The 576716-nt window shown below is 37.2% G+C and overlaps 5 protein-coding genes and 1 pseudogene across 30 annotated transcripts; 1 reads left to right on the top strand and 5 right to left on the bottom strand.

Moving 5' to 3' along the window:
• Nucleotides 1–43539: 43539 nt before the first annotated feature.
• Nucleotides 43540–44575, bottom strand: LOC129475344 (putative P2Y purinoceptor 10). The gene is given in 2 exon segments (XM_055267439.1): nt 43540–44191; nt 44193–44575. Coding segments are annotated over 2 exon segments (1035 nt in total).
• A 22052-nt stretch (nt 44576–66627) lies between these two features.
• Nucleotides 66628–68278, bottom strand: LOC129475162 (tRNA-splicing endonuclease subunit Sen15-like). 2 transcript variants are annotated; one of them, XM_063635270.1, is made up of 2 exons: nt 67911–68260; nt 67729–67768 (listed from the first exon to the last, which is right to left on the bottom strand). In XM_063635270.1, exons 1-2 carry the CDS (start codon nt 68258–68260, stop codon nt 67729–67731), a joined length of 390 nt encoding a protein of 129 aa, XP_063491340.1. The 2 variants fall into 2 exon arrangements, with proteins under 2 accessions (XP_055123165.1, XP_063491340.1); XM_055267190.2 differs by having other exon boundaries at nt 66628–68278.
• A 94588-nt stretch (nt 68279–162866) lies between these two features.
• On the bottom strand, nt 162867–205532 carry LOC129475160 (putative P2Y purinoceptor 10). Of its 15 annotated transcripts, none has more exons than XM_055267181.2 (6): nt 203237–203515; nt 181091–181142; nt 179940–180123; nt 179666–179815; nt 177320–177368; nt 162867–164448 (listed from the first exon to the last, which is right to left on the bottom strand). In XM_055267181.2, exons 5-6 carry the CDS (start codon nt 177355–177357, stop codon nt 163416–163418), a joined length of 1071 nt encoding a protein of 356 aa, XP_055123156.1. In that variant the 5' UTR covers nt 177358–177368; nt 179666–179815; nt 179940–180123; nt 181091–181142; nt 203237–203515; the 3' UTR covers nt 162867–163415. The 15 variants fall into 15 exon arrangements, 14 of the variants coding, with proteins under 14 accessions (XP_055123156.1, XP_063490769.1, XP_055123155.1 ...); XM_063634699.1 differs by adding an exon at nt 165752–165790 and having other exon boundaries at nt 179666–180123; nt 203237–203514; XM_055267180.2 differs by having other exon boundaries at nt 179666–180123.
• On the top strand, nt 196790–473112 carry RTL3 (retrotransposon Gag like 3). Of its 4 annotated transcripts, XM_055267169.2 has the most exons (5): nt 196801–196857; nt 350052–350123; nt 368042–368108; nt 465657–465763; nt 470543–473112. In XM_055267169.2, the coding sequence occupies exon 5, from the start codon at nt 470772–470774 to the stop codon at nt 472197–472199; it is 1428 nt and encodes a 475-aa protein (XP_055123144.1). In that variant the 5' UTR covers nt 196801–196857; nt 350052–350123; nt 368042–368108; nt 465657–465763; nt 470543–470771; the 3' UTR covers nt 472200–473112. The 4 variants fall into 4 exon arrangements, 3 of the variants coding, with proteins under 3 accessions (XP_055123144.1, XP_055123145.1, XP_055123146.1); XR_008654766.2 differs by lacking the exons at nt 350052–350123; nt 368042–368108; nt 465657–465763; nt 470543–473112 and adding an exon at nt 198350–199480 and having other exon boundaries at nt 196790–196857; XM_055267170.2 differs by lacking the exons at nt 196801–196857; nt 350052–350123; nt 368042–368108; nt 465657–465763 and adding an exon at nt 469633–469747.
• LOC129475343 (large ribosomal subunit protein uL30-like) lies at nt 366081–371129 on the bottom strand (annotated as a pseudogene).
• On the bottom strand, nt 368884–498539 carry LPAR4 (lysophosphatidic acid receptor 4). 8 transcript variants are annotated; one of them, XM_055267172.1, is made up of 6 exons: nt 498484–498539; nt 454900–454985; nt 389211–389347; nt 388171–388254; nt 376279–376380; nt 368884–372800 (listed from the first exon to the last, which is right to left on the bottom strand). In XM_055267172.1, exon 6 carries the CDS (start codon nt 372718–372720, stop codon nt 371608–371610), a length of 1113 nt encoding a protein of 370 aa, XP_055123147.1. In that variant the 5' UTR covers nt 372721–372800; nt 376279–376380; nt 388171–388254; nt 389211–389347; nt 454900–454985; nt 498484–498539; the 3' UTR covers nt 368884–371607. The 8 variants fall into 8 exon arrangements, with proteins under 8 accessions (XP_055123147.1, XP_055123148.1, XP_055123152.1 ...); XM_055267173.2 differs by lacking the exon at nt 388171–388254 and having other exon boundaries at nt 369179–372800; XM_055267177.2 differs by lacking the exons at nt 376279–376380; nt 388171–388254 and having other exon boundaries at nt 369179–372800.
• Nucleotides 498540–576716: the final 78177 nt, after the last annotated feature.

Raw genomic sequence — 576716 nt, 5'->3', positions numbered from 1 at the left:
TACAGACTGCATAATTTATAAAGGAAAGAGGTTTCATTGGCTCACAATTCTACAGATAATAAAAGAAGTGTGGTGCCAGCATCTGCTTCTGGTGAAGGCCTCAGGAAGCTTACAAGCTTGGGAGAAGGCAAAGGCAGAGCAGGCATCTCATATGATGAGAGCAGGACCAAGAGAGAGAGTGGGAAGGTACACCACACACTTTTAAACAACCAGACCTTGAGTGAACTCACTCATCACCAAGGGGATGACACTAAACCATTTGTAAGGGATACACCCCCATGATTCAAGCACCTTACACCAGGCCCCACCTCCAACACTGGAAATTACATTTTAACACGAGATTTTTAAGGGACAAATATCCAAACCATATCGGCTGCTATAAACATTTATTTGTGTATGAGTTTTTACATGAGTACGTTTTCAGTCACTTAATGATGGGAAAATGTTCTCAGAAATATGTCCTTAGGCGATTTCATCATTGTGCAAAACTCATGAAGTGTACTTACGCAAACCTAGATGGTATATCCTACTACACAACTAGGCTATACGGCATAATCTATTGCTCTTAGGCTACAAACCTGTGCAGCATGTTACTGTGCTCAATACTGTAGGCAATTGTAATGCAATGGAGAGTATCTGTGTATCTAAACATAGAAAAGGTACAGTAAAAATATGGTATAAAAGATGGCACACCTCTATAGGGCACTTACCATTCATAGAACTTGGAGGGGTAGAAGTTGCTCTGGGTGAGTCAGTTAGCGATAAGTGAATGTGAAGGCCTAGGACATTATCATACACTACTGTAGTTTATATAAACTGTATATTTAGGCTACACTAAATGTATTCAAAATATTTTTTTCTTCAATAAGTTAACCTTAACTTACTGTAACTTTTTTACTTTACAGACTTTTTAATTTTTAAACATTTTGACTGTTTTGTAATAACAGTTTAAAATACGAACACATTGTACAGCTATACAAAAGTATTTTCTTTCTTTATGTCCTTTGTCTATAGGCTTTTTTCTATTTTTTTTTTTTACTTTTGAAACTTTTGTTAAAAACTGAAGTCACAAAACATGCACATTAGCCTAGACCTCCAAAAGGTCAAGATCATCAATATCATTGTCTTCCACCTCCACCTCTTGTCCCACTGGAAGGTCTTTAGGGACAATAACATGCATGGAGCTGTCATCTCCTATGATAACAATGTCTTCTTCTGGAATACCTCCTGAAGTACCTGCCTGAAGCTGTCTTACAGTTAATCATTTTTATAAGTAAAAGTATATGCTAAAATAAAGACAGTATATACATCCGAACATGAGTAGAATATATACATAAATCGTAAAATAGTCGTTTGTTATAATTATTAAATATGTAATTTACATAATTGTATGTGCTATACTTTTATATGACTGGCAGAGCAGTAGGTTTGTTTACACTAGATCACTCAAAACATATGAGTAATGCATTGCACTATGATGTTATGATGCCTATAATGTCACCAGGTGATAGGAATTTTCAGCTCTGTTATAACCTTATCAGAATACATTCATATATGTTGTCTATTGTTGACTGAAATATTATTATGTGGTTCATGACTGTATATAAAAAGGTGGAATTGCTGGATCCTGTGTGTTAAACCTTTAACCTCTTGAAGAATTGGCAGACTGTTTGCCAAAGTAGCTGCACTATTAAACAATCCCACCAGTAATATATAAGGGATCCAGTTACTCCATATCCTTGTTAACACTTGTTGTCTCTCTTTTGCATTATAATCATCCTAGTGAGAGAGAACAGGTACCTTCTTATGTCTAGATTTGCATTTTCCCCAGTGGCTAGTGACACTGAGCAACTTCAGATGAGTATTGGCTATTTGTTTATCTGCATTAGAGAAATGTCTGTTAATGTTCTTTATCAAATTTTTATTCATTTACTTGTCTTTTTCTATTGAATTATAAGAGTTCTTTATATATTCTGGATATAAGACATGTAGGAGATATATAATTTGTAAATGTGTCCCCCCAGTATATGAATTATCTTTTCATTTTCGTGATTGTGCCCCTTGAAATATAAAGATTTTTCATTCTGATAAAGTCCAACTTGTCAGTGTTCTCTTCTACCATTTATACCTTCCTCTGTTGTAACCAAGAAGATATTGTCTAAACCAAAATCATAATATATTGCTATGTTTTCTGCTAAGACTTTTGTAGTGTTACCAATTATATTTAGTTCTATGATCCATTTTTATTTCATTTGTTTATATCTCATACTTTTACATGTGGACATCCAGTTCTCTCAGCACCATTTGTTTAAAAGGGCTATTTTTCTGCAGTAAATTGTTTTGGCCATAGATGTATGGGTTATGTCCAAACTCTCGAAACTATTTCATTGACTAATATGTCTATCCCTACGCCAGTGACACATTGTCTTGATGACTATTGCTTTCTATTAAGTTTTGAAATCTGGAATTGTGATTTCTCCAAATTCATTCTTCATTTTCAAGATCATGGATGACTTTTCTTTATTTAACTTACCTATAATTATTTTCATGATATTTTGCAGTTTTCAATGCATTTCTTTGTTAAATTTGCACTTCTTTGTTAAATTTATTCCTAAATTTCTTTATTGTTTTCAATTTTTTACAAATTATTCATATTATATAATTTGTATATAAATGATTATAAGTGAAATTGTATTCTTAATTTCATTTCCAGGTTGTTCATTGCTAGAGCATAGAAGTATAATTGATTTTTGTATATTGAACTTACATGAGGCAATCTTGCTGAACTGGTTTCTTAGAACTATTAGAACTATTATTAGCTCTAATAATTTTGTAGTAGATTCATTTTCTTTGTATAGGTTTTGTCAACTGTGAATATAGTTTTTTAAATTTTTTTTAACTTTTATTTTGGATTTGGATGTTCATGTGAAGATTTGTTACATAGATAAACACTTGTCATGGAGGTTTGTTGTACATATTATTTCATCACACAGGTAGTAAGCCCAGTACCTAATACTTATCTTATCAGCTCCTCTCCTTCCTCCAACTCTCAGGTAGAATCCAGTGTCTTTTGTTTCCTTCTTTGTGTTCATAAGTTCTTATCATTTAGCACCCAATTATAAGTGAGAACATGCAATATTTGGTTTTCCGTTGCTGCCTTATTTTGCTAAGGGTAATAGCCTCCAGATCAATCCATGTTCCCGCAAAGGACATGCTCTCATTATTGTTTTATGGCTGCATTTCATGTTGTATGTGTACCACATTTTCTTTCTCCAATTTGTCATTGTTGGGCATTTAGTTTGATTTCATTTCTTTGCTACTGTGAATAGTGCTGCAGTGAACATTCACATGCATGTGTCTTTATGGTAGGATGATTTATACATCCTTCTTTCTAATCTGGATGGCTTTTCTTTCTTTTTTCCTATTTGCTTTGACTAGGACCTCCAGGATAATGTTGAATATAAGTGGTGAAAGTGGACATCCGTGTCTTGTTCCCAATCTTTGGGGAATGACATTCATACTTTCACCCTTTCATCATGAATATAATTTTAGTTGTGAGTTTTTTATAAATGTTCTTTAACATGTAGAGAAAATGTCTTCTCCTATTTGGTTGGGAATTTTTGTCTTGGTAAGGTATTGGATTTTGTCAAATGATTTTTCTGTGTCTGTTGAGATGTTTATGTCTTTTTCCCTTTAATTGATATAATATATAACATTGATTTTCAGATGTTAAAACAATCTTTCATCTTGAGATAAATTCTATTTGTTAACAGCTTATAATCCATTTTATATTTTTTTGAATTTCATTTGTGTCTATATTTATAAAGAATATTAGTTAGTTGTTTTATTTTCTTCTGATATCTTCATCTGGCTTTGAATGCGGGTAATGTTGGCCTCATGGAATGGGTTGGGAAGTGCTTTCTTCACTTCTAATATTTGGAAGAGTGGGAAAAGGACTGGTATTTGTTTTTTAAACATTTGATATAATTCACCAATGAAGCCATGATGTACCGAGCTTTGCTTTGTAAAAAGTTGTTGATTTTTTTTTTATAGTTATTATTATTAATTCACACTGTAAGTTTGTTATATAGGTCTCTGCAGAGTTTCTGTTTCTTCCCAAGTCAGTTCTATAGCTTGTGTCTTGCTAGGAATGTTTCCATTTTATCAAAGTTATCTAATTTGTTTCTAATTTGCCATAGAGTTGTTCACAGTATGTTTTTATAATCCATTATATTTTCATAATTGATTGCATATTTTATCTGTAATTTTAGTAATTTGAGTCTTCTTTTTTTTCTTGATTAGTATACATAAAAGTTTGTCAATTTTTTTTTGTTTTTTCAAAGAATCAATTTTTAGTTGCGTTTATTTTCTCTATTGTTTTCCTATTCTTTCTTTTATTAATTTCCACTCTTACTAATTTTCTTCCTACTGATTTCTTTAGGTTTAGTTTGATCTTCTTTTTCACTGCCTTAAGGTGAAATATTAGGTTATTAATTTGAAAATGTTTTTACATGTAAGAGCTTATGGCTATACATTTCCCTCCAAGCACTACTTTAGCTCCATCTCATAAGTTTTGGCATGTTTGTGGGGTTGTTGTTTTACCGCTCATTCAACTCCAAGTAATTTCTATTTTTTCATGTTATTTTTCTCTCTCACCCATTGGTTATTCATGAGTCTGTTGTTTAATTTATACATACTTTTAAATTTACAAAATATTCTGCATTATCTATTTATAATTTGATTCCATTGTGGTCAAAGTGCATACTTTGTATGGTTTCAATAATTTTAAATTCACTATGGCTTGGCTTATGGCCAAGCATAGCTTCACCCTCGAGAATATTCCATGCCCACCTGAAAAAAAAATGTTCTGTGCTATTGTTTGTAGGAATTCTCTATAAATGTCTATTATAGTGTTGCTGACATATTCTATTTCTTTGTTGATTTTTTTTGCCTAATTCTTTTATCAGTTATTGAAAAAGGAGTATTAAAGCCTCCAACCATTATTCTTAAATTACCTATTTCTTCCTTCAATTCTTTCAGTTTATGCGACATGTATTTTACAGTCCTCTTGTTAGATGCAAGCATGTTCACAATTGTTATAGTTTACTGATGAATCGACCCTTTTCATCGTCATTCTTTATCTTTAGTGACAATATTTATGTTAATGTATGTTTTGTCTGATCTTAGTGTAACTCCCTAGCTCTTTTTTAGTTAATGACTTCTATGGTATACGTTTTTCCATTCCTTTACTTTCACCCTATTTGTAGCTTTGAACTTAAAGTGTGTTTCCTGTAGACAGAATATACTTGGATATTTTTTCTATTTAATTAAATCTGCCAATCATTTTATTTTGATTAGATATTTTACTCCATTTAAATTTAATGTTATCATTGATATATTTGGATATTTGTTTGCAACTTACTAATATTTTCCGTGTCTCCTGTATTTTGTGTTTCTTTCTTCTTTCAATACTATGTTTTGTATCAAATATTTCTGAATTTATCACTTTAATTATTTTACAGATCCTTAACTATATTTTTAAAGTTATTTGTTTATTGATAGTTCTAGGGCTTAGAATATATATTTTAACTTACCAGAGTCTGCTTTAGATTTATACCATTTCAATTCTAGTAAAATGTAGAAACATTACTCCTATATAGCTTCATTTCTTCTTTTATTTTTTGCATATATATATATAACAAATCAATTATACCCAGTTATAATTATTGCTTTATATAATCATATTGCTTCTAAAGAAGCTAGAAGCTATAGAGTTTTTAAACAAGTATAATGAACTGCTTTTTTTTTGAGGCAGAGTCTCACTCTGTCATGCAGGCTGGAGTGCAATGGCATGATCTCGGCTCACCACAACCTCCACCTCCCAGGTTCAAGCAATTCTCCTGCCTCAGCCTCCCTAGTAGCTGGGACTATAGGCGCACGCCACCATACCCAGTTAATTTTTGTATTTTTAGTAGAGATGGGGTTTCACCATGTTGACCAAGATGGTCTTGATCTCTTGACCTTGTGAACTGCCTGCCTCAGCCTCCCAAAGTGTTGGGATTATAGGCGTGAGCCACTGCACCTGCCCCCAATTAACCTGCTTTTTTTCTTTAATCATTTCAGTTCTTTTCATTACTTCTTGTGGATTTTTAAAAACATGTTTTTAGATTCAGGGGCACATGTGCATGTTTGTTACATGGGTAAATTGCATACTGGTGGGGACTGGGCTTCTGATGTACCCATTACCCAAATATTTAACACTGTAACCAATAGGTAATTTTTGAACCCTTACCCCTTTCCCTTTCTTCTCATTTTTGAAGTTCCCAGTGTCTATTATTTCCATCTTTCTGTCCATGTGTAACCATTGTTCAGCTCCCACTTATAAGTGAGAACATGCTGTATTTAGTTTTCTACTTCTGAATTTGTTTACTTAGGGTAATGACCTACAGCTGCATCCATGTTGCTGCAAAGGACACAATTTCATTTTCTATGGGTGCATAGAATTTCACAGTGTGTATATATCACATTTTCTTTGGCCAGTCAACCATTGATGGGCACTTAGGTTGGTTCCATGATTTTGCTGTTATGAACAGTGTTGCCATCAATGCACAAGTACTAATGTCTTTTTGATATAATGATTTGTTTTCCTTTAGGAAGATATCCAGTGGTGCAATTGCTGGGTCAAACAGTACTACTTTTAGTTCTTTGAGAAATCTACACACTGTTTTCCGTGGAGGTTGAACTCATTTATATTCACACTGACAATATATATGGCCCCTTTTGTCTGCATCCATGCGAACATCTGTTGTTTTTTGACTTTTTAGTAATAGCCATTCTGACTGGTATAAAATAATATCTCATTGTTGTTTTAATTTGTGTTTCTCTAATAATTAGCAATACTGAACATTTTTAAATGCATTTGTCTGTTCATGTCTTTTATCCTGTTTTCAATTTTTTTCCTCTTGTTGAATCGTTTGAGTTCCTTGTAGATTTGGGGTATTAGCCTTTTGTCAGAGGCATAATTTGCAAATATTTTTCCCCATTCTATAGGTTTTGTGTTTACTCTGTTGATTCTTTTGATGTGCAGAAGCCTTTTAGTTTAATTATGTTCCATTTGTCTATTTTTGTTTCTGTTGCACTAGCTTTTGGGGTCTTTACAATAAATTCTTTGCATTGGCCAATGCCCAGAAGAGTTTTTCCTAGATTGTCTTGTAGGATTTTTATATTTCAGGTCTTACATTCAAGGCATTAAGTCATCTTGAGTTAATTTTTGCATATGGCAAGAGATAGTGGTCCAGTTTCATTCTTCTACACATACAACCCAATTTTCCCAGTACTATTTATTGAATAGAGTGTCTATTCTCCATTGTTTGTTTGCCAATGTGTCAAAAATCACATTGGCAAACAATGTTTTAGGTGTGTGGCTTTATATTTGGGCTCTTCATTCTATTCCATTGATCAATGCATTTGTTTTTGTACCAGTACCATGCAATTTGAGTTACTATAGCCTTGTAGTATAATTTGAAGCCAGGTAGTGTAATGCCTCTGCATATGTTTATTTTGCTGAGGCATGACTTCACTATTTGAAGTCTTTTTTTGTTTCCATAGAAAATTTAGGATTTTTTTCTAATTCTGTGAAAAATAACATTAGTTATTTGATAGGGATTGCATTGAAACTGTAGATTGTTTTAAGCAGAATGGTCCTTTTTAACAATATTGTTTGCCAATACCAATCAATGTTGTTGGCAATACCAATCAATATTGTTGGCAATACCAATCAATATTGTTAAAAAGGACCATTCTGCTTAAAACAATCTACAGTTTCAATGCAATCCCTATCAAATAACTAATGTTATTTTTCACAGAATTAGAAAAAAATCTTAAATTTTGTATGGAAACAAAAAGACTTCAAATAGTGAAGTCTTCAAATTTATGAAGTCACACAAATAGTGAAGGCATATAGGCATGTCTAAAACACCAAAAGCAATGGCAACAAAAGCCAAAATTGACAAATGGGATCTAATTAAACTAAGGAGCTTCTGCACAGCAAAAGAAACTACCATCAGAGTGAACAGGCAACCTACAGAATGGGAGAAAATTTTTGCAATCTACTCATCTGACAAAGGACTAATATCCAGAACCTACTATGAACTCAAACAAATTTACAAGAAAAAACAAACAACCCCATCAAAAAGTGGACAAAGTATATGAACAGACACTTCTCAAAAGAAGACATTTATGCAGCCAAAAGACACATGAAAAAATGCTCATCATCACTGGCCATCAGAGAAATGCAAATCAAAACCACAATGAGATACCATCTCACACCAGTTAGAATGGCGATCATTAAAAAGTCAGGAAACAGCAGGTGCTGGAGAGGATGTGGAGAAATAGGAACAATTTACACTGTTGGTGGGACTGTAAACTAGTTCAACCATTGTGGAAGTCAGTGTGGTAATTCCTCAGGGCTCTAGAACTAGAAATACCATTTGATCTAGCCATCCCATTACTGGGTATATACCCAAAGGATTATAAATCATGCTACTATTAAGGCACATGCACACATATGTTTATTGTGGCACTATTCACAACAGCAAAGACTTGAAACCAACCCAAATGTCCAACAATGATAGACTGGATTAAGAAAATGTGGCACATATACACAATGGAATACTATGCAGCCATAAAAAATGATGAGTTCATGTCCTTTGTAGGGACATGGATGAAGCTGGAAACCATCATTCTCAGCAAACTATCGCAAGGACAAAAAACCAAACACCGCATGTTCTTACTCATAGGTGGGAATTGAACGATGAGAACACATGGACACAGGAAGGGGAACATCACACACTGGGGCCTGTTGTGGTGTGGGGGGGGAGGGATAGCATTAGGAGATATACCTAATGTTAAATGACAAGTTAATTGGTGCAGCACACCAACATGGCACATGTATACATGTGTAACTAACCTGCACATTGTGCACATGTACCCTGAAACTTAAAGTATAATAAAAAAAATTGATTATTCCAATCAATGAGCCTAATCAATCATCTGCTTGTTCTTAAAGCAAGTATCAATAAATTCAAAAATAATCCAGATCATATTAAGTATCTTGTCAGACCACAGTGGAATAAAATTAGAAATCAATGCCAAGAGGAGCTCTCAAATCTACATAAGTAGATTAAAGGAAAACAAGTTGCTCCCAAATGACCTTTGGGTAAACAATTAAATTGAGGCAGAAATAAATTATTTTTTGAAAAAATGAAAATAGAGACACTGCATACTAAAACTTCTGAAAAACAGCAAAATCAGTGCTAAGGGAGAAGTTTATAGCATTAAATGCCCACGTCAGAAAGATGGAAAGATGTCAAATTAACAACCTAACATCAAACCTCAAGGAACCAGTAAAACAAGAACAATCCAAACCCAAAGCTAGCAGAAGTAAAGATACAACAAAGATCAAAGCACAACTAAATAAAATTGAGACCAACAAAAGATACAACATCAATGAAACACAAAGTTGGTTTTTTGAAAGAATAAATATAATTGATGTGTTACTAGGTAGATTAACCAAGAAAAATCAAGATAACATTCAAATAAGAACAAAGAGAAATTTGAAAGAGGACATTACAACTGATACCACAGGAAAACAAAATGTCATCAGGGATGCTATGAATACCTATCAACATCAGAGACAGCTATGCACACGAACTAGAAAACACAGAGGAATTGAATAAATTCCTGGAAATATACAATCCTCCAAGGTTCACCCAGAAAGGAACAGAAATCCTGAACAGACTAATAATGAGTAATGAAATTGAATCAGTAATAAAAACCTGTACAACAAAAAAAGCCCAGGGCCAGGAGTATTCACAGCCAAATGTTACCAGATGTACAAAGAAAGCCTAGTACCAATCCTACTGAAACTATTCCAAAAAAATTAAGGGAGAAGGATTCCTGCCCAACTCATTCTATGAAATTGGTATCACCTTGATACCAAAATCAATCAAGGACACAGCAAAAAAAGAAAAGTAAGGGCCAATATCCCTGCTAACATTGATGCCAAAATCTTCAACATAATACTAACTGAATGCAACAGCACATCAAAACTGAATACAAACTGAATGCAACATAATACAAACTGAACACAACTGAATACAAACTGAATACAACATAACACAAACTGAATACAACAACACATCAAAAAATAATTCATCACAATTAAGTGGGTCTTACTCCAGGGATCCAAGGATGGTACAATATCTGCAAATCAAGAAATGTGATTCATCTCATAAACAGAACTAAAAAGGAAAAAAAAACCATATGATCGTCTTAATAGATGCAGAAAAGGCAGTCAATAAAATCCAGTATCTTTTCATGACAAAAATTTTCATCAAATTAAACCTTGAAAGAACATATCTCAAAACAATAAGAGCCACCTATGACAAACCAATACTGCATCGGGACAAGTTGCAAGCATTCTCCCTAAGAACTGAAATAAGGCAAGGCTGTCCAGCCTCAAGACTCCTATTAAACATGGTACTGGAAGTACTAGCCAAAGTAGTCAGGAAAGAGAAAAAAATAAAAGGCATCCAAATTTGAAAAGAGGAAATCAAATTATCTATGTTCCCTGATGACATGATCATATACACAGAACATCTTAATGACACCTCCAAAGGCTCCTAGACTTCATAACCACATTTTTGTAAAGTTTCAGGATACAAAATTAACATACAAAAATCAGTAGCATTTCCATACACCAATAGCACTCAAGCTGAGAATGAAATCAAGAACTCAATCTCATTCACTATACACACACACACACACACACACACACACACACACAAATACCTAGGAGTACATTTAACCAAGGAGGTGAAAGATCTCTTTAAGTAGAACTACAAAACACCGGATGGAAGATAACATAGAAGACACAAACAAGTGAAAAACAGCCCATGCTCATGGATTGGAAGAATCAATATTCTTCCTTTAATCTGAATTATTACTTAAAATAATTTTCTTACTGTCATACAGTTATTCTCCATATCTTAAATAAATATATGTTTATAATCTCTATAATACAATTACATGCATATTGTCTTATGCACTTGCTTTTAAAATTATTTCAGGAAAGGAAATATATATGTAATCATGCTGTCACTTTTGCTTACTCATATAACTGTCTTTATTTAAGTTGTTTGGTTTTATATGTGGATTTGAATTATAATCTAGTATCACTTTCCTTCAGCCTGAAGAACTTAATTAGTATTTTTTTGCAAGGCATGTCTTCCAGAAAGAAAATACCTGTTTTAGTTTTTCTGGCAATGTTCTTAATTTTTTCTTCATATTTGAAGGATATTAGTGTTGGATACATAATTTCTCAGTGTTTTTTTTTTTTTCTCTCTCAGCATTTTAAATACGTCGTGTCACTGCCTCATGGCTTCTATTGTTCCTGATGTGAAGTTCATTTTTAATTTTATTGTGGCTTCTTGAACATGAGTAATTGTTTTTCTCTTACTGCTTTCATTATTTTCTCTTTACCTTTGGCTTTCAACATTTTGACCATGATGTGGCTGGTTGAGGACTTCTTTCTTTTCATCATTCTTGGAATTCACTGAATTTCTTGGATTTGAAGATTAGTGTTTTTTTATCACATTGGTAAAGTTTACAGGCATCATTTAAATTTTTTTTTCTGCACATGTATTCTTTACTCTTCTTTTGGTATTTCCATTATGTATATATTTCTCTGCTTCATTACGTCCCACTTTTCTCTGAGGCTCTTTTAATTTTTCTTCTTTCCTTTTTCTTCCTATTCTTCAGATTGCATAATCGCTATTAATCTATCTTAAAGTTCACAGATTCTTTAATCTGAGGACTAAATGTGTACTTGAGCCCGTCTAGTAAATTTTTTCTTTGTTTGTCTTAGTTTTCATGCTCAGATTTTTCATTTTTATAATTTTTTTATTATTTGCTTATTGATATAACATTTTCATGTCTTCATTTAATGCATTAAACATAGTTTTTAAAAGTTATTTGCACATATTTATAATAGCTGCTTTGACATATTGGCTAAGATCTCTCCAAGATGCTCTCCAAGATTCTTTCTAATACTTGTTTTATCTCCTGCGTGTAGATCACATTTTCCTATTTCTCTACATATTGTGATTTTTCTGTGGAAAACTAGAAAAAATAATAGTTTCTAGTAACTCTGGATACTGAGGTCCTTTTATTTCTGGCATGGGCTGCTTTTGCTATTTGTTTGACCACTCATTATTTTGTTAGTGACTTGGTTGCTCTGTTTCTGTGATGTCTATTTTTCCTGCGTTGTTCAGTGTCTGGCGTCCCTCCTCAGATGCCCTCCCCATTTTACATCATTTAGACTGGGTTCGCTGGTTCAGAATAAACCACTTATAGTTGGACTTAAGCCTTTGAGTCAGTTAGATTTTCACTCCACACCTATGTGTGTGCATGGCTTGGAGATTGTTCTACTATTCAGGGGACTTGCATTTGCTTCATTTTCATTCTGGAATAAATGGTTTAGAAAACCCTTCCATGGCCACCCCTGAGAGAAATTCCCTCTCTTGTTACAATCTTGGGCATGTGCAGTCTTCCAGACCACCAAAGTTGATTGTGATCTTATTTTTATGCCTAGATTCTTAGTAGCCATCATGAAGTGACTCAGTAGTAACCACAGAATAGTTTATTATTCAGTCAGTGATTGGCCAGAGGTTATGCTTAAGCCCCTTGAGCCAGTAAGCTTTCACTTTCTACTGACTGTTCAGTGTGTGCCTTGAGGAATGTTTTCAAGTTGGTCTATAACCTGCTCTGATGATGATACTGTTTGGCTCTATGTCCCCATCCAAATCTCATCTCAAATTGTAATCCCAATGTGTTGAGGGAGGGAGATGATTCAATAACGCGGGCAATTTACCCCATGCTGTTTTCATGATAGTGAGTTAATTCTCATAAGATCTGATGGTTTTATAAGGAGCTCTTCCTCCCTTGCTGTCTCTTCCCTCCATCCTGCCTCCTTGTGAAGAAGGTGCCTGCTTCTGTTTTCCCTTCCACCATGATTGTAAGTTTCCTGAGACCTCCTCAGCCATGTGGAACTGCGAGTCAATAAAACCTCTTTTCTTTATAAATTACCCAGTCTCAGGGAGTTCTTTATAGCAGTGTGAAAATGGATTAATACAGTAAGTGAAAACGGATTAATACAGTAAATTGGTACCTTGGAGATAGAGATAGTTCTATAAAGATAACCTGAAAATGTGAAAGCAACTTTGGAACTGGGTAAGAGGTGGAGGTTGCAATGGTTTGGAGGGCTCAGAAGAAGACAGGAAGATGTGATAAAGTTTGGAGCTTCTTGGAGACTTGTTGATGTGGACAATGAAGTCCAGGCTGAAGCAGTCTCAGATGGGGATGAGGAACTTCTTGGGAACTTAAGCAAAAGATCACTCTTGCTAAGTTTTAGCAAAGGGACCGGTTGCATTTTGCCCCTGCCCTAGAGATCTGTGTAACTTTGAACTTCAGAGAGATAATCTGAAATTGGAACTTTTTTTTCTTAGAAAATGTTTTTATTGCTCTGAAAAGAACTTTGGAATTGAATCAAAAAATGAATTGCAGCCCCTCCCAGCTTAGAAGTTTTGTTTAGATTATTAAAAAGACTTAGCTAGTGTTAGTGAAATTAAAATGAAGAATATGCAGTGCCTGTTCAACATAAAATCTATACAAGTTTCCATAAGTAAGTCATATACTAATACTTATTTGCATATCTTGTAAGATTTATTTCTATTACATATTATTAGAATAATGACATTAGAAAACGATCAGCCTCAATAGCTGTGGAAGAATTAGATGCAGATTTTAATATGAAATGATTTAATCATGTGTGCATTCTCAAAGTTTTGTTTTCCATATTCCCTCCATATATTGTCAGAATTTGTTTGAAAAGTACATTATAATAAAATACCAAATAAAGTCACAGTAACACTATAAATTTAACTTTTTATTTCTAATTGTGCTATATTTGACATGTCATTTTAGTTACAATTATACATTATACATTATAGTGACAATCCGAGCCAAGTTTTGTTGAGCACCTAATTTGTGCAAAGCAGACACACTCTGAAGAAAATAAAAAAGACATGACCTGTGTGTTCTAGGAGCTCAATTTAGTGGAAGAAACCAGTTCTGTCATAATTGAGGTTCACAAAACATGACCAGGGAATTTGTGTGAATAAGACTAATTCCTAGTATATGTACTTTTCCACCTTCATGCTGTGTGGAGAAACATTTCAAATAAACATTTTAGATTTAGGGTTAGAGGATATGAGGTGGGCAAAAGAGAATCACTATATCAAGCCTATAGCTGTACCAGTGTTTAGAAAACATTTAAATCAACATAAATCATTTCATTTTGAAATGCAAAGAAAGACACAGGTTTGTACAAAAAGAAAAGCTCCAGAGGTATAGGTGCCTGAGGGTGAATGTAGTCTCTTTTAAAGGTGAAGCCTCGTAAAACATTTATCTCTTGGTTGCTGTCTGGCCAGGAAGGTCAGGCTCAAGTAACATTTGTTAATGACCATCAAAGTGCAGAATTGTTTTGGAATGTGTCTAAAGCTAATTTTCAAACCAGGAGTAAAATATGAGATTCATTGAGAAGACAACAATTATTTGAAAACGAAAGGGAAAAATAATGAGTGAGAGATAAAATATACAATTCTATAAGTAGCTGAGTTTCTCCCCTCAATATTTTAGTTTCTGATTATCTGGAATACTTTCCAATGAATTCACTTCTCTGTATTAACAAGCAACATAAAATAGTGCATTCATTTTATTTTTTGTGCATTTGTCTGACAAAAATTGAACCATTTTTTAAAAGGAAAGCAGCACATAAAAGTCTGGAAAATTTGCAACCTGACTATGCAATAGAAAAGAAAAACCCATTTTCTGGGGACAAATTTAAGCCTGCTGCAGAAATGTTCAGAAGTAAAGATGTGCTGAATATTAATCTTCAATACGAAGGGGAAAAATATCTCCAGGGCATGTCACAGATTTTAGTGGCAGCCCCTCCCATCAAGGCAAGAAACAGATTTGTGGGCCAGACCCAGGACCTTGCTTCTTTACGCAGTCTCAGAACTCGGTGCCCTGCATACCAGCCATGGCTAAAAGGGGTTAACATACATCTCAGGCCATTGCTTCAGTGGTGCAGCCTCAACACTTGGTGCCCTGTGTCTCAGCCACTCCAGTTCCAGCCATGGCTAAAAGGGGCCAAGGTACAGCTCGGGCTGTAGTTTCAAAGGTACAGCTCGGGCTGTAGTTTCAAGTCCAAAGCCTTGGAGGCTTCCACATGGTGTTGGGCCTGTGGGTGCACAGAAGTCAAAAATTGAGGTTTGGGAACCTCTGATGAGATTTCAGAGGATGTATAGAAATGCCTGGATGTCCAGGCAGAAGTCTGCTTTAGGGGTGAAGTCCTCATGGAGAACTTCTGTTAGGGCAGTCTGGAAGGAAAATGTGGGGAGCCTCCACACAGAGTCCCTACTGGGGAACTACCTAGTGGAGCTGTGAGACAAGGACTACCATCCTCCAGACCCTAGAATGTTAGATACACCAAGAGCTTACACCATGCTCCTGGAAAAGTCACAGACAATGCCAGCCTGTGAAGGCAGCTGGGAGCAGGGGGCTGTACCCTGCAAAGCCACAGTGGTCAAGCTGCCCAATACTATGGGAGCCCACCTCTTGACCTGGATGTGAAACATGGTCTCAAAGAAAACCATGTCAGAGCTTTAAGATTTAATGACTGCTCCACTGAGTTTTCAAATTGCATTGGGCCTGTGATGTGGCCCCTTGGTTTTGGCCAATTTCTCCCATTTGGGATGGAAACATTTACCCAATGTCTGTACCTCCATTGTATCTTGTAAGTAACCAGCTTGCTTTTGATTTTACAGGGTCATAGGCAGATGGGACTATATGGTCTCAGACAAGTCTTTGGACTGTGGACTTTTGAGTCAATGCTAAAATGAGTTAAGACTTTGGGGGACTGTTGAGAAGGCATGATTGGTTTAGAAATGTGAGGATATGAGATTTGGAAGGGGCCAGAGTTGGAATGACATGGTTTGTCTCTGTGTCCCCACCCAAATCTCATCTCAAATTGTAATCCCCACTTGTTGAGGAAGGGACATGTAATCTCCATGTGTTGGGGGAGGGAGGTGATTGGATCATAAGGGCCATTTCCCCCATGCTGTTATTGCGATGGTGAGTTAGTTTTCATGAGATCTGATAGTTGTTATAAGAGGATCTTCCCCATTCACTTTCTCTTCTCTCTCTCCTGCCACCTTCTGCCTGCTTCTGCTTCCACTTCCCCTTCTGCCATGAAGGGAAATTTCCAGAGGCCTCTCCAGCCATGTGCACCTGTAGATCAATTAAACCTCTTTCCTTTATAAATTACTCAGCCTCAAGGAAGTTTTTAATACCAGTGTGAAAACAGACTAATACAGATGCTTTATGAGTAGTACACGCACACAGTCTTTCCAACTCCTATAGTTTACTGTGATCCCAGAGGGCTCACCTTGGATGTCTCTTTCCCTAGTTATTTCTATTAAACCCCAGGATGTTCTGTTGTTTTGCTTATATCAGAGCTACCAGCTGCCTCTTAATTTGTGCTCACCAAATCTCATTTTTGACAAAGCCATTAAGCCTGGAGTTCTTCACTCTATGTTCCAAAAATGTGGGTTTCCTTAGACAGAGCTGTTTTAATGACCTGCCTCTTTCAATGGGCATATCTTCTGTGCCATTTCACAGGAGCTGAGGGTGGAGACAACAGTCTGTTTCTTGTGAAGTGACACTACTGCTATACTAGTAGGTGCTGGGGGTAGAGAAATATGGTAGCTCTGGGTTTTCTCAGCTTCTCTCTTCTGGTATGGAATATCTGTCCCATGAGAAAACTGGGGTAGGGCCAATCAGGCTCCAGTATCATCTGTCACTGCCAGGGCAAAGTCCTAGCTCTATGATTGTGAGTTGGGTGAAAGGAAAAACTCACAGTCCTCTCAGCCACATATGCTGGTAATAAGGCTTAAGCAACATGGATCTATGGCCTGAAATAAGCCTATCTCCTGCACCCCTCCGGGTAGAGCTGGGGAAAAAAAAAGGGAGCTGTTATTTTCTTGGCCACACTTGCCCAAGTAGAGAACCTAGAGTAAATCTTCCATAACATGAAGCTGAGGAAGGCAGGGAATGGGAGCAGTGCATACCTCAAATGCCACTGACCTTTATTGACAAGATTCAGTAGACTTTTTGGAATAATTGTGTCACTGATTTCTGTGTGGTACTTAGATCAATTTTCAGAGTATTTAAATGGTTGTTTTCTATAATTTTCATCAGCCACATGATTGTTACTCTTGGAAAGAGGGTCTGCTGAGCTCCTCACACTGCTTGCCTGTTTTTATAAATAAAGTTTTATTGTAATACAGCTACACTCATTCATGTACATATTGTCTATAATGTTATTTGTGCTCAATGACAGAGCCAAGTAGCTGCAACAGTGATCATATGGCCTTCAAAACTTAAAATATTTACTCCTTGGCCCCTCACACACAAAGTTTGTCTGCCCCTGCCTTAAATAGACATTCCTTTGTTTTAATAAGCCTTCTTGAACACTTATTTCATGTTATTTTAATAATTTTGAGACTAAAATAATATAAATATTGTTTAAAAATGCAAAAACATCTCAGAGGGCTATGCGGACATAGTAGGGTTGACCGGTGATCCAAACCATGTTATAAGTTAGTATGATCAGCGGCTCTGACAGAATGGAAATTCCACTTGAGGGCTGATAGCAATTATCTGAGAGGTAAATACGGATTCATGAGGTTTTTAGAGGAAGACAGGCCTGAGTAGAGGACTGATGAAGGGAATCGGGATTAGGGAAATGGCAAAATGAAGATACAGAGTGTCAAAGAATTGATGGAAGAGAGGATTCACTGGAGTCCTAAAGCACATTGAGAGATACCTGCACCCAGGATCCATTGATAAACTTTAAATCACTCTTTCTTGCGGACCTCCAAATTGTCAATATTGTGCTTCCTGCCTTGAGGCAATTTACAAGAAAAATAAATGCTTTTAAGGATCAGACTGGTAAAATAGCAAACACTGCAGAAGCAGATGTTTATTACATTTTGAGAAGGTATCCCCCACCCCAGACCCTAGTCTTCTCTGCCTTGAAGCTCTAGACCCACAGTGGTATATGTTTCCCATGCTCAGCTCACTGTTCCCAGGATGAATATAGCTTTTGCAAATTTTGACCTAAAGCTGTGAAATTACAAGCATGTTTTGTAACTCTTCTGTTATCCCACAGCTATGACCCACTGTTTCCCTTGTTATCCAAAGCCCTCTTATCCTCCTCTTAGATAGTTGTACTGTGACCATAGTTAAATCTCCTGTGCACACAGACATACCTATATCGTTCACTTTTCAGGCTTTCTGGGAAACTGGAGAAGCATATTTTTTAGATTGCCTATAAACCTGAAATTACAGTAGCATCTTTCACTGCTCTTTCCCTTTAACTGTACAGTGCCTCTACTCAGACTGCTATTTTCTTGCTACAAAGATAGAGCTGTCTTTAACAGGGTGAAATAGAAATAACTACAGAAAAGGAGTGCCGAGCTGGGACAACAGCTCCCTCACTAACTCATTGTGTAACCTATTTACCCCTCCCTCCGTCCATTTAGGCCTGTTTCTTCCTCTATAAAAAGAAAGTGTTAGATTGGATGACCTCTAAGGTCACTTCCAACTCCACAAATTTCTGAAGTCTAAGACTAACTCTTTGGAAGTTTTTTTTTTTTTTTTTTTTTTTCCCAGCTGCATCCTCTGGGTTGGTTTTATTTAGAAGAGCTTTCCACCTGGGAAAAATTTTTTGCAGTGGCATATAGAGCCTAAAGCATACATTTCCCATGCTCCATTCCCATCAACCACATTGGGCCACAACCTCAGCAAATTTGTCCCCAGTGCTGCAAAATTCCAGGGTTGATGCATCACCCTGCATTTCTTCCACAGCTGTGAACTTCTCCCTTTCTTTACTTTTGCAAGTCTTCATAGGCCCTCCCATTCCACTTGAGGATTTACATGCTGGGGCATAAAACCTAATATATACCTTCAGATCAGCACCTTCCTCCTTAAACTGTACAGAATTCCTTTAAAGCAAAGCATGTACTCTGGGGTCTTGCCTCTCCAGCTCCTGTAGAAATGCTAGGTACAATTAGTTCTAATGCAAATCTCTTTTAAGATAGTGTGTAAAAGGCTAAGCCTAATGATTAATGGTCTCATATATGCCATTTATTTAATTTCTTAAGTTGAATAAATATATGAAATTCTCTGGATATTTTTTGTTCATCTGTCAAATAGAGATAAGATCTGCTTCACTCACCCCATAGAATTGTTGTGGGTGCTCACCTTAGTGAATGATGTAAATGCAATTTGCAAATTATTCATACTATACCCTGCGTATAGTAAATGTGTTCAACATGTTTACCAATAGTGATAAAATCGGCTGTTGTTGTTGTTTAAAATATTTTAAAGGGACTGTCTTAACGCCTATTGGCTGTGCTGTCCTACATACAAATCGGGAAGACAAAAGGAGGAATTCTTTTCAGCTGGGGAAGCCAGTCAATTTATCAATACAAACAAAGGGCTTATCTTGGGATTGCCACATATCCTCACATTGAAAGATGAGAGGAAAATTTTAACCCTCAGAAACATAGATTTTGAACTTTCAATCTCTCTAATATAGAGCACTTTCAGAACTACCAAAGTTTGTGGTCAAGTTTATCAAAAAGGCCCCACAACAAGTATCTCTTCAATCTGCATTAACTATTTGAAATATCCCTAGGTAAGACTTTCTGTGTGTGTGTGTGTGTGTGCACGCGCGCGTGTGTGTGTGTGTATGCACACATCTGTGCTTTTCTTTAAAGCCTTGATCCCAAGTCAAATAAAACAGGAGACCTTACACATAATACATATTAACAGAGATTTGCTGAGTATGTTGAAATTACAGTTCTTTTCAGGGGGGCAAGCTGTTTTCTTTCATTAGTATCTTAGGAAAGAGATGTAGCTGAGGTCAGGGCAGGAGTGGAATAATAGTTTAATTGGGAGAGGGGAAAAAGGGATAATAATATAAAATATTGGGATAATTTTGCATGGTTTTCTCTTGGACTGTATCAGAGCAGAGACACAGGTATACCTTTCTAAAATCAGGCTTCTAGTTACTGAGAATTCACCCTACCCAAAATGCCAGGCTTTTTGCACCCTGGAGAAAGTAGAACTGATGTACAACCTTGTGTTCTGGTTTGTTGTCTTTTGTTTTTTGGGGACTACGATGGAAGAGTGGAGCTCAGAGAAAAGATCTTGTATTTATTTTACTAAACTTTCCATCCAGTCTTATGATGGCTCATTGGGGGAAATGGAATTTCTATCAGGGTAACTGTAACCATTAGGATAATTTTTCTTGGATTTCTAAAACCAAATTAATTGATGGAAAGTGCATTATAATGGAATTTACTTGGTTCCTCTTTATTATGCAGACATAAAATTTCTGTTTGAGATACTGCACTTAAAATTTCAAGGTTTTAAACTTATATTTAAGGCACTTACTGGATTTCACACTCTGGCCTGACCTCTCATATTCTCTCTTAGAGAGCTCAGTTAGTTGATTGTTCAGGGTTCTCTAATTGCAGGCTTGAATCTCTGGGAAATAGAATTTAAAACATTGCAACTTCTTAAATGGCAATCAAATCTCTCTGAGTACTCAGTCTATTGCTAATTTTAAAATTAAAGACATGATTGTTTCTGCATTCAAATCTGTCTTCCAGGGTTGAAGATTGCTTACTGGAGTACTCTGGCTGCAACTGAGGAAGAGAGTGATATAAATACAGATGGTCATGAGTGCTGTAAATAATGTTTTCAAGGAGCTCCACATCTAGGATTAAAGTATATTAAATTACATTCATTACTTTGAAGAAAATGGTCAATTTTGTTCAGTTTTGTATGTGTTCACGACTGTATTTCGACATAAGTTGAGCTTAGTTCTACAGACTTTTTGGCTTAGAAGATAACATTTTAAATTATTTATTCAGGTTATTTCTTCAGATTCACAGGGTGGATACAAGGTAAAGCAAGAGCTGTGGGTAGAAAACAGTTCCAGACAGGGTATGCTCAACACAGTGGCCAACTAGTTCTAATAGGAATACAAAAATAGTCTGTAAAATGGAGAAAGATATGCCCTTTCTGCTCATCCAAATCATAACTGTCCTTTATCCTTCAAAGTCCCTTTTAAATTTTCACCGAGTCCGACAAATATCAATCCCCTGGGTCTTGGAACTATCTATCCTCATTTAGAGTGTTTGTAGTAAGCAAGCTTCCAAAGAAGCCACAGTCCTGCATAAAGTCATTTAGACCATTTTGATCAACTAAATGGATGAGCAAAGCAATGCAGCCTTAGAAATGGGTAAAAAGCAAGGAGAAGGCCCTTGTCAGGTGACCGATCCCAAAGAGCATGAAACTTGTTTATCCCAAGGGTCTGCATGTTTTAAGCTTTGATATATGTAGCGGGGATTTGTTTTGCTCTCACTGTTCAATTTACCCCCCTATCAAAAGTAGTGTCAAAGTCGCACTTTGAATAGGGCAGTTTGGCCTATTAGGATAGTCTTGGGTGATCTGGATTATCCCTTCGTCATGCTATGGCTCTCTGGTACATTCCAAAACTAAAATGTTTCTCTGTTAACAGCTAAATACTAATGAGCTTTAAGTGGCTGTTTCACATACTTGCTTTGATTGTACTAGTTATTTTTGTGGGGGATTTTTGCTTTAAACCTAGGGTAGGGGATTTTTGCTTTAAACCTAGGGAAGTGATGTTATATCCTGTTTTTGCAGCGGTTTGTTAATAGTAACCAAAGTTAACTGCTCAGCTGAGTAATTATTTTGTAATGTGAAACAAGTAAAATAATTGATTCAAAACTTCTTCCATATGTTGCCACTAACTTAATTATGAGGATTGAATAACACAGACCAACCTGAAGACAAAAGCCTTGGAATAATGCGAAAGTAAACATTTCTGTGCTTGCCGCTATTCAGGAAGTGGCTATCTAACAACTGCACTAACAAAAATGGAATGGAATAATTATTTAATGATCATGCTGATCTTAGTGCCAGAAGGAAATCTCTGCCTGAAAACATTCATGGGGCTATTCTAAATATCTTAGAGTATTATTAATCAATTATGTTTTATCAATAACTGAAATTTATGTTAATACCAATAATAGCTCTACTTTTTGAACATTTACTTTCTATGTGTTGGTCACTATGCTTGATACTTCATATACATGTCATTCAATCTGTAAGGTGGATATTATGTTATCATCCTCTTTTTTAAAACAAGAAGACAGACTCAGCAATGTTACGTTATTTGCCTAAGATCACAAAGTCAATAAAGATGGCAACAGCTTCCTTGCCCTTAAAAATCATGCTATACTCACAACCCTGCATTCAAGCTCCAGGTAAAATTAACAGAAGCACAAAACAATAGTCCTGCTCTCTAGTAGTTTTCAAGCTAGTGAGACACGACTCCCAGTCAGAAACATTTCAGAGAGAATATAGTAAGTACTCAATTGCGGGGCTCTGTCGTTAAGCATCTAGCATCTGGACATTCAAATAATGAAACTCAGACCAAGACACATCTCAAAATCATGTGTATGGAATTTGAGCTGCTTTAACTGCACTGAAAAGTTGCCTAGAAGTAGCAGAGGCAAGGAGGAATGCCACTGACATTTATTGCCCACCTATTACTGTATAGGTACACAACTTCATTTCAAACTAAAATGACTTTTTTGAGGAAGTATTTCACAATGGAATAAATTTAAATTTAGATTAGTTAATTGGCCAGGAAATCCTAGCATAAAGTAGTGAAACTAAAATTTGGGCCCACATGTGTCTGGTTCCAGAACCCAGGCAAGCAATATTTTATAGGGAAAGAGTATAGACATGGAGCGCCACTCTTGCCATAAGTAGAAGTGGGATGATAATAATATCAACCACCTTACCGTTTTTAAAAAATCGAATCCCAGAATTGGAATATTATTACCTATTCAACAATTTTTTAATGATTACACACTATTATGAATGCATTTAATACCAGTAAATTGTACACTTAAAAATGTGTAAGATGGTAAATTTTGTTATGTGTATTTTACCACACAAAAAATAATAAACTAGAAGAAAACACAATTAACAAGTAAATTTTGTTAATGAAGAGGTGGTGTTACTGGAAACTCAGAAACATTTACATCTGAAAAATCACAATGTACACATCTCAAGATTTTCATATTCTTGCAAAAGGTTTTCCTAGAGAGACACACATAGTGAATATATATTTGCTAGGGAAAGGGAGTATTTGAAATAATGGCCCAGCATTCAACTCAAATATTTGGAAAATAGCAATCGAATCATAACGAAAAACAACAAAGGAGCAAAAACTAAAACTACAGTTAAAATAAAATGAAAAAGACAACATAAAGACTGAATATTTTTAAATATTAATAAGCTGAAATTCATGTTGGGCACATTCATGGAAAAGAGAAAAGCTGGAAATAATAAATATCAGAATCAAAATGGGTCATTAATGATGGACTAGAGACTGGATATAATCTTTAATCATATGACTAATTGTAAGCTCAAAATACAACAAAAGTCAGATCCAGAGGATAGATTACTATATGTGGAGGGAATAGGCTCGATAAGGAATTATAGATTTTTTTTTTAACACTTCATAGTTTATTTAGCTTGGCTTTTTTCTACCATGTCCCTCCAACCCAAAAAGCGGTAGTGGGTGCTTTTTTTTTCTTTTTAATTTTACTTTATGTTCTGCGATACATGTGCAGAATGTGCAGGTTTGTTACATATGTATACATGTGCCATGGTGGTTGGCTGCACCTATTAACCCGTCATCTAGGTTTTAAGCCCCACATGCATTAGGTATTTGTCCTACTGCTCTCCCTCCACTTACCCCCGACCCCCTGACAGGCCCTGGTATGTGATGTTCCCCTCCCTGTGTTTATGTGTTCTCATTGTTCACCTCCAACTTAGGAGTAAGAACATGCTGTGTTTGGTTTTGTTCCTGTGTTAGTTTGCTGAGAATGATGGCTTCCAGCTTCATCCATGTCCCTGAAAGGACATGAACTCATTATTTTTTATGGCTGCATATTATTCCATGGTGTATATATGCCACATTTTCTTTATCCCATCTATGATTGATGGGCATTTGGGTTGGTTCCAAGTCTTTGCTATTGTAAATAGTGCAGCAATAAACATATGTGTACATGTATCTTTATAGCAGAATGATTTATAATCCTTTGGGTATATACCCAGTAAAGGGATTGCTGGGTCAAATGGTTTTTCTGGTTCTAGATCCTTGAAGAATCGCCACGCTGTCTTCCACAATGGTTGAAGTAATTTATACTCTTACCAACTGTGTAAAAGTGTTCCTATTTCTCCACAGCCTCACCGGCTCAACCATTTTTCTACCCTTCATTCAAAAGTGTTACGTGAAGTAAATTAAATGATGTGTGAAAAGTGTTTGGAATATATTAGACAATTCATAAATGAAAGCTCTTGTCCTTTTATTAATGCAATGTATTGAGAAGAAAATTTACAGCGATGTATTAATTTTGAAGCATTTGCATCTGGATACCCTTTAAAACACTGAAGATGAAAAAGCTCAAATAAATCTTAGGAGTATTCTTGGTTACATATGTTCAGAGATACAAACAATTATTTTCCAGATAAAATTCCTAACAGAAAAATGAACCAATCAAGCCATAATTTAACAAAAATAAGCTCCCTTGCAAGCTGGTACTATCAATAGTGCTTATTTTCATTACATCTCATTAGTTATTTATAATAGTACTTACTGTCTTATAACTTAAGTGCTTTACTATAGACAACATACTGAGCCTGACACTTAAACCGTAGGTAGGATGGGACTTGCATAATCCTGTTCATGATTTCTTGGTAACAGTGAGAGACAGTACTCCCCACCCCTAAATGTAGTGTACTTTGGTCCCAGGGAACAAAAGGAGTTATCTACAGATCCTCTCAATTGGCACTATTTCATAAGACAGGAATGCTACACTGGTGCTAGACACAAGTTATAGAAGAAATTATATAAGTATTATCAAAAATGTAAAATAGGTGTGACATAACCTCAGAAAAAAGTAAATTGAATCACGAAGTCAGGAAAGTATATCCTTCTCAATTTTCTTTCATATTTTTCTGATTATGTCAAAGATAAGTCTCTCCTATACTATTGAAACCAAGCTAGTATTACTTTAAAATTCAGTGTTGCAAGATTAAAATGTTATTTATAATCCCTAGGGTAAGTACTATAAAAATTAGAATAAAACAAAAATAAAAAAAATACAATGCAAGGCAAAAATAAGAAGGCAGTCAAATAGTCACACTAGGAAAAACAATCACAGAAATACAATTTTTAGAGAAAAAAATGATTTTAAGAAAATACTATACTATGAGCACCTGTACACCAATTAATTTGATAACATAGATAAAACAAATGTTTAGAAACACACAAACTATCAAAACTAACTCAAGAAGAAGTAGAACATAATAGACTTATAACAAGTAAAGAAATGAAATCATTAATCAAAAATTCTGGAAAAGAAAGGAAACAAAAGGAAAGGAAAAAGGAAAGGGAAGGGAAGGAGAAGAGAAGGAGAAGGAAAGGAGCAGGAAAAAAAGAAGGAAAGGAGAAGGCAAGGAGAAGGAAAGGAGAAGGAAGGAAAAAAAGAAACAAGACCAGATAGCTTTACTTGTGAATTCTAACAAGTTTTTAATGAACACCAATGCTTCTCAACCTCTTCCAAAAAATAAAAGTGCAAAAAACACTTCCTAACTCATTCTATGAGGTCATCATTACGTGGATTAAAAAAACAGATACAGAAATCACAAGAAAATTATAGACAAATATCCTTTGGTTCCTTTGCAATAAATGCAAAAATCTTCAACCAAATTCTAATGAATTGAATCTACTAATATTTTCAAATAATTATACGTCTTGGCCAGTCAAATTTATTCCAGGAAGGCAAGATTTGTTCAACATATGAAAATCAATTGACGTGATACACCACATTAACAGAATGAAGGGGAAAACAAAGCATGATCATAATAGAGTGAGAAAAAGCATTTGGGAAAACAGAACACTCTTTCATGATAAAAACACTCAACAAATTAGCACTAGAATGGTAGTTCCTCAACATGGAAAAGGGTGTTTATAAAAAAAAAAACCAAAACCCAGGCCAGGTGCAGTGGCTCACGCCTGTAATCCCAGCACTTTGGGAGGCTGAGGCTGGTGGATCAAGAGGTCAGGAGATCAAGACTATCCTGGCTAACACGGTGAAACCCCGTCTCTACTAAAAATAGAAAAAAATTAGCCGGGCATGGTGGTGGGCACCTGTAGTCCCAGCTACTCGGGAGGCTGAGGCAGGAGAATGGCGTGAACCTGGGGAGGCAGAGCTTGCAGTGAGCCTTAGGTCGCACCACTGCACTCCAGCATGGGCGGTAGAGCGAGACTCTTGTCTCCAAAAAGAAACAAAACAGCTAACATTATATTAATAGTTAAAAACTGAAAGATCTGAAACAAGGCAAGTATGCCTGCTTTCACCATTTCTGTTCAGCATTGGATTTGAGGCTCTAGTGAGAGAAATTAGGAAAGAAAATAAATAAAATACATCCATATTAGAAAGGATTAAGTAAAATTATATTTATTCTTTTATGACTTGATCTTACATGTAAAAAAACCTTGAAGAATCCACAAGGAAACTGATTAGAGCAACAAACAAGCAATGTTTCAGGATACAAGATCAACATGACAAAATCAGTTGCAATTCTACACAATAGCAATGAACAATCTAAAAATGAAATAAAAAATACCACTTACATTATCATTAAAAATACCTAGTAATAAACTCAACCAATGATCTGCAAGGCTTGTACCCTGAAAACTAGAAAACACTGCTAGAACAAATTAAAGGAGATCTAAAATAACAAGTGTTGAGTAGGATTTGGAGAAATTAAAACCCTCATAGATTGCTGTTAGGGATGTAAAATTGTGCAGCCACTTTGGAAAAGGCATCCCATGTTCATGAATTGGAAGAATTAATATTGTTAAGATGGTAATACTCTCCAAAGCAATCTACTGATTCATTGCAATCCTAATCAAAATCTTAAATATTTTTCACAGAAATAGAAAATGTGATTCTAAAATTCATATGGAATTGCATAGATCTACAAATAGCCAACACAATCTGAAGGAAGAAGAACAAATTTGGAGAACTTATAGTTCAAACTGACTACAACTCTATAGTAATCAAAACAGTGTGATAGTGGCACACAAAATATACAAAAGATATACAAAATTTACAATATACAAAATTTAGCTCGAAATTGATCAAAGACTTACATATAAGAATTAAGTTCTACTAGAAGAAAACATAAGATAAACCTCCATGAACTTGGATTTAGCAATGGATTCTTTATATGATACCCAAAACACACAAAATAAAATTAAAATAGATAAATTGGACTTAACCAAAATTAAAAACTTTTGTGAATCAAATAGCACTATCAAGAAAGTGAAAAGCATCTACAAATGGGATAAAGAGGTTGTAGATTATATCTGATAAGGGATTTTATCTAGAATATATAAAGCGCTTTTACAATTCAATAATAAAGAAACAACCCAGTTAAAAATGGTCAAAACATCTGAACAGACACTTCACAAAAGAAGACATAAATGGTCACTTAACACACAAAATGGTGTTCAAAGTCATTAGCCATCAAAGAAATGCAAACTAAAACCACAATGAGAAATCACTTTACATCCACTGGGATGACTATATTTTTTTTTAGAAAGGAGTATAGTAAGTGTTGTGTAGAATGTGGAGAACTTGAGACCCTCATAGATTGCTAGTAGGAATGTAAAATAATGAATGAAAAATAATCTTGCTGTTCCTCAAAAGTTTAACGTAGAATTCTATATGACCCAGCAATTACAATTTTAGATATAGATCCCAAAAATGGGAAACAAGTGTTCTCAAACAACATAAATGTCCATAACTGCACATTCACAAACCAAATATCTGTCAACTGATGAATAGGTAAACTAATTGTGGTATATCCATACAATAAAATATCATTTGAACATAAAATGTAATGAAGGGATGATAAATGCTACAACACAGATGGATATCAAAAACATTATGCTGAATAAATGCATCCAGACACCAAAGGTCACAAAGTGTAATTCCATTTATATAAAATATCCAGAATAGGTAAATCCATAGAGACAGAAAGCAAATTGGTGGTTGCTAGGATTGTGGAGAGGAAGGAATGCAGAGTGACTGCTTAATGATTGGGTTTTCATTTATGGTAATGAAAATATTTTGGAAATAGAGGTGATGGGTGTATGACATTATAAATACACTAAATGCCACTGAATTGTACGTATTAAAGTGATTAGTCTTGCATTATTTAATTTTTACATCAATTAAAGAGAAATGTATTCTCAGGCTATACCCAAGGCAATTTAAATCAAATGCCTGGGTGGGGAATTCTAAGCCTCATTTTTTTAAAAAAGCATTTCACCATGCAATTCTAAATGCACAGCCAGAGTTAAGAACCACTTTGACTAACAGAGGTAAGAAAAATGACTCTTTAGATGACACTCATAGGTGATGTAATGCTGACCTACAATTAATTGTAAATCACCCCCATTCAGGAATTTCTTTCATATGGGCAGGTGTTATATCAAAACTAACATTACTACAGGGGAATTTAAAAACAAAATCACATGTTAAAACTTGTGCTCCATGGCACTGTGGAATTCATATTGTAATTCAAACACTATGAACATAAAGCCTCCTTCTGTACTAGTCAACAGATGAACTTTTCTGGCAAACATAGAGGGAGCTGTAGTATGCATTTTACATGAAAGCTGGTCGTAGAATGTGTATTAGTCAGAGTTCGCCAGAGGAGCAGAACCAATAGTGATGCAGGGCAGGGTAGCCCTAAAGTAGGGCTTAGCCCTCAAGGATTCTTGACTTTGCTCAGGAAAGAATTCAGGGACAAAAGAGAGGTAGAAGAAAACAACTTTATTGAAGCAGCAGTGTTACAGCTCTGGTGGTGGTACTGTTCCAGCAGTGTTACTGCTCTGTGACTTCTACAGAGCAGGGCTACCCCACAGGCAGTGTGTTGATAGTAACAGCTCAGGGAAGTTTTGCATTTATATTTATGGCCACTTTAAATTACATGTGGATTAAGGTGTTATTAATGCAGAAATGTCTAGGGAAAGGGTAGTAACTTTTGGGTTATTGAGTCATTGCCATGGAAAGGTGCAGTGACTCCTGAGTGTTGCCATCACAGTAACTCCCAGGTGTTGCCATAGCAATGATAAGCTAACATAGAACTCTGGTGGGCATATCTTATGGAAAGCTGCTTCCGCCTTGTTCCTGTTTTAGCTAGTCCTCAATTTGGTCCAGTGTCTGAGTCCCACCTCTGGACCAAAAAGTCCTGCCTCCTACCTCAGTAGGAAGAGATTTACATAGGAAGAAATTTATTATGAGGTAATGGCTCACACAGTTATAGAGACTGAGAAGACTCATAATCTGCCATCTACAAGCTGGAGACCCAAGAAAGCAAGTGGCGTGATTCAGTCCAAGTCCTAAGCCCTGAGACCCAAGAGAGCTGATGGTTTAATTTTCAGTCCAAGAGCAGGAGAAGAATGATGTCACACTTCAAGCAGGCAGGCAGGAAGTAAAAGGGGTTAATTCCTCCTTCCTTCATCTTTTATACTATTCAGGGCTTCAATGGATTGGATGCTCCCCACTAATATATATATTGGGGAGGGCAATCTACTTTGCTGAGTTCATTGGTTCAAATACTAATGGCACTCAGAAACACCCTGACAGATACACCTCAAAATAATGTTGAATCTGGGCAACCCTTGGCCCAGTCAAGTGGACACAGAGAATTAACAATTACAAAATGTAAAAGAAATGCTATAATGAGTATTGTCCAAGGGACCAATTTGTTATACATGTTGATATTTAAAAAACAGCATATCTTTTCTTTTCTTTTCTTCTGAAGACAGGTAGAGAAGGGTCCATACTTACCTCTTTTACTTCCTATGTACACCAGGTGTCTATATTCATTCTTTATTTAAGGACAGAAATGCACCAGAGTAATACTCAAATGGAGCTCCCAATGTCTGCTTATATTAAGGCCACTGGAAGCCTCTATAGCAGAGTAATTTTCATGGTACCACAGGATCTAATGTTAGCAAGCTTAATTTTATACTCTAGCTTTACCGATTATTTTCTGTGTGACAGTAGGCATGTCACTTGCTGTCCCTGAACTCCAGTTCTTTATCTTGAAATCTATTGTGAGTATAAAGCAAGATTAAACTTTAAACATAACTACCAGAGTGTTTGTCACCACATTAAGTAATAAATTAATTTAGATTAATAACAGGAACCTTAGGAACATGAGAGACAGTTTCCCAGCAACCCTCCCCATCTACCCTGCCCTATAATTAATTCCTCAAATGACAACCTCTCTATAACTCGGAGAGCGCTGACCTATATTAAAATGGAAGTCCCTCAATTACAAGAACAGAGGAGAGTGCTGTGAAAGAAAAACATTACCTACTAGGGTATTTTTGCTGACAAACCCTGCCTTTCCTTTTTGGAAAAGCCTTTCTTGTTTGGAAAGCCTCCAAAAAAAGGAATTGCTTCTCTTCTTTCTTAAGAAAATTTTTTGTATACATTTATAGGGTACAAGTGTGATTTTGTTTCATAAATAGATTGCATAGTGGTGAAGTCTGGTCTTTTAGGGTATCCACCAGCCAGATAATGTACATTGAATCCATTAAGTAATTTCTCATCATCCATCTCTGTCCCACCCTTCTGAGTCTTCATTTTCTATTATTCCACACTGTATGTCCATGTTTACACATTGTGTAGCTTCCACTTGTAAGTGAAAACATGTAGTATTTTTCTGTATCTGAGTTGTTTCACTTAAGGTGATGGCCTCCATTTTCATCCATGTTGTTGCAAAAAAACATGAAATCATTCTTTTTTAAGGCTGAGTAGTATTCCATTGTGTGTGTGTGTGTGTGTGTGTACCATATTTTATCCAATCATCGGTTGGTCCTATATCTTTGCTATTGTGAATAGTGCTGTGATAAACATGAGTGCAGACGTCATTCTAGCATTTCTTTTCCTTTGGGTGGATACCCAGTAGAGGGATTGCTGGATTAAATGGAATTTCTATTGTTAATTCTTTGAGAAAACTTGACACGGTTTTCATGAAGGTTGTACTAATTTATATTCCCACCAGCAGTGTATGAGAGTTCCCTTTTTCTTGACATCTTTGCCAATATCTGGTTTTCTTTTTGTCTTTTTAATGGTAGCCCTTCTGACTCATGTAAGAGGATATCTCATTATGGTTTTAATTAGCATTTCTGTGATGATTAGTGATGTTGAGCAATTTTCATATGCTTGTTGGCCATTTGTATGTCGCCTTGTCCTTAATATAGGCAAGTGTCATTTGCAGGAATCAGATTAAGCTGTAGCTCTTATGGGTCATGATATCCATGTTTTCCACAGTGGCAGTTGATTGTGAATCTTACTCTTGTTGGCTCCAGACCTATCAAATATATATTTCCCTCCTCTAAAGTGTGTAAATATTAACGATTACATTGTCCATCAGAGAGACGCTTTTATAAGAGACATTTTTTAAGCATTTATTTTAAGGTCAGGGGTACATGTGCAGGTTTGTTAAATAGGTAAACTTGTGTCATGGGGGTTTGTTGTACAGATTATTTCATCATCCAAGTATTAAGCCTAGTACCCATTAGTTATTTTTTCCTGACAGGCCCTGTTGTGTGTTGTTCCCCTCTATGTGTCCATGTCTTGTCATCATTTAGCTCTCACTTATAAGTGAGAACATGTCGTATTTGGTTTTCTGTTCCTGCATTAGTGTGCTAAGGATGGTGGACTCCAGCTCCATCCAAGTCCCTGCAAAGGACATGATCTCATTCTTTTTTATGGGTGCATAGTATTCCATGGTGTATATGTACCACATTTTCTTTATCTAGCCTATCATTGATAGGCACTTAAGTTGATTCCATGCCCTTTATTATCAAATTCAAATAATTAATTTTCTTTCAAGTGTGGCTTTGAGTGTAAAGTGTAAGTAAATAGTATGGTGTTGTAGTTCTTCTGAAACCAACTTACTGGCATTGCAACCTCTTTGCCATTTATCATAGTAGAAAATAATAGATGAGGCTAGACCACAATGTTCTTAACTAAGTTGTTCCTAGCTAATTTATTCATTTTGTTAGAAACTGAAGGAAGCTTCTGCTTTCTAATGAAAGCTTAGAACATTATTCCTGGGTAAGGGGCTGACCTATGAGGCAGAATAGGTATTTAATATTTATGAATTCATCAGCAAGTTTTCAGAGGACCTAGACACTGGGTATGCACAAAAATATAGCACTCACACTGTTAAGGAATAAAGTGTGTTTTCTAGAACCAGTTTCTTTTTGCAAATGGTCATTTATACTGGGGACACACACCACCAAGGATGTACTATAGAGGTGGAATTATCACCATAAATGTGCTCTCTGTCTTTTTGTCTTTCTTACAAATATATGTTGACTGATTGAATCATTCATTCAACTAACATTGAGCACCTAATATGTTTCATGAATGGAGTTAAACACTCTCCAGTGCTAAGTGGTGAGCAAGAGGGACATGGTCCCTATCCTCAAGGAGCTTGCAAATCAGTGTGAAATAGCAAAACAAAAAAAAGTATGTTTGATTGCAATGACAAATTATTCAAATGGTATGTAGGAACAGTACAGGTTTCTGTGAAGGACTAATGTTAACAAGGGAATCAAGGAAAACCTCTTTGCTTATGTCACTTTGAAATTGAGAATGAGAATAACAATAAATTAATCATGTGAAAACTTGCAGGAAGAACATACCAGGAAGCAGAAGAGTAAGCAGAAGGGCTTTAAGGTGGGAGTGGGCTTCAGGAATTTGAAGAATAGTTGAAGTAGACTGGGCCAGGAAGAAAGGGTGATAGGGAATAAGCTCCTAGAGGTAGTCTTATGCCAAGTAATCATGGAGAGTCTTGACTGCAGTAAGGAGTTTGGCTTGTGTTATAAGTGTGATAGGAATCAACTGGTGGCTTCTAAGCAAGAGATTCACATGACCTGATACATACTTTTAGAAAAAGATATTCTAGGATCTCTATGACGAATCGGATTTGGGGATCAAGAGTGGAGTGAGGAGTTCATAAGGGGGTTATTGTGAAAAAAATTGGAAACTTTATAAAAGCATACAAATTATTTTTGCTCTGAGGTAACCACTATTATAATTCTGGGCTGTTTTCTTCCCATTACTTATATAAAAAAATGAAATTGTAATGTTCACATTGATTTGCAACCTACCTTTTTTATTAGTGTTTTGAAGCCAGTTTCAGTAGAACTTTCTAGCAAGAGAAGAGGGAGAGGGCAGGCATTTCTTACTTCTCAGTTTGAATGAACTTTGTTCTGTTCCCTGTTCATTCCTCCTTAGCTCTCCCCCGGCCAGTGTACTGTTTCTTATGGTCTACATGGATCCGGATAAGCAGAGGATGAATAAGAGGGCCTGGTTGCGGTGTTAGCAGGTTTAACATCTATCATTCTTTAATCCTTGCTTCTTTGAAATCTGAACCTTCTGTAGCCCTCACTCCTCTACCCCAAGACTTCCGTACCTTACTGTTTTCTCACCCCACACACTTGCATCAGAGTGCCTGGAGTTTGCTAAGAAAGTATGATATTCTGTTTTTAAGCCACTGCATGGCAGAAATAGAAAGTCCCTTCTTTGGCAGAAAAGGAAATGGAGGTCCAGAAAGGACTAATAATTTGTGTCACATTCCAGGAAATGAGCGCAAGAGCGTAGACTAAATCTTGGGTCTTTTAGCTCCCAGGCTAGTGCCCTTTTCTCCACAGTAGCAGCACTTTGTTTCATAATTATCAGCAAATCCAGTTGCCAGCATGTCTATCAGCAACAGATTCAGGGCCAGAGAGGAAACAGAAACAGGGCAGAACCCAGTCCTGGGACCCTGAAAACAATCTGAGTTCTCATTAGAATAATTACTACCATTTTGATGGTTCAGGGCAACTTTGAGCTTGGTAAATTGGTTTCTTTCTATAACTTTATGACTTACTTTTTCAAGTGACTTTGTGACTTTCTTTTCTTCTTCCCTTCTTTTTCCCCCATTCCTTTCTTCTTTTATCTCTCTCTCTCTCTCCCCCTCTCTTTCTTGTTCTTAAAACTGATTCATGCCAGGTCTCTGTCTTTGGCCACTAAGTTCAATTTGAGTGTTAAATATCACATTTACAAACTGAGTCAAATCAAGAAATGAATACGAAGACAAATGGTAGAAAGTTCAGAAATTTAGATGAGAGAAAGTTCCAATTCTCATGGAAATAGTTGTCTCACCCAGGGCTTGTTTATATATGACTAAGATGAAATGTGTCCATGAATCAGCATCTATTATTAGATATTGATAATTCAGTTTGTATGCATAGGGATAAAGAGCCTGCATGTGCTGGGAGCCAGCTCATACAAATTATTTTAAATGCTTACAGTTTGCTCTCATGTTTCTATTTCATTTTGAGCCAAAGCTAAACATCCCTCCTAACATCTTTTTCTCATGTAGTTCTTCAACCTGAATTGGTAGGCTGTATGGAGATAAGGATATCAAAGGGAGGAGGTTATTTCATGTTCTTTCACCATTCTCATATCCAAACTGCAAAAGTAACTACAGATAAATGAAATGAAGTATTAGAAGCACATAAAAAGAGTGCAATATAGGCCTGGCATGCTGGCTCATGCCTATAATCCCAGCAATTTGGGAGGTCTAGGCAGGTGAATTATTTGAGGGCAGGAGTTTGAGACCAGCCTGGCCAACATGGGGAAACTCCATCTCTACTAAAAACAAACATTAGCTGAGTGTAGTGGCGGTTGCCTGTAATCCCAGCTACTCAAGAGGCTTAGTCAGGAGATTCACTTGAACCCTGGAGGCAAAGGTTGCATTGAGCCAAGATCACACCACTGCACTCCAGCCCGGGCAACAGAGTGAGACACTGTCTCAAAAAAAAAAAAAGAAAAAAGAGTGAAATATAAAAACCTGTTCCTTACTAATACCAATTACACATGACATAGATTGCCATCATTAGGATGTCTTGCACACCTAAGTTCCATATGTTGTACTAAGAGTTTTCATGTATATTTTCTCTTCATTCTCATGACAATCTTGCAAAGTAAGAATTTTTAGTTTCATTTCCCAGTGAGGAAACCAAAATTTTGAAAGATCAAGTAATTCACCCAAAGTCAAATAGTTAAGGGTGAGGCTGACATTTAAAACCGGGGTTGCCCAACTCTAATGCCTACAGCCTTCTTTGAGACTGCATTGGTAGGAAAATATAGAAATAAATAATTTCTCATTGTTGGAACATAAAGTTAACAGTGAAAAAGGGAAATCAATTTGTTTGACAGAGTGAGGTTTGATTAATCTCATTTTGTCTTCATATCTGTATATTGATTTGACTCAGTTTATAAATTTGATGTTTGACTAACATTCAAAATTGGACTTGGTAGCCAAAAACAGAGAGCTGTCATGAATCAAGTTTAAAAACAAAAGAAAGGAAGGAAGGAAAGAAGGAAGGAAGGAAGGAAGCAAGGAAGGAAGGAAGGGAGGAAAGAAGGAAAAGAAAGAAAAAAAGCTAACTGATCTAGTTTGAACTTTGGGGATTGCATCTTGTTAACATAGTAATTATTGTGCCATACCCTGCTCCTGTAAAATATTCTTGTGCTAATGATATTTTAAAAAAATAAATAAAACTCTATAAATTAGCCTCACTGGAATGTTAGAATTAAAAGGAGCTTAGAAATCATGTATTACACCCTCATGGTTTTAAAAATAAGGAAACCAAGCCCCAGAGAGGGACTGTGACTTGCCCAAGGTTTCACAGAGAGTAATTGCCACACTCTGCTTTAGAATGCTGGTATAGACATAGTGGAGATCACTTAATTTTGCTGCCTGAAGCATTATTATTATTTAGTTTAATAGAGTTGAATAATTATCAAGAAAATATATAAAGGCCTACAAAATAAATCTACCAATCAATAATTATTTATACATTGTTTTCCTGATGCCCAAGTCCTGTGCTAAACTATCTTGTGAGAAACAGAGATGAATATGATTCAGTCCTTGCCCCTAAGAGACTCAGTTTTGGTAATAAAACAAAAATGACATATGCATAAATTAAATAACCCAAAAGGCAACATAAGGTAGTGGAAAGAGAACAGGAATGGGAATCATGGGAATCAGGGTATCTGCATCTGAGTCCCCATTCTAATACAACTTATGGGATCACTAACTATGTCATTCTGGCAATGCTTTGGCTTTGTTTCCTTCCCTGAAATAAGGGGATTTGATGATCACTACATCAAGGAATGGTATGGGAGGGTAGTAGCTCTCCCTATCTCCATCAGGTCCTGCTGCTTAAAGAGGTTAATATCAACACATACCTAACATCAACAAATACATAATTATATATAACATTTATTATATAATATATAATAATATAATTCAGTTTGTTATATATTTTATATAATATAATATTATGTATAATGTTGCATAATATCAACAAGCAGCATTTTCTCAATCTTGCCAATATGGTATCAAGTCAGATGTTCTAAGGAACTCCCCACACCTCCCTGACTCTTTTAAACTAAATCTCCATCCTTAACCTTTTGTTATATAGAGCCAATTTCTAAGAGTCCTTCCAAATTTAGATTCTAAGCCGGTTATGCTAAGTATGATCAGTGTGGCACAGCCGGTGGTATTATAGGAGCACAAAAGGAAAAGTCATCACCAAGAGTAATGGGAATAGGGAAACATCTCTAGATTAGATTGGACCTACGGTGAAAGGTGTTGGGTTTAAAATAGGCTGAGGAGCTACTCAGGAGGCTGAGGCAGGAGAATGGCGTGAACCCAGGAGGCAGAGCTTGCAGTGAGCCGAGATCGCTCCACTGCACTCCAGCCTGGGCGACAGAGCGAGACTCTGTCTTAAAATAAATAAATAAATAAAAATAAAAATTTTAAAAAATAGGCTGAGAAGCAGTGAGTAGATTCTGAGAAGAGGGGTCAGGGGTCACAGAGACGGAAAAATCCAAGAGATGCCTGGAGGAGAGTGAAAAATCTAATTTGGCTGAAATAGAGAAATGGATGACAGCGGTGGCTTGGTAAAGCAATCTGCGGTTAGACAAATTTCCAGGCCAAGTACTCTGTTACTGTCCTTTTGGTTTGTTTGTTTGTTTTCTTGTTGGTTGGTTGGTTTTGTTTTGTTTTTGCCATTTTAATTGGATGCCAAAGGAGGCATGCTGAGCTAAGGAAATGAAAGGTGATACTAAATGCCATTTGAAGCCACATGCAATCAGCCTATAAGCTACCACACCAATAACCAATAAAAATGTTAAATTTTCATTGTATGCTGATTCCCATTTTGGTCCTAGGCTGTATGTGTTGCTTTTGTGGCCTTCTCTTCCTTCTCGTGGTTGTTCTTCTATTAACCCAAATTCACAAATGTTGGAGCCTAGAATGTGATTAGAACAATAACTTTCTTGTTGCTCCCCAGGTGAGACAAACCCACAAAAGTCCAGTGAGGGCCTAGCCAGGAAACTACCACCAACCAAGGGGAAGAATGATCCAGAAGAGACAGAGTGACCTCAGAACAGTGAGCTAGAACCTCCGAATGGCAAGCTGGAGTAGATGCAAGAACAGTAGGCCGGGCGCAGTGGCTCACGCTTGTAATCCCAGCACTTTGGGAGGCCGAGGTGGGCGGATCACGAGGTCAGGAGATCAAGACCACGGTGAAACCCCGTCTCTACTAAAAATACAAAAAATTAGCCAGGCGTGGTGGCGGGCACCTGTAGTCCCAGCTACTCGGAGAGGCTGAGGCAGGAGAATGGCGTGAACCCGGGAGGCGGAGCTTGCAGTGAGCCAAGACTGCGCCACTGCACTCCAGCCTGGGCAACAGAGCGAGACTCCGTCTCAAAAAAAAAAAAAAAAGAACAGTAGCAGGTCCTGGCTAATAGAAAAGTTACAGAAAGGTGGTACTGCAAACAGCTCGGATGAAATTCACACAGGTCTTGATTTTATCAACACTTTATTGAATTCACTGGCAATAAAAGAATGAACTGGGAAAATAGATTAAAGAGGGAAAGAATAACTTATACTGTAACAATTGTCTTTATTCTTCACTCACCCCTTAATACCACCATTTTCCTATGAATAAAAGAATGCATAAATTATTCATTGTTAATAGCAACAACCACAGTCAAAGCAAAAAAGAAGTAACCATCCTGAAACATCTTTAAAGCACAGCTTAGACATTTACATAACTACAGAAGTCAGAGTGTACTAGAGTATTGTTACTTAGGAAACTGAGAGCCAGCCAGACATTGGTCTTATTTATATTCAACAAATTCAATGAATAGGCCAAAATACAGTGACTGTAATGACAGATATTAGTTGTAAGAATCTCTTTTAAGGCCCATAGCTCTTAGTGGTTGTCATAGTAATTAAAGACAGAGGGAATTAATGCATAAACCTTGTGATATTTATTGATGTCAACTGTATAGGGACGAGTCTTTTGGTCATCTAACCAATCACTATGTATTTTCTTTTAAGCCACTCAACAGGCATTCATTGAGCACCTACCATTTTTGTATGACACTGGGAGAGCTAGACTAATTATATAGTCACTCTGTTTCTTCCATAGAGAGAGAAATATGCAGGCCCTAATCATTCCAGTAAGATAAACTACCAAATTCTTATTTTCCCTGTAAGAAACTAGATTCAAATTCAATATGTCATATAGTACAATAAATTGTGGGTGCCCTCATGGACTTTAGAGTCTAGGAGAGAAAATACGGTTGCACAGGGAAATAGAATTTAAGATGAATCATAGATGATTTGTAAAACTACATAGAGAGGAGGGGTAAAGGCAAGCATGTCAGGGAAACAGTATGAACAGAGCCAGAACTTATGTTTAATGATTTTTCAAGAGACTTTGAGTTTTTCCTGTTTTATATTTATGCAGGTTTGGTTATTCGACATAATTAACCAGACCAGGGATTGTAGGAACTGCATTGAATGAAGAAAGTACTTTGAACCCTTACTTTGGCCCCTCAGCAAATCTATACATGGCCAAACAATACCGCTAGGTAACCTATTCCTGCCCTCAGCTGTTTCCTTTGCAATTGTAAAGTTCTTTTAGATTTGTCTCAAATTCATTCCTTCCCCAAGTTCTAAAGACCTGGCTTCCCATCTACGGAATATATTTATAGGGGACACTGACTATACAATATAGGATCTCCATTGTTTCCCTGAGGCTATGCTCAATCTCTGATATTTGCATTTTTCAGAGATCCTTGGCCCTAAGCATAACTCACTATACTGGAAAACTGGACCTAACTAACTGATGGTAGGGGCCCAGTTAAATGGTTCCTTTCTGTTCTCTTCAAGGGGCCTCAGTTAGTGTTGTCTTGACCCTGAGCGCCACTTCAAGCCTTCATTATTTTCTATGCCACAAATAAGGGGTTTAAATATTTATTAATATCCTCTGTGTTGCTATGAGTTGAGGAGGGCACTTTATCTCCCCTCCCTGATTACATTCTTAATACTATATGCTCTTTATGTGTCCTCGTACTTATATAGTCATTATGATTTTAAAAGAATTCTCATCTTCATTTCTTACTGGATCTTCACAACAGTCTCATGCAGCAGAAAAGGCAGATATTATTACCATGGTACAGCAGATGAGAAGACAGCTTCAGAGTGGTAAATTGTCTTGCTCAAGATCACACAGTTAAGAAAGAGCAGAGCTAAAACTAGAACCCAGCTCTAATTAGTATCAAGTGGTTAAGCTGTAGACCCAATCTTGCCATTATTTAAACTCTTATACTACAGTGTTTCAGGGAACAGGAAGTAGAGAGATGGAGTTGACATATGACTGGCCCCAGAAATAATAGATTAGTTACTGCATGTAGTCCCTTCTCTAGAACTAAGTATAAATAGGAGATTTCCAGAAAATTCTGATAACTTAGAGTTGGCAAGCAAGTTTGTTTTCTCTGCTTCTCTAAACTTAATGGATAATGATCATTATTCATGTTAATAACAGGCTGATTTCAAAAAATGGATTAATGTATCTCAAATAGGATTTCAGATACATAGGGGAATTTTCACGAAGTGCCCCTAAAGAGGAAGGAAGCAGTGGACAGAATGAGCAAATGTTGTTTTTTTTTTTAAAGCGTTATGACAAATAGAAAATAACCTAACTAAAAGCAATACAGAAGTAGTTTTGACTATACTATGCTTTTGGTGAAACAAGTAATTATTTTGGAAATTTAACTATATCTGTGTGTGTGTGTGTTTGTGTGTGTGTGTGTGTGTGGTGATATTTATATTCCAAGAAATTTTAGGCATCAAAACCAGCTAATACCTCAGCGATTCAGAACTCACATATCCAGCAACCCCACCTATCAAAATATAGCTGACAGAGCCAGAAAGCAAGCACAATTAGTCCCGAATTGACAGAATAGATGTCATAAAGTTCATAAATTAAAACCCACACTCTGTTTTATAGGAGATTTCCCTTTTCTACACATATTATTTCCAAATAAAACAAGCAGGATTTTACTCATTTTTATTAAGTTAAAACTCTGTTCTAACTAGCTGGATTAGTGTTTTCAAAGCCACAAAAAACAAAAAAATTAGAACTCATCAAAACACTACAGACTGCGTCAGATAGGCGTACTGACTGTAGCAAGAAATGAGTATTGAGAGCTTTAAAAGGTGGAGATATAACCACTATATAAATTTTAAAAATTTGGCGGGGTGTGATGGCTCACGCCTGTAATCCCAGCACTTTGGGAGGCCGAGGTGGGTGAATCACGAGATCAGGAGTTCGAGACCAGCCCAGCCAATATGGTGAAACCCCGTCTCTACTAAAAATACAAAAAAGCTAGCTGGGCATGGTGGCACATGCCTGTAGTCCCAGCTACTTGGGAGGCTGAGGCAGGAAGATCACTTGAACCCAGGAGGTGGAGGTTGCAGTGAGCCGAGATTGCACCACTGCACTCCAGCCTGGGCATTAGAGGGAGACTCTGTCTCAAAAAAAAAAAAAAATTCATGGGGCTATTTTAGTGTATGTACGAACAATCCTACAGATTTCAATAGCCCTGAAAGAAGCAATGTATACAGTACAATAGCTAATGTTTATAATGATGACCTTCGGTCACTCTGAAAAGAGTATATTAAATGTTAGAGTTGGTTCTCCTTAAATTATAACAATACTATTACTGCTAACAACAACACCAATTTAAACATTTGTAAATGTCTTTAGTACTTAGAAAGCACTTTCTAGGCCAGACGCGGTGGCTCACGCCTGTAATACCAGTACTTTGGGAGGCCGAGGTGGGTGCATCACCTGAGGCTAGGAGTTCAATACCAGCCTGGCCAACGTGGTGAAACCCCGTCTCTACCAAAAATGCAAAAAAATAGCTGGGTGTGGTGGCGGGCACCTGTAATCCCAGCTACTCGGGAGACTGAGGTAGGAGAATTGCTTGAACCCAGGAGACAGAGGTTGCATTGAGCCGAGATCGCGCCACTGCACTCCAGCCTGGGTGACAAGAGCGAGACTCCGTCTCAAAAAAAAAAAAAAAAAGAAAGAAAGAAAGAAAGAAAGAAAGAAAGAAAGAAAGAAAAAGAAAGCACTTTCTAAAAATTAGGTCTCATATTTATTTCATCTAGTTCAGCCCCCTTATGTACAGATAATGAAACTGAAACCCAAAGAGAAATAACTTGCTCAAGATCACATAGCTTATCTGTGGGAGACCTAAAACTAGGATCCTGCTCCTCTGAATCTGGATTAGTGCTTCTTTCATACACCATGGTCCCTTGTTTAACAAACTGCTTAAGTGGATAGGAAATATATATGTTTTAGAAATATCTGCAACTAAAGTGATATTTTAAATGTTCCGGTATTTAAAGAGATACACAATCATTTCTACAGAATACAATTTTCTAAAATACAGATCTCTAGCAGATTTCAAAATATCTAAGTTTTAGTCTGTTCCCTCCAACCCCATGGTGAATATTATCTGTTTTTGTTTTGATAAACAATTGCTATAACAAAAAAGAAAATATAACAAGCCATTTTGAGAATTTATAATCTTATAAGGACAAGAAAATAACCCTTTATAATTTTATAAAACTAACCACTGCTTTTTAAAGTATCATTTTGATGAAATCCAATACATGAAAATTTGTTTCAAATTTTCCAATGGGAATAATTTGTATTATAAAATGATTTAGTCACAGAGATTTTAAAAATAGAAAATTTCCATTTGGCATTTATAATAAGATTCGACTCACCCACGCTGTCCTTAAATATATCTTTACTTGTAAAAAATGAGGCTTAGGTAGAGTTTAGCACTGAAATAATATAGGCATGTGTGTGATTTTTTTAAATTAACTCTGATTTAAACATGTCAAGTAGAGTTGTGACTGAGGTTGTATATACAGCAATCAATTTAGGCAGACTGTGGCACAGTTGATTTTAATGAACAAATATAACAAAATATTTTCTGAATGAGTGCTGGTATATAAAAACCTACATCACCTCATACATATTCACAGACAATCAAGCAAAAAACCTTCATTGTAAGCCCTGAAACTCAAGTTTGTGAAATATATAAGGACATAACTTTATTTTTTGTTTAAGGTGTATTCATTGTGTGAATCCCATGATACTGCTGAGATGTTTGAGGTTCATCTGAATTGTTTATTTCCCAGAGGAAACAAAAGAAAAATCTCATCGATATTCCAAGTTACAAGGACGTTAATTCACATAACTCATATTGATATTAAAAAGCCTTTTCTCTACAATCTTGTTTGCTCAAGTAGTGAATATTTTCTAAATAAAGCTATGGTCATACTGCTCTCCTGTACACTTTTCAGTGTTGGGACAATTCACCTATGTCTACCTGTTTTCAATGTATATTTGTTTCTCTCAGAAGAAGAAGAAAAGATTGAATCTACTGCTGAGGAAAAAGGTGTGCAATTCATTCTGTTGCTCATCATCTTCTGTAAGGAAAGATATTTTTTTTCACATGCTCCATAGAACAATATGTTTCCATTCTCACAGAAAATATATGCATGTATAATTTCTTCAGAAGGATCATTTTGAGGATAAAGGGAAGGAGCCATGTTTAAGATACTCAACACCATTTTTTAGAAAAATCTTCAAAATGACATAGATACACTAATAGAGCATATCGATTTTTCTAGTTAATTATTTGATTATATTGTCTTAGAATCATTCGAACATTCAAGAGAGATAGTTTGAAGATCCTGCTTCCTCTGATGAATTTCTAAGGTACTGTCATTGCATCTCATACATGACTGAAGAACCAAGCTGCCATGATCTGAAAATTGATCATGAAATTTTGAGGTCATAAAATAATATACAACTGGATCAAGACAACAATTCAGATTTGCAAGACACAGGGAAATAACGTGGAAACAGAGAATGCTCTTTATAAAAGAGCAGTGCAAAAAAACATGTTCCTTCATCGTCATAAAGAATGGGAAGTTGAGGTGGTAAGGAGTGAAACACACAATGAACACCACTTCACACATCAGGACCATCCTCAAAGCCTTTTTCCTCTCTTTGGTATTCCTAGGGGGAACTTGGAATTCCCATAAAGATTTTCTTGTTTTCCATGTGAAATAAGTAATAATTATAATGGGTAATACAAACCCTCCAAGTTCAGCTACAGTTACTATGCCAAGGGAGGAAGCCATGCTAATGTGCTGAAGCCCTAAGGCAGCAAAGCAGTATTTGGTGTTGTTGGCTAAGCCAGTGCTTCTCAGAATGGGAAATGGTAAACAAGCAGTCTCCATGATGACCCAGATGGCAGCACTGATGCCCACGTCATACCTATGCTTCCAGTCTACAACACTTGAGGGGAAAGGAGCACCTCTGAAGGCTGATGCATGTCGGGAAGCAAATGCTGGTATATATGTTGAGATACTTCAGGTAGAAGCACACTAGGTCAAGGGGCCCCTGGAAAGGCCAGTGGTGGCTGATGTCATAGTAAATCCAGAGGGGTAAGGACAACACGTGTGCAAGGTCAGCCACAGAGAAGTTGATAATGAAAATGATGACTTTATTTTTCTTGTTGATGAAGCGACACAGAACCCACAAGTCCACAGTGTTGGCTAGAAGACCAAGGATGAATATGAGGATATAGGTAGCTTTATAGAGGGAGTACTGAAATGGCATTTGAAGATCAGTGCACTTTGCTCTTGTGCTGTTTGTGCTGTTACTTCCCATCTTGAAGACTTATGTTCCTTCCTTAGTAAAGTGTTAGAATGACGATTTCGGCAGAAAATTAGATTTAAGGGCATGTCAGTTCATGTTTGGGTATACAAATATATTTGTTTTCTAATAAAGAAGAATTTGTGTAAACTTTTATAAATTCAAAAGCGTCTACGTAAACTAAAAATAACATACCAATCTACAAATAGATAACAGTATTGAGGATGATATTTTCAGGAATCCAAAAGATTAGTATTTTTGCAATAAGCTCAGTTATATTTTTCCCTTAGTATTTAACAAAGAAGCAATCGAACTTGTAGACCTAACCAACAGGCAAGACCCTACTGCAAAACAGCCCCCAGACATAAATTTCAAAACTGTCATGAGGTTACACACTTTAGTTTTACTGTCTTCATCTGTATTTTCAAACTTTAAGTTCTAAATAAATCCCTCATCATCAACCCGGGGTGAGAGAAAATTTAATTTATTGTCAACTGCAACCTTGTAAATAGGTGACTGCCAAGGCAAATCTGTGAACCTTTGCAAATAAGACATAGGATCGGAGCCTGGGGAAGGGCTGGCAGGTTACCAGTCCTCAGAATGATAGGGGCTTGGAAAAGACAGTGCTACTCAGATAACCTTTGCCTCCTTCAGAATTTGGCAGAGGGCAAAATTTGTCTTCCTTATATGTCATTGTACTTTTCAGAAGCTCCTATAACTAAAGTTCTGTGTTTATTAACATAATTATGGCAACCTCAGACATTCACATTTATTGGGACTATCCTTGCAACTACTTTAGGCAACTACCAGAGTATATGAAGAACTAGAGTGTATCTGGTAGTAGATACAGTAAAAAGCAGCTATCTCTCTTTCAGCTCTCAGGGCAAGTCCTGTGAAAACTATTATTGTAGGTGGTTCAACTTTTAAAAATCAGTAGTGGCCAGGCACGGTGGCTCACACCTGTAATCCCAACACTTTGGGAGGCTGAGGTGGGCGGATCACGAGGTCAGGAGATTGAGACCATCCTGGCTAACATGGTGAAACCCCGTCTCTACTAAAAATTCAAAAAATTAGCCGGGCGTGGTGGCGGGCGCCTGTAGTCCCAGCTACTCAGGAGGCTGAGGCAGGAGAATGGCATGAACCCGGAAGGTGGGGCTTGCAGTGAGCAGAGATCGCACCACTGCACTCCAGCCTGGGTGACAGAGCGAGTATCCGTCTCAAAAAAAAAAAAACCAAAAATCAATAGTTAGAATTTTCTTCCCTTTAGTGAGTCAGATCTGTTCTATCATTTCAACTTATTTCTGCCTGCTAAGGCCAAATAAAATAAAGTCATGTTACACATTTTCAAATATCTGAAGGCAGCAATCCTGTCCTCTCTCAAATCTTTCTTATTCAGGTTAAACACTCATTTCTAAATAATATGACATGGTCCTTGCTCTTGGTTTTCTTTGTTGTCAGAACATTATGGGTTTTGGCAAAAAGCCACTGCAGTACAGTTTATTTTACCCTTGAACACGACAGTTTAACTACATAAATGTTTGATGCTTTTAGCAAATATATGACTGTGCCTCTGATTGCAGAAACAAAAGGATAAGTCGGGTTTTAACACCCCCTTGTACTTGTTGTTGCTTGCAAACACTGTTAGATTGCTACACATGTTTATGGAATTAAAAAAAAAATGAGACAGCCTGAATTAACACTACCTAGTACTCAAGTACAAAAGTAAATTGACATTTTTGCAACAATTCTTGAAATATGAGTTTAGAAAGCAGCATAAGATTTAAGACAGTGTCTCAAACACAACCAATTAAAAAGTATACAAAAGCAGTCTACCCACATACAGTCCATACAGTGCCAAACAATCTATTTGATGTCTTTTCACTGACTACACGGAGCTTCCAGATAGACTGTATTTACTGAGCTGACAGTTCATTGCAGTAAAACAACTAGCTCATTCAGGCAAACAGCTACTTTGAATGATTTTTTTTTTTTCTGTGAATTAGCTATTTTGCTGAATCAGCCAGTTAGTCTAGTAAACTGTTTATTTCTAGCTAAAAATAAAAGTAGTGAAGCTTATTTCTATCTAAACTGTTTATTATGTTCTTCTAAAGACAGAGCCAACACTATCTTTTCTTGTGGTTATCTGTTTATCCATTGAACTAACTAAAATAATTGATTTTGTGTTCTGTACATTCAGTTTAAATTTTAAAACACCATGTAAACTTGAAATAAAATAAAATTAAGAAAAAGTTAATATAAATGAAGTCTTTAGTTTTGTTATAAAATGATTAACAATCACGGAGTACCTAATTTGGGCTAGGCGCTATGCTAAGTACTTTATATATACTGTGTCTCAATCTCTGATAACAATTCTATGAAACAACAAAATATTATTGCTATTTTTCAGATGGGGAAACTGAGGCCCCAATAAAGGCAAGTTCCACTTCTTCTATGAATCCTTTCTTGATCTCTCCAAATTGCAAGCCATTCCTCTGGCTGTCCACAGACTATCCATAGTTCTGATCATTTTCTTTAGTGAGAATGCACTTAACAAATTCAGCATGGTGTAGTTACTTGCCTTTCTGTGGAGTCTATTTTGTTGCCCTAAATACATAGCAATCCTCTACATATCAAAGACATATTATCTTACTTCTTGCTTTCCTTTATAGTAAAGTGCCATGAACATGTAAAGGGTCCACTAAGTGCTTGTTGAGCGAATAACTGAATGCATGATGAATAAATGCATCTGAAAAAAATAAAAAAAGATCCCAATGAAACGAAGTGAATGAGTGTCTGGGGGGTTAGAATTTAGCTGTGATGTTTGACGTGACCACTAGGTGTCATAACTATACCAAGGTTCAAATACCTTTCGACATTTAACACGTACTTTGATTTAAAATTCCATTAAGGGAGAAATCATACAGGGCGAGAAGTACCAGCAACATCCTGTGTAACTTCAGAAGCAGAATCCATTAAAGTGTCTTTTAGAGGGTTTGGGGTTATTTTATTTTATTTTTTCAGCCTCCATACTTCCTCATATTTTTGCTTCTAAATGCGTTCTAGATTCCTAGAATATTAGAGCTGTTAACAGCCATCAAAATGTTCTCATTGAGTTATTTTTATTTGAGAAAACCAAGGTCAAAAAACGGGGTACTAAAATTTTCAAATTCACACAGAAAGTTAGTGGCAACAGCTCAACCAGGATCACTTGCTTCATACTGCAGAGCAATTTCTACTTTTCTAAAAGCTTCTATGATGAAAACCACATTTTTGTTAATTATCTAATAATAATGCAAATGTTGAGAAATAAACCGATGCCAGATTTTAGACCACTAACCTTGACAGTGAATTTTTGTATGATGAATTAGTTTTTTCCAGGACAAATACAATGCTTTCTAAAATGAGTATTTCTAGTCACTAATGGTAAGATTGTATAAGAAGCTTGCTTAAAAATCTTAGATTAGATTATGTTGTTTTTAAACTTTTATTATTTCTCCACACAAGAAATAGAGTTTCACTTTAGAAAACAGAGAAAAGCAAAACCAAACAAATTTTATCTGTCTCTCTAAATGTGTGTGTATATATGTGTACATATATATACATGTGCATATGTGTGTGTGTGTGTATAGAAAAACAAAACCAGAATTCCCATTGTTAACATTTTGGTGTATAACCTTCCATACTAATTTTTTTTCTATGCACGTGGAGCTATAAATTAATATATATAGCTATTTTAACCAAATTTGACTCATAGACATATAATTTTATAATCATTTTTAATTCATTTAAACATAATTATTGTAAATATTCTTCCACATCAATAAATAAATATCTAAATAATAATTTTAATGAATACTGAGAATTCCATCAGAAATATATACCATAATTTATTTAAGTAGTAGACAGGTAGATTCCCAATTTTTACTATCAGAAACAATGCCTTGATAAACCTTATTTTATGCCCATTTTTGTACATTTGAGCAACTACTTCCTTTGGAAAAGTTCTTAGAAGTGTAATTGCTGGGATTTTGATGCAAAATGCTAAATTATACTCCAGGATGGAACCTTATAGGAAATTTCAAATTAAATGCTCTTTTTTATAACATCACAATGTCAAATCTACTGGTTTTCCAAAATGCATCAAAATTTGTTTAGCTAAAGGAAAAATATAGTGTAGAGAATTTTGACTCATTCTTAATTTTTATAAATGACAAATTGTGTCTTTATGGTGTACTATGTGATCTTTTGATATATGTACATTGAGGAATGTTTAAATCAAGTTAATATATCTGTCACCTCACATACCATTTTTTGATGAAAACATGTAAAATCTACATTCTTAACAATTTTAAGTATACTATACATTGTTATTATATTGCCATGCTGTACAATAGATCTCCAGGACTTATGACTCATTCTTTAAGGCCCAGCTCAAAAGTAACTTCATCTACCTTGTCACAAATCATATTAAACAGAGTTTATCATTCTCGGTTTATAACTGTGCTTTTCAAATTTAAGCATACCTCAGAATCATCTGGAGAGCTGTCCTACCCACAGAGTTTCTGATTCAATAGGCCTGGAATGCGGCCCAAGAATTTGTATTTCTAAGAAGTTTCCATGTGATCGAGGGGCCACAATTTCAAAATCACTGATTTAACACACTGTTGATACTCCGAGGATTGTGTTTATCTGAGAGGCCCAGTATATTATCTCCTTACAAATATTGTGAATCATCTAGTTAAATAAATCATTGATGTTTCCTTCTCTACTTCAGATGTGAGAAAAGTCACAGAAAAGTTTTAGCTAAACTTTTATAAATGTGTAATATAATCTGGCCTGTTTATCCACATTCACTTATTTCTCCTGTCTAGACCATGTGGGACAAAAGTGATAATAAAACAGAACAAAGATAATGACAAAAATATTGCACTGTGTTTAGGTTTTAGAAAAAAAACTGTTCAAGATCTCATGTTAAAAAAAAAACAAACTTCTGCAATTGGATGAGTGTGACAGCTCTTTCAATGACATTATGAAAAGTTAAGATTTTAATATATATTTTTACCACAATGGGTCTTTGACAAAATTTAATAAACTTATAACTAAAACATTCTTATCTAGCAGAATCAATTTAAAAGTTATTAATTCTCAGAATAACCGCTGTTTTATGGCTTATGCACTTATATAAAAAATGTTTCCAAAAAATTCAAAACTACTGTAAGACAAAACATGTATCATAGATAAATGAATGATGTCATCTCAGAATTCCTATCTTCTTCTCTTTGGGTATCAGAAACTTAAAAACAGTAAGTTCAATCAAAGTAAAAAAGGCATTGGTCTTAAAATTGTTCATTAGCTTTCAAAATCTAGCTGGTACGAACTTTGGTAATTTATAATTAATTTTTATCTTTAAACAAAAATTTCTTGTTTTTTTTTTTTCCACAAAATTGTGGAGGCTTATGAACTTTCTCCCATACCCAACTTAGAATTTGTCACCTAATTCTAATATATTTTGATTTCAGTTTTCTGAATTTATTTATTTTTCTTTCTGACAGTCAATACAGCATAGTGCTTCCAACCGCAGGCTTTGGAATCAGACAGACCTGAGTTTGAATACAAGTTGCCTTGCTTATGGGTTGTTTTTCCTAATTTATCTGATCCACAGCTTCTTCTGTACAATATATACCATTGTTTTTTACATTCAAAGAAGTAAGCTAATTTATGCAATGCATGTATCTGGTACATAGTAATAACACAACAGGAGTTTTAATTACCATAATTCATTTTGTGTAATTCTTCTGAGTCATGAAACAAGATGAAATATAAATACATTTCAAAATCCAGCTTCAGTTGCACATACCCAAGGAAGCTACTCCCGAACTCTCTAGTTTTTGTTGACCTCAACTTTCTTGGATGTTTTGAAGTATCTCACAACGTACATCACATCACATCAGCTTATAATAACAAAATTGCTGAGAATTTCATGTGTGCCAATCACTGTATATAAATATATATCACGTAATCTTCATTACAATCATATAAAGATGGATATACTGTCTTTATATCCATTTCACCATTGAGCAATGGTCAAATTTTTTGCCCATGGTTAAACTGCTAGTTTGTGATGGAACAGGGATTTAAAACCAATGAATCTGATTCCACAGTCTACATTATGCCCTATTACCTACCACTAGTAAATTATTTGCTATTGTATCTAGTGTATTGGTCTTGAGCATGAGACCCCTGACAAACATCTTCTCTTATGTCCTCTGAAACACAGCCTAGACCAGTAGTGGGCACTACTCCGAATCCCACTCCGAATATTCATGGCTTGTACACTGGCCACGCCAGGATTTTCCCAGCTTTCCTTCACAGGCACATATTTCTACTACATTCTCCAGGGATTCAGACCCTTAAACTTGCTTCATAAGTAGACAGCTCCATTTGTTTCGTTAAAATATTCCAGTCCGTTCTGAAATACTAGCTCTGCAAAAAGCTCCCAAATAGATGGTAATCCATCTAGACTGGAGGCAACGTTCTCTTTTCTCCAGCTGCAGGATTACGAGGGTTTCTCACCTCTGCCTGGCAACACCTACTGGATAGGGCTAGAAATAACTGATTGTTTCAGATAACAAAAGGCTTGAGAATGAAATAGTCTCACTACTATTTTGCTCCTTTGATTGTTACTGAATTTCATATTTCTTACTGGGGACTGAGCCAGCAGAGATGGTTGCAGAACACTACCTCGCCAGAAAGGATGTAAGGCCCACGTTGTTAGTGCCGGAGATGAAAGACTCTACCCATGGAAAATAAAAATGATCATTTTAATTTTCACATTAACGACCTTATTTGGTGAGGCGCAGGCACAAAGTGGTAAAGCAACTTCCCTAGGGATAAAGGGCCTTGTTGCAAATTGGGCTTTAAAGTGTGGCTAGAAATCAGCGCTTTCACTCTAATAACCTTTCTACTTCACCTGGCTGGCTCCCTGATGAGAGAAGAAAGTATTGAGTGAACCTCCTGAAAACCAGGTACACTGGTGTAGGGGAGGGCATGGAACAGATGGGTTTTTCAGTGGAAAGGAGAGATGGACATCAAAAGGAATTTTTGACTACACTAATTTAGCCTTTCTTTTTTTCTTGTTTTACAGACATGCTGAATTATTATTTAATTTAGTTAATTATTTTACTTTTTATTTTATTTTATTTTACTTTAAGTTCTGGGATACATGTGCAGAACGTGCAGGTTTGTGACATAGGTATACATGTGCCATGGTGGTTTGCTGCGCCTATCAACTCATCATCTATGTTTTAAGCCCCGCATGCATTAGGTATTTGCCCTAATGCTATCCCTTCCCTTGACCCCAAACTCTGATAGGCCCTGGTGTGTGATATTCCCTTCCCTGTGTCCATGTGTTCTCATTGTTCAACTCCCATTTAGGAGTGAGAACCTGTGGTGTTTGCTTTTCTGTTCCTGTGTTAGTTTCCTGAGAATGATGGTCTGCAGCTTCATCCATGTTCCTGCAAAGGACATGATCTCATTCTATTTTATGGTTGCATAGAATTCCATGGTGTATAAGTGCCACGTTTTCTTCATACAATCAATCATTGACAGGCATTTGGATTGGTTCCAAGTCTTTGCTATTGTAAAAAGTGCTGCAATAAACATACATGTGCATATTTCTTTTTTTTTTTTTTTTTTGTGAGACAGAGTCTCGCTCTGTCACCCAGGCTGGAGTGCAGTGGCGCAATCTCGGCTCACTGCAAGCTCCGCCTCCCGGGTTCACGCCATTCTCCTGCCTCAGCCTCTCCGAGTAGCTGGGACTACAGGCGCCCGCCACCACGCCCGGCTAATTTTTTGTATTTTTTAGTAGAGACGGGGTTTCACTGTGGTCTCGATCTCCTGAACTCGTGATCCGCCCGCCTCGGCCTCCCAAAGTGCTGGGATTACAAGCGTGAGCCACCGCGCCCGGCCGCATATTTCTTTATAGTAGAAAGATTTATAATCCTTTGGGTGTATACGGAGTAATGGGATTGCTGGGTCAAATGGTATGTCTGGTTCTAGACTCTTGAGGAATCACCACACTGTCTTCCACAATGATTGAACTAATTTACACTCATACCAACAGTGTAAAAGCATTCCTATTTCTCCACAGCCTCGCCAGCATCTGTTGTCTCCTGACTTTTTAAATAATTGCCATTCTGTCTGGCGAGACATGATATCTCATTGTGGTTTTGATTTGCATTTCTCTAATGACCAGTGATGATGAGCTTTTTTTCATATGTTTTTTGGCCACATAAATGTCTTCCTTTGAGAAGCATCTGTCCACATCCTTCCTCCACTTTTTGATGGGGTTGTTTTCTTGTAAATTTGTTTAATGTCTTTGTAGTTTCTGGATATTAGACCTTTGCCAGATAGGTAGATTGCAAAAATTTTCTCCCATTCTGTAGGTTGCCTGTTCACTCTCTTGATAGTTTCTTTTGCCGCACAGAAGCTCTTTAGTTTAATTAGATCCCATTTGTCAATTTTGGCTTTTGTTGCAATTGTTTTTGGTGTTTTAATCATGAAGACTTTGCCCATGCCTATGTCCTGAATGGTATTGCCTAGGTTTCTTACAGGGTTTTTAAGGTTTGGGGTTTTACACTTAAGTCTTTAATCCATCTTGAGTTAATTTTTGTATAAGATGTAAGGAAGGGGTCCAGTTTCCGTTCTCTGCATATGGTTAGCCAGGTTTCCCAGCACCATTTATTAAATAGGGAATCCTTTCCCCATTGTTTGTTTTCATCAGGTTTGTTGAAGATCAGATGGTTGTAGATGTGAGGTGTTATTTCTGAGGTCTCTGTTCTGTTCCATTGGCATATATATCTGTTTTGGTACTGGTACCATGCTGTTTTCATTACTGTAGCCTTGTAGTATAGTTTGAAGTCAGGTAGTGTGATGCCTCCAGCTTTGTGCTTTTTGCTTAGAATTGTCTTGGCTATATGGGCTCTTTTTGGGTTTCATATGAAGATTAATGTAGTTTTTTTTTTAAATTCTACGAAAAAAGTCAATGGTAGCTTGATGGGAATAGTATCAAATCTATAAATTATTTTAGACAGTATGGCCATTTTTATGATGTTGATTCTTCCTATCCATGAGCATGTAATGTTTTCACATTTGTTTCTGTGCTCTCTTATGTTTTTGAGCTGTGGTTTGTAGTTCTCCTTGAAGAGGTCCTTCACGTCCCTTGTATGTTATATTCCTAGGCATTTGTAGGAGTTGTGAATGAGAGTTCACTCATGATTTGACTCTCTGCTTGTCTGTTGTTGGTGTATAGGAATGCTTGTAATTTTTGCATATTGATTTTGTATCCTGAGACTTTGCTGAAGTTGCTTATCAGCTTAAGGATGTTGTAGGCTGAGATGATGGGGTTTTCTAAATATACAATGATGTCATCTGCAAACAGAGACAATTTGAATTCCTCTCTTCCTGTTTGAATAGCCTTTATTTCTTTCTCTTGCCTGATTGCCCTGTCCTGAACTTTCAATACTATGTTGAATAGGAATGGGGAGAGAGGGCATCCTTGTCTTCTGCCGGTTTCCAAAGGGAATGATTACAGCTTTTGCCAATTCAGTATGATATTGGCTATGGGTTTGTCATAAATAGCTCTTATTATTTTGAGACGTGTTCCATCAATACCTAGTTTATTGAGAGTTTTTAACATGAATAGATGTTGAATTTTATCAAAGGATTTTTCTGCATCTGTTGAGATAATAATGTGTTATTTGTCATTGGTTCTGTTTATGTGATGGATTTTGTTGATTGATTTGCGAATGTTGAGCCAGCCTTGCATCCCAGGGGTGAAGCCTACTTGATCATGATGCCAGTATTTTATTGAGGATTTTCGTGTTGATGTTCACGAGGGATATTGGCCTGAAATCTTTTTTTGTTGTGTCTCTGACAGGTTTTGGTATCAGGATGATGCTGGCCTCATAAAATGAGTTAGGGAGAAGTCTCTCTTTTTCCATTGTTTGGAATAATTTCCAAAGGAATGATACCAGCTCCTTTTTCTACCTCTCGTATAATTCAGCTGTGAATCTGTCTTGTCCTGGGCTTTTTTTTTTTTTTTCGGTTGGTAGGCTATTAATTACTGCCTCAATTTCAGAACTTGTTATTTGTCTATTCAGGGATTCGACTTCTTCATGGTTTAGTCTTGGGAGGGTGTATGTGTCCAGGAATTTATCCATTTCTTCTAGATTTTCTAGTTTATTTGCATAGAGATGTTTATAGAATTCTCTGATGGTAGCTTGTGTTTCTGTGAGATCAGTGGTGAGTCCCCTTTATCATTTTCTATTGTGTTTATTTGATTATTCTCTCTTTTCTTCTTTATTTGTCTAGCTAGTGGTCTATGTATTTTGCTAATCTTTTCAAAAAACCAGCTCCTGGATTCCTTGATTTTTTAAAGTGTTTTTCATGTCTCTATCTCCTTGAATTCTGCTCTCATATTAGTTATTTCTTCTCTTCTGCTGGCTTTTGAGTTTGTTTGCTGTTGCTTCTCTAGTTCTTCTAATTGCAATGTTAGGGTGTCAATTTTAGATCTTTCCAGCTTTCTGATATGGACATTTAGTGCTATAAATTTCCCCCTTAACACTGCTTTAGCTGTGTCCCAGATATTCTGACATGCTGTCTCTTTGTTCTCATTGGTTTCAAAGAACTTCATTATTTCTGCCTTAATTTCATTATTTACCCAATAGTCACTGAGGAGCCAGTTGTTCAGTTTCCATGTAGTTGCGTGGTTTTGAGTGAATTTCTGTCTTTTATTTTATTTATTTATTTTTTTTTGAGATGGAATTTTGCTCTTGTCGCCCAGGCTGGAATGCCATGGCACAATCTCGGCTCACTGCAACCTGCACCTTCCAGTTCAAATGATTCTCCTGCCTCAGCCTCCCTCAGAGCTGGGATTACAGGCACCTGCCACCAAACTTAGCTAATTTTTGTATTTTTAGTAGAGACAGTGTTTTGCCATGTTGGCCAGGCTAGCCTTGAACTCCTGACCTCAGGAGATCCACTGGCCACGGCCTCCCAAAGTGCTGGAATTACAGGTATTAGCCACCACACCTGGCCTTGAGTGAGTTTCTTAATGCTGGGTTCTAATTTGATTGCACTGTGTACTGAGAGACTGTTTGTTATAATTTCCATTCATTTGCATTTGCTGAGGAGTGTTTTACTTCCAATTATGTAGTTGATTTTAGAATAAGTGCCATGTGGCACTGAGAAGAATGTATATTCTGTTGATTTGGGGTGCAGAGTTCTGTAGATGTCTATTAGGTCCACTTGATCCAGAGCTGAGTTGAAGTCCTGAATATCCTTGTTTACTTTCTGTCTTGTTGATCTGTCTAATAATGACAGTGGGGTGTTAAAGTCTTATTATTATCTTATTATTATGTGGGAGTCTAAGTCTCTTTGTACATCTCTAAGAACCTGTTTTATGAATCTGGGTGCCCCTGTTTTGGGTGCATATATATTTAGGAGAGTTATCTCTTTTTGTTTCATTGATCCCTTTACTATTATGTAATGCCCTTCCTTGTGTTTTTTGATCTTTGTTTAAAGTCTATTTTATTGGAGACTAGGATTGTAACCCTTGCTTTTTTTTTCTTGCTTTCTATTTGCTTGGTAAATATTCTTCCATCCCTTTATTTTGAGTCTATGTGTCTCTTTGCATGTGAAATGAGTCTCCTGAATACAACACAGTGATGGGTCTTGACTCTTTATCCAATTTGCCTGTCTGTGTCTTTTAATTGGGACATTTAGCCTATTTACATCTAATGTTAATATTGTTATGTGTGAGTTTGATCCTGTCATCATGATGCTAGCTGGTTACTTTGCATATTACTTGATGCGGTTTCTTCATAGTGTCAATAGCTTTTATATTTTGGTGTGCTTTTGCAGTGGCTTATACAGGTCTTTAATTTCCATATTTACTGCTTCCTTCAGAAACTCTTGTAAGGCAGGTCAGGTGGTGACAAAATCCCTCAGCATTTGCTTGTCTGGAAATGATTTTATTTCTCCTTCACTTGTGAAACTTAGTTTGACTGGATATGAAATTCTTGGTTGAAAATTCTTTTCTTTAAGAATGTTAAATATCGGCCCTCACTGTCTTCTGGCTTGTAGGGTTTCTGCAGAGAGATCTGCTGTTAGTCTGATGGATTTCCTTTTGTAGGTGACATTACCTTCTCTCTGGCTGCCCTTAACATTTTCCCTTCATTTCAACCTTGGAGAATCTGATGATTATGTGTCTTGGGGTTGCTCTTCTATTGGAGTATCTTAGTAGTGTTTTCCGTATTTCCTGGATTTGAATGCTGGCCTGTCTTGCTACATTGGGGAAGTTCTCCTGGATAATATTCTGAGGTGTGTTTTCCAACTTGGTTCCATTCTCCCCATCACTTTCAGGTGCACCAATCAATCGCAGCTTTGGTCTTTTCACATAGCCCCAAATTTCTTGAAGGCTTTGTTCATTACTTTTCATTCTTTTTTTGCTAATCTTGTCTTCATGCCTTACTTCAACAAAATGATCTTCAATGTCTGATATTCCTTCTTCCACTTGAATGATTCAGCTATTGATACTTGTGTAAGCTTCACGAATTTCTTGTGCTGTGTTTTTCAGTTCCATCAGGTCATTTATGTTCCTCTCTAAACTGGTTATTCTAGTTAGTTCCTGTAACCTTTTATCAAGATTCTTAGCTTCCTTGCATTGGGTTAGAACATGTGCCTTTAGCTCAGAGGAGTTTGTTATTACTCAACTTCTGAAGCGTACTGCTGTCAAATCATCAATCTCATTCTCTGTCCAGTTTTGTGCCCTTGTTGGAGAGGAGTTGCAATTATTTGGAAGAGAAAAGGCATTCTGGTTTTTGAAATTTTCAGCATTTTTGTGCTGGTTTTTCCTCATCTTCGTGAGTTCATCTACCTTTTTTCTTTGAGGCTGATGACCTTTTGATGGGGTTTTTGTGGGGGGTGATTTATGTTGATGTTGATTTTGTTACTTTCTGTTTGTTGGTTTTTCTCCTAAGAGTCGGGCCCCTCTTCTGCAGATCTGCTGCAATTTGTTGGAGTTCCACTCCAGACCCTGTTTGCCTGGGTATCACCAACGGAGGCTGCAGAACAACAAAGATTGCTTCCTGCTCCTTCCTCTGGAAGCTTTGTCTAACACGATTGTAAGTTTCTTGAGGCCTCCCCAACCCTGAGGAACTGTAAGTCAATTAAGCCTTTTACTTTATAAGTTACCCACTCTCAGATAATTCTTTATAGCAGTGTGATAAAAGACTAATATATTTGATTATGTTAATCACTCACTAATTATTGAAATACTTTCTTTCCTTGATTTTTGTGATTCCACACTTTTCTATTTTTCTTCCTTTTCTGACTGCTCCTTATTTTACTTTGGATTTTCTTCTGTTGATTCCACAAATGGCAGCCTTCCCCAAGTTGTATCCTAAGCTTTTTTTTTTTCACTATAACTACTTTCTCTGGGCTATCTCTTCTACTTCTATATCTTCAATTACTGTATATAAGATTATGATTTCAAAATCCATAATTCCAGTCTATAGCTATCTCCTGAGCTCTCATTACACACACACACACGCACAACACACACACATACATGCATACATACATATATATGTACCAGTAAATACAGCTATTTAATTACTTGTGTGTCCCATAGGCATTTAAGATTTAAAATTTTAAAACAAAGCATAGAATTTATTTTAAAAAGCATGTCCCTTTCTTACTAGAACCACAATATACTAAGGGACCATAAATCCTGATTTTCCTGGCACAGTCCTAGTTTACATCTGTTATTCCATAGTAACTAATAATGTCACACCCTCTCGTTCTTAAAAGTGTCTGAGTTTGGATGATATTATTTGATCACTCTTCCATATATCCATTTACACAATGTAAATGATACCTTTAACATATTTACCTACTAATACTCTCACACATTATCATCAAATTCTATGATTTTTGTCTTCTTAACTTTTTAAAATTTAGCCACTTCTCTGTGTCACCTCTATTCTGATTCAAAGAGCCATCATCTTTTTATTTCTTATTATTTTCAGCATCTACCGGTTACTTCTACTTTCAATTATGCCTATTACAAGCAATATATTTTTAACTAAAAGAGATATTTCTAATTGCCAAATCTGTCAAGCAACTCTACTATTTAATTCAATTAAGGATTTCTCTGTATCATTAAAACAAACTCCTTACTATAGTTTATTTAAGTTCTATAAGCCTATCACTCTAACCTCATTTATACAACTCTATTCCTCACCACCATTCTTTGCTTCCACCATGCAGAAGTACTTGCATTTCCATAAAGTATGATGCACTCTGTTATATCTATAATATTGCACAAATATTCTTTGTTCTTGAGATGTTCTTATCTCAATTTTTATTTGATTAACTGACTTTTCTTCAGTTTCTAACTTACAATTACACTTTGGAATGCCTTCTCTGACTTCTCTTTAAGTCTGAGGTGGATAGATTTCTGTGCCACCTGTATTTCCTTATTGACTATATCACTCACTAGGTATTTCACTTTCAGGCAGAGCCTGTGTTTCCCTTGATTATATTTGCATCAAGAGAATTATAAAAGTTTCTAGAAAGCATTAGATACTCAAAACACATCTGCTGATGAAATAAATTTAGGATTTGATGAAATTTCAGGTACAAAAGATAATATTGTTAGAAATTGGCACCCAGCATCCTCAATTTTCCCCCTTCAAGTTAGAACAGACAGGCCTACATACTTCCAATTTCAGATAAGTTAAAATCAGCTCACTCCACCATATTCCTCTTGATAATTATAGCCAAAATCTTTGCAGAGCACACAGAAAACCAGTGCCAAAATACTAAAATGTGAACAAAACAAAAAGACTGGCTAAAGACTTCAAGAACGTGACATTAACTTTACCCTCTCTGTGTATGTATATGTTTGTTTGCATGTGCATATATGTGTGTGTGTATGTGTGTGGGCGTCTGTGTCAGCCTTCCATATCTATATCTGGAAAGATAGATAGATAGAGATGATACAGAGATATAGATATAGATGATATAGATATAGATAGATATAGATCCTAACCTGGGCACTGAAGAAGCTTACAAGAAAAAAATATTCTTAAGAAATTATGAATAACAATTTTCCACATTTTGTGTAAGACATAAAGCTATAGATTAAAAAAAATGAGTTTCCCTTAAAAAAGGATAAATGCAAAGAAATGCACACACAGACACACCACAGTAAACCTTCTGAAAATGAAAGGTTTAAAATGAATCTTGAAAGGGCCTAGAGAGAAATAGTACTTTGCTTGAGCAATTGGTTGAATAAAAGGAATGGTTGAAATTACAACAAATTTTTAGTCTGAAATAATTCATGCCGGGAAAATTAACTTTGAGAAATAGACATTCCCAGCAGAGAAAAATTTAGTTGATTTGCTCTAAAAATTGTTACAGAAAGTTTTTCAAACACAAAGGAAATTATGACCAAAAAAACTGTGAATGTCAAGAATGAAGAAAGAGGAGGTGATGTCATCAAAATGGTGGAGTAGAGTCAATCTGGCTTCACTCCCTCCCATAGAAAACCAAAAACAAATATCCAGTGCCAAGATAATAACCAGCAAAATCACAGAACTCAAATCTAAGCCTGGGATGATTTCTGGGACCACAGATAAATAAAAATCACCAAGCAAATTGTAAGATAAACAAATTTCTCTTTTTTTGATGCTGCTTTCCCAACTTGCCAGACATCATGCATGGAAAATTCCTTTCACAATCATGGATTCCACATTTTAAAAAGTGAGATCAAGGCAGAGGGCCTGCTTCTTCACCATCTTGCATTCCCTGCAGAAGAACCATCTCTGCTTCAACTAAAAGGAAGAACTGTTAGTGCCTATTAGAAGAAAAAACCCTGAGAGCAGCTAGAGACAAAGAGGGGAAGGGGAAATAAAAACACCACCTTGCGAAACTCTTCTCTTTTTTTCAGCCAAATAAGTTGCCAAACCAGAGTGCCTGTTTAGCAACATCACACCGTAGAAAACACACTCTATAGATCTTCTAGGTATGAATCCTTAGCCAGTCTTCCAAAATAGCTTAAATATCCCCTTTGGGACTAAATCTGGAACAGGCAGTAAGCCAAACTTGCAAGAGGCATACCTGGGCTTAAGGTGTCATCTAGTGCCAAAAAGAAAATAGCAATTTAGGATTTAAAGGATTCACAAACACCTGTAGAGAACCTCTAAGCAAACATACCTGAGAAAGACCAAAACAAGTCAGACAGTGAAGACTGGAATAAGTAATTAATATTTTATTGTGAAGCCATTAAAGTACACTCACAAACACACACACACACACACACACAAATACACACACATGCACACTACAGGAAGCAGTAAATTATATCCTCTTCATGAAGACAAAGGAAAATGTCAGTGACTGACCCTAACAAGATAGGAAGGTGTGCATTCTCACATAATGAATTCAAAGGAGTAGTTTTAAAGAAGCTCAGCAACTCAAAGATAACACAGGAAAGCAATTCAGAAATCTATCAGAGAGATTCAAAAAACAGATTGAAACATTGTAAAAAATCAAACAGAAATCTTGAAACTAAGAAATACATTTGCTAAATTGAAAAAAAATGCGTTAGAGGCTCTCAACAGCAGAATGAATCAAGCAGGAAAATCAGTGAGCACAAAGACAGGATATAAAAAATTTACTATCAGAGAAGAAAAAGAAAAAAGAATCAGTAGCAATAAAAAGTATCCAGCCAGGCACAGTGGCTCACGCCTGTAACCCCAGCACTTTGGGAGGCTGAGACAGGTGGATTACCTGAGGTCAGGAGTTCGAGACCAGCCTGGCCAACATGGTGAAACCCCGTCTCTACTAAAAATACAAAAATTAGCCAGGCACGGTGGCACGCACCTGTAATCCCAGCTACTTGGGAGGCTGAGGCAGGAGAATCACTTGAGCCCAGGAGGCCGAGGTTGCAGTGAGCTGAGATCATGCCACTGCACTCCAACCTGGCTGACAGAGTGAGATTCTGTCAAAGAAAAAGAAAAAGAAAATCCACAAGATAGAATAACCTCAAAAGAGCAAATTGAAGAATGATGGATATCGAAGAAATCAAGAAAGGCCAAGAGGTATAGACTTTATTCAAAGAAATAATAACAGAACACTTTCTGAACTTAGAGTATAAGTATCTAGGTACCAGAAGGCAGAGATTAAAGAAGATTCAACTCACATAAGACTACCCCAAGGCATGTAATAATTAAAATTGCAAAGCTCAAGAACAAAGAGAGGATTCTAAAATAGCAAGATAAAAGAAACTAACATATAAAAAAACTCAGATTCATCTGGCAACAGACTTCTCAATGAAAACTATACAGGCCAGGACAGAGTAGGTTGGCATGTCCAAAGTGCTAAAGAAAAAAATACTCTGCCTATCAGTAATATTGTAACCAGCAAAACTATTCTTCAAACATGGAGGTAAGATCAAGTCTTTCCCAGACAAACAAAAACTTGGGGAATTCATCACCACTAGACCTATCTTACAAGAAATGTTAAAAAGAAATTCATCAACATAAAAGAAAAGTAAGTGAATTTACAATAATAAAACATTTGAATATATAAAAATCACTGGTAAAACAAGTACACAAACAAATGTAAAATTCTCTAATATAGTAATTGTGGTGTGAAATCTGTTCATATATCTGGTATGAAGACTAAAAGATGAATCTATCAAAAACAATAAACCACAGCATCCTGTTAAGAGGTAGATAATGTAAGAGAAGGGGTGGAACAAGATGGCAGAGTAAAAGGTTCCATCAGTCATCCCCCTTGTAAGGACACAGATTTAACAACTAGCTACACACCCCAAAAAAGCACCTTCTTAAGAACCAAAAATCAGATGAGCACTCACTGGGTTTTAACTTTATGTTGCTGAAAGAAGCACTGAAGAGGTAGGAAAAACAGTCTTCAACTGTTGTTGCCACCCCTTGAGTACAACCTGACAGCAGCTGCATGGTACAGAGAGAGTTTCTGTTCCTTGGGGAGAGAACAAGCCAGCAAATGTGAGGCATTGAACTCAGTGCTGCCCTTGTTATAGCGGAAAGCAAAACCAAACCAAACTCAGCTAACACTCACAGAGGACACATTTAAACCAGTGCTAGCCAGAGAGGAATTGCTGACCCCAGTGATTGGAACTTGAGTTCCTGCAAGCCACACTATTGCAGACTAAAGTACTCTGGGGTCCAAAATAAACTTGAAAGGGGATCTAGGCCACAAGGCCTGCAACACTTAGGTGAGTCCTAGGGTTGAACTGGGCCCAGAAACAGTGAACTGGGGGGCACATGACTACTGAAATACCAGCTGGGGAGACTAATGGAGTGCTGGCATCACCCCACCTCTAACCCCAGGCTGCTGATTTCACAGCTCCAATAGAGACCTCTTTGTTGTACTTAAGAAAAGGAAAAAGAAGAGTGAGAGGAATTCTGTTTTGCATTTTGGATACCAGCTCAGCCACAGCAGGGTAGGGCACCAGACAAAGTCATGGGGCCCCTATTCTAGGCCCTAGCTCCTGAACATTTCTAGACAGATCTTGAACCTGCTGCCTTGAAGGGAAGAAGTCAGTCATACAACACACATCAACTGCTAACTAAAAAGTTCTTGGGCCCTGAACAAACAGCAGCAGTACCCAGGTACTACGATGAGGGCCTTGGGTAAGAAGCTGAGACTTGGTGACCTCCGGTGAGACTCAGCATATTCTCAGCTGTGGTGGCTATGGTGTGAGATTCCTTCTGCTTGAGAAAAGTGAAGAAAATAGCAAAGGGGACTTTATTTTACATCTTAGGTGCCAGCTTGGCAATATGGGCTTAAAGCACCAAGTGGGCTTTTAGGATTCCCAGTTCCAGGACGTGGCTCTTCAACAGAATTTCTGGCCTGGCCTGGGACAGAAAGGAAACCATTCTTCTGAAGGGTGAGTCCCAGGACAGGCTACATTCACCACAAGCAGACTGAAGAGCTCTTGGGCCTTAAGAGAATATTAGCAGTAGTCTGCCAGTACTCCCCATAAGCCGTCATTGTGGTGGTCATGGAGTGAGCCTCCTCTGCCTTTGAAAAAAAGAGAAGAAAAAAGTAAGAAGAACTGTGACTTGTGGTTTGAGTACAAGCTCAGCTGCAATACAGTGGAACACCAGGAAGACTTCTAAGGTTCTTTACTCTAGTCCCTGCCTCCTGGACCTCCCTGGAGCCTAGGAGAACTCACCACCTTGAAGGCAAGATTATAGGCCTGGCTGCCTTTACCACCTGCTGATCATAGTTCCCCAGGGCCCTAAGTGAACATAGACAGTAGCCGTGGAGTGGTTAAAGCAGGCTTTGGGTGAGTTCCACTGTTGTTCTGGCTTCAGGTAAGACGCAGCACAGTCCTAAGGGTGGTGACCATAGTTATTGGCCTTAAAGAGGAGGTAGAAAAACAGATAGAGGTAGAAAGTTTATTCAAAGAGACATTAACAGAAAACTTCCTAAATCTAGGTAAAAATACCAATATCCAAGTAAAAAAAGGTTATAGAACCCCAAGCCAATATAACCCAAAGAAGCCTAACTCAACCTAAAGACTTCACAAGAAAATTATTAGAACTGATTAACAAATTCAGTAAAGTTGCAGTATAAAAAATTAACATACAAAAATAAGCAACATTTCAATATACCAATAGTGACAATCTGAAAAAGAAATATAAAACAATCCTATTTATAAAAGCCACACATAAAATTAAATTTCTAAAAATTAACTTAAGCAAAGAAGTAAAAGACCTCTGTAATAAAAACTATAAAACATTGATGAAAGAAAGTGAAGAGGACACCAAAAAATGGAAAAATATTCCATATTTATTGATTAAAAGAATCAATATTGTTAAACTCTCTGTACTATCCAAAACAATCTACATATTCAACGCAATCCCTATCCAAATACCAATGACATTCTTCACGGAAATAGAAAAAGCAATTCTAAGATTGACATGAAACCAAAAAAGACACAAAATATCCAAAGCTATCCTAAGATAGAAGAAGAACCAAACTGGAGGAATCACACTACTTGACTTCAAATTATACTACAGAGCTATAGTAACCCAAACAGCATGAAATTGGCAGAAAACCAGATAACATAGACCAAGAGGACATAATAGAGAACCCAGAAACAAATCCACACACCTACAGTGAATTCATTTTCAACAAAGGTGCCAAGAACATACACTGTGGAAAAGACAATCTCTTTAATAAATGTCACTGGAAAAACTGGATATTCATATTCAGAAGAATGAAGGTAGGCCCCTATCTCTCACTATATACAAAAGCAAAATAAAAATTAAATAAAATCCTCCTGAGCAATTAATAAATCAATAAGGAAGTTCACAAGAAAATTTAATAATAACTTAAAAATAAATCAAAATGAAAACACGACATACCATAATTTATGGGATACATCAAAGGTAGCAATAAGAGGGAAGTTTATAACAACAAATGCCTACATCAAAAAAGTAGAAGTATTTCAAATAAAAAGACTCAAGGAACTAACAAAGCAGGAACAAACCAATCCAAAATTTAGTAGAACAAAAGAAGTATTAAAGATCAAAGCACAAATAAATAAAATTAGGACAAAAAATATGAAAGACCAATGGAACTAAAAGTAAATAAGAAGATCAACTTCAGGCTGGGCATGATGGCTCATGCCTGTAATCCCAGGACTTTGGGAGGCCGAGCTGGGTGGAGCACCTGAGGTCAGGAGTTCGAGACCAGCCTGACCAACATGGTGAAACCCTGTCTCTACTAAAAATACAAAATTAGCTGGGCATGGTAGCACATGTCTGTAATCCCAGCTACTTGGGAGGCTGAGGCAGGAGAATAGCTTAAACCTGGGAGGCAGAGGTTGCAGTGAGCTGAGATCATGTCATTACACTCCTGCCTGGGCAACAAGAGTGAAAGTCCAAAAAAAAAAAAAAGAGAAAAAGAGATCAACTTTAGCTAGACTAAAAAAAGGGAGAGAAGAACCAAGTTATTTTAATCAGAAGTAAAAAAGGAGACATAACAAGTGATACCACAGAAATACACAGAATCATTAGAATAACTATATGCCAACAAATTTAAAAAACAGAAGTAGCTAACTTTTCTGATACATACAACCTACAAAGATTGAGCCATGAAGAAATAAAGAACATGAAAAGACAAATAATGAATAATAAGAGTGAGACAGCAATAAAAAGTCTCATAGCAAGAAAAGCCAGGACCTGATAGCTTCACTGCTGAATTCTACCAAACATTTAAAAAAGAAGTAAAATCATTTTTACTCACATTCTTCAAAAAATTGAATAAGAAATAATATTCTCAATAATTTTCAAATTTTTTCCACATGGCCAGCATTACCTTGATACAAAAACCAGACAAAGACATAAAAAAAAAAGAAACTAAAGGTAATATCCCTGGTTAACTTGGATTCAAAAACTTTTTTTTTTAATTTTAAAACTTTTTATTATAAAATACAAATAAAAACACTAGAGAAAAGACAAAGTCATCCATTTTCTGCATCCTATCCCACTATAACTAGTTAGTAATTTGACTTACTTTGTTACCTTTTTATCATATGCTTGGTCTGTTATTTCAGCCATGATTACACCCACTCATACACTTTTCCATCTTGCAATTTTTACTTAATGTAATATTTTCATGTTTTTAATAATATTCATTACTAATTTTTAATAAGTACATTATGGGCTGGGTGCGGTGGCTTACGCTCGTAATCCCAGCACTTTGGGAGGCCGAGGCAGGCAGATCACGAGGTCAGGAGATCGAGACCACGGTGAAACCCCGTCTCTACTAAAAATACAAAAAAATTAGCCGGGCGTGGTGGCGGGCGCCTGTAGTCCCAGCTACTCGGAGAGGCTGAGGCAGGAGAATGGCGTGAACCTGGGAGGCAGAGCTTGCAGTGAGCCGAGATTGCGCCACTGCACTCCAGCCTGGGCGACAGAGGGAGACTCTGTCTCAAAAAAAAAAAAAAAAAGTACATTATGTACCATTTGTATATATCTGTTTATTGACTATTTCCTAGACCCAGGGATGGCAAACTATGGCACTACATTTGTAAACAAAGTTTTACTGGAACAAAGCCATGCCCGTATTGTTTATGTATTGTCTATGGCTGCTTTTGTGCTTCATACGGCAGTGTTGACAAGTTATGACAGAGACAGTAGGTTTAAAAACCTAAAATAGTTACTTTCTGGCCCTTTATAGAAAAGTTTGCCAATCTTTACCCCAAACTTTAAAGTGGTTTATAATTTGGGCTACTAAAAGTAATGTCACTTGGAACATCTTTGTGCGTATAATTTTTCATACTTTGTACAATTTGAGAGACATTAACAAAAGTGGAATAACTGGGTCTAATTAATGAAGACATTTTTATGGTGGATTCTCTCCCACACTGTTGTAATGTTCAAGCTATGATATGTGATAAGAATGAAAAGGATGGCCCAGAACTCTTGTAGATAACATGTCTCTGGTCCCTGTTACTTAAGACATGTAAGTTTACACTCTGGATGAACATGATTTGAGTTTTGATTTAAAGTTAACCAGAAAAGAGAAATAACAGTAACTGCAATGGGAAGACCAATTGAAAGAAATCTTTTACTTTCTACTGGAGAGGAAAAAGTAAACAGAAGTGGGTGACAAGGTATATATAAAATTCCATTCTATGACAGCTGCAGTGGCCAAAAGGCACTGGGAAAAGTTGAGCAAGAGAAAGAGATGGCAGTCTCAACAATGAGCTGGCAGTGGCAGCAAGAGACAAAGAGGCAACTTTGAGTGTGGGATGACAACAGCAGCACACAGGTCCCACCCATCTGAATACATCCTAGGCATAAACCTGTATACAACCGTAATTAAAGTGTCTCTAGATAAGAAAGTTTTAAAGAAATCACCCTATATTTTTTAAGGAGAAAGTCTTCTACCTGGGGAAGTTTTATTCTTCAGAATGAAAACCTTATGGAATGGGGAAGTCAATCCTCATTATCTAAGTCAACCCTGACTATCTCTGAGATAAAAGATAAAGCAGTCCGATGGGTCTCAAGTCCAATCTTGTCTGAATAAAACAAGCATCAGGAAACATAGATGTCGTCTTCTAAGAGAAATATTCTGAGGGTCTGGCAGCATAAATCCACCAGTAAGTTTATAATAGACTATTGTAGAATCAGACTCCACTACGGCCAAAGTAAAAGACATCGGCAAATCTGGATCACCTTGCAATTTTCGAGATGCCTTCAAGGTCTCCCTTATCCTGTTATGGCTGAGGGAAGCAGTGATGGGGGTAAGCACCACAATCTGTAACCCCTCCCCTTCTATCTCAATACCAACAAGGCAGATGAGCTGGAGTTCTGGTAATCCTACACAGTTTACTTCATGCCAGCTTTTGCTTTCCATGAGGTCCAGGTAAACCAAGAATGCTACGTAAACTTGGGTGGCATCTCCTATATCTAATTCCATCATTTCTAAATACTTAGGGTGAGTGCCCATCCAGGCATCTTCGGGGACCCACAAGGGAGCTCCGCCGCCGTCGCCAAAGCCACGAACACCGCCCGGACCCAGGCCGCGGCAGCCGGAGGTTGGCTCGGAATCGCCCCGCTCCTCCATGCCAGCTGGTGCGGCGCTCCCGTGGTCCAAAAACTTTTAATGAAATACTAACAACCACATACAACAATGCATTAAAAACATAATTCATCATGATCAAGTTTGATTCATTCCAAGGATGGTTCAACATACGTGAATAAATATATGTGATACACCACATTAACAGAATCAAAGGCAAAATTACATAATGATTTTATTAGATGCCAAAAAGCATTTGAGAAAATTTAAGGTCACTTAACAACAAACTAGGTATGGAAAGAACATACCTCAAAACAATAAAGGCTATATATAACAAACCTACAATTAACATCATGCTCAATGGGAAAAAATTGAAGCTATTTCTTCATAATCTGCAATTAGACAAGGATGCCCACTTCCACCACTTTTATTCAATATAGTACTAGAAGTTTCAGCAAGAGAAATTAGGCAAGATCAAGATAAAGATATAAAGAGCATCAAAATTGGAAAGAAAGAAGTCAAATTATTCTTGTCTGCTGATGACATGAAGTTATATTTAGAGAACTATAAAGGTTCCACTCAAAAACATTAAAAATGTTAAACAAATTGTCAAGTGCAGGGATAAAAAAATCAACATAGCATAATTAGCAGGATTTATATACAGTAATAGCCAAAAAAAATTGAAAAAGAAATAAAGTAATTATATTTATAATAGCTAAAAATGTGTAAAATACCTAGGAATCAATTTAACCCAAAAAGTGAAAGATCTACACAAAATCCTGTAAAACACTGATGAAAAAAGTTGAAGAGGATACAGAAAAATGGAAACGTTTGTCATATTCTTGGAATGGAAGAATTACTATTGGTTAAACGGCAATACCACTGTATTAGTCTGTTTTCATGCTGCTGATAAAGACATTGGGAAGACTGGGAAGAAAAAGATGTTTAATTGGATTTACAGTTCCACATGGCTGAGGAGGCCTCATGGCAGGAGGTGAAAGGCACTTCTTACATGGTGGTGGCAAGAGAAAATGAGGAAGAGGCAAAAGCAGAAACCCCCAACAAAACCACCAGATTTCGTGAAACTTATTTACTACTACAAGAACAGTATGAGGAAATCACCCCCATGATTCAAATAATCTCCTCTTGGGTCCCTCCCACAACACATAGGAATTATGGGAGTACAATTCAAGATGAGATTTGGGTGGGGACACAGAGTCAAACCATATCAGACACCCAAAACAATCTACAGACTTAATGTAGTATCTGTCAGAATATCAATGACATTCTTCACAGATATAGGGAAAACATCTTAAAATTTGTATGAAACCACAGAAAATCCAAAATACGAAATAAAAATGCTGAGGAAAAACAGTATAAAGCTGGAGAGAGCACACTACCTGACTTTAAAATATTCTCCAAAGCCATAGTAACCAAAGCAGCATGGTACTGGCATAAAAACACACATAGACAAATGGAACACAACAGAGACCTTAGCAATAAATCCACACATTCATGGTCAACTCATTTTTGACAAAAACACCAAGAACATATACTGAGGAAAGAACAGTCTCTTCAATAAATGGTACCGGGAAAACTGGATAACCATGTGCAGAAGAATGATGACTCCCCATCTCCCACCAAATACAAACATCAAATCGAAAATAAAGACTTAAATTTAATACTTGAAAGTATAAAACTACTAGAAGAAAAATGTTTGGGGACACTCTTGAGAACATTGGTCTGGGCAAAGATGTTTTGAATAAGACCTCAAAAGCATAGGTAACAAAAGAAGAAACAGACAAAATTAAACCAAACCTAAATGCTTCCACATGGCAAAGAAAGCCACTAACAAAATGAAGATACAACCTACAGAATAGAAGAAAATATTTTCAAACTATTCATTCAACAAAGGATTAATAACCAAAATATATAAAGAACTCAAGCAACTCAATAGGAAAAAATTCTAACAATCTGATTTAAAAATGGGCAAAATATCTTACCAGACATTTCTCAAAAGGTGACATACAAATGGCAAACAGGTATATGAAAAGATACTCAATATTACCTATTATCAGAAAAATCTGAATCAAAATTACAATGAGATATTATCTCACCCAAGCAAAAATGGCTTTTATCCAAAAAATAATAATAAAAGACAATAAAGAATGCTGGTCAGGTTGTGGAGAGAAGGGAACCCTTTTACACTGTTGTTGGGAATATAAATTAGTACAAGCACCATGGAGAAGAGGATGGAGGTTTCTCAAAAAAAAAAAAAAAAAAAGATGGTACTACCATATGATCCATCAATCTCACTACTAGGTATTTATTCAAAGGAAGGAAAATTAATATATCATAGAGAGGCTTGCACTTTCAGGTTTATTGTAGTGCTATCCACAATGTTATAGATGTGGAAGCAACCTAAGTGTTCATCAACAAATTAATGGATAAAGAAAATGTGACATATATAAAAATGAAATATTTAGGCACAAAAAGGAATGAAGTCCTGTCCTTTGCATAAACATTGATGGAATTGGAGGTCAAAAGACAGTCATCACATGTCCTCACTCATAGATGGGGGATTAAAAAGTGGATCTCACGAAAGTAGAGGGTTGATTGGTGATTATCAGAGGCTGTGAAGGGCAGAAGTGAAGGAGAAATAGCCTGCTTAATGTGTACCAAAATACTATTATGTAAAATAAATAAGATCTAGTGTTTGATAGCACATTAGGATGACTATAGTTAACAATGATATACTATGTATTTAAAAACAACTATCAGAGAAGAATTGGAATGTTCTCAAAAAAAAGAGAAGATAAATGTTTGAGGTTATGGATGTTTAAATTATCTTTATTAGATATATTATATTCGTACATCATACTATCACATATATCCTACAAAATATCTGCAAAACATGCATAGCTAATATATGCTATGAATAAAATATTACAAAGCACCCCAAACATGTATAAAGATTATATATCAATAAAAATAATCTGAAACAAATCAGGAAAATTTTAAAAACCCAAAATTCAGTTTTAACTACAATCTAACTTTTCAGGAGAAATTGAATTATTATTTTTGCCCATTTTTGAAAAAAAAAAAGCTTTCTAGGAATGCATATCATGAAATTAAATGGAGAACATATTGATTGGTAAGAAACAAAATAAAGAACAACCAGAAAAATAACATGTTCAGAAAACTGTTCTTTAATAAAGGAAAATTGAAGACAATTTCAAATAATCAAATGTAATAAAAGTTATTGATAGCAGCACTGATCAACAAAAAATACCAAATGGAGCCCTTCAGGCTGAATTGAAGGGACATGAGACAGTAACTAAAACCCAAAGGAGGAAGTAAACATCACCAATGCAGGTAATTACACAAGTAAATACATAAATGAATTTAAACATCTATTTGTTTGTAGCACTTTTACTCTGCAATTTAAAGAAAAAATGCATAAAGCCATAACTACAAATAATTATAAACCTGTGTTGGTTGGTTTAAAATATGTAAAAAGTAATTTGTATACAGAAAATAAAAAAGGTCAAGGAAGAAATGGGACTATAAGAGGAACATTTTCATACTATTGAAATTAAGTTGGTATTAATCTGAACCAGACTATTTTAATGTAAGATGTTAGTTGAAATCCACAAAAACCTTTTAAGAAAATAACTCAAAAACTGAATATAACAAGGAAAAAATTAATTAAAATGGTACACATATGGAACACAAATGAAGATAGAAATGAAAGGTTGAAGAAAAATGTCATCATAATATAAATCAATAAGAAAACAAATAACAAAATAGTAGATGTACATCCAACTTTATCAATAATTACATTACACATAAATTAAACACTCCCGTAGAAGTCAGAGAGTGGTAGAATGGATTAAAATAACCAACTATATACAACCAAATACTGCGTACAGAGACACAGATTAGATTCAAAGATATGGATAGGTTGAGTGTTAAAGAAAATGAAAAGATATGCTATGTAAACTGTAAACAAAATAAAGCTGGAGTGGCTATACTTATATCAGACAAAACAGACTTTAGACAAAAATTGCCATTAAATACAAAGGATATTACATAATGATAAAAGGGTCATTTGATTAGAAAAACATAGCAATTAAAAACATACATACATCTAACAATATAGTCCTGAAATATATGGAGAAAAGACTAACAGAAATAAGAGAAATAATCTGTTGACTTGGGGTGGAGAGTTCTGTAGATGTCTATTAGGTCCGCTTGGGGCAGAGCTGAGTTCAATTCCTGGATATCCTTCTTAACTTTCTGTCTCGTTGATCTGTCTAATGTTGACAGTGGGGTGTTAAAGTCTCCCATTATTATTGTGTGGGAGTCTAAGTCTCTTTGTAGGTCTCTAAGGACTTGCTTTATGAATCTGGATGCTCCTGTATTGGGTGCATATGTATTTAGGATAGTTAGCTCTTCTTGTTGAATTGATCCCTTTACCATTATGCAATGGACTTCTTTGTCTCTTTCGATCTTTGTTGGTTTAAAGTCTGTTTTATCAGAGACTAGGATTGCAACCCCTGCCTTTTTTTGTTTTCCATTTGCTTGGTAGATCTTCCTCCATCCCTTTATTTTGAGCCTATGTGTGTCTCTGCATGTGAGATGGGTTTCCTGAATACAGCACACTGATGAGTCTTGATTCTTTACCCAATTTGCCAGTCTGTGTCTTTTAATTGGTGCATTTAGCCCATTTACATTTAAGGTTAATATTGTTATGTGTGAATTTGAGCCTGTCATTATGATGTTAGCTGGTTATTTTGCTCGTTAGTTGATGCAGTTTCTTCCTAGCCTCGATGGTCTTTACAATTTGGCATGTTTTTGCAGTGGCTGGTACTGGTTGTTCCTTTCCATGTTTAGTGCTTCCTTCAGGAGCTCTTTTAGGGTAGGCCTGGTGGTGACAAAATCTCTCAGCATTTGCTTGTCTGTAAAGGATTTTATTTCTCCTTCACTTATGAAGCTTAGTTTGGCTGGATATGAAATTCTGGGTTGAAAATTCTTTTCTTTAAGAATGTTGAATATTGGTCCCCACTCTCTTCTGGCTTGTAGAGTTTCTGCTGAGAGATCAGCTCTTAGTCTGATGGGCTTCCCTTGCTGGGTAACCCAACCTTTCTCTCTGGCTGCCCTTAACATTTTTTCCTTCATTTCCACTTTGGTGAATCTGACAATTATGTGTCTTGGAGTTGCTCTTCTCGAGGAGTATCTTTGTGGCATTCTCTGTATTTCCTGAATCTGAATGTTGGCCTGCCTTGCTAGATTGGGGAAGTTCTCCTGGATAATATCCTGCAGCGTGTTTTCCAACTTGGTTCCATTCTCCCCATCACTTTCAGGTACACCAATCAGACGTAGATTTGGTCTTTTCACATAGTCCCACATTTCTTGGAGGCTTTGCTCATTTCTTTTTATTATTTTCTCCCTAAACTTCTCTTCCCACTTCATTTCATTCATTTCATCTTCCATCACTGATACCCTTTCTTCCAGTTGTTCTAATTGGTTACTGAGACTTGTGCATTTGTCACGTACTTCTCGTGCAGTGGTTTTCAGCTCCATCAGGTCCTTTAAGGACTTCTCTGCATTGGTTATTTTAGTTAGCCATTTGTCTAATCTTTTTTCAAGGCTTTTAACTTCTTTGCCATGGGTTTGAATTTCCTCCTTTAGCTCAGAGTAGTTTGATCGTCTGAAGCCTTCTTCTCTCAACTCATCAAAGTCATTCCCCGTCCAGCTTTGTTCTGATGCTGGTGAGGAAAAAGTCCAGGACCAGAAGGATTCACAGACAAATACTACCAGAGGTACAAGGAGGACCTGGTACCATTCCTTCTGAAACTATTCCAATCAATAGAAAAAGAAGGAATCCTCCCTAACTCATTTTATGAGGCCAGCATCAATCTGATACCAAAGCCTGGCAGAGACACAACAAAAAAAGAGAATTTTAGAACAATATCCCTCATGAACATCGATGCAAAAATCCTCAATAAAATACTGGCAAACATCAAAAAGCTTATCCACCATGATCAAGTGGGCTTCATCCCTGGGATGCAAGGCTGGTTCAACATAAGCAAATCAATAAACATAATCCAGTATATAAATAGAACCAATGACAAAAACCACATAATTATCCCAATAGATGCAGAAAAGGCCTTCGACAAAATTCAACAACACTTCATGCTAAAAACTCTCAATAAATTAGGTATTGATGGGTATATAGGTATTGGTTGGCATGGATCCTAAGGTGGCCTACACTAAATTAAACTGAAGTGCTACAATTGCCTTGGTATACTGTACAGGATGGAATGCAAAGACTTAATGAGACTCAAATTTTAGAGTAAATTTATTATGTAAAACCTGCGCATCCGCCCCTGAGAGGGTCCAAAGGACAAACTTTTTACCATACCTGAGAGGATTACATGTGTTAGGGGAACTTAGCCCAGCATCCATAAAGAGATCTGTGGTTACTCTTCTTCATAGGTTAGAAATAAGAGTGGCAAATCCTGCCATTGCAGAGAAATCTCAATATGCAATGAGGATAACGGCATCACAGGGTTCAGGGGCCAAGTCATTGTACTAAATTGCCAATGACAAGATGGGCATGGTTAACATAATGAAGAGTGGAGCCTGAGTGGTAATCAGAAGAGTTTGACTCACAGAAACCTATGGTGTTAACTAGTTGATCGTGATGTCCCCACAAAAGAAATAGATATTCTACTAAATTCTTAATTAATATACATAAGTGGAAAAGTTTTAGGCCTAGTGAACAGAAATCTAACTTGAACTACCAATTTATAGTCATGACTCCACAATTGATTCCCTGACTTAAGATAATGTATAGACCCAGAACCCCTTTTATGAAGGAAAGGACAGATCCTCTAAAGAATGACCTTGGTACACTGCCAAAAATATATACTCTTAGTCTTTCTCTCATGACCTACACATCTATAAAAGTGACTGTTAATTGGGGAAACTGAAATAATCAGACTATTCAGGAGTTACTGGACACTGGGCTCTGAAGTGACACTAACTTCAAGAGACCCAAAATGTTACCATGGCCCAAAAATTAGAATAGAGGTTTATAGAAGTCAGTTGATCAATGAAGTTTTAGCTCAGGTTCATCTTACAGTGCATCCAGTAGGTCCCCAAACCCATCCTATTATTGTTTCCCAATTTTCAGAATGTATAATTTGGATAGACAAACTCAGCAACTGTAAGAATCCCCACATTTATTCATAACCAATGGAATGAGGACAATTATGGTAGAAAACTCAAATGGAAGCCACTAGAACTGCCACTATATAAGAAAATAGTAAACCAAAATTAATATCATATTCCTGGCAACATTTCTGATTAATGCCACCATAAAAAAAACTTTAAAGATGTAGAGGTGATGATTTTCACCAAATACCCATTCAACTCGCCTACTTGACCTGTAAAGAAACAGATGACTGTGGAGAATAATAGAGATTATCATAAATTTAATAAAGTGGTGATTTTTTTTGTTGTTGTTGTTTTTTTATTATACTTTAGGGTTTTAGGGTACATGTGCACAATGTGCAGGTTTGTTACATATGTATCCATGTGCCATGTTGATTTCCTGCACCCATTAACTCGTCATTTAGCATTAGGTGTATCTCCTAATGCTGTCCCTCCCCCGTCCCCCCACCTCACAACAGTCCCCGGAGCGTGATGTTCCCCTTCCTGTGTCCATGAGTTCTCATTGTTCAATTCCCACCTATGAGTGAGAACATGCGGTGTTTGGTTTTTTGTCCTTGCGATAGTTTACTGAGAATGATGTTTTCCAGTTTCATCCATGTCCCTACAAAGGACACGAACTCATCATTTTTTATGGCTGCATAGTATAGCATATCCCTTCCTTACACCTTATACAAAAATTAATTCAAGATGGATTAAAGACTTATATGTTAGACCTAAAACCATTAAAATCCTACAAGAAAACCTAGGCAATACCATTCAGGACATAGGCGTGGGCAAGGACTTCATGTCTAAAACACCAAAAGCAATGGCAACAAAAGCCAAAATCGACAAATGGGATCTCATTAAACTAAAGAGCTTCTGCACAGCAAAAGAAACTATCATCAGAGTGAACAGGCAACCTACACAATGGGAGAAAATTTTTGCAACCTACTCATCTGACAAAGGGCTAATATCCAGAATCTACAATGAACTCAAACAAATTTACAAGAAAAAAACAAACAACCCCATCAAAAAGTGGGCAGAGGACATGAACAGACACTTCTCAAAAGAAGACATTTATGCAGCCAAAAAACACATGAAGAAATGCTCCTCATCACTGGCCATCAGAGAAATGCAAATCAAAACCACAGTGAGATACCATCTCACACCAGTTAGAATGGCCATCATTAAAAAATCAGGAAACAACAGGTGCTGGAGAGGATGTGGAGAAATCGGAACACTTTTACACTGTTGTTGGGACTGTAAACTAGTTCAACCATCGTGGAAGTCAGTGTGGCGATTCCTCAGGGATCTAGAACTAGAAATACCATTTGACCCAGCCATCCCATTACTGGGTATATACCCAAAGGACTATAAATCATGCTGCTATAAAGACACATGCACACGTATGTTTATTGCGGCACTATTCACAATAGCAAAGAGTTGGAACCAACCCAAATGTCCAACAACGATAGACTGGATTAAGAAAATGTGGCACATATACACCATGGAAAGTGGTGATTTTATTTGAAGCTTCTGTTCTAAATCTGGTTTTGTTCCTTAAACAAGTAGCCCAGTCCTGGGTACATTGCATCTTTTGGTCTAGGAAATACATTTTTCTCTCGTACCTGCTAGTAAAGACCACCAGAAACAGTTTGCTTTCAGCTTACAAGGTCAGCAATATACATTCACTGTCCTATCTCAGGAGTGTAGCAACTCTCCATCTTTATGTTATAATTTAGTCCATAGTGTCCTTGATCACCTTTCCTTTGCACAGACTTAGGGATATCATGGTGGTCCATTACACTGATAATATTATGTTGACTGGTGTTGTTCAGCAGGAAGTAAGAATAACTCTAGGCAAAATATTAAGACATTTGCATATCAGAAAGTTGAAAATACATTCCACAAAATAACTGGAGGCTTCTATCTCAGTAAAATTTCTAGGTGTCTAGTGGTGTGGGTTATGTTGAAATAGCCCTCCTAAGGTAAAATGTAAGTTGCTGTATCTGCTCCCTCATGCCGCAAAAAACAGGCATAGCACGAAATCAGCCCTTTTGAGTTTTGTGGAGGCAGCAAATTCTACATTTCAGCCCTGGTGTGGTTTGAATGTTTGTGTCCCTTCAAATTTATATGTTGAAATTTAATCACCAATGTGATAGTATTAGGAGGGGAGGGTCTTTGGGATGTCATTAGATCATAAGGGTGGACCTCTCATGAACGGGATTAGTGTTCTTATAAAAGAGACCCCAGACAGCTGCCTTGCCTCTTCCACATGTGAAAACACACAAGATGGTGCCATCTATTAACGAGAAAGTTGTTTATCACCAAACACCAAATCTACTGGTACCTTGATCTTGTACCTCCCTTGATCTTGTAGCCTCCAAAACTATGAGATATAAATTTTTGTTTTTTATAAGCTACCCAGTTTGTGGTATTTTATTAGAGCAGACCAAATGAACTAGGGCAAGTCCATTTACTGAATGACCTAAGAAACTGGTTGTTTTCAGTGAGGTCCAGAAAAAGAGAAGTTCCCAAGAAGTCATGGCTGCTATGCAAGCTGCTCTGCCACTTGGGCTACATAATGCAGCAGATATGATGGTGTTTTAAGTGTCAGTGAATGATAAATATGCTGTTTGGAGCCATTGGAGGTCTCTGTAAGTGAATCATAATGCAGAATCTTTGAATTTGGAAAAAACCCTACTAACCTCTGCAGTAAAATAGTCTTCTTTTGAGAAACACCTTTCGGCTTGCTATAGGCCATACCAGAGACTGAACACTTAACCATGAGCCACCATGTTACCATGCCTCTTGAGCTACCCATCATAAACTAGATGTTACATGACCATCTAAGCCATAAATTTGGGCATGCACAGCAGTGCTCCATTATCAAATAAAAGTAATATATATGAAACTATGCTTTAATAGATGTTAAAGGCACACATAATTTGCATGAAGAAGTGGACCAAATATCTGTGGTTCCTATGCTTGCTACATTATCTTACCTCTCACATGCCATGTTATGGCCTTGTGGGGAATTTTCTACAACCAGTTGACTAAGGAAGAAATAATTCTGGCCTTGTTTAAAGATGATTTACACAACATGCAAGCATCACCTAGAGTGGACATCTACAGCATTATAGACCCTTTCTGAGATAATCCTGAAAACTCGCAGCAAAGATAAATCCTCTCAGCAGAAAGAACTCAGTGCACCTGGATGTTCATTTTGCTCATAAGTAGAAGTGGTAAGTGGGACATAGGTGTACTTTTTCATTTGCTATAGCCAATGATTTGGATATATGGCAAGGTACTCAGAAAAATACAGTTGAACAATTGGTAGAAAAAAGATGTGTGGAAAAATTATCTGGATATAACTCTCTGAATGGATAAAGAATATGATGATATTTGTGTCCTATTGAAATGCTCACCTAAGTGTGACCTTAGTGGGAGAGGATTTTAATAATCAAGTGGATAGGATGACGAGTTCTGTGAATACCAGCTTATTTCAACAGCCATTGCTGTTATTGCAAAATGGGTTCATGAACAAAGTGACCATGGTGGCAGGGATGGAAGTAATGCATGATCTCCACAGAGTGCATTTCCACCTGCCAAGGCTGACTCGGCTAGACCTACTGCTGAGTTCTCAAAACACCAACAGCAGAGTCCAATACTTGAGTACCTGATATAGCACCTTTACCCAGGTGATCAGCCAGCTACCAGATGGCAGTTTTATTATTTTGGTTGACTTTCATCATAGATGGGGAAGCACTTTCTTCTTATCACTGTGGACAGTTGCTATGATATGGATTTGCCCTCCATGCATGCAATACTTCTGCTAAAATTATCATCTGTGGATTCACCTTATCTACTGTCTGTTATTCTGTGCAGAGTTGCTTCTGATAAAGGGACTCATGTCAGTAGCAAAATTAAGTAGAGCAATGAGACTATGCTTGTAAAATTTATGGTTCTTCTCATGTTCTCCATTGTCCTAAATCAAGTAATCAGATGGATCTTTACCTTTGAAGTCTCAGTTTCATCACCAGCTAGGTGACAAAATCTTGCAAGGCTGGAGTTACAGTCTTCAGGAAGCTGAAGGTGTTTTAAATTAGTATTCTGGCTATTTCTTCCATAGCCAGGATTTAAGAATCTAGTAATCAAGGGGTGAAAATGGAAGTGGAACCATTTACTATTACCACTAGTGATTCAGTAGCAAAATTTTTGCCTCCATCTCTGAACCTTAGGCTTTGCTGGTCTATAAGTCTTAGTTCCAAAGGGAGGAATGAGTCCAGTGGGGACATGATAATGATTCTATTAAACTGGAAGTTGAAACTTCCACTCAGCCATTTTGAGCTCATTTTGTCTCTGAATCAACAGGCAAAGAAGCAAGTTACTGTACTGACTGAGGTGATTGATTCTGATTACAAAGGGAAAATTCAGTTATTACTATAAAATGGAGGTAAAAAAATTATATGGAGGTAAGAAATAGCATGTACAGCTTACAAGATATTCCTTAGGGAGGCTCTTAGTACTATCGTGTCCTATGAGAAAAATAAGTTAAAAAAATAAAGCAACCAAATTCAGATAGAACTGTGAATGGTCTAGAACACCCAGAAATAAAAGTTTGAGTTACCCAAACAGGAAAAAAAAACATAGAAAGATGGAGTTCTTGCTGAGGAAAAGGGAAGTATAGAATGGACAGTGGAAAGAGATAGATAGTTAAAAATACCAGCTGCAAGGATGTCAGCAAGATGGTGGACTAGAATGTCTCAGCCCTCATCCCTCCACAGAAATGATGAATTGGCAACTATCCACAAAAGAAAATATCTCTGGGAGGGATCTGGGGTACAATTAAGAAGCTGCAATAACCCAGGAAGGAACAAAGACCAAGGGTGGCTACATTAAAAAAGGTAGTCAGTGTTTTAACCACTGTAATCCTTTGCAGTAGGCAGGCACAGCTTAGCACCAAGGTAAATCCCCTCCATTGTAGCTCCCCCCTACCCACTGCAAAAGAAAACAAGAGCAGGAGACCCCAGAAGCCCTCACAGCCACCAAGGTCCCCTATGGCTTTTGCTTACATAGATACAGAAGATCTATGTAGTCTTCACCAACATGAAGCCCAGCTGCCAGAGCTGTCCTGAGCCAATAAATACATGTCTTCCAGGTATTACATGTATATCTTTAATATATTTTGAGTTGATTTTCGTGCATGTGGGAAGATAAGGATCCACTTTTATTCAACATGTGGCTATCCACTTTGCCCAAAATTATTTATTGAAAAGACTGCTTTTTCCTCATGTGTGTTCTTGGCACTTTGGCAAATATCAGTTGACTATGGATGTTTGAATTTATTTCTGGGCTTTCAATTCTATTCTATTTCTCTATGTCTGTTTTTGTGCCAGTACCATACTGTTTTGATCAACATAACTTTGTAGTTGATTTTGAGATCAGTTAATGTGCCACTTCTAGATGTGTTCTTTGTCCTCCATATTGCTTTTACTATTAGGATCTTTTGTAGTTTTATAATTATTTTTTTCTGTGAAATATTTCATTGGAATTTTGATAGAGATTGCATTGAGTTTGTAGGTCTCTTTGAGTTGTATGTATATTTTAGTAATATTAGTTACTCCAAATTATAAACATGGAATATTGTTCCATTTATTTGTGTCATCTTTAATTTGTTTCATCAATATTTTATTATTTCTATGTACCTATCTTTCACCTCCTTGGTTAAATTTCTTCCCAAGTAGTTTTGGATACATTTTTGTTAGTGTATAAAAACACTACTGACTTTGTATGTTCATTTCGTAGCTTACATCTTTAGTCAGTTGGTCAATTGGTTTAGTAGTTCTAACAGTCTTTTTTTTAGGGATGGGGGGACTTAGGGTTTTCTATAAAAAAGGCTATGTGGTTTGCAAATAGGGACAACTTAACATTTTTTCCTTATGATTTGAATTACAATTAATTCTTTTTTGTGTGCCTAATTTCTCTGGGTAAGACTTACAGTACTATATTGAATAGAAGTGTGGAGAGTGGGCATCCCTGAGGAAATATTTTCAACTTTTTACCATTGAGTTGAGTTAGCTGTGGGCTTATGACAGATGGATTTTATTGAACTGAGGTACATTCCTCTGTACCTAATTTGTTTAAAGTTTTTTTAATCATGAAAGGTTGTTGAATTTAGTCTAATGCTTATTTGAAATATATTTAGATAATAACATGTTTTTTGCTCTTTATTCCATTAATGTGATGTGTCACATTTATGAATTTTGCATATGGTGAATTATCCTTGTGTCACAGGGATAAATCCTACTTGATTATGGTGTATGATTATTTTAATGTGCTATTCAATTTTACTTGCTAGTATTTTGTTGAGGATTTTTGCATCTATGTTCATTGGAGATATAGGCCTGAATCTTTCTATTATTGTAGTGTCCTTGCCTGGCTTTGGTATGAGGGTAATGCTGGCATGTGTCTTATTCCATTTTCTGTTGCTCATAAGATAATACCTAAAACTGGGTAAAGAAAAGACATTTATTTCTTATAGGTAGGGAGGCTGACAATTCCAAGGTCAAGAGTAAGTATTTTGTGAGGGCCTTCTTGCTGGCAGAGACTCTGCAGAGTCCCATGGTGATATAGGGCATCACATAGTGAGGGGGATGAGCATGCTAGCTTAGGTCTCTTTTTCTCTTCTTTAAATCTACTAGATTCACTCCCATAATAACCCATTAGTCTATTAACCAATTAATCCATTAAACCATTAATAAGTTAATGCATTCATGAGGACAAAGCCCTTATAACTGAATCACCTCCTGAAGACCCTCACCTCTCAATATTGTCATATTTGGGATTACATTTCAACATGAGTTTTGGAGGGCACACATATTCAAACTATACCATTATGCTTCTGGCCTCTCAAAACTCATGCCCTTCTTACATACAAGTATCTTCATTCCACCTTCAAAGCCCCAAAGTCTTTTTTCTTTACTTTTTAAACATTTTTATTGGTTTTTTTTTGTACATGAATAAGTTCTTTAGTGGTGATTTCTGAGATTTTGGTGGACTCATCACCTCAGCAGTGTATACTGCTCACAGTGTACACTGTACCCAATGTGTAGTCTCACCGTACTCCCACCTTTTTGCCAAGTCCTGAAAATCCATTATATTATTCTTATGCCTTTGCATCCTCATAATTTAGCTCCCACGTATTAGTGAGAACATATGATGCTAGATTTCCATTCCTGAGATACTTCAGCTAGAATAATGGTCTCCATTTTTATCCATGTTGCTGCGAATGCCGTTATTTCATTCCTTTTATGGCTGAGTAGTATTCCATGGTGTGTGTATATATTTATCATATTTTCTTTATCTACTTGTTGATTGATGGACATTTGGGCTCATTCCATGTTTTTTAATTGCAAATTGTGCTGCTATGTACATGCTTGTGCAAGAATCTTTTTTGTATAATGACTTCTTTTCCTCTGGGTAGATACCCAGGAGTAGGATTGCTGGATCAAATTGTAAATCTACTTTTAGTTATTTAAGGAATCTCGACACTGTTTTTCACAGTAGTTGTACTAGTTTACATTTCCACTAACAGTGTAAAAGTTTTCCCTTTTTACCACATCCACGCCAACATCTATTTATTTTTATTTATATTTTTGATTATGGCCATTTTTACAGGAGTAAGTTGGTATTGCATTGTGGTTTTGATTTGAATATCCCTAATAATTAGTGATGTTGACTATTTTTTCATATGTTTGTTGGCCATTTATGCATCTTCTTTTGAGAATTGTCTATTCATGTACTTAGCCCAATTTTTGATGAGATTGTTTGTTTTTCTCTTGCTGATTTGTTTGAATTCCTTATAAATTCTGGATATTAGTCCTTTCCTGGAAGTATAGATTGCAAAGATTTTCTCCCAGTCTGTGGGTTGTTGCTTTGCTATGCTGATTATTCCTCTTCTGTGCAGAAGCTTTTTAGTTTAATTAAGTTCTGTCTGTTTTTGTTGCATTTGCTTTGGGTCATGAAGTCTTTGTGTAAACCAATGTCTAGAAGGGATTTTCCAATGTTATCTTCTAGAATTTTTAAGGTTTCTGGTCTTAGATTTAAGTCTTTGATCCATCTTGAGTTTATTTTTGTATAAAGTGAGAGATGAGAATCCAGTTTCATTCTCCTACATGTGGCTTGCCAATTATCCCAACACCATTTGTTTAATAGGGTGTCCTTTACCCACTCTATGTTTTTGTTTGCTTTGTTGAAGATCAGTTGGCTGTATTTGGCTTTATTTCTTGGTTTTCTATTCTTTTCCATAGGTCTATGCACCTATTTTCATACTAGTACCATGCTGTTTTGGTGACTACATATGGTTTGAAATCGGGTAATGTGATGCCTCTAGATTTGTTCTTTCTGCTTAGTCTTGCTTTGGCTATATGGGCTCTTTTTTGGTTCCATATGAATTTTTTAGGATTTTTTTTCTAATTTTATGAAGAATGATGGTGGTATTTTGATGGGAATCACATTGAATTTGTAGATTGCTTTTGGCAGTATGGTCATTTTCACAATATTGATTCTACCCATCTATGAGTATGGGATGTGTTTCCATTTGTTTGTGTCATCTATGATTTCTCTTAGCAGTGTTCTGTAGTTTTCTTTGTAGAATTCTTTCATCTCCTTGGTTAGATATATTCCTAAGCATGTTTTTTGCAACTATTGTTAAACAGGTTGAGTTCTTGATTTGACTTTCAGCTTGGTCGCTGTTTGGTGTATAGCAGAGCTGCTGATTCGTGTGCATTAATTTTGTATTCTGAAACTTCTCTGAATTCATTTGCCAGTTCTAGGAGCTTTGTGGATGAGTCTTTAGGGTTTTCTAAATACACAACCATATCATCAGCAACAGCGACAGTCTGACTTCCTCTTTATCAATTTGAATGTCCTTTATTTCTTTCTCTTGTCTGATTGCTCTGGATAGGACTTCCAGCACTATATTGAATAAAAATGGCAAAAGTGGGCATCCTTGTCTTGTTCCAGTTCTCAGGGGGAATGCTTACAACTTTTCCCCATTCAGTAACATGTTGGCTGTGTGTTTGTCATCAATGGCAAAGCCTCAAATCTTAACTTGTTCTAGCACCGAGGCAAAAGTCCAAAGTCCAGAGTCTCAGCTGTGAGTCTGTGAAATCAAAACACATTATATACATTCAAGACACAATGGTGCTACAGACATGAAACAGGTGATACAGACATGAAATCTGCAAGATTACATCAATCAACAGGATGTAATAAAAATTTATAGAACATGTGTAACATTATGATATAAAAAGAAATGTATATTTAGTCTTTGACCTGGGTTCTTGACACCAAACTTTTTCAACTCTTAGAATTCCCTCAGTGATAGAAGTGAAAAGAATGTCATTGTTATTCATAATAAGCTATTTTCAACCATACCTGAGTTTATGCTGGTAAAGTGACTTGTGATGGTCCCCTAAATCCTTTAGAATGGGAGTAAGTAGCCAGAGGAACCAATCATATGATTAGAGGGTTAAAACTTTCAGCCTCACTTTTAGCCATTCAGGGAGTGGAGAGGTGCTGAAGATTGAGTTTAATTACCAATGGTCAACGAATTAATGAATCATGCCTACATAATGTAACCTATTTAAAAAACCGTAAGCACTGGGCTTTGAAGAGCTTCCAGGTTGGCAAATATATCTACATGCCAGGATAGTAACACTCCCTAAACTCCATGGGGACAGAAACTCTTCCACTTAGAACCCTTCCAGACCTTTCCTTATTTATCTGTTTGTCTGGCTATTCATGCATACACTTTATGATATCCTTTATAATATACCAGTAAATGTAAGTAAAATGTTTCCCTGAGTTCTGTGAGCCATTATAGCAAATTATCAAACATAAGAAGGGGTGTGCTTTGGAACCCCCAATCTGTAGCCAAATAAGTAGTGTAGTAGCCTGGGGACCCACTATTTGAGATTAGCATCTGAAGTGGGAGGTAGATCTGTGGAACTGACACCCTAACTGGTGAGGTCTCCACTAAGTGGAGTAGTGTCAAAATTAAATTAAATTGTAGGGCACCCTGTTGGTTTCTCTAGAGAGTTAAAGAATTGCTCATTGCAGAAAACCCACACATTTGGTGTCAGAAATGTTAGTAATAAAACAGTGTTCCTTTAATATGTCATTCAGCAAGGGCAAAATATACACACTTTGCAAGCAAATATTAAACACTCAGGAAGATAGTAAATATTCTGGATTACAAAACAATTTTAACAATGTTTTAAAAACTAAAATTATACAGAGTATGTTCTCTCACCATAATGGAGTCGAGCTACAAATCGAGCTAGGAATTAAACTAATAATCAGTTGCAAATTAGAAATCAAGATAGAAGTCAACAGAAACTTTTCCAAACTATTGGAAATTAAGCAGCATATTTTTAATTATTTTATGAATCAAATAAGTCTCACGGGAAACAAAATTGTATATTGAGTTAAATGAAAGTGAAAATACAACATATCAAAATAAGTGAGGTACAGCTAAAAGACTGCCTAGAGAGAAATTGAGATCATTAAATGCTTATATTAGAAAAGAATACAGGTCTCAATCAATAATATAAGTTTTCACCTCACAGAACTAAAAAATAGACCAAAAAGGCAAACAGAAGGAATAAAATAATAAAAATCAGAAGTCAATAAAAATGGACAGAAAAACAATTGAGAAAATTAATCAAACCCAAAGCACAGCTCTCTGAAAAGATATAAAATATTGATAAACCTTAAGCAATACAAACAAATAAGAGATAAAACACCTATTTGTCAGTTTAAGAAATAAAAGAAAGAATGCCAGTAGAGATCACGCAAACATAACAAATCTAATAAGGTAATACTATGAATGATTCTATAGACATAAATTTAACAACCTAGATGAATGGACCAATTTCTTAAAAATGGCAAATGACCAAACCCACCTAAGATAAAATAGATAAATAGTTCTATAACTATTAAATGAATTGTATTAATAAAATTTGAAAAATTATAAAGCATAAAACTTCAAGTCCAGATGATCCGAAAAATAAATTATATCAAACATTTACTAAAGAACAACACTAATTATACACAATAACTTTCAGAAGACAATCGTTTCCAAATCATTTTATGGGGCCAATGTTTCCCTGATACTAAAATTGGAAAAAGGCAATACAAAAGGATAACATTAAAAACTACACACCAATATCTCTCATAAATATATTTTCAAAAATCCTCAATTAAATACTTATGAAATCGAATTTAGCAATATATAAAGAATTATAAAACATGACCTACTAAGATTTATTCCATTAATACAAGGCTGGTTCAACATTTTAAAATAAAACAATGTAACTCAATGTACTAACACACTAAAGCAGACAGAGGAATATATCAACTAATGCAGAAAATGTATTTGACAAAATCTAACACACATTCTGTTTTTGCCCCTCAGCAAACTAAGAATAGAGAACTGCCTCAATTTGATAGTGAATGTCTTTAAAAAACCTATAGTTCACATCATGTTTAATAGTAAAGGCAATTTTTCTAAAATCAGTCATAAAGTAATGATTTTTACTTTCAATCCTTTTATTCAAAATACTATTGGAAGTTTGAGCCAGTGCAATAAGGCAAGACAAAAAAATTATGGGCAGATCGAGAAGGAAAAATTAAACTGTTCTTATTATGAGAGAACATGACTATACCTACAGAAAATATCAAGAAATATACCACCCAAAATTCTTAGAAATAACTTGTTTTTAGCAAAGTTGCATATTAAGGCAACAAATAATTTTATGTTTATATAGTAGCAATAAACACATGGAAACTGAAATTAAACACACGATATTATTCATAATAGTCCCCAAAATGAAGAAGGCATATTTATTTATAAATGTAACAAAATGTGTACAGTAACTGTATGTTGAAAATTACTAAATGTTGATTTTTAAAAATCAAAGACTTGTCACAAGAGGTCAGCAAGACGGCAGAATAGAAGGCTCCACCAACCATCCTATCCCCAAGGACACCAAATTAACAACCATATACACAGAAAAAAAAACACCTTCATAAGAACCAAATATCAGGTGAGCCCTCATAATACCTGGTTTTAACTACAAATCTCTGAAAGTAACACTAAATAGATAGAAAAAAGTCTTGAATCACCAACGCGACCCCTCCCTGAAACCTCAGCAGCAACAACATTGTGTAGAGAGCCTCTCTGTGTGCCTAGGGAGGAAGAACACAGCAATTATAAGGCATTGAACTCAGCGCTGTCCAGTTAGAGAAGAAAGGAAAACCAAACTAAACTCAGCTAAAGACTGCCCATGGAGGGAGCATTTAAACCCACCCTAGCCAGAGGGGAATTGCTGATCCCCGTGGTCAGAACTTGCATAGGCCCTAAAACCCCTTTGTTTTGGCCACTTTCTCTCATTTGGAATGGTTGTATTTACGCAATACCTGTACACCCATGGTATCTAGGACATAACTAGCTTGCTTTTGATATTACAGGCTCATAGGCAAAAGAGACTCGCCTCATCTCAAATGAGACTTTGGACTGTGGACTTCTGAGTTAAGACTTTGGGGACTGTTGGGAAGGCATGATTGGTTTTGAAATGTGAGAACATGAGATTTGGAGGGGCTGGTGACAGAATGATATGGTTTGGCTGTGTCCCCGCCCAAATCTCAACTTGGATTGTAACTCCCAGAATTACCATGTATTGTGGGATGGACCTGGAGGAGGTAATTGAATCATGGGGGCTGGTTTTTCCCACACTATTCTCGTGATAGTGAATAAGTCTCATGAGATCTGATAGGTTTAACAGGGGTTTCTGCTTTTGCCTTCTCCTAATTTTCTCTTGCCACCACAGTGTAAGAAGTGCTTTTCACTTTCCACCATGATTTTGAGGCCTCCTCAGCCATGTGAAACTGTAAGTCCAATTAAACCTCTTTTTCCTCTCAGTCTTGGGTATGTCTTTATCAGCCATGTGAAAATGGATTAATACAAGAAGCAAGAGACAATCACCCTCTGAAGCAAGCAGAAGGTGAGAAATAACGAAAATTAGAGCTGAACTGAAGGAAACCAGGACACCTAAAACCATTCAAAAGATAAACAAATGCAGGATTTGGTTTTTTGAAAAAATTAGTAAGATAAGCAAACAACTAAACCAATAAAGAAGAAAAGAGAGAAGATACAAATAAACACAATTAGAAATGACAAAAGAAATGTTACCACTGACCCCACATAAATAAAAATAATTATCAAAACTACTATGAACAACTCTATGCACACAAAATAGAAAACCCAGAAGATATGAATAAACGTCTAGACACATAACACCTTTCAACATTGATCCAGAAAGAAATTGATTCCCTGAACAGACCAATAATAAGCTCAAAAATTGAATCATTAATAAATAGCCTAACAATAACAACAACAAAAAGGCATGGGACATGATGGATTCACAGCTGCATTTTATCAGATATACAAAGAAGAACCAGTCCCATTCCTACAGAAACTATTACAAAAAATGAGGAGGAGGCACTCCTCCGAAATTCATTCTATTAAGGCTTGCATCATCCAGATACCAAAACCTGTCCAAGAATCACACATAAATAAAAAATGTTAGGCCAATATCTTTGATGAACATCAATGCAAAAATCTTCAACAAAATACTTGCAAACCCAATCCAGCAGCACATCATACAGCTAATCCACCATGATTAAATAGGCTTCAGCCCTGGAATGAAAGGTTGGTTCAACATAAACAAATTAATAAATGTGATTCATCACATAAACAAAACTAAAGACAGAAAACACATGATTTTCTCACTAGATGCAGAAAGTGTTTTCAATAAAATCCAACATCCTTTCATGTTAAAAACTATCTAAGTTCCTTCAACTAACTATTGAAGGAATACACCTCAAAATAATAAGAGCGATCTATGACAAATCCACAGACAACATTATACTGAATGGGCAAAACCTGGAAGCATTCCCTTGAAAACTGGCATGAAACGAGAATGAACCCTCTCACTACTTCTATTCAACATAATATTGGAAATCCTAGCCAGAGCAATCAGGCAAAAAAAAAAAAAAAAGGCAAAATAAAAAGAAAAGAAGAAGAAATAACGTGCATCCAAATAGCAAAAGAAAAATTCAAACTATCCCTGTTTGCAGATGACATGATTCTACATCTAAAAAACCTCATAGTTATGGCCAAAAAGCTCCTCAAACTAATAAACAACTTCAGCATAGCTGCAAAATACAAAATCAAAGTTCAAAAAATCACCAGGATTCCTATACACCAACAACAGCCAAACTGTGAGGCAAATCATAATGACAATCCCATTCACAATTGCTTCGAAAAATACCTAGGAATACAGCTAATCAGGGAGATGGAAGATCTCCACAGTGAGAATTACAAAACACTGCTCAAAGAAATCAAAGACACAAATAAATGAAAAAACATCTCATGCTCATTGATAGGAAGAATCAATATCATTAAAATGCTTATACTGTCAAAATCAATTTACAGATTCAATGCTACTCCTATCAAACTACAATGACATTCTTCACAGAACAAGAAAAAAACTTTTTAAAAATTCATATGGAACAAAAAAAGATCCTGAATGGCCAAGGCAATCCTCAGCAAAAAGAACAAAGCTGGAGGCATAATGTTACCAGACTTCAAACTGTACTACAAGGCTGCAGTAACCAAAACAGCATAGTACTTGTACAAAACAGGTACATAGACCAATGGAACAGAATAGAGAGCCCAGAAAAAGGCTGCTCATCTATGACCATCTGATCTTTGACAAAGCTGACAAAAATAAGCAATGGGGAAATGACTGCCTATTCAATAAATGTTGCTGGGATAACTGGCTAGCTATATACAGTAGATTGAAGCTGGACCTCTTTCTTATATCATACACACAAATAAATTTAAGATGCAGGCAAAACAAACAACTCAATTAAAAGTGGGCAAAAGACGTAAACAGACACTTCTCAAAAGAAGACATGCATGTGGCCAACAAGCATATGATAAAAAGCTCAATATCACTGGTCACTAGAGAAATGCAAATAAAAACCACAATGAGATACCATCTCACACTAGTCAGAATAACTATAATGAAAAAATCAAAAATATTAGATGCTGGCAAGGTTGCAGAGAAAAAGGAACACTTATACACTGTTGGTGGGATGGTGAACTAGTTCAACCATTGTGGAAAGCATTATGGCGATTCCTCGAAGAGCTGAAAGCCAGACAACCATTTGACCCAGCAATCCTATTACTGGGTATATACCCAGAGGAATATATTATTTTACAATAAAGACACATGCACACAAATGTTCATTTCAGCAGTATTCACAATAGTAATGACATGGAATCAACCTAAATGACCATCAATAACAGATTGGATAAAGATAATGGGGTACATATACACAACGGAATAAATGCAGGTATTAAAAAAAACAAGATTATGTATTTTGCAGGAACATGGATGGATCAGACGGCTACTTTCCTTAGCAAACTAATGCAAGAACAAAAAACCAAATACCGCATGTTCTTACTTACAAGTGGAAGCTAAATGATAAGAACTTACGAACACAAAGAAGGTAACAACAGACACTGGATCTACTTGAGAAAGGAAGATGAGTGGAGAGAGAGGAGCAGAAAAGGCAACTATTGGGTACTGGGCTTAATACCTATCTGATGAAATAACATGTACAAACCCCGTGACACATGTTAGCCTATGTAACAAACCTTCACAAGTTCCTCCAACCTAAAATAAAAGTTAAAAAATGGTGTTCAGCACCATCGAATATCAGAGAAATTCAAATCAAATCTACAGTAAGATATTGTCTCATCCCAGTTAAAATGGCTTATATCAAAAAGACACACAATGACAAATGTTGGTGAGAATGTGGTGAAAATGAACCCCTGTACACTGTTGTGTACAACCCTTATAAAGAACGGTTTGGAGCTTCCTAAAAAAAAATGAAAAATTGAGGTCCCATATGATCCAGCAATCCCACTGTTTGATGTATACACAAAAGAGAGAAAATCGATGTATTAAAGACATGTCTGTGCTCCCATGTTTTTTCCAGCATTGTTCACAGTAGCAAGATTTGGAAGCAACCTAAATGTCCATCAACAGATGAATGGATAAAGAAAATGCAGTACATATACACAGCGGAGTACTATTCATCCACAAAATAATTGAAATCCTGTCATTTGCAACCACAGGGATGGAACTGGAGATTATTATGTTAAGTGAGATAGGCCAGGCACAGAAAGACAAACATTGCATGTTATCAGTTATTTGTGGAATCTAAAAATAAAAACAATCTCACAGACAGAGAGTAAAATATGGTTACCCAAGTTTGAGAAGGGTAGTGGGAGGATGGAGGGTAGGTGGGATGGTTAATGGGTACAAAAGATAGTTAGAAAGAATTAATAAGACCTACGATTTCGTAACAAAGAAGGATGACTACAGTCAATAATAACTTAATCGTACATTTTACAATAACAAAAAGAGTGCAATTTGATTGATTGTAACACAAATGATAAGTGGTTGAGGGGATGGATACCTCATTTTTAATGATTTATTTCACTGTGCATGTCTGTATCAAAATATCTCATATACCCCATAAATATATACACCTACTATGTACCCTTAAAATGTAAAGATGTAAAATGAAAAAAGTAAAAATAATATAAAAAATTAAAGACTTAAATAAATTGAATTATATAACATGTTCATCAGTTAGAAGAAACAATGAAGTAAAGATTCAAATTATCCTCAAATTAATTGTTTTAACACCATTTATATAAAACTCCTTGCAGTTTTTTTTAGATATAAACAAGCTTATTCCGAAATCTATGTGAACATTATAGAGATGAGATGATGGTTCAACATATGCAAATCAATATATGTGATATATTACATGAATAGAATTCAGGACAAAAACCATGTGATCACCTCAATAGATGCAGAAAAAAAGCATTTGATGAAGTTCAGCATTTTTTGATGAAAATTATCAACAAGCTGGGTGTAGAAGGAACTCATCGTAAAATAATAAAGGCCATATGTCAGAAATTCACAGACAGGACTAGAAGACACATCAGGTAGGGGTTTATTTTCTCAGCCTCCGAACAGTACACATAAGCAGTTGCCAGTTTGTAAGTCTAATTCTGGTGATGTGTTATTGTTTTACACCCCCACGAAGCTACAGACAAATATGGTTTTTCAATCTTGAACAACAATTTTGACCAAGTGGAAAAACATGCTTCTCTCAAGTGAATTTTTTTTCTCAGCCTTCTATGACACCCACATGCACAGCTGCATAAAGCAAGACATCAACATAGAGTCAGCAAAGAGCAACCTCTCCCTTTCCCTAAGGACTCTAAAATTCATCAAATTTCAAGCATCTATTAAGCATCAGCTTTGGGCTAAACTTTGCTGTTAGGGATATATAGATAATTAATTTCCCCCTCCCTCAATCCAGTCTTAGTAACTGGTAAGATAATCAGCCTTCTTCTCAGTAACTTGCTTGGTGGGTGGGGAAGAGGAACCAATTAGGAAGAAGAAAACTCCACCTGGAGCATTCAGGTCAGCGAGGAGATCTTTCTTCACAATCATGCCAAAACTCAGTTTCTGAGGAAGGTCAGTTCAAGAAGTATTGCTGACCTCAGCTCTTCTGAAGATTCCCAGAACCATGCAGCTGCTTAGCCTGTCGGGGCTTCAATACTATCTCAAGTCTCAGTCACTTTGGAACTACCTCAATGGAGGAAAAACCCCACCTATACTTGTGGTCAGAGAAATTAGGCAAAGCCAATTTCAATATTCAACATTATGATGCAACTTGGCAACTGTAATAAACAGAGAGTGCCATCCTGTGTCATGCTCATATAGTCTGCAGTTTTTAGTTATGTTTTGTTTCTTAGGAAAAAAGCTAGTAGTGCTATAAAGTCTTTACCCTGGTATTTTATGAAAGAAAACTTCATTGAGAAACTTTTTACTAAAAGAGAATTTAGTATCTCCAACTCTTTAATCCAGGGAAATTCAGTATATACAAAATACACTGACTTGCTCCTGTCATGAGAATGTAATGGCATGAGTAAGTCTCACTGATATCTTAGTATGGCTTGTATTAATTTCTCTAAGATTATATATAATTGTACATATTGTGAATAATCTTACATACTTTAGAATCAAACTTCAACTGTAAAATTAGCAGACATAAAAATAACAACAACTATTTTATTATTTAGAGTAAGGAAAATGAAAGGAATTCCTTCTTAAAAAGACAGCAAAACACTTGGAGCCCTTTCTAAGATGTTTCACATGTTCTCAAATTAGAAATATATATGCAAAGAAATATCCCTTATAAATGGGGAATCAACCCCACTGAGATTTAACAGCTGTGCTAGTTTCTAGGGCTCGATGAAAATCCTTTTGTGATATTTGAAGCCATCATGTCTTACCCAAGAATGCAGATGTGGGAAATGTCCCAAACCAAGAAAATATGTAAAGTCTCATCTTATGAAAGTATTTAGACATTTAAATGTATTTACTATTTGAATGCTGCTTAATTTGGTTGACAGAAATCATATATTTAAAATTTTAAGCCTTCCCCCACAGCTCACAAAGCAGATGTCCATTTAATAAACCACAATCTTATTTTTACATAGAATTGTTAGGAGCAGTGTTTAATATGTGTGGACACCTGGTTTTTGTCAATGTCATTTTAAGTCATTAGAGAAAGGAGCTTTCTATCCAGACAGCCACATTTCCTTTCACAAAGCATGCAGCAGTTTCAGTGAACATTTTAACCACTTAAACTTACAGTAAATATTTCCTCATTGGAGTCTCCATTCTTCGTAAAAAAATCTCCCCACAAAGGTAAGACATTAGTAGATTCAGGGTGACATTTTAAAGGGAAGCAGCAGAAACATACATTGACCAATTCACAGAGATTAAGTTCTATTTTTGCACTTATGAAAAGAAAGTCAAGAACCTTACCCTTTCTACTCAGATACCCTGTAAAGAACTGCAGGCTTGTATGGTTGCAAGAGGAAGTAACGTAGTTTATACAGTAAAACAGGAAAAAAATTATTTACCTCTAATAGATGGTAGAATTGTTTGTCAGCATCACTTAATTGTTTAGGAAAGCATTTGCATCAGAGGATATCGTGGACAAAGAAAATTCAAATTTTGGCTTAGATAAATTCAGTTTCCATGATTTGTACGCTTCTTCAATCAGGAACAGGGTGTCTCACTTTAATGCGCCACGTATCACTACAGTTTTCTCAGCCTCTTCTGAAAGTTTGAAGGTGGGCTTATGCAAAAATCCACCTTAACTGTTAGAATTTTACTTCACCAATTTAGAAAGGATTTGTAATATATTTAAAATGATAATCATGTTTTATTAGAGTAATAAATATTGCTTTTTACGCTGATTCCCCATTGTCCATTGTGTTTTGTTTCTTACCATGACTTCTTTCTGCTTTAGTCTTGCAAAAGCATCTACTTGCTGAGGAAATTTATTTGTAGTACTCTGAAGGCCATCGGGTGGTTATTGCATAGCTTACTAAACTTACAGAAGATATTCTGCTTCCAGACCTCATTAGATCTTATGGATGCAATGGTTTCTGTTTCTAACTAATGACATGAAAGGCCATGAGTCTACTATAGTGCTTGGAAAGAGAATGTATCAAAAATGCACGAGCTTCCTGCTCCCGCTGTGTACACACCCATCTATTATCATCTTTCTTTTTCCTTTCTGTGTGTAGGCATGCCTATGCATGAGTCAAATATGATTTTTAGGCTAATTATATAATGTAAATGTTTTCAGCCTATAATGAAGTGTTTAGGCCACATTGCTGTGCTCAGCTATATTGTCTGTTTCAGGTGTTAAAAGGTGGTATAAGAGGAATCTCTTTAGGAATGAGAGCAAACCTTATTAGGTCATTAAAATGGAATAATTTGGAGTTACCAAAAAGACTGTGCTTAACAATGTATGCCATAGAAAAGCTAAAATTATTTTCAGATACTCCTTTGGGTTAAGAATTACTTCTTCATATACTTGTATTAGAAAATGCTAATTTCCTCACATTAATTCTTTAATACCATATTGGAAATGTGTTTTGGGGATAACTTGGGCATGGGTAGAAGTAAAATGCCAAAAATGGACAAAATTTCTCAGAAAGAGTGCTAAAGATTTCAAAGACAAATTTTGGAAGGATCCACTAACAGTCATTTAACAGAATTTTGGCTGAAGACATCATTAAATACAGCAAAAGAAAAGCTTTGAAAACAAAAGGTGAGATATTTTCAATAGATCTCATTAATTTTTTTCCAAAATGTTAGTTTTACTATTGACGTAGTTATATTTTGTTGAGCTACAATTTCACATGGCTCTCTGAAATTTTCTCTTGCATTTGTATCTTTTCTTTTTGGATGTAAATGTTATTTTATGTCTGTATATATAGAAGAAAAAGCAAGTTGATCATAATATTGTTATAAGCCACAATAAAGGCATCAATAAAGGTTTAACCTAGAAGAGTAATGCGAACAAAACCAGTGCTGATGCATTTGTCCATGCAATACAAAAGAATGACAATCTGAAATCACATGGAAGCTGAAATCTAAGCTTGTGTGATTTTTAGAACAAACTTATGCAAGTATTATTTTTATCCATGTATTAGGGTTCTCTATGATATATATAGAGAATACTATATATATTATATTATATATTTATATAAAATATATATATATAAAGGAGTTTATTAAGTATTAATTCACATGATCACAATGTCCCACAATAGGTCTTCTACAGGCTGAAGTTCAAGGAGAGCCAGTCTGAGTTCCAAAACTGAAGAACTTGAAGTCCAATGTTCAAGAGCAGAAAGCATCCAGCACAGGAGAAAGATGCAGGCTGGAAGGCTAGGCCAGTCTCTCTTTTCACGTTTTTCTGCCTGCTTATATTCTAGCCATGCTGGGAGCTGATTAGATTGTGCCCACCCAGATTAAGGGTGTGTCTACCTTTCCCATCCCACTGACTCAAATGTTATTCTCCTCTGGCAACACCCTCACAGATGTAGCCATGATCAATACTTTGTATCCTTCAACCCAATCAAGTTGACACTCAGTATTAACCATCAAGTTTACCCCTTGTCAACTTGAACCCATACATATCTCCTGAGATCATACATAATCTTTAAATAAAGACAATAATAACGTCATAATTACACCTAACATAATACAACTATACTTGGTGCAACCGGAAACACACAAATCCCCAACCCAAATACTATTACATAAAGTTAACATTTAAATGCTGGTGAGAAGTCAATGAATCTTATGTCACATGATAAAGGGGAAAATAAAAAATGAAGATATTTTCTTAGTACAAGTGTATACATGAACAAACATGTTGTTAACAAAATAAGGAGGAAATACTCGTGACAATTACAGTCCTCGTTTCTGCAGCTGGTCAAGTAGTCGTTGCTGGTATTGATGACTACCTTCTTCTACTACCTATTCTGTATTCTTTTTGCCTTCAGGAAGCATCTCAACAGATCATGGTTTTTACCTTGGGGAGTGACCCAAACCTTCATTCTTGAAGGGTCTGGGTCATTTGTAGTCCTGCCTGGATTGGGCTGTTGTAGTTTCCCATTGACCTTAATTACAGAGCATGGCAATACTAAGAGAAGCCTCAATGGATCTCCTGTATTCCATGCATACTCTTACTTACCTCCATTGTGGAGTAGCAGATTGATTTCATCTTGATAGTCTGGGTCAATCACCCCAGCCAACATTGTGACTCCCTTCTTAGCCTGTTGACTTAAAGGTAGCAAGTGCCCAAAAAGTCCAAGTGGCAATCTTAACTTCTAGTTTAATGGAATCGTTGTTGTGTCTCCTAGTGGCAGCATTCCTCCCTCTAGAAATAAGATCTCTAGGCCAGCACAACATAATGTTGTGGGAATAGGAAGCAAAAGTTTTGCTAATGGATCACTGGGGGTGATGGTGAGAGGTGCCACTTCCACTTCCACCCCTGGATTCCTGGACCTGTGAATCCTGGCAATGGGAGAAACAGTATCATATATTGAATGCTGATTCAGAGCATACATGGCCTTCTGGAGAACTTTGCCCCAGCCCTGCAAAGTATTGTCAAATAATTGGCGTTGTAATTGTGATTTCAAAAGGCCATTGCACCATTTTATCAATCCAGCTGCTTCAGGATGATGAAGAACATGGTAAACAGTGAATTCCATGAGCATGAGCCCACTGCCACACTTCTTTAGCTGTAAAGGGAGGGCCTTGGTCAGAGGCAATGCTGCATGGAATACCATGATGGTGGATAAGGCATTCCGTGAGTCCACAGATGGTAGTCTTGGCAGAAGCATTGAGTACAGCATAGGCAAACCCATATCCTGAGTAAGTGTCTATTCCAGTGAGGACAAACCTCTGCCCTTTCCATGATGGAAGAGGTCCAATATAATCAACCTGCCACCAGGTAGCTGTCTGATTACCCTGAGGAATGATGCCATATCAGGGGGTCAGTGTTGGTCTCTGCTGCTGGAAAATTGGGCACTCAGCAGTAGTTATAGCCAGATCAGCCTTGTTGAGTGAAAGTCCATGTTGCTGAGCCAATGCGTAACCTCCTTCCCTGCCACCATGGCCACTTTATTCATGGGCCCATTGGGTGGTGACAGGGGTGGCTGAGGAAAGAGGTTAAGTGGTGTCCACAAAATGGGTCATCCTATCCACTTGAATATTAAAATCCTGCTCTGCTGAGGTCACCTGTCGGTGAGCACTCACATGGGACACAAATATTTTCAGTTTTTGACCACTCATGGAGGTTCATCCACATAACTCTTCCCCAAATTTCTTTGTCACTGATTTTCCAATCATGCTTTTTCCAAGTCCCTAATCATCCAGCCAAACCATTGGTTACAGCCCACGAATCAGTATATAATTGTACATCTGGCCATTTCTCCTTCCATGGAAAGTACACAGCCAGGTTTACTGTTGGAAGTTCTGCCCACTGGGAAAGTTTCCCTTCACAGCTATCCTTCAGGGATGTCCTAGAATGGGGCTGTAGTGCTGCAGCTGTCCACTTTTGGGTGGTTTCTGCATATCGTCCAGAACCATCTGTGAGCCAGGCCTTAGTCTTTTGTTCCCCTGTCAACTGATCATAGGGAGCTCCCTAGGAGGCCATGGGTGCAGGCTGGGGGAGAGAAGGCAGGGTGGAAGGAGTGGAGACCGTGGGCATTTGAGCCACTTCCTCATGTAAAGCACTTGTGCCTTCAGGACCTCTTAGAGCCTGATCATGTATAAACCACTTCCATTTGATGATGGAATGCTGCTGTACATGACCCACTTTATTGCTAGATGGGTTGGAAAGCTCCCAGTTCATGATAGGCAGTTCAGGTCACATGGTGACTTGATGACCCATGGTCAAACGTTCAGTTTCCACCAAAGTCCAGTAACAGGCCAAGAGCTGTCTTTCAAAAGGAGATTAGTTATCTGCAAAGATGGCAGGGACTTGCTCTAAAATCCTAGAGGCCTCCCCTGTGATTCACCTATGGGCGCCTGCCAAAGGCTCTAAACAGCATTCCTATCTGCCACTGACACCTCAAGCATCATTGGATCTGCTGGGTCATAGGGCCCAAATGGCAGAGCAGCTTGCACAGCAGCCTAGACCTGTTGCAGAGCCTTCTCCTGTTCTGGATGACACTCAAAACTGGCAGCCTTTCAGGTCACTCGATAAATGGGCCAGAGTAACACACCTAAATGAGGAATGTGTTGACTACAAAATCCAAATCACCCCACTAGGTGTTGTGCCTCTTTCTTGGTTGTAGGAGGAGCCAAATGCAGCAAATTATCCTTCACCTTAGAAGGAATATTTTGACAGGCCCCACACTACTGGACCCCTAGAAATTTTCGTGAGATAGAAGGTCCCTAAATTTTAGTTGGATTTATTTCTCATCCTCTGTCATGCAAACGTCTCTCCAATAAGTCCAATGTGTTTGCTACTTCTTGCTCACTGGATCCAATCAGCATAATTTCATCAATGTAGTGGAGCAGTGTGATAATCTTCTGGAAGTGAAAAGTGACCAAAATGTCTCCGAATAAGATTGTGACACAAAGCCAGAGAGTTTATATACCCCTGAGGTAGGACAGTAAAGGTATATTACTGGCCTTGCCAGCTGAAGGTCAATTGCGTCTAGTGGGCCTTATAAACAGAAATGGAGAAAAAGGCATTTGCCAAGTCAATGGCTGCATACCAGGTACCAGGAGATGTGTTAATTTGCTCAAGCAATGAAATCACATCTGGTACAGCAGCTGCAATTGGGGTCACCACTTGGTTAAGCTTAAAATAATTCATAATTCATTGTCATTCTCCAAGATCTATCTGTCTTTTGAACAGGCCAAATGGGAGAGTTGACTGGGGGTGTGGTAGGAATCACCACCCCTGCGTCTTTCAAGTCCTTGATGATGGCACTAATCTCTGCAGTCCCTCCAGGGATGCCATATGGTTTTTTATTTACTATTTTTTTCTATACAGAGGCAGCTCCATTGGCTTTCATTTGGCCTTTCTTACCATAATAATCCTCACCCTACCAGTCAGGCAGCTGATGTGAGGGTTCTGCCAGCTGCTATATACGTCTATGCCAATTATGCATTCTGGCACTGGGGAAATGAGCACAGGTTGAGTCTGGAGACCCACTAGACCCACTGTAAGTCAGACCTGAGTTAAAACTCCATTAATTATCTGATCTCCATATGCCCCTACTTAAACTGGGGGACCACAATGATGTTTTGGATCCTCTGGAATCAATGTCAGCTAAGAGCCAGTGTCCAGTAGTCCCCAAAATGTCTGATTATTTCCCTTTCCCCAATCCACAATTACCCTGGTAAAAGGCCAGATGTCTCCTTGGGGAAGGGTAGAAGAAATATTCGCTGGATAAATTGTCAGTAATGTAGTGGGGTTCTTCCTTAAGGCGACCCTGCCTCCTGTTCATTCAAGGGTTTCTGGGTCTGTAAACTGGCTCAAGTCTGGAAATTGACAAAGGTGCTGTGATTCATCTTTTTTTAATAATTCAAATCAGTCTTTTATTCATTTGACCTATAAGTTTTCTGCTTGTATAAATTAAGTAGAAAGGCAGTAGGCTTCCTATCAATATCACTTCTAGGAACACCGTGATTAATTAGCTGATACCAGAGCTCTACACGAGTCAGACTATTCTGATTGCCACTTTACCTCTGCTGTCCATTATGATAGCTATGCTCACCTTGCCTTTGATTGAGTGCTGCCGCTTGGCCTCTGCCATCTTGGGATTATTCCTATTGTATTTACATTTTGTAATTGAGTAACTGCTGTTACCACTGTTAGATCTGACATACAGAGAAGAGCAATTACAGGGCTCTGAAAAACGCAAGCCTTGCTCTCACAAATCTATTTTGCAAAACATTGGACAAAGGTGTATCTTCTGGACCCTGAGTTTGTCTAAAGTGACTAATCCACTCCACCATCCCAATCTTCCTAAGCCTTTGGGTCTTTTCCTCTACATTAAACCAGGAGAGATCAGGCATTTCCAGCCCACTCACAGTGGGCCACCTTTTAATCCATATTTCAGCTAACCAAGCAAATAAACTATTAGAACCTTTTTTAACTCCCCGTGCTGGAACATTAAATGCAGAGTCCTTACTAAGTGAGCCTAAGTCAATAAATTCAGCCTGATCCAACTCTTAGTTTTTTCCACCATTATCCCACACGCTGAATATCCATTCCCATGCCTGATCTCAACATTTCTGTTTATATAAATTAGAAAACTCTAGCAGTTCTTTTCGAGTGTAGTCCACCTCCTCATGGGTCACACTCTGAACCTCACTTCTAGGGTTCTGCCAGGACTTTAGTTTAATTATATATCTGGAAGCAAACAGGGGTGTTCGTGGTGGCTCCTAAGAAGACTCAACATTATCTTGCCTGGCAACTGCCTCAGGGGAAGTCATCACTGCTGCCTCAGGCAGCACAGGGTTTATCTCCTCAGACAATGGTGGCAAAGCTGATGGCAGCATGGGTTGGGGAGGACATGTTGCCACTACTGGGAATGGGGAAGCTGTTTCTTCTGACAAAAAAGGTTCATCAGAGTTTACAAGCTCAGTGTCCCCAGCTTCATCAGGGTCATTCCACACATCCTCAATCCAACTTGCCGGGTCCCATTCCTCTCCAATCAATGTCCTCTCTTTAAAGTTAGACACCTGGCGAGGTTGTGCATGCACCTTTTGTTGCAGGTCAGTCACTCGCATGATAAAAGCTTGTTTCTGCTTTTCCACAATTTCAGCTGTTTCTCTACAGGAGATAAGTCTCACTCAGGGCAATCTTAGCAGATTTGAGGCTCAGTGTCTGCTTCTGAAGCCAGGAGTTAGAATCCCTGAGTTCATCATTTTCTTTCATCACTTTGTCCACTGAACTTAGGAGCAATCAACCAGCTTCATTATGTTCCTTGGTTCTCCATGTATGGTCAAAAGTATTATGTATAGGGTAACTAAACTCCTTGCCTCTCACAAGTGATGAATCAGGAGGGTCAAACGCATTTATTTTGTGTAACTCTCTGAACAGTTTATGCCAAGGACTATCAATAATCTCCATTGTATTAGAAGTAGAGTCCCTAGCATTTTGGGGTCTAATCATATTAAGCAGCCAACTCCAGAAACCCTAAAACCAAAGAAAGAACTCCTTCGTTAATATTCTCTTCCTCTAGAACCACCGCTGGTACCAAAATCAGTCAGGGCTCTCTAGAGGGACAGAACTAATGAAATTTTATATATATATATATATATATATATATATATATATATATATATATATATATGTTGGACGTTTGGGTTGGTTCCAAGTCTTTGCTATTGTGAATAGTGCTGCAATAAACATACATGTGCATGTGTCTTTATAGCAGCATGATTTATAGTCCTTTGGGTATATACCCAGTAATAGGATGGCTGGGTCAAATGGTATTTCTAGTTCTAGATCCCTGAGGAATCGCCACACTGACTTCCACAATGGTTGAACTAGTTTACAGTCCCACCAACAGTGTAAAAGTGTTCCTATTTCTCCACGTCCTCTCCAGCACCTGTTGTTTCCTGACTTTTTAATGATGGCCATTCTAACTGGTGTAAGATGGTATCTCACTGTGGTTTTGATTTGCATTTCTCTGATGGCCAGTGATGAGCATTTTTTCATGTGCTTTTTGGCTGTATAAATGTCTTCTTTTGAGAAGTGTCTGTTCATATCCTTTGCCCACTTTTTGATGGGGTTGTTTTTTTCATGTAAATTTGTTTGAGTTCACTGTAGATTCTGGATATTAGCCCTTTGTCAGATGAGTAGGTTGAGAAAATTTTCTCCCATTTTATAGGTTGCCTGTTCGCTCTGATGGTAGTTTCTTTTGCTGTGCAGAAGCTCTTTAGTTTAATTAGATCCCATTCGTCAATTTTGGCTTTTGTTGCCATTGCTTTTGGTGTTTTAGACATGAAGTCCTTGCCCATGCCTATGTCCTGAATGGTATTGCCTAGGTTTTCTTCTAGGGTTTTTATGGTTTTAGGTCTAACATGTAAGTCTTTAATCCATCTTGAATTAATTTTTGTATAAGGTGTAAGGAAGGGATCCAGTTTCAGCTTTCTACATATGGCTAGCCAGTTTTCCCAGCACCACTGAGCATTCTTATTATTAAAGGGTGTTGAATTTTGTCATTCTTGGAGTAGCCACTAATAATCTTTAAATTTTTTGCAGTATAAGTTGTCATGCCTTCTTTTTCCATTTCTGATTTTATGTATTTGAATATTCTTTTTTTCTTAGTTAGTCTGGGTAAATTTTTGTCAATTTTGTTTAACTTTAAAAAACATATTTTTGTTTTATTAATATTTTTTATTGTTCTCTTTATTTCAAATTTTTTAAATTTCTGTTCTAGTTTTTATTGTTTATTTCATTCTACTACTTTTGGGTTTTTGTATTTCTTTAAGATGCATCATTACATTTTTAATTTAAAATTTTTCTGGTTTTTAATGCAAGTGATATAGCTGTAAACTTTCATTGTAGTACTCCTTTTGCTGTATCTCATAGGTTTAGTATGTTGTGCTTTCAATTAGTATTTGCAGAATAATTACTTAGAACTAGAATATCAATCCAGATTCATACAATACCCATCCCTTTTGTCCTTTCTGAGCTGCAGCCAGAGATTGCTGGTTGGTTCACAGGAACAAGCAGGGTTAATCTAAAATGTAGGCAAAAACTTAAAAAAAACTAGTGAGTTTAGAATTTAATGACAAATATGTTTTAAAACATGATTTCTCTCTTAACAGTCCTCATTTTTGTTAAATGAAAGAAATCATGATAGGACTGAATTGTTTGCAAAATAGACTTTATAATCTTATACTTGGCCTTATTTTTTGCATAAAGTACGGCAAGAATAATTACTTCTACATAGGCCTTTTGGATTGGCTTTGATGGAAGTCTGCTTCACAAGGAATCTCAGATAAGACCTTTTAAAGCTGAGCCAAGCCATGGGTTTGTAACCTTAAATACTTCTGAGTTGGGTGATCCTTTTTTCTTAAGGTCTCAAGATAAACTTGGAGCTCCTGGTACTGTAAGAAAGTGACATTGCTTACTGACCGCTGGTCAGAAACCCTGTACAAGGACCACATAAAAAGGGTATGAGGCCAGATTCCCCACAGGGCTTTTATTGGCTTTGCAAGTTGAGATTGACTCCTTAAAGGGAAGCATAAACTCCAGTTAAAGCCTTGGTAAAATAACCAGTTTCTTCCAGTTGTGTCCTGTTGCAAAAGAAAAATATCTTCTTATTACACTGATGCAAACAACTATATTGCCATGAGTTAATAATACTCACAGATAGTTTCCAAATTCTGAAGGAACCAGGCAGAGAGAAACAAACATGCTCCAAATCTTGATCACAGGAGTACATGTTACTCAATCATTTAAAACTGTAAATAGTTTAAAATAAGTTTCCTTTACTCTGAAAAACAAAACAAGGTTCAGCAATATTCCAAGCAAAAGTCAAAAACATTGCTTCAGTTTCCTGAATTCAGTCCATTTAGTTAGCTCTTGTTTTGCTTGATATTTGTGAACACTTTAGCTCTTTATGAGTCCTGTATATTTTTTCTTTATTTAGATGTTACAATTCCCAAAGTTATCAGAAACCTGTATTTGAGAACACCTGTTAAAGTTTTGTAACTTATTATAAAACATCTTTTGAAAAGAAATAAAACAAAACAACAATTGTATGTGAATAGCAAAATGTCCAGGGTAGAGTTAGAAATAACGATTGACAAAGAAGTTTGGTTATGTCTGTGGTTTACAATAACTTAACAACCTTAATTATAACTTGTAGCTTATATTTAGACATTAGAATTTTGGAAATCCCATACACTTTTGGAACGTATATTAGCATTCACCAAAATATAACCTAAAGAAGTTCAAACGTTATTTTGGCAATGTCATGTACCTAAGTATGTCAAATAATCCTGTCTACCTCTCTTTTCTGAACGTTTCAGGGGCCCTCTGAAGTATCCGAAAAGCCAGAGGTTAGAAAAGACAATTTTGCAACTGAAGTTTGATTTTGGAAAACCTGTTAAATATATTTAAAGCACTTGATACTATGAAATACAATTCCATATTACCATAAGTTATTTGTTTTGCCAAAATGATGACTCACAAATTTAAAGAAGCAGAAATATTTTATAACATTTTACAAATTTTGTCAAAGAGCAGATTAGCACCTTAAGAAGGCCTTCTTGTTCTTTTATTTTATCTAGTTTAAAACAATCCTTCAACTATAGGGAAAAATTCACACTTTTGGGCCTTCTTATAACATTTTAATAAAAAACACATTTTACTGTTCTTACACACCTTACATGTAAATCTATTTTCAGTAGTATCAATCACATGTTGTAATGGTAACTCCCAGCAATTTTTAACTCTGTTTTTTTATTTTATTTTTAATTTATTGTTATTTTTTTCTTGCAATTGATTGTATTTTCATTTTTTAAAATTTTTCCTTAGGTTATTTGGGTACAGGTGGTGTTTGATTACATAAGTTCTTTAGTGGTGATTTGTGAGATTTTGGTGCACCCATCAGCCGAGCAGTACACACTGTACTTTATTTGCAGTCTTTTATCTCTCACCTCTCTCCTACCTTTCCCCCCAAGTCCCTACCACCCATTGCATCATTCTTATGCCTTGGCATCCTTATACCTTAGCTCCCACACAAAGCAGTGAGAACATACTGTGTTTGGTTTTCCATTCCTGAGTCACCTCACTTAGAATAATAGTCTCCAATCTCATCCAGGTCCCTGCAAATGATATTAGTTCATTCCTTTGTATGACTGAGTAGTATTCCATCATATATATATGTAACCAACACAAATTCCCATCAATCAATGAGTTTTTTAATCCACTCATCGACTAAAATACAGTTATTTTATCCACTCATTGATTGATAGGCATTTGTGTTGATTACACGATTTTGCTATTGAAAATTTTGCTGCTATAAACATGCATGTGCAAGTATCTTTTTTGTATAATGACTTCTTTCCCTCTGGATAGATGTCCAGTAGTGGGATTGCTGGATCAAATAGTAGTCCTACTTTTAGTTCTTTAAGAAATCTCCACAATGTTTTTCATAGTGGTTGTACTAGTTTACATTCCCACCAGCAATATAGCAGTGTTCCCTGACAACCACATCCATGCCAACATCTACTGTTTTTTGATTTTTGATTATTGCCATTCTTGCAGGAGTAAGGTGGTATCATGTTGTGGTTTTGATTTGCATTTCCCTAATCATTAGTGATGTTGGGCATTTTTTCATGTTTGTTGGACATTTGCATGTCTTCTTTTGAGAATTGTCTATTCATGTCTTTAGCCCACTTTCTGATAGGATTTTTTGTTTTTTTCTTGCTTATTTGTTTGGGTTCATTGTAGATTGTGGATATTAGTCCTTTGTCATATGTATAGATTGTGAAGATGATCTCCTACTCTGTGAGTTGTCTGTTGACTCTGCCAGCTGTTCCTTTTGCCATGCAAAAACTCTTTAATTTAATTAAGTCCTAGTTATTTATATTTGCTTCTTATTGCATTTGCTTTTGGGTTCTTGGTCGTGAAATCCTTGCTAAAGCCAATGTCTAGAAGGGTTTTTACAATGTTAACTTCTAGAATTTTTATAGTTTCAAGTCTTAGGTTTAAGTCCTTACTTCATCTTGAGTTGCTTTTTGTATAAGCTAAAAGATGAGGATCCAGTTTCATTCTTCTGCATGTGGCTACATATTTTTGTTTGCTTTGTCAAAGATCAGTTGGCTGTAAGTATTTGGGTTTATTTTTTGGTTCTCTATGCAGTTCAATTTGTCTATGTGCCTATTTTTATACCAGTATGATGCTGTTTTAGTGACTATGGCTTTATAGTAAAGTTTGAAATCAGGTAGTGTGATGCCTGCAGATTTGTTCTTTTTGCTTCGTCTTGCTTTGGCTATGCAGGTTCTTTCTTGGTTCCATATGGATTTTAGAATTTTTTTTTCTAATTCTGAAAGAATGATGGTTGTATGTTAATGGAGATCACATTGAATTTGTAGATTTCTTTTGGCAGTATGGTCATTTTTACAATATTGATTCCACCCATCCATGAGCATGGGATGTGTTTCCACTTTTTTTGTGTTGTTTATGATTTCTTTCAGCAGAGTTTTATAGGTTTCCTTGTAGGGGTATTTTGCCTCCTTGGTTAGTTATATTCCTAAGTTTTTTTTTTTTCTGCAGCTATTGTAAAAGGGGTTGAGTTCTTGATCTGATTCTCTGCTTGTTTGCTGTTGGTGTATAGAAGAGCTATTGATTTCTGTACATTAATCTTGTATCCAGAAACTTTGCTGAATTCTTTTATCAGTTCTAGTAGCTTTCTGGAGGCATCTTTAGGGGTTTCAAGGTAAACAATTATATCATCAGCAAAGAGTTACAGTTTGATTTACTCTATATTGACTTTGGTGCCCTTTATTTATTTCTCCTCTCTGATTGCTTTGGCTAGGACATTCAGTATTATGTTGAAGAGGAATGGTGAGGGTAGGCATCCTTGTCTTGTTCAAGTTCTCAGAGGAAATGCTACCAACTTTTTTCCACTCAGTATTATGTTGGCTGTGGGTTTGTCATAGTTGGCTTTTATTACATTAAGGTGTGTCAATTCTTTGCTAATTTTGCTGAGAGTTTTAATCATAAATGGTTGCTGGATTATCTCAATAGATACAGAAAAGACTTTTGATAAAACTCAACATACATTCCTGTTAAAAACTCTCAATAAACTAGGTACTGAAGGAACATATCTCAAAATAATAAGAGCTGTTTATGACACACCCACAGCCAACATCATACTGAATGGACAAAATCTGGAAGCGTTCTCCTTGAAAAGAACCACAAGACAAAGACGCCCTCTGTTGACACTCCTATACAACATATTATTGGAAGTTCTGGCCGGGACAATCAGGTAAGTCGAGGAGAATAAGGACATTCAAATAGGAAGAGAGAAAGTCAAGCTATGCCTGTCTGCAGATAACATAATCCTCTATCTAGAAAACTCCACAGTCTCTGCCAAAAAGTTTCATAAGCTGAAAAACAACTTTAGCAAGGTCTCAGGATACAAAATCAATGTGTGAAAATTACTAGCATTCCTATACACCAACAGAGTCAAGCTGACAGCCAAATCAGGAACAAACTCCCATTTACAACTGCCACAAGAAGAATAAAATATCTAGAAATACAAGTAACTATGGAGGTAAAAGATCTCTATAAGGAGAATTACAAACCATTGTTCAAAAAAAAATCAAAGATGACACAAAAAAATGGATAAACATTCCAAGCTCATGAACAGAAAAAAATCAATACTGTTAAAATGGCCATACTTCCCAAAGAAATTTACAAATTCAATGCTATGCCCATTAAACTACAATTAACATTCTTCATAGAGCTAGAAAAAATCTATTTTAAAATTCATATGAAAACAAAAAAGGACCTGAGTAGCCAAGGAAATCCTAAGCAAAAAGAGTAAATTTGGAGGCATCATACTACCAAACTTCAAACTATACTACAGGGCTATGGTAACCCAAACAGCATGGTACTGTAACAAAAACAGACACAGGGACAAAAAGATAAGAATAGAAATCCCAGAGATAATACTGTACACCTACAACCATCCAATCTTCAACAAAGCTGAGAAAATCAAGCAATGGGGAAAGGATTCTCTATTCAACAAATGGTGCTGAGATAACTGGCTAGCCATATGCAGAAGATGGAAACTGGACCCCTTCCTTATACCCTATAAGAAAATTAACTCAATATTGATTAAATACTTAAATATAAAGCACAAAACTATAAAAACCCTGGAAGACAATGTAAGCAAAGTATTCAGGACATAGGCATGAGCAAATATTTTATGACGAAGACACCAAGATCAATTGCAACGAAAGCAAAAATTAACAAACAGGATCTAATTAAACTAAAGAACTTATGCACAGTTTAGTAAACTATCATCAGAGTGAAGTGACAACCTACAGAATGGGAGAAAAATGTTTGCAGACTATGCATCTGACAAAGGTCTAATATTCACCATCTATAAGGAACTTAAACAAATTTACAAGAAAAAAAACCAAAAAATCCTATGAAAAGTGAAGGAAGGACATGAACAGACACTTTTCAAAAGAAGTAACACATGTGGCCAACAATCATAAGAAAAAAAATTCAACATCACTGATTATTAGAGAAATACAAATCAGAACGACAATGAGATATCATCTAATACCAGTCAGAATGGCTGCTATTGAAAGGTCAAAAAATAACAGATGCTGGTGAGGTTGTGAATAAAAAGGAATGCTTATACACTGTTGATGGGAGTGTAAATTAATTCAACCATTGTGGAAAAGAGTGTGGTGGTTCCTCAAAGACCTAAAGACAGAAATTCCATTTGACTCAGCAATTCAATTACTGGGTATATAAACAAAGGAATATAAATAATTCTATTATAAAGAGACATGCTTATGTATGTTCACTGCAGCACTATTCACAATAGCAAAGACATAACATCAACCTAAATGTCCATCAATGATAGAGTGAACAAAGAAAATGTGGTAAATATACTCTACGGAATTCTATGCAGCCATAAAAGAGAATGAGATTATGTCCTCTGCAAAGACATAAACGAAGCTGTGTCCCGTTATTCTTAGCAAACTAATACAGCAACAGAAAACCAAATACCACATGTTCTCACTTATAAGTGAGAGCTAAATGATAACACATAAACACATGGGGAGAAGAAAACACACAAGGGACTTTTGTAGGTTGGAGTGTGGGAAGAGGGAGAGTATCAAGAAAAGCTACTAAGGAGAGTATCAAGGAAAACTACTAATGGCTTCATACCTGGATGATGAAATAATCTATGTAACAAATCTCCATGACACGCGTTTACCTACATAACTAACCTGCACTTGTACCCCTGAGCTAAAAATAAAATTAAAAAAAAATTTTTTTAAAAATGCAATACAGGAATAAAATGAAAAGTTCAAGTAAGATAAAAAACATATGAAAGAATCAAGCAGGCGGCTGGCAAGATGGCCAAATAGGAACAGCTCCAGTCTGCAGTTCCAGTGAGATCAAGGCAGAAGGCAGGTGATTTCTGCATTTCCAACTGAGGTACATGGCTTATCTCATTGGGACTGGTTAGACAGTGGGTGCAGCCCATGGAGAGTGAGCAGAAGCAGGATGGAGCATCACCTCACCTGGGAAGCACAAAGATTCAGAGAACTCCCTCCCCTAGCCAAGGGATGCTGTGAGAGACTGTGCTGTGAGGAACGGTGCATTCCAGTCCAGATACTATGCTTTTTCCATGGTCTTCACAACCCACAGACCAGGAGATTCCTTCTGGTGATTATGCTACCAGGCCCTGGATTTCCAGCACAAAACTGAGGAGACACTGAGCTAGCTGCAGGAGTTTCTTTTTAAACTCCAGTGGCACCTGGAATGCAAGCAAGACAGAACCGTTCACTCCCCTGGAAAGGGGGCTGAAGCCAGGGAGCCAAGTTGTCTAGCTCAGTGGATCCCACCTCCACAGAGCCAAGCAAGCTGAGATCCACTTGCTTGAAATTCTCGCTGCCAGTGCAGCAGTCTGAAGTTGACCTGGGACGACATTCCAACTTGGTGGGTGGAGGGGTGCCTATCATTACTGAGGCTTGAGTTGGCAGTTTTCCCCTCACACCATAAACAAAGACACAAACAAACAAACAAAGATGCAAACAAAGACACAAACAAAGAAAAAAAGGTAAGTCCAAATTCAGCAGAGCCCACCACAGCTTGGCAAAGCTGCTGTAGCCAAACTGCCTCTCTAGATTTCTCCTCTCTGGGCAGGGCATCTCTGAAAGAAAGGCAGCAGCCCCAGTCAGGGGCTTATAGATAAAACTCCCATCTCCCTGGAACAGAGCACCTGGGGAAAGGGGTGGCTGTGGGCGCAGCTTCAGCAGACTTAAACGTTCTTGTCTGCCAGCTCTGAAGAGAGCGGCAGATCTCCCAGCACAGCACTTGAGCTCTGCTAAGGGACAGAGTACCTCCTCAAGTGGGTCCCTGACCCCCTTGCCTCCTGATTGGGAGACACTTCCCAGCAGGGGTCGACAGTCATCTCAGGAGAGCTCTGGATGGAATCTGGTGAATGCCCCTCTGAGACAAAGCTTCCAGAAGAAGGAACAGGCAGCAATCTTTTCTGTTCTGCAGCCTCTGCTGGGGATACACAGACAAACAGGGTCTGGAGTGGACCTCCAACAAATTGCAGCAAACCTGCAGCAAAAGGGCCTGACAGTTAGAAACAGTTAGAAAAAAAACTAGCAAACAGAAATGAATAGTATCAACATTAACAAAAGGATGTCTACACAAAACCCCAACAGAAGGTCACCAACATCAAAGACCAAAGGTAGATAAATGTATTAAGATAGGGAGAAACCAGCACAAAAAGGCTAAAAAATGCAAAAACCAGAAAGCCTCCTCTTCCAAAGTATCACATCTCCTCGCCAGCAAGGGAATAAAACTGGCCTAAGAATGAGCTTGACGAATTGACAGGAGTAGACTTCGGAAGGTGAGTAATAACAAACTCCTGGAGCTAAAGGAGCATGTTCTCACCCAGTGCAAGGTAGCTAAGAACCTTGAAAAAAGGTTAGACAAATTGCTAACTAGAATAACCAGTTTAGAGAAAATAAATGACGCGATGGAGCTGAAAAACACACCATGAGAACATCATGAAGCATAAACAAGTATCAATAGCTGAATCGCCATAGCAGAAGAAAAGATAACAGATATTGAAAATCAACTTAATGAAATAAAGCATGAAGACAAGATTAGAGAAAAAGGAATGAAAAGGAATGAACAAAGTCTCCAAGAAATATGGGACTCTGTGAAAAAACCAAACCTATGTTCAATTGGTGTACCTGAAAGTGACAGGGAGAATGGAACCAAGTTGGAAAACACTCTTCAGGATATTATCCAAGAGAATTTTCCCAACCTAGCAAGGCACGCCAACATTCAAATTCAGGAAATACAGAGAACACCACAGATACTCCTTGAGAAGAGCAATCACAAGACACACAATCACCAGATTCACCAAAGTTGAAATGAAGGCAAAAATGTTAAGGGCAGCTAGAGAGAAAGGTCGAGTCACTGAAAAAGGGAAGCCCATCAGACTAACAGTGGATCTGTTAGCAGAAACCCTAAAAGCCAGAAGAGGGTGGGGGCCAATATTCAACATTCTTAAAGGAAGAATTTTCAACCCAGAATTTCATATCCAGCCAAACTAAGCTTCATAAGCAAAGGGAAAATAAAATCCTTTACAGACAAGCAAATGCTGAGATATTTTGTCACCACCAGGACTGCCTTACAAGAGCTCCTGAAGGAAGCACTAAACATGGAAAGGAACAACTGGTACCAGCAACCACAAAAACACAGCAAATTGTAAAGACCATAGACACTAAGAAGAAGCTGCATTAACTAAAGGGCAAAATATCCAGCCAGGGTGAGAATGACAGAACCAAATACACACATAACAATATTAATCTTAAATATAAATGGGCTAAATGCCCCAATTAAAAGACACAGACTGGCAAATTGGATAAAGAGTCAAGACCCATCACTGTGTTGTATTCAGGAGACTCATTTCACATGCAAAGACACACATATGCTCAAAATAAAGGAATGGAAGAATATTTACCAAGCAAATGGTAAGCAAAAAAAGCAGGGGTTGCAATCCTAGTCTCTGATAAAACAGACTTTAAACCAGTGGAGATAAAACGAGACAAAGGAGGCCATTGCATAATGGTAAAGGGATCAATTCAACAAGAAGAGCTAACTATCCTAAATATATATGCACCCAATACAGGAACACCCAGATTCATAAAGCCAGTTCTTAGAGACCTACAAAAAGACTTAGACTCCCACACAGTAATAGTGGGAGACTTTAACACCTCACATTCAATATTAGATCAAGGAGACAGAAAATTAATAAGGATATTCAGGACTTGAAATCAGCTCTGGACCAAGCAGACCTAACAGACATCTACAGAACTCTCCACCCCAAATCAACAGAATATACATTTTTCTCATTATAACATCACACTTATTCTAAAATTAACCACATAATTGGAAGTAAAACACTCCTCAGCAAATGCAAAAGAATGGAAATTATAACAAAAAGTCTCTCAGACCACAGTGGAATCAAATTAGAACTTAGGATAAAGATGCTCACTCAAAACCACAGAACTACATGGAAACTGTACAACCTCCTCCTGAATGATTGCTGGGTAAATAACGAAATGAAGGCAGAAATAAATAAGTTCTTTGAAACTAATGAGAACAAAGAGGCAACATACCAGAATCTCTGGGACACAGCTAAAGAAGTGTTTAGAGGGAAATTTATAGCACTAAATGCCCACAAGAGAAAGCAGGAAAGATCTAAAGTCGACACCCTAACATCACAAATAAAAGAACTAGCGAAGCAAGAGCAAACAAATTCAAAAGCTAGCATTAAGACAAAACATAACTAAGATCAGAGCAGAACTAAAGGAGATTAAGACACAAAAAAACCCTTCAAAACATCAATGAATCCAGGAGCTGGTTTCTTGAAAGCACTAACAAAATAGAGCACTAGCCAGAATAATAAACAAGAAAAGAGAGAAGAATCAAATAGATGCAATAAAAAATGATAAAGGGAATATTATCACTGATCCCACAGAAATACAAACTAACATCAGAGAATAAACACCTCAATGCAAATAAACTAGAAAATCTAGAAGAAATGGATGAATTCCTGGACACATACACCCTCCCAAGTCTAAACCAGGAAGTCCAATCCCTGAATAGACCAATAAGAAGTCCTGAAATTGAGGTAGTAATTAAAAACCTACAAACAAACAAACAAAAAAAGGCCAGGACCAGACGGATTCACAGCCAAAATATACCAGAGGTACAAAGATGAGCTGGTACCATTTCTTCTGAAACTATTCTAAAAAAAAAATAGAAAAAGAGGGAATCCTCCCTAACTCATTTTATGAGGCCAGCACCAACCTGATAACAAAACCTGGCACAGACACACACACACAAAAGAAAATTTCAGGCCAATATCCTTAATGAACATCGATGCAAAAATTCTCAACAAAATACCGGCAAACCAAATCCAGTAGCACATCAAAAATCTTATCCACCATGTTCAAGTAAGCTTCATCCCTGGGATGCAAGCCCGGTTCAACATATGCAAATCAATCAACATAATCCATCACATAAACAGAACCAATGACAAAAACCATATGATTATCTCAATACATGCAGAAAAGGCCTTTGACAAAATTCAACAGCCCTTCTCAATAAACTAGGTATTGATGGAATGTATCTCAAATTAATAAGAGCTATTTATGACAAACCCACAACCAATATCATACTGAACGGGCAAAAACTGGAAGCATTTCCTTTGAAAACCAGCACAAGATAAGGATTCCCTCTCTCACCACTCCTATACAACATAGTATTGAAAGTTCTGGCCAGGACAATCAGGCAAGAGAGAAATAAAGGATATTCAAATAGGAAGAGAGAAAGTCAAATTGTCTCTGTTTGCAGATGACATGACTGTATATTTAGAAAACTCCATTGTCTCAGCCCTAAATCTCCTTTAGCTGATAAGCAACTTTGGCGAAGTCTCAGGATAAAAAAATAATCAATGTGCAAAAATCACAAGCATTCCCATACACCAATAATAGACAAACAGAGAGCCAAATAATGAGTGAACTCCCATTCACAATTGCAACTAAGAAAATAAAATACCTAGGAATACAACTCACAAGGTATATGAAAAACCTCTTTAAGCAGTACTACAAACCATTGCTCAAGGAAATAAGAGAAGACACAAACAAATGGAAAAACATTCCATGCTCATGGATAGGAAGAATCAATATCGTGAAAATGGCCAAACTGCCTAAAGTAAGTTATAGATTCAATGCTATCCCCATCAAGCTAACATTGACTTACTTCACAGAATTAGAAAAATCTACTTTAAATTTCATATGAAACCAAGAAAGAGCCCACATAGCAAAGACAATCCTAAGCAAAAAGAACAAAGCTGGAGGCATCACGTTAGCTGATTTCAAACTACACTACAAGGCTACAGTAACCAAAACAGCAGGGTACTTGTACCAAAACAAATATATAAACCAATGGAACCGAACAGGGGCCTCAGAAATAACATCAAACATCTACAACCATCTGATCTTTGACAAATCTGGCAAAAACAAGCAATGGGAAAGGATTCCCTATTTAATAAATGGTGTTGGGAAAACTGGCTAGCCATATACAGAAAACGGAAACTGAACCCCTTCCTTACACCTTATACCAAAATTAACTCACGATGGATTAAAGACTTAAATGTAAGACCTAAAACCATAAAAACCCTAGAAGAAAACCTAGGCAATACCATTCAGAACATAGGCATGGGCAAAGACTTCATGACTAAAACATCAAAAGCAATGGCAACAAAAGCCAAAATTGACAAAAGGGATCTAATTAAATTAAAGAGCTTCTGCACAGAAAAAAAGAAACTATTATCAGAGTGAACAGGCAACCTAGAGAATGGGAGAAAATTTTTGCAATCTATCCATCTGACAAATGGCTAATATCCAGAATCTACAAACAACTTAAACAAATTTACAACAACAACAACAAAAAAAAACCCATCAAAAACTGGGAGAAAAATATGAACAGATACTTCTCAAAAGAAGACAGTTTTGCAGCCAGCAAGCATATGAAATAAAGCTCATCATCACTGATCATTAGATAAATCAAATCAAAACTGCAATGAGATACCATCTCACATCAGTTAGAATGGCGACTATTAAAAACCCAGGAAACAACAGATGCTGGAGAGAATGTGAAGAAATAGGAATGCTTTTACACTGTTGGTGGGAATGTAAATTAGTTCAACCACTGTGGAAGACAGTGTGGTGATTCCTCAAGGACCTAGAACCAGAAATACCATTTGACCCAGCAATTCCATTACTGGCCATATATCAAAAGATTAGAAATCATTCTACTATAAAGACACGTGCACAGGTATGTTTATTGTGGCACTGTTCACAATAGCAAAGACTTGGCACCAACCCAAATGCCCATCAATGATAGACTGGATAAAGAAAATGTGGTACATATACACCATGGAATACTATGCAGCCATAAAAAAGGATGCGTTCTTGTCCTTTTCGGGGACATGGATGAAGCTGGAAACCATCATTCTCAGGAAACTAATACAAGAGCAGAAAACCAAACACCGCATGTTCTCACTCCTAAGTGGGAGTTGAATAATGAGAACGTATAGACACAGGGAGGGGAACATCACACACTGGGCCCTGTCAGGGGGTGGAAGGCTAGGGAAGGGATAGCATTAGGAGAAATACCTAATATAGATGACAGGTTGATGGGTGCAGCAAACCACCATGGCACTTGTATACATATGTAACCAACCTGCATGTTCTGTACATGTATCCCAGAACTTAAAGCATTAAAAAAAACCCTAATTTTAACACTAAAAAGAAAAAAAAATAGAATCAAGCAAAAATCTTGAAGTTGAGTAATACAATAACTGATTTTTTTTTATAATTTCAACTTTTATCTTTGATTCAGTAAGTACACGGCAGATTTATTACATGGGTATATTGCGTGATGCTGAGGTTTGGGGTATGATTGATCTCATCACCCAGGTAGCAAACGTAAAACCCAATAGGCATTTTTTCAACCCTTCCCCCCTCCCTCCTACCTCCCTTTACAAGTCCCCAGTTTCTATTGTTGCCATCTTTGTGTCAATAACCCAATGTTTAACTTCCAATTAGAGAGGACATGTAGTGTTTGGTGTTCTGTTTCTGCGTGAACTCACTTAGGATTATGGCTTCCAGGTACCTCCATGTTGCTTCAAAAGACATGATTTCATTCTTTTTATGGCTGCACAGTATTCTGTGGTGAATATGTATCTTTTTCATTCAATATTCCGTGTCTTTGCTGTTCTGAATAGTGCTATTAATATCATGAACGTACAAGTTCATGTGTCTTTCTGGTAGAATAATTTATTTTTTGGATATATACCCAGCAATAAGAATACTGGCCTAAATGGAAGTTCTATTTTAAATACTTTGAGAAATGTTCAAACTGCTTTCTACAGTGGCTTAACTGATTTTCATTCACTACAAGAGTGTACAAGTGTTCCCTTTTCTTCACAGCCTTGCAAGCATCCATTGTTTTTTGTTTTTGGTGATAGTCATTCTGACTGGTGGGAGATGGTATCCCATTGCTGTTTTAATTTACATTTCTCTAATGATTCGTGATGCTGAGCATTTTTTCATATGTTTATTGGCCACTTATATGTCTTCTTTTGAAAAGTGTCTGTTCATGTCTTTCATCCACTTTTTAATGGGGTTGCTTTTTGCTTGTAAATTTAAGTTCCTTATACAGTCTGTATGTTAGACCTTTGTCAGATGCATAATTTCCAAATATGTTCTCCCATTACATAAGATTTCATTTTACTCTGTTGATAGTTTCTCTTGCTGTGCAGAAGCTCTTTAGTTTAATTAGCTTCCACTTGTAATTTTTTGTTTTTGTCACAATTACTTTGGAGTCTTCATTATGAAATCTTTTCTAGGGCCCATGTCCAGAATAGTATTTTCTAGGTTTTCTGCTAGAATTCTTATAGTTTCTGGTCTTACATTTAAGTCTTGTATCCATCTTGAGTTAATTTTTGTATATGGTAAAAGGTAGGGGGTTCAGTTCATTCTTCTAGATATGACTAGCCAACTATCTCAGCACTGTTAATTGGTTAGGTAATCCATTCGCCCTTTCTTTTCTTTGTCAACTTGGTCAAAGGTTAAATGGGTATAGGTGTGAGACTTTATTTTGGGGTTCTCTATTCTGTTCCATTGGTGTGTGTATCTCTTTTTGTATCAGTACCATGTTGCTTTGGTTACTGCAGCCTTATAGTATATTTTAAAGATGGGTGAAGTGATTTCATTTATTTCACTTTCCTGATTGGTCTAGCTAGGACTTCCAGTATTCTGTTGAATAGGATTTCTTTGACCACAATGGAATCAACCTAGAAATCAACAGAAAGATATCAGGAAAATCTTCATATATTTAAAAACTAAATAACATTCTTCAAAATGATCTATGAGTAAAAAATGAAGTCTCAAGAAAAAAATCAAAATATACATTCAATTGATTTAAATTTAAACATATCAAAATTGGTGGTACACAGCTAAGGAAGTGCTGAAAAGAAAATGTGTACCATTACATTCTTACATCAGCCAAAAGGTAAAGTCTCAAATCAAAAATCTACTCTCTCACGTTAAGAATTTATTGAAAGAAGACCAAAATAAACTCTAAGCAAGCAGAAAAATGAAACAATAGAGAAAATAACAGAAACTAAATTGAAACAATGTAATCAATAGAGCAAATTAATGAAACATAAAGTGATTTCTCGCCGAATTTAATACAATTTACAAATGTCAAGGGAGGCCAAAGGGGAAAAGAAAAAGACTAACAAACAAGAACACAGAAATCACCAATATCTGGAATGAAACACTAACTGTAGTTTGAGTACAATTGACATCCAATGACAACAAACTACATGTTTTACTTTTTAAATTTTTATTTTATTCTAGATTCAGTAGATATATGTGCATGTTTGTTATATTGTTATATCATGTATTGGTAGGAATTGGGATTCTAGTGTACCCATTACCCAAATAATGAACATTTTACCTGATAAGTCATTTTTCAACACTTACCCCCTCCCATTATTCTTTCATTTTGGAGTCTCTAGTGTCTATTATTTTCATCTTAATGTCCATGTGTATCCATTGTTTAGCTCCCATTTATAAGTGAGAACATGCAGTATTTAATTTTCAGTGTCCGGATTAGTCCAGTCAATATTGATGAACAGCTAAATTGATTCCATGTATTTGCTATTGAGAATAGCGCTGTGATTAACATATGACTGTGGGTGTCTTTTTGGTAGAACAATTTCTTTTCCTGTGAGTATATACCCAGTAATTAGATTGTTGGGTTAAATGGCAATTCTATCTTTAGGTCTTTGAGCAATTGACATACTGTTTTCTATGGACTTTGAACTAATTCACAATCCCATCAAGAATGTATAAGCATTCTTTTTTCCTCCGCAGCCTTGCCAGTATTTGTTGTTTTTTGCTTCTTAGCAGTAGCCATTCTAACTAGTGTAAGATATCTCACTGTGATTTTACTTTGCATTTATCTGATGATTAGCAATGTTGAGCATTTTTTCACGTGTTTCTCAGATGCTTGTATGTCTTCTTTTGAAAAAAAAAAGTCGGTTCATGTCCTTTTGCTAGTTTTGAATGGGCTTTCTTTTTGTTGTTGTTGTTGAGGTGTTTGACTTTCTTGTAGACCTTGGATATTAGTCCTTAGCCATGGGCATAATTTGCATACATTTTCTGCTATTCTGTATGTTGTCTTTTTACTCTGTTGACTATTTATTTTGGTATGCAGCTTTTTAGTTTAATTAAGTTCAATTTGTCTGTTTTTCTTTGTTGTTGCATTTGCTTTTAGGGTCTTTATCACGAATTATTTGCCTAGGCCAATGTCTGGAAGCGTTTTTCCTAGATATTTTCATAAAATTTTATATTTTCAGGTCATACATTTAAGCATTTAGTTGATCTTGAGTTACTTTTTGAATATGGTGAGAAATAGGGGTCTGGTTTAATTCTGCTGCATATGGTTGATTTTCTCAGCACCATTTACTGAATAGGGTGTCTTTTCCCTATTGCTTATTTGCGTGAAATTTGTTAAGGATAACTTGGTTGTAGGCATGCGGCTTTATTTTGGGATTCTTCATTCTGTAACATTCATCTATGTGTCTGTTTTTTTCCCAGTACTATGCTGTTTTAGTTACTATATCATTGTAATATAATTTGAGGTCAGGCAGTGTGCTGTCTCCATATTTGTTCTTTTTGCTTGGGATTGTTTTGGCTATTAAAGTTCTTTTTTGGTTTTATATGAACGTAAGAACTTTTCCAATTCTGTGAAAAATAAAAATAGTAATTGGTATTTTGATTGAGAATGTGTTGAATACATAGATTGTTTTGGGCAGTGAGGTCATTTCTATTATATTTATTTTTTCAATCCATGAGGGTGAAATGTTTCTTCCCTTAGTTTCTGTCATCTGTAATTACTTTCAGCATTGTTTTGTAGTTGTCCTTGTAGAGATCTTTCATCTCTTTGGTTACATATATTCCTAGCAATTTGATTTTGTGTGTGTGCCAATTGTAAAAGTATTGAGTTCTTAATTTGGTTTTCAGCTTGAAGATTATTGGTGTACAGAAAAGCACATTGATTTTGTATCCTGAAACTTTACTAAAATCCTTTATATGTTCCAGGAGTCTTTTGGAGGAGTCTTCAGAGTTGTCTAGGTATATTATTATGTCATCAATGGACAAGAGATAATTTGACTTTCTCTTTTCTAATTTGAATGCCTTTTATTTATTTTCCTTGCCTGACTGCTCTATCTAGGACTTCCAGTATTACGTTGAATAGAATGCATTTTTTTTTCCAAAATAACTAGCTAGTTGTATTCCAGAAAACAATATTCTGGAAAACAGTTCCATTTTTATATTTATGGCATTATACCTTGATTTACTTAAGACTAATTTTCTTTCGTTTGTTTCAAAGAATAAAAAAGTAATTATTGCTGTTTTTAGTTTTTTAAAGTGCTTTATTTAGGAAAGATTGACACACAAAATGTTGTACAGATTTAATGCATACCAGTTAATGAGATGGGAGATAAATATAAACCCATGCAAACATCAATATAATCTATAATATAAACCTATCCATCAACTCCAAAAGTTTTCTCCCATCCCCTTTATTACATTATTATTATTACTATTTTGTGATAAGAATAAATAAGATATATCCTCTTAGCAATTTTTTAAAATATAAAATATATTATTGTAAACTATAGGTACTACGCTGCAGTAGATCTCTAGGTCTTATTTATCTTGTATAACCAATACTGTGGTACCTTTAGCTTATACCTCTACATTTTCTCATGCCCCCAGCACTTTGCTCTTAAGAGTATGACTATTTTTGATTTATCATATAAGTGGTATTATGTAGAAGGACATTAGGCTAACTTCCTGCAGTTTTATCCATGTTGTAACAAATGGCAGGAGTTTCTTATTTTCTAAAACTGAATAATATTCTATTATAGGTATAGGCAGTACCCTATTTTCTTTATATATCACCTCATGAATGGACATTTAGCTTGCTCCTCTGTCTTGGCTATTGTGTATTATGCTGCAATGAACGTGGGAATGAAGTTTTCTTTGAGATTTTTATTTATATTCCTTTGGCTGTGTACTCAGACTTGGGGTTACTGAATCATATTATAGTTCCATTTTAAACTTTTAAAAGGCTCTATTTTTTTTATAGTAGCTGCACAGATTTACTTTACCAACAATGTACAAGGGTTCATTTTCTTCACATCTTTGCCCACACTTTTTACCTTTTGTGTTTTTTTTAATACAGCCATCCTAACAGGTGTGAAGTAATATCTTATTGTGATTTTGATTTGCATTTCCCTGATAATAAGTGATGCTGAGCACCATTTTATATACCCGTTGACCATTGGTATGTCTTCCTTGTATAAATATGTTTTCAGGTCCTTGGCCTATTTTTTTAATCAGGTTTTTTTTCTGTTTCTTCTTACTATTAAGATTTGAGTCTCTTACAATTTTTTGATATTAATCCCTTGGCAGATAAATGGTTCAAAGTATTTTCTCCCATTCTATGGTTTGTTTTTATATTTTGTTTGTCATCTCATTTGCTGTACAGAAGCTTCTTAGTTTGATGTAATCCTATTTGTATATTTTTTGCTTTTATTTTCTATGGTTTTAGTTGTGTATTCATGAAATCATTGCCAAAGCCAATGTTGAGAAATGTTCCCCTATGTTTTCTTTCAAGAGTTTTATAATTTTGCGTCATATGTTTGAGTCTTTAATGTATTTTGAGTTGATTTGTATCTATGGTGTAATTTAAGAGTACAATTTTATTTCTATTTATTTATTTATTTTACCTCAAGTTCTGGGATACATGTGCAGAATGTGCAGGTTTGTTACATAGGTATATGTGTGCCATCCTAGTTTGCTGTACCTATCAACCCGTCATCTCAGCTTCAAGCCTCACATGCATTAGCTATTTTTCCTGATGCTCTCCCTCCCATTGAGCCTGCTCCCAACAGGTCCCAGTGTGTGTTGTTTCCCTCCCTGTGTCCATGTGTTCTCATTGTTCAACTCCCTCTTATGAGTGAGAACATGTGGTATTTGGTTTTCTGTTCCCGTGTTAGTTTGCTGAGGAAGATGCTTTCCAGCTTCATCCATGTCCTGGTAGAAGACATAATCTTGTTTTTTTATGGCTGCCTAGTATTCCATGGTGTATATGTACCATGCTTTCTTTATCCAGTCTATCATTGATGGGAATTTTGGCTTATACCATGTCCTTGCTGTTGTGAATGATGCTGCAATGAACATACTTGTGCATGTCTCTTCATAATATAATTTATATAACTTTGGGTATATACTCAGTAATGAGATTGCTGGATCAAATGCTGTTTCTGGTCCTAGATCCTTGAAGAATCTCCACACTGTCTTCAGCAAAGGTTGAACTAATTTACATCCTTACCAACCGTGTAATAGTGTTCCTCTTTCTCCACAGTCTCACCAGAATCTGTTGTTTCTTGACTTTTTAATAGTCACCATTCTGCCTGGCATAAGATGGTATCTCATTGTGGTTTTGATTTGCATTTATCTAATGATCAGTGTGGCTGAGCTTTATTTCATATGTTTGTTGGCTGCATAAATGTCTTTTTTTAGAGAAGTGTCTGTTCATATATCTTGCCGTCTTTTTGACGGAGTTTTTTTTTGTTGTTGTTGTAATTTTTTTAAAGTTTCTTGTAAATTCTGGATATTAGACCTTTGTCAGATGGGTAGATTGCAAAAATTTTCTCTGATTCTGGAGGTTGCCTGTTGGATTTGATGATAGTTTCTTTTGTTTTGCAGAAGCTCTTTAGTTTGGTTAGATCCCAATTGTCAATTTTAGCTTTTGTTGTAATTGCTTTTGGCAATTTTATCAAAAAATCTTTGTCCATATCAATGTCCTTAATGGTATTGCTTAGATGATTTTTAGAGTTTTTATAGTTTTGAGTTTTGCATTTAAGTGTTTAATCCATCTTGAGTTAATTTTTGTATAATGGATGAGGAAGAGGTCCATTTTCAGTTTTCCGCATATGGCTAGCCAGTTTTCCCAGCATCATTTATTAAACAGGGAATCCTTTCCCCATTGCTTGTTTTTGTCAGGTTTGTCAAAGATCAGGTTGTTGTAAATGTGTGGTCTTATTTTTGAGGTCTCTATTCTGTCTCTTTTGGTACCAGAACCACGCTGTTTTGGTTACTGTAGCCTTGTAGTGTAGTTTGAAGTCAGGAAGCATGATGCCTCCAGCTTTGTTATTTTTGCTTAGGATTGTCTTGGCTATGCAAGCTTCTTTTTGGTTCCATATAAATTTTAAAGTAGTTTTTTTCTAGTTTTGTGAAAAATGTCAATGGTGGCTTCATGGGAATAGCATTGAATCTATATGTTACTTTGGGCAGTGTAACCGTTTTCATAATATTGATTCTTCCTATCCATGAGGATGGAATGTTTTTCCATTTGTTTGTGTCCTCACTGATTTCCTTGAGCAGTGGTTTGTAGTTCTCATCAAAGAAGTCCTTCACATCCTTTGTTAGCTGTATTCCTAGGTATTTTATTCTCTTTGTAGCAATTGTGAATGGGAGTTCATTCATGATTTGGCTGTCTGTTTGTCTATTGTTGGTGTATAAGAATGCTTGTAATTTTTGCACATTGATTTCGTATCTGAGACTTTGCTGAAGTTGCTTATCAGCTTAAGAAATTTTAGGGATGAGATAAATGGGTTTTCTATATATAGTATCGTGTCATCTGCAAACAGTGACAGTTTGACTCCCTCTCTTCCTATTTGAATATAGTTTATTTATTTCTCTTGCCTGATCACCCTGGCCAGAACTTCCAATACTATGCTGAATAAAAATGGTGAGAGAGGGCATCCTTGTCTTGTGCCAGTTTTCAGAGAAATGCATCCAGCTTTTGCTCATTCGGTATGATATTGGCTGTGGGTTTGTCATAAATAGCTTTTATTATTTTGAGATGCGTTTCATCAATACCTACTTTATTGTGAGTTTTTAACATAAAGCCATATTGAAATTTATCAAAGGCCTTTTCTGCATCTATTGAGATAATCCTGTGTTTTTTCTCACTACTTATGTTTATGTGATGGATTACATTTATTTATTTGTGTATGTTGAACCAGGTTTGCATCCCAGGGATAAAGCCGACTTGATCATGGTGGATAAGATTTTGATGTGCTGCTGGATTCAGTTTGTCAGTATTTTATTGAGAATATTTACATCAATATTCCTCAGGGATATTGGCCTGAAATTTCATTTTTGTGTTTCTGTGAGGTTTTGGTATCAAGATGATGTTGGCCTCCAACATCGCACCATTGCACTCCAGCCTGGTTGACAAGAGCAAAACTCCATCTCAAAAAAAGAAAAAAAAAGATGATGTTGGCCTCATAAAATGAGTTACCTTCTTTGCATTGGGCAGAAACATGCTCCTTTACCTCAGCGAAATTTGTTACTACCCACCTTCCAAAGCCTACTTTTCTCAATTTGTCGATCTCATTCTCCATCCCGTTCTGCACCCTTGCTGAAGAGCTGTTGTGATTATTGGAGAAGAGACATTCTGGTTTTTTTGGGGTTTTCTGCATTTTTTCATTGATTCTTTCTCATCTTCATGAATTTGTCTAGTTTTGATCTTTGAGGCTACTGACCCTTGGATGAGTTTTTTGCGGGGACTGTTTTTGGTCGATGCTGTTGTTGTTTTCTGTTTGTTTGTTTGTTTTTCTTTTAATAGTCAGGTCCCTCTTCTGTAGGGCTGCTGCAGTATGATGGGGGTTCACTTTAGGCCCTATTCTTCTGGTTCACTCCTGCACCTGGAAATGTCACTCCAGGATGCTGGAGAACAGCAAAGATGGGTGCCTGATTCCTCCTGGGATGTCTGACGCTGAGGGGCACCAACATGATGCCAGTAGAGACATTCCTGTATAGGATGTCTGACAACCCCTATTCAGGGGTTCTCACTCAGTTGGGGGCATGGGAAGCAGGACCTGTTTAACAAAGCCCTTTGGCTGCCCCTTGGTGGAGGAGGTATGCTGTGCTGGGGGGAAACCCACTCATCTGGGCTGCCCAGATTCCTCAGAGTTAGCAGGTGGAAAGACTAAATCTGCTGATTCATGGAGACTACACCACCCCTCCCATTAGTGGTTTAGGCCCAGGGAGATTAGAGTTCTGTCCCTGAGCTACTGGCTGCAGTTAAATTTTCTGCAGGAAGGCCCTGCACCTGCAGTGTTGGCTGCCACCCCTCCCCCAAGGAGCTCAGATGGCTTAGATAGCAGGCAGCCACAGCAGTGGTGATGGCTGCCCCTCCCCCTGGGAACTCGGCCTGCTTAGCCAATTCTAGCTGAGTAAGAATCTGCATGGCTCAGCGTTTGGGACCCAAAGCCCTAGTGACATGGTCACACCTCATAAAAGTAGGATCTTTTGATCCATGGGTTACACAGTTCCATGGAAAAAGCATGGCTTCCCAGGCTGGGGAGCATGCTCACTTCCACCTCTTTTGGCTGGGGGTGGGGGCTCTCCTGCCCCATGTGGCTCTTAGGTGAGCCGCTGCACCACACTGCTCTTCCTTCCTCTCTGTGGGTAACACCAGCCACCCAGTCAGTCCTAATGACAGAACCTTGATACCTCGGTTGCCAGTGCATGATTCACATGCTGTTTTGGATCTTTTCCATGGGAGCCTCTGATCACTGTTGTTTGTAGTTGACCATCTTGGCCCTGTCTCTTCTTATTCTTTTTTATGGCATGTGTATATTCAGTTTTCCCAACTGATGTGTATATATCAGTTTTCTGCATCTGATACCATTTATTAAAGATGCAATCCTTTCCCCATTATATATTTTCAGTATCCTTGTCAAAGCTCAATTGGCTGTATGCTGTAAATTTATTATCACCTTTGACAGCTTTTAAATGGGTTATTTATTTCTATGTTATTGAGTTGTAAGAATCCTTTATGTGTTCTAGATATAATCCATATCAGATATGTTTGCAAATATTTTATCTTATTCTCTGTTATTTTTTGCTTACTCTCTTAATCCTGTCCTTTGATGCACAAAATTTTGAAGTTTAATAAAGCCTTATATACGTAACTTTAATATATATATTTTCACATGTTAATTAATATATGTGTGTGTGTATGTGTGTATGTGTGTGTATATCTTATTTTGTCACTCAGGCTTTTGTAATCATATCTAAGAATTGACTGTGAAATCCAAAATCATGGATATTTCTCCTTTTGTTTTCTTCTAAGTGTTTTATAGTTTAAGCTCTTTTATTTAGATATTTATTTTGAGTTAATTTTTTTGAATAATAAAATTTGTCCCAGCACCCCTTGTTGAAACATCTATTATTTCTATCATTGAATAATCTTGGCAATCTTAACAAAAGTCAGTAGACCATAGAAACATGGTTTCATTTTTGCACGCTCAATTCCATTCAGTTGAACTATACGTCTATCCTTATGTGGGTACTGCATTGTAGTAATCACTGCAGCTTTGTAATGAGTTTAGAAGTTGGAATGTGTAACTCCTCTAAGTTTGTTCTTCTTTGCCAGTCTTTATTTTGGATATTCAGCATCCCTTACAATTACATATAAATTTTAGAATCTGCTTTTTCATTGCTACAAAAGAGGCCATTGAGATTTTGATAGGATGTGCATTGAATCTGCAGATTGCTTTGGGCACATTGCCATATTAACAATATTAGATCTTTGAATCTGTGAACATGAAATGCTTATGTCTTATTACTGTCATCACTGTTTTACAGCTTTCAGTGTACAACTTCCGCACCTCCTTGGTTATGATTATTCCTAAGGATTTTATTCTTTTTGTTGCTTTTGTACATGATATTTTTTAAATTTCTTTTTTGAATTATTGCTAGTATATAGAAATACAAGTTACTTTTTGGTTTGCTCTTGTATCCTGCAACTTTTCTTAATTCATTTATTAGCTCTAATAGTCATTTGTAGAATCATCAGAATTTTATATACACAAGATCATGTCATCTGCAAACGGATATGGTTTCACTTCTTCTTTTCCAATTAATAAGTATTTTATTTTATTTATTTTTCTGCCTAATTGTTCTGGATAGAACTTTTAGTACAATGTTGAATAGAAGTCGGGAGAATAGGCATGTTTGTCTTGCTCCTGATCTTGCAGGGGAAACTTTCAGTCTTTCACCATTAAGTATTTGTTAGCTTTGGGTTTATCATAAATGTCCTTTTTCATGTTTTGGAAGTTTCCTCTATTCCTAGTTTCTTGAGTGTTTTTATTATAAAATGACGCTGAATTTTGTGAAATTTGCTTCAACTACTAAGAAACTTATAGTTCTCAAAAATAATATCTGAAATTTTTTAAAAGATTAAAAATATTACTTATATAAGCAAAATAATTATTTCACCCATAGATTTTCACTTGGAGCAGTACTATAGAAAGCATACTTGTCTTTATACATGTGACTGTATGTATGTGGAATTAGGACATGATTACTGTTATAGTTAATTTTATGTTTCAACTCCACTAATTTGAATTTTCCAGATAGCTGAGAAAATATTTCTGGGTGTGTCTGTGAGGCTGTTTCTAGAGGAGATTAACATTTGAATCAGTATACTGAGTGAAGAAGATCCCCCCTCACCAATGTGAATGAGCATAATGCAATTCATTGAGAGTGGAATAGAGCAAAAAAAGGTGAAGAGGAGCAAACTTCTTGCTCTGTTTTCATGAGCGGAGACATCCATCTTCTGCCCTGGGGCATCACAGGTCCTGTTTCTTAGGCCTTCTGACTCCAAGACTTATACCAGCACTCCTCCCATAACTCTTTTTTATGTTTCTCAGGGCTTCAGACTCAAATGAAATCATGCCACTGATTTTCCTGGTCCTCCAGCTTAAATAGGGTATATTGTAGAGCTCGATGGCCTCCATAATTGTGCAAACCAATTCCCATAACAAATCTTCTCTTACATATCAATATATATGCTATTGGTTATGTTTCTCTGAAGAACTTCGATTAATACAGATATTGATACTGAGAAAGGTTCTATCAGAACAGAATTTTAAGGATGAGTTTTTGAAAGTTGGTTTTGGGGTTTCTGGAATTGACTGTCTTATCTGATTAGGTTTATGATGCAAACGACTCTTTCCAGTGGTAAAGAGAGCATAGCTTCAAATGTTTATAGAAATATGAAAAATATCTGCATCTGATACTCCTAGTCAACTGCTTATAAGAAGCAAGGAGCTAAATAATTCTGTATACGATAGTTTTGAATATTTTTTGCAAACTAAGAAATGTAATTACATTGGTTGCTTGGTTCTAATTGTTCTAGGACAAAGTGAGGAAAAAATAATGAACTCAGGGGTTCAAATTCCAAACTTAAAAGCCACACAAATGTCCTAACATCTTTCAGGTGTGCCCTGAGGATGAGCCTTATCTCCTATAGCCACAGGGCTGAAATTGCTGAAAATTAAAGTGCAAGACTCCATCCTGCAATTGGCTAATTTACAAGGCATGTTGAATTCCCAGACTCATGAAATATCTACATTTAGACAGAAGGCATAGAATGGGAATGATAAAATACTGTCAATTGGGATGGGGATGTCTTGAAAGACTCTGATTAAATTAGGCACCTTGAGCCCCTAAACTTTGATGAGTCTTTTTGGCCAGTGGAAGAGTTCTCTTCATCAAGGAAATAAGAGCTCCACCCCCAGTTGTAGCAATCTCTACACCTACAGTGTTATTAGCCTTTCCACATTCATCTGAGCATATTTACCCTGCGTTGCCTGATAAAATGGTAATGGCTTTTCACTGAGGCAATTGTCATGAAATACAAAGCTGAATCTCCTTAGAATTTACTCTCATTACCTCTTTTTGCTCCTAGACTTATACACTGGCTAATGTCCAAGCAGATCCTTAAAAATGAGATACAAAGTGTGAGCCCTCCAAAAGCGCACTACAATTCAAAATAAGTACTTCAGTTTTCTAATTTATATAAGCCAAAGGCAATGGAACATGTGTGGGAATTGATATTAAGGGTGTTCATAATGGTAGAAGGACATAAATTTGAATTTCATTGAATTTAGTGATAAGAGCCCACCAAATAAAGATTCTGCATTTTATATTGTAGCTTGTGAAGTTAGATCAGGCTCTATCACTTTGTTTGGTTGGTTGGCTAAAATATGAATCAAAAGAGGGTCTACATTGAGCAAATTTAAAATACCCAAACTTCCTCAGTTAAATATAAAGAAAGGAATTCAAAGTCTTAGAGAGATTAAAATGTTTGAGTGGATTTATCATTTAAGACCTATTTAGCCACTCCAGGGGGCAAGAGTTAGAAGATGTGTCTTTCATCAATGATTATAGATATAAATTTATGAGGAAAGACTTAGCATTTTTGACAAGCTCCATAATCATTGTTCTCTGTAGTCCAAACCTTATAGTGGAAACCACAAACACTCCCAACAAAAACAACAAAAAACCTATATGCAATAGCAGTAATAGGACCTTTGGGTGGCAGAGGCCAAGTTGTAGCAATCAACTGCCAAAGGCAAGGTCACTGTAGATATTGTAATGAAAAGCAGAGTTAAGCAGCAATCAAAATAGTCTGACTCCTTGAAGAGGTCCTTCACACCCCTTGTAAGTTGGATTCCTAGGTATTTCATTCTCTTTGAAGCAATTGTGAATGGGAGTTCACTCATGATTTGGCTCTCTGTTTGTCTGTGATTGGTGTATAAGAATGTTTGTGATTTTTGTACATTGATTTTGTATCCTGAGACTGCTGAAGTTGCTTATCAGCTTAAGGAGATTTTGGGCTGAGACAATGTGGTTTTCTAGATATACAATCATGTCATCTGCAAACAGGGACAATTTGACTTCCTCTTTTCCTAACTGAATACCCTTTATTTCCTTCTCCTGCCTCATTGCCCTGGCCAGAACTTCCAACACTATGTCGAATAGGAGTGGTGAGAGAGGGCATCCCTGTCTTGTGCCAGTTTTCAAAGGGAATGCTTCCAGTTTTTGCCCATTCAGTATGATATTGGCTGTGGGTTTGTCATAGATAGCTCTTATTATTTTGAGATACATCCCATCAATACCTAATTTATTGAGAGTTTTTAGCATGAAGGGTTGTTGAATTTTGTCAAAGGACTTTTCTGCATCTATTGAGATAATCATGTGGTTTTTGTCTTTGGTTCAGTTTATATGCTGGATTACATTTATTGATTTGCGTATGTTGAACCAGCCTTGCATTCCAGGGATGAAGCCCACTTGATCATGGTGGATAAGCTTTTTGATGTGCTGCTGGATTCGGTTTGCCAGTATTTTATTGAGGATTTTTGCATCAATGTTCATCAAGTATATTGGTCTAAAATTCTCTTTTTTGGTTGTGTCTCTGCCAGGCTTTGGTAAGAGGATGATGCTGGCCTCATAAAATGAGTTAGGGAGGATTCCCTCTTTTTCTATCGATTGGAATAGTTTCAGAAGGAATGGTACCAGTCCCTCCTTGTACCTCTGGTAGAATTCGGCTGTGAATCCATCTGGTCCTGGACTCTTTTCGGTTGGTAAGCTATTGATTATTGCCACAATTTCAGAGCCTGTTATTGGTCTATTCAGAGATTCAACTTCTTCCTGGTTTAACCTTGGGAGGGTGTATGTGTCAAGGAATTTATCCATTTCTTCTAGATTTTCTAGTTTATTTGCGTAGAGGTGTTTGTAGTATTCTCTACAAATACCTGATGGTAGTTTGTATTTCTGTGGGATCCATCTGACAAAGGGCTAATATCCAGAATCTACAATGAACTCAAACAAATCTACAAGAAAAAAAAACCCCATCAAAAAGTGGGTGAAGGACATGAACAGACACTTCTCAAAAGAAGACATATATGCAGCCAAAAAACACATGAAAAAATGCTCATCATCACTGGCCATCAGAGAAATGCAAATCAAAAGCACAATGAGATACCATCTCATACCAGTTAGAATGGCCATCATTAAAATGTCAGGAAACAGCAGGTGCTGGAGAGGATGTGGAGAAATAGGAACACTTTTACACTGTTGGTGTGACTGTAAACTAGTTCAACCAATGTGGAAGTCAGTGTGGCGATTCCTCAAGGATCTAGAACTAGAAATACCATTTGACCCAGCCATCCCATTACTGGGTATATACCCGAAGGACTATAAATCATGCTGCTATAAAGACACATGCACACGTATGTTTATTGTGGCACTATTCCCAATAGCAAAGACCTGGAACCAACCCAAATGTCCAACAATGATAGACTGGATTAAGAAAATGTGGCACATATACACCATGGAATACTATGCAGCCATAAAAAATGATGAGATCATGTCCTTTGTAGGGACATGGATGAAACTGGAAATCATCATTCTCAGTAAACTATCGCGAGGTCAAAAAACCAAACACCGCATGTTCTCACTCATAGGTGGGAATTGAACAATGAGAACACATTGACACAGGAAGGGGAACATCACACTCCAGGGACTGTTGTGGGGCTGGGGGAGGGGGGAGGGCTAGCATTAGGAGATACACCTAATGTTAAATGACTAGTTAATGGGTGCAGCACACCAACATGGCACATGGATACATATGTAACAAACCTGCACAGTGTGCACATGTACCTTAAAACTTAAAGTACAATAATAATAAAAAAAATAGTCTGACTCACACAGAATTTTGGCATTGGCTGATTTATCATGGTATTCCTAGAAGCAAAATAGACAGAAAGCTTACTAAATTCATACTTAATTTGCATAAACAAAAAATGTTCCAGGCCAAATGAATAAGTATAACAAAAATCATGTAAACAGAGTCATGTCCCCTCAATCAATTTCCAGAGTTGAGCCTATTTGCAAACCCACCACCCCTTAAGTGAAAGGAACGTTAGATTTTCTTGAGAAAGGACCTTGGTGCACCACTGAAAATTTATATTATTCACATCTCTCTCAGCCTTCCCCAAAAGGTAACTGTGCATTAGAAAAAAAGAAAAATAATCAGGTTTTATTGAGACTACCGGACCCTCACTCTGAACTTACATTGATTCTAGGAGCCCCTTAAAGGTAACTGTGACCCTCCAGTTAGAGTAACAGCTTACAGAGGCCAGAAAATCAATGGAGCCTTTAGTTCAGGTCTATCTTACAGTGGACCCGTTGGGTCCCTTAACCCATTCTGCAGTTATTTCCTAATTCCAGAATGCATAATTGGAATAGACATATTTAGCAAATTGCAGAATTTCCACATTGGTTTCTTGACCTATAAAGTAAAGGATAGTATGGTAGAAAAGATCAAATGCAAGCCATTATCTAGGAAACTGCCTTTATCTAGGAAAATAGTAAATTAAAAGCAATACTGCATTTCTTGAGGCATTGCAGATACTAGGGCTACCATCAAGGACTTGAAAGATGTAGGGGTGGTGATTCCCACCACATCCCAATACAACTCTTCTATTTGGACTGTGTAGAAGAGAGATGGATCTTGGAGGATGACCACAGATTACTGTAAGCTTAGCCAAGTGATGACTCCAATTACAGGGGCTGCTCCTGATGTGGTTTCATTGCCTGAGCAAGTAGACCCATCCCTGGTACCTGATATGCAGCTATTTAGCTGGTGAATACCTTTTTCTCCATCCTATTTATAAGGCCCACCAGAAGAAATTTGCTTTTATCTAGCAAGGCCAAGAGTACACCTTCACTGTTCTACCTCAGAGGTTTATCAGCTCTCCAACTCTATATCATAATTTAGTTAAGAGGAATCTAGACTGTCTCTTCCCACAAAATATCATGCTGGTTATTTAGATTAATGTCATTGTGCTGATTCAGATTTGTGGACAAGAATTAGTTTTTAGGCACAATATATTTTGAAGGCATCACTCAAAACTGTAACTACTGAACTTCTATGAGACATCACTGAAGGACACTGGTAAAGGTAAATTTTCCCAATAGGCAAAACGTTGGGTGCTGCACCTGGTTGTGCTTCTTGCTTAGAAGGCAAAATGGCTAGAAATGCAATTATATAACAATTTATCATCTGTAGCCAATGGTTTGAGTGGACGGTCAGGAAGCAGAAAGAAACATAACTGGAAAATTTGTGACCAAAAAAAATTTGAGGAGAAGACATAGGGATAAATATCTCTGAATGATCAAAAATTATGAAGATATTTGTGTCCTGTGTGAATGTTTCCAAAAGATGAACCCAGCAGAGAAGGATTTAACTAATCAAGTGGATAGAATGATGCATTCTATAGATACCAGTAAGCTTGTTTTGCCAGACAACCCTGTCATTGCTGAGTGGGCTAATGAAAAAGGCAGCCAGAAATGAAGGTTTGGGTTATCCTACCAGGTAAAGAACCACAAATAGCATAAGAACTTGCCAAAGGGAAAGGTAATACAGGATGGACAGCAGAACAAAGTAGTTATAAATACTAGCTACTACCATGTAACCAGTTACAGAAATAAGGACTGTAATTGCCATGAGCATGTTTTTATCATTTTGTAATGAATGACATTTGTGTGTGGGTGTGAATGATTACACACACACACACACACATTTAACATATGAAAATACATATTTTGAGCAATTTTTTTCTTTCCCTTATCAAATAACTTTAAATGTATTGACTATATCAGTATTTAAGTATTGTTAACTTTACATTATAATATTTAAGTTACAGAAAATCAGGAAAAAATACACATCACTGAAAGACTTTGCCTCCACTCTGAGGGTAGGAATTAATGCATTTTTGTTTGTACACAGAACAGTTGTATTACGTTAAGCAGAGTTATTTCTTTACTATTGTCTTTATTTGGAGATTAAATATAGTTGAAGGAGCTGTGTGTGGATGCCAAGTTGACAAGTGGTGGAATTTTGATGGTTATTTTTCTTTGTCAACATCACTGGGTTAAGAGAATGCCCAGAGTGCCAGTAATAGATTATTTCCGGGTGTGTATGTGAGGGTGTGTATTAGTCCGTTTTCATGCTGTCGATAAAGGCATACCTGAGACTGGGCAATATATAAAATAAAGAGGTTTAATGGACTTACAGTTCCACATGGCTGGGGAGGCCTCACAATCATGTCAGAAGGTAAAAGGCATATCACAGATGGTGGCAGATGAGAAGAGAGTAGCTGCAAAGAAACTACCCTTTTAAAACCATCAGAACTCATGAGACTTATTCACTATTACAAGAACAGCACAGGAAAGACCTGCTGCCATAATTCAATTACCTCCCACTGGATCTCTCCCACAACACACGGAAATTCAAGATGACATTTGATTAAGGACACAGCCAAACCATGTCATTCCATCCCTGTCCCTTCCCAAATCTCATGTCCTCACATTTTGAAACCAATCATGCCTTCCCAAGAGTCCCCCAAAGTTTTAACTCATTTTAACTTTAACTCAAAAGTCTACAGTCCAAAGTCTTATCTGAGACAAAGAAAGTCATTTCAGTCTATGAGCCTGTAAAATCAAAAGCAAGTTAGTTGCTTTCTAGACACAGTGGCATTGGCTAAATACAGCCATTCCAAATGGAAGAAATTGGCCAGAAGAAAAGGGGCCACAGGCCCCATGCAAGTGCAAAATCCAGTGGGACCGTCAAATCTTAAAGCTGCAAAATTATCTCCTTTGACTCCATGTCTCACATCCAGGTCATGGTGATGCAAGAGGTGGGTTCTCATGACCTTGGACAGGTCAGCCTCTGTGGTTTTGTAAGGTTCAGCCTCCCTCCTGGCTGATTTTACAAACTGGCATGGAGTATCTGCAGCTTTTCCATGTGCACAGTACAAGCTGTCAGTAGATCAACCGTTCTTGGGAGTGGAGGATGGTGGTCTTCTTTTTACAGCTCCACTAGGTGGTGCCCCAGTGGGAACTCTGTGTGGGAGCTCTGATCCCACATTTCCCTTCCACACTGTCCAACCAGAGTTTATCCATGAGGGCCCTGCCCTTGAAGCTAACTTCTGCCTGGACATCCTTGTGTTTCCATACATCCTCTGAAATTCAGGTGGAGGTTCCCAAAACCCAATTCTTGACTTCTCTGCACTCACAGGCTCATTGTCACATTGAAGGTGCTGAGGCTTGGGGCTTGCACCCTCTGAAGCCATGGCCCAAGTTCTACATTGGCCCCTCTTAGGCATGACTGGAGCTGGGATGCAGGGCACTAAGTCCCTAGGCTACAAACAGCATAGGGACTCTGGGCCTGGACCTCAAAACCATTTTTTCCTTCTAGGACTCTGGGCCTGTGATGGGAGGGAATGCAGTTAAGACCTCTGAAATGCCCTGGAGATATTTTCCCCATGTCTTGGTGATTAACATTTGGCTCCTTGTTAGTTATGCAAATTTCTGCAGTGGGCTTGCCTTTGTCCTCAGAAAATGAGATTTTCTTTTTTGTCACATTGTCAGGCTGTAAATTTTCCAGTTTTATGCTGTTCCCCTTTTAAAACCGAATGCCTTTAACAGCACCCAAGCCACTTCTTGAATGCTTTGCTGCTTAGAAATTTCTTCCAAGAGATACACTAAATCATCTCTCTCAAGTTCAAAGTTCCACAATTCTCTAGGGCAGGGGCAAAATGCCACCAGTCTCTTTGCTAAAACATAACAAGAGTCACCTTTGCTCCAGTTCCCAACAAGTTCCTCATCTCCATCTGAGACCACATCAGCCTGGATTTCATTGTACATATAATTATCAGCATTTTTGTCAAAGCCATTCAACAAGTCTTTAGGGAGTTCCAAATTTTTCTACATTTTCCTGACTTTTTCTGAGCCCTCCAAACTGTTCCAACCTGTTACCCAGTTCCAAAGTCACTTCCACATTTTCAGGTATCTTTTCAGCAGCACCCCACTCTACTGGTACCAACTTACCATATTAGTCCTTTTTCACACTGCTGATAAAGACATACCTGAGACTGGGCAATTTACAAAAGAAAAAGGTTTAATCGACTTGCATTTCCACATGGCTGGGGAGGACTCACAATTATGGCAGAAGGTAAAAAGAATGTCTCACATGGCAGCAGGCAAGAGAAGAGAGCTTGTGCAGGGAAACTCCCCTTTTTAAAACCAACAGATCTCATGAGATATATTCAATATCACAAGAATCACAACACTCGAGAATTCAAGATGAGATTTTGGTGGAAACACAGCCAAACTATATTAGGGTCTTTCTGTAAGAGATTAATATTTGAATCAGTAGGCTGAATAAAGAAGATCTGCTCTCATCAATGTGGGTGGGCATCATCCAATCTGTTGGGGACCTGAGTAAAACAAAAACGAGAAAGGGTGAATTCTTTCTTTTCTTTAGCTGAGACATCCATCTACTCCAGCCCTCAGACACGACATCTGATTTTTGAGCCTTGGGCTCTGGAACTTACACCAACACTCTGTCCTCCCATCTCCCTATCCCCACCTTGTTTTCAGGCCTGCAGCCTTTGAACTCAATTATACTGCTGGCTTTTCTGGTTCTCCAACTTGGAGACAGTATTTGATGGAGCTTTCTCAACTTTGATAATTATGTGAATTATGAATCATGAATCTCCTCAGGTCTATCTATCTATCTATCATCTATCTATCTATCTTACTGCTTCTGTTTCTCTGGAGAACGAATACAGTTGCATCACTTACGATGCATGTTTCTCTGATTATTAACATATTTCACCTCTGTAGACAAGGCATCATCCTTCTAAAATGTCTCACCAAAAATACTTCGCTGCTCTTAGCCAGGACAGTTTAAAGCAGTAGAACCATCAAATCCCTTTAGCCTTCACAAAATCCTTCACTAAATATAACACTGTTTTTTATTTCTCTAATTACTTCCTAAGAACTTAAAGTTTAGTACATGTTATAGGAACATAGGGGAATAGAAGGATTATATATACTGGGTTTCTATGCCAGTGTTTGGGAATGTTGTCTCTTGTGTATTTAGTATGGAGACCCTTACAGAGTGTTGAGAGTTTCCACTGAGCCTTGTTAAAAAAAACTGTGTATTTGGTGTTTTTATATTGAGGCAGACTGCATAGTACAGAAGGCATAAGGGGAGTTGGGCATGTGAAAATGCAGCATCATTCAGGATTCACCTCATACCTGAAAGTGAATGCAAGTTTTCATTTTGATGGAGATGGAAGGAGGAGAGACTTCATACAAAATGTTCTTCATGCCAAAACCTTCACTGATGCCTAGTTCCTAGTTGTCTTCACAGCTTTCAGATGAGCTATTAATTAAAGTCCTCATGTGTGAAGTTTACAAAGGATTATATTGAAATATTTTTTGGCCAGTGTCTCTGATTAGTCTAGTGAGCAAAACACTCTTAATGAACCATTTTTAAACTTTGGAGATAGAGAAGTGATTATAAATTTTTCAAGTATCTTCTTTAATATAATCTTTTGTTATAATTTCTTCTTATTTTTCTTTAATGTACTTTCTCTAATAAAGTAATTTTATTTTTTTCTTAAAAAAAGAATTTTTAATAACAAAGGTTATTCCTTTACTGAAAAAACATTTTCCACACAAAAATGAGCAGAAAAAAAAAACACAGAAAAAAGACAGAAGAAAAGCAGGAATGAAGAAATGAAGGAAGGAAGGAAAGAAGAAAGGAAGGAAAGAGAGAGGGAGGGAAGGAAGGAAGGAAGGTAGGAAGGAAGAGGAAAGGAAATGAAGAAAGGGGAAAAGGAAGGAGAAAGAAAGAGAAAGAAAGAAAGGAAGGAAGAAAAGAAAGAAAGAATAAAAGAAAGAAAAGTATAAATCAACCATAATTTCATTATCCTTACTGATATGTTTCAGCTCTGTGTCCTCACCCAAATCTCACATTGAATTGTAATTCTCCAATGTAGGAGGTGGGTACTGGTGAGAGGCAATTGAATCATGAGGGTGGTTTCTAATGGTTTAACACTTTCCCTCTAGTGCTATCTCATGTAGAGTTCTCATGAGTTTTGGTTGTTTAAAAGTGTGTAGCACCACCTTCTTCACTCTCTTCCTTCTGCTCAAGCCATCTATGACATGCCTGCTTCCCTTTTGTCTTCCACAATTATTGTAAGTTTCCTGAGGCCTCCCCAGCCATGCTTTCTCTACAGTCTGTGAAATTGTGAGCCCATTAAACCCTTATTCTTTTTTCAATTACCCGTTCTCAGGTAGTTCTTTATAGCAATGCAAGAATAGAATAATACAAAAAATCAGTACGAGGGAAGTGGAACATTGCAATAAAGATACCCAAAAATATAGACGCAGCTTTAGAACTGGGTAACCGGCAGAGGTTGGAACAGTTTGGAGGGCTCAGAAGAAGATAGGATGATGAGAGAAAGTTTGGGACTTCCTAGAGATTTATTAAATTGTTGTGACCAAAATGCTGATAGTGATATGGACAATGAAGTACAAGCTGAGGTGGTCTCAGATGAAGATGAGAACTGGAGTAAAGGTGAGTCTTGCTATGCTTTAGCAAAGATGTTGGTAGCATTGTGCCCTGTCTTAGAGATCTGTGGAAATTCGAACTTTAGAGAGATGATTCAGGATATCTGGCAAAAGAAATATTTAAGCAGCAAAGTATTCAAGATATGGCCTGGCTGCTTGTAACAGCATAAGATCATATGTGTGAGCAAACAGATGATTTGAAACTGGAACTTATATTTAAAAAGGAAGTGGAGCATAAAAGTTTAGAAAATTTGCAGCCTGACCATGTGGTAGAAAATTCAAACCTATTTGCTGAGGAGGAATTCAAGCTGGCTGCAGAAATTTGCTTAAGTAAAGAAGAGCCAAATGTTAATAGGTAAGACACTGGGGAATATGCCTTGAAAACATTTCAGAGACCTTTGTGGCAACCCTCCCATCTCAGGCCTGGAGTCTAAGAGGAAATAATGGTTTTGCAGGCCTGGCCCAGGGCCCTGCTTCCCTGTGCAACTTCAGGACACTGCTCCCTGTGTGCTAGCCACTTCAGCTCTAGCCATGGCTAAAAGGGCTTCAGAAATGACTCAGGCCACTGCTCCACTGTTGCAGAAGGTGCCAGCCATAAGTCTTGGTAACTTCCACATGGTGTTAAGCTTGTGGGCGTGAAGAGGACAAGAGTTGAGGCTTGGAAGCCTCTTCCTAGATTTAGGAGGATGTATGGAAACACCTGAGTGTCTAGGCAGGAAAATGCTGTAGGGATGAAGTGCTCATGGAAAACCTCTACTAAGGCAGTGAGGAGGGAAAATATGAGGTTGGAGGAGGCCCTACAGATAGTTGTTACTGAGGCACTGCCTAGAGGAGCTCTCAGTAGAGGACCACTATCCTCTAGACTCCAGGATAGTCAATCCACTGACAGCTTGCACCATGACCCTGGAAAAGCCACAGGCACTCAAGACCAACCCATGAAAGCAGCTGTGGGGGCTGTACCCCACATAGCCACAGGGGTGGGGCTTCCCAAGGCCATAGGAGCCCACCTTTTGCATCATTGTGGCCTGGATGTGAGTCATGGAGTCAAAGGAGATTATTCTGGAGCTTTGAGATTTAATGACTGCCCTGTTGGTTTTTGGACATGCATGGGGTCTGTAGCCCGTTTGTTTTGGCCAATTTCTCCCTTTTGGAATGGGAGCATTTACCCAGTACCTGTACCCCCATTGTATCTTGGAAGAAACTAACTTATTTTTGACTTTACATGCTCATAGGTGGAAGGGACTTGCCTTGTCTCAGATGAAACTTTGGACTTGGACTTTTGAGGTAACGCTGGAATGAGTTAAGACTATGAAGCACTGTTGAGAAGGCATGATTGTGTTTTGTAAGGTGAGAAGGACATAAGATTTGGGAGGGCCCAGGGGCAAAATGATGTGGTTTAACTTTGTGTCCGCACCCAAAACTCATGTTGAATTGTAATCCCCAGTGTTGGAGGTGGGGCCTGGTGGAAGGTGACTGGATCATGTGGATGCCTTATAATGGTTTAGCACCATCACCCTAATGCTGTCTTGGAATTCTCATAAGATCTCGTTGTTTACATGTTTGTAGCACCTCCCCCTTCACTGTCTTCCTCCTCCATGTAGGAGTTACCTGCTTCCCCTTCATCTTCCATCATGATTGTAAATTTCCTCCACAAGAAGCCTCCCTAGCCTTGCTTCTTGTGCAGCCTGTAAAAAATGTGAGCCAATAAAACCTCTCTTCTTTATAAATTACCCAGTTTCAGATAATTCTTTACAGCAATGTGAGAATGGACTAATACACATGCTTTAATGGAAACCATTAACATTTGAAATATAATGCTAATAAGGTTTTGCAATCTACTTCTCTAACAGTATACCGTGAACATCTCTCCCTTGTGAATAATCATTTATAATCCCGTTTTATTTGGCTGCAAAGTATTCATTCTTTTGATTGTGTAGGTCACAAGTTATGTTACAATTTAAGTTGTCACCAATATTTTGTTATTATAAACTATAATGTGATGAGCATCCTTGTAGATAATATGTTTGTATCCTTGATTATTTCTTTAGGTTAAATTCCTAAAAGTTGAAATGCAGGGTTAAAGTCAAAATAGTGCTCCTTTTCTCAGAGATTTGAAATGTAAAGTTACTCTCCAAAGACTAGGATTTTTATAGTCCTTTACCTTTTATAAAATTCTGTCGCATGAACTCATGTAATCTTTACTAATATTATTAGAGATGGGTATTGTTACTATCCCCATTTTGCTGACTAAGAAATAGATTCAGGGAAGCTAAGTCAAATAAAATCAAGGTTAGAGAGCCACTAATGACTCAGACTCAGTTTATCTGACTCCAAATAGTCTGTTCTTTCCATGACACCACAGTCAGTGGTTACTAGTTTTCACATTTTGGGTTGCCTCAAAATGAAGCACATGATACCTGATCATGTACATATCTTACTGATTGATAGAGTCTAGCAGATACTTTCTTGATCTCAAATTGACATTAGTCTTTGGTCATTAAAGCCTTTAAAAGAACAACTTTAATGTGGTTATGGCAAATATGATAGTATACTAATTTAGACTATCAGCAGTTTCATCACTGTTTCATATTTTCCTTTTTAAAAATCTTGGCCAATTCTAGATGTCCCCATATAAGTATCATCTCTTTATTTTTATGTGCTTTTTATTTCTAGAAGTTTACTTTTATACTCTATTTTCTTCTTAGTCTTTGTTTCATGGCGCTTTTGTGTGTATATCTGTTTTATTCTCTTTCTCTGATTTGCTTTCTGACTCTTTCTATCTCACTATGTATATCTGTCTCTGTCTCTCTTTTACTCTCTCTTTCACACACCTATGCATGCACACACAAACACATTCCCACACAACTCTATCACCACAAAAGAGATGTTCTTTTTAAAGCTTTAATAATGAAAGTTTAATAAGTTGAAAGCAAGAAAGCATCGGATGGACTGTATTAGCAAGACATGGACATGGTTAAGTATTATGTGCTGCATTTTGAGACAACTCAAAATGTGAAAACCTATAACTACTGACTGTTGTGTCATGGAAAAATAGTATTTAGAGTCAGGTAACGTAAGTATGTTTCCTTAGTGGCTCTCCAACCTTGGGTTTACTTCACTTAGTTTCTCTGAGCTTATTCTCTAATCAGTGAAATGGACATAGTAACAATACCTATCTCTAAAAGTTTTAGTGGGATTAAATGAGCTTGCGTGACATCTCTTTATATATGGTAAAGTGCTATAAAATAACAGTTTTTATGTTCATCGTTCCTTAGTACAAATAAAGTATTCAGATTCTCTGAAATGATACCTGACTCTATCATCTGCCAGCTATATGACCTTAGATAAATTAAACTCTCTGAATCTCAGTTTTATCATGTAAAAAATGGAGATAATATCATCTATTTCATATGATCTTTTTCAAAGTTAAATGCATACTTCTTTGCTAAATGTCTGGCGTATAATCAGTGTTCAGTAAATACTTGCTGTTTTGCTATTGTTATCCAGGATTGTGCCAGGTTATCATTTCACATTTGTCAGAACACTTGTTGGAACCTGATTGCACTTTGCTCTTGTAATTTTCCAGCACACAGGTAACTTCTGGTGGAATAGTATCAGTCACTCACAGAAATTCAGAATAACACATAATTACATAGATTTATTCTCCTTTAAGATCTAGGGATTGTCTCTTTATTACATTAAATTTTCTCTCAGTTTGTGTCTTCTATCTTTCTTATTGCATCCCCAGGGTCTACTAAATAATACCACTCAGTTAATGTTTGCTGTTGACAGTTGTATGATTTGAGGGATAACAGAAAGGGCACACATTACTCAAGTATTTTAAATTACATATTTTAGACTTTTAATGAAGCGTTGACATCTTCCTCATCATCTTTTAAACTATAAATATTCAATGCATTCATGCCAAGATGTCAGAGACTTCATCATAGACTTACGTGTCTGAAAAGAATATCAAACTTGTTTCCTTGAGGATAAGCTTTGCAAAACTCCAAGAATAACAATTAATAATTAATAAGCATATATTCCTAGACATGTCATTGCTAAAACAGTGCCTTTCTTAAAGGGGCCAATGTACAGTTCAACAGTGCTTGTTTCCCTGAACAGTCACTGCAACCACATATTACCATTTCCTTTATTTTTTGCTATTTTTATAGAAGAAATATATCTAATATTTCCATTAATTTGTATTTATTTGATATTGAGATTGGATTTTTTGTGTTTATGAATACTTTTATTGTTTTTTAGTGAAATATGAGGTTATGTATTTTGTCCATTTTTTTCATGGGGATATTCATCTTTTGTCTTATTCATTTATAATAACTCTTTGTTTTCTAAAGATAACTTTTTTCTGCTGTATAGATTGCAAACACCTTCCCCCAGTTTGGTACTTGCCTTTTGATTTTATTTATTGTGCATTTTGACGTAGATTTTAACTACTTTTATGTAATGAAAATTTTAGCCATTCAATGGCCTACCATTCCTCTTAAAACAAAACCCAAACTTTTTAATCATAGCTACAAGACAATCCATAATCTAGCTCATACTTACCTCTCCAAATTTATCACATACCATTTTTCCATACCTCACTATTATCTGTGATCGTGGTCTTTTCGTGTTACATGGACATGCTAGCTCAATTATCTCCTCAGAGTCTTTGCACATGCCATCTCTTCTGCCGAACAGCTCTTGCCCAACTCTTTGTGACTGACATCTTCACATTATTCAAGTCTCAACATAAATGTCACTTCATCAACTCTTTCATTGACCACCTACTCTTAAGTTAGTTTCCTGTATTGTATTTTATTTTACATAACTCAATTTATTTCCTGTATCACACTCTGTATAGTGAATAACTAGCTTTTTCTCTGCTATTTTCATTCTATGAGGGCAGAAATTGTTTTGTCTTGTTCACCTGTGTATACCTAGTATCAAGAAAGCACCTAGCAAATAGTAAATGTTCAATAGAGATCCATTAAATGGATAAGTAAATATCTCACTTTATATTTTATATTATGAATCAATTTTATATAGTTGGCTTATATTATATATATAACTTTGTATACTCACACCAAATCCAACTTGCATTTTATATTAATCAACCTTGTAACATAAGTGTTTTACTTCATTAAAATATTCATAAAGCAATTTTAATGGCTCTACAACATTATATCAGATGGATATAGTATAGTTTATGTAATCATTCTTTTGACATTTGTCATTTACACTGCTTGCAATTGTTCACACTAGAATAAATCTTTATGTGAAAACCAGTTTTTTTCTGATGTAACTTAGTAAGATATTCCTCAAAGTGCAATTACTAAGTTAATGTGAGTGAACGTCTTTAAAGTTGTTGACATATTTTGCCAAATTGCTTTCCTGAAAAGGAGTTATCTTCTATCCTTGCACTAAAATATTAGCAAGACTAGTCTCCCATGCATTGTGAGTGCACAAAACCATTTCTACACATTATTTACAGAAAGATGAACTTTGGGAAGCTGGGACATTCAAAATTCCCACTGCTAGATATTCCTTTGTCCCATAGTCTCCAAAAACTCTATTTTAAATGTCTATATATCCTGAAGGGTAATCTATGATGCTCTCAGGAGGCATGAACACATTATCATAAATTATGTTATTAAATTGAAGACTTTGGATCAAACCCTGATCTTAACTGGGATAAACCAGTTAAGTTTTGATAAGCACACGTATAGGGTAGAATGTAGGATAGAAAATATACAGATCTTAATGAATTGCTTCAAAGGCAGAGATTGTCTTATTTCACTTTATGACCTCAGTGATCTAGAAAAGTGCCTTTCATTCATTGCAAGTATAGAGTGAATAATAAAACAAATTAGAGCCCTTTCATACTCATTATTTAACCTTCACAACAGTCTTGAAAGAAAAATACTGGTAGCTTCTCTTAATATATGAGAAAACTGAGGCTCAGAAAGTCCCAGGGAAATGACATAAAATAACTTGCTTGAGGTCAAACCACAAGTAAGTAGAAAAACCGGGACTTGAAGCCTGTCCGTTTGACTTGAAAGCCAAGCTTCTACTTCACTATGCTGATTATCTGAGTGAGTGAAGAAAAGAATGACAGGACAGAGACTGTCATGGCAGCAGGAGAAAGAAACAAAGCCTCTGTCCACTCACACTTGGGAAGTGAAACAATCTCTAAAGCCGGTAGAAGTCACGAAGAAGTGAGGGAAAACTAAGACTGACTTCTTTCCGTAGTCTCCCGTTCCCTCTCTCTTTTTTTCACATCATTTACAAGCATATTATTATTCTGACGTGCCTTGCTTATGGTTTGTGTGTGTTTTCCATCATAGGGAGAACTTGGCTACCCTCATTTGGTCTGTGGCTGGAAGGAATGCGTGTCCAAGACATCTTTAGATATATGTCAAAAATCCAAGTATAGCCACACTGTGTATCAGGAACTAGTGACTCATTGCTGCGGCTTGTAGATGACATAGAAAGCAACTCAGTATTACTTGTTTAAGTAAGTTTGATTTTCCAAAGAAAAACATAAGCTAAATTCCTCTCCCTAAAACACTTAATGTGTTTTGAACAGCAAGAAGAAATATTTTTTTTTAATTCAGTGAAATGAGGACTTATATTTCTTGGTGGTCTGCTAATTATATGATGAAAGTCTTTAAAGTTACCCTCTAAAGACACAGTTCTTAGTTTTAAAAATATGCTAGACTTCCCCCAAATACAGCATTCACCTATGTTTGAAACTTTGTTTAAATTTTGTCTGTCGGTCGGTCTGTCTCTCTCTCTATATATATATATATGTGTATATATATATATGTATAAAACATATATATATGCACATGCACACCACACACACATGCATATATATGTGTAAAACACACACATATATATGCACATAGGCACTATATATCTATATAGATATAGTTATAGATATATATATACAGTCTTTTGACCTGGACAGAGACTGTCTATAGAGACTGTTAGCAAATATTTCTCCTTCCTCAAATTTGGATAAGACTGATCATGTACATTGAAAACTAAAAATTACCTTCTATGGGTCAAGTATATACACGTTGCCAAGTGTCTGAAGGAATTCTAAAGGTCATTTGATCCGGAACTTAATGGTGGAATCCATCATTGGATTCAATTCCTGATAAAATGATGAAAATGTATGATGCATATGGGCTTTCTGTCCTCTTTGACCGCTTAATAATAACAAGGAAGGGACAGCCAGATAATTCTTGTTGCTTTATTAATCCATCCCTCACAGATTGACACACGTTTGAATTTTCCCCTTAAAGGTAGTTTTATTTTCAGTTTGAGAAGAACAGAAAAGAAGGAATGATATTGCAGGCTAATTTATAAATGAGAAAACATTATGTAGAGCAGTTCTTATATTCCTGAATTTACACTAAAATTATGCTTAAATAGATTATGTGATAAATTTACTACTTACATATGGTAATGTTAAGAACTTAATGCATTGCTGAATTATATTTTCCAGTATTTTATTTTGCATTTTCGACTCTATATTTATACATTCAAAAATTTCCTTATGCATATTAAAGAAATACCAGCCATTAATTTTATATTGTGTCAAACAACTCTTCTTAAACACAGTGGATGACTTCATAATGTGAAAAGACCAAATCTAAGCTGGATTGGTGTACCTGAAAGTGAAAGGAAGAATGGAACCAAGTTGGAAAACACTCTGCAAGATATTATCCAGGAGAACTTCCTCAACCTACCAAGGCAGGCCAACATTCAAATTCAGGAAATACAGAGAACACCACAAAGATACTCCTGGAGAAGAGCAACCCAAAGACACATAACTGTCAGATTCACCAAGGTTGAAATGAAGGAAAAAATGTTAAGGGCAGCCAGAGAGAAAGGTCAGGTTACCCACAAAGGGAAGCACATCAGACTAAAAGCGGATCTTTAGGCAGAAACCCTACAAGCCAGAAGAGAGTGGGGGCTGATATTCAACATTTTTAAAGAAAAAAAATTTCAACCCGGAATTTCATATCCAGCCAAACTAAGCTTCATAAGTGAAGGAGAGATAAAATCCTCTACAGACAAGCAAATGCTGAGAGATTTTGTCACCACCAGGCCTGCCTTACAAGAGCTACTGAAGGAAACACTAAATGTGGAAAGGAACAATTGGTACCAGTCACTGCAAAAACATCCCAAATTGTAAAGAGCATCAATGCTAGGAAGAAACTGCATCAACTAACAGGCAAAATAACCAGCTAACATCATAATGACAGGATCAAATTCACACATAACAATATTAACCTTAAATGTAAATGGACTAAATGCACCAATTAAAAGACACACACAGGCAAATTGGATAAAGAGTCAAGACCATCAGTGTGTTGTATTCAGGAGACCCATCTCATGTGCAGAGACACACATAGACTCAAAATAAAGGGATGGAGGAAGATCTACCAAGCTAATGGAAAGCAAAAAGAAGCAGGGGTTGCAATCCTAGTCTCTGATAAAACAGATCTTAAACCAACAAAGATCAAAAGAGACAAAGAAGGCCATTACATAATGGTAAAGGGATCAATTCAACAAGAAGATCTAACTATCCTAATATATATGCACCCAATACAGGAGCACCCAGATTCATTAAGCAAGTCCTTAGAGACCTACAAAGAGACTTAGACTCCCACACAATAATAATGGGAGACTTTAACACCCCACTGTCAATATTAGACAGATCAATGAAACAGAAGGTTAACAAGGATGTCCAGGACTTGAACTCAGCTCTGCACCAAGCAGACCTAATAGACATCTACAGAACTGTCCACCCCAAATGAGCAGAGTATACATTCTTCTCAGCACTACATCACACTTATTCCAAAACTGACCACATATTTGGAAGTAAAGCACTCCTCAGAAAATGTAAAATAACAGAGATCACTACAAACTGTCTCTCAGACCACAGTGCAATCAAATTAGAACTCAGGATTAAGAAACTCACTCAAAACCACAAAAATACATGGAAACTGAACAACCTGCTCCTGAACGACTACTGGGTAAATAGCAAAATGAAGGCAGAAATAAAGATGTTCCTAGAAACCAATGAGAACAAAGATACAATGTACGAGAATCTCTGAGACACATTTAAAGCAGTGTGTGAGGGAAATTTATAGCACCAAATGCCCACAAGAGAAAGCAGGAAAGATCTAAAATCGACACCCTAACATCATAATTAAAAGAACAAGAGAAGCAAGAGCAAATTCAAAAGCTAGCAGAACACAAAAAATAACTAAGATCAGAGCAGAACTGAAGGAGACGGAGACATAAATAACCCTTCAAAAAATCAATGAATCCAGGAGCCGGTTTTTTGAAAAGATCAACAAAATTGATAGACCACTAGCAAGACGAATAAAGAAGAAAAAAGAGAAGAATCAAATAGACGCAATAAAAAATGATAAAGGGGATATCATCACCGATCCCACAGAAATACAAACTACCATCAGAGAATACTACAAACACCTCTTTGCAAATAAACTAGAAAATCTAGAAGAAATGGATAAATTCCTCAACAAATACACCCTCCCAAGACTAAACCAGGAAGAAGTTGAATCTCTGAATAGATCAGTAACAGGCTCTGAAATTGAGGCAATAATTAATAGCCTACCAACCAAAAAAGTCCAGGACCAGATGAATTCACGGCCAAGTTCTACCAGAGGTACAAAGAGGAGCTGCTACCATTCCTCTTGAAATTATTGCAATCAATAGAAAAAGAGGGAATCCTCCCTATCTCATTTTATGAGGCCAGCATCATCCTAATACCAAGCCTGACAGAGACACAACAAAAAAAGAGAATTTTAGACCAATATCCCTGATGAACGTTGATGAGAAAATCCTCAATAAAATACCAGCAAACCAAACCCAGCAGCACATCAAAAAGCTTATCCACCACGGTCAAGTGGGCTTCATCCCTGGGATTCAAGGCTGGTTCAAAATATGCAAATCAATAAACATAATCCATCACATAAACAGAACCAACGACAAAAAACTCATGATGATCTCAACAGATGCAGAAAAGGCCTTCAACAAAATTCGACAGCCCTTCATGCTAAAAACTCTCAATAAACTAGGTATTGATGGAACGTATCTCAAATTAATAAGAGCTATTTATGACAAACTCACAGCCAATATTATACTGAATGGGCAAAAACTGAAAGCATTGCCTTTGAAAACTGGCACAAGACAGGGATGTCCTCCCTCACCACTCCTATTCAACATAGTATTGGGAGTTCTGGCCATGGCAATCAGGAAAGAGAAAGAAAAAAAGGGTATTCAATTCGGAAAAGAGGAAGTCAAATTGTCCCTGTTTGCAAATGACATGATTGTATATTTAGAAAACCCCATCATCTCAGCCCAAAATCTCCTTAAGCTGATAAGCAACTTCAGCAAAGTCTCAGGATACAAAATCAATATGCAAAAATCACAAGCATTCTTATACACCCCTAAAAGACAGAGAGCCAAATCATGAGTGAACTCCCATTCACAATTGCTACAAAGAGAATAAAATATCTAGGAATCCAACTTACAAGGGATGTGAAGGACCTCTTCAAGGAGAACTACAAACCACTGCTCAACGAAATAAAAGCAGGCACAGACAAATGGAAGAATATTCCATGCCCACAGATAGGAAGAATAAATATTATGAAAATGGCCATACTGCCCAAGGTAATTTATAGATTCAATGCCATCCCTATCAAGCTACCAATGACTTTCTTCACAGAATTGGAAAAAACTACTTTAACATTCATATGGAACCAAAAAAGAGCCTGCATGGCCAAGAAAATCCTAAGCAAAAAAAAAAAAAAAAAAAAAAAAAAAAAAAAAAAAACAAAGTTGGAGGCATCACGCTACCTGACTTCAAACTCTACTACAAGGCTACAGTAACCAAAACAGCATGGTACTGGTACCAAAAGAGATATATAGACAAATGGAACAGAACAGAGGCCTCAGGAATAACACCACACGTCTACTACCATCTGATCTTTGGCAAACCTGACAAAAACAAGAAATGGGGAAAGGATTCCCTATTTAATAAATGACATTGGGAAAACTGGCTAGCCATATGTAGAAAGCTGAAACTGGATCCCTTACTTACACCTTATACAAAAGTTAATTCAAGATAGATTAAAGACTTAAATGTTAGACCTAAAACCATAAAAACCCTGAAAGAAACTCTAGGCAATACCATTCAGGACATAGGCATGCGCAAGCATTTCATAGCTAAAACACCAAAAGCAATGACAACAAAAGCCAAAATTGACAAATGGGATCTAATTAAACTAAAGAGCTCCTGCACAGCAAAAGAAACTACCAAATGGGAGAAAATTTTTGCAATCTCCCCATCTGACAAAGGGCTAATATCCAGAATCTACAAAGAACTTAAACAAATTTACAAGAAAAAAACAACCCCATCAAAAAGTGGGCAAAGGATGTGAACAGACACTTCTCAATAGAAGACATTTATGCAGCCAACAGACACATGAAAAGATGCTCATCATCACTGGTCATCAGAGAAATGCAAATCAAAACCACAATGAGATACCATCTCACACCAGTTAGAATGGTGATCATTAAAAAAGTCAGGAAACAACAAATGCTGGATAGAATGTGGAGAAATAGGAGTGCTTTTACACTGTTGGTGGGGGTGAAAACTAGTTCAATGATTGTGGAATACAGTGTGGCAATTCCTCAGGGATCTAGAACTAGATATACCGTTGGACCCAGTGATCCCATTATTGAGTATATACCCTAAGGATTATAAATCATTGCTACTGTAAAGACATATGCACACGTAGGTTTATTATGGCACTATTTACAATAGCAAAGACTTGGAACCAACCCAAATGTTCATCAATGATAGACCGGATTAAGAAAATGTGGCACATATACACCGTGGAATACTATGCAGCCATAAAAAGGATGAGTTCATGTCCTTTGTGGGACATGGATGCAGCTGAAAACCATCATTCTGAGCAAACTATCCCAAGGACAGAAAACCAAACACCACATGTTCTCACTCATAGGTGGGAATTGAACAATGAGAATACTTGGACACAGTGTGGGGAACATCACATCCAGGGGCCTGTCATGGGTTGGAGAAAGGGGGAGGGATAGCACTAGGAGAAATACTTAATGTAAATGACGAGTTAATGGGTGCAGCAAACCAACATGGCACATATACACCTATGTAACAAACCTGCAGGTTGTGCACATGTACCCTAGAACTTAATGTATAATAATTAAAAAAAGAAAAGAGATAACCAAAATCAGAGCAGGACTAAATAAAATTGAGACCACAAAAAACACACAAAGAATCAATAAATTGAAAAGTTTTGTCTTTGAAAAAATAAACAAAATAGACCATCACCTATATTAACAAAGAACAAATGTGAAGATCCAAATAAGCACAATTAAAAATGATAAATGTAGTATTACAATTGATTCCACAGAGATGAAAGAGATCCCTAGAGTCTACTATGAACACCTCTGCACAAACTAGAAAATCTAGAGAACATAAAAAAAATTTCTGTAAACACACAATTTCCTATCATTGAACCAGGAAGAAATTAAAACCCTAAAGAGACCAATAAAAACTTGCAAAATGGAATCAATCATAATAATAATAAAAAAACCTGACAACCAAAATAAGCCCTGGATCAGACATATTCAAGCTGAAATCTACCTGATGTACAATGAAGACCTAGTACCAATCTTACTGGAACTATTCCAAAAATAAAGGAGGAGGAATTCTTCTCTAACTCGTTCTGTGAAACCAGTATCATCCTGGTACCAAAACCGGCAAGAACACACACATAAAAATGAAACTACAAACCAATATTTCTGATAAACACAGACACAAAAATCCTCAAAAAATGCTAGCAAGCCAAATCCAGTAGTGCAATAAATAGCTAATTGATATGGTTTGAATCTGTATCCCCATCCAAATCTCACATTGAATTGTAATCTATCGTGTTGAAAGTGGGGCCTGGTGGTAGCAGATTAGATCATGGGGGCAGATTTTTCATAAATGGTTTCTCATCATCGCTTTGGTGCTGTCCTTGCATTAGGGAGTAAATTCTCACTAAATCTGATTGTTAAAAAGTATATGGCACTCTCTCTGTCTGTTACTCATATTTTTGCCATGTGATGTGCCTGCTCCCACTTCACTTTCCAACATAAGTAAAAGCTCCCTGAGGCATCCCCAGAAGCCAAGTGATGTTGGTGCCATGCTTGTACATCATGAAGAACCATCAGCCAATTAAACTTCTTTTAATTATAAATTACCAAGTCTCAGGTATTTCTTTATAACAATGAAAGAATGACCTATTACAGAAAATTGTTACCAGAATGAAATATTGCTGTATTGCTGTAAAGATATCTGAAAATGTGGAAGCAGCTTTGGAATTTGATAACAGGCAGAGGTTGGATGAGTGGACAGCTCAGAAGAAGACAGGAGGATGAGGGAAAGCTTAGAATATATGCAAGACTGGGTAAGTGGTTGTGACCAAAATGCTAAGGGTGATATGGACAATGAAGTCCAGGCTGCAGAAGTCTCAAATGAAAGTGAAAAACTTATTAGAAACTGGAGCAAAAATCACTTTTGTTATTCCTTAGTAAAGAATTTGGCTGCATTGTGCCTCTACCCTAGGGATCTATGAAACTTTGAACTTGAGAGTGATGATTTATTGTATCTGGTGAAAGAAATTTCTAAGTAGCAAAGCATTCAAAAGTTAGCCTGGCTGCTTCTAACAGTCTGTGCTCATATGCAGGAACAAATAAATGACTTAAATTTGGTCTTATATTAAAAAGGGAAAAAGAGCATAAGAGTTTGAATAATTTGTACTGTGGCCATGTGGTAGAAAAAGAAAATGCTTCCTTGGGAGAGAAATTCAAGCAGGCTGTGGAGCTAGCACTCCACAGTTATTTTAGTTATTAAATAGAGAAATTTGCATAACAAAATGAAGCCAAGTGTTAATATCCAATACAGTGAGGAAAAGGACTTGAAGGCATTTCAGAGACCTTTGCAGCAGCCCTTCCCATCACATGCCCTGAGGCCCGAAAGGAAAGATTGTCTTCATAGGCAACACTCAGGGCCTGGCTGCCCTGCACAGTGTCAGGACATTGTTCCCCACATCCCAGCCATTCCAGCTCCAGCGTCAGCTCAGTCAGGCCCAGATACAGTTTAGGCTGTAGCTCCAGGGGTCAAAGGCTGCCATAATCCTTGGAGGCTATCATGTTGCCTTAAGCCTATCATCAATGAACAGTGTGCAAGTGTGGATGAGCCTTGGGAATCTAAGTCTCGGCAATCTACTGGAGCTTGCACCCTCAGCATGGAAAAGTTGCAGTGATTCAACAACAGTGTGAGCAGCCCCCAGGTCTGAACTCTGGAAAGCCACAGGTGCAGAGATGTGCAAGGCCTTATAAGCCCACTGCTTGTACCAGTGTGCCCTGAAGGTGGGACATGAAGTCAAAGGAGATTATTTTGGAGCTTTAACATTTAATGAGTGCTCTGCTCGATTTAGGACTTGCATTGGGCCTTAAGCCCCTTTCTTTTGACTTTTTCCCTTTTGGAATGGGAGTATTTACTCAATGCCTGTACCTAATCTTTCCTTGGAAGTAACTGACTTGTTTTTGTTATTACAGGTTCATAGGTGGAAGAGACTACCCTCATCTCAGATGAGACATTGGATTTTGGGCTTTTGAGTTAATGCTAGAATGACTTAAGGCTTTGGGAGACTATTGAAAATGCATGATTATATTTTACAACATGAGAAGAACTTGAGATTTAGAGGGGCAGTGATGGAATTATATGGTTTGGATTTGTGTCTCCACTCAATCTTATTTTGAATTGCAGTCCTCAGTGTTGGAAGTGAGGCCTGGTGGGAGGTGATTGGACCATGAGGGTGATTTCTCATGGTTTGACACCACTGCCTTTGGTGTTGTTCTCACAATAGTGAGTGTGTTGTAGTGAGACCCAGTCATTTAAAAGTGTGTGGAATCTGCCCCCTCCCTCTCTCTTGACCCTGCTCTGGCCATGTGACATGTCTGCTACCTATTTGCCTTCTTCCATGATTATAAGTTTTCTGAGGCCTTCCCAGAAGTTAAGCAGATACCAGCATCATGATTCCTCAATGGCCTGCAGAACTGCGGAGCCAATTAAACCTCTTTTCTTTATAAATTACCTGGTCTTGGGTATTCCTTTATATTAATAGCAATGCAAGAATGTTCTAATAGAGTAATTTACCATGAACAAGTAGGCTTTATTTCTGGATGCAAGGATGGTTTCACATAGGCAGGTCAATAACTGTGAATCATCACATAAACAAAATTAAAAACAAAAGCCATAAGATCTCCTCAATAGATTCAGAAAAATATTTAATAAAATCCATCATCCTTTATGTTAAAAACACTAAAAAACTAAATGTCGAATGAAGATACCTCAAAAGAATAAGAGCCATCTATGACAAACCCACAGCCAACATCATACTGAATGGGCAAAGTTGGAAGCATTCTACCAAGGAAATGAAATAAGACAAGGCTGTCCACTCTCACCATTCCTATTGAATATAGTACTGGAATTCCTACTGAGAAAAATCAGCCAAGAGGAAAAAATAATAGACATCCAAATTGGAAAAGATGAAGTCAAATTACTTCTTTTCACTGATGATATGATTGTATGCCTAGAAAATCCTAGTAATTTTGCCAAAAGTCTCTTAGACCTGATAAATGAATTCAGTAAAGTTTTGAGGTTGAAAAATCAATGTACAAATATCATTAGCATTTCTATTCACCAATACCTTTGAAGCTGAGAAGTAAACCAAGAATGCAATCTCGTTTGCAATAGCCATATAATAATAAAATAGCTAGAAATATATTTAACCAAGAAGGTGAATGACCTCTACGAAGACGACTACAAAACACTACTGAAAGAAATCATAAATGACACAAACAAATGGAAAGCGTTTGATGCTCATTAATTGGAAGAATTGATATCATTAAAATATCCTAAAGGAATTAATACATTCAATAGTATTCCTAAAAAATTATAGGCATCACTTTTACATAATTAGAAAAAAGTTCTAAAATTAATATGGAATCAATAAAGAACTCACATAGTCAAAGAGTCCTAGTCAAAAGGAACGAAACCAGAGGCATCACATTACCCAATTTTAAACTACTCTATGAGGTGACAGAAATCAAAACAGCACGGTACTGGTATAAAAATGACATGTAGACCAATGAAACAGAACAGAGAATCCAGAAGTTAATACACACACCCACACCAAATGATCTTTGACAAAGTTGACAAAAATAAACACCGGGGAAAGGACATCCTATTTAATAAATAGCGCATAAGAATGAAACTCGACCTCTACCTCTTACCATATATAAAAAAATAACTCAAGATAGATTAAAGAATTGAATTTAAGGCCTCAAGCTATAAAAATGCTAGAAGAAAAAGTAGGAAATACTCTTTTGAACATTGTCCTGGGCAAAGAATTTATGACTAATCCTCAAAAAGCAAATGTAGGAAAAACAAAAAATTGACAGTTGAGACCTAATCAAACTAAAAAGCTCTACACAGCAAAACAAACAAAACAAACAAACAAAAACTATAAGCAGAGTAAACATATAATCTACAGAATGGGAGAAGATATTTGCAAAGTATGCATTCAACAAAGGACTAATGTTGTGGGAAGTCAGGGACCCCAAACGGAAGGACCGGCTGGAGCTGTGGCAGAGGAACATAAATTGTGAAGATTTCATGGATATTTTTCACTTCCCTAATAATACTCTTATAATTCCTTGCACCTGTCTTACTTTAATCTCTTAATCCTGTTATCTTCATAAACTGAGGATGTACATCACCTCAGGATCACTGTGATGATTGTGTTAACTGTACAAATTGATTGCAAAATGTGTGTTTGAACAATATGAAATCAGTGCACCTTGAAAAAGAACAGAATAACAGTGATTTTTAGGGAACAAGGGAAGACAACCATAAGGTCTGACTGCCTGCGGGGTCGGGCAAAAAGAGCCATATTTTTCTTCTTGCAGAGAGCCTATAAACAGACGTGCAAGTAGGAGAGATATCGCTAAATTCTTTTCCTAGCAAGGAATATAAAGACCCTAGGAAAAGAATTGCATTCCTTGGGGGAGGGGGGTCTATAAAAGGCCGCCCTGGGAGTATCTGTCTTATGCAGTTGAGATAAGGACTCAAATACGCCCTGGTCTCCTGCAGTACCCTCAGGCTTACTAGGATTGGGAAACCCCGCCCTGGTAAATTTGAAGTCAGACCAGTTCTCTGCTCTTGAACCCTGTTTTCCGTTGTTTAAGATGTTTATCAAGACAATACATGCACAGCTGAACATAGACCCTTATCAGTTTTTGATTTTGCCCTTTGCCTTGTAATCTTTGCTTTGCCCTTTGCCTTGTGATCTTTATTGGCCTCAGAAGCATGTGATCTTTGTTCTCCTTTTTGCCCTTTGAAGCATGTGATCTTTGTGACCTACACCCTGTTCGTACACCCTTTCCCCTTTTGAAATCCTTAATAAAAACCTGCTGGTTTTGCAGCTCAGGTGGACATCACAGACCTACAGATATGTGATGTCACCCATGGCAGCCCAGCTGTAAAATTCCTCTCTTTGTACTTTTTCTCTTTATTTCTCAGATCAGCTGACACTTAGGGAAAACAGAAAGAACCTATGTTGAAATATTGGGGGTGTTTCCCCTGATAGACTAATATCCAGGATCTACAAGGAACTTAAAGAAATCAACAAGAAAACTATAAATAACCCCATTAAAAAGCAGGCAGAAGATTTAAACAGACACTTCTCAAAAGAAGACATAAGAGCAACCAATACACATATGAAAAAATGCTCAATATCACTAATCATCAGAGAATTGTTAAGTCAAAATTACAATAAGATTTCATCTCACACCAGTCAGAATGGCTATAATTAAAAGTTCAAAAACAGTATATGCTGGCATGGGTGTTGTGAATAGGGGACACATATACTGTGGGTGGAAATGTAAATTATTACAACCACTATAGAAAACAATATCTAGATTTCTCAAAGAGCTAAACATAGAATTACCATTCAACCCAGCAATCCCACTACTGGGTATATACCTACAGGAAAATAAATTATTCTAATGAAGAGACACCTGCACTCACATGTTTATTGCAGCACTATTAACAATAGCAAAGATAGAATTAAGCTAAGTGCTCATCAATAGTGGATTGGATAAAGAAACTGTACATGGAATACTACACAACCACAAAAAAGAACAAAAGCATATCATCCTCAGCAACATGGATGCAGCTGGAGGCCATTAATTTATATGAATTTAATCAGAAACAGAAAACCAAATACTGCATATTCTCACTTATAAATGAGAGCTAACCATTGATTCACATGGACATAAAGATTAGGTCAGTTGACACTGGAGAATTGAAAAGGGAAGAGAGAGAGAATAGGGCAATGGTTGAAAAATTACCTGCTGAATACTACGTTCACTGTTTGGGTGATAAGATGAACAGACGCCCAAACTTAGCATCATGCAATATACCCATGTGACAAACCAGCACATGTACTTCCTGCATCCCCTGAATCTAAAATTTTAAATGAAAATAAAATTAAAAAAATAAATTCTAGACTAGACTGTAACTCAAAAGAAAAATTCTTACGTAGTCAATTATTCAAGTTTTCTATTCTTGCTTTATTTTTATAATTTTTTGAAACAGAAAAACATCCATTTCAATTAGATTTTCAAATTAATTGGCATTAGATTTATCATAGCATTTTACAAATTTTGTCTCATGTTGGTTATTCTGTGTGCTTTTTATTTTCTAATATTTACTTTTTGGTAATTCTAATTTTGGTTATGTAATGTCATATGCATAATTCCTGCTTTTTGCATCTGAGCCTTTATTACCTAGTATATAATCAACTTTTATAAACATTTCATGGATGTTGCAAAACATACACTCCCATTTTTATGTAATTTAATGTGTACGAACAATCTCTTTTGCCTTATTGGATTTTTAAATGTATCCAAAAACCTTTATTTGTTCTGAAGCAATTGTAGTTTTTCTCTATTTACCTTATTGACTACTCATGCTTTATAATATTCACCATTTTCTGATTAAAAATAGTATGCTTATGCTTTGAAAAGACAGAAAAATTTAAAGTAGAAAATAATAATTATCTATCATCAGGTCTCTCAAAAGTTACAAATTTTAACATTTCAATGTATTTTTCTAGTTTTTATAAATACAAATATGTGTACTTATGGCTGAGGCCATCCATACTATAATATATTTATTCACATTTATCCTCAACTTTGCAATGATACAAGAGATTAAAATAAGCATTTATAAAGAGGAGTATAATAAAATGAGGGTTCAGAATTTTTAGTTTATTTTTTAAAAAATTTATTGTAAATTGATAAGTTATAGTTGTGTATATTTTTAAAAGATTCAGAATGTTGGAAAATATAAAAAATATAATACAAGTATCACAACATTTTAATTGTATAGTTATTGTGGATACAAGGGAAGAGCATCTTAAAAGTACGAGCATTTCCCAGGAAATTCATTGTATTATAGCAATACATAGGCCAGTAATACAATGTTAAACATATGAGTTCTGAATTCCGATTTTTAGAGTTAAAAATCCTGACCTTGGCCAGTCACGGGGGCTCACACCTGTAGTCCCAGAACTTTGGGAGGCCGAGGCGGATGGATCACCTGAGGTCAGGAGTTCGAGACCAGCCTGGCCAACATGGTGAAACCCTGTCTTTACTAAAAATACAAAAATTAGTCAGGAGTGGTGGCAGGCGCCTATAATCCCAGTTGCTTGGGAGGCTGAGGCACAAAAATTGCTTGATCCCGGGAAGCAGAGGTTGTAGTGAGCCCAATCATGCCACTGCACTTCAGCCTGGGCAACAGAGAGAGACTGCTAAAAAAAAAAAAAAAAATCTTGAATTTGTCATTTATTAGCTGCATATTCTCGAACAAGCTACTTAAACGATCTGTACTTGTTTTTCATCTGGAAAGCGGGGTTAATTATAGTACCTACCTCATGGGGTTGTTTTTAAAAAATCAGTATGATGATCTGGCCGGGCGTGGTGGCCCATGCCTGTAATCCCAGTAATTTGGGAGGCCAAGATGGGCAGATCACCTGAGTTCAGGAGTTCGAGACCAGCCTGGTCAACATAGTGAAACCCGGTCTCTATTGAAAATTTTAAAAAAGTAGCCAGGTGTGGTGGCACTTGACTGTAGTTCCAGCTGCTTGGTTGTCTGAGGCAGGAGAATTGCTTGAGCCTGGGCGGCAGAAGTTGTAGCGAGACGAGATCGTGCCACTGCACTCCAGCCTCCAGCATGGGTGACAGAGCAAGACTCTGTCAGAAAAAGAAAGAAGAAAGAGAGAAAGAAAGAGAGAAAGAGAGAGAGAAAGAGAGAGAGGGAGAGAGAGGAGGAAGGAAGGAAGGAAGGAAGGAAGGAAGGAAGGAAGGAAGGAAGGAAGGAAGGAAGGAGGGAGGGAGGGAAGGAAGGAAGGAAGGAAGAAAGGAAGGAAGGAAGGTAAGGGAAGGAAGGGAGGGAACGAAGGAAAGGAAGGAAAGGAAGGAAAGAAAGGAAGGAAGGAAGGAAGGAAGGAAGGAAGGAAGGAAGGAAGGAAATAAGGAAAGAAGGAAGGAAGGAAGGGAGAAAGAAAGAAAGAAAAAGAAAAGAAAAGAAAATTAAATATGACGATCCATGTAAAGTTCCCCTCACATGGTTGGATTGAATAAATGATATCTATTCCTGTTGTATGTTTCTTATTATTCATGTGTATGTCTGTGAAATTATCTAGAAAGTCCAAATCTCAGAATGAATGAGTAAACAATAGTGTTTACTTGCCAACAGGCTTTTGCCCCTGTTATCATGTCATATCATTGTTTCTCAAAATCTGTATAAGCTTTTTTATCTCCACAATTTTTGTGATCCATCTTGGCTCACTTCACCACAGGAAAGTACAAATTATATATCTGACATTCAAGATCCTCTATATTCTTAATCTCTAACTTTTACAGCCTTGTCAATTACTGCTCCTTTCTGTATTTCTAGCCAAGCTATCATATTCAGTACTAGGCACTCCTTAGCTTTTTTTCTCTTTCCACCCTTAACACAGAAGGGTTTACAACAAGAAGGCTTACTCTTCCTCTGTATTTATTGCTGATATGGTTTAAATGTTTTAACCTTCTTAAAACTCATGCTGAAATGTGACCCCTAATGGTGTAGGTGGGCCTACGGGGAGGTGTTTTGTTCATGGGAGCAGATCCCTCATGAATGACTTGGTTCTGTCTTCAAGGTAATGAGTGAGTTCTCACTATATAATTTCATTCAAGATGTTTGTTTAAAAGAGTGTGGCACTTTTTCTTCACTCTCTCTTGCTCCCTCTCTCACCATGTGACACGCCTGCTCTCCATTCACCTTCCATTATAATTATAAGCTTCCTGAGGGCGTCACAAGAAGCAGAAACTGGTACTACTTGTACAGTCTTCAGAACACATATTTTATAAGGGTAATTCATTTGATCAGTGGCAAATGTTATACCTATACTCTGTGGTAGTATTTAAAGCTTTTGTATTTTTATTTTTGTGGGTACATAGTAGGTGTATATCTTTATGGGGTTTATGAGATGTTTTGATACAGACATGCAATGTGAAATAAGCACAGCATAGAGAATAGGGAATCCATACCCTCAAGCATTTATCCTTTGAGTTACAAACAATCCAATAACACTCCTTTTTTTTTTTTCCGCTCTGTCACCCAGGCTGAAGTGCAGTCAGTGGCACAATCTCGGCTCACTGCAACCTCCATCTCCCGGGTTCAAGTGATTCTCCTGCCTCAACCTCCTGTGTAGCTGGGATTACAGGTGTGCACCACCACGTCCAGCTAACCAATAACACTCTTTAAGTTATTTTAAAATGTAAAGAGAAACAGCATATCCAGTCATGCATAAATGGCATTTAAGGTCATATAAATTGTTGCAAAGGTTGTATTTCTCCCATTTTTGCTAAATTCCTTCCCATTTTTACCAAAACTCTCAGAAGTTTAAACAGTCTTTCATCAGTGTTATGAGATACTGAATGGGTTCTATGTGGATTTTGATAAGGGCCTTGCAGAGATTTGGGGGGAATGTTTAGCTTTAGTGTTGACTTTTTGAAAAACTAATTCAAGGATGTATGTTTTGATGCCTTGTTTGTCTCAAATTGTGTGCCTGTGACAAGAATAGGAATAACTGTTAAAATTGTTGTTTATTGTAATACCTTAAAGCAACTTCACTGATTTTTTGCACTGCTATGCCATCAGCTGAAGTACTGTCACCTTTTCTTTGATATTATGTAAGATATCCCTTTTAAATTAAAGAACCAATAGTCGATTGCTTGAATGTTTTTATGTTTTTCTCTCTCATCACATTAGAGATTCACATGTCAAAAAAAAAAGTTCAAAGATTCCACTTAAATGGCAGTCAAAATAAAAAGCATGTTGTTTAATTTGCCCACTATTCCATAAATCCTGTGCTTGAAGCACTACCTTTTATCAACCACTTGAAAGGAGGGAATATGAAGTGTGACTCTTGAGGATTGCAGTTCCATTTCTCCACAGACATAGCCGGGTATGTAGTTCCAAATGGGTTTCTTCCAAAGTCATCTCCTCAGAGTACGACTGTCTATGTAGTCATTCTGATAATGTTGCCATTAACTACAAGCACATCTGAAAACCCTCACAAGGAAGTGCCACTAGATCCAGATTAATAAAGTACAAGGAAAACCAGTTTAATTACTTTATAAAGGCATAACTCTTTCTTTTCCCAGTGAGAGATCTTTTTTAAAAAATTCTCCTTTTTTTGCTATTCATTCTTCCATAGTCATTCTATTCAAATGAATAGTCTCAGAACTACAACTTCCTTTCTCCTCCCTTCACACCAATTGTCTATGCTATTTATATTGCAGACATAAAAGATAAGAGTGATGATGTGAGCTTCATAAATTTCAACCTGATAAGCTGAGGGATTGTTTGTATTCAAATTCTTTAAAATGGTGCCGAAACAACACCCATAACATTTGAAAAAAATAAGATAAAAAGATTGTCAGAAAGAGGACACATACTTTTCTCATATTTATGATGGATAATACTTTCTGCTTCTAATGCAGATATTGTCAATTATGCTCACAGAAACCTTCTTAAAAGTTTCTAAAAAACAAATTTGTTTACAATATTATATAGTTATATTTAGGAAAAGTGAGCTTAGGTGAACTCCACACAAATTTCCAGGTTTTATAGAATGTTTATCACTCCATAGGGTTTTTTTTTTTTTCACCGACTTATGGGGTTTGTAGGACTTGTATTATGCCTTAAAATATACATTTTTTAGAAATAATGAACTATTTGAGTTTCCTATACTCCCTATCATCAGTGTTCTCTACCTTGGAACAGTATTAGGACAACGCATCTATTTACCACTTAAGACCTTGCGGTCTGAAGCTTGACATGCTAAACCCACAACCCACAGATTTTTTGGAGAATTCCAGGCAAACCGAGTGGAAATGGCCTTGATCTCGTGTGGCTTAGCTTTAGTCTGTGGCTTCATCATTGAAGGCTAATTTAGTATAGACCTAATAAACATAACAACAAAAACAAGGGAATAACATAAGCATATATGGTGTATTATACTGGACCATTTTTGGCTAACCACTGTTGATCCTGAGGCAAATTGCTTAACCTCTCTGAAGTTCCATTTATTCATTTGTATTGGCAACTTCCACAGGTTTATTAGGAGGGCAAGATGAGATGTTATGTATAGAAGAGTGGGAAGGGGGTGAGGGATAGAAGACTACAAATGTGGTGCAGTGTATACTGCGCGGGTGATGGCTGCACCAAAATCTCACAAATCACCACTAAAGAACTTACTCATATAACCAAATACCACCTGTACCCCAATAAGTTATGAAAAAAAAGAAAGTACCTAACAAAGTGACACCTCAGAACACAATAGGCACCCAACACATTTTCAGGGAATGAATGAATTTCATGCCTTTTCTTTAATAACAGCCTTGTGGTCCTGAAATTTATGCACATATTGCTTCAGTTCTTCACACTGTCTTGCCTGTTAGAAAAATTTACCTGTTAGAAAGACTAGACATTTTTACTCTCACTCAGAATTTAAGGTCTTTATATGAAAGATTTTTTTTTACATGCTAGGAAAAATTCACATATTTACTGTGCATTATTAACAATAACTTACTTATTGAACAAAACTTAAGGTAAACTATTCAACTTTTATTTAGATCTGTAAAAACTTGATCTAGGTTTCTTAAATAAGAAACTGGCTTGAATTTCAAAGAGGAATCAGGTAAATCTATTTTCTCTTCCTCTGTCACGTTTTTCACACTCTGCCTTCACCATCACACCCCTGTTGACTGTGAATATTCCACAAAAAATACTTATTTCTGTTCTTTACAAGGTTCAGTTAAAGAAATTGGTTGGCAATTCTGGCCTTTGGAAAAAGACAAGGAACGTAGGTAAACAAAGTCATAATTAAAGGGATATCTGAATTTTAGCTAATCATTGATGAACCACTCTCCTTGCTCATGAGACGGGAGCGAGTCACAGAACTGCCTTGGCGGGATAGTTGGTCACGAAACTCTGAAGCCATAAAGTAATAAAGAATTGGATCCAAAAGGCAGCAGAGACTTGCAAGGCACAGGCAAAAAGGGTGGAAATACAGTGCGATTCGGACAATGGGACAACTGCTAATGATGGTTTCCTTTACCATGGTGTAAAGAATAAAGTTAATATGATAGGGAGTGAAGCAGATGAAGAAGACTGCAGTACACATGAACACCATCCGCAGTGCTTTCTGCCTCTCACTGATCCCTTGGAAAGCCATTGGTGGCTGTCTCAAGGATATAGTAGTCTTCCAGGTACACCATGCGATGATGATCACTGGGATCACAAATCCTGCAAGCTCAGCAACTGTAACCATCCCGACCAATGCAACTGCATTCATTTGCTTGTATCCAAGATCAGCAAAGCAGGACTTGTTGTTGCTTAAGTCTGTGCTTCTCAGGATGGGAAATGGCAAACAGGCAGTCCCCACAATGATCCAGATGGCAGCACTGATGCCCACATCGTACCTACGCTTCCAGTCTCTGGCCCTGAAGGGCTTGAGGAGAAAAAAGCACCGTTGAAGACTGATGCACGTCAGGAAACAAATGCTGGCATACATGTTGAGATACTTCAGGTAGAAGCAGAGCAGGCAAAGAGCTCTCTGGAAAGGCCAGTGGTGGCTGATGTAATAGTAAATCCGGAGGGGTAAAGATAATACGTGAGCAAGGTCAGCCACAGAGAGGTTGATCATGAAAATGATGGCTTTATTTTTCTCGCTGATGAAGCGGCACAGAACCCACAAGGCTGCACTGTTAGCCAGAAGACCAGGAATGAATATGAGGATATAGGTGGTTGCATAAAGGGAGTATTGAAATTTCACATTAGTGACATTACAGTAAATCTCAGCAGTGATGGTACTGTTGCTACCCATCTTGAATGTTTCAGTATATTTGTCAAGATTAGCCATGGATTTATGGTTCCTGCCCAAAGTAAAACAAAATAAAGAGTGTAATGGTTAATTAGTTCTTTAGTTAACACCTAGATCTCTCTTTTATACTTAACAGAGGCACAGACTATTAGAATTAAAAGAGACCTGTTTACATATAAAGAATTAGAGGCTCAAGGAAAATACAGTACTGATCCAAAGTCACCCAATGTAACAGTTAAGGAACCATAAAATTGTCCCACAACTGCCCCCCCCAGATTCTCTAAGTTGTATTTTGCAGGCAAAAATGTCTTGAAATATTAAATCTTTTATTCTGACCACAGCAAAAACAGCATAGAATTCGAGTATATTTATTTTGACTCCAAATTCGTCTTGTCCAAAGCCCTGGTTAGAATAAATACTGCTCACTCCCAATTGCAGTAGTAGAAATTTAGCCTCACTTTTTAGGTTCCCATGCCTGTCCTTTGTCTGCCATTTTGCTCATTGGGTCCTGGCTTCTTATCTTGGAACCCCAGCACTTGAAAAATTGTCCTGCCTCTTTAAGCCTGCATTGTCAGTGTCCCGGCTGATTTTCAAGACCTGAGAATGTGGCCTCATTATTCTATCATAATAACTTGTGACTCTAGGTTATCCTGCAGTTTGTCTCTCTCCCTAGGCTTAGGTATCCAAATTTACATAAAAAGCTTTAATAATGCATGAATTTAGAAGCTAACATAGAGTATTTTCCTTCATATAATCTTGGAGGGGAAAAGACCAATTCCACCTCTAAGTAGAATCTTGTATTTGTGTGGCAACATTCACATGGCATATTATCCAACAGTCACAATGAGCATAGCTTTGGGCACTAGGAAAACAGGGCCATTGAAACCATTTTTGAAGACAGTTTAAAATGTAATGCTTTCTTTATTCATTAATCATTATGAAGAGATTCCTTCTTTTTTGGACTTCCTTAATCATATTTTATGATTTAGTATGGTTTTTATTATGTGTTATATTAAGGTATAGAGAGAGTAGAGTAATCTTTAGAGATTATCAGAGGCTAGGCATGGAATTATGCTGATTGCCTGCAGATAAGAATGGTAGGAGAGCAACAGATTCCTCATTTTGCTTTAACTATCTTGTAGAATTTCAGACTGGGAAGGACCTTTGGAAATCATCAAATTCACTCTCCACATAACATAGATAGAAGCAAGGCCCAGAGAGAGGAGTTTATTATGGCCACACAGCTATTAATGGAAGATCTGAGACTTGAAATGGGAGGACAAGGGACCTTGCTTCCATGCACACCCTTCCCCTCATCTTTGTTTTTCCCCGCATGGCAAAGTTCACAAACATACCTTCTGTGCATATTGCAGGAATGTTAACTGTATTTCAAGCTAGAAGTGGAAAAAAACCAATGTAGTCAGGTTGTTTCTCAGATGGGGAAGGGTTTCTGTTGTTTATTGTTTTTATTTTGTTTTGTTTAAATTAAGTTTACAAAAAACAAAGAAGTAACCTGGTTTTAGATTCTCCCCATAAGTAGCAGAATGGCTTCCTATGTCATGTTGAGTCCTGCTCCAGGAGATAGAGCTGTGCTAACAAAAACAGAGCCTCAAGTGATGAATTCACAGATAAAAGAGTGTGGATGTTATGAGCTGCTGTTACTGTAAATAAAACTTTTGCTTTCTCTCTGTTCTATTCCATCTCCCTATTTTCCCTCTTATCTGTGATACTTCTTAAATAGTCATGCAATCATCTTGTTTATGTATGTGTTACTTAGAATGGAGGGTGGAAGGGACTCTCACAAATGGAAAGGCAGGAAATAATTATCATGTGGTGACGATCAAGGATGTATCCCAAAATCTGTAATGGAAGTTTTCAAGTGCATTTATTTAATTTAATTTTCACTACTGTCCTAAGATGTAGGAACTATTATCACCCTATGATCTAGATGAAAAAACTGAGCTTCAGAGACATTCAGTAAATTGCCTTAAGTAGTAAAGCTAGAAAATGGTAAAGATAGGATTTACTATCATTCCTGGCTTGCTCTGAAGCCTATGGTATTTCCACTATGCCTCTTTCCTCTCCCTGACTAGGAGGGACTACTTAGTAGAATTTGGCTGTCTTAACTATCACTCCACATGCCTTTGCATACTCTCACTTATAAGTGAGAATACCTGGTTTTTGGTTTTCTACTCTTGTGTTACTTCACTTAGAATAATGGCCTCCAGGTCCATCCATGTTGCTACAAAAGACATTATTTCGATTTCACTGTGACATGTGAAGAGCACATTGTGGCAGAACCATTCTAATCCCATAGTAGGAACTTATATAACACTAGAATTCCTCTAGATGGACAGTCAGAATAGAACTAAACACCTGTCCCTACTTATGCCACACTGTTCCCACCCTACCACCTACTTTGACTTTAGTGTTGGCACCTGCTTCTACTATCAACTATTGTCCACACACAGGCAGTGAGAGAGCAAAGAAAGATTCATCCGTGCATTACAATTTCAAGAACTAAGAATTGTTCATAACCCTACTCTCCTGCAGTCACACTTCCACTTTTGCACTTAAAAGAAATGGCTATTTGTTTCAGCTTCACTGGTGCAGAAAGTTTCACTTACAAAAGGGGCATGTTCTGTTCACACCTCCCTGTTAAATAACAGAGCCCAATTATGCCAGAACAGCAAGCTAGAGGTCAAGTTCACACCTTTTTTTTTTTTTTTTTTTTTTTAATGTGGGTTCTTATGCTTCTGCAATTCACAGTTCATTGTGAGCTTAGAGATTTGCATGGCTTGTTTCCAAAAACCTCTTTGTTGCTTCAGACTGAAGGGAAGGTAAGAAGGGCTTTTTTTTCCCCCAAATCTTCTTAGTGACCTTTAGATGTAAAATCCCCATGATGAGGAGAGGCAGAAGGTATTTATTTGGGGTTGAGCAGAAACATAGACTCTCTTAGAGGGAACACTTAGCTTGCTATGGACAATTGTGTCATTTCTGAAATGTAAAAAAGGAGAAGCTATGAAGCCACTAACAAGAAAATCCTGAATGGAAGGACTAAACTAAAATCAGAGTATACTCCTTCTCTCTGTTCCCTCACTCCATCCCTCTCTCTCTCTCTCTGTGTGTGTGTGTGTGTGTGTGTCTTTCTCTTCCTCTCTCTATCTACGAATCTGGCTCTATTGTTGCCTATTTGTGGGCAGTTTGCTCCCTTTGTGTTGCCAAATTCTCTCCCCTCCAATCTGGACATATTCTTGGTTCCTGTCTCATAGGGATGTGGGATTGGTGATTCATTCCTGAGTCCGTTCTTCCCTTTTCAGTCAGTGCCCTGACTCCCCTCCCAGACACTCAAGCTGGAAATTAGGGAGTAATTCTGACCTTTGCCACTATATTTCCTCCCGTAGACAATAAAAACCCAGAAAACCCAGGTAATTCTTCCTTCCATGTACAATCCTCTCTAATCTATCTCCACCTCTACTGTCACCATCCTAATCCAGGCTGCTGTCATCAACCCTATTGGCTATTGCAACAGCTCCCTTACTAAACTGTTTGCATTCCAGTCCTTCCCCTAAAGTTCATTCTCCATACCATGTCTAACATTAACATTAAGTATGACTACCACTTATTTAGGGCTGCCTTTTATTTACAGGCTAAACACTTTATTCATTATCTCATCCATCCTCACAGGAGTCCTATGATTATTTCCACATTGCAGATGAGAAAATTGAGGCTCAAAGAGGTTAAATAAGTTGTGCTGACGTCACAAAATTCACATGTCTGGTTCCTTTTAATCTCAATCTGTGGGTCTCAGAGACCTTAACCACTCACTCCATCTAGGTAATCCTATACATCATTACACACTCTCACACTATCTGTTCTTTCTCTTTGTAGCATCAACATTTGTAATTTGGGTTTTTTTTTAATTTGTTTATTGCTTATTACCCTCACTGTGCTGTTAAGTCCATCAGTGCCACAAAAAGATCTCCTTTGTTCATCACCATATAGCCAGGACCTAGCCTAGTAAGCATTCAAAGAACATATAAAAAGTATAATTGAACTGAACTGCTTACACAATAGTTCAAAGTTTCTGTTTAGAAGTATTAAGCATAAATTAAAAACCTTGATATATCAACTAGTACATTTCTGATGCCGACTATTTCCCTAAAATGTTGTCTTCTGACTTGGGCTTCTCCTATCAATATTCCCTGCACCTATCCTTTTCACCTCAGAAAAGCAATACCTGTAGAGGCCTGAGAAAAAAGAAATCAATTTAGAAATCACAGGTGGTCAGACATATCCTATGGGTAGAAACTAGCACAGTCCAAGGTCTCAGGGTACCATCAATACTATTTTCTGGACCTCAGGAAAAGGACGGTTTCATGATTTGCTTTCAAAGTTATCTCAACCTTTTATTTTTGTTGGTTGTCATTCTGTGAAGGAAATCAGAAAATGACTTGTTATCCACCTACACGTGGGACCTGAAATGGGAGTGAGGAGGCTGCGTCTATAATCACTAAAGCTCTCTACATTTGAAAAGAAAACATAAAGGGAAATAACTCTATTTACTTTTCCATGGCTTTTTGAGGACTTTGGCTGCTTTAAAGCCCACACTCAATCAGCATATATTCAATAAGCCCCATCCTATGAGCTATTTGTTAGGTACTACGGAGAATATAGAATTATCCACAATGATCTGTGTCCCTGAGAAACTTCCTGTCTTTTAAAGGTGAAGGAAATAAAAATATTTTACCCTAAAATATATTTCTTTAAAATATTTTGAAATGATTGCCTCAGGGCTCACAGACTGAGGTAGGGAAAATTTGCATTTGCAAAGAATCTCCATTAATGTAGCCATGCCTCCCCGTTGCTTTTCTCAGATCCAGGAGAGATTGAGCCTGACATCTTTAAAAGTTAGAAAAGAAACATTTACCATCTGTTCTCTCTGACAGAGGTTTCATCTATAACGAGGCCAACTTTGTTACCAAGCCTCTTACTTCCTTCCTCCAATAACTTGCCTTGCCACCCAAAACTGTTTTTGAACATACTCTGAGTTCACATTTATTCTGTAATTTCAAAATGGTATATAAGCTTTTCTTACCTATTGGGAAATTGAGTCTTCATTCTGAAGGCTCATGTGTATATACTTTAAATAAATTTGTATTCCTTATCTCATATTAATCAATCTGCCTCATGCCAGTGATTTTGTAGCAAACCTTGAGAGGGCCAAGAGCCTATGGCCCCCATAGGGGTAACATTTAAAAATCTCTAACATCACAATCATTGAATAGCAACAATTGAAGTGAATGGCACAGGTGATGAGAATCCCTCATGTTGGCACAGCATCATTCCTGTGAATTAATTAGGAGAGATACCAGTACTATTTTAGCTGCTAAAGATAATATATAGGATTTAAATAGAACAATGGATAATTCAGGAAATGTGAGGTAAACTTTAACTTTATCTCTTCCCTCACCACCATCTTTATTTTTCTCTCCACTCCTGTCCCCATTTTCTGCCGCTGATGGAGAGAAAAATAAAGAGGGTGGCGGGGGAAGAGATAAACTTAAAGTTAACCTCACTTTGTCTGAATTATCCATTGTTCTCTTTAAATCCTAGCAACCTTTAAAAGCTGAGGTCAAGTTGATCTCTTCAAAAATTCTCCATAAGCATGACCGTTTCTACTGGTTATTATTAGTATAATTCATCTGAATCTTAAGAGTTTGTGATTTCATCCAAGTAGACATTCTGCTATGTGGGTGTCCTATATGCTAATTGCAAAGGATGATGGAGTGGAATGGGAAATTCCAGAGAAAAATAATCCATGGTTGTTGCCTTCAATAAGTTTACAGTCACGTGGGATAGCCGTAAGTAACTAACCATAAGGGATTTCAGAAACATTTCATGAAAGAGGTAACAAAGACATTTCTGTGGAAGCGGAAATAAAGCCTGCATAGAACAGAAAGATTGGAAGTCAATTTTTTAATAAGCAGTTTTGGGAATGGGCAGGATTTTGGAGAAGAAAAGATGGGAAAGGTTTCCAGGGACGGATAAATAACATCCAAGGGTCCCAAAGTAAAAAAATAAATGATATATCGAAAGGAAAAATAACAATTCTATCCCACCTGGTGAATAGGTTAACATGGTGAGGAGGGTGAAATGGGAGGTATGATTGAAGGAAGCTAGTGAAAGGGAAAAGAGACTATAAAGGTAGATGGGACCGGGTCATGAAAGATTTTTAATGCACTTCATGATGAATCATCAAAGGATTCTGTAAAGAGATGCAATATCACCATACTTGTGTTTTAGAAAGATCAGGCTGCTGGCCAGGTGCGGTGGCTCACACCTGTAAACCCAGCACATTGGGATGCCCAGGTGGGTGGATCGCTTGAACTCAGGTGTTTGAGACCAGCCTCGGTAACATGGTGAAACCTCATCTCTACAAAAAAATATAAAAATTAGCTGGGTGCGGTGGCGTGCCTATGTGGTCCCAGCCACTCAGGAGGCTGAGGTGGGAGGATCACTTGAGCCGGGGAGGCAGATGTTGCAGTGAGTTGAGATTGCACCACTACACTCCAGCCTGGGTGACAGAGCAAGACCCTGTCTCAAAAACAAATAATACTTTAAAAATGAATAAATAAAAAATAGAAAGGTCACGGTGGCAACCATGTGGAAGATGAATTGAAGAAATGGGACACAGGGAATCCAAATCACTTTGGGAGTATGTAGGAAGACCAACAGTTGAGGTTTGCCTGTGACTGAGGGTTTTTTGGGACATAGTATTTTCAGTGCTAAACCTGTGACAGTCCAAAGCAAAGGGAATAGTTGGACACCCTGTTAGATTAGAACTTAAAGTAAAAGTCAGATATGGAATTGAGCAATTTTGAAGACTGCTTGAGGAGTCAAAGATGATTTCATTTATGAAACATGAAATGTTATAAAAAAGTTATAGCAGTTTTGCACTTTTCCAAAGCAACTTCATATGCAGCAACTAACAGCATTCACTTCTGCTGATAATCTGCATCCATTAACCTATTTCTTATTCCAGTATTTTTCAATTTTGTACTATCTGCCAACCCTCATCAATTCCTAACTCTTCAAATGGTTTTCTTTCTCTAACATAATGACTGAGCTTCACTACAAATTGCACTATACTAACTTGCACCATACATTTCCAGAAAAATTCAATATCTAATGCTTCCATTTCTCCTAGTCTCACATAGCACCCTCCCTCATCTTATTTCCTCCTGTGTCTAACCCAGATTAAATAGTTGGCCAAATTATCCACTCTTACACAAGAATACAGAACTCCTTTGTTCCCTATTCTCCTGCTGCACCAGCCTGGCAAGGCCCTAATCCCAGGTTAAGTCCACAGCACATTTTCTTTCTTACTATCCAAATGGCTCAATTATCCTGTTAAAATACTAGTGTGTATTTGAAATGGCACAAGTGGAAATTAATAATCTCCAGTCTAAGATTATTTTCCTCTACCCTCTTTTTGCATGAACCTGATTAGTATCTTCTCCTATTCCCATGGTGGCTAATCAGCCCCTTTACTATTCTGCTAAAGCTTCTTCCTCTCTCTCCTGCTCCCCATCCACCACTTTTCTCAGAAGACTATTTGTTTTAGCCCTCAGCTCAAAGAGTAAATTGAGATTATTAGGTGAGAAGAAATCAACTTCATCTATTGTCCTTTCCTAACATGCATAATTTTATTTATAGCTGCACTCTTCTTACTTCCCAACACACTGTCCTTCCTGTTGCTCAAGATGAATTATCACACTCTTCTAACCTCCCTCAGGATTCTCTTTCATTGATTGTTCCCTTTCACTCCTAGAAAATCATGGTTTTCTACACTCTCAGCTAGATCTTTTTCATCAAGTCTCTCCAACTCCCAAAGTAATTTTCTTGTCTACGCACCTTATTCTAGCTCTTTGTTGCCTTCCTGCCCTTCTCTCCATAGTGGTTTACACCAGTTTTTTTCTTTTCCTCACTTTATATCCATTCTTTAATGCATTTCAAGGTTGCATATATGTCCCCACAACTTCACTTCAGTCAGTACTTTTGTGGCTTTGAATTACCCAGAAAGCGGTGAGAATAGAATTCCCAGGGCCTCCAATGCCAGCCTTACAGAAGTAATTACTCCTGGTACCTCTAGTTTGAAGTGCTCTGTCCAGGGTACATGCTTCCTATTCCAAAGGTCAAGACCATTAAAAGAGATGCCTTTTCACTTGAAAGAAGGGTATGTTGGTGAGTGCCAAATCCTGAAGGGAATGACCAGCATAGAGTTTTAATCTAATAAGAAAAGCAGAAAAATCAGCCACCATCTCTGAAATAACAGGATTCACTCACAAAGTGTGTCTCTAAATACTACACAGCCATAAAAAGAATGAGATCATTTCCTTTGCAGGGACATGGATGGAGTTGGAAGCCATTATCCTTAGCAATCTAATTCAGGGATGGAAAACCAAACACCACATGTTCTCACTTATAAGTGGGAGCTGAATGATGAGAATACATGGACACATGGTGAGAAACAACAAACACTGGAGTCTGTTGGGGGCTGTTGGGTGAGAGAGAGCATCAGGAACAATAGCTAATGGATGCTGGGCTTAATAACTAGGTAATGGGATGATCTTTGCAGCAAACGACCATGACACACATTTACCTATGTCACAACCCTGCACATCCTGCACATGTACCCCTAAACTTAAAATAAAAGTTGAAGAAAAAATGGAAAAAAAACCAAAAATCAAAGTACGGCTCTAAAGATGTTCCTGATAATAAAAATGGCACAAAGTTATGACTGAAACTCCATCATATTCCCTTTTTACCTGGAGCCCAACTCAGAGGTCAATATTTTACTTCTGTCTCAATATCGCATCTCAACTCCCATTTTTTCCTTACATCGGGCAACCCTACTCACACTCCCCTCGTCTTCGAACTGCTCCTGAATTTATCGGCTGCACTGTGAAAAGGTAAGACTACAGAGCATAGGCACATATTAGCAGAGCCTTAGGCATTTTTACTTGTAAAGTCTCTCCCATGAAACACTCTCCTAAACAACAGCCATAATCTTTCTCCTTTCTGCTACTGAAGAAAATGTGGTCAAAGCAAGAATAATAAGGTTTTAGTCTAAGAAAACTGAACACCTAAGAGCTTTAAAGAAGGCAATCTAGCCTTCTTTTTGAAATCCAACAGGAATCCCTTAAGCTTAATTAGGAATTTGATCACCGAAAACTTTATTTTGTGGAAATAACTAAATGTTTTTTCAGAATACAAAGGTATGGAAGGTCTTTAAATATGATTCATTGGAGCTGAGCCCAAAATCTTACCGGATACTAATACCATCTACCCAAAAGCAGCTGCTCTTCCCAACCGACTAGCTCAACGTTGTGGTTTTCACAAAGTTACAGCCAAAGTGAGCTTATATTATTATGGCATCAGAATTTATATTAGTTTCCTAAGTCCCAGTGAGGAAATTTCCACATCCTGTCAGTAACTAGCTAAGTGCTATTCACATGTTACCTCTAATCTTTGTAAGAATTCTAGGTTAATTACTATTATACTCCTTTCCAGATTAGAAAATGGAGTCTCAGCAGGAGTAAGTGACTTTCTGCAAGTCAGAGTTATGATTTCAGCTGTAATAAGGCTTTTCATAAGCCCAGAAAGCGAAAATTATTTTTAGCTGAATAACTTATTATATGGACAGAAACATATTTTAAAGTGGTATTTCTGTGGATAAGACTGTTCCTCAGAGATAAAAAAGCTATTGTTTTCGGTTCTAGTTCTAGCAGTTTTATGCATATGCACTATGCATATATGGCAAATTGCTGCCCACCAGGTGTCAGGATAGGATTATATCAAAACCAATGTTCTTTATGGAGTTGTGCTTATGAATTCAAATTATAACAAATCTGTAGATAGAAGTACTGGAACAATTTCTTTACAACAGGAGTGATCTGAATGGGACAAGACTTGCTGTAGGATACAGAAGACTCAAAAGCAGTATAATATGTAGAAAAGTGTACTGGATTTGTAGCTAAGACACTTGGATTTCAGTAATATTTAAATACTCTTTGTGCTGCTCTTATACTCTCTTTCCCTTCTGTGAGTTTCATTTCCTCATTATTAAAATAATATGATTTGAACTAGATGACCTTTAACTCCCTTCTAGCTCTCATTGGCATGATTTCATGAGAATTCCCCCTCTGAACCCTATCCCTAACTAATATCATCACCATTGACACTGCCACCACTTATGCAGCTGGTACCAACTCCATAAATCTTCACTCTCAATCTTCCCTGTCTTTTCACCACTCATCAGTAAGTCACTGGCACCACTATGTAAACATGTTTATCAAATTTACTTTTCCATTTTATTTGATGTTGAGGCCCTTCTGTGGGCTTGTCATCCTGGGAGGGTAATTAAAAATTAAACAGAGAAAAAAAGTTGCTGATGGGGGCCCCTCCCACTCTCTAGAGGATAACTTTTACATGTCATCTGGGAACTTAACTTGCTTTGCCTCATCTTACCTTTTTCTTTTATTTTTTAACCACTAAATTTCACACGAATTATCCAAGCCAATCTGATCTCCATGACCCCGGTGTTCTTCATTCAGCCACTTACAACCAGAACCGAAGAGTAGCAGCTAGAATTGGAAACTCTGCTGTTTCCTGAATAAATCTACATCAACTCCAAATAAGCCTGGTTGACATCAGATACACACAAATTTGGACACTTTCTGCAAGTATAGACATTTTCTTCTGTTAGAGGAAGTGAAAATTATTTTTATCCTTAAAATGAATTAAAGCAATTAGACCATTAACAAAACAACAACTTAAAGTTTGAATTTGAACTTTCATGCATGAATACGTATTGGATTTTCAATCATTTAGGAAGGTGGCCTAATTAGATATCATTCTTGCAGCTGTGGCAGCATTTTATGGGTGGAAATAATCATGTTCTTTGGAAGACCTGGTATCATATCATGTTTCAGTTGTTGGCTCTCTGGCCTGAAACAATTCACTTCATATCCCCGGGCTTCAGTTTCCTCTTTTGTAAAATTAGAATAGTTCCTACCACATAATTTGTTTTGAACATTAAAGAAAAATGTGTGTGAAAATAATAATCCGAGTAAACAGACAACCCACAGAATGAGAGAAAATATTTGCAGACTTATGCATCTGACAAAGGACTAGAAACTAGAATATACAAGGAACTCAAACAAGTCAGCAATAGAAAAAGAAATAATCCCATTATAAAGTGGGGAAAGGACGGCCGGGCGCAGTGGCTCACGCTTGTAATCCCAGCACTATGGGAGGCCGAGGCGGGAGGATCACGAGGTCAGGAGATTGAGACCACGGTGAAACCCTGTCTCTACTAAAAATACAAAAAAAAAATTAGCCTGGCGTGGTGGCGGGTGCCTGTAGTCCCAGCTACTCGGAGAGGCTGAGGCAGGAGAATGGCGTGAACCCGGGAGGCGGAGCTTGCAGTGAGCCGAGATTGCGCCACCGCACTCCAGCCTGGGCGACAGAGCGAGACTCCATCTCAAAAAAAAAAAAAAAAAAAAAGTAGGCAAAGGACATAAATAGAGATTCCTCAAAAGAAGATATACAAATGGCCAACAAACATGAAAAAATGCTCGACATCACTAATCATCAGAGAAATGCAAATTAAAACCAGAATAAAATAGCACCTTACTGCAAGAATGGCTATTATTAAAAAGTGAAAAAAAATTAGATGCTGGTATGTATGTGGATAAAAGAGAATGCTTCTACACTGCTGGTAGAAATGTAAATTAGTGCAACTTCTATAGAAAACATTATGGAGATTCCTTAAAGAGCTACAAGTAAATCTACCATTTGATACAGCAATCCTACTAATCACAATTGCAAAGATGTGGAATGAATCTATGTGCCAATTGACTAATGAGTGGCTAAAGTAAATGCGGTGTATATACACTATGGAATACTCCTCAGCCATAAAAAGGATCGCAATAATGTATTTTTGCAGTAACTTGGATGGAGGTGGAGTCCACTATTCTAAGTAAAGTAACACAGGAGTGAAAAATAAAAAACCAGATGTTCTCACTTATAAGTGACAGATAAGCTATGATTATGCAAAGGTATACAGAGTGATATAATGGAATCTAGAGACTCAGAAGGGGGAGGGTGAGACAGGCTAAGCATAAAAATATTACACATTATGTACAATGTGCACTACTCAGATGGTGGGTGCACTAAAAATCTCAGAATTTACTGCTATATAATTTACCCATGCAACAGAAAAAAAGACTTGTAGTTCAAAAAATATTGAAATAGAAATGAAAAAAAGAAAATGTGTGTAAAAGTACCTATTTTCATGTCTGATACCCAATAAGTATTAAATAAATGTGAGTTCATTTCCTCTTTATTTGTACACAGGGTCATCTCCAAGGGCCTTTGGTTGGATCCTGTACATTTCTGGATTTAGAAAATCCCCTAAGAAGTGTAGTTGTAGCAGAGGACTAGAATATCTAGAGCAGTAATTTTTAAAGTGAAAGGGTAGAAAATAAGTGTTACTTGATAAAACATATTCCTTATTATAACAAATATATTTGGAAAACAAAATAAAAAATGTCATTATTGTTTCTACAGTACAAACTGTGAAAGTACAGATCTACAAAATCTTAACTGTTGGGCACTTAGTACTTGGAAAATGTCAATGTGATGGAGCAGATTTTTCTACAAGTCCAGGGTCTGGTCCCTAGGAAGGCAAGTTCACAGTAACCTTGTGGTGAAATGTTTATGTTTCTCAAAGGGAACCTTGGTTTTAAAAGATTGAGAAATGCCAACTGAGTGTCATTGTCTGTGGAAATCAGATTTCAGAAAGTTTTATCTTTTTTCTTGCATTTTCTCATTTTTAAAAAAGGGAAATTACTTACAAAGCATGTGCCTGTGGTCTAAAAGTTGAAGCTCTCATGATAACATTACCTGAAAGAAATATAATGGCAATTGGGAAAGGATACTCAGTTCTCTTGGAGATCTGAACTACATTTCCAGAATGTCCTCTCTAGATAGATTTCCCTATTTTGGCCCCATTATTCACCACTCCATAACATTTAACTATTCTTAGGTATCTAACAGCCTAAATCAAATCATTGGATTGCTAGGAAGGAAATTAGGAACCATCTATTCCAAGCCCTCTCCCATTATAATAGATGAGATTATTGAGACGCACAGAAATGAAATAACTCACCAAAGGCCACACCAGTCATTGGCAGAACTTGAACTGTAACACAGACTTCTGACTCCTTATGTATTGATCTATCTATTTTATCACGCTACCTGTGACATATATGAATTGATACTAGGAGAAGACTTCCCCACAAAATATACTGATCTGAAGAATAAATAAACCTTTTTTCCAAAAGCTTTTAAAATAAATCATAGACCCCCGGGAAGCCATTGCCCTGATTACTAGAACTTTTAGAAAGTTTCATTTTACTATAAACAGCTCTGTTCTCTTTGCTTGAGCCATGACAAAGAGCTATAGTATAGATAGGCGGCCTTTTTTTTTTTTGAACCAGAGTCTTCTGTCTCCCAGGCTGGAGTGCAATGGCATAGTCTCGGCTCACTGCAACCTCCACCTCCCGGGTTCAAGCGATTCTCCTGCCTCAGCTTGCCCAGTAGCTGGGATTACAGGTGCCTGCCACTGCACCCAGCTAATTTCTGTATTTTTTAGTAGAGACGGGGTTTTGCCATGTTGACCAGGCTGGTCTCAAACTCCTGACCTCAGGTGATCCACCTGTCTCGGCTTCCCAAAGTGCTGGAATTACAGTGTGAGCCACCAAGCCCAGCAGGCTGGCCTGTCTTTTAAAACCCCAACTCACTTACTTCAAACCAAAACAACCCATAAATGTGTTTATTCATTTGGTGTCTTCAGATTTGAGTAGTCTGTACAACTTGAACTCTACAACTTTCCCAGTTGAGCCCCCAAATAAACTGCATTTGGCCAAAGAATCTGTGTTCAACAGGAACCATTGCAAAAACAATTGCCTCAAATGTGTGATCTGATTCTGACTATAGTTTACACCATTTTCCACCTCAGTATATCTGCATATCATCTACTTTCATAAGTGATTAATTTTACTGTGCTGCAATTGCTAAGAGATAGATTCTCCAATTAATAGACATCATAATGACTCCACACATCTATTTGAACAACTGAAATAAAAATATTCTCACTTGCAGGATTCTTGGAACTGAGCCTACTCCCCTGGAAAGCACAGCCAAATCTGGTATCATTCTATCCAGCCTTATCCTGGTTCCAAATGATTTGTCACAGTCTCCCTTCAGGGACTCCTTAGCTGAAAGTCTCCTTTTGATTTAGTCATCTTAGCTCAGAAGGAGAGAGGTGCTAGTATTCAGAGTAATAGCAATAATAACTGAAAAAATGAGTGCCTCACTCATGGGCTCTGCTATCCAGTAAGGCTGAACTTCTGTCAAAATTCGCTTTCAAAGGATCAAGGAATCACTCTGACCGGACTCTGAAGTCATCTGGGATATTTTCTCCTTTCCTAACCTAAAAAATGGCAGGGTCACAAATAAATTTATAGCATTCTCTGGGAGATGCAAACTGCTGTAGGGCAAGGCAAACATGAGTTTAAAGACACAGGTCTAGATCCACCTATACCACTAACAAGCTGAGTGAACCTAAGTGTCTTCACTTCACTGGCTCTCAGTTTCCCTGACTGTATTGTGAGGGATTTGGATCTCTACGGGCCCTTTCAGCCCCCAGAATCTATTATCCTGCTTTCTACTCTTTGTCTCAGTACCTCTGAAAGCTAAATTTTCCAAAGCAAGGATTTTATACCTAAAAGTCTTCCTTCACTATGCAGCTAGATAAATTATACACCATAAAAAATTAAATTGACTTTTATTGGCTGAATATGTCAAGTTGTCCCAATGAGTCTCACTGAATATACTCTTCTTATCGCTTTGTGCCATCTTCTCTGGTCCCACTCTATAAAGAGCCCTCATCAAAGAGTGAGCTGCATCACATACTCCATGCTCCTGGCATAATGAAGAGGACTGATGGCATTAACGTGGACTCTGGTCAAACTCAATGGTAATTATCTTTGCTCCTGTTGTAAGATGTCTGAGACGAGAAACCAGTGACAATTTTAATACAGACACTGACCCCACATCCACCTCTGTTCTGATCTTCATGATCACACCAGTCTTCCCACATGAAACCACCAATCATCAGGTGCTAGGCATTAACTTACCCTGGAGCTTAGCTGGGATAAGCACTCTTGTTTCTTTACAGGGAGCAAAGGGTAGAAAGCTTTACTCTGGCGGCATGGATCCTGCTGATAACTGACACATTTGTTGTTGAAAGAGGAAGTTGAGTTTATCTGGTGTCTCACCACAGAAACCTTATTTGCACAAATGAAAGGTAAGTCCCTTGAGCAAATGACGTTACTCAAATTTTATTTTTTTTTTATTTCATTGGTGCAGAGAAATTCAAATAGCAGGGAGTCAGAGGCTATCCATACTCACACAATGGCTATATAACAGCCTTCCGCACCCTATCTCCTTCCTTGACAACCGACATATCTAGATTTTCACTGATTCCAGTAGGTTCCATGGTAAGATGAAATGTTCAGGCAAATCTAAAGAGTGTTTACCTAGTAACAGGAAAGCTACAGCTTGTGCAAGCCTGAAGGGCAAAGGCTGAGGAAACCTAAAAAATACAAGTCAAAATTAGAAACAGTAGAAGTACCTTTGCTTAAGATGTTCCCTCCATCTGGAGTGCCCCTCTCCCAACCCCTTCATCTCGAGGCTCACAATTTAACACATAGTTTCATTATTTGTGTGTATTTATTATCCGTTTACTAGACTGCACACTGCTTGAGGGCAAAGATCATGTCTGATTCATATCTGTATTCCCAACTTGTCCAGCACAAGGCATTTTCATGAATTGTTATTGAATGAATACATATGGGAATTAATAAATAAACAAAAGCTCAAAGAATGCATGAACAAGTAAATGAACATTATTGATTACAGGGTCTCCCTCCAGTGTACTAAAATTCTGGTATTTATGTACAATGTATATGGGGTCTTCAAAACTATGTGAATACAGGAAGATCATACACTTGAGGACTATAGTGTCTACTAAGTCTGAGAGTAGTTTTGAGAAACAAGGTTTAAAATGCAGCACAAACCCCTGTTGGCGTATAAGGGAAAGAGAAGCTGACAGTATTGGAAACTAAGAGCTTGGGATGATTGATGGAAATGTCATAACTTGTGAAGACTGGCATAATCCTGGCTGATGTATGTCAAATGAAACAAGTTTAGCCTTTCAATCCCCTTCTTAATTTTCATTTCAAATATTTATTAAGCTGCTATCTTTTGTTAATTTAAGTTTCTGAATTGGCATCCCTACTGAAAAGAGAATACACTGACAGGCCAACACACATCTCAGTCCATTTGGCAGTTCTGTTCCTCACTATGGTTAGTGTGAACCAGTTTTCCTAGGGTAAGATTCTTCTCTGAACAAACAAAAAAAAATCCAGACCTGTTGAGCTTTGAAGGCAAACCCTGGGATCCAGAAATACAAGAAATCCTTTTCTTACAATTGGCTGTCATCACCACATCCCAACTTTATTTCACAGACAAAACCTTCACATCGTGAGAAGGAAGCCTACCAGTTTACTTCATTTCTGTCTTGCACGCAAGCAGCCTCTTCCGTCACTGACCCTAAAAAGGGAAGAAAAATAAAGCCAGAAGTCAGTGTCTCAATTCAAATGAAGAAAAACTTTAACTCAGGTAAATTTTGAATGTTAATTATTGACATGGTTTGGCTCTGTATCCCTTCCCAAATCTCATCTTGAATTGTACTCCCATAATTCCCACGTGTTGTGGGAGGGACTTGATGGCAGATCATTAGAATCGTGGGGGCAGTTTCCTCCATACTGTTCTCCTGGTAGTTAATAAGTCTCATGAAATCTGACGGTTTTATAAGGGGTTTCTGCTTTTGCATCTTTCTCATTTTCTCTTGACACGGCCATGTAAGAAGTGCCTTCTGCCTGCCACCATGATTCTGAGGCCTCCCCAGCCATATGGGACTGTTAAGTCCAGTTAAACCTCTTTTTCTTCCCAGTCTCAGGTATGTCTTTATCAGCAGCATGAAAACAAACTAATACAATTATAATTAACAAATCTGTGGAAAAACAAAGCAAGCTGATAACCTAACAGTCATCTCCAATTAACTTTTAGAAGAAAGTCTTTTTGTTACTAGGTATGACTTATGGTCTACAAATCATTATAAACTAAAACCAAGTAATAAGTACCCTAATTATAAGATTCTTAAAAGTAGTGCAGTTGTACTATTTTACCAATAGTTCTAAATTCTTTCCTTATTCTTCTGTATGTCATCAAAGTTTACTTTAAATGATGAATTATGTCTTCCATAGGCTGGGGAAAGTTTATGATTTGGTGCTTCAAAGGCTTTTAATTCTCTCTAACAGTATCAGTAAATGAGGAGTGATAGCTATTGTTGAGGATGTTATTCATTACCATATATTGTGTTTCCTAGGTAACCCTAGAGCTTTATATGATTTAGTATGAGGAGAAGCTAGATTTTTTCCTAAGCAAATGGTTAAATTTTATTTTTATGAATACTGACTTTGTAATTGGTCGTGTGTCTCTTTTTACAAAGTCTGATTAAAAATCTTGAACCAACATAGAATCTACTGGTAACAAGTGTGGAGATTTTTTATGGTGTGCTTTGTGGCATTCATTTTTATCATATCTCAATTTTTATGTCTCTGCCAATTTTGTCATTATTATTTTTTATCCACTTTAACTTATATTATCTTCTTATAACATTCTTCCTTTGAAACAACTTTCAGTCCTTTCTGGAACATTAGTGGAAACCAAAAATGAAAAATAAAAGACAGAGTGAACTGTGAACCTCAATTCTTTTTAAATTAGAACTAGTGAAACTAAATTGCTTTAGGTAAAATACCTTCAAGAGTTTTTCATGTCTGATTATATATCTGCAGAGTATTCCTATGCATTTTTGAAAACTAATCTTTTAACAAATACTTAATGAACTACAACAATGAGAAATCTCTCCAAAGCTATGGAGGAAGGCTGGGTTTGGGAAACAAAAAATATGTTTCCTATCCTCCAAGAGTCTACAGTTTATGTGACAAGTTAATTATTCATAAAATAGTTAGAAAATGTCGCACAGTATATACTTGACTATTAAATTGTGTGGAAATTAAGAAGATAGATTAACCATTGGCTAAATCTGTTGGAGAAGGTTTTCTGGTCCTTTCTTGATGGGCAAGTTTTGCTTTAAGTAGTGTTTCCCAGAGAATAAAATGTCCTCGTGGAGACATACCAAGGTTTTTGTATTTTAGGTGGTACAAAGAAAAGCTTAAAAAGTTAAAGCTATACATTTATTTTAAATCTTTAAAATATAATAAAATTAGCCATACAAATATATTATTTCTTAGATAATATTTCTTAAAAGGAGGCTAAAGTAGGTAACTAAATTTTAAATACTGTGATTATTCACAAAAAACTACACAAAAACCCCACAAAACTATAGAGGGTATGCAAATAACAAAATCTGTGGAGAAACATTTGAGTGTCTGCAGTTTAGAAAATTTAAAGAGAGTAGAGAAGGCAAGAGATTCCAGGAGAGAGAAGGAATATTGCCGAGGATATGAATGGAGAATAAACGTGTAGAATAAACATGTACTGTTTGTGTGAAAGTGAGGACAAGATTTTGTCTGACCCATAAGGCATGCTGGAAACAGAGGGAAAGAAGCTTGGAGGATGGAGTTCTGCAAAGATGTCTTAAAGTATAGAAGCCATGGAATACAGGAAGTAATTGAAAGGATATAAACACAGTCGGAGAAGGGAAAATAAAATTATTAGTTACTGAGTACTTTTCCATGTCCTATCACCATTCTAGGCAATTCACCCACATCATCTAATTTAATTCATCAAACAATCCTATGGAGTAGGGACTAATATTATCTCCCATTTTCTTCATTAATGAATTGAAGCACAGAGAAATTAATTAACTTCTCAAAGATTGTAAACAAGGAAGTGGGAGAGGCAAGATTCAAACTCATATGTGCCTTGCTCAACAGCCTGCTTCCTTTCTACTATTCTTTGAATGATCACGGAGATAATAGTATACAGAATGGATTGCAGGAGGGGGCAAAACAGGAGGTGAAGATCTCTTTTAGAGAACAGACCATTACATTTGAGGTAATTAGGGCCTGGATTGGGACTATGACTGTAAGAATGAAAATAGAGGGTAGTTTCCAGAAAATATTTTTCTCAAAGAGCTCTTAAAACTGTAATCAGTAAAATGAAAGAGGAAATGACTTTTCACGAATAGGAATAAATAAATCTTTCAAGGGGTTCGTTTTTTGCATATGTTCCATTAAGACTTTTTTTGAGTCATATGATGAAGTATATCTTCTTTCAGTGAGAAAACCATACTTTGTAGCTGGAAGAGAGGTTCTTTTTTCTGAAACCCAGAGGCTTGTTTTGGAGACAAGTTTACCACTTGGCCAGTTCTTGAGGGCCCCTGTGAAGAATCTATAGTCTTGACAAGGAAAATGATTCACATAATATAAATTTTTAATGAATTGTGTTTCAGAAAATTTTCATAAGAAAAGATTTTATTCAGCCAAATAACTGGCCATTTGGGTCAATGTGCTGTGTATTAACTAGAAAAATGAGATTTCAATAAATTCTAGGTGATTTCTTTGATGCCCATTTAGTCAAAACCATAAACAATGAGCAAGAGGCCAAGGAATGAGGCAAAGAATGGGATCTCTTGTCTCAGTTTCACACTTCAGGCATTGTGCTATGAGACTTATTAACTTTCATATGTGTCACCAGGATTGATCATTGAGAAAACAGTGGAATAGGTGAAGACTATATTTGCACCCTATCTTCCCTTACTAGCTTTTTTGTTCAGCATTCTTCTCAAGGATATGGTATGCTTCCAGACCCTCTGGGTTCCTGTTCTTACAAAATAAAGTGATCAGAGTAGGCTCTTCATACTAAAACAGAAAAAAGTATTTAGGAAGAGGGCACTACAAACACAGAAGATTAGATTCTAACCGTCTGCAATTTTAGGCACTGACAAGCAATGAAAGATTGTCCAAATCAGCATTCCTCAAATAAGTAAACTTTTTGGTCTCAGAGCAATTTACACCCTTAAAAATTATTTAGGATCTCAGAGAGCTTTTGTTTATGTGGGTTATATCTATTGATATTTACCATATTAGGCATTGATGTCAATTTTTTAAAAAGCTTCATGTATTTATTAAAATAATAAATTTGTTACATGTTAATAAAAATAACTTATTTTATAAAATATAACAAATTTACCAAAATAAAAGAAAAGTGACATTGTTTTACATTTTTGCTAACTTCTTTAATATCTAGCTGAACAGAAAATAGTTGGATTCTCATATCTTGTTTTGCATTCATTCTGTTGTAATACGTTGTTTTAGTTGTAATGTTGGGAATAATCTGGCCTCACATGGGTATGTAGATAAAAAAACGGAGGAGTGCTTTAATAGCCTTTTCAGAGAAACATACAAATTTTTCTTTCATACCACACCAAAATTAGATAAGTAGTAGCTTTTTACACGATAATAGCAATGTGGATTCTGAAAACATACTGGTGAACATTTTCTACTCTATTTCAATATAATTCATTTGTCTATATTGTACTTTGAATGATCCTTTAAGTGTGCATTATTGATAACAACATGCTCTGGTCTTTTGGAGAATATTGGTTCACTGAGTTCTGCAAATGTTGACAAAGTTTACCATACAGTATCACAAATACATCACATTTGTTACTATCACTACTAATCTCAACAGAAAACTGTTCATTTTATGAGATGAGCATCATTCTGATACCAAAATCTGGCAGAGACACTGTATTTTGTTGTTGTTGTTGGTGGTGGTGTTGTTACAACAAAAAAATTTCAGGCCAATATCCCTGTTGAACATTGATGCAAAAAACCTCAGTAAAATACTGGCAAATCAATTCTAGCAGCACATCAAAAAGCTTATCCACCATGATCAAGTAGGCTTCATTCCTGGGATGCAAGGCTGTTTCAACATACCCAAATCAATAAATGTAATCCATCACATAAACAGAACCAATGACAAAAACCACATGATTATCTCAATAGATGCAGAAAAGGCCTTCAATAAAATTCAACACCCCTTCATGCTAAAAACTCTCAATAAATTAGGTATTGATGGAACATATCTAGAAATAACAAGAGCTATTTATGACAAACCCACAGCAAATATCATACTAAATGGGCAAAAACTAGAAGCATTTTTCTTGAAAACCGGCACAAGACAAGGATGCTGTCTCTCACCACTCCTATTCAACATAGTATTGGAAGTTCTGGCCAGGGTAGTCACGCAAGAGAAAGAAATAAAGGTTATTCAAATAGGAAGAGAGGATGTCAAATTGTCTGTTTGCAGATGACATGATTGTGTATTTAGAAAACCCCATAATCTCAGCCAAAATCTCCTTAAGCTGCTAAGCAACTTCAGCAAACTTTCAGGATACAAAATTAACGTGCAAATACAACAAACATTCCTATACATCAATAATAGACAAATAGCCAAATCATGAGTAAACTCCCATTCACAATTGCTGCAAAAAGAATAAAATACCTAGGAATACAACTTACAAGGGATGTGAACTACCTCTTCAAGGAGAATTACAAACCACCCTCAAAGAAATGAGAGGACACAAACAAATGGAAAAACATTACATATTCATGGATAGGAAGAATCAATATCGTGAAAATGGCCATACCGCCCAAACTAATTTATAGATTCAATGACATTCCCATCAAGCTACCATTGACTTTCATCTCAGAATTAGAAAAAACAACTTTAAATTTCATAAGGAACCAAAAAAGAGCCCATTTAGCCAAGACAATTCTAAGCAAAAAGAACAAAGCTAGAGGCATCATGCTACCTGACTTCAAACTATACTACAAGGCTACAGTAACCAAAACAGCATGGTACTGATGCCAAAACAGATATATAAACCAATGGAATAGAACAGAGGCCTCAGAAGTAATGCCACACATCTACAATCATCTGATCTTCAACAAACCTGACAAAAACAAACCATGGGGACAGGATTCCCTATTTAATAAATGATGTTGGGAAAACTGGCTAGTCATATGCAGAAAACTGAAACTGGACCCTTCCTTATACCTTATACAAAAATTAACTCAAGACGGATTAAAGACTTAAATGTAAAACCTAAAACCATAATGCCCCTAGAAGAAAACCTAGGCAATACCTTTCAGGGCATGGGCAAAAACTTCATGACTAAAACACCAAAAGCAATGACAACAAAAGCCAAAATTGACAAATGGGATCTAATTAAATTAAAGAGCTTCTGCATAGCAAAAGAAACTCTCTTCAGAGTGAAAAAGCAACCTACAGAATGGGAGAAAAATTTTGCAATCTATCCATCTGACAAAGTGGTAATAACCATGATCTACAGGAACTTAAACAAATTTACAAGAAAAAAAAACCCCACCAAAAATTGGGTGAAAAATATGAACAGACACTTCTCAAAAGAAGACATTTATTTGGCCAACAAACATATGAAAAAAAGCTCATCATCACTGGTTATTAGAGAAATGCAAATGAAAACCACAATGAGATACCTTCTCACGCCAGTTAGAATGGTGATCACTAAAAAGTCAGGAAACAATAGATGCTGGAGAGGATGTGGAGAAATAGGAATGCTTTTACACTGTTGGTGGGAGTGCAAATTACTTCAACCATTGTGGAACTATTTTGTGTGGAGATTCCTCAATGATCTAGAACCAGAAATACCATTTGAACCAGCAATCTCATTACTGAGTACATACCCAAAAGATTATAAATCATTCTACAATAAAGATACATGCACATGTATGTTTATTGCAGCACTATTCACAATAGCAAAGACTTGGAACCAACCCAAATGCCCATCAATGATAGACGAGATAAAGAAAATGTGGCACATATACACCATGGAATACTATGCAGCTATAAAAAAGGATGAGTTCATGTCCTTTGCAGGGACATAGATGAAGCAGGAAACCATCATTCTCAGCAAACTAAAACAGGAACAGAAAACCAAACACCACATATTCTCACTCATAAGTGGGATTTGAACAATGAGAATACACAGACACAGGGAGGGGAGCATCACACACCAGGGCCTGTCAGGGGTGGGGGGCTAAGAGAAGGATAGCATTAGGAGAAATACCTAACGTAAGTGACGGGTTAATGGGTGCAGCAAACCACCATGGCACATGTATACCTATGGAACAAACCTGCACATTCTACACATGTATCCCAGAACTTAAAGTATAATTTAAAAAAAAAGAAAAAAGAAAAAGAGTTACACAAAGAAAAAAAGAGACATATTCCATACTATCCAAAGCAATCTAAAGATTCAGTGCAATCCCTATGAAAACACCAATGACATTCCTCATGGAAATAGAAAAAAAAAAAACTAAAATTCATATGAAACCCCCAAAGACCCCAAATAGTTAAAATAAAAAATTCTAGGCCCAAAGAACAAAGCTAAAAGCATTACACTCTTTGTTTTCACAATGTGTTACAAAGCTATAATAATCAAAATAGCATGGCAGTGGTATAATAAAGAAACACAGACCAATAAAACAAAACAGAGAACCCAGAAATAAATCCATGCATTTACAGTTAACCCAATTTTGACAAAGATGCCAATAATACACACTGGGGAAAGAATAGTCTCTTCAATGAATGTTACTAGGAAAACTGGATATCCGTATGCAGAAGAATGACACTAGACCCCTATCTCTTGCCATATACAAAAATAAAATCAAAATAGACTACAAACTTAAACCTAAGACCTAAAACTATAAAACTACTAGAAGAAAACAGTAGGAAAACTCTCAAGGAAACTTTCCAGGACAATGGTCAGAGCAAAGATTTCTTGAGTAAAACCTGAAAAGCACAGGCAACCAAAGCAAAAATGCACAAATGGGATAATATCAAGGTAAAAAGCTTCTGCTCAACAATGGAAACAATCAACCAAGTGAAGAGACAACACAGTGAATCAGAGAAAGTATTTGCCAACTACCCATCTAACAATAAAAATATGTAAGAAGCTCAAACAACTCAATAGAAGAAAAAAAACACAAAGAATCAGATTTTTAAAATGGGCAAAAGACCTGAGTAGACGTTTCTCAAAAGAAAACATACACATGGCAAATGGGTGTATGAGAAAATGTTCAACATCACTAATTGTCAGAGAAATGCAAATCAAAACTACACTGTCATCTCACTACACTTAAAATTACTTTTATCCAAAAGACAAGTAAATAATAAATACTGGCCAGGACGTGGAGAAAGAGGATTATTCATACCCTGTTGGTGGGAATGTAAATTAGTACAGCCACAATGGAAAACAGCATGGAGTTTCTTCAAAAACTAAAAATAGAATTATCACATTATCCAACAATCCCACTGCTGGGTGTATATCCAAAAGAAAGGAAACAAGTATATCAAAGAGATATGTGCACTCCCATGTTCATTGCAGCACTATTCACAATAGCAATACATAGAATCAACCTAAATGTCCGTCAACAGATGAATGGGAGGGGAGGGCAAGGTGGCCAACCAGACATAACCACGTGGAACAGCTCCTATGGAGGAACCCAGACGACTGGTGTGTTGCTAACAGATCTTCAGAGAGAAGGCACTGAGAGTGGACAGAGGGAAGATACAAAAGCTGGGTTGAAGGTGGAGAAAGTTGGGAACTCTACGCAGGACAACATTACATCTGGACTCATCGCTGCCCCCGCAGGGCTCCAAGAGAACCAATGAGTTGAACTGGAAAGGAGCAACCCACTCTCGCCACAAGCTTTTGGAACCCCTCACCATGGACAATCTAGTTGGCAAGGAGAGCTGCTTAGAGAAGTGGTGGAGCAGCAAGCCAGCTGAAAGTGCAGCAGCACAGAAGATTTGGTGTGGGAACATCTGTAGCTGAGCACAGCCAAGGATGACCATCCCCCTAAGCTCAAGTTGTTTCCATAGAAGAGTTTAGCCCTATGAGAACTGTCATCCTGAACTCTGAAGGGCGGTCTTGCCAGTCAGGTGGCGCCAGTCCGACCTGAGCACCCATTGGTCCTCTGGCCTTTCTCTGGCCCCCAACCTACCCACACTTGCTTGCAGGCAGCCTGGGGTGCCCTGGAAGCCACACCATAGCTTCTGCGATGGCAGACCATGACTGAAAGGCGGAGAGTCCCTAAGGCCAAGCACCAGCCCTAGTGCTCCCTCTCCTTACTGCAGCCTTCCCCGGAACCACTGGCAACTCCCCATGTCGCTTTGCTGGTGTATGTCTGTTGGGGCCTGTCTTGCTTTCCTTGCCCCACCAGCTCATAGGAGTGCAGTCTTTCCCCACTCACCCTTCTGACTGCCAATGCTAGAGGAGCCTTAGTGGGCACAGAGCCTGCCAACCCTGCCCCAACTAGTGCCCCACTCTTGCACTAACAGTGGGCAGAGAACAACAGATCCTCCCCCACCTCCCCCGAGTGACTACTCCTGCTTGCGGGGCACAGAGAAGGCATCCGGACTTGTGCCTGCCAGTACCGCACCTCAGAGAAAACACCACCTCCAGCACCCAGTCACCTGCACACAGTCGCCCAGCAGGGCAATTCCCCAACCCCCTCCCGCAGCCCCTTCCTCCATCCACTCTCTCCCTCCAGCTGCATTGCCTCTGCCACTGTGTTGAACACCAGAAGGAAGGCAGGCCTCCTGGCACTCACTGGCACTAGCTAGCACTCTGCCACAGTTACCACTACTGCTGCTGCTGGCATTTGAGAATGAGGAGGGATCCTGCCATCACTGTACTAGAAATGTTTTGTCACTACACCCATTAGAGTGAAATGGTGCCACTACACCCATTAGAGTGTAGTGACCAGCATTCCAGCAGCACCACAGCTCTGGCAGCTTGCTGGATTCCTAACTTTAAGGAACCAGAGAACAAAGTCAGGGCCCAGCACAAGTCCTGCAGAGTTAGAGTATGCAGTCCAGGAATCAGGAGCTCAGTGTTGGCTGTTGGCCCCCTAACATCTAGAAATGAAGCGAGTTGGCTGAATCCACTTTATACCACAACCAAACACTCAATGTCACCAGATAAGATAGAAGAAGAAAAAAAAAATCTGAAGGTCAGCATCCTACAAGATCAAAGGAAAATAAGACCACAAAGATGAGCTCAGCATCACTGATCATTAGAGAAATAAAATCAAAACCACAGTGAGATACCATCTCAGGCCAGTCAAGTTGGTTGTTATTAAAAATTCAAAAATAACAGATGCAGATGAAGTTGTGGAGAAAAGGAATGCTTATACACTGTTGGTGGGAGTCTAAAGTAGTTCAGCTATTGTAGAAGACAGTGTGATTCCTCAAAGACCTAAAAGCAGAAATACCATTCAACCTAGCAATCTCATTACTGGGTATATACCCAAAGGAATATAAAGCATTCTGTTATAAAGACACATGCACACGTGTGTTCACTGCAGCACTATTCACAATAGCAAAGATATCGGCTCAACCTAAATACCCATTAATGATAGACTGGATAAAGAAAATGTGGTGCATATGCAGCATGGAATACTATGCAGCCATAAAAAAAAGAACAAGATCATGTCCTTTGCAGGAACATGGACGGAGCTGAAGGCTGTTATCCTTAGCAAATTAATGCAGAAACAGAAAACTAAATACTGCATTTTCTCACATATAAGTGGAACTAAATGATGAGAATACATGGACACATAGAAAGAAACAACACACACTGAGGCCTACTGGAGGGCGAAGGATGGGAGGAGGGAGAGGATCAGGAAAAATAACTAATGGTTACTGGGCTTAATACCTGACTGGCAAAATAATCTGTAAAAAAAATAATAACACAAGTTTACCTGTATAACAAACCTGTGCATGTGCCCTGTACTCAAAAGTTAAATATAAAAAAGATAGGAAGAGAAGAAATAACCCAAAAATAAATAAATTAGGCACTTCAAAAAGGGCCAGATAGCAAATATTTTCAGCTTTCTAGGTCACACAGTCTGTCACAACTCCTCGGCTCTGTCACTGTAGCACCAACATAGCCATAGACAGTATCTAAACATATGCATATGGCTATGTTCCAATAAAACTTTATTTATGGACACTGAAATTCACATTTCATATAATTTTCATTCTTTAGCTCCGCTACTGAAATAGTCTCCCAATTGTTCACATTGCCATATATATGCCCTACCCAGAGCTATGAGCTTCATTTACTTTAAGTTCAGCTTAATCATGTCCTTTTCCCTGCTCAGAAACCTTCAATAATTCACCACTATGCATCAGTTCTTTGTTAAACTCTTTTACTTGGATTTCAAAGCCCTATGGTTTCATAATTTTCTATCCTCCCTTCTGTACATGTTACTAGTGGTACATTGTATCTCAAGCAAACTGTATTATCACTATTTCGTAAACACGTTAGACTTTATCTCCAAGCTTTGGTATGAGTTATCTTCCTGAAGCCCTCTTGTCCTCTCTTCTGTCAGTTGAAATTCTGCCCATCGTTTTGTCGAGACTCTGTCCAAACTCCCCCCTTAAACAATATTCTTTCTATTCCCTTTTATTTACCTTATTGGACAGGTCATTTCCATTTTCTGAACCTCCAGAACATTTAAGCATTTATATTCTGTTTGGCATTTTAGTTCTATATGTACTTGTCTTATCTATTGTGCCCCCTCCCCCAACTAGATGGCAAGTTCTTGTCATATATATGACAGGTGCTCAGTAATTTTATTGAATGTATTTAATCTAGTACCTATCAAGTTAGGATCATTATATGTATGGCACAGGGAATCTTCTGTTTTTATTTCATGATTAGGGATGAAGATGCAAATATAAAATGTCTGGGAATCTTTGCCTGTAGTAAGGGTATTTTACTTGTAAAGGTAAAGTAAAATACTGACGTATATTTTTCCAATGACTCCAAATTTAGAGAACACTTTTGGTATTAATTCAAATCAAAAGGTAAATGTTTTGAGCCCCTAAAGTATTTTTAAAGTAGTTTTTTCCAATTCTGTGAAGAAAGTCATTGGTAGCTTGATGGGGATGGCATTGAATCTATAAATTACCTTGGGCAGTATGGCCATTTTCACGATATTGATTCTTCCAACTCATGAGCATGGAATATTCTTGCATTTGTTTGTATCCTCTTTTATTTCATTGAGCAGTGGTTTGTAGCTCCCCTTGAAGAGGTCCTTCACATCCCTTGTAAGTTGGATTCCTAGGTATTTTATTCTCTTTGAAGCAATTGTTAATGGGAGTTCACTCATGATTTGGCTCTGTGTTTGTCTGTGATTGGTGTACAAGAATGCTTGTGATTTTTGTACATTGATTTTGTATCCTGAGACTTTGCTGAAGTTGCTAATCAGCTTAAGGAGATTTGGGGCTGAGACAATGGGATTTTCTAGATATACAATCGCCAAGTCAATCCTAAGCCAAAAGAACAAAGCTGGAGGCATCACACTACCTGACTTCAAACTATACTACAAGGCTACAGTAACCAAAACAGCATGGTACTGGTACCACAACAGAGACATAGATCAATGGAACAGAACAGAGCCCTCAGAAATAATGCCGCATATCTACAACTATTTGATCTTTGACAAACCTGACAAAAACAAGAAATGGGGAAAGGATTCCCTATTTAATAAATGGTGCTGGGAAAACTGGCTAGCCATATGTAGAAAGCTGAAACTGGATCCCTTCCTTACACCTTATACAAAAATTAATTCAAGATGGATTAAAGACTTACATGTTAGACCTAAAACCATAAAAACCCTAGAAGAAAACCTAGGCAATACCATTCAGGACATAGGCATGGGCAAGGTCTTCATGTCTAAAACACCAAAAGCAATGGCAACAAAAGCCAACATTGACAAATGGGATCTAATTAAACTAAAGAGCTTCTGCACAGCAAAAGAAACTACCATCAGAGTGAACAGGCAACCTACAGAATGAGAGAAAATTTTTGCAACCTACTCATCTGACAAAGGGCTAATATCCAGAATCTACAATGAACTCAAACAAATTTACAAGAAAAAAACAAACAACCCTATCAAAAAGTGGGCAAAGGACATGAACAGACACTTCTCAAAAGAAGACATTTATGCAGCCAAAAATCACATGAAAAAATGCTCATCATCACTGGCCATCAGAGAAATGCAAATCAAAACCACAAAGAGATACCATCTCACACCAGTTAGAATGGCCATCATTAAAAAGTCAGGAAACAACAGGTGCTGGAGAGGATGTGGAGAAATAGGAACACTTTTACGCTGTTGGTGGGACTGTAAACTAGTTCAACCATTGTGGAAGTCAGTGTGGCAATTCCTCAGGGATCTCGAACTAGAAATGCCATTTGACCCAGCCATCCCATTACTGGGTATATACCCAAAGGACTATAAATCATGCTGCTATAAAGACACATGCACACGTATGTTTATTGTGGCACTATTCACAATAGCAAAGACTTGGAACCAACCCAAATGTCCAACAATGATAGACTGGATTAAGAAAATGTGGCACATATACACCATGGAATACTATGCAGCCATAAAAAGTGATGAGTTCGTGTCCTTTGTAGGGGCATGGATGAAACTGGAAACCATCATTCTCAGTAAACTATCGCAAGGACAAAAAACCAAACACCGCATGTTCTCACTCATAGGTGGGAATTGAACAATGAGAACTCATGGACACAGGAAGGGGAACATCACACTCCAGGGACTGTTGTGGGGTGGGGGGAGGGGGGAGGGACAGCATTAGGAGATATACCTAATGCTAAATGACGAGTTAATGGGTGCAGCAAACCAACATGGCACATGGATACATATGTAACAAACCTGCACGTTGTGCACATGTACCCTAAAACCTAAAGTATAATAATAAAATTTTAAAAGAAGTATTTTTAAATTGTATTATGTTTTCCTTTTGCAGTCAAATCATCTTGTTTTTTACATTTATAAAGCAATTGCAATGCTTCTATTCACCAGAACTTCCCTGTATCTGTCTGGGGAAAAGCACAATAGATAAATAAGCTGGCTCCCAGTTCCAGCTCTGCTATAAAATGCAGATAATAACCCTTGCCTCAGAAGACTTCTGCAAGAATCAAGTGCAAAAACACATGTGAAACAAATGGCTTTGAAAGAGAGCAAAACATGATACTGAAGTCAGTATTGCTAGATGCTTCATTGATCTCCAATAAAAATATTAGATAATTATCAGCCATTAAAAACCATACTTACATTAAGTCACATAAAATTGTTCTTTTTCTTTCTTGGTTAAAGAAGAGTGTATAGGTTCCAAAACAGTTGATATCATAAAGTAATCTTAGCAACCAAAAGATAAACAAGAATAAACAATTCAATTACTAAGTGATTAACCTGCCAAAAAATCATCTGGCTTGTAAACCTGGATCTAGCTTTATTCCAAGTGTTTTCCCTTGCTCTTTGCATTTCAGCCTAATTATATTTTAGAGTATACAGAAACAGGAAGCCAGTAATGCTTTTGCTGAGGTCATCCTTGGTCCTTTTCCTTGATCAGATCTCTTGCAGCTGTGGAGTAACTTATACTAGATTCTCATGGGGGGAAACTGCTTACTAATTCAAGAAGTTACCCTGGAGTCTGGCAGCTTCACTATTTTTCAAAAATTAAATAGTTTACCTAATCACCCTAATTTGAAATAAGTTTGATGCACAAAATATGGAGAATTTCAAATTTATTCAGAATCCTTAACAGTCTCTAAGAGCACAAGTATGCTACCACTTCAAATTGGTTGTATGTATGAGTTTTGTCACGGTACCAAGATGTTATTCAAGAGCAAAGCAAGTTTTCTAATGCTTAAATACTCAATATATCCCAAAGCAAACATTTCAAATATATGTGGTCTAGATTCCAGAATGAAAGTTTATCTAGTCATGTTTTTAATAAAGGATCATCATGGCCTGCTGTCTTCCAAAGTCTTCTACAAAATTTTATTTTCACTCCAAGAAAAATTGGTGAATTTAATGAAAAATTTTAAAATAGGCAAAATATCAGATCACAAAAGATTATATTTTGAACATCCAATGTTGATAAGAATATGAGGAATCAGCTATTCTCAGACAATGTTTTGAAGGACAATTTGGCAAGTTCTAGAAACATTTTAAATGCATATGTCCATTGATCCAACAATTTCACTTTTATAAAATTTTCACTCAAGTCTTTATGAATACAGGAATGAGCAGATATTCAACAAGATAGATTTTCATTGCTGTAAAACTATTCTCATACACCTACTGCCACCTTAAATTATAGCAATATGTAAATTAATGAAACTCTAATTCAATAAAACTATTGATAAATCACTAGCAAATATTTGAAGCCCTTTACACTTATTAATATATTTGAACCTAGGATCTATCTAATTATATGTAATTAGAAATGGCCTCATTTTTCTTTTATTTATTTCATTTTACTGATGAAGAAACATACCCAGGAAGTTGTAACTTGTCCAAGATCACATAGTGAACTTCATGAAAGACATGAGTACTACTAGAGGAGAGAGAAAATGAGGAGGGCAAAGGTTGAACAACTATTGGTTACTATGATACTACCTGGGAAATAGGATCATTTGTGCTCCAAACCTCAGCATTATACAATTTACTCATGTAACAAACCTATGCATGCACTCCTATAATCTAAAATAAAAGTTGAAATTATTTAAAAAAGAAGCCTAGGTTGATCTGCTTTTAAAAATAGTAGGAAAAAAACCCGTTCACATACACGTGCACACCCAAAATGTGTATAAATTAATTGCTATGCACAATAACTATTGTTGTTTAACTGGGTGAGAAAAGAGAAGTATTTGTGCAGAAGACTCACAGGGAAAGAAGTCATAAGATTTTAGGGTTATATAAGCCTTAGAGAAGGAAAACAGGCCATGAAAAATACTCCATGGAGTTTGGCTTAGGATTTCCTATTTCCCGTAGCAGATGTTATACCCTCATGTAATGATATGGTTTGGCTGTGTCCCCAACCCAAATCTCATCTTTTTAGTAACTCCCACAATTTCCACATGTCATGGGAGGGACCTAGTGAGAGGTGATTGAATCATGGGGGCGAGCCTTTTTCATGCTTTTCTCGTGATAGTGAATAAGTCTCATGAGCTCTGATGGTTTTATAAAGAGGAGTTCCCCTGCACATGCTCTTTCTGTGTTTGCCGCCATCCATGTAAGACATGACTTGCTGCTCCTTGCCTTCCACCATGATTATGAAGCCTCCCCAGACACATGGAACTGTGAGTCTAATACACCTCTTTCTTTTGTAAATTGCCCAGTCTCAGGTGTGTCTTTATCAGCAGCATGAAAACAGACTAATGCAGTAAATTGGTACCAGTAGAGTGGAGTGCTGCTGTAGGTACCCAAAAACATTGAAACAACTTTGGAACTGGGTAACAGGCAGGGGTTGTAACAATTTGGAGGGCTCAGAAGAAGACACGGAAATGTGGAAATGATTGGAACTTCCTAGAGACTTGTTGAATGGCTTTGCTTAAAATGCTGATAGCGATATGGACAATAAAGTCCAGGCTAAGGTGGTCTCAGATGGAGATGAAGAACTTGCTGGGAACTAGAGCAAAGGTAACCCTTGTTATGTTTTAGCAAAGAGACTGGTGGCATTTTGCCCCTCCTTAGAGATTTGTGGAATTTTGAACTTGAGAGAGATGATTTAGGGCATCTGGCAGAAGAAATTACTAAGCAGCAAAGCATTCAAAAGATGAATTGGGTGCTGTGAAAAGTATTCAGTTTTATAAGGAAAGTAGAGAATAAAAGTTTGGAAAATTTGCAGCCCGGCAGTGCTATAGAAAACAAAATTCATTTTCTGAGGGGAAATTCTAGCCAGCTGCAGAAATTTGCATAAGCAATGAGGAGCTGAATATTAATCCCCAAGACAATGGGGAAAATATCTCCAGGGTATGTCAGACATCTTCACAGCAGACCCTCCCATCACAAGCCTGGAGGCCTAGGAGGAAAAAGTGGTTTCATGGGCTGGGCCCAGGGTCTTCATGCTGTGTGCAGACTAGGGACTTGGTGCCCTGCATCCCAGTCACTCCAGTCATGGCTGAAAGGGGCAAACATGGAGCTCAGGCTGTGGATTCAGAGGGTGTAAGCTCCAAGCTTTGGCAGCTTCCACATGGTGTTGAGCCTGCAGATGCACAGAAGTCAAGAATTGAAGTTTGGAAACCTCTGCCTAGATTTCAGAAGATGTATGGAAACACCTGGATGCCCAGGCAAAAGTTTGCTGCAGGGGTGGGTGAAGAACCTCTGCTAGGGCAGTGCTAAAGGGAAATGTGGGGTCAGAGCCCCCACACAGAGTCCCTACTGGGTCACCACCTAGTGGAGCTGTGAGAAGAGGGCAACCATCCTCCAGACCCCGGAATCGTAGATCCACTGACAGCTTGCACTGTGCATCTGCAAAAGCTGCAGACACTCAATACCAGCCCATAAAGGCATCCAGGAGGAAGGCTGTACTCTGCAAAGCCATAGGGGTGGAGCTCTCCAAGGACTTAGGAGCCCACATCTTGCATCAGTGTGAACTGGATGTGAGACATGGAGTCAAAGGAGATTATTTTGGAGCTTTAAGATTTGACTGCCCCACTGGACTTCGAACTTGCATGGGGCCTGTAGCCCACTTGTTTTGGCCAGTTTTTCACATTTGGAATGACTGTATTAACTCAATGCCTATACCCCATTTTTTTCTAGGAGGTAACTAACTTGCTTTTGATTTTACAGGCTCATAGGCAGAAGGGATTTTCCTTGTTGTGGATGAGACTTGGTCTTTGGACATTTGAGTGAATGCTGAAATGAGTTAAGACTTTGGTGGACTGTTGGGAAGGCATGATTGGTTTCAAAATGTGAGGACATGAGATTTTGGAGGGGCCAGGGGTGGAATGATATGGTTTGGCTGTGTACCCATCCAAATCTCATCTCAATAGTAACTCCCACAATTCCCATGTGCTATGGAAGGGACCAAGTGGGAGGTGATTTTATCATGGGGGCGAGTCTTTTTCATGTTATTCTCATGATAGTGAATAAGTCTCAGAAGATGTTATAGTTTTATAAAGAGGATGTTCCCTGCACATGCTTTCTCTCTTTTTGCCTGCTGCCATCTATGTAAGATATGAATTGCTGCTCCTTGCCTTCCATCATAATTGCGAATCCTCCCCAGTCATGTGGAATTGTAAGTTCAATAAACCTCTTTCTTTTGTAAATTGCCCAGTCTCAGTTATGTCTTTATCAGCAGCATGAAAATGAACTAATACACATGATTTCTGGTAGGCTTTGGGGATGATGCATGTGGTAGCCTCAAGTAGGTAGCTCATGGGGTTTAAAGTCTGGATTGAATGGGTCAATAATTTATCCTGCATTCTCTAGATCTTCCCTTCACAAATAAAATCCCTATTATTTCTATGGAGGCCCAGGTCAACTCTACCAGGCCATGGAGAATGGCCTTAAGAAAAAAATAGTGCTCTTGAGTCATTGCATCTATTTTTTAAAAATTTTTCAGCTTATTAAAGTATAATTTGCAATTAAAAATTATATATGTTTAAGTTGTATTACTTGGATAATTTGATATACCTATGCATTGTGAAATAATCACCAGTTTTTGAACTTAACATATATTGATTAATGTAACTACCACCACAATCAGGGCACAGAACAGTTCTACCACTCCCCAAAACTTCCACATGTTATGTGTTTATAGTCACATTCCTATAGCAACCACTGATCTGTTCTCCAACACTATATATAGTTTTGTCTTTTCAAGAATGTAATAAGATAAAATCATACAGAAGGAAACCTTTAAATAGTGACTTCTTTCACATAGCATAAGTCTTTGAAATTCGTACAAGTTGTTGCATGAAGTTCAAGTAGCTTGTTCCTTTTTTTAAATTTTTTTCTTCCAATTTTTATTTTTTTTTATTTCCATAGGTTATGGGGTACAGGTTGTGCTTGGTTAGATGAGTAAGTACTTTAGTGGTAATTTGTGAGATTTTGGTGCACCCATCTCCTGAGCAGTATACACTGCACTCTATTTGTAGTCTTACCCATCATCCTCTTCCCACCCTTTCCCCCAGAGTCCCCGAAGAACATTATGGTCATGTTTATGCCTTTGCATTCTCATAGCTTAGCTCCCACTTATGAGAGAGAACAATGTTTGATTTTCTATTCTTGAGTTACTTCACTTAGAATAATAGTCTCCAATCTCATCCAGGTTGCTGTGAATGCATTGATTCATTCCTTTTTATGGCTGAGTAGTATTCCATCATATATATATATCACATATATATCACATATATATCATATATATATCACATATCACATATATATCACATATATATCATATATATCACATATCACATATATATCACATATATATCATATATATCACATATCACATATATATCACATATATATCATATATATCACATGTATATCATATATATCACATACATGTGATATATATATATCACATATATATCATATAGATCACATATATGTGATATATAGATCACATATATATATATATATCCAATCATTGATTGATAGGCATTTGGTTTGGTTCCACATTTTTGCAATTGCAAATTGTGCTGCTATAAACATGCGTGTGCAAGTGTCTTTTTTGTATAATAACTTATTTTCCTCTGGGTAGATACCCAATAGTGGGATTACTAGATCAAATTGTACTTCTATTTTTCATTCTTTAAAGAATCTTCACACTGTCTTGCATAGTAGTTGTACTAGTTCACACTCCCAACAGCAGTGTAGAAGTGTTCCCTGTTCACCACATCCATGCCAACATCTATTATTTTTTGATTTTTTGATTAAGGTTATTCTTTCAGGAGTAATTTGGTATCATGCTGTGGTGTTGATTTGCATTTCCCTGATCATTAGTGATGTTCAGCATCTTTTCATTTGTTGGGCATTTGTATACTTTCTTTTGAGAATTGTCTGTTCATGTCCTTATCCCACTTTTTGATGGGATTGTTTGTAATTTTCTGGCTGATTTGAGTTCATTGCAGATTATGGATATTAATCCTTTATCATATGTACAGATTGTGAAGATTTTCTCCCACTCTATGTGTTGTCTGTTTACTCTGCTGACTGCTCCTTTTGCCATGCAAAAGCTCTTTAGTTTAACTAAGTCCAAGCTATTTATCTTTGTTTTTATTGCATTTGCTTTTGGGTCCTTGGCCATGAATTCCTTGCCTAAGCCAATGTCTACAAGGGTTTTCCCAATGTTATCTTCTAGAATTTTTACAGTTTTAAGTCTTAGATTTAAGTCCTTAATCCATCGTGAGTTGATTTTTGTGTAAGATGAGATATGAGGATTTAGTTTCCCTCTCCTACATGCGGCAAGCCAATTATCGCAGCACCATTTGATAAAAGAGTGTCCTTTCTTCATTTTATGTTTTTGTTTGCTTTGTCAAAGATCAGTTGGCTGTAAGTTTGTGGGTTTATTTCTGGATTCTCTGTTTTATTCCACTGATCTATGTTCCATTTTTTATACCAGTATCACACTGTTTTGGTGAACTATGGCCTTAGAGTATAGTTTGAAATAGGTAATGTGATGCCTTCAAATTTGGCCTTTTTGCTTAGTCTTGCTTTGGGTATGCAGGATATTTTTTGGTTCCACATGCATTTTAGAATCTTTTTTTTCTCTAATTCTATGAAGAATGATGGAATGGTGGTAGTTTGACCTAAATCATTCTATGAAGCCAGTGTCACCCTAATATCAAACCAAGAAAGGACCTAACCAAACAAGAAAACTACAGACCAATATTCCTGGTGAACATAGATGCTAAAATCCTTAATAAAATACTAACTAACCAAATCCAACAACTTATCAAATGGATAATTCTGCATGATCATGTGAGATACCAGGGTTGCAGAGACGGTTTAACATACAGAAGTCAATAAATGTGAAACAGCAAATAAACAGAATTAAAAACAAAAATTACATGATCATCTTAATAGATGCAGAGAAAGCATTCAACAAAATCCAGTATTCCTTTTTGATTAAAACTCTCAGAAAGATTGGCATACAAGGGACATACCTCAATATAATAAAAGCCATCTATGACAAACCTACAGCCAACATAATACTGAATGGGGAAAAGTTGAAAGCATTCCCTCTGAGTACTGGAACAAGACAAGGTTGCCTACCCTCACCACTCCTCTTCAACATGGTACTGGAAGTCCTAGCCAGAGCAGACAAGAGAAAGAAATAAAGCGCATCCAAATCGGTAAAGAGGAAGTCAAACTGTTGCTGTTTGCTGATGACTTGATCACTTACCTAGAAAACCCTAAAGACTCCTCCAGAAAGCTCCTAGAACTGATTAAAAAAAAAAAGTTCAGCAGAGGCCGGGCGCAGTCGCTCACGCCTGTAATCCCAGCACTTTGGGAAGCTGAGATGGGTGGATCACGAGGTCAGGAGATAGAGACCACCCTGGCTAACACGGTGAAACCCCGTCTGTACTAAAAATACAAAAAAATTAGCCGGGCGTAGTGGCGGGCACCTGTAGTCCCAGCTACTCAGGAGGCTGAAGCAGGAGAATGGCGTGAATCTGGGAGGCGGAGCTTGCAGTGAGCCGAGATCATGCCACTGCACTCCAGCCTGGGCAACAGAGTGAGTCTCCATCTCAAAAAAAAAAAAAAAAAAATTCAACAGAGTTTCCGGATACAAAATTTATGTACACAAATCAATAGCTCTTCTATAAACCAACAACAAGCTAGCTGAGAATCAAATCAAGAACTCAATCCCTTTTAAAATAGCTGCAAAAAATAATAAAATACTTAGGACTATACGTAATAAAGGAGGTGAAAGACCTCTAGAAAAAAAAACACTGCTGAAAGAAATTATAGATGGCACAAACAAATGGAAACACATCCCTTTATTTTGAGTCTGTGTGTGTCTCTGCACGTGAGATGGGTTTCCTGAATACAGCACACTGATGGGTCTTGACTCCTTATCCAGTTTGCCAGTCTGTGTTTTTTAATTGGAGCATTTATTCCATTTACATTTAAAGTTAATATTGTTATGTGTGAATCTGATCCTGTCATTATGATGTTAGTTGGTTATTTTGCTCGTTAGTTGATGCAGTTTCTTCCTAGCCTCGATGGACTTTACAATTTGGCATGTTTTTGCAGGGGCTGGTACCAGTTGTTCCTTTCCATGTTTAGTGCTTCCTTCAGGAGCTCTTTTAGGGCAGGCCTGGTGGTGACAAAATCACTCAGCATTTGCTTGTCTGTAAAGTATTTTATTTCTCCTTCACTTATGAAGCTTAGTTTAAATATATATGTATTATATATATTTACACTAAATATATATGTATTATATACATTTACACTAAATATATATATGTATTATATACATTTACACTAAATATATATAATATACATTTACACTAAATATATATAATATACATTTACACTAAATATATATAATATACATTTACACTAAATATATATAATATACATTTACACTAAATATATATAATATACATTTACACTAAATATATATAATATACATTTACACTAAATATATATTATATATATTTACACTAAATATATATTATATATATTTACACTAAATATATAATATATATTTACACTCACCAGACTATGGAGGATTCACCACCAGACTGGGAAGCAACAGCCAGGGATCCAGAGTTGGCCACCTGTCCGTGCACAGACAAGGAGAGGTCTCATGAAGTTTCGGTGCCATATGGGACCCTAACTCTTTTTGCAAAAAGTTGTTTGGCATGGGGCCCAGCCACGAGGGCCCTTCACGACTGGGCTCAAGGAACACAAAAAGGTCAACTTGTTTTTGCTATTGCAAAAAAAAAAAAAAAAAAAAACAAATGGAAACACATCTCATGTTCATGGATGGGTACAATCAATAAAGTGAAAATTGACCATACTGCCAAAAACATCTTTTTATTTTGGTTTAGTAAAATTCCATTCCCTTCTTTCTTTGTGGCACTGGTTATGAGCTGGGCTACTAGCCTCTGGGGCCATGCTGAGAGAAAATACAAGCTGAAGAGCAAACAATGCTGTGTCACTATGAATCAGTAGCTGGGAAATGGAAAGACATTTCACTAAAAAATGAAAGAGCAGTTTACAGGTTTTCTTGCAGTATTGAACTTTAAGAAGATCATCTCCCAGAGCTGAGTCTTTAGGTGCTTTCCAAAGTGTAAATAAAGCTCAGACCAGTGCGGGGAAGTTCCTCAGCATGGTCTCAAGACAGAAATGACTGCCTAATGAAGGTCAGGTGCTGAGCTGGACAGTGAGTTGAATCAGCTTTCCAGGAGAATCAAAGCTACTTGGCCAGTCCAAAGCTAACATGAAGTGGAGGGAGTCAGAAGGAGGTCAGTGGTAACAAAACTCTCATGAAGGAGCAAAGTAGGCAAGGAAAAGAGATCTCAGAGAAGAGTGGTACTGAGTCAGCACTGTCCAAAATCAGCTTATGAGCTGGACTTTGCTTTCATGCTGGGCGCTTATTTAACTTTCTTCAGAAAACTGTGAGAAATGAGGTTTTTTGTTGTTGTTTGTTTTTTAGGATACCCTCTTAAACTGTACAACTTTGCTCCCTAATCTCATTCACCAAAGTATACTGGGCTTTGGTAAGCTATAAATAGAAGGAGGTATCAGTTGCTTCAAAACAACTTTAGTGTTTCAGAAACCAATTTCTCACTTCTCCCATTAAATATTAGAGTTTTATGTTTTCTAGTCCATGCTGAGAGAAAATTTTCTCCATGTTTGAATATTTGTTTTACATATATTTATTTTCTCAAAAAACTAAAAAAATACTTCTAAAGCTCACATCAACCAAGTTGTTGAGTAATCCACTCCCTTTTCATGTTTTCTCCTTTGCTGAACTAAAAGTGGTATTTATAATGACATTAAGATCCTATGAAATTATTTTCCTCTCACTGGAATTTATTTATGTGTAAGAGGAAGGGGTGAGTAGAGAGTCACTGAACTCATGCATCACCTGAATGAGGCTTGGGCTTTGGCATTTTGGCACAAAATGAAGTTGAGCTGACACATCTCTGAGGTTAGGGCTTCCTGGATGTTGTGTTCAAGAGGGTATAAATTATCAGTGACACTAGGGACACTTTGTTGAAGAATATGTTAGGGGATTCTGTGCTGATAGAGTGCATAAACTTTGAAAAAATACATACTTGACAAACAAAGGAAATGAGAAGAGTGGAAGAGAGAAATGGATTTACAAACAATACTAATAATAGTAGTTATAATAATGACAAGAAGAGGGGGATAGTAAAGAAGTGAAAGGTGGAAAGATAAAGCAGGTAACTTTCTGCTTATCTGTGCCCTACTTGGCTTTCTGATATTGGGACCAGTTGATTTCTGGGTAATAAGGTTGGGTGATTCATGTCCCGTGAGTTCTATGAGGTGCAATACCTGAGGAAATGCTACTAGACCATAGAAGTTTTGTCCTCATGGGCAACTCATGAGGCTTATCCCTGTGGAAACTTTTCCATTGTCACTCACATTAGTCTGTAGATAAGAGCTAAATATCCTCCCACCTAATGCCCATAGAAAATATTCGTGGGCTCTCTATTGCCAAATGCCATCCTGGAGATCAAGGCTCCATGAAACACGACAGAGGGCTCTCTGATCCCACCTCAACTACACAAGAATTTTTAAAATCCAAACCTCTGAGGTAAATGTGGTAGATCACTGCAAAAAGAGGGCTTTATTCTGTGTGGCCTAAAACTACTCCATGTGGAAAGCTTTCCGTCACTGTATCAGCTAACATGATTATATGGGAAAGGACGTAAATTTCAGCCATAGAGATTGAGAGAGTATATTCTACTCCAGTGTGTCCAGGAAACCCAGACCTTCTCTTCCATCAGCAAAACCCAATCAAATGGTGATCTGCTAATGGAAATTTAAAATAGAGAAAAAAAATAGAAAAATTGAAACAAGTATTGTATTCATCTCCTTTCACTTACTCCATCGCTAGACATGTTGCTAAAGTAGCTCCTTCATTGTAAGAGCTTGAGAGCTATTGACATTGCAGATAAGAAAAAAGGCTTTAAAGTTAAATTCTGTCTCAAAGGTAATGTGTTTATGCAGAAACAGAAGGAGAACTAAAGAAAACAGTAGAATTTCAAATTACAATTACACATTCTAGGTCTTAACTAAATGTCATTATTTCATTTGAAATTAAGTGGCAATATACTTTTTCTCACTTGTTCTCAGAACATTTGGTGAGATCAATTCATTTACCCAGCAACCTTTGTTCCTTGATTTACTTAATTAACATTAATGTATTGGTCTTTATATTGACAGCATTCAGATCAGTGACAGGATTTTAACATATTAAAAATAAATTAATATTTACCAAAGCAGCATGGGTGAAAGAAGAAATGAAACAACACGAATGATTTCAAGTTATTAAGAACATTAATGATGTTTCAGGGAAACAAAGATTCAAATATTCTCACTGTAGGAATTCCACAAAAGATAACAATGAGTAACAGGTTTTGGTTTGCGGCCTGATTGTGAAGGAGGATCTAGAATGCCAGACCAAGTTTGGACTTTACCCAAAAGGTAATAAATACCTATTAGTCTTTGGGTTTTTGAGCAGATGACAACTTGAAAGTAACGGTGTTTTAGGGAAAAAATAATTATGGAAACAAGGATATACAGAATGATTGATAAGGAGACGATATGGAAGATAGATTAGAAAAACCACTAGAATAGTCCATGCAAGAGGAAACAGGATACTAAATTATAGTGGAGAGTTTGAGAATAAATCAGAGGAGACAGAAACTTCTTGATAAAGGAAATAGCAGAACTTGTAGCTTGAGAGGCTTCCACTTTTCTGACTGTATTCATAAAGACTGGCAACTTGTCACATATGAGGACCATGGGATGATTCCTTAGGCTCTGCTAGCATTAACCTACTATCAGATATGAAGAGCCTTCAGTAAATATTAACTTTTCAAATTAACTGGGAAAAGGTGGAAAACCATGATCTCCTCGGGTAACTTATGAGGTTGTGTGAGTAAGTGCTCTGGTTATTAACAACAAGAAAATTAAACTAAATTCCCAGTTGTGGGCATTTGCTGCTCAAATTTGATGTATCTGACAGGGTCACTTTATTTGTGCTGGAGCACCTTATTTGTGCTAGAGCACCTTATTTGTGCTAGAGCTTAAGTTTTTCCATCAACTCTTTCGGGGAGAGATAAAATTAAAAATATATTCATTAGAAGAGCTTATAACATGTACGTTCAAAAGGAAAGGTTGATCCAGGAAACAGATGAAGTAACACGTTATAGATCTGTTATGATGTGTCTCAGTACACATGGCCATTTCAAAAGTATACCTAATACTGCCAGAAAGTACAATGTACTGAACAAATAGTAATTGGAATACTTAGGCCCAGAGGGCCACTTGTCTAGAGGAGAGGATGTAGGCCAACCCATGAATTTCTGCAGAACAATAACCGCCAAATGGCCTCTGGAAATGACTTCTATTCACCCTCTTTGAGGTAACTTAGATTCTTGAACTAGCTGTGTCAATTTCCTTCCATTATTTGTCAATTACCTAAGTCTTTACTGAGAATCTGCCATGACCCAGCTCTATGCATCACAGAGAAACCACATCTCATAGGAAATGGGTGAAGTTGCAGCCTGCCCTGTTTCATGGTTACACTACTTTTAAAATAATTTCAGATAATCTGCTGAGTTTTTCCTCAATTTTTGACATGTGAATTATCTATCTCAGAGGTCTGCAGAGACTTACTTTCAGTTAGTTAGGTTAAAAGGTAACAGCAGTAGGTTCGAACTCAGGGACAATTGCAGAAGAAGTCATCATTTGAGTGTGTGTATATACATACTATCAAATATTTGATTATGTTAACGGAAATAAAAAGTCATTCCTCAAACACCAAATAAAAACAATTAAACCAGCACATATAAATTCCTTACAAAAACCAGTTGTAGGTATAAATCTGTAAAACAAACAAACAAAACACACACAAAAACACACACACACACACACACTCCAAAGCCAAATGTAACTGATTTAGCGGATTGTCCTTCATTTTGAATATTACTTTCTCTCTTTCCAACAATACAAACTGGTCCAATGTCAGAATATTTTTGAATACTCTCCTTTCTTTGAGACAAAATTTATTCTATGATCCTCTATGGAAATTAGCTAAGCTGGAAGTTTGAATAACCTTCTGATATGGTTTGGTTGTGTCCCCACCCACCCAAATCTCATCTTGAATTGTAGCTCCCATATTTCCCATGTGTCTTGGGAGGGACCTAGTCGGAGGTAATTGAATCTTGGGGGCGGGTCTTTCCTGTGCTGTTCTCATGATAGTACGTAAGTCTCATGAAATCAGATGATATTATAAAGGGGAGTTCCCCTACACAAGCTCTCTCTTGCCTGCTGCCATATAAAAAGTGTCTTTGCTCTTACTTTGCCTTCTGCCATGATTGTGAGGCCTCCCCTCCCATGTGGAACTGTGAGTCAATTAAACCTATTTACTTTATAAATTACCCAGCCTCAGGTATGTCTCTATTAGCACCATGAGAACAGACTAATACATCTTTTAACCCTTCCTCTGCTTATATGTATCTTTTAAGATTGACTTAAGGGTGATTCTACACACACATACACAGACACACACACACACACACACACGACTTAAATAGACAATTCAAAGAAGATAAACAAAGTTGGCCAATGAGCATATAAAATGATGCTCAATATCATTAACCATTAGGGAAATGCAAATAAAAATCACAATGAGATACTACTTTACATCCACTAGGATTGTGATATATATTTTTAAAAGAAAATAGCAGGTGTTGGAGACAATGCAGAAAAATTGGAACCCATATACACTGCTGATGGGTATGTAAAATAGTGTGGTCATATTTGAAAACAGTCTGGCAGTTTCTCAAAATTACAAATTGACCCAAATGTTCTATGAGTAGTTATATACATAAGAAAATTGAAAACATATTCACACAGAAATATCCTGTGCAGAAAAGTTAATATCAGAATTATTCGTAACAGCCAAAAATTAAAAAAATCTATCAACTGATGAACTGAAAAATAAAATATTATATATAATTAAAATGGAATATTACTCAGCCATGAAAAATAATGAAGTACTGATACATGATACAACATGGATGAACTTTGAAAATATTCTAAGTAGAAAAGGCCAGTCACAAAACACAGCACTTTTTTACTTACATTTTTCCAGAGGAACAGAGCCAACAAAAAATGTGTGTGTGTGTTTGTGTGTGTGTGTGTGTGTAGAGAAAGAGAGAGATTGAAAGAGGAAAGAGAGATTTTGTGAAACCGGCTCACATGATTATGGAGACTTTGTAAAGCCAAAATCTGCAGCATAGACCAGCAGGCTGGAGACCCAAGAAAGAGATACAATTCAAGTCCAAAGGCAGTCTACTGGCAGAATTGCATTTTGCTCAGGAGAAATCAGTTTTTGTCCTACTAAAATCTTCAACTGATTTTAAAAGGCTCATCAAAATTATGGAGTGTAATATTTTTTACTCGAAGTCTACCAATTTAAATGTTATCCAAAACACACCTTCATATAATCTTACAGCATAATGTTCAACCAAATATCTGGGCACAATGGCCGAGCTAAGTTGACACATAAAATTAATCATCACAGCCATGTGTTAAATGATTCCATTCATATAAAAGATACAGAAAAGGCAAATTCATAGACACAGAAAGTAAATTAGCGGTTACCTAAGGCTGTGAGGGGTTTGGGAACTGGGCACTGACTGCAAATGGGTGCAGGGTTTCATTTGGGGGTGATGAAAGCGTTTTGAAGTACTTCACATGCACAACTCTTTGACTATACTTAAAACTACTGAACTGTACACTTGAAATATGTTATTTGTATGGTATGTGACTTATATTTTAATAGAGATGTTATTTATAAAAGGATTCAAAGCACAAAACATCATGCTATAATCCTGCTTTTCTTCACACAGGATGTCCAGCCAATTTACTCACCCCTAAACACACTTTCCAAAGTCTCATTTGCTTCCATTTCTTGTAATTTAGAGAAAAATTATCATTTACAAACTACCTTTAAAAATAAGTCTTTTTTACTTAATAATAATAGTGGTAGTGCTATCAGTTTTAGCTATCATTTATTGCACAATTCCTATGTGAAAGAGACAATGTTTAGTACATTCAATTCAATTTATTCAATTCTCACAATAATCTCACAATTCAATTTTCACAACTTAAATAGTTAAGTTGTCCATGGCCACTTAATTAACTTCAGCATTAGTCATGAAGCAGAGACAGAATCCAAAATGAAATCTATTTGATTTCAATAGCAGCATTCTTAAATATGGTCTCATGCTTTCAACCACTTTTCAATCTCTCAAACTTTTAACACTAAGTTTGCCCAGGAAACAATTAAAACTCAGATTTTTTTTATTCCCTCAATAAAGAATACTTTTTGTCCAACTCTTGTCCTTTGCTATCTTTGAAACTTAGGTCAAAATGCAGCTTCTCCAAGAAGCCTTCCACGATCATCCTCTAGTGCACCTTCCTTTACTTTATCTTTCCCTAATATTTAAGTATACTACCTTCCATTTTATTTCATACATTTTTCAACATTTTAATAACTTTTTGTATATATGTGTATTATCTTTTAAAATACTTACTGATGGCCTACTATGAATAAGGTACTGTCCTGGATTCCATGAATGAAGTTTACAGAAAAAGTAAAATGACAATATATTTCTGTACTCTAGACATACAAACTATACAGATATGCATGTTTACATTTTTATATAAAAATGTTGATAACATTACCATGTCAGATATAATTAATTTACAAATAGTTATAGGCTATAATTGCTTTTGGAATCTGGAGAATTATAATAGCCAGAGAAGCCTCCCTAGATGAGAAGTGGTATGAACTATGTCCTGAAAGATGGACATGACTTAGACAAATAAAAGGAAAGTGAAAGGCCATTTTAGTCCAGGAGACTAGGGTTAATGATATAGGGTTGGGAAATGTTTGAGGAATATTTGAGTGAAAGCATAGATGAAGCAGAAACTACATCTTTTGAATTATTTGAAGATTAGTCTAAACGTATAATGGAGTGATGTGAGATAATGAAGAGCCTGCATATTAAGTTAAATAATTTAGACTTGATTCTGTAGATAAATTGTCTAAAATCATTATAGGCCTCACAATCATCTGATAAAAGATGTGTTCCAAATTTATTTGTTTATTTATAAATCATATTTACATACCACTATACTAATGCATTGCATATATTATAAATGAACATAAAACACAATTTTAGAAGGGTAATCTAAAATAAATAACATGAAGGTTCTAATATTTTCTTTCCTTTCCCTAGCATATTATCTTGCATATTCCCTGGGGCACACACACTCCACTTTGATACACTGCTATAGGATATAGAGAGAATATTTCTGGGAGATGGACAACATCACTGAGGATGCAAGATTGCTTGTAGAAGATGGGAGACAAGGAGGATGCATTCATAAGAGCATCAGTAATAATAACGTCTTAAACCAGGGTGATGGTAGTGAGAGTGGAAAAGAAGGGATAGATGTAAAAGGCATTATGAAAGCAGAATTGACAGAGTTGTTGAGTAATATGGAGACAGACAAAATGGGAAATGTAGAAAAACATTGAAATTTCTATGCTGGAACAGAAGCCCTTAGGTAATTTCCAGATTTCAGGTGGAAACTCGTCCTGAAGGGAAAATGAGTCCCATTCTAGATATGTCATTTTGGGCACACCTGTAAAACAGACAGCTGGGAAATCTTTCAGAACAATCTTCTCTAAAATTATTTTGTCTACCTCCACATCCCATGAATGCACTCCAGGATCTAACACACCAGGTTGCGTCTGTGTTTGTCATGGACACCTTCCAGGTCTCAGCTCTCTCTAGCACCTAATTCACAATCTATACTCCTCTCTCCAATGGCTAGTACCATGTGCCCTAGCCCTTTGGACATTGTGCCTGAAAATGATAATGAGTGTATTCTTCTCTTCCAGATTTTGACAAATGTGTTGCTTCACCCATTTTAAACAATCAATATTGCAGAAGACTCAAGTTACTAAAATCAGAAATAAAAGTTAGGATATCGGTTCTAAGTTTAGACAAAAAAGATTACAAAAGTGCACTATGAAAACATTTACAATAAATAAGATAATCTAAATAAAATGGTCAAATCCCCGGAAACATATGACCTACCAAGAGTGAAACATAAAGAAATAGAAAATCTAAATAGACACAACTAATAAGGAGATTAAAACAGTAATTAAAATCTCCTAATAAAGAAAAGCCCTGGAACAGATGATTTCACTGGCGAATTCTACTAAACACTTAAAAAGGAATTAATCCAATTTTTAAAAAACTTCCAAAAAAATGAAGAAGGACAAACATTTCTGAAGTCATTATGAGGCCAGCATTACCTCGTGATATGGTTTAGCTCTGTGTCCCCATCCAAATCTCATGTTGAATTGTAATCCTCAATGTTGAGGGAGGGACACGGTGGGAGGTGATTGGATCACAGGGGCAGATTTCCCATTGCTTTTCTCACGATAGTGAGTGAGTTCTCATGAGACCTAATTGTTTGAAAGTGTGTAGCACTTTCCACTTCACTGTCTACTGCTCCAGTCATGTAGGACGTGCCAGCTCCTCCTTCGCTTTCTGCCATGATTGTAAGTTTCCTGAAGCCTCCACCAGCCATGCTTCCTGTATACCCTGTGAAACTGTGAGCCAATTAAAATTCTTTTCTTTACAAATTACCCAGTCCCAGGTACTTCTTTATAGCAATGTGAGAATGGACTAATTCACCTTGATATCAAAGCTAGAGAAAGACACTGCAAGAAAATTACATACCAATATATCGTATAAATATTGATGGAAAAATCTCTCAATTAAACAATAGCAAACTAAATTCAGCAGACTGTTAAAATATTATATAACATGACAATTAGGATTTATTCCTGGAATGCAACGATTGTTGAAGATAAGAAAATCAATATAATACATCACATTATCAGAATAAAAAAGAATAACACATGATCATTTCAAATGAAGTGGAAAAAGCATTTGACAGAATACATTGTCTTTATAAAAACATTAAACAAACTAGAAATAGAAGCAAATTATGTCAACATACTAAATGTTATATGTGAAAAAAAATCACAACTGACATCATACTCAATGATGCAAGACTAAAAGCTTTTTCTCTAATATCATGAACAAGACAAAGATCCAGAATTCATCACTTCAATTCAACATAATATTGGAAGTTCCCAGAGTACTTATGCAAGAAAAAGAAATAAAGGACATCAAATTAGAAAGGAAGAAGTAAAATTAGCTCATCTGCAAATGACATGATCTTATATGTAGAAAACACGAATGATACTACACATTTAGAAAACACATTTAAAAATAATAAATTGATTAGACAATGTTGTCAGATCCAATATTAATATGCAAAATCACTTACATTTCTACATAATAACAAAGAACAAACCTAAATTGATATCAGTATAGGCAAATTTAAAGAAACAAAAATATTAGTTGTTGTATTCGACTGGAGAGAGGGTGATATGAGGAGTTACTGTTTAATGGATACAGAATTTCAGGTTGGGAAGATAATATTCTGGATTTGGATGAAGTTGATGGTTGCACAGCAATGTGAATGTACTTAATACCATTGAACCATACACTTAAAAGTGGTTTAAAATGGTGAGTTTTATGTTATGTATATTTTATCACAATATAATAAATGTAATTAAAAGAAAAAGAGAAAACAACCCTACTTAAAATAACATCAAAGAGAACATACAATGTCTAAAATATTTAGACAATATAAAACAAGGAGAATAAAAACTTGTTCAAAAGAGGACTTTTTATTGAATCTTTGATACCAACTCAGCCATAGTAGGACAGGGCACTGGATCTAGATGTGAAGCCCCCATTCTTAGCTCTAACATTTGAACAACATTTCTGGACACACCCTGGGCCAGAAGAGAGCCCACTGCATTGACTGGAAGAACCTAGTAATTACGGTACCAATCACCTGCTGACAAAGGAACCCTTAGGCACTGAATAACCAGCAGCGATACCCAGGTAGTATGCCATGGGCCTTGGGTGAGACTCTAAGACATTCTGACTTCAGGTGAGAATGTCACAGCACATTCCCAGGTATGGTGGCTACAGTTAGACAAAGTACTGTGTCTTGCACCTTAGGTACAGCTAGAGAACAGGGCGTAGAGCACCAAGAAAGTCTTGGGGTCTGCAATTCCAGGCCAAGGCTCTGGGATAGCATTTTTGGATCTGCCCTGGGTGAGAAGGTGCCCATTGTCCTGAAGGGTGAGCCCCAGGCCTGACAACATCCACCAGAAGCTGATTAAAGAGCCCTTGGACCTTAAGTGAACATTCATGATAGCCTGGCAGTATTTCCTACGGGCCTGTGTTGGTAGTGGCCACGTGGTGAAGCTCCTTTGTCTGTTGAAAGGGGAATGAAGAGTGGGAACGACTGCTCTTGTGGTTTGAGTGCCATCTCAGCAGCAGTACAACAAAACATCAGGTAGATTTCTAAGGTTTTTGACTGTAGTCCCTGGTGCCTAGAGAGCATGTCTGGACCCACCTTAGGCCTGGGGAAACTTGCTATCCTAAAGGAAAAGACAGCCTTAATGGCTTTACCTGATGATTGTACACCCTTAGGACCTTGAACAAACATAGGCAGTAGCCAGGGAGTGGTTACAGTGGGCCTGAGACCCGGTGCTGTGCTGACTTTAGGTCTGACCCAGTGCACTCCCAGTGGTAGTGACCATGGGGTGCTTGTGTCACTTCACCCCTAGATACAAGTGGCTCAGCACAGACAGAGATACTCTGTTTACTTGGAAGAAAATAAGGGAAGAGAACAAGAGTCTCTGCCTGGCAATCCAGAATATTTTTCTTGATCTTATCCAAGACCACCAAGGTGATACCTCTATGAGTCTGAAACAACCACAGCATTACTGGGCTTGGGGTGTGTATTAGTCTGTTCCAACACTGCTAATAAAGACATACCCCAAACTGGGTAATTAATAAAGGAAAGAGGTTTAAAGGACTCGTAGTTCCACATGGCTGAGGAGGCCTCACAATCATGGCAGAAGGCAAAGGAGGAGCAAAGGTATGTCTTACATGGTGGCAAGCAAAAGAGCTTGTGCAGGAGAAACTGCTATTTATAAAACCATCAGATCTTGTGAAACTTATTCACTACCATGAGAACAGTATGGAGGAAAATGCCCCAATGATTCAATTATCTCCACCTGGCCTCACCCTTGTCATGTGGGGATTATTATAATTCAAGGTGAGATTTGGGTAGGCACACAGCCAAATTATATCAGGGTGACTTCTATGGAAGGTACAGCTTAGATCACAGTACCCAAGTGGTTTTAAATACTTGGAAAGGCATCCCAAGAACATGCAAATATAAATCTAGAGTGTGAAGATTGCAGTAAATATGTAACTCTTCAATGTTCAGACACGGAAGAAATTCTACAAGCATAAACACCATCCAAGAAAACATGACCTCATAAAACAAACTAAATAATGCACCACAGACCAATCCTGGTGAAACAGAGGTATGTGACCTTTCAGATAGAGAAGTTGAAATAACTGTTTTGAGGAAATTCGAAAAATATTCAAGATAACACAGTGAAGGAATTCAGACTTTTATCAGATGAATTTAGCAAAGAGATTGAAATAATTAAAAAGAACCAAGCAGAAATTCTGGCATTGAAAATACAATTGACATGCTGAGGAATGCATCAGAGACATTTAATGGGCATAACTGATCAAGTGGAAGGAAGAATTGGTGAACTTGAAGATAGACTATTTGAAAATACACAGAGGAGACAAAAATAATAGTAATAAAAAAGAAACACATAAACAAAATCTGGAAAATAGCCTCTGAAGGGCAAATCCAAGAGTTTTAAAGAGGAGGTGGAAAAAGAGATAAGCGTAGAAAATTTATTCAAGGACATAATAACAGAGAACTTCCCAAACATAGAGAAATATATCAATATCCAAGTATAAAAAGGTGATAGAACACCAAGCAGATATAATCCAAAGACATCTACCTCAAGGCATTTAATTATCAAATTGTCAAAGGTCAAAGATAACAAAAGGATCATAAAAACAGCAAAAGAAAAGAAAGAAATAACATACAATGCAGCTCCACTATATGAGAGCGGCATGACATATTAAAATTACCAAAGAAAAAAACAAAAATTTTTACCCTAGAACAGTATAGCCATTGAGAATATTCTTTAAACATGAAGAGAAATATTTTTCCAGACAAACAAAACCCAGAGGACTTACTCAATATCAGACCTCTCCTACAAGAAATGCTGAAGGAAGGAATACTTCAATCATAAAAAAGAACATTAATGAACAATAAGAAATCATCTGAAGGTATAAAATTCACTGGCAACAGTAAGTAAACAAAAAACCCCACAGAATATTACAACACTGAATCTCTGGTATGTAAACTATTCTTATCTTAAAAAGAAAGACTAATAGATGAACCAATAAAAAAAAACTACAATAAATTTTTAAGACATAGTACAATAAGATATAAACAGAAACTACAAAAAGTTAAAAAGTGGGGGACAAATTTTTGATTTAGGATTTTTATTAGCTTTCTTTTTGTTTTTGCAAATGTTTTTACATTGTTATCAGCTTAGAATAATGGGTTATAAGGAAATATTTATATTTCTCATCATAACTTCAAATAAAAAAAATACAAGAGATATACAAAAAACAAAGATAAAAAAGAAATTAAATCATATCACTAGAGAAAACCACCTTCACTAAAAGGAAGCCAGGAAGGAGGGAAAGAAGGGAGTTAGGAAAACAAGTAACAAAATGGCAATAGTATGTCCTTACTTATCAATAACATTGAATATAAAGGGACTAAACTCTCTAACAAAATGACACAGAATAGCCAAATGGGTAAGACAACAAGACCCTATAATCTGTTGCCTGCATGAAGCATACTTTACCTATAAAGGTACACAAAGACTGAAGAAAAATAAATTAAATGTGTAGCAAGATAGCCAAATAAAAGCCTACACCATTTGTTCTTCCCGCAAGAACAACAAATTTTAACAACTAACTTCACACAGAAAGCACTATTACAAAAACCATAAATAAGTGAGCAACCACAGTACGTGGTTTTACTGAAAAAGTCATTGAAGATGGCAGGAAAAACAGTCTTGAAGAGCCAATTCAGCCCCTCCCCCACCCCCTGGCAGTGGTTGTGCAGTGCAGAGCACAGTAATTGTGAGGCTTTGAATTAAAGCCAGTGCTGCCCTGTCACAATGGAAAGTAGAATTGGCCTTCACTCACCTGACATTTTTCAATGAAGGAAGCATTTGGACTGCCCCTAGCCAGAGGGTAATCACCCATTCCAGTAGTCAGAGTGTGAGTTCTGGGAAGCCTCACCGCTGTAGACTGCAGTGCTCTGGGACCCCAAGTGAACTTGAGTAGCAGTCTGGGCCACAAAGACTGCAATTATTAGGCAAGTCCTACTGCTGAACTTGGTTCAGAGCCAGTGGACTGGGGAGGCAGGTGACCTAATGAGACACCAGGAGGAGTAGCTAAAGAGCATATTTGCACCATCCACCTCCCATCCCCCCTGAAGCAGCCACACAGCTTGGAGAAAACTGTGCACCTGGGAAAAGATAGCAAAGAAATGGGGAGGTTTCACATTGAATTCAATGCTGCCTTGCAAATATTGTTAAGTTTTTATGAGCTTAAAATAATGGGTTATAAGATAGTACTTGCAAGAGTCATGGTAACTTCAAATTGGAAAACATGCAACAAATACTCAAAAAATGAAAAGCAAGAAATTAAATCATACTAACAAAGAAAATTTCCTTCACTAAAAGGAAGACAGAAAAAAAGGAAAGAAGGAAGAGAAGACTTCAAAACAACCTGAAAACAACAAAATGACAAGAGTAAGTTCTTACATATCAATAATAACATTGAATGTAGATAGATTAAACTCACCAACCAAAATATATAAAGTGGTTGAAAAGATTTGTTTTAAAAGACTCAATGATCTGCTGCCTTTAAGAAATGCATTTTACCTATAAACCTAAACATAGACTAAAAATAAAGGGATGGAAAAAGATACTTCATGGTAATGGAAGCCAAAAAAGAGCAGAAATAGCTATACTTATACCAGACAAAATATATTTCAAGACAAAAACCGTAAGAAGAGACAAAGAAGGTCACTATATATTGATAAAAGGTCAGTTCATTAAGAGGTTGTAACAATTTTACTTATATGTGCACCCAACACAAGAGCACCCAGATACATAAAACAAATACTACTAGAGCAAAAGAGAGAAACAGACCTCAATACAATTATAGCTGGAGACTTCAATACCCCACTTTCAGCATTGGACAGATCATACAGGCAGAAAATGAACAAACATCAGACTTAATCTACACTATAGAATAAATGGGCCTGATAGATATTTACAGAACATTTCATCCAATGGCTGAAATACACATTATTCTCCTCAGCACATAGATCATTCTCAAGAATAAAGCATATATTCGGTCAAAACAAGTCTTAAAACATTAAAAAAATTGAACTAATGTCAAGCATCTTCTCTGACTACATGGAATAAAACTAGATATCAATCAGAAGATGAATTTTGGAAAATATACAAACACATTAAAATTGAAGAATATGCTCCTGAATGACCAGGGGGTGGATAAAGAAATTAAGAAGAAAATTGAATATTTTATTGAAACAAATGATAATGGAAACACAATATGTAAAAACCTATGGGATACAGCAAAACTGTACTAATAGAGAGATATATAACTATAAGTGCCTACATAAAAAAAAGAAAGCATTCAAGTAAATAACATAATGATGTATCTCAAGAATTAAAAAACAAGAGCAAACTAAACCCAAACATAGTGGAACAGAAGAAATACTAACACAGCAGAAGTAAATTAATTTGAACTTAAGAAAACAATATGAAAGATTCACAAAACAATAAGTTTTATTAAAGATAAATAAAACTGACAAACATTTAGCTACATTAAATAAGGAAAAAAGAGAAGACCCAAATAAATAAAATGATAAATAAAAAGAGAGACATTACAACTGATACTGCTATAATTCAAGGGATCATTAGCAGTTATGAGAATATGATCACCAAAAAATTAAAAAATCCAGAGGAAATGGATAAATTTCTAGAAATGTACAACCTACGAAGATTGAACCAGGAATAAATTTAAAACCTGAATAGACCAATAACAAGTAATGAGATTGAAGCCATAATAGAGATTCCCAGTTTTTAAAAAAAAGCCAAAGATCCAATGGCTTCCCTGCTAAATTATACCAAACATTTAAAGGAGAACTAATACCAACCCTACTCAAAATATTCGGAAAAGCACAAAAGGAGGGAATACTTCCAAACTCATACTATGAGGCTAGTGTTACCCTGATAACAAAACCAGACAAAGGCACATCAAAAAAGAAAACTATAGGCCAGTATCTCCGAAAAATAATGATGCAAAAAAATCCTCGACAACATATTAGCAAACAATTCAATGCTACATTAGAAAGATCGTTCATCATACCCAAGTGGGATTTGTCACTGGGTTGCAAGAATGGTTCAACATACACAAATCAATCAGTGGGATATATCACATAAACAGAATGAAGGATAAAAAACATGATCATTTTAATTGATGCTGAAAAAGCATTTGATAAAATTCAACATACCTTCGTGATAAATACCCTCAAAAGACTAGGTATTGAAGGAACATTCCTCAACATAACATAAATCATAACAGACCCACAGCTAGTAACATACTGAATGGGGAGAAATGGAAATCCTTTAAGATCTGCAACATGACAAGAATGCCCAATTACACCACTATTATTCAACATAGTACTGGAAGTCTTAGATAGAGCAATGAGACAAGAGAAAGATAAAAAGGGCATTAAAATTGGAAAGGAAGAAGTCAAATTATATTTCTTTGCAAAGGATATGATCTTATATTTGGAAAAAACCTGACGACTCCTCCAAAACACTATTAGTACTGATAAACAAATTCAGTGAAATCACAGAATACAAATCAACATACACAAATCAGTAACATTTCTATATGTCAACAGTGAACAATCTGAAAAAGCAACCAAAAATTAATCCCATTTGTAATAGCACCAAATAAAAAAAATACCTAGGAATTAACTTAACCAAATAAGTGAAAGAAAACTAAAATGTAAACTATAAAACACTGATGCAAGAAATTGAAGAGAACACAAAAAATGAATGATATTCTATGTTTATGGATTGGATGAATCAATATTGTTAAAATGTCCATACTGCTCAAAGCAATGTACAGATTCAATGCAATCTCTGTCAAAATGACAATGGCATTCTTCACAGAAAAAAAATCCTAAAATTTATATGAAACCACACACAAAAAAATACATAATAATCAAACCTATTGTGAGGAAAAAGAAAAAAAATACTAGAGGAATCACATTACTATTGTGAGGAAAAAGAAAAAAAATACTAGAGGAATCACATTACCTGACTTCAGATTATAATACAGACACATAGTAACCAAAACAAAATGGTACTATTATAAAAATGGACACAGAGACCAGTGTAGCAGAATATAGAAACCAGAAACAAGTCCATACGTCTACAGTGAACTCACTTTTTACAAAGGTGCCAAGAATCTACGCTGGGAAAAGAGTCTCTTCAGTAAGTGGTGCTGGGCAAACTGGATATCAATCTGCAGAAGAATGACACTAGATTCTTATCTCTCACCATATACAAAAATCCAATCAAAATGGATTAAAGACTTAAATCTAACACCTCAAGCTCTAAAATTCCCATAGAAAACATTGAGGTAACTGTACAGGAAATTGGAGTGGGTCAAGATTTCTTGAGTAATACTCCACAAGCACAAGCAACCAAAGCAAAAAAAAAAATTAACAAATGGGGTCACATTAAGTTTAAAACCTTCTGCACAGCATAGAAAACAATCAACAAAGTGAAGATACAGCACAGAGAATGGGAGAAGATATTTGCAAACTACCAATCTGACAAGGGATTGATAACGAGAATATATAAGAAGCTCAAACAACTTTATAGGAAAAAATCTAATAATCTAAGAAATGAACAAAATACCTGAATGGGCACTTCTCAAAAGAGGACATAAAAATGGCAAACAGGTGTATGAATAGGTACTCAACATTATTAATAATTGGAGAAATGCAAATCAAAACTAAAATGAAATATCATCTCACCTCAGTTAAAATGGCTTCTATCCAAAAGACAGGCAATAACAAATGCTGGCAAAACATGTGGAGAAATAGGAACCCTGTACACCGTTATTAGGAATGTAAATTAGTGCAACCATTAAGGAAAACAGATTGAAGGTTTCTCAAAACTTAAAACAGAACTATCATATGAGCCAGAAATTCCACTGGTAGGCATATAACCAAAAGAAAGGAAATTAGTATATCAAGAAGAATTTTGCACTGCCACGTTTATAGCAGCACAGTTCACAATAGCCAAGATTTGGAGGCAACTCAAGTGTTCATCAACAGATAAATGGATAAAGAAAAATGTTGTATTTATACACGATGGAGCACTATTCATCTGTAAAAAATGAATGAGATGGTGTCATTTGCAGTATTATGGATGGAACTGTAAGTCATTATGTTAAGTGAAATTAGACATGGAAAGACAAACATCGCATGGTCTCACTTAACTATGCTAGCTAAAAATAAAAATAATTGAAGTCAATGAGATAGAGTAGAATGATGGATACCAGAAGCGGGGAAGAGTAGTGGAGGTGGGGGGAGGTGTAGGAATTGGCGATAATTAATGGGCACAAAAAATAGTTTAAAAGAATGAATGAAACCTAGTATAGGCTAGAACAATAAGGTGACTATAGTGAAAACTAATTTAATTGTTCTTTTTTTTAAGACAGGGCCTGTCTCTGTCATCCAGGCTGGTGTGCAGTGGCACCTTCTTCATTTAAAAACAACTGGAGGAGAATAATTGGATCATTTGAAACACAAATAACAAATGCTTGAGGAGATGGATACCCCATTTATCCTGATGTGATTATTACACAGTGCATGCCTGTATCAAAATATCTCATGTAATGCATAAACAGATACACTTACTATATGACCCTCAAAAATTAAAAATTAAAAGTCTTGTACAGAACTGCAAAACATTGCTAAAAGAAATTTTAAAAGACATAAGTAAATGGAAATGCATCCCATAATAATCCACTAGAAAACTAATATTGTTAAGATATCAATGCTAGAAAAAGTAATCTACATATTCAGTGCAAGCCGTATCAGAATTTCAATAACGTGTTTTGAAGAAACAGAAAAATCTATCTGAAAATTCATATGGGAGTCTAAGAGACCACAAATAAGAAAAAAACGTATAATGAAAGTACAAAGTTTGAGGACTCAGTCTTCCTCATTTTAAAACTTACTACATAGCTACAGTAACTAAAACAGTGTAGTGTTGACCAAAATACATACATTCAGACTAGTGAAATAGAATAAAGAGAACAGAAACAAACTCCCACATATATAGTCAAATGATTTTTAACGAGGGTGCCAAGATCACACAATGAGGAAAGAACAGTCTTTTTGATAAATGGTTTTGGCAAAACTGTATACGCAATACAAAATAATGAAGTAGGACCCTTACCTTACAGAAAGATTACATCAGAATAAGTAAGACACTTAAATGTCAGAGCTAAAACCATAAAACTGTTAGAGAAAGCATAGGAATATGTAGTCAGTTCCTGGATATGACACCAAATTACGTAACAAAATAGAAGAAATGGATAGATTGGACTTCATCAAAATTAATAATGTTTATGCATGAAACGACATAATCAGGGGAGTAAAAATGAAACACGGAATGGGAGATGATATTTTTCAATTATATATATGATAAAGGATTAATAATCACAATATATAAAGCACTACTATAACACAAAACAATAAAATTTGATTTAAGAGTGGGAAAAAGACTTCAATAAACTTTTATCCAAAGAAGACATACAAATAGGCAATAAGCACATAAAAAGATGTTTGCAATCACTAATCGCATTTGATCAGAATTGCAAATCAAAACACCAATGAGAAACCACTTCACACTCAGGAGGATGGCTATTATTTAAAAAACAGTAATAAGCCAGAAAAATACAAGTGTTGGCAAGTCAGGAAATTGGAAGCTTTGTACATTGCTGGTGGGAAAATGAAATGGTGTAATCACTGTGGAAAATAATATGGACATTTTCCAAAAAACTAAACATTAAATTACCATATGATTCAGCAATTCTACTTCGGTGTACATAAGCAAAAAATTGAAAGCAGAGGCACAAATAGATATTGCTACACTGATGTTCATAGCAGCATTATTCACAAAAGCTAAAAGGTGGAAGGAACCCATGTACACTGACAGATAAATGAACAAAATGTGGAATATACATGCAAAGGAATATTATGCAGCCTTCAAAAGGAAGGAAAATATGATACATGTTACAAATGGATGAATCTTAAATACATTATAAGTGAAACAAGCCAGAGGAAGAAGGAAACAAACAGTATTTTATGATTCCACTTATATGAGGTACCTGTAATAGTCAAATTCATGAAAACAGAAAATAGAATGAAGGTTACAGGGCCTGGGGGAGAGGGAATTGGGGATTTAATGTTTATTAAGTTCAGAGTTTCAGTTCAGGTTAATGAAAAAGTTCTTGAGATGGAGATTGGTGATGGTTACACAACAACATGAGTCTACTTAATGACACTGAACTGTACATACTAAATGGCTAAGATGATATATTTTATGTATGTTCTAGAACAATAAAAATTATAAATTATAAAAAATTTTAAAAATTGTATCGAATGCATCTTTATTTATCTTTTGTTTAAATAATTATGCCCATCAGATTACTATGCTACTGTGATTGGACTTGTACTTTTTAAAACTCCTAACTAAAAAAATTCCTAGCTAAATATTCATAATATAGCATTTTTAATGATTGTTCTGCTTTATCAACTATAACAAATTATATTACTCAACATTTATTTCATTCCACCTTCTTTAATTCTATGTAATTCAAGTATCCATTGGGACATTTTGAACTGTCACTATTTTCCTGAGGTGAGACAAGACTGTTAATGTGAGAAATTCTACCAAGGTCAAGGTGAATTGTGAGAATTTTCAGCTCCTTTCCTCTAGAGAAGGCTTCAAACCCACATCAATAGATAGCTGTAGCTGAAGTGGTCAAGTTTAGTACCATTTTCTGTCATAATTTACTGTTGTCTTTAAAGCAAAGGTCTGAGCTCTTCAACCTACTCAAAATACTGAGCTCTCACTGCGTTCAGAATTCATTTTAAACAAGTTAGAGTATCTCAAATCTGATTGTAACAGAGATGTTCTACCTTTTCTCTCACAATTCTCCTTCATACAATCTAAATTCCAGTCAATATGGGCTAATAGATATTCCCAATACACCTCCAGCCAGTATCTCAAATTTGGGCCTTTCTTTGGCCATTCCTTTCACCTAGAATGCCCTGTTCTACCTTCCCTCCCTGTCTTTGCTAGTCTAAATCCTTCACATTTTCATATGCTTTCTTTGGATTCCTTTTTGTTTATGAAGGTTAGACAGATTCCCCAACAGAAAATAATATCTTCTGTCTTAAAATTCTAAGAGCCTTTTATCTGGACTTGTTTTATGGCAAAATTACTTTTCTGCCTTCTGTCATAGTCATTTGTGTATAAATCTCCACCAAATTGGGAATTACTCAAATGCAAGGATTATGTCAAATATTCATAGCACAATACAAGTGTTTTATACAAGCAATTACTTTCTTAAAAATTTAACTTTTAATTTCAAGGGTATGTGTGCAGGTTTGTTATATATGTAAACTTGTGTTACGGGGTTTGTGGTACAGATTATTTCATCACCCATGTATTAAGCCTAGTACCCATTAGTTAATTTTTCTGATCCTCTGCCTCCTCCCATCCTCCACCCTCTGATAGGCCCCAGAGTGTGTTGTTTCCCTCTATGTGTCCATGTGTTCTCATCTTTTAGCTGCCACTTATGAGTGAGAGCGTAGTATTCGGCTTTCTGTTCCTGCATTAGTTTGCTGAGGATAACAGCCTGCAGCTCTATCCATGTTCCTCCAAAAGACATGATCTCATTCTTTTCTATGGCTGCATAGTATTCCATGGTGCATATGTACCATATTTTCTTTATCAAGTCTATCATTGATGAGCATTTACTTGATTCCATGTCTTTGCTATTGTGAATAGTGCTACAATGAACATATGCATGTATGTGTCTTTATAATAGAATGATTTATATTCCTTTGGGTAAATACCCTGTAATGGGATTGTTGGGTTGAATGGTAGTTCTGTTTTTAGGCCTTTGAATAATAAATAATTTCTTAATACTTATTCGGCATTAAATTCTACTTAACTGGTTAATTGAATTTCATTAAGCTAAATTGAAACATTTGGAGTGTTCTACCCTATAGAAGTCACTAAGTAGTGTTAATAAAAACCAAATACTAATCCTCTTTCCATCCCAGGGCCTTTACCCTTGCTTTGTCTATGACTGCAACATTTTCTCTTAAGACTATGGCTCTGATAAATTATCCAGTCCACTACTCAAAATGTCACCTCTTCGGAGTGCTTTTCTGAACAACCAAAATGAAAGCAAATACATACTCTGCACAAACTATCTCCTTATCCTGTTTTACTTTCTTCATGAAACTTACTATTATGTGACTTTATATTACATCATATATCAATGTATTTATTAGTTTATGTATACCCACACAGATTTCATTGCAGCAGGGAACTTGTCTGCAACACCAGAGGCAAAATGAAATGTATTACTTGGATAGTGTATTAGTCAAATGATTTGCACTGATTATGATCTTTTGTGACCTTAAGCAAATCACAGTAGCCATCTACTATGAAAAATGGAGGACCCCAATATCCCTGCTAGTTTGGCATATAATTGGTATAGGATCTTATAGAACCCATTTTTTTAGCAATTCATGCTACAATTTCATTTTTATTTTTATTTTTTGTGTGTACATAGTAGTTGTATATAGTTATGGTATACAAGACATATTTTGATACAGGCATGTAATGCATAATACTCAAGTCATGAAAAATTGAGTCTCCATCCCCTCAAGCATTTTATACCTGGGTACTCTCAATGTTTTTCTCTGCTATGAAAGGAAAGTTAGCTTTCAAGATATTATCTGATGATACAAAATTTTTAGAAAATAATAGACTTCACAGGGCATGTCAAGACTTCCTTTGACACTAAAGAGATTTAGTCTTGTTCCTGGCCCTCAGTGACTCATCCCCTTTTTCTGTAGTAGGAGATCTCCTGGCTTAAAGTAAGGCTAATAGAGGGGTCAGGTCAGGATTGAAGAGAAGAAAAACAAGTTCTGTGGCTCTCTTGAGGTTGACCCAGAAGGGTCATGAATGCAGACATTGACTAATATCTATGGGTAAGATCAACAGTGAACCTGCATCTGAGACATGCACAGACCCAGAAAGTGATACTTTTGATAAGTCTTCATTGGCACTTCTGAGGTCGCTGAGGATGGAGATCTGTGCCATTTACTGGACAGAGCAAGCCCATAAGAGCATGACATTGGAAGTCTATGTAAAAAGACTTCAGATCATCCTCCTCATTTTAGCTCACTCTCTAGCAAGTTCAAGAATGGCACCTCTTCCCAAAAGTTGAAGCAATAATTTGGCCTCTCTGACATTTAGAATTTCCTGAATTAACCCCAAAACACTTGAGTCCTGAGAACCATTGAGAACCAGTTTTCCAGCATTAACTGTTCCCAGAGATAAAAACTATTTTAGTAAGAACTTAATTTCTAAAGGCAAATTTCCCTGCTCCCTGTTCATCCCTCACATACACACTTCAAGTCAACGCAGTCTTTTCAAAAGAAAACCAAATCAAGACAATCGCCTCTGATATAATTGGTTTAAGGAGGAGAAGTAGATTTCTAATCTGAGGCTGTATAAATGGATCCCACTTTTTCAAACTTGTTATCATGCTTTCTGAAATTCCACCACTGGGTTTTATTGCTTTAGATTAAGGCACTGCTATATCTATAAATTGTTTAGGTAACAAATTCTTATAAACCATTGCCCCTTCTTTTCTCTCGTATCTTTCATCTTTTGTTCCATGGACTTTTTTTTTTTTCATTTATGTCCTCAGTCTCAGGACTCCTTTGTCTATAACAAACAAACGGGTAACAAAAATATCTGCCTGACATTCTAAATTCTTGATCTGTTTATCACCTTTTATTCCCAGTCAAATATATAAAACACATAATTTGCATCATTTTTACTCTCTCATCATTTCTTTCCTTCCTAACTTCCTGCAAACTGCTTCTGTTTTCATCTTCCCTACTCTACCCTTATCACACCATTCCAGCCTTCTTTCCAACTTATCTTTCCAAAAGCTCTAATAAATTTTATCTACTCTCACTCTCCTAGTCTTTTTCATTTGTTTGTTTTTCAATTTTGAACACTTTTGACATGGTCTATTGATTCAATAAAATATATTCAGTGCCCAATATGTGCCACACATTCTCCTCCTTTCTAAAATATATTTTGTTCATTGTCTTTTTTTTCTTCCTTCCACCCTCCCTCCCTTTTTCCCTCCCTCATTCTCTCCCTCCCTTCCTTTTAACTTTCTGCCTCTTTTCTTTTCTTCTTTCTTTCTTCTTTCTTTCTTTTTCTTTCTTTCTTCTTTTGTCTTTTTTTCCCTACTTTCTTTCTCCTCCTACCACTTCTTTCTTTTCCTTCTCCTTCTTCTGTCATTTATTTTATTTTTTTCACTTCATTTGTCAAAGGACTTGCCTTGTCTGGGATGACAATTTGGACTGTGAACTTTGAAGTTAATGCTGAAATGAGTTAAAAGTTTGGGGGACTGTTGGAAAGGCATGATTAGTTTTGAAATGTAAGCACATGAAATATGGGAAGGGTCAGGGGAAGAATGATAATCTTTGGATGTGTCCCCACCCAAATCTCATCTTGAATTGTAACTCCCACAATTCTCACATGTCAGGGCAGGAACCCAGTGGGGGGTGATTGAATTATGGTTGCAGATCTTTCCTGTGCTGTTTTCATGATAGTGAATTAGTCTCAAGTGTTCTGATGGTTTTAAAAAATAGGAGTTTCTCTGCACAAACTCTGTCTCTCTTTGCCTGCCACCATCTACATAATATGTGACTTGCTCCTCCTTGCCTTCCTCCATGATTGTGAGGCCTCCCAACCACATGGAACTGTGAGCCCAATTAAACCTCTTTCTTTCGTAAGTTGCCCTGTCTCAGGTATGTTTTTATCAGTAGCATGAGAACAGACTAATATACTGGGCCTAAGAGGGAGGAAGCTGGGAACCCCGTACAAAATTGTCAAGCACCAGGACTCATTCCTGGCCCCAAGTGGCTCCTGTGGAAGGGGTGGGTTAGATAGGCATGGAGTGCTTTACTCTTGTCACAGACCTCTGGAATCCTAGCTGCAGAACACTCTACAGTCCCCATAGAAATATGAGTTGGCAAGAAGCGCTGCTTGGACAGTTGTCAGGGACAGGACTCCAACTGTGTGGAGCCCACTGGGTTTGTTGGAGTAACAGCACCAGGGGAGCAGCGCCAGAAGCATCCGTCCCCTAAGAATTGCCATGACCCTCTAGGTGGCTTTGGCAATTTTTTACTGTTTGATTTGGACTGTACAAGGATATCTTATCCATGGGAGGGGCTCTGTTTGATCTGAGTGTCCCCCCCAACATTTGTCAGCCTCTCCCAGGGTCCCTTCCCGGCTTAACTACCTTGAAATGCAGCTATAGAACCCAACCAGGGTGTTTCCCAGAAGCCACGCCATAGCTCTTTCACCGATAGATAGTGCCTAACTATCAGAGAGCTTTCACAGATGGGCCTTGGAAAGCATGTATTGCTCACAGTTTGCCCCCACTGCTTTGCTGGTATGCACTTGTCTACAGCCTCCCTCCACCATTTTGCTGGAGCACATGCATATGTGAACCTTGCCAACCCACTGCCACGAGTGTATGCATGCACTTGCATGTGCAGTGGAACATACGCATAGTGCCCCACTACCATCAACACATATGCACATATGCAGACCCTGCTGCACTGTTGCTCCACCACCACCACTTTGTGCATATGCACAGACCCTACTGCTTCACTACCTTGCCACCACTGGTGTGCATGCATGCATATGGACCCCACAGCCCTGCTACCACTGGCATGGATACACAATTATGAATCCCACTGCCACTACTGCAATAAAGTGTTTTAGCTGGAACACTTCCATCAAGTTGTTGTTGAGTAGACAACAGTGGTCCACAGTGGACCAGGAACACATTGGTCTCTACAGCACAGCAGGTGATTAATGTCAAGGGGCCAGAAAACAAAGCCATAAGCCTGCCTACTAGGGTTAGAGAACACAGCCCAGGAGTGCTAAGCTGAGCCTTGGTTCCCTAAAATAATCCACAAATGAAGCCAGTTTACTATACCCAACATTTACCACAGTCAAATCCTCAAGGGCAGCAAAGAATATAGAAGCAAAAAGTGCTATCCAAAGGACAGAAATTTCAAACATTAAAGGAACATTGGCCCACACAGATGAGAAACAGCCAGCATGGGAACTCGGCAACTCTAAAAAGAGTGTCTTGTTACCTCCAAACGACCTCACTATGTCCCCAGAAATGGTTCTTATTCAGATTTACATGGCTGAAATGACAGACATAGAATTCAGTGTCTGGATTTCAAGGAAGATTATTGTAATGCAGAAGAAAGTTGAAATTCAATCCAAGGAAGCTAAGGAATAAAATAAAATGATTCAAGAGATGAAGGACAAAATAAAGTTTAAGAAAGAACCAAACTGATGTGATAGAGCTAAAAAAAGTCACTACGAGAATTTCATAATATAATAGGAAGTAGGAAAAACAAAAGACCAAGCTGAAGAAATAATTTCAGAGCTTAAAGTCAGCTATTTGAATCAACTCAGTCAGACAAAAATAAAGAAAGAATAATGTTAAAAATCAATAAAACCTCTGAGAAATATGGGGATTATATAAATAGAGCAAATGCATAATACATTGGGGTCTCTGAAAGAAAGGGAGAGAGAGGAAGAAACATGGAAAATATTATTGAAGATATTCTCCATGAAAGTTTCCCCACCTTGCTAGAGAGGTCAACATTCATATTAAGAAAATTCAGAGAACTCCTGTGAAATACTATAGAAGACAGCCTTCTCCAAGGCACACAGTCCTCAGATTCTCTGAGGTTAACAGGAAAGAAAAAAATATTAAAGGTGGCCAGAGAGAAAGGGCAGGTCACCTACAAGAGGAACCCCATCAGGCTAACAGCAGAACTTTCAGAGGAAATTTTACAAGCCAGAAGAGATTGATGGCCTACATTTAACATCTTTCAAGAAAAGAAATTCCAACCAATAATTGCATATCGAGACAAATTAAACTTCATAAGTGAAGGAGAAATAAAATCTTACTCAGATAAGCAGATGCGAAGGGAACTCATTTCCATCAAAACTGCCTTACAAGATGTCCTGAATGGAGTGCTAAACATGAAAAAAAGACTGTTACTGACCATGACAAAAATACGCTTAAGTACATAGAACATTGACACTCTAAAGCAACTACACATTCAAGTCTAAATAGCAACTAGCTAGCAACAAAATAACAGGATCAAATCTGCACATATTGGTGTTAACCTTGAATGTAAATGGGCTAAACACACCAATTAAAAGGTACAGTGTGACAAGTTAGTTTGGTAAAGAAGCAAGACCCAACTGTATGCTGACTTCAAGAGACCAATCTTACATGCAATGACACACATAAGCTCAAAGTAAAGAGATGGACAAAGATCTCACAAGTAAATGGAAAACAAAATAAAACAAAAGACTAGGAGTTGCTATTCTTATTTCAGGCAAAACAGACTTTAATCCAACAACAATTTAAAAATACAAATAAGGGCATAATGTAATAATAAAAGATTCAATTCAATTGAACAAAAAGACAAATCTCATAAGTATGTATGCAATCAACACTGGAGCACCCAGATCCAGAAAATAAGTCTTATAGACTTAAAAAGAGACTTAGATAACTACACAAAAATAGTAGGAGACTTCAAAACCCCATTGACAGTATTTGATAAACCATTGAGGCAGAAAACTAACAAAGATGTTTTGGGCCTAAACTTGTTCTTTGACCAAATGAACCTAACAGACATCTATCTGCATAACAATCCACCCAACAACTGTACAATATACATTAGTCTCATTTTCACATGATGCATACTTTAAAATCAATCACAAGCTCGTCCATAAAGCATTCTCAACAAATTAAAAAATCCGTAGTAATTCAAACAACAGTTTCAGGCCACAGTGCAATAAAAATAGAAATCAATACCAAGATCTCTCAAAACTATACAATTATGTGGAAATTAAACAACCCACTCCTGAATGACTTTTCAGTAAACAATGAAATTAAAGCAGAAACTGAGAAATTATTTGAAGCTAATAAAAACAACTATCCAACATACAAGAATCTGTTGGACACAGCTAGAAATTAAGCATTCCTCTAAGCAGTGTTAAGAGGAAAGTTTACAGCACAAAACACCCACATTAAAAAGTTAGGAAGATCTCAAATTAACAACCTAAAGCCACACCTACAGGAACTAGGAAACAAATGTAAAGTAACCTCAAAGCTAGCAGAAAAGAAATAATCAAAATCATAGCTGAATTGAATAAAATGGAGGTGTAAAATCACAAAAAAGATCAAGAAAACAAAAAGTTGGCTATTTGAAGGAATAAATAAAATTGATAGACCACTAGCAAGACTAATAAAGAAAAAAGAGAGAGCATGCAAATACACACAATTAGGAATGAAAAATGAAATATTGCCACCAACCCAACAGAAATACAAAAAACCCTCTAAGGATCTTACACCTCTATGCCCCAAATCTAGGAAACCTAAATTAAATTGATGAATTCCTGGAAACATAAAACTTCTCAAGACTGAACCAGGGAGAAACTGAAAAACTGGACAGAACAATGATGAGTTTAAAAACTGAATCAGTAATAAAAACTTACCAACCAGAAGAGCCCTGGACAAGAAGAATTCACAACCAAATTATATCAGATGTATAAAGAAGAATTGGAACCAATCTTACTGGAATTATTCCAGAAAATGAAGAAGAAGGGACTTCTCCCTACCTCATTCTATGGGGCCAGAATAATTCTGATACCAAATCCTAGCAGAGACACAGTGAAAAAAGAAAACTTCAGGCCAATATCCCAGATGAATATAAACACACAAATCCTCAAGAGAACACTTGCAAACTGAATCTAGCAGGATATCAAATAGTGAATCCACCATGATCAAATAGTCTTTATCCCTGAGCTGCAAGGTTGATTCAAAATATGCAAATGAATAAATGTGATTCATCTCATAATTGGAACTAAAAACAAATACTAAATGACCATCTCAACAGACACAGAAAAAAGCTTTCAATGAAATTGTAATCCTTTCATGTTCACAACACTCAACACACTAGGAATTGAAGGAAGATACCTCAAAATAATAAGACCCATCTTTGAAAAACCCATAGCCAACATTATACTGAATGGGCAAAAGCTGGAAACATTGCCCTTGAAAATCAGAAGAATACAATGATTCCCCTGTCACCACTCCTATTCAACATACTACTAGAAATGCTAGCCAGAACCGTCAGACAAGGGAAAGAAATAAAGAACATCAAAATATGAGAAGAGGAAGTCAAACCGTCGCTCTCCACTGATGATGTTATTCTATACCTAAAGAACTCCATAGTCTCTGTACAAAGACTCCTAAATTGGATAAACAACTTTAGCAAAATAGGATACAAAATCAATGTACAAAAATCAATAGCATTTCTATACACCAATAACATCCATGCTGAGAGCAACATCAAGGTCAAAATCCCATTCACAATAGCTATAAAAAGTATAAGATACATAGGAATATAGCTAGCCAGGGAGGTGAAAAAATCTCTGCAATGAGCATTATAAAAAGTACTCAAATAAATTGGAGATGACATGAACAAATGAAAGAACATTTCATGCTCTTGGATAGGAAGAATCAATATTGTTAAAATGGCCATACTGTCCAAAGCAATTTACAGATTTAATACTATTCCCACCAAACTATATATGACAGTTTTTCACAGAACTAGAAAAAACTATTCTAAAATTTATATGGAGCAGAAAAGAGCCTGAATAGCCAAAGCAAATCTCAATAAAAAAGAACAAAACTAAAGGCATCACACCACCTGCCTTTAAACTACACCACAAGGCTACAGTTACCAAAACAGCGTGGTCCTGGTATAAAAACAGACACATATACCAATTTAACAGGTTAGCGAACCCAGAAATAAGGCCACATATATGCATACAACCATCTTATCTTTGACAAAGTTGACATTAACATGCAATGGGTAAAGGACTCCCTATTCAATGAATGGTGCTAAGAGAACTTGTTATTTATACGCAGAAGATTTAAACTGGACCTCCTCCTTTTATCATATACAAAAGTCATCTCAAGATGACTTAAATTTATAAGCTAGAACTATAAAAATCCTAGAAGAAAAACTAGGAAATACCATTCTTGAGAAAGTCCCTAACAAATATTTCATGATGAAGTCTCCAAAAGCAATTGCAACAACAACAAATATTGGCAAATGGGAACTAGTTAATCTAAAGAGCTTCTGCACAGCAAAATAAACCATCAAACAAGCAAACAGAAAACCCACACAATAGGAGAAGATATTTGCAAACTATGTATATGACAATAGTCTAATATCAAAAGTCATTAAGGAACTTAACATATCAGCAAGCAAAAAACAAACAACCCTATTAAAAGTTGGCAAAGTGTACAAACAGTTCTCAAAAGAAGACTTACATGTGGAAAAAAGCATATGAAAAAGTGTTCAACATCACTAATCATTAAAGAAATCCAAATCAAAACCACAATAAAATATCATTTCACACAAGTCAGAATGGCTATTATTAAAAACTCAAAAAATAACAGATGCTGGCAAGATGATGGAGAAGGAAGAATGCTTATACACTGGTGGTGAGATTGCAAATTAGTTCAGCCACTGTGGCAAGCAGTTGGAGATTTTTCAAAGAACTGAAAACCACCATTTGATCTAGCAATCCCATTACTAGGTATATGCTAAGGAATATAAATTGATCTAACACAGGGACACATGCATGTGTATGTTCATTACAGCACTCTTTACAATAGCAAAGACATGGAATCAACGTAGATATCCGTAAAAAGTAGAATGGATTTAAAAAATGTAGTATATATACACCATGAAATACTACAGAGCCATAAAAATGAAATCATGTCATTGGCTGCAACATGGATAAACCTGGAGGCTATTATCCTAGGCAAGTTAGCACAGGAACACAAAATCACACACCACATGCTCTGACTTATAATTGAGAGTTTAATATTGAGTACACATGGACACAAAGAAGAAAACAATAGACACTGGGAGCTACTTTGGGGTGGGGGGTAGGGTGACAATTGTAAAACTACCTACCTGGTACTATGTTCACTACCTGGGTAACAAAATAATTTGTACACAAAACCCCCATGACACATGATTTACCCATGTAACAAACCTGTACATGCAACCCCTGAACCTAAAGTGATAGTTGGAAGAAAAATAATATACATTGTCCTCTTTTCTACCTATCCTAATATTTCTGCCTGCATACAATACTAAGAACTGTACGAAGTCCTGCATCCTCTCTGCAAACATCATTGCCCTCAATATCTCTTCTTTTGTATCTATTGTGTGTGCAACATATTTTCCTACGATTTTCATGTCTGGCTCCATCTCTGACTCAGAATTTTAAGGGAAGTATTTATGACAGTACTCATTAACTAATTTCTTTGAGCACCTAGCACGATGCCCGGGGTCCAGAAAATGCTTTATAAATATTTGTTGGGTAAATTGAAGAATTCTTAGTACAGAGCCAGATAAACAGTCTTCTCTGTTAAAAAATCAGACACTTATTTTAAAAACTATGTGATAAAAAGATGCCCCCAAAATGCGAAATCATCAAAATCAAGCTCTTTGTATTATACAGATTTGAATGCTTTGCTGTGTCTAGCATGATAAAATGTGATCAGCATTCAGAAATGGCTCCTGTTTTTTTAAGTCTATATATCTATATAGTTTTAATTGATATACAAAAACATCTGTATGTGTTTAATGTATACAATTTGATGAGTTTGAACATACGCATATATCCATTATACTGTCACCATAATCAAGTAATAAACATATCCATAACCTCCAAAAGTTTCCTTGTGTCCCTTTGTGTATGTTTGTGTGTGTGTGAATATGTGTGTGAAGACCATTAATATGCAATCCACCCTCTTAGCCAACATTCAAATGTATAATACCATATTGTTAACTATAGGCTCTATATTGTACGACAGGTTTCTAGAACATTTTCATCTTGCTTAATTTAAATTTTATACCTATTGAACAACAATTATCCTTTTCCTCCTCACTCTAGCCCCTGGCAATTACCATTCTATTCTCTGCTTTTATGAGTATGACTGTTGTAGATATCCGTGTGAATGAAATTATGTAGTAGTTCTCTTTCTGTGGCTGCCCTATTTCACTGGCATAATGTCTTCCAGATACAACCATATTGTCACAAATGATAGGGTTTCTGTATTGTTAAGACTGAATAATTTTCCTACATATATACATTTTTCTCTTTGTTATATGTATAAATTTATGGGGTTCAAGTGTTATTTTGTTATATGCACAGATTGCAGTGTTGAAGTCAGAGCTTTTAGGGTACCCATCACCCAAATAACATACCTTATGCCAATTAAATCACTTCTCATCGTCCACTCCCCTCCTATCCCCTTATCCTTCTAAGTCTCCATTGTCTATAATCTCATATTCTACAACCATGTATACACATTATTTAGTTCCCACTTATAAGTGAGAAAGTGCAGTATTTGTTTTTCCATGTCTGACTTGTTTCACTTAAAATAATGGAGAGCATTAGGAGATATACCTAATGCTAAATGATGAGTTAATGGGTGCAGCACACCAACATGGCACATGTATACCTATGTAACAAACCTGAACATTGTGCACATGTACCCTAAAACTTAAAGTATAGTAATAATAAAATTTTTTTAAAAAAATAATGGCCCCCAGTTCCATCCACGTTGCTGCAAAAGACATGATTTCACCCTTTTCATGGCTGAATAGTATTCTACGTGTCTATGTATCACATTTTCTTTTTCCAGTCATCTGTTTATAGACACTTAGGTTGATTTCATATCTCTGCTATTGTGAATAGTGCTGCAGTATACATACATACAATGTGGCTATCATTTTGATATAATGATTTATTTTCCTTTGGGTAGATATCCAGTAGTGGGATTGCTGCACTAAATGGTAGTTCCATTTTTAGTTATTTGAAAACTCTCCATACTGTTTTCCATAGAGGCTGTACTAATTTACATTCCCACCAACAGTGTATAAAAGTTCCCTTTTCTCTACATCCTCACCAACATCTGTTATTTTTTACTTTTTAATAATAGCCATCTGACTGGTATAAGATAATATCTCATTGCAATTTTCACACAGCTACTCAGGATGCTGATATGGAAAGATCTCTTGAACCCAGGAGGTCAAGTCCAGCTTACAGAGTGAGACCCCATGTTTTTTGAAAAGTAATAAATATACATTTGTTTTCTTCATTCATCTGTTCATGAACATTTGGGTTGTTTTCATCTTAGCTATTGTGAATAATCCTGCAATAAACATAGGAATGAAGATACTTTCTCAAGATGCTGATTTCAATTCCATTGGATGTATACCCAAAAGTGGAATTGCTGGATCATAGGGCATTTCCATTCTTAATTTTTTACTATTTTCTATAGTGGCCATACCATTTAATATTTGCACTAATAGCACACAAAAGGTCTAATTTCTCTACATCTTCACCAACACTCTTTTGTTTTTTTAAATAGCCATATTGACAGGTGTGAAATAATACATTATTGTGGTTTTGATTTGCATTTTCCTGATGATTAGTGATATAAAGAACCTTTCCAAACACCCATTGTCCATTTGTGTCTTTTTTGGAGAAATGTCTATTAAAGTCATTTGCCTATTTTTTAGTTGGGTTATTTGGGTTTTTACCATTGAGTTGTAGGAGTTTCTTATATGTGTTCCATATTAACCCCTAATTAGACAAAAGGTTTGCAAATATTTTATCCCATTTCGTAGGTTGCCTTTTCCTTGTGTTAATGCAGGCATACCTTGGAGATATCGCAGAATTGATTTCGGACAACCACAGTATAGTGAGTATTGCAATAAAGCGAGTCACAATAATTTTTTTAAATTTTTCAATACATATAAAAGTTAAGTTTCTATGACACTGTAGTCTGCTAGGTTTGCAATAGCATTTTGTCTAAAAATGATGTATATATCTTAATGTAAAAATTATTTATTGCTAAAAATGGTTAATGATTATCTATGCCTTCAGCAAGTTGTAATATTTTTGCTGGTAAAGGTTCTTGACTTAATGTTGATGGCTACCGACTGACCAGGGTAGTGGTTGCTAAAGGCCGAGGTGGCTGTTGCAATTTCTTAAAATAAGACAACAATGAAGTTTGCTGAATTAATTGACTATTTCTTCCACAAAGATTTCTCTGTAGCATGCAATGCTGTTTGATAGCATTTTACCCACAGTAGAACTTCTTTCAAAATTTGAGTCAGTCCTCTCAAACCCCGCTGCTGCTTTATCAACTGAGTTTATGGAATATCCTCAAGCCTTTGTTGTCATTTAAACTATTATCACAGCATCTTCACCAGGAGTACAATCTATCTCAAAAGAATACTTTCTTTGCTCATTCGTAGAAGCAACTCCTCATCCATTCAAGTTTTATTATGAGATTGCAGTAATTCGGGCCTATCTTCAGGCTCCACTTCTAATTCTAGTTCTCTTGGTATTTCTACCACATCTGCAGTTCCTTTTCCACTGAATTCTTGAACTCTTCAAAGTCATCCATGAGCATAGAAATAATTTCTTTCAAAGCTCTATTAATTTTGATAATTTTACCTTCTCCCATGAATCACAAATGTTTTTAATAGCACTTGGAATAGTGATTCTTTTTCTAGAAGGTTTCCTATTGACTTTGCCCTATACATCCAAGGAATCATTGGATTCTGCAAGGCTATCTATTGCATCTATACCTTTACAAAATGTAGTTCTTACATGATAAGACGTTAAAGTCATAATTACTCCTTGATCCATGGGCTGCAGAATAGATGTTGTGTTACCAGGCATGAAAACAGTATTAATCTTCTTGTACATCTCCATGAACACTCTTGGATCACTTAGTGTATTATCAATAAGCAGTAATATTGTAAAATAAATAGTTTTTATTTCTGAGAAGTAGATCTCAAAAGTGGGGTTAAAATATTGAGTAAACTATGCTGTAAACAGACATGCTGTCATCCAAGCTTTGTTTTTCCATTGATAGAGCACAGGCAGAGTAGATTTAGCAAAATTCTTAAGGACCCTATGATTTTCAGAATTGTAAGTAGGCATTGGCTTCAACTTAGTCACCAGCTTCATTAGCTCCTAACAAGAGTGTCAGCCTAGCCTATGAAGATTAAAAGCCAGGTGGTGACTTCTCCTCTTTAGCTATGAAAGTTCTACATGGCATCTTTTGCCAGTATAAGGCTGTTTCATCTACATTGAACATTTGTTGTTTATTGTAGCTAACTTCACCAATTATCTTAAATATTGATGAAATATTATAGGTAAATGTTATCAATGACTTGCTTAAACTTCTACCTCAGCACTTGCTGCTTCACTTTGCACTTTTAAATTATGGTTCTTTAAACCTCATGAACCTGTGCTAGCTTCAAACTTTTACAGCTTTCTCACCTTTCTCAGTCTTCACAGGATTGAAGAGAATTAGGATCTTCCTCCGGATTATACTTTGCCTTAAGGGAATGTTGTGGCTGGCTTGACCTATCCAGAACACTAAAACTTTCTTCATATCAGCAATAAGTTGTTTTACTTCCCTGATAGTTGTGTGTTCAGTGGAGTAGCAATTTTAATATTCCTTAAGAAGTTTTCCTTTCCACTCACAATTAGGCTGTCTGACACAAGAGGCCTGACTTTTAGCCTCAGTTTTCAATATGCCTTCCTTACTAAGCTTAATTATTTATAGCTTTTTATTTAAAAAGAGAGATATACAACATTTCCTTTCACTTGAACATTTAGAGGTTTGTTTAGGATTATTGATTGGCCTAATTTCAGTATTGTTGCATCCCAAAGAGAGGGAGGAGAGCTGTTGAAATGGTCAGTCAGTGGAGCAGTCAGAACACATACAACATTTATCAATTAAGTTCACGTGTGTTATGTGGGTACAGTTCATGGTGTCCCCAAACAATTAAAGAGTTAACTTCAAAGATCGCTGATCACAGATTACCATAATAGACACAAAAATAATGAAAAAGTTTAATTATATAAAAATAATTAAAATGTAACAATTACCAAAAGGTAACACAAAGATATGAAGTGAGCACCTGCTGTTGGAAAAATGGTGCTGATAAACTTGCTGGTCACAGGACTGCCACAAACCTTCAATTTGGGAAGAAAAAAAAAAAACCAATATCTACAAGGTACAGTTAAGCAAAGTGCAGTAAATTGAAGTATGTGCTTATAATACTGGATATAAATATGAGAAGACCCAAAGTCTTATAAACTTCCTTATTGCACCAAATTGTGCTCATTCAATGAAATTATGTTTCTATTTGTTAAAAAATGCATTTTTGATGCCTTGTTCTCATTTCCTTTGCTTGCTTCACTTTTTCCAACTGGTTCACACTTGCTCCCCCTTGCAAGTGGGGGATTGATACAAATATCAGTATATTTGGACTAACTACCATCCACTGTGGAAGAAGATAATTTGAAGAGACTTTATTGGTCAAATATACATACTCTACCAATATTAATATCATCTTAAATTTCTCCATTAGACATTCATTTATTTGGAACTTAAAAAAGCTATTGATTTTTTTTTGAAACTCTGAAATAGAAAGTATCTGAAATTATTTCTCTCTAAGAGCCAGACACTAAGTGAGACTCCCTTTAAGTAGAAATGATGTCTAGGAAATATGGGACAGGTGAGTCATGAAAAGAAAAATATTTCTGAGAGAAAGAGGCAAGCAAATATTCAACAATCTCAGATATAATTCATCCAGGTGTATCCTCACCCTTCCATAAACATACTTGCTCATGGTTTTTGTTTTCTTAAACTGATTCTTTTTTTTTTTTTTCTGGGTCAGAGTTCACTCTTGTTGCCCAGGCTGGAGTGCAATGGGGCGATCTCGGCTCACCGCAACCTCCGCCTCCCAGGTTCAAGCGATTCTCCTGCCTCAGCTTCCCAAGTAGTTAGGATTACAGGCATGCACCACCATGCCTGGCCAATTTTGTATTTTTAGTAGAGACACGGTTTCTTCAGGTTGGTCAGGCTGGTCTTGAACTCCCGACCTCAGGTGATCCACCCGCCTTGGTCTCCCAAAGTGCTGGGATTACAGGTGTGAGCCACAGAGCCTGCCCCTCCTCCACGTTTTTTTTTTTCAGTATTTTAATACAAAAGTGTATTTCTTACTCATGCAACAGTCCAACCGAATGTTTTTTATCAAGTAACATTTCTAAGCAGTTCATATTTTAGTAATGATCCAGGTCCCAGGCTCCATTCATCCACGACTATTCCATCACTTTGTTCTTCTAAGTCCACTGATATTATTTGTTGCGTCTGACATCAGATGGGTGAAGAGGAGGCAATAGAGGGTAACACCGATTCTTTTGCATTTCTTTCTTATAGCCTCTCTTCTATATACTTTATACACACTAGGTGGCAGTGCAATGAAAGAAGGAAAGTAGATTCCAGAATCGGACAAAGATTGTACAGAGATCACATCTTACAGCATCTTCATTTTTAAAATGAAAAAACAAAAAGCAAAAAACAAAAAGATTGGGGCCTCATTAGGGAGGTGACCTATCCAAAGTCACAAGCTAGTTAGTACCAGCACCCAGTTAGTTCCTTATCCATGTTCTTCAAACTTTTTATTCTCTTTAGTCTCTCAGCCCCTCTGTTTTCCCTCACCCACACTCAGCTCTTCACTTCCTTCTCCAGCTAGCCCAATTCCTTTTCTTGTGAGGTAGTCAACTCAAGGTACCTCGTGAGGTAATCAACTATTCTTATCATTATTTTCTAGATTAGAAAGGGAGGCACAGAGAGGTCAAGTACCCTGGTTGAGATCACACAGCTAATAAATAGCAAAGTTGTGTTGCAACACTAGACTCTAGGGTTCAGATTCTGTGCCAATAACCACTATTCTATACTACCAAAGTTATCTAATATCTACTGTTCCTTCTTAAAGTCCTGCACTTCCTTAATTTCCATCAGACATTTTGTCAAAGTTTGTTCCTAACTCTCTGCCTGTTTTCTCTCTGTCTCCTTTAGTTTTTTTCTGTGTCAGTCTCTCAAATGGCAACATTCTCTAGCATTCCATTCTCTGTGTTCTCTTAATTTCTAAAATCAACAAGTCCTAAATTAAAATATAAGTTCCACTATTAACCAATTTTATTACCCTGGACAAATCACTTCATCTCATCAGGGTGATGTGAGAAATAAATTACATAGTGTCTGGCATATATAATAGTAGATACTAAAAGAATATTAGTTTTTATTGTTACTATCATCATCATCATCAACATCATCATCATCATCACCATCATCACCATCACTATTATCTAATTTATATTCATGGGCTCCACTAACTCCTCTATGCTGATCATTTTTATGATCCTCCTTTATAAAGGAGCCAATCATAATCCTAAAAGATACAATCACAAATGCCATAATCTTGAATGCTGAAATCCCAAAAGATCAAAATCCTGAAATTATGATCCTGGAGAAAGCAATTTTTAAAGTTATTTTAAAGCCATTTATTTACCTTTTGTTGTATACTTTAAGTTCTGGGATACATGTGCAGAACGTGCAGGTTTGTTACATAGGTATACACATGCCATGGTGGTTTGCTGTACCCATCAACCCGTCATCTACATTAGGTATTTCTCCTAATGCTATCCCTCCCATAGCCCCCCACCCCCTGACAGGCCCCAGTGTGTCATATTCCTCTCCCTGTGTCCACGTGTTCTCATTGTTCAACTCCCACTTATGAGTGAGAACATGCGGTGTTTGGTTTTCTGTTCCTGTGTTAGTTTCCTGAGAATGATGGTTTCCAGCCTCATCCATGTCCTTGCAAAGGAGATGAATTCATCCTTTTTCATGGCTGCATAGTTTTCCATGGTGTATATGTGCCACATTTTCTTTATCTGGTCTATCGTTGATAGGCATTTGGGTTGGTTCCAACTCTTTGCTATTGTGAACAATGCTGCAATAAACATACGTGTGCATGTGTCTTTAGAGTAGAATGATTTATAATCCTTTGGGTATATATCCAGTAATGGGATGGCTGGGTCAAATGGTATTTCTGGTTCTAGATCCTTGAGGAATCACCACACTGTCTCCCACAATGGTTGAACTAATTTACACTCCCACCAACAGTGTACAAGTGTTCCTATTTCTCCATACCCTCTCCAGCATCTGTCTTTTCCTGACTTTTTAAAGATTGCCATTCTAACTGGCGTGAGATGGTATCTCATTGTGGTTTTGATTTGTATTTCTCCAATGACCAGTGATGATGACCTTTTTTTCATATGTTTGCTGGCTGTATAAATGTCTTTTTTTGAGGAGTGTCTGTTCATAGGCTTTGCCCAATTTTTGATGGGGTTGTTTGTTTTTTTCTTGTAAATTGGTTTAAGTTCTTTGTAGATTCTGAATGTTAGCCCTTTGTCAGGTGGATAGATTGGAAAATTTCTCTCCCATTCTGTAGGTTGCCTGTTCTCTCTGATGGTATTTTCTTTCGCTGTGCAGAAGCTCTTTAGTTTAATTAGATCCTATTTGTCAATTTTGGCTTTTGTTGCCATTGCTTTTGGTGTTTTCGTCATGAAGTCTTTGCCCATGCCTATGTCCTGAATGGTATTGCCTAGGTTTTCTTCTAGGGTTTTTATGGTTTTAGATCTTAAGTTTAAGTCTTTAATCCATCTTGAGTTAATTTTTGTATAAGGTATAAGGAAGGGGTCTGGTTTTAGTTTTCTGCATATGGCTAACCAGTTTTCCCAACATGATTTATTAAATAGGGAATCCTTTCCCTATTGCTTGTTTTTGCCAAGTTTGTCGAAGATCAGATGGTTGTAGATGTGTGGCATTATTTCTGTGGCTTCTGTTCTGTTCCATTGGTCTATATATCTGTTTTGGTACAAGTACCATGCTGTTTTGGTTACTGTAGCCTTGTAGTATAGTTTGAAGTCAGGTAGTGTGATGCCTCTAGCTTTGTTCTTTTTGCTTAGAATTGTCTTGGCTATATGGGCTCTTTTTTGGTTCCATATGATATTTGAAGAAGTTTTTTCCAACTCTGTTAAAAAAGTCAATGGTAGCTTCATGGGAATACCATTCAATGTATACATTACTTGGGGCAGTATGGCCCTTTTCACAATACTGATTCTTCCTATCCATGAGCATGGAATGTTTTTCCATTTATTTGTGTCTCTCTTATTTCCTTGAGTACTGGTTTGCAGTTCTCCTTGAAGAGGTCGTTAACATCACTTGTAAGTTGTATTCCTAGGTATTTATTCTCTTTGTAGCAATTGTGAATGGGAGTTCACTCATGATTTGGCTTTCTATTATTGGTGTAGAGGAATGCTTGTGATTTTTGCACATTGATTTTGCATCCTGAGACTTTGCTGAAGTTTCTTAGCAGCTGAAGGAGTTTTTGGGCGGAGATGATGGGGTTTTCTAAAGATGCAATCATGTCATCTGCAAACAGAGACACTCTGACTTCCTCTCTTCCTATTTGAATACCCTTTATTTCTTTCTCTTGTCTGACTGCTGTGGCCAGAACTTCCAATATTATGTTGAATAGGAGTGGTGAGAGAGGGCGTTCTTGTCTTGTGCCGGTTTTCAAAGGGAATGCTTCCAGCTTTTGCCCATTCAGTATGATATTGGCTGTGGGTTTGTCATAAATAGCTCTTACTATTTTGAGATACGTTCCATTAATTCCTATTTTATTGAGATTTTTTTAGCATAAAGAGGTGTTGAATTTTCATATACAGCCAAACTAAGTTTCATAAGTGAAGGAGAAATAAAATCCTTTATGGACAAGCAAATGCTGAGAGATTTTGTGACCACCAGACCTGCGTTACAAGAGCTCCTGAAGGAAGCACTGAATATGGAAAAGAAAACTGGTACCAGACGCTGCAAAAATATACCAAATTGTAAATACCATCAACACTATTAAGATACTGCATCAACTAATAGGTAAAATAACCAGCTAGAATCATAATGACAGAATCAAATTCACATATAACAATATAAACCTTAAATGTAATTGTGGTAAGTGCCCCAATTAAAAGACATAGTCTGGCAAATTGGATAAAGAGTTAAGACCCATTAATGTGCTGTATTCAGGGGACACATCTCACATGCAAAGACAACTATTGGCATAAAATAAAGGGATGGAAAAATATTTACAAAACAAATGAAAAGCAAAAAAAAAAAAACCCAAAACAAAACAACAAAAACAAAAAAAACAGGGGTTGCAATCCTAGTCTCTGATAGAACAGACTTTAAACCAACAAAGATCAAAAATGACAAAGAAGGGCATTACATAATGGTAAAGGGATTAATGCAACAAGAAGAGCTAACTATCCTAAATATATGTGCACCCAATACAGGAGCACCCAGATTCATAATGCAAGTTCTTAGAGACATACAAAGAGACTTAGACTCCCAAACAATAATAGTGGGACACTTTAACACTCCACTGTCACTATTAGACAGATCAACAAGACAGAAAATCAACAAGGAACTCAGCTCTGGATCAAGTGGACCTAATAAACTTTTACGGAACTCTCCACCCCAAATCAACAGAATATATGTTCTTCTCAGCACCACATTGCACTTATTCTAAAATTGACCACATAATTGGAAGTAAAACACTCTTCAGCAAATGCAAATGAGTGGAAATCATAACAGTCTCTCAGACCACAGTGCAATTAAATTAGAACACAGCATTAAGAAACTCACTCAAAACCACACAACTACATGGAAACTGAACAACCTGCTCCTGAGTGACTACTGGGTAAATAACAAAATTAAGGTAAAAATGACTAAGTTATTTGAAACCAATGAGAACAAAGATGCAACTTACCAGAATCTCTGGGACACAGCTAAAACAGTGTTTACAGGGAAATTTATAGCACTAAATGCCCACAGGAGAAAGTTGGAAAGATCTAAAATTGATACCCTACTATCACAGTTAAAAGAACTAGAGAAGCAAGAGCAAACAATTTCAAAAGCTAGCAGAATACAAGAAATAATAAGATCAGAGCAGAAATGAAGGAGATAGAGACACGAAAAGCCCTTCAAAAAAGTCAATGAATCCAGGAGCTGGTTTTTTGAAAAGATTAACAAAACAAATAGAATGCTAGCCAGAATAATAAAGAAGAAATAGAGAAGAATCAAATAGACACAACAAAAATAATAAAGGGGATATCACCACTGATCCCACAGAAATAGAAACTACCATCAGAGAATACTATAAATACATCTACACCAATAAACTAAAAAATCTGGAAGAAATGGATAAATTACTGGACACATACACCCTCCCAAGACTAAACCAGGAAGAAGTCCAATCCCTGAATAGACCAATAAGGAGTTCTGAAATTGAGGAAGTAATTAATAGCCTACCAACCAAAAAAAAAAAAAAAGCCCAGGACCAGACAGATTCACAGCCGAATTCTACCAAGGTACAAAGAGGAGCTGGTACCATTATTTCTGAAACTACTCCAAGCAATAGAAAAAGAGGGACTCCTCCCTAACTCATTTTATGAGGCCAGCATCGTCCCAATACCAAAACCTGGCAGAGACACAACAAAAAAAAATGTCAGGCCCATATCCCTGATGACCATCGATGCAAAAATCCTCAATAAAATATTGGCAAATAGAATCCAGCAGCACATCAAAAAGCTTATCCACCACGATCAAGTTGGCTTCATCCTTGGAATGCAAGGCTGGTTTAACAGATGCAAATCAATAAACATAATCCATCACATAAACAAAACCAATGACAAAAACCACATGATTATCTCAATAGATGCAGAAAAGGCCTTTGATAAAATTATTTACCTTTTTAAAAGCATATTTATTTGAGAAACATTAAAACATGACAGAACACTTCATGGGATATTTTGCACAATAGGCAATATTAATATACATATTTGTACAAGTATAAACACTCAGGTATAATGACAGTTGCACAAGTATAACAGTTAAGATAAACTGGATTAAAAATAGAGTCAAAATTGAAATGTATAAATTTTATTATTATAGTTGGTAATTGTTTGCACTCAATTTTATAACTGCCATCATCTGAAATACTCTGATGTATAACCTAAGTCTTTTTATTTCTTTTTTAAGTTCTAGGATACATGTGCAGCATGTGCAGGTTTGTTATATAGGTAAACATGTGCCATGGTGTTTTGCTACACCTATCAACCCATCACCTAGGTATTAAGCCAAGAATATATTAGCTATTTTTCCTAACACTCTCCCTCCCCCTGCTCCTTGACCCTGAGAGGTCCCAGTGTGTGTTTTTCCCCTCCCTGTGTCTATGCATTCTTAAAGTTTAGCTCCCAATTATAAGTGAGAACATGTAGTGTTTGGTTTTCTGTTCCTGTGTTAGTTTGCTGAAGATAATGGTTTCCAGCTCCATCCATGTCCCTGCAAAGCAAATGACCTTGTTCTTTTATATGGCTGCATAGTATTCCAAGGAGTATATGCAACACATTTTCTTTATCCAGTCTAACATTGTTGAGCATTTGGGTTGATTCCACGTCTTTGCTCTTGTGAATAGTGCTACAATAAACATACGTGTGACTGTATTTCTATAATAGAATGATTTATATTCCTTTAGGTATATAACCAGTACTGGGATTGCTGGTTCAAATGATATGTGTGATTCTAGACCTTTGAGGAATCGCCACTCTCTCTTCTACAGTGAACTAATTTACATTCTCACCAACAGTGTAAAAGCGTTCCTATTTCTCTGCATCCTCTCCAGCATCTGTGGTTTCTTGATTTGTAAATAATTACCGCTCTGACTGGCTTGAGATGGTATCTCCTTCTGGTTTTGATTTGCATTTCTCTAATAATCCAAGATGTTGAGCTTTTTTTCATGTTTTTTGGGCACATGAATGTCTTCTTTTGAGAAATGTCTGTTCATGTTCTTTGCCCACTTTCTAATGGGGTTGTTTGGTTTTTTCTTGTAAATTTGTTTAAGTTTCTTGTAGATTTTGGATATTAGACCTTTGTCAGATGGATAGATTGCAAACATTTTCTCACACTCTGTAGGTGGCCTGTTCACAATGATAATAGTTTATTTATTTATTTATTTATTTATATATATATTTATTTATTTATTTATTCCTTGTGCAGAAGCTCTTTAGTTTAGTTAGTTCCCATTTTTGCTTTTGTTGCAATTGCTTTTGGCTATTTCATCATGAAATATTTTCCCGTGCCTATGTCCTGAATGGTATTGCTTAGATTTTCTTCGAGGGTTCTTATAGTTTTGGGTTTTACATTTAGGTTTTTAATCCATCTTGAGTTGCGTTTTGTATAAGGTGTAAGTAAAGGGTCTCGTTTTAATTTTCTGCATATAGCTAGCCAGTTCCCCCAGCACCATTTATTAAACAGAGAATCCTTTCCCCATTGCTTGTTTTTGTCAGGTTTGTCGAAGATCAGAAGGCTGTAGACATGCAGTCTTATTTCTGAGATCTCTATTCTGTTCAACTGGTCTATGTGTCTGTTTTTGTGCTAGTACCATGCTGTTTTTGTTAATGTAGCCTTGTAGTGTAGTTTGAAGTCAGGTAGCATGATGCTTCCAGCTTTGTTCTTTTTGCTTAGGACTGCCTGTGCTATACTAGCTCTTTTTGGTTCCATACGAATTTTAAAATATATTTTTTCTATTTCTGTGAAAAATGTCAATGGTAGTTTAATGGGAATAGCATTGAATCTACAAATTACTTTGGGCAATATAGCCATTTTCATGATATTGATTCTTCCTATCCATGAGCATGGAATATTTTTACATTTGTTTGTGTCCTCTCTGGTTTTCTTGAGCAGTTGTTTGTAGTTCTCCTATAAGAGGTCCTTTGCTTCCCTTGTTAGCTGTATTCTTAGGTATTTTATTCTCTTCATAGCAATTGTGAATGGGAGCTCATTGATGATTTGGCTTTCTGCTTGTCTGTTGTTTGTGTATAGGAATGCTTGTAATTTTTGCACAATGATTTTCTATTCTGAGACTTTGCTGAAGTTGCTTATCAGCTTAAGCAGTTTTTAGGCTTAGGTGATGGGGTTTTTTAGATATAGGATTATGTCATCTGCAAAGACACTTTGACTTCCTCTCTTCCAATTTGAATACCCTCTATTTCTTTCTCTTGCCTGATTGCCCTGGCCAGAACTTCCAATAGTATGTTGAATAGAAGTGATGAGAGAGGGCATCCTTGTCTTGTGCTGGTTTTCAAACAGAATACTTTCATCTTATGCCCATTTAGTATAATATTGGCTGTAAGTTTGTCATAAATGTCTCTTGTTATTTTAAGGTGTGTTCTTTCAATACCTAGTTTATTGAGAGTTTGTAACATAAAGAAAGTTTGAATTTTTCAAAGGCCTTTTCTGCATCTATTGAGAAAATCATATGGTTTTTGTCTTTAGATCTGTTTATGTGATGGATTATGTTTATTGATTTGCCTATGTTGAACCAGCCTTGCATCCTGGGGATGAAGCCAACTTGATCATGGTGGATAAGCTTTTTGATGTGCTGCTGGATTTCAGTTTGCCAGTTTTTTATTGAGAATTTGTTGCATTAATTTTCATCAGGGATATTGACCTGAAGTATTCTTTTTCTGTTGTATCTCTGCCACGTTTTTGCATCAAGATGATGCTGGCCTCATAAGATGAGTTAGGGAGGAGTCCCTCCCTTTCAATTGTTTGGAATAGTTTTAGAAGAAATGGTACCAGCTCCTGTTTGTACCTCTGGCAGAATTCAGCTGTAAATCCATCCGGTCCTGTGCATTTTTTGGTTGGTAGACTATTTACTACTGCCTCAATTTCAGAACTTGCTCTTTTTCTAGTCAGGGATTCAAATTCTTGTTGGTTCACTCTTGGGAGCATATATGTGTCCAGGAATTTATCCTTCTCTTGTAGATTTTCTAGTTTATGTGCACAGAGGTGTTTATAGTATTCTCTGATGGTTGTTTGTATTTTTGTGTGGTCAGTGGTGATATCCTCTTTATCATTTTTTATTGTGTCTATTTGATTCTTCTCTCTTTTCTTCTTTGTTAGTCTAGCTAGCAGTATATGTATTTTATTAATTGTTTTCAAAAAAACATGCTCCTGGATTCATTGATTTGTTGAAGGGTTTTTCATGTCTCTACCTCCTTCAGTTCTGCTCTGAGCTTGGTTATTTCTTGTCTTCTAGTTTGGGGGTTTGTTTGCTTTTGGTTTTCTATTACTTTAGGTGTTATGTTAGGATGTGGATTTGAAATCTTTCTAGCTTTTTGATGTGGGCATTTAGTGCTATAAACTTCCCTCTTAACATTGCTTTAGCTGTGTCTCAGAGAATCTGGTTCATTGTCTCTTTGTTCTCATTGGTTTCAAACTTCTTGATTTCTCTCTTAATTTCATTATTTACCCAGGAGTCATTCAGAAGAAGGTTGGTTCAATTTTCTTGTAGTTGTGTGGTTTTAAGTGAGTTTCTTAATCTCAAGCTCTAACTTAATTGTGCCATGGTCTGAGAGACTGTTATTTATTCAGTTCTTTTGCATTTGCTGAGTGTTTTACTTCCAATTATGTGATCAATTTTAGATTAAGTGACTGTTGTTTATTCAGTTCTTTTGCATTTTCTGAGTGTTTTACTTCCAATTATGTGATCAATTTTAGATTAAGTGCCATGTGGCACTGAGAAGAATGTATATTCTGTTGTTTTGGGGTGGAGAGTTCTGTAGATATTTTTCAGGTCCACTTGATCCAGAGCTGAGCTCAAGTCCCGAATATCTTTGTTAATTTTCTCTCGGTGATCAATCTCATAAAGAAAGTGGGGTGTTAGTCTTCCACTATTATTGTGTGGGAGTCTAAGTTTCTATGTAGCTCTCTTATAACTTGTTTTATGCATCTGGGTGCTCCTGTATTGGGTTCATATAAATTTAGGATAGTTAACTTTTCTTGTTGAATTGACCCCTTGGCCATTACGTGATGTCCTTCTTTGTCATTTTTTTTTTTTAATCTTTGTTGGCTTAAAGTCTGTTTTTTCAAAACTAGGATTGCAACCCCTGTGTTTTTTCTGTTTTCCATTTGGTTGGCAAATTCTCCTCTATCCCTTTATTTTGTGTCTATGTGTTTCTTTGCACATGAGATGAGTCTCTTTAATACTGCATACCAATGGGTCTTATCACTGTATCCACATTGCAATTCTGTTTCTTTTGATTGGGGCATTTAGCCCATTTACATTTAAGGTTAATATCGTTATGTGTGAATTTGATCCTGTCATTATGATGCTAGTTGGTTATTTTGCAGACTTGGTTATGTAGTCGCATCATAGTGTCATTGGTCTGTGTACTTCAGTGTGTTTTTGTAGTGGCTGGTAGTTGTTTTTCCTTTCCATGTTTAGTGCTTCCTTCAGGAGCTCTTGCAAGACAGGCCTGGTGTTGATGAATTCCCTCAGCATTTGCTTGTCTGAAAAGGATCTTATTTATCCTTTGCTCATGAAGCTTAGTTTGGCCAGATATGAAATTCTGGGTTCAAAATTATTTTCTTTAAGAATATTGAATACTGGCCCCCAATCCCTTCAGGCTTGTAGGATTTCTGCTGAGAGGTCTGCTGTTAGTCTGATGGGCTTCCCTTTGTAGGTGACCTGGCCTTTCTCTCTGATTGCCCTTAACATTTTTTCCTTCATTTTGACCTTGGAGAATTTGATGGTTATTTATCTTGGGGTTGTTCTTCTCATGGAGTATCTTACTGGGGTCCTCTGGATTTCCTGAATTTGAATGTTGGCCTGTCTTGCTAGGTTGGGAAGTTCTCCTGGATGATATTCTGAAGTTTGTTTTCTAACTTGATTCCATTCTCTCCACCTCTTTCAGGTACCCAAGTCAGTCATAGGTTCGATCTTTTTACAACATCCCATATTTTTCAAAGTTTTTTTATTCCTTTTATTTTTTTCTCTAATCTTGTTTGCCTGCCTTATTTCAGCAAGATAGTCTTCAAGCTGTAATATTCTTTTCTTTGCTTTGTCTATTCAGCTATTGATACTTGGGTTTGCATTGTGAAGTTCTCATGTTGTGTTTTTCAGCTCCATCACGTCATTTATGGTCCTCTCTAAACTGGTTATTCTAGTTAACAGCTCCTGAAATGTTTTATTATAGTTCTTATCTTCTTTGCATTGGGTTAGAACATACTCCTTTAGCTCAGCCAAATTCATTGTTACCCACCTTCTGAAACCTACTTCATTCTGTCAATTCATCCACCTGAGCCTCAGCCAAGTTCTGTGCCATTGCTAGAGATTCGTTGTGATCATTTGGAGAAGAGGAAGGACTCTGGCTTTTTTAGTTTTCAGCATTTTTGCACTAATTCTTTCTCATCTTCATGGGTTTATCTACCTTTGATCTTTGAGGATGTTGACCTATGAATGGGGTTTTGTGTGGTCTTTTTTATTGATGTTGTTGTTGTTGTTGCTTTCTGTTTGTTTTTCTTTTAACAGTCAGGCCCCTCTTCTGTAGGGCTGCTATGGTTTTCTGGGGGCCCACTCTGGACTCTATTTACCTGGTTCCCTCCAACACCCAGAGGTGTCACCAGTGGAGGCTGTAGGACAGAAAATGTGTCTGCCTGCTCCTTCTTCTAGGAGCTCCACCCAAGAAGGGCGCCAACCTGATGCCAACTGGAACGCTCCTGTATGAGGTGTCTGGAGACCCCTGTTGGGAGGTATCATCCAGTCAGGAGGAAGGGAATCAGGGGCCTGCTTAAATAAGCAGTCTTACTGCCCCTTAGCAGAGTGGGTTTGCTGCACTGGGGAAATCCCCTTCCTCCGGGCACCCAGACCCTCCAGAAATGGCAGGCAGAAAAGACTAAGACTGCTGAACCATGATACTGTGGCCTCCCCTCTCCCTATGTCCTCGTCCCAAGAAGATCAGAGTTCTGCCTGTAAACCCCTGGCTGGGGATGCTGATAAGCCCACAGCGAGGCCCCGCCCAGTGAAGAAGGATGGGTTGGGGTCCCATCTAAAGAAGCAGTCTGGCCACGATCTGTCACAGCCACACTGTGGAGAATTGCTCCCAGTTCAAACCACCCAGTCTCGTGGGCACCTGCAGTAGGAAACTGCCAGCTGGAGCCACAGTGGTTGTGGCCACCACTCCCTTGGGAACTCCATTGTCTTGGGCAGTTTCCAGCCTGCTGCACTGGCCAGTGGGGATTACAAGCCGGGGGTTTTAGCTTGTGGGGTTCTTTGGAAGTGGGGCCCGCTGAATGATGCTGCTTGGCTCCATGTCTTCAGCCTCATTTTTTTTTTTTTTTTTTTTTTTTTTGAGATGGAGAGTCGCTCTGTCGCCCAGGCTGGAGTGCAGTGGTGCAATCTAGGCTCACTGCAAGCTCCGCCTCCCGGTTCACGCCATTCTCCTGCCTCAGCACCCCCGAGTAGCTGGGACTACAGGCGCCCGCTACCACGCCCAGCTAATTTTTTGTATTTTTAGTAGAGACGGGGTTTCACCATGTTGGCCAGGATGGTCTCGATCTCCTGACCTCGTGATCAGCCCACCTCGGCCTTCCAAAGTGCTGGGATTACAGGCTTGAGCCACCGCACCCGGCCCAGCCTCATTTTTGTGGGAATGGATGGATTTCCTGCATCGCCAGGGTTTCCATAACTAGAGTATGCAGAAACTTCTGTGTCTCAGTGCCTGCTCAAATGGTTGCCCACTCAAGTGGCCACCACGAGTGCACAGCTCTTTGCTTGGGACCCAAGGCCTTGGTGGTGTGGGCTCATGAGGGTACCTCCTGATCTGCGGGTTGCAAAGATCCATGGGAAAAGTGTGGTTTACCAGGTGGGTAGCACAGTCACTCACCACCTCCCTTGGCTGGGGGGAGGGAGCTCCCTTTGCCCCTTGCAGATCCCAGGTGATCCCTGGCTCCCCAAGCTTTTTCTTACTCTCCTAGGGTTGTGGCAACTACCTAGTCAGATCCAATGAGAGAACCCGTGTACCTCAGTTGAAGATGCAGAATTCACTTGCCATTTTAATTCTTTTTGGTGAGAGCTGCAGATTGGAGCTTTTTCTATTAGATCGTCTTGGACTTTCCCCTCACCTAAGTCTTTTGATAAGATCAATGAAAAACTGACATAGGTCACCACCACACATGCAGTTACCCAAAGAGACAAGACCTTGAAAATTGTTTTCTTTCACAAATGCAGAAGGAAATAAAAGGACAGCTCTTCATTTATTGAGGAAGTTTCAGTGTTCTTTACATATATGCACAAAGCTTACACATGAAGTCAACATTGTGATAATACACTTTGATGGAGTCAAATTTGCAAACATATGCATAACATGAATTTGAAGTTGATAAAAGTCTTTATAAAATGTATACTTCCAGTATTGCAAAAGATGCAAAGATAAAGTATGTAGCATAGCAAATTATTTTTTTAAATGCTGTCAATTTAAAATAGTGAGAAAAAACTAAAAAGAAAATTCAATATGTGAAAAATGTATTACAGGCATAGATTATGGACAATTACATGGAGATAGTCCATAAGAGATGGCTGACTTTCACCATTATTAACTCTATTTTGAAGTCTTGCATCAAAATAAATAGCTGTTTTTGTTCTTTTAGAACATGATTCTCAGGGAATACATTCATATTTACTTTCTATGTGGTGTTGCTTTTCCTGAAATTCTATGATCCCTCCCTATTGTGATTTTTGGGATTTTAGGCATGAAGTATTTTAGACATTAGAGATTTAGTTTTAGGGATTTTAATCTGTCAGTATTACAACATTTGGTATTATGATATTTGGGATTGTATTTTTTGGCATTACGACCCAAGCCTTCCATACATGTATAGCTCTCCCCCTTGAATCCCAGGACTGTATTTTTATATCTAACAGTCCCATAAGAATTTTGAAACTCAACAAATCCAGAACAGCACATGTGATCTTTGCCATCCTTTAAGAAGCCTGGCTTTTCTCCTATATTGCCGATCTTAATAAATGGCCAACACTAACCCAAACCAAAAACCTGAAGTATGCTCAACCTCTCCTATTCCTTCACCTCTCCAATAAAGTTAGTTACCAAGTTCTGTCAATTCTGTAGATCTTTTGTATTTCAAATCCACACGAACTTGCTCTTTTCATAAATACTACCAGTGTAGTATCACCTGGTTGGGCCCAAATGAGGCCTATTCTACTCGTTACAAGGCAACTTCTTTAGAGAATTGTCTATTCATTTCCTTAGCCCAATTTTGATAAGATTGTTTTGTTTTTTTCTTGCTGATTTGTTTGACTTCATTGTAGATTCTGGATAATAGTCCATTGTCAGATGTATAGATTGTGAAGATTTTCTCCCACTCTGTGGGTTGTCTGTTGACTCTGCTGACTGTTCCTTTTCCCATGCAAAACTCTCTAGTTTAATTATGTCCCCGCTATTTATCTTTGCTTTTATTGCATTTGCTTTTGGGTTCTTGGTTATGAAATTCTTGCTAAAGTCAATGTCTAGAAGGGCTTTTCCAATGTTATCTTCTAGAATTTTTATAGTTTCAGGTCTCATTTAAAAATTACTTATCACATGTGAACATTTTTTGTCTTCCTTACTGGACTTTGAGTGCCTCCTGGGTAGAGCCATTATCAAAAAAATCGTTATATTCCCTGACATCATTAGCCTGCAGCCTAACTGAGCACAATACACTTGCTCAGTGTGAGTATGTATTTGAACTAAAGTAAATACTCAGAACTCTTCTGAAAGGAAAGAAATAATTTCCTCCATAGAAAATTAGTTTTTATTGTTCCTCAGTTTGTAATATGAATTCTTACTTCTTTGCACAGAGGTGTGAAACAGCCTGGTGTGAGTGGACAACTATAAGCAATTTTGTATGACTGTAGCACAGAGTGGGAGGGGAAAGCTCAACTCATAACAACAATGAAAATATTATCCCCAAAGATTCCAAGATTCCAAAGCTGAAAAGATTTCAAATTGTGCTGCTATAATATGTGTGTATATATATATATATATATACACACATATATATATGATGGAATATTACTCACCATAAAAAGGAATGAATCAATGGCATATATATATATATATATATATAACATATATCACAGTTTGTTTATCCACTCATTGATTGATGTGCATTTGGTTTGGTTCCACATCTTTGCAACTGCAAATTGTGCTGCTATAAACATGCATGTGCAATTATCGTTTTTGTATAATGACTTATTTTCCTCTGGGTAGATACCCAGTAGTGGGATTGCTGGATCAAATGGTAGTTCTACTTTTAGTTTTTTAGTTTTATAAAGAATATCCACACTGTTTTCCATAGTGGTTGTAATAGTTTATATTCCTGCCAGGAGTACAGAAGTGTTCTCTGTTCACTGCATCCATGGCAACATCTATTTTATTTAATTTTTTGATTATGGTCATTCTTGCAGGAGTAAGGTGGTATTGCATTGTGGTTTTGATTTGCATTTCCCTTATCATTAGTGATGTTGAGTATTTTTTCATATATTTGTTAGCCATTTGCATAGCCAAAGCAAGACTAAGCAAAAAGAACAAACCTGGAGGCATCACATTATGTGATTTCAAACTATATTATATGGCCATAGTCACCAAAACAGCATGGCACTGGCATAAAAATAGGCACATAGACCAATGGAACAGAATAGAGAACCCAGAAATAAACCTAAATACTTACAACCAACTGATCTTCGAGAAAGCAAACAAAAACATAAAGTGGGAGAAAGACACCCTTTTCAACAAATGGTGCTAGGATAATTGACTAGCCACGTGTAGGAGAATGAAACTGGATCCTCATCTCTCACCTTATATAAAAATCAACTCAAGATGGATCAAGGACTTAAATCTAAGACCTGAAACTTCTTCTACACAATATGTTTCACCAATGCTAATCTATCTAAGTGAGGATGCTAAAAATTTTAGGTGATTGGGGGAAAGGAAGATCACTTAGGGCAAAATGACTCCAAGATAGCTTCATAAGTCATTAAGTTGCTTTGGACAACACATCTTTGTGGTTCTCTTATCTTTCTTTCTCAAGTCTAAAAAACCCTGAAGTTGGCTGGGTGCTGTGGCTCATGCCTGTAACCCCAACACTTTAGGAGGCTGAAGCAGGTGGATTGCTTGGAATCCCTATCTTAAGACTTTGCTTGAGCCCAGGAGTTCAAGACTAGCCTGTGCAACATAGGGAAGCCCTGTCTCAATTAAAAGCAAAAATTAAAATTAGTTGAGCATTGTGGCATTCACCTGTAGTTCCAGCTACTTGAGAGGCTGAAGTGGGAGTATTGTTTGAGCCTGGGAGACAGAATTTGCAGTGAGCCGAGACAGTGGCACTACACTCCAGCTGAGTGACATAGTGAGGCCTTGTCTCAGCAAAAATAAAACACCCCCCAAAACCTGAAATAATTTGTAGAATGCTGTACATGTGTATTTTATCTAGGGAGAATCCACCGCTTTGATCATATGCTTATAGAAGAGCATTACTTAAAAAAGGTGAATAATCACAGCTCAAAATCTTAAGGTAGGGATTTCTAAGAGCATTTTTTCAGCTTGATATAATTTTATCACCCTCCACAAAATGTTTACCCTGACATCTGCTTGAGCACCCATCATGAAGAGCAGAGCCATGTGTTCTATGCTTGATGCTTTGCAAACATTGCCCATATAAAGGGAAGGGGAATCAATTAATGTAAAGAAGGTGAACAATAGAAAGAAGCACCCAAGATTCTAGTTTTGATTTTGACATACAATAAGCCAGTCACTAAACTTCTCTGGGTTCCATTTTCCTCTCCCAAAAATAGAAGCAGAAAAATGAAAATAACAATCTTCATCTTCCTACTTCAAAAGTTTGTTTTCAGGATGCACTGAATTATATGAAAAGAGCTCAGGATTTGAAGTCACGGAGGCCTAGGTTTTAATCTCATTGCTGACATTCTCTAGATCTCTAGCTCATTGAATGTAGGCAAATTAATCATCTGAACCTCCACTTTCTACTCTTTAGCACAGGCATTATATCGTCTACTTAGTAAAGCTTGGGGTCTTGATGAACTAATATACATAAATAATCTGTTACAGTGCTTGTGTTTAACTACTGCTCCATGAGTATGTCCCCTTCTCTCACGTTCTGCCTCCCATTGAATCCTGCTCTTAGGAAAAAGGAGCAGATGTCTTGTGCAGCTCATTTGGAATAAGAGTCAGTTCATGTACTCCCTATCTTAAATGTTTATGTCTGGTATGTTTGTAGTGTGATCTCCATTATAGGCCTAGAGAAGGAGGGAGGAAATTCGGAAAAAATCTGCTTAAAATCCTAAACATCTAGAGTTGAAACAAGAAGGGACTAACATTTGTGAGATTATTACTATTACTATCCCCATTTCAAAGATGAGGAAACAGCTTTAGTACAGTTAAGTGACTTCCCCAAGTTTATGTAGTCAATAAGTGAGAGGGCCAGGACTCAAACCTACATGTGCTTGATTTCTAATCACTTCCTAAACTTATAGGCTATCTATCCACATTTTCCATGTTGAACAGGTATATCCTCTATGATATTCCTAGACTTAGCTTTTCTACTCCCTTGCGATGCCTGCTGTTGTTCTGATGCCTTTATTAATCCTGATTTGCTTCTCCCACTCTTTCTTTCCAATGTTCATGCTTTGGATGAGCCTTTGTTTGAAAGCTCAACTGCTTGAAACACCACTACTCATATCTAAGCTTTCGCTGTATAGAGTACCCCAGACAAGGCATCTTTTCCAAGGCTAAGAAATAAGCCACAGCCATAATGAGGCTGTGATGACTTCAGCCAGCTAACTGGTCACACTTGAGAATAATTTGTTTGTACTGTAATGTCACTGAAGATGAGGCAGTATCCAACGTGTGCTAGATTTTCCCTCTTAGGCAAACAAACGGATCACAGCAAAGAATAATGAAGATTCCATTCCTCATCCCAATTCAACTATTTCACATGAAAACCTTAAAAAAAAAAAAAAAGAGTCCCAAGCATCTGGCAGATCCATTCCAATTGCCTGGGAATATTATGTTTTGTGCTCAAAACTAGAAACAAAACCCAGATGGTTTTCATCACAAATAGTTCTCTCATCTTTACTTTTCTTGGCCTTAATTTGGCCCATAGTTGTAAGAGGTACTACCTCCAATGGACAAGGCAGAGGTATTTCAATCATTTCTCTGGCTGATGTTTAACTGACTGTTCTTGTCATGTACTTAAAGGCTGATGTAATACAGAGAGTCACCTCCAGAAACCATGGTGGCCTCTATTAATTATGATTATGCTACCCTCATCTGCCAAAAAATGCTGCCACTCAAATGTCACTGGAGTGCTTTTCCCAGTCTTGAGAATGATCAGTACTAATCCGTGGACATTCATGCTGAATCTTTCCTTGAAACTTGTATCGTTGAAATGGCTGGAGGAAAGAGGGGAAAATTAATAGCATAGAGATTGTGACCAGGAAACAAACAAAATTAATTTGCCCATATGGTAAATGACAATTGCAACTTGGCCTCATTAACTTCATACTCTGAATTTTTACCCAAAAGAGCCAACATACCTTCAAATAGAATGAAAAAAAACTCTTAATCTATAAAAACATAGCAAGTCATTCCTACAGATTTAGGAATTTTTTTCACCATGGGTAACTGATACAAAATGATGCCAAGCCAAGGCAGATTCAATAACTGATCCATCTTACTAGAATCCTTCAACATCAAGTTGACAATTACCTGGAAGGATTATTTTGTCCAGGCCATTTATTTTAAAGATGGAGAACCCAAAAAGATGAAAGAGCTTGTCCAAATTATACATCTAGTTAGTGGCAGCACCGGCACAAGACACAAGTCCCTTAGCTCATACTTTAGTACATAAGGTGTATTGCATTGCAGTACAATGATTCTTTATTCTCATAGGACAGAGAGTGATTTAGAAACATACATTAATTTTAACTGTGACCTGGAAGAGCAAAAGGTATTCCAGGAAGTAGTGAGGATCCTGGGGTAGGCAGGCTGCCTCAAAGATCCTGAGGAATTTTGCTCGTCCTTATTCTGTAACTCGTGTAAAATGAGGACAAAAACTTGAGGCTAACTTCAAGTCTAAGGGTACTTTCTTTAAATTTTAGGTTTGGGAGCACATGTGTAGGTCTGTTTCATGAGTATATTGCATAATGGTAAGGTTTGGGCTTTTAGGGGATCTGTCACCGAAGTAGTGAACATAGTACCCAACAGATAGTTTTTTGACCCTCAACCACTCCTTCCTGCCATTTTTTGGAGTCTCCAGTGTTTCTTATTTTCATCTTTGTGTTCATGTGTATTCATTGTTCAGGTTCCACTTGTAAGTAAGAAAATGTAGTATTTGATTTTCTCTTTCTGACTTACTTCATGTAGCATAATGGCCTCCGGCTCCATCCATGTTGAGGCAAATGACATACTTTCATTCCTTTTAAGACTGCATAGTATTCCATTGTGTGTACATATAACATTTTCTTTATCTAATCATACTTGATAGACACGTAGGTTGATTCCATGGCTTTGCTACTGTGAATAGTGCTGCAATAAACATGCAAGCACAATTGTCTTTTTGATAAAATGATTTATATTCCTTTTGGTAAATACCCAGTAGTGGGATTTCCAGGTCAAATGGTAGTTCTATTTTTAGTTCTGTGACAAATTTCCATACTGTTTTCCATAGGGGTTGAAGTAATTTATATTCCCACCAATAGTGTGTCTTGCATTCTGTGTTAATTTTTGTATATGGTGAGAGATAGGTGTTAGCTTCATTCTTCTATATATGGCTAGCCAGCTTGCCCAGCACCATTTATTGAATAAAGTGACTCTTGCTTGTTTTCATTTTTTGTTTGTTTGTTTTGTTTTGTTTTGAGACCGAGTTTCGCTCTTGTGGCCCAGGCTAGAATGCAGTGGCATTATCTAGGCTCGCTGCAACCTCTGCCTCCCAGGTTCAAGTGATACTCCCTCCTCAGCTTCCTGAGTAGCTGGAATTATAGGTGGCTGCCACCATGTCCAGCTAGTTTTTGTATTTTTAGTAGAGACAGTGTTTTTCCATGTTGGCCAGGCTGGTCTCAAACTCCTGACCTCAGATGATCCACCCACCTCAGCCTCCCAAAGTGCTGGGTTGCAGGGTGAGCCACCACACCTGGCCCATTGCTTATTTTCATCAGCTTTGTCAAAGATCAGTTGGTTGTAGGTGTGTGGCTTTATTTCTGGATTCTCTATTCTGTTCCATTGATCTGTGTGTCTATTTTTGTACCAGTACCATGTTGTTTTGGTAGCAATAGGCTTGTAGTATTGATTGAAGTCAGCTAATGTGATGCCTCCAGCTTTGTTCTTTTTGCTTAAGATTGCTTTGGCTATTCAGGCTCTTTTTTGTTTCCATATGAATTTTAGAATTGTTTTTTCTAATTCTGTGGAAAATGGTAATTTTTTTCTTTTTGCTCAGGAAAACTTTGGCTATTCTGGTTGTTTGTGATTCTATATAAATTTCAAGATTTTTAAATGTTTATTTCTATGAAGAATATCATTGGTATTTTGATAGGGATTGCATTGAATCTGTAGATTGCTTTGGGTTGTATGGACATTTTAATAGTATTGATTCTTTCAATCCATGAACACAAAATATATTTACATTTTTGGTGTCCTCTTCAATTTCTTGCATCAGTGTTATATAGTTTTCATTATAGAGATCTTTCCCTTCTTTCATTAATTCCTAGGTATTTTATTTTATTGTTGGCTATTGTCAATGCAATTACTTCTTTTATTTCTTTTTGAGATTATTCACTGTTGGCATATAGAAATGATACTAATTTTTGTATGTTGATTTTGTACCTGCAAGTTTACAAAATTTGTTTATCAGTTCTAATAGATTTTGTTGTAGTCTTTACGTTTTTCCAAATATAATAAGGTTATGTCATTTACAAACAAGAATAATTTGACTTCTTCCTTTCCAATTTAGAGGCATTTTATATTTTTCTCTTATCTGATTGCTCTATCTTGGATTTCCAATATTATGTAAATAACAGTGGTGAAAGTGAATACCCTTGTCTTCTTGCAGATCTCAGAAGAAAGACTTTCAGGTTTTCTCCATTAAGCATGATACTAGCTGTGGGTTTTTTATATATGTCTTTTATCATGTTGAGGCATGTTCCTTCGATACCCAGTTTTTGAGTGTTTTTATCCTTAAGGGATATTGGCTTTTATCAAATGCTGTTTCAGCATCAATTGAAAGGGTCATGTGTTTTTTTTTTTCCTTCAGAATGTTCATATGATGTATCACATTGATTGATTTACATATGTTGAACCATTCATGCAACCCTGGGAAAAATCCCACTTGGTCATGATGTATGATCTTTCTTATGTGTTATTGAATTTGGTTTGCTAGTATTTAGATGAGAATTTTTTGCATCAATATTCATCAGAGATATTGCCCTGTAGTTTTCTTCCCTTTTGAAGTGATTTTGTCTGGTTTTGGCATCAGGGTAACACTGGTTTCATAGAATATAGTTTGAAAATATTTCCTCCTCTTGGCCAGGTGCAGTGGCTTACGCCTGTAATCCCAGCACTTTGGGAGGCAGAGGCGGGTGGATCACGAGGTCAAGAGATCGAGACCATCCTGGCTAACACAGTGAAACCCCGTCTCCACTAAAAATACAAAAAATTAGCCAGGCGTGGCGGTGGCCGCCTGTAGTCCCAGCTACTCGGGAGGCTGAGGCAGGAGAATGGTGTGAACCCAGGAGGCGGAGCTTGCAGTGAGCCGAGATTGCACCACTGCACTCCAGCCTGGGCAACAGAGTGAGACTCTGTCTCAAAAAAAAAAAAAAGAAAAGAAAAAGAAAAAGAAAATATTTCCTCCTCTTCTGCTGTTTGGAATAGTTTGAGTAAGGTTAGTATTAGTTCTTTTCTAAACGTTTGGTAGAATTCAGCAGTGAAGTCATTGGGTGGCAGGCTTTTATTTACTGGGAGACTAATTACAGCTTCAATCTCGTTACTTGTTATTGGTCTGTTCAGGTTTTGGATTTCTTCATGGTTCCATCTTGGTAAGTTGTACTCATCTAGGAATTCATCAATTTACTCTAGATTTTCCAATTTATTGGCATATAGATGCTCACAGTGGCCACTAATGATCCTTATAATTTCAGTAGCATCAGTTGTAATGTCTACTTTTTTATGTCTGATTTAATATATTTGGACCTTCTACCTTTTCTTTTCACTAGATTGGCTAAATAATTTTTAACTTTGCTTATCTTTTCAAACACGTGACCCTGTTTCATTGATCTTTTTTATTGTTTCCTTCATTACAATTTTACTTATTTTTGATCTGATACCTATTATTTATTTTCTTCTACTAAATTGGGGTTCTCTTTACTCTTGCTTTTCTAGTTCTTTAACATGTATCACTAGGTTATTTTTTTTTCTTTTGTCTCCTCTGATTTTGTATTTTCAAATAGCTTGTCTTCAGGCTCACAAATTCCTTCTTCTGCTAGATCAGTTTTATTAAGAGACTCTGATGCATTTTTAGTATATCAACTGCATTTTTCAAATGTAGAATTTCTGCTTGATTATTTTTAATTACTTCAATCTCTTTGTTAAATTTATCTGATAGAATTCTGAGTTCCTCTCTGTGTTATCTTTAATTTCTTTGAGTTTCCTCAAAACAGCTATTTTGAATTATCTTTCTGAAATCTCACATATCTCTTTTTCTCCAGGATTTGTCCCTGGTGTATTATTTAGTTCATTTTTGTTAGATAGTATTTTCCTGGGTGATTCTTTGAATCTTATTGATGTTTCTCAGTGTCTGGGCATTGAAGAGTTAGATATTTATTTTAGTCTTCACAGGCTGTGCTTCTTTGGTCCCACTCTTCTTAAGAAGGCTTTCCAGGTATTGAAATTGACTTGGTCCCCAAGCGCAATAACCCTGTGATTTTTGCAGACTTATAGAAGTACCACCATGTGGTCTTGGATAAGATCTGGAAGGATTCTCTGGATTATCAGGCAGATATTCTTATTCTTTTCCTTCACTTTCTCACAAAGAAATGGAGTCTCTTTCTTTGTGCTGAGCTGCTTGCAACGTGGGGTGAGGTGATGCAAACACCCCTGTGACCACCACCACCTGGACAATACTAGGTCAGACCTGAAGCCAGCAGAATACTAGGTCTCATCCAAGACCAACTGTAACTAGTACTTGGTTACAACCTATGTTCACTCAAGGCCCTAGGACTCTACGATAAGCTGGCTTCAAAGCCTGCTAGGTTTGTGTCCTTCCCACAAATCACTGCCCACAAATCAGGGCAGTGATTTCCCCCAGGTCCTAGGAGCACCCAGAGATACTGTCTGGGAGCCGGGGATTGGGTTCAAAAACCTTAGAAATTTGCCTGATGTTCTATTCTACAGTGACTAAGTTGGCGCTCAAACCACAATACAAAGTCCTTCCCACTCTTCCCTCCCCTTTCCATAGGCAGAGGAGCCTCTCCCTGTGGCCACTACCACCACCAGGTGTTTGGGTCACAGGGCCAGATATCTCATAAATGGCTTAGTACTATTCTGACAGTAGTAAGTTCGTTCTTGCTCTGATGATCCTAGATTAATCCTCTCAGGAGTGGATTAGGTCTCATGAGACTAGGTTGTGGCAAAGCCAGGATGCTTTTCAGGTTTTGCTCTTCCTACATGCCTGCTTCTCTTTGACTTTCCACCATAATTTTATGCAGCATGAATGCCCTGCCAGAGGCCAGGTGGATGCCAGCACTATGTTTCTTGAACTTCCCAGCCTGAAGACCATGATCTAAATATTATCTTTTCTTTATAAATCATCCAAACTCAAGTACTCTGTTATAGCAACACAAAACAGAGTAAGACAGGGTTTTGTTAATTTTATTCACAGTTCTAGTATCTAGATCAATGATTGCACTCAATTCAGTGCTATATTAATATTGTAAAGGAATGGATTAATTGAATTAATGAAAGATGAATGGACCTATTTATGTGTTGTAGCCTTTCCAAGGTGCATTTGACAGCCCACCTTGCTAAAATTTAGAGTTTTTAGAGGATAATAATAATTAAAAAAGGGTGGGAAAGAAAGTGGGATGAAATAACTGACAGCCTTTATGGACAGGCTAAAGTGAGATTTTTTTTTTTGTCAGCAGAAAGTTATCAGAGTCACTTGATTTAGAAAGTAATATTATCAAGGCTGTATTGGGAAACATTTTCTGGTAGTAATTCAGAGTATATATGGTAAGTGGAAGTAACTAGGGACAGAGAGATGTCAGAATTATAAACTATTATATTTAGAATGGAGTTTAGCATTATCTAGTCCAGTCTTCCAACAAGTGCTAGAATCCTATTTACTACTTCCCTGACTAAAACAAGGTCACCTGTTTGCAAAGATAAGCTCCATGAACACAATGACTTTTTATCGTATTCACTTGTGTATACCCACAGTCTGACACAGAGCTTGGTAAACAGTAGGCATATAATAAATATCTGTTACATGAATGATCTAGTCAGTGCTTATATACTTATAGTAAAAGCATGTTCACTAGTTCAAAATTATTCCACTGTAAAATATCTATGTTAAAAAATTAATCTACATTCCTTGACAAAACCTGTCTTCCCAATAGTTTACACCCAATAACTTTACTTCTGCTCCCTCTAACCTACATAAATGACAGTACTAATTACTATCATTTTTGAAGGTATAGAATACATCTAGCCTTACAATTATTTTGGCTTGGAAATGGGTTTCAGTAAGAAGTGAGGCAAGATATGTTAAAATGATTTTAAGTTTTATGAAAGCAGGAAACTTCTCAGTGATTATATCAACTGTGCCTAGCACAGAGCTGGCACATAGTAGATATCCAGTAAATATTTTCAGTGTTTATTTTATTTACCAACAGTATGAGGGAGTCCAAAAAGAATAAGTTGGGGAATCATTCCAAGTTTTTGAATTTTGATGAATGAAGGCACCATTTCCAAAACAGGAAAGTCATGAGGAAGAAGTTAGTTAGAGACATGGGGGAAAAGTGATTAGTGCAATTTTATGGAATGCTGTTTTGCAATAATAGCAAGATCTCCCTAGTTCGCAGTGGTTGTTACAAATGATGCTTAACATTCTTTGCAACAATTAGACTTGCTTGTCTATATAAGGCAAGAGACAGCAATTTGAGATTTATCCACATAGATGATAATCAAACTGTGAAAGTTGGTATGTCATTCAAAGCAGGAAATTATTAGAATTGAAGACAAAGTGTTTTAAACTGAAGGTAGGGAAATAGAAAGTGGAACTTTCAAAAAATATCAAGAAAGAGCAATAATAAAAGTAAAAGGGAAATCCAAATAGTGTGGTGTCACAGGAAAAGAACAGATATAAATGCACTAAATAGACATTATTCGACTGGACTGAAAGGTTACTGATCTCTAAAAGTGTTACTGGGAGACAGTACAGCATAGTTGTAAAGAGCATCAACTCTGGAGCCAGACTGCTTGGATTGTAATCCTGGTTCTACTGCTTACTGTTTATGTGACTTTGAACAAGTTGCTTGACCTCTTCATGACTATGTTTCTTCATTTATAAAATTTAAAGTTGTATTAGTCTATTCTCACACTGCCACACAGAACTACCTGAGACTGGATAATTAATTAACAAAAGAGGTTTAATTAACTCACGGTTCTGTAGGCTAAAAAGGAAGCATGGCTGGGAGGCCTCAGGAAACTTACATCATTTTAAAAGACGAAGAAGAACAAGTACATCTTTACCATGGCAGAGCAGAGGAGAGAGAGAATGAACGGGGAAGCGCTACACACTTTCGAACAACCAGATTTCATGAGAACTCTATCATGAGAACAGCAAGGAGGAAGTATGACCCCATGATGTCGCCTCCCACCAGGCAACTCCGTCAACATGTGGGGATTACAATTCAACATGAGATTTGGGTAGGAACACAGAGCCAAATCATTTCGATAGGGTAATAATAAATAGTACCTACCACATGGACTCATTGTGAAGATTAATAAGTTAAATTATGTAAAGCATTCACTAAATATTAGTTATGATAACTACGTGGGCATTGAGAAAATGGAAGCAATAAGTATTTTGGAAGAGTGAGTAAATGGAAGCAATAAGTATTTTGGAAGAGTGAGTAAATGGAAACAATGTGTATTTTGGCAATGAAAGAATGAAGACAGCAAACAAGCAAAGGAGCACAAGAAAATATTTGGAGGTGATGAATGTATTTAATACATTGATTGTGGTGATGGTATCACAGGTGTATGAACATGTCCCAAATTATCAAATTGTATACATTTAAATATGTGCAATTATTTGTATATTCATTGTACCTCAATAGAGCTCTAAAAATAATGAAGGGAGCTAGCAAGAAGAGGGAAGTAAGAAAAGTAAATTTTTTTCAGGATGTTGAGCATGTGCAAAGAGTAGAGGCCAAGAGGTTTGTGTTAAGGAGAGGGGTAGAATCAAGTATGGGATATGATTAAAGATTCAGCTCAATAGATTATCCTGAAAGAGGAGGAATACAGATAGAAGAGAAAGGGAAAGTGCTAGGGTAATTTAAAAAGTGAGCATCCATTGACAGGTAGGTCAGTGAATAAGCTTATAGCCAATGGCATCAGTTTTCCCAAAAAAAAATAATAAAAAAAAGGTTTTCAAAGGGAACGCTTCCAGTTTTTGCCCATACAGTATGATATTGGCTGTGGGTTTGTCATAGATAGCTCTTATTATTTTGAGATGTGTCCCATCAATACCTAATTTATTGAGAGTTTTTAGCATGAAGCTTGTTGAATTTTGTCAAAGGCCTTTTCTGCATCTATTGAGATAATCATGTGGTTTTTGTCTTTGGTTCTGTTTATATGCTGGATTACATTTATTGATTTGTGTATGTTGAACCAGCCTTGCATCCCAGGGATGAAGCCCACTTGATCATGGTGTATAAGCTTTTTGATGTGCTGCTGGATTTGGTTTGCCAGTATTTTATTGAGGATTTTTGCATCAATGTTCATCAAGGATATTGGTCTGAAATTCTCTTTTTTGGTTGTTTCCCTGCCAGGCTTTGGGAACAGGATGATGCTCGCCTCATAATATGTGTTAGGGAGGATTCCCTCTTTTTCTATTGATTGGAATAGTTTCAGAAGGAATGGTACCAGTTCCTCCTTCTACCTCTGGTAGAATTCAGCTGTGAATCCATCAGGTCCTGGACTCTTTTTGGTTGGTAAGCTATTGATTATTGCCACAATTTCAGAGCCTGTTATTGGTCTATTCAGAGATTCAACTTCTTCCTGGTTTAGTCTTGGGAGGGTGTATTTCTCGAAGAATTTATCCATTTCTTCTAGATTTTCTAGTTTATTTGCGTAGAGGTGTTTATAGTATTCTCTGATGGTAGATTGTATTTCTGTGGGATCGGTGGTGATATCCCCTTTACTATTTTTTATTGCATCTATTTGATTCTTCTCTCTTTTCTTCTTTATTAGTCTTGCTAGTGGTCTATCAATTTTGTTGATCTTTTCAAAAAACCAGCTCTTGGATTCATTAATTTTTGAAGGGTTTTTGTGTCTCTACTTCCTTCAGTTCTGCTCTGATCTTACTTATTTCTTGCCTTCTGCTAGCTTTTGAAGGTGTTTGCTCTTGCTTTTCTAATTCTTTTAATTGTGATGTTAGGGTGTCAATTTTGGATCTTTCCTGCTTTTTTTGTGGGCATTAAGTGCTATAAATTTCCCTCTACACACTGCTTTGAATGTGTCCCAGAGATTCTGGTATGTTGTGTCTTTGTTCTCTTTGGTTTCAAAGAACATCTTTATTTCTGCCTTCGTTTCGTTATGAACCCAGTAGTCATTCAGGAGCAGGTTGTTCAGTTTCCATGTAGTTGAGTGGTTTTGAGTGAGTTTCTTAATCCTGAGTTCTAGTTTGATTGCACTGTGGTCTGAGAGACAGTTTGTTATAATTTCTGTTCTTTTACATTTGGTGAGGAGAGCTTTACTTCCAACTATGTGGTCAATTTTGGAATATGTGTGGTGTGGTGCTGGAAAAAATGTATATTCTGTTGACTTGGGGTGGAGAGTTCTGTAGATGTCTATTAGGTCTGCTTGGTGCAGAGCTGAGTTCAATTCCTGGTTATCCTTGTTAACTTTCTGTCTTGTTGATCTGTCTAATGTTGACAGTGGGGTGTTAAAATCTCCCATTATTATTGTGTGGGAGTCTAAGTCTCTTTGTAAGTCACTCAGGACTTGTTTTATGAATCTGGGTGCTCCTGTATTGGGTGCATATATATTTAGGATAGTTAGCTCTTCTTGTTGAATTGATCCCTTTACCGTTATGTAATGGCCTTCTTTGTCTCTTTTGATCTTTGTTGGTTTAAAGTCTATTTTATCAGAGACTAGGATTGCAACCCCTGCCTTTTTTTGTTTTCCATTTGCTTGGTAGATCTTCCTCCATCCCTTTATTTTGAGTCTATGTGTGTCTCTGCACGTGAGATGGGTTTCCTGAATACAGCACACTGATGGGTCTTGACTTCTTATCCAATTTGCCAGTCTGTGTCTTTTAATTGGAGCATTTAGCCCATTTACTTTTAAAGTTAATATTGTTAAGTGTGAATTTGGTCCTGGCACAAGACAAGGATGCCCTCTCTCACCACTCCTATTCAACATAGTGTTGGAAGTTCTGGCCAGGGCAATCAGGCAGGAGAAGGAAATAAAGGGTATTCAGTCAGGAAAAGAGGAAGTCAAACTGTCCCTGTTTGCAGATGACATGATTGTATATCTAGAAAACCCCATTGTCTCAGCCCAAAATCTACTCAAGCTGATAAGCATCTTCAGCAAAGTCTCAGGATACAAAATCAACGTACAAAAATCACAAGCATTCTTGTACACCAATCACAGACAAACACAGAGCCAAATGATGAGTGAACTCCCATTCACAATTGCTTCAAAGAGAATCAAATACCTAGGAATCCAACTTACAAGGGATGTGAAGGACCTCTTCAAGGAGAACTACAAACCACTGCTCAATGAAATAAAAGAGGATACAAACAAATGGGAGAATATTCCATGCTCATGGGTTGGAAGAATCAATATCATGAAAATGGCCCTACTGCCCAAGGTAAATTATAGATTCAATGCCATCCCCATCAAGCTACCAATGACTTTCTTCACAGAATTGGAAAAAACTACTTTAAAGTTCATATGGAACCAAAAAAGAGCCCGCATCACCAAGTCAATCCTAAGCCAAAAGAACAAAGCTGGAGGCATCATGCTACCTGACTTCAAACTATACTACAAGGCTACAGTAACCAAAACAGCATGGTACTGGTACCAAAACAGAGACATAGATCAATGGAACAGAACAGAGCCCTCAGAAATAATGCCACTTATCTACAACTATCTGATCTTTGACAAACCTGACAAAAACAAGCAATGGGGAAAGGATTCCCTATTTAATAAATGGTGCTGGGAAAACTGGCTAGCCATATGTGGAAAGCTGAAACTGGATCCCTTCCTTACACCTTATACAAAAATTAATTCAAGATGGATTAAAGACTTACATGTTAGACCTAAAACCATTAAAACCCTAGAAGAAAATCTTGGCATTACCATTCAGGACATAGGCATGGGCAAGGACTTCATGTCTAAAACACCAAAAGCAATGGCAACAAAAGCCAAAATTGACAAATGGGATCTATTTAAACTAAAGAGCTTCTGCACAGCAAAAGAAACTACCATCAGAGTGAACAGGCAACCTACAAAATGGGAGAAAATTTTCACAACCTTCTCATCTGACAAAAGGCTAATATCCAGAATCTACAATGAACTCAAACAAATTTACAAGAGAAAAACAACCCCATCAAAACGTGGGTGAAGGACATGAACAGACACTTCTCAAAAGAAGACATTTATGCAGCCAAAAAACACATGAAAAAATGCTCATCATCACTGGCCATCAGAGAAATGCAAATCAAAACCACAATGAGGTACCATCTCACACCAGTTAGAATGGCCATCATTAAAAAGTCAGGAAACAACAGGTGCTGGAGAGGACGTGGAGAAATAAGAACATTTTTACACTGTTGGTGGGACTGTAAACTAGTTCAACCATTGTGGAAGTCAGTGTGGCAATTCCTCAGGGATCTAGAACTAGAAATACCATTTGACCCAGCCATCCCATTACTGGGTATATACCCAAAGGACTATAAATCATGCTGCTATAAAGACACATGCACACGTATGTTTATTGCGGCACTATTCACAATAGCAAAGAGTTGGAACCAACCCAAATGTCCAACAAAGATAGACTGGATTAAGAAAATGTGGCACATATACACCATGGAATACTATGCAGCCATAAAAAAGGATGAGTTCATGTCCTTTGTAGGGACATGGATGAAACTGGAAACCATCATTCTCAGTAAACTATCGCAAGGACAAATAACCAAACACCGCATGTTCTCTCTCACTCATAGGTGGGAATTGAACAATGAGAATGCATGGACACAGGAAGGGGAACATCACACTCCAGGGACTGTTGTGGGGTAGGGAGAGTGGGGAGGGACAGCCTTAGGAGATATACCTAATGCTAAATGACGAGTTAATGGGTGCAGCACACCAACATGGCACATGGATACATATGTAACAAACCTGCACATTGTGCACATGTACCCTAAAACTTAAAGTATAATAATAATAAAAAAGAAAATTTTTTTTAAAAAAAGGTTAACTATCAAAGAGAAGGGACTAGGCCCAGGCGCCCAGAAGACACCACAACAAAGCAGGAATACACTAGACAACCACAACAAAGCAGCATTACGTTAGAGAATCACAGAACCTGTTGGTATACCCAACTTACAAAGAGCAGGCTCTCACACACTCATTTTTTGATTAAGTGGAACTCTGAGTTTGCACACTCAAAAAAAAGAGGACTGTGTAATGGCTGGAAATTTACATAAAAAATATTCTTCATATTTTTTACCTGTATAGTAATTTATTATGTATGTCAAAGTAAATCTCAAGCCAGCCCAAGAAAACTCAATTAGAACTATATGGCTCGGCCAGGCATGGTGGGTCACACCTGTAATCCCAGCACTTTGGGGGGCCGAGGTGGGTGGTTCACTTGATGTCAGAAGTTTGAGACCATCCTGACCAACATGGTGAAACCCCCTCTCTACTAAAACTACAAAAATTACCTCGGCGTGGTGGTGGGTGCCTGTAATCCCAGCTACTCGGGAGGCTGAGGCAGGAGAATCGTTTGAACCCAGGAGGTGGAGGTTGCAGTGAGCCAAGATAGTGCCACGGCACTGCACCCTGGGTGACAGGAACTATATGGCTTAAGCAGTATGAACTATATGGCTCGAGCAGTAAGAACTATATGGCTCAAGCAGTAAGAAATACTTGGCACATTTTCTAAGTGAAATGCAGGTGAGTTAATTACCCTTTGGGGATCTGTGCCAGTGTGACCAATTCCTACAGGAATACTTTGGAGGACATTTCAAAAGTTAGCTGAATGGAAACCTTCATGTCTTTTTAAAATTTCCTAATTGCTAGTAGACTGTTGCTATTTTCTCTCATTTCCTCAATCAGGTTTTTCTACCTGTGTCATCTCCTACCACTCAATCCTAGAAATAAAAGACACAACCATTATGCATTTCTATGGCAACAACTTTATGGAAAGCAGTATGACATGCCTGGGTTTGTGTGGGACTGCAGTGCAAATGTTTCTTTCAGGGAAGGATTTTTATTAGACCACACCAGCATGCAAGGGCAGGATGACATTATGGCTTGTGCACACAGTAATCTTTTCCATTTTATAAGGTGCAGAATCAGTGGCTTAACATGAGCTCAGTTTAATCAGACCTGATGAAAATAATCTCTCTAGTCAATATCAATGTCCTGCTCAAAAGCATTCAATGGCCTTCTACACCCAGGGACCTTAGCTTGGCAACTAAGGGCCTTCACAACCTGGTCCCAAACCACTTTTCAATCTTGCCTCACACTGCTCCTTCTCATCCTGTACACTATCTATTCTAAACTAAAGTATTCAATACTTTCCACACATTCTCCAAACTTGTCCTTCTATGGCTTTACTTAGGCTCCTTTCTGTGCCTCAAATCTCATGCCTACCCCTCCATCGCTGTTTCTGCATGTCCAAAGTCTGCTATTATTTATGACACAACTCTATTGTCACCATCTACCTAAAGCTTTCTCTCTCTCTCTCCCCCACCACCCCCCCATTCCTTCCTTCCCTCTTTCTCTCATTCTCTCATCAGGACTTCCAGAGCACTTTGGCCATATTTCTCTTATAAAACTTAGTCTTTATTCCTTGCATTATATGGCTTCTCATATATGTGCCTTATAAAGCCTCTTTGAGGACAAGATTGAAAGGGATTCATCACTGAAACTCCCACAGCATAATTCAGCATAGTGATACATGGTAGCTTTAAGAAACTATTGGTGGAATGAATGACCATGCCTAGAGACTAAGTGTTCTAATCCAGCAGATTTAAAAGTTTTACTTTAAAAGCAGAGCAATTATGCAAATAAAATCTTCCATGCAAAATCAGTATATAAAATTGATACATCCTCTGGATGAAACTGAGGTAGTGGTGGGCCTTATCCACTGCCTCCCTCTCACTGATATACACAGCAGCTTCTGACGTATCTATGCAGAATTTCCATAATTCATCTGAATGCAGTTTGAGAAACACAGGTCTGATTCATGATTAGCTTTATTGCTTTACACACAGGTCCAGCCTTTTAGGTGCCACTGCATGTGACATGAAAGGAGCTTGAATTCCCTTGGATCAAAAATCAATCTCAAAAATAATCCCTCAATGGCCTTCCTTATTACCCAATACTCTCACCTTGAAGTGTTTCTAAGAAGCCCCAGTAAAAATACAAATGTTACTATAAATCCCTTTAGCAAATTAACTGTGTTTGCTGCCTCAAATAATGGAATCTCCATTCACCAATTGCTCAAGCCCAAAACCTAACTCCATTCTCTCATCCCTTACAACCAATCAGTCAATAAATACTTTTGATTCTACCTTCTAAATACCTCTCATATATGTATTTATTTTTACTTGCCCACAATAATCACCTTAGTTGAGATTGCCACTCGCTCTTGCCTAATTGCTGCATTGGAAGCTTTCTGATTTGTCTCTGTGATTCCACTTATGACTTTTTCCAATTCGTCCTACACAATATAGCAGAAGGAATATTTCTAAAACAGAAATCTAATGATTGTCTTAAAATGCATCAATGCCTTACTATTATAAATGTAGCTTCCAAACTTCCTAATGTAGCCTACAATTCCGTGTATAATCTGGCCCCTGTCTCTCAAGTCCCATCTGTTGACACTGCCCTCTTCATACTCTTTATCCCAGTCACATGAAAATAGTTTTAATTCCTTCTATGTGCCACGATTTTTTTTTTTTACCTCTAGGCCTTCACATACACTAGTTTCTTAGCCTAAACACTCTCTCCTCTCCTGTCCAGATCTCAGTCTTTTACCACTGGCTAATCTGTAACTCTTTCTTTAGGTCAGAAATTAAGTATCAATTGTTTCAAGAAGACTTTCTTTATCTCAATCCTTTCATCCTCCCCGACATTGGATAGATGATTCCCCTTCCTTCTACCATAGCACCCATACTTCCATGCTAACAGCACTTAACTCACTTGCTTAAAATTTTTCATTTTCATTTCTTCATCTTCTACCTGAAGGTAAACTCTATGAAAGCAGAGTCCATATCTCTGTTTTTCACAGTTCTAATTCTAGTTAAAATCAAAGTACAAGCATGTAATTCTGGCATGTAGTAGTTGCACAATAATCTTTTGTTGGCTGGACGAAGAAACTAGCAGAAGTTTTCTCATGATGGAAACCAAAAAGATGGGACTTGATATAGGAGGGAGAAGATGAGTAGCAAAAGTCTCAGGTACTACATTAAGTGGGATAACCTCAGTAGCATGAGGCCATGAAAACTGGTTTCTTCAAATTAACCATCTCCCTGTATTAATTAAGGTTGTTTCTTTACTACTAGACTGATAGAACCAAAGGAAACAAAGCTGAAGAACTGGAGATGGCAATTATCTACTGTCAAACAGTGTTTTATCTCACTCCCTTTCAGCCTCTTCGTGTGAACAGTACTTTAGTCTCACTCTGAGAGCTAGTTGATGATGGATGCAGACACACGAGTACTTAGGTCTTTTTTCCTGCCTCATGTAACTTTTCTATTCCTCTTTCTCTTCTGCCCAGAGCTTCTTTCATCTTGAATAGGTACCCAATACTCTGTGCTCTAAAATTTATCACGTTTATCTAAGCCTATTACCTAGTCAGGATGTGACTATAAGCCATTTAAATATTAACATAAATAAAAGTAACATCTCACATTGTATGAAGCAGATACTATAAATGAGGCCCTATAGTAAGTGCCTATCATGTAAAAACTCTCTCAATTCTCAATAACCCTATTAGGAAGTTACTATTATCCCTATTTTACAAAGGAGAGAAATGGGACTTAGAAAGATTAAGAACTTTTCTAAATCCACATATCTAATAAGGCAGATCTGGGATTTTAACTCAGGTTTATTTGACTCCAGTGTTTTAAACAGAAAATATTACGTGTCCCACATAAGATTATTTTAATGTTTCCCAGATCTAGGGATGTGCTTGTGTGACTGTTCTCGGCCTCCTGAATAAAACAAGAGGGCTTCATAGAATAAGAAGCAAGTTTAGGAAGAGCAGGAGAGAGTTTTGGAACTACTCAGACCATATATAGCATACGTGCAGACCCTGCCCGAAACACAAGAACTTCTAGCCTAAGTATAGGGCAATGAGAGAGAGCATAAGTGAAACACACCAATTCACTTAGTATAAGGCCTTCTCGGGTGAGTAAAGTATACATAGTGTGGGCACAGGGAAGAGATTTATGCAGTGGCCTTGGTCAATTAACCCACAAATCTCTATTGTTAAATCTGCTTTAGTGCCAGGTGTTGGGGTGAACATAGAAGGTAAGAACCATCCCTGGTTACAAAAATTGCATTGAGAATATATCACTAACAGGGGAAAACTATTAACAAGTACCTCTAAAGTTCTGATGATGTGTTCAAAGTTTCATTGAGCAGGGGAAGATGTAAGCAACACTGGAGTGTGGATTAGACTTCCTTGAGAAGGCAGAGTCTGACTTAAGTCTTGAAGACTGAATTGGGCTGGGTGGAAGAGAGAATAAATGAGGGAGTAGAGAGAATGTGAGAACCTTTGAGGGGGAAGGAAAAAGGTTAAAGAAACTACCAGAAGTAAGGGTAGGGGAACAATAAAAGATGGGGGAAGGCTGGAGCTGCGCCTTTTGGGAAACAGTAGTGAAAGGCCAGAATTGCTTGCTGTGTTCCCCATACTTTTTGATTCAGCTCATTCTCCCGTGTGTTCAGATCCCCTTATTTGTCCTATGGGCTCTGAAAAGCAGCAGCAGACAAGGTTGGAAAATCCAATCATATGCTGTGTAAACATACTGCTACCCACATAAAAGACTCATAGTAGAAAAAATGAATGGACTCTCATATGTTCTAAAGAATAGCCCACTCCCCCCCAGTAGCCTACGTGTGGTCCCATCCAGCGCCAAGGCATATGTACTTTCTTCATTCCAAAGCAATAAGAGACTTTCTCACAAAGCACTCTAGTCAGGAGATGTTTCATGATGTTTCTAGGAGGTAATAGGAAACTATGCCCAAGGTGGGCAAGCTTGCTTGAGATAGCGTGATATGGAGTGAAGAGTAGCAGTTCATTGATAAGAGAAAGGGAACCTCTAATTATTGAGTGCCTAATCTAGGCCAGCTTCCGTGTTCCCTACCATTACAACCATCATATTGTTAATCTATCGTAACATTGTGAGAAAGATATTATTCTAATTTTATTACTTGATCAAATAAAATCTGAGAGAGGTTGAAAAACTTACCTAAGATAAAATCCCTAGTAAGTTATAAATCAGAGATTAGATTTGAATTTGAGTCTATTTGTTGAAGGATATTATGGCAATCAATTCCTACTGGATTGTTCTGAACTATTCTGCTTTTATAACTGAAAGTTCTGTATTCTGAAAATTCCATTGGGCCCAGATAGACTGAGATGGTTGGTTACTGTAGGAGAGGCATAATATTACTTACTAACCCTGAGAAAGTCACATAGCTTCTTTAAACCTCAGTTTTCTTCTATATGAAATACTGACAGCGATCTCTGCCCTGTGTAACTCAACAAGACTTTTGTAAAAATCCAGTGGATAATGAATGTGAAAGGCATTTGAGTATCATAAAGAAGTAGACAAATAAAAGGAATCAATATTCTTTTTTTCCTTACTTTCATCATATATAACTAAAAACAGCTGTTAAAATTTTAAAGAGGATTCTGAACACATGCACGCACACATGCACACAACACTGAGTATCCCTTCTCCCTTTAAAATGTTGGCATTATGAACTAATAATATCCACTTTACAGCCTTGGATGTTGGATCAGGTTTTGCCCATATAAGAGGAAGCAAATTTAGGGAAATTGAAGCCTATAAGAATGAAGATTCTACTCAATGTGATTTATGATCCAATCTTGGCTATACATTTTTTTCTTTTCTGGACATTTTATTGACATTCAAAACAATTGAACAGAAAGAAATTCACATCCCATAATTTCTTTTACTTGAGCTTCAAACCTATATTTATAACTGCCTGCTGGGATTCACCACCTGAATATTCTACAGGCAATTCAACATTAACAAGTCCTAAATTGAACTTTCTCTCTCTGCTTCCATTTTTTCTCCATTGCAACTCTCTCTCCACCAAACTAGAAGACTGCTTCTTCTGGATTTCTCAGTGCAGTGAATTGCAATCTGCATTTCTCTCTCTCCTTTAGTTTGCCTAAGATGTGATGTCTAATAACTCATCACTAAATCCTACAGCTTCAATCTCCGTAACATGTGTCATTGCTATCTCCCCTTTTCATCCAGTTCAGACCTTCAACGTTTCATTCTGCTGCCAGAATGATTTGTATAAGTCACCACTTCTCTGTCCAGGTACCTTCAATGACTTCCCATTGATGAAAGTATGAAATTTTTTCTCTTCAAATGGTATTCCCGGCCTTTCATAAGCTGACTCCTGCCCACTTCCAGCCTCATGCTTCTTCAGTTTTTGAAATAAACTACATTGTTTCACATATCCATTTTATGCATTTATGCCTTGTGTGTGCTGTTCCTTCTACCTATAATTCCCTTTTCTACGTATTTGCCTGGAAAATCTCTACTTATCCTTCTAGACTCAGCTTTAACATTATCTCCTCTGTATAACTTTCTTGACTCTCTTGATCTGCCAAGCAAATATGATTGATCACTCTTCAGTGCTAGCACAGAACATGGAAGGTCTCACCATCTTTTTGTTGTTTGTATCTATGATTAAACCGTGAATTACTTGAAAGAAATAATTTTCTTGCTTACCATTAATTCCCAGGGCCGAGCACAGAATCTGAAACAGAATATATGTCTAGTAAATGTTTGTTGCATTAAATTTTAATTAAATACAATATACAACATTGTTTTATTGGGGAAGTACCTTCTAAATTCCAACTTTAAAAGCCAGAAGCATGTCTCCATCTCAAACTTGCCATAGAATGAAAATTTCTCTGGCCATCCCTCGAAAAATAATAGAGTAGCATTTTTGATCAATAGGTGCAGGGACTCTATTAAGTGGGCCAAACCAGAAATAGATATCAAGGCACACACCCACATGAGCTTTCACCATCTATAGTGGAAAAATCACTTGCCAAGATCAGTCATTCCTGGAATTCTAATTTGGAAAATTTTTAAAAAAGGCAGTTTGGGGAGCATCCAGTTTCTAGGCTATAGGATCAAAGTGGCTGCCACTATAAATATGAGCTGTGAGTAGAAACTGGCTAGGTAGCTATATTCTTTGATTATGAGTGAAATTATGTAAACCAAAGAGTAGTATCACCATATATTCCAACAATAAATATTTATTGAACATCTTTTGTATTCAGGCTGTATTCTAGGTGCTGATGATTCAGTAGTGAATAAGAAAGAAAAGAAACCTACCTTATATAACTTGTATTTTACAGAGTAAAAAGTAAAGATTGGAAACAAATATAAAAGCTCCCTGGTGGCCAAAACCACCAGGCTATAGCAAAAAGCATGGTGAGATACTTCCATGTTCATTGCAGCATTATTCATAATAGCCAAGATATGGAACAACACAAACAGATGAATGGATAAAGAAAATGTGGTATATACGTACAACAGAATATTATTCAGTCTCATAGAAGAAGGAAATCCTGTCATTAGAAACGGCATAGATGAACCTTGAAGGCATTATGCTATGTGAAATAAGCCAGTCACAGAGGGGCAAATGCTGCATGGTTCCACTGATTCGAGATACCTGTAACTAGTCAAACTCATAGAAGCAGAGAATACAATAGGGGTTGTCAGGGTCTGGAAGGTGGGGGAAATAAGGGATTCTTGGTCAATGGCTACAACATTTCAGTTATGCTGTATGAATAAATTCCAGAGACCTGCTGTACAATATTATCGTTAACAGTAGTTATAAGGCACTTTTACTCTTTGCTGGTGGCGAGTCAGCGAAAGCCAAGAGGCAGTACAATGTTGTGGTAAAGCACCTAGGCTTTGGCATGTATCTGTATCCATGACCCTCATCTACCACTTATTAGCTATATAACTTTTGTAGTTAGTCACATAACCTCTTTAAAACTTAAATTTCTCTTCAATAAAATACCTAACTAATTGAGTTGTTGCGAGGATTAAATAAAATAATCTGGACTTTTAAAAAGGAGGAGAGAGTCTTACATGGGCTTCTAAGATTTGCTATTTTGTCAAGTTGGTCAACTATCATCTATTATAACCATCATTTTGTTTAAAAATTACAATTTTGGCACCAAAATTTGTGAACATAAACCCAGATTTTAAATATTAACTTTTTTCTTTCTGTTTTATTTCATTTTTAACAGATTTATTAAGTATAATTGATCCACAAAGAATTGCACAAATTTTATGTATACAATTTTATGAGTTTGGACAAGTGCACACACTGTGATATCATCACCATGTTTAAGGTCATAAACATATTCAACAACTTCCAAAAGCATTTGGGTCCCTTTACTTTGTTTTGTTCTGTTTGTAGTAAGAACAGTTAACATACGATCTACCCTCTTAAAAAACTTTGATGTGTGTAATGCACTGTTAAAGTGCAATGCACTGCCCACTGGCAGTGGACAAGGGTTCCAATTTCTTCACATCCTCATCAACACTTGTTATCATTTTAAAATGATAGTCATCCTAACAGGTGTAAAGTGTTATCTTATTTGTAGTTTTGATTTGTATTTCCATGATAATTAGATGTTGAGCATGTTTTTATATATCTGTTAAGTATTTGTATGACTTCCTTGGAGAAATGTCTGTTCAAATCATTTCCCTATCTTTAATCGAGTTGTGTGTGTGTGTGTGTGTGTGTGCGTGTGTGTCTGTATGCTGTTGAGTTGTAGGATTTCTAATAAATTTTGGAAATGAACTCCTTAATAGATATATGATTGGAAAATATTTTCTCTAATTATGTAAGTTGCCTTTTCACTCTGTAAATTATTTCTTTTGCTGTGTAAAAGCTTTTTTGGTGTAGCCTCACTTATATATTTTTGCTTTTGTTTTGTGTGGTATTTATGTTACATTCAGGACATCATTGCTAAGATCAATATGAAGATAATTTTTGCCTATGCTTTTTCTAGAAGTTGTACAGTTTCAAGTTTTATGTTAAGTCTTTATTTTGAGTTGATTGTTGTGTATGGTGTAAAGGAAAAGTTCGATTTCATTTTTTTTTGCATGTGGATATATCCAGTTTTCCCATCAACTTTTATTGAAGAAACTACTCTTTCCCTTTTGTATATTTTGGCACCCTTGTCAAAGATCAATTAACCATATATGTGTGGATTTATTTCTGTGCTCTCTCTTCTGTTCCATTGGTCTATACATCTGTCTTTAGGTCAGACTAATATTGTTTTGTAATTACTGTAGCTTTGTAATAAAATTTGAAATGAGGAAATATGAAGACTCCAGCTTTGTTCTCTTTTTGCTAGTTCACTGACTATTCTCAGTCTTTTTGTTGTTGTTGTTCTTATATAAATTTTAGGGTTTTTTAATTATTGCTTTAAAAAATGCCATTGAGACTATAATGGGGATAGCATTGAATCTGTAGATCACTTTGGGTAGTGACATTTCAAAATATGAAGTCTTTCCATCCACAAACATTGGATACCTTTTCTTCGTTTGGGTCTCTTTTAATTTCTTTTTTCAATGTTTTGTAGTACTCAGTGTACAGGTATTTCACCTCCTTGGTTATCTTTATTCCAAAGTATTTTATTCATTTTTATCCTATTGTAAATGCGATTGTTTTCATAATTGTCTTTTCAGATAGTTCACTATTGGTATATAGAAAATCTCCTGATTTTTGCTGTTGATTTTTTATCCTGAAACTTTACTGAATTTGTTTATCAGTTCTAACAGTTTTTCTGTGGAGTCATTATGGTTTTCTACATAAAGAAATAAATGAGAGGACAAGAAAGAAAATTACCTTCCTGTTTCATTTTAGATAATTCCCATTGACCAGAAAGTTTACTGATTATTTCTTCAGCTGTGTCTTATTTTATGGTAAGGCTACTGAAAGAATGAATATATAATATCATAGAATTTTGTTGTTTTGTTTTTAGCATATTAATTAATTTCTCATAGTTTCCCACTTTCTACTAAAATTCACCATCTGATAATGCATGTGATCCATGTTTCCGCTAAATGCCTTAATATATGTGCATCATTACATTTCATACAATTTTTAGATGAAAAATAATTCACATCCCATAAAATTCACTCTTTTAAGATGTGCAATTCAGTAGCTTATATTCACAAAGCTATACACAATTATTGCTATCTAATTCCTGTATATTTTCATTATCCCCAAAAGAAACTATGTAATATTTAGTAGTTTCTTTCCAATCCACCTCACAGTCTCTCACAGTCTCTAACAGACTTTGAGTTTATGAATTAGACTATTCTGGATTTTTCACATAAATGGAATAATGCATTATGTGGCCTTTTGTGTCCAGAATTTTCACTTAAAATGAATTAGCACTTCATTCTTTCTTATGGTTAAATATGATTCTACTATATGCATATACCATATTGTATTTATCAATTCATCTGTTGATGATAATTTTGATTGTATCTAATTTTGGTCATTATGAATAATGTTTCTACAGAAATGTGTGTAAAAGGTTTTTTGTTGTTGTTGTTTATTTTATTTTATTTATTTATTTTTTTGAGACCGAGTCTCACTCCGTCAACCAGGCTGGAGTGCAGTGGCACAAACTCGGCTCACTACAACTCCGCCTCCCAGGTTTGAGCAATTCTTCTCTCTCAGCCTCCTGAGTAGCTGGGACTACAGGCACATGCCACAATGCCTGTCTAATTTTTGTATTTTTAGTAGAGATGGGGTTTCACCATATTGGTCAGGCTGATCTTGAACTCCTGATCTCAAGTGATCCACCCGCCTGGGCCTCCAAAAGTGCTGGGATTACAGGCGTGAGCCACTGTGCCCAGCCCTAAAAGTTTTTTGGAGGACTAATATATTGAATACCTTTGGTATACACTTAAGAGCAGAATTGATAAGCCACATGATCACTCTATGTTTAACTTTTTGAGAGACTGCAAGATGGTTTTCCAAAGTAGCTGCACCATTTTACATTTATGTCAGTAATGTAAAAAGGCTCCAATTTCTTCATATTCTTTCTTTTTCTTTTTTTTTTTGAGATGGATTTTTGCTCTGTCACCCAGGATAGAGTACAGTGGACTGATCTCAGTTCACTGCAATCTCCGCCTCCCAGGTTCAAGAGATTCTCCTGCCTCCACCTCCTGAGTAGCTGGGACAACAGGTGCGTGCCACCACACCTGCCTAATTTTTTGTATTTTTAGTAGAGATAGGGTTTCACCATGTTATCCAGGATGGTCTTGATCTCCTGACCTCATGTTCTGCCTGCCTCAGCCTCCCAAAGTCCTAGGCTTACAGGTGTGAGCCACTGCGCCTGGCCTCCATATTCTTTCTAATACTTGCTATTGTATGCCTTTCTTATCATAGCTATCCTAATGGGTGTGAAGTGGTATCTCATGGTGCTTTTGGTTTCCATTTCCCTAATGACTAAATGATACCCTGCATATTTTAATATGCTAATTGGACATTTATATGTAACCTTTAGAGAAATGTCTATGCAAATCATTTTCACATTTTGGGTTTTTTTATTGTTATATTGGAATAGTTTTTATATATCTTGAATAACAGTTTCTTGTCAAATATAGGATTTACAAATATTTCCTCTCATTCTGTGGGTTGTCTTTTTACCTTTTCTTAGCATCCTGTGGAGAAAAAAAATTTAATTTTTTTTTTTTTTTAGATGGCGTCTCGCTCTGTCACCCAGCCTGGAGTGCAGTGGTGCGATCTCGGCTCACTGCAAGCTCCACCTCCCGGGTTCACACCATTCTCTTGCCTCAGCCTCCCGAGTAGCTGGGACTACAGGCACCCACCACCACGCCTGGCTAATTTTTTGTAATTTTGGTAGAGACGGGGTTCACTGTGTTAGCCAGGATAGTCTCGATCTCCTGACCTCGTGATCCACCCACCTCGGCCTCCCAAAGTGCTGGGATTACAGGCGTGAGCCACTGCACCTGGCCAAAAAATTTAATTTTTATAAAGTTATATTTACATATTCTCTTTCTTTTGTCACTTCTGCCATCTAACAAACTATTACCTAATCCAATGTAATGAAAACATTATTCCTAGGTTTTCTTCTAAGATTTTTATAGTTTTAGCTTTTATATTTGAATCTTATATCCATTTTCAGTTAATTTTTGTGTAATGAATGAGACTGAGATACAAATTTATTATTTTGAATGTGGGCCAATTATTCCCGCATCATTTGTTATAAAGGCTATTTTTCCCAATATAATTAACTTGACATTTTTGTCAAAAATTAATTGACCATAATTATATAACGGTATTCTGGACTTTCTTTTTTTAAACTTTTATTTAGGTTCAAGGGAACATGTACAGGCACTTGTGTCACGAGGGTTTGTTATACAGATTATTTCATCACCCGGGTACTAAGCATAGTACCAAATAATTTTTTTTTTTTCTGCTCCTCTTTCTCCTCTCACTCTTCACTCTCAAGTATGCCCCAGTGTCTGTTATTCCTCTCTCTGTATCCGTATGTTCTTGTCATTTAGCTCCCACTTATAAGTGAGAACATGCAATATTTGGTTTTCTGTTCCTGTGCTATCTTGCTAAGGAGGATGGCTTCCAGAATCATTCATGTTCCTGCAAAGGACATGATCTCATTCTTTTTTTATGGCTGCAAAATGTTCCACAGTGTGTATGTATCACATTTTGTTTATCCAATAGGCCATGGATGAGCATTTAAGTTGATTTCATTATTTGCTATTGTGAATGGTGCTGTGATAAATATATGTGGGCATGGGTCTTTATGGTAGAAAGATTTATATTCCTTTGGCTCTATACCCAGTAACGGGATTGCTGGGTCAACTGATAGTCCTGTTTCCACTTCTGTGAACTGCCACTCAGCTTTCCACAATGGTTGAACTAATTTACACTCCCACCAACAGTGCATAAGTGTTCCCTTTTCCCTGCAACCTTGCCAGCATCTATTACTTTTTGACTTTTTCATAGTAGCCATTCGGACTGGTGTGAGATGGTATCTCATTGTGGTTTTGATTTGCATTTTTCTAATGATCAGTGATATTAAGGTTTTTTTTTCATATGCTTACTGGATGCAGGTATGTCTTCTTCTGGAAAGTGTCTGTTAATGTCCTTTTCCCACTTATTAATGTGTTTTTTTTTTCTGGTAACTTTTTAAAAGTTCCTTTAACTAGATATGAGAACTTTGTCAGATGCATAGTTTACAAATATTTTCTCCCATTCTGTAGAGTGTCTGTTTACTTTGTTGATAGTTTCTTTTTCTTGCAGAAGCTCCTAAGTTTAATTAGATTCCATTTGTCAATTTTTGCTTTTATTTCTATTGCTTTTGATGTCTTTGTCATGAAATCTTTGCCAGTTTCTATGTCCAGCATGATATTGCCAAGTTGTCTTTCAGGGTTTTTATAGTTTTGGGTTTTGCATTTAAGTATGTTTTCCACCTTGAGTTAATTTTTGTATGTAGTGTAAGGAAAGGGCCCAGTTTTAATATTCTGCATATGGCTAACCACTTATTCTAGCACCATTTATTCAGTATGGAGGTCTTTTCCCATTGCTTGTCAGTCTTGTAAAAGATTGCATGGTTGTAGGTGTGTAGCCTCATTTCTGGACTCTCTATTCAATTCCATTGGTCTACGTGTCTATTTTTTGTACTGGTACTATGCTGTTTTGTTTACTGTAGGCCTGTAGTATAAAGTAGGGTAATGTGATGCCTTCAGCATTGTTCTGTATGCTTAGGATTACCTTGGCTATTCAAGCTTTTTTTGTCCCATATAAATTTTAAATTAGTTTTTTATACTTTTGTGAAAAATGTCACTGGCAGTTTGATAGGAATAGCACTGAATCTGTAAATTGCTTTGACATACGGCCATTTTAATAAGATTGATTTTTCCTTTTCATTAGCATGGAATGTTTTTCCACTTGTTTGTGTCATCTCTAATTTTTTTAAGCAGTGTTTTGGAATTCTCATTGTAGAGATCTTTCACCTCCTTGCTTAGCTGCATTCCTAGGTATTTTGTTCCTTTTGTGGCTATTGTGAATGGGATTACATTCTTGATTTGGCTTTCAGCTTGGATGTTGTTGGTGTATAGGAATGCTACTTATTTTTGTACATTGATTTTGCATCCTGAAATTTTGCTGAAGTTATTAATCAGACAAAAACCACATGATTATCTCAATGGATGCAGAAAAGTCTTTCAATAAAATTTAACATGTTAAAAATCCTCAGTAAAAAGAAATGCTCATCATCACTGGCCATCAGAGAAATGCAAATCAAAACCACAGTGAGATATCATCTCACACCAGTTAGAATGGCCATCACTAGAAAATCAGGAAACAACAGGTGCTGGAGAGGATGTGGAGAAATAGGAACACTTTTACACTGTTGGTGGGACTGTAAACTAGTTCAACCATCGTGGAAGTCAGTGTGGCGATTCCTCAGGGATCTAGAACTAGAAATACCATTTGACCCAGCCATCCCATTACTGGGTATATACCCAAAGGACTATAAATCATGCTGCTATAAAGACACATGCACACGTATGTTTATTGCAGCACTATTCACAATAGCAAAGAGTTGGAACCAACCCAAATGTCCAACAAAGATAGACTGGATTAAGAAAATGTGGCACATATACACCATGGAATACTATGCAGCCATAAAAAATGATGAGTTCATGTCCTTTGTAGGGACATGGATGAAACTGGAAACCATCATTCTCAGTAAACTATAGCAAGGACAAAAAACCAAACACCGCATGTTCTCACTCACAGGTGGGAATTGAACAATGAGAACTCGTGGACACGGGAAGGGGAACATCACCCTCTGGGGACTGTTGTGGGGTTGGGGGAGGGGGGAGGGACAGCATTAGGAGATATACCTAATGCTAAATGGCGAGTTAATGGGTGCAGGAAATCAACATGGCACATGGATACATATGTAACAAACCTGCACATTGTGCACATGTACCCTAAAACCTAAAGTATAATAAAAAAAAAAATACTCCAGCACAAAACGTAGCTTATCTCCTTGAAATTGGAATGAATAAAAGAGAATTGAAAAAAAGAATAAAAAAAAAATCCTCAGTAAACTAGATAGTGAAGGAACACCTCAAAATAATAAGAGCCATCTATGACAAACCCACAACCAATATACCGAGTGGGGAAAAGCTAGACGCGTTCCCTTTGAAAACTGGCACAAGACAAGGATGTTCTCTCTCACCACTGCTATTCAATGCAGTGTTGTAAGTCCTGCCCAGAGTAATCAGGCAAGAGAAAAAAATAAAGCGCATCCAAATAGGAAGAGAGGAAGTCAAACTACACATATTTGCATAAGACATGATCCTATATCTACAAAACCCCATAGTCTTGGCCCCAAAGCTCCTTTAGCTTATAAGGAGAAGTTCTCTACCAGGTGAGAATTTCCTGGATTACCAGGCAGGTACTATTGTTTTCTTTCCTTACTTTCTCCCAAACAAACTGAGTATATTTTTCTGTGCTGAGCTGCCTGGAGCTGGGGAAGGGGTGATACAAGCACCCTGTGACTACACTACTTCAACTGTGCTAGGTCATACCTGAAGCCAGCACAGCACTGGGTCTTGTCCAAGACCTGCAGTGACCATACTGGAGGAACATCTTGAGGCAGGGGCTTCCAGATCATAAGTAGGTAAGGTCCCTTGCTATTGCCTATGTTCACTCAATGCCCAAGGACTCTACAATCAGCAGGTGGTGAATCCAGCCAGGCTTGTATCCTTCCATTCAGGGTAGTGATTTCCCCTCCGTCCTTGGCTGATCTACAGATGCCATCTGGGAACAAGGGCCATGAGTCTGAAACCCTAGGAATCTACCTGGTTCACTATGCTAGTGTGGCTAAGCTGTCACTCAAGCCACAAGTCAAAGTCTTTCCTATTTTCCCTCCTGTTTCCTCAAGCATAGAAGTTTATTCCCTTAGTCACCATCACCCCTGGCTTACAGCAAGTACTGCCTGGCTACCACTGATGTTCAATCAAGGCCCAAGAGTTCTCTTGTCAGGTTGGAGTAAATGCTGCCAGCCCTGAGTCTCTCAGTTCTGGGCAGTTGGCTCATCTTTGGCCCAAAGCAGGTCCAGACATGCCATCCGGGAGCCACAGCCTGGAACTGTGGATTCCAGGAGCTCTCTCAGTGTTCTCCACATAACTATGGCCAAGCTGGTACCCCAAATGCAAAACAAAGTCCCCTTTATTTTTCCATCTCCTTTCCTCAAGCAGAGGGAGTCTCCGCCATATCTTCCACAGCCAGAAATGTGCTGGGTCACACCTGAAGCCAGCATGACTCTGTGACTCATCCAAGGCCCACAGCAAATACTCCCTGGCTACTACTGATGATTATGATTATTCAGGGCCCAAGGGCTCTTTGGTCAGCAGGTGATGAATTCTGCCAGGACTTTTTTTTTTTTTTCAAGGCCGTTGGTTCTCTTCTGACCCAGATGTGTTTGAAAATGTCACCCGGGAGGTAGGTCCTGGAATGAAGGCCTCAGGACTCTGCCTGGTACTCCATTTTACTGAGACTAAGCTGGTTTCCAAGTTGTAAGACAAAGTCCTCCTTACTCTCCCCTCTCCTCTCCTCAAGCTGAGGGAAGGAATCCTGGTGTTTATAAACCAAAAGTATCTGAGTCAGGTCTCAATCAATTTAGAAAGTTTACTTTACAAAGGTTAAGAATGTGCCCATGTCACAGCATCAGGAGGTGCTGACAACGTATGCCCAAGGTGGTCAGGGTACAACTTATTTTAAATATCTTTGGGAGAGATGAGATATCTATCAATATGTGGAAGATGTACATTCGTTCAGTCCAGTAAGGTGGAACAACTTGAGGCAGGGGCTTCCAGGTCATAAGTAGATAAAAGATAAATGGTTGAATTCTTTTGAGTCCTTGATCAGCCTTCCACTGAATACACAATTTAGTCTGGCTCAGTGAATCTACATTTTTACATAAACAATAGGGCAAAGGAAGCAATCAGATATGCATTTGTCTCAGGTGAGCCTCAGAGGGATGACTTTGAGTTCTGTCTGTCGTTTGCCCACGAGGAATTTCGTTGTGGGCAAATTGTGCAGGAGGTATGTAGCTTTTTATCTTTGTAGCTATCTTATTTAGCAATAAAATGGGAGGCAGGTTTGCCTGATGTAGTTCCCAGCTTGACTTTTCCCTTGGCTTAGTGATTTGGCAGTCCTGAGATTTATTTTCCTTTAGCAGGTTCAGGAGGGGTGACACAAGCACTCCTTCAGCCTCCCCAGCTGATATCTCACTAGGTCACATGCACCCCAAGTCCACCTGCTCTGAGCCCAGCACAGCACCCAGAATTTGCCTAGGATTTGCATTCCTTGTGGCCTAGCCTCCGTTTCAAGTTTATTTACAACCCAGAGCACTTTAGTCTGCAGTAATGGGTCATCTGACCACAGGGATGAATGATTAGCCTCTGGCTAGGGCTTAGCTAAATGCTCCCTCTTTAGGTACCAGCTGAGTTCTGCCTGGTGTTGCTTTCTGCTATAACAGGGCAACAGAGTTCCAATGCAGTGTCCCACAGTCACTGCACTCTCCCTCCCCAGAACACACAGATTTTCTCTTCCTGTGCCATGTCATACTGCCAGGGAATGGAGAAGTAGTGTAGACAGTCCAAAATTGTCTTTCCTACCCTCTTCAGTGCCTCTGTTCTTAATATGATATTAAAGCCTGGTATTGCAATTGCTCACTATTTTTGTTTCTTATGAAGGCACTTTCTTGTGGGTACTTATTTAATTTGATGTTCTTTCAGAGGAAACAATTGCTGTAGTCTTCTATCTGGCCATCTTGCTCCATCTCCAACATTCTTCAGCTATTATTGTTGAGTTGCCGATTTCTCCTTTTGATTCTTTCAATTTTTGCTTTATATATTTTGGAGCTTTCTTATTAGTCCATTATGTAATCTCAATGGACTAAAATTTTATCCATATTTAATGTCTATTTTTTTAACCTCTGGTAATACATTTTTTTGTTTTAAATTTCTATAACCATTCAAATTCTCTTTTAGTTATGGTTTCAGTCATGTATGTTTTCCCATCATTTTTATCTCATCCTCTTTGTACCTTTTAATCTACAGTCTGTCACTTGTGGACAGCACATATTTGGGTAATGTTTGTTTTTTCTTTGTACCCATTGGCCAGTCTCTGCCTTTTCATTGACATGTTTCTTGAAGTGGAATAAGACCACGGAAAGAGACTCATTTCATAGCATAAGTATGCAGAGACTAAGAAATCTAAGGGTAGAATAAGAACCATGAGAAAAGCCTTCTTGAACCACATATCTATGCAATGATACCTAGGATCAGCTCTCACAGAAGTACAGAAAGTGAATTTATAGGATGCGATTAGAGGGGTCAAAAATTTGGCACCCTGAAGAAATGCTCAAACTCTGTTCTGAATTTTACAGGATGGAGCAAACTAGTCCCTCGTGTGCTCTCTGTGATGGGGAGGGGAGTGAGGTACTATTTGCTCATAAACTCTTCTTTAAGCATCCCTCCATTTTGCACCTTTGGATCCTTACTTTCAAGAAGCAGTTATAGTCTGGTTGCAGTGGCTCACACCTGTAATCCCAACACTTTGGGAGGCTGAAGCGGGCCGGCAGATCGCTTGAGCTCAGGAGTTTGAGACCAACCTGACCAACGTGGTGAAACCCCATCTCTACCAAAATATGCAAAAATTAGCCAGGTGTGGTGGTGTGTGCCTGTAGTCTCAGCTACTCAGGAGGCTAAGGTGGAATCACTTGAATCCAGGAGGCAGAGGTTTCAGTGAGCGGAGAGTGCCACCACTGCACTCCAGCCTAGGTAACATCGTGAAACCCTGCCTCAAAAAATAAATAAATAAATAAATAAAAATAAAAAAGAACAAGAAGAAGAAGGAGAAGGAGAAACAGTTACATTCCACCATATAGATAAATACTATGTGACTTTAGTTATATCTGATGTGTACTGATATCCCTCTGCTATTATAATACCTTTGGCCCTAAGGACAAATTTCTTTAAGAGATATGCAAGTTTCTTTATGGGTTGAGCCTTGTCTACCACTCCAGCCTCATCTTTCATCACTCCCCACCTTACACTCTAATCGTATCAAACATCTTGTAGTCCCTGGAATGCATCATGTTACCTCATGCTCTCCGTCCCTTTGCACATTTGCCTGGAATGCCCTTCTCTCTCAAGTTTTCAGCTGCGGTTGACTCAAACTTCACTAGTGAAATGAGTTAATATGAAGATAAAGCAAAGTAACTTATGTTAAGCACAAGGTACAGTACTTGATCTTCATTTATTTGCTTATTCATCCATTCAACAAAAGAATACTGGCCGGGCGTGGTGGCTCACGCTTGTAATCCCAGCACTTTGGGAGGCCGAGGCGGGCGGATCACGAGGTCAGGAGATCGAGACCACGGTGAAACCCCATCTCTACTAAAAATACAAAAAATTAGCCAGGCGTGGTGGCGGGCGCCTGTAGTCCCAGCTACTCGGAGAGGCTGAGGCAGGAGAATGGCGTGAACCCGGGAGGCGGAGCTTGCAGTGAGCCGAGATTGCGCCACTGCACTCCAGCCTGGGCGACAGAGCGAGACTCCGTCTCAAAAAAAAAAAAAGAATACTAAATTTCTTCCATATGCATATAATTGGGCTAGATGCTTTGACTACAGAAATTAATGCAATCTGGTCTCTGCCTTCAAGTAGCTCAGAGGTTTCGAAAATAATCTAACAGATTAATAAATGCAACAGGATAAGACATTATTTCCGTGCTACCTCTTAAAGGGTGAATAGGAGATTGCTTAAAAACAGATTATAGGGTGTGAATTAAGAGGTTGGGTGGAGGGGTGGACAATGATTCCGGGCAAAGTGGGTAGCATGTACAAAAGCCCATTGATGAGAGAGGGGCATGGTGATTTAGGAAACTACACCATATGTAGTGTGCATGTGTGGAACTGGGAATAAAGGAGAGTTAGAAACCCATAATAGGCATTTAATATTCTAGTTTCTTTCTTTCTGTATCTCTATTCCCCCCTCTCTCTTTCTGTCTCTTCTTCTATCTCCTTTCTTCCTCTTTCTTTTTGTTTGCTGAATATCTCTTTCATTATGTTACCTCAAAAACCAATGTAACTCCCTATGTATATTCTTCTGATTGCTTGTTAAGTTCCTTCATAATTTGGCTCCTCCTTAACTATCCATTATTTTCTCCAGTTACTCCATAACACATACTCTCTGCTCTAGACAGGCTGGTCTCCTCACCACCTTTAAATGTATATAATCATTTCAACTCCTGCACATTTGCTTATATTATTTACCCTATGTAAAGTACCCTCTCTGCTTTCACCTACTAGGGATGGCAAACTCTAATGCTTACAAAGATCAGGCAGGTAATATAAATGAGTACAGCTGACCAGATATAATGCAATAGGGGTTATGGTAAGCTTCAGTTTTCTAATATTTTAAACGGTACTGTAAAATCGACCTAACAGGTTTTTCTTGAGGTTAAAATAAAATTATGAAGGTAAAGCATGTGATTCAATACAGTAATACCAAAATTTTTAATAACTGGTAGTATTTATTTTTGCTGAGATTTTCTACTTTTTATTTGTTTGAAGATAAGTTGTAATCACTTTTCGAAGCATTTATCACAGCTACTTTGAAATCATTGTTCACTATGTCAAGTATCAGTGTCTATCTCAGTGTTGCTGTCAGTTTTTTCTTTTCTTATTCAGGTTGTGATTTTCTGGGTTCTTGGTATAACAGGTGATGATTTTAGTTGTATCATAGACTTTTTGCCTATTATTTCAGTATTCTCTGGGACCTATTGAACTCTTTCATTTTACTAGACAGTCAACTTGTGTAGGGTTTGCATACAGGTCCTGGTATAGCTTTTTGAGCTCTGGTTTCAATGGCACTTTAATTGTTATAGCCTCCGCTGGATTATTTTGGCCTCCTCAGTTTAACTGGTGCTGCTACGGCTCCCACTGTTTCCTGCTGGTGCTGTCTTATGAGATGGAAAAGGACTAGCCAGGCTGACCCTCTGAGGGGTGTGGCTCTCTACTGAATTCCCTCTGCTGATGCTGCAGTCTCTCTGGTCCAAAGTAGATACTAGGAGAATCGTGACCCAAAAGGACAAAGGGACTTCCCAGGCAGCCACTTGTTATGGCTATGTCTCTCCCACAAGTTTTGCCTACTATGCTTACCATCCACTGTGTCTCTGGGTTTAGGAGAAGAATCTTGGGGTTGGTAGCACAGAGTCTTCCTGGACCAGGGTGCATGTGTCTGCCAGACTCAATATCTCTCTGTAGGGGAGATCTCTCGGGCCTGGCAGGAGTGTCTCCCCTGGCCTCTTATGTTTGGCTGGGTGCTCATTTGAAACTCCTTTTTGGAAGTGCCACATGGACTCCAGATTTTTTTTGTTTTTGTTTTTTTGAGATGGAGTTTCACTCTTGTCACCCAGGCTGGAGTGCAATGGAATGATCTTAGCTCACTGCAACCTCCCCCTCCCAGGTTCAAGTGATTCTCCTGCATCAGCCTCCCGAGTAGCTGGGATTACAGGTGCGTGCCACCATGCCCGGTTAATTTTGTATTTTTAGTAGAGACGGGGTTTCACCATGTTGGACAAGCTGGCCTCGAACTCCTTACCTCAGGTGATCCACCCGCCTCAGCTCCCCAAAGTGCTGGTATTAAAGGCGTGAGCCACCGTGCCCAGCCTGCACTCCAGTTTTATCCAAGAAAAGAATGAGCCTACGAGGGCTACCTCCTGTTGCTAGGTGGTAGACAGAAAAAAACCAGGTCTAGATGACCTTTTCTATGGGGTGGCAAAACACTAAACCCTGTTTAATTTCATCTTATCATCTTTCAGAGTTATTCTTTGTTTGTCTTTTTGGCCATTTGGGGGTTTATAATTTTATTTATTAAGGAGAAGAGGAAAATAAATATAATTTTATTAGGACAAAAAAACCACATTTCTTCTCAACAAAAGCATAAATGAAAGAAAAAGTAGTGTAGACGGGGTGACAGGATTAATGATAATATTGAGGTTTTTTAGTTGACAAAAAAGTTATAGTGTACAACATAATATTTTGATATGTGTACATATTGTGGAATGGCTATATTAAGCTAATTAACATATACATTACTTTATTTTTCTATTTAAGTAAACTCGAAACTATAAAATTTGTCATCCCAGAAATAATATGATATATTGGAATAAGGTTTGGAATCCTGAATTTGGTTTCCAGCTCTATCAATTCTTGGTGGGGTAATACTGGGCAAGTGGCTTAATTTCTTTTAGCCTCACTTCCCTGGATTTAAAATCAATCTCTTTCTTAGGGCTTTGTGGGTATTAAATGAGATAATGTATGTACTGTATTTAGCACAGTGTCTGGTCACTATTCACTAGATGGTAGTTATTGAACTATTTAAGTATAATTAACATTACTTTTCTAGAACCTCATTTTCTTCTAGGACAAAGGTCAATCCTTTGACCACTAAGTGACTTTTAGAGTAATTTCTCCATTCTTGAGGTCAAAATTAAGTAGCTTCTTCCTAAGGATAGCCAAATTCCAGCCTATGGGCTGTCTCTGGCCAAGACAGTATATACTGTACTGTATATATCTGTACAAGCACTTAGTTTTTCTCTCCTTTGTCTGCTGAAAGCAGGGATCATCATTTCAGAGTGACAACAGATGCTTCTTTATTAAAACTGTATTCAGTGAGAGGAAGGAAAGAGAGACAGACACACACAAGAAGGAAATAGGCATGGGTCATAGCACCACATTTATTCAGAGGCCACCATGTCAGAAAAAAATTATAATTTGGTTTTTCCACTTTATTTGATTTCTTTCAAGCAGGAATTTCTTGTTGCCTTAGATAGTAGTTAAATCTCAGTTACTGAGAACTTCCCAGTGGACTTTCAATGCTGTGATGAATGGACAAATACTATATTTATTATACTCCATAGCAGGAAATTTTATAGAGAATTTTGGTTTCAATGAAGTGGCTAGTTTTGTCTTCATGTGTATGTGCTTGTTTTACATTCAGTGCAATCAGAAACATATACCATGGGAGAGATTAAGCTTAGGGTAGTTGTTTGTTTATTTTCATATTTTGGTCTATCTGGTAACTTTCTTATATAATAAGATTATTAACATAAAACTTGTGCCCTTTTAAAGATAATACTCCATATATCTCACTATCTTAATCTGTAGATTGTTTTTAGATTCATATTTGCTCACTGTTCTCAACTACATGTTCTAACTCTAGCTGCCTCAACACGTTATAAGAACACACCAGTTGAAACAGGAAAAATTTAGTCAAACTGGTGACTGGATATCAAACAGAACAAAAACCCATTCCAAACTGTCTACTTGGATTGAGAATTGTTTTTGCAACTGAACTCAACCACTCTCTTCAGTAGGAGAATGTAAAGACTGGAAAGAAAACTGTGTTGGGAAAAATTTCTGGAGAACTAACCAGAAAGTTAATTCTGTCTGGCACTGAATTCAAGTTCCATTCCTTTGAGGTGTTTGGAGTTTGAATGAGACCAGGAATAACACAGATCGTCCTGGTTAACAACTATGCGGCTTAGACATGTATGTAGATGATGAATTATTGAAATATTTGCTAAGCAGAAAGCCAAGTGCTCAGTTGTCCCTCATTAACAAAGACAACCACCTTTAAAAGAGATGTGGCAGCATAGAAAGAACAGGCCTTTGAAGTTAGGCAGACCTGACTTTGAATTGCAATTATTATTTATGTGACTTAGGGGTGGTTACATAGTTTCTCTAGGTCTCAGTTTCCTTATGTATAAAATGGGGATAATCAAATCTTTCATAATTCAATTTATTGGGAAAACACTAATAACCTCAAGGGAAAATGACCAAAGAACACAAGCAACTTACAGAAGAACAAAATATAAATAACCCAAAAGCAAGTGTGAAAAATTTCCAACTCACTAAAAATAAATACACATTAAATTGGATGTCATTTTTCTCTCTATCAAATTAGCAAAGATTTCAAAAATAATAATGCAGTGTTGATAATGATGTGGTAAATGAGTGTCCTTGTATACTGCTGGAATGTAAATTGGCCCAATATTTCTGAAAAGCAATTGAAAAACGTATCAAAATACTTCAAACAGTTTATGATGTATGACATAGGAATTTCCCTTCTAAGAAGTTGGTCGAAAAGAACAGTAAAGAACCCAACAAACATACAAAGTCATTAATTGCAGCATTATTTATAATAGCAACGTTGAAAGCCTACAGGAGCAACAAAAGAGATCAAGTAAATTATGATTTATCATCTTCAAGAAATATGCAGTTTTCAAATGGTATTTTAAATAATATTTAATTTTATGAGAATACATTCACAATATGAAGACAAACTATATATATATATATGTATATACAGCATTGCTCCAATTAATGACTATACCTACACTCTCTCTTCATGTATGTATGTATATATCTACAGATATACTCATATATACATATGAAATAATAAAAGACTGGAAGAAAGGAAATATTTCAAATAGCTGGCTATAAAGACATTACAAGTCATCTTTTTATTTTTTGCTTTTGTTATACTTTTCAGTAGCTTTCACAGTCCCTACAATGAACGTATTTTCACAACTAGAACAATGTAGCATGATAGCAAGATTGTTGTGAGGATTAAGGGAGTTACACTTTGTCTAATGATTTACATATAGTAGGTATGTAATTGTTTCTTTTAAAACGTTGGTTTATCATTTTTTGTTTTATTTGACTCATATATGTAACTACAGCCGGAATGTTGACATTCTCCCCACCTTTCGCTTCCAGTTTCAAATCCTGCACCTTTCCAGTTCTGACTCAGAGCTCGTTTATCTCAAAACTTACCTTTCTCTACAACTCCATTTCTTTCTTTCAAAATGTATATATAACATGAAAAGTTGTCCATAAGGAATCAGGTAAATGCAAATTAAAATTGCAATGGGATATCACTACACATTTATCAGAATGACTAAAATTTATATTAAAAAAATAATGGCAAAACCGCATGCTAGCAAGGATTCAGAAAGCCTATATTATTCATACATTGCTGGTGGATATGTAAAATTGTACAACCACTCTGGAAAACAATTTGGCATTTTCTTTTAAAAGTAAACGTGCAATTACTCTACCACCCAACAATTACACTCTGGGGCATTTAATCCCAAAGATATCAAGACTTACGTTCTTTATTAATATGTAAACCAATATTTGTAGCTAGCTTATTTATAATATCCAGTCACTGGAAATAGCCATGACTTCCCTTGATAGGTGAATGGTTAAACAAATAATGTGTATCTTAGGTACATGGTACACCCATACCATGAAATATTTCTCAGATTTTTAAAAGGAATGAACTACTGATACATGCAACAACTTAAATGAAATTCCAGGCTGAATGCTGAGTGAAAAAAAAAGACAATAGCAAAAGGTCACATACTGAATAATTACATTTATGTAACATTCATGAAGGGGAAAAATTATAGAGGAGAGCAGATTAATAATTGTCAGGGGTTAGGAATTGGAGTGGATGGGGAAAAAAGGTGGTAGGTGTGGCTATAAAGAGCTAGAATGAGGGAGATTTGCTAGATATTTAACATGATAGTTTTCTATCTTGATTTTGAGGCAACTCTTGATAAAGAAACCTACATAGATGATAGCACTGTATAGAACTTCCCACTCATATACACACACACACACGCATGCACAAACACAGAGGTACATGTACACAAATGAGTACGAGTAAAACCGGGGACTCTAAATAAGATTGGTGGATTATATCAATGTAAATTTTCTAGTTGTGCTCTTATAGGATAGATTTGCAAAATGCTACTATTGGGGAAAACCTGGCAAAGTGTTCAAGTGATCTCTCTGCATCATTTCTTACAACTGCATATGCATCTATAATTATCTCAAGAAAATTTTCAATTAATGTATATATGCCCTAGACCCTGCACTATCCCATATATATCTTGTTCCCATGTAGACATTTGTTTCCTGTTTCCACAACTACCTTTGGGCAGACAGTGTCTTCCATTGTTGTATCATCAGAATGTCTAACACCAGGTTGAATCCATCAATTTCATTGGAAAGCAATAACACTCTGCACCTCAAATATTTTTATGATAGTGATAGAACTTGAGATATTTTATTTTTCTTTATATTCCAACAATTCAGTAGTGTTATTATAATGCTTCAATAAATATAAGGGTGTTTTGAGCACCTACCATTCCCTGAAAACTGGTAGAATATTGATCTACCAGCAAAAATACCAATAGATATTCTCAACCTTCTAGATATTATTGAAAGCATTGTCGCATAATGATAAAAAGTGATCAAACTGACCTGATTTGAAGTCCCAGCTTTGCCCCTCAATAGCCTTTGGGTAAGTTACTCAGCTCCGTGTTTTTTATTCTATAAAATGGTAACAATAATAGTATCTACATCGTAAGATTGTTATTGACAATTAAATGAGTGTGCAGAAGAATTAGCATAGTGCATGGAATGGAGTAAGTGCTCAATGTTATCTATTTTTCCTATTGCTGATATTCTTCTGTCAATGCCCAGTTTAGATGCTACTTAAGTGCTAAACCGTGTGATACAGGCAAGAGGTATACTAATGTATTAGTTTCCTATGGCTGCCATAACAAAGTATCACCAACTTGGTGGATTAAAACAATAGAACTTATTCTCTCACAGTTCTGGAAGCTAACAGTCTGAAATCAAGAGGAAGACTGATTCCTTTTGAGTGCTCTAAGGGGGAATCATTTCCGTGTTTCTTTTCTAGTTTTTGGTGGTTGCCAGTAATCCTTAGGGTTCCTTGGCTTGTGGACTCATCACTCCAATACTTGTCTCCATCTTCACTTGGTGTTCCCCTTGTTTGTCTCTTCCCCTGTTCTGAAAGAACATATTCCCCTGTTCTTAAAGTAAAACCAGTGATATTGAATTTAAGGCTTATTCTACTCCAATATGACTTCATCTTAACTTGATTACAACTGCAAAATTTCCAAATAGGTTCACATTCAGAGGTTGCCAGGGTTAGAGCTTCAACACATCTTTTTGGGAAATACAATTCAACCCCAAACACGATTCATAGGAACTAGAAGCGAGGATAATGAGAGAAGACTTAAATAATTAATAAAAGTTTTTTCTTTTCTTTTTTTTTTTTTTTTTTTTTTTTGAGACGGAGTCTCGCTCTTTCACCCAGGCGGGAGTGCAGTGGCGCGATCTCAGCTCACTGCAAGCTCCTCCTCACCGGTTCACGTCATTCTCCTGCCTCAGCCTCCCGAGTAGCTGGGACTACAGGCGCCCGCCACAGCGCCCATCTCATTTTTTGTATTTTTAGTAGAGACGGGATTTCACCGTGTTAGCCAGAATGCTCTCGATCTCCTGACCTCTTGATCCGCCCGCCTCAGCCTCCCAAAGTGCTGGGATTACAGGCGTGAGCCACCGCACCTGGCCAATTAATAAAAGTTTTCTTGAGGGTGTGGGACTAGAGGTCTTGCTTTGAGCAGGAAAAGAGGGGTAGTCAAGGGAGGGGAAATAGTGTCATGGATGTAGACGTAATTAGAAATTGTTCATATTATAAACAAATTCACTAATTCATTTGTCTTTATTTAGGCTCTAGGACTCCAGTTGGGCTTATATTAGCCTGCATGTTCCTTACTAGACTGAGAGCCTTTGGTGGATGGGGAGAGCTATTTCTTACCTGTCTGTCTCGTCTGCATTGCCTTCCCCAGGGTTTGGCATAAAGTATGCAATCAGTAAGAGCCTTCTGAACTGAACTTGTTTGATTAGCAAGGAGTTTATAATTGAAGCAGTCTTCCAATTAATGCAAATAGCCTTTTTCTTATGTAAGGCTCACCAAAAACAAATAAATCTGTTTAAAAGATCAGATTCATATACTATGCCTTTCATGAAGATGCAATAGAAAGAGATCTGAGAGGCTGAACCCCTAACAGATGTATAGCTTCTCTCTACCATAAGTGACTGCCAAACTTCTCTTTAATGCCTTCAAGAATGGCCAACTTAGTACTTCCCATAACTCTAATTGTTATAAAGATTTTTGTTCTTTGTTTGATCACTTGCTTGTTTAACTATTTAGGTCAAATATCTATTTCTGTAATTAAGCCTCACTGGCCTTACTCCTGCCCTCTAGGAATATACAAATTAAGTACTATTATAAAACCATAGTCCAAGAGTGATATTCAGTGCTGAAAGCCAAGGTAGAGAAAGGGCAGTAATACAATCAGCATCCCCAGAGTAAATAAATTCCATTTATATCTCTGATAACTGGACACAAGCATTTTTCTTACTCTGTCCTTATGTCTTTGAATGTGAATTGGAAGGCACAACAGACAAGATTTCTGTTTGATTTGACTCCAGGATGTAGGATGCACAAATATATTTTTACTCATAAGATGGTTAACTAGATCAATAGTCTAATATCTGAAAATACCCCCTTCCCTCTTCCACTTTCTCAGGGCTCCCGAGCACTGAAATACAGCAGGAAACAGGATTGAGTTCCTACCTAAGGGGTGTAAATCATGTCATTTCCTTTTTGGGGAGTCCAGGCAGCCCTCATTTACACATTACCTTTTACTGGTGAGTACATATTACAAGTGAAGAAACTGAGGCTCAATGGGTTAAATGAAATGCTCAGGTCACAAAGCTGGAGTGGTAGTCTTTCCTAAAGTCCAGAATTGTTTTTAAGTGGATGCTGTAAATTGAAGAATGGGAAGGCATTGTAAAAGACAAGGAAAGAAAGTTAACTGGGCAATTTTACAGTGAACCAGCCATAATCAACAAGCTGCTGACCTTGAAAGTTTGTCCCGAAAAGTTTGCCCAGTCTTTGTTACTGTTTAATTTTTAGACACATTAAACCTGAGGAAGAGTGGACTCCCAGCCACACTAACATTGGGCAGATAAATCAAATTTCATCTTCTTTCTAGATGCACCATCCTATAGATAGGACCCACTGGCTCTTCCCCACAAAGGTTGTGCATTCTATGTTGTACACATAACCTTAGCCTGCCAGTCTAGTACTTATTTTTCCTCAAGGATTACTATACCATTAAAGGAATAAAAGGTATGCTCCTTTGGTCACTTGCTTGCTTTCTTGCAGGCACAGCAACCACTGACAGAGACTTAGTCTACCGGGGCACCAGCTGTCCCATCTATATTAGTCATTCTCTTTAAAAAAAAAAACATGATAATATTATACAGCAGTACTGTGTTTCCATGACAATGTATAATAATAATCATTTGTAGCTTTAACTGGGTATTCAATAATGAAAGCAGGTTTGGTGACTTTTGAACTCAATGCCTGCCTGGGTATCAAATAAAATAACAGATCAAGATTATTTTATTGCTATGCACAGGAAGGAAGACTTAGTTCTTGCTTCCTACTGAAAGGCATTCTCCCCTTTCCCTAGTTACATTCCCATCTTGTTTATATATTCTTTGTGGGTTTTGTCAACACATTGTAAAGAAGAAGCTTTAAAAAATCAGCATTACATGATTTCTTTTTTTTTATTTATGTATAGAATATTTGTATTTATTTTTTGGACTTATATTTATCACTTTGTCTTTTTTTTATTATTATACTTTAGGGTTTAGGGTACATGTGCACAATGTGCAGGTTTGTTACATATGTATACATGTGCCATGTTGGTGTGCTGCACCCATTAACTCGTCATTTAGCATTAGGTATATCTCCTAATGTTGTTCCTCCCCCCTCCCCCCACCCCACAACAGTCACCAGAGTGTGATGTTCCCCTTCCTATGTCCATGAGTTCTCATTGTTCAATTCCCACCTATGAGTGAGAACATGTGGTGTTTGGTATTTTGACCTTGCGATAGTTTACTGAGAATGATGTTTTCCAGTTTCATCCATGTCCCTACAAAGGACATGAACTCATCATTTTTTACGGCTGCATAGTATTCCATGGTGTATATGTGCCACATTTTCTTAATCCAGTCTATCGTTGTTGGACATTTGGGTTGGTTCCAAGTCTTTGCTATTGTGAATAGTGCTGCAATAAACATACGTGTGCATGTGTCTTTATAGCAGCATGATTTATAGTCCTTTGGGTATATACCCAGTAATGGGATGGCTGGGTCAAATGGTATTTCTAGTTCTAGATCCCTGAGGAATCGCCACAGTGACTTCCACAATGGTTAAACTAGTTTACAGTCCCACCAACAGTGTAAAAGTGTTCCTATTTCTCCACATCCTCTCCAGCACCTGTTGTTTCCTGACTTTTTAATGATGGCCATTCTAACTGGTGTGAGATGGTATCTCACTGTGGTTTTGATTTGCATTTCTCTGATGGCCAGTGATGATGAGCATTTTTTCATGTGTTTTTTGGCTGCATAAATGTCTTCTTTTGAGAAGTGTCTGTTCATGTCCTTTGCCCTATTTTGATGGGGTTGTTTGTTTTTCTCTTGTAAATTTGTTTGAGTTCATTGTAGATTCTGGATATTAGCCCTTTGTCAGATGAGTACACCCTCCCAAGACTAAACCAGGAAGAAGTTGAATCTCTGAATAGACCAATAACAGGCTCTGATATTGTGGCAATAATCAATAGCTTACCAACCAAAAAGAGTCCAAGACCTGATGGATTCACAGCTGAATTCTACCAGAGGTACAAGGAGGAATTGGTACCATTCCTTCTGAAACTATTCCAATGGATAGAAAAAGAGGGAATCCTCCTTAACACATTTTACGAGGCCAGCATCGTCCTGATACCAAAGCCTGGCAGAGACATAACCAAAAAAGAGAATTTCAGACCAATATCCTTGATGAACATTGATGCAAAAATCCTCAATAAAATACTGGCAAACCGAATCCAGCAGCACATCAAAAAGTTTACACACCATGATCAAGTGGGCTTCATCCCTGGGATGCAAGGCTGGTTCAACATACGCAAATCAATAAATGTAATCCAGCATATAAACAGAACCAAAGACAAAAACCACATGATTATCTCAATAGATGCAGAAAAGGCTTTTGACAAAATTCAACAACCCTTCATGCTAAAAACTCTCAATAAATTAGGTATTGATGGGACGTATCTCAAAATAATAAGAGCTATCTATGACAAACCCACAGCCAATATCATACTGAATGGGCAAAAACTGGAAGCATTCCCTTTGAAAACTGGCACGAGACAGGGATGCCCTCTCTCAACACTCCTATTCAACATAGTGCTGGAAGTTCTGGCCAGGGCAATCAGGGAGGAGAAGGAAATAAAGGGTATTCAATTAGGAAAAGAGGAGTTCAAATTGTCCCTGTTTGCAGATGACATGATTGTATATCTAGAAAGCCCCATCGTCTCAGCCCAAAATCTCCTTAAGCTGATTAGCAACTTCAGCAAAGTCTCAGGATACAAAATCAATGTACAAAAATCACAAGCATTCTTGTACACCAATCACAGACAAATAGAGAGCCAAATCATGAGTGAACTCCCATTCACAATTGCTTCAAAGAGAATAAAATACCTAGGAATCCAACTTACAAGGAACGTGAAGGACGTCTTCAAGGAGAACTACAAACCACTGCTCAATGAAATAAAAGAGGATACAAACAAATCGAAGAACATTCCATGCTCATGGGTTGGAAGAATCAATATCGTGAAAATGGCCATACTGCCCAAGGTAATTTATAGATTCAATGCCATCCCCATCAAGCTACCAATGACTTTCTTCACAGAATTGGAAAAAACTACTTTAAAGTTCATATGGAAGCAAAAAAGAGCCCGCATCGCCAAGTCAATCCTAAGCCAAAAGAACAAAGCTGGAGGCATCACGCTACCCTTCTTCAAACTATACTACAAGGCTACAGTAACCAAAACAGCATGGTACTGGTACCACAACAGAGACATAGATCAATGGAACAGAACAGAGCTCTCAGAAGTGATGCCGCACATCTACAACTATCTGATCTTTGACAAACCTGACAAAAACAAGCAATGGGGAAAGGATTCCCTATTTAATAAATGGTGCTGGGAAAACTGGCTAGCCATATGTAGAAAGCTGAAACTGGATCCCTTCCTTACACCTTATACAAAAATTAATTCCAGATGGATTAAAGACTTAAATGTTAGACCTAAAACCATTAAAATCCCACAAGAAAACCTAGGCAATACCATTCAGGACATAGGTGTGGGCAAGGACTTCATGTCTAAAACACCTAAAGCAATGGCAACAAAAGCCAAAATTGACAAATGGGATCTAATTAAACTAAAGAGCTTCTGCACAGCAAAAGAAACTACCATCAGAGTGAACAGGCAACCTACAGAATGGGAGAAAATTTTTGCAGCATTACATGATTTCTAAGACACATTTGCCGAATAGTCACAGAGGTCAACATTAAGTATTCCATAACTTTCACATTTCATTTGAGGTTATATGAAATCCATTTCATGAAATGAGAATATCAGACTGGGGGCATAATCAGAATACTCATCCTCAGAACAATGACACACAAAATTAGGCCATTGAAGCTTCTTTCTATAGAAGGATTCGATGGGACTTCTTGGGGAGGGGGGGATGTAATTATGAAAATTTTGGCACTAAAAGTTAGACCATAGTACACTGGAATTTTAGCTGTAGAACTGAAAGGAGAATAAGATAAACTTAACACCTCAGGAGGTTATTGCTGTCTGGGAAGATCACTTTGGGTTGATAGTATGTTGTATCATGCAAATGTTTAGTCCAGGGACTTTTTTTCCTAACCTCCTCAAGAGATATTCCTATAAGAAATGAATGTACCAAAGCCACTTTTTACAAGAGCCCAATAAAAGAATTTATTTACTTAGATGATATAGCAGACTGGAAGAAAGTCTCTCCTCATTCTTTAGGGAGCCTAGTAAGGTTTTAAATTTTGGTGGAAAGATACTCTTACTCGTTCTACAAGAAAGTAACATCTCTGGTAACACAGCCAGAGACAAATAAGAAGGCATGGACAGGGCCATCAACATGAGTAGCAGTAACAAGTTTAAATCCCCCAGTAACAATGTCAAAATCCAACCACCAGGTACAAGTATCAGAGTCTAGAAAATCCACAAGATAACAAAGCAGAGATGGCAAAAGTGGACATAACGGGATAACTTGGCCACACTGAGATACATTAATCTGTCTGTGGCACTACCATAGAAGGGATGAACTTGAGAGCCTTGGGCATGCAAAAAACTCTATGTGGAAACTCAGAGATAGAAATTCCTTTTGCTCCTAATAATATGTTTAGTCACATCTCCTTGTTCTTGCCCAGGTCTTCAGTCCATCTAATGAACATAGGTGTACAAATGCACTTCTCAGGAACAAACCATATCCCAATGACAGCTCTTTGCCAAGAGACCACTTTGTGATTCTTTATACCAAACGATATAACATCATAGTATAGCACTGCCTAAAATCTTTGGCAATTTCTCTAGGATGACCTCAGAGGAAAAAAGTGAGATGAAATGTCAATTCCATCATTTTTCCTTAAAGGCATCTCCATTTGATCTATTTTGTACATTTATTTTTATACAAATTTTGTTTCAAGAGAAAAAATCTGCTTCTAAAAGTTTAAGACTACTAGACTAGTAAAACTCTTTTGGGCATCAGTCTCTTTTGTAGTAAAACTGTAATAATAATAATACTCTACAACCTAAAACATATTACATTATATATTTTTACTAATCTGCTTCTAACCGGGAAATAAAAGAACTCCCTGAGAGGAGGTAACTGTCATTCATTTATAAGACAAGAACACATTGAATATCTTTTTGTATCAGGCACTGGGAATAGGCAATAAGAGATTCATATGAGCAGATTAGACATGACCCTTGCCTTCCAGGAGCTTACTCTCCAGTCATTCCAAAGACCTTACAGAAGCCTAAAAAGCCCTGCATGATAGTCTACTCAATCTTTCTGACCTTATTTCCTGACACTCAACCCCTTGTTCTTTGTGTTCTAGCCACACTGACCTTTTCGCTATTTAATGAATAATTCAGGCATGACCCAGCCTTGGGACCTATGCATTAGCTGTACCCTTATCTGGAATATTTTTTGCCTAAATACACACATGGTTAACTCCCTCTTCTCTTCAAGTATCCTCTAATGTTATTTTCCCAGATTAAGCCTATCCTGACCATCCAATTTACAATTCTAACAAGAAAGATTGGTCTTTCAATGTCTGCAAGTCTGACAATAGAGCAGTACCAAACCATTTACCAATTAGGCCTAATTTTGAGAAAAAAAGATGTGTTTTTTAAAAATTAGGTATCCTCTGGAAGAAAATTCAAGCTGCTTCTGAAAAGATTAGCAAAAAATGGCAAACTGAGAATCTCATTCTCATTATCTAGCTGACGGAATCATTAAGTGAAATATTTTCTTTGCCTAGGTCTCTGGTGTTAAATTCTTCAGAATTACTTCACAGTGCATATAGCCTTCAAATGAGTAACAGCTACAATGAAACTATGTCCACCTGGTTCTCTAGATCAGCCGCATATGCTCTTAGTGTCCTCTATCTTCCCTCATCCATAAATTGCTACCTGCTTGGATCTCTAATTTACCAAAAACATTGCAAATTTTACCCTAATTTTCTTATAATTAAATTTCATTCATTCACTTATTCATGTAACATACACTCAATAGGCATTATAAGCCATGCTGTGGAGATGCAAAGACATATGAAGCTCAATGATTTCCAAGTGAAAAAGGAGTAGGAAAGAGCATTTCAGATAAAAGCACTAGCAGATGCAAAGGCTCAGAGACATAAAACCTTTAAGTTGTTTTGAAAGGCTGAATGTTGCAGGAGAGCTAGGCAGAGGTTTGTGTAAACCATAATAGGAAGCTGGAACTTGTGGCTATATAAAGTTATCAATGAGCTTTTTGTTTGGTTGGATAATGTAGAATTGTTCATTGGCAAATAAAGTTATATATAAGATATTGTCAGGTTAAAAATAAAATTAGGCCGGGCGCGGTGGCTCACACTTGTAATCCCAGCACTTTGGGAGGCCGAGGTGGGCGGATCACGAGGTCAGGAGATGGAGACCACGGTGAAACCTCCTCTCTACTAAAAATACAAAAAAAAAAATTAGCCGGGCATGGTGGCGGGCACCTGTAGTCCCAGCTACTCGGAGAGGCTGAGGCAGGAGAACGGCGTGAACCCGGGAGGCGGAGCTTGCAGTGAGCCGAGATCGCGCCACTGCACTCCAGCCTGGGTGACAGAGCGAGACGCCGTCTTAAAAATAAATAAATAAATTAATTAATTAATTAAATTTAATTATAAAATAGTAGATACAGTGTGATCCTATTTTATAATAAGAATGACTATGTATTTTGACATGGAGAGATTCCTAAAAGAATCCAAAATGTAAATAGTGGTAGGATAAACACTGGATTATTGATAATACTGTATTTTCCCTGTACCTCCATACTATCTGAATTTTTAAAGTAATAGCATTTATTTGATTTATTATTTTCTAACTTAATAATCATTTTTATTTTAGAAAATATCAAATGGACATTAAAACTACTATTTTTCTGTCACAAAACTTCATTTGAATAACTACATTTGGCCTATAATATCCAATTAGAAAGTATTAGAAGCAAACTGGATTTGTGAATGCAAATAAAAATGTTTGCTTATATGCACTTTGATGCTATTTCCAATCATAGTGGGCCTCTAATAAAAATGATTTTAATTATCCTTTCATTTCTGTGTCACAATATTTTATTTTTCTGCTCATAGTTGCCTATTAAACTATTATCTCTCCTCTTATTCACTTTCAGACTCAGGATACAGAGAATGAAATAGTCCTCATTTTTTTCTATCTTATCCTTTTTTAGCTGAAGGTCAAGAACATTAAAAGGCGGCAGATGTCTGAATGAAAAAAAATGTCAGATGTTGCTAAATTTAAATACTTACCCTCCTTACATGAAACAAGTTTGCTAAGGTGTTTCTTTCCAGCAAAACACCAAAATATTACAAAAATTCTAAAAAGTTTGTTCATTATAAACAAACCCCTTAAATGATCTTACTGCTTGTAAAACTATAATTATTTTATATGATTAGCTCATAGGTTTTCTGTTTAAAAAACATCAATTTGTGTAAGAAACTTGTTGATGGTCTGTAAATAGTGAGAATATACTCCAGTATATCTTAAAAGATAAGCATAATTTAACTTATTTTATAAAACGATTCGTAATATTTGGGGGAAATGGGAAATATTATTTTATATAAATTCACTTTCCCTACTAAGAATAGTTGGAAAAAAAAGTTTTGTTAAGAGTCAGTTTTAACTTTTATTTTATGTTCAGTGATACAAGAGCAGATTTGTTGCACAGATAAATTTGTGTCATGGAGGTTTGTTACACAGATTATTTTATGATCAATTATTAAGCCTAGTACTCATTAGTTATTTTTCCTGATCTTCTCCCTCTACCCACCCTCCACCCTCTGAAAACCCCCAGTGTTTCCTGTTCTCCCGTTTGTGTTCATGTGTCCTTATTGTTTTAGCTCCCACTTAAAAGCGAGAACATGTGGTATTTGGTTTTCTGTTTCTGCATTAGTTGGATAAGAATAATGGCCTTGAGCTCCATCTATATCCCTGCATAGGACATGATCCCATTTTATATGGCTGCACAGTATTTCATGGTGTTAAGAATCCACTTTAAAAGGGAGGGACAAAACTCTATTTCGCTACCTTTTAGTAACATTAATTTTGTTACTCTTGCTAGTTTCAATTCATTGACATAGAGACCTCAGTACCATATTAGAAAGTCTAACTATACAAGTTGACAACCCTTGGAGTATTATTAGACTATCATTCATTTTAAGTAAAAAGTCTAACACAAGAATGATATCGTGCAGCAGAACTTTAATCATGATACAAATAATTTATATTATAAATTGTTATAAAAAATCTGCACCAGCATAATTAAGTTTTGCATATTCCTTAGAAGACCTCCAAATTCCAGGTGTGTCATCGATCTTAATTTCAGATATAGTAGCATAGAAGCTGGGTTTTCTAAATAAGATTTCCACAATTTTGAGAAGTGGGACATTGATGAGCTGACCAATTCCCTTTACCTGTCTGTGCTTCGTATGCTTCCCTTTTCTTGTTAAATCTGAGAAGGGCATTTCAAGAGTCCTAATTGCTACTTAAGTTAGCGATATCACTGGTCTGGCATAGGCACCAACACTCAATTCAATGTTTAACAGTTTAAATAGAACAATCTGGTCATTTAGTGCAGTAGTTACTTTTAGCAACTAATGTGGATATCTATACTTGAATGAAAGGTAACTGAATAAACACACATATTTTGTCTCTAAAATATGAACACTGCTACATACAGTCAGCCCTCCCTACCTTCCAGTTCCACATCTGTGTATTCAACAAACTGCAAATCAAAAATACTCAAAAATAAAAGCAATAAAAATAACAATACAACAATTAAAATAATACAAATTAAGAAACAATACAGTATAACAACTGTTTACATAGCATTTACATTGTATTAGGTATTACAAGTGATCAAGAGATGATTTAAAGCGTACAGGAGGATGTGCATAGGTTATATGCAAATACTACACCATTTTATAAAAGGGACTGAGGCCTATGACGATTTTAGTGTGTGCAGGGCTCCTGGAACGAATTCCCCACAGATACCAAGGAACCACTGTATTTGATAATAGCTGATACAAATGAGTTGCTACAGCTCCAGCTTCTCAACACTTGCACTTCATCAGGAAGCTTTAAACAAAGGAACAGTAGGGACAAATTTGCCATCTCTCATTGGAGTTGTCTAGGAGCTAAACAGAATTTATGTCCAACTCTCCTTTTGCCTCTGCACACTTGATTTTGGTATCATATTTGGATTCTCAAGAACCTCATCTAAGCCTTCCTGTTTGAGGCTATGTATGCTTCCATCTCAGAATTGACAGCTTGTCAGGTTTGCGCCCAGCCATAAAGCCAGATAAGAATCTGTTCTTCTAGACCACATCTGCTTCCAGGATGCCAGGGAACACCAGGGAAATGACAGAGCTGTTTTATACTACAGGCAGAAAACCCCACCTTCCAACGAGAGAACAGTGCATATTGTCCCAGGTGCAGAACTAAGCAGATAAAAATGCTGCAGGCCAAGGTCACTGAGTTAGCAGGCACACCCACTGCCCCACCTGGCATTTTCCTTGGTGTTTATGGAGTCCCCAAGTCACAGGAAAAGATCCCAACAGTTATATGACACTTTTAAGGTATCCTTTTTTTTTTTTTTTTGAGACAGAGTCTCGCTCTGTCACCCAGGCTGGAGTGCAGTGGTGCGATCTCGGCTCACTGCAAGCTCCGCCTCCTGGGTTCATGCCATTCTCCTGCCTCAGCCTCCCGAGTAGCTGGGACTACAGGCGCCTGCCACAACCCCTGGCTAATTTTTTGTATTTTTAGTAGAGACGGGGTTTCTCCGTGTTAGCCAGGATGGTCTCGATCTCCTGACCTCGTGACCACCTGCCTCGGCCTCCCAAAGTGCTGGGATGACAGGCCTGAGCCACCGTGCCTGGCCAGGTATCCTTTCAAACAAGTGGTCTCTCAGACAACAGGAAGAAATAGGCAGCTTTACATATATATATATATATATATATATTTAAACTGTGGAACTCTTCTAAGCAGGCCAAAAAGAAAGTGAGGAATACTGGACAAAATCTTTTTGCTTATTATGGGCATGATTCTAGTTGCACATACTGCATGGTATAACTCAGACTCAGAAGAGAGCATAGCTGCGTTCTGTGGCCAATTGTGTGCCACCATTCCTAAGCACGCCCTTAAATCACAACTATCTTTTCCTTTGTCTATCCTTCTCTATGTCTCCATGAATTTGTAGGCCTCTGCAAACTTCACCTAGTGCTTTGATCTTTTAAAACACATAACCTCTGGGGTTAAGGCTGTTTTTTGTCTCTAGGATATTAAAAAACTATCACTGGAATTTCTCATTGGTAGAGTCCATAACCTTCAACTCCCAAGTATGGAAAGTCGGGATGCATGTAAGATACTATTGAAACTCTCCAATTTGACTTCTTGCTTTTCCTTTATCTCCCCTTTTGTTTTCAGGATTTGGGCTGGAAACATATGTAAAACACTTGGGCTGTAGCATTTGCATATTACTAATGCAATCATGATGCCTGCACAGAGCCTAAATTGGGACGACTATGGGGAAGCCATCCAGTATCCCTTTTTTTCTGGGCTGCTCTACAAGAACGCACATTTCAGTGATGCTTTCAGCAAGTGGGAACATGATTTGCATTGCACCATCATTTTGACTCCCTGAGTATAGATCTTTGCCAAACTGGTTTGATTCTTTTCCAAAGCCAAAACACAAGCATTTTGAAATTTTCCTAAGTATGCACTCCAGGGAGCAACATTTTGGGGGAAAAATTTACAAACATTTAGGGGCATGGATATTAGAATATTCTTTCCCACTGTCAGAACACCAGGAACTTCATGCTATCTGTATTTTTTCTACTTATCATGAAAATTGCTTTCCTAGAACCATTCCTCATAGCTGGCGTTATTGATCTAGGTGACCTCTGATTTTGGCACTACTCCTCATTCCTAGAAGGAACCCGCCTTTTCCCAAATAAACAGGATCTCAATGAACAGTGGGCAGCTTTGTGCTCTGTTTCTATAATGGTGGAGATGTGAGGATTACCTGCTGGCTATAGGGAATTTTAGTAATATATATTCAATGGGAAAGAGCAACCTCTGCAATCCTCAGTTATCATGGCAGTCTTCACCCTTGCTGTCTTCTCAAATCTCAAGCCTTGCTTCAGTGGAGACAGAGAAAGGTAATGACATAGGCAAAATTTTAGAAAATTTTACATTCAATGTTGGCAGAGGAACATCACCACCACCATCACTACCAGCACCACAGCAGGATTCCATCTACAGACACTTGTAACTGTTCCAAATTCTCTTGTTGAGCTTCCTCCAAAACCCCTGCTAACTTGGGCCACAGGCTTGCCCACAACCTTTGACTCTTTGACCATGCTCCAATTTCTCATCTCCTTCTCTGCTAGACTGGTAGCTGAGACTGACCAATCTTCAGCTTCATTTTGGCTCCACATCTTGGATTTCAGCATCCTGTCTATGCCTTTCCAGGACTCCCACCTCAGGCTGCTTCTATTTTTTTGCTTCAACAGTGAGCTGATGAATAGTTCAGCTCACTACACATCTGTGATAGAATGGGTTAAAAATAATCCCTCTGAGATTTAGGAAATCAACTGGAAGCAGAAGCAAAAAGCAAATGATCTTTTACAGGCCCTATTGGAACAAAGAGTATTTTAGGAGAGAGAGAGATTAAACTATTACATATTTATAGTAAATCCAAAAGTTTGAAAACACCTCATTTGTTGTCAGAATCCCTGTACTTAATGCAGTCCACTATGGATTTATGGAATGTTTTCTGACTGCTCTTTCTATTCTTAAACTCACTTACAAAATCCATGAAGGCAGGGATCATAGTGGCCCACATTTATCTTACTAGTTTTAGTATTTGGATCCATCACTGTACAATTCTCAACCTCACACATAATTTCTTTAGAGTAATTAACACAAATTATCACACTCTCCTCCTGGGAATTGTTACTTTGATTTCCATGATATCATTCCCTTTGGTTCTCTGCATCTCATTCTGAAAAGTCCTTCTTTATCTCCTTTAATGGCTCTTCTTCCCTTGCGTATCCCTTAAATACTTTGTTCTTTTCGTTCTCATTTTTTAGCACTATGCTCTTGCTCTAGGTGTTCTAATTTATGCTATGGTTTTAAATACCACCAACACACAACTAACTCCTATATGCAGCCAAGAGCTCATTTCCAAACTTCAGATGCATTAAACTGTCTACTGGACATCCCCAATTGTTTGTTCCACAAAAATATCCAAGTAAGTCAACATGTCTGAAGTTGAATCCATCAGCTCTTATTCCCATTCCAAATTAATCCCCTTTTGGGCTTTTCTTTAATATGAAGTAGCAACCACCATTAATAAACACAAGCCAGAAACCAATGATTCATTCTAAGATTTTTGTTTTACTACAGTGTAGAATTTCCTTTCTTCCTTCCTTCCTTCTTTCCTTCCTTCCTTCCTTCCTTCCTTCCTTCCTTCCTTCCTTCCTTCCTTCTTTCCTTCCTTCCTCTCTCTCTCTTTATCTCTCTCTGTCTCTTTCTCTCTTTCTCTCTCTCTCTCTCTTTCTTTCTTTTTCTTCTTTCTTTTTTGAGACAGAGTATCTCTCTTTCACCCTGGCTGGAGTACAATGGCTCAATCACAGCTTGTTCACTGCCGCCTCCACCTCTCAGGCTCAAGAGATTCTCCCACCTCAGCTTCCCAAGTAGGTGGGACTACAGGCACGCACCAGGACGCCTGGCTAATTTTTGTACTTTTTGTAGAGATGGGGTTTTTGCCACGTTTCCCAGGCTGGTCTCAGACTCCTGAGCTCAAGCAATCTACCCACCTCAGCCCCCCAAAGTGCTGGGACTACAGGCATGAGCCATTGCACCTGGTGGGATTTCCTCAATTTTATTAAGCTCCAATTGACATAATAAACTGCACGTATTTTAAGTGTATAACTGAATACTTTTTTATATATAATACACCAGTTGAAATATTACCATAATAAAAATAATGAACATGTCCACCAATCCTAAGTTTTCTCATGCCACTTTCTTCCCACTCCTTTCCACATGCCCACATTCCTACCACTAATTTACTTTCTGTCATGATATATTAGTGTCATGGGTTAAACTGTGTTCCCCCAAAAAATGTATATATCAAATTCCTAATTCTAGAACCTCAGAATGTGACCCTATTTGGAAATCTGATCTTCACAGAGATAATCAAGTTAAGATTATGGTGGACCTTAATCCATTATGATTTACATTACAAAAAGGGAAATTTGGACACGGAAGCACACACAGGAAAATGCCATGTGACAATTAAGGCAGAGATCAGGGTAACCCTTCTACACCCAAAGAAACACCAAAGGTTGCCAGCAAACCACCAGAAACTAGTGAAGAAACATGCAACCGATGCTTCCTCAAATCCACCAAAAGGAACCAACCTGCCCACAACTTAATCTCATATTACTAACCTCCAGAACTGTGAGACAATAAATTTCTGTTGTTTAAGCCAGTCATTTTATGGTACTTCATTATGGCAGCCCTAGAAAATTAATACTTTTAGTTTGCATTTCCTAGGCTTTTATACAAATGGACTCATACAACTATGTATGCTTTTTTCTAGCTTCTTTCACAGAAAAATTATTTAGAAATTCAAGTATGTTTTTGGGATATAAATAATTCATTCTATTTTATTGCTTAGTAGTATTCCATTGTATAGACATACCACAATTTGGTTATCCATTCACATGCTGATGGACTCTTGGGTTGTTTCCAGTTGGGATTATTAAAAATAAAGATGCCTGAGCATTCAGGTACAAGTCTTTTATCAACATATGCTTTCATTTCTCGGGTAAATACAAAGGAATGGAATGACTTGATCATATGGTGGGTATCTTTAACTTTCTAAGAAACTAACAAATTATTTTCTAGAGTATTTTGCAAAGTACCATTTTACACTCCCACCATGAGTGTATGAAAATGTCACTTTTGCCATATGTTTTTCAATACTTAGTATGGTCAGGCTTTTAAATTTTATCCACTCTAATAAATGTACAGTGATACCTTATTCTATCTGTAACTTGCATTTCTCTAATGACTAGTTACATCAAACTATTTCCTTATTTATTTGCTATTTATATTTCTTATTTGATGATGTGTCTGTTCAAATATTTTCCTCTTGTTTTTAATTCCAGTTTGTTTCCTAATTATTGAGATTTGAGAATTATTTAGAAATTGTAGATTTAATTCCTTTGTCAACTATTTATTTTGCAAATGTTCTATTCCAACCTTTGGCTCGTATTCTCATTCTCTTAACAGCACCTTTGGGAAAACCAAAGTTTTTAACTTTGATACAATCCAATTTATCAATTTATTTTTTATAGATCGTGCTTTTCACTATGCATGTGACCATCTAGAAACATTTTTTTCTAAACCTAAGTCACAATGATATTCTTTTATATTTCCTTCTGGAAGTTTTTACAGTTTTAGGTCTTATATTTAGCTCTACATCCCATTTTGAGGTAATTTTTGTACATAATGCAATGTATGGATAGAAGTTCTTTTTTGCAGGTTTTGATATTCAGTTGTTTCACTGCTGTTTGTTGAAAAGGCAATCTTTCTCTACTAAGTTGTCTTTTCACATTTGTAGAAAATCAATTGTTCATACATGTGTGGGACCACTTCTGGATTCTCTATTCTGTTCCTTTGATCTACTTTATATCAGTATCACTGTTTTGATTACTGTAGCTTTATAATAAATCTTGAAATCAGAGAGTGTTAATTCTCTAGCTTTGTTTTTTATATTCAGATTTGTTTTGCCTATTCCTATGTCCTTTACATTTCCACATCAAATTTAGAATCAGCTCATACATTTTTACAAAGAAAAAAAAGCCTGCTGGAATTTTTATCTGAATTACTTTAAATATATAAGTCAATGTGGAGAGAATTGGCACGTTAATAATATTGTATCTTCTAACCTATCAGCAGATTTTAGCTCTCTATTTTTTAGATCTTTTATTTCTCTTAGAAACTTTTTGAAATTTTCAACATGTAATTCTTTTTTTAACATCCTGCTATGTTCTAATTCACATATTTTTCAAGTTTTTCAGTATACAACCCTTTTGTCAGATTTATCCCTAAGTTTCTTTTTTTTTTTTTTTTTTGAGATGGAGTCTCGCCCTGTTGCCCAGGCTGGACTTCAGTGGCATGAACTTGGCTCACTGCAAACTCTGCCTCCCGGGTTCACACCATTCTCCTGTCTCAGCCTCCTGAGTAGCTGGGACTACAGGCACTCGCCCCCACGTCCGGCTATTTTTTTTTTTTTTTTAATAAAGAAGGGGTTTCACCGTGTTAGCCAGGATGGTCTTGATCTCCTGACCTCGTGATCTGCCCACCGCGGCCTCCCAAAGTGCTGGGATTGCAGGCGTGAGCCACCATGCCTGGCTTATCCCTAACTATTTAATATTTTCAAAGCTATTGTGAATTTTCTTTTTATTACCATTTCTTATCATTCATTGCTAGCATATGGAAATACAATTGATTTCTATATATTGATCTTATATCCTGTAATCTTGATAGGTTTATGAAATAATTCCAATTGTTTTCTTGCACTTTGCATGATTGCACTCTCTACATATATTGGCATGCCTCTGTGAATAAAGATAGTTTTCCTTCTTTCTTTTTTTTTTTTTTGAGACAGAGTCTCGCTCTGTCACCCAGGCTGGAGTGCAGTGGCGCAATCTCGGCTCACTGCAAGCTCCGCCTCCCGGGTTCACGCCATTCTCCTGCCTCAGCCTCTCCGAGTAGCTGGGACTACAGGCGCCCACCACCACGCCCGGCTAATTTTTTGTATTTTTAGTAGAGACGGGGTTTCACCGTGGTCTCGATCTCCTGACCTCGTGATCCGCCCGCCTCGGCCTCCCAAAGTGCTGGGATTACAAGCGTGAGCCACCGCACCCAGCCTTCCTTCTTTCTTTTTAATGTGTCTTTTATTTTTTCATCTTGCCTTATTTAATTGGCTAGAACCTCCATTTGAAGGTTGAATAGAAGTGGGGAGAATGTACATCCTTGTCTTCTTTCTGATCTCAAGTAGAAAGCACTTAATCTTTCTCCATTAATTGTTATATCAGCTGTTGAGTACTTTTAATCTTTTTGGGTACATAGTAGGTATATATATTCATGGAGTACATGTGATATTTTGATATGGGCATATAATGGATAATAATCACATCAGGGTAAGTGAGGTATCCATCACCTCAAGTATTTATTTTCCTTTATGTTGCAAATATTCCAATTATACACTTTTAGTTATTTTTAAATGTACAGTAAATTATTGTTGACTATAGTCATCCTGTTGTGCTATCAAATACTAGATCTAATTTATTCTATCTAACCCTGTTGATTTTTTATAGATACCCTTTATTTGTAATTTTTGGTAGTTTCAAATGCATGGGTAAATTCAATTCCTATTACTCCAGTTTGGTAAGAAATAAAAGTATATCCCCTTGCTACCATTTTTTTTTTTTTTTTTGAGACAGAGTTTCGCTCTTGTTGCCCAGGCTGGAGTGCAATGGTGTGATCTCTGCTCACTGCAACCTCCGCTCACTGCAACCTCCGCCTCCCAGGTTCAAGCAATTCTACTGCCTCAGCCTCCTGAGTAGCTGGAATTACAGGCGTGCGCCACCATGCCCGGCTCATTTTTTGTATTTTTAGTAGAGACAGAGTTTCGCTATGTTGGCCAGGCTGGTCGCGAACTTCTAACCTCAGGTGATCCACCCGCTTCGGTCTCCCAAGTGCTGGGATTACAGGCATGAGCCACTGTGCCTGGCCTACACCACCATTATTTCTTATCTGAACTTATTTCTTACCTGAACCAGCCTTCTGACAAGTTTCCTTGCTTCCAGTCTTGCCCTAATGTAATTCAATCTCTATACTAAAATAAGTTCTAAATATGTAAATTTAATCATGGTATATCTCTAAGTAAATTCTTTAATTATCCATGGCCTTCTCACCATGGTCTGCATCTCACTGACATGGCACCAAAGTCCCTTCCCAACCTGGTCCCTGCCTCCCTTTCAGCCTCACCTCTGCTCCTCTCCACTACTCCAATATTGTATGTTCCAACAACCCCAAACTTCAGGTTATTATTTACAAAAAACACATACTTTTCCAAAGGGTGCAACTTTTCGCCCACTCATACTACTCCTTCTGCCTTCTTCTTTGACTATTTAAAATCATTCATTTTTCAAGACTCAACTCAAGCAGCAATTACACTATGAAGTTTTCCCAGTTCCCACAAGTGTTAGTCTTCCTTTTAGTTTCTCCGAGACAATTTGTTCAGCACAGTTTTGTAGAATTTCCTGTGTTTTATTATAAATATTTGTTTACATATCCTTGATGTACTAGATGTACTAAAGTGAGGGTTGTGAGTGTCAAGATGAATTGTGTTTCTATTTGCACACCTAACCTCTGGCGCTTGTGCCTAACACAATGCCTGATATAAAGCATCTGCTCAGTAAATAGGTGTTGAGTTGATAAGTGAATAATTAACTAGATTCTAAGTTTCCTTCTAGGTTTAGAAATATTTCTCAAAACTCAGCTATTCCATGGCCACTTTCACAATTTTCTCATGTCGCATACCATCGCTATGATTGCTTACTTTATATTTTACTTTAAGTCAATATACATTTTTACTTCAATACCTAGGACAGCCTGTTCTAAGCAACTGTATCTGTGAATTCAGAAGCATTGTTTTACTTATAGTTTTTTATAAAGTGTTCAGACTGCTACTCTTGGTGATAATTGGCAACAGATGCCACTTGCTCAAAAAGATAGCTACTATGAATAAGTATTCTTGTACAAACTTTTTTTGATAAATAATAATTGTACATTTTATTGGGCATATGTGTTATTTTGATACATGCATACAATGTGTAATGACAATATTGGGGTATTTAGGATATCCATCACCTCAAAAATGTATCATTTATTTGTGTTGGGAGCATTTTAACTCTTTTCTAGCTATTTTGCTGTATACAGTCAATCTCCTTAACTATAGTCACCTTCTTGTGCTATTGAGCACTAGAAGCTTTTCCTTCTATCTAACTATATGTTTGCACCTGTTAACCTCTCTTCATTCCCCCACCCACCCTTCTCAGTCTCTATTAACCACCATTCTACTCTCTACTCCCATGAGATCAACTTTTTTTAGCTTCCACATATGAGTAAGAACATGCGATATTTGCCTGTCTGTGCCTGGACTATTTCACTTAACATAATGTCCTCCAGTTTGCTGCAAATGACAGAATTTCATTCTTTTTTATGGCTGAACCATATTCCGTTGTGTATATACACTATATTTTCTTTATTCATTCTTCTGTTGATGGACTTAAGTTAGTTCCACATCTTGACTATTATGAACAGTGCTGCAATAAACATGAGGGTGCAGGTATCACTTTGATATACTGATTTCTCTTCCTTTGGATAAATACCCAGTAATGGGATTGCTAGATCTTGTGGTAGCTCTATTTTTAATTAAAATTGTCGTTACACATTGAATTTCTGAAAAGGATATCACTGGTATTTTGATATGGATTACATTTAATCTATAGATGGCTTTGAGTAATGTGGACATTTTTACAAAATTAATTCTTTTGATCCATGAACACAGGTTATTTTTCCATTTGTTTGTGTCTTCTTCAATTTCTTTCATCAATGTTTAGTAGTTTTAATTGTAGAGGTCTTTCATCTTATTCTTTAAATATATTATTATATTGTATATTATTATGTTGTCCGAAAAGAAGGATAATTTCAATTCCTCTCTTCCAATTTGGATGCCTTTCATTTCTTTCTCTTGCGTGATTTCTCTGGCTAGGAGTTTCAGTGCTATGTTAAATAAGAATGGTGAAAGTGGGCATCCTTTTTCCAGTTATTACAGGAAAATATTTCATCTTTTCCCCATCCAATATGATATAGGCTGTGGGTTTCTCATATGTGGCCTCTGTTATGGTTAGGTATGTTCCATCTATGCTTAATTTGTTGAAAGTTTTTTATTATGAAGGGATATCAAATTTTAGCAAATGCTTTTCCTGCATCTATTGAGATAATTATATGGCTTTTGTCCTTAATTCTGTTTATATGATGTACCACATTTATTGATTTGCATATGTTGAAAGATGTTTACATTCCTGAAATTAATCCCACTCGATTATGGTGTATTACCTTTTTGATGTGTTGTTAGATTCATTTTGCCAATATTTTATTGAGGATTTTTGAGTCTATATTTATGAAGGATGTTGGCCTATGCTTTTCTTTTTTGTTTTGTCCTTTCTGTTTTTGGTATTAGGGTAATTCTTGTAGAATGAGTTAGAAAGAATTCCTGTCTCTTTAATGTTTTGGAATACCTTAAGAAGAATTTGTGTTAATTCTTCTTTGTAAGTTTGGTGGAATTCATATGTCAATCCATTTACTCCTGGTCTTTTCATGTTGGGAGATTTTTATTATTGATTCAATCTTATTCCTCATTATTGGTCTGAACAGTTTCTTAATTCCCTTTCTGATTCAATCATGGTAGCTTATATGTGTCCAGTGATTTATTCATTTCTGCTAGATTTTCCAATTTGTTGGCATATTGTTGTTCATAATCTCTAATGATTCTTTGTATTTCTGTTACATCAATTTAATATTCCCTTTTCATCTCTGATTTTATTTATATGTGGCTGTTTTTCTTAGTCTAGCTAAGGATTTGTCTATTTTGTTTATATTTTCAAACAACCACCATTTTGTTTTTATGATCCTTTGTATTGTTTTTAAGTCTGTATTTTAATTCTACTCTGATGTTTATTATTTCTTCCCTTATACTAATTTTTGTTTGGTTTGTTATTAATTTTGTAGGTCCTTTAAGCGCATCAGTAGGTTTTTAATTTAAAATATTTCTACTTTTTTGATGTAAGTGTTCAGTCCTATAAACTTCCCTCTTAGCAATGCTTTTGCTGTATTTCACAGGTTTTAGTATGTTGTGTTTCCATTTTCATTTGTTTCATTTAAGTTTTTTATTTCCTTCTTAATTTTTTCATTAACTCAGTGGACATTCAGGAGTATGCTGTTTAAGTTTTTTTTGTTGTGCAGTTTCTGAAGTTCCTCTGGTTATTAATTTTTAGTTTTACTCCATTGTGGCTTGAGAATATACTGAATGTAATTTTAATTTTTTAAAAAAATTTGAGACTTGTTTTGTGTTCTAACGTATAATCTATCCTGAAGAATGTTCCATGTGCTGAGGAGAAGAATGTGCATGTCAGCTTTTGGATGAAAGTTTTGGATAAATGCCTGTTAGGTCCTTTTGGTTTAAAATGAAGTTTAAATTCAAGGTTTTTTTGATGGTTTTTGGTCTAGATGATCTGTCCAATGGTAAGAGTGGGGGGCTAAAGTCTCTAACTATTATTGTATTGTAATCTATATCTTCTTTTTTAGGTAATAATATTTGCTTTATATATCTTGGTGTACCAGTTTTGAATACATATTTGTTTCAAATTCTTATATTCTCTTGCTGAATTGATCACTCTACATAATGACCTATTTTTCTCTTTTTACTGTTTTTGACTTAACATCCATTTTATCTAAGTATAGCTATTCCTACTCACTTTTGGTTTTCATTTGCATGAAATATTTTCTTTTCATCCCTTTATTTTTATTCTTTATGTGTCTTTAGAGGTGAGATGAGTTTATTCCAGGTAGCATATAGTTGGGTTATGACTTTTTTATTCATTCAGCCAGTCTATATCTTTTAAGTGTAATCTATTTACATTCAATGTTATTATTGATATGTGAGGGCTTATTCCTTCCGTTTTACTAATTTCTATTTATTTATATGTCCTTCAGTTGTTTCTCTTTCTTTTGTTTTTAATCATTGTAGTTTGGTGGTTTTCTGTAGTGGCAACATTTGAGTTTTTTCTCTCCCTTATTTGTTTGCCATACCAGTGGATTTTATACTCCCATGTGTTTTAATGATGGTAGATATCCTTTCATTTCCAGGTGTAGGGCTCCACTTAGCATTTCTTATAGGGTTGTTTAGTGGTTATGAATTCCTTCAGATTTTGCTCATCTGGCAAGAACTTTATTTCTCCTTCATTTTTGAAGAGTAGTTTTGCTGGCTGTAGTATTATTGGCTAAATGATTTCTTTTTCTTTCAGCAACTTAAATATATCATACCTTTCTCTCTTAGCCTGTGAGGCTTTTGCTGAAAAATACACTGTTAGTCTAATGGGAATTCCTTCATATGTAACTTTATGCTTTTCTCTTGCTGTTTTTAGAATTCTCTTTGTCTTTGACTTTTGACAGTTTGACTATAATGTGTCTTAGAAAAGACCTTTTTAGGTTGAATCTATTTGTGCATATACTTTGAGGCTCCTATATCTGGATTTCTATAATTCTTGCAAGATTTACAAGTTTTCAGCCATTATTTCATTAATTAGGTTTTTCTGCTTTGTCCATCTCCTCTCCTAGGAATTCCAGAAATTAAATATTTGGTCACTTTATGGTGTTCCATTGATGGCAGTGGCAGCCTGACTTGAGTGGCTCCTGCAAAGACACTGCTCCAGCCACTGTGTAGCTGGGGATGCATACTCCACAGAGCTGGTGAGAGCCAGGAACAGGCAGGAGCCCTGCCCCTTTCTGAGATGACAGGGTTGGAGCACTGCTCTCCCAGGCGCAGCTGCAGCTGCAGAGCCATGGCTATGAACCCACACATCCCTGTGATCTTAGGAGCCCGGGAAGTCCCCCTTCCCCGACAGGTTCAGAAGTGCCTGCTGCCACTGACTAGCCTCTCCCTGCTCCTGGTGCCTGCTCCAGGGTGGAGCAAAGTTGTGGTCAAGCCTGGGTGCTGTCACAACCCAGATTGGTGTGCACACACTCAGGGTGGTGCTGGTACACTAACCTCCTGCTGCCTTGGCCCCCTCTTAGCTGACAGGCATGGGAGGGAGAACAAAGTAGGTCTGAGGGCAGCTCCATGAAGGCCTGCAGGTGCCCCTCAGCACAAACAGCCTGGGCATGGTGGATGACATGTAGATGGCATCACTAGACAGACAGGTTCCTTGGTGGAAAGGGACAGGTCCTTGGTAAAGCCCACCTTCAAGCCAGTGATGGCCTGAAGTCTAGGGTATGGGCTGTCTGTTCCAGGTGGAGTCTATGGCCCAGATTAAGAACTTATGGTGCTTTGCTGGACCCACTCATGGCTGCCCATGGACCAACCAGCACACACTTCCTCCCTTCTAAAGCCCATACAAACTTCAGACTCAGCCAGACTTACAGAGAGGTCAGGACTACCAGATGTGGGAAAGAGCTACTCACTTTGGGTCTCCTCGACTCATCAGGATGAACTGCCTGCAGAAAGGAGCTACTCACTACAGGTCTCCTCTCTTCTGAGAACTGGACACTCTTCCGGGACACTCATCAGGAGACTTTGGGTCTCCTGAGAGCTGTTCGGTCATTCAATGAAGCTCCTCTCTGACTTGCTCACACTCCAGTTGTCCACATACCTCATTCTTCCTGGACATGGGACAAGAACTCAGGACCCACCAAATGGCATGACTGAAAGAGTAGTAACACAAACAGGGCTGAAACACACCCCTCACTTGCCACATTGTGGGCAATGAGAAGGAGAGACAAGCTGCAGCCCTTCACTGAACCCAGACCTAGGGGTTCCCCAGGCCAGGGCTTTCTTCACAGTTCCTGACATCTCCAAACTTCCAGGTTCTACCTCATTCCTTGGCACTCATGGTGGGAGCCACTTGTGGTACACCTGGTCCAGCCACAGCCTTGCATGAAGTGAGTGTCTGTACTGGCTCCTGGAGCAGCCCACCCCACTGCAGCTGGCATGCCTGGATGTGTGCAGTGGCAGGACTCCATGTTCACTCACACACCCCTTGCTGCTCTATGCTTGGCTCACCCTTGGCAGGCATGGGATCCAGGCCAGTAGTACAAGCTGATTGCAACTTGCTGGGATGACTGGGTGGAACAAGCCCAGTGAGTCTGAGCAAAACTTGGGCAAAGGCACCACTGGCCACAGAAGTTTCCAGCTGGAAAAGCAACACACTAAGGATTCTGTGACACTATATTTTACATAAGCTTTTCATTTTAAAATAATTTCACCTTTTTTATTGATGAGGTCTCACTTTGTTATCCCAGCTGGAGTGCACTGGTACGATTAAAGCTAACTGGCACCTTGAATTTCTGACTCAAGCAATCCTTCAACCCCAGCCTCCTGAGTAGCTGGGACTATAGGCAACCAGAATCACACTCAACTATTGCATTTTAATTTTATGTAGAGATAAGGGTCTCTCCATCTTGCCCAGGCTGATCTTGAACTCCTGGGCTCAAGTGATCCTCCCGCCTCAGCCTCCCAAAGTGCTGGGATTACAGGTGTCAGCCACTGCACCTGACCCACATAGGCTTTTTACATTCTTTTAATAATTTTTCTGTTTTTCTTGTCCAACTGAGTAGTTTCAGAGGATATGTATTGAAATTCAGAAATTCTTCTGGTTTATCTAGTTTATTGTTTAAGGTCTTGAGTGTGTTTTTCTTTTCATTCATTGAATTCTTCAGTTTTAGAAATTCTATTTGGTTCTTTTTCAAACTTCTCATTCGAGTCATGAATTGTTTCCTGATTTTGATTTCTTTGTATTTCTGTGTTCTATCCTATCTTATAGAGATTATTTAGTATCAGTATTTTTAATTCTTTTTTTCAAGCATTTTATAAATTTTCTTTTCTTTGGAGTCTATTTCCAGAGAATTACTGTGTTCCTTTGGAGAGATTATCTTTCTTTGCTTTTCCTTGTTTCTTTTGTTCTTGGTTTGATATCTGTGCATCTGGAGTAATACTCACTTCTTCCAATTTTATGTATTGGCTTTCATAGGGAAAGACTTTTTTCTATAGATGTGTCTTTCATGTTGGTTGGGTAGAAATATATTTGACGCTGATTCTGGGTGAGTAAAGCAGGGTACTCTCTGTACGATTTCTTCAGCTGTAATCAGCATCAGTTGTGTTGTTAAGTTCTGAAGTGTCTTAGACTGTGGTTTTTAATGGATGCTGTTGCAAGGCTTTGCTGGGGACAGGGACATTAGGTAGGCTGATCCTCGGGCACTAGTGGTGGTGGCATCAGGCAAGACAGACCTTTCTTTAGTCCCCCTGATGGTATGCACAGGCACCAGCTGGGGCAGATAGGGCAGGTCAATCCACAGGCTCCCAGATTGTGTGTTTGGGTGCTGGCTGCCAGCAAAAGTAGTTGTGGGCAGAGCAGGTCTGTCATCAGGCTCTTGATAATGTATTTGGGCACCAGCACTCATGGGTGGAGTTGGTCGATCCCCAGACTCCCAGATGATGTGCACAGGCACCAATGATAGGGATGAGAGGAGGGTCAGTCTTGTCCTCAGTCCCCCAGATGGTGCACTCAGGTACCATTGGCAGTGTGCAGGACAGTTCAGTTCCCAAACCCTAGACTACATGTTTGGGTATTGATGTCTGACAGAGGAAGCCCTAGAGACAGGTTTTATAATATTAGTTGAAGACATGCTCATATTAATATTCAAATTAAAAGTATTCATCCATGTACCAAGTATAATCAACTTACAAACCTATCAGTGGTACACATTTCACACTTTAGGAGCCACTGAGTCATATAATTGTGCAATTCTGTCTCTTTCTCAGGGTCACACAGCTAGTGGCAATACTAGTACTTAAACCCTGGTCTTCTGGCCACCTGTCCAAAAAAATGCCCTACTAGATTGCTCTACATCCTCAAAAACCCATCCAATAAAGAAATGAATGGATAGATGTGTACCAAGGAAACAGATGGAGAAAATAGGAAAGTCTAGTTTAGTGCAAAGTACTGAAGATATTGCTTGTTCCAAACAAATATATGCAAGATACAGAAAATGGAAGGTAAAATATGAGGTGAATATTGGCTCAGTAAGGTGATTCATATTATCTTTCAGAGGGTCCTAATGCCAGATGACTAAGGAAGTCACAGAAGCATTCATGTCTAGCTCCAGAGAATTCTCTCTTTGTAGTTTATCTCTGGATTCTCTCATTTAGTACAGCTTATGCTTGGAAGTATAGCCTAAGGCTGTTTTCCATTTGTCTTACTTGCCGTATGCACAGACTGATCATCAGGCATGAACTCCCAAAAGGCTAAATTTCTGAGTTATCAATTTATCTCAGGAAATGTGAAGATTATTTTTTCCAAAAAGAGAGAAAACAAAGGTGGTGAGAAAAAACATTAATGTACTGAGTACAAACCTGGGAGTCAAAGTTTCTGAATCCCCATCATTGTCCTCTCATTGATTCAGTTTTAGAAAAACAAGTATGTTTAAGAAGTTTCCAGAATAAACATTTCCCTTCGTTTAATTCAGGAATAGATTCATCATTAAGGTCTATTTTGACAAGCAAAAGAGTAAATATGTTGGCATTCCTGCAGAATGGACACCCTTTAATGAGTCCTTTTAATAGATCAGCCCAGCAGAAACACTGGTTCTGAATCAATTTCTTTGCAGAATTTACCCTGTAGAAGTTTTTTCCTTGAACTAAGTGGCTGCATATTTATGATGTAGTTTTATGGGTGCTATTGATTCCACTAGAGCTGTGATGTCCCATCTAGAAGTACAGCAATCTAAATTACAGAGTGCAAGATTGAACGGTGCTGAGGAAATTCCACTAAAGCAGTTATCAATCCAACATTGTAAATCTATCAGAAAAAGGAGAATAAGTATATGTTTTTACTAATTTATCCAAAATACTTTGGAAAACTTAGGGTTGAGGCCTGATTGACCTGCTAAGTCATGTTATTTCACCACCACCACCAAGCATACAGTTGCACGTTTTCTACCTAACACTGGCAAGTCTAATTTGAAGAAATGGCAGCTACAAAAATATGTTTGGATACTGACAGATTTGACAGTCCCATAGGCGGCCTTCTTTAATCTTTTAGATTTTCATTGTGGTTAAAAAACAATGACAAGTTATTGTATTTGTTTCAAGGTTCTCTGAATTAGATCAGTTATTCTCAATATGTGGCACCCACCTCATCAGCAGCATCAGAGTCTCTTGGTAATTGAAAATGCAAATTTTCTGGCCCCACACAGACCAACTAAATTGAAACTCTGGGAGTGGGATTCAGCAGTCTGTATTTTAACAAGCTTTGTAGACATTTCTATTCATCTGATTTTATCCAATGTAGAATGTCTCATTGTAATTTAAGTAAGATTGTCACCTCAGTACTTTTTCTTCTTCTAGGGTGTTCTCCTCATAGTCCTATACACATCTGTTTGTATACCTTCATGTTTTGGCTCATGTTATGAAACTTTCCCTATCGCTGCCTAATTTCATCATCATTTATCTATCCAACTTCTACCCATACTTAAGATATCATTACCTTACACCTTTAAGCCTTTTTGTATTACTCCATTCTCATGCTGCTAATAAAGACATACCTGAGACTGGGTAATTTATAAAGGAAAGAGGTTTAATTGACTCACAGTTCAGCATGGCTGGGGAGACCTCAGGAAATTTACAATCATAGTGGAAGAAAAAACAAACATCCTTCTTTACATGGTGGCAGCAAGCAGAAGTGGTGAGCAAAAGAGGGAAAAGCCCATTATAAAACAACCAGATCTCATGAGAACTCACTCACTATCATGAGAACAGCATGAAGGTAACTGACCCCATGATTCACTTACTGCCCACCAGGTCCCTCCCACAGCACGTGGGGATTATGGGAACTACAATTCAAGATGAGATTTGAGTGGGGATACAGCCAAACCATGTAATTCTTCCCCTAACCCCTCCCAAATCTCATGTCCTCACATTTCGAAACACAATCATGCTCTTCCAACAATCCCCCAAAGTCTTCATTCTTTTCAGCATTAACTCAAAAGTCCAAGGCCAAAGTCTCATCCGACACAAGGCAAGTCCCTTCCACCTATGAGCCTGCAAAATCAAAAGCAACTTAGATACTTCCTAGATACAATGGGGGTACAGGCACTGGGAAAATACACCTGTTCAAAAATGTGAGAAATTGGTCAAAATGAAAGAGCTACAGGCCCCATGCAAGTCAGAAATCCAAAAGGGCAGTCATTAAACCTTAAAGTTCCAAAATGATCTCCTTTTATTTTATCTCTCACATCCAGGTCACACTGATGCAAGAGGTGGGCTCCCACAGCCTTGGGCAGCTTCATCCCTGTGGCTTTGCAGTGTATAGCCAACCTCTCCTCTGTTTTCATGGGCTGGTGTTGAGTATCTGCAGCTTTTCCAGGTGCACAGTGCAAGCTGTTGGTGGATCTACCATTCTGTTGTCTGGAGGATGGTGGTCTTCTTCTCACAGCTCCACTAGGCAGTGCCCCAGTGGGGACTTTGTGTGAGGGCTCCAACCCCACATTTCCCTTCTGCACTGCCCTAGCAGAGGTTCTCCATGAGGGATCTGCCCCTGTAGTAAATTTCTGCCTGGACATCCAGGCATTTCCATATATACTCTGAAATCTAGGTGGAGGTTTCCAGACCTCAATTCTTGACTTCTGTGCAGCCACAGGCTCAACACCACTTAAAAGCTGCCAAGGCTTGAGGCTTGCACCCTCTGAAGCCACAGCCCAAGCTGTACCTTCGCCCCTTTTAGCCATGGCTGGAGTGGCTAGGATGCAGAATGGAGTCCCTAGTCTGCACACAGCAGGCTGGGGGGCCTGGGCCTTGTTCATGAAACCATTTTTTCCTCCTAGGCCTCTGGGCTTGTGATGGGAGGGGCTGCCACAAAGGTGTCTGACATGCCCTAGAGACATTTTCTCCATTGTCTTGGTGATTCACATTCACCTCCTCATTGCTTATGCAAGTATCTGCAGTGGGCTTGAACTTCTCCCCAGAAAATGTGTTGTTTTTTTGCCGGGGCGGGGGGTGTCACAACATCTATCTGCAAATTTTCCAAACATTTTTACTCTGCTTCCTCTTGAATGCTTTGCTGCTTAGAAATTTCTTCCACCAGATACCCTAAATTATCTCTCTCAAGTTCAAAGTTCCACAGATCTCTAGGGCAGGAGCAAAATGCCACCAGTCTCTTTGGATAGTAAGAGTGACCTTTACTCCAGTTCCCAACAAGTTTCTTATCTCCATCTGAGACCACCTCAGCCTGGACTTCATCACCCATATCACTATCAGCATTTTGGTCAAAGCCATCTAAGAAGTTCCAAACTTTCCCATGTTTTCCTCTCTTTCTTTAAGTCCTCCAAACTGTTACAATCTCTGCCTGTTACCCAGTTTCAAAGTTGATTCTCTATTTTTGGGGTATCTGTACAGCAACACCCCATTCTCTGCAGTATGAATTTATTATATAAGTCCATTCTCACACTGCTAATAAGACTGGATAATTTATAAAGGAAAGGTATTTAATTGACTCACAGTTCAGCATGGCTGGGGAGGCCTCAGGAAACACAATTATGACAAAAGGGGAGGCAAACATATCTTTCTTTACATGGTGGCAGCAAGTGGAAGTGCCAAGCAAAAGGGGGGAAATCCTCTTAGAAAACCATCAGATCTCATGAGAACTCACTCACTATTACAATAACAGCATGGAGGTAACCACCCCATGATTCAATTACCTCCTACCAGGTGTCTCACACAATACATGGGGATTATGGGAATTACAATTCAAGATGTGATTTGAGTGGGGACACAGCCCAACAATGTCACTTCTCTAACTGTTCTAAATTGAGCTTTCCCTTCACTTCATTCCAATCTACTCTACTTATTGTGGTCAATACTTAATGTTTTAATGATTTACTGCCTGATTTATATAAGTCTATGATGTGTCTGTCTCATTTTTCCCAATTTGGTTATAAGAAACAGGATCAAGATTTTCTTTTTTTTTTTTTTTGAGACGGAGTCTCGCTCTGTCGCCCAGGCTGGAGTGCAGTGGCGCAGTCTCGGCTCACTGCAAGCTCCGCCTCCCTGGTTCATGCCATTCTCCTGCCTCAGCCTCTCCGAGTAGCTGGGACTACAGGCGCCCGCCACCACGCCCGGCTAATTTTTTTGTATTTTTAGTAGAGACGGAGTTTCACCGTGGTCTCAATCTCCTGACCTCTTGATCCGCCCGCCTCGGCCTCCCAAAGTGCTGGGATTACAAGCGTGAGCCACCGCACCCGGCCAGGATCAAGATTTTCTTTCTTCTCAGACCCTATTGACAGTACTGACCCTGTGAGGAGTAAAAATTTAATCTACTCTAATGTATCTGAGAATGACCTAATGATTTCTGTTTAAGAAATGCAATGAAAAGTAGAAGGATAATAGATAAAACAACGTTCTTGATTCTCTTTCCCTGCAATTTAGGTTAGAAAATACACAGTAGAGGAGGAGGAATGCATTTAGCTGTAATACTTCCTGTACCTCTACACTGTCTAGATCTAAAGTGGATTATGAGGAGAAGCAGCAGAAATCAGAAGGTAGAATAAGACAGGCCTGTCTGTCTACCTGACTAGAAGAAATTGAGTGTTACTTTTCTTCCACGGAATCTCTCCTAAACATTGTGGGGTTGATTCAAATTGTCCCTAGTTAGCAACTACTGCTTTTAATTAATAAATGCCTAGAAAGGTGTGAAATGGAAATAAACATTCAACTTCACACCTGTAGAACTTCTTGCCCACTGAAACAAAAAAAAATGAGAATATACAGATCTTAGTTTCTATGAGGAATCAGTTCTGAGAAGAAGGTAGATTAATGAGGTCAGTAAACCCTTGGTCAATTGAATATAAATCAAACATCAAAGGCACCAAAATGAAAGGTAAACACACTCAGACTTTAAAGTTTTCCTGTTAAAGTCCTGCCTTGTCTCACTGAGCATGTAACTCAGATCACAAGCCAAAGCTGGAAAAATCTGGGAGGTTCAGCATACTCAGTTTAGAGGCAGAAGTTTGTTTTCACATGAAAAAGGGAATTCTCTTATGCTCAGGAATCTTTGAGAGCTCTCTGAAGAGCTCAGAAGATATCAAACCCATAGAATCTCAATTTCAGTAGAATTAAAGTGCCTGCTTTCTTTCCTTTCCAGGATATATTGCAATTAGTCCATTCTAAAGTTAATAGAAAGTAAATTACAGTAAATGAAAACATTTTGGAGGATAAGTCTTCATGGTGAAAAGCTGTCTGGATGACAAGTGAAAATGTTAACAGAGTTGGTCTATTGAAGATTGTTTTTCTGATTTTTAAAATGAGCCTAGTGCTTATTTGCAGGTTAGCAGTTCAACTGTTTTCTAATTATCAGGTCAGTCGCTTGACTGAATTTATCATTTAATACGATCAATAAGACAAAAGGCACACAGATTTTGATTGGTTCTGTCTATTGTAATAAAAAACAAGAACCACATTGTTAATGTTTAAGAAGGTTCAGATAAAAAGTCTTCTTAAAATGAAGCACTCATTGATAATTGACACCCACAACTTTATAAAAGAATTGACTCAAATCACAATTGTGAAGTGGAAAATATTCTCCTGGGTCCCATTACATTTTAGTCACTTAAAATGGAAGTGTTTCCTGGGATCTGGTTCTTTTATTAGTTAATATTTAGTATTATGATTTATTGTTTTATATTTATTGTGCCCCCAAATTTGCATGGACTAACCCATTTAATTCTCACTATAACCCCTTGAAATTTATATTAACTTCACCATTTCATGAATGAAGAAACTGAGTGTCAAAGAGTTTGAATGATTTGCCTGCTTGCATCAGGAATTCCACTTCAGGTAGTCTGACTTCAGAGTCCATACTCTGACCTTACTCTGTTCTGATTCTGCATATAACTCTACTTCTTCCGTCTTTATTTCATACCTATTAATGCAGAGTTGCAGCTTAGAAAAAGATTAAGAAGGTGGGTTTTGGATTCAGACAGACCTGAATTTGAATCCCAGCTCTATCACATACTAGCTGCATGAACATGGGTATTTTACTTAACTTTTCTCATCCTTTATTTTGTCCTTTTGTAAAATAATCCTAATAACAACAATTTAACAGGGTTATTCTGAGGATCAAATTGGCACGATGAATGTCACATACCTTGCACACAGAAGATGGTCAGTTCATTATTACTTTTCTGTTGAGGAAGCTTTCTAAGTAGCTACCCATTTCTCGCCATAGATAGCCCATAGATATTTCGCCTCTATGCTTTCCCATTTTTACCCTTACCACAATCACCAAAACTGCCAAACTAGGCCCATCCTAAATTGTCCATGCAGCCTGGTAACACCATGTGTTCATGCTCATATTTGTGTTCAAGCTCAAGAATTTTTCTTGCCTCCTCCTAAACTTCAAGTCATACATTTCTGTACCCCATGAATGATAACGACTATAAATATGTTACTCTTTGTACTTCAATTCTATTATTTATTTTTATCTTACTAGAGCCACCTAAAGACACTCCACTTTATCCATCCTATCCAAGGGGGTGCATCTGTTTTTTTCCGTGCCCAGAACCATGGGCTGACAGATCAAAATAATCAGAATATTGTAAGTAAAATGAAGAAGGGAAAAAATAAGAGTCATTGGACTAGCTTCACAGTGACAGAGCTGGAGGAGACATTAGAAGCATTCTAGTCTAAATTTCTCAGATAATGGATGAGGGTTTTGTAAGAACATACAATCCAAGACTACAGATTATATCTCTGCATCCTGGTCAAATTTTTTTTCCAAAATCTGACACTGCCTCAAAGTGGTTGGGTTTGTTTGTTTTGAAAAACAAAGTAAAACATTTATTTTACCTACATGTGAAAATAAGAACAGAGAAAAATAAAACTGTCAACAAACACAATAGGCAATAAAAGGTCAATAACAAATCTCTATTACTGAGGCAATTAGCAAATCCTGAGTTAACTTATTCCCTTGCTGCCTCATCGAAGAGTGAATCTGGCTGTAGGCAGAGCAAAGTGGCCAAATAGAAGCCTCCACCAGTTGCTCCCCTTGCACGGACACCAAATTTAACAGCTATCTACAAAAAAATAAAGCATCTTCATAAGAATAAAAAATCAAATACCAGCTTGGGCACAGTGGGGTAGAACACCAAGCAGCCTCTTGGGATCACCGATTCCAGGCCTTGGCTATTTGACAGCATTTCTGGACCTACCCTGGGCCAGAGGGGAGCCCACCACCCTGATAGGTGACTCTTAAGACCAAGCAGCATTCACAACAATCTGACTTAAGAGACCTTGAGCATTAAGTGAACATTGGCAGTACTCTGCATGGCCGTGTCGTGGTGGTGGCCATGAAGTGAGGCTCCTGTGCTTGTGGAAAGGGGTGGGAAGAGTGGGACAAACTTAACCTCTATGACAGAGCTGGAGGAGACATTAGAGGCATTCTAGTCTAAATTCCTCAAGAACAAATGAGAGTTTCATAAGGTTCAGTTCAGCAGCAGTATATTAGAGCACCAAGTAGACTTTTTAAGGTATTCTACTCTGGTCCCTGGATCCCAGATGACATTTCTAGAACCATCCAAGGCCAGGAAGAACTCACAGCCACAAAGGGAAGGAAACAAGCCTGGATGGCTTTGCCCCCTGCTGATTGCAGAGGCCTAGGGTCTTAAACAAATATACGTGGTAGCCAGGTTGTGGTTACAGCAGGCCTTGAGCAAGACCCAGTACAGAGCTCACTACAGGTCTGACCCAGCACAGTTTCAGTGGTGGTGGTCACAGGGGAGCTTGTGTCACCCTACTCCCATATCCAGGTGTCTCAACACAGAGGTACTCCATTTATTTGGGAGAAAGCAAGGGAAGAAAACAAGAGTCTCTGCCTAGTAAGCCCCAGAATTTTTCTGGATCTTATTCAAGACCACCAAGAGGGTACTTCAACAAATCTGCAAGAACTACAGCCTTACTGGGCTTGGATGCTCCCTGATGCAGATGCAGCTTAGATCACAATACCAAAATCCCTTTGAAGGCCTGGAAAGCCTTTTCAGAGAGGAAGGGTACAAAGAAGCCCTGACTATGAAGACTACAATAAATACCTAACTCCTCAATGCCCAGACGTCAACTAATGTCCACAAGCATGAAAACCATCCATAAAAACATGACCTTGCCAAATGAACTAAATAAGTCACCAGTAACCAATCCTGGAGAGATAGAGACATGTGATCTTTCAGACAGAGAATTCAAAATAGCTGCATTGAGAAAACTCAACAAAATTAAAGATAACACAGAGAAAAAAATCAGAATTTATCAGGTAAAGTTAACAAAGGGATTGAAGTAATTAAAAATAAGCAGGAATTCTGGAGTTGAAATGTGCAACTGACACACTGAAGAATGCATCATAGTGACTTAAAGAAGAATTAATCAAGCAGAAGAAAGAATTTATAAGCTTGAAAACAGGCTGTTTGAAAATACACAGTCAGAGGAGACAAAAGAAAAATAATAATGTAGCAGAAATACCTAGAGGACTTAGAAAAATAGTCTCAAAAGGGAAAATCTGAGAGCTATTGACCTTAAAGAGAAGAAAGAGGAAAAGATAGCAGTAAAAAATTTACTCAGTCATAACTAACTAACTTGAACTACCTAAATCCAGATAAAAATATCAACATTGAAGCACAAGAAGGTTATAGAACTCAAAGCATCTTTAAGCCAAGTAAGACCACATCAAGGCATTTAATAATCAAACTTCCAAAGGTCAAAGATAAAGAAAGGATCCTAAAAGCAGCAAGAGAAAAGAAACAAATAACATACAATTGAGCTCCAATATGACTGACAGAAGTCATATCAGTGGAAACCTTACAGGGCGGGAGAGAGAGGAATGCCAGATTTATAATGCTGAAGGGAAAAAAAATACATTTTCCTTGAAGAGTGTATCCAGTGAAAATACACTTCAAACATAAAGGACAAAAAAAGACTTCCCAAAAAAACAAAGCTGAGAGATTTTCTCAACATCAAAACTGTCCTAAAAGAAATGCTAAAGGAAAATCTTCAGAGAGAAAAGGATGATAATGAGCAATAATAAATCATCTGAAGTTTAAAAACTCACTGGTAAGAGTAAGTACATTGAAAAACACAGAGTATTATAACACCGTAATTATGAGGTCTAAACTGCTCTTCTCTAAGCAGAAAAACTAAAAGATAAACTAATCAAAAATAATAACAACTTCTCAACCTTTAGACAGTAAAATAAGATATAAATAGAAACCACAAAATGTTAAAAAGCAGAGTGACAACGTTAAAATATAGAGGTTTTATCAGTTTTATTTTTGCTTGTGTGTTCATGCAATCAGCATTTAAGTTGTCATCAGTTTAGGCTGGCCGTGATGATTAAGTTGTCATCATCATTAATTTGTCATCAGTTTAGGCTGGGCAGTTAGGCTGGGCATGATGGCTCACATCTGTAATCCTAGCACTTTGGGAGGCTGAAGCAGCTGGATCACCTGAGGTCAAAAGTTCAAGACCAACCTGGAAACATGGTGAAACACCGTCTGTACTAAAAATACAAAAACTAGCAGGGCATGGTGGTTTACAACTCTAGTCCCAGCTACTCAGGAGACTGAGGCAGGAGAATTGCTTAAACCTGAAAGGCAGAGGTTGCAGTGAGCTGATGTCACACCACTGCACTCCAGCCTGGGTGACAGAGCAAGACTCTGTCTCAAAAAAAAAAGTTATCATCCATTTCAAATAATGGGTTATAAGATAGTATTTGCAAGCATCATGATAACCTCAAATCAAAAAACATACAATGGATATGCAAAAAATGAAAAGCTAGAAATTAAATCATGCCACTAGAGAAAATCACCTTCACTAAAACAAATACAGAAAGGAAGGAAAGAAAGAAGAGAAGATAAAAATACAACCAGAAAACAAATAAAGTGGCAAGAGTAAGTTTTTACTTGTCAATAATAACACTGAATGTAAGTGAACTAAACTCGCCTATCAAAAGACATAGAGTGGTTGTATAGATAAAACAACAAGACCCAACAGCCTGTTGCCTACAAGAAAAACACTTCATATAAAGACACACATAGAATGAAAATACAGAGATGAAAAAAAATTCCATGCAAATGGAAACCAAGAAAAGGAGTTGCTATACCTGTATTAGACAAAATAGATTTCAAAGATAAACCATAAAGAGAAAATTTTTGCCATTATATAATGATATAGGGGTAAATTCAGTAAGAGGATATAACTATTTTAAAGATACATGTACCAAACACATTTTTGTAGCCTGTATTTTTAAAGATAAAATACAAGTAAAATAAAGATAAAAATACAAGTAGCTTGTATTTTTAAAGATACAAGCACCCAGATATATAATCTTAATATTATTAGAGGTAAAGAGGGAGATAGATCCCAATACAAGAATGACTGGAGACCTCAACAGCCCACTTTCAGCATTGAAGAGATCACACAGACAGAAAATCAAGGAAGAAACATGGAACTTAATCTGCACTATTAATCAAATGAACTTAATTGATATTTACAGAACATTCCATCCAACGCCTGCAGTATACACATTCTTCTTCTCAGCACATAAGTCACTCTCAAGAATAGTGTTAGGTCATAAAACAAGTCTCAAAACATTCAAAAAACTGAAATAATATTAAGCATCTTCTGTTACCAAAATGGAATAAAGCTAGAAATAAATAAGAGAAATTGTGGAAACTAAAATAGAAATAAAACCATATGCTCTTGAATGATTAATGGGTCCATAAATTAAGAAGGAAATTCAAAAATTGTTTCAAACAAGTGATAATGGAAACACAACATACCAAAACCTTTGTAATAAGGTGACAGCAGTACTATGAGTGACATTTACACCTATAAGCACTTTCATCAAATAAGAAGAAAATCTTCAAATAAATGGTGTCAAGATGATGCATCCTTTTTAAACAAAATCTTCATTTTAAGATTTAAGAAATAAGTTTTTCTTTATTTTCTTTTAATTTCAATTTTTAGTCCTGGGATACATGTGCTGGATGTGCAGGTTTGTTACATAGTAAACATGTACCATGGTGGTTTGCTGAACCTATTAACCCATCACCTAGATATTAAGCCCACCATGCATTAGCTATTTTTCCTAATGCTCTCTCACCCCCCCACCACACCCCCCAACAGGCCCTAGTGTGTGTTGTTCTCCTCATCGTGTCCATGTGTTCTCATTGTTCAACTCCCACTTATGAGTGAGAACATGCAGTGTTTGATATTCTGTCATTAGTTTGCTGAGGATAATGGCTTCAAGCTTCATCCATGTCCCTGCAAAAGACATGATCTTGTTGTTTTTATGGCTGCATAGTATTCCATGGTATATATATATATATATATATATATATATATATATATATATATCACATTTTCTTTATCCAGTCTATTTTGATGAATATTTGAATTGATTCCATGTCTTTGCTATTGTGAATAATGCTGCAATAAATATAAGCACCCATGTATCTTTGTAATAGAATGATTTATATTCCTTTGGGTATATGCCCAGTACTGGGATTGCTGGGTCCAAAGGTATTTCTGGTTCTAGATCTTTGAGGAATCACCACATCATCTTCCACAATGGTTTAACAAATTTGCATTCCACCAACAGTGTAAAAGCATTCCTATTTCTCTGCAATCTCACCAGCATCTGTTGTTTTTTGACTTTTTAATAATTGTCATTCTGACTGGCATGAGATGGTATCTCATTGTGGTTTTGATTTGCATTTCTCTAATGATCAGTGATGTTGAGCTTTTTTTCAGTTTTTTGGGTGCATGAACATCTTCATTTGAGAAATGTCTGTTCATGTCCTTTGCCCACTTTTTAATAGAGTTGTTTTTTATTGTAAATTTGTTTAAATTCCTTGTAGATTCTTGATATTAGAATTTTCTCAGATGAATAGAAGGCAAAAATTTTCTCCCACTTTGTAGGTTGCCTGTTCACTCTGATGATAGTTTATTTTACTGTGCAGAAGTTCTTTAGTTTAATTAGATCATATTGGTCAATTTTTGCTTTTGTTGCAATTGCTTTTGGTGATTTCATCATGAAATCTTTTCCCATGCCTATGTGCCTATTTTTGTACCAGTACTGTGCTGTTTTGGTTACCATAGCCTTCTAGTATAGTTTGAAGTTGGGTAGCATTATGCCTCCAGCTTTGTTCTTTTTGCTTAGGATTGTCTTGGCTATAGAAGCCATTTTTGGGTTCCATATGAATTTTAAAAATAGTTTTTTTTCTAATTCTGTTAGGAATGTCAATGGTAGGTTAAAGGGAATAGCATTGAATCTATAAATTATTTTGGACAGTACAGCCATTTTCACGATATTGATTCTTACTATCCATGAGCATGAAGTGTTTTTAAATTTGATTGTGTCCTCTCTGGTTTCCTTGAGCCATGGTTTGTAGTTCTCCTTGAAGAGGTCCTTTACTTCCCTTGTGAGCTGTATTTCTAGGTATTTTATTCTCTTTGTAGCAATTGTGAATATGATTTGGCTCTCTGCTTTCCTGTTGTTAATGTAGAGGAATGATCGTGACTTCTGCACATTGATTTTGTATCCTGAGACTTTGCTGAAGTTGCTTATCAGCTTAAAAAGCTTTGGTGCTGAGACGATGAGGTTTTCTAGACATAGGATTATGTCATCTGCAAGCAAAGACACTTTGACATCCTCTCTTGCTATTTGAATACGCTTTATTTCTTTCTCCTGCTTGATTGCCCTAGCCAGAACTTCCAATACTATGTTGAATAGGAGTGGTGAGGGACAGCATCCTTGTCTTGTGCCAGTTTTCAAGTGGAATGCTTCCAGCTTTTGCCCATTCAGTATATTGGCTGTGGCTTTGTCATAAATGGCTGTTATTATTTTGAGGTGTGTTTCTTCAATACCTAATTTATTGACAGTTTTTAACATGAATAGATGTTTTATTTTATCAAAGGCCTTTTCTGCATCTATTAACATAATTATGTGTTTTTGTCTTTAGATCTGTTTATGTGATAAATGATGCTTATTGATTTGCTTAGGTTTAACCAGCCTTCCATCCCAGAAATAAAGCCAACTTGGTCATAGTGGATAAGCTTTTTGATGTGGTACTGTGTTCTGTTTGCCAGTATTTTATTGAGAATTTTTGCATTGATGTTCATCAGGGATATTGACCTAAAGTTTTCTTTTTTTGTTGTATCTCTTCTAGGTTTTGGTATCAGGATGATGCTGGCCTTATAGAATGAATTAGGGAGGAGTTCCTCCATTTCAATTGCTTGGAATAGTTTCAGAGGAAATGGTGCCAGCTCTTCTTTGTGCCTCTGATAGAATTCAACTGTAAAGCCATCTGGTCCTGGGCTGTTTTGGGTTGGTAGGCTATTTATTACTTCCTTAATTTCAGAACTTGTTATTGGTATATCTAGGGATTCAACTTCTTCCCGGTTAAGCCTTGGGGAGTGTATGTGTTCAGGAATTAATCTATTTCTTCTAACTTTTCTAGTTTATTTGCATAGAGCTGTTTATAGTATTATCTGATTGATGCTTGTATTTCTGTGGGGTTAGTGGTGATAACCCCTTTTATCATTTTTTACTGTGACTACTTGATTCTTCTCTTTTTTCTTTATTAATCTAGCTAGCAAACTATGTTATTATTTTTTTTCAAAAAATCTGCTCCTGGATTCTTTGATTATTTGAAGGGTTTTTCATGTCTCTATCTGCTTTAGTTCTGCTCTGAGCTTGGTTATTTTTTTGTTTTCTACTAGCTTTGGGGTTTGTTTGCTCTTGGTTTTCTAGTTATTTTAGTTGTGATGCTAGGATATCAATTTGAGATCTTTCTACCTTTTAGATGTGGGCATTTAGTGCTATAAATTTCTTTTTTAACACTGCCTTAGCTGTGTCCCTGAGATTCTGGTGTGTTGTCTCTTTGTTCCCATTGGTTTCAAAGAACTTCCTAATTTCCACCTTAATTTTGTTATTTACCCAGGAGTCATTCAGGAGCAGTTTGTTCAATTTTCATGTAGCTGTGTGGTTTTGAGTGAGTTTCTCAATCTTGAGTTCTAATTTGATTGTGATGTGGTCTGAGAGACTGTTATGATTTCAGTTCTTTTGCATTTGCTGAGGAGTGATGTACTTCCAATTATTTCATCCATTTTAGAGTAAGTGCCATGTGGCACTGAGAATAATGTATATTCTCTTGTTTTAGAATGGAGAGTTCTGTAGATTTTATATATATATATATATATATATATATATATATCAGGTCTACTTGATCCAGAGCTGAGTTCAAGTCCTAAATATTTTTTTTTTTTTTTTTTTTTTGAGACGGAGTCTCGCTCTGTCGCCCAGGCTGGAGTGCAGTGGCTCAATCTCGGCTCACTGCAAGCTCCGCCTCCCAGGTTCACGCCATTCTCCTGCCTCAGCCTCTCTGAGTACCTGGGACTACAGGCGCCCGCCACCACGCCCGGCTAATTTTTTGTATTTTTAGTAGAGATGGGGTTTCACCATGGTCTCAATCTCCTGACCTCGTGATCCGCCCGCCTTGGCCTCCCAAAGTGCTGGGATTACAAGCGTGAGCCACCGCGCCCAGCCCCTAAATATTTTTTTAATTTTCTGTCTCAATAATCTGTCTAATATTGACAGTGGGGTGTTAAAGTTTTCCTCTATCATTGTGTGGGAGTCTAAGTCTCTTTGTAGGTCTCTAAGAACTTGTTTTATTAATCTGGGTGCTCCTGTATTGGTTGCATATCTATTTAGGATAGTTAGATCTTCTTGTTGAATTCACCCCTTTACCACTATGTAATGCCTTTTTTTGTCTTTTTTATTAATCTTTGTTGGTTTAATGTCTGTTTTGTTAGAAACTAGGATTGCAACCGCTGCTTTTTTTCTGTTTTCCATTTGCTTGATAAATTTTCCTCCATTCTTCTATTTTGAGTCTATGTGCATCTTTACATGTGAGATGGGCCTCTTGAATACAGCATACTGAAGCATTTTGAGTCTTTATCCAGTTTTCCACTCTGTGTCTTTTAGTTGGGGCATTTAGCCCATTTACATTTAAGATTAATATTGTTATGTGTGAATTTGATTCTGACATCATGATGCTAGTTGGTTAGTTTGCAGACTTGTTTATGTGTTTGCTTCATAGTGTAATTGGTCTTGTGTACTTCAGTGTGTTTTTGTAGTAGCTGGTAGTGCTTTCTCATTTCCATATTTAGTGCTTCTTTCAGGTGCTCTTGCAAGGCACCTGGCAGTGATGAAATCCCTCAGCATTTGCTTGTCTGAAAAAGATTTTATTTCTCCTTCTTGTATGAAGCTTAGTTTGGCTAGAAATGAAATTCTGGGTGGGAAATTCTATTTTTTTTAAGAATGTTGAATATCAGCCTCCAATCTCTTCTGGTTTTTAGGGTTTCCACTGAGAGGTTTGCTGTTAGTCTGATGGGCTTCCTTTTATAGGTGACCTGGTCTTTTCCTCTGGCTGTCCTTAACATTTTTTCCTTCATTTTGACCTTGGAGAATCTGATGATTATTTGGCTTGGGTTGGTCTTCTTATGGAGGATGGGTATCTTACCTCACAGGAGTTCCCAGAGCCAGAGTTTGCAAATACTCCTGTGTCTTAGTGCCTGCTCCAGAGGACTCCTGCCCAAACAGCCACAGTGAGTCTCCACAGCTTTGTGCTTGACACCCAAGCCTCTGATGCTGTGGACTTAGGAGGGGACCTTCTGATCCATTAGTTGCAAGGATCTGTGGGGAAAATGTAGTTTCCAGGGAGGAGAAGCACAATCCCTCACCACTTCCCTTGGCTGGGGAACAGAGTTGTTTTTGCCCCATGTAGCTCCCATGTGGACCCTCACTCCACCCTGTGTTTTCTTGCTCTCTGTTGGTCATGCCAACCAACTAGTCCATCCCAGTGAGGGAACCTTGGTTCCTCAATTGAAGATGCAGAATTCACTTGCTGTTTTCATCCTTCTTAGTGGGAACCACAGAGTGGAGCAGTTTCTATTCAGCCATCTTGGTTGCCTTCCAAGATGCATCTTAAGGAAATAGAAAAGCAAGAGCAAAACAAACGTGCAATTAGTAGAAGAAAAGAAATAATCAAGATCAGAGCAGAAATAAATGAAACCGAAATGAAAGAATCAGTACAAATTTCAAGAAAACAAAAAGTTGGTTTGATGAAAAAATAAACAAAATTGGCAAACCTCTGGGTAGAATAACTAAGCAAAAAGCGAAGACAACTGAAATAAATAAAATCAGAGATGAAAAAGGAGACATTACAACTGATACTGCAGAAATGCAAAGGATCATCAGTGACTACTATAAGCAACTATGTGCCAATAAATTGGAAAATCTAGAAGAAAAGGATAAATTCCTAGACACCTACAACCTATAAAGAAATGCAAAACCTGAACAGATCAATAACAAGTAACAAGCTTGAAGTCACAGTAAAAGTTCTCCTAACAAATACAAGCCTGGGACCTGATGACTTCCCTGCTGAATTCTATGAAACACTTAAGGCATAATACCAAACCTATTCAAGCTGTTCTGAAAAATACAGGAGGAGGCAATAATTGTTACATGGTTTCTAAAAGCTAAGATTTGAATGCAACTTAAGTGTTCATCAACAGAAGAATGGATAAAGAAAATGTGGTACAAATATGCATCATGGAATACTATTCAGCCACAACAAATCATGATGTCCTGTCATTTGTAACAACATGGATGGACCTGTTGGTCATTAAGTGAAATAAGCCAGACACGAAAAGACAAACCTTGCATATTCTCAGTTATATGTGTAAGCTACAAATTAAAATTAAAATAATGAAACTCATAGAGGTAGATATTACAAGAGCCTGTTACCAGAGCCTGCGAAAGGTAGTGGAGTGTCAAGAGATAGAAGTGGGGTTGATGAACAGGCCCACAATAGTAGTCAGAAAGTATGAATAAGATCGAGTATTGGATAGTACAACAGGGTGACTATAGTCAATAATTGAATTGTACATTAAAAAAACTAAAAGACTATAATTATACTTTTTGTAACACAAAGGAGAGATTTTTGAGGTGATAGATACCCCATTTACCTTGATATGACTCACTGCATTCCTGTTTCAAAATATGCCATGTGCCCCAGAAATATATACACATACTACATACCCACAAAAATTACAAATTAAAAATGTAAAAGGAAATGTGGCTCTGGTTCTCCTCTGCTCTCCATATCCTCTGTGGTGGCATTGGCATTCTCTTTGCTTCCATCACCACTTAGATATGAAAACTCTCCTTTCTTCATGTACAGAAATCTTTGTCTTCTTAGATTCATGCCACCTAGCTAAACTATTCTTTCCCTCCACTTTGGTGCTGCTGATCACTGTGCCATTTTTTTCATGATGACCCTATCTCCACGTTGATTTACTACTTCATATCCTGAAGTCTCCAAAGAGACTTCAATGTCCATTTCACTATTTCACCTACTACTTTAACCTAACAGTTCCTTGACCTTTTAAACTACAATGAATTTATTTACAAACTTGGCTTCAGTTGCATACTCCTCTGGCCACATATCAATATTGTCATAAGGTAAAGCTGCTTTACATTTAAAACACAAATTCAGGTGTCTCACTAATGGACTCCAAGACAATGAACCTTCAGATCTCTCACTTTTTTCTCTGATAATGCTTATTTCCTTCAGATCTCTCACTTTTTTCTCTGACAATGCTTATTTTGTGACCTACAGTCATTCAACACCTCTCTTTATTTCAGTGCATAATTTGTCTCTTGCTTTACTTCCTTCTCTATTTAGTCTGGACACCAGAGACCTCACCTGAACTTCTCTTTTTCTAAGACTCTCAACAACCTTTTCCTTTTATCATTGAATCATATCTGCCCTACTAAACCCTAGTCCTGATGCAAACTAAGCATCTTCTTTTTTTTTCTGATGTACCCAAGCACCCAAGTGCTGCAAAAGGAGAAAAATGAATAATAATGAAAAGAATGACTGCAAGTCCCATCTAACAGAGCTTCAGTGTAGCTCAGAAATTTTTCTAGTAAACACCTTTTCCCATTCTCAAGAGCAATTCCAAACCTCTCTTCAGAATCCTCACCACAACTCCCCCTCCCTTTGAGCAGATGACATTGCCGAGACCAGCTTGGTCAGGGAGGCCCTATCCCAGCAGCATTGGAGGAATTAAAGACACACACACAGAAATAGAGCTTGTGGAGTGGAAAATCAGGGGACTCACAGCCTTCAGAGCTGAGAGCTACAAACAGAGGTGTACCCACATATTTATTGACAGCAAGCCAGTGATAAGCATTATTTCTATAGATTATAGATTATAGATTAACTAAAAGTATTCCTTATGGGAAACAAAGGGATGGACTGAAACAAAGGGATGGGCTCTGGCTAGTTATCTGCAGCAGGAACATGTCCTTAAGGCACAGATCGCTCATGCTATTGTTTGTTGTTCAGGAATGCCTTTAAGCAGTTTTCCGCCCTGGGTGGGCCACGTGTTCCTTGCCCTCATTCCGGTAAACCCAAAACCTTCAGCGTGGGCATCATGGCCATCATGAGCATGTCACAGTGCTGCAGAGATTTCGTTTATGGCCAGTTTTTGGGCCAGTTTATGGCCAGATTTGGGGGCCTATCCCCAGCATGACATCACCTCCTACTTACCAGAGAAAAGATGTTAGGAACACCCATGACTTCCTGCCTCAAACTCTACAAATTTCTCTGTATCTGTAGCTGTCCTTAAAACATTTCTTCCTGATATCTCAGTGGAAAGAATTACTCCTTTTCCTGTTCAGTGCTTATCTCATCCTCTCCTGCTTCCCCAACAACCTTGCTCTTACCCCTTCACTGTCTCTTTCCCTTTAGCATATGAATTGGTTCAAGTAGCTCTACCTTAAAAGTAATCATAATAATATCAATAACAGTAATTCCCTGGGCCCTACTTTCCCCTCTAATTTTCTCTATCCTACTTTCTTTCACAGACAACCTTTTAAAAAATAGGCTCTCTCCATATCCTCACCACCAATTTACTCCTCAATGTGCAGTAATTTGGCTTCTATTCCAACCACTATTCCCACAAAGGCAACTGATGGCTTCTTAGTTTCTAAGGTCACTGGACTATTTTAATTATGAGCCTACTTAACCTGTCTGTTAATTTATAACTAATTAAAGCATATTCTCTGTGTTGTGAAATTATCTTCTCCTATATCTCTAACTGCTAGTTTCCTTCATCTTTTTGATGGTGTTCTTTGTAGTTTCATCAATGAGTCATTTTTTATTCAATATATTCTCATTTGGTCCATATCCTAGCCAAGGCTTGTCCTTTGCACTCCAGATCCATGTTTCAACCGTATATGAGACACCTCCATCTGAATTGGCAACAAGTACCTCTATCTCAAAATTTCCAAACACGTAACTTTTTTCCTTATCTTAACTCAAACACAATTCTCCTTTTCCAATATTTCCTATCTGTGTATTAGCACAAACATACACCCAATTACCCAAGTCATAAATCTTGGTATCATCATGAAAATATCTTGGTATCACCCCACCACCTTCTTATAATTGATCACAATATAACTGGTTATAAACAACTATTTTTCCCTCTTCTTCATTCCCCTTATTTTTAAATGAAAACCTCAGCATTTGTCATCTTAACTAGCAAGAATCTCCTAAATGTTCAGTTTGCCTTTTTTTCTCCCCTTCCTAATCCATTTTCCACAGAGAATTCAGAGTACTCTTCCTAAAGCCCAAAAATAATCGTGTCATTTAACTGCTCAAAACCTGTCAGTGCCTGTGGGTCATGTGCACAATAACTTCAAGCACTTTAGTATAAAATGTAAAGCCAGTGTACCAGTTTTATTCATCTATTTGTCATAATGTGCAGCCCTTTATGGAAAATTCTTTTTGAATCATATTCCTAAAGGAAGACATAATCATTTCACCAAATATATTTCTTCCAAAGGACATTAAAAATGTGAAAATGCCAGGTTTTCCAAAATAGCATATTATCTATTTTATCATTCATGGATCCCAAAAGCAAGGACACAAAGTCAACTAAATTGTTTGAGCAAGTGAATGAACAGAAGCAAGATGCTAAACCCCAGAGTTTTCAATGTGAGGATAGTGGTGAGACACATTTCATGCTCCTAGTATTGTCTGTCCTTAAAGCTACATGACAGAAATATCATGGTGAGATGTCTGGCACTTTTTCTTATCTGAGGACTGTGAAGCTTAGCACCAAGAAAGCTGAACTTGGCCGGGCACGGTGGCTCACGCTTGTAATCCTAGCACTTTGGGAGGCCGAGGCAGGCGGATCACGAGGTCAGGAGATCGAGACCACGGTGAAACCCTGTCTCTACTAAAAAATACAAAAAATCAGCCAGGAGTGGCGGCGGGCGCCTGTAGTCCCAGCTACTAGGAGAGGCTGAGGCAGGAGAATGGCGTGAAACTGGGAGGCAAAGCTTGCTGTGAGCTGAGATTGCGCCACTGCACTCCAGCCTGGGCGACAGAGCGAGACTCCGTCTCAAAAAAAAAAAAAAAAGAAAGCCTAACTTAAGACAATTTATATTTGATCTAAAATACCTTAGGAAGGCAGTGACTATTTGGAATGCCTTGAATTTTGAAAATTGGTGTTGATCAATAAGACATTTTTCTTTTAAAAATGCAAAAGAAAGATAAATGGCATTATAGTCATATATATCTGTCTCTGAACCTTGGCAGCTACCCACTAGCTGTAGAAACTTAAGAAAGCTATTTAATCTCTGTGACGTAAAATTATCTGAAAAATTGAGATAATAATACTTATGCTACTTTCATCACAGGATTGTTATGATAACTAATAGATAAAATTGTGTGTAAGGAACTACTTGGCACATAGCAATGGTCCAACAAATTTCCCATACCTTCATTACTATATTGTCTTAAATTTGAGTACATTTTCAATAACTTTCATGAATTTTATGTACAAATAAATAAATAAAGAGATCATGGGGAAACAGCATATTATTGCATTGAAAGAGCTAAGGAAAATAAACTTGATATAAACTTATCATAAACCTTTTTAAGATACTTATGGAGCAAATCCACTGTCCAGCACATTTTAAGTCTCTCACAAATTATTTTTCAAAGAGGAACAAAATAGAAAGGGAAGAAGTGAGGAACTAACCTAATAAAATAGCTCCAGAGAATTAGGCCATCAGTGGGCAGAATATATCACATTGTCTCACAACAGTGCCTATATTCTCACCTCTTTATCTTTGACTATACCTCCAGACTCCCAATATAGGCTCCTTTTCTAGATTATGCCTTCCAGGACCTTAGGCATTAGGTTTGTTGCTCTGTTATCTACCCTGAAACCTACCAATTCCCTTGTCTTAAAGCACAAACAATGCTCACCTCTGTTTTCCATTTCTATCCAGTTCTGGCATCACCTAAGGCAATGACTGTGAGCATGGCACAAAAATGAGAGGTCTACTTTGTCCCAAATTTACCTTCAATCCGTGCTCATAATTTGGATTGCTTCTATCAAACAGCAATTTAAGCACGTAAAGGAAAATGAATAAGATAGAGATAGATAGATGATGATAGATAGATGATAGATAGATAGATAGATAGATAGATAGATAGATAGATAGATAGAGATAGATAGATGATAGATTAGATAGATAGATAGATAGATAGATAGATAGATAGATAGATAGATATAGATAGATTAATCAGTAGGCAGTAGATAGATTTTAATTGGATAAAAAAGAAATTCAGGAGTGTATCTGGTAAAATATGCCCTCCAAAGCTTTTAGGCATAAGCCTTTGTAAGGTGTATCAGTCCATTTTCATGCTGCTAACAAAGACATACCCAAGACTGGGTAATTTAAATAGGAAAAAGCATTTAATTGGACTTACAGTTCCATGTGGCTGGGGAAACCTCACAATAATGGCAGAAGGTGAAGAGGAGCACGTCACATCTTACGTGTATGTCAGCAGGCAAAGAGAAAATCAGAACCAAGTGAAATGGGTTTCCCCTTATCAAACCATCAGATCTCATGAGACTTATTCATTACCACACAGCAGGGTGAAAGAAACTACCCCATAATTCAATTATCTCCCATCAGTTCCCTCCCACAACATGTGGGAATTATGGGAGTACAATTCAAGATGAGATTTGGGTGGGGACACAGAGCCAAACCACATCATAAGTTGTGTCTGGAAAGTGTATTTAGTGCACCAAAGGATTATGTCAGACAGATTGGAAATGTTGGGCATTACCAGGAATGCACAAAGACCGTGAATGCTCTAATGGCCACAGTACCAGAGATGGAAGTCTTGGAAAATTTTGACATTAGGCCTCCCATTTATACCTTCTATTTCTTCACCATGTGACACCCAAACTGCAGATGAGAAGTCTTGCCATTAAGTTTAACTTCTCTAGGCTGAGGTCTCTAAAAAAAGAAAGCCTATTCTCATTTTAGAGTGATTTGGTCTCCATAATTATACTTGTGGTTGCTGCTGTTTGTGAAAAGATTGCCCTGGCAACTTGGGGTAGGAGAGAGGAAAGAAGCTTGGAGTAATAACACATGGAAATCAGCAAACTGACCTATTGATACAAACGCAGCAGAGGGATTCTCCATCTCCAAATTTTCTTCTGCATGCCCATGTGACATGTTTCCAAGAGGCAAGCATTGGTATCTACAAAACAGAATCTAATCAATTAAATAAAACGACTCTCATATCATAGGCCTACTTGTAGTCTCTAATCCCCTTTCTGAAGGGTTTCCAGCAAAACAGAACAAATTTTAAAAAGCGTTGTGTGATACTTTAAGTTTTGGCATGTTAAATTATATGTTAGCTAAAATCAGGGCCACGGGCACTTAGGGAGTATCGTGAAGGGGAAGATCCTGTTGCCATGGAAATGCTCAGGGAGGCTGATCCTCTGTGATGTGATTTGAGTTGAATTGGTTTTGTTGTTGTTATTGTTTTCATTTCTTTTTCTTTCCTAATCTGCCTAATATTTAGGTTTTATTGGCAATTATCTTGGCTCTCATTATGTGCTTCTCTTTTTAAAATAAAACAGAAAAATACATACAAATGGACTTACTTATTTCATAATAATGCAATCAGTTATTATCACACACATGTGCAGATAAAATCCTATTTTAATAAACTACATGGGGCAACCCAATTTTTTTTTATTGATGTGGGATTTCATTGTCCCAATTACTAGAAATCCTATTCCTAGACCTCAAACACTAGGGTGAAACTGGTGAAATGTCTAGCCTCTTCATATCCACCTCCCCCCCCATCAAATATAGCACACAAAGGAACAGTCCAGTACATTTGCAAGTTAAACAAAGCGCTTTGAAGATAAAGGGGAAAGGAGGAAAATTCCCTAAATAAAGAGTCATTCATTCAAAAAAAAAGGTGTAATGGGGTTGGCATCATTCATCAATTTCTATCTTCCACACAGCTATTCCCTGTGACTCTAGCTCATGGATGTATATGAGTGATATGTAGTTGGAGGGGAATATTTGCATGATCTTATTCATTTCAATGAGCGGTTTGGAAGTTTAGATAAGTTTTCCTAATGGGATGTTTGGAATTTTGGAGATGGACAAGGATTAAGAGAAGTCAAGGGGTAATTACTATGTGAAGGCCATCTAAACAAAATGCAATAGCTGGGAAGGACTCTGTGTCCATTCCTTTTCATTACGTATTTGCTTGTATGTATGCCTTTATCTTTTACTTATACTTTACTTGTTTCCAGAAAAAAAATTTTTCAGTCTTATGATAGAAGACATGTACAATTAGAGCCGTTAAAGAAAGATTAAAAAGTCTTATTTTCACAATTCTTGCAGAGTCAGATAGGATCATTCTAGATATTTAAGTGAATGTAATTTGGGGGTTCCTGGATGTAAAACCAAAAAGGGAAATTTGATAGTTATACAGTGAACATTGTCCAATAAATAAAATAATAATAGCTCTTCAAGAAATAAACTAGAAACCCCATGCAGGAGGGGCTATACCAATCTTGTGATTAGCACAGGATCCGGCGTATATGTTAGGAGATTCATAAGTATTTATTGTATCAATAAATGAAGTTTAAATGAGTTTTTTGAGAGTAAAGACTATGACTCAACTCTATTTGCATCACAAGCACTTATCAGTGTGTCCTATAGTAGGTACTCAATGGCTGTCTGTGGAATAGATGCAAGAAAGAAAGTAAATTTTTCCTGGAGCTAGTCTCTAATAAGAATTTAATAAGTGTATATATGAGGGACAGGAAAAAAACATTAGTCACTCTAGTTTTTGGTAGTGGTTTTATGGGATGTGTTGTCACATTTGTCATTTGGTCCTTTCTCATGTTGTCTTTCAGTGAAAATCAAGGACATAATAATAATACACAACCTTCTTACTGCTAAATCCAAGAATACTCATTCCTTAAAGGACTTGCCTTTTTGTCAGCATTTGATATTTTTGACAGCTCTTTCCTGACTGCTCTCTTCCAATGGCTTTCGTAGTGTAATCCTTACCAGGATTCACTCTTACATCTCTAGTCACTCTGTTACTCTCCTCTACCAGCCATTTGAATGTTGGTGTTCCTCAGGGTTCCATCCCTGTCCCGCTATAATTTTTAGTCCAAATAATTTATATGGATAATCTCATCCATCCCCATGTGTTTATCCACCATCTCTGGTTTGATGTCCATTTGCCTAATCCAGATTGTTTTTCCTGAGATTCAAATGGACATATGTAACTGCTTAGTAGAACCTTCATTTGGAAGGCCCACATGCATCTCAAATTCAACATATCTAAAATTGAACACATTACCTTTTCCTCCACCTGTGTTCCTTGTCTCAGTGAATGACAAAATTATGCATGTAGTTGTTCATTATCCTCGATGTCCCTCACACATCGTACTCAATAACTATATCTTGCAATTAATATTAAAGGAAGGTATATATCTATCTAATAATTTGATTTTATCCAAAGATTTGTTTACAAGTACTTCTCTTATGTATTGATTGCCTGAACCCAGCTCAATTATAATATAAACTATCATTTATTGAGTATCTATTTTGTAATAGGAACTGTACTAGATGCTTTACATTGATCTCCTCATTTGATCCTCACAACAACCCTACAAAATAACTCCATTTTCAGATGAAGAAAATGGAGTCCAGGAAGGCCATGTTTCTTGTGCAAAAGGGAAAGAGGGACATTCCCAAGTTACAGAATCACAGTGCTTCCTTCTTTTCCCCTCCTTAGCTTCAGCTGCAGCTCTGGGGCTGGTACTGTGAACTAATCAAAGTGACCAAAGGCAAAAGCATCACTCTTCAAGTAAGTATGAAGCACACCAGCCTTCTTAGCATCTCCAGGGAGTGCTGAAAAGGATCTTGACAATTGTCTAGTCTGCTCCCTTCCTTTTACCCATAAGGAATCTTGGACCTAAAAAGGGGAAGAAAATTTTTAATTGTCATACAGCTATTTAGGGGCAAGTTCTATACGAAAATTCCATTTTTTGATGAATATTCTGTATATACTTATGTAACTACCAGATTTGGAGTGGCACTAACTTATCTCTAATTGTTACAACAGTGTTAAGTGGTAAATGTTATTATATATTTTAATTTTATAATGAAGAAGCTGTAATCTAGAAGAGTCAGGTAATTTGCCAAAAACCTTGTAACTACAATGTGAAAAAGTTGAGATTTATGACTTGGGAGGATGGCGGATGGGAGGAAGGACTAGATTGCAGCTCCCACTCGGACAGACAGAGCAGTGCATGGAGTCTCACATCATGAACTTTTGCTTCAGAACTGCTGCAAGAATAAATCAAGAAACCTGAGAGAACCCACAGAACCTCTGAAGGAAGCAGATTGCTTCTGCAGGACCCAGAAGATGCCCCAAATACTGTGCTGGTATCCACGGCTGAGAGACCCACAGATGGTTCACATCACAGGACTCCATACAGACAGCCCCCAGAACCAGCCCGGAGCCTGGTAGACCTGCTGGGTGACTAGATGCAGAAGAGAGATAACAACTACTACAGCCCAGCTCTCAGGAAGCCACGTCCCTAGGAAAAGGGGGAGAGTACTACATCAAGGGAACACCTCATGGGACAAAATAATCTGAACAACAGCCTTGAGCCCTAGACCTCTCTTCTGACAGAGCCTACCCAAATGAGAAGGAACCAGAAAACCAACTCTGGTAATATGACCAAACGACGTTCTTTAACACCCCCCAAAAATTACACTAGCTCACCAGCAATGGATCCAAACCAAGAAGAAATCCCTGATTTACGTGAAAAAAATTCAGAAAGTCAGCTATTAAGCTAATCAAAAAGGCACCAGAGCCTTCACCAGAATGAAGCCCTATTTAAATAAATTTTAAAAATACAAGAAATGAGGGGAGAAATCATCAGTTAAATAGATAGCATAAATAAAAAACCATCAAAACTTCAGGAAAAAAAATGGACACATTTATAGAAATGCAAAATTCTTTGGAAATTCTCAGCAATAGAATCAAACAATCAGAAGAAAGTACTTCAGAGCTCCAAGACATGGTTTTTGAATTAACCCAATCCAACAAAGACAAAGAAAAAAGAATAAGAAAATATAAACAAAGACTCCCAGATGTCCAGTATTATGTTAAACGACCAAACCTAAGAATAAAAATTGGCATTCCTGAGGAAGAAATCTAAAAGTATAAAACACATTTTGGGAAATAATCGAGGAAAACTTCCTCAGCATCGCTAGAGACCTAGACATTCAAATATAAGAAGTTCAAAGAACACTTTGGAAATTCATCACAAAAAGATCATCGCCTAGGCACATTGCCATCAGGTTATCTCAAGTTAAGATGTAGGAGAGAATCTTAAGAATTGTGAGGCAAAGGCATCAGGTAAACTATAAAGGAAAATCTATCAGATTAACAGCAGATTTCTCAGCTGAAACCCTACAAGCTAGAAGGGATTGGGGCCCTATCATCAGCCTCCTTAAAAAAAAAAACAATTATCAGCCAAGAATTTGGTATCCAGCAAAACTAAGCTTCATAAATGAAGGAAAGATACAGTCTTTTTCTGACAAATGCTGATAGAATTCACTACTACCAAGCCAGCACTACAAGAACAGCTAAAATGAGCTCTAAATCTTGAAACAAATCCTGGAAACACATCAAAACAGAACCTCTTTAAAGCATAAATCTCACAGGACCTATAAAACAAAAATACAATTAAAAAAAAGCAAGGTATACAGGCAACAAATAGCATAGTAAAGGGAATAGTACCTCACATCTCAATACTAATACTGACTGTAAATGTCCTAAATGCTCCACTTAAAAGATACAGAATTGCAGAATAGATAAGAATTCACCAATCACCTATCTGCTGCCTTCAAGAGACTCACCTAACACAAGGATTCACATAAACTTAAGGTAAAGGAAAAAGACATTCCATGCAAATGGACACTAAAAGCGAGCAGGAATAGCTAGTCTTATATTGGACAAAAAAGACTTTAAAGCAACAGCAGTTTAAAAAAGACAAAGAGGGACGTTATATAATGATAAAAGGCCTTGTCCAACAGGAAAATATCACAATCCTAAATTTACATGCACCTAAAACTGGAGTCCAAAATTTATAAAACAATTACTAATAGACCTAAGAAATGAGATAGATAGCAACACAATAATAGTGGAGGACTTCAATGCTCCACTGACAGCACTAGACAGGTTATCAAGACAGAAAGTCAACAAAGAAACAATGGAAAGCCAGGCGCAGTGGCTCACGCCTGTAATCCCAGCACTTTGGGAGGCCGAGGTGGGCAGATCATGAGGTCAGGAGATCGAGACCATCCTGGCTAACACAGTGAAACCCCGTCTCTACTAAAAATACAAAAAAATTGGCTGGGTATGGTGGCGGGCACCTGTAGTCCCAGCTGCTAGGGAGGCTGAGGCAGGAGAATAGCATGAACCTGGGAGGTGGAGCTTGCAGTGAGCCGAGATCATGCCACTGCATTCCAGCCTGGGCGACAGAGCAAGACTCCACCAAAAAAAAAAAAGAAAAGAAAAGAAATAATGGATTTAAACTATACCCCGGAACAAATGGACTTAACAGATATTTGTAGAAGATTCCACCCAACAAACACAGAATATATATTCTATTCATCAGCACATGGAACCTTTTCCAAGATAGACCATATGATAGGTCACTAAACAAGCTTCAATAAATTTGAGCAAATTGAAATGGTATCAACCACTCTCTCAGACCACAGTGGAATAAAACTGGGAATCAACTCCAAAAGGAACCTGCAAAGATGGAAATTAAAAAAATTCTTCAAACTGAACGAAATAGTGACACAATCTATGAAAACCCCTAAGATACAGCAAAGGCAGTGCTAAGATGAAAGCTCATAGCCCTAAGCACCTACATCAAAAAGTCTAAAAGAACACAAACAGAAAATCTAAGGTCACATCTCAAGGAAATAGAGAAACAAGAACAAACCAAACCCAAACCCAGCAGAAGAAAGAAAATAAGGTAGATCAGAGAAGAACTAAATGATATTGAAACAATAATATACAAAAGATATATGAAACAAAAAACTGGTTCTTTGAAAAGATAACTAAAGTTGATAGACTATTTGCAAGATTAACCATAAAAACAGAGATAAAATCCAAATAAGCTCAATTAGAAACAAAACGGGATATATTACAACTAACACCACAGAAATAAAAAGACCATTCAACGCTACTATGAATACCTTTACGTGCATATACTAGATAACCTAGAGGATATGAAAAAATTCCTGGAAAGATACATCCCTCCTAGCTTAAATCAGGTTAAATTAGATACCCTGAACAGACCAATAACATGCAGTGATATTGAAATGATAATTAAAAAAATACCAACAAAAAAAGAAGTCCAGGACCGGTTAGATTCACAGCAGAATTCTTCCATACATTCAAAGAAGAATTGGTACCAATCCTATTGACACTATTCCACAAGATAGAGAAAAAGTGAATCCTCCATAAATCATTCAGTGAAGCCAGTATCACCCTAATACCAAAACCAGAAAAGGACATAACCAAAAAAAGAAAACCACAGACCAATATACCTGATGAACATAGATGTAAAAATCCTTAATAAAATACTAGCTAACCGAATCTAACAACATATCAAAAAGATAATCTACCATGATCAAGTGAGTTTCATACCAGGGATGCAGGATGGGTTTAATATATGCAAGCCAATTAATGTGATACAACACATAAACAGAATTAAAAACAAAAATCACATGATTATCTCAATAGATGCAAAGCATGTGACAAAATTCATCATCGCTTTATGATTAAAACTCTCAGCAAAACTGGCATACAAGGGACATGCCTCATTGTAATAAAAGCCAACTATGACAAACTCACAGCCAACATAATACTGAATGGGGAAAGATTGAAAGCATTTCCCCTGAGAACTGGAACAAGACAAGGATATTCACTCTCACCACTTCTCTTCAACATAGCACTGGAAGTCTTAGCCAGATCACTCAGACAGGAGAAAGAAATCAAGGGCATCCAAATTATTCAAGAAGACAAACTGTCGCTATTTGCTGATGATATTATTGTATACTAGGACACCCTAAACACTCCTCTGAAAAGCCCCTAGAACTGGTAAAAGAATTCAGCAAAGTTTCTGGATACAAAATTAATGTATACAAATCAGTAGCTCCCCTATACACCAACAGTGACCAAGCTGAGAATCAAATCAAGAACTCAACGCCTTTTACAATAGCTGAAAAAATAAAATAAAATTAAATTAAATATTTAGGAATATACCCAGTCAAGGAGGTGAAAAGCCTCTACAAGGAAAACTACAAAACACTCCTGTCAGAAAACAGACAACATAAACAAATGGAAACACATCTCATGCTCATGGAAGGGTAGATTAAATATTGTGAAAATGACTATACTGTCAAAAGCAATCAACAAATTCAGTGCAATTCCCATCAAAATACCACCATCCTTCACAGAGCTAGAAAAAAAATCCTAAAATTTACATGGAACCAAAAAAGAGCCCGCATTGCCAAAGCAAGACCAAGCAAAATGAACAAATCTGGAGGCATCACATTACCTGATTTTAAACTATACTATAAGGCCATAGTCACCAAAACAGCACAGTACTTGTATAAAAATAGGTGCATAGATCAATGGAACAGAATGGATAACCCAGAAACAAAGCCAAATTCTTACAGTCAACTGATCTTCGACAAAGCAAACAAAAACGCAAAGTGGGGAAAATACATTATTTTCAACAAATTGTGCAGGGATAATTGGCAAGCCACATGTAGGTGAATGAAACTGGATCCTCTTCTCTCACCTTATACAAAAATCAACTCAAGATGAATTAAGGACTTAAATCTAAGACCCGAAACCATAAAAATTCTAGAAAATAACATCAGAAAAACCCTTCTAAACATTGGCTTATGCAAGGATTTCATGACCAAGAACCCAAAAGCAAATGCAATACAAACAAAAATACATAGCTGGGATTTAATTAAACTAAAGAGCTTTTGCATGGTAAAAGAAACAGCAGAGCAAACAGGCAACCCAAAGAGTGGGAGAAAATCTTCACAATCTATACATCTGCCAAAGACTAATATCCAGAATATATAACAAACTCAAACAAATTAGCAAGAAAACGAACAAACAAACAATCCCATCAAAACATGGGCTAAGGACATGAACAAACAGCTCTCAAAATAAGATATACAAATGGCCAGAAACATATGAAAAAATGGCCATTATCACTAAAGATCAGGGAAATGCAAATCAAAACCACAATGCAATACCACCTTACTCCTGCAAGAATGGCCATAATCAAAAAATAATAGATTTTGGCACAGAAGTGGTGAACGGGGAACATTTCCACACTGCTGTTGGGAATGCAAACTAGTACAGCAGTGTGGAGATTCCTTAAAGAACTAAAAGTAGAACTAGCATTTGATCTAGCAATCCCTCTATTGGGTACCTACCCAGAGGAAAAGAAGTCATCATACAAAAAAGATACTTGCACACACATCTTTAAAGCAGCACAATTCACAATTGCAAAAATGTGGAAACAACCCAAATGCCCATCAATCAATACGTGGATAAAGATAGATATATATATATATATATATTTTTTTTTTCACACATATACATATATATATAAACATATATATGTTGGAATGTGTGTGTGTGTGTTGGAATACTACTTAGTCATAAAAAGGAATGAATTAATGGCATTCACAGCAACCTGGATAGAGACTATTATTCTAAGTAAAGTAACTCAGAAATTGAAAACCGAACATCGTATGTTTTTACACATAGGTGGAAGCTAAGCTATGAGGATGCATAGGCATAAGAATGCTACAGTGGGCTTTGGGAACTCAGGGGGAAAGGGTGGGAAGCAGATGAGGGATAAAAGACTACAAATTAGGTGCAGTGTATACTGTTTGGGTGACGGGTACACCAAAATCTCACAAATCACCACTAAAGAACTTATGGAACCAAACACCACCTGTTTCTCAATAAACTATGGAAATAAAAATTTAAATAAAAAAAAGAGACTTATGTTTAAAAAAAGTTGAGATTTGAACTCAGGTCTGTCCAATTCTAAGGTGGGTTCTCTTCCCACTGTTCTTTGCTGCCTCTCACCTGGTGGTCAATTAGCCAGTGTAACTTCCCAGCAAACAGTAGATTCATAAGCCACGTACACTAGTCTGGCTGTTGTTCTTCCCAGAGGAAAGGTAATGGTTCCCTTCTGCATTCCAGCAGCAATACCTTTTGTGCTGAATGTTTTCTTTCACCAGATCAGTAGAGCCACCTTTCATTGCCTGAACCTTAGAAATGCTTCTGATAGAGTAAATTTCTCACCACAGAAACATTTTTTACTGAGAGATTTGATGTGTAGAAGTACCTGTAACTTGCCTTGAAAGAAAATGCACACACTATCAACAGTTTATGATGCAAATCCCACAGGCTTATGACAAGATTTTTAGGAGTTTCTTGGAAATGCTTGGTAGTTACATTATTTGCCAGGAGAAGGCAAGGAGATCAGAGTGGGATGGAGGGACTACTCGTGCTTTTTTTTTTTTTTTTTTTTTTTCAATTTTCACAGTTCTCTGCTCCATTCCTGTGCTATGTTTGACTAGGCCTTCTCCTTTGTCCACTCAAATGGAAGAAGGAATATGTTTCTACAATTAGAAATACAAAATACCATTTGACCCAGCCATCCCATTACTGGGTATATACCCAAGGGACTATAAATCATGCTGCTATAAAGACACATGCACACGTATGTTTACTGCAGCACTATTCACAATAGCAAAGACTTGGAACCAACCCAAATGTCCAACAACGATAGACTGGATTAAGAAAATGTGGCACATATACACCATGGAATAGTATGCAGCCATAAAAAATGATGAGTTCATGTCCTTTGTAGGGACATGGATGAAACTGGAAAACATCATTCTCAGCAAACTATCTCAGGGACAAAAACCCAAACACCGCATGTTCTCACTGATAGGTGCGAATTGAACAATGAGAACTCATGGACACAGGAAGGGGAACATCACACTCCGGGGACTGTTGTGGGGTGGGGGGAGGGGGGAGGGACAGCATTAGGAGAGATACCTAATGCTAAATGACGAGTTAATGGGTGCATCAAACCAACATGGCACATGGATACATATGTAACAAACCTGCACATTGTGCACATGTACCCTAAAACCTAAAGTATAATAATAAAAAAATTAAAAAATTAAAAAAAGAAATACAGAAGACATTTGTCTCTCAAGAAGGACAAACTTGCAGACGTTTTTTGCTTTTCCTTGAGGCAAGCAGTGGACAAACATGAGGCAAACATGAGCTCTTTACACAAGGCAGGGGGATATTCAGGAGCAGAATTTGGAGTGAGTGAAAGCACATGTTGGTTTCCACAGGCCTTGCGCATATATAAAGGGTTCCACACATAGCTCATAAAGCTGCCTCCAGAGAAAAGTATAACTAGCAGATTTTCAGAGGCCCAGCACTCAATCTCTTCTCCACTTCTCACTCCCCATGATCCTACTTGCACGATGACATTTAGAAGCAACCTCCAGATCCCACCAGAAAACATGAATACTCACTGACACTTCTGATTACTTGCTGAGGTAGCAGCCTGATCTCGAGCTGCAAGAGTCCAGGATTGCTGTTTTTTCTGAGAGCTCTTTCCCTGACAACTCCAGTGTTAGAGGGGTGGCAAGTTCATGTTTTACAGGTCTTGCAATCTGGATGGCAGTAGATATATAGTGAAGTGTGTCATTTGCAGTATCAATGGCGGGCTTGCTCCTGGGCATTGCTGAGAAATGTGAGTCCTGTGATAAAAGGGAGGGAGTCCGTTATGGAGGAGGCAACCATGGCCTGGCCCCCTTTGGGTAGAAGTAGAAGAGGGGACACGTGTGGGCTGAAAATATACCCAAGAATGGCTGGGATTTGAAAGAAAACAGAGTAAGTGAGTGTCTGTGTCAAGCATTAGAGTTATTACGCACCAACTATGTGACTTAGACTAATTATCTAACTTCTTTTTAACCTAAGGGACCTCAGTTTCTCTGGCTATAAAATTCAGAAAATAATATATACCTTGCAAGATGGTTTTGAGGAAGTGTATTAAATGTGGTAAGCTACATAAAAATTTCTATCAATGTGTTTAATACATGGTAATGTCTGGCCCAGAGACTGTAACCATCTCTTTGGCAACCTCAGCCCTTCTTTGACCCTCATCCTGTCAGATAGATTCTCTAAGAAGGAACCTCAGATCCGGCCACATGCCTGTCTTGTCTGCTGTTGGTCATTTGCTTTTCAATATATAGACTTATATTAATCCAATTCGTTAAGCAGTCACCAAAGTGCAATTGATAGATTACGAACCTTGAAGTAATATAAGCCTAACTTTGAAGTCTACCTCTACCCTTTTTGCAGTTATTCAGGCTGAGACGGAATCCCAACTCCAACCCTCTCAAACCTTGGTTTAGCCATTTTCAAAAACATGATTATATGTGTACCACAAAATGGTTGTAAGGTAAAATTACATGAGATAAAGTACAATAGAGTCTAACTACAGTGCTGGGCACATAATAGGCATGCAATAAATATTAACCCCTCCTCCTGTCACATCCGCCAAAGCCTGTGGCTGTCTGACTGATTGGTGAAAATGTATCTTCTGTACATGCAGAAAATAATGTATTTTATCCTTTCTATGTAAAAATATTCCAAAGAGTGAATTTTATGTCATCTGGGCTCACTCCATGTATTTCTGTACTACACAGTCCATGACTACAATATCCCTGGAGCATTACCCATCTTTCTGGGAGAATAACCACCAGCCTTCACCCTACAATGGAGGATTGCTCACATTTATCAGATCAAGTGCATGCTCTCTAATCTAAGCATTCTTTAGATTCTGTTTCCACGGCAGCCATACATATCAGTTTTTCCAGGACAGACCCAACTTCAAGTATTGTATCCTATGTCCTTATAAATCACAGAGCAGTCCTGGCAATTACAATGCTTTGTCTTTCAAAATACATCTCCTATCTCTGCCACTTTTCCCCAGAAGCAGCATAAAATCATTTGATAGGCCATAGGACCTGATAATATACTCAGAAATTATGGTCACTGTACCCAGAGTTTTTTTGTAGTATGTGCCACATGATGTAACACCTTCCCACTCACTCATTCTTTCACACAACAAGCATTTAGTGAGCAGTCACTATTTGCCAGGTGAATGGTCCCACAGAGGTAAATATGTTTTACAAGAGAGGCAAATGTAAAAGAAAATAAATTGTAATATAATATGACAAAGAGGATGCTGTGGTAATCAAGAGTAGAGAATGGCCAGCTAGTTCTACCTGAGGATAATAAAAAGACTTTCCAAGAGGAAGAGACATTTGGACTTGGACTTAAATGATAATTATAAATAATAAATGAATGATAATTAGCTACAATTTTGCTAAATAGATGCTGTTGGGGAGTTGAGTTGGGAGGTATTCCATTATATTATTGACTTTCATTTTAAAAGCTCATATAATATTTTATGTAATATTTGTTTCTTTAGAAAGCAACGCAGCAGAAATATTCCCATTATAACAGCCCTACCCTCACTCCTATCTTTCATTAAAGAGGAATTTATAATACCTACTGTTTGTGGCCATCAGGTAGCTGAGCTGAAGTTGCACTTCTGTTAGAAACTGTCCTTTTCAAATATCATTACCTACTCACAAAACATGAGTTTTAAAGAAAGACATATGATATACATACCTCATATGGAGATACATATGTCTGTAACATATAATGGGCATTCTATGAGTACGTGCACTTACTACATATACACATATACACACACACACAGTAAACTCCATGTGCAGAAACAAAATTGACAGCCAGGACTTCTTGAGTACAGTGTTTTAATTGGGGCTTAAACAACACTGAAGTTGATTGTTAAATGCTATTTAAAATTTTTAAAGGTTAGCTAAAAACAGTTACATTCACTAAAACAGTTTTGATGCCTTTGAACTCTGTGACTTTATTAAAAAAAGTATTAATTTCATTGCTATTTAACTCACCATCTGTTAACTGAATGAAGATGGCCCTTCTTGTTAGCCTTAATTGTCATGCCCTGTTTTCCAACCTAGTAAAAGGGTTTTTTTCATTTACTTTTTTCTCTATAGCCTCAGCCCCAGCTTGCTGCCTAGCAAAGGCATGCCATTTGTCACAGGGGGCCAGGCAAGACAGAGTGAATGGCTCGTTGAAATCCATCTCAGCTTGTGAGAACAGCTAATCCCCAGGCATGCCCTGCTTTAGGGCGGGGTGTGTCAGGCACTCCCTATATTAAGGCTTAAATGTGAAGCCAAAAATGCCCCAGTACAAACCAAAGCTGTGGACAGAAACATAACTGCAAGTGTTTCAGCAGGAAAAAAACTGGTGAATTAACAGTGGAATAAAAAGTCTTCATGACCAAGAAGATACTACTATTGGTTTTGCAATTTTCATCTTTTTCTTCTTGAGAATGAATCCGGGAGCAAATTTGGAGACTATGGTCAGAAATGAGTTAACTCCTGGCCAACGTTCAAAAGCCAAGCACCTTCAACTGTCTGCAGAGATAGCCAATATGGAAGGTGAAAAAATAACAAAAACACATCCAGCTCTGCTTAACCAACACAGAATTTCTCTGTCCTTCAAACCTTGGTCTGCTCTCACAATTCACCTTTGTTAGGAAACAGGCAGCTATACATATCCCATATAAATTCCAACTAGCCACTGCTCATTTGCATCTCCTCCTTCAAACTCAGTAATTCCAATTCCTCTGAGGTTAGCTGACCAGCAGCTGAGAAGAGACCTTTTCTCTATGAATGCATAACTGGTCATTGATGAACAAACAGACACTCAGTCTATCTGACCTAGGAAAAAAATCCCTGACCATCATTCCAGATGTCCCTGTCGGTCAACACAATCTCCATATAATTTATAAGGTATTAAATATCAAAAATAATGGATCTTTTCACTTAGCATCCTGGCAGATGATGATAGCGGTACATTTTATTTGAGAAACCAGCACAGACTTCTCCTAGTAAAACTGCAAACAGAAAACTGTGAGGACTGGCCCCAGAGCCTCCTAGAAAAAGGCTGCCATTATACTCCATTACAGTTAAAGCTATGTAAGCACTTCCTGGATGACATCCAGTCACATAGCACTTTCTCCTTCCTTCTTGCTCACTTTTTCTTTTTTTTTTCTTTTTTAGTAAAAACATGTTCTTTCAATGGCTAGACAGTGGTTTCTAGCAAAGAAGTAGACTGCAAATCAACCAGGGGAATGTGTGCTGAAAGGAATGACAGATTTTTCAGAATCACCAGTAACAAGATACTTCTTTGTAGTCAACTTTATGTGCTATGTGACATGCCATATGGACCGAGAGCTCTAATATATAACTCAAAAGTGCCAACAAATACCAGAGGGCACAAATTAAATGACAGGAAACTGCAAAAGGAAAAGTGGAGTTTTTTACTTGGGACCTGAATATAGTTGAAGAGTTTCAAATATGTTCAAGGTCTGTCTTCTTTCTTTGATATCTTCCTTGAACATTTGGATATTTGGGAACCCCTACAATCTGCAAAATACCCCAAAGTAAAAAAAGTTAGTGTGACGAAAGTAGCCATCTAGGAAATTAAGTATGTACTTTGCCAATTGTATTATAAAATGAAAACACTTTGCTCTTCAATGTTCATATTCTGCTGAAAGCTTGCATAAAGCCATGTGAAAAGATGTCGCATTTTGGTGTAAAGAGAAGGCTCAAGTGATAAATTGAGAGGCAGTAGAGTATAGAGCTAGAGGATTAAAGCCATACAGATGTGATTTCCCATCCCAGATATGCCACATTGATTCACTAAACAAATATTATTTGAGTGTCTATTTACTAGATACTGTATTGAAAAAGTAAAATGTGGTTTCTACCCTGATGGAGCTTACCTTTTATGTAGGGGGAGGGAGTGATGTAGACAGACACTGAACAAATAAATCAAAAAGATGAATATCACAGAGTACTATGAAGAAAATTAAAATAGGGTAATGTGGTAAAAGTAACTGGGTGTCTACTGTAGATTGGATGATCAAGGAAGGCCTCTCTGAAGAGGTAGCATTTGAACCTAAATGATGAGAAGAAGCCATCCACATGAAGACCTGATGGGAAAGTGTTCTAAACATAGGAAACAGCAAAGGCAAAGACCTTAAAATAAGAATGAGTTTCATTCAATATAATAAGAGAATGGAAAGAAGACTAGTGTACCCAGAGTTCAAATGTGAAGGACAGAGTAGTAAGAGATGAGGCTGACCACTTTTTAATGTTTTTTTTCTTGTAAATTTGTTTAAGTTCCTTATGGATGCTAGATATCAGACCTTTGTCAGATGCATAATTTGCAAATATTTTCTCCCATTCTGTATTTTGTCTGTATTTACTCTGTTGATAGTTTCTTCTGCTGTGCAAAAGCTTTTTTAGTTTAATTAGATCTTATTTTTCCATTTTTGCTTTTATTGCAATTGCTTTTGGCGTCTTCATCGTGAAATCTTTGCCTACTCCTACATCAAGAACGGTATTGCCTAGGTTTCCTTCCAGGGTTTATACAATTTTGGGTTTTACATTTAAGTCTTTAATCCACCTTGAGGTGATTTTTTTGTCTACAGTGTAAGGAAGAGTTCCAGTTTCAATCTTCTGCCTATAGAGAGCCAGTTATTGAATACAGAGTCTTTCCCCATTGCTTGTTTTTGTCAGCTTTGTCAAAGATCAGACGGTTGTAGGTGTGTGGCCTTATTTCTGGGCTCTTTACTCTCTTCCTTTGGTCTATGTGTCTGTTTTTGTGTCAGTACCATGCTGTTTTGGTTACTTGATCCTTGTAGTATAATTCGAAGTCAGGTAGCATGATGCCTCGAGCTTTGTTCTTTTTGTTTAGGTTTGCCTTGACTATTCGGGCTCTTTTCGGTTCCATATGAATTTTAAAATAGATTTTTCTAGTTCTTGGAAGAATGTCATTGGCTGTTTGATAGAAATAGCATTGAATCTATAAATTACTTTGGGCAGTATGGCCATTTATCTATTTTTTATTTTGAGACGAGTCTCGCTCTGTTGCCCATGCTGGAGTGCAGTGACGTGATCTCAGGTCACTGCAAGCTCCGCCTCCTGGGTTCACGCCATTCTCCTGCCTCAGCCTCCCTAGTAGCTGTGACTACAGGTGCCCACCACCATGCCCAGCTAATTGTTTTTGTATTTTTAGTAGAGACAGGGCTTCACCATGTTAGCCAGGATGGTCTCAATCTCCTGATCTCGTGGTCCGCCCAACTCAGCCTCCCAAAGTGCTGGGATTACAGGTGTGAGCCACTGCACCCAGCCCAGTATGGCCATTTCAACGATATTGATTCTTCATGTCTATGAGCATGGGATATTTTTCCATTTGTTTGTGTCATCTCTGAATTTTTGAGCAGTGTTTTGGACACTTTTCAAAAGAAGACATGCATGTGGCCAAGAAGCATATGAAAAAAGCTCAACATCACTGATCATTAGGGAAATGAAAATCAAAACCACAATGAGATACCATCTCACACAAGTCAAAATGGTTATTATTAAAAAGTCAAAAAATAACAAATGCTGGTGAGGTTCCAGAGAAAAACGAACACATATACACTGTTGGTGGAAGTGCAAATTAATTTAACTATTGTGGAAAGTAGTGTGGCAATTCCTCAGAGAACCAAAAACAGAATTAGAATTCAATGAGAAATCCCATTACTGAATATATACTCAATGGAATGCAAATCATTCTATCATAAAGACGCATGAACATGTATGTTCATTGAAGCACTATTCACAATAGCAACAATACGGAATCAACCTAAATGCCCACCAATGGTAGACTGGATAAAGAAAATGTGGTACATATACACCATGAAATACTATGCATCCATAAAAAAATGAGATAATGTCCTTTGCACAAACATATATGAAGCTGAGGCCATTATCCTTGGCAAACTAACACAGTAACAGAAAATGAAATACCACATGTTTTCACTTATAAGTGGTAGCTAAATGTTGAGAGTACATGGACACATTGAGGGGAACAAGAGACAGTTGTGTGTGCCAGAGGGCGAAGGGTGGGAGAAGAGAGAGGCTCATGAAAAATAACTAATGGGTACCAGGCTTAATACCTGGGTGACAAAATAATCTGTACAACAAACCTCCATGGCACAGGTTTACCTATATAATGAACTTGCACATGTACCCATGAACTTAATATAAAAGTTAAAAACAGAAAGATGAGGCTGAGCAATAGGTATGGGCCAGATCATGGGGCCCTTGCCTTGATTAGATGTTGTATTTCATATCAAGACCCATTTACTATTTATGATACTTTGGGCACATTTCTTAACTCTTTGTCTCAGTTCCATCACTTGTAAAGTGGAGACAGTAAGACTACTTACGCCTAAGATTGTTCTAAACATTAAAAGAGATAATATATGTAAAACACAAAGTCTAAGACATAGAAAGCATGCAATAAATGTTCGTTCTTGTTATTATTTATTAGAAACAGTCTATCCATGGCTGATAGGGGATTAGAATCAGATAGCCTGTGTTCAAGTCTTGGTTTTGCCACTTACTGGCTATGCAAGTTACTTAGGCTTCCTAAGCCTCATTTTTGTCATCAATAACAATAACAGTATTAATAAATACATTTTCAAATGCTCAATATGCATCAGAAAGTAGCACACAAAATTCTGTGGCCTCATATTGAGCATTTGAAAATGCATTTATTAATATGGTTATTGTTATTCAAACTCCTTCTGGTCTCACATATAAGTGAGAATAGGTAGCCATTTTTGTGAAATGTTTTCCAAAAAGTTTGACCTCAGAGATCACTGAGTCCAATCTGCTTATTCTGCTAATAGGGGAACTCAGGCACAAAGAAAGGAAGGGACTTGCCCAAGCTTACACAGTGAGTAGGAGAACTGAGTACAAAACCAGATTTAAGCTTCCAGCCCAAAGCTCTTTGTTACAGCACAGAGTTTGCACTCAGATCCTTCCCTGGGAGCATGTTCTGCTGAAAGGAAAGGTGGGGAGACAGCAAGGGAAGGAAGAGTGGAGAGAAAAGAGACAGCAGGAAGGGGGAGGGTGTGTGTGTGGGAGTGGGGGTGAGAGAAAGAGAGAGAGAGAGAGAGAGCATCTTGCCTAAAGCAAGAGAAAGCACAAGAAAGGTGATGCTGAGGCCATTACATGATCAGCATTGCTGACCAGAGGTTGCCTAGGCTTGGGCCTTCATTAGTCTTCTGGAATCCCTGTGGCTTGAACCAGAGCATAAAGACCCCAGAATGTATTAACTAAGCACAAATTTTGGACAACAGCACTTCAGGCCCTCATAACCCATTTAAAAACAAATATTAGAAATGCGATATTTAAGAATCAACTTTTTTTGTACTTGCTTACGTGCATTGATAAATTTAGTATTGGTTTTCATTTTATGTATTTATTGAGAATGGAGCATCTTCATCTTATGAATGCTTACAACCATTAAAGTTAAACCCAGTCCTGCTGTGGAGCATGGCATTTTGATTCATGTATGTGTTTGCTCTATTTTTACCTATAGCACTTATTATCATCTGTTCTTATTACATTTTTTATTTCAATCTGAGAGCAGGTACTGCTTATTTACTGACCAGATTAGAAAAAAATAATCATGGTAGACACCTTAGTTCATTCTCCTAATAAAACTGTTGATCTAGTCCTCCTGTTGCCAGCATCTTCACCTTCTACAAAATAGGTGGTCTTTTTCTTCATTCCACCTCATGGAGAGGATAATTTGAAGGGCCACGGAAAGTTATTTGCTTCTTTGAAGCATTTTTCAACAGTATAGATCTCATGAATCAGATCCCCCATGCAAATGATGCCATATTTACCAAGAGATCAAGCAGTCAAAGTGTTATCTGTTAAAGCAATTTGCTTCTTACTGATTTTGCCATAAGCACGCTTGTAGATTAGTTCATTTACTGACTTCAGATTTGGGTACTCCCATGCAATATATGGTTCTACAATCCTCAGCATGTTAATTGAAGCCTTGTTGAGCTTCACAAAGGTTCCGTTGAAGATGTGTCGAAGGCAAAGAAGCTGCAACACCTTTCAGACCTTTGGCCTCATACCATTAATACATCTGATCCTGATGACAAATGCCAATTTGGGTTCTGCAGGTACATAAAATTTGCCAGTTTTTGTTGCCATCCTAGTCATTTGAATTTCAGTTCCGTACACCTGCGTATATTCCTTGTGATAGTGCTTCGCTGTTTCATAGATAAGCTTCCTCCTTGTTTTTCAAAGCATCTTTGTGTAAACTTCTTTCTCAGGTGATTGATCTTCAGCTTTGCGAAATTACTTTACTTTTTCTTAAGGGTTTCTGGCACAACAGAAACCTTCTTCTTCTCTTTGACACCCTCCATGGTTCCAGCCAGAAAACACTGTTATTACTTTTTAACTTGTTTATTTGTTTGTTGGTGGCTTTGCTTGCTCTGACTCCAGAGCATAAGTTTTAAAATGACAAGGATTTTTTTTTCTGTTATTGTCACCATTGTACCCCCAATGCCTAGAAGAATGTCTGACACATGGTTGGTATTCAAGAAATTTGTTGAATAAGTAAATGAATGAATTTTGGATCCCTAGGAATTCTCCCAGCCAACTTGTTTCTCAGGAACTTCAAACTGCCTTGAACTGGGTCTAGGCAAGAAGTTCCAGGTTCCCAATTGAGGAAATCGACCCATAGTTTTGGCTTTGCTACCACCAACATGAGGAGGGAAAGCGACAATGTGAGGAGGAGACAGCTTACCTTGGAACATCAATATAAGGCATGAGGCCTCTTTGTGACTACCTTTCTATCTATAAGGTCTGAGATGCTGCATGATAAACAGGAAGGAAAGCTGGCTGCTAAGGCCACACAAGGCATGTCAACTTGAGAACCTGTTTGACTTCCTTCACTGCCACATTTTAGGCCTCACACTAGACCTGCTCCTCTGAGGTCCTGAACTCAGTATCTCTCTGGATATTTGGTAAAGAAGAGCTTCATTCCCAGGCCCTCAGAGAGGGAAGGAAGCAAAACAGTAGGCAGTACATGGTTCTTAAAAATCTGCATACGGTGGAGATTTTGACTCAGTAGCCTGCGCTCTTTTGCTTCCTTGTTCATAAAATATAAACAATCTGCTTCTTATTTTACCTAATTTCACCAAATCCACCAGAATCGGGAGACATTTGAGGGAAATAATCCATGCCTTTATGAAATGAGAATACAGGCTCCCAGTCACTTCAGGTGGTTTTGGAAAAAAGGGCTGTCTAGAAACAGGTGGTATATGGTTTGGACTCAACAGAACACAAAGTGAGCTCAAGGGAGCAGGACAAGAAAGTCTGCAGTGCAGAAGCTCCACCGCAAGGCTAGAGAGACTGAGGCTTAACAGATGATTTACCATTTACCAGGACAATCATCTCTTCCCATCCTGACCCTGCTTCAGTCATTTGAATTAACTGGACTCCTTTTCTAAGACACGAACACCAAAAGGTTAAAAACAGTCAAGGAGAGAAAAATGGGGGATCAATCATTCACACCTTAATGTAAATCTGTTCAGCCTGTCACTGTCTTGATCGAGCTTTATGTGTTGTGTTTTTGTTCAGGAAGAAACAATATTTCTGGACAGGTGGGAAGAGATGTTGGAGAACACAAAGACCACAAGAAAAACAGGTAGAAAGTATGAAGTTTGGGAAACCATATTAAATATAAGGTACAGGGATTGGGAGTGAAGACAAAAGGTAGAAGAGGGCAGGTAGGGATGTGAAACCTACAGCTTCTGTCCCTATGTTTCTGGGGACCTGACCTAGGACATCATTAATGGCAAACTTCCTCTAGTTTTAAATGTAGCCTAGGGCTGATCATGCTAGTCATGATCAGAAAATGCAGAGTTTGCTGTCATCTCATGGGGAACTAACACAGCATGTGGTGCTTGAGATGCTGACATTGCCTTCCCTGAGAGTTAGAGGCATGAGCATGATGACCAGAAATTCCCTGTCTTGATACCTCGGGACCATCACCTGTTCTAGGTATTAATCTGTCAGCCACTTAGCTCTACATTCATCTTATTGTTGTCAAGATGATCTGTTCGCCCTATCTTTTCCCAGGCTTCCCAGTTGTTGTCCTAGAATATTTTGTCAAATCCTAGAAATTAAAATCTGAAGTCAGCTTGGCTAGCAACCCCAAATAAATCAAACCCAAGTTAGAAAAATCAGGAAAAGAGGTCATCAGTCTTTCATCTTGATCCCTGAAAAGTTACCCAGGAATTTGCCATTTGCCAATTCTGCATTAGTCTTCAGATAGCCTCAGAAATGAATTATTGAAATTAATTTGAGAGCAAATATAGTCTAATAATTCCTTTATGAAAAGATGGAGGGAAGATAAAGGAGAGATGCCTTTGGGTGGCCACAAATAAAGTTGAATAATTGATCAAAGTATAACTGCTGGATAATTCAAATATATTTTATTACATTTAATAAACATTTAAAATCCAAGTTGCAATTACAGCTGCAAAATTGCTTTTCCTTTCGATGTAACATAGTCGCTTTTATATTTAGTTATACTTTACATTTTCTTGGTTACATTGTTAATGTGACAAGTTTTATTATTAGCAATTTATATTAACTATAAAAATGGAAATTTGAAAAGTGAAATATAAAAAAATTAAAACTAAACATGGAAATTACACAAGAAACATTTAATAATATATTTTATTTCAACTTAGTTAATATCCCATTAATTGGTTTGGTGTCATAATCATAACATTTTATAATGTTAAGAGGCAAGGGCACAGACAAATGTTCACATATATTTTATACTTAACAAAAAATGGAAAAACATGAATACTGAAAGAAACAAAAGATTATTCATGCTTTTATTACTGATTTGATCTTACCATATAATCTAACAACTGAACTTACCTTAACCTAATTTGATTTAACTGAATCTAATGCCTTATATATTCCATCTATAGCCTCTTTTCATGAGACTACATAATGCATAATTACTTTTAGGACTTTCATTGGGAAAAAGTAATGCCAGTTTTAAGAATTTATTTTCACTATTGTTTTAGCATTTTTTCACTTCGTTCCTAACCCAGACACAGATTTTACAGTTTTTAAAGTTACACTATGCTCACAGATTTTTACTTAAAAGTCTCAGTATTTTTAAGTCTGCATATCATCAGAAAGAAAAACAAGTTAATGAGTTTTAAAAATTTGCTTATTGTTTTAGAAGTTTTACTTTTTTGTTATTGTTCTGTGCTTTATAATTGTTTAACCACTTTCTGGCACAAGTTCAGCAACTTACAGGATACATTTTTCCTGGAAGTTTTATTTTAAAATTCTTAGCATTTTTAAACTGCCATGTTGTCCAAATATTTTAAAAATTGATTAATGCACATTTTAAAATATTTTTGTTGTTTTTCAGGGTTTAACATTTAATTTTGGTTTTTGTTGTTGCTGCTGCTGTGTATGTGTGTATACGAGGGTTTATTTCCACTGCTCCTGACTTGAGCACAAATGTAGCATCTTTCAAGTTCAGAAGTTATATTTACAAGTTTTAATATTCTTAAATATCCACTTTAGTTTAAAAAATAGCAAGAGTTTTAAAGATTTTTGCTGTTTAAATTATAAAAAATATTTTCTCTTTTTTTTGTAGATTTTAAAATACTGTTTTTAATTGCTTTTAAACTGGGTGCCATTTTAGCAGCTTCTTAGTTGCATTTTGATCCAAAGCATTATATGAATGTTAAAGTGTTTTGTAAGTTTTGCAGATGCTCAGAAAATGCAAGCTCTAAATTTTGTTTGTGCTTGTTTTGTTTGTTTGTTTTATCGCAGTTTGATTTTTTACCTTTTTTTCCCACAATTTGTTCCTAACCAGGAGACGAATTTAGCCACTTTGTAGCTGCGCTGTGCTTCAAAATTTTATGCAAAGGACATAGTATTTTAAAATTTACAGAACCTCAACAAATAGTAATGAAAATGTTACAAATTATTTTTGAGGTTTTATTTTTATTTTTCTTGGGGTTCTGTAGTTTTTTTGTTTTGGTTTAGTTTAGTTTATGTGTTGTTTTTTTTCGATTTGCTTCCAATCCAGGGGCACAAATTCAGCAGCTCCTGGCTATATTATGCTCCAAAATTCGATAAGAAAGAATAAGTATTTTCAGGTTATATATCTCTACTCCTTCCAAAAAGGATTAATTCAGGTTTTAATAAATGTTTTTGCTTTATAGTTTGATTTTTTTGTATTACTTTATTTTTTTTTTCAATTTGCTCCTGACCTGGGCACAAATGCAGCCCCTTTCTGGCTGTGCTGTGCTCCAAAGTATAACACGGAGGATAAATATTTTACAGAACCTAGTTTCCCAAAATGAAGATAACGTGACATTTTAAGAAAAAAATAAATGGTGGTGTTGCTCAAGTTTTTTTATTGACACTTTCCTGTTTTAAGTAATTTTCCAGCTTTTACCTGCCAGACACGTATTTAGCAGCTTTCTGGCTTTGAAGTTTGATGTGAAATTTTAATTTGGTGTAAAAACAACGAAGTTTTTAAAACTCACACTGCTGGTGATTATAATTGTGTAAATCCCGTTAATTTTCTCTTTCTTCCCACCCACGTACATGCCAACTCAATTTGTTTTCTGTTTTCAAAATGCACATAACATATTTTACCAATGTTAAAAATTTGACGCATTTCTTATTAATAATGTTAGGCTAAAAATATTCTTGTGCTAAAATAAACTCAACGACAATTCAAAAAAAATAAAACTAGCATATATCAGTAGTAACACAGTTTTTTAAAAATCCCTGAATTTGCTCTATATTTATAGGCCCAACCTAATTACCAAATATCATTGGAATAGAAAAACCTTTTTGAAAGTTTCAAAGTCATCTCTATATTATCAAATGCCACTGGCCACCTGGATAATGCGATACAATGAAATTCCAACCAAGCAGAAGACTTTGGCAATCCATCTTGGTTGTTGTAATTAGACTTGACCTATAATTACTGAACAAAACAGCAATAAAAACTCTACAGTATACCTTCAAACAAATGTATCTGACTGGATTTGGTGCATTATTCTCAGTATCATTAGCTTCAAATCTTTAGTTTATAGCATAGGAAAAATTATAGGAGAAACCATATCTGGACCTGAACACATTTCTCATACCTAAAAGGTGGATTCTAGCATTAATTCACCACCATTATTTGTTGTTTGATCACTCACTTCCTCTTGAATAGCTGGAAGGGAAGGCTTTGTGGTCAAAGGTGTTTCAGTCTTAAACAGGGACTCCATTCTGATGTGGGTATTGATGTAGAAGGACTTCTGAAAGGACTCAAGGGTGAAGTAATAGATGAAAGGGTCAAAACAACAGTTCAGAGTTGCAAGGCACAAGGTGATTGGGTACATGATCTTTGCAAATCTTTCCAAAAAGCAATTAGTAATAGCTTGGGAGCGCACCAGGGCATACAGGAAGAGGACAGAGTTGTAGGGTACAAAGCATACCACAAAGACTGCCATATGTACTGTGATCATTTTCAGAACTTTTTTCTTATTGGTCCCAATTTGAGACAGAGTAGCAGGCTTGCGAAGAGTTCTCAGCACCACAGAAGAGCAAGAGACATTCAATATTAGAGGAATGATAAACCCAACAACTTCAATAAATATTGTGATCTTGGATAAATAAGTCTTCCAGACACGTTTGGAGAAGCCTTCAAAGCAGGTGGTGGTTGCATTGTTGACGTTAGTGGTGGAAAACAAAGAGGCTGAAATACCGCCACTGAGGACTAGGATCCAGACACCAGCACACACAATGGCAGAATTCCTCCTAGTCCTAATAGTACGAGATCGAAAGGGATAGACAATGGCCAGGAAACGATCCACACTAATACAGGTGAGAAAGAGCATGCTCCCATAGATGTTGGTAAGGAATGCAGTTCCAGAGATCTTGCAGAGGGTGTCACCAAAAGGCCAGTGGCGGTTGAAGTTGTAAAATATTTTAAAAGGTAGGGTACAGACAAAAAGCAAATCAGAGACGGCTAGATTGGTAATAAAAATAGCAGTCTCACTTCTCGTTTTCATGCGGAAACAGAAGACAAACAGAGAGACACTGTTGGTTATCAGACCCAAGATGAATACAACACTGTAGACAGCACCATTGAGATTATACTTGAAGGAATCATCAACAATGCAAGTATTATTGGCAGTAGCATTGCCCAACCTGGGTCTGAGGCTTGAATTTGAATCTTGGAATTGGAAGTCAATGAATCTTCTGTCACCCATGGACTTTTTTTTTCAGGAGGCCTGCTGGCTGCAGGGGGTCACCACTCTGACACTAGGGACCGGTAGGAAATATTTTCCTCCTATGAGAGACAAGATGGAACAAATAATCAAATTTGCCTTCCATCCATGATTTCTGTGTAATAAGATATTCTGCCCACCCAGATTGGAAGAAAACATGCACATTCCGTTTGGTTTGACAAGTATTTTTTGAACATCTATCATATATTTAAAGGTACTACAAGAGTATGTTGCAGGAGCAGGAAAGCTCGCACTCAATACAATAAGTGCAATACTATAGCATTGCAACGAATGTGACTAAGGTGTAGGTCACCCAAGAGTCCAAAAATATAAAATGATAGTTAAAACAGCATTTATGGGACTGCAAAACTTCTAACATTAAAGTCAGGCTTTATTCACTATGATCGGCTTGAACTTATCTTCCACAGTAAGTACTGCCAGTACAGTTATTTTATTTGGAAAATGCTTTTATAATGGAAGCCTTTTCCCTTTTGCCCAGAGTCCCTCCAGTCTGCCCACTAGTGATCCTTTTACACAGCATGATTCTAGCTCACTGGCTATATGTTATTTTGTGAGTCTCAAGTTGATACATTTCAAATAGATCTCCCCAGTTTTCCATTCAGATTTTTTATGATTTCAATCATTTTATTTTTTATTTGCATTATGTTTAACTGACAAATCATAATTGAATTACATGTTTTAATATATGTATACTACATGAGATGATTATGTCAAGCTAATTAACATATCCATCCCCTCACTTCAGTTTTATGTTTCCAGGAGCATATATATTATACCCACAGCAAGCAGCCTGCAAATGCCTGGCACTTCTGCTCTGCTGCTCTGAGTAATCAAACTTTGTGGGAGAGAAAGGACAGACAAGAAAGCATTACATTCTCAATCCTGAAGAGAGGGCATGGGAAAACTGCCACTGTGGCCCTATTCATAGCTCCCGTTGCTTGAACACACAACCACCTTTGCCGTCTAGAAGTGAGGGTGTGGTGCTGGGACTTAACACAGCATTAGAAGCAAGGAGTTCTATTTCTGACTCAGACACTGGTTCACTCTGTAACTTGGCTATACTCTCTTTCTTCCTTGTATAAACTTTACCTCTAAGCCTCACAGCTAAAGCTAGGAAGATTCAAAAGGGCTTGTGAATTGCTTTATGAGCTTGCCAGTATTCGGCCCTACCTAACTACAGAGAAACATTATATAAGTTTGTTTCCTCCTCCCTTCCTGAAACAACTGTAACTTTATATTTCTGTCTTTTTTGGTACGCTGAAGTTCACATTAGGAACACATCCTTCTAGTGTCATGTATATGTTGTGCCTCAGAAAGCTCCCCTTGAGTTTCAGCCTTAACTACACAATTTACTCAAACAGGACAATCCAGGAGTGTGCCCTCAAGGTAATATCTCCCATACAGGTATGATTAAAAAAACAGAAAGGCATTTGGCTCTTGAGATGATTCTGAAGAAGAATCAATATTAGCCTCTTTTCTTACTGGCTTCCTTTCTTTTGACTAAAAGAAACAGTGTTTCTAACTATTAGATCTTCCTAAATAGCCAACATATTGTGCACTAAATAGAGGCAAAGGACCAACACTTGAGCTTCAGATGAGACGAAGAAGGAAAAATATATGCTGATGCAGTTAATTACATTTTCCACTGCAAGAAGCATTAAACTACTGTCTTCTGCAAACCTCTGCTGCCAATTATTCTGACAATTAATCACCTAAGGGTGTCAGAGAGTGTTGGGTAGCTACATTTTTATTGACAATGGACAGGAAGCAGGTCCCTTGGAGGTTGACCAAAAAGAAATCTGACCCTCAACTTTTAACTTCAATCTACACCTGGAGCTAATTCAGAGTGGCCACAATTGTTTCTTCTTTTTTTTTTTTAATTTCTAATGATAGTAAAATACAGGTATACCATACTTGGGGTCCTTAAGCCTCCTGGAAGAAGTAAAGTTAGCCTTTTGACCCTATAAGGATGAATAACCAAATCACTTCACTTCGTGAAGTGCTAAACTTTCAGATGATACATTGAAAACAAAGCTCCAACTTCTGGCATAAATATGCCCAGTACCCTAGAAAAGCTGACTTGCTTTTGCACCCTGCAGAGGATAGTCCAGAGCTTAGGAAGATATGGCCTTGAAGGCAGAGTATACTAAAATTATTTTTGCTTTGCTCCATTTTTAATAAGCGCAGGCCAGGTCAGAGTGCTTCTGATCCCCAGAGCATTTCCTTGTTCTACTCTGGTCAAAGTTTATGAAAAGTTGACACAATAGTTTTCAGAGGAAGATGAAATCTATTGTGTTCTTATCTATAGATACTTAGCAGTGAAGCAGATTTAAAAATACACAAATGTTGTGAAAAATACAGCTCAAAACAATCCTGCTGGAGCAATAGGGAATATGTTCAAACTGTTGCTTTTCAAATTAGCGGTTCCTAACAGATAAGACTCCTTAAGGAAATTTTCTAGGTCAAGTCACAGGCATCGGTCACAATCATACAGGTTTTATATCAATGTTCCTATACATTGGTTGATGCTTCATAACAGTTTTTAAAACAAAACCTAGCTTTATGGCATTCCATATGGAGGGAACCATAGATAAATGTTTCACTCAAGAATGGAACTAGGACATTGATCTATATCAACCTCTTTTATTTTTGATGCAAGAAATATCCTTTTAAAAGTGGCTTATCTACACCTAATCTGGTTTTCACTAAGATTATTAAGGCTGCTTTGTCCCTCCATTTTATTTGAGGAAAACAGGAAACTGATATGGGCCTCAATTTGATAAAATCCTGTTCTCAGTGATTAACTTGATATCTTTTTCCTTTCATCAAAAAAGAAAAAAAATACTTCAGTCTCTCATTAACACTTCACTTGATAACACAGTCCAATCTTTGGGAAATAATGTGGTCTGGTGCTCAACATGATGGGGCCAAAGATTGCATCAGCCCTACTGAAGTAGAATTTTCCCTAGTACTTAGTTACAGAGTAAGACAACTACAGTTAAATTGCTCAACCTAATATTATAAAATTGTCTTGAGTCTTGAGACTCAATATCTCGTCTCAGCAGAAGCCCCAGATCTTTGGGGACAATTTTTGGGTGTTCCCAAAATAACTCATTTCCAATTTCTGTAAGGGTCATATATACCAGCCAGGATTTTGACATTATTCTATATATTTGAACAGGCAAATCAGTTATCAATTTGGACACCAATTCATGTGATATACTTAGACATTGAAACTGATAATAGCAATAAAAAGAGTCTCCCATATCTAAAGGTAAATCCCAGTGGCAGAGAGGAGTTGAGCTAAAGAATCAATATTCATCTTCATCAAAATTGCCTGGATTATAACAAATTACAATTCCTCCATCCATTCTAGATCTTCGGATGATACAATCTTTAAAAAGTTGGAACTATTTGTTACAACAAAAGTTGGAGAATTAAATTAGGAATTTGTAGTTTCTCTACAAATTTTCAGGTTATTATTATTATTTCAGTAATTTTCAGGAGGGTAGGACTCACCACATTAGTTCGAACCAAATCCTGGCACCAATTTTATCTAAGACTGGAATAACCAATGAGCTTCCTGGAGGCACTGTAGTCAGAGATTTCCTCCAATGGGTGCTGTGAAATAGAAATAGTCATAATAGTGTGCCATAAAGAGAGCTGATAGCTTTTCAATAAAATGTATGTTTTCAATAAAATGATCTTATAGAAGATCATAAGATAGAAAAAGTATTATATGATATAAACCAGAGTAAATGAGACCCAATAAATTTTAAAATACTATTTACATGCATTGGATTTCATTATTACAGAATTGCAGATAACAATGTATTTTCCAACCTGTCACTGCTGTGCTATATTTTATTAGTAGTATTGACTAAACACTAATGCATAAAATCCATATGTGGTAACCTATAATAATTTAAAGATAATGAGTGACAAAAGACATAAAAATACTTCCTCCACTTCCATAAGGTAATGCATTACATTAAAAATACCAAAACAAAGGAGAATTTTGTTTTGGCATGAACTTACATTGGGTCTTTTTTTTTTTTTTCCTTTTTTTCTTTTCTTGGCAACAACTGTTACCATTGGGCAGGGTCCTTAATAAGGGAAGAGGGAAGAGGAAAGATGACTGGAACGACAGGTGGAGACTCCACTGTCTTGTTTTTTACCTACACACCACACAATTTCTCTCTCCACTGAACTACAGTGATATGATCAAGGCTTCAATTACTGGGTATTAGCACACTGACTGACAATCACTGCACCTTTACCAGGATGTCCCAGGCCTACCCAATATAGCATGTCTGTAACATCTCCAATTCAAACTCTGCACAAAATATTTGTATAGAACCAGAAATACTCTGCGATGGAATTCTTACGAGTAGCAACCGCATTTAGAATTTACCCATTACAGTGCTTCCACCTGTAAAGTAGAATCATCCCCTAGCTCCAAACTTCCACTATTGTTACATCTCATCCTTTTCTAAACAGAGGTAGCCTAAAACAAAGCAAACTGCTAAATAGTATTACGACTCTCCTGAAATGATTTTTCTATAATCTAAAAAAACAAAATAAATACAATGATTAGATGATTTAAGATACATTGAGATCGCCTTAATATTAAGGAGAGTTGATTTTCACACTTCTCCAGAAATCTATATTCCTGGAATGAAATGAATATTATTTTATTGGTTTATTGTAAAGGAAAACAGAAGCATTAACATTATTGTATGCCTTTCACAGTTGATAACGATTATACAGAAAACCTTTTATTCAAAATCCAAGCAAATTAGGAAGCTCAAATACCCAGAAGTTTTTATAACTGATATTAATTAAATATAGACACATCCAGCCCCATCACGAGCTCTGTGAGAGCAAGTCACAGTCCATTTCTGAGTCTCAGTTTATCTTCTCCTTTAATCTTCAGTCTTGACTGACAGAAAAGCAACCTTCAATGAATGCCATGCTGGTGGCCTTACTGGCTGTTCTTTTCCATCATTTATTTTCACCTGCTTACACTGGCCACTGTAAAACATTTTTTATTTCCTCAAAGTCTGCAAGCAAGGAGGGTCATTAATTTTTATTAGACTTAATGAAATGATTGCTAGATTTATTTGAATATTAGAAATAAATAGTATTAATTAATACCAGAAGCTAAGAATCACAGAGAAAGATGCCACTAATATCCTAAAGTCTTCCAAATTCCCTTATTTTCCTCATCCTCTGTCCTTGTGCTCATTTCAGCAGGCATATCAACTCTAATTGTTTAGGTCTCAACCCTCAACCCTCAACCCTTCCCACCTGTTTCCTGGTCACTTCACCCCTCAGAATATGAGGTTATCGGCATACTTCAGGACATAACCATGTAGAATCATTAGATCATTTACGCTTTACATTGTTCTGATAACTGATTATTTATCCACTTAAAGTAAAGGTGGATTCCCAGTGGTAGGTAACCTTTTATCAGGCTCCCAATTTTCAGTACTAATATTCACAAACACGTTACAGGTTCTGTTCTTCCCCCATCAAGAAGGCCAAGGGCAGACTATGTATGATGACCATATACACAGACAAAAGGTAGCTACACAATTAGGTGCTGAACAAACCACAGCAAGGGCAACAATTCTCACTGCATTTTCCCAAAAGGCAATTGAATAGATCAAGCTTTAGCTAAGCTTGGCCTCAATGTTTCTGTGAGGCATCTTCCTGGTTCTCCCTTTAACTCGCAGAGAGCACACATTCTGAAAGACTGGCCTGATTGTTCCAATAAGGCTTTCATTCCCATCTCTGATTGGCAGGAGAGACTTTAGAATGTAGATGCCATCAAGTTTATCAGGTGAACTTATCCTTCTTGGCAAGAGTGCAACTTTTCATCTGTGACAAGGCAAAGGGTTTTATAATCTATGTTGATGGGGTATGATGTTTGGAATTTTGTTCTGAAAAATAAACGTGTTGCAAAGCCATTGGGTATTCTGGATCTCAGGTTATTATTATTGTCTTCATGTTAGTCAAGATAAAGAAAGATGGTATAATTTTGTAAGGTAGCAAAGTGAATAACCCCACCAAGCTCTGAAATATTCTAACCTTTGAATTTGTCTGGTCTTTTCCACACTGAAATAATGATAAATTACATTGCTGAATTTCCTTTTAAAAGGTAACTGAAATACAGTATTTAGCAACTCAATAAGACCTTTTTACTGAAAATATTTAAAATTTACAAGAAGAGAGTTTAAAGATGACACATTGATGCATTTGTATGGCAAACAGCAATTAATTTCACATATAATAGCAAATTCAGTTTATGACAGAGTTTTTCATTCAAACATGATTCTTCCTTTATGGGCAAGTTCATGAATTATTCAATATAGCAAATGTCACATTCTCCATAAATCAATTAAGCATCAAAGACATGTCATGTATAGTTTTACTAGAAGAAACCTCATCATAATATAAGCCACGTTAGCTCACAATAAATTGTAAACCAAAGAAATACAAAGCTAGCCAACATACTTTCTAAATTGTTCTACACTGTGATTTTAAATTAGCTCTTTAGAACAACTGTGTTTACATGAAACAGCAGCCTGAAAATCCTGTATCTCTTCCACAGAAACAATATTATTGCCAAAACAATGGAAATTCTCGTTTTTTACCATTCATCACGAAGATCCTTGTTCAGTACTTCAGAGTTGAAGTCTAACTTCTTTCCTTACACTCTCAAAGCATCAGTGTTTCCACTGTAGTTTGTTATGCTATCCCCCACCCCCAAACGCCAAAATCAAATCTTTTTCAAAGAGAAACTTACCCCAAGAAAGAGTGTGCTAGATGAGAGAATGTGCTGATGCCTGCAGATAATTAGATAATAAACATGTAAATGGGCAACTAGCCCTTTGGAAGTGCATATTTTTATCCATTTTTTTTTTTTTTTTTTTTTTTTTACAGGGAAAGGTTAGCCCAGCCTAAAGTAGCAGACTCTGGGCTGCCGCAGCTTCTTACTGCAAACCGCTCATTCTGTAAATGTGAGCTTATTTACATTTATCTCTTTCCCTTTGTTAACGACTCCCTCTCTTGAATGCTGTAGCCCGCATGCCTTTAGCAAACAGGACACAAAAAGGCCTGAAGTCCGAGCTGGAGCCGACGGCCAGGGAAACTCTTGGGGGTCTCAATAGGAAATGATTTTCATTGGCTAAGGAGGCATTATTAGGAGTCTAGATCCCGCCCAATTCCCTGTGCTCCATCGTTCCCTTAGTCACCAGTCACTGGACTGAATAAGTTTTTCCTTAAAGAGCATTGCCCAGGAAAAGCAGTTTCACAGTCAAGAATTAATGGCTTAAGTGCCACTTAACAATATAAAAAGTGTCTTTCCTGACCAATTAATCCACAGAGAAAGCCTGTGTGCTGTCTTTGCTGCAGGACTGCAGAGGAGGAGACAAAATTTCAAACAAGGAGGAGTGTTTCAATTATGCAAACCATGTTCGCTCCTACTTGTTTAAAATAATTACAACAACAATATTGATAATAATAAGTAGGGGGCAAGGAAAAGGCAAAAAGGAAAGGTACCATAAAAATATTCCTACCACACTATGCAAAATTCAATCTCCCATCATCACAAAAATATAAAGTAAAATTTAATACTATACTCACTTAAGCCAGATAAGTGCCCTCATATAGAGATGTACTAGGGTCCCAGAACTCTGACACCCACCTTCCAAAGACTAGGGAGTGTTATGTAGCAAAAGGAGGGTCTACGCTTAAGTAACTGCCTCACAGTAAGTCTAATTACCATGAAAATTTCAGAGGTTTGTTAAAATACAAAATAAATAGCACAGATGCAATCTATTTATAACAGAGAGTTATCTGCAACCTCTGCCCACCTCCCCCATGGCAAGTTTTTCTTTTCTAATTTTCTACAGGTTTACTGTCTTGGTCACTCACAATTCTTTTTTTTTTTTTTTTCCTGCCTATATTTTCCTCTTTACCTCCCTCTCCTTGATCTGATTTTGTGGCAGAAACCCACTCATCCATCTGTAACTTCATTGCTGGCCCTTCCCCTCTGCCAGCCCACCCCTGCAAGCCTTCTCTACTCTATCTCCACCCACTGCAAACGCCACCAACAGCAGCCCCTCCCCCTCCTCTGGAATGAAATTCTCTGTCCAGGGATAAGGTGCTTTCTTTCTCTTGGCAGAGCAGAGCCCCTGGAGTCTTGGAGGATCCTCCATTTGCTTCAAAACTTCAGTTTGTGTAATTAAGCTGCCTCCCAAGTAGGGCATGTTTCAAGCTTGTTTATTCTCCCTATTTCTTCAGCTCTATTGTGGCTTTTCTATCAGTGGAGGCCAGTAAACAAGTTAGTGTGAAGCTGACACTAGCCTTATAACTTGTGACTGGCTCTAAAAAAACACTTTCTCTGTTGCTTCCTCTTCTCTATCCCACCCCCAATCTCTGTTCTTTTTATTCCCCTCTCTGCTTATATCAAATATGTCTATTTCTGTCAGTTGCTGACATTGTCTGTGTCTTCATAAATGGTCTTTTACCAACTCTCATCCTAGACCAGTACTCGGTGCATTTGTCAGTCCACAGGCAAAAGATACAGTCTCTGCCCTGCAGTATGCCAGAGTCTAGGTAGGGACACAAAGACACATGGAAAAGGTGGGATACCAAAGGTAAATTTTGAAAAAAAAATACCAAGGCAGTTATATGGAGATTGAGTTCTGTAATAGATCGGAGAATGGAGATGAAGTCCCATGGATAGGGCCAGGAGGGTTTCCTAGAAGAAGTGGGATTTGTGCTACATTTTGATGGATGATTCAGTATTAAATAAACCAAGAATGGAAGGGGATATATTTCTAGGTGGGCAGAGCAAAGTGATCAAATGCAGAAGATGTAAAGTGAGAGTAGGTGAGAGGGAGACCAGTTTGTAAAGGGAAAATAAGGGTAAGGAGAAAAGCCTTTGAGAGGAGTACTTTATTGTAGCAACTCAATGCACTATACTGATTGAAGGGTTAACTTATAGTCATGATCACTGTCTCTCTATGTGATCAGCTCACTACCTTTCTTCTCTTCAAATTAATACCCATAAGTTTTCCAATTCTTCTGTCTTCATTTCTCCCTCAAGGACACAAGTACTTTGCTGATTAATCTCACCCTCACCAATGTAGCAGATCTTTTACAATGTCACTGGGTCACGTGCTCTTTTAGCATCAGTCTTCCTCCCTTCTTCTGAGTTTCAGCCTCATTGATCCTCCTCCAGCCCCTAGAATGAGATAGGATCCCTCATGCCATGGATATTTCTAAGTGCTATTTCCTCTGCCTGGAACACTCTCCTCCCTCTCTAAACTTCCTTTCACCAGTTTAATCCTTGTTCTCCCTTCAAATCCTATCCCAATAATCACGCCTTCAGGGAATCCTTCCTTAACCCCTCATTTAGGTCATATCCACATACTATTTGTCCTATAGCATCATGGACCTTTCATGTATTGCATTTTTTACTGGTATAATTTTACATATTGTTGTGTAATTTGTTTATGTGACAATTTTATTAACATTGATGTCTCCCAACTGTAAACTCCAAGAGGATAGGATTAATATCTGCTTAATCCAAAATGGATAGTGGTGTTTGCAAATAATTATTCTCCCTGACCTTCTGTTTTACCCAACCAAAGCAACAACTAGACTTTTTTTACTTATCAGCTGAAAATATATATCATTTTGCCCATTTTTGCACAAATTTACACCAAGACATTATTTTAGGCCAAAGAATACACACAGATAAAGAAAGAAAAATTCCATTAACAAGAAAGTATGAAGGCTTAACCACTACCATCCCCTTTTTCCTTTAACTCACTTATTGCTGCAAACCTTATAGTTTTGCTTGCTCTAACATTTGTAAGGTGGAAGGGGGAAAACAAAAGTCTTCCCAGGGTTTTCTCCAATCAGCCAGTTTATATCTGTAAAACTTAACTCAAAATCTCCTTTAAAAAAAAGACACTCATTGAGTTGTTGATGTTTATGCTACTGGGGAAGGAAATGAATATGCAGCTTAAAAAGTGCATTCAGAACTATCTGGGGGAATATGCATTTCATTTTTTTATCTGTTTGAAAAGGAAGTAACTGAAATATGACTAACTTCCAACTGGAAATTTACACATTTGATTAAGAACAACCAGATGCTTGGGACCTTCACACTTCAAACCCAATCACGTTTCTTTCTGCCAACAATATCAAAGGACTGGGTGAAATCACCCATAGTGCAAGTAGTTGAGCACTATGCCAGGTTCCCTAGAAACAGTATAAATGTAACCAAAGGATTTTAACCATGCCTGTATCGTTCCAGCTAACAGTTTTGGTAACTCTGATAGTCTTCAAGTGAACACAGTACCTGGACCATGTTCTAGGGAAAGGGAGCCAGTTAATTACTAACTTTGCATTAATTAGTGGATGTCTTTTTTTTTTTCTGAGACAGGGTCTCATTCTATTGCCCAGGCTGGAGTGCAGTGGTGCAATATCTGCTCACTGCAACCTCTAATTAGCGGATATATTGAAGTCTTCCAGGAAACAAAGAAAGGCAAAATCCTGGATCCTGCAGCCATTTCTTTTTTATACAATCTTCTTTTTTGCTTCAGTGGAAAAAAAGGATCACAAGGCCAGGTTCCCAATCAGCTCATTTAAGACACTAAGTCTCTGAAAGGGCATGAAATTTATTTTCAAGCAAATTCCCTAGAAGATTTTTAGCTCATCCTTAACACTGGATTACCTTTACTTCCTAGTGCTTTCTCAAACAACTGAGCTTTCCTGCTCACTCACTGAACCAGCTTAGAAAACAAGTTTCTATTGCTAGAAGTGGAGTTGGTAGTTACAGAAAATGGACATTTTAACCAAAGAACTTTGGGAAAGCCCAGGAACTTCGCATGTTTGATATAGGTTAGAAACATTTCAAGGTAACTATAAAAATAATGACTGTAGAAAACATTTTGTCAGCATTATTATATGTCAGGTAACATTCTAAGTCCTTTACATATATTTATTTACGTAATTTGCACAACTCCATGATGTAGTCACTGTTATTCCTATTTTATACTAGAGAAAAATCAGTCACAGAGAGTTTAAGTAAATTGCTCAAACTCACACAGCTAATAATTCCTCCATTAATTCTGATAATTTCTAGGCTAATAGTTATAATCATACCTTCATTTGGTAGTGCACTCAGAACTCTGCCCAAATCATCTTGTTCATGAGCAAATATAAGGATGCTATTTTTTGTGATGCAAACTCCTCACTAGAAGTCGACCGACCTTGCTAACAAAATGTGTAGCTTTTGAACTGTTCAAAGGTTTGAAAATCTGTTAATATTCCTCAGGGATCTAGAGCTAGAAATACCATTTGACCCAGCCATCCCATTACTGGGTATATACCCAAAGGACTATAAATTATGCTGCCATAAAGACACATGCACATGTATGTTTATTGCGGCACTATTCCAACCCAAATGTCCAACAACGATAGACTGGATTAAGAAAATGTGGCACATATACACCATGGAATACTATGCCGCCATAAGAAATGATGAGTTCATGTCCTTTGTAGGGACATGGATGAAACTGGAAATCATCATTCTCAGTAAACTGTCACAAGGACAAAAAACCAACACCGCATGTTCTCACTCATAGGTGGGAATTGAACAATGAGAACTCATGGACACAGGAAGGGGAACATCACACTCCGGGGACTGTTGTGGGGTGGGGGGAGGGGGGAGGGACAGCATTAGGAGATATACCTAATGCTAAATGACGAGTTAATGGGTGCAGCAAACCAACATGGCACATGGATACATATGTAACAAACCTGCACATTGTGCACATGTACCCTAAAACCTAAAGTATAATAATAAAAAGAAAAGAAAATCTGTTAATATGAGACCTAAAATTACAGTCTGCATGGGAGAAAAGTGACTTACCTAAGACAACAAAGCTAATAAATACTGCAATCACATCAAAATGCAAGTGTTTTGGAATTATGTTAATGTAAATATGAGGTCAATTTTGGTAAGTTAAGCCATATATTCAAAACCCAAGAGCAACCACTATAAAACTTCAAAAATATAGTTTAAAATTATTAAAGTAATGAAAAAGTTGCACAGAAAATAGCCACTCAAGACAATGAGAGGAATACAGGACAAGAGTAGTCATTACACATATAGAAACAAAAAAGGAAAATTGCATGAAAACATAAAGCCATGTCAATGATAACATTACATATTATTGATTACATAATTGAATCAAAAGACAGATTGTAAGACTGAATTATAAACAAGGTTAAAATATGTGCTATTTTAAGACAAATTTAGATTCAAATGCACAAACGCATTGAAAGTAAAAGGATGGAAAAAGATATTCTTTAAAACAATAGCCAAAAAAAGGAACTGGAGAGGATATGTTAACATTGACAAAAATAGATTTTAAAATAAATAAGCACCTATTACTGAGATTTTAAAATAAATAATCACATATTACTGTGGTATATTTTATAATGATAAAATGATTAATCCATCAGTAAGATTTTATGATTATAAATATATATGCACCCATACACAGAGGCACTAAATACATGAAGCAATAACTTATATAATGGGAGGAAGAAATAGACAATCTCATAATAATACTTGGAGACTGCAATATCCCAATTTCAATAATGGAAAGACCAACTATACAGAAGATCAAGAAGAATACAGAATAATTGAACAACACTCTACCCCAACTAGACCTAATAGAGCTTTATAGAACATTTCAGTGAACAACAATAAAATATATTATAGTACATTCTTTTCCAGTGCCAATGGAATACATGGCAAGTAGACCATATAGTAGGCCATAAAGAGGCCTCAATAGATTTAATAAGATTAAAAATAATACGAAGTATGTTGAAGATCCACAATGGTTTTAAATTATAAATCATCAACAGAAAGAAATTTGGGATTTTTTTAACATGTGGAAATTAAACAATACACTCTTAAATACCACTGGGTCAAATAAGATATTATAAGAGAAAATAAGATGAACAAACATGAAAATACAGCTTACCAAAACTTTTGAAGTTCAGGAAACTTATAGTTGAAGTAAACTTATGGTTGAAGGAAACTTATGGTTGAAGATAACTGTATTAAAAATGAATACAGGCCAGGCGCGGTGGCTCATGCCTGTAATCGCAGCACTTTGGGAGGCCGAGGCGGGCGGATCACGAGGTCAGGAGATCAAGACCATCCTGGCTAACATGGTGAAACCCCGTCTCTACTAAAAATACAAAAAATTAGCCGGGCGTGGTGGTGGGTGCCTGTAGTCCCAGCTACTCGGGAGGCTGAGGCAGGAGAATGGTGTGAACCCAGGAGGTGGAGCTTGCAGTGAGCCGAGATTGAGCCACTGCACTCCAGCCTGGGTGACAGAGCAAGACTCCGTCTCAAAAAAAAAAAAAAAATGGATACAAACATTGATTCTTTGACTAAATCAACAAAATTGACAAATCTTTGGCTAGACTGACCAAGATAGAAAACTCAAGTTACTAAAACCAAGAATGAAAGAGTAAACATTATTACTGACCTTACAGAAATAAGAAATTATCATAAGGAAGCATTATGAACAATTGCATTCCAACATATTAGATTACATAGACTAAATGGATAAATTTCTGGAAATGCACAAATTACTCAAACTGACTTGAGATAAATGGAAATATAAATGGACATATCACAAGCAAAGAGACTAAGTTAGGATTAAAAAAAAAGTCATGCAAAGAAAATTCCAGGAGGAATTGGCTTCACTGGTGGATGTTCCAATCCTTCACAAACAAAACTTCTCCACAAACATTTCTTAAAAATAGAAGAGGAGAGGCCAGGTGTGGTGGCTCACACCTGTAATCGCAGCACTTTGGGAGGATGAGGTAGGCGGATCACAAGATCAGAAGATGAAGACCATCCTGGCCAACATAGTGAAACCTCAACTCTACTAAAAATACAAAAATTAACTGGGCATGGTGGCATGCACCTGTAGTCCCAGCTACTCGAGAAGCTGAGGTAGAAGAATCTCTTGAACCCGGGAGGCGGAGGTTGCAGTGAGCTGAGATGGTGGCACTAAACTCCTGCCTGGAGACAGAGTGAGATTCCATCAAAAAAAAAAAAAGAGAAAAGAGAACACATCCTATTTCACTTTATAAGGCAAACACTATTGATATATTTTGGATCTGTATCCCCACCAAATCTCATGTTGAAATGTAATCCCCAGTCACCCCAGCCTGTTTGAGGTGATTGGATCATGGGGGTGGGTTTCTCATGAATGGTTTAGCACCATCCTGTTGGTGCTGTCCTCACAATAGTGAGTTCTCCTGAGATCTGGTTGTTTAAAGGTGTTTGGCACCTATTCCTGCCCATGGTTCCTCTCTTGCCATGTAACATGCCTGCTCCTGGCTTACCTTTTGCTATAAATAAAAGCTCCCAAGGTTTCCCTGGAAGCTGAGAAGATGTCAGAACCATTCTTCCTGTACAGCCTGAATTTCATGAGCCAATTAAACCTCTTTTCTGTATAAATTACACAGTTTCAGGTATTTCTTTATAGCAATGCAAGGATAGTCTAATACAGAAAATTAGTACTAGGAGTGGGCATTGCTACTACAAATACACCTGAAAATATGGCAGTGACTTTGGAACTGGGTAATGGGCACAGGTTGGAAGTGTTGGAAGGCTCAAAGGGCAGGAAGATGAGAGAATATTTGGAACTTCCTGGAGATTGGTTAAATGGTTGGGACCAAAATTCAGATAGTCATATGGAAGGTGAAGTCCAGGCTGTTGAGGAGGTCTCAAATGGAAATAAAGAACTGTCTGGCAACTGAAGCAAAGGTTACTCTTGTGCTTTAATGAAGAACTTGGCTGCTTTGAGTCATATTCTAGGGATCAATGGAAGTTTCAGCTTAAGAGTGATGACTTAGAGTATCTGGTGGAAGAAATTTCTAAGCAGTAAAGCATTCAAGAGGTGGCCTCGCTGCTTCTGATTGCCTATACTCAGAAGCAGGAACAAAGAAATGGTCAAGTTGGAACTTAGATTTAAAAGAGAAGATTGTAAAAGTTTGGAAAATTTACAGCCTAGCCATGTGGCAAGAAAAGAAGAGCAAATTTTCAAGGGAAGAATCTAAGTAGGCTGTGTAGCAACCACTTGTTAGAGAGATTTACATGACCAAAAAAGAGCCAGGTGCTGATAGCTTAGACAATGGGAAAAACGCTTAGAAGGCATTTCAGGGATCTTTGTGGCAGCCCCTCCCGTGATAGGCTCAGAGGCCTAGGAGGGGGTCTAGGCCCAGGACTCCATTGCCCTGTGCAGCCTCAGAACACTACTCCTTGCATCCAGGTCGCTCTGGCTCCACCCTTACCTCAAATAGCCCCAGATATAGCTCCAGCCACTGCTTCAGAAGGTGCAAGTCACAAGCCTTGGCAGCTTCCATGTAGTGTTAAGCCTATAGGGGTGCAGAGTATAAGAGTGAAGGAGACTTGGTAGCCTCCATCTAGATTTCAGAGGATGTATGAGAAATCCTGGGTGCCCAAGCAAAAGCCTGCTGCAGGGGCAGAGACCTCACATAGAACCTCTACTAGGACAATGTCAAGGTGAAATATGAGATTGGAGGCCCCACACAGAGTCTCTACTGGGGCACTGCTTAGTGGAGTTGTGGGAAGGAGACCACCATTCTTCAGACCACAGAATGGTAGAGCTATCATCAGCTTGCACCCTGCACCTCAAAAAATTACAGGCACTCAACTTCAACCCATAATGTCAGCCATGGGAGCTGTACCTGCAAGGCCACAGGGCAGCACTGCTCAAGGCCTTGTGAGTCCACCCCTTGCACCAGTGTGCCCTGGATGTGGAACATGAAATCAATAAAAACTATTTTGGAGATTTAAGATTTAATGACTGTCCTGCTGGGTTTTGAACTTGCATGGAAATTTTAGCCCCTTTCTTTTGGTTGATTTCTCTCTTTTGGAACAGGAGTGTTTACCCAAAGCCTATATCTCCATTGTGACTTAGGCAAAAATAACTTGTTTTGATTTTACAGGTGCATAGATGGAAGGAATTCATCTCCACATGGCACTTAGGAATTGGGACTTTGGACTCTGAGTTACTGTCAGAATAAGTTAAGACTTTAGGAGACTATTGAGAAGGCATAATTGTATTTTAAAATGTGAGAAGGGCATGAGGTTTGTCAGTCTAGAGGCAGAATAATATGATTTGAATCGGCGTCCTTGCCAAATCTCAACTTGAAATGTAGTCTTCACTATTGGAAGTGGGGCCTGTTGAGAGGTAATTGAATCATGAGGGTGAATTTCTCATGAATGGTTTAGCACCATCCCATTGGTGCTGTCCTCATGATAGTGAGTGAGTTCTCACAAGATCTGCTTGTTTAAATGGGAGTGATACCTTCCTCCTCTTGATGCTTCTCTTTCCATGAGATGTGCTTGCTCCTGCTGCTCCTTCTGCCATGAGTGAAAGCTTCCTCAGGCCTCCCCAGGAGGTGAGAAGATGCCAGTGCCATGCTTCCTGTACAGCTGGCAGAGCTGTAAGTCAATTAAAACAATTTCTTTATAATTTACTCAGTATCCGGGATTTCTTTATAGCAATGCAAGAACAGCCTAATACAATTGCCCAGATACCAAAACAAAGATTTCCTATGAAATGAAAGCTACATACTATTATCACCTGCGAATGTAGACATAAAAATCCTTTGAAAATATCAGCAAACCAAAATCTAGAAACATATAAAAAGGATTAGAGACCATGACTGAGATTTACCCCAGCAATGAAAAGTTAGATTAACATATAAAAATCAAAGTAATTCTTCATATTACTTGGATAAATGACAAACTACATGAACAACTCAATATATGCAGCAAAAGCAGTCAAAAAAACCAACATCCTTTCAAGATAAAAACCACTGAACATACTAGAAATATAAAGAAAATTCCTTAATGGGATAATGACATCTATAAAAAATCCACAATTAACATTATACTCCATGGTGAAAAATCGAAAGCTTTTCCACTAAGATCAAGGACAAAACAAAAATGCCTGTTTTCACCACTTTTATTCAATATGGTGCTGGAAATTATAGTCAGAGCAATTAGGCGAGAAAGAAATAAACAGCATCCAAATTGGAAAGGAAAAAGTAAAACTATGCCTATTTACTGAGGATATGATTTTGGGAAAAAAATCTAAAGAATCTAGAAAATAACTATTAGAGATTGTAAACAGGGTAAGCAAGGTTGTAAACTACAAGATTAATACACAAAAATCAGTTTAATATCTATTTGCCAATAATGAACAATCTGAAAATAAAATTGAGAAAAAATCATATTTATAAATGAAATGAATAAATTTAAACAAACAAATGCAAGACTTGTACACTGAAAACTACAAAGGATTGCTAAAATAAATTTAAGAATATCTCAATAATAGGAAAACAACTCATGTTTATAAATTGAATAGCACAATATTTTAAGGATAGGGATACTACTCAAATTGATCCACAGATTCAACACATTTTCTATCAAAACCCCAGTTGACTTTTTTGTAGAATATTAAAAGATAAAATTTATATGAAAATGCAGGGAACCCAGAATAGCCAAAATAATCTTTAAAAAAGAATTAAGTTGATGGACTCACCCTTAATCAATTTCAAAACTTACTACAATGCTATAGCAATCAGTATTGTGGTACTGGCATAACAACAGACATATATATATATGTCAATGGAATAGAAATGAGAGCCCAGAAACAAACCAATACTTGTATGGTCAATTGATATTTGACAAGGGCACCAAGAAAATTAAATGAGGGAAAAATATTTTTTTCATGAATTGCAGTGGGCCATCTGGATATAAACACTCAAAATAATAGATCCACACACAAAAAAAATCAAAGTGGACTATCTGCCTAAAATTATAAAACTCTTAGGAGAATCAAGTATAAATCTCCATGATTTGGGGTTAGGCAATGATTTCTTACATTTGGTATTAATAGCATAAATTACAAAAGAGAAGATTTGGCCAGGCGTGGTGGCTCACCCTTGTAATCCCAGCACTTTGGGAGGCCGAGGCAGGCGGATCACGAGGTCAGGAGATCGAGACCACGGTGAAACCCCGTCTCTACTAAAAATACAAAAAAAAAAAAAATTAGCCAGGCGTGGTGGCAGGCGCCTGTAGTCCCAGCTACTCGGAGAGGCTGAGGCAGGAGAATGGCGTGAACCCAGGAGGCAGAGCTTGCAGTGAGCCGAGATAGCGCCACTGCACTCCAGCCTGGGGGACAGAGAGAGACTCCGTCTCAAAAAAAAAAAAAAACAAAGAAAAACGAGAAGATTGAAAAGTTGAACTTCATCAAAAGTAAAACTTGTTTGCCAAGAACTTAGTAAAGTGAAGGGTCTTAAATTGCCAAGGCCACCCCACCCCCAACCCCTGGCAGTGGAGGCAGCATGGTGCAGAGAGCGTCTCTAGGCACGGGGAGGCAGAACACAATTTTGCGACATTGAACTCAGTACTGTCTGGTTAGAGCAAAAAGGAAAACTGGACCAAACTCAGCCAACACCCATCCACAGAGGAAGCGTTTAAACCAGCCTTAGCCAGAGGGAAATTGCGGATACCACTGGTTGGAATTTGAGTTCCCACAAACCTTGCCACCAAGAGCTAAAGTGTTCTATGTCTCCAAGTAAACTTGAAAGGCAGTCCAGGCCATAAGGATTGCAACTGTTAGGCCTTGTAGTGCTCAACTAGGTTCAGAGACAGTAGACTGGAGGGGGGCATATGACATACTGAGATGCCAGGTGGGGTGTCTAAGGGAATGCTGACAACATTCCCCCAACCCGAGGCTGCACAGTTCATGGGTCCAAAAGAAACCCCTACCTTCTGCTTGAGGAGAGGAGAGGGAAGAGTGGAAAAAACTTGGTCTTGCATCTTGGTTATCAGGCCTGCCATAGCAGGATAAGGCACTGGTCAGAGTCATAAAGCCCCCATTTCAGGCCCTAGCTCCAAGATGACAATTCTAGACACACCCTGGGCCAGAAGGGAATTCACTGCCTTGAAGAAAAACATCCAGTCCTAGCAGCATTCAACTCCTGCTAACTGAAGAGCCTTTGGGCCCTGAATAACCAGCAGTGATACCCAGGTACTATGTTGAGGGCCTTAAGTGAGGCTCTGTTACTTGCTAGATTCAGGTGAAACTCAGCTCATTACCAGCTGTGATGGCTAGAGGGAAAAACTCCTTCTGCTTGAGGAAAGTAAAGGGGATTTTGTCTTGCACCTTAGGTACCAGCATGGCCACATGGTGATAGAGCACCAAGTAGGCTCTTGAAGTCCCTGATTCCGGTACTTAACTCTTGGATGGCATTTCTGGACTGCCCTGGGTCAGAAGGGAGCCCACTCTTCACCACCACTTAGTGGTGACAGATGAGTCCCAGGCCAGGTAGCATTCATCACAAGCTGACTGAAGAGCCCTTTAGACTTAAGAGAACATCAGTGGTAGTCTGGCAGTATACCTCCTGGCCTGGGTTGTTGGTGGCTAATGGGCGAGGCTCCTTTGCTTTAGAAAGGGGAGGGAAGAGTGAAAAGAACTGCATGTTGTGGTTTGAGTACCAGGTCAGCTGTATTACAATGTAATGCCAGGTAGACTTCTAAGATTTTTTACTCCAGTCCCTGATTTCCAAACAGCACGTCTTAACACACTCAGGCCTGAGGAACCTCACCACATCACCCTGAAGGGAAGGACACAAACCTGTTTGGCTTCACCACTGGCTACTTGTAGAGTGCCAGGGCCTTGGGCACACATAAGCAATTGCCAGAGAGTGGTGAGAGCAGGGCTTGTGTGAGATCCAGTGCTGTGCTGGCTTCAGGTCTGAACCAGCAGAGTCACAGTGGTGGTGGTCACAGAGGTGCTTGTGTCATTCCACCCCCAGCTTTAGGTACCTCAGAACAGAGAAACTCAGTAACTTTAGGAAAAATAAAGGGAAGAGAGCAAGAGTCTCTTCCTGGTAATCCAGAGATTTCTCCCAGATCTTGTCCAAGACTATCAAGACGATACCTCTACAAGTCTGCCAGAACCACAGAGTTACTGGGCTTGAGGTGCCTCCTACAGCAGATACAGCTTAGATCGCACCACCTAAGTCCTTTCAAATATCTGGAAAGCCTTACCTAGTAGGGCAGATAAAAATAAGTCCTGAAAGTGGAGACTACAATGAATATCTCAATGCCCTGACACCAAAGAACATGTACTAGCATCAACACCATCCGGGAAAACATGACTTCACCACATGAACTAAAAAGGCACCAGAAACCAATCATGGGGAAACAGAGATATGTGACCTTTTATACAGATTATTCAAAATAGTTCTGTCAAGGAAAATCAAAGAAATTCAAAATAACACAGAGAAGGAATTCAGAATTCTACCAGATAAATTTAACAATGAGATTTAAGTAATCAAAAAGAATCAAGCAGCAGTTTCCCAGCTGAGAAATGCTGTGGCATACTAAAGAATGTTTTGGAATTCCTTACTAGCAGAATTGATCAAGCGGAAAAAAGAATTATAGAGCTTGAAAACAAGGTATTTGAAAATACACAGTCAAAGGAGAAAAAAGAATAAAACACAATGAAGCAACCCTACAGGATCTAGAAAGTAACCTCAGAAGGACAAATCCAAGAGTTATTGGCCTTAAAGAGGAGATAGAAAAATAAATAGGGATAAAAAATTTATTCAGAGGGATAATAACAGAGAACTTCTCAAACCTCGAGAAAGATATCAATATCCAACTATGAGAAATGTATAGAACACCATGCCAATTTAACCCAAAGACCACCTCAAAACATTTAATAATCAAACTCCCAAAGTTCAAGGATAAAGAAAGGATCCTGAATGCAGGAAGAGAAAATAAACAAATAACATATATAGAAACTCCAAAACATCTGACAGCAGACTTTTCAGTGGAAACCTTACAGGCAAGGACAGAGCAGCAGGACACATCTATCATGCTAAAGAAAAAAAAACTTTTACCCTAGAATAGCATATCTGCTGAAAATATTCATCAAACATAAAGAAGAAATAAAGACTTTCTCAGACAAATAAAAGCTGAGGGATTTCATCAATGCCAGACCTGTCCTACAGGAAATGAAATTGGGAGTACTTCAATCAGAAAGAAAAAAACAGTTATGAGCAATAAGTACAGCTGAAGGTATAAAACTCACTGGTAATAGTAAGTACACAGAAAAACAGAATATTTTATAAAACTATAAGTTTGCTGTGGAAACTACTTTTATCCTAAGTATTAACAGAAAGACTAACTGATGAACCAATCGAAATTCATAATTATTCAGGACATTGTACAATAAGCTATAAATAGAAATTACAAAAATTAAAAATCTGGGGTACAAAGTTAAGACATTGAGTTTTTATTAGTTTTCTTTTTACTTGTTTGTGGGCTTTTTTTTTTTTTTACCATAGAAAGTGTTAAATTGTTATCAGGTTAAAATAATGGGTTAGACGGTAGTATTTTCAAGCCTTTGGTTTGACGGTAACATCAAACCAAAAATCATACAATGGATACACAAAAAATAAAAAGCAAGAAACTATATCATATCACCAAAGAAAACCACCTTTACTAAAGGAAGACAGAAATGAAAGAAAGAAGGAAAAGACCACAAAACAACAATAAAACAAATAACAAAAATGCAAGAGTAAGTCCTTACTTATCAATAATATTGAATATAAATGGACTAAACTCTACAATCAAAAGACACTGGCTGGATGAATGAATAAAAACACAAGACCCATTTATCTGTTGTCTGCAATGAACCCACTTCACCTATAAAGACACACATGGACTGAAAATAAAGGGATAGAAAAAAACACTACATGCCAATGGAAACCAAAAATGATCAGGAATCACTATGCATAGACAAAATAGATTTTGAGACAAAAATAAGAAAAGACAAAGAAGGTCACTATATTATAATAAAGGGGTCAATTCATCAAGAGAATATAACAATTTAATGTAAATATGCATGCATCCAAGACTGGAAAACTTAGATGTATAAAGCAAATATTATTGGAGCTAAAAAGAGAGATAGGCCCCAATACAATAATACCTGGAGACTTCAACACCCTACTTTCATCATTGGACAGATACTACAAACAGTAAATCAAGAAAGAAAATCAGACTTGAACTGCACTATAGACCAAATGGATCTAATAGATATTACCAGAACATTTCATCCAATGGCTGCAGAATACACATCCTTTTCATCAGCACATAGACGATTCTCAAGCAGAGACTATATGTTAGGTCACAAAACGAGTCTTAGAACATTCAAAAAATTGAAATAATATCAAGCATCTTCTTTGACCACATGGAATAAAACTAGATATCAATAAAAAAGATGAATCTTGGAAACTATACAAACACATGGAAATTAAACAATATGCTCCCAAATGACTAGAGGATCAATTAAGTAATTAAGAAGAAAATTGAGAAATTTATTGAAACAAATAATAATAAAAACACAACATACCAAAACCTATGGGATACAACAAAAGCAGTACTAACAGGGAAGCTTATAGCTATAAGTGCCTACATCAAAAAAGAAAAAAAAAACTTCAAATAATTAATTTAACAATGCATCTTAAGGAACTAGAAAAGCAAGGGCAAACCAAACCCAGAATTAATAGAAGAAAATAAATAATGAAGTTCAGATCAGAAACAAATAAAACTGAAATGCAAAAAAAAAATACAAAAGATCAATGGAGCAAAAAGTTGAGTTTTTTGAAAAGTTAAACAAAATTGACAAACCTTTAGCCAGACTAAGAAAAAAAGAGAGATGATCCAGATAAATAAAATTAGAAATGAAAAAGGAGTCATTACAACTGATACTGCAGAAATTCAAAGGATCTTTAGTGGCTACTATGAGCAACTATATGTCAATAAATTGGAAAATCTAAAAGAAATGGACAAATTCCTAGACACATACAACTTACCAAGATTGAGCCAGGAAGAAATCCGAAACCTAAACAGACCAATAACGTAACGAGATCAAAGCCATCATCAAAAGGCTCCTAGTAAAGAAAAGTCCAGGACCCAATGGCTTCACTGCTGAATTCTACCATACATTAAAACAACTAATATCAATCCTACTCAAACTATTCTGAAAAACACAGGAGGAAATACTTCCAAACTCATTCTACAAGGCCAGTGTTACCCTCACACCAAAAACAAGGACACATAAAAAAATACAAACAAAAAACACTACAGGCCAATATCTCTGATGAATATCGATGCAAAAACCCTCAGCAAACTACTAGTCAACAGAATTCAACAATACATTTGAAAGTTATTTATCATGACCAAGTGAGAGTTATCCCTGGTATGAAAAAATGGTTCAACATATGCAAATCAATCGGGGGACACATCACATATGAATGAAGAATAAAACTACAATGATCATTTCAATGGATGGTGAAAAAGCATTTGATAAAATTTAACATCCCTTCATGATAAAACCCCTCAAACAACTGGGAATATAAGGAACATACCTCAAAATAATAAAAGCCATATATGACAGACCCACAGTGAGTATCATACTGAATGGGGAAAAACTGAAAGTCTTTCCTCTAACATCTGAAACACAACCAAGATGTCCACTATCATCACTGTTATTCAACACAGTACTGGAAGTCTTAGCTAGAGCAACCAGACAAGAGAAAGATATAAAAAGCATTCAAATTAGAAAGAGAAAAGCCAAATGATTCTTGTTTGCAGATGATATGATCTTATATTTAGAAAAAACTGAAGATTCCACATGAAAAAACTATTAGAACTGACAAATTGAGTAAAGTTGCAGTATACAAAATCATATGCAAAAATCAGTAGCATTTCTATATGCTAACAGTAGACAATGAAAAAAAGAAATCAAGAAAGTAATCACATTTAAAATAGCCACAAATAATATTAATTATCTAGGAATTAACCAAAGAAGTGAAATATCTCTATAATAAAAACTATAAAATAGTGATGAAAGAAATTGGAAAGGACACCAAAAAAAGAACAATAGTCAATGTTCATGGATTGGAAGAATCAATATTATCGAAATGTTCATACTACCCAAAGCAATCTGCAGATATAATGAAATGCCTATCAAAATACCAATAATATTCTTCACAGAAATAGAAAAAAAATCCTAACATTCATCTGGGCCCACAAGAGACCCAGAATAGCCAAAGCTATCCTAAGCAAAAAGAACACAATTGGAGGAATCACATTTCCTGACTTCAAAACAGCCTACAGAGCTAAAGTAACCAAACAGCCTGATACTGGCATCAAAACAGAAACATAAACCAGTGGAACAGAATGAAAAACCCAGAACGAAATCCACACACCTGCAGTGAACTCACTTTCGACAAAGGTGCCAAAAATATATACTGGGGAAAACGCAGCCTCTTTAATATATAGTGCTGGAAATACTGGATATCCATAGGCAAAAGAATAAAACTAGACCCCTATCCCTAGCCATGTACAAAATCAAATCAAAATCGACCAAAGACTTAAATATAATACCTCCAACTATGAATCTACTACAATAAAACATTGGAAAAATCCCTCAGGACATTGGTCTGGGAAAAAATTTCTTGAACACAAGCACAGGCAACCAAAGCACAAATGGACAAATGGAATCACATCAAGTTTAAAAGCTTCTTCACAGCAAAGGAAACAATAAATAATGTGAAGAAACAACCCACAGAAGGAGAGAAAATATTTGCAAACTACCCATCTGACAAGGTATTAATACTCAGAATATATAAGAAGCTCAAACAACTCTATAGGAAAAAAAATCTAATAATCTGATCAAAAGATGAGCAAAATATTTGAACAGACATTTTTCAAAAGAAGACATACAAATGGCAAACAGGCATGTGAAAATGTGCGCAACATCATTGATCATCAAAGAAATTTAAATCAAAACTACAATGAGATATCATCTTACTGCAGTTAAAATGGCTTAGACCCAAAGGACAGGCAATAACAAATGCTGGTGAGGATGTGGAGAAAAGGAAACACTGTTGCTGGAGATGCAAATTAGTTAAAACCACTATGGAAAACAATTTGGGGGCTCCTCGAAAAACTAAAAATGGAGCTACCATATTATCCAGAAATCCCACTTCTAGGTATATCCCCAAATGAAAGGAAATCAGTAAATAAAAAATATATCTGCACTCCTGTGTTTGCTGCAGCACTGTTCATAATAGCCAAGATGCTGAAGCAACCAAAGTATCCATCAACAGATGAATATATAAAGAAAATGTGTGATATGGTTTGGCTGTGTCCCCACCCAAATTTCATCTTGAATTGAGTTCCCATAACCCCCATGTGTGGTGGGAGTGACCCCATGGGAGGGAATTGAATCATGGGGGCGGTTTTCTCCATGCTATTCTCATGATAGTAAGTTCTCACAAGATCTGATGGTTGCATAAGGGGTCTCCCCCTTTGCTGGGCTCTCGTTCTTCTCCTTCCTGCCACCATGTGAAGAAGGACATGTTTTCCTCCCCTTCTGCCATGATCATAATTTTCCTGAGGTTTCCCCGGCCATGCCCAACTGTGAGTCAATTAAACCTCTTTCCTTTATAAATTACCCAGTCTCAGGTATGTTTTTATTAGCAGCATGAGAATGGACGTATACAATATGGTATATATACACAATGGAGTACTATTCAGCCATAAAAATAAATGAGATCCTGTCATTTGCAACAACATGGATGGAACTGGAGACAATTATGTTAAGAGAAACTAGCCAGGCAGAGAAAAAGAAATAACACATATTTTAACATATTTGTGGGATTTAAAATTCAAAACACTTGAATGATGGATACAGAGAGTAGAAGGATGGTTACCAGAGGCTGGTAACGGTAGTGGTGGGGGACGTGGGGAGGTGAGGATGGTTAATGGGGACAAAAACTGGTGGAAAATGATGAATTAAACCTACCATTTGATAGCAAATCTGGGTGACTATAGTCAATAATAACTTAATTGTACATTTAAAAAATAACTGATACCAATGTAATTGGATGTTTTCTAACCCCAAAAATAAATGCTTGAAGGGATGTGTACTCTATTCTTCCTGATCTGCTTATTTCACATTGCATGCCTGTATGAAAACATTTCATGTACCCCAAAAATATATACACTTACTATGTACTCCACTTACTATATACCCACAAAAATTAAAATTTAAAAAAGTTATAGCAGAAAAAAAGCCAAAAAACTCCTTGAACATTCCATGCAGATGGTTCCCAAGCCCACCTCAATGGGAAAGGAGAGTTTCTACAGCATTGGACTTTTTAATAATGAAATTGAACCTAGAAATCTGTGTTTCAATTCTGTTGAGACTTTCTCAGCTTCAGATAGTCAAGTGTAGAGGAAACACATATGAACCTTCTGTAATTTGCAGAGCTTTAGGGGTTGGTGTTCTAAACTCAGTTTTCACTCTTTATTAAACTTTCCCTCATTGTTTCATCAATAGGCACTGGGTACATACTGTCTGTTATTATTAATGATTTTTTTTATCGGATGACATACCTTTCCAATTAGGCTGCCAACTCTTTGAAGGCAGGGATCCTATTAATCACATTTATTTCTCCTTTATGGTATCTGGTATGGCAACTTACTGTTTTAGTTAGGTCTCTTTTGTTTGCAAGGAGAAAGACCCAATAATTCTAGCTCAATTAAAAGGGGGCAATGGGTGGGTTGAAGATAAACAGGAATCCCAAAGAAAGTGAAGGGCACAAAGTATTTATATCCAGGTTGGCAGGAACTGGAGCTTGGATAGGAGTAAAGAAGTTACAAGTGCTAACTCTGGAGTTAGGCCACCTGTGTTCAAATCCTGGTTTTGCTGCTTACTAGCTGTGTGACCTTATGCAAGTCACTAACAAATTGGTGTTTCAATTTACTCATCCGTCAAATAAGAATAATAATTATACCTATATCATAGTAAGTGTGTGAAGCCCAAACAAATTAATATATGTAAACAGCTAAGAAAAGTGGCTGGCACATAATGAGTGTTTTATAAATCTTAACTATTATTATTATCAAGTGCCAAGGTGTAGGTGTAGTTCTCCCTCACTCGCTTGCTCTCACTCTCTCTCTCCTCTCTTTCTCCCACCCCTTCTCTTGAGTTTTATAGTATCTTCATTTTTGACATCTTCCTTCATCTATGGGTTTCCACAGTTCTCTCTCTGTGAATCATTTTCCTCTTCCCCTACTCTATATTATTACTGCTCTCTCAAAATTTCAGCTTGAATGTTGTCCTTTAGCTTAGTATAGTTCAAAGCCATGCCCGTGTGTTGTAGCAATTAAGAGCACTGACTCTAGAGCCAGACTGCATGTGTTTCAATCTCAGCTCTGCCACTCACTACCTGTGTGGCCCTGAGTAAATTACTTAGTTTTCTGTTATTTCATCTCCTCATTTGAGGAGATTTATGTGATTTTATCTCCTCATTTGAGGATTGTCTCCTCCTTAGTGATGATAATAATAGAATCTACCTCGTAGACTGTTGTGAGGATTAAATGAGATAAGACTTTACCTAGTAGATACAGAAAGTACGACATGAGCATTTGTCATCATTATTACGGCAGTTCTCAAAGCATTTCTTGGCTTCTGTTCCTGCTGCTAACTGCTTCAGAGCAGAGTTTCTTTGGATTAGCTCATCTTTTGTATGCTGGGATTCATGGGTCACAAATTGATGCCAAACCTAGGAATAGAATCCCCTTGCTTAGGTACCCATGTATGGTCCAGTTATGGGCAGGGCGATGGGGTCAAAGAATATAAAACATGGCTGGGATAGCAAGGGTGAGAAGTTTATATTTCCTTTAGAGTGTGAACAGTTAAATGCTGTAGATATATCTAATATACTTGCATAGAGTTCCCAATAAATATTGCTGATGCTAAATAAGCTGGATGAATAATGCAGATATACATTAGATTGAACATGTATCAGGTCCAGAGCTCTCCCCGGAAATATGTTTGAAACTAAATCCTAGAACCACAGAATGTCAAAATTGGCTAGAGTCTTAAAGAGATCTCCTAAATGCAACCTTTCCTCATTTCTACCATCTTTACCCTATGTTTTACAGCTTGAATAACGGAACCCCTGAGACTAAACATGACAGCTCAAATCATACATTGATTTATCAAGAAATTTTAGTTATGCCAGAATTATTGCTATACCATTAATTGACAATTTAATGCAAGTACTTCTATAAAACCATTTATCCCATATCTCAAATCATAATTCCCACCTAATTTTGTCAGTCCTATGTCCAATACTTAAGCAAATGTCTATCTTTATTTAGGTTCCCATACTCCTTCATATTGGTTTCTACCTAAAGATAGTACCTCATAATATAATATTTTTTAAAGAGTCTTCCAACCTGACCCCTGCCATGTCAAGGAACTACAGCCAGAAATATTGGAAGAGCCAAGTTATGACATAATCTCATCCATAATTTAACTTCAATGCATAAGGCACCTGTGTATTATATATTGTTAAATCTACCAAAACGATTAAAAAATTAAAGGAAAATGTAAAATATTTATTTAATAAAAAGGACGACATTTCAACAAAAGGTTCTACCTTTGAGGTTTTGTTATTTTATCCTTCACCTGATTAGATACATTATAGCACTTAATCTTATTTCCTTATTCTTCACATATTATCATCTGTAAACTTGACACTGAAGATAACATTAAACCCAAAAAATTCACATAACCATAATAATGGATAAAGGTAAATATAATAAACTCTCCTTCAATCAAAGCCCTTCAGTTCCCTCAAACACCCTTGTGCATATCTGCCTCTACATCTTTCTCTATCTTAATGCACAAATTCCTTTTTCCCTGATCAACATTTCTTCTGATCTGAATTAACAAATCTTCTCATTATTTGAAAGAGGAAAGCTATAGCATCCATTAATGAATAACTTTCAAATAATTTTGTCTTCAATAAAATACCCAATACATTAAAATAATACTAATGTAAACAAGTCTGTCTGTGATATATTCACATAAACAAACTCCTTGGCTTTATTTTTAAAGGGACTACAAAACGGCTTGAACCCATCATTCTAAGCTTCTCATGCAACACTGTCCTCCACGAATCTGTCACTCGAGTTGGAAAAGCTTACTTGTTTCTCTGTTAAAATGCCTTGCACATTTCAGCCTCCCTAATGATACTCACTTACAATGACATCCCTGCCCCTCACTGAGGATTTTAACCATCTAAATCCTACTGGTTGTCATAGGAGTTTGGCAAAGTATGAAAACCATGTGAATTGGCTACTACACAGAAAGGCTTCATAGAGGAGAAGAGGCATTAAATGAGCCTTGAAGCCAAAGTAAGGTTTGAAGAAATAGAGAATAGAGGAAAAAGCATTTGGTTTGGGCATTAAGATAGACAAAGTTGTGGGAGTAGAAATGCACAACAATGGGCCAGGCACGGTGGCTCACGCCTATAATCCCAGCATGCTGTGAGGCTGAGGAGTGTGGATCACCTAAGGCCAGGAGTTCGAGACCAGCCTGGCCAACATGGTGAAACCCCATCTCTACTAAAAATACATAAATTAACCAGGCGTGGTGGTGGATGCCTGTAATCCCAGCTACTCGGGAGGTTGAGGCAGGAGAATCACTTGAACTCAGGAGGCGGAGTTTGCAGTGAGCTGAGATGGCACCACTGCACTCTAGCCTGGGTGACAATAGTGAAATTCTGTTTCAAAAAAAAAAGAAGAAAGAAAAGAGAGAGAGGCAGGGAGGGAGAGAGGGAGGGAGGAAGGAAGGAAGGAAGGAAGGAAGGAAGGAAGGAAGGAAGGAAGGAAGGAAGGAAGGAAGGGAGGGAGAATGTTTGGGGGATGAAGAAATCAGTTTTGCTAGTGAGAAAAAAATGAGGGTCTAAATCAAACAAATGTATCAATTATGTAAATCCTGCCTTCTTCCACAAGCTGTCTGAGGCAGGAGAGAACATTGGAGATAGAAAAGAAATTATGGATCTGAGCAATAGGAGGAGGGCAAATCAATGAAAGTTTCAGGGTTTTAAGCCTGGAAGTACAGTGATTATATTTTCACATTAGAAAGATTGCTATGGCAACAGTGTAGAGAATGCAGTGGTTGGAAGCAAAGTGATTAGTTAGGAGACATTGTAGCATTTCAGGCATGAGTTGATGAGGGCTCAGCCTTGACTGGGGTAGTGAAAGTGACAGGGAGAAGAAAATGCAAGTAAGAAAATGTGCAAGAAAACTGGAAGAATAAGATGTCACTGATGAAAACAAGAAAGTTTCAAGAGAGAACCAATCTGAGGGATAATAAAGAGCTAAGATTTGGTCAATGTATAAAGGTTATAGCACACGTGTGTGTTTGTGTGTGTGTGTGCGTGTAATATGATTTTTTCATAAGATACACTAGATACATATTAAATTGTATAAATCCTAACTTCAAAAGAGACTGGTAGAAGGACATGAAGTCCTTGCCCACGCCTATGTCCTGAATGGTATTGCCTAGGTTTTCTTGTAGGATTTTAATGGTTTTAGGTCTAACATATAAGTCTTTAATCCATCTTGAATTAATTTTTGTATAAGGTGTAAGGAAGGGATCCAGTTGCAGCTTTCTACATATGGCTAGCCAGTTTTCCCAGCACCATTTATTAAATAGGGAATCCTTTCCCCATTTCTTGTTTTTGTCAGGTTTGTCAAAGATCAGATAGTTGTAGCTATGCGGCATCATTTCTGAGGGCTCTGTTCTGTTCCATTGATCTATGTCTCTGTTGTGGTACCAGTACCATGCTGTTTTGGTTACTGTAGCCTTGTAGTATAGTTTAAAGTCAGAAGCAATGGCAACAAAAGCCAAAATCGACAAATGGGATCTCATTAAACTAAAGAGCTTCTGCACAGCAAAAGAAACTATCATCAGAGTGAACAGGCAACCTACACAATGGGAGGAAATTTTTGCAACCTACTCATCTGACAAAGGGCTAATATCCAGAATCTACAATGAACTCAAACAAATTTACAAGAAAAAAACAAACAACCCCTTCAAAAAGTGGGCAGAGGACATGAACAGACACTTCTCAAAAGAAGACATTTATGCAGCCAAAAAACACATGAAGAAATGCTCCTCATCACTGGCCATCAGAGAAATGCAAATCAAAACCACAGTGAGATACCATCTCACACCAGTTAGAATGGCCATCATTAAAAAATCAGGAAACAACAGGTGCTGGAGAGGATGTGGAGAAATAGGAACACTTTTACACTGTTGGTGGGACTGTAAACTAGTTCAACCATTGTGGAAGTCAGTGTGGCGATTCCTCAGGGATCTAGAACTAGAAATACCATTTGACCCAGCCATCCCATTAGTGGGTATATACCCAAAGGACTATAAATCATGCTGCTATAAAGACACATGCACACGTATGTTTATTGCGGCACTATTCGCAATAGCAAAGAGTTGGAACCAACCCAAATGTCCAACAACGATAGACTGGATTAAGAAAATGTGGCACATATACACCATGGAATACTATGCAGCCATAAAAAATGATGAGTTCGTGTCCTTTGTAGGGACATGGATGAAACTGGAAACAATCATTCTCAGTAAACTATCGCAAGGACAAAAAACCAAACACCGCATGTTCTCACTCATAGGTGGGAACTGAACAATGAGAACTCATGGACACAGGAAGGGGAACATCACGCTCCGGGGACTGTTGTGGGGTGGGGGGAGGGGGGAGGGACAGCATTAGGAGATACACCTAATGCTAAATGACGAGTTAATGGGTGCAGGAAATCAACATGGCACATGGATACATATGTAACAAACCTGCACATTGTGCACATGTACCCTAAAACCCTAAAGTATAATAAAAAAAAAAAAAAAAAAAGAACAACAACAAAAAAAAAAAAAAAAAAAAAAGAAGGAGATTCAGGAAGAGGGAAGGGAAGAACTGGGAGAGGTAGTTTACCATCTATCAAGATATAAAAATGTAGCATCCCATTTTTCACCAGCACAAAACCACCAGCTTTTTAGACATGTTAAGATTTAGATGACAACAGGACCTCAGAATGAAAATTTTCTGGAGATGGTTTGAGAAACTGTATTGGAGCTCAATTAAGAGGTTTGGACTGTAGATAGATTTCAGAGTTATTTCTATGGGGAATAATTAAAGCCTTGAGTCTTCACAAGAGAAAGCACAGGGAATGAAGAATGAGTTTAGTGAATTGCCTGTACTTAAGGGTGAGGAAGAAAAAGATGAACGAGTCATTGGAAAGATTGAGGTACACACTATTGACCCCAAATCAACCAAATACTTTCAAGAAAGGGAGGTCAACCAGTAGTGTTTGTTAAATGCTGAAGAAGGTTCCTGATTTGCTTGGGTTTGAGCATTAGGGCTGTTGATTAGGAGATAATTGACGGCCTTTGAGTTCACTAATTCTATAAAGCCACAGGAAATAAAGATGAAATGCAGTGTGTCAGGAGACAGAAAGAGCTATGGAAGGTAACTCTAGGAGACTGACAGGGTTAAGTAAAGGAGCTGTTTCCCCAATCCAAAAAGTGGATGAGGCCCCATGAAAACTCCATTAATTAGCATTGCATCTTGTTGCAAAAAGAATCTAATTATTTTCACTTAAAATTGTTTACATAATGCAAATATCTGAATTTATTGTAACATATTTGAAAAGTTCACTGATATAAATTGAAAAATAAATGTCAATTTGTTCTATTACAATAGGTTAAGTCAAAATAACCTTAATTAAGCTCACATGTATTTCAAGGAACTGGCAGTAAATTATTTATGAATGGTCTATTGGGCAGCTATATAATAGCATGCATCTTTGTGTCTATGTGTGTATACATGTGTACGTGTGAACATGCATATGTGTGTACCCTCAAAATATAAATTGTTAAATGCCAAATTCAAATTTCACCTCTTTCATAGATCTTTCGTTGATCACCCCAGTCTGCGTTCTTGCAACCGCTAAGCTGACATCTGTATGTTTTATTTGGCTTTTATATTAACTGCCTTATTATATCTCTTTTGATGTTTTCTGAAACAGCCCTCTAAATGTTGCTTTTGAGATTTTATTCAGTTGTCCTGTCTCCCCCTCCCCTCCATTAATTTGTAAGGTTCTAAGACAAGAGCTCTTATTTTATTAATCTTTGTGTTCTTCATTTAGCATAAGTTTTGCACATAGTAGAAAATTAGTAATTATTTATTGATTTCACCATTTATTGTTTAAATAGCCTGAAATTTTGCACATAAGTTCCATGTATTTCCATATTATTTGTTCATGTAGTGCCATCATTTTATACAGTAAACTAATATTGAACAGAAGTGATTTGTAGCCTTCATGCTCTTTTACATTTTAACTTACTCTATATTTGAAAGGTAGTAGACTTTGGAAGCCCTGAATCATTATTGATCTTTTTGGACAGTATTCTCATTGTGTTTTCTGGCATCTTTTATCCTTCATCTGTTACAGTAATTTTACTCTTAGCTTCTAAATATGCATCAATGATTCAGTCAACATTTCTGGTTCTCCACTGAGGTCTAAATCATTTTCAATCTGCTCCACTCACGTACAGATAATTTTTCCAAGTTAGTTAGAAAGAAACACAGACGAAATGCAGTGCCCAATGTCATTAGACTTTACAAGCCAAGGAATTATGCATTTGGGAGAATAGCTACAAATCCAAGGATCGATCTTGTATCTCCTCCCCGCACCACACATGTGTGTACCTAAAACATAGGTGCAGTTTCATCACAAGGACCTAGGATGAGGGATTCTGAGAGGTTGGCAAAGGAAGGATGGAAAAAATAAATGAGAGAAGAAGTAGCAAGTAAAGCAGAATTCAAATGGCAAGGAAAGAATTCAAGACAAGAAGGAAAAAGAAGGAGAAATCTTGTCTTTTTAATGTTGAATACTTATTAGGCATGTGTTCTACTTTTATATGAAGCTCTCATTGTTAGGAAAGGAATCAACTAGGAGAAAACGTTATTCTTCCCTCTACCTAAAAAACAGTTTTCTAATATAGCCATTTCAATAAAAAATGGAACATTAAATATGATCAATTCATCTCTCCTATAATACAACTATCTACTGGTAGTTACAACACAAGAATAGCATAGTACTAGTTCTCACAAGGGGTCACAATGACTTCCACTGGGCAGTTACTATATACCTAACAGGACACATTATACTCTGGCTATCCCTCTCTGGGCCTCAAAGTACCCTTTATAAAATGAAATGTTTATACTCAATAAGGACTAAGGTGTTTCAATTTCTATCAATCCCTTGGTTGATGGTGTTTGTTGGTATTCTTCCCCAATCCTATTACTTTTTAAACATTGACACAATACGATAGCATGGGAAGAACACCAGATTTGTCCTCAGAGGAGCTCAGTTCCTATCTTAGCACTGCTGTTAAATGATCTTCAGAAGATAACATCATATTGCTGCACCCAATAAGTAAGAGAGAGGAGACATTTCAACTAAGTATATTTCATTTTTTAATGTTTTTAATCACTCATTTTTTTTAACTTTTAAGTTCAGGGGTCCATGTGCAGGTTTGTTACATAGGTAAACTTGCATCCTGGGGGTTTGTTTTACAGATTATTTCATCATCCAGGTGTTTAGCCTATTACATTAGTTATTTTTCCTGATGCTCTCCCCGCTCCAAAAGGCCCCAGTGTATGTTGTTCTCTGGGTGCCCTTGTGCTCTCATCATTTAGCTCCCACTTATAAGTGAGAACATGCGGTATTTGGTTTTCTGTTCCTGTGATAGTTTGCTAAGGCCTCCAAGTCCACAGTGGTTCCTGCTAAGAACATGACTTTGTTCAAAAAAAAACCTTATATTTTAAGTTCAGGGGTACAAGTGCAGGTTATTTTTTACATAAGTAAACTTATGTCTTGGGTTTTTTTTTGTACTGATTATTTTATCTCCCAGGTATTAAGCCTAGAGAAAGGAGAGGATCAATAAAAATATCTAATAGATCTCCTTCTTTTTTATGGCTGCATAGTATTCCTTGGTGTATATATACCACATTTTCTTTATCCAGTCTATCATCAATGGACATTTAGGTTGATTCCATGTCTTTGCTGTTATTAATAGTGTTGCAATAAATATACACGTGCATGTAACTTTAAAATATAGTGATTTATATTCCTTTGGTTATATATCCAGTAATGGAATTGCTGATTCAAATTGTATTTCTGTCTTTTTATTTATCTTTTTTTAAATTTCAGTAGTTTTGGGAGAGCATGTGGTGTTTGGTTACATGAGTAAGTTCTTTAGTCGTGCTTTCTGAGAGTTTGGTGCACCCATCACCTGAGTAGTGTACACTGTTCCCAGTGTGTAGTCTTTTATCCCTCACCCACCTCCCACCATTCACCCTTAGTCCCCAAAGTCCATTGTAGCATTCTTATGCCTTTGTGTCCTCATAGCTTAGCTCACTATTATAAGTGAGAACATACCATGTTTGGTTTTCCATTCCTGAGTTACTTCACTAAGAATAATGGTCTCCAACTCCATCCAGGTTGCTGCAAATGCCATTGTTTTATTCTTGTTTATGGCTGAGTAGTATTCATATATATACACACACACACACATATTCTTTATCCACTTGTTGATTGATGGGCATTTGAACTGGTTCCATATGTTCGCAATCGCGAATTGTGCTGCTACAAACGTGCATGTGCAAGTTATTTTTCATATAATAACTTCTTTTTTCTCTAGGTAGATACCTGGTAGTGGGATTGCTGGATCAAATGGTAGATCTACTTTTCATTATTTAAGGAATCTCCATACAGTTTTCCCTAGTGGCTGTACTAGTTTACATTTCCACTAGCAGTGCAAAGGTGTTCCTTTTTCGCCACATCCATGCCAACATGTATTTTTCTTTTATTTTTAAAATATGGCCATTCTTGCAGGAGTAAAGTGGTATCACATTGTGGTTTTCATTTACATTTCCCTGATCATTATTGATGTTGAGCATTTTTTTAATGTTTGTTGGCCATTTGTATACCTTCTTTTGAGAGTTGTCTATTCATGTCCTTAGCCCACTTTTTGATGGGTTGTTTTTTCTTGCTGATTTGAGTTCCTTATAGATTCTGGATATTAGTCCTTTGTCAGATGCATAGTTTGCAAAAATTTTCTCCCAGTCTGTGTGTGGTCTGTATCATTTTGCTGTGCAGAAGCTTTTTAGTTCAATTAAGTCCTATCTATTTATCTTTGCTTTTGTTGCATTTACTTTTGGGTTCTTGGTCATGAAGTCTTTGCCCAAGTCAATGTCTAGAAGAGTTTTTCTGATGTTATCATGTAGAATTTTTATTATTTCAAGTCTTAGATTTAAGTCTTTGACCCATCCTAAGTTGATTTTTACATAAGACAAGAGATGAGGATCTAGTTTCATTCTACATATGGCTTGCTAATTATCCCAGCACCATTTGTTGAATAGAGTGTTTTTTACCCACTTTATGTTTTTGTTTGCTTTGTCAAAGATCAGTTGGCTATTAACATTTGGCTTTATTTCTGGGCCATCTATTCTGTTCCATTGATCTATGTGCCTATTTTTTATATCAGTACCATGCTGTTTTGGTGACACTAGCTTTATAATATAGTATAAAGTCCGGTAATGTGATGCTTCCAGATTTGTTCTTTTTGCTTACTCTTGCTTTGGGATGTGGGATCTTTTTTGGTTCCATATGAATTTTAAGGTTTTTTTTTCTAGTTCTGTGAAGAATAATGACAGTATTTTGATGGGAGTTGTATTAAATTTGTAGACTGCTTTTGGTAGTATGATCATTTCACAATATTGATTCTTCCCATCCATGAGCATGGGCTCTGTTTTCATTTGTTTGTGTTGTTGGTTTTCTTACAGGAGGGTTTTGTAGTTTTCCTTGTAGAGGTCTTTCACCTCCTTGGCTAGGTATATTCCTAAGTATTGTATTGTATTGTATTGTATTGTATTGTATTGTATTGTATTGTATTGTATTGTATTGTATTGTAATCTTTGCAGGTACTGTGAAAGGGGTTGAGTTCTTGATTTGATTCTCAGCTTGGTTGCTGTTGGTGTATAACGGTGCTACTAATTTGTATACATTGATTTTGTACCCTGAAACTTTACTGAATTTATTTGTCAGATCTAGGAGCTTTTTGGATGTCTTTAGGGTTTTCTAGATATATCATTATGTCATTGGTGAACAGTGACAGTTTGACTTCGTCTTTACTAATTTGGATGCCCTTTCTTTATTTCTCTTGTCTCATTGCTCTGACTATGACTTCCATTACTATGTTAAATAGAAGTGGTGAGAGTGGGCATTCTTTTCTTGTTCCAGTTCTCAAAGGGAATGCTTTCAACACTTCTCCGTTCAGTATAATATTGGCTGTGGTTTTGTCATAGATGGCTTTTATTACTTTAGATATGTTAATTCTATACCGAATTTGCTGAGGGTTTTAATCATAAAGAGATGCTGGTTTTGTCGAATGCTTTTTCTGCATCTATTGAGATGGTCATACTGTTTCTGTTCTTAATTATGTTTATGTGGTGTATCACATTTATTGACTTGTGTTTTTAAACAATTCCTTCATCCCTGGTATAAACCCACTTGATCATGGTGGATTATCTTTTTTAACATGCTGTTGGATTTGGTCAGCTAGTGTTTTGTTGAGGATTTTTGCATCTATGTTCATTAGGGATACTGGTCTCTAGTTTTCTCTTTTTGTTATGTCCTTTGCTGATTTTGGTATTAGAGTGATAGTGGTTTCATAAAATTATTTAGAGAGGATTCCCTCTTTATTTTATGGAATAGTTTTAATAGGTTGGGTACCAATTCTTTGAATGTCTAATAGAATTCATCTTGTCCTGGAGTTTTTTCATTGGCAATTTTTTAGTTACCATTTCAATCTCACTGCTTGTTACTGGTCTGTAAAGAGTTTCTATTTCTTCCTGGTTTAATCTAGAAGGGTTGTATATTTCCAGGAATGTATTCATATCCTCTAGGTTTTCTAGTTTGTGTGTGTAAAGGTGTTGATAGTAGCCTTGAATGATTTTTTTTATATTTCTGTGGTTCTAATACCTCCTGTTTCATTTCTAATTGAGCTTACTTGGATCTATTCTGTTATTTTCTTTGTTACTCTCACTAACGGTCTATCAATTTTGTTTGTCTTTTCAAATAACTAACTTTTGTTGTATTTATTTTTTGTATTTTTTTGTTTCAATTTGATTTAGTTCTGCTCTATTTTGTTCTTTCTTTTCTTCTGCTGGGTTTGGGCTTGGTTTGTTCTTTTTTCTCTAGTTCCTTGAGGTGTGACCTTAGATTGTCTATTTGTGCTCTTTCAGATTTTTGATGTCGGCATTTAATGCTATAGTCTTTCCTCTTAGCACCATTTTTGTTGTATCCTAGAAGTATTGATAGGTGGTATCACTACTGTCATTCAGTTCAAATAATTTTTTCATTTCCATCTTGATTTCATTGTTGACCCAAAGATCATTCAAGAACAGATTATTTCATTTCTATTTATTTGCATGGTTTTGAGAGTTCCTTTTGGAGTTGATTTCCACTGTCGTCTGAGAGAGTACATGATATAATTTTGATTTTCTTAAATTTATTGAGACTTGTTTTGTGGCTTATTATATGGTCTGTCTTGGAGAATGTTTCATATGCTGATGAATAGAATGTATATTCTGCAGTTGTTGGATAGGATGTTCTGTAAATATCTGTTAAGTCCATTTGTTCTAGGGTATAGTTTAAGTCTATTGTTTGTTTGTTTACTTTCTGTCTTGATGACTTATCTAGTGCTGTTAGTGGAGCATTAAAGTCCTCCACTGTAATTATCTTGCCATTTATCTCATTTCCTAGGTCTAGTAGCAAATGTTTTATAAATTTGGGAGCTTCAGTGTTAGGTATATATATATTTAGGATTGTGATATTTTCCTCTGGGACTAGTCCTTTTATCATTATATAGTGTCCTTCTTTGTGTTACTTAACTGTTATTGCTTTAAAGTCTGTTTTGTCTGTTATAAGAATAGCTATTCCACTTGCATGGAGTATCTTTTTCCACCTCTTTACCTTAAGTTTGTCTGAGTCCTTATGTGATAAATGACTCTCTTGAAGACAGCAGATACTTACTGAATTCTTATCTATTCTGCCATCCTGTATCTTTTAAGTGGAGCATTTAGGCCGTTTGTATTCAATGTTAGTACTGAGATGTGAGGCACTATTCTATTCATCATGCTAGTTGTTGCCTGAATATCTTGTTTTGTTTTCATTATGTTATTGCTTTACAGGCCCCATGAGAGTTATGCTTTAAGGAGGTTCTATTTTGGTGTATTTCAAGGGTTTGTTTGAAGATTTATAACTCCTTTCCATGGTTTCTGGAGTGCTGGCTTTGTAGTGGCAAATTCTCTCAGCATTTGTTTGTCTGAAAAAGACTACTTTTCCTTTGTTTATGATTTATTATTTTTTTTTATTATACTTTAGGGTTTTAGGGTACATGTGCACAATGTGCAGGTTTGTTACATATGTATCCATGTGCCATGTTGTTTATGATTTATTATGTTTACTTTCACTGGATACAAAATTCTTGGCTAATAATTATTCTGTTTATAGAGGCTAAAAATAAAACCGCAATTCCTTTTAGCTTGTACGGTTTCTGCTGAGGCATCTTCTGTTGATCTGATAAGTTTTCCTACGTAGGTTACCTGATGCTTTTGCAACACAGCTCTTAAGATTCTTTCCTTCATTTTCACTTTAGATAACCTGATGACTATATGTCTAGGTGATGATCTTTTACAATGAATTTCTGGGGTGTTCTTTGAGCTTCTTTTATTTGGATGCCCAGATCCCTAGCAAGGCCAGGGAAGTTTTTCTTGATTTTTTCCTCAAATAAGTTTTCCAAACTTTTAGATTTCTCTTCTTCCTCAGGAACACCAATTATTCTTAGGTTTGATTATTTAACATAATCCCAAACTTCTTGGTGGCTTTTTAATTATTTTTTTCTTTATCTTTGTCAGACTGGATTAATTAGAAAGCTTTGTCTTTGAGCTCTGAAGTTCTTCTACTTGTTTGATTATATTGTTGAAACTTTTCAGTGTATTTTGCATTTCCCTAGGTGCATCTTTCATTTCTAGAAGTTGTCACTTTTTTTTGTTTATGATATTGAATTCTTTGGAGATTTTTCATTTATATCCTGTATTTTTTTTAATTTAAGTTGGTTTTCACCTATCTCTTTTGCCTCCTTGAGTAGCTTAATTGTCAATGTTCTGAATTCTTTTTCTAACAATTCATAGATTTCCTCTTGGTTTGGATCCATGTCTGGTTAGCTAGTGTGATCTTTTGGGGATGTTACAGAAACTTGTTTTTCTGGTCTATTCTTTTTTTGGTAGACTAGGTCACAGGAAAAATCTAGAACTCAAGAGCTGCTGTTCAGATTCTTTTGGACCATGGGGACAAAAGATTCATAATGTGGTGCTCTCCCCCTTCCCCTGGGAATGGGGCCTCCTGAGAGCTGGACTGCAGTGTTTGTTATTGCTCTTCCGAGTCTAGCAAGCCATTGGAGCTACTGGGCTACAGGTTTGTTCTGCAGAGTGTGTGCATATAATCCTGTGATGTGATTTGTCTTCAGGTATCTCAGCTGTGGATACCAGCACCTCCTTTGGTGGAGGTAGCAGGGGAGTGAAACAGACTCTGTGAGAGTCCTTGGTTGTAGTTTTGTTTATTGTGCAGGTTTTCTCAAATGCTGGTTATTCCAGCAGTGAAGTTGTCACGTGGACAGACTCAGGACCTCTGTTTAGCCAGGAAGTTACAAGCAGTGGAATTATCTGTTGTTTTCTCCTGACTTGGAGCAGGATTGTTCTGTTAGGCATTGCAGTAATGGCTTGAGTTGATTGGCCTCTGGCCAGGAGGTGGCACTTTGAAGAGAGCATAAACTGTGGTAGTATAGGGGGGATACAAGCTTGCTCTAAGTTTGCCTGAATAAGTATTTCGGTTTCTCAGGCTGTGGGTGAGGCCACAGAGCTCCCACGAGTTTATGTCTTTTGTCTTTGGCTACCAGAGCATCTAGAGAAAAACCATCAGGTAGGGGCAGGGTTAGGTCTGCCTGAGCTCAGAATCTCCTTGGGTGGGGCTTGCTAGGGCCACTGCTGGGGATGAGGTGTAGTTCTCAGGCCAGTAGAGTTATGTTCCAAGGGCGATTATGGCTGCCTCTGCTGCTTTGCACAGGTCACCAGGAAAGTGGGGAAAAGCTGGCAGTGACAGGCCTCACCAAGTTCTGTTGCAGCCAGCATGGATAGTCTCACTCCCGCTGTGCTCCCTCAACAGTCAACACAGATAACTTTAGATCCAGACCTAAAGTGCACAGGGCTGATATCTTGTCCCTGGCTTCCTGGCTGAGAAAGCAAGCAGGGCTTTCAGGGTCCATTCTAGTGCCATTTGATCTCTGTGCTCATATCTGTACTTCCTGTTCACCACACCACTACTCCCCCAGATTCTGCCTAGGAAAACTGGTGCTCCGTTGAAATTATTACAAAATTCAACTGGAAGTCTCTTTCTCCCTGTGGCCCTTCCCCAATTCTACTGGCTGCCCTCCCCAAGGACCCCTGTGATATAAAATTAGAAATGGCTTCCCTGGGTACCAGGAGTGCCTCCAGGGCTCTTCCTGCTGCTTCTTCTATTTTTATATTTTGCTTGGCTCTCTAAATTCATTTCAGCTCTAGGTTAGGTTAAATTTTTCTCTTGTGATCTGGATTTTAATGTTCCCCAGTGAGGATATGTGTTTGGAGGTGGACTTTCCTCCTCTCATACTTTGGGCACTCACAGTTTTTCAGCTATCTCACGGAGATTGCAGTGGCAAGCTGCTTCATTCAAAAGGTCTGCGAATTCTTTGTTTTCCTGGTATCTTTCTGCAGTGGCTCTTGAAGCAAAAACTCATGATGTGAGTCTCCACACACTGTTCTGTTCATCCAATTGGAAGCTGCAAGTTAGTCCTACCTCCTTTCTGCGTTTTTTGTTTTTTGTTTTTTTGGTATTTCTGTCTTTAGGTCCTTGAGGAATCACCACACTTTCTTCCACAATTGCTGAACTAATTTACACTCCTACCAAGAGTGCATAAGCATTCCCTTTTCACCACAACCTCACCAACATCTGTTATTTTTTGACCTTTTAGTAATAGCCATTCTTACTGGTATATGATGGTATCCCATTATGATTTTGATCTGCATTTCTCTAATGATCAGTGATGTTGAGATTGTTTTCATGTGATTGTTGACCAAATGTATGTCTTCTGAATCCTACTGAATTTTTTAGCTTGTATATTGACAGAACCACTTTATTGATTACCCAAGATTTCTACAATTCCCTATATCCAGTCAGTAACTAAGTCTTCCCAAATATCTCTTGCAAACACCTCCTTCTCACCTCCTAATATTTACTGACTCACTTAGGTTCTCATTACATTTTTGGACTATTGGAACAGCTTCTTAACTGGTTGCTCTGCCTCGAAGTTTAACCCTGTCAAGTTCTTCCCTTGCACTGTTGCCAGAGCAATCTTTCTAAAGAACATCTTGAAATACGTCATTCTAGTGCTCAAAATTCTTCAATGGCTCCCCATTGCATCCAATAAAATGTCCAAAGTGTTTATCCTTGCCATTCAGATCCATGCTACCATTCAACTAATGTATTCACTCTTTCCTGAGTGTGTCTTGCACTTTCTCACTTCCATACCTATATTCAATGCTGTTTCCTCTATAAGACACACCCTGTCTACATTATTCCTTTTTGCTTATTGGATTCCATCCATCCTTTAAGGTTCAATTTACATTCTTACTGCTTCCATGAAGCTTTCTCTGATTTCTCAAATAAATATAATTTCTCCCTATCCTGTGCTCCCACAGCACTGCTTCTAAACCTCTCTAATCATGCTTACTACATTCTTCTGTGTATCAACTCATTCTTGTCCATGATCTTGTGTCTCACTGGACTGTAATTTATTTAAGGACAGGGTTCCTGTTTTACTCACTCTACTGCTGCTCTGACACACTCAGTATAGCCTAACATAGGATCCTGCTGCTCTGCACATAATCAGAAAACAAAGAAGTTTAAAATGCATGGAGCTGACTCCAAATAAAGAACAGAAACAGTTTTAATACAAGTCAATGTACTAGAGCTGTCACAGATCAAATGAATTCTTACTCTCACCACTAAGAAGAGAGAAAAATAAGACATGTCAAATCTATACAAAAGGCAATGACCTGTAACCTGAGGATCCTAAAGACTTAGCTAATGCACTGGGAATTCAAGGGCAAGAAGCTTTATAAATTACAAGAGACCAGAAAAGTGAATAAATAAATGTAAAAAGTGAGTTTCACTCCCATAAAAATGAGGCAAGATGTGTCCTGATAGTTACTCCCTGATAGGTAAAATCCAGAAAAAAAGACAGTCTTTCAGGCCTAACACAAAATTAAATCACAAGTTATCAGAATTGTAGATACTAACCAAAAACACATTGTACTAAACAGATTAATCACTTCACCTTGGAATAAATTAGAGTAATTAACAAATGAAGGCCTTCAGAAAGTATCCCTGGATTTAGGTAAAGCAATCAACAGGGCTTTCTGGTTTGACCTTGGGGACACAATTAGTTTCAGGGCTGATTGGCTGTGAGGGCCATATGTGTGCTTAGATGAATAAGAAGGGAAACATTCTGATAATGGTTTCAAGTACCACAGGGTCAAATAATGGCCAGGATTTATGGCCCAACTTATGAAAAAAATACAAACCCTCACATGCACAAAAGCATTTCTCTAAATCCCAATTTGGCCATATTAGTAGAAGATAACAACAAGCAAAGTTATAAAAAGACACTATTGCCTAAAGCCAGTACTGTGGAGTTGGCTGAGCATATATTCATTGGCCATGCATTGCTATTTTCTATTCCCTCTCTCATTTTGTGCTATCTGTCTCTTCTCCATAGCTCCCCAAGTGCCTTATACCTTCAAACTGCCCCATAATGATCCAGAATCTTTTCTTATTACCATCTTCCCCAGCAGTCAGGGCCTTGGATTTCTCTTTTCCCCACTCAACTCAAAATTGCCTTGTCTTTCATTCACCACATTACTCAGCCTACAACTGGCTCTCCAAGGAGAGGCTGAGAACTCACAACAGAATGAGTTAGCTACCTCTTCTAAGAATATCAGTATATTAGTGGATAGTGACTAAATCCAAAAGTGTGAACCTCCCATTTTCAGGCATATCAGCAAGTGAGGTGAATAATTTTTTCCTCTTAAAACAAGAGAACCTAAAATAAAGATATAAGTTCTAGTGCTGTGTCTCTTGCTCATTGACACCATGGCTTTGAAATGGTCACTTTGTTTCTATGAAATGTGGTTTTCCTCTCTGAAAAACTGAACAGTTAATGTTATAATAATCTGTACTCAATAACTCTCAGTACATTCACTACTCTACTTATTCAACCTCTGCATAAGACTGGCCCTAGTTGTCACCAATCACATTGACAGATGGAGAAACCTATATTTCTATTTCTTGCCACTGCTACCAAATATATTTGCACTCAACTCAATAGAACTAATTCCACCATAGTGGGCACTAAGTAAAATATTACTGATTAAAGTGATATAAGATTTCATCTGCACATAAGTACAAAAGAGTAGCTGTTGAGTAATGAGTTTTTATTCTCTAATGGGAAGAATATTGGACTTAAAGTCAAGTGACTGGGATACAAATAAGTCTACTACTTATTTGCTCTGTTATCAGTTATAGGTAAGTTTCTTAACTTCTCAAATATCCATTTCTCTGGTTTGTAAAACAAAATGCCAAATATTCTTAATTTCTACATCTGGGGGCTACAGAAAGCATTAAGAAAATATATATGAAGTCTGTGGCATAGGGTATGGAAAATAGCAGGGGTCCAGTTTACAATGCTTGCAGCTGGAAACTGTAATTGCTCAAGATTTCATCTAAAAAATAAATCTTGATGCAAATTGAATGTGCATAATCAAAATTAACAGGCTCATCTGGAAGGATGGATCCATGAATGAATATCCATAAGTGCATATTCTCCTCATTAAGTTATGAAAGAGAATAAGGAAAACTATTTTTTTCTTGTGATCTCAGATTTTAAGAGTTTATTAACATGTGGTAAGAAATTAATAATTTACCTAAAAAACCTTTTTCAAAAGTTCATTGGAGTATTTCATTCTTGTTATTTTGCTGTCGTTATTATAATAAGGACTACAACTACATAGAAGTGATTTGAAGTACTAGTTATGTTTTCACTGACAGCACTATGATCAGTGGGAAAAAAAAAAGATCCTGTTAAAATACCTAAGTGTTACTTTTGTTTCTTTAATCATGGACACTCTCTCTGTGTGTGTATGTTAAACCAGCTTAGCATTTGGGCATGCACATGTATGTATACCTTTTTATTCTAGGTGAGACAATAAGTCATTGATATATTAGTAACAGGGTCTTCAACTATGTCAATACTTCTGCCAATGCCAATTTTCATTACTAAAGTTAAATTTTATGGTATATTTCATTGACAAATGTTCGTTTTCTCTTTGTTTGCTTTAATAGAAGGAAACAGTTTATTCCAGAGCTTACATCTTTTGTTTTTGCAAGGCTGTCACTATCTTCTCACATATTTTTTTTAGGAATTAGGAGAAAGTACCTGTTTCTGAGCAATCCTCTCTAAGGTTTGTTGACTGTGATGATTAGCAGTATAGACTGATATTTCCTGTGAAGGCAGCAGTTTAGGCTGAAATGCTTTCTAATGTATGAAGAAAATAACTTTCAGTTTAAGAACTTCAGAGGAAGGAAAAAAATTGCTTAAGCAACATCTGTTTCAAGTAAAAACTCTGTCACTACCTCCCAACCATCATGGTCCTTAAATTTTCTTTTCATTGACTAGATATTTTCAAATTTTGTTTTACTTCATTTTACTATTTTTTTTTATTATTATACTTTAGGTTTTAGGGGACATGTGCACAATGTGCAGGTTTCTTACATATGTATCCATGTGCCATGTTGTTTTGCTGCACCCATTAACTCGTCATTTAGCATTAGGTATATCTCCTAATGCTGTCCCTCCCCCTCCCCCCACCCCACAACAGTCCCCAGAGTGTGATGTTCCCCTTCCTGTGTCCATGAGTTCTCATTGTTCAATTCCCACTTATGAGTGAGAACATGCGGTGTTTGGTTTTTTGTCCTTGCGATAGTTTACTGAGAATGATGTTTTCCAGTTTCATCCATGTCCCTACAAAGGATATGAACTAATCATTTTTTATGGCTGCATAGTATTCCATGGTGTATATGTGCCACATTTTCTTAATCCAGTCTATCGTTGTTGGACATTTGGGTTGGTTCCAAGTCTTTGCTATTGTGAATAGTGCCGCAATAAACATACGTGTGCATGTGTCTTTATAGCAGCATGATTTATAGTCCTTTGGGTATATACCCAGTAATGGGATGGCTGGGTCAAATGGTATTTCTAGTTCTAGATCCCTGAGGAATCGCCACACTGACTTCCACAATGGTTGAACTAGTTTACAGTCCCACCAACAGTGTAAAAGTGTTCCTATTTCTCCACATCCTCTCCAGCACCTGTTGTTTCATGACTTTTTAATGATGGCCATTCTAACTGGTGTGAGATGGTTATCTCATTGTGGTTTTGATTTGCATTTCTCTGATGGCCAGTGATGATGAGCATTTTTGCATGTGTCTTTTGGCTGCATAAATGTCTTCTTTTGAGAAGTGTCTGTTCATGTCCTTTGCCCACTTTTTGAAGGGGTTGTTTGTTTTTTTCTTGTAAATTTGTTTGAGTTCATTGTAGATTCTGGATATTAGCCCTTTGTCAGATGAGTAGGTTGCAAAAATTTTCTCCCATTCTGTAGGTTGCCTGTTCACTCTGAAGGTAGTTTCTTTTGCTGTGCAGAAGCTCTTTAGTTTAATTAGATCCCATTTGTCAATTTTGGCTTCTGTTGCCATTGCTTTTGGTGTTTTAGACATGAAGTCCTTGCCCATGCCTATGTCCTGAATGGTATTGCCAAGGTTTTCTTGTAGGATTTTAATGGTTTTAGGTATAACATTTAAGTCTTTAATCCATCTTGAATTAATTTTTGTATAAGGTATAAGGAAGGGATCCAGTTTCAGCTTTCCACATATGGCTAGCCAGTTTTCCCAGCACCATTTATTAAATAGGGAATCCTTTCCCCATTTCTTGTTTTTGTCAGGTTTGTCAAAGATCAGATAGTTGTAGATATGTGGCATCATTTCTGAGGGCTCTGTTCTGTTCCATTGATCTATGTCTCTGTTGTGGTACCAGTACCACGCTGTTTTGATTACTGTAGCCTTGTAGTATAGTTTGAATCAGGTAGCATGATGCCTCCAACTTTGTTCTTTTGGCTTAGGATTGACTTGGCAATGCGGGCTCTTTTTTGGTTCCATATGAACTTTAAAGTAGTTTTTTCCAATTCTGTGGAGAAAGTCATTGGTAGCTTGATGGGGATGGCATTGAATCTATAAATTACCTTGGGCAGTATGGCCATTTTCACGATATTGATTCTTCCAACTCATGAGCATGGAATATTCTTCCATTTGTTTGTATCCTCTTTTATTTCATTGAGCAGTGGTTTGTACTTCTCCTTGAAGAGGTCCTTCACATCCCTTGTAAGTTGGATTCCTAGGTATTTTATTCTCTTTGAAGCAATTGTGAATAGGAGTTCACTCATGAATTGGCTCTCTGTCTTTGCTTGTGATTTTTGTACATTGATTTTGTATCCTGAGACTTCGCTGAAGTTGCTAATCAGCTTAAGGAGATTTTGGGCTGAGACGATGGGGTTTTCTAGATATACAATCGTGTCATCTGCAAACAGGGGCAATTTGACTTCCTCTTTTCCTAATTGAATACCCTTTATTTCCTTCTCCTGCCTGATTGCTCTGGTCAGAACTTCCAACACTATGTTGAATAGGAGTGGTGAGAGAGGGCATCCCTGTCTTGTGCCAGTTTTCAAAGGGAATGCTTTCAGTTTTTGCCCATTCAGTATGATATTGGCTGTAGGTTTGTCATAGATAGTTCTTATTATTTTGAGATATGTCCCATCAATACCTAATTTATTGAGAGTTTTTAGCATGAAGGGTTGTTGAATTTTGTCAAAGGTCTTTTCTGCATCTATTGAGATAAGCATGTGGTTTTTGTCTTTGGTTCTGTTTATATGCTGGATTACATTTATTGATTTGCGTATGTTGAACCAGCCTTGCATCCCAGGGATGAAGCCCACTTGATCATGGTGGATAAGCTTTTTGATGTGCTGCTGGATTCGGTTTGCCAGTATTTTATTGAGGATTTTTGCATCAATGTTCATCAAGGATATTGGTCTGAAATTCCCTTTTTTGGTTATGTCTCTGCCAGGCTTTGGCATCAGGACGATGCTGGCCTCATAAAATGTGTTAGGGAGGATTCCCTCTTTTTCTATCGATTGGAATAGTTTCTGAAGGAATGGTACCAGTTCCTCCTTGTACCCCTGGTAGAATTCGGCTGTGAATCCATCAGGTCCTGGACCCTTTTCGGTTGGTAAGCTACTGATTATTGCCACAATTTCAGAACCTGTTATTGGTCTATTCAGAGATTCAACTTCTTCTTGGTTTAGTCTTGGGAGGGTGTATGTGTCGAGGAATTTATCCATTTCTTCTAGATTTTCTAGTTTGTTTGCATAGAGGTGTTTGTAGTATTCTCTGATGGTAGATTGTATTTCTGTGGGATCGGTGGTGATATCCCCTTTTTCATTTTTTATTGCATCTATTTGATTCTTCTCTCTTTTCTTCTTTATTAATCTTGCTAGCGGTCTATCAATTTTGTTGATCTTTTCAAAAAACCAACTCCTGGATTCATTAACTTTTTGAAGGGTTTTTTGTGTCTCTATTTCCTTCAGTTCTGCTCTGATTTTAGTTATTTCTAGCCTTCTGCTAGCTTTTGAATGTGTTTGCTCTTGCTTTTCTAGTTCTTTTAATTGTGATGTTAGGCTGTCAATTTTGGATCTTTCCTGCTTTCTCTTGTGGGCATTTAGTGCTATAAATTTCCCTCTACACACTGCTTTGAATGTGTCCCAGAGATTCTGGTATGTTGTGTCTTTGTTCTCGTTGGTTTAGAAGGACATCTTTATTTCTGCCTTCATTTCAGTATGTACCCAATAGTCATTCAGGAGCAGGTTGTTCTGTTTCCATGTAGTTGAGCGGTTTTGAGTGAGCTTCTTATTCCTGAGTTCTAGTTTGATTGCACTGTGGTCTGAGAGACAGTTGTTTATAATTTCTGTTCTTTTACATCTGCTGAGGAGAGCTTTACTTCGAACTTTGTGGTCAATTTTGGAATAGGTGTGGTGTGGTGCTGAAAAACATGTATATTCTGTTCATTTGGGGTGGAGAGTTCTGTAGATGTCTATTAGGTCCACTTTGTGCAGAGCTGAGTTCAATTCCTGGATATCCTTGTTAACTTTCTGTCTCGTTGATCTGTCTAATGTTGACAGTGGGGTGTTAAAATCTCCCATTATTATTGTGTGGGAGTTTAAGTCCCTTTGTAGGTCACTCAGGACTTGCTTTATGAATCTGGGTGCTCCTGTGTTGGGTGCATATATATTTAGGATACTTAGCTCTTCTTGTTGAATTGATCCCTTTACCATTATGTAATGGCCTTCTTTGTCTCTTTTGATCTTTGTTGGTTTAAAGTCTATTTTATCAGAGTCTACGATTGCAACCCCTGCCATTGTTTTCCATTTGCTTGCTAGATCTTCCTCCATCCCTTTATTTTGAGTCTATGTGTCTCTGCACGTGAGACGGGTTTCCTGAATACAGCATATTGATGGGTCTTGACTCCTTATCCAGTTTGCCAGTCTGTGTCTTTTAATTGGAGCATTTAGCCCATTTACATTTAAAGTTAATATTGTTATGTGTGAATTTGGTCCTGTCGTTATGATATTAGTTGGTTATTTTGCTCGTTAGTTGATGCAGTTTCTTTCTAGCCTCGATGGTCTTTACAATTTGGCATGTTTTTGCAGTGGCTGGTACCAGTTGTTCCTTTCCATGTTTAGTGCTCCCTTCAGGAGCTCTTTTAGGGCATGCCTGGTGGTGACAAAATCACTCAGCATTTGCTTGTCTGTAAAGTATTTTATTTCTCCTTCACTTATGAAGCTTAGTTTGGCCAGATATGAAATTCTGGGTTGAAAATTCTTTTCTTTAAGAAAAAAATTCACAGCGGGAGATATATATTATTGAGTCATATTCATAAAGGACGCAGTTGAAGCCAAGGGAGTGAATGTGATCACACAAGAAGAACAGGTAGAATGAAATGAGAAAGGAAGCTGAGACATCACTGATTGAACCTTAGTATCTACTTTTGTTCCCTCCCCCAAATTCCTCTAATACAGCAGTATGGATTTTTAAAAGTCATGAACCCACAGATGCAAAGAGAGAAAGAAAGGAGACAACCATATAATTTTAGAAGCTGGAAAGCAGGTGGTTTCATGTTAACTAATTTAACAGCTAGAAGAATTGAAAGTGATTGCCTCTGGAAAGCAGGAAATGTTAGGGGAGAGATGCAAGTGTACTACTGATTTTTATAAGTCTTTTGTGACAAGCCTAGCAGAAATCTGAATACATGTGGGTTGAGAAGTAAATTCAAGGAGAAGAATTAGAGACACCAAATATTAACTATGTTTACAAGAAGTTTGGTTATGAAATGAATGAAGCAGATATACCTTGAAGCATTGGGAGAGGAATAAAGGATTTGGAGTTTGCGTAAAACAGTTGATACTGGAACACATTTGCAAGTTGTAAGAAAAGGTGAGAAGAATTAAAATGAGGTTCAGTGATATAGGAGAGGAGGAGAAAAAGAATGAATGACTACAAGAACATCGGATGGGGAAGCAGGAGAGAATTGTCATCTGATGGCATTTTTAAAAGATAAACAGAAATGTAGGTTATCTGCTCAAAATAAGAAGTCCAGAAGTGTGGGCCTGAGAAGAAAAATGAAGGTTTGGAACAGCTGCTGTGGGAAAAAGTAGAAGAAGCCAACTATGGATGAGAAACGGATTAAGGATAAGAGTTGAGGGCCGAGCTGAGGTTGGAAAGCATGCATTTGTCATGAAGCCAATGAACATGAATATGTAATTTTCCCCAGATGGGTCTTCTGCAGCCTGGGAACAAGAAAAGGCAAATCGGACCACTGAACTGAATCAGGCCTGGGAAGGAATTGCCAAAGCTGTGAGATGGAAGGTGAGGAAATCAAAGGAATGGAAAATGCTTGTGAGAATGTCCTTGAAATGGGGCCCAGAATAGAGAGGAAGGGAGAAGACAGGTTGTGGCTGCTAGCCTAAGAGATTAAGTAAGAGAGAAGAAAATGAAGGCCAAAATAAAAACAATTCGATTGATCACAATTCCTTGGTGTTTCAGATACAAGTTCAGGTGACTATTGCCTCTATGACCAAATTTCTGAACTCGTTTAGCTGGATAGCTGTTGATTTTCCAGTAAGTGCACTGTTAATGAGGTTCAAATAATTGCTTTCTACCATGAGTTATTTCACTGTGGTGATCCAGTTTTCCCATTGTTTTTAATGTATTTCTCTCAACTAATCTTGAGGCACGATGAGGAGAAGTATGTATTTAATAATCTCCTTTCGCATGTGTCTCTAAGTCTGGCTCTGCCTCAGAGACCCATTACTGTAGGGAACACAAAGAACATTTGGAAGCTATCAATTTTCTGAGCGTCCCAACGTGTGGCCTGCCCTGCAAAGAAATCCTGGCTAATCCCTTTTTCAGTCCTCCTCTAGAGGGCAGCTGCTTCCTTCATCAGTTTGGAAACACAGCTCCTTGCCCAGATGGCTGTTCACCATTTGCAGGTTCCCATTTTACAAGTTGGGGAAGTGGGAGTTGGCGGGTGGTGGGTATTCATTCACCAGAGAATATAGAAGACGTAAGGCCTATCAATTCCCAATCCATACAGGCCTCCTCTAGCCTTCTGGATAATGTCACCAGGGTTTTAAGAGAAACTTTTACTTAAGTCCACAAAGTTGTGGTGGATTCAGACATGTTTGAATCAATAGTAATTGCCCCTAGCTAATGAAAAGAGTAGAAGTAACTTCTTTAGCTTCCCTTTAGTTAGGGGAAAATGTCGTATACCTCCTGCCTTAATTTATTCATTATTAAATGGTTTACTTAAGATAAATATCTTTGTGGGGAAAATATTACCAGTGATTTTAAGATTACCAGCTATGATAGATGACAACAAAATGTTTAATTAACGTAACTTACATTCTCATGGAAATAAAGTTTATGCTCACAGAAGGTGTAACATAATTAGAGTCCATTTTATTGGTCTCCTGCTCCTTACTATTGGAAAACATAAACTTGTTGGGGCTCCTTGAATAGATTATCTGTGCTACTGCACATTATTCATCAAATGGGAATTTCACAGAAATTGATACTCTATCATTTGCCTTAACATAGCCTTTCTCTGTTCTTATGCCCCAAAGCATAAAAGTTCTGAATGTTTGGCTATTCCATTCCCACTGAAGCCCCAGTATTTTTCCTAAATATTGCAACTTGACTATTTTGTATCCAACTGGAACAAAAATCCAATGAGAGAGAGACTTGAAAGCCAACATCAATTGTTCATACAGCAAATGTTCAAGAGCTGTGTAAAGTACTGCTTAAACAAGCGAGCTAACATAGCTTTGACTACAACTCTTTCTCATCTTTGTTTGAAATATGAAGAACCAATTTTGGTACCAATATCTCAGCTTTGTTAGCAGAAAAAGCTTTTAGACTAACATTTGTAAGAATAATTCAGTTATCATAGAATATATAGGTCTGCTAGGCATTTTCAGGAATCTGTAACCAAAGGCACAGAAATATGACTGTTAACCTACATAAAAATGGCACTATTTCTAGTTTTATAGGTTTAAACCAAACCAAAATAATCTATTTCTGCTTAAAATGAAAAATAAAATATAGCTTTTGGCTTACCTTGGGACTAAATTATATTTACTGAAAAAGTCCTTCAAATACTTAATTGAATGCTTCTTGGAATGAGAAATTGGGTCTGTATATGCATATGACTTCAGCTAGTTCTTTGCTAATTTTAACTTGTACTTATTTTCTAACCTCACTCATGTCGCAGAAATGGTTGTGCAAACTATATTCAATGAAGCTCAATTGTAAGAAACTTGTTCTCCTTTAGGTTGGAGATGGAGAAAAAACATTTGCTCTTGCCATACCTCTGGAAAGTTCTGCTTCTGTCTTTAAATGAACTCAGCTCACTAAAACTATCCACAGCAACTTTCATTTCGTTTTTTCTTTTATTTTATATTTTACTTTTTTGACTCTTATATCCTGTTACTTCCTTCAGGTAAATATTTGTGACCTTGGCATCTTTTTCCAGAGCCTTTGGTTTATGGGCTTTCATTCCACAAAGTACAGCACACCAGGAAGAAAATGTTCTTTCAAAAGTCTGACATATTTTTTTTTTCTACACTGGAGAGACTCATTCTCTGAAATACTCATTAAAATAAAATCCTTCCTTACCGTAAACCAGAATATGACAAGGGTTAAGGGTAGGTGGGAGAATCTCCCCAGCTGAAATTTTTGTAACAGTAAACAAAGAAAGACAGCAACCACTTTTAGATAGATATGTGTATGTTACAGTTTTTGTCAGGCTGAGTGTGCAGCTCAAAAAGTTAAACAATTCAAGTATGTTACAAGGATTAACTACTATATTTCAAAATATTTGTAGGTTAGTTTTGCAGGAGAAAAAGAACAGCTTCGTCTAATGGAACAAGGATATTTACTGCAGAAGAAGCCAAGAAATCTGTTTTTTAAACATATTTGCAATAGGAAAAAGTACCCAAAAGAGAGCCCTTTTTGTAGAAAGACTGGAAACATTTTCTGGGTCATTTAAAATGCTGTCCAGTCAACCGTGGCCAATTTATGATTAAAAGCAGAAATGAAAACTGAAATAAAACTGCAAAGTGTCCTTTTAGTAGGATTTTCTTTCTCAGAAATGTATAATAGATCTGATTTACGTATTATCCTGGTCTGATGTGCTGTTAAGTCCCTGAAATTCCCTTTAAAGAGGCAATTTACTATGAAGGACCCAGGCCCTAGCTGTAAGGCCACAGTAAATTGGAATGCAAAATAACTGTTAGTCCAGTTGGTAGCAGGCCATTTTAATACCTCAGAAATGGAGAAAACAGTATATCTTAACAAAACGCAACTCATTGCTTTGGCCCAGTAGGTAATCATGTACATGTGATTTCAAGAACTTTAGAAAAACCATCCCGATCCAAAATATTTCCCTTGAAGCCTATTTTGTTGATTGAAATTTCTACCATGACAGTATCTCTTTGGGTTAGAATGCTGTTAAAATAGGTCTACCCTTGAGAGGTAACATACAAATAGCCATGAACAGATTAATGTGGCTTCATTATCCATTCCTTGGTAGAGAGAAAAGTTCTGACGATGGGAAGACTAAGGATGTGCATGTACAATACAACAATGAGTAAAAGAAGAGACTGGATTTTTGTTGGGTCCCACTTGGAAGGGGAGCTTGAGTGCTAAGAGCATAGGGACTGGATAAACTCTAAAAGGAAAGGCAGCACACTATAAACCATGATGTGGTAGAAAGAATACTGACCTGGAAGTCAAAACACATGGTATCAGTTCCTTTTCTAGAAATATCCCATGACCTTGAGCAAATCCTCCCCCTCTCTAAATTCAAATTTCTACGTCTATCAAAAGTGGACAAGATAGATGGAATAAGTAATCTCTGAAGTCCCATGCAGCACTCTCTAATCCAAAAAGATACGGGCAGAGTACAGCTGAGGGTAAAGTGGCTATTTCACCATTTTGTTCAGCCCCAGTCTTAACCTCTGGGCTCCAAATAAATACCTGTGAAGATGCTATGGAAACAGTAAGAAGCAAAGTAGATTTCCCCTTACAGGAACTCATTACAAGAAATAACAACACTCCTTATCAAAAAATAATTCTTTTTTTCCCGTTGCTCCTCCTACTCTGTCATTATTGTGATCACTAAAACCAACTGACTGCCTATTTAAAAATTATATGCCAGTTTTCTCTAACACAATATATTTTTAACTTTTTTTAACTTTATTTTCCACATTTCATTTACTAAAGACCCAAAGCTTACCAAACCAAGTTTCTTTTTAATTTTCCTAGCTGACTTTTCAAATATGTGTTGTAACACAACAAGAAAAAAACAAAACAAAACAAAACATGAAAGTGATAATTATAAGGGTGAGACACCAAATGAAAACATGGAAAACATTTAAAGGGTAGTACAATCCTTCCTCTTACCAATATGAGATTGCTTTCTATGATTAGCCTTCACAAATATTGCACAGCCCATATTTAAATACCATAAATTATGCTGTCACATTCCACTGGAGACCATGCCTTAGTCTAAAAAGATTTCACTGTCAAAACTTTGTAACCATTACTAAGCCTAAACTCTCATTTTTTACTCCCATGCTTTCTTATTAAACATTAGGTAACAGTAAAAAGGAAGTACCCACCAACACCATCACCATTTTGTTCACCAATTTCCACATTTCGAAGCCACAGTTGAACCCACTTTCTTTGGCCTGTTCTTTCAGCCCTTTAACCTAAGGTGTTTTTTTGTTGTTGTTTGTTTTGTTTTGTTTTGTTTTGTTTTTTGTTTTTAGACAGGGTCTCATTCTGTCACCCAGGCTAGAGTGCAGTGGTGCAATCTTGGCTCACTGCAGCCTCAACCTCCCTGGCTCAAGCAATCCTCCTACCTCAGCCTCCCAAATAGCTGGGACTACAGACGCACACCACCATGTCCTGCTAATTTTTATATTTTTTGTATAGACAGAGTTTTGCCATGTTGTCCAGGCTGGTCTTGAACTCCTGGGCTCAAGCAATCCACCCGCCTCAGCCTCCCAAAGTGCTGGGATTACAGGTGTGTTCCACTGCGCCTGGCCATCCTAAGCTGTTTTAGACCAACTTGTTCTGTTCAAATTTGCTTGAGCCTCTTCTCATTGGACAATAAGGCATTCCTGGGTTCATTCACTGCCATTAGCAAATGACTAGTTTCTTTTGGCAACTGTAGCTTGGTTTCAGCAAAGGCATTTCTTTGGGTCACACCACTATACTCTAGCTGCCTGACTAGCATAGGAAAAGCACTCCCAATGCTTTCTTTATCAGAGCAGAGACAAACCTAACGTTTTGGGTAAGATATATCTTAAAAAATTGTTCCATCTTTGAAATGTTACTCTCCATGTAACACAAAGTTACCTTTGGTCTATTGGAAATCTGGACTCTAATTGCTTGTTTTGGTGTAGTCATACCTGCCTAAAAAAATGGAAATTTGTTTTGGAAGTATTATTTGTGTAAAGTACAAAACATTTTTAAATGGCTCCCTCTGGCAAATGTGGGCCTCATGAGAAAATGACAAAGGAATCTGACTGTGTTTAATCTCATGACTCTCATGGAATATTATGGAAATAATAAATTTGAAATAAGGGAAATAGAGGAGTTCTGGAGTTCCCTGGGGACTTTAGGAATTGTCATATATATATATATATATATATATATCAGCTATGATTACAGTATTGTGAGATATATAAAGATAAATAAGCATGGTTTCTGCCTCCATACTGCTTAAAAAAGATAAGCTATTTGTTCTGAAAATCATAGTCTGAATATGGTCAATATCATTAAAAATACATAAATTAATTGCTAAAAGGATTTGGAAATTACAAATTATTTCCAGCAACAGGAATCTGCAATATCTGATTCAGTAACAAAAATTAAATAATTGTTGACTGAGTGAATGAATGAATGAGTGAGTGAGTGAATGATTGTGGGCAAAGGATAGGGCAGCTGCTTGAGTTGAACCTTGAAGAACATAAAGGATTCAAATAGACATAGATAGAAATGGTACTTTCCAAGAAAATAAAAAACACAAGCAAGGATGGGAAAGCCCAAGGGGTAAATTTGGAGTTGGGTGATCCAATTTGGCTGGAGAAGAAGCTTCCTAAAGAGAAGATAGGATCATACTGTGGATAGACTAAAATGAAAAGGTAAACATGTGTTTTTTTTCACACCAGCCACTTTCTCTCTGGCACATTTAACCTAGTCCTTGTAATTTTCTGGAGCTCTTCAATCCGTCTGAATCTTTCTCAAAAATACACAGTATTAGCTTCCACTCCAAAGCAGGGTTGGCATCAAAAGGAAGTTCATGCCTTCATCTTCGGCTCCTGATACCTGAAACATACCCCCACCACCAAGGTGTACCCTACCTTGATTATGGCCTTGTTATAATGATAATCTGAAAATGAACAGTCCCGGCCTTAGCAGGCTTGAATTTCATAGTTATCCTTCAAATTGCCTACTCCAGCACTCCTTTTCTTCACAAACGATATCTTTCTCCACTCACTTCCTGCAAGGTCAAACCGTGAGTTTCTATCTTCCTGGAAGTTAAATATAGTCTGGGAAAATAGGGATAGACCTTAGCCCTTCACATTCCGGTCATTTCATTGAAATTAATATTATCTATTCATGAGTAAATCAATAAAGGGAAGTCATGCTGAATTAGAATTAGAAGCAGCATTTGTTTCACATGCTGTGCACAAATGTACATTCATCGGGACAAATCATTCTACATGTCCAGGGAATTTTTAAGCCTCGGTGCTTCAATGAAAAGAATGATTATTTCATTCCTAAGCTTTCTGTAAGTGAGTTTTCTGGACTTTCAGTTTTCCACTGTGTTCCACAACTCTAAGAAATCTTTCCAATGTAATATAGTATACAGAGCATGTATAATTCTGAACTCTTTGGAAATCTCATGTTTTGTGACCCTAACTATTCTAGGTGTCAAAGATGATTGAATGATACAAAGTTGCAGGCCCAAATGTTTCCCAACTTAGGTAAATTTCCTTGTAAGCGTTAAGTGGCATGTATATTTCATAATCGCAAATGTCCAACTCCTCAAAAACAAGATCCATGCCTTATTATACTCTACATCTCCAGTACATAATACATAGTAACTGCACAAAGATAAGTTACTACTGCTGAATGGTGCTGAGGAAAGGAGATAATCATTCTCAAAAATATACCGGTGAAACACATTTGATTACCTCCTTCCATTTAATCCATTCTTAATTTTCCACTGTACACTACTTTGTCCTTCATTTGGGGACATTGTATAAATTTTAAAAAGGCATTTGGTCCTTAAGTAAAAATAAATAAATCAGTATATTATTGCACAACCTGATCAACCATACATGGCTGCCCTACATGAAGGAGACAGGCATGGATGAATGCACAGATACATCCATACTCTTGCCAGCTCTCACACACCTTGGATGTGCTAGGATACACATTCTATAGGAAATGTTTGCATTTTGAGCCCCTCTCACTGATGCATAGATAAGGTGACTGTATCAGGTTCGGAATATTTCTGGGAGTTTAGTTTAGAATCAGACTGTGAGAGTGGTGAGCAACAGAGAAAAGCATCTTCAGGGGATACATCTGAAGTGCAGCCTGGATAAGGCGTAGCTTCATACGTATGTGTTTGTCAGTGAATGTGTGCATGTGTGCTCTCCCAAGTGTGTAAAGCAGATGTATGTGCTACTGAGTTTTCATTGGATGGTGCTGTTCTCTGCTGCCTTAGAACTTGCTTAATAGGTGTGAAATCTCCATGCTTCTGTACCCTTCTCATATGTTATTATCTATCCATAATATAAAAAGTCTCCCTTTTAGGTAGAACATCCATTGGCACTGGACAACCTGAATACCTATACATAGCAGCCCTATCCTCATTACTGAGATTTTATCTGACCTTTGTGCAATCAACAATATTGAGGAAAATCTGGGCACCTGGTAGTACTTTTTGTTGCTGGTGTTACCTTTGGGTAGTGGCGAGTAGGAGTGGGTTTTAGCCCTGTTCAACTTGCCTCTCTAGAACAACTGCAGCCAATATTGCCAACCATGTACTATTTGGTGCTTGACATGTTCCAAGGTCACTTTCATTGGACATTACAAAATATCTGTTCACCAGAGGGAAGTTAAATTTCTCTGCATTATTCACAGATTACTAAGATTATCCCGGAACTTCAGCTGCAGACTAACTCATTTTCCTAAATGGTTTTGTCTAATAATGTTTCTTCTTCTATCTAAATGCAGTATATTCTAGGTGAGCCAAACATAAGCAGAGCCACTAGTATATTTTATAAAGACAGTATTATTCTCTTATCAGAAGTAATTAATGCCTTTTCAGAAGCTAATGAATTAGCTTCTATTTTGCAATTTGGTTGAGTTAATCCATGAGGCTAACTGCATTTGTTCAACGAATCCCATTTCCAGATGATGCTTTCTACATAATGAAGCCTTCTCTTTGAAAGTTCACTTTGTAGACTCACTCAATCTGATGAATATATTATGCATTTTCTGGACACCTACAAATATAAATGATTAATACTAGTTACTACAAAAGATGAGACAATAAAGACAGTTCATAGCTATGAATGAGGTGAGGTGATTGAGGGCATATGAGACACACCTGGATTTTACTTTATGTCATGTGTATAATGAAAAAACTGCTAGGTTTTTTTTTATTTTACAAATATTAAATTATATTCTAATGTAATTTTTTTCAAACTAAGATTCACAAAGATTTTGATATTCCTCCCAAAACTAAAGAAAAAAAATTAAGAATAAAAGAATCTAGAGATGGTTTTGAAAGTTGGCAAGCCTTCAATGGCCAGGAAAATATAACTAGGTAGCAAGAAATGGGTCTCTATGAGGAGAAAAATGGCAAGAACAGGGCTGGAAAATAAGAAAGCAAATGGCTTATAGTGGGGCATTAAGGAGGATATTCTTGGCCAGCTGTTGTGTTCTCAAAAGTGGAGTTGCCTTGGTAGGCTAAAACCAGACTAAAGAGACTTTGAACAGTAAAATAGGTATTAGATCTCCTGTGACCAAATCTCACATCCTTCCCCAACTTCATTCAACTCAGGGGGAAACCAATTTAGTTCAATAAATTTCTGCAGTGAATTTTTCACTTATATCACTCCCTTTTCGACTGTAATAGATTTTTCAACTCCCAATCAAGCTTTTCCTTCACTTACTGATTTTTCTATTTATCTTCTTTTTTATATAAAATGCTGAAAAAACCCTTTTGCTTCAAAATAGAAAGAGAAGGGCTGGCTGGAACCCAGACCGTGGCAGGGGTAGTGGGTCCCTTAACAGGCTTTGACACTATGGGAGTGAGAAGACGAAGAGGAATGTGGCATATTTGGTGTGTTGACTCAGGAGATTGGCCCATGCAGTTAGATGTGCAACATATAATCACCGTTGGAAATGTGGGTCCACAGCACCAGGATCAGAATACTGTTAATATTGTACTTAGTGTTGGGATCTTGATGCCTACCTTCAACACATACAAAGGAATGGGTCTTGCAAATTATATCTTTAAAAAAGACAATTTGGTGGAGCCAAGATGGCCGAATAGGAACAGCTCCGGTCTACAGCTCCCAGCGTGAGCGGCACAGAAGACGGGTGATTTCTTCATTTCCGTTTCAGGTACCGGGTTCATCTCACTAGGGAGTGCCAAACAGTGGGTGCAGGATAGTCGATGCAGCACACTGAGCGCAAGTCGAAGCAGGGCGAGGCATTGCCTCACTCGGGAAGCACAAGGGGTCAGGGAGTTCCCTTTCCTAGTCAAAGAAAGGGGTAACAGACGGCACCTGGAAAATCGGGTCAGTCCCACCCTAATACTGTGCTTTTCCAACGGGCTTGGAAAACGGCACACCAGGAGATTGTGTCCCACACCTGGCTCGGAGGGTCCTGTGCCCACGGAATCTCACTGATTGCTAGCACAGCAGTCTGAGATCAAACTGCAAGGCAGCAGCCAGGCTGAGGGAGGGGGGCCCGCCATTGCCCAGGCTTGCTTAGGTAAACACAGCAGCCAGCAAGCTCGAACTGAGTGGAGCCCACCAGAGCTCAAGGAGGCCTGCCTACCTCTGTAGGCTCCACCTCTGGGGGCAGGGCACAGAAAAACAAAAATTGAGCAGGAATCTCTTCAGACTTAAATGTCCCTGTCTGACTGACAGCTTTGAAGAGAGTAGTGGTTCTCCCAGCACGCAGCTGGAGACCTGAGAATGGACAGACTGCCTCTTAAAGTGGGTCCTTCACCCCCAAGCACCCTAACTGGGAGGCATCCCCCAGCAGGGACAGACTGACACCTCACTCGGCCAGGTACTCCTCTGAGACAAAACTGCCAGAGGAACTATCAGACAGCTGAATTTGCGGTCTCACAAAAATCCACTGTTCTGCAGCCACTGCTGCTGACACTTAGCCAAACAGGGTCTGGAGTGGACCTCTAGCAAACTCCAACAGACCTGCAGCTGAGGGTCCTGTCTGGTAGAAGGAAAACTAACAGAAAGGACACCCACACCAAGAACACATGTGTACATCACCATCATCAAAGAGCAAAAGTAGATAAAACCACAACGATGGGGAAAAAACAGAGCAGAAAAACTGGAAACTCTAAAAAGCAGAGCATTTCTCCTCCTCCAAAGGAACGCAGTTCCTCACCAGCAACAGAACAAAGCTGGATGGAGAATGACTTTGACGAGTTGAGAGAAGAAGGCTTCAGATGATCAAATTACTCCGAGCTACAGGAGGAAACTCAAAACAATAGCAAAGAAGTTAAACACTTTGAAAAAAAATTAGCCAAATGGATAACTAGAATAACCAATGGAGAGAAGGGCTTAAAGGAACTGCTGGAGCTGAAAGCCAAGTTTCGAGAACTACGCAAAGATTGCAGAAGCCTCGGGGGCCAATGCGATCAACTGGAGGAAAAGGTATCAGTGATGGAAGATGAAATGAATGAAATGAAGTGAGAAGGGAAGTTTAGAGAAAAAAGAATAAAAAGAAACGAACAAAGCCTCCAAGAAATTTGGGACTATGTGAAAAGACCAAACCTACATCTGATTGGTGTACCTGAAAATGACGGGGAGAATGGAACCAAGTTGGAAAACACTCTGCAAGATATTATCCAGGAGAGCTTCCCCAGTCTAGCAAGGCAGGCCAACATTCGGATTCAGGAAATACAGAGAATGCCACAAAGGTACTCCTCGAGAAGAGCAACTCCAAGACACATAATTATCAGATTCATCAAAGTTGAAATGAAGGAAAAAATGTTAAGGGCAGCCAGAGAGAAAGGTCGCGTTACCCACAAAGGGAAGCCCATCACACTAACAGCTGATCTCTTGGCAGAAACTCTACAAGCCAGAAGAGAGTGGGGGCCGATATTCAACATTCTTAAAAAAAAGAATTTTCAACCCAGAATTTCATATCCAGCCAAACTAAGCTTCATAAGTGAAGGAGAAATAAAATACTTTACAGACAAGCAAACGCTGAGTGATTTTGTCACCACCAGGCCTGCCCTAAAAGAGCTCCTGAAGGGAGCACTAAACATGGAAAGGAACAACTGGTACCAGCCACTGCAAAAACATGCCAAATTGTAAAGACCATCAAGGCTAGAAAGAAACTGCATCAACTAACGAACAAAATAACCAACTAACATCATAACGACAGGATCAAATTCACACATAACAATATTAACTTTAAATGTAAATGGGCTAAATGCTCCAATTAAAAGACACAGACTGGCAAACTGGATAAGGAGTCAAGACCCATCAAAGTGCTGTATTCAGGAAACCCATCTCACATGCAGAGACACACATAGACTCAAAATAAAGGAATGGAGGAAGATCTATCAAGCAAATGGAAAACAAAAAAAGGCAGGGGTTGCAATCCTAGTCTCTGATAAAATAGACTTTAAACCAACAAAGATCAAAAGAGACAAAGAAGGCCATTACATAATGGTAAAGGGATCAATTCAACAAAAAGAGATAACTATCCTAAATATATATGCACCCAACACAGGAGCCCCCAGATTCATAAAGCAAGTCCTGAGTGACCTACAAAGGGACTTAAACTCCCACACAATAATAATGGGAGATTTTAACACCCCACTGTCAACATTAGACAGATCAACGAGACAGAAAGTTAACAAGGATATCCAGGAATTGAACTCAGCTCTGCACAAAGTGGACCTAATAGACATCTACAGAACTCTCCACCCCAAATCAACAGAATATACATTTTTTTCAGCACCACACCACACCTATTCCAAAATTGACCACATAGTTCGAAGTAAAGCTCTCTTCAGCAAATGTAAAAGAACAGAAATTATAAACAACTGTCTCTCAGACCACAGTGCAATCAAACTAGAACTCAGGATTAAGAAACTCACTCAAAACCACTCAACTACATGGAAACTGAATAACCTGCTCCTGAATGACTACTGGGTAAATAATGAAGTGAAGACAGAAATAAAGATATTCTTTGAAACCAACGAGAAAAAAGACACAACGTATGAGAATCTCTGGGACACATTCAAAGCAGTGTGTAGAGGGAAATTTATAGCACTAAATGCCCACAAGAGAAAGCAGGAAAGATCCAAAATTGACACCCTAACATCACAATTAAAAGAACTAGAAAAGCAAGAGCAAACACATTCGAAAGCTAGCAGAAGGCTAGAAATAACTAAAATCAGAGCAGAACTGAAGGAAACAGAGGCACAAAAAACCCTTCAAAAAGTCAATGAATCCAGGAGTTGGTTTTTTGAAAAGATCAACAAAATTGATAGACCGCTAGCAAGACTAATAAAGAAGAAAAGAGAGAAGAATCAAATAGATGCAATAAAAAATGAAAAAGGGAATAACACCACTGATCCCACAGAAATACAATCTACCATCAGAGAATACTACAAACACCTCCACGAAAATAAACTAGAAAATCTAGAAGAAATGGATAAATTCCTCGACACATACACCCTCCCAAGACTAAACCAGGAAGAAGGTGAATCTCTGAATAAGCCAATAACAGGCTCTGAAATTGTGGCAATAATCAATAGCTTACCAACCGAAAAGGGTCCAGGACCTGATGGATTCACAGCCGAATTCTACCAGAGGTACAAGGAGGAACTGGTACCATTCCTTCTGAAACTATTCCAATCGATAGAAAAAGAGGGAATCCTCCCTAACACATTTTATGAGGCCAGCATCATCCTGATACCAAAGCTTGGCAGAGACATAACCAAAAAAGAGAATTTCAGACCAATATCCTTGATGAACATTGATGCAAAAATCCTCAATAAAATACTGGCAAACCGAATCCAGCAGCACATCAAAAAGCTTATCCACCATGATCAAGTGGGCTTCATCCCTGGGATGCAAGGCTGGTTCAACATACACAAATCAATAAATGTAATCCAGCATATAAACAGAACCAAAGACAAAAACCACATGATTATCTCAATAGATGCAGAAAAGACCTTTGACAAAATTCAACAACCCTTCATGCTGAAAACTCTCAATAAATTAGGTATTGATGGGGCATATCTCAAAATAATAAGAGCTATCTATGACAAACCCACAGCCAATATCATACTGCATGGGCAAAACTGGAAGCATTCCCTCTGAAAACTGGCACAAGACAGGGATGCCCTCTCTCACCACTCCTATTCAACATAGTGCTGGAAGTTCTGGCCAGGGCAATCAGGCAGGAGAAGGAAATAAAGGTATTCAATTAGGAAAAGAGGAAGTCAAATTGTCCGTGTTTGCAGATGACATGATTGTATATCTAGAAAACCCCATTGTCTCTGCCCAAAATCTCCTTAAGCTGATTAGCAACTTCAGCAAAGTCTCAGGATACAAAACCAATGTACAAAAATCACAAGCATTCTTGTACACCAATCACAGACAAACACAGAGCCAAATCATAAGTGAATTCCCATTCACAATTGCTTCAAAGAGAATAAAATACCTAGGAATCCAACTTACAGGGGATGCGAAGGACCTCTTCAAGAAGAACTACAAACCACTGCTCAATGAAATAAAAGAGGATACAAACAAATGGAAGAACATTCCATGCTCATTGGTTGGAAGAATCAATATCGTGAAAATGGCCATATTGCCCAAGGTAATTTATAGATTCAATGCCATCCCCATCAAGCTACCAATGACTTTCTTCACAGAATTGGAAAAAAACTACTTTAAAGTTCATATGGAACCAAAAAAAGAGCCCGCATCACCAAGTCAATCCTAAGCCAAAAGAACAAAGCTGGAGGCATCACGCTACCTGACTTCAAACTATACTACAAGGCTACAGTAACCAAAACCGCATGGTACTGGTACCACAACAGAGACATAGATCAATGGAACAGAACAGAGCCCTCAGAAATGATGCCACATATCTACAACTATCTGATCTTTGACAAACCTGACAAAAACAAGCAATGGGGAAAGGATTCCCTATTTATTAAATGGTGCTGGGAAAACTGGCCAGCCATATGTAGAAAGCTGAAACTGGATCCCTTCCTTACACCTTATACGAAAATCAATTCAAGATGGATTAAAGACTTAAATGTTAGACCTAAAACCATAAAAACCCTAGAAGAAAACCTAGGCAATACCATTCAGGACATAGGCGTGGGCAAGGACTTCATGTCTAAAACACCAAAAGCAATGGCAACAAAACCCAAAATTGACAAATGGGATCTCATTAAACCAAAGAGCGTCTGCACAGCAAAAGAAACTACCATCAGAGTGAACAGGCAACCTACAGAATGGGAGAAAATTTTTGCAATCTACTCATCTGACAAAGGGCTAATATCCAGAATCTACAATGAACTCAAACAAATTTACAAGAAAAAAACAAACAACCCCATCAAAAAGTGGGCAAAGTACATGAACAGACACTTCTCAAAAGAAGACATTTAGGCAGCCAAAAAACACATGAAAAAATGCTCATCATCACTGGCCATCAGAGAAATGCAAATCAAAACCACAATGAGATATCATCTCACACCAGTTAGAATGGCCATCATTAAAAAGTCAGGAAACGACAGGTGCTGGAGAGGATGTGGAGAAATAGGAACACTTTTACACTGTTGGTGGAACTGTAAACTAGTTCAACCATTATAGAAGTCAGTGTGGCGATTCCTCAGGGATCTAGAACTAGAAATACCATTTGATCCAGCAATCCCATTACTGGGTATATACCGAAAGGACTATAAATCATGCTGCTATAAAGACACATGCACATGTATGTTTATTGCAGCACTATTCACAATAGCAAAGACTTGGAACCAACCCAAATGTCCAACAACGATAGACTGGATTAAGAAAATGTGGCACATATACACCATGGAATACTATGCAGCCATAAAAAATGATGAGTTCATGTCTTTTGTAGGGACATGGATGAAACTGGAAAGCATCATTCTCAGTAAACTATCACAAGGACAAAAAACCAAACACCGCATGTTCTCACTCATAGGTGGGAATTGAACAATGAGAACTCGTGGACACAGGAAGGGGAACATCACACACTGGGGACTGTTGTGGGGTGGGGGGAGGGGGGAGAAATAGCATTAGGAGATACACCTAATGCTAAATGACGAGTTAATGGGTGCAGCACACCAACATGGCACATGTATACATATGTAGCAAACCTACACCTTGTGCACATGTACCCTAAAACTTAAAGTATAATAATAATAAAATAAAATTTAAAAATTAAAAATAAATAACATAAAAATATAAAAAAGAATGTATTGAAAAGGCCAAACAAAGCCTAACAAGTTGGGAGTAAATATCAAAAATATGGTCAAACAAAAATTGAAAGAGTAGAGTATACACCAGTTAGAAAACAGTCTTTTGTGTACACAGATTAAGCAAATTGTCAATGCCTGCATGGGGAAAAATATCTTCCCAAATGGAAATTGTATTGTTAGTAACTCATTCTCTTGGCTTAAAAGTTAGATCTCTGAGAAAATGTAAATCCATCCTGGAAGAGATAACCCAGCAAGATTTTCCCTTTAGTTACATCTCAGTGCACATCCAGTTATTTGATTCTTTACAAAATGTCCATCTTGATAGTAGAACGAGAGAATGTGGAGAGTATGAGATCACTGTAGACAAGGAAGAGAAGGCTGGATTGAGCTCAAACTGTGCTGCTTTTACAACTTGGACAAGGGCCCACCCTGGAAAAAGTGAAGAGATAGAAACTGGTGCATTACAGTTCAGCCGTGAACATCAATCTTTATTAAAGCAGAAAGCTTTGGCAAAGAATAAAATAATATTAAGCTAATGAGGGATGTTCAGAGAGATTCAGACATATGCTAGGCCTACTGACTTTATAGCTGGAGGTACAAAGGCTCACCTATAGATGCCCCAAAACCCAAGAGGAAGGGAAATAAATCCCTAGCTATAAAAAGAGAGGGAAGTAACGGCAAGATTTGTAACCAGATTACAAATGTTATATAGGGGAATGTTTCCTGCATTATTCAATATTTTATCTTTCTTCTAATAAGATAAAATATAAGCCTATATGTGAAAAAATTTCAGGTTGAATACCCAGCCATTTAATGTTCCCCAAAATGTAAGCAAGTAGTTTTTCCAGAAGGACACCCTAGCCTCAATTTGTAACAACATCCTTAGTTTATCACATGGATAGTTTTCACAGCTGGAAGACATTAGGGTTGTCCAAGTCAACAGTTTTCCATAAGCCAGAAAGAAAAGAATTTTCAGTGTTTGTTAAGACATATGAAAATTGGAGTCTTAAATCTTGCTTAGAATTAAAGGGACTTAACATGAGAGGAAATGAGTAGGAAAAAATGTTAAAGTGTTATAAAAGGGTAATCACTGTTGGACCATGTTGGAAACAGAACCAAACAGAAAACTACTATAGGTTCATAGGTAACATTCAGCAAAAAGATGTTGGAAAGGCTAATGAATTTTATATTAGACCTAAAAGTTTCATTTTGTTTGTAGAGGATATTTGCCATTAGATCTTTCACTTCATTACTGCCTGCTCTTCTGCTCACATGCTTACATTCAACAGTGCCTGAGGAATTACTCTATCTAGGGAAAATCCTCTACTAGATTGTGGGAGTCAGCCAAGTTTTATGTCAGCACTCTTTATTTTCTTCTCAGGGTTCTTTTTGTTCCTTTTCATTCCACTCCATTTTCACTTCCTTCCACCCTACCAGATCTAAGATTTGTTCCTGTGAAGCTGTACATGTTAAATGCATTTGTTCTTTCGAGAGTAACTCATCAGTACCTTTAAGGAGAACCCCAGTGACACGTACTTGGCAGAGTAAATAATCCAGACCTGGATCTTACCATTAAAAAGTTTATAATCAATGGCAATCACATTTCCTTGCATCAGTCTCTAAAATGCTAAACATGAATATGTCTATTTCTGGGGGAAATCTTTAAATAAACCATAAGCAGTCATGTTCAGTCCATGGACAATTCTGTTTACCAATATTATATTAGGACCTGAGATTAGTAGGTTGGTGCAAAAGTAATTGCAGTTTTTGCTATTACTTTTATGGCAGAACCCACAATCACTATTGTATCAACCTGATACCATCTTAACTGTCCATGTTTCTTTATTCATTTTTGAAGAAGAAGTTGGAGCTGCTGCTTGTAAACTTTCTGAACAACCTTCAAACATAGAGACACTGAAACAGAACTCTTTAAAAACAAAAACCTTTAAATGGATATAATGGAGCTGGATATTAATATGGCTGTCTGTACTAATGAATGAGTAAATAGTTGATGGAAACCTGATATTATGGTATGATTTTAATGTTTCATTTCAGTCACTGTAAAAAAAAGGAAAACCTGGCCGGGCATGGTGGCTCAAGCCTGTAATCCCAGCACTTTGGGAGGCCGAGGCGGGTGGATCACCAGAGATCAGGAGTTCAGGACCAGCCTGGCTAACATGGTGAAACCCCGTTTCTACTAAAAATACAAAAAATTAGCCAGGCGTGGTAGCACGCACCTGTAATGCCAGCTACTCCGGAGGCGGAGGCAGGAGAATAGCTTGAACCTGGGGGCGAAGGTTGCAGTGAGCCAAGATCATGCCATTACACTCCAGCTTGGGCAACAAGAGTGAAACTCCATCTCAGAAAAAAAAGAAAAAGAGAAAAAGAAAAACCGACAAGTGAAATTTAGATGGTCTATTATTTGCACATGGCATTACAGATGGAAAGGCAAAAAGGTAAAATTAAACATTTTAATTTTATGGTTTTTCAGTCCCTGTTTAAAGATTTGCTGAGGTATGATTGCTAAAAGAATGTGGAGTGTTGAAAAATTATATTCTAGGGACTTAAGAATCACTTGAGAGAAGTACAGTTCTGATCAGAGCAAGTTTAGGAATTTTAAACAATTTCCATCCTTCAATAGAAAATGGTAAAATAAAACTGAGCACTCAATTATTCATGAAATCATTCAGCAAAAATTCATTGAGCACCTACTATGTGCCAAGTGTGGAGTTAAATTGAGTTTCATCTCTGATTTCTTTGAGTAATGTTTTGTAATTCTCTTTGTAGAGATCTTTCCCCTGCTTGGTTAGCCGTATTCTTAGATATATTACTCTTTTTGTGGCTACTGTGATTGCATTCTTCATCTGGGTCTCAGCTTGGATGTTGCTTGTGTAAAGGAACGTTATTAATTTTTGCACATTAATTTTGTACCCTGACACTTTGCTGAAGTTGTTTATCAGTTCCAGGAGCTTTTGAGGGGAGGCTATGGTGTTTTCTAAGTATAGAATAATATCATCTGAAAACAGGGATAGTTTGACTTCCTGTATTCCTATTTTGACACAAACAAATGGAAAAACATTTAATGCTGATAGATAGAAATAATCAATATTGTTAAAATGCCAATACTGTCCAAAGCAATTTAGAGATTCAATTCTATTCCTATCAAAGGAGACATTGACGTTCTTCACAGAACTATAAAAAACTACTTTAAAATTCATATGGAACCATAAAAGAGCCTGAATAGCCAAGGCCATCTAAGCAAAAATCACAAAGGTGGAGGCAGCACATTACCTGACTTCAAACTATACTACGAGCAAACAGTAACCAAAACAGCATGGTACTGGTACAAAAACAGTTACATAGAGCAATAAATAGAACAGAATAGAAATCAAAGAAATAATGCCACACACATACAACAAAATTGACAAAAACAAGCAATGGGGAAATATCTCTCTATTCAATAAATGGTTCTGGGATAACTGGCTAGCCACATGCAGATGGTTGAAATAGGATTCCTTCCTTACACTATATACAAAATCACCTCAAGGTGGATTAAAGACTTAAATGTAAAACCCAAATACATAAAAACCCTGAAAGACAACCAGTCTGAACATAGAAACTGGCAAAGATTTCATGATGAAGATGCCAAGAGCAATTGCAACAAAAACAAAAATTAACCAGTGGGACCTGATTAAACTAAAGAGCTTCTGCACAGCAAAATAAACTATCAACAGAGTCAACAGATACCCTACAGAATGGCATAAAATATTTGCAAACTATTCATCCAACAGAGATCTAATATCCAGCATCTGTAAGGAACTTAAACAAATATATGAGAAAAAAAAATAACTTCATGAAAAAATTGGCAAAATATCTAAACAAATACGTTTCAAAATAAGTCATACATGTGACCAAAAGGCATATGAAACATGCTCAACATCACTAATCATTAGATAAATGCAAATAAAAACCAAAATGAGATATCATCTCACACCATTCAGAATGGCTATTAATAAAAGGTCAAAAAATAACAGATGCTGGCGATGTTGTGAAAAAAAAGAAAGTTTACACTGCTAGTGGGAGTGTAAATTAGTTCAGCCACTGCGGAAAGCAGTTTGGCGATTTCTCAAAGACTTAAAATAGAATTATCATTTGATCCAGCTATCCCATTATTGGGTATAAGAATCATTCTACCATAAAGACACATGGATATATTGTTTGTTGTGACAGTATTCACAATAGCAAAGTCATGGAATCAACCTAAATATCAATAGTAGACTGGATAAAAATGTGGTGCATATATACAGTGGATTATTATGCTGCCATAAGAAACAATGAGATCATTTCCTTTGCAGCAACATGGATGGAGCTGGAGGCCATTATCCTTAGTGAGCTAACACAGGAAAACCAAATACTGCATGTTCTCACTTATAAGTGGGAGCTAAACTCTGCATACATGTGGACACAAAGAAGGAAACAACAGATACTGGGGCCTATTTAAGGGTGGAGTTGGGGAAGACAGAGAGGATTGAAAACTACCTATTGACTACTATACTTATTACCTGGGTGACAAAATAATCTGTACACCAAACCTCCATGGCACATAATTTACCTATATAACAAACTTGCACATCTAGCCCTAAACCTAAAATAAAGGTTAAAAATATAAATTGAATTTCAAGCAAGGAATAAGGCAGGTTCCACATGTGGGTTTTCTGCCACTATTTCACTGCACTTTTGTTGAGAGAGCAGCAAAGCTTCTCTCCTGTCTCAAGATTCAGCTTCTACCCCTCCTGTTGTATTTTCCTCCTTCTTACTTAAATTATAGTGATTCATAAATATTTCACTGTAAAGGGGCTGAATGATTAAACATATCAGCTTCATCAGTATCAAAGGCCTTGTAATAATACCCCAAATAGATCAAATTTAATGAGCATTGTATAATGCTTTATGTGTGTTTGTTTCGTTTAATCCTACAAAACCTTTATGAGGAAGGCACTGTTATTATCTTCCCATTTGGCAGATGAAGACATCAAGTCACAAAATGGATAAGTAACAGTAAAAGTAGCTGAGCCAGGACTGAATCTAGACAATCTGGCTCCAGAACCTGCATTTGTAATCACTAAGATACACCATGCTTCAAAATAGAAAATTATATCAGCATTAGAAAGTATAATAAAAATCACCCACTCCCTTCTCTCTCTTATCTCCAAATAGGGAGGATTCAACTGAAATGCTGCCTCCTGTACTCAGTCCCAGCAAGAAGTCATTATTTCCTTTTCTGATTTTCCATTGCCCCATTTATAGACCTCTCTAAAGGCACTTTGCACTTTCAACCTAGAGTATAGGGCTACATGAAAACAAGGGCCAAGATGTCATATATCTGCTCTATTTATTTTCTACCTCAGCCACAATTAGCACATTGCCTTGAATATTATGGTTGTTCATTAAATTCCTGTTATGTGAATTTATTGCATAAAATGGGATAACATATAAATTGATCAATGGTAGTTATCTCTCTCTAGACCATATGATTTTTTCATCCCTCACAATGTCATGCACAAGTAGAAACTTAGTATTTCTTGAAACTGTTGAAAAGTCTCTAAATTCCTATACTCAAATGAGCACTCGCTCAGAAGTGGAAAAGCATACTGACTACTCTGTAAAATTTATCTGAAGGCCACCTCCATGTAGAGTCAACACTAAGCAGGGGTAGGAATCATGAAGCAATGAAATCTGGAAGTATATTCTTCATGTTAATATTTTCAGATGTTAACAGATCTCCCAAATCTGTTAAAACTTCAATAATAACAATAAAAATAATATCAGCAAATATAATTTTAACAGTTACCATGCATTTAATATCTTCTCTTTTTCAAATACTTACAATTCATCATCTTATTGAATCCTTATTACAACTCTGTGAGGTATTTTTATTTCCAATTTACAGATAAGGACAACCAGGCTCAGGGGTTTAAATGAGTGACTTAATGTCACCCAGGTCATAACTGGCAGACCTGGGATTCAAACCAAGGTCTCTTTGATTCTAAAGCCTGGGCCCTTTCTACTTCATCTAATATATCTCTAAACAGATTCATGAGGCTGTTTATTCTCTTCTCTAACCTACTACCCAAATACAGATTTTGTAGATGCAGCACCAAATTTTATCTTTTTTTTAATTTGGAGACAGCGTGGTTATATGTAAGATCTCAGACACAGGATCAGGCAGACCTGAGTTTGAATACAGGCTCCATCACTAATAAGCTATATATCGTTGGACAAGTGTATTAGTCCGTTCTCACACTGCTATAAAAAATACCTGAAACTGAGTAATTTATAGGGAAAAGAGTTTTAATTGGCTCATGGTTCCTCAGGCTGTATAGGAGGCATGGTTGGGGAGGCCTCAGAAAACTTTCAGTCATGGTGAAAGGGGAAGCTGGCATGTCTTACATAGTCACAGCAGGAGAAAGAGAGAGAAGGGGAAGGTGCTACACACTTTTAAACAACCAGATGTCATGAGAACTCACTCACTCTCATGAGAACAACAAGGGGGAAATCCATGCATACCCGTGATTCAATCACCTCCCACCAGGCCTCTCCTCTAACATTGTGGATTACAATTTGACATGAGATTTAGGCTGGAACACAAATCCAAACCATATCAAAAAGTTACTTACCCTCTCTGAGTCTCAATTTTCTCATCTGTTAAAGGGGATTAAAACTAGTACCTCACTGGGCTATTGTGAGGAAAAATGAGACAATGCATATAAAGACCTCAGAAATAACAATTACTCAGCAAAAGTTACTAATCTTTGCTATTGCAAAAATAGCCTTGCCTATTTGTCATAATTATACCACATATTGATAATCTGTCAACTTTTTTGATATGGAGGAAATAAAAGAACACTGGTAACTAACTGTTGACTCTTTCAAGCCAAGGATGAAAGTGAAGATAATCAACTCTGGTGAATGGTAAAATGGAGACATCATTGCAGCACTACTCACAATAGCAAAAATATAGGAGTCGAGCACACCTCATGCCTATAATCCCAGCACTTTGAGAGGCTGTGTTGGGAGGATTGCTTGAGCCCAGAAATTTGAGATCAGCCTGGGCAACTAAGTGAGGCCCTGTCTCTCTATTTAAAAAAATAAACTGTAAAACAGCATGAAATTGACCTAAATGCCCATCAGTGGTAGACTGGGTAAAGAAAATGTGGTACACACACATAGAATACTATGCAGCCATAAAAAAGAATAAAATGATGTGCTTTGCAGCAACATGGATGAAGCTGGAGGACATTATCCTAAAGAAACTAACACAGGAACAGAAAATGAAAGACCGCGTGTTGTCACTTATAAGTGGGAGCTAAACATTGAGTATATACAGACACAAAGAAGGGATCAACAGACACTGGGGCTTACTTGAGGGTGGAGGGTGAGGATGAAAATACTACTTATCAGTACTATGTTTATTCCCTGGGTGACAAAATTATCTGTGCACCAAACCCCCATAACATGTAATTTATCCATAAAACAAACCTGCACATGTACCCCTGAACCTAAAATAAAAGTTAAAAAAAGAAATTATTATGTCAAGAAGATATCTTTATGTGTATGTTCATCACAGCACTGTTCACAATAGCCCAGATGTGGAATCAACCTAAATGTCCATCAATAAATGAATGGATAAAGAAAATAGTTTATGCACACAATGGAATACCATTAAGCCATTAAAAAGCATAAAATAATGTTTTTTGTAGCAACATGAATGGAACTGGAGGCCATTATCTTATTGAAACTCTGGATTCTTAGAGCACTAGCATAAGTATCAAATAAGTTAGGTTCTAGTCCTGGCTCTCCAACTTACTAGCTGGGTTATTTTGTTAAACTCTTTAACCTTTCTGTGTCACAGACTCCTTCAACTAAAATATTCTTTTTAATTTAAAATGTTATGGGGTAAATAATATGTTACACTTAAATAGAATTTCTAATTTATAAAATGTATTTCCATTTTCTCTCATTTGTTCCTTATAACATCCCTGGGGGATGCTGGGGAGGTGTTTCTACTCTGTTTGAACAAATTAGAAAACTATGGCCCAGAAAAACTAGAGGATTTGCTTAAGGTTGAATGTTCTTTCCACCACACCATGTTGAATTTAAAACTGAGGCTTTATGGTCAATTTAATAATCTACTTTTTAAAATCCAGACATCCACGCTAACATCCGTGGAAGGAAACCAAATTCAACATGGCATGTTTTCATTTACCATTAGCAAAAATAATTATAAATCTTCATGGACAAATTTGGGCATGCCTTTATGAGTACAAATTTCTGAATCTAGTTGAAATGTCCCACCCAAACCACACAGTCTCAGCCCGTTATCTCATTGCGCAAATAAAGACTTGAATAAAAGGAGGTTAAAAACCTAAATGAAAGCAAAAATATGAGGTTAATCCTGTTGCTTAAGACCTAGCCAGAAATCAATAGTGGGTCTAGCATTAGGGAGTTACAGTCTAAATCCCACATATTTGACAAAATCCATCATTTTATTTCCAACCTATGTCAAGGCAGTTGGCTACAGGGAGTTCTTTCAGTTTTATAATTGCAGTAACTTTTAATTATGATAACAAGTTAAAGTATAAGGAGGCTCATTATTCTGCTTATAAGATAATCCTACTTTATTTTACTATATTGAGAACTCAGGGTAAAGTATGGTGATAACTATGAGCAAAGGCAAAGAAAAGCACTATCCAAACTTATCTGTTGTCCATTGAAGAGCTAACTCAATTCATTTTCTTCCAAAATCAGCAGCAGAGCATTTTTGCTCTCCTATAACTATTGAAAATCATAGTTTCTATCAAAACCGAACCAATAGAAGGACATGGTGTTTCTCCAACTGTTTAATTTCACAAGGAGTACTTAGTATGCTACAAACTTTTCCCTTTGAGGGTCAATGCAAATTTGTTCTCCTTTTGCTTCCTCTGAATATTGAAAAGTGAGCTTCAATGCTATAAAATTTTTCTTGAGTTCATGTTGTTGTGACAGGAGTGTGCATTTTCACAGGAGAGGAAATACATTCTCTAAGGAAAAACAAAAATGAATTTCTCCTTAAAGAAGAAACAAACAAGATCTGGGAATGTCATCAATTGATGACAACGATTTCTCTCTGGAAATACCTTGTTAACATTCTGTTAAAATCATAGGCACCTCCCAAGAGTCTAAACAGTTTCTGAATCTTTAGATAGTGTGATTTTTGTGACAACTCTTCCATCAAAATCAAAAAACAACTGAAATTTATTCTCCAATGTTCTTTCTTCTTCCCTCATTAATATATTTCTCTAACATCTCACATTTAGTTTGCACCTTTTTTGGAAGTGTCAAGAATGGGAAAGAGCCTTTAGAAAAGAAGAGAGAGAAAATTCACAGACATACTCAAATCACTCCAGTTCTGGGAATGCCTCAGATAATAAATCTCACACCTTGATATGTGTCAAATGTAATACAAAAATGGCTTCAAATAAGGGGTATCTTTGGCTGACTGGCATTGTAGTTTTCATAAATATTTTTGCTTTCATAATTATAGAAGAAAGTTCAAAGATCTAAATTCTGAACTAATTTAGATTTGTAAGTCTTTGAAGTTCCATAGAAAAAGCTATAGATACAGATATGATAAAAATTGATATTCATTTCATTGACAAACCTAACTCCCTCACTCATAAGCAATGAGATCGTTTTAAGCTGTAACTCAATCCCAGACAAATCTGGCATTCACTTGCAAAGCCCATCATTGGCTTTTTGCAATCCCCATTCACATGGTTCCATTTATGCTGTTTTGTTGGTGGTGGTGGTGGTGTACTGTGTTTGCTTGTTTTTTTTTCTATGTGATCCTCTTCAGAGTTTTTTTTATTATTTTATTTATTTATTTATTTATTTATTGAGACGGAGTCTCACTCTGCCACCCAGGCTGGAGTGCAGTGGCTGTATCTCGGCTCACTGCAAGCTCCACCTCCTGGGCTCATGCCATTCTCCTGCCTCAGCCTCCCAAGTAGCTGGGATTTCAGGTGCCTGCCACCAGGCCAGGCTAATGTTTTGTATTTTTAGTAGAGACGGGGTTTCACCGTGTTAGCCAGGATGGTCTCGATCTCCTGACTTCATGATATGTCCTCCTGGGCCTCCCAAAGTGCTGGGATTACAGCGTGAGCCACCGCGCCCGGCCTAGAGTTTTCTTAACGTGCATAGAAAAGAAAGAAAGATATTTGAGCATAGGAGATTTTTATTATTTTTTATTTTTTTAATTTGTTTGTTTTGGATTCAGGGAGTACATGTGCAAGTTTGTTACATGGGTATATTGTATGATGCTGAGGTTTGGGCTTCAATTGAACCTGTCACCCAAATACTGAATATAGTAACTAATAAGTAGTTTTTCAACCCTTGCTCCCCTCCCTCACTCCCCCCTTTTAGAGTCCTGAGTGTCTCTTGTTCCAATGTTTATGTCTGTATGTACCCAATGTTTAGCTCCCACTTATCAATGAGAACATGTGGTATTTGGTTTTATTTTTCTGCTATAATTTGCTTAAGGTAATTTCCTCCCGCTTCCATGTTGCTGCAAAAGACATTATTTCATTCTTTTTATGGCTGCATAGTACTCCATGGTGTATATGTGCTGCATTTTCTTTATCCAATCCAGCATTGACAGACACCTAGGCTGACTCCAATTCTTTGCTATTGTGAATAGCACTGCAATAAACATGCAAATGCTGGTGTCTTTTTGGTAGGATGATTTATTTTCCTTTGGGTATATGCCCAGTAATTGAATAGTTGGGTCAAGTAGTAATTTTACTTTTTGTTCACAAAGGAGATTTTATTACAGATCAAATAAAAAGTTATCTTCATAAAGAATGAATATTAATTTATCTTAAGAACTTGAAAATTCAAACTCTTTTAAGTGCTAGATGATCACAAGTTCTCTATTTGACTCTAACCATTTCTTAAGTATAAGGCCCTTGGGGCTTAAGTACTCTTGAAGTTGCTGGAATCTAGTAAATTATGCTTTCTGTAAATTGTTTATTCATATTTTTGTGAAATACTCAATATAGCTTTGCTATCACTACCATAGTCTTCTACTATGTCCTAATTTTAATTAATGAAATATTTTTGCAGTACTAACAGAGAGAAGTGTTTTCATATACAAGTAATTCTCCTCCATAACTACACAGGGATTTTCCTCTGAATTCATTCTTATGAGAGATAACTTACTTCATTTGCTTGAAAAGCTTTGTAATATTTTTATTGCTAAATAAAGAACAGCTCTAAGCATTGTTTGGCTTTAAAGAATGAAAATGGTCTGGCACAGTGGCTCATGCCTGTAATCTTCAAGAGCAAAAGGTAAAATTGTGCATCATATCTCATGAGAGCTCACTCACTATTATGAGAACAGCATGGGGGAAACTTCCCTCATGATCCAATCACCTCCCACCAGGTCTCTCCTTCAACACATGAGAATTATGGGGATTACAATTTCAGATGAGATTTGGGTGGGGACACAAAGCCAAACCATATCAAAGCAGTCTTTTTCAAGGACTTTTTACCATGCATATAGTAGATGGCTGAGTTTTGAAGGAAGAAAATTGTAAAACTGGCATAGCAGGAGATGGGTAGGGAGAAAGGTGATGAGCAGACACAAACTCCTTCATCTGGTCTCATCAGCAGCTCTCTCACCCCTCTGTCCCACAAACACATTTGACACTGGGTAGCGCTGATCCAATTCCTGGTACCTATATCACAATGAAATTTTAAATTTCTGAATATATATAAATAAAGACTATAGTCAGTTGAGTCAAGACTGTAGAATACTGTCAGAAGGCAGACTGTGTAGTTAGAAATGTATAATACACATAATTTATAGAAAATGTTAGTACCTAAACAATTTTTTAAAAAATATTGAGCATATCAAGCCCATGATGCCAACAAACATAATGTTGAAAATGGGTAACACATATATTTAAGCTTTAAAAGAGAGTCAATTTAAAGAAAAATGGTAAGCAATCAATAATAATAGTGAGGAGGTTATGGCATATATTAGAAAAGTAGTGAGAAAATAACTAAGATTTAAGCTTAAGGAAAACTATTAAAATCCAGGCCTTAAGCAAGCGGAATACACATACACCATCCCATGACTGAAACAGAAAGAAATTGAATCCCTGAACAGACCAATAACAAGTTCTGAAATTGAGGCAGTAACAAATAACCTACCAACCAAAAAAAAAAGCCCAGGACCAGAGGGATTCACAGCTAATTCTACCAGATGTGCAAAGAAGACCTGGTACCATCTCTACAGAAACTATTCCAAAAATTAAAAAGGAGGGACTTCTCCCTAATTCACTTTCTGAGGCCAGACTCATCCTGATACAAAAACCTGACAGAGACACAACAATAAAAGAAAACTTTCAGCCAATATCCTGGACAAATATTCATGCAAAATCCTCAACAATACACTGGTAAACCAAATCCAGCAGCACATCAAAAAGCTAATCCATCATGATTAAGTAGGTCTGATCCCCAGAACTCAAGGTTGTTTCAACAGAAACAAATCAATAAATGTGATTCATTAAATAAGCAGAACTAAACAAAAAAAACCATATGATTATCTCAGTAGATTCAGAAAAGACTTTTGAAAAAATATTCAACATTCCTTCAGTTTAAAAGTTCTCAATAAATATTGAAGGAACATACCTTAAAATAATCACAACTATATATGACAAGCCAACAGGCAACATCATACTGAATAGCTGAATAGCTGGAAGCATTTCTCTTGAATATAGGCACAAGACAAAAATGCCCTCTCTCACCACTCCTATTCAACATAGTATTGGAAGTTCTGGCCAGGAAAATCAGACAAAACAAATAAAGGACATTCAAATAGGAAAAGAGAAAGTCAAACTATCCTTGTTTGCAAAGGACATGATCCTATACCTAGAAAACCTGACAGTCTCAGCCCAAAAGCTTCTTAAACTGATAAACAACTTCAGAAAAGTCTCAGGATACAAAATCAGTGCAAAAGTCACTAGCATTTCTATATCTCAAAAATAGTCAAGCCAAAAGCCAAACCAGGAAAGAACTCCTATTCATAATTGCCACAAAAAGAATAAAATACCTAGAAATATACCTAACCAGGGAGGTTAAAGGTCTCACAAGGAGAATTACAAACCACTGCTCAAAGAAATCAGAAATGACACAAACAAATTGAAACACATTCAATGCTCACAGATAGAATCAATATTGTTAAAATGGTCATACTACCCAAAGCAATTTATGGATTCAATGCTATTCCCATTAAACTACCATTGACATTCTTCACAAAACAAGAAAAAAAACTATTTTAAAATTGATATGGAATCAACAAAGAGTCCGAATAGCCAAGGCAACCCTAAGCAAAAAGAACAAAGCTGGAGGCGTGATGCTACCCAACTTCAACCTATACTACAGGGCTACAGTAATCAAAACAGCATGGTACTGGTACAAGAATAGACATATAAACCAATGGGACACTATAGATAACTCAAAAATAAGAGTGCACACCTACAACTATCTGATCTTTAACAAACTGAAAAAAAAACAAGCAATGGGGAAAGGAATTCATATTCAATAAATGGTGCTGAAATAACTCTCTAGCCATATCCAAAAGATTGAAGCTGGACCCCTTCCTTACATCACACACAAAAATTAACTCAAGATGTATTCAAGACTTAAATGTAAAACCAAAAACTATAAAAATCCTGGAAGACAACCTAGACATTACTATTCAGGATATATGAGCAGACAAAGATTTCATAACAGAGACACCAAAAGCAATTGCAACAAAAGAAAAAATTGACAAATGGAATCTAATTAAACTAAAGAGCTTCTGCACAGCAAAAGACGCTAGCAACAGAGTATACAGACAGCCTACAGAATGGGAGAAAATATTTGCAAACTATGCATCCCACAAAAGTCTAATGTCCAGCATCTATAAGGAATTTAAACCAATTTACAAGAAAAAACAACCCCATAATAAAGTAGGCAATGGACATGAACAGACGCTTTTCAAAACAAGACATACATGAGGCCAATAATCACGTGAAAAATCTCAACATCCCTGATCGTTAGAGAAAAACAAATTGAAACCACAGTGAGATATCATATAAGACCAGTCAGAATGGCTACCACTAAAAAGTAAGAAAATAACAGATGCTGGCAAGGTTGTACAGAAAAGGGAATGCTTATACACTGTTGGTGGGAGTGTAAACTAGTTCAGCCATTGTGGAAGACAGTGTGGTGATTTCTTAAAGACCTAAAGACAGAAATACCATTTGAATCAGCAATTCCATTACTGGGTATGTAACCAAAGGAATATAAATCATTCCACTATAAAGACACATGCACATGTACATTCATTACAGCACTATTTACAATAGCAATGACATAGAATCAACCTAAATGTCCATCAGTGATAGACTGTATAAAGAAAATGTGGTACATATACACTATGGAATACTATGCAGCCATAAAAAAGAACGAGATCATGTCTTTTGCAGTGACATGGATGGAGCTGGAGACCATTATACTTATCAAACTAACACAGGAACAGAAAACCAAATACCACATGTTCTCACTTATGAGTAGGAGCTAAATGATGAGAACATATGGATGCATAAAGGAGAACAACACACACTGGGGCCTTTCTGAGGATGGAGGTTTGGAGGAGGGAGAGGTTCAGGAAAAATGACTAACGAGTACAAGGCTTAAAACCTGGATGATGAAATAATTTGTACAACAAGCCCCCTTGATGCAAATGTACCTATGTAACAAACCTGCACTTTTCCCCTTAACTTAAAATAAAAGTTAAAAAAAGAATAGAGTAGCATATATATTTCTAACCTAAACTCATCAAAATTTTATAGTAAATAATGAAATACTGGTTATATTTAGACTGTACTTAATGAATCAGTTTTTGAGCTGTCAGGGACCCTAATAATCAAATTGGCAAATGATCTTAATTTGAAGCAAACACTGTACTTTATTTGAGAGAGAGAATTTGAATTTGTATCAGTTTCTAAACATACTTCCTTTTAGTAAGTTTAAATGTTTTATTTAATTTGATGAGGGTCTCTTTTTATTGTCCTAGGTTTTAAGTTACGACTAGATGTCTAGTTAATCTGTGACTCAGACTAAAATATATTTTATCTCTGCCTTTCTCAGAAAGCCAGAAATATCCAAAGTGAACTTACACAATGCGGTTGTATTCACTCACACAAATAATTAATGTTACCTGTAGAAGTTTGCAGAGCAAGGACTCTAAGCATAAGTCTTCCTCCAGATTTCCTGCAGACTACCTTTTCTTGGATATGTGTTTCACTGGAGAGAAAAAAGGTGAAAGAGAAAAGTGTTTTTTAATCGTTTTTTTTTTAATTAAAAGGATCCAAATAGAACCCAACATATTGTTACACATTTGAGTCTGTGTCTTGCCATAATGAAACAATATACCAAGGGGAGTTTGCATTTGGCCTGCTCATCTTGCTAAGGCACTGACTTAGAAGTCTAATTACAAGGATTTACTGTCAGTACCAATAGCATTAGCTATGACCCCACTGATTCTCCAGCCAAACCGATAAAGAATATATACATATCACCCACATTCCAAAGTATGTGTGTGTATGTATGGATTTTCATCCACCAAGGAGACACTAGCTGGAATACATTGCACACATGCCAGACTATAGTATTGGGACAGAAATAGGTGGTCACAGAAGAGTGCCAGGATGACGAAGGGTAGTCTAAATCTTATCACATGAGAAACAGTTAAAAACTATTTCACTTGAAGATAAAGAAGACTTAAGGAGAATATCAGTGCAATTTTTATAAATTTGAAGGACCATTTGTACTGAAAAATTAGAGCTTATTTTGTATGGCTGAAAGAGCAGGATAAAGACTAAGGAGAAAATTTTCATAAGGCAGATTTGAAGTCAACATGAGGAAGAACTCTCTGGCAATAGTAAAATGAGCTGTCTGAGTAAATGTTAAGTTATCTGTTCCTGGAGAGACTTGAGTCTAGATTGGATGAATGTTTGTTTGTCAGGGATGTTGGAGAGAATGTTAGTGTGAGAGTGGGTTAGATAACCCTTACAGCTTCCCAAAGTCGTTCACTCATTCATTCACTGTTTTCACAGATATTTACTAAGCTCCTACTAAGTTGCAGGCACCATTGTAAGCACTAAAGAAACAGTGGAGAGTAAGGCTTTTTTTTTTTTTTTGGTCTAATGAGGTTACATTCTATGAATTCAAACAAAACAAATAAATATTTCGTGTAATATCTGATAGTGAAATTGTTAGAAAGAAAATAACATCTGTGAATCACATGCTCCTCTGAAATGGAGATCTTTTGATTTAGAGACTAGCACTATGCCCACTAAACTTTTCTTTCCCCAAAGACTTCAGGCCTGGGCTTTGTCAGACCAAATTGGAAAAGAGAAACTAACACTGGTGATTCCCTTTAAAGCATATTACAGGATACTACAGGACGCTAAATTAATAGTGGGAGCTTCATAGTCAGCAAAAAAACATGTTTCTTGACTCCTAAACCAGTAAATTTCTCATTCTTCCTTCCAGAAAAGCATGGCTTTAGGAACCATAATGTAAACAAGGAAAGCAATATATGCTAGTTAATGCTCTTCATCACCATTATAAATTATTGTTTCATAGACATTGTGTGGAACAAAGAACAAAACAGTTGAGGCCTGCTTGAGCATGCAGCTGAATTCTACTGTCATGTCAACCATAGACAAAATTGTTAAGCAGCTTTTGTTTTCTTTGGTGTAGAGATAAGAAAAGGTATCTTTGCCAGTCTCTTCATGTCATACCAACAGCACTCTTATGTGGCAGGTCTCTACATTCATTTTTCACATATGTACCTTAGAAACCATGTTCCAGGTTAGTGAAGGTCCACTATGAAGACAGGGGTAGCAAAATTGCAACCTACAAAATTGTATATAATACAATCAGATATATCTGTACTTGTGACAAGTCTGTACTTGTGACAACCACCCACCTACCCCGATGCTCAGACAAGATAGAGGTGACTGAGATGTGAAAATGCAGACAAATGAGAGGACTTTCTCAGGGAGATAAATTATACCAACAGTAAACTGTAAAATGAATTAGAAACAGCCACCCTGCTCTGGCCTAATCAGCAAAAAGTAAAGCAGAGCCTAAGACCCCTGGTCATCCCTACTCCCCTGGGTATTGGATCGAAATGAAACATCACTTGATTCAGAAAACAAAACCAAGTCTAGTCAAGTCTAGAGAAGCATTGCCAAAAAATGCAATGGAGGGGAGCAGGGGATGGGTAGTAAAACAAATAGATAGATGAATGTTCAAAAAGACAAACAAACAAATACAAATGGCAATTTAAAAAGATAACAGTAAATTTCCCAATTCTGACTGAGATAGAGGAATAGGGGCCACATAGAGTATTGTCCTGCCTGCCAAACTCTTCGTAAGCATGCAAATCACCCTGAGAACAAGACACTTATAAGTGATGATTTCGGAGGAGGGAAAAGACTGGCCAAGACAAGACAAGGGCTCTTGTCTCCAAGGTGTGCAAGTTGTTTTCAACTCCTAGTTCCTGAGCACCTAGCCAGGGCAACAGCTGCTCACTATTGACTCCATATTGGTATAGGACAGAAAGCTGGCCTTGGTCCAGGCATTTGACAGAGTCTTTGGTGATTACTCTCTACAGGGCTGGTCTTCAATTGTGCAATAAGCAAAATGTGATCATCTTTCCTCTCCCCTTCCTTGTTTCCTGTTCAAAGGCCTTTTACACCTCCTAGTGATTCCTACCTGTTAATCCAGTGCTTTCCCACTGAAGTGCCAGTGACTTCATAGAATGCCCCATCCAGGCACCTGTCTGCAAGGACTTGATATAAGAGGCTATATCAATTTCCTAGGGATGCCGTAACAATTACCACAAAATATGTAGCTTCAAAAACAGAAATGTATTCTCTCAAAGTTCTGGAAGCGGAAAGAGTACAATCAAAGTGTCAGCAGGACCATGTTCCCTCTGAAAGCTCTAGGAAAGAAATTTTTTCCCTCTTCTAGCTTCCCGTGGCTCCTGGAATTTCTTGGCTTGTCCATGCATCACTCTAATCTCTGCCTTCATCTTCACATGGGCATCTTCTCTATGTGTGTGTCTTCGTCTTCACATGATCTTCCTATAAGGATACCAGTCTTTGAACTTAGGGCCCATCTTAATCCAGTATGGCCTTATCTTAACTAATTATATCTTCAAAGACCCTATTCCAAGTAAAGTCACATTCTGAGGCTCCAGGTGGACATGAATTTCAAGAGGGCACTATTCAACCCCAGACAGAGACAATGTTTAATGCAAAAGAATATATTTCCTTAGTAAAAGAGAGATATTAAATATAAAATGGCAAATTTCAGACAGTGGAACTGAGGCGAAGGTGACAGTTTAGGAGACAGGATAGACATCTGAAGACCCACAGATCCCTTCTAAAGTAGACACATATACCACCAGAGTTGGTTTTATTTTCGAAAAAATTAGAATCAAACAAGTTTTAGTTATTCCGTAAATGTTAGAATTCTGGAAATACTGAAATTACATTATTCATTTTCACTCCGTCGTTAATGAACATTCTCTGATTACAGGGTTTTTCAAGGTACAAAATGCAGTGTTCAAAAAGACAAACAAACAAATACAAATGGCAATTTAAAAAGATAACAGTAAATTTCCCAATTCTAACTGAGATAGAGGAATAGGGGCCACATAGAGAGTATTGTCCTGCCTGCCAAACTCTTTGTAAGCATGCAAATCACCCTGAGAACAAGACACTTACAAGTGATGATTTCGGAGGAGGGAAAAGACTGGCCAAGACAAGACAAGGGCTCTTGTCTCCAAGGTGTGCAAGTTGTTTTCAACTCCTAGTTCCTGAGCACCTAGCCAGGGCAACAGCTGCTCACTATTGACTCCATATTGGTATAGCTGTTTAGTTTAGTTAGGTTCTGCTTGTCTATTTTTGTTTTTGTTGCAATTGCTTTTCATTACTTAGTCAAAAATTATTTGCCAAGGCCAATGTCAAGAAGAGTATTTACTAGATTGTCTTCTAGGATTTTTATACTTGGAGGTCATACATTTAAATATTTGATCTATTTTGAGTTAATTTTTGTATATGCTGAAATATAAGGGTCTGACTTCAGTCTTCTGCATATTGCTAGCCAGTTATCCCAGCACCATTTATTAAATACAGAGTCCTTTCCCCATTGCTTGTTTTGTCAGGCTTTGATGGTTCTTGAACTTCAAATAATGATAACATTTACTCTTTTGTTTCTGGCTGCTTTCATTTGACATTATGTCTTAAAGGGTCATCTATGCACTTATGTGTATCAGTAGCAACTACAGTAAGTTTTTACTACACATGGAAATATTAAATGTTCAAGCTAAAAGAGACTGTAAAGGTTATATATCAGGGATATTAGAGCTCCGGCTCAAATGTATACAAGGAACAAGGTAGAGAAAGCAAAAGAGTAAATCAGGTAGTTTTAATGCAACTAGGGAGTGGTAGAACCATAGAAAACTAGAGTTGTTCCCCAGCTAAAGGAAGCAACCAGTGTATACTAAGTTCCTGTTGGCTCTTGCTATGTGGGAACATGGACATAGTATGGCCAGATTTCCCAGCTTTTCAAGAAAAATTGGAAATATGGATTGTTTTGTGGAATCCCCTGAATTTTAATCAACTTTAAGATAAGTACAGACAGATCAATATATATCTGCAGGCTACATCGAGCCCATGGGTGATCAGTTTGCAATCTCTGACTAATTTAATGTCTCCACTTTTATATAAGCATATAAGACATAAGCATATAAGAAAGAAAGGGGCTTATCCATGGTCACACAGAAATTTGAGAGCAGAGTTGAACGCAGCTTAGCTTAATAGCTTAGAGCAGAGAATATGAAGACAGATTTCCTGAGATGAAGTCCCATCACTGCAATTTACCAGCTGTGTGACCTCTTGGCACATTATTTAGCCTTTCTGGGCCTCGGTTTTTTTCATCCATGAAATGGAAGGGGAAATGCTTACCTGACAGTGTTGTTGAGAGAACTGAGTGAATTAATATATGTAAAGAGCTTAGGATAGTACCTAGTGCAAAGTAAGTGCTATGGAAGTGTTAGCTTTGTTGTTGATGATGATAATATTGTTATTCCCACAGATAATGCATGGGGACAGTAATATTATTTGTCATTTCTGAGGAGTTAATTTCTTCGGAAAGATTGCCAATATATGATACTAGGACATTTCTAAATTGTCAGGCTTGATGTAAAAAGAGCATTTAAATGGTTCGTTAATGCAAATTTTCCATTAATCAAAATATATTCAAGTGATTGCTAGCTCAAAAATGAAAGGCAAAACTGCCAATAGAAGAAACATGTTCAAATCTGTGTCTCTAATATGTGAAAAATATACTTCCATTTGTGGAAAGTTGGACTTTAGTTCAAGCCAAAAAGAATTTGTATTAAATCTTAAGACATTTTGTACAGTTTGTCAGAGATACGGGTATTTTACTTGGTGACGTAAGAGCTGCAGGAAATACAAACAGTATAATTCTAATACAAATTTTTATTGTATAGTGCCTTGGAATTTTTAAAGTCTCTCTCACAAATATGAAAATCCTAGTTTGTTAGAAATAGAAAGCACTTAGGAGATCTCCCAACATCCCTCATTTTCTTTTTTTTTTTTTTTATACTCAAAACCAGTTTTATTTGATGAGCTATTTGCGTTGCATTGCAATCACAGAGATTTGAAAAAATTAAATAAGATTGTATGTGTTAGGTACAAAGAACTGAGGGACAATGCAAAACTTCCTTAAATTGGGGCTGATTTAATGGGATGGAACAGGGAGGCTCAGTATGCATAAAGGGTAGAAGTCAAAGGTCAGCAAATGAAGTAGAGATAACTACAAAATAACAAGTTCCTTCTTTTTCTTGTAAGGCAAAAATAGCTTCCCACCCTCATTGTCAGATAGGGGTGGACATCCCTCATTTTCTAGATGAGGAAACACACCCGGAGAGATTGCTACATGCCCAGAATCACACAGCTAGGCTATGGCAGAACAAGAATTTGGCTCCTGTAACTAGTCAGAAAATACTAATACAGGAAATAATTAGGTACTAACTGAGAACTACAATCAATGTGGCTGCATTTGCAACATTAGCACAGGACAGATAGAGGGGGAGTGGTGGGCTAAAAATCTCTCAAAAGGTTGCTTGGAAGAGGCAGCTTCTGTGGTAGACCTAGAAAGGAACAAATTTCTAAAGGTCAAAAGCCAGTCAGAGGGCATAGCCATGTAAAAAAGGTAGGGTGAATGTGCCATGTGGGTGGCACAATGTAGAGACTAACAAGACTAGTAGTGTATAGGTAAAAGTAAAGGGAAGCATTGCCAGAAAGGGAAGTTAGGGCTGCATTCTAGAGGGTTTTGAATACCAAATAAATAAACATGCACATGAGGCCACAGCCAGGTAGTAAGGCTCCTATTTTCCATAAAAGAAATGTGTACTCATATTTTTAAAATAATTCAACTGCTGCAGAAAAATGTAAATAAAAAGTAAAAGTCTCTTCAATTTCCACTACCCAGAGTCACCATGATTAACAGTTTCTGGTGAAACTTGCCAGAAATGTCTCTAAGTAGTTCTTTTAAAATCACAATCTTTATTTTTTATACTGTTATCTACTGCTGTGGCCCTGATGTAGCACAGTGACTGCATTGCATTATACCTGGGTTATACAAATGCTGAAAGCAAAAAGTGCCCGTGAGTACTGCCTAGCCTGCTTAAAGAGAACTGGAAAAAAGAAATCACTAAGTTCTCTCTAAAACTTTAGAAAACCAAAATGTCTTTTCAGTTTTTGACAAATAATTCATCAGTGTAATCCTTCCCATTTGCACATGCTGATAGAGTCAACTCTGCTGGCATCCATAAAGAACATACAAATGTCCCAGGAATCTGATGTGACTCCTCACTAATGATATTTTCTGCTTCAGTCTTTCAGCCAAGAAATAATAAGAAACTAAGAAGGGGCCTCTCTTTCTGTCAGGGGTACACACAAAGAATGCAGTTTTAGACAATCCAGCTCTGCTAAAAAATCAAATAGGGTAGTGACAAGAACAAAATAATTGCAGAAACGGAGTGGAAGGAAAGGGGGAAATGGAATTTGGTTATGTAAATATTCTACAGGAAGAGATTGAGATAAAATAACTAAACCAAGAGGTCCATGCTGGGGTTAGCATGGGACAGCTATGCCTGTTTAATACCTGACTCAAAGGTGAAGGAAAATTTAATCATTCTGAGCATGAGGGAAATCACAGCCAGGATTACAGTGTTAAGAAAACATACATTCAAAAGCTCTAGGAAACATTAAAAGAGAAGATCACCTGATAGATCATATTAAAAATCTACCAGGTGTTCCTGGGTTTGAGGGAGTATAAATGGATGCTAGGATCTTGGTAAATTGACAAAATATTTAGAGCAGTTAGAAATTGCCAGAATCACATATTTCTTGACCATGTACATATAAAATATTTGCTTTTTATTGTCATCTTTCTGCTAAAACTCAACTTTCTCTTTGAGTATCTCTGTATTACATTTTATGTCTATGAACTTACACATTTCCTTCACATACCCTAGGTTTTATCCAAACTGAACTGTTGCTTCCCCCATTCACAAGCTGAAGTTCCTAACCTCTGTGCTTTTGTTCTCATGATTTCTTTCATTGGAGATTGTATTAGTCTGTTCTGATGCTGCTAATAAAGACATTCCAGAGACTGGATAATTTATAAAGAAAAGAGGTTTAATTGACTCACTGTTCCACATGGCTGGGGGTGGGGCCTCACAATCATGGCAGAAAGCAAGAAGGAGCAAAGTCACATCTTATGTGGTGGCAGACAAGAGAGAACTTGTGCAGGGGAACTCCCCATTATAAAACCATCAGATCTCATGAGACTTATTCACCATCATGAGAACAGCACTGGAAAGACCCACCCCCATGATTCAGTTATCTCTGACCGGGTCCATCCCACAACATGTGGGAGTTATGGGAGCTATAATTCAAAATAAGATTTGGGTGGGGACACAGCCAAACTACATCATTCCACCCCAGCCCCTCTCAAATCTCATGTCCTCACATTTCAAAACCAATCATGACTTCCCAGCAGTCCCCCAAAGTCTTTACTCATTTCAGTATTAACTCAAAAGTCCATAGTCCAAAGTCTCATCTGAGCCAAGGCAAGTTCCTTCCACCTGTGAGCCCATAAAATCAAAGCCAAGTTAGTTACTTTCTAGATACAGTGGGGGTACAGGCATCGGGTAGATATACCCATTCCAAATGGGAGAAATTGGCCAAAACAAAGGGGCTAGAGGCCCCATACAAGTTTGAAATCCAATAGGGCAGTCATTAAACCATAAAGTTCCAAAATGATCTCCTTTGACTCCATGTTTCACATCCAGGGCACACTGATGCAAGAGGTGGGCTCCCACAGCCTTGGGTAGCTCCACCCCTGTGACTTTGCATGGCACAGCTCCCCTCCTGGTTGCTTTCATGGCTTGGTGTTGAGGGTCTGTGGCTTTTCCAGGTGCACCATGAAAACTGTTGGTGGATCTACCATTGTGTGGTCTGAGGGATGGTGGCCCTCTTCTCCCAGCTCCACTAGGCAGTCCCCCAGTGGAAACTCTGTGTGGGGGCTCCCACCTCTTATTTCCTTTCCACATTGCCTTAGCAGAGGTTCTTCATGAGGGCTCTGCCCCTACAGCAAACTTTTGCCTGGACATTCACATGTTTCTACACATCCTCTGAAATCTAAGCAGAGGTTTCCAAACCTCTATTCTTGACTTCTGTGTATCCACAGGCTCAGCACCATGTGGAAGCTGCCAAGAGTGAGGCTTGCACCCTCCAAAGCCACAGCCTGAGCTGTACCTTGGTCCCTTTTAACCAGGGCTGGAGAAGCTGGGAAGCAGGACACCAGATCCTTAGGCTGCATACAACAGAAGGGCCCTGGCCCAGCCCACAAAACCATGTTTTCCTTCTAGGCCTTGAGGCCTGTGATAGGAGGGCCTTTAGCAAAGGCCTCTCACATGTCCTGGAGATATTTTCCCTATTGTCTTGGTGATTAACATTCAGCTCCTTGTTACTTATGCAAATTTATGCAGCGGGCTTGAATTTCTTCCCAGAAAAATTGTTTTTTCTTTTCTATTGCATCACCAGGCTGCAAATTTTCCAAACTTTTATGCTCTACTTCCTCTTGAATGCTTTGCCGCTTAGAAATTTCTTCTACCAGACACCCTAAATTATCTCTCTCAAGTTCAAAGTTTCACAGATCTCTGGGGCAGGGGCAAAATTCCACCAGTTTGTTTGCTAAAACATAACAAGCATCACCTTTAGTTCCCAAAAAGTTCTTCATCTCCATCTAAGACCACCACAGCCTGGACTTTAGTGTCCATATCACTATCAGCATTTTGGTCAGAGCCATTCAACAAGTCTCTAGGAAGTTCCAAACTTTCCCAAATCTTCCTGTCTTCTGAGCCCTCCAAGTCTCTAGAAAATTCCAAACATTCCCACATTTTCCTGTCTTCTTCTGAGCCTTCCAAACTATTCCAACCTCTGCCTGCTACGCAGTTCCAAAGTCGCTTCCACATTTTCAGGTATCTTTACAGCAGCAGAGTTGCTTTTTTTTCTTCATCCATTCTAAATTCACCCTCATACTGGGATGATCAAATCTTACCCTTCTCTCAAATTCAAATTCAAAAGCTCAACTCAAAAGCCACCTCTTCTATTAAGCTTTCCAAAATTTCACCCCTCACTCCTCTCTACCACACCCCACCACATCCACAAGTTTTCCACCTTTGGAGGACTTTATCTCTCACATGACATTTAGCACTGAGAAATTTCTGCATATTAATAGGAAAATACATATTTTTCCTGTTCCACTGGCCTGTAAACTCCTTGAGAAAAAGTTCCAAGAGGATTCATCTTTGTATTCCTCACTCAGCATATGCATCACAAACACATACATCACACTCCCCCACACACACATACACCCACACGTGCATATAGACAACCACAGTACAGTGACTTAAACCACCTGAATGCTCAATAAATATTTGAGGAAAGAAGGTGAGAAGGAAGAAATGTAGACTGACATTATGGAAAGCAAAATACACATAGTCCCTGATTCATGATGGTTCAACATACGATTTTTTGACTTTACAATGGTACAAAAGCAATACGCATTCAGTAGAAACTGTACTTCCTATACGCACACAATCATTCTGCTTTTCACTTTCAGTGCAATATTCAATAAATTACATGAGATATTCAACACTTTGTTATAAAACAGGCTTTGCGTTAGATGATTTTGCCCAACTGTAGACTAATGTAAGTATTATGAGCACATTTGAGATAGGCTAGGCAAAGTTATGATGTTCAGTAGATTAGGTATGTTAAATGCATTTTCAACTTATGATATTTTCAACTTACAATGGCTTTACCAGGACATAACCCTATTGTAAGTCACAAGGTGAGGAGCATCTATATATTGGAGCAATTATATTATGTTGAGTTTATATGTAAAAAATTGAGAAGAGTTTTGCTCGAATGCACTAGGTAAGCTGACATGAAAATCAATGACAACTCTTTCCACTGTCAATATGATTTTTATCATAAGCTACAACTCAGAAAATGCCTATTATTAAATACTAACATTATTTCTAATCCTCCCAGCAACTCAGTAATTACCCATTGTTATCTCCTATTTTCCAAGTGAGGAAAATGAGTTTCAGAGAATTTAAGCAACTTGGACAAGACCATACAACTAGCAAATAGCAGAGGTGGGAATTGAAACTAGTCCTGCCTTACTTCAAAGCCTGAGTTCTTTCCATTAGCACATTGTTAAAGCACTTTAACAACTAATATCTTATTTGTAGCACACAGAAAAATGGCCAATTTTGATATTCTTTCTCCTCAGCACCCCAGTCACTCCTACATCTTCCACTTCTACACCCTTACCGTCCTCTTCAGTCCCATTGAGGCGCTACCATATCACCCACTATGGACTAATTAAGACCTGTAGAGGTAAGCTTAAGCACTTAAAAGGTAATGCTTCATTATTTTATCTAATTTTTAAAATGCTAAACTATAAAATTAAATTTTATCTTTCACTGACCAAAATGTACCTATGCTGAGGTTTTAAGCTCCTTTCTAGATTTCCTGATATTATCTTTCCTTCTCCTTGCCTTCTCCCCTACCGTCTCTTTCTCCCCATATCCCTCCCTCTCTTTTTCTCTCTCCCTTTCTCCTTCTCTCCATTTCTAGCCCCTCATCTCCCTGCTTCTCCCTGCATCTTGTCTTTCCCATCTCTCCTGCTTTGCTGGTACCATCAGCTTAAACTTAGTCTGACTTCTGGGTGAGCCAGCATTGGTAGGCCTCGGAGAGTAAGAGGTCCAGGAAGTAGAGGAGAAGGACAGATCTCTACAATAAGTGCATCCCCAGAAGTGGGGTTATAGCAAAGTCCCCCATTCCCTGGTTAGGCTGTGATGGTAGTTTCCTCAGCCTTGGTGAGGAAACTAAGGCATTCTGGTGCCTTCACAAGGATTTAGTGAAATCAGAGCATTAAAATCATTAAGCATATCTGCTGCTAACACTGGGGCCATATTGGGTCAACTTTATAAGGAAATCAAATATAAGGCCACTGACAAGGTGTAATCTGAAGGACATCAAAATGATACCTCTGACCAAGGGTATCTCTCCTAACAGAAGAGTCTTGAATGGATTGCAGTCTTTCAAAATATCCTACGAAAATGCAAACACCCCCAAGAAAGATTTTTTAAAGCCTTATGAGTTAGTATTTCAGTAGGGCCTTACTTTCCCAGTGTGACAGCTGATCAAAGGGAAAAGCCTCCTAAGTATGGGATAAGAAATAAAGTGAGAAGGTTGTAAATTTCATAAACGGAGATGAGTGACAAATTTTGACTCTTGTGTGGGATAGACTCTGTTTCCATACCATTACTAGGTCCTCTGGGTCCTGGCCTTATGAGTAAAGAGAATTTTTGGTCAGCCTTCTAACTTCCAGAGAAATTGGGAACTCCTGCTGCCCCAGTGCTATATTACGGGGTGTTGTTGACAATGAAAAGTTTCAATCCGTACTAATCACATTATGGGTTAAATTTAAGAAAGTGTTGCAAGCTATAATGTAACCATAGGAATAATATGTTAAATAAAACACACACCAGGATGGGACTGCCCCCGAGGGGTGACTGGTCCTTGCGCCAGAGACCTGTAGGGTAAATTGTCCCATTGACTGTTTTTCAGAGTGAGAAAAGGGAGGGACGGAAGTTGGAGTTGCTTAAAGATGCAGCCCAGCCAGCTTAGGGGAGGAAGACCCTGGGAGAGACCTAAAACATTTAGTTTGTATATTTGCCGACAAAAGAAAATTACGAGTCAGTGGAATGTACAAAGTATAACTGCATTGCATTCAACCTTTTCTTTCCTTTTCTCCCTAAGCTAACAATCAACATATGTAGCTTATTAACATAACTGAGCCTGAATATTTCTTATTAGTGTGTAGTCTTTTTATATCTGTTAAATGAGCATATTTGTCTCTTTTCTCCCGAAATATTCATTTGCATAGTTAACAAAACCTCGTTTACTTAAAATATTTTCATGACCATTCTAAAGGATCCATACATTCCATCGTATTGTGAATGTATGAAGAAGAATTACAGCGTAGGGGAAACATGATGAAAATTTGGATGTGATTACTTTCTTATTCTTACTTTCCTGTTCTCACTTGACAAATTCAGGATGCTAAAACCACTTTAGGCATTTTGACAAAAGTCTGTGTAGCTCCCTTTTCCACCCAGAAAAGAATAATTCTCTATGTTTAGGCAGTTTGAACTTGTACTTAAGGATGGTGAATTTGATCTTTGCTGTTTAGTGTAGGGGGCTGGGGAAAGAAAGGTTTCTGTGTTTATACACTGAATAAATATTCCTGTAGGCAAGATACTTTTCAGTGCTTTAGTCCATGAACTTTTTAAACATCTATCTTGGCTGCTTCACAATTCCAATTTTAATCTTCTAACCTTCCTGCTCAGGTGCCTCCAGTCCTGATTCTAGAGTACTATTTGGAAACTAAACCGTCTATATCCCAGCAAGGAAGAAAAGATAAAAGTTCCCAAGTGGTGAAAAACCAATGCTGTAAAATCGATGCACCATAGATTTCTTGGTATGAGACCCCTTTCTCAGCCTCTACACAACTCTAGCATGTTTACCTATTCAGTTTCCCAATTCACAGGTGATTAAAAAGAATAAATTAAAATGAGATGACTGCTGCTACAGCTTATTATTATTATTAACCTTTATTGGGTGTTATTAGCTGCCATACACTGTGCTAAGGCTTTTTTCACACATTATTTCACTGAATTTTTGACAACCCTATAAAGTCAAATAATATTAATAACTTCATTTTACAGTTTCATAAACTAAGGTTTAGATTCTAACTATCAGAAGGATGAAGTAATTTGCCAAATTTGTATAGGGTAAGTATAGACAGGCATATAGGTATAACATGAAGGGCTATGTTACAACTTGATTGCAAAAGAGTATAAAAATATAAAGGAAAAGAAAATACAAGAAGTTGGGAAGCATAGCAATTTGGAAGTTTTTAATTTGAAGACAGACCACTTTATACCTCTCAGTAGCTTTCAGAGGGCAACATTGTGTTACAACAGGGTAAACTAGCTGGTTTGTGTAAGTATGAATCCAAACCATTAAAACTGGATTAAATTATATGCAAAATCATTTCTTAAGAATGGACGAAGAGGTATAACATATGCTATAAATATTTCTCTGATTTTTTTGAATTGAAATACTATTTGTTAAATTTCAACCTGATGTCCAGTATTGAACCTTCAAACTCATTGTTACAGAAATTGCTAAGCATTAGGAAAGAGTTTCAATTAATAGTTGTTCCCTAACTAAGCCCATTAGAAATTCAGGTGTTGGAAGTTCTCTTTTCTTTCTGGATAAAATAAATGTTAACTGTGTGTTTTGGCTTCTTGGAGGGCAAGAAGGCTTCAGTTATCTGAAAACTTCACATAAATAGAACACATCATCCCTGATGATGGTGGTATTTTTATATGTGTGGTGTTTCTAGAAAAATAAAACTTTGAAAGGTAAGGAAAGAACAAACTCGATTTGCAGCAGATTTTGTTTTTACTTTCAAAGCTTCTGCATTCAGATTCAGGTAGCCCAGTCTGTCAATTTGCTAGGTTTTGGGCCTATTCCATCACTAGGGTTTATCCCATTATGCTGACTAATGCAGAACTGACCATTTGTAAAGGAGACATGGGACTATGGTTGACATGATGCGTGATTTGAAATGGCCAAATGCAAACCTCAACCCCACTCCTTACTTGAATAAAAATAGTTGCCCCTAAGCCTTGCCTAAAATGGCCACATAGCCCATACCCAAGGCATAACTGTGATCTGGCATGAGAAGAGAAAGTGAGATTCTGAGCAGGGTCACTTCACAAGAGGCCAGTCTTTAGTGGATGCCCTGAGTGTTACCTGCAGCACCTGATCAGTTCAGGGAAGCATGAGATCCTTGGTCCAGGACATTCAGAAAGAGCCAGGGACTCTGTAAGACTGCTATAAGTACCCACCAACACAGTTGGTCTCCCTGATATTTGTACCCTTTTATACCTTTTCTAGATCTGTCCATGGTAAATTTTCCAAGAAAACATTGCAAGGAAAAACCCTAGGGACTGAATAGGTAGTAAGCAAGGGAAGGGGCTGAGGGTTTGCAGACTGTTCTCTGAGTGAGAAGTAAACAAATGGCCCAATTTGGACAGAGTAAGAGTAGGTTACATGAGACAGACGTAAAAAATCACATCCCAAACCACTGTGGTCATTCAAAAATGTTTGCAACTTTTCACAAGGGCGGTGGTATTACTCACAATTTCCTGGCCAGATATTCATTAAAGTAACCAAGGACTGAGTACATGAAGCTGCTTCACATCAGCACAGCATCCTACTTTCCCTGCAGCTCTGAACTGTGAGGTACTGTCAAAAAACTCTTCCACACTTTAAAAAGCTATGTTACACAGGAGAGTTGGAATGTGTTCTGGGAGTGGGTGTGTTTGCTTGAGTTCAGTGTGTGCAGAAAAGGCAAGCCTCCACAGCCATTTACACACTTCCCTCCTCAGCGATGGGTACACAGACAGCCAAGCTCCTGGACTAAGTTTCTGAATGGTAACGTACATTTATAAAGATTATTTTCTTAACTATTTTGAGGCATTTTATAAATAATATGCATGTGTCTGCTGAGGGCATATATATATATTTAGTCAACTTTTGCTTGTTTTCTCCTGAGGCTGGTCTTGTGTGGTTACTTATGTGGTATGATTTCTGAGGTGTCAAAGAGCTCCCTCCTACTTCCTACCACCCTAGTCACCCAAAAATATCTCTTGGGTTGGCCCACCACAGAGCCTAAAATTCCCACATTGCTCAAACATTTGATTTAGTCACTGAAAGCAGCTGTTAAAATCCAAATGTTACATTGGGGTATTAGGCAAATATTCAAAATTAAAGACTATATAAAACAGAAAATAATATGGAAAAGTTGCTTTTGATATAATGTTAAGTTTCAAAGGATAAATGCAAAATGACATGCACAGTCTGGGACAGGTGCTGTTCTTAAAATGTCGTGGAGTCAGATCCAGCATATATACACCAGCTCATGAACATAAGCCTATGGTAAAAGAAACCCAGAATTGTTGGGCAGATTTTGTTTGGATTTATGTTGAATGTGTGCTTTCCACAGTTTCTGATCCTCAGCTCCCACTCTCTTCGCAGTGTATCTGACACTTCCCCTTACTGAGCTCCGGAGGCTCCTTCTTGCCGAGCTCCGGAGGCTCCCAGTGACCTCTTGATATTCAGCCTTGGCGGGGCCCAAATACCCACCCCTTGGAAAACTCACTGAGCCTGACATCTTCCTGTAAGCAGCTTTCAGGAAAGATCTCACAAACGCCCACCCAATCTCTCTTGGTAGCAAATTGTCAAATCATACCCATTTCATCAAAAGATGGTGGAGGACTTAGCAGCCTCCTATATTGCTCTGAAATTGGAGAATGAAATTCTGCAGGCTCAAGTGCAGCAGCTGATGGAAGAAAATGCTGCTCTCCGGGCCCAGATCCCAGAGCTTCAGAAGACCCAAGCAGCCAAGGAGGATGATCTACTCCGAAAGTCCTCAGAGGCCAAGGAGCCCCAGAAGCTCCCAGAGCACATGAATCCCCCAACAGCCTGGGAGGCCCAAAAGACCCCAGAGTTCAAGGAACCCCAGAAGCCACTAGAGCCACCGGAGCTTCTACCCTGGGAACTCCCAGCAGCCTGGGAGCTCCAGGAGGCCCCAGCAGCCCCAGAGTCCCTGGAGCCTCCAGCAACCCAGGAGTCCCAGAAACCTCCAATGGCCCATGAGATCCCAGCAGTCTTGGAGGGCCAGGGGCCTGCAAACACCCAGGATGCCACATCAGCCCAAGAGCCCGAGAATTCAGAACCCCAGGATCCCCCAAATATTGAGAAGCCCCAGGAGGCATCAGAATACCAGGACACTGCAGCACAGCTAGAGTTCCTTGAGCTTCCACCTCCCCAGGAGCCTCTGGAGCCTTTAAATGCCCAGGAATTCCTAGAACTCTCAGCAGCCCAGGAGTCCCTGGAGGGTCTAATAGTTGTGGAGACATTAGCAACTTCAGAGTTTCCACAGGCCCCTATTGGGTTAGAGGCTACAGATTTCCCCCTGCAATACACTTTAACCTTCAATAGAGATTCCCAGAAGCTTCCTGAGTTCCTGGTTCAACTGTATAGTTACATGAGAGTCAGAGGGCACTTGTATCCCACTGAAGCAGCCCTGGTGAGCTTTGTTGGCAATTGCTTCTCAGGTAAGGCAGGATGGTGGTTCCAGCTCTTACTGGATATCCAAAGCCCCTTACCGGAGCAATGTGAAAGTTTCATACATGTGCTCCAGGATACTTTTGATAATCCAGAAAACATGAAAGATGCCAACCAGTGCATCCGTCAACTCTGCCAAGGAGAGGGTCATGTAACAACCCACTTCCACCTCATTGTTCAAGAGCTGAACTGGGATGAAAGCACTCTCTGGATCCAATTTCAAGAAGGTCTTGTCAGTTCTATACGAGATGAACTGTCTCACACAAGCCCAGCCACCAACCTATCTGATCTCATCACTCAGTGCATCAGCCTAGAAGAGAAGCCTGATCCCAATCCATTAGGGAAAAACTCCTCTGCAGAGGGAGATGGGCCTGAGAGTCCACCAGCTGAAAACCAACCTATGCAGGCTGCAATCAACTGCCCACATATCAGTGAAGCTGAATGGGTCCGTCAGCACAAAGACCACTTATGCCTCTACTGTGGTTATCCTGGTCATTTTGCCAGAGATTTCCCTGTCAAGCCTCATCAAGCCCTGCAGGCGAGAAACATCGAGGCCTGCCAGTAAGGGGGACCCCAGGTGGGCCAATCTACAAATATGCGTCCCCCTCTCTTCCAATATCCATGTCTCATACACTATGGCTTACTGTTGAAATCCGACTGGGAAGACGACAATTCTTTGAGCAAGCAATGGTAGATTCAGGCTCCTACAGAAACAGCATTGATCATACTGTGGTTCTTTGAGAGAAGATGCCCATCCGCAGTAATATCTTCCCTCTGATGCTGGAAACTGTCGACGGCCGTCCACTTATTAATGGGCCCATAACTAAGGAAACAACATCTGTCCAAGTTAAAATTAGAAACCATGTTGAAGAGCTCCAGTTTGACATTATTCATGCACCACGATACCCTCTGATTCTTGGAATCAATTGGCTTGAGACACATGACCCGCGCTGTGTCCTTTCTATCACGTTATTGTCACTACTATTGCTTCAGACACAGATGGAATAGAAGAAATCGTGATGAAATAATTACTGGGTAGATCCTGTGTCCTAGTGACTGTTCCTGGCAAACTGTCTTCTGTTACCTCAGCTGTCATCAGCATTTGCTACTCCCTGAATCTTCTACTGAACCTCTTGCTATGTACTAAGGCTACCTGTACAACGACTCTGCCACTCTGCCTCTTAGATGATAGACTGAACCTGATGACTTTGAGCTGCTTTTTTTTTTTTCACTAACTCTGCATGCCTCTATCTCAGAACCCTGCATTCTGCGGAACTGTTTTAATTACAATTATACTAACAATACGCATGAGAATAGATATTAGAAACTAATCATGAAAAAGCGTAGCTGTTAAACTGACTTGATTTTTTTCTTATCAATATTTTCTATATCACAAAAATTGCAACATCTTTTACATAAAGAAAATAAGTTTGTAAGTGATATTTTTTAAAAGAATCAATAAATATTAGCAATTTCTACTTGTGTTTGAATTATTTCTTGGCTTAGCTAGAGGAAGAGATAACGAACTAGTAAATTGGGAGGGAGAGAGGGAAATGGAAAATGTTCAATGTTTAGGGAGGCTCCTAAACATTCCAGGTGTAGTGATAGGTCTGCAGATGATGGAGAAATGATGTAGAGGATAAGATGGAGAGAGTAGAGAATGGTTAGGGCTGAAAGTGAGTGAGGTATGGAGGGATTAGGGGAAAGGTAGAGGTAAGATTGAGAAGAGGGTTTGGGGGAGATTGGGAGGAGGTTGAAGAGGGTTTAGAGGAGGGTTTGGGTGCTGAGAGGTAGAATCTCCAGGTGAGGTGTGAGGAGTGGTCTAAGCAGAACCTAATGCTTGTCCTCTGTGTTTTCAACTTTCCCTTGGGAGCCTCTCTCATTGAGGCTGCTAAAAGTGGACTCTTTCCCTTATTTAGACAAATGTAGACAAAATATCAAATGAATGATTATAACCCTAGAAGGTAGTAGGGAAGGGGCTTACCATTCATTGGGCCACTAATATGTTGAGCTACAATGTCAGGCATTTAACACACATTAATCATCTCATTACTCCTCAGAACAATCCAGTGAAGTAGTTTGCTCCTGTTTTAGCAATGAGCAAGCAGAATCCAAGCAAGGCTAATTCACTTGCCCAAAGCCACACAGCTAGTAAGTGATGAAGACCTGTTTGGCCTACAAAGCCTTTGCCCTTTCCCCTACAGCCTGCCAACCTCTCTAATGCAGTGGTAAGAGCCAAACAAAATTATGGCAGCAGAGACCTAAGTGGGTCCCTTAAGTTTTCCCCTAAAAATGAGGGGAAAACTCAAAACAAAAACTTCTAAAGAGTTTGGCTAATAGTTCCATGTCCTATGCTTTGGTAGTACTTCCACTTCCCTGGTTCTCTTATTCTACTGCTAACCCAGTCATCACCCACCCAACTCCCTTTCTCATTTCTTGGAAATTTTTCTTTTGTATACCTAATGTCTCAGACCTCTAGATTCCAAGGTGTTTTTAATGAGAGTTGAGAGTCCAGTACAGTTATCTACAGGACCTGTACATTACATAGCAGCACCACCCCTTGGATTGTCTACCTAGCCACTTCCATAACCCATCCAAATCCTCTGCAGCCTTAAATTCCACCTCTTCTATTCCTCACTGGTCTTCCCTTCCTTTCCTGAACAGTCAAATGTACTTCGGCACTGTAATTGCTTTGTGATACGTAGGGGATCTTTCCCTAGGTACATGTCCTGTATTCCCCCACTTCCACCCACACACATACATACTTGGCTTGGGTGAAGGAACAGAATGATCTGCATCCCTACCCTGGACAGTTAAGTGTAACACAGTGTCTTATACATAAAAAGTTTGACATAGTGACTGATTCGATGACATTTTATTATCAGAGAAAGGGGCTTATTTGTATACTATATATAGGTTCTTCTTGCATTTTCTCCTACTTAGTTGCTCATCTTTATTCCTAAAACCAAACACTATTTGTCAATGTGGAATCAAAGAGAGAAAAAAAAAAACTTTAAGCAACCATAAAGAAAAAATGTCTCTTATTGGTCAAATTACCCTGGACCTAGGAAGATCAACTGTGCTTGGTTTCCCTGGGACTGAGAGGAGTCATGGGACACAGGGCTTTCTGCACCAAAACTGGGACAGTGCTAGGCAAACTGAGAAGGTTGGTCAACCTACCTGGACCCTACATTTTTCTATCTGGCTACAGAGGCTTATTTAATTAGAGTACAATTCTTTATTTCACAAATGGGAATAGTTATCTAATCACAGAATCACAGATGCTGTATGTTGAAAAAGACTCAATAAGCCCTCGTCTTAATTTTACAGATTAATGAGCTGAGGACCAGAGAAAGGAAAGTCACTTAACAAAGCTCAGTGTACCCCTACCTATTGTTTTTAAATCCTTTGCTCTCTTTTCACCGTGATCCACAATTCTAACCCAACAGTTAAAAATCAAGTCTGTGGCTACCATTCATTTAGGTACTGTGGACAGTATTTAAAGTATAACATGAGAGGTTTAAATGTGGTCAAGAACGAAAAAATTAGCAGGCATTACACAGCTAGCATAGATAGCCAAATGCTAAGTTATGTGATGGCAACAAATATACTAAACTGAAACATACCAGCTAATAAGACTAATAAAAATTTCCATTTAGTGAGCACCTGCTCTTTGCCAGATATTGTGTTGGGCCATTTAGATCTTTTCAACTGTCTGCAAAGTAGATATTGTTAGCCTCATTATACAAATCAAATGATTGAAGTCCACTGAAGTGAGGTTACTTGCCAGAGGTCACACTGCTAGGAATTGATGGATTCTAAAAACAAACTCTGATCTGTCTCATTCCAAAGCTGGAGTGTCATTACTAACTAAAGTAATTAATCATTACTTTACTCACCCAACAAGCATTTATGGAATGCCTTCTATGCATCAGAGACAGGCAGGAGAGAAGAGGAGGGAAAAGAGAGAGACAAAAAAGGAAAAAATATAACTAAAGCATGGCTCATTGTTTTTGCTCTGACCACAATTTAAAAGGGGAAGCCGTTGGGTAGTGCAGCACTGTGACATACAAAGGAGAGAGCACTAATTCTGCTTGAACTGAAGTGGTGCATTTTGAGCTGGTTCCTGGAGAAACCTCATTGGAAGCAAGAGGAAGGGCAGGGCTTCCTAGGTTTAGTATGGTACAAACGAAAAATCAAGCTGGAGGGAAAAAGCAAGGTGTCTTCAGAAATGATAGCTCTATGTCACTGGAGAGTAAAGGGGTGTGTGTGTGTGTGTGTGTGTGTGTGTGTGTGTGTAGGGTGGAGGTGAGGAGATGAAGCTTTAGGTTAAAGACATTATCTATCTATTAATAGCTAAGGAGTTTAAACTTTATCATGTGAGTGATTTAGACTAAGATATTTGTTTTTCTTTCCTTTTTTCTGTTGTAGATATGATTGTATTTTTCTCGCCTGCTATGAAATACTGCATACTTATTTCAACAAATTCATATGTATCAGGACTGTATAACATAAAAATTGAAGGTTGGCCCCTTTCTCTTTCCCCATCTCACAAACTCAGAGTAGGAAAGAAACATGATTAGTTTGTATTTTAATAATTTTATAAGAATATGGAAAATGATAAAAAAGTAAGTGATAAAATGTGCCTATTCTTTTTTCTTCTTAGATTTGATGAAGTTGAGTTCAAACCATCAAAAGCAAAATATTAAAAGTAAATTAAGCTCAACTTTCATCAAGTATTTATTTTGAGGGCTTACTGTAAGCAAGGCACTGAAGTACACATAAACATATGCAGGACAACATTTCTACCATCAATAATTTTACAATCTAGTAATGGACAAAGGATCATGAATAATAAGAAACTACCATTTCATTTGGGCCTCATCAGTTTCAAACATTTTAAAGAGTCTCTAAATGAAGTTGTTTTTTAAAAATAAATATTTTGTAATATTTGGCACAGATGAAAACAGTTCCCTCTTTAGCTAACTTTTCTAAGTTGACACTTTAAGAAGAAAATGATGTCTATGTATTTTTGTACTCTCCCTTTCTGGTTTGCTTTTTAAAACAAATATTTTGTAATTTATGATATTAAAGTGTGCCTGGAATATTTATGGTCAGTCTGTAGAAGGATTTACATGTGTTTCAGTTCATAAAGTACCTGTATAAGTCTGTTTTTAAAAGGTTTTGTAGGAATAGATAATTTTTAAAATTCTTAATGCAGTAAATTTTGATATCTAACATTCTACAAGATATCAAATATTGAATGACAAGAACAATATAGGGATCAAAGTACTAGGGATCAAGAGATTAAGATTAAACTCCTAGGTTTGCCACTTACTAGCTGTACAACCTACTTCATTTAATAAATGAGGATAATAATATTTGCTTTCTCTACCCAGCAAAGTTCACAAAAGCATCAAATGAGAAAACTCATGATAAAAAGCATTTTGAAAATTGACAATGCTGTATAAATAAGAGATATCATTATAATAACCAGTCTTTGTTAAAGTGACCACAAGCATCTTGAAAATACCAAAATGCCTGCTTAAATTTATTTCAACTCCACAGAAATCTATACCTAGTAAATACCTCCTATATGTCAGGTACTCTTTATTGTCAATCAAAGCAAGATTCAATTAAGATTTATATAATTATCTTATTGAGTAGCTTTTTAGTATTCCTACAGTCAAAGCCCTGGCACATATAACAGCACTCTCCCAGAATACTTTACGATCTAAAATGCCAATTTCTTATTGGGGCATGACAACTAGATGTTAACTTACTATAATTGGTCTGAGCTTGTTGTTTTTTTTTTTTAATCTATTTAGCACAACACAGAGAAAACATGTAAGCACAGACTAATCTGTGTGTTCCCATCAATAAAAATAACTTTAAAAATTAAAACTGACAGTTATCTTTTTCATTTATAGTTTCCTAAGTAAAAATAATTGAAAGTTAAAAGGTCAAACCATACTGGCCTCTAAATAAATCACAATGTCTGCAGGGAACAATTGCCATCATCATTTAACACGACTAACAGGATCTCACCCCGGTTATTATTTTGCCTCAAAGTGATTCAGATGTGTGAGAAAGTTTGGTGAAGGGTTTTAGTCTCGAGAATGTGGAACATATTCAAACTAGTTCTGTAGAGAAGTGGGGGAGGGTAACAAATGCCAACAGTAGTCAACTAAATGCATCTGACTTGGCTCAAATGTGCTATTATGTATTCCAATACAGATGAAAATGGAATACAGCACAGAAACAGAACGGCCACGTGTGCACAAGACATCTGGCATCCTTAATTTCACATAAGTAAAAGAAAGCATGAAATTTTATAACCACAAAGAACAGAATGTGTGAAATGCTATAGCTCAGTTCACTGCTTTTCTTAGTCTTTCACATTGCATTTTTCCTGTCAGTTACACCACAGATACCACATAATAGGCTGCAAGTGAATCAACTGCACTACCAGCGAAGTTCTGATTATTAGAAGAAAAGCTGGTTGAACACCAGTAAATTAAAGGAATTCCCAAACAGCTAAATACCAAATATTATCCTTAAAGTTTCTAATTAAAAATTGCAATAAGAAGCATTTCTCCTCACTGATTTTCCATAACGGGGGAAAAGAGTGGGTCAGAAAGCCTTACACTCATTTAATAACTGTGAAAAGCCTTTTTTGAACAATAAAGATACTATTTTACAGAGGAAAAATGGACAGACAGGCAAGAGCTAAGTAATTTTAATCAGACTACATGATGAAGTCCAGTGAAGAGCAGAGGAACAATCAGGATTCCTAGATTTTAGTTTTAGTTTTTAACTTGTCCTGTGACCTTGGATTAGTTAATTGATCTCTTTTCTGAAGCTCAGTTTCTTTACAGGAAAAATTATGATAGTAATGTCCATACTGTTTACCTTTATAAAATATTGCAGAGAATAATTTATTCAGTGAACATTTGTTAAATTCCAATTATACGTCAGACACTGGGATAAGCTCAAATGAGATAACAAATATCAAAACGGCAATCCCAGATATAAGTGAGAATATTATTATTGCTCTAAAGGCTACCTAACACTCCAAAGGAATATGGCTTTTGCAGAGAGAATAAATAAACCGAGACTTCAACATGACATTTCCTGTTGTATTTTGTATTCTAAGAAATTTTGATTATTACCTCATAGCTGTCTAACCTATAAAAATTAACAGAATTATGTAAGATTTTTTCCTCCCTACCAGATGTTCAAGCTCTCAGGTTGGTTATCATTTAAAAGAATGCAGACATGTACACTGCATAGCAACTATCATTGTTACTACTAGGTCTATTCAGTCATTTTTTATTTTTGCCTACTCATAAATAAGAGAAAAGGGACCTAACAGGTAGTGTGCACCTATTGTTGGCCACACTCTGCTGGGTACTTTACCTATAAAATCTCATTTAATCCTAACAAACATTTAGCATGGTATATATTATTCTTCCCATTTTATAGATCCAGAAGCTCAGTCTTAGGGAGGTGAAAGTCACTCAAGAGGGATTGGTGAAATTCTAAGACAAACTCAAGTTTGTCTCTCTCAAATCCTATGCTTTTCCTAGCTCTTAGAAAGAATACTGGAGCTGGAATGGCCTATGTTTACAGATAGAAACACTGCAATCCAAAGAAGTCAGATTCTCCACACAGGCCACACAGCAAGTTAGTGGCAGAACCAAACCTAGAATGCATGTCTTTTGTTTTCCGGTCTAATGTATTTTCCCATTAAATTTCACTAAATTAATATTGTGTCAACTTAAACATATTAACCAAATATAAATAAGAAGTTAAGTAGTATTATCCTTAAAGTTTCTAATTAAAAATTGTTTTGCACAGAAACAAAATTTAAAAGGAAAACACAATTTGTATATATAAACCAAATTTAAAAGGAAAACAATATTTTATATATGAATGAAGCTTTTCATTTTTATTTATATTTCAGTTCAGCTAGTAGTTTCCTGCTTTTCTTTGTGTATATATATATTTTTTTTTTCAATAAGGTTTTGGGGAACAGGTGGTGTTTGCTTACATGAATAAGTTCTTTAGTTGTGATTTCTGAGATTTTGGTGCACCCATCACCCAAACAATGTACACTGTGCCCAGTGGGTAGTCTTTTATCCTCCACCACCCTCTCACCCTTTCCCCTGAGTCCCCAAAGTCTATTGTTTCATTCTTATGCTTTTGTGTCCTCATAGCTTAGATCGCACTTGTAACTGAGAACATACGATGTTTGGTTTTCCATTCCTGAGTTACTTCCCTTACAATAACGGTCTCTAACTCCATCAGGTTGCTGTGAATGTCATTGTTTCATTCTTTTTTATGGCTGAGTAGTATTTCATGGCATATATATATATATATATATATATATATATATATATATATATATATAATATACACACACACATATCACATTTTCTTTAACCACTTGTTGATTGATGGGCATTTAAACTGGTTCTATATTTTTGCAATTGCGAATTGTGCTGCTACAAACATGCATGTGCAAGTGTATTTTTCATATGATAACTTATTCTTCTCTGGTTAGATACCCAGTAGTGGGATTGCTGGTTCAAATTGTAGGTCTACATTTTGTTCTTTAAAGAATCTCCATATAGTTTTCCATACTGGTTGCACTAGTTTACATTCCCACTAGCAATGAAAAAGTGTTCCCTTTTCACCACATCCATGCCAACATCTATTAATTTTTTTATTTTTAAAATATGCCCATTCATCTGGGAGTATAGTGATATTGCACTGTGGTTTTCATTTGCATTTCCCTGATCATTAGTGATGTTGAGCATTTTTTCGTGTTTGTTGGTCATTTGTATATCTTCTTTTGAGAATTTTCTGTTCATGTCCTTAATCCACTTTTTGATGGAATTGTTTGTTTTTTTTTTCTTGCTGATTTGTTTGAGTTCCTTGTTTATTCTGGATATTAGTCCTTTGTCGGATGCATAGTTTGTGAAGATTTTTCTTTTTCTGTGGGTTGTCTGTTTACTCCGCTGATTATTTCTTTTGCCAGGCAGAAGTTTTTAGTTTAAATCCGATATACTTATCTTTGTTTTTGTTGCATTTGCATTTGGGTTCTTGGTCATGAAGTCCTGCCTAAGCCAGTGTCTAGGAGGGTTTTGCCAATGTTATCTTCTAGAATTTTTATGGTTTCAGGTCTTAGATTTAAGTCTTTGATTCATCTTGAGTTGATTTTTGTATAAGGTGAGAGATGAGGATCCAGTTTCATTCTCCTACATGTGGCTTGTCAATTATCCCAGCACCGTTTGTTGAATAGGGTGTCCTTTCCCCACTTTATGTTTTTGTTTGCTTTGTCATAGATCACTTGGCTGTAATTATTCGGCTTTATCTCTGGGGTATTTATTCCGTTCCATAGGTCTATATGCCCAATTTATACCAGTACCATGCTCTTTTGGTAACTATGGTCTTATAATATAGTTTGATGTCTCCAGCTTAATTTTTTTGCTTAGTCTTGTTTGACTATGCAGACCCTTTTTTGGTATCATATCAATTTGGGGATTGTTTTTTCTAGTTCTATGAATAATGATGGGGGTATTTTGATGGGAATTGCATTGAATGTGTAGATTGCTTTTAGCAGTGTGGTTATTTTCACAATATTGATTCTAACCATCCATGAGCATGGCCTGTGTTTCCATTTGTTTGTGTCATATATGATTTATTGCAGGAGTATTTTGTAGTTTTCTTTCTAGAGGTCTTTCACCTCTTTGGTTTCACATATTCCTAAGGTTTTGTTGTTGTTGTTGTTGTTGTTGTTTGCAGCTAGCATAAAAGGGGTTGAGTTCCTGATTCGATTCTCAGCTTGGTCATTGTTGGTGTATAGCAGGGCTACTGATTTCTGTATATTAATTTTGTGTCCTGAAATTTTGTTGAATTCATTTACCAGTTCTAGGAGCTTTTTGGAGGAGTCTTTAGGGTTTTCTAGGTATACAATCATGTCATCAGCAAACAGCAATAATGTGACTTCCTCTTTACCAATTTGGATGCCCTTATTTCTTTCTCTTGTCTGATTGCTCTGCCTAGAACTGCCAGTATTATGTTGAATAGAAGTGGTGGAAGTGGGCATCCTTGTCTTTTTCCATTTCTCAGGAAGAATGCTTTCAATTTTTCTCCACTCAGTATAATGTTGACTGTGGGTCTGTCATAGATGGCTTTTTATTACCTTAAGGTATGTCCCTTCTATGCTAATTTTGCGGAGGGTTTTAATCATAAAAAAATGCAGGATTTTGCCAAATACTTTTTCTGCATCTATTGAGATGATCATGTGATTTTTGTTTTTAATTCTGTTAATGTTATATATCACATTTACTGACTTATAAATGTTAAACCATCGCTGCATCACTGTTATGAAACTCACTTAATAATGGAGGGATTATCGTTTTGCTATGCTGTTAAATTCAGTTAGCTAGTATTTTGCTGAGGATTTTTGCATATATATTCATCAGGGATATTGTTCTGTAGGTTTCTTTTTTGGTTATGTAGTTTCCTGGTTTGGGTATTAGAGTGATACTGGTTTCATAGAATGACTTAGGAAGGATTTCCTCTTCCTCTATCTTTTGGAATAGTGTCAATAGGATTGGCACAAATTCTTCTTTGAATATCTGAGAGAATTCAGCTGTGAATCTATCTGGTCCTCGACTTTTTTTCCCTGTTGGTAACTTTTTAATTACCGTTTCAATCTCACTGCTTGTCATTGGTCTGTTCAGAGTTTCTACTTCTTCCTGGTTTAATCTAGGAGGGTTGGATATTTCCAGGAATTTATTCTTCTACTCTAGGTTTTCTGGTTTATGCACATAAAGGTGGTCATAGTAGCCTTGAATGATCTTTTGTATTTCTGTGGTATTGGTTGTAATATCATCTGTTTCATTTCTAATTGAGTTCATTCGGATCCTTTCTTTTTTTCTTGGTTAATCTCTCTAATGGTGTCTCAATTTTATCTTTTCAAAGAACTAACTTTTATTTCATTTATCTTTTGTATTTTTTTGTTCAATTTCATTTAGTTCTGCTCTGATCTTTGTTATTTCTTTTCTTTGGCTGGGTTTGGGTTTGTTTGTTCTTGTTTCTCTAGTTCCTTGAGGTGTGACCTAAGACTGTCTATTTGTGCTCTTTCTGACTTTTTGATGTAGACATTTAATGCTATGAACTTTCTTCTTAGCACTGCCCCTGCTGTATCCCAGAGGTTTTAATAGCTTTTTCACTATTATGGTTCAGTTCAAATAATTTTTTAATTTCCATCTTTATTTCATTGTTGACCCAACAATCATTGAGGAGCAGGTTATTTAAGTTCCATGTGTTTGCACGGTTTTGAGAGTTACTTATGAAGTTGATTTCCAATTTTATTCCATTTTGATCTGAGAGAGTACTTGACATAATTTTGATTTTCTTATATTTATTGAGACTTGTTTTATAACCTATCATATGGTCAATCTTGAAGAATGGTCGATGTGTTGATGAATAGAATGTATATTCTGCAGTTGTTGGGTAGAATGTTCTGTAAATATCTTTTGAGTCCATTTGTTCTAAGGTATAATTTAAGTCTATTGCTTGTTTGTTGACTTTCTGTCTTGATGACCTGTCCAGTGCTGTCAGGGGAGTATTGAAGCCCCCACTATTATTGTGTTGCTGTCTATCTCATTTCTTAGGTCTAGTAGTAATTGTTTGATAAATTTGTGAGTTCTAGTGTTAGGTGCATACACACACACACACACACACACGATTGTGATTTTTTCTCTTGGACTAGTCTTTTTCTCATTATATAATATCCCTGTTTTTTTTTATTACTGCTGTTGCTTTAAAGTTTCTTTGGTCTGATGTAAGAATAGCTATTCCTGCTCACTTTTGGTGTCCATTTTCACGGAATATCTTTTTCCACTTCCTTAACATAGGTTTGTATGAGTCCTTATGTGTCAGTTGAGGAAGACAGCAGATACTTATTTTCTGAATTCTTATCCATTATGCTATTCTGTATCTTTTAAGTGGGGCATTTAGTTCATTTACATTCAGTGTTAGTATTGAAATGTGAGGTACTATTCTATTCATTGTGCTAGCTGTTATCTGAGTACCTTTTTTTTCATTGTGTTGTGTTATAGGTCCTGTGAGATTTATGCTTTAAAAAGATTCTGTTTTGGTGTATTTTGAGGACTTTTTTTCAAGATTTAGAGCTCCTTTTAGGAGTTCTTGTAGAACTGGCTTGGAAGTGGCAAATCCTCTCAGGACTTATTTCTCTGAAAAAGACTATCTTTCCTTCATTTATGAAGTTTAGTTTCACTGGATGCAGAATTCTTGGCTGATTATTGTTTTCTTTAAGGAGGAAAAGGTAGGACCCAAATCCCTTCTTGCTTGTAGGGTTTGTGCTGAGCAATCTACTGATAAACTAATAGGTGTCCTTTTATAGGTTATTTGATGCTTTTGCCTCACAGCTCTTAGGACACTTTTCTTTGTCTTCGCTTTAGATAACCTGATGACTATGTGCCTAAGAGATGATCTTTTATGGAATAAACTTTCCAGGTGTTCTTTGAGCTTCTTATATTTGAATGCCTAGATATCTAGCAAGGCTGGGTAAATTTTCCTTGATTACTCCCTCAAATATGTTTTCCAAACTTTTAGATTTCTCTTCTTCCATGGGAACACCAATTATTCTCAGGTTTGATCATTTAACACAATCCCAAACTTCTTGGAGGCTTTGTTTACTTGTTTTTTATTCTTTTTTCTTTGTCTCTGTTGGATTGGGTTAATTCAAAAGCCTTGTTTTTGAGCTCTGAAGTTCTTTCTTCTACTTGTTCAATTCTATTTTTCAGACCTTCCAGTGCATTTTGCATTTCTCTAAGTGTGTCCTTCATTTCAAGAAGTTGTAATTGTTTTTTATTTATTTATCTATTTTACTGGAGATTTTTCCATTCATATCCTGTATCCTTTTTTTATTTCTTTAAAGTGAACTTCATCTTCCTCTGGTGCCTCCTTGATTAGCTTAATTGACCCTCTGAACTCTTTTTCTGGCAATTCAGGGATTTCGTCTTAGTTTGGATCAATTGCTGGTGAGCTAGTGTGATTTTTTTGAGGGTGTTAAAGAATCTTATTTTGTCATCACATTACTACAATTACCAGAAATCTTTTTCTGTTTCCTTCTCATTTGGGTAGACTATGTCAAAGGAAAGATCTAGTGCTTGATGGCTGATGTTCAGGTTATTTTGTCCCACAGGGTGCTCCCTTGATGTGGTTCTCTCCTCTTTTCCCTTGATGTGGTTCTCTCCTCTCTACAGTGTGGCTTCCTAAGAGCCACAATGTAGTGATTATTATTTCTCTTCTTGATCTAGGCATGCAGTGGGGCTACCAGGTTCTGGGCTGGTACTGGGAAGTGTCTGTAAAGGGTCCTGAGACGTGATCTGTCTTCAGGTCTTTCAGCCATGGATACCAACACCTGCTCCAGTGGAGGTAGCAAGGGAGTGAAGTGACTCTATGAGGGTCCTTGGTTGTATTTTTATTAAGTGCACTGGTTTTATATTGGTTGGCCTCTAGCCAGGATGTGGCACTTTCAAGAGTGCATGAGCTATGGTAGTATAGGTACCAGGTGGTGGGCAGGCCATAGAGCTTCCAAAAGATTATGTCCTTTGTCTTCAGCTACCAGGCAGGTAGAGTAAGACCATCAGGTAGGGGAAGGTTAGGCATGTCTGAGCTCAGATTCTCCCTGGGTGGGGCTTGCTGTGGCTGCTGTGGGGGATGGGAGTGTGGTTCCCAGGCTAATGGGGTTGTGTTCCCAGGGGGATTATGGCTGCCCCTGCTGTGTCACACAGGTCACCAGGAAAGTGGGGGAAAGCTAGCAGCCACAGGCCTCATCCAGCTCCCATGCAGCCCACAGCCTGAAAGGCCACTCTCACTCCCACCATGCCCACCCCCACCAGTACACTGAGTTTATTTCCAGGCTGCCAGTGAGCAGGGCTGAGAACTTGCTCCAGACTACAAGCCTTCCAGCTGAGAAAGCAAGCAGATTCACAGTTCCTCAGCTGCCCCACAGAGCCTGCAGCAGCAATCCACCTCCTTCAAAGGGTCTGTGGATTCTCTCAGCTTTCCTGGTATTTCCTGCAGTAGTTCTTGGAGCAAAGTTCAAAATGTGAGTCTCCACATGCTACTGGATTTGTCTGAGTGGGAGCTACAAGTTAGTCCTGCCTCCTGTCCGCCATTTTTTTCCTCTTCTGCCTTTCTTAAAAGGTTTTATAAACTGATTTATTAGTTTTTTAAGTCAAATAAAAAGTATTGTCAGAAAATGCAATTTAAAGACATGCCACACAACATGCTCTGCCAATTAGACATAAAAGACAACTATACTACATCTGACAAAAATAGAAAAACATTCTTCAAGCAAACATAGAACATTCTCCAGAATAAACCATATGCTACGTCATAAAATATGAAACAATAAATTTAAAAATATTGAAATCATAATTCATGTGTTTTCTGGACATAATAAAATGAAATTAGAAATCAATAAGAGAAGAATATTAGGAAATTTCATAAACATGTGGAAATTAAGCAACATTCTCCTAAATAACCAATGCATCAAGAAGAAATCAAAAGGGAATTTAGGAAACTCTTTCAGGTGAAGAAAATGTAATACATATCATAACAAAACTTATGGAATGCAACAAAAATAGTCATTAGAGAGAAATTTATGGCTGGGATAACGTATTATTTTTAAAAGGTCTCAAACCAATAAACTAACTTTCTGCCTTAAAAAACAAATCAAAGAAATGCAAACTAAACTCTAGCAGGCAGAAGGAATGACATAACAATTAGAGCAGAAATTAATTAACATAGAACAGAAAATCAATAGAGAAAATTAATAAATCCAAAATTTGGTTATTTGAAAAGATCAAATTAGCAATCTTTTAAATAGACTGAACAATAAAAAATAGCACTCAAATAATTAAAATCTGGAATGAGAGGGGGCATTACTATTGACTTTATAGCAATAAAAAGTATTGTAGAAGAATGAATAATTGCATGCCAATGATTAGATAACCTAGATGAAAAGCACAAATTCCTAGAAAGACATAAACTACTGGAACAGATTCAAGAAGATATTAAAAATTTGAATAGATTTCTACTATGACAAGTAGAGAGGTTGAATTGTGAATTTTAAAACTTACCACAAAGGAAAGCCAAGTATCATATGGCTTCACTGCTGAATTCTACCCAAACATTTAAAGAAGAATTAAGACCAGTCTACAAAAAGTCTTCTAAAAAGTTAGAGAAAAGGCAGCACTGTTCAACTCATTTTATGACAGTCTTAAACTCATATCCAAACCACATGAACATATAAAAAGAAAACTATAGACTAATATCCCTTATCAATATAGATGCAAAAATTTTCAATAAAATACCAGTAACCCTAATCTGGCGACATATAAAAAGGATTATGCTACACAATTTAGTGAGACTTATCCCAGGAAGGCAGGACCATTTCAACATCTGGAAATCAATAAACATGATACATTATACTAATAGAATAAAGAACAAACACTGCATAATTCTCTAAGTAGATAAAGAATTAGTATTTGACAAAATCCAACAACTCTTAATGATAAAACAGCCAACATGCTAAAAAGTACAAGGTAACTTCATCAAGATTATAAAAGACATCTATAAAAATTCCACAGTAATCATCACACTTACTGGTGAAAAACTAAATGATTTCCCTCTAAGAACAGGCAGCAGACAACAATATTTTCTCTCATCACTTCTATTCAACATCGTAGTGGAGGTTCGAGAAAGAGAAATGAGACAAGAAAGTAAAATAAAAGCATCCATATTAGAAAGGAAGAAGTAAAACTGGCTCTAGATGACATTATCTTTTGTATACAGAAAATCCTATGGAATGCAATAAATGTATTAGAATTAATAAATGAGCTCAACAAGGTTGGAGGATACACAGTCAATATAAAAAATCAGCTATAATTTTACACACTGGCAATAAATATTTCTAAAATTAAGAAAATGATCTTATATATATAATAGCAGGAAAAAATCTAGGAATAAATTTAATGAAATAAAAGCAAGATCTGTACGCTGCAAACTACAAACCATGGTTGAAAGATATTTTAAATGCTGAAATAAATAAAAAGATATACAACATACATAGATCACAGCACTTAATATTGTTAAGATGAAAATATTCTCCAAATTGATCAATAAGTTCAACACAGTCTTATATAATAAAAGGATCCCAAATGTCTTCTTTGCAGAAATTAACAAACTTATTCTAAAATGTATATGGAAATGCAAGGGAGCCAGAACAGCCAAAATCATTTCGAAAAAGAAGAACAAATTTGAAGAACTTACAATTCATGATTTCAAATGTCAAGACGATATAGTCCTGGCATAGGATAAACATATAGATCAGTGAAACTGCATTGAGAACCCAGAAGTAAACCCTTATATTCATGGTAAATTGATTTAAACAAGAGTACCAACACAGTTGATTGGGGAAAGAAAAGTCTTCAACAAATGGTACTGGGACAATTGACTACCCACATGAAAAAGAATGAAGTTGGACCCCTACCCCAAACCATGCATAAAACTAACTCAAAATATATTGAAGACCTAAATATATGAGCTAAACTGTAAAACTGTTAGAAGAAAATATGAGTAAACTTTTATGATGATGAGTTAGGTGATGGTTTCTTTGAGATGACACCAAAAACATAAGGAACAAAGTCAAACAAAGGAGAAATTTGTCTGCATCAACATTGAACATATTGTGTTTCAAAGGAAATCATTAAGAAAGTGAAAAAACAACCACAGGGTGAAAATGTAAAATGGTGCAGCCACTTTGGAAAACAGTTTGGCAGGACTTCACAAAGTTAAACATACAGTTACCATATGACCTAAAATTGAAAACATGTTTACATAATGACTTGTACTGAAACGTTTGTGGTAGCAGTATTTATAATAGCCAAAAAGTGGAAACAACCCAAATGTCCCTAACTAATGAATGGAGAAACAAAATATATAATCTGTAAAATGGAAAATTATTCAGAAGCACCAAGATGACTGACTAGAAGCAACTAATGTGTGTTGCTCTCAGGGAGAGGAGGAAAGTAGCTAATAAATTCTAACTCTTCAAGTGGATTGTCCAGAAGGCCATATTGGGGTTCACCAAGTCAGCAATGTGACCGACAAAGAGCAGAGAAGAATGAGACAAGACAGCAACCCACCAATTTTGGTGCAGATACAGGGAAAACTCCCTACCATTGGGAAAGGGTGAGTGAGGGAGAGCCCCTTGGGACCCACACTTGTGCCATGGACCTTTGCAAGCCTGGGCACAGGAGATCTCCCCTAACACCCCTGTGCCTCCAGAGTGACACAGAGAGATGTCTGAAGTCTAATCAGAGTCACCACTCACGCCTATATGGCACCCCACAGGCTTTGGATCCCTGAGCATCCCAGTACCAACTGCTGTAGTTCCACCAACAAGGAAGGTTGTGCTCTCTTATGTGCCCCTTGGATAAGAACCACATTCACAGTGCTGAGGAGCAGATAGATTGTAGGCCCCACCACCACCGCACCTTATCAGACCAGGCTCATTAACCCGGGACACCAATGACGTTACCCCACCTCCCCACCCCCACACCTGGAGCCCTTCGGCTGGTCACAGCTCTCCATTGCTCTGGGATGGAACGAAGAGCCGCAGAACAGCCCTGGGCCTCCAGCACACCGCAGTTGCCATATGCAAAATCAGCCAGACTCTTCTCCCTTGACCTCATTCCCCTCCAGGCTAGGGAGGGAACAAAGAGCCTGATTGCTTTGCTGGCACCTCCAGCATGTCACCACTCCTCTACAGAGAGGAGGTCATACTGACTTTCCAGAGAACCCCTGCTCTCACTGCTCTTTGCCAGACAGTGCACCTTTACCACACCCTACTTGGCCTCGCAGCACAGCCATCCCACCACCAGTGATTGTCTTCATTGGTAGCGTCTCTGTGTTTCTCTGGGGTGGAGTTCCTGAAAACAAGTGAAAGCCCCTAAGCCATCACCACTGCTGAGGTCTCTGCCCTTGCTGCTCTCAAGCTGGGAAAGAAACAAAAAGCCTGAGCTCACCCTAAGGCTGTGTTGCACAGCTCAGGGGTGCTGAGCCCTGATCTGTGGCTGGCACTGGAGGAGAGGAGCCCATACTATGAGAGAACTGAGAAAGGAGAGTCACATGGGGTTGTGGGTTGCCACAGGAGTTGGACATGCCTCCCTCTACGGGGAGCGTCCAGAAAGTGGCCTATCTCCCTTCTTTGGCCTTTGCACAAGGGATCTCCATGCTGCATAATATCTAACAAAAGAAACCTGGGCACAGTGCCAGTGAGAGGAGGGGCATCCTTAAGTCTCAGGAGTGGACCTGGTGAAGGAGTCACCTTTCTCCAACTGCACCACAGAGCACAACGGTAAACATAAGGAAATATGAAAGGATCATGCCTCTAAATAAGATCCTATCTGCCAGCCATCACTCCTTAGCACAATCTATTGAATTGCACCACAAACTACAACACCAAAAATACTTAGTTAATATATGCTTCTGTAAAATCAAGGGCAAGAATTCAGCAACAAAGCAGCAAATAAAGATACTACACAGAGCCTTGGCCCTCTGAAAACATACAGAAATAAAGTCAACGGACTTTACTCAACTTACACCACACTTAAAAGAACACTGATCCCCCTAGATGAGAAAACAAATCAGTTCAAGAACTCTGACAATTCAAAAAGCCACAGTGTCCTCCTACCTTCAAACAAGTACACTAGCTCCCCAGGAATGTTTCATAACTTTTTGAAAATGACTAAAATGACAGTCAGAATTCAAAATCTGGATGGCAGGGAACTTCATCGAGATTCAGGAGAAAGTTGAAATCCAATCTAAGGAATCCAGGGATCCCAGTAAAACAATCCAAGAGAAGAAACACAAAGTAGCCATTTTAAGAAAAAAACAAACTGATTTTCTATAACTAAAAAACTCAGAGAATACTATAAACACCTCTACACTAATAAACTAGAAAATCTAGAAGAAATTGACAAATTCCTGGATGCATACACTTTCTCAAGTCTAAACCAGAAATAAGTTGATTCCCTGAATAGAACAATAACAAGTTCTGAAATTCAGGCAGTAATTAGTAGCCTAACAACAACAACAAAAAAAGCCCAGGACCAGATGGATTCACAGTCGAATTCTACCAGAGGTACAAAGAGGAGGTGGTATCATTCCTTCTGAAACTATTCCAAACAATAGAAAAAGAGGGACTCCTCCCTAACTCATTTTATGAGGCCAATTTCATCCTGATACTAAAACCTGACAGAAAAACAACAAAATTTCAGGTCAAAATCTCTGATGAACATCGATGCAAAAATCCTCAATAAAATACTAGCAAACCGAATCCAGCAGCACATCAAAAGTTTATCCACGAAGAACAAGCCAGTTTCATTTCCGTGATGCAAGGCTGGTTCAACATAGTAAATCAATAAATATAATCCATCACATAAACAGAACCAATGACAAAAACCACATAATCATCACAATAGATGCAGAAAACACCTTTGACAAAATTCAACATCCCTTCATGCTAGAAACTCTCAATAAACTAGGTATTGATGAAATGTATCACAAAATAATAAGGGCTATTTATGACAAACCCACAGACAATATCATAGTGAACAGGCAAAAGCTGGAAGCATTCCCTTTGGAAACTGGCACAAGACAAGGATGCCCTCTCTCACCACTCCTATTCAACATAGTATTGGAAGTTCTGGCAAGGGCAATCAGGCAAGAGAAAGAAATAAAGAGTATTCAAATAGGAAGACAGGAAGTCAAATTGCCTCTGTTTGCAGATTACGTAATTGTATATTTAGAAAACCCAATTGTCACAGCCCAACATCTCCTTAAGCTGATAAGCAAATCAGCAAAGTCTCAGGATACAAAATCAACGTGCAAAAATCACAAGCATTTTTACACACCAATAATAGAAAAACAGAGAGCCAAATCATGAGTGAATTCCCATTCACAATTGCTACTAAGAGAATAAAGTACCGAGGAATCCAACTTACAAGGGATGTGGAGGACCTCTTCCAGGAGAACAATAAACCACTGCTCAAGGAAATAAATGGAAAAACATTCCATACTCATGGATACAAAGAATGAATGTCGTAAAAATGGCAATACTGCCCAAAGTAATTCATAGATTCAATGCTATCCCCATCAAGCTACCATCGACTTTATTCAAAGAATTAGAAAAAAACTACTTTAAATTTTATATGGAACCAAAAAAGCACCCACATAGCCAAGACAATCCTGAGTGAAAAAAAAACAAAGCTGGAGACATCACACTACCTTGACTTCAAACTATACTACAAAGCTACAGAAACAAAACAAGATGGTACTGGTACCAAAACAGATATATAGACCAGTGCAACAGAACAGAGCCCTCAGAAATAACACCACACATCTACAACCATCTGATCTTCGACAAAATTGACAAACACAAGAAATAGGGAAAGGATTCCCTATTTAATAAATGGTGTTTGGAAAACTGGCTAGCCATATGCAGAAAACTAAGACTAGACTCCTTCCTTACACTTTATGTAAAAATTAACTCAAGATGGATTAAAGACTTAAGTATAAGGCCTAAAACCATAAAAATCCTAGAAGAAAACCTAGGCAATACCATTCAGGACATAGACATGGGCAAAGACTTCATGACTAAAACACCAAAAGCAATGGCAACAAAAGGCAAAATAGACAAATAGGATCTAATTAAACTAAAGAGCTTCTGCACAGCCAAAGAAACTATCATTAGAGTGAAACAGCGACCTACAGAATGGGAGAAAATTTTTGCAATCTATCCATCTGACAAAGGGCTAATATCTAGAATCTACAAGGAACTTGAACAAATTTACAAGAAAAAAACAATCACATCAAAAAGTAGGTGAAGGATATGAACAGACACTTCTGAAAAGAAGACATGTATGCAGCCAACAAACATATGAAAAAAAAGCTCATCATCACTGGTCATTAGAGAAATGCAAATCAAAACCACAATGAAATGCCATCTCACGCCAGTTAGAATGGAAATCATAAAAAAGTCAGGAAACAATAGATGCTGGAGAGGATGTGGAGAAATAGGAAAGCTTTTACAGTGTTGGCGGGAGTCTAAGTTGGTTAAACCATTGTGGAAGACAGTGTGGCAATTCTTCTTTACAAGAATTTTTAATACAATCAGCACTACTAACAGCAGCATAGACCAAGCTGAGGAAAGAATCTCAGAGCTTGAAAACAGATTCTTCAAATCGATTAGTCAAAAATAAAGAAAAAATAATTTTAAAAAGTGAATAAAACATCCAAGAAATACAGGATTATGTAGATCCAAGTCTTTGAATTGTTGGCATTCTCGGGAGATAAAGAGAGAGAATAAACAACTTGGAAAATATATTTTGAGGATATGGTAAAACCAGCTAACAACACAATGACAGGATCAAAATCGCACATATCAATACTAACCTTGAATGTAAACAAGCTAAATGCCTCACTTAAAAAACACAGAGTGACAGGCTGAATAAAAAAACAAGACCAAATTATCTGTTGTCTCTCTGAGACGCATTTCATATGTTAGGGCACGAATAGGACCAAAGAAAAGAGATGGAGTAAGATCTACCAAACAAACAGAAAACAAAACAAAACAACAAAGCAGGAGTTGCTATTCTTATATCACATAAAACAGATTTTAAGCTAATAAGAAGGATGAATAAGGACATTACATAATGACAAAGGATACAATCCAACTAGAAAACATAACTATACTAAATATATATGCATCCGACATTGGAACACCCAGATTCATAAAGCAAGCTCTTCTTATTCTACAAACAAAAATAGACAACCACACCACAATAGTGGGAAACATCAACAGCACATTAGACATATCATTAAGGCAGAAAACTAACAAATAAACTCTGAAATTAAACTCAACAATTTACCAATTGTACCTAATAAGCACCTGTGGAATTCTCCACAAAATAATCAGAATATATGCATTCTTCTCATCTGCACACAAAACATATTCTAAGATAAATCACAAACTTAATCATAAAGCAAGTCTCAATAAATTTAAACAATTGAAATTATAGCAAGCATACTCTCAGGTCACAGTGCAATAAAAATAAAAATGAATATAAAGAAGATATCTCAAAACTACAAAATTTTATGGAAATCAAACAACTTGCTCCTGAATGACTCCTAGGTGAACACTGAAATTAAGGCAGAAATTTTAAAATACATTGAAATTAATGAAAATAGGGACACAACATACCAAAATCTCTGAGACGCAGCTAAAGCAGTATTAAGATAAAAGTTTATAGCACTAACCACCTTCAACAAGAAGTTGAAAAGATCTCAAATTAATAATCTAACATTGCACCTAAAGGAAGTAGAATAAAAAGAACAACTCAAAATCTAGCAGAAGAAAAGAAATCACAAAAATTAGAGAAGAACTGAATGAAACTGAGATGCAAAAATTTATTTAAAAGGCCAATGAAATCAAAAGTTGCTTCTTTAAATAATTAATAGACTGCTAGCTAGATTAACAAAGAAAAAAAAACAGAAGATCCAAAAACGTGCAATCAGAAATGACAAAGATGACGTTACAGCTGAACCCAGAGAAACAGAAAAGATCCTCAGAGCATACTGTAAACAACTCTATGCACACAAATTAGAAAATCTAGAGGAAATGAACAAATTCGTGGAATCACACAATCTCCCGAGACTGAACTAGAAAGAGATTGAAACACTAACTTTACCAATATCAAATTCGGAAATTGATTTAGTTATTAAAAAAAACCCACCAATTAAAAAAAGAAAGCCCTAGATGAATTTACAGCTGAATTCTACCAGATGTACAAAGAAAAACTAGTACCAATCCTACTGAAACTATTTCAATAAATTGAGGAGGCTCCTCCCTAACTCATTCTATGAAGCCAGTGTCAGCCTAATACTAAAATCAGGCAAAGGCGCAACCAAAAAAAAGAACTTTAAGACAATGTCCCTGAAGAACACAGATGCAAAAGTCCTCAACAAAATATTAGCAAACCTAATCCAGCAGCATATCAAAAGCAAGTCCACTATGATTGTGTAGACTTTATTCCTGGAAAAATATTCACAAACTGTGGATCTGTAAAAGTTCTACTATCCAGACTCTATAAGAAACTTAACACATCAACAAGCAAAAAACAACTCCATCAAAAATGTGCTAAGAACATGAACAGACACTTCTTTAAAAAAAAACACACTAGTGGCCAAAAACATGAAAATATCCCCATTATCACTTATCACCAGATAAATGCAAATTAAAACCATGATGAGGCTGGGCACAGTGGCTCACACCTGTAATGCCAGCACTTTGGGAGGCCGAGGCAGGTGGATCATGAGGTCAGGAGCTCAAGACCAACCTGGCCAAGATGGTGAAACCCCATCTCTACTAAAAATACAAAAATTAGCCATGCGTGGTGGTGGGCACCTGTAATCCCAGCTACTCAGGAGGCTGAGGCAGGAGAATCGCTTGAACCTGAGAGACAGAGGTTGCACTGAGCCAAGATAATGCCACTGGACTCCAGCCTGGATGACAAAGCGAGACTCCATTAAAAAAAAAAAAGAAAAAAAAACCACGATGAGACACCAATCAGAATGGCTTTTTATTAAAATATTATACTCTTTAGAAAGGCTTTTATTAAAAAGTCAAAAAACAACAGATGCTGGTAAGGCTGTGGAGAAAAGGGAATGTTTATACACAGTTGCCAGAATGTAAATTAGTTCAGCCATTCTGAAAAGCAGTTTGTAGATTTCTCCAAGAAATTGAGCTTCACATTAAAAACAAAACAAAACAAAAACAAAAAACCAAAAAATGCAAAAAACAAAAAAAGTCTCTGGATTTCTGCTGCAGCTTTATAATTTTATAATATAGCTAGTATAAAAACAGAATGTATAATTGGATTCTTTGTAATATAGAAATGACATTTATGTCTCAAAAAAATTAAAAGAGAGTTACTACTTGACCCACAATCTCATTACTGGGTACATGCACCCCTCCCCCCTGCAAAATAGATCATTATACCAAAAAGACACATACCTTTATACGTTCATCACTGCTATTAACAATAGCAAAAACATGGAATAAACCTAGGTGCTCATCAATGGTGGATCGAATAAGGGAAATGTACATGCTACACCATGGAATACTACACAACCATTAAAAAGAATGAGATCAGGTCCTCTGCAGCAACATGGATGCAGCTGGAGGCCATTATCCTAAACAAATTAATGAAGGAACAGAAAACCAAATATTGCATGCTCTCACTTTTAAATGGGTGCTATACATTGGGTATTCATAGACATAACGATGGCAACAGTAGATACTGGAGACCACTACAGTGTTGGGGGAGGAAGAGGAGAGTGGGTTGCATACTATGCTCACTATACGAGTGTAATATACCAATGTAACAAATTTGCACATGCACATCCCTGTCTAAAATAAAGTTAAATTAAAAAGAGAAATGCATTATTCTTGTTCCCACACATAAAAGTAAATTATTCAGTCTTATAAAGAAATAAAGTACTGATACATGCTACAATATGAATAAACTCTGAAAACATTATAAGTGAAAGAAGCCAGTCACAAGAGACCAAAAACTGTATTGTTTCATTGATGATAAATGTCCAAAACAATAAAATAAATGAAGATATTAAAATAAACTAGTGATTGGGAAGCAGGGTAAGCAGAGATGTAGTGGAAATGAATGACTGCTAATGACTGTATGTGTATTATTCTATTCTCACACTGCTACTAAAGTCATACCTGAGACTGGGTAATTTATAAAGAACTTTAATTGACTCAGAGTTCAGCATGGCTGAGGAGGCCTCAGGAAATTTACAATCATGGCAGAAAGAGAAGCAAACATGTCCTTCTTCACACGGTGCCAGCAAGGAGAAAAGTGAGAGCTAAGCAAAAGGGAAAGCCCCTTATAAAACCATAAGATCTCATGAGAACTTACAATCACGAGAATAGCACACAGAAAACCACCCCAAAATTCAATTACCTCCCACCGGGTTCCTCCCACCACACGTGGGGATTATGGGATTACAATTCAATTTGAGATTTGTGTGGAAATACATAGCCAAACCATATCATTCCACCCCTGCCCCTCCCAAAGCTCATGCGTTCACATTTCAAAACACCATGCCTTTCCAACAGTCCCCCAAAATCTCAACTCATTCCAGCATTAACCTAAATGTCTAAGTAAGTCCAAATTCTCATCTGAGACAAGACAAAACCCTTCCACCTATAAGACTGCAAAATCAAAAGCAAGTTTGTTACGTCCTACATACAGTAGGGGTACAAGCATTGGGCAAAAATGCCACTGCAAATGGGAGAAATTGACCAAAACAAAGGGGCTAAAAGTCCCATGCAAGTCCAAAATCCAATAGGGCAGTCATTAAAACTTAAAGTTTTTAAATGATGTTCTTTGACTCCAGGTCTCACATCCAGGACACACTGATGCAAAAGGGGGGCTCCCATGATCTTGGACAGCTCCACCCTTGTGGCTTTGCTGGGTACAGCCCCCCCTCCTGGCTGCTTTCATGGCTGGCATTGAGTGTCTGAGGCTTTTCCAGGTACATGCTGCAAGCTGTTGGTGTATCTACCATTCTGTGGTCTGCAGGATGGTGGCCCTCTTCTCACGACTCCACTAGGCAGTGCCCCAGGAAAGACTCTGTATGGGGGCTCCAACCCCACATTTCTTTTTCCCACTGCCCTAACAGAGGTTCTTCATGAGGGCTCCACCCTGGCAGCAAACTTCTGGCTGGACATCCAGGTCTTTCCATACAGCCTCTGAAAATTGGGTGGAGGTTACCAGAGCTCAATTTTTGACTTCTGTACAGCTGCAGGCCCGAAACCAAGTGGAAGCTGCCAAGGCTTGGGGCTTGAACCCTCTGAAGTAACAGCATGAGCTGGAAGAGCTGGGACACAGGGCATCAAGTCCAAAGGCTGAACACAGCAGGAGGTCCCTGGATCCAGGCCATGAAACCATTTATCCCCCTAGGCCTCCAGGCCTATGACAGGAGGGTCTGCAGCAAAAGCCTCTGACACTCCCTGGAGACATTTTCATCATTGTCTTGGTGATTAACCTTCGGCTCTTCATTACTTATGCAAAGTTCTTCAGCTGGCTTAAATTCTCCCCAGAAAAAGGAGTTTCCTTTTATATTTCATCAACAGGCTGCAAATTTTCCAAATTTTTATGCTCTGCTTCCCCTTGAATGCTTTGCCACTTAGAAATTTATTCTGCTAGATACCCTAAATCTTCCCTGTTAAGTTTAAAGTTTCACAGATCTCTAGAGCAGGGGCAAAATGCCACCAGTCTCTGCAAAACAAGAGTGATCTTTACTCCAGTTTCCAACAAGTTTCTCTTCTCCATCTGAGACTATTTCAGGCTGGACTGAAATATGATATGGACAGTGTCCATATCACTATCAGAATTTTGGTCAAAGCCATTCAATAAGTCTCCAGGAAGTTCCAAACTTTCCCACAGTTTCCTGTCTTCTTCTGAGTCCTCTACACTGTTCCAAACTCTGCCTTTTATACAGTTCCTAAGTTACTTTCACATTTTTTAATATTCAAATAGCAGCACACCACTCCCTCAGTACAAATTTACTTTATTAGTCTGTTTTCACACTGCTAATAAAGACATGCCAAGACTTGGTAATTTATAAAGAAAGAGGTTTAATTGACTCACAGTTCAGCATTGCTGGAGAGGCATCAGGAAACTTATAATAATGGTGAAATGGGAAACAAACATGTCCTTCTTCAAGTGACAGCAGAAAGGAGAAGAATGAGAGCCAAATAAATGGGGAAGCCCCTTATAAAACCATAAAATCTCACAAGAATTTCCTGACTATCATGAGAATACCACAGGGGAAACCACCACAATGATTCAGTTACCTCCCACCAGGTCCCTCCCACCACAGGAGGAGATTATGGGATTATAATTCAAGAGAGATTTGGGTGAGGACACAAAGCAAAACCATATCAGTATGAAATTTATTTTATAGGTGTTGACAATTTTCTAAAATAATATAAAAGTTATGATTACACAGAATTCTTTCAATATTCTATAAACCATTGAACTCTATACTTTAAATTTAGAGTGCATTTTATGGTATGTGAAATGTATCTGAATAATTACAGAGGAAAAAGCTTGAGAAAAATCATAACATTGATAATGCATTTGATGGCATTCATCCAAGTTCAACCATTTACCAGATGTGTATTTTTAAAAAGCTACTTAATTTTCTTGAGTCTCAGGTTCACTTTCTATGAAACACAAATAAGAAGTCCCTAGAGATCAATACAACAAGAAGAGCTAACTATCCTAAATACATATGCACCCAATACAAGAGCACCCAGATTCATAAAGCAAGTTCTTAGAGGCCTACAAAGAGACTTATACTCCCACACAATAATAATGGGAGACTTTAACACCCCACTAGTCAATAATAGATCAATGAGACAGAAAATAAACAAGGATATTCAGGACTTGAACTCAGCTCTGGACCAAGCAGAACTAATAGACATCTACAGAACTCTCATCCCAAATCAACAAAATATGCATTCTCAGCACCACATCACACTTACTCTAAAACTGACCACATAATCAGAGGTAAAACACTCCTCAGCAAAATCAAAAGAACAGAAATCATAACAAACAGTCTCTCAGACCACAGTGCAATAAAATTAGAATTTAGTTTAAGAAACTCATTCAAAACAGTGAAACTACATGGATATTGAACAACCTGCTCCTGAGTGACTACTGGGTAAATAATGAAAATAAGGCAAAAATAAATCACTTCTTTTAAACCAATGAGAACAAACACACACTGTATCAGAATCTCTGGGACACAGCTAAAACAGTGTTTACCGGGAAATTTATAGCACTAAGTGCCCACAGGAGAAAGCAGGAAAGATCTAAAATTGAAACCCTAACATCACAATTAAAAGAACTAGAGAAGCCAGAACAAACAAATTCAAAAGCTAGCAGAAGACAAGATATAACTAAGATCAAAGCAGAACTGAAGGAGATGGAGACAAGAAAAACCCTTCAAAAAATCAATGAACACAGGATCTGGTTTTTTGAAAAGATTAACAAAATAGACCATTAGCCAGACTAATAAAGAAGAAAAGAGAGAGAAATCAAGTAGAAAAAATTAAAAGTGTTAAAGGAGATCTCACCACTGATCCCACACAACTACAAACTACAATCAAAGAATACTATAACACCTCCACACAAATAAACTAGAAAATCTAGAAGAAATGGATAAATTCCTGGACATATACACCCACCCAAGACTAAAAGAGGAAGAAGTCAAATTCCTGAAGAGAACAATAACAAGTTATGAAGTTGAGGCAGTAATTAATAGCCTAACAACCAAGAAAAGCCCAGGACCAGATGGATTCAGAGCCGAATTCTACCAGAGGTACAAAGAGGAGGTAGTATCATTCCTTCTGAAACTACTTCAACCAATAGAAAAAGAGAGACTCCTCCTTAACTCATTTTACGAGACCAGCATCTTCCTGATATCAAAACCTGGCAGAGACACAACAACAACAAAACAAATTTCAGGCCAATATCCCTGTTGAACATTGACGCAAAAATCCTCAATAAGATACTAGCAAACTGAACCCAGCAGCACATCAAAAAGCTTATCCACCATGATCAAGTCAGCTTCATCCCTGGGATGCAAGGCTGGTTCAACATATGCAAATGAATAAACGTAATCCATCACATAAACAGAACCAATGACAAAAATCACGTGATTATCTCAATAGATGCAGAAAACACCTTCAATAAAATTCAACATCGCTTCATGCTAAAAACTCTCAATAATGTAGGTATTGATGGAACATATCTCAAAACAATAAGAGCTATTTATGACAAACCCACAGACAATATCATAGTGAATGAGCAAAAGCGGGAAGCATTCCCTTTAAAAAGTGGCACAAGACAAGGATACCCTTTCTCACCACTTCTATTCAACATAGTATTGGAAGTTCTGGCCAGGGCAATCAGGCAAGAGAAAGAAATAAAGGGTATTCAAATAGGAAGACAGGAAGTCAAATTGTCTCTGTTTGCAGATTACACGATTGTGCATTTAGAAAACCCCATCATCTCAGTCCAAAATCTTGTTAAGCTGCTAGCAACTTCAGCAAAGTCTCAGAAAACAAAATCAATGTGCAAAAATCAAAAGCATTCCTATACACCAATAATAGAAAAACAGCCAAATCATGAGTGAACTCCCATTCACAATTGCTACAAAGAGAATAAAATACCTAGGACCATGCTCATGGATAGGAAGAATCAGTATTGTGAAAATGGCCATAGTGTCCAAAGTAATGTATACATTCAATGCTCTCCCCAGCAAGCTACCATTGACTTTCTTCACAGAGTCAGAAAAAAAAATACTTTAAACTTCATATGGGACCAAAAAAGCACCCACATAGCCAAGACAATCCTAAGCAAAAAGAACAAAGCCGGAGGCATCACGCTACCTGATTTCAAACTATACTACAAGAGTACAGTAAACAAAACAGCATGGTACTGGTACCAAAACAGATATATAAACCAATGGAACGGAACAGAGGCCTCAGAAGTAATGCCAGACATCTACAACCATCTAATCTTTGACAAGCCTAACAAAAACAAGCAATGGGGAAAGAATTCCCTATTTAATAAATGGTGTTTGGAGAACTGGCTAGTCATATGCGGAAAACTGAAACTGGACCCCTTCCTTACACCTTATACAGAAATTAACTCAGGTGGATTAAAAACTTAAATGTAAGACCTAAAATCATGAAAACCCTAGAAGAAAACCTAGGAAATACCATTCAGGACATAGGTATGGGCAAAGACTTCATGACTAAAACACCAAAAGCAATGGCAACAAAAGCCAAAATAGACAAATGGGATCTAATTAAACTAAAGATCTTCTGCACAGCAAAAGAAACTACCATCAGAGTGAACTGACAACCTACAGAATGGGGGGGAAATTTTGCAATGTATTCATCTGACCAAGGGCTAATATCCAGAATCTACAAGGGACTTAAAAAAATTTATAAGAAAAAAACAAACAACCCCATCAAAAAGTGGAGAAGGATATAAACTAAAGAGCTTCTGCATGGCAAAAGAAACTATCATCAGAGTGAACAGGCAACCTACAGAATGGGAGAAAATTTTTGCAGTCTATCCAACTGACAAAGGGCTAATACCCAGAATATACAAAGAACTTAAACTAATTTACAAGAAAAAAACAAACAACCCCATCAAAAAGTGGGCGAATAATATGAACAGACACTTCTCAAAAGAAGACATTTATGCAGCCAGCAAATATATGAAAAAAAAGCTCATCATCACTGGTAATTAGAGAAATGCAAATCAAAACCACAATGAGATACCATCTCCCACCCGTTAGAATGGCGATCATTAAGAAGTCAGGAAACAACAGATGCTGGTGAGGATGTGAAGAAATAGGAATGCTTTTACACTGTTGGTGGGAGTGTAAATTAGTTCAACCATTGTGCCAGACACTGTGGTGATTACTCAAGGATCTAGAACCAGAAATACTATTTGACCCAGCAATCTCATTACTGGGTATATACCCAAAGGATTATATATCATTCTACTATAAAGACACATGCACATGTATGTTTATTACAGCACTATTCACAGTAGCAAAGACTTGGAACCAACCTGAATGCCCATCAATAATTAGAAAATGTTGCACATATATCACATAGTAGTATGAAGCCATATTAAAAGGATGAGTTCATGTCCTTTGCAGGGAGATGGATGAAGCCAGAAACCACCATTGTCAGCAAACTAACACAAGAACTGAAAACCAAACACCACATGTTCTCACTCAGAAGTGGGAGTTGAACAATGAGAACACCTGGACCCAGGGAGAGAAACATCACACACTGGGGCCTGTCAGGGGGTGGGGGGCTAAGGGAGGGATAGCATCAGGATAAATACCTAATGTAGACGACGGGTTGATGGGTGCAGCAAACCACCATGGCACATGTATACCGATGTAACAAACCTGCACATTCTGCACACATATCCAAGAACTTAAAGTATAATTTAAAAAAAAAGTCCCTAGAGTTGTGACAACTAAACAAGGTGATGCATGTAAAGAACTAAGTATAATGACAGGCACATAGTGAATGCTAAGTAAATAACAGTTATCATCTGCAAGTTTCAATAACTTTGTACTAGTCCTAGCTCTTGAATACCCCAATGTGTTCCCAGTTTTTCCACAATAATCTCAAACAAGCAACATCACTTCTCCAATTATTTTCAAGGTCGGTTGGTAGATAGGCAGATGAGCATATATCTTAGTCATTTCATTTGTTTGCCTGCCTGCTTGTCTTCCTGATTTTTGGTGATGGGAGTGAGAGTTGACACATTAGCAAGAAGACTTGCAAAGCTAAGAAAAAAACAGGATCCACATCTTCAGATATTATCTAGAGTATGTTTCCACTTTCTGTTTCAGGGCCTGTACTAAGGCCTCACAGCCCTCTCAGGCAATGCTCAAAGAAGTTTAAGTGAGTTAAAACCACTGTGGGCAATCCTAAACTACCCCTATTTCCTCCATAAAGAACTTCAATAATGCTTTCCTAATACTGGCATTTCTTTCTGCCCTGTCTCATGCTCCCTGCTGTCTTATCTTTGCTTTTAGGCTCACCTCCCTAATAAATCACTGACTCTCAAGTCCTTATCTCAGGATCTGTCTTGTGGGGAACCCAAAGCAAGACAAGTAGGGGTCATAGTACTCTACACTGAGTACGTGTCATATCCCTCAGTTATGAGGGAGCAATTTATACAAGGAAGGCAATTGGGATTGTTTTTTTTAAATGCAGGAAGAGTTTATTTGTCTGCCTGAAACTCACTGAAGTTTCAGGCAGACAAATAAGATATGTGTGTCGGATTCAAATGCTAAGGGAAATAATTGTGAGGGAGTAGAAAGAGAGTGTTCAAGGTTTGAACTTTTTCAGTGTCCCAGTTCTGCCATTTATTTATTATGTGACCTATTTCAGTTTCACAGTTTCTTGGCCATCAATTGATAGGAAGTGCAATACCAGAAAAAGAACACTAGATTTGGAGGCAGTAAACACAGGTTTTAATGAGTTCCAGCTTTGCATTTTCACAGCTGTGAAATCTCAAGAAAGTCCCTTAGTCTTTCCAAGCCTATTTCTTCATTTGTAAAATGAGGAAAGTTACACTTCCCTCAAGAGGCTGTTGAGAATACCAAATGAAACTAACAAAAAAAGTAAACATAATTTGTAATTTCCAAAGTATCATCCAAATGTGATATTTTTAAAATAATTTTGAAGCAAGTAGAATACATCACTCTTAACTGACAGGTAGCTGTGAAGACATTGTTTTTCTGTGTTTTAATTGAGGTACAATGGAGCCAAGTTTGTCGTATTAGGCCATTTTATACTTACTGAGAAGTATGTTCTCACACTTTAACAGGGCTGATACTTTAAGCCTTCCAAAAAAAATCTGAATATCTACCTCCTTAAACAGCTGTAGAGGATAGAATAGCTCCCATTCCTCTGGCTACCAGCTGGATGGTATGAGATAGCCTCCATATGACCTTGAGTGCCCACAAATATCCAAGCCTGGAGGTAGCAAGTCTAATACGCGTTGGTCATAATTTTCACCTAAGAATGCATTGCTAAAAGGCAAATCTATCAGGAAAATCTCAAATGACAGCACTTATTCTCAAATCTACTACAAGTTTTCAACATCTGGGTGAGCCATTTATCAGTGAAATAGGCATGCAAGCAAGAGACTTGACAAATAAATTTGGGAACATCACACAGCTATGTCTAATCATAATTTCATTATCAATATCAGCCATTAGCATTTCATGAGAATAATATGTAAGAAATTCCACTAATAGGAAACATTTGTTAGTAATAACTCAAACTCTTTTAAAAATTGTTTCATCAAATCTTACTTGTAAAAGTTTATATAAAGCCTTAAATAAAGAAAGGCATCACTAAGGAAGGAGTTAAATAGGAATAAAGACTCAAGAATGTCTCTCTTTGGGTTCAAAATGAAGCCTCAATAGGACTATATAGCAAGTCCATATGTAATCTCTTGACAATCCACTCCTTTCATTCCAGCCAAATAATGGGTTTCTTGGTGTCCTTCAAATATCTTTTCAACTTACTGTCATACAAAAGCAGGTAATTCTGTCTTCTTTTTTAAACTTTTATTTTAAGTTCAGGAGTACAAGTGCAGGTTTGTTACATAGGCAAACGTGTCATGGCAGTTTGTTATACAGATTATTTCATCACCCAGGTATTAAGCCTATTACCCATTAGTTATTTTTTCCTGATTCTCTCTCTGCTCTCACTCTCCACCCTCTAAAAACCCACCAGTGTGCATTATTCCCTTCTATGTGTCCATGCATTCTTATCACTGAGCTCCCACTTGTAAGTGAGGACATGTGGTATTTGGTTTTCTGTTCCTGTGTTCATTTGCTAAGGATAATGGCCTCCACTCCATCCATGTCCCTAAAAAAAAAAAAAAAAAAAAAAAAAAAACATGATCTCATTCTTTCTTATGGCATTCTTAGGCTTTCTTCTCATTTTAGGAACCATGGAAGAAATACATGCTGCCACTATGATCGGCCAGAAATATAGAAACCCTTGATTATCTGCGTTTCTTATTCCCACCCCTACGAACCATAATCTCAGCATGGCTGTAGCACTAAAATCATAAGTAGTTTTTTTTTTTTCCATCAAATGCTACTGACCCAAAATAGGGAAAAAAATTATTCAAAGGTCAACATATAAGTTAAAACCATCTTTACTAACTCAGATTTTTTGAAGAGTGAGCAGAGTTTCAGGTCCTCTGACTTTTAAGTTCAGAAAATAAAACAAAATTTTCTTAAAGTAAGTAAAATATACATATATATACACATATACATATATACATAAACATATTTTTTATCTGAAGAGAAAGAGAGATACTTAGAGTGCAGAGCATCAGAATTTGGGGGTAGGCATATGATAAAAATTGAAATAATAAAACAAAGGAAAGAGACAAGCATTCATTTCTCCCATCCTGGAACATTTCCCCACACCACTAAATGCTGTGCCTCATCAGGAAGCCTCCCTACTCCCACTTCTACTCCCATCCTAGGTTCCTAGAAATTCTGACACACCCTCTCCCCTGAGCCCTACAAATTGTGTGCTTCCCTGTTCTCTGAATTTGGACTATCTTTCAAGTATTTAAAAGATGCCTTCTCTCCATGCAATAGTCTCTTTGATTTGGCCAGGTAGTTATGTTGTGGTTGCTTTTTTTTTTTTTTTTTTTCAAATCCCTGATACTTTTGATCTCCAGCCACATATAGCCTGGGTTTTAGTTTCCAGCCTTTTCTCAGTTATTAACTTTTAAAATTCTACCGTCCAGTTTGTTTATCTACTCAACGTCTGCATTTTGTCAATGTTTCATTTTCAAAATCAGAAAAACTATCTAATAGATTTCTTTGGTTTTTCATCTCCCTATATAATGATGAATTTTCTGGAATTTCAAAGTTGAAAGAAATTATGCAGGCCATCAAGTCTACCTCATTTGTTAGAACTTTAAGCTTCCCCAACCCACATCCCTTCTACCCAGACTGTGGACCCTCTGGCTATTTAAAAATTTTTTCCTTAGATTTAGCTGATAACTTTCTTCTTTTTTTAATTTTTGATATAGTATATTTTGTTATTATATATGAAATAAATTTCACAAAATTGCAAAAATTTTAGTCTAGGTTGCAAATGAGACACCTACAAATATATATGTGTATGGGTATATATATAAAAATATGTACACGTGTGTATATATATAAAATATGTCCTATATGTATTATATATATATAATACACACATATGTGCATATAAATATTATATGTACACACATATGTGTGTATATATATTATATGTACACACATATATAAGTATATATGCACATACATACATACATAAGCATATGGGCACATACATATATACTTTTTTTGGAGATTTCTTCTTTTTTAAATTTTATGATTATGATATTTCAAGTTTTAGGGTACATGTGCACAACGTGCAGATTTGTTACATATGTATACATGTGCCATGTTGGTGTGCTGCACCCATTAACTCGTCATTTAGCATTAGGTATATCTCCTAAGGCTATCCCTCCCCCATCCCCCCACCACACAACAGTCCCCAGTGTGTGATGTTCCCCTTCCTGTGTCCATGTGTTCTCATTGTTCAATTCACACCTATCAGTGAGAACATGCGGTGTTTGGTTTTTTGTCTTTGCGATAGTTTGCTGAGAATGACGGTTTCCAGATTCATCCATGTCCCTATGAAGGACGTGAAATCATCATTTTTTATGGCTGCATAGTATTCCATGGTGTATATGTGCCACATTTTCTTAATCCAGTCTATTGTTGTTGGACATTTAGGTTGATTCCAAGTCTTTGCTATTGTGAATAGTGCCACAATAAACATACGTGTGCATGTGTCTTTATAGCAGCATGATCTACAATCCTTTGGGTATATACCCAGTAATGGGATGGCTGGGTCAAATGGTATTTCTAGTTCTAGATCCCTGAGGAATCGCCACACTGACTTCCACAATGGTTGAACTAGTTTACAGTCCCACCAATGGTGTAAAAGTATTCCTATTTCTCCACATCCTCTCCAGCACATGTTGTTTCCTGACTTTTTAATGATGGCCATTCTAACTGGTGTGAGATGGTATCTCATTGTGGTTTTGATTTGCATTTGTCTGATGGCCAGTGATGATGAGCATTTTTGCAAGTATTTTTGGGCTGCAAAAATGTCTTCTTTTGAGAAGTGTCTGTTAATATCCTTCACCCACTTCTTCATGGGGTTGTTTGTTTTTTTCTTGTAAATTTGTTTGAGTTCATTGTAGATTCTGGATATTAGCCCTTTGTCAGATGAGTAGGTTGCAAAAATTTTCTCCCATTTTGTTGGTTGCCTGTTCATTCTGATGGTAGTTTCTTTGGCTGTGCAGAAGCTCTATAGTTTAATTAGATCCCATTTGTCAATTTTGGCTTTCGTTGCCATTGCTTTTGGTGTTTTAGACATGAAGTCCTTGCCTATGCCTATGTCCTGAATGGTAATGCCTAGGTTTTCTTCTAGGATTTTTATGGTTTTAGGTCGAACATGTAAGTCTTTAATCCATCTTGAATTAATTTTTGTATAAGGTGTAAGGAAGGGGTCCAGTTTCAGCTTTCTACATATGGCTAGCCAGTTTTCCCAGCACCATTTATTAAATAGCGAATCCTTTCCCCATTGCTTGTTTTTGTCGGGTTTGTCAAAGATCAGATAGTTGTAGATATGCAGCATTATTTCTGAGGGCTCTGTTCTGTTCCATTGGTCTATATCTCTGTGTTGGTACCAATACCATGCTGTTTTGGTTACTGTAGCTTTGTAGTATACTTTGAAGTCAGGTAGCGTGATGCCTCCAGCATTGTTCTTTTGGCTTAGGATTGACTTGGTGATGCGGGCTCTTTTTTGGTTCCATATGAACTTTAAAGTAGTTTTTTCCAATTCTGTGAATAAAGTAATTGGTAGCTTGATGGGGATGGCATTGAATCTATGAATAACCTTGGGCCGTATGGCCATTTTCACGATATTGATTCTTCCAACCCATGAGCATGGAATGTTCTTCTATTTGTATCCTCTTTTATTTCATTGAGCAGTGGTTTGTACTTCTCCTTGAAGAGGTCCTTCACATCCCTTGTAAGTTGGATTCCTAGGTATTTGATTCTCTTTGAAGCAATTGTGAATGGGAGTTCACTCATGATTTGGCTCTCTGTTTGTCTGTTATGGGTGTATAAGAATGCTTCCGATTTTTGTAGATTGATTTTGTATCCTGAGACTTTGCTGAAGTTGCTAATCAGCTTAAGGAGATTTTGGGCTGAGACAATGGCGTTTTCTAGATATACAATCATATCGTCTGCAAACAGGGACAATTTGACTTCCTCTTTTCCTAATGGAATAACCTTTATTTCCTTCTCCTGCCTAATTGCCCTGGCCAGAACTTCCAACACTATGTTGAATAGGAGTGGTGAGAGAGGGCATCCCTGTCTTGTGCCCGTTTTCAAACGGAATGCTTCCAGTTTTTGCCCATTCAGTATGATATTGGCTGTGGGTTTGTCATAGATAGCTCTTATTATTTTGAGATACGTCCCATCAATACCTAATTTATTGAGAGTTTTTGGCATGAAGGATTGTTGAATTTTGTCAAAGGACTTTTCTGCATCTATTGAGATAATCATGTGGTTTTTGTCTTTGGTTCTGTTTATATGCTGGATTACATTTATTGATTTGCATATGCTGAACCAGCCTTGCATCCCAGGGATGAAGCCCACTTGATCATGGTGGATAAGCTTTTTGATGTGCTGCTGGATTCGGTTTCCCAGTATTTAATTGAGGATTTTTGCATCGATGTTCATTAAGGATATTTTTCTAAAATTCTCTTTTTTGGTTGTGTCTCTGCCAGGCTTTGGTATCAGGATGATGCTGGCCTCATAAAATGAGTTAGGGAGGATTCCCTCTTTTTCTATTGATTAGAATAGGTTCAGAAGGAATGGTACCAGCTCCTCTTTGTACCTCTGGTAGTATTCGGCTGTGAATCTGTCTGACCCTGGACTTTTTTTGGTTGGTAGGCTATTGATTATTGCCTCAATTTGAGATCCTGTTATTGGTCTATTCAGAGATTCAACTTCTTCCTGGTTTAGTCTAGGGATGTATGTGTTGAGGAATTTATCCATTTCTTCTAGATTTTCTAGTTTATTTGTGTAGAGGTGTTTATAGTATTCTCTGATGGTAGTTTGTATTTCTGTGGGATTGGTGGTGATATCCCCTTTATCATTTTTTATTGCATCTATTTGATTTTTCTCTCTTTTCTTCTTTATTAGTCTTGCTAGCGGTCTATCAATTTTGTTGATCTTTTCAAAAAACCAGCTCCTGGATTCATTGATTTTTTGAAGGGTTTTTTGTGTGTCTATTTCCTTCAGTTCTGCTCTGATCTTAGTTATTTCTTGCCTTCTGCTAGCTTTTGAATGTGTTTCCTCTTGCTTCTCTAGTTCTTTTAATTGTGACGTTAGGGTGTCAATTTTAGATCTTTCCTGCTTTCTCTTGTGGGCATTTAGTGCTATAAATTTCCCTCTCCACACTGCTTTAAATGTGTCTCAGAGATTCTGGTATGTTGTGTCTTTGTTCTCATTGGTTTCAAAGAACATCTTTATTTCTGCCTTCATTTCATTATTTACCCAGTAGTCATTCAGGAACAGGTTGTTCAGTTTCCATGTAGTTGAGCGGTTTTGAGTGAGTTTCTTAATCCTGAGTTCTAGTTTGATTGTGCTGTGGTCTGAGAGACAGTTTGTTATAATTTCTGTTCTTTTACATTTGCTGTGGAGTGCTTTACTTCCAACTATGTGGTCAATTTTGAAGTAGGTGTGGTGTGGTGCTGAAAAGAATGTATATTCTGTTGATTTGGGGTGGAGAGTTCTGTAGATGTCTATTAGGTCCAATTGGTGCAGAGCTGAGTTCAATTCCTGCATATCCTTGTTAACTTTCTGCCTCGTTGATCTATCTAATGCTGACAGTGGGGTGTTAAAATCTCCCATTATTAATGTGTGGGAGTCTAAGTCTCTTTGTAGGTCACTCAGGACTTGCTTTATGAATCTGGGTGCTCCTGTATTGGGAGCATATATGTTTAGGATAGTTAGTTCTTCTTGTTGAATTGATCCCTTTGCCATTATGTAATGGCCTTCTTTGTCTCTTTTGATCTTTGTTAGTTTAAAGTCTGTTTTATCAGAGACTAGAATTGCAACCCCTGCCTTTTTTTTGTTTTCCATTTGCTTGGTAGATCTTCCTGCATCCCTTTATTTTGAACCTATGTGTGTCACTGCATGTGAGATGAGTTTCCCGAATACAGCACACTGATGGGTCTTGACTCTTTATCCAATTTTCCAGTCTGCGTTTTTTAATTGGAGAATTTAACCCATTTACATTTAAAGTTAATATTGTTATGTGTGAGTTTGATCCTGTCATTATGATGTTAGCTGGTTATTTTGCTCGTTAGTTGATGCAGTTTCTTCCTAGCCTTGACGGTCTTTAAAATTTGGCATGTTTTTGCAGTGGCTGGTACTGGTTGTTCCTTTCCATGTTTGGTGCTTCCTTCAGGAGCTCTTTTAGGGCAGGCCTGGTGTTGACAAAATCTCTCAGCATTTGCTTTTCTGTAAAGTATTTTATTTCTCCTTCACTTATGAAGCTTAGTTTGGCTGGATATGAAATTCTGGGTTGAAAATTATTTTCTTTAAGAATGTTGAATATTGGTCCCCACTCTCTTCTGGCTTGTAGAGATTCTGCCGAGTGATCAGCTGTTAGTCTGATGGGCTTTCCTTTGTGGGTAACCCGACCTTTCTCTCTGGCTGCCCTTAACATTCTTTCCTTCATTTCAACTTTGGTGAATCTGACAATTATGTGTCTTGGAGTTGCTCTCCTTGAGGAGTATCTTTGTGGCATTCTCTGTATTTCCTGTATCTGAATGTTGGCCTTCCTTGCTAGATTGGGGAAGTTCTCCTGGATAATATCCTGCAGAGTGTTTTCCAACTTGGTTCCATTCTCCTCATCACTTTCTGGTACACCAAGCAGACGTACATTTGGTCTTTTCACATAGTCCCATATTTCTTGGAGGCTTTGTTCGTTTCTTTTTATTCTTGTTTCTCTAAACTTCTCTTCTCACTTCATTCATTCATTTCATCTTCCATCACTGATACATTCTTCCAGTTGATTACATCGGCTACTGAGGCTTCTGCATTCTTCATGTAGCTCTCATACCTTCGTTTTCAGCTCCATCAGGTCCTTTAAGAACTTCTCTGCATTGGTTATTCTAGTTATCCATTCTTCTTATTTTTTTTCAAAGCTTTTAACTTCTTTGCCATTGGTTCGAATTTCTTCCTGTAACTCACAGTAGTTTCATCATCTGAAGCCTTCTTCTCTCAACTCATCAAGGTCATTCTCCATCCAGCTTTGTTCCATTGCTGGTGAGGAGCTGCATTCCTTTGGAGGAGGAGAGGCACTCTGATTTTTAGAGTTTCCAGTTTTTTCTGCTCTGTTTTTTTCCCATCTTTGTGGTTTTATCTACCTTTGGTCTTTGATGATGTTGATGCACAGATGGGTTTTTGGTGTGGGTGTCCTTTCTGTTTGTTAGTGTTTTCTTCTACCAGACATGACCCTCAGCTGCAGGTCTGTTGGAGTTTGCTAGAGGTCCACTCCAGACCCTTTTTGCCTGGGTATCAGCAGTTGGTGGCCGTAGAACAGCGGATATTGGTGAACCGCAAATGCTGCTGCCTGATCATTCCTCTGGATGTTTTGTCTCAGAGGAGGACCCGGCCATGTGAGGTGTCAGTCCGCCCCTACTGGGGGGTGCCTCCCAGTTAGGCTACTTGGGGGTCCAGGACCCACTTGAGGAGGCAGTCTGCCTGTTCTCAGATCTCAAGCTGCATGCTGGGAGAACCACTACTCTCTTCAAAGCTGTCAGAGAGGGACATTTAAGTCTGCAGAGGTTACTGCTGTCTTTTCGTTTGTCTGTGCCCTGCCCCCAAAGGTGGAGCCTACAGAGGCAGGCAGGCCTCCTTGAGCTGTGGTGGGCTCCCCCCAGTTCAAGCTTCCAGGCCGCTTTGTTTACCTAATCAAACAAGTAACTTGGCAATTGCAGGCACCCTTCCCCCAGCCTTGCTGATGCCTTGCAGTTTGATCTCAGACTGCTGTGCTAGCAATGAGCGAGACTCCATGGGCATAGGACCCACCGAGCCAGGTGTGGGATATAATCTCCTGGTGTGCCATTTTTTAAGCCCGTTGGAAAAGTGCAGTATTAGGGTGGGAGTGACCTGATTTTCCAGGTGCCGTCTGTCACCCCTTTCTTTGACAAGGAAAGGGAATTCTCTGACCCCTTGCACTTCCCAGGTGAGGCGATGCCTTGCCCTGCTTCGGCTCATGCACGGTGCACTGCACCCACTGTCCTGCACCTACTGTCTGGCACTCCCCAGTGAGATGAACCCAGTACCTCTGTTGGAAATGCAGAAATCACCCATCTTCTGCATTGCTCACGCTGGGAGCTGTAGACCAGAGCTCTTCCTATTCGGCCATCTTGGCTCCTCCCCTGCTGATATCTTTCTTGATGAAATTTTCTCCAAGAGACCACACAGAGCAAAATCGTCACTGTTTCCCTGTGACAACACTTCAGCTCTCTGAATAAGGCTACCTTATCCCCTACCTCACTGAAACCCCAAGACATTTCCAGATTAAACAAACCCAGTTCCTTTTACAATTGGTATATGCCATATGTTCAAAGTCGTACAACAGATATTCTTATTGTTTTCATCAAAATAATATTATTATCATTATTAATATTACATACTTTCTGTCTACAAGGAGAAAAGACTTCTGTCTTGGAATACTATGTTTATCTTAAGGGCATTTAGAATATAACTACTGAATATGCTTAAATTTATGATAATGTTTTAGTTTGTATCATAAAAGAGTTTAATAATTGGACAAAAAGCTACTGAATAACATGCTTAAATGTCAGGGAAGCCTTTCCTCATCTCCTCTCCCTGCCAAGTAAGCTAGATAACCTTGGATTTTTCCTCTATGGCATTTTCATCACTGTAACTTATTTTTGATATTAGCTGTTTAATTACATCTCCTTCAACAGACTACAAGCTCTAAGAAAGCAAAGAGTAAAGATTAAAGTTTGCAATATCAGAATCAGTGCCTGGCACATAATGGAGTTCTTAAAAATATTTGTTGATAGAACACATGAATCAAAGAACTTTGTAACAGTCTTTTTTTTGTTTTTTTTTTATTATTATTATTATACTTTAGGTTTTAGGGTACATGTGCACAATGTGCAGGTTTGTTACATATATATCCATGTGCCATGTTTGTTTGCTGCACCCATTAACTCGTCATTTAGCATTAGGTATATCTCCTAATGCTGTCCCGCCCCCCTCCCCCCAATGCACAACAGTCCCCGGAGTGTGAGGTTCCCCTTCCTGTGTCCATGAGTTCTCATTGTTCAATTCCCACCTATGAGTGAGAACATGCAGTGTTCGGTTTTTTGTCCTTGTGATAGTTTACTGAGAATGATGTTTTCCAGTTTCATCCATGTCCCTACAAAGGACATGAACTCATCACTTTTTATGGCTGCATAGTATTCCATGGTGCATATGTGCCACATTTTCTTAATCCAGTCTATCGTTGTTGGACATTTGGGTTGGTTCCAAGTCTTTGCTATTGTGAATATAGCCACAATAAACATACATGTGCATGTGTCTTTATAGCAGCATGATTTATAGTCCTTTGAGTATATACCCAGTAATGGGATGGCTGGGTCAAATGGTATTTCTAGTTCTAGATCCCTGAGGAATCGCCACACTGACTTCCACAATGGTTGAACTAGTTTACAGTCCCACCAACAGTGTAAAAGTGTTCCTATTTCTCCACACCCTCTCCAGCACCTGTTGTTTCCTGACTTTTTAATAATGGCCATTCTAACTGGTGTGAGATGGTATCTCATTGTGGTTTTGATTTGCAGTTCTCTGATGGCCAGTGATGATACGCATTTTTTCATATATTTCTTGGCTGCATAAATTTCTTCTTTTGAGAAGTGTCTGTTCATGTCCTTTGCCCACTTTTTGATGGGGTTGTTTTTTTCTTGTAAATTTGTTTGAGTTAATTGTAGATTCTGGATATTAGCCCTTTGTCAGATGAGTAGGTTGCAAAAATTTTCTCCCATTCTGTAGGTTGCCTATTCACTCTGATGGTAATTTCCGTTTGCTGTGCAGAAGCACTTTAGATTAATTAGATCCCATTTGTCAGTTTTGGCTTTCGTTGCCATTGCTTTTGGTGTTTTAGACATGAAGTCCTTGCCCATGCCTATGTCCTGAATGGTATTGCCTAGGCTTTCTTCTAGGCTTTTTATGGTTTTAGGTCTAACATGTAAGTCTTTAACCCATCTTGAATTAATTTTTGTATAAGGTGTAAGGAAGGGATCCAGTTTCAGCTTTCTACATATGGCTAGCCAGTTTTCCCAGCACCATTTATTAAATAGGGAATCTTTTCCCCATTTCTTGTTTTTGTCAGGTTTGTTAAAGACCAGATAGTTGTAGATATGTGGCATTATTTCTGTGAGCTCTGTTCTGTTCCATTGATCTATGTCTCTGTTGTGGTACCAGTACCATGCTGTTTTGGTTACTGTAGCTTTGTAGTATACTTTGAAGTCAGGTAGCGTGACGCCTCCAGCTTTGTTCTTTTGGCTTAGGATTGACTTGGTGATGCGGGCTCTTTTTTGATTCCACATGAACTTTAAAGTAGTTTTTTCCAATTCTGTGGAGAAAGTCATTGGTAGCTTGATGGGGATGGCATTGAATCTATAAATTACCTTGGGCAGTATGGCCATTTTCACGATATTGATTCTTCCAACCCATGAGCATGGAATGCTCTTCCATTTGTTTGTATCCTCTTTTATTTCATTGAGCAGTGGTTTGTAGTTCTCCTTGAAGAGGTCCTTCACATCCATTGTAAGTTGGATTCCTAGGTATTTGATTCTCTTTGAAGCAACTGTGAATGGGAGTTCACTCATGATTTGGCTCTCTGTTTGTCTGTGATTGGTGTACAAGAATGCTTGTGATTTTTGTAGATTGATTTTGTATCCTGAGACTTTGCTGAAGTTGCTAATCAGCTTAAGGAGATTTGGGGCTGAGACAATGGGGTTTTCTAGATATACAATCATGTCATCTGCAAACAGGGACAATTTGACTTCCTCTTTTCCTAATTGAATACCCTTTACTTCCTTCTCCTGCCTGAATGACCTGGCCAGAACTTCCAGCACTATGTTGAATAGGAGTGGTGAGAGAGGGCATCCCTGTCTTGTGCCAGTTTTCAAAGGGAATGCTTCCAGTTTTTGCCCATTCAGTATGATATTGGCTGTGGGTTTGTCATAGATAGCTCTTATTATTTCGAGATACGTCCCATCAATACGTAATTTATTGAGAGTTTTTAGCATGAAGCGTTGTTGAATTTTGTCAAAGGCCTTTTCTGCATCTATTGAGATAATCATGTGGTTTTTGTCTTTGGTTCTGTTTATATGCTGGATTACATTTATTGATTTGCATATGTTGAACTAGCCTTGCATCCCATGGATGAAGCCCACTTGATCATGGTGGATAACTTTTTGTTGTGCTGCTGGATTCAGTTTGCCAGTATTTTATTGAGGATTTTTGCATCAATGTTCATCAAGGATATTGGTCTGAAATTCTCTTTTTCGGTTATGTCTCTGCCAGGCTTTGGTATCAGGACGATGCTGGCCTCATGAAATGTGTTAGGGAGGATTCCCTCTTTTTCTATCAATTGGAATAGTTTCAGAAGGAATGGTACCAGTTCCTCCTTGTACCTCTGGTAGCATTCGGCTGTGAATCCATCAGGTCCTGGACTCTTTTTGGTTGGTAAGCTATGGATTATTGCCACAATTTCAGAGCCTATTATTGGTCTGTTCAGAGATTCAACTTCTTCCTGATTTAGTCTTGGGAGGGTGTATTTGTCGAGAAATTTATCCATTTCTTCTAGATTTTCTAGTTTATTTGCGTAGAGGTGTTTGTAGTATTCTCTGATGATAGATTGTATTTCTGTGGGATCAGTGGTGATATCCCCTTTTTCATTTTTTATTGCATCTATTTGATTCTTCTCTCTTTTCTTCTTTATTAGTCTTGCTAGCAGTCTATCAATTTTGTTGATCTTTTCAAAAAACCAGCTCCTGAATTCATTAATTTTTTGAAGGGTTTTTTGTGTGTCTATTTCCTTCAGTTCTGCTCTGATTTTAGTTAGTTCTTGCCTTCTACTAGCTTTTCAATGTGTTTGCTCTTGCTTTTCTAGTTCTTTTCATTGTGATGTTAGGATGTCAATTTTGGATCTTTCCTGCTTTCTCTTGTGGGCATTTAGTGCTATAAATTTCCCTCTACACACTGCTTTGAATGTGTCCCAGAGATTCTGGTATGTTGTGTCTTTGTTCTCATTGGTTTCAAAGAACATCTTTATTTCTGCCGTCATTTCGTTATGTACCCAGTAGTCATTTAGGAGCAGGTTGTTCAGTTTCCATGTAGTTGAGCAGTTCTGAGTTAGTTTCTTAATCCTGAGTTCTAGTTTGATTGCACTGTGGTCTGAGAGACAGTTTGTTATAATTTCTGTTCTTCTACATTTCCTGAGGAGAGCTTTACTTCCAGCTATGTGGAGGTATCAGACGTAGATTTGGTCTTTTCACATAGTCCCATATTTCTTGGAGGCTTTGTTCATTTCTTTTTATTCTTTTTTCTCTAAACTTCCCTTCTCGCTTCATTTCATTCATTTCATCTTCCATCACTGATACCCTTTCTTCCAGTTGATCGCATCGGCTCCTGAGGCTTCTGCAATCTTTGCGTAGTTCTGGAAACTTGGCTTTCAGCTCCATCAGCTCCTTTAAGCCCTTCTCTCCATTGATTATTCTAGTTATCCATTCGTCTAATCTTTTTTCAAAGTTTTTAACTTCTTTGCTATTGTTTTGAATTTCCTCCTGTAGCTCGGAGTAGTTTGATCATCTGAAGCCTTCTTCTCTCAACTCGTCAAAGTCATTCTCCATCCAGCTTTGTTCCGTTGCTGGTGAGGAACTGCGTTCCTTTGGAGGAGGAGAGGTGCTCTGCTTTTTAGAGTTTCCAGTTTTTCTGCTCTATTTTTTCCCCATCTTTGTGGTTTTATCTACTTTTTGTCTTTGATGATGGTGATGTACAGATCGGTTTTTGGTGTAGATGTCCTTTCTGTTTGTTAGTTTTCCTTCTACCAGACAGGACCCTCAGCTGCAGGTCTGTTGGAGTTTGCTAGAGGTCCACTCCAGACCCTGTTTGGCTGAGTGTCAGCAGCAGTGGCTGCAGAACAGTGGATTTTCAGGAGAGCACAAATTCATCAGTCTGATAGCTCCTCTGGAAGTTTTGTCTCAGAGAAATACCTGGCCGAGTGAGGTGTCAGTCTGTCCCTACTGGGGGATGCCTCCCAGTTAGGCTGCTCGGGGGTCAGGGACCCACTTTAGGAGGCAGTCTGTCCGTTCTCAGATCTCCAGCTGCATGCTGGGAGAACCACTACTCTCTTCAAAGCTGTCAGACAGAGACATTTAAGTCTGCAGAGGTTCCTGCTGAATTTTTGTTTGTCTGTGCGCTGCCCCCAGAGGTGGAGCCAACAGAGGCAGGCAGGCCTCCTTGAGCTGTGGTGGGCTCCACCCTGTTCGAGCTTCCTGGCTGCTTTGTTTACCTAAGCAAGCCTGGGCAATGGCTGTCACCCCTCCCCCAGCCTCGCTGCCACCTTGCAGTTTGATCTCAGACTGCTGTGCTAGCAATCAGTGATATTCCATGGGCATAGGACCCTCCGAGCCAGGTGCGGGACACAATCTCCTGGTGTGCCATTTTCCAAGCACATTGGAAAAGTGCAGTATTGGGGTGGGACTGACCCGATTTTCCAGATGCCATCTGTTACCCCTTTTTTTGACTAGGAAAGGGAACTCCCTGATCCCTTGTGCTTCCCCAGTGAGGCAATGCCTCACCCTGTTTCGGCTCGCGCACAGTGCGCTGCGCCAACTGTCCTGCACCCACTGTTTGGAACTCCCTAGTGAGACGAACCTGGTACCTCAAACGGAAATGTAGAAATCACCCGTCTTCTGGTCTTCTGTGCCGCTCATGCTGGGAGCTGTAGACCAGAGCTGTTCCTATTCGGCCATCTTGGCTCCACCCCCCTGTAACAGTCTTGTAACTAAAAGATACTTTAAAGCCTTTATTTTTCAGATAGGTAAACTGAGGCCCAAGGAAGTCAAGGGATTTACCCAAAGTTACACAGCTGTTTGTTGAGAGATCTATAATTTTACATATCGACAACCCTCCTAATCCACTGATCTCCTATGATTTTAGGATATTCTAATATAGTTAATACAGTGGCTCTGACTATGCTGGTGGCCAAATCGGATAATCCTCTATCCGTTGATTTCCTCATTATCAAGCTAAAGCAATCTATACATAAAACTACGTTTTTAAAAATAGAGTATAAAATTGTTACATTACATTACTGCTGGTTTGAATTGAGAATTCACAATACTCAGATTAACTATGTTATCCTGTTCACCATGGGAGCTTCATAAATATTAAAGAAAAAAATAGGACAACTCAAGTTTTTTGGTTGAGAGGAGGCTCAACTGTTTCTTTCCTCAGGTTTTGCCACTTTAGACCTGCTCTGTCCAACACACTAGCTACTAACCACGTGTTGTTTACATAAATTGAGATGTGCTGTAAGTGTAAAATAAACACCAGATTTCTAAGACTTGATTCAAAAAGGATGTAAAATATTTAAGAAAAATTTTATATTGATTACATGATGAAACACTAATACTTTGATATACTAGGTTAAATAAAATCTATTAAAATTAATACTACTTTTATTTGTATAAATTTGAGGGGTACAAGGGCCATTTTGTATCATGGACGTATTGCCTAGTGGTTTAGTCTGGGATTTTACTGTAACCATCACCCAAATAATGTACATTGTACCCATTAAGTAATTTTTTATTCCTCAATTCCCTCCCAGCATCCCACCCTTAGTCTCCAATGTTTTTTTAAATACTTTTTACAGGACTATTAGAAAAAAATTATATATGTGACATGGATTCACAATTTAAAACTCTCAGCAAGTTAGGAATAGAGGCAGACTTCCTAAACTTGATAAAGAACATGTATAAAAAAAACCTACAGCTAACACCATACTTAATGGTGAAAAGCTGAGTGTTTTTCTAATAATATAAGGAACAGTCAACAATATTAGTCTCACCACTCTTATTTAACATAATACTAAATTTAAAGCCAGCACAGTAAGCAAGGCAAACAAATATAAGGCATATGAGTTGGAATGGAAAAAATAAAACTGGGAAGGCAGAGCAAGATAGCTGAATAGATGCCTTCACCAATTGTCTCTCTTACAGGAACATCAATTTACACAAATTTTACATTAAAAGAATCTTCATGAGAACCAAAAATCAGGCAAGCAATTACAGTACCTGGTTTAACTCCATATCACTGAAAGAGGCACTGAAGATGGTAAAAAATAGTCTTGAATTTCTGACAGTGCCCCTTCCCCATCTCCTGCCAGTGGCCATGTGGCAAAGAAAACCTGTGTCCTTTGGGGAGGAAAATTGTGGCAATTGTGAGACCCTGCATTGAACTCAGTGTGGCCCTGTTCACAGCAGAAAGCAAAAACAGGCTAAACTCAGCCAGTGTTTGAACACAGAAGGAGCATTTACACCAACCCCAACCAGAGGGGAATTGCGCATCCCAGCAGCGAGAATTTGAAATTCAGCAAGCCTTACCACCATGGGCTAAAGGGCTCTGGGGTCCCAAATATATTTGAAAGTCCATCTTAGCTGCAAAGGCTGCAATTCCTGGGCAATTGCTAGTGCTGTTCTGGGCTCAGAGCCAGTGGACATGGAAAACCAGCCAGGGCAGCAGAGGAAGTACTTGAACCACACCTCCCTCAACACCAAGCAGTGCAGCTTGAAGCAACAAAAGTGACTCCTTTCTTCTGCTTGAGGAGACTAGAGGAAAGAAGAAAGAGGACTTTGTCTTGCACCTCGGATACCAGCTCAGAAACAGTAGGATAGGGCACCTGGCAGAGTCATAAATCCCTGAGTCCAGGCCCTAGTTGCCAGACAACAATTCTAGGCACACCCTGGGCCAGAAAGGAACCCACCACCTTAAAGAGAAAGGCTCAATCCTAGCAAGATATATCACTGGCTGACTAACAAGCCCTTGGTCCTGGAAGAACCATCAGAAATACACAAGTCGTAAGTTATAGGCCATCGATAAGACACTGGGACATGTTCGCTTCAGGTACCAGCTCTGCCACAGGACGGTAGAGCCCCAAGTAGGCTCTTGGGGTCCTTGATTCTAGGTCTTGGCTCTTGGATGGCATTTCTGGACCTACCCTGGGCCAGAAGGGAGCCCACTGTCCTGAAGGGTGAGTCCCAGGCCTGGCAACATTTGCCACAAGCTGACTGAAGAAGTGTTAAGTGAATATTGGCAGTAACACAGCAATAGCCCCCATGGGTCTGTGGTGGTGGTGGCCATGAGGAGAGGTTTCTTTGCCTGTAAAAAGGGGAGAAAAAAAGGGAAGAAGAAAAAGTACAAATGACTTTTTCTCATAATTTGAGCACCAGCTTAACTGCAATAGAATAAGTCACCGGGTAGATTTCTAAAATTTTAGACTTCAGCCCCAGGCTCCTAGACAGCATCAGTGACCAGCCTAGGGCCTGGGGAAACTTGCAGCCATAAAGGGAAGAACACAAGTCTGGCTGTCTTTACCATCTGCTGATTATAGAGCCCTAGATCCTTGAGCAAATATAGGTGGTAGCCAGGTACTGGTTACACTGGGCCTTGTGCGAGACCCAATGATGTGCTGGTTTTAGATTTGACCCAGTACAGTCCCAGTGCTGGTGGCCCCAGAAGCACTTGTGTTCTCCGGCCTCCAGTTCCAGATGGCGCAGCACAGAAAAAGAGAGACTTCATTTGTTAAGAAGAAAGTAAAGAAAGAGAACAAGAGTTTGCCTGGTAATTCAGGTAATTTTTTGGATCCTATCCAAGACCAACAAGGTAGTACCTCTGCAGGTTTGCAAGAATCACAGTGTTCCTGGGCTTCAGATGCCCTCTAATGCAGATACAGCTTAGATCACAACACACAAGTCCCTTTGAATACCTGGAAAATCTTCCCAAGAAGGACAGGCACAAATAAGCCTAGAGTATGAAGATCACAATAAATACCTAACTTTTCAATGCCCACACAGACAAAAATTCACAAACATCAAGACCATCCAGGAAAACATGATATCAACAAATGAGATAAATAAGGTGCCACAGACCAATCCTGGAAAAACAGAGATATGTGATCTCTCAGACAGAGACTTCAAAGTAGCAGTTTTGAGGAAACTCTAAAAATATAAGATAACAAGCAGAAGGAATTCAAGAATAATATCTGATAAATTTAACAATAACATTGAAATAATTAAAAATAATAAAGAAGAAACTCTTCCATTGAAAAATGCAATTGGCATACTGAAGACTGCATCAGAGTTCTTCGATAGGAGAATTGACCAAGCGGAAGAAGCAGTTGGTGAGTTTGAAGACAAGCTATTTGAAAAACAGAAAGTCAGAGGAGACAAAAGAAAACAAATAAAAACAATAAAGGACACTTATAGGATCTAAAAAATGGCCTCGACAAAGCAAATCTAAGAGAAATTGAACTTAAAGAGGAGGTAGAAAATGACTTAGGAGTAGAGAGATTATTCAAAGGGATAATCACAGTCAACTTCCAAAACCTAGAGAAAGGTATCAATATTCAAATACAAGAAAGTTGTAGAACACCAAACAGATTTAACCCAAAGAAGACTACCTCAAGGCATTTAATAATCAGGCTCCCACAGGTCAAGTATAAAGAAAGAATCCTAAAAGCAGCAAGAGAAAATAAACAAATAACACAATGGAGCTCCAATACGTCTCACAGCCAACTTTTCAGTGAAAACCCTACAGTCAAGGAGAGAGTGGCATGAGATAAATAAAGTGCTGAAGGAAAAAACGCTTTTACCCTAGAAAAGTATATCTGGTGAAAACATCCTTCAAACATGAAGGAGAAATACGTTCCCAGGCAAACAAAAGCTGAAGGATTTCACCAACACCAGACCAAAAATGCTACAGAGAGTTTTTCAGTATGAAAGAAAAAGACATTAATGAGAAACAACAAATCATCTGAAAGTATAAAACTCACTGATAATATTAAGTACCACAAAAAAAACAGAATATTATAAGGTTGTAATTGAGGTGGGTAAATTATTCCTATCTCAGGTCGAAAGACTAAAAAATGAACCAATGAAAAATAATAACAACAAGGTTTCAAGACACAGACAGTATGACACTACAATAAGATATAAATAAAAACAATAAATAGCAAGGAAGAAACTTACTGTGTAGAGCTTTTATTAGTTTTCTTTTGCCTTGTTCATTTATATAATCACTGTAAAGTTGTTTTCAGTTTAAAATCAGAGATTACAAGATTGCATTTGCAAGCCTCATGGTAACCTCAAATCAAAAAATATATAAAAGAAACACAAAAAATGAAAAGCAAGAAATTAAATCATACCACCAGAGATCACCTTTATTAAAGGAAAGACAGTAAGGGAGAGAATACAACAAAACAAACAGAAAACAAATAACAAAATCCAGGAATAAGTTCATATTTATCTCTTACAGTGTTGAATGTAAATGGACTAAACTCTCTTAGAAAAAGTTGTAGAGTAGCTGAATAGATAAGATAAGCAAGACCCAATGATCTTTTGCTTACAATAACCACATGTCACTTATAAAGATATACATAGATGCAAAAAAGGAGATGGAAAAAGATATTTTATGTCAATGGAAACCAAACAAGAGGTGGGGTAGCCATGCTTGTATTAGGCAAAATAGGTTTCAAGACAAAAACTATAAGAAGAGACAAAAAGGTCACTATATAATGATAAATGGGTCAATTTAGCAAGAGGATATAATTGTAAACATATATGTACCCAATACTGGAGCATCTAGATATATAAAGCAAATATTATTAGAGCAAAAGAGAGAGACAGACTGCAGTACAATAATAGCTGGACACTTCAACACCCCACTTTCAGCATTGGGTAGATCTTCCAGATAGAAAATCTACAAACAAATATCAGACCTCATCTGCACTATAGACTAAATGGACCTAACAGATATTTAGAGAACATTTCATCCAATGACTTCAGAATACACATTATTTTTCTTAACTTACGATTAATTCTCAAAACACTATATATTAATTCACAAAATTAGTTTTAAAACATTCAAAAATTTTTAAATGTTATCAAGCATCTTCTCTGACCACATTGGAATAAAACTAGAGATCAATACAAAGACAAATTTTGGAAACTATACAACCACATGGAAATTAATCAATATATACTTAAATGACCAGTGGGTCAGTGAAGAAATTAAGAAAGAAATTTAAAAATTTCCTGAAACAAATGATAATAAAAATACAAAATACCAAAACCCATGGGACACAGAAAAAGCAGTACTAAGAGGAAAGTTTTTAGCTATAAGTGCCTACATTAAAAAAGAAAAAAAGAACATTCAAATATATAACATAATGATGCATCTTAAAGACCCAGAAAAGCAAGAGCAAACCAAATCCAAATTAACAGAAGAAAGAAAATAATAAAGATCAAGCTGAAATACATAAAATTGAAATGAAGAAAACAATACAAAAGATCAATAAAATTAAGAGTTAGGTCTTTTTGGAAAGATAAACAAACCTGACAAGCCATAAGCCAGACTAAAAAAAAAAAGAGAGAGAAGACACAAATAAATAAAATCAGAGATTTTAAAAAAGGAGACATTACAACTGATACTGCAGAAATTCCTAGGATTACTAAGAATTTCTATGTAGTGGCTTCTATGAGCAACTATATGCCAATAAATTGGAAAACCTGGAACTGGATAAATTCCTAGACACATACAACCTAACAAGATTGAACCATGAAGAAATCCAAAATTTGAACAGACAAACAATAAGTGATAAGATAGAAGCCATAATAAAAACTCTCTGAGCAAAGAAAAGCCAAGGACCTGATGGTTTCACTGCTGAATCCTACCAAATATTTAAATAATAACAATTCTACTCAAACTATCGTAAAAAATAGAGGAAGAGGGAATACTACCAAACTCATCCAAAGACACCAATATTACCCTGACACCAAAACCAGAAAAAGACACACACACGCACACACACAAAAAAACTATTGGCCAATATAACTAATGAATATTGTTGCAAAAATTCTCAACAGAATGCCAGGAAATTGAAATCAACAGCACATTAGAAAGATCATTCATCATGACCAAGTGGGATTTATCCCAGAAAGGCAAGGGTGGTTGAGCAGACACAATTCATTCAGTATAATGCATTATATCAACACAATGGAGGACAAAAACCATACAATCATTTCAATCAATGCTGAAAAAGCATTTGATAAAATTCAACATACGTTTGTGATAGAAGCCGTTAAAAAACTGTGTATAGAACGAACATGCCACAACATAATAAAAGCTATATACAACAGACCCACAGCTAGTACTATACTGAATAGGAAAAAACTGAAAGTCTTTCCTCTAAGATCTGCAACACAACAAATATGCCTGCTTTCACTGCTGTTATTCAACACAATACTTGAAGTTTCTTAGCTCAAGTAATCAGACAAGAGAAAGAAATGACAGGCATCTTATCTGAAAAGAAAGAAGTCAAAATATTTTTGTTTGCAGATAATTTGTTCTTATATTTGGAAAACCAAAAAATATACCACAAAAGAAAACTATCAGAATCCATTAACAAATTCAGTAAAATTGCAGGATAAAAATCAACATACACAAGTCAGTAGCATTTCTGTATGCAAAGTGAGCAGTCTGAAAAATAAACCAAGAAAGTAATCACATTTACAGTAGCTACAAATAAAATTAAGTTTCTAGGAATTAACTAAGCACAGAAGTGAAAGATTTCTATAAATAATAAAAACTATGAAATATTGATGCAAAAAATTAAACATGATACAAAAAATGAAAATATACTCAATGTTCATGCATTGGAAGAATAAATCTTGTTAAAATGCTTATACTTTCCAAAACAATTTACACATTTCAATCTCTATCAAAATACCAACAATATTCTTTATAGAAATAAAAAAATATACATTTTTATGGAACCAGAAAAACACCCCAGAATAGCCAAAGCTATTCTGAGCAAAAAGAACAAAACAGAAGAGATCACATTATTAGACTTAAAATTATACTACAGGGCTATAGTAACCAAAACAGCACAATACTGGCATATTTATTTACTAAGTATTTAAAAACTAAGAACTTACTTATGTAAGTAAACACCACCTGTTCCCCAATAACTTGTAGAAATACAAACATATAAAAAAATAAAATTTAAAAAAAGACTGTCAATATTTTTAATAAAACAAGAAAACATTGGAAAAAACCCTCCAGGACATTAGGTTAGGTAAAGATTTCTTGAGTCATACCCCACAAGCACAGGCAACAAAAGCCAAAATTTACAGATACAATCACATTAAGTTAAAAAGCTTCTGCACAGCAAAGGAAACAATCAACAAAGTGAAGAGACAACCCCCAGAACAGGAGAAAATATTTGAAAACTACTTATCTGACAAGAGATTAATAGTCAGAATATATAAGAAGCTCAAACAAATCTGTAGGAATAAAAATCTAATAATCCAATTTAAAAATGGGCCAAAGACTTGAGTAGACATTTCTCAAAAGAAGACATACAAATGGCAAGCAGGTATATGATAAGGTGCTCAACATCATTCATCATCAGAGAAATGCAAATCAAAACTACAATGAAGTATCATCTTACCCCAGTTAAAATGTCTGTTATCCAAAAGAAAAGCAATAACAAATGCTGGTGAGGATGTGGAGAAAAGAGAACCCTTGTATACTGTTGGTGGGAATTTATTTATTTATTTATTTATTTTAATTAGAAAAACCACTATGAATAAAAGTTTGGAGGTTATTCAAAACACTAAAAATGGCATTACCATATGATCCAGCAATCCTACTGTTAGGTATATACTCAAAAGAAAGGAAATCAGTATATTGAAGAGACATCTGCACTTCCATGTTTATTTCAACACTCTTCACCATAGCCATGATTTGGAAGCAACCTAAATTTCCACCAACAGATAAATGGATAATGAAAATATGGTACATATACACAATGAAGTACTCTTCAGCCATAAAAGAGAATGTGATACTGTCATTTGCAACAGCATGGATTGGACTGGAGATAGTTATGTTAAGTGAAATATTCCAGGCACAGAAAGACAACCTTCACATATTCTCATTTATTTGGGGAAGCTAAAACTTCAAACAACTGAACTCATGAAGATAGCAAGTACAAAGATGGTTACCAGAGACTGGGAAGTGTAGTGATGATTGTGGAGGGGAAGCAGGGATGGTAAATGTGTACAAAATAGAAAGAATGAATAAGACCTAGTATTTGATAGCACAACATGGTGACTATAGTCAATAATAGTTTAGTTGTACATTTAAAAATAACTAGAAGAGTATAATTGGATCGTTTATAACACAAAGGATAAATGCTTGACCAATGGATATCCCGTTTATCCTGATGTGATTATTACACATTGCAGCCTATGTCAAAATAATGATACAGGCATGTCAAAATATTCACATACCCATACATATATACATCTACTATGTATCCACAACAATTTAAAATTTCAAAAATTTAGAAATTTTTTCAACCTTATAAAAATAAAAAAGAAAACTATCTCTTTTTTCAGATATAATTGTTTGCATCGGAAATCCCAAGTAATATATTTAAAATTCTGGCACTAATAAGTGAGTTCAGCAAGGTCACAGAATATAAGACTAACAGAAAATATCAATCATGTTTCTATACACTAACAATGAACATGTGAAAACTAAAATTAAAAACACAAGACCATTTATAGTTACTCCAGAGTAAATGAAGTACTTAGGTATAGCCTTGAGATACATGTACTAGATCTATATGCTGAAATTTTCAAAATGCTGATGAAATAAATTGAAGAGGACATAAATAAACAGAGATACACCATGTTCATGAATTGGAAGTTTCAACATAGTAAAGATATAAATTCTTCCCAAATTAATCTACAGGTTTAATGTAATTCATATAAAAATCCCAGCAAGGTGTTTTAGAAACACAGGCAAGCCCACTCTCAAATTTATAGGAAATGTCACGAGCCCTATAATAGCAAAAACAACATTGACCAAAAAATGTGGGAGAAATTACTCTACCTGGTATTAAAATGTTACTGTTCACTTACAATAATTGAGACAATGTGCTTTTGGTGGAGAGATAAACACAGGGTCAATGAACAGAATTGAGAATCCAGGAACAGACCCACACAAATATGCTTAACTGAATTTTGACGAAGATGCAAAACCCAATGAATTGGTGCTGCAACAGTTGCAAACCCATGGGGGCAGAGGAAATCTTCACATCTTTTACAAAAGATAATTTGAAATGGAACATAGATTTAAATGTAACACATAAAACAACAAAACTTTTAGAAAAAAATCATAAGAGCAAATTTTCAGAATCTAGAGGTAGGCAATGAGTTCTTAGAGTTGAAACAAAAACACAACACATAAAAAGAAAACTTGAGCTATGCATAGTGGCTCATGCCTGTAATCCCAGCACTTTGGGACACTGAGGCAGGAGGATTGCTTGAGCCCAGGAGTTCAAGAGAGCCTGGGAAACTTAGTGAGATTCTGTTTCCACAAAAAATAAAATAAAATACAATAATTAGCCTGGCATAACTGTGCATGCCTGTAGTCCCAGCTACTCAGAAGGCTAAGGTGGGAGGATTACTTGAGCCTGGGAAGTCAGGGTCATGGTGGGCCACAATCATGCCTCTGCATTCCAGCCTGGGTGACAGAGTGAGACCCTGTTTTCTTTGGGCTTTTGATTTTAAAAAAAAAAAAAAAATTGACAAATTAAATCTCACCAAAATTAAAAACTTTTGCTCTTTGAAAGTCCATGTGATAAGACAAGTTACAGACTTGGGGGATAAATTTACAAACAACATATCTGACAAAGAACTAGTATCTAGAATATATAAAGAACCCACAAAAGTCAACTGAAAAAAAATGCTATTAAAAATCGGCAAAAGACATAAAAATATATTTCACAAAAGAGGGTATACAGATGAAAGATGACAAACACATGAAATTTGTCCAACATAATTAGCCATGATATACACAAAATTAAAATTACACCTATCCTATAAGAGTGGCTAAAATAAAAATAGTGACAACATCAAATACTGGCAAGGATGCAGAGCAACCAGACCACTCATACACTGATGGTAGGAATGCAAAATAGTACAGCTATTCAGGAAAACAGTTTTTCAGTTAACTATAAAACTCAACATGTGTTCATCATATGACCCAGCAACTACACTCTTAGGCATTTATTCCAGATAAATAAAAGCTTATGCTCAGAGCCATTTTATTTGTAACAGCAGCCAGAAGATGAGAACAAATTATATGCCCTTCAGTGGGTGAATAGTTAAATTGTGATACATAAACACCATAAAGTACCACTCCGCAACAGAAAAGAATAAACTATTGAAACATGCAATAACTTAGATTAATCTACAGAGAATTATGCTTTTATTAAGTCTTTCCTTAAATGTCACAAACTATGTGATTTCATTCATATAACATTCTTGAAATGACAAAGTTGTAGAGATAGCGAAGGTATCAGTGTTTGTCAGGGAGTGGAGGTGGGTGGGTGGGAGGTAAGTAGATACGGCTGCAAAAGTGCGACACAAGGAATCTTTGTGGTGACGGAACTGTTCGGTATCTTGACTGTTGAATATATAACCCTACATGTGTAATAAAATTGTATATAGCTAAATACACACACACAAAACAGTACAAGTTAAACTGGAGATCTCAGGAAAATATTGATGAATTATATGCATATCAAAATGCAGGTTGTGCTATTTTACTGCAGTTTGGAAAAATGCTATCATTGAGGGTAACAGTATTTTTCTACATTTGTTCTTACAAGTGTATGTATATCTATAATTATCTCAATAAAATTTCAATTAAAAATCACTTACGTGGCTCACATTACATTTCTATTCAAGAGCAATGCTCAAGAAAATTATCTTTCTACTTTTTAAATAATAGCTAGTCCTCAAAATGGAAACCGATTCAAGTGCCTTAATGCATTCTAATTTAAATATTCAATATTAGAATTAGATTCTTAAAAGACTGCCTATGGCATGGATATTCTGGCAGTAAATTTTGATCTAGATTTGCAATGTAAGTCTCCAGAGACTGAAAATATGGCTATGCACCTGAATCTATACAATGCATGCTTGTCATAACCTATATTGTATACAGTTTGCACACCTCAAAGGATCTCACATATATTGTCTAATTTGATAATCAAAAGAGTGCAATCTTACCTATAGGTAAGAGTCTTCCCGCTTAACAGACAAAGATATAGACTCAAATTACTTGACATTAAATGACTTGTCCAAGGTCACCTCAGCAATAATTGATGGAATCAGAACTTGAATGCAGGTCTACTGACTCCAAGCATACCACAAAATCACCTAACCTCAAGTGAAACATTATTCCTCTTCCTCCTTCTTTCTCTTTTTGGGGGTGGGGAGGGGAGGAGACAGAGTCGCTCTTGTCGCCCAGGTCTTGGCTCACCACAACCTCTGCCTCCTGGGTTCAAGCAATTCTCCTGCCGCAGCCTCCTGAGTAGCTGAGATTACAGGTGTCTACCACCACACCCAGCTAATTTTTGTATTTTTAGTAGAGACAGGGTTTCGCCATGTTAGCCAGGCTGGTCTTGAACTCCTGATCTCAGGTGATCCACCCACTTTGGCCTCCCAAAGTGTTGGGATTATAGGCATGAGCCACCGCGCCCCGGTCCTTCTTCCTGTTTCTAATCTCTGTGACTAGCTACCTAGTTCCCCACGCTATTTCCTCAACCCTTCCCCTTTTCTCTTTTACCAAATTCCTCATCTGCAATGTTATCACTTTTCTGTTTAAACCAACCATCAACAACTCTCCCTCAGGCTCTGTCGTGTTTAACTTTATGTCTAGATTCTTTTTGTAGTCCCTTTTGGATTTGATTTTGGATGTTTTCCTCAGTTCTTATTTAGAACTTCCAAAGATATTCCCTCTAGTCTGTTTCTCCCAATTTGTTTCTTTAGGGAAAAGAAAAAAAAACCTCAATGACAGTTTGACCCATTCAAGATAAAGCCTGAACAACTTAGCGTAGCAAATAAGCCTCCCTCATGATCTAGTTCCCAAGCATAGCTGACAGCTTAGTAACTTTGGGCAAGTTGCCCAGCCTCCCGAATTCTCATTTTCTACCTCTGTGCAACTGGGATAATAGTAACAGATAGCATTGTTTCAAGGTTTAAATAATGTACATAAAGCATTCATCTACATCCGGTACTTGTAAGTGCTCAATAAATATTAACTACTACTACTACTCACTACTACTAACTACTACTACTACTTACTACTAGCAGTAGTTTCTAGTAGTTGTAGTAGCGAAACTCTGTCTCCTCCCCTCACCGCCCCCAAAAAAGAGAAAGAAACAGGAAGAGGAATAATGTTTCACTTGAGGTTAGGTGATTTTGTGGTATGCTTGGAGTCAGTAGACCTGGATTCTACTATTTACTACTAGTAGTAGTTTCTAATAGTTGTAGTAGTAGTAGTTAGTAGTAGTAGTAGTTAGTAGTAGTAGTATTTTCTCCAGCCATTTCTCACCCACCCTTCTACAAGGCACTCTATGCTCCCAGCCTTTCCTCCAATAAGATATACTCTCATGTGTATCCATTCTCTTGTACATTTGCACATACTCACTCCTTTCCCTGAATTTGAAAGGTGACGGATCCTCATCTTTACTTAGCCAAATTCTAAGATATCCTTCTAGGCTCATGTCAAGTGCAACTTTCTCTGGGACGCCTTCTTGGTCCTCTCACATCCTAGATAGAGTTAAATATTCTCTTCTCTACACTAAGCACCTTGTGTATACGCGATCACGTTTTTCACACAATATTTTAAGGATTTATTTCCATGAAAACATTCCCTATTAGACTGGGCTGTAAACTTGCTGAAGGCCAAACTCATTGATACAAAGTAGAAACTCAATACACATTTCCTAAATTAATAAATGGATTGAGATACATTGGCAACAAGGGGTAGTAGGTAACAAACACAGTCCTGAGGAAAAACAGAACCACAGAAGTTCAGAGTCACAAGTTACAACATAGCAGAACTGTCAATATTCAACCAGACTTGTCAGAAAAGTCAGTTAGCATTTGAACTATCAACAGCCTCCAACAATCAGCCTGAGTTCCTGGGCATGTTGGCAGGGAAATGGAACAATGTTGCGCATAGGCATACATGTATATCCTTTTGTGCCTGACCATGTGTTGTCTGGGGACAGCAAGTGGGATGTCTCTGCTTTGATCTCAAAACTGAATATATTTTGATAATTCTTGGATATCCTCTCTCAACAAAAATAATTGAAAGCCGACTGTACAACTAAGGCTTTTTTTTAAAAAGGTAGTAGATACATGTGCTTAAATGGAATTTGTGGTGCTCTTTTCTATTGTGTTCTCATTCTGAAGCTGGTCAAATTTTGCTTTTCACAGCTGCCTTACATCTGTTTAATCTAGCTTGTTCAGATTAGAAAAATTTATATATTTCAAACATGTCTTTTTTTTTTTTTGAGACGGAGTCTCATTCTGTCTCCAAGGCTGGAGTGCAATGGCGTGATCTCGGCTCACTGCAACCTCTGCCTCTGGGTTCAAGCAATTCTCCTGCCTCTCAGCCTCCTGAGTAGCTGGGATTACAGGTGCATGCCACCATGTCCAGCTAATTTTTGTACTTTTAGTAGAGACGGGGTTTCACCATGTTGGTCAGGCTGGTCTCGAACTCCTGATCTTGTGATGTCTTGTTTTTTAGTGGTGCCATTAATCACTTGGAGCAAATAGTGACTTATTTGGAATATTTAGAAGTGGTTATAACCAATTTTTTAAAAGAAATTATCAATATAATTTTAAAAATTGCTCTATTACCATTCCTTGCTTGGCTGAACAAAATAGTGTATAAAGACTTCGTTTTTATAAAGGTAAAAAATAAATTGCTGATATATTACACTCAGTTTGAAAAATAAGTTTATTTTGTACCAATTCATCTCCAATAGGTTTGCATTCGAATAAAGTATAACTTTGAGTACATCATTGATTCGAGACCTTTATTCCTCTCTTAGTATATGTATTTTGATGCTATAAATTCCCCTTTAAACACTGCTTCAGCCACATCTAACAATTTTTTATACATTGTATTTTCATTTTCATTTATTTCAAAATATTTTAATATTTCTTATCATGTCTTTTTTGACTCAGTGGCCAAAAGTGGTCAGGGGTCTTGTTTAATTCCCAAATATTTTTTGGATTTTCCGGATATCCACCTGCTAATTTTTTCCAGTTTAATTCAGACTACTTTGTATGATTTCACTTCTCTTAAAATGTATTTGTAATGCTCCTGTCTGTACTTAAACTTAACTCTAACTTATCTCTAATCTAAAGAGACTAGAATGAAGTCTTCTATTGGTAGACTACCACTGTGATGAGGGCAACAACGTTAGGCCACCGTAACCTCCTCTATCTGCACCTTTTAAGCAGGCAGCTTCCATGTGCCCCATCCTCAGAAAGTTGTGTTTCTGATATAACGTATTAAACCACCCCCAGTGGATTTTGCCTGATTGGGATTCCAAGTGCTTTCTCTACCAGAGCTAACTACATTTTCCCAGAGAATTCCAGGAGATCTAAAGGAATTACCCTAATAGTAGAATAGTAAGTTTGCAGTTCTTTATCCCAAGTATTGTTTTCAACACTAAAATCAATAGTAGTTAACTTGAATAACTGCTGGCCACACTCCAGGTGGACTTCAACAACAAATATTTATTGATCTCTTACCATGTTACAGACATTTTCAAATACATTGTCTCATGCCTTTTCTGGAATGTAGTCAAAGCTTGTGTTATTAAATCTATTTTAAAAATGAGGACACTGAGGCCCAGAGAGTTTAGTTGCAATTCTCAGGACCACATAGCCAGTAAATAACAGTGTTGGGAATTCAGACAAAGACTATCGTATTTCAAGGTTGTTGTTCTTCTGCTACATGTAGTACATGGTCTTAATGACATCACAATGACTTAAAAATTACACTGAAGTATCAATTAACTAGCCCTGAGAAAACTAGGTAAATACTGCTCCCCACAGAGCCCCTGACAGACTGGTGGTTGGTTAGGGAATGAACAGATGTCATAGGCTTTTTCCACTAAGAATCTGTCCAAGAAGTCAACCTGTCTATAAGCCACAATGTTTCTTCTGTTAAACTCATCTTCATGTCTAATGTAGGAGAGGGCCCCATGACAGGCCTTTACCCAATAAAAATACTTTCCCTGGCTGCTGGTTAAGGCCTTCAATCATTTTCTCCATGGTGAACGTTTAATATAAGAGATCAGGATTAGAACCCTGATGCCCTGGGAAAAGAAGGGAGTAACTTCAATATACTTTAAAGGAAAATGAAGATTTTTAAGGCCTTTTCAAGAGTAGATATGGGAATCTGCTGATAGAAGTATCAAAGATGAGCCCAATCCTTCCAATTTTTTAAAAAAAATATATTGATATATCATTGTTGTACATATTTGTGGGGTACATGTGGATATTTTGATAACCATACACAATCTGTAATGATCAAACCAGGCTAACTGGGATATCCACCACCTCAAATGTTTATATTTTCTTTGTGTTGGAAACATCACAATTCTTCTCTTCTAGCTATTTTGAAACATAAAATAAATTATTGCTAACTATAATTTCCCTACTCTATTGTCGAATACTAAAACTTATTTTTCCTATCTAACTATTGTTGTACCCGTTAACCAACTTCTCTTCATCTCTCCCTCCTACCTTCCCTTACTAGCATCTGGTAATCACCATTCTGCTCTCTACCTTCATGGGATCCACTTTTTTAGCTCTCACATATGAGTGAGAACAGGCAGAATTTGTCTTTCTGTGCCTGGCTTATTTTACTTCACATAATAACCTCCAGTTCCAACCATATTGCTTCAAAAAACGGGATTTTATTCTTTTAATAGCTGAATAGTATTTCATTGTGTATTTATACCACATTTTCTTTATTCTTTCATCCATTGATGGGCATTTAGGTTGATTAATAACTTGACTATTGTGAATAGTGTTAAAATAAATATGGGAGAGCAGAAATCTCTTTGACATACCAATTTCCTTTCTTTTGGATATATATGCAGCAGCAGGGTTGTTGGACCATATGGTAGTTCTATTTTTAGTTTTCGAAGAAGCTCCATGCTGCTTTCTATAATGACTGTACTACTTTACTTTCTCACCAACACTGTAGGAGCATTTCCCTTTTCTCTGCATCCCTGTCAGCATTTGTTATTTTTCCTCATTTTGATAATAGCTATTCTAACTGGGGAGAGATGATATCTCACTGTGGTCTTGATTTGCATTTCCCTAATGATTAGCATGTAAATATTCTGAAGCCCAGAAAAAAAGAACTACCCAAAGCCACACAGTGAGATGAAACTAGAACCCAGGTGACTGACTCTCCATCATATGCAAATACAGGTATTAAGAACCTGGAAGTAGTATTTGGGCAGCAATGAAAGGAAGTGGGTGGGCCAGATGGAGGAAGACTACAAAAAAAATTGGGGATCACCTACATCATAGTTTAGAGATGGGCTGTTTGGCCTTAAGTAACTGCCAAACTTAAATAAGTGGAATAATAATACCCCTTACTAAAAGGATTAAAAGAAATAATACACATTGAAGAATGTTTAAAGTTTGGCCCAGAGTGGTTATATAATAAAAGATCATTATAAATGATAATAAAAATTCCCAAATTTTATTATGCATCAAAATCACCTGAAAGTCTTGTTAAAACACAGATTTTAGGCCCTGACTACCTTTTTTCTGATTGAGAATTTGCATTTCTAATAAGCCCCAGGTGATGCTGATGCTAATGGTCCAGAGAACCATGCTTTGAAAACTTTTGAGAAGATGAATCAGTGAAAACCTGGGTGAACCTCCCTTTTAGTTGCTATCCCAAATCTGGAAAAAACAATGCATGTCTTCTGAAATATAAAACAAACAAAAACAAGTAAACCTATGGTTTTTCGAAAACCCTCCTTTTTGGACCTGAAAGGGTGTATAAAAAGGGTTTTTGGATTTGGTAAGTTCTAATGATATCTATGGCTCTGAAACATTAAGATCCTATGAAAACTATTAATATTGTAGAGATTGAGCATTTGCACAACACAAATCCCAAGTAGCCAACCCATTCAGGTAGGTACTAGGTTTGTTAGGCCTTTATTGCAGCCCCTTTGGTGACCCCCCACAACCACTCCATGAAACAGAAATCCGTACATAAGACACTACACAAAGTCCCAACTGGCCTCAATAAGAGTTGTTACCTAAAGATTAAGCTGGAATAACAGCCATTGTTCTTCTGAGTGCTGAAAAGATCACATCATTAAACTATGTCTAGTGAGGAAAAAAGAGGCTATTCATGGACTCTGAACACATGCTTATGTTTTAGTTCCAACTGCTTATGCATTTGCATCTGTTTGCATTCTTGGAAATTTCATTGCCTTTTCTAGGATTATGGCAACAGACAAATATTGTACTGTGATAATCTTTCTATTGCTCTTCTGAGTCGTGTACTCCAGAAACATCCTTGGAACATTTGGGATAACTAATAGTTTTGTGATTATATTTCACAGGAATGAACAATGGAACTGAACAGGTGTGGAGTAATAAAAAAAAAGTACTGTATGAGTATAGAGGATTTAATTCCCCAAACTGCTTCTGCTACAGGCTGTGCCTAAATAAGCTAATTCACTTTTCTGACCCATTTCTTAATCTATAAACTTAAGGGAGTCACACAAATTCAGAGTGGCTGACCTTGCTTTGTGAACCAAAGCGAGTCATATAACACCCATAAAAGTGGGGAAAGTAAAAATAAATAACTCTCATAACAAAAGAAAAAACAGCATAGTACAGAGGGATATAAAATTAAAATCACCCTCTTTACTCCTACCTCTTTTCAACTGCTCAGAAGTAATCAGTGTTAACAGCTCTTTGTGTAGCTTTTTGGACATTTTCTGTACATATATTAACATACATGTAATCTCTTTTATATTTTTAAATGATAAATATATAAATGTGTATACAAACCAGTTTTTTCAGTTTAGACTCTATTTCATGCAATTATTTATTTCTTAGCTTTTTTTTAACTTACAAGTAATGTATTTGTCTTGATGTACCATTGTTCTTTGCAGTTTATCAAAAAAGACTCAAATGCTTTAGATAATTGAGTGTAGGTGGCAGTTAATCAGTTTACCACCTTTAATGAAATTTAAGAATTTGACTTGCCATCTGTTTTAGTTAGGATACAGACCCGGGTACTATAACAGAGAAACACACAAACACAAAAGCCTAACAAGTTTTCAACAACATCAAAGTTTATTCTTCCTCATATACTGGTCCATAGGTGAGCAGTTCATAGTCGACAGGTTGGCTTTTCCATCCTGAAAACATTACTTTTATCTCTGGGTCTGTTCCAGGTCTTGTCATCTCCTAATCAGCAGAAGGAAAAGAAAGTCAGGGATGCACAGGTATGTTACTTTTTAAAAAAATCATCCTTACTTTTTGTTTATATTCTTTAGTAGAGCCTAGGATAATATTGTAAAGTTATCTATTGCTATGCAACATGTCTCCAAAACTTAGTGACTTAAAGCAATAACGATTTATTATTTCTCATTGTTTTGTTGGGTTGGCTGGGTAGTTCTCTGTTATCTTCTGGGCTCCATCACGTAGCTGCATTCAATTTATGAGTTGGTTAGTGTCTGGGCTCAGCTGGACCTTTCTCTCTATGTGGTCTTTATTCCAGTATTTTTCACAGTTAGATTGGTTCAGAGCTCCAGGATAATAAATGTAACCGTAAGGCCTTATCTTATTTGCCATGTCCTATTGGTCTAAGCAGGTCACAAAGCCAGTCTAAATTCAAAATTTGGGGAAATAATGCCCTTTTTTTTAATAGTAAGTACATAAAGTCACATTACAAAGGTGCATATACAAAAAGAGGTATGATTAATTGGGAGGAATTATTGTAAAAATCTACTATAGCCTGTTTTAGCCTCAATGATTCACACCTCTCCCACATGAAAAGCACATTCTGTCTCCTCCAAAGACTCCCAAAGTCTCATCCCATCACAGTATCAGGCACTAACTCCCTGATCTTATGATGTACATCAGGTTGGGATGTGGATGTGACTCCTTGAATACAGCTCCTCTTGATCCATATACCCATGAAGACAGGTTGTATACTTTACCCATACTCAACATAAAATGGTGAGACAATGACAGAATAATAATAGACATGTCTACTCCAAAAAAAATAAAGAAAAAGGTAGAAATGGAAAGCATATAGCAGTCACTAGCCCACAGCAATTCCAAATGTCACAAAAGACTTATTACTAGGACTCCCTTCTCCAAGAACAATGTCTAGGACTAGAAAGTTTCCTTAATTAAGACAGTTCTGTTCCCTGAGAGTGGTGGCCTAATCCAATGGTCTCCGCAGCTCTGTTTCTTAATACTTTCAAAAATTATTTTATATTCAAGGGGTACATGCGCAGGTTTGTTACATGTGTAAATTACATGATGCTGAGGTTTGAGTATGATTGATCCCGTAACCCTGGTAGTGAGCATAGTACCCAATAGATTTTCAACCCTTATCCCCCTCCCCCTTCTAATAGTCCACTGTGTCTATTGTTGCCATCGTTATGTCCATGTATTCCCAATGTTTAGCTCTCGCTTATAAGTGAGAACATGCGGTATTTTGTTTACTGATCCTGCATTAATTCACTTAGGATAATGGCCTCCAGTTGCATCTATGTTGCTGCAAAGAACATGATTTCATTTTTTTATGGCTGTGTAATATTTCATAGTGTATATGTACCACATTTTCTTTCTCCAATTCACTATTTATGGGCACCTAATTTGATTCCATGTCTTTATTATTGTCAGTAGTGCTGCAATGAACATATGAGTGCATATGTCTATTTAGTAGTATGATTCATTTTTATTTGGATATATACCCAGTAATGGGAATGCTGAGTCAAATGGTAGTTCCAAGTTCTTTGAGAAATCTCCAAACTGTCTTCCACAAGAGTTGAACTAATTTATGTTCCCACCAACGGTGTCTAACTGTTCCCTTTCATCCTCAGCCTTATCAGAATCTGTTGTTTTTTGACTTTTCAATTATAGTCACTGCAACTGATGTGAGATGATATCTCCTTGCAGTTGGTTTTGATTTGCATTTCTCTAATGATTAGTGATGTGGAGCATTTTTTATAAGTCTGTTGATAGCTTGTATGTCTTCTTTTGAAAAATGTCTATTCATGTACTTTACCAAGTTTTTAACGGGATTATTTGCTTTTTGCTTGTTGAATTGTTTAAGTTCCTTATAGATTCTGCATATTAAACCTTTGTGAGATGCATAGTTTGCCAATATTTTCTCCCATTCGGTAGGATGTTTGCTCATGCTGTTGATATTTTTATTTACAGTGCAAAAGCTTAGTTTAGTTAGTTGCAGTGCAGAAGCTTAGTTTAGTTAGATGCCATTTGTCAATTTTTGCTTTATTGCGATTGCTTTTGAGAACTTAGTAATAAATTATTTGTCAAGGGTGATGTCGAGAATAGTATTTCCTACATTTTCTTCCAAGTATTTTTATAGTTTGAGTCTTACATTTAAGTCTTTAATCCATCCCGAGTTAATTTTTTTATACGGTGAGAGGTACGTGTCCAGTTTCTTTCTTTCACATGCAGCTAGCCAGCTACCCAGAACCACTTATTTAATAGGGAGTTCTCTCTCCATAGCTTATTTTTGTCAACTTTGTCAAATATCAGACGGATATAGGTGTGTGGCTTTACTTATTCTTTCTCTATTCTATTCCCTTGGTCTATGTGTCCATTTTTGTACCAGTACCATGCTGTTTTGGTTACTTTACCCTTATGATATAGCTTGAGTCAGCTACTGTGATTCCTCCAGCCTTGTTTATTTTGCATGAGGTTGCTTTGGCTATCCAGTCTCTTTTCTGCTTCCATATGAATTTTAGACTAGTTTTTTCCAATTCTGTGAAAAATGATATTTGTAGTTTGATAGAAATAGCATTGAATCTGTAGATTGCTTTGGGGAGAATGGCCATTTTGACAACATTGATTCTTCCAATCCATGAATGGTTTTTTCTCTGTTTTTCATTTATTTTATTTTTTAATTTTATTTTTCCATAAGTTATTGGGGTACAGGTGGTATTTGGTTACGTGAATAAATTCTTTAGTGGAGATTTGTGAGAATTTGGTGCACCCATCACTCAAGCAGTATACACTGCACCATATTTGTTGTCTTTTATCCCTCACCCCCTCCCACTCTTCCCTCCAGGTCCCAAAGTCCATTGTATTTTCTTATGACTTTGCATCCTCATAGCTTAGCTCCCATATATCAGTGAGAACATATGATGTTTGGTTTTCCATTCCTGAGTTACTGCATTTGGAATAATACTCTCTAACCTCATCCAGGTCATTGCAAATGCTGTTCATTCCTTTTCATGGCTGAGTAGTATTCCATTTTATACATATACCAGAGTTTCTTTATCTACTCATTGATTGATGGGCATTTGGGTTGGTTCCACGATTATGCTATTGTGAATTGTGCTGCTATAAACATGCATGTGCAAGTATCTTTTTCGAATAATGACTTCTTTTCCTCTGGGTAGATACCCTGTAGTGGGATTGCTGGATCAATTGGTAGTTCTGGTAGTTCAACTTTTTGTTCTTTAAGGAATCTCCACACTGTTTTCCATAGTGGTTTTACTAGTTTACACTCCCACCAGCAGTGTAGAAGTGTTCCCTGATCACTGCATCCACACCAACATCTACTGTTTCCTTTGTTTGTGTCATCTATAATTTATCTTAGCAGTGTTTTGTAGTTCTACTTGTAGAGATCTTTCACCTCCTTTGCTAGGTGTGTTCCTAGGGAAAGGTGTGTGTGTGTGTGTGTCTGTGTGTGTGTGTGTGTGAAACTATTGTAAATGGAATCGCTTTCTTGATTTGGCTCTGAGCCTGAATGTTATTGGTATATAGAAATAGTACTAAATTTTGTACATTGATTTTGTATCTTGAAATTTTACTAAAGTTGTTTTTCAATTCTAGGAGCCTTTTGCCATAGTGTTTAGGGTTTTCTACGTATAGAATCAGGTCATCAGTGAAGAGAGATAATTTAACTTCTTCTCCTATTTGAATGCTTTTTATTGGTTTCTCTTGACTAAAAATAAATTTTAAAATTAAGTAAATATTCTTGTATTTTTTCAATATAGCATTGTGTATTTTTGCACTTGTGTTAATCTCACATGGGATAAGTCCCTTGAGTAGAATTAAATGAATGTCTTATATTTTAAACTTTTAGCAATTATGCTTTAGATGTATTTTCTATACATACAAAAATTCACTCTTTTGCACAAATGTATACTTCGTATTCATGCTATTAGATTAGTGCCCCTTCAAGATACACACACACACACATAATGCACACACACATTTTATGTAGTTTTATTTTTATTTCAGTTGTCCCACCCACAAAAATCAAGTAAACTATAGGATTAAATTATATTTAAGATCCCATTCAGAGCTACAATTCCACTAGTTTCACATAAGTCTTCTTACTACATAAAGCCTTGGAGTATGTCTGTGTGTGGTAATTTTAAAAACACAAGTCAACTTACAATGTTTCTATGTTTTATCCACATTGTGGCATGTACTTTATTTATTGTTATGGCTTGATAATGTTCTATTGTATGGCTGTTCCCTACTTTGTTTATCCATTTATCACTTGTACATCTGGGTTGTTTACACTGTTTGGATATTACAAATAAGCTTGCTAATAAACATTAATGCACAAATTTTTATTTGAACATCTATTTTCAATTATTTTGTGTATGTACCTAAAAGCTGAGGGAAAGACATCAGACACAAAGGGCCACATATCATATGATTCCATTTATATGAAATAAAGAGAACAAGTAAATCCAAGGAGCAGGTTAATAATTTTTAAGGAGGAGCAAGGAACAGAGACTGATTGCTTAATGGTACAGAGTTTCTTTGTAGAGCAAGGAAATTGTTCTAGAATTAGTTGTGATGATGATACAACACTATAAATTACTAAAATCCACTGAATTGTACAACATAAACATGCTTAAAATGGTGAATTTTGTGCATAAATTTATTTCAAAACAAGTTTAAAAACAAAATTATGTGGCATAGTATAATGTTACATGAACTATATGGATTTATATTTTTGAGTAAGATTCACACACAAAATTCAAAATGTAAATCTATATAGTTCATGTAACATTATACTATGCCACATAATTTTGTTTTTAAACTTGTTTTGAAACAAATTTATGTGAATGTTGACAAAATAGCAAAGAGTTTCCATATACCCTTTACTTAGCTTCTCTTATGCTAACATCTTAAAAAACCATTGTACAATTATCAAAACCAGTGTACTCTACTATACTACTATTATCTAAAAACTTCATTCAAACTTCACCAGTTTTTCTACTTATCCCCAATTGCATGTAGTTCCCATGTACATTTAACATGCTTAAGTCTAGGCCAGGCATGGTGGCTCACGCCTGTAATCCCAGCAATTTGGGAGATCGAGGAGGGCAGATCACCTGAGGCTGGCAGTTCCAGAGCAGCCTGACCAACATGGAGAAAAACCATCTCTACTAAAAATACAAAATTAGCTGGGCATGGTGGCGCATACCTGCAATCCCAGCTACTCGGGAGGCTGAGGCAGGAGAATTACTTGAAGTTGGGAGGCAGGGGTTGCGGTGAGCTGAGATTGCACCATTACACTCCAGCTTGGGCAACAAGAGCGGCGAAACTCTGTCTCAAATATATATACACACATATATTTGCTTAAGTCTGTAAGAGCTTTTCTGTCTTTGCCTATCTTTTAAGACCGTTTTCATGCCTGTCTTTTGACACTTTTGAATTGCTCAGTTATTTATAGAATAGCCTTCAGTTTTAGTTTGTCTGGTTTTCTCTTGATTAGATTGAAGTTATCATTTTTTTAAAAGAATATCACAAAAGGGATCTTATGCTCTCTCAATGCATCACTTCAAGAAATCCAAGATGTCAACACATCTCATTATGAGACATGTTAACCATAAGCATATTGTTAAGGTGTTGTCTATTGAGTTTCTCCATCTTAAACTTACTAGTTTTTCCTTTTTAATTAAAAAATATTCTGTTTATTCAATCATCAGCTCATGGACATGTGGGTTGTATGTGTTTTTTTGGTTTTTGTTTTGCTATGAATATTCGCATGACTCTTTGTGTAGACACATATTTTCAATTCCATATATTTTCTTGGTTTATGCCAAGGAGTGGAATTGTTGAGCCATATGATAACCTTCTGTTTAACTTTTTGAGGAAATGTCCAACGGTTCTTCAAAGTGGTCACACCACTTTACATTTCTTTCAGCAGTGTATGAGTGTTCCAATATTTCCACATCCTCACTAACATTAGTTTTTGGCTGTTGTTTTTATTCATACAAGTGGATATAAAGCTTTATCTCATTCTAATTTTGATTTGCACTTCTTTATTGACTGCTAACACTGAGAGCTTTTTATGTGCTTGTTAGCCATTTCTATAACTTTTTTGGGGAAATGCCTATATTTTGTTGAGATGTAACAGTTTGTTTTTGTATACTCTGAATACTAGACCCTTGTCAGAAATATTATTATGCAAATATTTTCACCCATTCTGTGGGGTTACTTTTCATTTTCTTAATAGTGTCCTTTTGAAAAATAGATAAATTGGATTTCATCAAAATTAAACACTTTGAATCACCAAAGTGGTGATTCAAATTATAGATAAATCCAATTTATCTATTTTTCCTTTTGTTGCTTGTACTTTAAGTGTTATATCTAAGAATTCATTGCTAAACACATGGTCACAAAGATATGCCCTATGTTTTATTCTAAGAGTTTTACAAATCTAGCTCTTATATACAGGTCTTTAACCCATTTGAACTAAATTTTATATATAGGATGAGGTAGTACTCCATTGAATTTGGATAGCCAGTTGACCCAGCACCTCCTATTGGAAAGACTATATTTGCCCTTACTGAATTTTCTTGGCTCCCTTGTTGAAAATCAATTGACCATAAATGTATGAATTATACCCCATGTCACTACAACTTGTCCCCTCTCCACTGGGCCAGGGGAGAACTCAGTGTCCTGAAGTAAGAAACACAAGCCTGGCTGTATTAAACAACTGTTGACTGAAGAGCACTCGGGCCTCAAGTAAAGATCTGTGGTAGCCAAGAAGTGGTTGCTGCAGGCCTTGAGTAAGAACCAGTCTTACACTGACTTCAGGGCTCATCTAGCAGTATCTCAGTGATGGTGGCCAATGAGGTGCTTGTATTACCCTTCCCCAAGGTCCAGGGATCTCAGCACAGAAAGAGTCCCCATTTGTTAGAGGAAAAGTAAGGGAAAAAACAAGAATCTCTGCCCAGTAATCCAGATAATTCTTCCAGATCTTTTCTAAGACCACCATGAAGGTACTCTAAGGGTCTGCAAGGATCACAACATTACTGGGCTTAGGGCGCCCCCTAATGCAGATACAGCTTAGATCACAACACCCAATTACTTTCAAATCTGGAAAGCCTTCTCAGGAAGAATGGCTACAAATAAGCCTAGACAGCAAAGACTATAATAAATGCTTATCTCTTTAATACCCAGACAGTAATGAACATCCACAAACTTCAAGGTCATCAAGAAAAACATGACCTCCCTCACAAAGCAAGCTAAATAAGGCACCAGGGATCAAACCTGAGAAAGACACATATGTGATCTTTCAGACAGAGAATTCAAAATAGCTGTGTCAGAGAAAACTGAAATAAATTAAAAATAATACATAAAAGAATTCAGAATTCTATCAAATAAATTTTAAAAAGAAATTGAAATAAGTTTTAAAAAATCAAGCAAAAATTCTGGAGCTGAAACATGCAATTGACATACTTAAAAATGCACCAGTCTCTCAACAGAAGAATTGATCAAGCAGCAGAAAGAATTAGTGAGCTTGAAGAGAGGCTATTTGAAAATACAGTCAGAGGAGACAAAAGAAAAAAATAAAAAAGAATAAAGTACACCTACAATATCTAGAAAATAGTCTCAAAGGGGCAAATCTAAGAGTTAGTAGCCTTAAAGGAGAGGTAGAGACAAAGATTGGGCTAGAAAGTTTATTTAAAGGAATAACAACAGATAACATCCCACACATAGAGAAAGACATCAATATTCAAGTACAAGAGTATTGTAGAGCACCAAGCAGATTTAACTCAAAGAAGACCACCTCAAGGCATTTAATAATCAAACTCCCAAAAGTCAATGATAAAGAATGTATCCAAAAAGCAGCAAGAGAAAATAAACAAATAACAAAAAAAAAGCTCCAATACATGTGGCAGAAGACATATTAATAGAAACCTTACAGGCCAGAAGAGGGTGACATGGCATATTTAAAGTGCTGAAGGAAAAATACTTTTACCATAGAATAGTATATCTGGGGAAAACATCTTTTAAACGTGAAGGAGAGATAAAGACTTTCCCAGACAAACAAAAGCTGAGTGATTTTATCAACATCAGACTTATCATACAACAAATGCTACAGGGAATTCTTCATTTGGAAAGAAAAGGACATTAATGAGCAATAAAAATCATCTGAAGGGACAAAACTCACTGATGATAATAATAAGTACACAGAAAAACACACAATATTATAACACTATAATTGTGGTATGTAAAGTACTCATATCTCAAGTAGAAAGGTGAATAAATGAACCAATCAAAAATAATAATAACAACAACTGTTGAAGATATATACAGTACAATAGGGTATAAATAGAAAGAACAAAAAGTTAAAAATCAAGGAGACAAAGGTAAAGCACACACTTATTAGTTTTCTTCTTGCTTGTTTGTTAGGTTCTTTGTTTTCACAATCAGTGTTAACTTGTCATCAGTTTAAAATAATGGGTTGTAAGATGTTATTTGCAAGTCTTATGGTAGCCTCTAATAAATAAATCTACAACGGATAGACAAAAAATAAAAAGCAAGAAGCTCAAACATACCAGCAGAGAAAATCATCTTCCTCAAAGAGAAACAGGAAGCAAAGAAGAAAGAGAAGACCAAAAGAGAACCAGAAAACAAATAAGAAAATGCAGACGTAAGTCCTTATTTATAACATTGAATGTAAATGGAATAAACACTCCAAAAAAAGTCAAAGAATGACTGAATGGATTAAATAAAACAAGCCTCAACAACCTACACAGCATAAAAATAAAGGGATAGGAAAAGATATTCCATGCAAACAGAAACCAAAAATGCAAGAGTAGCTATACTTATATCAAACAAAATAGATTTCAAGACAAAAATTATAAGATGAGACAAAGAAGGTCACTAAATAATGAAAAAGGTAGCAATACAGCAAGAGAATATAACAATTGCAAATATATGCAACCAGATGTATAAACAACCAGACGTATAAGCAACCAGATGTGTAAAGCCAATATTATTAGAGCTAAAGAGAAAGATAAACTACAAAATAATAAAAGCTGAAGAGTTCAAAACTCCACTTTTAACACTGGACAGATTATCCAGACAGAAAATAAACAAAGAAACATGTAACTTAATCTGCAATGTGAATCAAATGGACCTAATAGATATTTACAAAAAATTTTATACAACAGCTGCAGAATACACATTTTTGTCCTCAACACATGAATTATTCTCAAGGACAGATCATCTATTAACCCACAAAACAAGTCTTAAAACATTCAGAAAAGTAAAATTATACCATGCATCTTCTCCAACCACAATGGAATAAAACTAGAAATAAATGACAAGAGGAATTTTGAAAACTATACAATCACATGGAATTTTTTCATTGTTTCTGAGTGAACAGTGGATAACTAAAGAAATTAAGAAGACAATTTAAAAATTTCTTCAAACAAATGAAAAAAAAACACAACACTATGGTATACAGTAAGTGCAGTTCTGACAAGAAAACTATAGCAATATATGCCTACATCAAAAAAGTAGAAAAGGGAGAAATGGAGCAAGATGGCAGAACAGAAGACTCCAAGGATTGTTCCCTCTGCAAGAACACCAAGTTAACAGCTATATACCCAGAAAAAAAAAAAGAAAAGAGAAAACCTCCATAAGAGCCAAAAATTGGGTGAGGATTCATAGTACCTGTTTTTAACTTCGTATTTCTAAAAAGGACACTAAAGAGATAGAAAAAAACAGTCCCGAATCATCAATGACATCTCTCCACCACCCCAGGCAGCAGCTCTGTGGTGCAGAGAACTTCTCTGGGTGATGAGGGAGGGAGAACATAGTAACTGTGTGGCATCAATCTCAGTGCTGTTCTATTAGAGCAGAAAGGAAAACCAGAACAAACTCAGCTGATGTCTGCCCCAAGAGGGAACATTTAAACCAGCCCTAGCCAGAGAAGAATTGCCAATTCCAGCAGTCTAATCTTGAATGCCCACAAACCTTGCCACTGAGAGGGAAAGTGTCCTCTGTCTCTAAGTAAACTTGAAAAGCAGTCTAGGCCATAAGGACTGCAATCCAGGCAAGTCTTAGTGTTAGCAGTGGCAAATCCATACAAGTCTGTGGCAACCTCAATTCTTGCCTCCTCAGAAGAAAATTCAACTGAGAGCCATAAGGGAGAGAGAGAGATTGAGGCCAGTTTTAGGGTAGGAGTGAAAGTTAATTAAAAATTTTTAGAGCGGGAATGGAAGGAAGTAAAGTACACTTGCAAGGGGGCCAAAAGAGCGACTTGAGAGAGTCAAGTGTGTCATTTGACCTTTGACTTGAGGTCTTATATGTTGGCATGTTTCTGGGGTTTCATTAATTATCCCCTGATTCTTCCCTTGGGGTGGGCTGTCCATATGCACAATGGCCTGTTAGCATGTGGGAGGAGTCACATGCACAATGTGTTTACTGAAGTTATACACATGTGCACTTGAGGTGTTCTTCCTTTACTAGTCAAGTATCCTAGAGGAAGGTTATATACTACTAGTTGAATTACACCACCCAAAATTTCATCACGAATTGTAATCCCCATTATCCCTATTTGACAAGGGCAGGACCAGGTGAAGGTAATTGGATCATGGAGGCAGTTTCCACCATGCTGTTTTCATGATAGTGAGTGAGTCTCACGAGACCTGATGGTTTTATAATTTCCCCTGCTTGCACTCACTCTGTCCTACTGCCCTGTGAAGAAAGTGCCTGCTTCACCTTTGCCTTCTGCCATGATTGTAAGTTTCCTGAGGCCGCCTCAGCAATGCCCAACTCTGAGTCAATTAAACCTCTTTCCTTTATAAATTACCCAGTCTCACGTATTTATTCATAGCAGTGTGAGAATGGACTAATAAAAGTTCTGACTCAGCATATTCATAGTGGTGGTGGCCACAGGGGTGCTTGTGTCACTCCACCTCCAGTTTTAGGTAGCTCAGAACAGAGATAGAAACTTTGTATATTTAAGAGAAAGTAAATGAAGATAACAAAAGTCTCTGCCTGGTAATCAAGAGAATTCCCCCAAATCTTGTCCAAGGCCATCAACGTGGTACGTCTACAAGTATTCAAGAACCAAAGCATTACTGGGCTTGGGGTGCCGCCTACACCAGTGACAGCTTAGATCACAGCATCCAGTGTTTTTCAAATAGCTGGGAAGCATTCCAGAGAAAACTACAAATAAGCACAGACAGTGGATACTACAATAAATACCTAACTCTTGAAGACCTAGACATAAAACATCTACCAGCATCAACGCCATCTAGGAAATTATGACTCAAAAAATAAACTAAATAAAGCACCAGGGACCAACTGGAAGAAAGAGACACATGTGAACTTTCATACAGAGAATTCAAAATAGCTCTGTTGAGAAAACTCAAGGAAATTCAAGATAACACAAAGTAGGAATTCAGAATTCTATCAGATAAATTTAACAACGAGGTTGAAATAACTAAAAAGAATATAGCAAAAATTCTGGAGCTGAAAAATACATTTGACATACTGAAGAATCCATCAGAGTCTTTAATATCAAAATGAATCAAGGAAAGAAAGAATCAGTGAGTTTGAAGACAGGCTATTTGAAAATACAGAGTCAGAGGAGACAAAAGAAAAAAAAACAATCAGATCTACATGATCTAGAAAATAACCTCAACAGGGTAAATCTAAGAGTTATTGGCCTCAAAGAGGAGGTAGAGAAAGAGATAGGGATAGAAAGTTTATTCAAAGGGACATTAACAGAGAACTTCCCGAATGTAGAGAAAGATACCAATATTCAAGTACAAGAAGGTTATAGAACACGAAGCAGATATAACTAAAATAAGACTACCTCAAGGCATTTAATCATCAAGCTTTCAAAGGTCAAGGATAAAGAAAGGATCCTAAAAGCAGCAAGAGAATAAATAAATAAATAAAATACGAAGGAGCTCCGACACATTAGGCAGCAAACTTTTCAGTGGAAGTCTTACAGGCCAAGAGACAGTGGCATGACATATTTAAAGTGTGGAAGAAAAAAAAAAACTGTTACCATATATCATATAATAAAATATCTGAAAAAAAATTCTTCAAACATGAAGGAGAAATAAAAACTTTCTCAGACAAACAAAAGCTGAGGGATTTTATTAATATCAGAGCTGTCCTACAAGAAATGATAATTTCTTCAATGAGAAAAAAAGTCATTAATGAGCCATAAGTAATCACCTGTAGGTACAAAATTTACTGGAAATAGTAAGTACACAAAAAATACATAATACTATAACACTGAACTGTGGTTTGTAAACTACTCTTACCCTAAGTAGAAAGACTAAATGACAAACCAATAAAAAATAGTAACTATAACATCTTTTCAAGACATAGTACAATCAGATATAAATAGAAACAACCAAAAGTGGGACAAAGTTAAGAAGAGTTTTTTATTAGTTTATTTTTGTTTGTTTGATAGCCTTAAGTTGGTATGAGGTTAAAATAATGAGTTCTAAAATAATATTTGCAAGCCTCATGGTAACCTCAAACCAAAAAACATACAATGGATATGCAAAAAATAAGAAGCAAAACACTAAATTATATCACCAGAGAAAATTATCTGCACTAGCAGAAGATGGGAATAAAAGAAAAAAAGAAAGAGAAGACCACAAAACAAGCAGAAAACAAATTACAAAGTGGCAGCAGTAAGTCCTTATTTATAAATAATAACATTGAATGCAAACGGACTAAATTTCCCACTTGAAAGACATAGAATGAATAAAATATATATATATATATATTTATCCCTTGATCTTTTGCCTAAAACAAACATACTTCACCTATAAAGACACACACAGACTGAAAATAATGAGATGGAAAGGATATTTTATGCTAATAAAAAACAAAAAAGCATGAGTCACTATATTATATCAGACAAAATAGGTTTCAAGACAAAAATTTACAAGAGATAAAGAAGGTCACTATATAATGATAAAGGGCTCAAATCAGCAAATATATATGATTTTTTTATATATCATTATACAATTATACATATATCATTTATTATATATGATAAGTATTTTATATGTCAGTATAAAATTATATAATTTTAAATATATATGCACCCAACACTGGAGCACCCCGATATATGAACCAACTATTATTAGAGCTAAAGAGAGAGATAGGCTCTAATACAATAATACCTGGAGGCTTTAACACCCCAATTTCGGCATTGGACAGGTCTTCCAGAAAGAGAATCAAGAAACATCAGACTTAACCTGCGCTATAGACCAAAATAATCTAATAGCTATTTACAGAACATTTTATCCAAGAGCAGCAGCATACACATTTTTCTCCTCAGCACAAGGTATATTCTCAAGAATAGATCGTAACTTACAGTATACAGCAAAAGCAGTAGTAAGAGGGAATTTTATAGCTGTAAGTGACAACATCAAAAAGAGAATAATCTTCAAATAAACAATCTAACAATGCATCTTAAAAAACTAGAAAACCAAGGGCAAACCAAACCAAAATTAACAGAAGAAAAGAAATAATAAAAATCAGAGAAGACATAAATGAAATTAAAATAAAAAAAAGAAAATTAATGAAACAAAAAGTTGTTTCTTAGAAAAGTTTAAAAAATGACATATCTTTATTCAGACTTAAAAAAAGAGAAAAGATGCAAATAAGCAAAATCAGGAATGAAAAAGGAGACATTACAATTGACACAGCAGAAATTCAAGGAATCATCAGTGGCTACCATGATCAACTATACACCAATAAATTGGAATATCAAATTTCTAGATGCATAAATCCTCCCAAGACTGAAACATGAAGAAATCCAAAACATGAACAGACTAAATAACAAATAGCAAAATCAAAGCCATAATAAAAAATCTCCCAGTAAAGAAAGTCCAGGACCTAAGGGCTTCACTGCTGAATTCTACCAAACATTTTTAAAAAATCTAATACCAATCTTACTCAAATTATCCCGAAGAATAGAGGAGAAGGCAATACTTCCAAACTCATTTTACAGGGCCAATATTACCATGATACCAAAACCAGACAAAGGCACATCATAAAAATAAAACTACGGGCCAATATCTCTGATGAATATTGATGCAAAAATCCTCAACAACACACTAGCAAACCAAATTCAACAATACATTAGAAAGAATACTCATCAAGTCAAAGTGGATTTATCCCTGGGATGTAAGGATGGTTCAACATATGCAAATCAAACAATGTGATACATCATATCAATAGAATAAAAAATAAAACTACATGATCATTTCAAAAGGCTTTGTTAAAATTCAACATCCTTTCATTATAAAAAACTTCAAAAAACTGGGTGTAGATAAAACATACCTTAACATAACAAAAGCCACATAGGACAGACCCACAGCTAATACTACCCTGAATGAGGAAAACGTGAAAACCTTTCTATAAGATCTGGAACACGACAAGGATGCCTACTGTCACCACTGTTATTCAACACAGTACTGGAAGTTCTAGCTAGGACAATTAGACAAGACAAAGATATAAAGGGCATCCAAGATGGAAAGGAAGAAGTCAAAATATCACCGTTTGCAGATAATATGATCTTATATTTGGAAAAATCTAAAGATCCTACCAAAAAAAAATATTAGAACTGATAAATACATTCAGTGAAGTTGCAAGATACAAAACCAATACACAAAAATCAGTAGCATTTGTATATGCCAACAGTGAACAATGCAAGAAAGAAATATAAAGTAATCTCATTTACAATAGCAACACATAAAATTAAATACCAAGGAATAAACTTAACCAAATAAATGAAAGATTTATATAATGGAAACTATAAAATGCTGATGAAAGTAATTGACAAGGACACAAAAAATGGGAAAATATTTCATGTTTATGGATTAAAAGAATCAATATTTTTTAAATGTCCATACTACCCAAGGCAATCTACAGATTCAGTGCAATCCCTTTCAAAATATCAATGATGATCTTCACAGAAATATTTAGAAAGAATCCTACAATTTATATGGAACCACAAAAGACTCAGAATAGCCAGTGTTATCCTATGGGGGAAAAAAAAAAGAAAAAAAAACAAAGCTGGAGGAATCATGTCACTTGACTTCAAATTATACCACAGAACAATAGTAACCAAAACAACATGGTACTGGCATAAAAACATACACATAGACCAATGGAACAGGATAGCAAATGCAGAAACAAATCCACACCCTACAGTGAACTCATATTTTGACATACTTGCCAATAACATACACTGGGGAAAAAAAAACAGTCTTTTCAATAAATGGTGCTGAGAAGACTGGATATCTATATGCAAAAGAATGAAACTAGACTCCTATCTCTGATTACATAAAACCATTAAATAAAAAATAAAAATGGATTAAAGACTTAAACCTAAGACCTCAAGCCATGAAACTACTACAAGAAAATATTGGGGGAATACCTAGGACTTTGGTCTTGGCAAAAATTTCTTGAGGAATACCCCACAAGCACAGGCAACCAAAGCATAAACAGACAAACGTGATTAGGTTAAGTTTATAAAGCTTCTGTACAGCACAGGATACGATCAACAAAGTGAAGAGACAACCCACAAAATATGAGAAAATATTTACAACCTACCCACCTGCCAAAAGATTTTTAACAAGAATACATAAGGAACCCAAACAACTCTATAGGAAAAAATCTAATAATCCAATCAAAGGATGGGCAAAGATTTGAATAGATATTTCTCAAAAGAAGACATACAAATGGCAAACTGGCATACGACAATGTGCTCAGCATCTTTGATTGATCATCAGAAATACAAATCAAAACTACAATGAGATATCATCTCACCACAGTTAAATGGCTTATATACAAAAGAAAGTCAATAATAACAAATGCTGATGAAGCTATAGAGAAAAGGAAACTCTTGTGTACTGCTGGTGCTAATGTAAATTAGTACAACCACTATGGAGAACATCTTCATGTTTCCTCAAAAAACTGAAAATATAGCTACGATATGATTCAGCAATCCCACTGCTGGGTATATACACAAAAGAAAGGAAATCAGTCTGTCAAAGAAATATCTGCACTTTTATGTTTGCTGCAGCACTGTTTACAATAGCTAAAATTTGGAAGCAAACTAAGTGTCTATTATTAGGTAAATGGATAAAGAAAATGTAGTATATGTACACAATGGGATATTATTCAGCCATAAAAAACAGTGAGTTCCAGTCATTTGCAGCAACATAGATAGAACTAGAGGTCATTATGTTATGTGAAATAAACCAGGCACAGAAAGACAAATGTTGCATGTTTTCACTTATATGTGAGATATAGTAATTAAAACAATTGAACTCATGGAGCTAGAGAGTAGAAGGATGGTTACCAGAGGCTGGGAAGGGAAATGGAGGTCCAGAGGGGAGACTGGGATGATTGATTGGTACACATAATAGAAAGGATAATAGAAACCTACTATTTGATAGCAAACAGGGTGACTACAATCAACAATAACTGTACATTTTTAAATAATGAGTGTAATTGGATTGTTTGCAACTCAATGGAAAAAGGCTTAAGGAGATGTATACCCCATTATTTATGATGTGCTTATTTGACATTGTATGCCTGTGACAAAACATCCCATGTGCCCCATAAATATATACACTTACTATGTACACAAAAAATTAAAAATTTTAAAAATCTAAAAGTAGACAAATGTCAAGTAAATGGCTTATTAATGCATCTTAAAGAACTAGAATAGCAGCCGGGCACGATGGCTCACGCCTGTAATCCCAGCACTTTGGGAGGCCGAGACGAGCAGATCACGAGGTCAGGAGATCGAGACCATCCTGGCTAACATGGTGTAAATACAAAAGAATTAGCCAAGCGTGGTGGCGGGTGCCTGTAGTCCCAGCTACTCGCTACTCCGGAGGCTGAGGCAGGAGAATGGTGTGAACCTAGGAGGTGGATGTTGAAGTGAGCCAAGATGGTGCCACTGCACTCCAGCCTGGGCGACAGAGCCAGACTCCATCTCAAAAAAAAAAAAAAAAAATTCTTGAACAGACAACCCACAGAATCTAAGAAAATATTTGCAAACTGTTCCTCTGACAATGGATTAATAACCAGAATATGTAAGCGGATGAAACAGCTCTATAGGAAAAAAATCCAATAATCCAATTAAAAATTGGCAGAAGATTTAAATAGACATTACTCAAAAGAAGACATGCCAGTGACAGATATATGAAAAGATGCTCAGTGGTATTAATCATTAGATAAATGCAAATCAAAACTACAATGAGACATCATTTCACACCAGTAAAAATGACTTTTATCTAAAAGACAGGCAGTAAGAAATGCTAGTGTGGCTGTGGAGCAGAGGAAACCCTGAAACACTGTTGGTGGGAATGTAAATTAGTACAGCCACTATGGAGAACACTATGGGGGTTCCTTAAAATGTAAAGATAGAACTACGATGTAATCCAGCAATCTTACTTCTAAGTACATATCCAAAAAAAAGAAATCAGTAGATCTTTACACTCCATGTTTATTGCAACACTATTCACAATAGCCAAATTTTGGAAGAAACTTAAGTTTCCATCAAGAAAGTAATGGGTAAAGAAAATGTGTTACATATACACAATAGAGTACTATTCAGCCATAAAAGGAATGAGATCCTGTCATTTGCAACAACTTGGATGTAACAGAAAGACAAATTTTACAGGTTCTCAGACATTTGTGAAAGCCAAAAATTAAAACAATTGAATTTATGAAGATAGAGAGTAGAAGAATGGTTACCAGAGGCTGTCAAGCATAATGGGAGGCAGGGATGTGGGAATTGCTAATGAACACAAAAATATAGTTAGATAGAATAAATAATATCTAGTACTTGATAGCACAACAGGGTGACTACAGTCAACAATAATTTATTATACAGTTTAAAGTAACTAAAAGTATAATTGAAATGTTTTTAACACACACAAAAAAAGTAAGTGCTTCAGGTAGCAGATACATCATTTACCCTGATGTGATTATTAAGCAGTCTATTCCTGTATCATGTACCCTATAAATATATATACCTAATATGTATTATAAGGTATATTATCTCATGCACCCTATAAATATATATACCTAATATGTACTCATAAAAATTAAAAATAAAAAATATTCCTTTTTTTCTCTCCAATCTGAATATTAATTTCTTTTTCTTTCTAATTGCCTTGGTTAGAACTCCCAATACTATGTTTAATAAAAATGGCAAGATAAGACATCTTTGGCTTGTTTCTGATCTTACAGAGACAGCATTCATCTTTTCAGCCATAAAATTTTCAAATGCCCTCTATCATAGGAAGTTACCTTCTTCTTAATTTCTTGAATATTCTTGTAATGAAATGATATTAAATTTTGTTAACATTTTCTCAACACCTATTGAAATGATCAGAGGTTTCTGTTCTTTGTTTTATGAATATAGATATTACATGATTGATATTTACACACTTAACCAACTTTGCATTTACTAATACAATCCAACTTTGTCATGATGTATAATCCTTTTTATATGTTGCTGGATTCAGTTTGCTATTATTGTGTCACAAATTTTTGAATTTATGTTCATGAAGTATGTTAGTCTTATTATTGTAAGATTTGCATAACAGAATAATATTGGCTTCATAAACTGAGTTTAAATGTGTTCTTACTTATTCTATTTTTTGGAAAAATTTGGGGAGATTTGTATTAATTTTTGTTTAAAAATTTGTAGATGGACATAAGCTGTTTTATACTTTGGCTATTATGAATAATGCTGCAATAAACACGAGGGTTTATATACACAGAATTCACCAATGATGTCTGCATTAGGCTGTGCTCACATAGGTATGAAGAAATCCCTGAGGCAGGGCAATTTATAAAGAAAAGAGGTTTAATTGGCTTACAGTTCTGCAGGTTGTACAGGAATCATAGTGCTGGCATCTGCTTCTGGTGAGGGCCTCAGGGAGCTTACAATTATAATGGAAGTTGAAGAAGAAGCCAGCATAACACATGGTGAGAGCAGGAGCAAGAGAGAGCAAGGAGGAAAGGTGTCACATACATTTAAACAACCAGATCTTATGAGAAATAATTTAATATCACAAGGATACCTTCAAGGAGATTATACAAAACCATTCATGAGAAATCTGTCCCCAAAATCCAATCAGCTGACTCCAGGCCCCACCTCCACTACTGGAAATAACATTTCAACATTAGATTTGGCAGGAAAAAATATTCAAAATATATTATCCCACCCCCAATCCCTCAAATATAATATTCTTCTCAGATTGCAAAATACAATCACCTCCTTCCAATAGTCCCCCAAAACTCTCAACTCCTTTCAGCATAACACAAATTTCTGAAGTCTAAAGTCTCATTTGAGACAAGGCAAGTGCCTTCCACCTATAAGCCTGTAAAATAAAAAACAAGTTGTTTACTTGCAAAATACAATGGGGGTACAGGCATTGAGTAAATATTTTCAATCCAAAAGGAATAAATTAGTCAAAAGAAAGGGTCTACAGGCCCTACACAAGTCCGAAACCCAGTAGAGCTGTACTTAAGTCTTACAGCTCCAAAATAAACTCCGTTGACTCCATGTCCTGCATACAGGGCACACTGGTGTAAGAGGTGGGCTCCCAAGGCCTTGGGCAGCTCCACCTCTGTGTCTCTAAAGGGAATAACCTCTATAGCTTTTCTCACAGGTTAAAGTTGAGGTGCTAGGGACTACTTGGAATTGGCTATTAGCCATCAGCTATTAGCATTGTCTTGGCTATTAGCACCTGGCTCCTTTTTAGTTATGCTCATATCTCTAGCAAGTAGTTGCTCCACAGTCTCCTTGAGTTACTCTCAAAATAGTGCTTTTCTGTCTTTGCCACATGGCCGGGCTGCAAATTTTCCAAGCTTTTTTGCTCTGCTTTCCCTTTATATACAAGTTGCAACTTTAATTTTTTTTCTCTCAAAGCTGAGCATAAGCTATTAAAAGCAGTCAGGCCACATCATGCATGCTTTGCTGACTAGAAATTTCTTCCACTAGTTATCCTAAGTAATCACTTAAAGTGATTAAGTTAAGACTTCCACAGACACCTAGGGTATAAACAAAATGTGCCCAAGCTCTTTAATAAGTTATAACATGCATAACTTTTGCTCCAGTTTCCAGTAAGTTCCTCATTTCTATCTGAGACCTTATCAGCCTGTACTTCACTGTCCATATCCCTATCAACATTTTCTTCACAATTATTTAACCAGTCTCTAAGAAGTTCTAAGCATTCACTCATGTTCCTATCTTCTTCTGAGCCCTCCAAACTCTCCCAACTTCTGCTCATTACACAGTTTTAAAGCCAATTCCACATTTTCAGGTATGTTTATACGAATGTCCCTCTCCTCAATACCAACTTTTTGTGTTATGCTGTTCCCACATTGCTATAAGTAAATACTTGAGGCTAGGTAATTTATAAAGAAAAGAGATTAAATTTGCTCATGTTTCTGCAGGCTGCAGAGGAAACATGGCACCAGCATCTGCTTCTAGTGAGGGATTTAGGAAACTTACAATTATGGCAGAAGGCAAAGGGGAAGTCAACTTATCACATGGAAAGAGCAGGATCAAGAGAGAGAAGGAGAGGGTGCCACACAGTTTTAAACAGCCAGATCTCATGAGAAATTATTTAGTATCACAATGACAGCATCCAGGAGATGGTGCCAAATCATTCATGAAATACCCAACCTCAGGATCAAATTACCTCCCACCAGACCCAACATCCAACATTGGGGATTAAATTCCAACATGAGATTTGGTGAGGACAAATACCTAAACTATATCAAGGCAATCTATTCACGGACTTTTTATTATGGAGAAGTTTTTCATTTTCAATTGGGTTGTTTTAGTTGTTACAAGCTTCTGTTTCTTCTTGAGTCAGTTTCAGTAGGGCTTTTACCATTTTTTATAAGTTATATGTTAGTGTATTATTGCTTATACAATAGCTTATTTCTTTTTTTTTAATTTTACTTTAGGTTCTGGAATACATTTGCAGAACATGCAGGTTTGTTACATAGATATACATGTGCCATGGTGGTTTGCTGCACCTATCAACTCATCATCTAGGTTTTAAGCCCTGCATGCATTAAGTATTTGTCCTAATGCTCTCTCTCCCCTTGCCCCCCAACCCCCAATAGGCCCCGGTGTGTGATGTTCCCCTCCCTGTGTCTATGTGTTCTCATTGTTCAACTCCCACTTATGAGTGAGAAATGCAGTGTTTGGTTTTCTGTTCCTGTGTTAGTTTTCTGAGAATGATGGCTTCCAGCTTCATCCATGTCCCTGCAAAGGACATGAACTCATTCTTTTTCATGGCTGCATAGTATTCCATGGTATATATGTGCCATATTTTCTTTACCCAGTCTATCATTGATGGACATTTGGGCTGGTTCCAAGTCTTTGACATAGCCTATTTATTTCTGTAAGCTCCACAGTAAATGCCCCCTTTTCACCTTATTCGGTATTTCCTTTTTTTTTTTTTTTTTAATTCTTTAAGTTCTGGGATACATGTGCGGAACGTGCACGTTTGTTACATAGGTATAAATGTGCCATAGTGGTTTAATGTACCCATCAACCCATCATCTACATTAGGTATTTCTCCTAATGGTATGCCTCCCCTTGGCCCCACCCCTGACAGGCCCTGGTGTGTGATATTTCCCTCCCTGTGCCCATATGTTCTCATTGTTCAACTACCACTTATGAGTGAGAATATACAATGTTTTGGTTTTCTGTTCCTGTGTTAGTTTGCTGAGAATGATTGTTTGCAGCTTCATCCATATCCCTGCAAAGGACATGAACTCATTCTTTTTTATGGCTGCATAGTGTTCCATGGTATATATGTGCCACATTTTCTTTACCTAGTCTATCATTGATGGGCATTTGGGTTGGTTCCAAGTCTTTGCTATTGTGAATACTGAAAGGATTACAAATCATTCTACTACAAAGACACATGCACACATAGGTTTATTGATTTGGTAATTTTAATATTCTCTTTTTTCATTCTAGATAAAAGTTTGTCAATTTTGTTCATCTTTTTAAAAAAATTTGAATTATCTCTTTTATTGTTTTTCCCAGCCTCTACTTTATTATTTTAAATCTAGCCTTCATTATTTTCTTCTGCTACTTGTTTTGGATTTAGTTTACATTTATTTTTCTAGTTTGTTAGGTTAGGTTATTAATTTAAGACATTTCTATTTTAAATGTAGGCATTTATGGCCATAAATGTCACTTTGAGAGCTGTTTTTGCTGTGTTCCATTATTTTTGGTACATTATTTACTTGTTTTTATTCCTTTCAATGTAGTTTGCAATTTCTTTTTTGATTTTTTCTCTAATCCATTGGTTATTTAAGAGTGTTCTTTTATTTTCACACAATTGTGATTTTCTCAAATTTCTTCTGGTAATTGATTTATAATTTTATTTTATTTATTTAAAGAATATACTTAATATGACTTACATCTTGAAGTATTTTGAGAATTGTTTCATGGCCTAACATATATTCTGTTATAAAATTATTTAAGGTGTACATAAAAAGTATATTCTGCTATTGTTGGTTGGAGTGTTCTATAGATGTCATTTAGGTCTAGTTGGTTTATTCAAGTCCTATATTTTCTTGTTTACTTTATGCCTAGTGATTCTATCCATTCTAGAAGTGGGATATTGAAGACTGTACATACTATTGTAGAATTGTCTATTTCTCCCTTTAATTTTGTCAGTTTTTTCTTCATATATTTTGGGACATTGTCGAAAATATGTAAGTATTTATGATTCTTACATATTGTTGATAAAATGACCCTTATCATAAAATAGTATTCTTTTCATCTAAAAACAATTTTTAAAAGTCTATTTTGTCTGATATTAGCATAGATACACAAGCTCACTATTAGTTATTGGTTTCATGATATATCCTGTCTCATCCTTATACTTTAAATCTATTTTTATTTTTGTATCTAAAGTGTATGTCTTGGAGAAAGGTGGAGAAAGATGGTCAAATTAAAGGCTTCATTCATCATTTCCCTGGCAAGAACACCAACTTAACAGCTATTTACATAAATAAGCCATTTCATAAGAACCAAAAATCAGGTACCAGATTGACCACAGAGGGGTAGAGCATAAAATGGACTCTTGGGGTTCAAGATTCCAGGCCTTGGCTCTTGTATGGCATTTCTTAACCTGTATTGGGGCAGAGGGGAGCCCACTGCTCTGAATGGTGAGTCCCGGGCCAGGCAGCATTCACCACAAGCTGTTTGAAAAGCAATCGGGCCTGAAGGGAATATCACTGGCAGCCTTCCAGTACTCCCTGTGAGTCTACAGTGATGGTGGCCACGGAGTGAGCCTCCTCTGTTTGTTTAAATTGGTGGGAAGAATGGGAAGAACTGCATCTTGTGGTTTGAGTGCTAGTTTAGCAGTAATTCAACAGAGTACCAAGTAGGCTAAGGTATTTTACTCCAGTCTCTGGCTCCTGGATGGTACTTCTGAACCTCCCTGGGGCCTGGGGCAACTTGATTCCCTGAAACAAACAACAACAACAACAACAAACCTAGCCACAACAACAAACAAGCCTAGCTGGATCGCCACATGATGATTGCAGAGCTCCAGGGCTTTGAACAAAATTGGTGGTAGCCAGGTATTCGTTACAGGCCCAGGGCTCTACAATCCACAGGTGGCAAAGCCAGCTAAGCCTATATCCTTCCCCTCAAGGCAGCAAGTTCCCCCAGGCCCAGAGGTGCCATCAAGGATTCAGGGACTAGAGTCATAACCTTAGAAGACTACCCAGTGTTCAATGGTACTGTGGCTGAGCTGGCACTCAAATCACAAGACACAGTTCTTCCCACTCTTCTTCCCATTTTCAAAGGCAGAGAAGCCTCACACCATAGCCACTGCCATCAAAGGCAACAAGGAGTACTGCCAGACTACTGGTGATTTTCCCTTAAGACCCAAAGTCTCTTAAGTCAGCTTGTGGTTAATGTTGCCTAGCCTAAGACTCTCCCTTCAGGGAAATGGGCTCCACTCTTACCCAGAGCAGGCTCAGAAATGCCATTCAAAAGTCAAGTCCTGAAATCAGAAACCCCAAAACCTCACTTGATTCTCTGCACTACTATGGCCGTGCTGGTACCTACAGTGCAAGGCAAAGTTCCCTTTCCTTTTCCCTCTGCTTTTATCAAGCAGAAGGAGTTTTACCCCATAACCACCATAGCTGGTAATGTGCTGAGTATCACCTAAAGCCAGTAAGACTCAGAGGCTTACCCAAGGCCCACAATGTGGTACCTCAGTATCACTGCTGGTTATTCAGTTCCCACGGGCTCTTCAATTAGCAGGTGATGAGTGCTGCCAGGAATAGTTTACTCCCTTTCAGGCAGCAGGTTCCCTTCTGACTCAGGTTGTGTATGGAAATGTGATCTTGGATCTAGGGCCTGGAATGGGGGGCTCACTACTCTATTCTGCTGTGGCTGAGGTGGTATCCAAGATGCAAGACAAAGTCCTTTCCACTCCTTCCTCTCTTGTCCTAAAACAGAAGAAAGAGGTCTCTTGGAACTATGAGCTGTGCAGTCTGGGGTTAAGAAAGGAGTGATGCCAGCACTCTCTTAGCTGCCCCAGCTGATATCTCATTAGGTCACATGCCTCACCTCCTACATCCACTGTCTCTGGGCCCAGTACAGCACTAGAATTCATTTAAGAGTTGCAGTCCCTATGGCCTAGACTGCATTTCAAGTTTAGTTAGAGACACAGAGGACTTTAGCCTTCAGTGGCAAGGTTTGCAGGAACTCAAGTTCACAGGGCTGGGATCAGTGATTTTTCTCTGGCTAGGGCTGATTTACATGCTCCCTCTATGGATAGGCATCAGCTGAGTTTGGTCCAGATTTCCTTTCTGCTCTAACAGGACAGCACTTGTGTTCTTCCTTCCCCAACACCCAGAGACACACTCTGCACCAGGTCGCCACTGCTGGAGAGTAGGGGAGAGGAGACATCAGCAATTCAAGATGGCTTTTTTCTACCTTTTCAGTGCCTCTCTCAGTGATCCAAAGTTAAAACAACGTAATTTGTGGCCTCATGTAATTTTTGGTTAGGATAAACGTGTTTTTACTGTGTAGACAGTTGTTAAATTGGTGTCCTTGTGCAGGGGGACAATCAATGGAGCCTTCAATTCTGCCATCTTGCTCTTGCTGTCTCTCCTACCATATTTTTAAATTTGTTTTATCTGTGATGTGCATAGGGATTCAATTTTACATATTATCAGAATCTCGTTCATATTAATTCCAACTTAATTCAATTGTATACAAAACATTTTCATTATATAGAACTCCATTATTTACCATTCCTTTGTGCCATTATTGTAATGTAAATTATATCAGTACACATTACATACCCATTAAACAGATTTAAAATTCTTGTTTTATGCAGCTGTCTTTCAATACATTTATACCATCACTTACAATTATTTATGTAGTCACCATTGTCAGTGCTATTTATTTCTACATGGGGATTCAAGTTACTTTGTAGCATTGATTCATCTTAATCTAAAGACTCTTTTTATATTTATTGTAGGTAAGGCCTTCTAGAGATTTTGTTTTTGTTAATAAACAAAATGAATGTCTTAATTTCTCTTGCATTTCTGAAGTGCTCTTTTTCTTGACATAGAATTATTGGTTTATAATTATTTTATTTTAACACTTTAAATAAGTTACCCCATTGCCTTCTGGCCTTTATAATTTCTCACTATCTTATTTTGAAGATCATTTTATACATAGTAAAAATCTTCTCATAAGCTGCTTTCAAGATTCTCTTTATCATGAATTTTAACACGGTTATTGTGCCATATCTAGGTGTGGCTGTCTTTGAGTTCATTCTACTTGGAGTTCATTGTTCTTCTTGAATGTACAGATCAGTGTTTTTCATCAAAGTTTGGATTTTTTACCATAATCCATTCAAATATTCTGCATTCTTCTTTGTCTCTCTCCTCTACATCTGGAAGTCACATTATACATATATTGGTGCATTTGATTATGTCCAATGGGTCTCTCAGACTCTGTTCATTTTCCTTCATTCTTTACATTCTTTATTCTTTATTGTATTCTATGTAGGAAGAATACAATCATTCTTCTTCAATCTGAATAATTTTATTTGACCTATCTTCAAGTATGCTGATTCTCTCTTCTTGTTGCTCAAATCTGCTGCTGAACCACTGTAGTGGATTTTTCATGTCAGTCATTGCACTTTTCAATTTCAAAATTTCTACTTGTTGATAGATAATTTCTGCTTTACTTGTATTTTCTGTATGGCAAAATAACATTATAATTATTTCATTTAGTTATTTAAACATATTTTTCTTTAGTTGTTTGAACATACCCATAATAGCCAAATTAAAATCTTTGTCATATGAGTCCAACATCTGGACTTCCTCAGGGGAAAATATATTTTTAACTGTGTATAAGCCATACTTTCTTGTATCTTTGCATGTCTCATATTTTTATCTGGGAAAAAGAACATTTTAAATAATATTATGTTTAATTTTTGGATGTTAGATTCTCCTGCCCCTTCCCTGGAGATTATTGTTGTTTATGCTTGTTTATTTTCTGACTTTTTGAAACTAATTTTGTAAGGTCTGCATTCTTTGTCTTGCATGGTCACTGAAGTCTCTGCTCAATTAGCTTAATAATCAGCTAATGACTGAAAACAGATTTCCTTAAACATATTAAACCAATAAGTCCTCCAGTCTTTTCAAGAGACTTTGTGTGTGTGTGTGTGTGTGTGTGTGTGCATGTGTGATGGCACAAATTCTTCACTTCCTGCTTGCACAAGTGTCAAAGTATGCCATAAGTGTTAAAGTAGAATCTCCTTGGGTCTTCTCTGAGCATGCACAACATCCTGGTCATGCACACAGCCCAAAGGATGCATGTGGCCTCCTATATTCTCAGAAATATGTTAGAGTTTTTCAAAGCCTCTACAGACATGTCATTCTCCAGATTTTCTTTTTAAGATGTTTGGTTATCTTATTGGCTTTTCCATCTGTTATCTACTGCTGCATGCACCTGTGAAGTTAAACCATTGTCTGTAATTGTTTTCAACAAATGTCCCTGAGGGGAGGGGCTTTTTTCCACTGAATAAACTCTTGAGTCAAGTCAAATATAGTCTTCCAAAGGGGTGTCTTCCAATGAACCATCACACAAGTTGAATAGTAAAAATCCTCTGAAAATGAAAGTTAAAAGAGCTCCATCTCCAAACTTCCACTTCTAGTGGCTGCCAGGCTGCTGGTTTTTACCCTAATTTTGAGTTGCTGATTTTCATGGCTGCTGCAGAGATGGAAGCAGAGAGTGGAAATAGGGCAAGTCATAGTTCCACAAAGCTCACTATTCTTCCTGAGATTCATCTGCTTTTCTTAACACACAACAGAATTCTCTATTAGGTAGATAATGCGGTCAATAGAGGTGACCAAACATGTAATTTCTACCTCTCCATATTTTAGAAAATGTTATCAGTTGTCCTGAAAAAAACTGTTTACTCTGCTCTGGAATAGAAGTGTAGGAATAACATGTACTACGATTTCCTTTGGGATAATGGTACAGTGAAAGGTACAGCACAGACATGACCTCTGGAACCCTATCAGCCTTTCGTCTTTCAATGGGCAGGCTTGTTGTGTGGAGGTCCTAGAACCTAGATGTGGGAAGAATAGAAGGGGAAATATATAAAACCGCTGAAAGCAAGTCATTATGGTTATTGTCCTAATTCTAATTCCAATAGACTTTGCTGTAACTCAGTAGACTCTATTTCAGTTGTTTTCCAACACTTCTCTTCGTTATGCACAGTATATTAAGGGATTTGCAGGTTTCAACAGGGATCAAAATCAGGCTAAAGCTGGAATATACTCTTAGAACTGCTATCCAAGTACCCTTCCAGATAATAGCTTCCTAAATGTCTTATTGCTCAAAATCCTTTTCTATTACTTAGAAAACAGAACAAATAAGAATTGAGTTGGGAGGGAACAGATATTTAAAACAGTAAATTTGCTTCAATAAGTATTGGTTGAGTCACAATGTACACAGCATTATACTAGGCACAGCTGTAGGGGCTGAATGGAGGAAATAAATGCAGATATGAATTATATAAAGCTACTACCCTCTGGAAATATACACCTAAGCAAGAGAAGTCTAAAATAGAAGTATCAAAAGACACACATCAAAATATGGAAAGTGCCTATTAAAGAGTACTAGCAAAGTACTCCAAAGATGCAGAAGAGAGTAGAGCACCACAAGGACATTTGAAATGGACCACAAATGGTGAACAGGATTTTTCACTAAAGTGAGCATAGACACTATATGCTGAAGGAAAAAGAATCCAATGTCACTTGTTAATTCAATACCTGTAGGGAAGAAGTGTCTACAGTTTAGAAACTAGTTGAGAGCAGATCATGAAAGACTTTGAATGCAAGGTGAAAGGGTGTTTTTTTTTTCTGTAAGCAATAAAAAGCCAAAGGCTGATATTGTTAAGGAAGTGTTTGACATGAATGAGGCTGTACTTCAGGAAATCAAACCTTGAAGTCATGTGCACAAGGAATTGCGGAAACGGGTGGTGGTTGGGCAGGGAAGACAGCAGTAAGAAGTCTGGTGAGATGTTGCAAGGCTCTGGATAATAAAGTATTATCGTAGGTCAGAACAACACCACAAAGCAATAAAATGTTGGTTTTGGTGCTAGGTTGTCCTAGTCCATTCCTATCCACAGCCCTTTATTCTCCCACATCTATTGTCATTTCACCAAGTATTTTCTGGTGATATTTGTTCCAGGTTTTTTTTTTCTCTCTTGATACTAACCTACTCTCAACCCCCTTGGAATTCTTGTTAGTATCAGTACCCCTGGGCCTTGCTCTTTGTTGTCCGCACTTAATTATAAAATGTGGGAGCTAAGATCACGCAGCTTATAGAAGAGCCAATTTGACATCAGGTCAAGTTGACTCCAAGTTTTAAAAATTCTGTATACATGATGGGGAAACTGAAGTGCAGAAAGGAAAGTGATTTGTCAAAAGTCACATATGAAATCTGTGTCTCAACTGAAGCTTGCAGAAAAGAGACTTTAAGAGATTAAGGCCACTCCAATGTTTCTTCCACTGGATTACATTGCCAGGCTCCCAAGCTGTTATTTACCGCTGAGTAAACTTTAGGCTACAAGGTGTTGGGTTGGTGGTATCTGGTTAGTTACAGCCATGCTGACTGGACTTAGGCCAAAGATCTATGTACACTCAGCCTCTTCCAGCAACACCACACTCTCCTCAGTTAATCTTAGTCCCCAGCTGTCAAAACAGGTGGTACATGGAAAAAGCTTGAGAGAGCAGCACTGCTGAGAGAAGAGAACAAAAATGCTGAAGTCTGAGAGAAATTAGGTTACTAAGAGGGCTGACTGAAGAAGGAAGCCATAGAGCCTCTTTCAGGCAGGCAGAATATATGGGGGCAAATGAGTAGTAAAATGTACATACAAGAAAATGCAGAATGGGGTAGAGCAAGATGGCCAAATAGAAGCCTCCACTGATCATCCTCCCTGCAGGAATAGAATTTTTTTTATAACCACCTACTCAAAAAGCACCTTCATGAAAACCAAAAATCAGATGAGAGATTGCAGTACCTGATTTTAACTTCATATCTCTGAAAGAGGCACTGAAGAGGGTAGGAAGGACAGTCTTGAATTGCCAACACCACCCCTCCCCAACCTGGTGTCAGTGGCCTCATGGCATAGAGAATCTGTGCATTTGGGGGAGGGTGAGCACAATGAATGTGGAACTTTACATTGCAATGCAGTGCTACCAACATTGGGAGGAACTCCACTGATGCCTGTGGAGGGAGCATTTAGACCAGCCCTATACAAAGGGGAATTGCTCATCCTAGCAGTTGGAACCTGAGTTTTGGTAAGCCTCACCTCTGTGAGCTAAAGCACTCTAGGATCCTAAATGAACTTAAAAAGCTGTCTAGGCCAGAAGGACTGCAATTCCTAAGCAATTCATAGTGCTGCACTGGACTAGGGGAGTCACATGACCTCGTGAGACACTATCGGGGCAGCTAAGGGAGTGCTTACATCATCCCTCCCCAAACTCCAGGAAGTGCAGCCACCAGCTCCAAAAGCAACCCCTTCCTTCAGCTTGAGAGGAGGGGGAAGACTAAAGAGGACTTTATTTTGCAACTTGGATTCCAGTTCAGCCACAATAGAATAAGGCACTAAGCAGAGACAGGAGGCCCCAATTCCCAGCCCTAACTCCTGGATGACATTTCTAGACACACCTTGAAATTGAAGGGAATCTGCTCTCTTGAAAGGAAGGACCGAGTTGACAGGATTTGTTACCTGCTGATTAAAGCCTTCATTGGACCTTGAATAATCAGCACCGATAACAAGAGAATACATGTCATGGGCCTTGGGTGAGACTCGGAGAGATGCTGGAATAAAGAGTAACCAAGCATATTCACAGCTGTGATGGCTATGAAGATGGATAGACTCCTTCTGCTTGAGAATAGGAGAAGGAAGAATAAAGGCGACTTTTTCTTGCAACTTAGGCACTAGCATTGCCACACTGGGAAACAGCCAGAAGTGTGCTCTTGGGGTACTCAATTCCACATCTTCAATATTGGATGGCATTTCTGGACTTTCCATGGGCAACAGGGGAGATCACTGCTGTGAAGGTGAGTCACAGACCTAGCAAAAACTGTTTGACAAGCCCTTGGGCTTTAAGGAAACATTGACAGTACTTCCTGTGGACTGGTGGTGGTGGTGGAAGAGGGGAGAAACACCTCTGCCTGAGGAAATGGGAGGAAAGACTGAGAAAGACTTTGTCTTTTGGTTTCAGTGCCAGCTTAGCCAACATAGAATAGAGCACCAGGTAAAATCAAAGGTTTCTGACTCCAGGCAGTGGCTCGCAGATGGCATTTCTGGACCTGTCAGGGGCCTAGAAGAACTTGCTTTCCTGGAGGGAAGGACACAAGATTAACTTGCTTAACCACCTGGTATTTGTAGAGTCCTAGGTCCCTGGACAAACATATGTGGTAGCCAGGTAGTAGTTACAGCAGGCCTTGGGCAAGGTGCAGTACTGTATAGGCTTCAGATCAGACCCAGCACAGTCCAAGTGGTGATGGCCACAGGGATGTTTGTGTTATCCCTCACCCCAGCTCCAGGCAGCTCAGCAAAGAGAGTGAGCCTCTGTTTGTTTGGGAGAAAGTGAGGAAAGAGAATAAAAGTCTGTTCTTGGAAATCCAGGAAATTCTTCCAGATCTTATCTAAGACCACCAAGGTGGTCCCTGTACAAATCTTCAAGAAATATGATGTTACTGGGATTGGGGTGCCACTAATGGAAATACAGATATAGTGCCCAAAAACTTAAATCACAACACCTAAGTCCCTTCAAATACCTGGAAAGCCTTCCCAAGAAGAATGAGTACAAACAAGCTTAGACTTTGAGGACTACAATAAATACCTAATTATTCAATGCCCCAAAATCACCAAATATTCATAAGCATCAAGACCATCCAGGAAAACATAACCTCAGAAAATAAACTAAATAAAGCACCAGGGACAGACCTTGGGGAGACATAGATTTGTGACTCTTCAGACAGAGAATTTCAAAATAGCTGTCTTCAGGAAACTCAAAGAAATCCAAAATTACACAGAGAAGTTTAGAATTCCAGGAGATAAATTGAACATGGGAATTTAAATAATTAAAAAGAATCAAGCAGAAATTCTGGAGGTGAAAAATGCGAGTGACACACTGAAAGATGCATCGGAGTCTCCTAATAGCAGAACTGATCAAGCAGAATAAATAATTAGTGAGCTTTAAGACAGGCTATTTAAAACTACACAAAGGAAACAAAAAAAAATGAGGCATGCCTAATAGATTTTTAAAAGGGCAAATCTAAGAGGTATTGGACTTAAAGAGAAGGTAAAGAAAGAGATAGATGTAGAAAGACTTACATTTCATATAATGGGTGTCAAATACACATTCTTCTCAACATGGATTATTTTCAAAGATACACCATTATGTTAGGCCACAAGACAAGTATTAAAACATCCAAAATATTAAATAATATTTAGCATCTACTCTGACCACAATGGAATAAAACTAGAAATCTATAATAAGAATAATTTTGGAAACTATATAATCACATGGAGTTTAAACAATATTCTCCTGAATGACCAGTGGGTCAATGAAAACAGAAAGAGAAAATTCACAGGAGAAAAGAAATAAAGATCAAAGAAGAAATAAAGAAAATTAAAATTGAGAAAATAATACAAAGATTAACAAAACAAAAAATATCTTCAAAAGATAAAAATAATAAAACATTTTAACCAGACTGAGAAGAAAAAGATAGAAGACAAAATAAATAAAATCAGAGATTAAAAGAGAGACATTGCAACCAATTCTGCAGAAACTCAAAGGATTATAGAGGTTACTATGAGCAACTATATGCCAACACATTGGAAAACCTAGAAGAAATAGGTAAATTTCTAGACACATAAAATCTACCAAGATTGAACCATGAAGAAATCCAAAACATAAATAGAACAGTAACTAGTAAAAAGATTGAAATTATAATGAAAAGTCTCCAGCAAACAAAAGCCTGGGACACAATGTCATCACTGCTGAATTTTATGAAACATTTAAATAAATAATACCAATTCTACTCAAATTATTCCAAAAAAATAGAGGTAAATGGAAGAATTCCAAACTCATTCTACAAGATCAGTATTACCCTGATAACAAAACCAAATACTTATAAAAAAAAAAAGCCAAAATCTCTGATGAACATTGATGCAAGAATTCTCAACAAAATAGTAGCAAACTGAATTCAACAACACATTAAAAAGAACATTCATCATAACCAAGTGAGATTTATCCCAGGAATTCAAGGATGGTTCCATATATGCAAATTAATTAATGTGATATATCAACACAATGAAGGAAAAAGACCACATGATCATTTCAATTGATGCTGAAAAACCATTTGATAATATTGAACATTTCTTTATGCTTGAAAAAGAAAACCTCAAAAAACTGGGTGTAGAAGGAGCTTACATCAACAAAATAAAAGTCATATACAATGGCCCACAGCTAGTATCATACTGATTGGGGAAAAACTGAAAGCTTTTCCACTAAGATAGGGAACATGACAAAGATAACCACTATCACCATTGTTATTTATCATAGGACTGGAAGTCATAGCTTGAGCAATCAGAAAGGGAGAAAAATAAAGGGCATCCAGATTGGAAAAGAATAAGTCAAATTATTCTTGTTTGCAGATTATAGGATCTTATGTTTGAAAAAATCTAATGATGCCAGCAAAAAATTAAAACTAATAAGCAAATTCAAGGAAGTTACAGAATACAAAGCGAACAAACAAAAATTGACGACATTTTTAATATACCAAAAGCAAACGATCTGAAAAAGAAATCAAGAAAGTAATCCCATTTACAATAGCTACAAGTAAAATTAAATATCTATGAAATAATCAAATAAAATACCTGTACAATTAAACTATAATTTACTGATGAAAGAAATGTAAGAGGACAAAGAAGATGGAAAGATATTTTATGTTCATAAATTGAAATAATCAGTATTGTTAAAAATTTCATATTTCCCAAAGCAATCTACAGGTACAATGCAGTCTTTATCAAAATATCAAGGACATTCATCACAGAAAGAGAAAAAGCAATTATAAAACTTATGTGGAACCACAAAAGACCCTGAAAAGCTAAAGCTATTCTGAGCAAAAAGAACAAAACTGGAGAAATCACCTGAGTTCAAATCATACTACAGAGCAACAGTAACTACAACAGCATGGTACTGGCATAAAACCATATACGTAGATCAGTGGAACAAAATAGAAAACTCATTTTTTGGTCATTTCCTTCATTAGGGTTTTATAGTTTTCATTGTAGAGATATTTCACTTTGGTTAAGTTAATTTCTAGGTATTTAATTTTACATGTGGTTATTATAAATGGGATTACTTTTTAATTTCTTTTTCACATTGTTCACTGCTGGCATATAGAAATGCTACTGACTTTTGTATGTTGATTTTGTATCCTGCAACTTTACTGAATTTGTTTATCAGTTCTAATAAAAATAAAAACAATTAGACTCATGAACATGGAGAGTAGAAGGATGGTTACCAAAGGCTGAGAAGAGTAGTAGCAGGCTGAAGGGTAGGTGGGGATGGTTAATGGGCACAAAAAATATAGAAAGAATAAATAAGACTTACTATTGATAGCACAAGAGTGACTACACAGTCAATAATAACTTTATTGTATATTTTTAAATAGCTTAAAGAATGCAATTGCTTAGTATTGTTTAGGCTATGCAGGCTCTTTTTGGGTTTCACATGAATTTTAGGATTGTTTTATTCTTGTTCTGTGAAGAATGATGATGGTATTTTCATGGGAATTGCATTAAATTTGTAAATTGGTATGGGAAGTATGATCATTTTAACAAAATTGATTCTACCCGTCCATGAGCATGAGATGTGTTTCCATTTGTTTGTGTCATCTGTGATTTTTTTCAGCAGTGTTTTTTAGTTTTCCTCATAAAGAGCTTTCACTTCCTTAGCTAAGTATATTCCTAAGTATTTTATTTTTCTGCAGCTGTTGTAAAAGAGATTGAGTTCTTGATTTGATTCTCAGCTGGTCGTTGTTGGTGTATGGCAGTGCTACTGGTTTGTGTACATTGATTTTATATCCTGAAACTTTACTGAATTTATTTATCAGATCTAAGAGCTTTTTTAAGGAGTCTTTAGGGTTTTCTAGGTATACAATCATATTATCAGCAAACATTGACACTTTGACTTCCTCTTTTTCGATTTGGATTTCCTTTACTTTTTTCTCTTGTCTGATTGCTCTGGCTAGGACTTCCAGTACTATGTTTAATAGAAGTGATAAAAATGGGCATCCTTCTCTTATTCTAGTGCTCAGGGGCAATGCTTTTGGCTCTTCCCCATTCAGTATGATGTTGGCTGTGGGTTTGTCATAGATGGCTTTTATTACTTTGAGTTGTGTCCCTTCTGTGCCAATTTTGTTGAGAGTTTTATCATAAAGGATGCTGGATTTTGTCAAATGTTTTTTCTGCGTCTATTGAGATGATCATATAATTCTCGTTTTTAATTCTGTTAATGTAATGCATTACATTTATTGATTTGAGTATATAAAACCATCCCTGCATCCCTGTTATAAAACCCACTTGATCATGATGTATTATCTTTTTAATATATTGTTGAATTTGGTTAGCCAGTATTTTTGTTGTCGATTTTTGCATCTATGTTCATGAGGGATATTTGTCTGTACTTTTCCTTTTTGTCATGTATTTTCCCGGCTTTGGTGTTAGGTTGATACTGGCTTCATAGAATAATTTTAGGAGAATTCTCTCTTTCTCTATCCTTTGAAACAGTTTCAGTAGAATTGGTACCAATTCTTCTTTGAATTTCTAATAGAATTCAGTGGTGAATCTGTCTGGTCCTGGGCTTTTTGTTGTCGGCAATTTTTTTATTACTGATTCTATCTCGCTGCTTGTTATTGGTCTGTTCAGAGTTCAATACTAAACAAAAAGAATAAATCTGGAGGCATTACATTACCCAACTTGAAACTATACTACAAGGCTATAGTTACCAAAAGAGCATGGTACTGGTATTAAAAGAGTCATGTAGACCAATGGAACATAATATAGAACCAAGAAATAAAGCCAGATACTTACAACCAACTGATCTTCAGCAAAGCAATAAATAAATAAATAAACCATAAACTGGAGAAAGAACACCCTATTCAACAAATGCTGCTGAGATAATTGGCAAGCCACATTTAGAAGAATGATGCTGGATCCTCATCTCTCACCTTACAAAAAATCAACTCAAGATGGATCACAGACCTAAATATAAGACCTGAAATTATAAAAATTCTATAAGATGATATCAGAAAAACTCTTCTAGACATTGGCATAGGCAAAGAATTCATGACCAGGAACCCAAAAGCAAATGTAACAAAAACAAAGATAAATAGATGGGACTTATTTAACTAAAAAGCTTCTGCACAGCAAAAGAAATAATTAGCAGAGTTAACAGACAACCCACAGAGTGGGAGAAAATCTTCATGAGCTATACATCCAACAAACAACTAATATCCAGAATCTACAAGGAACTCAAACAAATCATCAAGGAAAAAAATAATTCCATCAAAAAGTGGGCAAAGGACATGAATACACAACTGTCAAAAGATACACACACAACAAGGGTATAAAAAAATACTCAACATCACTAATTATCAGAAAAATACAAATTAAAACCACAATGTGACAGAACCTCACTCCTGCAAGAATGGCCATACTTTCTTAAATAAAAAAATAATAAATGTTGATGTGGATGTGGTGAAAAGGAAACACTTTTACACTGCTGGTGGAATGTAAATGAGTACAACCACTACAGAAAACACTATGGAAATTTATTAAAGAACTAAAAGTAGATGTAACATTTGATCCAGCAATCCCCTCACTGGGTATCTACCAAAAGGAAAAGAGTCATTATATGAAAAAGACACTTGCACACGCATGTCTATAGCAGCACAATTACAAAAATATGAAACCAACTTAAATGCCCAAAAACCAACAAGTGGATAAAGAAAATATGGTATATATACACCGTGGAATCTTACCCAGCCATAAAATGGAATAAGACAATAGCACTTGCAGAAATTTGGATGGAATTGGAGACCATTATTCCAAGTGAAGTAACTCAAGAATAGAAAACCAAATATCATATGTTCTCACTTATAAGTGGGAGCTACTTCCATGAGAATGCAAAGCATATAATGGACTTTGGAGACTCAGGGAAGAGTGGAAGGAGGGTGAGGGATAAAAGACTACATATTGGGTACAGTGTACACTGATTAGGTAATGGGTGGACCAAAATCTCAGAAATCATCACTAAAGAGCTTATTCATGTAACCCAAAACCACCTGTTTCCAAAATGTTATTGAAATAAAATTATTAAAAAAGAAAAAATAAAACCACAAAATAGTAATTGGATTGTTTGTAACTCAAAGGATAAATGCTTTAGAGGACAGATACCCCATTCTCCATGATGTGCTTATTTCACATTGCATGCCTGTATCCAAACATACGGTGTATCTTATAAATATACACACCTACTATGTACCCACCATTAAAAAAAAGAATAGAGAACCAGAGATAAATTCATATATCTACAGTGAACTCATTTTCAACATAGGTGCCAAAGACATACATTGAGGAAAGAACAGTCTATTTAATAAATAGTTCTGGACAAACTGGAGAAATATATGCATAATAATGAAACTAGACCCCTGTCTCTCACCATATGAAAAATCAAATAAAAATGTATTAGAGACTTAAATCTATGAAACTACTGAAACAAAACATTTGGAAAACTCGCCAGGAAATTGGACTGTGCAAAGATTTATTGAGTAATACTTCACCAGCACAGGCAACAAGAGCAAAACTGTCCAACCAGAATCACACAAAGCTAAAGAGCTTCTGCATAGCAAATTAAAGAATCAATAAAGGAAATAGACAACTCACATAATTGGAAAAAGCATTTGCAAGTTATCCATCTGACAAGGGGTTAAAAATCAGAATATATAAAGAGGTTGATATGACTTGGCTCTATGTCTCTACCCAAATCTCATCTCAAATTGTAATCCCAACCTGTTGAGAAAGGGGCCTGGTGGGAGGTGACTGGATCATGGGGGCTGTTTCCTCTATTCTGTTCTCATAATAGTGAGTGAGTTATCATATGTTTTGATGGTTTTAAAAGTGTTTGGCAGTTCCCCCACCCCCTACCCCGCTGCTGCCACCATGAGAAGATATGCCCTGCTTCCCCTTTACCTTCTGCCATGATTGTAAGTTTCCAGAGACCTCCCCAGCCATGTGGAACTGTGAGTCAATTAAATCTCTTTCCTTTATAAATTACCCAGTCTCAGGTATTCTTTATAGCAGTTTGAGAATGGACTACTACAGACATCAACCAACTCTATAGGAAAAAATACCTAATTGTCTGATTTTAAAATATGCCAATGATTTGAAAAGACATTTCTCAAAAGAAGACATACCGATGGCAAACAGGCATATAAAAAGGTGCTCAACATCATGGACCATCAGAGAAATGTAAATCAAAACTACCATGAGATATCATCTCACCCCAGTTAAAATGGCTTTTATCCAAAAGTCAGGCAATAACAAATGTTGGCAAGGATGTGGAGAATAGGAAACCTTTGTACACTGTTGGTGGGAATGTAAGTTAGTACAACTACTATGAAGAATAGTTTGGAGATTTCTCAAAAAACTAAAAATAGAACTACCATATGATCCAGCAATCCCATTAACAGGAATATATACGAAAGAAAGGAAATCGGTATATCAAAGGGACACCTGCCTCCCATGTATACTGTAGCCAAGATCTGGAAGCAATCCAAGTATTCATAAACAGATGAATTGATTTAAAAATGTGGTACATATACACAATGGAGTACTATTCAGCCATAAAAAGGAATGAGATTCTGTCATTTGCAACAGCCTGGATGAAACTTGAGGTCATTATATTAAGTGAAATAAGCTAGGCACATAAAGACAAACTTTACATATTCTCACTAATTTGTGGGAACCACAGATTGAAACATTTGAACTCATATAGATAGATAGTAGAAGGATGGTTACCAGAGACTGGGAAGAGGAACAGGAAGTGATGGGGAGTGGGGATGATTAACGGGTACAGAGAATAGTTATAAAGAATGAATAAGATAATGTTTGATAGCACAACAGGATGACTATAGTGAATAATAATTTAATTGGAAAAAGTCAAGGGGGTAGGGGAAGATGGCCTAGGAGAAATAGCTCTGGTCTACAGCTCCCAGCCAGACAAACACAAAAGACAAGTAATTTCTGCATTACCAACTGAGGTACCCAGTTCATCTCATTGGGACTGACTAGGTGGTTGGCATGACACATAGAAAGCAAGGAAAAGCAGGGTGGGATGACGGTTCACCTGGGAGCTGTACAGGACAATGGGACCTCCCTCTCCCAGCCAAGGGAGGTGGTGAGGGGCTGTGTTACCTAACCGGGATACTACACTTTTCCCACGGATTTTTGCAATCTGTGGATCAGGAGATTTCCTCATGAGCCTACACCACCAGGGCCTTGGGTCTCAAGCACAAAAGTGGGCAGATCCACAGCAGCTGCTCGGGCAGGCACTTAGTTGCAGGAGTTTTTACATGCTCTGATGGTGCCTGGAACGCCAGTGAGGCAGGAGAACTGTTCACCCCCATGGAAAGGGGCTGAAGCCAGGGAGCCAAACGGTCTCCCTCAGTGGGTCCCACTCCCATGGAACCCCGC

Source organism: Symphalangus syndactylus, chromosome X (assembly GCF_028878055.3).
Source record: "Symphalangus syndactylus isolate Jambi chromosome X, NHGRI_mSymSyn1-v2.1_pri, whole genome shotgun sequence".
Lineage (NCBI taxonomy): Eukaryota > Metazoa > Chordata > Mammalia > Primates > Hylobatidae > Symphalangus > Symphalangus syndactylus.
The sequence above is the reverse complement of the archived record's forward strand: the minus strand, read 5'-3'. Positions and strand labels throughout refer to the sequence as shown.

Bases quoted from the DNA above. Each gene is read 5' to 3' on its own strand.
- RTL3 (XM_055267169.2), top strand. From the start codon at position 470,772: ATGGTGGAGGACTTAGCAGCCTCCTATATTGCTCTGAAATTGGAGAAT.
- LOC129475160 (XM_055267180.2), bottom strand. From the start codon at position 177,357: ATGAGAGCTTCAACTTTTAGACCACAGGCACATGCTTT. The intron at 164,449-177,319 runs GTAAGTAATTTC...TACTTTGGGCAG, and splicing joins AGACCACAGGCACATGCTTT to GAACCATAAATCCATGGCTA.
- LPAR4 (XM_055267172.1), bottom strand. From the start codon at position 372,720: ATGGGTGACAGAAGATTCATTGACTTCCAATTCCAAGATTCAAATTCA.
- LOC129475162 (XM_055267190.2), bottom strand. From the start codon at position 68,260: ATGGAGGAGCGGGGCGATTCCGAGCCAACCTCCGGCTGCCGCGGCCTG.